General features: G+C 40.2%; 15 protein-coding genes, 1 long non-coding RNA gene and 1 pseudogene across 19 annotated transcripts; 8 read left to right on the plus strand and 9 right to left on the minus strand.

Annotated features, from left to right (window-relative positions):
* Positions 1–16,891: 16,891 nt before the first annotated feature.
* On the minus strand, positions 16,892–54,963 carry stxbp1b (syntaxin binding protein 1b). 3 transcript variants are annotated; one of them, XM_033620251.2, is made up of 20 exons: positions 54,884–54,963; positions 47,013–47,062; positions 46,798–46,879; positions 46,398–46,474; positions 45,969–46,047; positions 43,594–43,697; positions 41,269–41,417; positions 39,064–39,148; positions 35,679–35,809; positions 33,473–33,580; positions 33,211–33,271; positions 29,936–30,001; positions 29,470–29,550; positions 28,775–28,913; positions 28,400–28,509; positions 27,216–27,317; positions 25,636–25,721; positions 24,598–24,752; positions 23,688–23,820; positions 16,892–17,903 (listed from the first exon to the last, which is right to left on the minus strand). In XM_033620251.2, the coding sequence occupies exons 1-19, from the start codon at positions 54,918–54,920 to the stop codon at positions 23,711–23,713; spliced, it is 1,812 nt and encodes a 603-aa protein (XP_033476142.2). In that variant the 5' UTR covers positions 54,921–54,963; the 3' UTR covers positions 16,892–17,903; positions 23,688–23,710. The 3 variants fall into 3 exon arrangements, with proteins under 3 accessions (XP_033476142.2, XP_033476143.1, XP_078027082.1); XM_078170956.1 differs by having other exon boundaries at positions 17,817–17,903; positions 23,709–23,820; XM_033620252.2 differs by lacking the exon at positions 23,688–23,820.
* A 3,877-nt stretch (positions 54,964–58,840) lies between these two features.
* On the plus strand, positions 58,841–109,534 carry niban2b (niban apoptosis regulator 2b). The gene is made up of 14 exons (XM_033619673.2): positions 58,841–59,140; positions 81,694–81,824; positions 83,935–84,063; positions 84,163–84,268; positions 85,729–85,896; positions 92,361–92,476; positions 95,400–95,504; positions 96,110–96,272; positions 98,454–98,641; positions 98,922–99,077; positions 106,024–106,137; positions 106,564–106,671; positions 107,116–107,227; positions 107,682–109,534. The coding sequence occupies exons 1-14, from the start codon at positions 59,086–59,088 to the stop codon at positions 108,578–108,580; spliced, it is 2,550 nt and encodes an 849-aa protein (XP_033475564.2). The 5' UTR covers positions 58,841–59,085; the 3' UTR covers positions 108,581–109,534.
* Positions 109,535–113,614: 4,080 nt separating this feature from the next.
* On the plus strand, positions 113,615–156,826 carry npdc1b (neural proliferation, differentiation and control, 1b). The gene is made up of 9 exons (XM_033619129.2): positions 113,615–114,044; positions 133,953–134,111; positions 143,492–143,581; positions 143,663–143,872; positions 145,560–145,626; positions 147,317–147,398; positions 151,462–151,541; positions 151,709–151,808; positions 153,300–156,826. Exons 1-9 carry the CDS (start codon positions 113,975–113,977, stop codon positions 153,369–153,371), a joined length of 930 nt encoding a protein of 309 aa, XP_033475020.1. The 5' UTR covers positions 113,615–113,974; the 3' UTR covers positions 153,372–156,826.
* A 9,227-nt stretch (positions 156,827–166,053) lies between these two features.
* LOC117252346 (alpha-(1,3)-fucosyltransferase 7) lies at positions 166,054–169,359 on the minus strand. Its single transcript, XM_033619151.2, has 2 exons — positions 169,280–169,359; positions 166,054–167,904 (listed from the first exon to the last, which is right to left on the minus strand). Exons 1-2 carry the CDS (start codon positions 169,292–169,294, stop codon positions 166,819–166,821), a joined length of 1,101 nt encoding a protein of 366 aa, XP_033475042.1. The 5' UTR covers positions 169,295–169,359; the 3' UTR covers positions 166,054–166,818.
* Positions 169,360–176,716: 7,357 nt separating this feature from the next.
* LOC117252653 (uncharacterized) lies at positions 176,717–179,152 on the minus strand (annotated as a pseudogene).
* A 3,312-nt stretch (positions 179,153–182,464) lies between these two features.
* On the plus strand, positions 182,465–306,246 carry abca2 (ATP-binding cassette, sub-family A (ABC1), member 2). The gene is made up of 49 exons (XM_033619700.2): positions 182,465–182,845; positions 223,680–223,773; positions 236,177–236,288; positions 239,355–239,518; positions 242,670–242,791; positions 244,375–244,488; positions 247,015–247,191; positions 250,073–250,294; positions 251,401–251,777; positions 254,907–255,066; positions 255,755–255,883; positions 256,040–256,207; positions 258,028–258,124; positions 259,580–259,753; positions 261,355–261,457; positions 261,755–261,869; positions 264,621–264,811; positions 266,489–266,639; positions 266,806–267,010; positions 267,104–267,268; positions 267,672–267,852; positions 267,979–268,191; positions 272,282–272,478; positions 273,188–273,361; positions 273,784–273,980; positions 276,085–276,205; positions 276,417–276,707; positions 278,763–278,984; positions 281,028–281,130; positions 281,584–281,909; positions 282,363–282,576; positions 283,135–283,240; positions 283,327–283,438; positions 284,779–284,839; positions 285,134–285,308; positions 285,482–285,597; positions 288,261–288,408; positions 288,725–288,848; positions 290,503–290,635; positions 296,863–296,983; positions 297,108–297,286; positions 297,792–297,933; positions 298,019–298,153; positions 302,541–302,644; positions 302,758–302,850; positions 303,291–303,393; positions 304,292–304,429; positions 304,514–304,723; positions 306,079–306,246. Exons 1-49 carry the CDS (start codon positions 182,780–182,782, stop codon positions 306,112–306,114), a joined length of 7,581 nt encoding a protein of 2,526 aa, XP_033475591.1. The 5' UTR covers positions 182,465–182,779; the 3' UTR covers positions 306,115–306,246.
* Positions 306,247–310,618: 4,372 nt separating this feature from the next.
* On the minus strand, positions 310,619–316,699 carry paxx (PAXX non-homologous end joining factor). The gene is made up of 7 exons (XM_033618620.2): positions 316,506–316,699; positions 315,510–315,570; positions 315,375–315,424; positions 314,979–315,163; positions 314,732–314,782; positions 311,028–311,121; positions 310,619–310,935 (listed from the first exon to the last, which is right to left on the minus strand). The coding sequence occupies exons 1-7, from the start codon at positions 316,616–316,618 to the stop codon at positions 310,887–310,889; spliced, it is 603 nt and encodes a 200-aa protein (XP_033474511.1). The 5' UTR covers positions 316,619–316,699; the 3' UTR covers positions 310,619–310,886.
* A 4,500-nt stretch (positions 316,700–321,199) lies between these two features.
* Positions 321,200–331,332, minus strand: LOC117251998 (phosphatidylinositol 4-phosphate 5-kinase-like protein 1). Its single transcript, XM_033618619.2, has 10 exons — positions 331,206–331,332; positions 329,167–329,363; positions 329,021–329,071; positions 328,651–328,805; positions 326,336–326,460; positions 325,918–325,952; positions 325,773–325,828; positions 325,583–325,695; positions 325,260–325,422; positions 321,200–322,066 (listed from the first exon to the last, which is right to left on the minus strand). The coding sequence occupies exons 2-10, from the start codon at positions 329,353–329,355 to the stop codon at positions 321,622–321,624; spliced, it is 1,332 nt and encodes a 443-aa protein (XP_033474510.1). The 5' UTR covers positions 329,356–329,363; positions 331,206–331,332; the 3' UTR covers positions 321,200–321,621.
* A 2,346-nt stretch (positions 331,333–333,678) lies between these two features.
* LOC144464361 (uncharacterized) lies at positions 333,679–335,188 on the plus strand. The gene is made up of 4 exons (XM_078171098.1): positions 333,679–333,824; positions 334,491–334,617; positions 334,714–334,794; positions 334,915–335,188. Exons 1-4 carry the CDS (start codon positions 333,758–333,760, stop codon positions 335,012–335,014), a joined length of 375 nt encoding a protein of 124 aa, XP_078027224.1. The 5' UTR covers positions 333,679–333,757; the 3' UTR covers positions 335,015–335,188.
* A 966-nt stretch (positions 335,189–336,154) lies between these two features.
* LOC117252967 (uncharacterized) lies at positions 336,155–338,968 on the minus strand. Of its 2 annotated transcripts, none has more exons than XR_004501350.2 (3): positions 338,836–338,968; positions 337,502–337,568; positions 336,155–336,847 (listed from the first exon to the last, which is right to left on the minus strand). It is a non-coding gene; the product is annotated as an uncharacterized LOC117252967 (long non-coding RNA). The 2 variants fall into 2 exon arrangements; XR_004501351.2 differs by lacking the exon at positions 338,836–338,968 and adding an exon at positions 338,610–338,797.
* On the plus strand, positions 338,188–343,754 carry LOC144464362 (uncharacterized). The gene is made up of 4 exons (XM_078171099.1): positions 338,188–338,277; positions 342,994–343,117; positions 343,214–343,294; positions 343,415–343,754. Exons 1-4 carry the CDS (start codon positions 338,205–338,207, stop codon positions 343,512–343,514), a joined length of 378 nt encoding a protein of 125 aa, XP_078027225.1. The 5' UTR covers positions 338,188–338,204; the 3' UTR covers positions 343,515–343,754.
* A 4,280-nt stretch (positions 343,755–348,034) lies between these two features.
* Positions 348,035–349,156, plus strand: LOC144464298 (C-X-C motif chemokine 11-1-like). The gene is made up of 4 exons (XM_078170961.1): positions 348,035–348,192; positions 348,396–348,519; positions 348,616–348,696; positions 348,817–349,156. Exons 1-4 carry the CDS (start codon positions 348,138–348,140, stop codon positions 348,914–348,916), a joined length of 360 nt encoding a protein of 119 aa, XP_078027087.1. The 5' UTR covers positions 348,035–348,137; the 3' UTR covers positions 348,917–349,156.
* A 4,279-nt stretch (positions 349,157–353,435) lies between these two features.
* Positions 353,436–354,556, plus strand: LOC144464299 (uncharacterized). Its single transcript, XM_078170962.1, has 4 exons — positions 353,436–353,593; positions 353,797–353,920; positions 354,017–354,097; positions 354,217–354,556. The coding sequence occupies exons 1-4, from the start codon at positions 353,539–353,541 to the stop codon at positions 354,314–354,316; spliced, it is 360 nt and encodes a 119-aa protein (XP_078027088.1). The 5' UTR covers positions 353,436–353,538; the 3' UTR covers positions 354,317–354,556.
* Positions 354,557–358,378: 3,822 nt separating this feature from the next.
* ppm1f (protein phosphatase, Mg2+/Mn2+ dependent, 1F) lies at positions 358,379–379,306 on the minus strand. Its single transcript, XM_033620120.2, has 8 exons — positions 379,170–379,306; positions 375,830–376,067; positions 369,747–369,874; positions 366,662–366,864; positions 366,358–366,546; positions 364,408–364,551; positions 363,745–363,838; positions 358,379–360,829 (listed from the first exon to the last, which is right to left on the minus strand). Exons 2-8 carry the CDS (start codon positions 375,994–375,996, stop codon positions 360,438–360,440), a joined length of 1,317 nt encoding a protein of 438 aa, XP_033476011.2. The 5' UTR covers positions 375,997–376,067; positions 379,170–379,306; the 3' UTR covers positions 358,379–360,437.
* Positions 379,307–381,120: 1,814 nt separating this feature from the next.
* On the minus strand, positions 381,121–413,815 carry top3b (DNA topoisomerase III beta). Its single transcript, XM_033620049.2, has 18 exons — positions 413,607–413,815; positions 406,370–406,501; positions 405,872–405,978; positions 405,666–405,740; positions 404,665–404,861; positions 404,043–404,199; positions 403,839–403,952; positions 401,951–402,041; positions 401,031–401,185; positions 400,742–400,847; positions 398,227–398,373; positions 397,915–398,088; positions 395,739–395,867; positions 395,313–395,462; positions 393,154–393,254; positions 386,136–386,337; positions 384,514–384,701; positions 381,121–382,065 (listed from the first exon to the last, which is right to left on the minus strand). Exons 1-18 carry the CDS (start codon positions 413,674–413,676, stop codon positions 381,787–381,789), a joined length of 2,574 nt encoding a protein of 857 aa, XP_033475940.1. The 5' UTR covers positions 413,677–413,815; the 3' UTR covers positions 381,121–381,786.
* On the plus strand, positions 408,461–413,025 carry LOC144464300 (uncharacterized). The gene is made up of 3 exons (XM_078170963.1): positions 408,461–408,607; positions 411,845–412,020; positions 412,561–413,025. Exons 1-3 carry the CDS (start codon positions 408,593–408,595, stop codon positions 412,787–412,789), a joined length of 420 nt encoding a protein of 139 aa, XP_078027089.1. The 5' UTR covers positions 408,461–408,592; the 3' UTR covers positions 412,790–413,025.
* A 76,536-nt stretch (positions 413,816–490,351) lies between the features above and the next one.
* Positions 490,352–500,755, minus strand: sdf2l1 (stromal cell-derived factor 2-like 1). Its single transcript, XM_078170958.1, has 3 exons — positions 500,500–500,755; positions 491,234–491,430; positions 490,352–491,076 (listed from the first exon to the last, which is right to left on the minus strand). Exons 1-3 carry the CDS (start codon positions 500,675–500,677, stop codon positions 490,798–490,800), a joined length of 654 nt encoding a protein of 217 aa, XP_078027084.1. The 5' UTR covers positions 500,678–500,755; the 3' UTR covers positions 490,352–490,797.
* Positions 500,756–552,414: the final 51,659 nt, after the last annotated feature.

Raw genomic sequence — 552,414 nt, forward strand, 5'->3', positions numbered from 1 at the left:
ATTCTGAAGTGGTGGTGCACTGTTCTACTGTGCAGTAACACCTGCACAAATGTGACCTTCATGGAAGAATCATCAGAAGAAAACGTTTCCTGTGTCCTCACCACGACATTCAGCATCAGAAGTTTGCAAAGGAACATCTGAACAAGCCTGATGCTTTTTGGAAACAAGTCCTGTGGACTGATGAAGTTAAAATAGAACTGTTTCGATGCCAAGAGCAAAGGTGTGTTTGGAGAAAAGGAGTGCAGAATTTCATGAAAAGAATACCTGTCCAACAGTTAAACACTGGGGTAGATCGATCATGCTTTGGGCTTGTGTTGCAGCCAGTGGCACAGGGAACATTTCACAGGTAGAGGGAAGAATGGATTCAGTTAAATTCCTGCAAATTCTGGAAGCAAACATCACACCATCTGTAAAAAAGCTGAGGATGAAGAGAGGATGGCTTCTACAACAGGACAATTTATCATAAACACACCTCGAAATCCACAATGAACTGCCTCAAGAGGCGCAAGCTGAAGGTTTGCCATGGCCCTCACAGTCCCCTGACCTAAACATCATTAAAAATCTGTGGATAGACCTCAAAAGAGCAGTGCATGCAAGACGGTCAAAGAATCTCACAGAGCTAGAAGCCTTTGCAGGAAGAATGGGTGAAAATTACAAATTACAAAAAGTGTTCAAAAGCTGTGCTACTTGCCAAAGGGGGCATTACTAAGTACTGACCATGCAGGGTGCCAAAAATTTTGCCTCAGGCTCTTTTCCTTTTTTGTTATTTTAAAACTGTAAAAGATTGAATTAAAAAGTAATCTTGATTAAAATATTGAAGAAATGTGTGAAAATGTTGAAAAACATGTTTCATCTTTAATTTCATGCCTTTTGGAGATCAGTTCATCTTCTACTTACTCGCAGTAAACTAAATTTTGACCACGGGCACCCACAATTTTGCATGCCACTGTATTTCCTAATCATAACCAAGTAATCTTTGTGCCTAAACCTGTCCACACATTAACCACATTGCTACATAATGTGGTGCAAATGTGACATGGTTGGGTCTGCAGAATGCCAACATATTTTTTCAGACACTTGGTTTCCATGAGACATGGTGTGTTCAAATATTCTAACTACAGCTGTTGTTGGGCTGATGGGTTGATTATTTAACATCTAGCATTGAAAATAATTATATTTGACAACAAATCCTATGAGCAGACCCAACAACGAATGTATCCAACTAATAAGTGTGTGTATTCAAAGCCTGATAAATTCCTTTGTGCTGCTGAGCTCCACTGTTCTCCAGAAACTATTAAAAACACATCAGTGAGCCACACTGTTGCACTGGGTGACAAGTTGCTTCATTAACATGAACACACACACTGGGCTTTATTTTGATTCAATCACATATACATGGTCCTGCTGCCACAAATACTCACTAGAGCACCAAATGTGGATTGATTCACTGCTGAAAGTAGTTCTTACCAATATGCCTTTGTCCTGTTTGTAAATTTGGCTAAAAACTAAAATGAAACTATTTTGAGCTGTCTTTCATGGGATTCTGTTGACAATAAGAATTACACCTGCCTTCTCCTTTAACACAAGATTCTAGAAAAAATGTGCACGAAAAACTAATTAGCCAAATGATGCTATGTATGCAGTCTAGCATGGTTTGGTACAGGCGGTCATATTCAAGTTTGATGGAGATTCCTATCACTGTACAATTCCTATCACCACAGACAAATTCACTGAGCCAGGCTATAAAACATGAGACACAATCAGACCTCCATCATGTCCATCTTTTTCTGTTCACAGTAACCATAATGCAAATCACAGTTCAGAGAGGTATTCATATTTTAGAGTCAAAATAAAAAGCTGTGTGCAGTTTCACTACAGTGCAGTTTCTCGGTGAAGCTGTAAAGGGCAAGCAAATGCCTCTGAAAACCCTCCATCCTCCAGTTTTCCAAGAACAGAGGAGCCACACAAACCCCTGCTGATTTGCATCAGTCACAGCTCACAAACAGAAGCTGCAACACAGTGGAAAATATCCAATTAGTGTTGAATTGCAAAGCCCTTGGCTTTGCCATGACTGTAATTAATTGACACACGAAACAAAACACTGTCTTCTAGATCCCTCTGCCCGAGATATTAACAGGGCGCCAGTAGCTCTGTCTGTGGGGTCTTGGAAACCCGAGGGTCATAGTTCAAGTCCCCATATGTAGGATAAGTATGGAGTATGGACTGGCAGACCCCCAAACTGCTCCCACTATAGCAGAAGCCGTTGCTACCCTGCTCGTTTAATGCATGTGCATGTTGTGTGTAATAATGAGGAATGTGTATGGTGTGTGTAATAATGAGGGATGTGTATGGTGTGTGTAATAAAGAGATACACAAGGAGGTACATTTCAACTGATAACTGTCTGGAAAAATAAAGTGAATTAAATTAAAATTATTTGAATACCCATCTTAGGCCCTGTTTAGACGACAACGGTTTCTCTAAAAACGGAAATGTTTGACCTTTGCGTTTTAGAAAACCTCCGCGTTTATATGACAATGTTATTGAAACGATCTCCGTTCACACAGAGCCGCAAAATTGATTAAGGTAAAGCTGCAGTACCGGAGGCTGCAGTTTCAGGACCGCAGTTTTAGGACCGTTTAATTATCCAAGCGGAGGCTGCAACCTGAAGTTTATTTATATTTTTTTGCTATACCCAAATACTATTTCTTATTAAATAATTATAATCAGTGTCGGCCCGCCTGGCCTGACCTCTGCGGTCCTCTCCACTCCTTTCACCCACACTTGAGCATCCATCCAGGGAGGGCCGCAGAGGTCATGCCGGGCAGGCCGACACTGTGTATCCCAGAACGGGTGCTCAAGTGTGGGTGAGAAGAGCGGGGAGGACCGCGACGAGGTGGAGTTGCCACAGTAGATCTACACTTTGCTGGAGAAGCGTTGATAAAATCAACAGGGTGAGCAGCACAAACAGAGCTCGGCATTGATGTTGTGATGGTCAACTTTCTTGCGCATGCCTAATGACTGGAACCATAATGCGCATGTGCGAAAAGTCTCAGTTTTCAGAGGAACTGCATATTGCAAGTTTACATGACAACGGAGATGGTGCCGTTTCCAAAAATTGCACTCTGGAACCTGTTTTCAAAACGTTGCATTTTCAGGCACCCAAAACGCCGCTGTCGTGTAAACGATCAGCCAAAACGCAACTAAACTTTAACGTTTTCAGTTGAAATCGTCATAACGGGACCTTAGATCTCTACAACAGTTTAGAGAGATAATGCCAATCTGCATATTTATACAGCAAACAGTTCACAGAAAACTGATCAATTTTGGTGAGGTTTCTCCTGAGACATAGGTAAAAATTAGAACCAGGGACTCTCAGTATTTACTCCCACATTCATTTACTTTGCCTGATTTCCTTTCATGTTCAGTATATTTCTTGTTATTTCAGATACAGCCACTTCCTCCTGCCCTCAAGCTATCTGTTTCCTGACAGTTTCACCACCTGATCCACTGATTCAGTCACCCACTTCCCATTTCCTCTGATTACCACAGCAGTATACAGGCCCACTTCCACCTGCTCTTTGCCAAATTGTCTTTTGCATCAGCTAGGCCTTCCAGTGTTCTATTGCTGTTTTCCTGATCTTGCCCATCTGTAACCCAGCAACATATTTTGATACAATGGTTTGTATGATATCTAATAATTAGTGCCCCACAATTGACATTACGTACTTAATGTAAAGTCACATAGGTTAGGTTTAGGCAAATAAAATTATTTTGGTTAGGGTTAGGAAACAAAACATGGTGACAATGTACCTTTGAAATAACTCAAAGTTCACTTGTCTTCACACGATCCCAAACACTTTTCTCCTGGGGGAGAGTCCTTTGTTTGTTTGACCCATCCACCACCCCAACCTGCCTGCTTACACAGACTTTTGGTCTTTATAATACTTACTTATTTACTTCCATAAGCACATTTGTCACGTGAAAGCAGCCTTCCCGACTACGTTGGTTATACATGAATTACTGCCTCATGATTTTGTGGGTTATATCTGAATTGTGATGCATTACTTTTGGTAGGTATATGTATAGTGCATGAGAACAGCCTGAACCCAGCTGGTTTTCCCAAATTTAGGATTCATTGCCTACTCAGGCATTCGCCACCTTATTAACTTACACCTTAACCTTAAACAATAACGGTGGCCAGCCATGTATCATACCAAGGTGAGAGGACTGCTTTTTTTCGTCGGTGTCTGATGCTGGAAATCACTGACCAAGCATCGAAATTCGACAACTTCAGACAACGGTTTGGGCTTACAGAATTGTGAGGCAGGTAAAGGACAACACCAGGAAGTAAGTCCAAACAGGCAAACAAATTCAACAAGGGGCAGGCAGGCATGCAGGGGATAGCAGGTCAAAATAACTCCAATAAAGGTAATAGGAAAAAAATAGGAACATATCAGAAATAAAAGGCTGGAACTCAAAGGCTTGAAGAGCATAGCAACTTCAACCAAATGGCCGGGAGTGTGTGGAAAAGGGCCAACTAAAAACAGCAGGGCTGATGAGGAAAATTGCAGCAGGTGTGTGTGTAGGGGGTCAGGTAAGTTCATAAACAGCTGATTATTTTTTGGTCATGGGAAGAATTTGAACCTGCATTGTTAAGGTCCATGTTTCCTCTATAGTGGTCTTCTTACTCCTTGACTTTATTGGCACACTGATACCAGAAACAGCTGGCCACCATGACTGACCACTATTTGAATATGCCAATTATGACTTGGATTTCTGTAATGAAGGCCGTGTAAGACTTATTACTCCAATAAGTATCGACACAATTTCACTTGATTTAATGAAACCAGTTAATTTACCCAGTGACAGCCATGGGAAAAGAGTGATTAATAAGATAACACATTTGCATTTCTCTCTTCAGTAGTACAGAGCACCTTCTGCTCAATCACTGCTTTAAAATGCACCACATGTGCTGGACTACTGCTCTGTTTTAAAGCAGGAAGTCAGTCTCATTTGTATCGACCTGGTTTATATTCGTTTTTTCATTAGCAGCATGCTGACTTCATCAAATCCTGCAGTCTCTTCTTCTTTTTTATCCCTGTGCTGAAAATATGTTAGGAGATGAGGGATATACATTGCACTCCGACTTGCATATTACAAGGATTGAAAAACAAACGTGTGAAATTTGCAGTTTATAAGCAACTGACTATGGGCTCAACAAGATCTGGGGTTTGTGAAATAAAGTTCAGAAATTATTTCAATACCTGTGGTACAGTTTTTCACTTTGGGTGTCTTTTTCAAGTAGTACCACCCTGAGTGGTATTCATTTAGTAAACAAAGTAACACACCAAGTCACCACCTGCCAAGCCTGGCTAACCTCCACATCTGGGGCAAGAGTGAATCACCATCTTGTGGGCTGTGCTCAGGGAGAGGTTACCTTGAGCACATCTTAAGCAGCTGCCCAAAGGCCCTTGCAGAAGGCTGCTACCACTGATGGCACAATCAAGTGCTTAGAGCAGTAGCACAGACAGTGGCCTCAGTCATTACCACTGTTCAGCAAACACCATCGCCCAAAGACAACTATCACCTTTGTTAAGGCTGGAGAGAAAATATCATACAACCTAGATCAGTAACTGGACTCCTTGCCTCAGCAGCCGATTGGCAACTAAGAGTTGATCTTGGCAAGTAGCTGTGGTTTCCAGAACACATTGCTCCAAAAATGCTCCATCCAGACATGGTCATTTTCTCCAATTCCACCAAACAGGTGATCATGGTAGAATTCCCTGTGCCCTGGGAAGAACGCATGGATGAAGCCCAAGAGCGAAAACATGCCAAGTACCAGTAACTGATGGAGCAGTGCAAGAGGCAGGGTGGAATACCCGCTGTGAGCGTGTTGAGGTGGGGTGTCGGGACTTTGCAGGTAGGTCACTCTGCAGAGTCTTCACCAAGCTGGGGATCGTGGGGCTGAAAAAAGACCCGAAACACCTGATGACCCCAGGATACATCACTGACAATGCATCCCAGTGCATCCACAGGATGTATTCTAAAAGTGGAGTCATTGTGTTCCCATGGTTATGAGCTAATTGGTTCCTAACTGCCCTTGTTTTGTGAGGTCAGGTATGAATGAAACAAAATAGAGAATGAGTGCCTCGTGCTTAGCAGTGAAGAGAAGTTGCTGTACCCCCAAGTTGAAATGTATTAGTACTGTCTTGCCGTGTTGGTAAAAATTAAAAGAAGAGGAATGTTGTAGTCCGCTTATTACCCACAGCCCAGAAGAACTGGGGAACACCAACAAACAAGAAAAAAGGGTTACACTCTTATGTCTATTTTGCAAGTCTTAGTGATGCTTTTTGTGGTTGGCTTTGGACAGTGGTGGTGTGTGGCTGAGCGTCACTCATCAGGATCAGGAAATCAATTCACCAGTCTGCAAACTCTCCTTCTGCCGACCTCCAGCTAGCTGTTAGCCAGCCACGTCGAGGTTTTTGAATGTAAACATCACCATCTTGTTGGAGTCAGGATGTGTGGACAGTTCAATTATTCAATTATAAACAATTATAAAGCAGCAGCTAACAATGTAAGATGATGAAAAAAAGGATGAATTTACAGTGCATCAGAGGAGCTTATGGGATCTCATTTTACTGGGGTTGTACATTGACTGATTGATTGATTGATTGATTGATGATTTCTGATTATGTTTACTACAGCCATATTAGAAGTTGTGTGAAGTTGCTGCTCAAAAACTCAGCATTTTCTTATTTTGCTGCTTCACAATTAAAGTTTGTTATAACAAAACAACAGGGAACTTCTATTGTGAAAAATCTATAGGAAACTTTGTTAGTGGCTTTTCATCAATAAAGGCAAGTCTACTAATAAGGCAGGGAGGAAGAGTAAAATCAGAAACAGCCACAGTGAGATGTTGATGAAGAGCTGCAGACAACAGGCTCTTACTGCACCTCTGCAAACAACTCACCTTTAGCAGGTAAACTTCTTTTGCCTGCCCTGCTGTGGAAAAACACATGCAGCAAAAACTACAGGGGACTATAGCCATGGGTCAGCCCGCTGCTTTTAAACATCATAACCCAAGACATGCCATCATCAGTTAAAGACACACCTCCAAGTGGGTAGCCCTGTTGTAATGGAAATGCAAATCCCTGCTGGGCTGATGGCCCAAACCAAACCAAACCAAACCAAGCCAAGCCAGCTGGTGACTGTCAAAGAGGGGTATATGCGGTTCATGTTATGACCCCATAAGTAGTTTAAAGAGCAACAGAGCCCACATAGCAAGTGAGCTGTGGTGGATGGGTCACCAAACAACAGACTTTCGCCTTGGAGACAGCTGTTAATGTCCTGTGTGAAACAAAAGATCAACCTGGACTTGTTTAAACTTAACATACTCACATCCTTTTTGTAGTTCTGTCAAATTATGGGACATACTTACATCCTTTTATGATATATTTACTTCCCATATGTAACAAGCACAGTTATATTAACCAAAAACATGATCTTTTTCTAAACCTAACCAAATAGTTTGGGTGCCTAAACCCAACCATATCATTTCAACACAACATGTACCACTACATAATGTGGTGCTAAGAGGTCATGGTCTTTCATGTATTTCTGTGAGATCACGTGTTTTACTGGTAAGATATTTAGACTTTTTTCAGTCAAAGGCAAGTCCAGATTTTTATTGAACCTCATTTGAGCCAAATCACACCTACACTAGGTGACCTAATTTTGGTGTTAAAGATGATGTGCCTTATTTCAGATTGTACTGACACTTCTGGAGACGTAAAATGTAATAAATAAGACCAAAGAATTTGTTAGGAAGGACATTTTATGCCATGGCCTTGTGTGATAAATGCAAAGTCCAATGAGATATTAGTCTAGTACAACAGCAACTCTGCAGCAACCTCTGTTTCTTAACTGTACTCCCACTTACATAAAGCTCATTTGTTAAGGACATACAGTATACGGCAATACATTCGAGAAAACATCCCTCCGTGGTAGGCGGGGGCTGCATTTAGAGAAAAGCACTAAAACTCAAGCGTTGTGGAATTCCCTCTATACACACTTGACAAGATATTCTGGTTATATAAGCTTGTGTTGAATTCCACAATGTGCTACCTCAGCAGAGGTGGACATGTGTTCAGCTGTTCAGCTTTGTCTCTAGAAAATACTGGTTTCCATAGAGTTAAAATGACTCACAACATCTTATACTGCCTCTCTGCTTGTGGCCTTGAGCGGACTACAGCGTTGCATAAATGGAGCGTGTACCAGATAGATAGCACATCATTATTCCCACAAGATTTCTGAAAAGAAATGCAATGTCTCCCCTGTTGCTACATAATCCTCAGGCAGTACAGTGTTCACTAGGCAGGTAGAATACAGGTTGGTGAGGATTTCTGTTGTTGAGTACTGACTTCTCCCACTGCCCTAGTTCACAACTTAAACATCCAGACAGCTCGATGCTTTTTTTGTTCTCACTTTTTCGTTCACCAAAAAAAAAAAAAAAAATCATGTTGTTCAAAACATCAGTGCAGCTTGAGTGGGAAATGATTCTAAAAATGGCGTTTCCGTCACAGCTGAGTTCACACGCTTCAAAGCTTTCACAACTAAAAGAGCCTCATCTGTCCCACGCTTTTAACAGCTCTCATCAGTGTTTGGCAAAGGTTCCCTCCAGTGGCTTTATCAGGAATTACAGCTGTACATTTGACATTATTTTACCAGGTTATTCCCATTAAAACTCAAGGGAGGTCTGGCCATAATATATCATGGCAAATAAAATTAACAAAATCAAAACTGCTGAGGCAAAAGACTTTACCTTCATTTCCACTGTTGGAACAATAAATACCTAAATAGTGAATTGTGTTTGCCTGAACTAAAAAGTTCTGGAGAAACCAAGGTAAAATTCTACAACTTCACAGAAAGTTCTCTGGCTTTGTTTCATTGTGCCTGGCATGACTGTTTACCCATACAGAAGTTACAGTTACTGTCTTATTCATATTTTTTAAGTGGATAGTTTCATGATATGTCACTTGATTCTATCTAGATAATCATTATTATTACACAGTATATTGCTTGCCGTTATCAACAATAAAGTGATAGATCAACTGGACGTTAATGCCTTTTGCTTTGACATGACCCCATTTTATTTAGCAGACAATACAAAGTCGGGGTACCTTACTTCTGATGAGGGTCACAGGTCAAGTTTGAGCTTCATCATAAAAACATCATAAAAAAAGAAAAGAATTGTCTCATTTCCAATATTAGGCCCACAGTTCATTTAGCAAGATACAACCTTAGAGTCATTTTTCTCAGTTCTACACTGAGCTGAATTAAGGCCTTTTGCCTCTGTAGGGTTGAATATTCATGAGCAGATATATAATCAAATGAAGTTAAGCACAGTTTTAACGTATTAGTATTTCACTTGAACATTTCCATTTTAAACTACAGTACTTAATACTTGTACTTCACCAGAGCAATACTGTACTGCACTTAATGACAGCTGTACTGAATTGATTAATACCCAGCCTGCATGAACCCTGATGGCCTTAAGGGGGCTGGGGGCAAATGAAGAGGGGTATGAAACTAGATTTTCACACAGGCCTCCTCCACAAGACAGGGCTACAAGATATATACAGTACAGGCCAAAAGTTTGGACACACCTTCTCATTCAATGCGTTTTCTTTATTTTCATGACTATTTACATTGTAGATTCTCACTGAAGGCATCAAAACTATGAATGAACACATGTGGAGTTATGTACTTAACAAAAAAAGGTGAAATAACTGAAAACATGTTTTATATTCTAGTTTCTTCAAAATAGCCACCCTTTGCTCTGATTACTGCTTTGCACACTCTTGGCATTCTCTCCATGAGCTTCAAGAGGTAGTCACCTGAAATGGTTTCCACTTCACAGGTGTGCCTTATCAGGGTTAATTAGTGGAATTTCTTGCTTTATCAATGGGGTTGGGACCATCAGTTGTGTTGTGCAGAAGTCAGGTTAATACACAGCCGACAGCCCTATTGGACAACTGTTAAAATTCATATTATGGCAAGAACCAATCAGCTAACTAAAGAAAAACGAGTGGCCATCATTACTTTAAGAAATGAAGGTCAGTCAGTCCGGAAAATGGCAAAAACTTTAAATGTGTCCCCAAGTGGAGTCGCAAAAACCATCAAGCGCTACAACGAAACTGGCACACATGAGGACCGACCCAGGAAAGGACGACCAAGAGTCACCTCTGCTTCTGAGGATAAGTTCATCCGAGTCACCAGCCTCAGAAATGGCAAGTTAACAGCAGCTCAGATCAGAGACCAGATGAATGCCACACAGAGTTCTAGCAGCAGACCCATCTCTAGAACAACTGTTAAGAGGAGACTGCGCCAATCAGGCCTTCATGGTCAAATAGCTGCTAGGAAACCACTGCTAAGGAGAGGCAACAAGCAGAAGAGATTTGTTTGGGCCAAGAAACACAAGGAATGGACATTAGACCAGTGGAAATCTGTGCTTTGGTCTGATGAGTCCAAATTTGAGATCTTTGGTTCCAACCGCCATGTCTTTGTTAGACGCAGAAAAGGTGAACGGATGGATTCCACATGCCTGGTTCCCACTGTGAAGCATGGAGGAGGAGGTGTGATGGTGTGGGGGTGTTTTGCTGGTGACACTGTTGGGGATTTATTCAAAATTGAAGGCACACTGAACCAGCATGGCTACCACAGCATCCTGCAGCGACATGCCATCCCATCCGGTTTGCGTTTAGTTGGACCATCATTTATTTTTCAACAGGACAATGACCCCAAACACACCTCCAGGCTGTGTAAGGGCTATTTGACCAAGAAGGAGAGTGATGGAGTGCTGCGGCAGATGACCTGGCCTCCACAGTCACCGGACCTGAACCCAATCGAGATGGTTTGGGGTGAGCTGGACCGCAGAGTGAAGGCAAAGGGGCCAACAAGTGCTAAACACCTCTGGGAACTCCTTCAAGACTGTTGGAAAACCATTTCAGGTGACTACCTCTTGAAGCTCATGGAGAGAATGCCAAGAGTGTGCAAAGCAGTAATCAGAGCAAAGGGTGGCTATTTTGAAGAAACTAGAATATAAAACATGTTTTCAGTTATTTCACCTTTTTTTGTTAAGTACATAACTCCACATGTGTTCATTCATAGTTTTGATGCCTTCAGTGAGAATCTACAATGTAAATAGTCATGAAAATAAAGAAAACGCATTGAATGAGAAGGTGTGTCCAAACTTTTGGCCTGTACTGTATATATATATATATATTTTTTTTTTTTTTTTAAAAATCCAGAACCTAGTTAGTTTTTCCTTTGTATTAGTTCTAGTTGGACATCCATTTTGTTTTCCCCTTTTGTGTTAGATGGTTTGGCCAAACCACTATATGTCCCCTCATGGTTCATTTGGTTAGGTCAGTTTGTTCAGTTAAGCTACTATTATTTTGGATATAGTTCTGTTTGTTTGACCTTTTTTATAGGCCTAGTTACTAAGTTCTGGGTTCGTATTGTTTTTGGCAGTTTTTGGGTAAATATTTCCAACCAAATCCTGTTTTTCTCATTGCCTCACTGCTTGGTCCCTGACAAGACCCTTGGGGGTGACCCTCTTGTTGTTTCTCAACCACCAGCAGACACGTTACCTTCTGAAACTCTCTCCTCTTGAACTCTGAAACTCTGTCCTCTTGACAGTTGGAAAGACTTGGATATGACCTACTTGTGCTGGGTTCTTAGGGTTCTTCATTTCGGCAGTGTACAAGTCAGAAGGTGAAGCAACAGTGAGCTGGTAGGGTATGGTTTCTCTCAGAAAACATTCTATGTTTTTGCCATTGTCACATATGTCTTCACAAACTAGCATTAACAAACATTACAGGATGTATGGGACGAATGGGTCCAGTGATTACGCTGCCCTTATACCCTAACCCTTGCAGTCTAGGCCTGTGGATGAATGTCTGGCTGATTTTGCGTGATCCACAGTCCAGCCCTGCCTGGAATATGTAGGTGTACAGTAGGAAATCCCCTGGGAAACACACAAAAAAATCAGGGCATGAGGGTGGTATTGACATGGCTGAAAGACTGACTGCTCATAAAATTACATGTGATCATTTTTTTCACATCGTATGCCCTGGATGAGGAACTGGTGAAAAGAAAGGTTACCATGTTGGAAACAGTAGGAAAAAGCAGGCCAGAGTGTCTGTATAAAGCCAATAACACACCAAATGGATCTTTAGTCACAGATTTTTTTTTACATTTATTTTTTTTAATTTTTTTGTCTTGGTATTCAGTTAGTCAACAAAGAGACATAAAGTACCTGACACATAAAGTTTGGTTATGATTTGTATTCCAATCTTTTTCTGGAGGTTGAAGTTGCTCGAGTCAAATTGACCTCAAGGATAAACGATGTTAGTAAACTTGAGAGTAGCACAGGGATGAATCAAATTACTCCAAACTAATTGCTACACAGTGCATTCTGCCACTTGGATCTGTAATCTCATTCTTTGCACTGCCCAAAGTTTGTGACCATATGTGAGAGTTGGAACGTAGCTCAGCTCCCTCTTCCCCACAGCCGAGACATCTGGAAAGAGTCTGATGTAGAACTGCTGCCCATTTGCACTGAAATAAGCCATTGGAGATGGTCTGGGCATCTGATTAGGATTCCATCCTCTGGAGGCTACCCGTGCAAGTCCAACCACAGGGTAGTCCTAGAATACACTGGAGAGATTCCATTTTATGCGAATAAATGAACACCATAGCATAGCATTGCATGATAAGCTGGAGGATGTAGCCAATAAATGGGATGTCTGACCTTCATCACTTTGACTGTTCCACTGGGACTTGGACCTGGATAAGCAGCTGGAAATGGATGGATGGACAGATTATTGCTGTGCAGTGAAATCAGGGCCTCTGGGGCTCTGGCAGAATATACACACTGTGCCTGGTTGGTTATCCATGCTTGATTAGTATGCAGACAAACACATTGACCTGAATTCTGTATAATGAATAATTTTTCTTTTGGTATATTCTAAGTAGTTTTATTAAATTGATTGTATGGTCTAAGCACAGAGGGTGTCTTATTGTGATAGATTGTAAAGCCCGCTGTGGCAAATTTGTGATTTGACTGTATAGTAAAACTGACTATACTTTTATGAGTCGAAGAGATTAATATTTTTTTACACTACTAGAAGTAACCAACTGCAGTATGCTGTATACTCAAACCTTATATTAATTTTGACCTCACAGAAGAGAGCAGAGTTTAAAGGTACAGTGTGTAAGACCTAGAGGGAATTAGTGGCAGCTAGCAGTGAGGGTTGCAGATTGCAACCAGGCCAAACTTCTAGCAATTAGAATTCCTGCAGTGTTCATTGTTCAGGAGGTTTTTCCTCCTAAACAGTTATCTACAGAGGTCTCTTCATCTTCAAAACAAACAGGCAATTTAAATTGGTAAAAACGAATAGAGCCGGAACAAATGCACTTGAAGGTCCTTTGCACCCTGACAAAGACCCCAATGTCTGGTTCACACTACACGACATTTTTGTCCATTTTGACAGTCACTATGTCACATAAGATTGTGCCGTGACTTGGCTGACAGACATGACAGACAACACGATTGTCCACACCAATCATCCTATGTCGTCTTTCACGGCGTGTGTGATGTTGTTGGGTTATTCTTGTCCTATTTTCATCATTGTCACTATTGCTTCAGTCACTGTGTCTGTTCATGTGCCAGCCAAAATGTTATCATAGTAACGTAAAAAGCGCGACCAGATGGCAGGAGCTACATTTGAAGTGCAAACATAGCCTACAAGCCACTGAATCCTCCACAACAAGTTCCTGCAAATGTTTCACAATAAAAGCCTTTTTAGAAAATGAAGGGATTCTCTCAACCAAAGTTATAATGGGCTTTTAATTTGAAACAGATAGAGGAAGTGTTGAATTTGAAATGATGGTGCAATGCATTAACTTTATCAAGGCAAACGGGAGCAGATAAAAAGTAAAAATATGAAAATACAGAAGAAATAATAAATAACGGACCATCTATAATGTAGTCTGTTTCAAATGAAGCTGGTAGCCTCTGCAGTTGTGGTAAGTAAAAGCCCCGCCACTATTTTTTTTTTATTTTTTATTGCTTTATATCCTCCATTATGAAGAAGTAACATTCTTTGCTAGCTTGATGCTAATGGCAGTACTCACCGGGTTGAAAAAGTGCTTCTGCTGTTTCACACCATCATTTTCCCTTTTTACTCTGTGTGGTAACATCCCTAAAGGAAATATCATAAACCCTAGGGTGTTGTTGTCACACAGTTGTCTACGGCAGCAGATCGTTCTGAGTGTCTATTAGTCAAAGTGACGGCTGTGACAGGAGCAGTCGTGAATGACAAAAAAAAAAAAATCAAACATGCTATAGACTTTCTGTTGGAACGTTGTGAGGCATCCCTGACGTGGCGTCGGTTGTCGTCTGCTATGACAACGATGGATTATCGCATACAACACTTGCTGTCATTCACGATCAGAGCTGACACTGTATGGTGCTGTGTCAGGCTATAGGCTATATAATCAGGCTGATGTCATGTGGTGTGTACCTGGCATATGGTTTTCATCAGGGTACAAAGGATGGACAAGAGTCAAGTGGCTTACAGTGTCATGCAAATGTTTAGGCACCCCTGGTCAAAATTTGGTTTACTGTGAATAACTACGCAAGCAAACGATAACCTGATTTCCAAAAGGCATAAAGTTGAAGATGACACATTTCTTCAATATTTAAAGATTAAGATTACTTTTTAATTTCAATCTTTTACAGTTTCAAAATAACAAGCAACACTTTAGGCACCCTGCATGGTAAGTACTTGGCCAGTATCACAGCTTCTGAATGAATGAATAAATTAATTAATTTATTTCGAACCAAAAATAAATACAAAAAAAAAAAACATAATAAAAAACAAACAAGACAAAGGTAACAGTATCTGAAAAGGAGTAGGTAGGAGTAAAACTTAGATGTCCCTACCCTTTCTTACATTTCTTCTTTTAACTCATATATTATTTAAACAAATTTCCAAATGTATTTACAACTAATATACAACTAGCCCCAGTCTATTTACCACCCAATCAAATAAGTAATTAACCCAGTTTATTTACAGTCCAAGTACCAGTGTTACAAAATAAATATGCACTCCCCTAACACAACCTTTCCTTATCTATATATCTGCCAAAAATATCTTCCTGTATATTTTTTGAATTGATTTATATTTGAGCTTTGTTTCAGCAGCCCATTCCATAAGTCCATCCCACACACTGAAATACACAAACTCTTCTTAGTTGTACGAAAAAAAAATTTAATTCAATTCTCTTCTTAGATTATAACCCCCCTGCCTTTCACAAAACATGTTACCCGGAAGTAGATTATTTCTTGCTTTTAACATGATTATTGCAGCTTTAAATATGACCAGATCTAAAAACTTAAATGCGTGTGATTTTAAAAACAGTGTGTTCATGTGTTCCCTGTACCCCACATTGTGTACTGTACTGATTGCTCTCTTTTGAACGATGTGTAATGGTTGGAAGTTGCTTATGTAAGTGTTGCCCCAAACTTCTACACAGAAAGTCAAATATGGCAGTACAAGCAATAGGCTAAATGTGCAGTGATTTATGGTCCAGTATTTGTTTTGTTTTTTCTCCCAGAACTGCAATGCTCTTTGCCAGCTGTGTTCTCACATAATTGATTTGAGGTTTCCAGCAAATTTTGTCATCTAAAATCACACTCAGAAGTTTCATAGACTCTTTCGACATTAACATCATCAATCGTCATCTGTTCTTCTGTCTGTAACCAGCTAAGAGTCTTTCACTTCTTGTTTGTGGGATTTTCACCCATTCTTCCTGCAAAAAGCTTCTAGCTCTGTAAGATTCTTGGGCTGTTTTGCATGCACTGCTCTTTTGAGGTCTATCTAAAACACTTAACAATCTTCTTATAGCCTTCTTCTGCTTTGTGGGCATCAGTTATTCTAGTTTTCATAGTGCTCGTCAGCTGTTTAGAGGAGCCCATGGCTGCTGATTGTTGGGACAAGGTTTCAGGAGTCAGAATATTTATAAAGCTTGGAAATTTGCATCACCTGGCCTTTCCTAATGATAACTGTGAACAAGCCATAGCCCTAACAAGTTAATGATGGTCTGAGACCCTGGTAAAAGTTGTCTGAGAGCTCAAATGTCTTGGGGTGCCCAAACTTTTGCATGGTGCTTCTTTCCTTTTTTTTCCACTCTAAAATTGTACAAAACAAAATAATACACTAATCTTGCTTGAAATGTTGACAAGAATGTTTTATCTTTAACTTAGTCTTCCAGTCATTTAACTATTCACAGTAAAATACATTTTGGCCAGGGGTGGCCAGATTTTTGCATGCCACTGTAGTTTGACTGTTGTCCAATAAAGCAGTTTCACGTTACAAATATGTGTTTTTCTGATGCTGTTTGGCATGTCAGAGATGGGCAGCTAACCTTAAGCCTGCTAATCTGTGCTCATATTTTCTATCTAATAATTTAAGATCCAGCATTCAGGAGTTTTTCCCCAGAGCTAAATAATCTGCAGAGGTCTCCTCCTCTCCAAAACAAACATACGCAGTGATTTAAAACAGTAAAAACACCAAATAAGGCCATTACACATTTTTAAAAATGGTGTTTTTTGACACTCTCATCACAGAGGGGCTGCTAACTATGGGGACTAAAGCAAAAAATGCAAATAGCCGTATCTAAAGCCAGTGTTTGGTTGTCTGTTCTGGGCTACTGTAGAAAGATGGCAGTGCACCATGCAATCTCTCTCGATGAGGACCTGCTCCCTATATGTAGATGTAAACAGCTCATTCTAAGGTAACACAAACATGACGATTCTTAATCTGAATTTAATGGAAGCCACTTTATTAGCTTAACACACATCCTGCAGCAAGTGTCATTCATGGATGTGGACATACAAGCACATACTTGTCATAATACTGATATCTCTCTTTATACACAGTGGAGTAGTTACAGACAATCACTGCACAACAATAACCAATTACAACATTATGGTCAACCACAGGGAACCAAAAGGGAAGTCTCTACAGGAGAGAAAAACATTGCCATAAACACTGCTGTGTACTGAGACAATGCACAAGAGACAATTCAATTATGCTGTATATTTTACTTTTCAAATGCTTGATCTACAGCTAAATATGCCATCAGAGTGGCTTTACGTTGGCATTTCCAAGGCCAGACACATCACTGATGATTTGTACAGTATGGCATGGTTGCTACTGTTAGGAAAGCACTAATTAAAAACTGACCGAAAAATAAAAGAAAAAGAGGGTTATGTATTGGTAGGGATACAAAGCAGGAAGTATGTCTGTATGTATGTATTGACAGGATAAAAAAATGAGTACACCGATAGCCCACGGGTCTTCAATGAGAAGGACCATTTTGCTCTGTTGTAAGTGCAAATCAAGTGGAGTAGTTGTCCCAGTATACTCTCTATAACCAGTTTTCAATAATAGCCCATGATCCCTGAATTTCATCCAATCATCTAAACTAATTTACAAACATTACCTTTCCAAAGGAATAAATGGCCCACAGTATACAGTAAACATTCAACACAAATCCAATCTCGTCCAATAAACTTTGATCAACATCAATACACACACAAAAAAAAGTAAAACACAGTTTGGTTTATGAGTTAACAGCAACTGAGTCATACAACATCAAGCATATATTTGATGTTTCATGCCAGGGGGAGGAGAGGAGAAGTCAGAGTTTGTTGTTACTGCTGAGGGCTGAAGAGGGAGCACTCCAGGAACTTCTTAACTACGCTGATCTTCTTTCTCCAAGTCTTTGAGGGTTTTTAGAAGGCGAGAAGGAGTGAAGATTTCAGTTGATCCTGAAAGACACAAGTCGATGCATGATCACTTTTCAGTATAATGACATAAGGGAAGTACAATAAGTCTATGAAAATAACCTGTGATATTTAAACGTTTTACTGAAAGTGTTTAGTTGATCAGCTTAGATCAACTGAATAGCCACGATCTTGTGTTGTTTCTCCATTCTGAAAATTAAAAGGTAATTCCAATTTATTTCAGTTTGGGTCTGAATTTTTATGGGTTTGGTCATCATGCTGCAGGCTGTTCTCACAAACTGGTCTTTTGTTTTCCTAAGAAAAGTAATGCAACTAAATTTGTACATATCATATGTATTTTGACAGGCTGTGATCACGTGACCAACGCACTGACCGAGTTAACAAGAAACCAGTCCTGAGAAGTCTTGTAAAGAGGCAGGTAGGTGAGGTGTATGGGACTTTACCCTAGAGTCACATGTTCGAAACCATGTGAACTTTGGCTGAATTTAGAGTCATTTTAAGGCACGACCTCACCATGTTTCTTTTCCTAAACCTACCTACAGTTACTCGCCTAAACCTAACCTCAGTAACATTATATTAATTATGTAGTTGTACATTAAGGATGTAACGCTGTGGGGCGCCAGTTCATGGGATATACACGCACTGTTGTGCATGCATTTTTCATAGGATATCATACAAAGTGTTCTATGAGAATACAATGCAATCTGTCAGTAATAATAGATTGTAGCAACCAAGTTAATTGCTGAGAATAATTCTGGGAACTCTGAGTTATCGCAGAAGTCAGACTGGGAGAGACACATGAGCAGTCAGATGGTCAGACAGGTTTTAACCAGCCCAGTATCTCTAGGAATTACATCCATATTGGACAGTTCCATACCTCATGATTTAAATCCAGTGACAACGCCATTGCAGGAAGTTAGAGAGCCCTACTGTATGTAGCGAGAGTAAAATTAAGGGTGTGGAGGTGAGGGACTAGAGTTTGTGTCCAATCACAGACTTGAAATTCAATACCCAACACACCTAAAGTCCACTCCCTCAGGTGTTTTCATTTACGCTGCCTGATAAGACCTTTTCTTAGAACTGTGTGGACATGCACAAACTGGGCTCAATTGACATGTCCTTGACTTAGTTTTGTTGGACTCGTTAGGGTGGGACACTTTAACCAGTTGTCATTGTTACTGCTCCATAAATTTTGTGGCATCACATAACTAACGGCACGGTCACACATGAGCGAATGCTGGCAAGTGACCATCACCTGTCGAGGCAATATTTGTGCTGAATGTGGGCCGTGCAGTTGACATTAATAATGGTTGTAATTGTTACCTAGCATGTTATCTAGCTTGCTAACTAACATATGAATGTTAGCTAGCTTGCTAATCAATACCATGAAAAACATGATGGTACTGGTGCACTAGAACTTTAAAAACATTGGCAAAAAATGCTATGGGGTTTTTCGGAGGGGTGCAGTATCAAAGTTCTTGACATTATCCCAGATTAAATGGCAAAAGAATCCAAATGGTCAGTTTTAATCATCCATTTAATTGTACCATGGATGTTTTAAGAGAGCGAGATATCATATTGCAAAATGCCACCCCTTTCATTCTAATGAAAGATGCTCAACGGGCAAATAAACTGAAAAGCTTGTGAGCATTACATGTGTAGGGCGCCCATGTAGCATAAGCATGAAAGAATTGTTTCTGAGGGCTCGCAGTTTATAAATTGACTTCCTGCTTCAACTCTGACATTATGTTTACCATACTTGTGCACACAGATTTCCTGTGCAGTGAAGGATTATTGGTGACGTTTCAGGTGCACTCACTTTTAGTTGAATCATCGGGATGATCATCCGGATAAACAGTTGGCTTGTTAACAACCTGTTAAGTTTCTTGCTTAAATGGATTTTGCTGCATTGATATCACTGTATCCCTTGATCTCAGCAATTAATTTGGTGTGTACAATGTTATCACAACTAATAGGAATGATTATCAAACAATGAAATAGAACTGATAAACTGGAATGATCTTTTCAGTACAGCAGGTTGTTCGTCTAAAATGGTTCCAAACATAAATATGCTACTGAGGAAATGGCTCATCTTATATGTCAGTTTTGAAATTTAGAAATCTAAAGACCATATAAATTTTTTTCATTACAACTAATGAGCCTGAAACTACTTTAGCAGAGCAGCTACAGCAGATCCATTACTTGCAAAATTTAGCCTTTGGCTCTCAGAGTTCTTTTGTGTTGTTGTGGTGGTTCTTTTTTGGTCTTTGAAACTGATTGGAAGATAACTATACTATCACTCAGGACAGTGCAGTTTAAATGAAGGCTTGAGTAGCTGGTGGAGTCCACCGGTCACATTATTAGCTGTGCTCAGTTCAAAGCAAGCTGATGAAAGGTCTAACAACTGACTGCTTGCCACATATTTACTCTCACACTCAGGCTTTGCATCTGCACTTACAATCCAATCCCCACTACCTCTCCAGCCACCAACAGATTTATTACCTTCTATAAAAGTGGTTACTATTGATCTATGTAATTATTACCATGCCAAGGAGGTTATATGATCCACTTTCTTTGCCTGTTTATCAGATTTGACCAAATATATAAAACTAAGAAACAAAATTAAATGAATTTGGTGGAGGCCTTCGTGAAAGAAACAAATAGTTTTTGTTGCTACTTGATGGATATGTGCCATATTGAGTGTGTAATTCTTAAAATGGAAGGCGCAGAAGCAAAACTTTCTGGATTCCTTCAGTGTGGGATGAAAATGCGACAATCGCAGGTTTTACCTCTTTTATTGAGCAAAAGTGGAAGGGTCTTACGCATGTTCTCATCTAGTTTGACAATTTCTATGGTATTGCTCTGTGATGCTGACCAATAGAAACACAGAGTGCTCTTCAACTGTCAACATGGAGAGGAGAAAGAGCAACTATGTTTTATTTAATTTCAGTGAACCTGTAACCATTTCACACACACAAGATTTTCCTAAACTGGCACGGCATTCAGACACAAAGTTATAGTCACATTTCTTCCTATAAGGACATTGCTGTACAAAGAAGACAAACACTGGGTTGGAAATGTGAATTGCACTACTAGATATAAAACAAGAAGACAAAAAACAGTGGCAGTGCAGGGAAACAAATCACAATGATGGCCCCACAGGGAATTAAAAAGGGAGGTGAGGTACAAGACAACAGCACAGGATAGACAGAAAGATACATGAAGAGAAACGTAATTGGCTGTGTTTTATCTATTTGCAACATTTTTGTCTAAATGCTGTACATGTATTGTCAGCTTGGGTGAAGATATTTTCTTAATTTGCTTGTGTTTTGTTAATTAGTTTAACTTAATTTGCAACAAGTTGAGCTCTCTGGGCCAACACACATTTACCCTCAAGCATCTCATTCCATAACTGTTTTTGTGTTAAACTCTCTGATGCATTCAATTTACTTGTGAATGTTTAGAAATACCTATTGACGTGAAATTAATACTTAATGCAATTCAATTGTTAAGGTAGATACAGCAAAACTACTTTTTCTCGTTTTGCTATAAGACATTTCTGTTGCATATGGAACATTCTTCCCACTAATACCCACTGTACATTAATTAAGTACAGACAGAAAATATCTGCCACCACACTGATTACAAATGAGATGCAAATGTGTTTGAAGTATGAAATGTTTACTATGACTAAAAGTAATGGTGTTAGGTATTTAAAATACAAAATATGAATACCTGTATTGCATTACAGTTACAGTAAATTGATGGTATTCTGAATACAGTTACTGGGTCTCATTCATGAAATGGAGCAGAACAAATTTGTGTGTAAACTGTTCACAGAAGGAAATTTACGTGTATTTCGACATTCATCAATATGCTTTTGACTGCTTGTAGTGCTTGTGTAAATAAGGAATGCACATAAATATTGCTTTACATTATTAGATATTTCAATTTAAATCGTATTGTGCCCAGTGTGTCCACAACACACAGATGCCTTTGAAACACATAAGTTAAACATTACCAAAAAAAAGATATGTAACACATTTAGATGAATTAGTTGGCAATTAGCAGATTTTAGTTTCAGATTACGTTTCTTAAAAATGTCAATGGGTTATTTAAATCAACTTAATACATGTGTTTTCTACATTTCTGGCATCTCGTTCTCATTTGAATCAGGAGCGAGAACTCAAAACAAATTTATCTTCTGTTTGAGTGGCAAGACTGTGAGACCCAAGTTACTGACTTAACACTAAGCTATCAGTGATGGCTGTCAGAATGTATGGAGATTTTACACCTAATATAACACGTACATCATCGAACCCTCTGAGTTTACTGTTGACTGCTCCAGTGGAGGCATGTCGCTGTCTCCCCTGACAGAGAGGTCTCTCCGATGATGCAAGCAATGCGTTCACCTGCAGCTGTGACTGGGAAGAACCTCCTTTGGCTGTTTGTTTGTTTTTTGGGCATGTGCTTGTGCGTTTTTTATCAGTATTATATCTAACCATTTTCGTTTAACCTCTTGGATGGTTCTTTCAACAGAGGACACAGTGTTAACGGCATCTGACACCTCCTTCCAGGCCTTTGATTAACCTGTCCCTGTCACACCACTACTAACAGAAGAAAATAAAATGTTTTTCTCAACCCTACTTCATCTAAAATAACTTCAGTCTCAGCATCTGAGAAGCTTTTCCCGCTTTCACCTCATGTTTGCAGGTCGACAGGATGCACCTATCCATAATAATCATCGCCTCCTTATATGGTGGTCACTGGCTATTCATGGGCAGAGATGTATGCTACTTGCCAACTAATGGGAGCATGCCGTCAGTTTACAATTTACAATTGATTGGCATTTATGAATATACACACGCGTCTATGATCAAATTTGAGTTTTCCACAAAACTGCACTCTCTACTGACTCCGCTCTGTGCTGGAGGTCTCAGGTTTCTTTGCCAGTGTTGTGTGTCTTTTTCAGCCAATTGATGTCTAATATCCCATATTAAACGGCAATTTGTATTGGCAATGCACCTAATCTAGTTTGGCTGTACATTTGAAACTCAGATATCAGGGGAGTGCACAGACATTGCTCCCTTCAGAAGAGGAATGTGAAAACTCCTCTCTAGTATAGAGCGAATAACCATGACATTTCACTTACAACAACAATCACTTCCAGGTAGACAACTGGCAATTGATAACAGTGGTGAAGATATGTAAAACAGCCAAACATGTTTTTTACTGTTATCATTTTCAGCCACAACTGTAATGTTTAAAGATATATACTGTGGTCTGACATATCTGATGTTTGTGTATTTTATGTACTTTGTTGCTTTACTATTATCTTTGGTTAACCAATCTACTGGCATGGAAGATAAGCAATGCACTGCTGCGCACGGGACCACAGCAAATATATTTAGCCACCTAAAAAGTCAACATCAGTGTAAGTGTATACAATATTTTTCATATTTTTGCAGCTTTACCCATCACATTAACCAATCAAGGCAGCGCTAGACCAGCAACTCAGTGTTCTGCCAAGTGAAATTACTTTTTTTGTCAATGGAGTCTGATGGCTTTGAGATAGCGGCTTCACTTCCTCATCATAGCGTACACATAAACTGATACTGATGCTGACATTTTCCTTTATGATATAGATATGAAACACAAGGACCAAGACCAGTTACTTCACGAACAACAAGGCAGCATTTGAATGTCAGTGAAAGTCCTTCACAACACATGCTGCACACACACTGGGTGGGTAGACTGACATGGGGGAACACAGGGATTCACAAATCACATCATGACTTGTGTATTTACTTCAAAATCTGTGGAATGTACGTTCATTCTGCAGGCGTCTCCTCTGTGCCCTCTGGAGGGGCGTTGGGGTCCAGGAAGTCTGGGTGCTGTAGTTCCTTTAAGTACTTAGGGGGTGTGAGCAGGTGGGTGGAACCTACGAGGGACAAAAGCCTGAAATCTCAGCTAGGTACGAATCCCGAATCCTTGTTTATTATGTAAGATACACATTAGACTGGTCATGACACAAACAAAGAGAATTCAAAGAGGTCTTTAAAGTTCTAAGTTGCTAAATACTGCTACATAAGACTGTACTGAGGGCTCAATGTGACTAAAGGCCAAATGAAATCTGAACTGGTGATGATTTTGCAGATTCACATGTTCTTTCCTCTTTCCTGTACCTGACACTGCATCCATTCCCTGAGAGTCATTACAACATATCCGCTTTCACAGAGAATGTGACTAATGCCATTACACAGAAGTCAAGCTCTGCTGAATCAGCTACACAGGGAACACAAATATAAAATTTCAAAACAGGAACATCAGCAAGATCCAAAGACTCAGAGGGATTTATCCAGGAGGATTACCAAGTCAAGCCAATCAACCTACCATAAGAAGAATGTAATGAATTCTTCATAACAGAGAAATATTGATGTAAAAAAACAAAAAGGATTACCCTTTAAATAAAAACTAGATGTTGATACTTCACTAGCTGAAACCCTTCTTCAGGATTCATACTAATGATGCATTTGAAGTGTATTCCATCTAATTATGTAATGTCTGAATGTTAATATTAAGTTAAGACACCTCAAAGGGAATAACATTCTGGATCAAACACCATGTACTGTATGTGTTGTTTTACTGAACATGATGAAATATTAATTTAGTTCTGCTCTCCTGTAAAGCTGGGGGTCTTTGTGTCCAGTGAACTCACCAATCAGGGCCTCCCACTTGCCATTGGCCTGGGTGACTTCGTACACGCAGCGCATCTCGCTGTACGTCAACCCTCCAATTATAAAGACAATGATCCTGGGCCCCGTCTTCATCTCAGTTGGGCCCCTGTTCTTGTGCCAGTTACCATAGCGAGCACTGGGACAGGTGAAACAAGGACATAAATAAACATTTACTGCAAAACATTGAAAGGTCAACACATTTTTACTCTGACCTTGTCACATATTCACGTTTGGTCATGGACTTTCCATGTTTAGGTACAATGTGCAAGGTACCCTGGGTGCTTTGGCTGCTGATGTTCTGGGACGCGTTGTCAAGTTCTGCCTGTTACATGCATTGTCTTTTTTCAAAATACACTTACATTTTCACAGGAAATGTACAGTTTGCATACAATATATTTCAAAATAAACACACTATGCCAATACAACACCGCTGATTGACATTTTTTTTCCTTCAACAACAAACGCATATGGTTATGTTCTGCCCACACACGCACATTGTTGGGTTTAGGCAACAAAAAAACGTGGTTGTGTTTAGGAAAAAAGAACAGGGTTTGGCTTTACAATCGTACGGGAAGCAAACACCAGTCTCCCGGGTGAAAGTCAGTGGTTGTTGGACCCATCTACAACCCCTCCCGCTGGCCCTACTCTGACTTTCGCCACCGTAACGTTTGTTCTTGTCCTGCCACATTTCCCCCTGACACAGCTGGGTGCTGTTAATCTATTCCGGAAAACAGCCGCATATCAAGCTAACGTTAAAGGACTGCTTTCTTTGTCTGTGTCTGATGCAGGATTTCGATGACTTCAGAGTGAGATGGGTTGGAAAGGTCATTAATTTTTTCCAGAAGATTTTTTTTCTCCTCAATCAAAGTCAATGTTGCAAGACTCTTGTGTAAACAAAAAAAAAAAAAGATATTACAATTCAAAACAGTAACAATACTTACGGTAAATCTTAATGTAGTCATGTATTGGAGTGTGGTGTAACCTGACGTGTAGGCATAATGAATTAAAAGATAACACACCTCGACGGAGCGCTGGCTTTGGCAGATGCTTGCCTCTGGGAAATGTATGGGTACTGCTTAGGGTCAAGTTTGTCCTCAATGGCGTCCTGTGGAAACACATTTAAGTTACTACAGTTTGCACCAAAAACAGCCATGATCAAGTCAAGTTCTCACCCAAAATACTATCTAAAGCTTCTTCCAGATAGGATTAACATTACAGGGGGAGATGGGGAATAAAATATTCACTATACTCCTCAGTAATTCAACCATCAGAAAATTACAACACGTGGTCTGTATCAGACATTTCACAGGACCACCAGTAGCTGTAGCTGACATCAGAACAACCCATGAGTCCCTGCTCTCCCTATGACTTTCATTTTTTTTCACTGTTGTTTTTCCTAAGCGATCTGCTCTAAAATACAAGGATGTTGTCAATTTAAATTTCAAGAGGACCAGCAAGTTTGCCAAAAAACAGTAGGTAATAGCATCTATAATTACTATTGAGGTTGAGCTGGAAAATTTTCCACATACACACTATGGATGGGATTAACATCACTGACCAGCACAGGTAATTTTGAAAAAAAACAAAAAAACAACCCACCTCTCCTACGGACATAAATGCAGTCCAACTGGGGCAAGCCTCATGTTAGGGAAGTTTGTGAAGTCAAACTGCCACCAATATCCGACTTTTTTATTTTCATTTTATTACTTGGTTTGAAGGAAAAGTTCTGATCTTTTGAAGTGGGTTTGTATGAGGTACTTATCTACGTACAGTACACCACAGAAGCTCAGCAATGTACTGCTATGGATGCAGGTCAACAGCCAAAAGTATTTAAGCCACTTACAAAAAGAACCACCAAAAGAATTCTATATCAGTTTAAGCGTGTGCTATATTGACAGTATTTTCACCCCTCTACCTTTCTGACAGGCAGCAGATTCTGCCAGGGAAGCCATCAATGGCTGCAGTTCCCCATCTATGCTCTCATCAAGGCCGCCAGACTCCATTACCAAAACCAGTAATTTCAGCTTTCCAAACACAGGGAGCTGCTGGTCTACCGCTGCCTTGATCAGTTAGGTTGTGTTATTGTGTGACTGGTGAATCTGAACAAATCCTTTTAAAAATCAAAGTCACATAATAACACAAACAAACTAACTGATCGAGGCAGTGGTAGACCAGCAGTTCCCATGTCCAGCAATGTAATAGTACTGTTTTTCTCAGTGGAGTCTGGCTTTGAAGAGAGTGATTTAACAGCTTTCGGTTCCTGTCAGAAATAGCTGTCTGACAGCGAGGTAAAGCTGTGATAATATTTTCAATGTTGTGTAAACATAAACTGATATTATTTTTTCAGGCAGAACTTTTTTAGGTGGCTAAAATATGTTTTGCTGCTGCCCCCGTGCACAGCAGTACATTGCTTAGTTTCGGTGGTGATACTCCTGCCTGCCCCTCCAAATTGGGAGTGTACCAACTGATATCTACTGTATGTAATACACGGATCAATAAAGGATAAATAAAAAGAGAAAATGTCCAGTATCACTAATCCCAGATATAAGATGTATGCTCAAATTGCATAATGTATGTGTGGTAGTAACATGAGAAGTACCTCTATAAGATCCTTTATGAGCGGAGTCCACCTGGAGAGCTGGTAGGTCTGCTCACTGATTCTTTCCTTACGATCGGGCTTCTTGGTTTTCTTTGCAGTGCCCTGTGAAGACACAATGCTGATCACCCATGGGCTGTCACAATTCACCCATCAACAACTCGAGTCAATGAGACAGTTTAAGTGTCTTTCTCAAAACCAAGTGCCAAATGTCAGTCTTGAGTTATTTAGGCTCATATTCAAGATAAGGTTATCTTCTGCCTTCTGTTTAAAGGTGGTGAATTTAAACTTACAGCAACTTAATGCGATACAGTCTCTGGCTTTTGTTTGATATCAAGTGTAGGCAAAAAACATTGTTGCACATTTCAAATCTGCAGTTAGCGTAGTTAGCTCGGAGTGCTGACTTGTCTTGTTTACTATATTACATGTCACCCAGTTTGAACTTTCAAACTATATATGAAAAAAAGGAACAAATAGTCGCATAATCATACTGAACAGCCAAATCTGATTCCACTGACTTTGGTTACAGCCCTACACTGTTGCACTGGGTGACGGGTTTCTTATTGACATAAACACACATACTCTAGTTTATTTTGACTCAATTACACATACACCGTTCTGCTGCCCCAAATACTGTAATTTCTAGAGCATCAACTTTAGATTAATCTGCTACTGAAAATAGTCCCAAACAAATGCGTTATTTCCACCTGTTTGAGCAACATTTCCTTAAAAAGTACAGAATCCAGCTGTTTTAGGAAATTACTGTGGCCTTGTGAGCTGTTCTAAAAAGATTTATGTCTTCAGTAGAAACCAATGGGCTTGAGCCTGAATTGCGCAGAGTAGAGAAGTCAGAAAGTTTGAAGAGACGGATTAACACATTGTTGGTTTGGGGTTTTTTTCATGAGATTTTTTTGTCAGTGAGAAAAATACAGAATAACACCTTCGCTATTTTTTACAGTAAGGACAAATGATTCTGAAAATCTGCATCCTCTGTAATATAGAGATAATGAATTAACAGTAATTATCATGCTTGCATGTAGGGTCTCATATTGTTAGAGGTAACCCAAACCCTCACACAATACTGCGTGGCTACGTGTTACAGTCAGTGTTTCATAACACCTTCAGGTTCACCTTCAACCCTCATGATTCATGATAAGACACTGAGGTCCTGGGGCAGGACAGCTCACCTCTGAGACAATGGGGATGCCCATGTGGGCCATGTTGGAAATGATGTCACTGTCTTCTGGTGGGATGTTGGCATGCTGAAGGAGCTTACACAGGTTCTCCTCAGTCACACCTGACACACACATACAGACACATGCAGCATAGATTTTCAGTCCGTACACACATGCACATTTACAAACATGGTAAAATGCATGCAAACACAAGGAAAACTGAGAATGGATTAGCACCAAAGAAACAAAAGAACAAAATATGAATGCATGATTCCAACAAAAGGCTCTGGGTGTGCCTTTCTGCTTTAAACATCATCACACAGTCATTCCCCTCCTTCTAAATGAGTTGAAATGAAAACATCAGGAACAGGACAGTGGATATCTGACCGTTCTTCAGGAAGATGTAGAGCAGGATAATGCGGATCTTGTCGGACACACTGACGTTGGCATCCAGTAGAATGGGTACAATGAGCCTCATGGGATCCTTGATCTTCTCTCCCTCTGCATCTACACCCATCGCTAGATCCTGTAAAACAACAGAAGAGAGCAGAGTTTAACATGAGTTCCACATAAATTCCAATTTAACAGCACATGTGATCGAATGTTTCTGTGTAATCTAGCTCCGGTGTTCGAGGAGAGCCTGTAAGTGGCTGCACATGCATTTCCACTAAAACACTAAAATTTAAATCATATCAGTATAAACAGCCTATGCCTAGGCACACGCGTGCCTTTTATTTTTACTACAGTCATTAACATTTCTTTTATTATTATTATTCATAAAAATAATTGAATTTATTCATTCATTTGTTTTTACTTTATTGCATCTGCAGTGGATGGGGCTTGAGTGGGAGGCAACAGGGGGAAATACCAAAATATGGAGGAATAATCACTTCTATCTGCATTGTATTTGTGTGTTTCTCTATACCTAATGTTCACTCCAAAAGATAATAATGGAAGACAGCTAATAAGCACAATCAGTTGTACATAAATGTTGCTTTAAGTTGCTTATGTTTAATGTCACATTAAGTTAAGTTTCCCTCACTTTCCACATTTTTACACAGTCTAACAACAGAGTGATTTACCTGTTCTACACGACAGAGTTTGTCCACAGTGCCCTGGTAGCGGTTCATACAGTCTTCAGCCAGGTGGAGATGGGTTGAATACTGAATAAGTCAGAGATGCTGTTTGTGAGTGTGACACACAGAGTGCAATCTGCTGCAAACAATGCTAAAAGTTCTTCCAGGGTTCTTATAAAAGCAGGAAATCTGCTAAATAAAGTTAAGAGCCTTCAGGTCCTGTATATAAAAATGTTTATCTAAACCTCGGCTCAAATAATTATCATCTGCTAATCATCACTTAATAGACAGCATCATATTCTTTTGTTGCTCAGTGATCAGTTTTACAGGTACATTATCTAGGTGTCTCTATGTACACGAGTGCACAAATGTACCTATAGGAATGCTCACAGTGCTTTGGATTAAAAACACTCTACTACACACAGTAACAGGCTGTAACTGTATAGATGTAGAGTAACAGTTAAGCTCCTACCTTGCTGAGCTCCTTCTGATACTGAGGCATCTTCTTCAGCATCTGAGATAGTTCCTTCATGGTGGTCTGAAACACGCAGATGAGTGATGTACTTCAGTGGTGTTTTGAGTGATGAATCATACAGTTATTATGCCTCTTTACCTTAATATAATAAATTCAGTGGAGGTGGTGTACATAATGCATTTAGTCTTTAAATAATAAAATAAATAATTAATGAATTATAATATTTTACAATAAATGTTTTACTTTTTCTTGACTAGGTATCTGCACCCACAATTTTACTTGGTATTTTTCCAAACCTGATGCCATTTCCCCATTTTTTGTGTCTAAGTGACCACTGGTTACAACAGCTTTTGAGACTGGTCCAGTGTTGCAGCAGGAAGCAGTGGAACAGGCTGCAACAGCGCACCATCCATTTACAGTATGTCCATTAGATGTGCTTTGCCACTAACAAGCTCAGATAGTTATTTTAAGTGTCCGACAACATTACAAGAAGGATCCCTACAGAGACAGATGTATTTGTTGAAGAATAAGATGCATTCCCTGTAACCAAAAACAGCCAAAACTGCTATTGGCCCACCCACCAGAATCGATTTAAATAAACAGTAATTTAAGCGTGTATAGAGCCCGCATTTTTTCACATCTAACTGGGTGAATTAAAGGTTTATTTGAACCAAACCAGAGATGGTGATTGTTGGTATAGTGGAAAGACAAACTGAGACAGCTTTTGTGAGTTTTATTTTGTGTCCGTTGACAAGTGTGTTTTACCATGATAAAATTACAGTTTCTTTAAATGGCGTCTGGTGAGTTTAGTGATAGAAATTTCTCAGCTGTTTCTGGTTAAACAAAAAGGATCTTCCCTTCAACAAACAGGTCTGTCTTTATAGGGATCCTTTCTTTAATGTTTTCAGACACTTCCAAAAATAATCTGAGCCTGTCAGTGGCAAAACAAGTACTTTCAGTGGATGTAAATTGTCACAAATGCCTATAAATGTCAAATTGCAGGCTGTTTCACAGCTGCCGGCTGAAGCACTCTCAATATCAAACCAATTAAAAAATCCGTTGACTCTTGTTTCGCAGACCGGGCGAGGCGGGGGCACAGCGCACCTGCGCTTCGCCAACTGGGTGTGGCCAGGCGGATTTTGCAAGTTTGGCACACCGTGTGCCTGGCGCAGCTACTCCGCTTTCCCACCTCCGTCCCTCCTACCTGCGCAAGTCGGAAAGAGGGAGGACAGAAGGCGTGGAGTGGGTTTTACACACATCACACCAATCAAATGAGCCCCTCTCCTCACCCTTAAATGCACCGCGTGAAGGCGTAATGAGAGTTTACTCAATTCGCCATGGCAGAACAGAGCAGCAGCGTCAGACGGCCAAACTTCTCCCAGGAGGAAACTGATGTTTTGGTCCGGGAGGTCCAAGCTCGCAGTGTCTGAATATACGGAACTGTGAGCAGACCTCCACGGGCTGATGATGCAAAGGTAGCCTGGGAGGAGGTCACCACAATTGTAAATCAATGTTGCATTTCTCTCGTGCGCGCGCTCTCTCTTTCTCTCTCGCAGTCTCACTCTGTTTCTTTTCTTTTGACTTTTCTAAGATGACAGATGCTGAATATATACTCCCTATCTGATGCTGTGGCTGTTTGTGGTTGGCTGAGAGGGATGTGAACTCATTAGTTTGCAGCTGTGTTAATCAAATCAGGTTGGGTTTCCATTACGCGTGCCAAACGTGCCAAACGGTGCCAATCCCCTTTGATCTGACATCAGATGTGACGGGACAGTCGATATAGAGATACATTTATGTGCTGATTGCAGATAGTTGCATTGAATAGTGTTTTTTTGGGTATTTATTGCAAAGGCTGACCAAACGTCCTCTTTTGCCCGGACATGTCCACTTTTCACGTCCTGTCTGGGGCGTCCGGGGGTTTTTTATAAACTGATGATAATGTCCAGTTTTCCGTGTGTTTGTGTGTGTGTGTTAGAGTGCGGCACGGGCCGCATATTTGATATATTTTAATGACCAAAGCACTGAGTTTGTGTCACACAGCTGTTACGGTTACAGGCTATTTAACAGGCCGGGCGAGCTCAGCGGAGAGGGAGACCTCCATGTTTGAGATGGAAGCGGGAGGCGGGAGGTCCAACGCTTCCAGCGAGAGGAGAGGGAGAAATATAACAAAATAAGATAAAATAGGAAAAACCTGTCTCCCTCTTTTATTTTATTTTCAGCGTTTAATCAAGGCGGAGGCAGGCGGCTGGAGGTCCGAGACTTCCAGTGAGGGGAGAGGTAGAAACAAACATCCAATGTGTGTCTGTGTGTGTTATGTTCAGGTGTTGTCACGTAAATAACAGTGCCCAAGCAATAAACAGGACAGACAATAGGATTTTATGTATTTTTACACTACATTTTCACTGAAAGCTGGCTGAATCTGATCCGAGCCCGAATACAATTTATAGCAACATTTTTGACCAAACCTGGCCCGACCTGTCGGGTACCGTCGGGCTCGGATCGCCACACTCTAGTGTGTGAGTCCCTATTGGGGCCTATCTGAATTTCTGTCTTTGAGAGATATTATTTTGTTATATAACTGAATTTTCTATCCATACATATACATTTTAAATATATTAAAATGATAAGGCATCTTTGAGTAAGCTGCGAGTATCATTTAAGTTGGCTATGTCGTGGCCAGCCGAGTGTCCTCTTTTTTGTAAATCAAAATATGGTCACCCTATTATTGCATTTTTAATGTGCCTGATATTCTGGAAACCTGCCTGTGAGGTTTTGGTGACGTGTGCGCACTGTCTGCCGGTCAGCCAAACTTCGGCTTACACCGGCTGCGCTCCCCCTGCGCTGACAGTAGACCTGGTTTCAGCTGGAGCAGAGCTTTTAGCACACCTTCGACAAAGCCTTTTGGCACAAAACTGTCACTGCGCCAAGCTGGATCTGTTGACACCCCCCCCCTGCTGCGCCGCCACACCCATCTCAGCGCACCTCGGTCTGCCAAACTACCAAACTGAGCGCGCCTCGGGTTGCGCTGTTCGAAACTAGCTCTGCGCAGGGTTCGCCACCCTGCGCCACCCTGCGCTGCGCCGGGAAACTAGAGGCCTTAGACACAAGAACATGGTGAAATAGGGTGAAGGTTGAAGTCACCCTTTGAAATGCCAATAAAGTACTGCACCATGCTTTGGTACTTTTTCCACCTCTGTGTGAAGGACATTTAGGAGCAGGAACACAGTAAGAGATCCTGAAACAGGAGCAGAGTCATACAGTGTGTCCTCTACCTTCTCCCCAGTGTTCATCTTTTTGCTGGCAGAGAATTCTTTCAGAGAACGAGTCACAGCCCTGTGCAGAGAAATGAGGAAAAATGAACAGATGAATGAAAACTGAGAAGGTTCTCTGTGACTCTGCTGACTCCTGAGAGGAATAATGCTCTGAGACAGATTTGTGACAGAGCTGCAGGTTTGTGGTAGAGGTACATAAGTGTGGGTTTTTTCGTTCGTGCCGTGAATGTGTACATGTGGGTAGAAAGTCACAGCCACTCACGTTGACACTTCTGCAATGTGTTTGTGTCTCAGAGTCAGCCACAGGTCATCATCCTCATCCAGCAATACCTCCTTCATTCTCGTTTCTCCCATCCCACTGGTCTCAAAGCTGACAGAGAGGACGACAGAGGTTTACAGACTGTGGATGTGTATCTATTTGTTAGAATAAACACAAAAATATGCAGATCGACACTGAAGAATTTGATCATCTTTATGTCAGTGCAGTTATTCTCTTTTTTCTGTTTCTTCTTTGTACTAAGATAGGGCATTGTTTTACCATATTGACCTTTTTTTAGCAAACACTGGTTTGAATTATTATTGAAGCATTTTTCAGAATGAATGAAATGTTGCAGAGCGAAGCTGAGACATTTGGGTTGTTTTTAAGCCACAGGGCCATCCTGCCAAAACAGAAATATACAACCCAAACTAACTGACAGTAACAATAATCAGCAAAATAAAACACAGATATTGAAATGACCAACACAGTCTAACAGGAACATGTGAAATGGACACAACCTCTTAACAACCCATTATGTGGTGCTGGCACAAAATATGTTAAAGTGTCTGCTGGCAACACCAAATATATTACATTTCTGTCAATACATCCCCCTACACTGGACCTTAGGACTTCATGCCCATTTCATGTATTTCTACATTCCTCATACAACGCTTTGTATATTGTACTAATATGCACACACCACAGTTCATATAGTCTGATTGGGCAGAAGTTCGCTGCATAGATCAGCCTCTCATTGGGCAGAACGAGCCACCCGCTGAAGTCCCGCCCTACCACCTCTGGTTGCAGTTTTGAACACGTCCTTTACTAACTTTTGTGGTGGTTGATCTTGCAGGGATGTAGCCATTTTTCTGCCATGGTTCGCGTCCTGTAGGCGATATTTTTTGTGCGTGTTACACCAAAACCTGTTTCCCCCCAGCAATATTTTTGCAAGCGCACCGTTGCTGTGGCACCGCCCAGAACAATTGTGATTGGTTGAAAGAAATACAAACAGCCAGGGCGTTTTTTTTTCTCCAATCTTAAAGTGAGAGTCGGCCCAGCCAGACCTTTCTTTTCTTGAGAAAGGTCTGCTGAGCGAGACTACAGTTTATATGATATCTAATTATTAGTGGCCCACAAATGACATTAGCTGTGTCTCACTTCAGGAGCTGCAGCCTTCTAAGGATGCAGCCTTGGGGGTCTACATCCGCCACGTCCTTTGAAGACCATAATGGCCCAGTTGAGCCATCTCTGAAATGGGACGCTCTGGTCTATGGAGGATTTACTGATTGTATTATCAGTTGTTTCTGCCCCTATCCACTGATGCTCCTGTCACCTAGCAACCAGTGGTACTTAACAATGGAAGTTAGTAGACTACAAGTTTAGTTAAATAATGAAGCCAGAAATAAATGTATTTATTTTCAATACATAGTTGAGGAGATGCTTTACCACCAGTGACACCAGCATGTGATGTGTTATTATCATAATTATTATATTACTGAATTAAGATTGTTTAAGATGTGTATTTTTGGATGTTAGAAAAATGTTAGTGTGTTTAGGGAAGCCATATATTTTGCAATAACCAATCATCACTGGTGTGCAATGAATTTTGGGATAGAGTGGGCCATGAAGGAATCAGCCATATTATCCTCTAAGTTCAGGAAAAGAAGGCCTTATTTCTTGGCCGCATTTGAAGGAGCCTTCCAAATGGGCCAGCCTTTGTTGTGCCGTTGGAACACAGTCTTCAAATGAAGAAAGCTTTTGAAGGCTGCAGCCTCTGAATTTAGATATAACTATTATGCACGTAACCTAAACTTAATGTGGTTAGGTATAGCAAGTAAAGCTCACAGAATTCTGAACGCTGTTCTCCTCTGGGACAGTCCTGGCAGAAAGTCTTGTGTTTTATGACCCATCCACCACCCCTACCTGCTTCCTCACTCAGACTACTTCTGTCTTTACTCACATCAGTATACTGGTAATGTGATCCCACCCCTCACAAATGCATGTGTTATATGCAGAATACTGGCTCATGATTCTGCAGGTTATATACAATTTTTGGTGCATTACTAATTCTAATAATACTTAATAATTCATAGGCATACTTGTGAAGGATGCATAAAGACAGCATGTTCTGACTGGGCTGAAATGACAGGTGCACGCTGAGCTCAGTGATTCCCAGAAGCTGTCAAACCTCCCTTAGTAGAGTCTTTACCTGTAAACGTCGTTCTCGATGCCCAGCAGGTCATAAGCCATGGCCTGCAACGTCAGCTCATGCAGGATGGGTGACACGGGATCAAAGCCACGATCCAGAATGAGCAGCTGAGTGCGACTCTTGTCTGGACCCTGGAGGCATCAGAACAGAGACAAAATACTACATACATGGCAGAGGACTGACAGATGTGTCATACTCTTCACTTGCAGCTCATCATCCAATATTACATAATTATGCAGGATCCGCTCAACTCAAGCTCAAATTCCAAGTCTGATCATTTTGCTCACCATAGACTTTGGTATCCACTTTAAAAAATATAACATTAAAGCTGCTTAGTTAAAACATCTCTAAAATTTCAGTAATTATGAACAATGAAAATTGTCTTAGTTTTAACTTGATGACTATTGGTCCATTTAAGAGGGTCTCTAAACCAATAAAGGAGCATTAAAGCCTTCAGTTGAAGTCAAAACATAAAAATCCACATAATTGAGCTGTAGCATATGATTTATATTCTCCATCAGGACTGGATTAATGTAACCTTGTGGCTATGCCAGATTGTGTTGACAGATGATGTCTGTCATATGCGACATTATGAAGGCTGAAAAATGCACACATGGGGCTCTAGTTTCGCAGACCGGGTGCGGCGGAGGCGCAGCGCACCTGCGCTTCGCCAACTGGGTGTGGCCAGGCGGATTTTGTAAGTTTGGCGAGGAGGGTGTGTCTGCAGACTTGGAGACTGCAGATTCAGACCTGCAGATCTGGACCCGCAGTTCTGGACACCTTATATTTCGCGACAGCGCCCTCTATTTCATTGGAAGTCAACATACTATTACAACTATTGAATATGGCCGACGACGATCCGAATGTGAATCATATTATTTGTTTAAACTATTTTGTTGACTTGAATTAGAGAGCGAACTTCATGTTTTACAGTGATACGTTTAAAATGATATGACTGTCTTTACCACGATAGTCTGAAAGGCACGTCAAATATGGGTTAAAGTAGTAGGTTATAGTTTAGCTTGTTAGCAATGAACTGTTTGACCTGCACATTTTGTTTCATGAAACTGAAGCGCGATGATGAATAATTTTAGCATGTGCTTTAAATTAAACATGAATAAATGATTAAAGCAATGAAGTGGATGATATGAGAAAAATGTGTATAGGCTTACGTTTTCATACAAGCATGAAACTGTTTACATATTGGCAATTAGTGTACTTTATGCTAAAAGTTAATTTTGTATTCATGTATATCATGTAATACACCTTTATTTTTTTTATATATTTTTTCCTTTATTATTCATAATATTATATATCATGTGTGTTTATATCACTACATTGATATTACTCTATAGCATATATTTAGAGATTTTGTGGATAGAAATTAAGCTCATCCAGCGCAGATGATCAGAAATGTATTTTTGTCTATTATTAGGTTTTGGCCTTGTTTACGTGTGTAAAATGGTTGAAAAATTTTAACTTTGAATAATTAGGGACTCTCTTTTTAAGGTGCACATAACAATCCAGAAAGGGGAAACCACAGTGAAGTGGAGGAGTTTTGTGGAGGATCGAAAGGCAGATAACGAAGGAAGGGGCACTATTGTTAATATGTCGATATAATAATGTATTTGCTGTGCTCCAGAATCTTCAGTATTTCAGTGTAGACTGTGATAGGTATTTAATTTTTTTTAAGTGTTTCTGTTTTCAATTTTGTGATATGTTTGATTTCTTTTTTTTCTCTGCAGATCTCCCTGATGTGTGATGTAACCACTGCACACAATAAAACATTTCAAACCATTTCAGTATTTCACAGCCTTTGTTTCAAATTCCCACAACAAAAGTGAGGACTGGACACCCAAGACCAGACATTTCCTATTATATGTTGTAGCGGGTTTGATCAATGCAGTGCAAGTTTTTGGCATGCTAGTCAGAGCAGTCTGATGAATATTAAGAAATAAAGAACTAAAATAGTTGGATCAAACCATACAGAACAACCAGCAAACAATAATGATGCAGAACAGCACCCAGGCATAAATCAACAATTAAATCTTGGTATTTTTATTCGGGTGTAATAAAATTTTAAAATTGTAAATTGTAATAAAGCATTAAAAGTCCAACTTCTTTCAAACAGTGGTGTTTGGGTGAGATGCTGATTTAGTTGCAGTTATACAGCCGTCCAGTAGGGGACGAAAAACAAGGGGTCTAGAACTGCGGGTCCAGAATTGCGGGTCTGAATCTGCAGTCTCCGGGTCTGCAGAGACATACTATTGAGTTTGGCACACCGTGCGCCTGGCGCAGCTACTCTTCTTTCCCACCTCCGTTCCTCCTACCGGCGCAAGTCGGAAAGAGGGAGGAGAGAAGGCGTGGAGTGGGTTTTACACACATCACACCAATCAATGAGCCCCTCTCCTCGCCCTTAAATATGCCGCGTGAAGGCGTAATGAGAGTTTACTCAATTCACCATGGCAGAAGAGAGCAGCAGCGTCAGGCGGCCAAACTTCTCCCAGGAGGAAACTGATGTTTTGGTCCGGGAGGTCCAAGCTCGCAGTGCCTGAATATACGGAACTGTGAGCAGACCTCCATGGGCTGATGATGCAAAGGTAGCCTGGGAGGAGGTCACCACAATTGTAAATCAATGTTGCGTTTCCCTCGTGCGCGCGCGCTCTCTCTTTCTCTCTCGCAGTCTCACTCTGTTTCTTTTCTTTTGACTTTTCTAAGATGACAGATGCTGAATATATACTCCCTATCTGATGCTGTGGCTGTTTGTGGTTGGCTGAGAGGGATGTGAACTCATTAGTTTGCAGCTGTGTTAATCAAATCAGGTTGGGTTTCCATTACGCGTGCCAAACGTGCCAAACGGTGCCAATCCCCTTTGATCTGACATCAGATGTGACGGGACAGTCGATATAGAGATACATTTATGTGCTGATTGCAGATAGTTGCATTGAATAGTGTTTTTTTGGGGGGTATTTATTGCATCCTTAATGTGCCTGACATTCTGGAAACCTGCCTGTGAGGTTTTGGTGACGTGTGCACACTGTCCGCCAGTCAGACAAACTTCGGCTTACACCGGCTGCGCTCCGCCTGCGCTGACAGTAGACCTGGTTTCAGCTGGCGAGCTTTTAGCGCACCTTCGGTGAAGCCTTTTGGCACGAAACTGTCACTGTGCCAAGCTGGATCTGTCGACACCTCCCCCTGCTGCGCCGCCACACCCATCTCAGCGCACCTCGGTCTGCCAAACTACCAAACTGAGCACACCTCGGGTTGCGCTGCTCGAAACTAGCTCTGCGCGGGGTTCGCCACCCTGCGCCACCTGCGCTGCGCCGGGAAACTAGAGCCCATGGAGATGATTCTCCCCATTTGTCATTCAGCTTTACTTCCTTACCTCTCCCATGGTGGGGTCATCAGCCTTGTAACCGTCCAACTTCTCCTGAAGCATCTGGGCCAGAACTGCACAATCTTTGTACTCCCTGAGCCAACACACACACACACACACACACACACACACACACACACAGCATCAGACAAACACTCCTTTTAAACTTGAACATGCTGTTTGTGCTTCTCTAGATCATAACTTCTTCAATAACAGAAATACTGTTTTATTCAATAATTATTATATGTCGCTTTTTTTTTAAATTTATCTTGCTTTTAAGCTACTGTTAATAAAACACAGCACTTTCTGTAGGTGTTTCACATGAAGGGTCCATCAGAAAATTATATGGTTTATGACAGTGGTTTCACAGTGATCCAGAAAACAGCAATAAACAGCAATATAAAAATGACTGGAAATAGATAGTGAATAAAATATTATTTCTGTTAGAGAGAAGAAACTATATCGTGAGAATGGCATGACTGTGGATTTACTGTATACTAATGGAATTAGTGTTATGGAAATGAAAATTTATATTTTTCTTAAATTTATGATAAAAATGGGTAAGCATGGAGGACATGAGCTTACATTAACTGAGTAACAGGGTAAATTAGAAACTAAGAACAGTCTAAGGCCTGCTTCACTCTGCATTTGAAGTCCCCATGAAATGAAATATACATTTCCCCAGTTGTAATTCTGTTTCCCTGTTAATTAGCAATTGTTATATACCAAATATATATCTAAAAAATCAGTATCAGAGTATTTTTACATCAAAATCCCTGTATTTTCTCTTTCTGTTAAACCAAGTAAAACAGTTTCAAATGTGCGATGACTCATCCTGCACTCAGTGGCATTCACAAAAGTTTCATGCATTCACATGAAACTTTGGGCAACTACTAGCCAGACTGGTCATATGAAACCGAATTTCACTGCTTGTGGGTTGTAGTAGCTAAGAGAATAATATGGAGAGAGACAGGAAGATATGTGTGTTTGGATAACAGTGGGAAAAAAACCTTGTTTTCATTTCCAAAACAACGTGACTGAAATCTAATTCATTCATCTTTCCCTCATCCTCCTCAGGGGCGTAAACATAGACAGTGCAGGCAGTGTCTAACTTATCGTATGTCACTGATCTAATGGTGAAGGAGATGTGTGTGGAGCCAACAATCTGCTCTGCAGCAGACTTCACTTTATTTCTGTATTGCCCTCTGTACTTTTTAGCAGTCCAAAAATGCAAAGGATTTGATTTAAATCCCTCTTGTAACAGCACATGAGGCAAATATTCCATGTCACTGGGAAATACGTCACAGTACACAAGCTAAAGACACTTGTACTTCCATTTCATGGGGACTTTGAGGTTAATGAGACCATTCTTGAGAATGTATAGTACTATACTATGCATGTGAGCCACTAGCCTAGTCACCAGAGGAAAACATTGGCACTGTACATGTCTGTTATTATACGTGTGAAATGTTCACGTGTATTTGTGGTTTGCAATGTCTCTAAAGTGACGTAGTGTATATGCTGACTTTGTCATAGGGAGGTTAAGGGGATGGTGGATAGTTTAGACACATGCCTAACTGCAGACTACTATTTGAGACCAACAAACAACAAAACCAGCATTAATTTTGGAAGTCATCACTGTGCTTCTAGCGGCTTTTTAGGCACCAAACGTTGATGTTTTTTAGCCACCCATCTCTGTTTATCAAGCAGGTATAATGCCACGAAAAGGGGGTATTTTAAGCCAAAATGTGATCTTCTCCTTGCCATTAGTGGTTTTTGTGGCTAAACCAAAAAACACTTTGCTACAGCACCGTTGAAATGTAAAGTGCAAATGTAACATAGCCATGGTTTGCAGAAAGGTACAATGGCAACATTTTTTGACTGGGTTGGAGCTACTGTAAAAACAGCTGTAGTGTAAGCATCCTGTTAGATTTTTCCTTTTGGACAAAATCAGACAGAGAGAACAAAATGAAATAAATGTTGCCTGCTGTGTATGATGCAGCTACTGCAGCCAATCAAAATGTTCGCTTTGGAATTCACCATTGCAACAATGGGAGTGCAATATTCTCATGTCAATATGATTAGAGGTCTGGTCCTGTGAAACTTAGATGTGGCCTCTATCACTCATATGCTATATCAATGATATTAAAAATTTGCCACAAAAACCCAAAACAAAAACAGAATGTTGAAATGTGTTGTCCTTGCTGGTCTCACGCTCTGTATCGGACACCAGGATACTCTTTGAGTGTGGCACAGAGGGTGGCAATCTGCTCAGCACAGCGCTCCAACATGTTGTTCTTCACATCAGCCTTGAAGGGGCTGTAGAAGTCCTGAAAGGCATCCACTTTATCCAGGGAGAAGACCTGGACACAGAGGACATGACAGACAGACAACATGAGGTTGAATCTCAACTTAATTCTGGACCCCAACATTGAATATTGCTATACTGGTTGTCTGTGGGGACACCTTAACCTCAACTGATCTAAAGCAAGGATGGATTGTATTTGGCACAGGTATACATTAATATACTTTCTTATACTCAGCTCTGATGAAGAGTTTTAGTGATTGACGATTATTTCAATGGTGTTTTATTTTAATTATTGAGTAAATAGTAATAATTTGGGTTTGAAAATGTTTAAAGGCAAAATAATAAAGGTCAAAATATTTGCCACCTGAGGCTTCTCTCTATAAATGTTGGCACTGGCACCTGAACGCTGATACTAATTAAACCCTTTTCCACACACTCACTTAAAAACACATGTGTACATGCACCCATCTGTTACTGACTATCACATGATAACAATCCCTGTGCTTTCTCTTGTCACACATCTTATGTGTGCTCCCATTGGCTGCAGAGTATGAGCATTGGTCCTGTCAGCCAATCAGCTAAAGGGATGAGAGGAGGACAGGGGGGCAGGGCTGGTATGGTGTGTCCCTCCCACTCGGGATTAGAACTACAGGACAACAGCAGAGGATTGAGGGCTAAAGCTGATCCAGCACAAAACACTGTTGGTCTGATCCTCTTCAGCACTGTTCCTCCCTCTATTGATGAACAATATCATAGAGTGAAGGGCTTAATACAGGGTACAAGGCCTGTTGTTTCCCCATATTTATTTTAATTCAGCCTTTTCTTGCAAAGTTGTCCCCCCACTTGGCAAACAGATAATTAATTTGATGCAGCTCTGCAGAGGAATACTTTCAAGGATGCCGACCTGTTTAAAGTTAAAAGGATAGATGTTGCTCTCACACTATACACAAATAATAACAGTATGGTTAAGATAGCTAAAGTCTTTTTAAACCTGCTATAATCAATATATTGTGAAAGGTGTGGTAGCCTATGAAGTCCTGAACCTGCACAGAATAATACCCAACGCAGGTCTTGGGAGCTGACTGCTCTTGTTTCTTACCCTTTCTGTAATCTTTTTATAAATGTCACCACGTGTCTGTATTTTATCTTCTTTGTATCCAAACAGTTGTATGAACAATCCAACACAATTTTCTCCATATTTCCAGGATTAATTGTTTAACCAGTGGCTCTATGTTGGATTTTGAGATAAGGACCTGAATGTGGACTTTAAAGGTGAGTTTGCTCCAGGTTTTATCTTGAAATACACTGCACCTACACAATATCTATTTGCACAATGACTTTATCTGTTCTAAAAAGTAATGCCATTTTTGGCGAATATGAGGTTAGACCTGTCACAATAACTACTTGTGTTGGATAATATATCATTCCAAGATAAACTATATTATTGCCATTTTGAGATCATTTTATGACACTGATGTAATGATGATATGATAGCATAAAAATGAATTTTCAGTTCTTAAGAATTTTCAGACATTGAAACTTTAATATGAAAAAAGTACTCCTGCGCCCAAGTCTAATAACAGTCAGAAAAACCCTGGTGATATTTTTGATGTCATGTTGACTAAAACTTTGGTGACATTCTTATGTAAACAAATACGCATTTGAATACACTGGACAATATCAAAGTTGAATGAATATCGAATGATCAAGGTCGTGCCTGTAAATGGTGCAATAAGTCGATAAAGTAATTATTGTGACAGGCCCGTATGAGGTACTAGGTTTGCTATATGAATTGCAACAAAAATGATGATGAGTAGATATCCATTTTGTCAGATAATTTCTTAGTGTGCCAGCCAGGACTTTAATTCAAGGCCTCATGAAAGGACTACATATGCTGCAGACAGCCTTGATTGATTGACTGATTAAAAAAAAAAAACATAGACCATATCTATCCTCCTCCAAAATGCTTATAGTTACAAAGTGATGATGTATAGTGCAGACACACTGACAAACACACACACACACACACACACACACCGTTCAAATAATGCAATAAGAATACCCTACACTACATTTCACCATGAAAACAAATGCAATGCAAAGCAACAAGAGAGAGGCAGGTTTCTTTATACACTGTAGACTGAAGTACTTCCAAACCACAACTATCATATGAGAGTAAGACAATAATGAGCAGCTTCTGCGGTCTAATCCCAGTCTAGATGGTGTTTTACCTGAGATTCATAGGGCAGAAAGGCGATGTGGATCTCGGTCAAGGCCTTCATGGCTTTGGAGGCGCGGGATTTGGTCAACAGTCCAAACAGCAAGTCTGGGATCGCTGGCGAGAATCACAGAAAAATATGGTGACTTACTGAGATAGTTATTAGCTGGATAAAAGAATGCCAACGTCATGTTAATCTCAAATGTTCTAACTTTGTTAAATTGAAAAACATTAAATTGACCTAATTTAGGAAGAGAAAATAAGGTTCACACATAAAGGTCAGTTTGATGGTTACCAGCATTACACTACACCCACCTCATTGTTTTTAACAGGGACCTGACACAGGACCCCACAGTGTCGGGTTTAGGGGGTGTGTTGGTGGGGCCGTGTGGCTTAATTCAGGTGTCATGTTTGCTGAAACTGTCTCTGTATCCTGACAGTAGTACGTGAGACAGATAATCTGTGAAAAACTCAGGTTCCTCTGGCTCCTCCTAATGCTTCTAAAGACACCTTCAAGAATTCACAGTGCCTAAATAGAAACTACCAATCAGAGCCAGAAAGAGCCCTCATTCAGTCGAGATCAATATCTTCAATATCTAGCTTTGCAAATGCAATTGCTGAGAAACATCCACCAGCAATGGAAAAGAAATGATCACCCCTTTACCAACAACAGCAAAGAAAAGTTGACAGAAGAAGACTTACGGCAGCATTAGTTTTGAATCCTTTCAATCAAAATCCAAAATCAAAATCCTTTTTACCAAAGGCTCAGTTTAACTGTTTCTTTTAGGCATGCTTTTTGCTTTCAGCCTTCTGACTACTGTTAGCATTAAGTGACAGTTTCACCAAATATGCCAAATTTTTTTTTTTTCAAAGTTACCTACTGAACCTTTAAGGTCGTGGTGAGACATGAAATAAGATCCAGAAATCCTGTCTGACAGATTTGGGAATTTGAAGGTTTATCTGACATTAAAGTGCGTTGCAGTATTATGGGGAAGAATTTTAAAATGCTGCAGGGTTATAATGGCAATTTAATGCAGGAAATGCAAAGGCATAATGACAGAGAAAAAAGATGAGACAGTTGGGAGTATCAACATTTTCCTCTGACATATTATTCAATTATGAGGAAAGACTCCATACGACCATAAATACAATAAAATAGCATCCCACCCACCATCCATTCTCTCCGCCTTTTCTCAAAAACATAAGCAAACATGTCACAAATCCTGGGACCAGTTGCGCAAAACATCTTAAGTCCGAGTTGAGGTTATATGGACACACTTAATGATGAGCAATTGATTTTGCACTAAACATTTGACTGGAAGTCAATTTATGGTTGTGACTGTCAGGAGTTGGATCACTCAACTTTCCAAAGCTGCAATCTCTCAGCCCCTTTACAAATAATAATTGCTCTGCAGTTTTATCCAGCGGGATCTTCACAGTCAGTTATTGTTGAGGTATTTTATATAAGACGAAAGTGTCATACTTAACAAGCAAAGTTAAGGAGCTTTGTTCAACTGGCCCCTGAACTTGGAGATGAATTTCAACTTACAACGACTCTTATCATGAATATGGTAAACATGACGCCATCTGAAGGCAACAAACGACATCTACCAGGAATGTGCGCTTACTAGTATTAAAATGGCCAATGCAGCACCTTCCTGGATGATGTTGCATTGCATTGCCAAAAGTTGAGTCAGTTTCGGCCCTTTTTTCAGGAGACCCTGCATTGCACGCAGGTTTTTTTAGTTTTTATTTTTTTTTAATGGGAAATGAGGACATGACCCACTGGTGTCAGGACAACAACCTATTCCACGAATGTCAGCAAAACTACAGAGATGATAGTGGACTTTGAGAAGAAGCAGCCAAGGAACTACACTCTCCTGTATATCAACATGTCCTCAGTGGAGAGGGTGCATAGCTTCAAATACCTTGGTATCCACATCACTGAGGGCCTGACCTGGGTACTGCATACTGACTCAGTGGTGAGAAAGGCAAGGCAGGGATCGTTTTACCTCAGACACCTGAGCAAATTTCAGGTATTCCCTCAAATATTGAGGAATTTATTTTCCTGTACAATAAGGAAGCAGCACAGAACAAAGACCCCAAGAGCAAAGAGCACTTGTTAGGCTGAGTATACAATAGACACTACTCTACCACTACTACCCTGGCTCAAGGATGTTTACACCAGGCACTGCAAGGAATAAGGTTTTTGAAATAATTTTTTAGTAATTTAACTATTAAACATTTTGTGTAACTCGTACTTCCTAACATAAAACTGGATTTGTGTATTTCAAACAGCATTAAGTGTGCAAAGGGTCTAGATCAACTTCGAGTTCCCAGATATTCCATCTATCTACAGTATTGTTGGTGTAGAATGGATTTACTCACTGTCAGTGAAGAAGACGTGAGCTCCTCGGTACCTTGGATTCTGTGGGTCTCTGAAGTCATCAATCAGACCCTCAACAGACTAAGACAGCAGAGAACAATGTTTTGGCTTATGAACTAAAGTAAAAGGGAACAACAGTTTGGACAATTCTTCAATCTTTTACAAAGTTAGTCAAAATGAATATTTATTAAAAACCCAGCATGTTTCTTAATTTATCATGACATGACATTTAAAGGATCTTTATAAACCAAACTACCAATAAAACCCACAGGAACTGCATTTTAAAGTATTCAAATGACAAAAAGTCACATTCCTCATTTGCTGGGCAACATGGCAAAATACTGCAGGATGACGGAAGCCAGTGAGACTACAGTAAGAGATTATACTAAATAGTGCGCCATAGAAGTCATTATAGGAGCTGTATCATTTACCTCGTCTGAGGGTGTGATCAGGTAGATGGCCTCCATGCTGGGCAGAGGCTCACGCTTCTTGGTAATGTCTTCTACAACTGGAGAGCACAGGAAAACAAAAATCAATACTCATTCATCAGCTAGATTAGACTGCAACTAGGCTCACCAATTTATAATAACTTCTCTTTCCTTCAAAACCCAGCACAAAGAAATGGACCTGTCCTTGACTTAGAGCGAACAAATATAATTAATGGTTATCCATAAATGTTTCACTTGAACATTCTAGAAATTAATCATCAGCATGGCGGTGGGTGTTAATAGATCCTTCTAGCTGAACCCAATTAAATTTACCTGCACTAAAGTTTATTAAAGTGGTTTCAAAGCTGCAAAAGTGAACTGAGGTGACCTAGGTGGTACTTACTGGTGATTCCCTCTGACATGATGTCTGTCATCTTACAGCAGGAGGAAATCATCCTCATACTCAGCTTGTCCACCACCAGCACCTATAACAAAGTTACACACAGCGAGGGCTTCAAAGGGATTTTTTTGTTGATATCTCACATGGTTTTAGTCATATTCAGCGTCAAGGTCAATGAGGAATGATGCCAAACTTGATCAGAATAACAGGATTGTTACCTTCCATTTTCCTTTTTCTCTTGCTTTCTTGATGACATTGTTCATTATCTCTGTAAAGAAGGAAGACATCCACATAAAACCTGGATTTCACATAATAAAATCATTCACAACAGTTCAACTAGTGAGAGAAAGAAATAAAGAGCAGAGAAAACAACAGCATGATAATACATGCAAATTGCTGAGGCAAAAAGTATCCTCCGTGTTGTCAATAGATTATGTTTACAAGTGTTTCCATCTGGCTGAGGTGCTCATTCAGACCTCTCTAAATTCATTATCAGCTAAATACCTGTGGCTGCCAGCAGCAGGAATCCATAATTACGCATCTAGGGATAGCTGCAGTGTGACTATTCTCCCCTTCTATTAATCCCCTTGAGGAGAAAAAAAAAAAAGAGTATTTCCATAATATTATTATGTCACTGTGAAGCTGACCTTTGACCTTTTGGATATAAACTGTCATCATTTTATCGTATTAGATATTTCTGTGAATTTTGTTTTAATTAGTATATGAATTTTGAAGTTATGGCCAAAAACATACCAAAACCTCATCAGTTCATCTTTGTGTACGAGTGGACGTTTGTGCCAAATTTGAATAAATCCCCTTACAGTGTTTTTGAGATATTGCATTTACAAGAATGGGACAGAGAATGGGACAGAGGACATGATGTCTGTGGTGAGGGCTATCGGGGGAACAGAGGCATGAAAATGCCACATGCATGCAATCTCTTGACATCCTTTACCACAAGGGATAATGTACGCCCACACAGCTGCTGTGCAATTGGACAGCAGGGAAACAGAGGGACCAGAGAAATAACATGATCCCTCATGAGGAAACAGGATCATCCTCATCATAACAATAACATTATACCATATACTGCAATATAATCAATAATGGAGGGCTGAACCTATTAGAGATGGAATAGCACAGGGAGATGTGTCAGCTTTAAATGTCTGAATCAAACTAATGTAAGACAGGATCAAGCATTTCACAGCCTGTCACTTGTGTCAATGAGGAGCATATCCAAATTTTTCCCACTGGGGGTTTAAGCAACTGTCATATCTGTCAGACTGAACATGAAGGTACACAGCGCTGGGAGGGACGGGCCCACTGCAATCACTGTCTCTAATCTGCCAATCCTCCCAATCCTCTTACCCCGTCCACCACTCCCCACCGCTATTTCTGGGCCGTTTCTGTGTCAGCGGATGTGACATCACGGGGAAGTAGCATCACTGGCTCGCACACACACATGCAGATAAATACACAGATAAGCACTCATCATCCAAAATAAGTCAACATGTCCTGGTTCCACAGAGAGCCACAGTGACATTTCACTTGAGAGCTGTTCCTACGGTGTCATAAACACATTACCATGACTTTGGGACCACATGGCAATAGTACGCCAACTGTGTGGCTAATGATGATAATTGTGAATGACATAAGATGAAACTGGAAAAAAAATTTCTGTTTGTCACAGATTTAAGGACAAGCTTGTATGATTTATCATAAAACATTTCCACAAAGGTGGATCAGTCATCAGACCCTGCTTTCTGAGCAAAGCTGGCTGTGACAGTAAATGTGAATGGTCCTGTTTATCCAATTGGTCGACAGGATTAAGGAGAAGTGTTAGTGAGAGAATGGAACTCCACCTGACAAGCTTTCACAAGCTTTCACATGCTGGATAAACAACAACAGGCTGTTGTTACTGTGGCAGATAGATCTGTCTAATTCAGGTCTATAATGCTGTATTTTATCACACCAACTAGCTCTGACTAGGTAGAGGATCAGCTCTTCTTCTCTGGCAAACACAATGTCAACTCAGCGGCTTACTGTAGTAAAAGCAGACATGATAGTAAAGGAGATTGTTCTTTTCATTGAGACATTAGTTACAACACTGTCTGAGTAACTGTAACCTTTCCAACCCTGCCACAAGCACCACTGTGTTCATACTGTATGAACAAACAGTCCTTAAATTGCAACTCTGTCTCTTAGACATTACGTATCGACGTCAATAAACTGCTGTCCTAATTACATTGTTGCAGCAATGTAATCACTGCCTAGATTATGCTCAGAGCCAACTTTTCTATCAGGTAACTGAACATTACATTCATGTCCCACATGACCAGACTCCTGTCTTAGGTTGAGGCAACAAACACACTTTGGTTAAGGTTAGGGAAAGATCCTGATTTCAGTTAAATATTATAACAAAGCATATAGAGAGAGCGGGCCCTCCAACAATTTGTTGGTTGAGGAATGGGCCCTTATGAGCTATTGCTACCTTTAGAAATATTCCTGTTATCAAAGAAGAACTTGCATTAAATTAAAAACAGTGCAATTTGTTATATATGCACTTGAGAAAGTCAAACCCATCTCTGTCATGTTTATTTTTTTCTTTTTTTGTAAAACAGCCAATAGCATCTGCAACAAAATTCAATGCCTATTCTATATATATAAATCCACAATTAAAATTGTGAAATTAAATTAACAATTTCTTACATTTTCATATATTCTTTGGTATTTTTTTGTTATATAGAGATATGCAATCATGACTGAAGTCTCTGATCATGTGACAAGACAATATGTCTGTCTGGGGCCCATCATAACTATCTAAATAACTAAACTAAAAAATGCTGTTGTCACTACGATTTGATAATATATTGCAAGAAGGTAGAAAAACGCCTGCAATATGTTGTCAGTATTATTTTTTAAACTTAACAGTTGCATTTTTTTTGTTCTCAAAACATATTTGCTGTTTCAAATTAGTTCTATATAAACATAATTTCAAGGAGACGGGGCTGCAAATCTACATAACATTCTTTTCAAACAGGGAGATGTGTACAAACTGATACACATGGCATTTAGAATAGTTTTTTCTACAACATAGTATTTAAAAAAACCTGCAGTCACAAAATTGTGATACATAATCAGAATCAAAATAGTCAGGCTAAACCAAAATTCTGACTTGAGTTAGTATCTCATTATCTTGACTAAGCATATCAGAAACATCCCCAAGGTTTAAAATCCTGTTCAACCAGCTAACCAGAAGTGAAATAAGTTTGCAGCGGAATTTTGCACATATATTCAATAAAAATGTTATGTTAATGAAAACTGTAATGGAAAATGCTGCATTTATAAGCAATTATAATAATACTACTACTAATAATAATGGATTTTATATAGGCACCTTTCAGAGATCTCAAGGACACCATAAAAAACAAAAAACAAGCAGCCATGTAGCCATACATCATAAAAATCAGCAAAGCAGTTATAATAACTTAATAAGACAACTGTAAAAATCATCATTCTAAAAACTATCAGCGCTATCATCAGTGCAAATCTCGATGTGTGTGTCACTATTCGAGTCAAGATCAGACTATGCCAGCTTGAAAAGGTGGATTTTTCAGAGATGTGAAGGTGAAGCGAGAATCAGTGTTAAAAATGTCTTATTGAAGAGAGTTCCAGAGTCAGGGTTAAAAGGGCAAAAGGCTCTGGATCCCTTGGGAATCAAGTAGGCAGATGGTGATGTGAGTTGGATTGCTGAAGAGGATCTGAGAGTACAGGAAGGGTGTGCAAATATGAAGGAGTTCAGAAAGATACAGTGGGGCTAGGTTGTAAGGGGCATTAAAATGAGAAGCAAGATCTTAAAATAAACACAATATTTTACAGGGAAAGTGGAGGTAGGCTTGGTGGATAGATAGACCTGAGTGTCATCTGCATATCAGTGAAATTGAATGATGAATTTCCTAAAAATATGGCCAAGAGGTAGAGGGTAAATGATAAATGGAAAGTGACCCAAGACAGAACCCAGAGGAACACCGCCAGAAATTGGAAAAAGACTGTGTTCTGAAATCTTTAAGCTGAAGCAAGTCACTATACAAAGTGCTGGGCAACCAGCTCAAGCAATTTGGATTCAGTGTTTTGACTTGGGACGCTTTGACATGTGGACAAGAGAATTTGGAAAATACTTATATACAAGCATATTTTTTATGACACAGGTTGCATATTTGATAAGAGACTGACAATCAGACTACATAGCCATTTTGTTTCATTTCATCATAAGAAATACCATGGAGATTTAGAGGTCTAGAACAAGGCAAATGTTGTGTTGAGTCCCGGTATAAACGTTGTATACCAGGACACACCCAGCCCAGTTGCCAGAAGAAAATGTTGGTATTGTACGTTTCTGCAAAGTGCAAATAAATGTACATTTGTACATTTCATACGTATCACATCAGTGTATCTAAAGTGACATAGCATATGAGCTGACTTTGTCATCAAGAGATAGAGGGAATGGTGGATGACACGTCACCTGGGCAAGATGGCTGCCATGCTGCTGACCACTGTTCGAGACCAACAAACAACTAAACTGGTTATGATTTAGTGAGTCATTGCTGTGTTTTCAGCAGTTTTTTAGGCTCCAGATGTGGTGGTAGTGGCATAAAAAAACAATTGTTTTTTACCAAAACATTTCTGCATTTCCTGCCAAGATAGTGGCCCAAAAAGTGGTTGTTTTTTATAGGGACATTGCCGCATTTATGACTGGAGTTGTGCCACCAAAAGCGGGTAACTTAAGCCAAAACTTTATCTTTTCCTAACCAGAACCAAGTGTTGTTTGTACCTACACATTCAATACCCACAGCATTGTTAAAATGTAAAGAAACCTTAAGTTTCAACATATTTGCTATATAATAACATAGAAATGTAATGTACCTGTGGTTTGCAGAAACATACATTACCAACACTTTTATTTATTTATTCAGTTAACCCTTATTCAACCAGGAAGAAAAACTCCTGAGATTAAAAACCTCTTTTTCAAGAGTGTCCTGGCCAAGGCAGGCAGCAACATAAGTTACAGACAGACAAGATAGAACACAAATACAAAAAATGAAATAGAATAAAATAAAATTTAAAAATAAAAAACAGCTCTAAAACAAGCAATAATTAACACAAAATGACATTACTACAAACAATAAAAATGCAAAAAGGGCAACTACACATGAATACAAAGACCAGCTCAACCAGCTAACGTGTTTTCTGCTGACTGGGTTGACATGCCTGATGTAACAATATGGCTCTCAGACACAATCCCTGTTGGATTAAGTCTAGCTATGAGTTTTAATTTTAGTACTTCATCAGGTGTCAAGATATATCTAACACCTTTACAGAAATAAGGTACTAAAGGGTGTTTTTAATGTTCTTGGTATTTCAATAGGCTCCATGCAGGCAAACACTGCACACTACATGTAACAGGCGAACTTAAGGACTAACTGGTAAACATACTGGAGCATTTAGCAACTAAAGACACAAATATTTCTCTCAGGGGTGGGTGTAAACCAAACCATGGATAAGCTGAGTGAATATTACTCTTGCTTTCAGTGAAAACAGGTGCCTGTGGCTGTTTGAAACCAGGCTGATGAGAGCAGTGAGACTGAACTACAACAGTAACATTCATCTCCTTAAAACCAAAAAATGACCTGAAGGATGTTGAAAAGCTTCTCATAGCTGAGGAGAAGTGCAGAGCTGGTGATAAATCTCTGTGTCCACAGAGATTTTCAGGGTTTTCAAATTCCTTTCAAACTACACGTAGTTATTTTATCTATTGTAAATATAAAAAAAAAAACATTTATTACTGCAGCCTTCACCAGCCAACTGTCTCTGAGAAACATTATCTTACCTTAAGCTATCAAAACATACATATCAATTTTTCAGTGTAATATTCTTTGATAGTGACATGTGTCTTGAAAAAGCAAAGCATCTGCAAACAGAATAAGATTATCTCACTTCTTTTTATGCAAATCAATTCAATCTTTAAAACATTTTTGCGAAGCTGCACCGTTTGGAGCTTGGAGTTTGTTTAACTGACAGACACTTGGAACAAGACTGGATTAACAGAGTAAAGTGGGCACTCAGGGCCCTCAAGTCCCCATATTCCGCTAATTACAGCAATTTGATCGGTTGCAAATTTGTTTGGAAATTTACACCACTAATGAAATGAGAAGCCTTCAGCTGAGACCTGCATTATTACCTGCAGAGGGTCAAAGAGAGGGTCATCAAGTCATGATACAGTGTCATGAAGTCATTGCTGTACCTTAAATTCAGGTTAAATTTATACAAACCTGTACCTTAAAATGTCAGCACTTGTTTAGAGAAAAATAACTTGATGCCAGAAGACACGCCTTCTTATTCTTCTGCTTTAGTTTCTGGTTAATACAAGTTGGACTGTAGGACCAGAACACAATTGGCATGGAAATGTATATTATTACAGTGAACCTGCCTCAGTTTCATAACTGTAAAACTGATCAGATGAAACAGCTCTGCATCAGCCACAGTCAAGCAGACCTGCAACATCAACTTTCTTGATAATCAAATAATTCTTTTTGTCATTTTTCAGCACATATGTCAAATATTTGTTGTTTCAGGCCTCTTCAATTAGAGAATTTGTTACTTTTCTTTGTCATTTATCATGGTAACTGAAGAGTCTTTGGGTTCTGGAGTGCCTTTTGGATAAAACAAGCAAACTGAAGATGTTACTTTGGGTTAAGGGGAAATTGTGATGAGCATTTTTCACTTTTTTTGACATTTTGTAGACTTAGTTAATCAGTTAATCATGAAAATAATCAGCAGATTGATTGATGATGAAAATAATCTTTAGTTACAGCCAAAAGCCAAGTGAGTCCATGTTTCCTTAAAAGCATCTGTAGCAGGTTCTAGAAACAGACAGGCAAAACATTCTGTTTGTTGGGGATGTGCTGACTGCTACTGCCTGTTAACAAGTCATGGCAGATAAAAAATACTTTCACCCTAACATTTATTTACCTACATTAATAACGGCAGTATTACCAAATAGAAAAAATAAACATCAGCCAGTGGTGGAACACACAAGAAATGTCCTCTTGATACAGTCTTGTAACTTATCTAAAAAGGATTTTCTTGAAAAGTGAATAATTAACCAAAGCTATTAGTTATCATTTATTTATTAAAACACCTAAAAGAATCCTTAATTGGAAAGAGGCACAATTTAATCAAATGCTGAGACTAATATATAAAACTGTAGCATTAAATAATTCCCATTGTAAACGAGCTTTTTACTCTCGTGGAATGGTCCGTCTCATTTCAAGATTTTGTGATGCTACAAAGGAAGGCTTGCAGTTTGCGCATCTTTAGTCTCGTGAGGGCTTTGTGGTTTGCGTGAGACCAAACAGAGCTGACGCGTGTGTATGTCAAGATAGTAAATGGTTACATGATGTTTAGTAAAGGACTGGTGCGTATAGCCTACTGACGCTGACATAAGACTGACAGTGAAAACAAATATTTGTTGAGTTGTTATTGTGGCTGTTGGAGTCGGAGTCCTCTCCTCTTCCTCAGAATGATGTCAAAGCGCTTAATCCGCACAGACAAAGATTAGTGAGGCAGGATTTACACCAAACCAGGACTCCGTGCTCTAATGCGTCACACAAGCACCAATAATGGATCAATAAAGGGTAGAAACATCCATCAGAGTCTAACAGGACACCATCGAACACATGCATATTTGTATTCTTCATCTCACTGAGAGTAAAGTCTGGAGAAACAACCATCCAGCGGGACGCACCGCTCGGATAAGTCAGTGCGTCGTTTGCGCATCAAACTTCCTAAAGATAAAACCCAGTGTCACCAGGAGCTGCACTGTCCTATATAACCATTATTAAACACAAGCATTACATAATGCGGGATGCTTATATTTCACATTAAAGTTTGGTAATGGGAATAGCCCTTTATGCACTTCATACAATACTTTACACAGGTTTGTAATAACAATCATTAAATCAGATGTGTATCATATGCCAATATGTTTAAAGAGAGGACAAATATTCTAATAAAAAAAAAATCAACTTACTTTCTCCAACAATGGCTTTTAGTCCCAGTGGTGCCATGATGAGTCCTCTGCTGCGCGTCCACTTTTCCTCTGCAAACTGACCGGTGCTACAACTGACCTACTGTCAAGCTCAGGAGAATAAGCAACACACTTCCGTTCCATTTAATACAAAATAAAAGCCTTCAGTATGAAAAAATGTAATACAGTGCCAATGGTAAAATAAACATTATTAAATGAATGTAAAATAAATAGTAATAATAATAATAATAATTATTATTATTGTTGTTGTTGTTGTTGTTATTATTATTATTGTTATAATAAAATCATAGTTGCTGTGCCATTTTAACATTTAACATGTAGACTGGATAGGCATTGCAGATATCTGTAATGAAATTCGTCCTAATCAAAATGATCATTTTAGATATCCACAGTGACATTCCTCCTATCTACTGTCATGTCAGATAATCACAACGTCATTCTTCCTAGGGGAAATAGCATTTCTTTTGCCATTCATGTGTATTGGGATTTTAGATAGCAACAGCATTATTTTAGATCACCAGAATGAACATTCTGTACGTCTGTAGCTGAATTCTTCCTTGAAATAATTCCAATTTTAGATTTATACAATCCAATTGTAACTGGTCATTATTTCATTTTAAGTATCCAAAATGGTGAAAACATTCCAGCTATGTATAAGTTAATTTTTGAATGTACAAAAATAGCATGCTGGCTTACACACTGCAAAATATGACTGGATGTAGCAGAACATCCTGGTATTTTTGGCATACTGCATTTATTATATACTGGGACATACTCAATCTTTTTCTGGCATACTACATTGTATGGGAACTGGAGCACACCGTGGTTTCTTCCTCATATTGGAAGGGTATTGCAGAGCCTCATGGTCTGTGTCACCTGACTGTGTTTAGCTACTTTAGCAGAAGAGACGACAGGCATTTGTTCCAAAGCATTCTGGAGCACACAGACTTGAGGCAACAAGTGTTATTATAGAACAAATGTATTGTTTATACTGTTTAATTGAAACTTTTGGTGGGCTTTACATTTGGAATTCATAAATGTTTCTTTATAACATCATACAATGGGGCTGTCGTTCTGCTGCTGAGTGCAGTCCAAAAAGCATCCCTACAACGGGCTGTCACTAATAGGCTTTTATTTTGAAAACATGTCAAAATCGGAAATTAAATGACTGCTATTCAGTTCTGACTTGCTGTGACAGAAAGATGTCAGAAGCTATGAGGTTGAGATAAAAATTAAAAACCACAAAAAAAGTAAGTAAACAAATAAACATTTTTTTAAACTATTTACTTTAATATTTCATATTGTCATATTAAGGCTACATATAAGTTTAATATCCTATTTACAATCATTCCATGCAGTTGATGGAAAATTACCAAGAAATCTGCTGCATACGCAATGCATGATATAACGAATCAAAAACTCCCTGGTGTCCACAGAGATATGACAGTATCCTATAATGTATGAGTGACCTTTAGACAGTTCTATTAAATTACTGACTGTTTCCATGAGAGGGCAGCAGAGGAGAAGTAAAGGCATATCAGCCTCTCAAGTGGGAAAAGAGAAAAGCAAGGAGACCTCACTTTTCTGGAGAATAAACATCTGAGCAGTTTTGTGTCCACACTGTTTCATGGAGACAGAATCCATCTTTTCTCATATGTTTGAAATATGAAGGCTGATTTATTACTCGTGCAAGCTTATTGTTGACGGAAATTGCAGCATTTAAATTTGCAAAAAGGCCAGATTACTGGAAGCCATGCATTTAGGGGCAGGTTATGAGACATTGGGCCCTTGGGCACAGATGTGCAAAGAGCCCCACTACCTCAGGAGTAGGACACACAGACTTGTGGAGGTTTTGTGTCAGTCATTATGGTCATTATGGTCATTATGCATCCTTTGTGTCTCTATTTGGTCATTTTGTGCCTCCTTGTAGTTGTTTTGTGTCTCTTTGTAATCATTTGGGCTCTCCAGGGTAATTTGGTGTCTTATTGAAATACTTTTGTGTCTTTTTTTGTGGTTTTGCATTGCTTTGTACTCATGTCTCCCTGTTTGTGTTTTTGTAGTTGTTTTTGTCTCTGACATAATTTTGAGTCCTGTGTGTTATGTGCATTTGTGTTTCTGTGAGGTAATTTTGTGCCCATTTTTGATCAATTTGTCTCACTTTGTAGTTATTTTGTGTCTGTATTGACTCTCTTTGTGATTGTTTTTGCCTGTTTTGTAGTTATTTTGTGTCTCTTTACAGTTCCTTTGCATCTCTTTGTGGTCATTTTGAGTCTCTTCCTGGTGGAAGAGCCTCAAAAGTGAAGCAAGTAAAGGCCAAGGGCCCCCTGTGTCCAGTAGACCCTTTCAGTAATCCATCAAAAGGGTCCAGGGGGGTAAAAATGAGTTGACCCACAGTTAGTTTCTGTAACGTATCTCTTTCTTCTCTTGTCAGTTTCTTTTGCCACCTGACAGCTGCAAACAGAGCAAAATCCTTGTTTTATTGAAACAGCGACAGTTCACAGCGGTACACCAACCCCTGTGGTCAGCACCATGTTGACAGGCTTGTCCTGTTCGAAACTCATGGTGACTTGAGATGCGTTCAGGTCACCTCCAAAAAAAAAAAACATTTTATGATCAAAAAGATAAAAATGTCCTACTCCTGACTGTGGTGATTTTCTTGCTGGTGACATTAGAATCAGCCATACATTAGAGACACTGACTATCATTCCAAACTCCCCAAATTATATGTTAGGTTTATATTCAATTTTATGATTAGATTTGATCACCTTAGAGGTCCAATGTGTGGGATTTAATGTCATTTATTGGCAGAAATGGAATATCATTTTCACAACTATGTTTTCCTCAGTGAATAATCAACTGAAAATAAGAATCACTGTGTTTGCAGGATATCTTTATGGATGTATAAAGAGACCTGGATACAGTGTTGGAAGCAGGGCCCTGGTCATTCCCATGAAAGTTGTTCAGTAAGTCTATGGGAAAGTCTTTTTGGGCCCCATGGCATCAAGTGACGGACCCCGACATTGTAATTCCATGTTTGACCACTATGTAAAATTGGCTTCAAAACCTACCACACTTCCTGGGGGCCTGGTCCTCATTCACAGAGTCCACCATTTTGTTTCTACACTAGCTACGAAATGACACATAAAAAACTCGCTCTAGATAGTGTCAGTTGTGTTTTCACATCGGCTGCTGTAGTTAGCTTCGCACACAGGAGAAGTTTTAGTTCTGCAACCTTACTATACTTACCATGTATAGTGGAGTAACAAACTGCTGCTTGTTTCACTGTGAAACATGGAAGTTTAATGCCTCACCACGCTCACATGGTTTGATAAAAACTCAAACTTTTAATAACTTTTCATTTCAAAAGTCTGTAAATGATACAGACAAAATATGAAGTCAACTGGATAAAATGTTTAGGTGCGGGTTGTTAAAGTACTAATGGCCAGGAAAAATTGTACATGAAATTCAGAATGACTTCCTGTTGGGTTTAGAGTATGGCTCCTTTTGGTACATCTTATGATGATACATGTTACAAGTTTTGTACATCTAAGTTAAACATACCGCATGGGCCGCTTTGTAGAAAATTTGTTGCGGGGGCTACTGAGACATTTTTTTAAATCATAGCATGATATTAATAATATATTAATTTTTTCACCATTCTGATATGTGTGCAAAGTTTCATGAGTTTTTGAGCACCTAAGGACCCTCAAAAATACGATTCATAAACTAAAATAGTTCGCTTAAAAGAAAAACAATAATTCCTTCAATTTCAATAGGGCATTGGCGACTGCCTGTGGCTGGTGCTCATGCCCAAATTATTCAAACAATTTTGAGAGTTTATCTTTGTGTCGAGATTGTGGGAGTCTCATTTTCCCGACATGTCCTGAACGCACCGCCGCAGGAAGGTGGGAGTTTGCTCCTACTTTAAAGGAGGGTGTGTCTCTCCGAGAAAGAGCCGTCAGTTTGTCACTCGGAGAACTTTTTCTCCCCTTCCCTCTGCCTCCTTGTGTGAAGTGTTTGCCACCGCCTGTTTCCTCTCCAAACTTTAATCAGGCAGGTTATGCTGGAGAGGAGGTGAAAGGGCTCATAAAGGATTCTGCTTTACTCTGAACGGATTTTCCTGCGTTTGTTTTAAAAACTTACAGACCAGTTGAATCAAACCGGGACTTTGAGTTTCAGCCAGTATGGGGGACGTGATTTCCAGTCACCTGGATGAAGCCAAGCGGGAGATTATCACAGGTGAGCAGCGTTTTATGAGTGTTTGTTTAGCGCGTGCTGTTTTGGTGATTTGGCGCATGTGCGTTTTTGCTCAGAGGTCTCTGACTATGCAAATTAAAACCATTTTACCAAGATATCAATGTGACTCTGGTACTACTCACTGCTTTTACTGACTAAATGTGTTTTTTCTACTTTGTGGTATCAAAATTGATCCAGGGTTGCAGTAAACACGAGGCACTAAGGTAGTGTGGATTTAAGCAGGGCAATAGACAGCATTTTTAAAACACTGGGTCATCAACGCCCCCCAACCCCCCACACCCCACCCTTGCCTTGAAAACAGTCTGAAATTTTTTTTATTTAATTGGATATTTTCGGTGTTCATTTCTGTCATCTCTCCTTTGACAGTTTTTGTTAAGTTTGGTAGTCATTGTCAAACCTTTCTATTTCTTAGAGTTCATTCAGTATGGTTGGCTTTTTAGTTGGTCAGAAATACATTTTTTGTGAAAAAAATTGTTGTATTTCTTAATTTTTCTTGTCCTCATAAAATCTGTATCTGCCTTTACAAATTCCATAAAGTGTAGCTTTACAATATGAGCTGTTATAAGCTGTATAAGAAACTGTTGACGTAATGTGGCAGCTACAGTTCAGGTCATAGCTGTTTCTTTTGGTCTTCACTGTCACTTCAGTATCATTAAGTTACCAGTATAGATCTGTCACCTGTTTGTAAAGTCATCGTACAATTTCAGTTATTTCTCTAGGACTTGATCTTTGTTTGGGCTTTAGGGCTACAAGTCCTGATTATTTTCGTGATCAGTTAATTGGACAAGTAGTTTGCTGATAAATTGTTTGATCTGTAAAATGTCAGAATACACTGAAAAATGCCCATCCGAATACACTGGAAAGCAATCGGTGTGTTGGACATTCTTAAACCCAAAGTTAGTCAAATTTCGATATAAGTAATGAGAAGCAGCAGAGTTTCACATCTGAGAAGCTAGAATTGAAAAAAGTGACTAACTAATTATCAAGATTAGGGGTGCAGCTGTTCATTTTTAGTATCAGTCAATCTGCCTGTTATTTTCTGGATTAGTCCATCGATCATTTGGTAAATCACGGCGGTGGTATCTTAGTCCGTAGGCACTTGGTTTAGGAAGCAGCCACTCTCTGATTCAAGTCCAGCACAGATTATGTCATAGACTGTGGACTGACAGCTGGAGAGGTGCCTGTTCACTTCCAGGGTACTGCAAAGGTGCCCTTGAGCAAGGCACTCAACATCTAACTCACTGGCATCTCTCCACAACTAATGCATGTGCATGTATTTCCTGTGTGTGTATGTGATAAAATTATTATAAAATTATAAAATTAATTGTCCCAAGAGAGATTAGTAAGGTGCTTCTATCACAATTCCTCACAGTCACAATTTTCTACAGCCCAACATGACATCTGCAAATGTCTTGTTTGTCTGACCAACGTTTTAAAACCCAGAGATATTCTGTTTTTGTTGCATAAGTTGAAGCAAAGCAGAACAGTGAGAACCTGGATCTCCTGGGAAAAAATGCTTCAGAATTGTTGCATATTAATTTTCTGTCGAAAAATGAATGGATTCATCAAATTATTTTGGCTTATCAGGCTTCCATACTTCAAATTTAGCTTAAGATTTTTTGTGAATGGTTGTCACATAGCTTGATTTCTAGGGAACATGGGTGGAGCTGCATCCACCAGCCCCACCCTGTCTATTGACTGTATCAGATCTTATCTACCCAGGTTAGCCCCACTGTCATTGTCATTTGGACTTTGATTTCACCTTAAATCATAAGCATATATATGAATATTGCTGAGTGCTGATGATGTTTTTCTGTTGCCGATGTGGAAGTTAGCATGGTGCAGGTTCTCTCATCAAAATGCCTGTGGGTTTTTCCATTGGATGTTGGATTATAGCAGAAAAGAAACTCTGTGGCAGACAAACATTTATGATACTTACACGTTTTGCTCAGCAAGATAATCTTCACAAATGAACACATTTTCATGATTGTTGAGAAACTACACCACAGTCACATGACCTAATGCCACCACCATAGCAAAACTGAAAAACCATTTCCAGGTTGATGACATTCTGTAGTCTCATTGAGCCACTTGTCAGCAACCTCCTTTTTTAAGACATATAAAAGCTTCAAAATTCACCAGTGGGGTATTTATTTATTGACATATTTAATGTTGTAGAACAAAACATTAGAGTCTCTGAAGCTTGAATTAACCACAGACCTTATTCCAGGCATCTAACCAGAAACCCATTGACTTTGAGATAAGGGAACCTGGTGTGCAAAACTAATAACTCATATCCAGGTTGTAGGAGTCATTCTTGCACCACTCTATGCCCAACCCTCTGATCTTTTGTCTTGAGTTGTTAAACTGTGTCACTTTAGGCAAAGTGGGAAATTAATGTATTTGCTTAGCAGCCATGGTGACTGGCAATTTCTGGCCCTTTTCACTCTTTTGCTCATCAAAGGAACCCTGAAAACACAGAGGCTGCACCCTTATCGACTCCTATAAATGAGCATTTGGCCTTGTTATTTGGCCTGTTAGGACTTGTTGGTTTGTAAGTGAAGTCAGATCTTTAGCAGAGTTGACAGGAGTAGATAAGGTACAGTACAAAGTGTTCAGGACACAAAAAGCTAATCCTCACTGGGTCTCAACAGTGGTCCAGTCTTTGATATGTCAGAGCATGTGAACCCGTTTTGTAATTCTGACTCCACTGATGACTGTTGATCTAGTCAGTCCCTCCAGGATTTCGCAAGCTTTTTTTGTTATTGTTGCAGCCTGCAGTGCCTGGTTTCACAGTAGCTTTTCTAAAAAAAAAAAAAAAACAAAAAACATAGCAGTGCATGTTGCAATTTGTTTTGTGTATTGTCCACATGTTTCAGCCATTCTCTGGGTGTTTTTTTGGTAGGAAAGGGTTTGTCAGTTGATTACTTGTATTTGTTTTCCACCAAAATGTTGCACATGTTGCAGTTTATGCCCACTTTGGTGTAGAACATCAGGGAATTGCCCTGCATGGTGTTTAGCAGTTATTTTTGTTGGTTCATGTGAAACGTTTTTGTTGGTACCTGTCTGCATCTTCACAGCCGGAAGCAAGGAGATGACTTTGGTGACAGTGTGCGGGTGACTGCTGTTATTGCTGCAACTCGCAGGAAACTACAATCATTGGTTAACTTTGCGGAAAAGTTGCGGTATTTGGATTAAGTTGACAGGTCACCAAGAAATTCACTGGGATTGGTTGAATTTGTGTTAATTGTTAAGATTGTGATGTTGCATGTCCTGTATGAGCTGACTAGTAGGGTCTCAGATGAACCTTTAGGGCTGAGTGTTGTTGAATAGTTTCTGAATAGTTTTTGAATATAAGTGCTAATGCAGTACTAATGTGATATTTATAAGTCTAGACTGAAATATCTCAACAAGTACTGGATGGATTGCCATGGAATTTTGTACAGAAATTAGATGTTGAATCCCAATGACTTTGACAATCCCCTGATGTTTCAATAGCAAAGGTTTAGTGTAGCAGGCTAACAGTATAAACTAAGTTGGGGACCATGATAAATGTCAAACAGACTATAACAAATATGAACCTGTTAAGATTGTTCTCATGAACATGGGTGGATTATGAGACAGTGGGTTCTTGGGCACAGATGTGCAAAGGGCCCCACCATCTCTTTGAGGTTATTTTGTATCTTTTTTAGTCATTTTGTGTCTCTTTGAGGTTGCTTTGTAGTCACTTTGTGTCTCTGCAGTTCCTTTTTTATTTCTTTGTGGTCTTTTTGTGTTTCACTGTGATCATCTTGACTCTCTTCCTCCTTGCTACTAGGGATGGGGGAAAGTATCGATTCAGCATAGTATAGTGATGTTTTTGTGTGGCAGTATCATACCCTCACACAGTGCCAAGTATGGATTCTTTCATTATATAAACAATTAATATAACAAATACAAATTAAACTATAGGTAGCCTACTAGAATAATATAACCAATCATTTTTTCAGTCCACTAGATACATTTTGCTGCTGCAAAAAGATGGCTAAAGTGAGATGAACAGACTGAAAACTTTATCTTAATAGATTAAGTAGATGTTGACAAAGTTGTCCTTTGGGGACATAATTTACAGTTCAAAAACGGAAATAAATTGTAATATATTTTATCACAACATATTTAAAAACTGAATAATGTTGTATCCTGACTTAGGTATCGTGATCGTCATTTTGCAAGTGATGAGTGGGGAGGTGGGGGCTGATACTGAATAGGCCCCTGGACCTGTACCTGGTAGGCCTGTTCAGTAATCCATCCATGATTATGAGCATGTTGCTGTTAGCAGGTAGTTGCTAGCTTTGTTATAAACTTTTTTTGTTTTGTTTTGATCAATTAAAAAAAAAAAAAAAAATTGATCTTGTGAATGTTTTTTTTTTTTTTTTTAAATCTATTTTTATTTTTTTACTTTAACTCAAGCAGTCACACAAAAAGTTTGCCTAAATAGGATAATATTGGCAAATATATTTTAAAATCAGGAACTATGGGCCCGTTTCCACCGCAGGAACTTCGGGGTAAATTTACGGGGCCGGGGCCGTTGGTGCGTGTCTCCACCGCAGGAACCACCCCCGAAGGACAGAGTTCCGGAACTTTTACAGGGGCTAAACAAGTCCCTGCCTCGGAGTAGGTACTCAGAATGGCCCCGAAAAACTCCTGGCTGGGGCTTGGGGTTTACTTGGTGCTGATTGGATATACTCAAGGCGGAATGTGACGTCAACAGAAAGCAACAAAATAGCCGGCATTTTTAAAACTCAGCAGACGAGGGTTAGCTCGTTCATAGCTTCCACCACCATGTAAACAAACTCAATAACCGGTCCGTGAAAAACATATTTTTTTCCAGCGGATATCTTAGTTACAACATGATTGAGCTAGCAAAGCAGTTTTGTGTTGCTATGTGTGGTATTTATTCAGTTTTGGGAAATCACGATGTCTAGAAAGCATCAGGCTGCAGCTGACAGGGACAGCTAACAGCAGCAGCAAAGCTAACATCAGGATGTCATCTGTTAAAAGCCTCCTGTTGTCGGAAACGACATGAAACTACTCCAGTTAACTCAATCATGTTGTAACTAAGACATCCGCTGGAAAAAATATTTTTTTCACGGGCCACTTTGTGAGTTTAGTGAGTTATTACAGACACTGCTATCGACAAACAGCAAACTTACGCCACTACGTCGCCCCAGTCAAAATGGTCGTGCAACGAGTACATCACATCCAGAGCCCGTAACTTTACAGGAACCTTCCTCCTACTCCGCTCTCTCAGTGGAGACACGGCGGTTGAGAGGGCCAAGCGAGAGGACGTTTCTGTAGTAGTTCCTGCCCCCCAAATAGTACCAGGAACTTCTTAAGTAGGAACGGGCCTTATCTCATCAAAGAGTGCAAAAAGTGAATGGGAGGAACGGGGTGTCTTCAGGGGCCCAAAGCTCAATTTGGCCCTGGCACCTGGGGGTTTAATCCATCCCTGCCTAGGCCTTTGTACTTTCTGTTCAGTTCTACATTTCAACATTTTCAAAATCGTGAGGAAATAATGACTTTATGACACTTCAGCTGACGGCCCGTTGACCTTTTTTTGTGTTGCAGCAACTTTCCACCTTTGCTTTCTGCATGGAGTCTTAGAGCCCATGCAGCTGACAACCTCTCAGGAAGAAACCGAGAAAGAAAGCTATGTTACAGGCCAAGCTTAATCTTTTTATTAATGCCTTGAGTGGCCAGTTCAGAGCAAGGCACACACACACACACACACACACACATACACATGTATCAGATGTGGAATCTGAGGAATGCATGAAAAAGTGTGTGTGTCTGTGTGGCTGCATGGAAACCTCCTCCAGGCCTTGAGCTGCGCCACACAGTCTCTGCTGCCAAGACAAGCCCAGTGCCTGGCTGGCTTTAAGGGAAGTGCCTGGATTTATCATTAAAGCCCAACACACACACACACACACACACACACATTCACTTATTTTGTTAATTCCCGATGAATTTAGAAGGTGATAAACTAATGTGCAAATTATCAAATTGATAAAATACATGTTGTGAGAATGACTCCTTATCAGAGTTGAATAAATAATATTCAGTTAGCTTCATAAGTCAGTGCCATTGTATTCAGGTGATGATTTATGACCAGCTGATGAATGGGCCACACCTATCAGTTGTCCTCTCACTGTAAGAAAAGCCTTGCTTTGATTGCTGATAAGAATAACTGTGGGAGTCCCTGAGCAGAGTCATATGTAACCAGCTTGCAGTGTGTTCGACTTCCCTCATAACCTCAAGCATGAGGTCAGCTTTGCACGGCAATGTGGGGGTGTGTAGTGGCTGGAAATGACCCAGATCACATGGCTAACCTCTCATTTCCTCTTTGGAAACTGGCAAGAACACACGTGTGCTTTCTAGTCAGGCTTATGCATGTACATAAATATGGAGAAACTGTTTTGTTAATGCCTGAAACACTTTGTCCTTTTATTTACTTATATTTTTAAGAGAATGGAATGTCGTTTCCCTTCACATTTATTCAAATTTCATAGATTTACAGGTACCAATTCACATAACAAATGATCAAATACATAAGATAAGTAAGTAATTGAATATAATTCAAAGGAACTACTAATTACACACAACTCTAAAAGTGAAGAAAAGAACTTTTAATCATCTTGTCATCTGGAGATTTATTGTGTGACCCCTTGGAGGGTCCCGACCCATGGGTTGGGAACCACTGCTCTGAGTAAAGTGATAAAAATTTCTTTGTAAACTCTAACAGGGGTCCCCAGACTTCCTAAAATGCATAGAGCAGTGCTCACTCGGTCAGTGGGTGAGGGGCACAGGAAACAGGAAACACTAACATGGAGTGTTTTTCCCTGCCTCTGTTAAATCTTTAAGCTCTGGAGGAGGTGTTGGGTGGCCAACAGGTCGGCTCTCTGTGGCCAGGCGAGGTGTGGCATTTTCACCTTCAGTACACACCCTACTCAGCACAGAGAGGCTTGTTTTAAACAGGTTCAGATAGCGGAAATACCTGCTGCTGGGACCCCACACACACACACACACACACACACACACACACACACACACACACACACACACACACACACACACACACACACACACACACACTTCTGTTGGAGGCAGAGCAGGTCTGAAGGTAGAAGAGATCTCATATGGTAAACTTCTACAAACAGAGTGAATGTTTCTGGTGAGGTTACTTCACAAAGACCATGTTTACATGCACAAAGTTTTTCAGTTTTTGCCCTTATTCCAAAAAAGTCAGTATTCTTATTAAGCTGTTTCCATGGCTAATGAAAATTAATATTCATCTAATATAACATGCAACCGTGCATACTCCCGAGTAACGTGCCCAAACATGTCATTTATTACGTTAAAGTGGGATTTTTTTCACAGTTTTCCACTGTTTGTGGACTTGTTGGAGCATGTGAACACAGCCTCCCCCTTTTATTCGTTCAACCACCTTCTTGAAAAGATTTGAATATCTGCGCATGTCCAAAAATCTGTTGATATCCAAATATTTCCTAATATTTGAAAGTCATTTCTTTTCTTCTTCCAACCAGAAATGTGGGCTTTAGTTTTGGGTATGCATCACACAACCACAACCTTGCAAGCTGTTGGTGAGTTGGTTTGTGTACAATGTATCTATGAAGATGCACAGAGCCGACAAAAACGGCCAAGAGGCAGTGTGTCGCAAAATGCAAACTTTAAATGTGCTGTATACATGCCCAAATAATGCTATTAAAACCCGAATGATACCAACAAATCCCACATATGTTTTATTACAAAAATGCTAAATTCAGAAAAACTTACTTTGGAATATCCAAACATAAAATGCTGTTTACATGACCTCTGTCTATTTCAGGATATTGTCTTATTCGAAATAATGGTGAAATATCAGTGTGCATGTAAACATAGCAGTTGAAACCCAAAGAAAAAGCGTTATTAAATAACTCTTCAAGTTCCCATTAACTAAACCAGCCTACATTTATCAAGTTAACTTAGTCAGCCCTGACCTTCCATGATCATGAAACAAAAATGCCATTCATAATGTTTCCTGTATTGTAATGTGTTATCAGATTTCAATACTACTAGACAGTACAGTCAACCAAAAATGAATTGTACAGCACAGGAAATGTTGGAGCCCTGAGGCAAATTTCAGACTACTATTACAAGATGTGAATTTATAGACCATAAAAATCAGTTAACATTGAGTTTCGATAATGTTATTGTCTTTGAATGTTGATACTACTAAAGCCGACTGAATGGTGCAGGGTTTTTCCTGAATAGGGATTGTTGTGTTGAACACCGAAGGGCTGCCTGAACAAATCTGTCCTGCCTTAAAGCTGCATTAATTATTACTTGCCACAACAATGTCACAGATGCAGTCACGAAACGTGTCAGATGCGTAGTTGAGATCAAAATAAAGGCTGTGTTTGAAGATGGCTCTACTGGCAGTGGGAAAGGGGTCTATCACCCATATTTAGCTTTCCTGTGTTTAAAAAAAACCTGGAATGATCCATCACAAGATGGTCTCCAGTTTTTCTTTTTTTTGTTTTGTTTGTTGGCCATTTGGGAGACAAGTAACAAGACATAAACACAACATTGACATTTTATCACATTATAATGTTTATGAGTTGATAAGTCACTCATATACACATTTTTACACATCTGTCAGACACAAAGTAACATGAACGTGTCTGTCCACCTGATGTCCAGTATTTACTGCCCTTTTAGTTCTTTTTTTTTTTTTAAATTTACATCAACTCCTGAGAAGAAAATTTGGCTCTTGAAGTGCTATATACTCCACTGTGTTCACCAGCTAGTTGTTAACTGTGTCTATCTGCTGTTTGGTGCTGGGAAGGGAGTGTACAATGGGTTAATAAGGTTTTACTGTACACAACTGCTTTCTACTGCTGGAAACAAGGCTAATGAGAGTGCAGTTTGCGGGTAGGAAAACCACAATAATTGGCATTCTGTAAACTTTCTGTAGAGCTCATACTGGACTGGGATAATAATTCAGGCTGGGACTCTAACATCAGCCCATGTTGATATCCACACATTCACAACAGACCACATACTGTAACTGTTTTTTTGGAATATTTTTTTCTGTTTGCTGTTTATGCCTGTAACATACAGCTTTTTTTCATTATTACACACAAAAACTGCTTCAGAAAACATACAAAATAGTTTAAAACAGCAGAATAACCTCAGTCTCAACATCACTGTGGCTACAGAGATGCTTAGTCATATAGTCTAGATCATTTCTGTGAGCTTTTGGAGTGTTAGTTAGTTATACATCTGGCATTTCCTCAGAGCCCAGACTGGACTTCTTCCTGCAGGGCTTTTATCCTGACAGTGTGCCCTCTCTCAGCCCCACCTTTTCTCTCTTTCTTTCATGTGCTGCGTGTGACCAGTCACGTTTGAAGATAGACAGTGATCATACAGTCAAGTTAAAAACAGGAGGTAGTAGTGTGACTGTAGCTGCCCTGTGTTTTTTTTTAAGCTATTTCATCGTGCATTTTAAACCTTAGCATGACACTGAGAGAGTAGAGTCAGGTGATAATTATCTGTGGGTGTAACCCTATCACAGTATACAGTCACTACAACCATTGTTAATGTAAAAATATTTATTAGAGCAGCATGATGATCCCAACACCCTTGATAACATTTTGATGATCATCACCATCCTCAAATTTAATTTCTATGAGTTGTCAGTAGCCCCTTTTACACTGCCGCATCAAGGCAGGAATTTCATGCCGTTATTTCACCTTGCTGTGCTGTGTAAAAGTTACCGTTGCGTAATGGGGGGACAGAGTTGTCTCGCCTTCAAGCTGGCATCGGAGGTAGTAACAGCACTGTCTGTATCAACGGGGCAGCTGGTAGAACGGGTGTTACAATTTGACGACATGTTATGCATACATGCAAACCCCCGCCGGGAGATTTAAAAGGTTGAGCTAGCAACTGACTCAAAGAGGAACAACAGGGGCTGAAAATGTAAGCAAACTGAGGAAACAAGGAGGTTTGGGAGCTCCCTACCCTCCAAACAGAGGACAAGATCAGGTGCCTTATAACAAGAACAGTAAGTGATTGTTATTGCCATATTAATGTAATTGTTATTGTTTATAAAGCACTGCTGATGCGTGTGTTATGTCACACTGAGGCTGCTGCTATTGTGTTACATGTCAAGCCAGTCACGCCTCTTTTGCTTTCGTGATGCCAGCATGCTGTCTAAAATCACACATTGGAGTGGCATCGTGCAGTTGTTATTTGGTTCTGTGTAAAAATGCAAAGGAGGCATAAAGAAGGGACTTCGTAGTGGCCCCATAGTGCAATCTCTGTGTAAAAGGGGGGGAGATTGATATACGTTCCCTTTGATTTAGTAGAAAAAGCTTAACACCTGAGTACAGGCCTGAGCATGTATACTCTCATTGGCCACTTTATTAGGTACTGGGTTGGACCCCCTTTTGCCTTCAGAACTGCCTTAATTCTTTGTGGCATAGATTAAACAAGATGCTGTAAACATTACTCAGAGATTTTGGTCCATATTGACATGATATCATCACTCAGTTGCTGCAGATTTGTCGGCTGCACATCCATGATACGAATCTTCTGTTCCACCACATCCCGATGGTGCTCTGTTGGATTGAGATCTGGGGACTCTGGAGTAGGGTTGGGTACCGTTCATAATTGAACTGATACGGTACTGGTACCGGTATCTGGAATTCGGTACCGGTACCAAACGGTACCTTATTTCGGTCCTTTTTAACCCTATGGGCCCTAGGCCTTTTGGGGGTATTTGTACTGCCTTTACTTTTAAGCTCTTATCACAGTCATTATAAAGGCTACATACACATGCTATATCTTGGTTTGTTTGTTTTTTCAGGATAATCTGGGCTAACCAGATTTGCCATCATTCCATGTCCTTCAATGTGCCTGTATTTTATATTAATTTTTATATCAATGAAAAAAACAAATCCATGTTTCTAAATTCTTACATTTTTACATGTATCTCACCATAGCAAGTTGGAAGTTGACATATTCTGCCATATATGAAGAGGGAATCTGGCAATATAAGAACCATGATACTGGGACATTCTGTCACTTCACAGTTGTCCAAAACATGTGGTTTGTGCCAGGCGGACATGATTTCCAGTATTTTTTCTTTATTGCAAGAAATTCCATTGACTCATTCACAAGTCAAAAATGTGTTTTATCTGAAAGAAACATGCAATATTTACATCTAAGATAACATAAATATAGTCAACCAAATGCAGTGATGTCCTCCAAGATAATGTGTTTTTCAGTTTCAGTTATATATTGGGGGGACATTTTGGGCATTGGTGGGGGGCACGTGTCCCCCTCAATGTATATGGTGACTACGTCCCTGTCAGCATGCATAATTAGGCTGCAGTTGTCTGTGTGCGCAAAGGTGAAGTGCGCTTGTCTTGTCATACAAAGTTTGATGGAGTGTCAACTGGACAATATGGAGATATTTGCATCTTGAAAGCCGGACTACAAACGAATGTGGACACAGGCAAGCTTAAGACGTGGTAAAATACGATATTCCTCACTATATGAAGTGACTATTAACAAGAGCTGTATAATGGATTGAAGAAATTCGTCAAGTTTTTATTTTGTAGACAATTGATCTGGATTTATAGCGTGATGGGAAGCACAATGATGTGTGTGGTATCACTGGAAAGCTCTGCTCCTGTGCTTTCATGTGATGTGCGTGGCATTTCTGTGCGAGCCTGTGTTCACGAGTAATCCATCCAACAGTAATGTGTGTGCAAAGCTGTATGAAAGCTCTGTTATACATCATTTTATTGTAACTTTATCAATTTTCTTCACTGTGAAAACAAGTGCTTGGCCTTGTCGGAAAGCTACAGTTCTGCCGTTTCTCGTGATATGCGTGGCTTCTCGCTATCACGCACGGTTGCAGAGAAAATCCACAGAGAATAACAGGTGTGAATTTGGACGCACTATGCGTCGAAACTTCTCAGTTTCAACATTTTATTGAGAACATTTAGGAACAGTGCTCCACGTTAACTTTTGTCTGCACATTTTTTTGGTCGCCATTGTTGCTGAGTCTGAGGTGCAAGTCATGCGCTCTTGCTCCGCCTCCACCTCAGGTACCGAAATTTGGCACAGATTCATTTTAAGTGAATCGGTTCCTGTGTAGTACTGACGTGAATTGGTACCAAGTACAAAAAGTACCGAGTTTCGGTACCCAACCCTACTCTGGAGGCCATTGGAGTACAGTCAACTTATTGTCTTGTTCAAGAAACCAGTTTGAGATGATTTGAGCTTTGTGACATGGCATGTAATCCTGCTGGAAATAGCCATCAGAAGGTGGGTACAGTGGACGGACACTGTCAGCAACAATACTTAGGTAGGCTGTGGTGTTTAAACAATGCTCAGTTGGTACTAAGGGGCCCAAAGTGTGCCAAGAAAATATCCCCCACATCATTACACCACCACAACCAGCCTGAACTGTTGATACAAGGCAGGTTGGACTCTTGCTTTCACGTTGTTTACACCAAATTCTGACCCTACCATCTGAATGTTGCAGCAGAAATCTAACTTATCAGACCAGGCAATGTTTTTCCAATCTTCTATTGTCTAGTGTTGGGGAGCCTGTGTGAATTGTAGGCTCAGTTTCCTGTTCTTAGCTCACAGGAGTGGCACCTGGTGTGGTCTTCTGCTGCTGTAGTCCATCTGCTTCAAGGTTGGACGTGTTGTTGGTTCAGAGATGGTCTTCTGCATACCTTGGGTGTAAAGAGTGGTTATTTGAGTTACTGTTGCCTTTCTTTCATCTTGAACCAGTCTGGCCATTCTCCTCTGACCTCTGGCATCAACAAGGCATTTTCAACCAGAGTATCAACCAGTATTTTTTATTTTTCGGACCATTAACCCTAGAGGCCATTTATACGTTGCCGGTTATTTTCATAAACAGACATTTCACCGTCTCCGTTTCCAAAAAGATCTTCGTTTACACTTACCCGTGTATATATACACAAGAGCATGCCAAACCTGTAGGTGGCAGTGTAACGAGAAGCTCAAGCCTTCCATGTATCTATTGTCTCCATAGCAACATAGGTCGCACTTTTGACACAGGCGCAAGTTCCGGCGCATACTGTGACGGCGACTGCCTATAACTCCATTTATCTCCGTTTATCTCAGTTTACATGCAAACGCGCAACCGGAGTTTTCCAAAATCTCCACTCTGGCTGGAGTTTTTAGAAAGACTCGTTTTCAGAGGAGAAATCTCTGTTTGTGTGTAAACGAAGGGCACAAACGAAGGAAGATTTCTCCGTTTATCAAAATCACCGTGTATGTGTAAACGGCCTCCTAGAGATGGTTGTGCATGAAAATCCCATCAGATCAGCCCATATGACACCAACAACCATGTCTGCATGCCTAAATGCATGGAGTTGCTGCCATAGCTGATGAACAGGTGTACCTGTGAGTGTATGTCTCACCAGTCTGGCACCAACAACCACACCATGTTCAAAGGCACTTAAATCACCTTTCTTCCTCACTCTGATGCTCAGTTTGAACTTCAGCAGGTAGTCTTGACCATGTCTATATGCCTAAATGCATTGAGTTACTGCCACGCAATTGGCTGATAAGCGATTTGCATTAATGAGTAGTTGAACAGGTGTACCTAAAAAAAGTGGCTGCTGAGTGTATGTGGCAATATCCCCAAACAGGGGCAGAGGCATTTTTCCAACACCCACAGTCGCCATCTTTCTCAGCTCAGCTGCTTGTTACACCAGTAGAGACTGACAGCATTAGTTTAATAGAAAGAGGAGCATCTGTATTTTTCATGGTATTGAAAAGTCATAACTTCGGGATTTCAAAATTCAACACTGCAAGTCCTTAGATCCCCAGTAATTCATAGCCAAGTGTGAAGTAGATGGGATGAACAGTTCTATTCATAGGACACTCATGCAGACAGTAAGAGATTATTTGCTGCTTTATAGTTAGATGTTCATAAGAGCTCTTTTTAATTACTTTCAGCATTTACTTTGTGTCTCAGTTAGCATTACATACTGATCAGCGCTGGTGGTCCACCTCTCTGAGCCAGCAAAAAGCCTAGAGCAGAGCATTGAAATTTCCCTGTTGGCTAAAAAAAAACAGCTTGAGAGAAATGCTTGCTTACTGAAACCCCTGCCCTGCCTCTAATTACCTCAGTAAACATGTTCAAAACTAGCTACATTTGCATTCATTTGGAGCTCTGGATAACACAGACACAGCCACCACTCTTGCTTCAGCTCTGGTGGGAACACAGTCTAAATTTATGAGTCAGCCTATGGGTCTATCTCAGTGGAATGTTTTTGTTAAGGCACTGAGGAGAAAGCGGGAGGGGGCGGGGGGTTCTCTTGTGGGTCTATTAAATAGCAGTCTGGCCCCAGCTCAGATCTCTATGATCAAGACGCGCTGAAACTGTTGAACTGACGTCAGTGATAAGACAAGTTGCCATGTATGGCAGGATTGGTTAGATAAGATTACCACAGCGATGGAAGACAACACAGGAGTATCATTAGAGCTGATAGCTGGCCTCAGCACTGTAGAGGTCCCCTGGACAATTAGTCTGCTAGCTGGCTTCAGCACAACAAAGAGTCAGCTAAAGTCATAGCAGCAGTTCATGCTGCACCCTGATATGTTCCTCTTACCTCTGAATTTGACCTATGCTTATACCTATACTTATAGAAAAAATAAGGTAAAAAAAAAGATTTTCTTTGGCATGTGACCCCAGTGTATGGAGTTGTGAAATTGCTGAAGAAGTTGCTGACCCAGATACAATTTTTACCACTGTAAATTTCAGTTTTGAGTTTCTTTTAATGCCATCCTCAATGTTCCTAAACATGGAAACAATGGATCCTGGGTAATTTAACAACATAATAGGTTTATGTTACTGCCATCCGTTTCTAATTATTTCCACTTTGTTTCTGAGAAAGCATGATTTTTCCTGGAGTTTGGTATGGCTGTGGCTCTTAATATCACATTTTCCATGAGAAATGGTGAAAGAACATTTACCCCACAGTACTTAAATAAAAGTTATATATGCAGTTATATAATATATACTTTAATCTCCACTGTGTTTGTTTGACAGGTATACTTATTAGTTGCCTTACAGATTTTTTTTTTCTCAAAAACGTCCTCTTGGATTCAACGATGACCTCATTTAGATGTTAGTGGTCAAAGGTCACTGTCATGTTGCGTCCACCTCATTCTTAAGAACACAATACCTTAAGAACGCCTTGAAGGAATTTCTTCAAATTTGGCACAAACATTGACTTGGATGCAAGGATGAACTGATTAGAATTTGGTGGTTGAAGGTGAAGGTCACTATGAACTCACAAAACATAACCTTACCAAAATGTCATGACCACATTTCAAGAATTCCTACATTAATTATTACAAAATTTCACACAAATATTTAATAGAATAAAATGATTAAGTGATGACAGTTTATATTCTAAAGGTCAGCTTCACTGTTGCGTCGTAATGTTCTACAAAAACACTTTGCTGGCCATTACTTAACGTCATATTTTAAGAACAGAAGGGACAAAATTTGGTCAGATACTGAGTTGGTGACACAAATCCCAGGTGTCCATCTTGATACTGTGCTGATTGTATAGATCTTCTGTGCTGCCGGGTTAAAGATGTAAAGTAAATGTGTGTAAAGCATCCATGTTTAAGAATACGTGGCATCTCAACATTTGAAGCATTGTAAAGTGTCATGGTTGCAAATGACTCTGGACAGACATGAATGTAAACTGTAACTACAACTTGACTGGTTCGTCAAGGCATACAACTTCATGGTGGTAATTCTATTTATTAACTAAAACAGCCAAAAATCTTTGATCCATGTCATTCATAATTGGACTTTGGGCGATCTTAAGTTTGTCTGTAGGCTACAGCACAACAAAGTAGGAAATAACAACACAATGAAAACCAACCAAAAAAAAAAGAAACCATATAACAACATAGCTTACTTATGGGAGAAACACAATTAACAAGGAAAAATTTCCAAATCAACAAAATCTCTCTAACACACTGAAACGCTTGCAGTGTGGTATGATGCTGTGCAGCCGATGGAACAAAACAATGTCACAGCCACAGCAGCTGGAACAAAGTGCAGCTGAGCCAGATGGAATTGTTCCTCCCAGTTCCCCTACTGCTGGTGGCGAAGAAAACAGAAACGGTTGAATTATTCATCTTGTATCGTGTCTAACTTAACGGATCAAATTTATCTATTGATGTCAGTTTTGTCAGTCAGAATGTGGCCTGCAACAGACTAGGCTTGTTGGTTTTAGCTGAGCCGATTTCTGGAGAAGATGTGGGCTCAACAACTTGAGACAAATGCTGGTTTTATGCCAGGCCCAGTAAGCTGATATTCAAACAGTATGAGTTGCTTTGTATGTCTTAGTAGGAGATTGCAGGGAGTCTAATTTATTTTCTTTATTATTTACTCAAGGCAGTGAGTGATATTACTGTGAACATAACCATTGTCTTGTGGGTCGTAGGGAGGATAGGATGATAAAACTGGCTGTCTGTGATTTACAAACTAATGAAACATCCATCTTTAGGTCCACGACTCTCTCTTTCCTTGCTTTTTATTCCCATAGAAGGAGTTCTCAAAGTGTTGTTTGTGAATAGAGGTACTTAAATACATCAGCTTAGTCCCCATATGAATAGGGCTTAAGACAAGCATGGCAAAATCAATTCCTAGTCCTTGACTAATGGAAGATAAAGATACCCTCAAACTATGAAGAGAACTTCACATACAGGCATTCACACACTCATGTCCCAGGCTTACTGAATAGGCTCTATCACTGCCCGGTAAGAAATACCTCTAGTAATACCTCACACATCACATTGTTGTGAGCTGTCACTTTGTTGGAACTCTTCTCTTTTGGCAATGAAATCTGCACAATCAGGGTTGTTCTCAGTCAGGAAGTGGATGGTCAGTGGAAATATTGAAAAGTTTGCTGACATGTACTAGCGCAGCTAGGACAGTCAAAGAAGGGCAGCATTATCTGTGAGTGTATCTCCTGCTGTCTTTAATTGTTTGAAATGAATGAGGTCTTTGAATCCCCTCAGTTGTCTAATGCAATCTGGTTTTCATGTGACTGACTTTTCCAAAAGAAGCATCATGGTGTATTTCAAAGCAACTCCTTTTAAGCAGCTGCTGTCTGCCTTGCCAGATGGATGAAACTGAAGATCAGGTTCAGCGGAGGACTGATGAGTTTTTAAAGGCTGGTACTAGTCACAAATATTAGTACTGGGGTAAACGTATGTGGACTGAATCAGCTGATCTGGTCAGGAAACAGCCTGAAAGAGGTGACGTTAATACACCAATTCCTAAAGGATAACTTCGGAGATAACACTGGCGATCTGAAGCGGTCAGTGGCGAAAAAAGCACTTTTAATGCGCAAACTTATACGGGACGCATTTGCCCCCATTACCGTTTAAGCTCGTTTCGCGGCTCCCGGTTGCATCCGTCTCCCTCAATACTGAACCAGTTTTAGAACGAGTTGTACCTATGAATCATACACACACATACTCATGGGGAAATAGGGCCCAGGTTGATAAATACCGAAGTTCTCCTTTAAGGCAGGGTCAGGGAGGAGGGACTTTTGAGGTTTTGCACACTCTTACACAAACTTTTTTTGTGTAGTCATGATCACATGGAGCTTAGTGCTGTGACACTAAGGTGAGTGTCATACACACACAGATGCATTGCATTGTTACTGTCTGCTGTGGGGATTCAACAAGTCAGCCCTTACTGTTTTCCGGTCTTCCACTTAAGGCTCTGCAGGATGACTGCATCATAGCAGGAAGTTCATTGAATGTGCACTATTGTTTGAGAGGTACAGTGGCATGCGAAGGTCTGGGCACCCCTGGTCCAAATTTCTGTTTGCTGTGAATAATTAAGCAAGTAAAAGATGACCTGATTTCCCAAAGGCAAAAAGTTAGAGATGACACATTTCTTTTAATATTTTAAGGAATATTACTTTTTAATATCAATGTTTTACCCTTTTGCCCTTTTTATGGGCCTGAAGCAAACGTTTGGGCACCCTACATGGTCAGTAGTGCCCCCTTTGGCAGGTATCACAGCTTTTGTAACCAGTAAAGAGTCTTTCAGTTCTTGTTTGGGGGATTTTCCACCATTCTTCCTGCAAAAGGCTTCTAGCTCTGTGAGATTCTTGGGCTGTCTTGCATGTGCTGCTCTTTTGAGGTCTGTCTATATTCAATGATGTTTAGGTCTGGGGACTGTGAGGGCCATGGCAGGACCTTCAGCTTGCTCCTCTTGAGGTAGTCTGTTGTTGATTTTGAGGTGTGTTTAGGATCATTGTCCTGTTGTAGAAGCCATCCTCTCCATCTTTTTTTACAGATGGTGTGATGTTTGCTTCCAGAATTTGCTGGAACTGAACTGAATCCATTCTTCCCTCCACCTGTGAAATGTTCCCCTTGCCACTGGCTGCAACACGATCAATCCACCCCTGCATTTTACAGTTGGACATGAAATTCTGCACCCTTTTTTGTCCAAACATGATTTTGCTCATTGCATCCAAATAGTTCTGTGTTAACTTCATCAGTCCACAGGGCTTGTTTAGATGTTTCTTTTCAAACTTCTGACGCTGAATGTTATGTTGAAGACGCAGAAGTTGTTTTCCATGAAAGTCATTTTTGTTCAAGTGTCACTGTACACTAGAACAGTGTGCCACCACTCCAGAATCTGCTAAAACTTCCTGCAGGTCTTTTGCAGTCAACAGGTGTCTTTGATTTGCCTTTTTAACAATCCTACGAGCAGCTCTCTCAGACAGTTTTCTTGGTCTTCCAGATCTCAACTTGACCTCCACAGTTCCTATTAACTGCCATTTCTTAATTGCATTATGAACGAACTGATGAAACGGCTATCTGAAAACACTTTGCTATCTTCTCATAGCCTTCTCCTGCTTTGTCACTTTGCTATCTTCTTACAGCCTTCCCCTGCTTTGTGGGCAGGAGTAAGAATATTCATAAAGCTTTGAAATTTGCATCACCTGGTCTTTCCTAACTATGACTGTGAACAAGCCATAGCCCTAAATTGCTAATTTAGGTCTGAGGTAGAAGTTGTAAAAGTTGGAGATCTGCCTTTTGGAGTTCAGTTCAACTTCTACCTCATTAACTTCTCACATTAAACTAATTTTTGACCAGGGGGCCCCAAACTTTTGCATGTCACTGTACTTGTTATTATTCACCTGTTAACAAGTGATTATATTCTCTGGAGTAGGGCTTAGTACAGAACCTGAATACAGCTTTGGTACTGATTGAAATGTGTCTTTAGCAATATATGTTTAAGTGTTTCAAAATGTGTCAGTGTTTCATTTTGTGTACTTGGCGACACATACCAAAAGCTAGTATTAAGTACCTGCACAGATGTATAATTAGGTGTACTTACTTGTAAATCAGACAGTCCTGGAATGGATTTTATTGCGTCATATTTCCAATTTTAGACTGTGGTTTTAGACAAAGACATACCTGACATTAGGCTGTGAGAAAGAGGGAGAATTTCTGGGGTGTAAGCTACCCTCAATGCTCCCATACAACCCAACACCATAGATAAACAGAATAAAAACAAGGATGTAAAATTAAAATGTTTGAAAAGAAAGCTCACACAAAAATGAAAAGAAATTTAAAAAAGAAACCATACAAAATATACAAGAAAGTGATCACCAAAAGTCAACATATCAAAATTAAACTGCAAAAGGTCAAGTGCAAACATTGCAAGTGAGAAAGTAAGGGCATGAGGGAAGACAAATAATATTAATGTAAGGACTTATTCTTAGATCAGGTAAAATCAGTTCAGATCACCCACCTCAGCTAAAACATGCATCTTTCATCACTAACTATGGACAGAAAAAGGTTCAGCAGTGCCAGCCTTTCTTTCACACGTGAACTGAGTAAGAGGTTAGATATGTGAAGGTCACACAGAGCTCAAGCAAACAGCAATGATGTGGACTCACTGATAAAGCAGAAAAGAGCAGTGTGAAATGCCATTCTTTAGACTTGGTCAAGTTCATGTTTGACTTTCCCCTTAAAAATGTTCCACATGAATAACTCTTGGCTCTAAGTCACGGGACTTGAACTATCACAGAAGTACAAATATGCTAGTGATGACCTTGTGACCTGCCCCTCAGACTCATTAAAACCACAGACTGTTAAAAAAAAAAAAAAAAAAAGTTTTCCATTTTGCCTGTTGCCATTTTGAATGTTTGGAGCTAGAAATGAATGTAATTTGAAGAGAGGGTAGAGATAACCCTAACACTAGCTGCTAGCTTGGTTAACACTGCATTTACAGGCTATGATTAACTGTGATAATATTAATGATAATTTTAGCTTGTGAAAAACATGCTCAAAATCATTAAAAACAAGATGTTTTTAATGGGAAAACTGAAAATGACTCCTTAAATAGAGGGTCTTTTTAGTTCAACCAAACACCTAACAAGACTCCAGACAACCAAAACATTACTATTAACCTTCATAAACTGAAAACAGATTGAAATAGCAACAGTTACTTCTTCAGCTACACTCTGTGATCTAGGGCTATGCCATGGTTACATTACCTTACCAGTGGTCGAGACGGTACCACCCACCTCTCATGCAAAGCAGCCAAAACCTTAATTATGAACTATAAATAACTTTTTTTTTTTTTTTTTTTTTTTTTTTTTTTTTTTTTTTAAAGATTTTTTTTAGGTGTTTTTGCCTTTAATTGATAGGACAGATAAGTGTGAAGGGTGGGGGGGAGAGCGAGGGAATGACATGCCGCAAAGGGCCACAGGCTGGAGTCGAACCTGGGCCGCTGCGGCAACAGCCTTGTACATGAGGCGCCTGCTCTATCGACTAAACCACAGACGCCCCCGAATTATAAATAACTTTAAGCTTTATAACATTTAATCACATTTAACAGATGAGTTGTAGAAACATCCACCGCTCTGTACAGTTGTCATGAACAACGGAATTCTATAGAAACCAAAACCATTCTTTTGTATCAGGCCAGAAATGTTTTTTTTTTTTTTTCTGATATAGAAATGGGCATTTTTACAAAGGAGGATTATCACAACAAACTGAATGGCGTGTGAGTTAATCACTATTAGGAGCACAAATGAATACACCAGAGCTGGAAGACTCACCTGCTGGTTCACAGTGTGCCAGTCAGCTTCTGCAGCACAGGAAAGAGAGTGATACATAAGCACTGGAGTGTGTGCTGGTGTTGCTCTGCAGTTGTAGGGGTTAAGAATGGAAACACATTTAACATACTAGTGCACACACGATAGCTTCACCCAGGTCTGTTAATCACCAGCGCAAGGAAAAAACACACCAGAGGCCAGCTCCTTATCCCAGCTGCTTTCAGGCAGCCTTAAGATGCAAAGCAGAACGGGATACATTGTAGGTATATGAATGGAAACACACTGGACATGATCACGCGCAGTGCAGCATGACCCAGACCCTATTTGTAGCATATAATGAAATGACAACACACAACAGCTTTCAGGGGATATTTTTTCCGGTCGTGCACTGGCGAAAGTGGAGGGCTGTGGATCACTGTGGAATGGATGAATGAAAAATGAAAACAATAAACATTTCCCATGTGGTAACGCTTCACGTGACATTATCAATGTAATAATATCACCTAAAACCCTTTATTCTCAAAGATTTATTACTTAATTTAAAAAGACTTACGACTTTATTCTTGTAAAATTATGACTACATTCTCATAGATTTACGACTTTATTCTCGTAGATTTATAACTTAATTCTCATAATATTATGACTTTATACTCTTAGATTTATAACCTTCTTGTAGATTTACGACTTTATTCTCGTAGATTTTTGACTTCATTTTCATAATGTTATTACTTTATTCTCGTAGATTTACGACATTATTCCTGGAATCTACAATATTTTTTCTTTATTGTGGCCCTAACCTCCTTTGTACAATTTAACACAGGGTTCTCTGGGGATTGCCTTGCTTCTGCAGCCAGCCTAAAGTGGCCCCTGGAATAACTGTAATATTTAACACCTCAGTGTTGGCTTCATTTTTCAGTCCTAGAAATTGCAGCTTGATTTGACCTACAGTGCTGATTGAATTTTATTCTATATCAGGAAAATCATTATTAACTGAGATATCTTCATCTTTTTATAATGGAGAAGTGTGTGTGTGCGTGCATGCGTGATGTTTGAGTCACTGTATTTCTGATCTTTCATGAATAATACTGATAAAAATTTCTGATGAAAATGACTGTTGACTGTGTCGTCATGTTAGCAGTCCTGAAAATGTTATGCCCGTTGTGCTTATTGTTTGGAATTTAATGTGAAACAAATTGAGCATTACAATCATGCACACACGCCTTCACATTCATTGTGTAAATGTGAAAAAATGCCGAAGAGCCTAATTTAGAACATTTCTTGAACAGTGCCGCTACTGTCCTAACAGTTTGTGCGTGTGTGTTTCAGCTCGCACCAGGGAGGTGATGGGGGAGTTTGGGCGTCTGTACGAGCAGCAGTATGCAGTGGCTCTCTTTAACAAAGTTCGCTTTGACATAGAAGGAGGAGGTGGCCCACAACCCCAGCTACTACATCGCAAGGTAAAACATCCTCTTCCACGACTGCAAAACTGTGAGTGCAGATTGTATACACTGCAGCAGCTCAGGAGTAAAAATCTAAACAACCTGCCAAAATGTTTCCAAATTTTTTTTGAATACTCGACTGAACACAAAAGTATGGAAGCCCAGTTCTTCCAGGAAAAGAAGATCAAATGTAAAGAATGACACCAGTCAAATGAATCACATTAATGCAAACCTATGATACAAGTCCAAGGAGGTCATTGTCAATGTTATCCCAACATTATCAGCTACTCCATCTTGTTATCTTTCTGCTTCGATGATATCTGCCCCCTTCTGTCTGACTGGCCAGATCGAGGTGGCCACCGCCAGATGTTCAACATGGCAAACCCTTTGTGGAAGAGGAAACTGCAACTGTTTCAGACCCCTACCACTGTGTTTAGAACAGCTTCCTCCTGCTGCTTTTCCTGCATTGAAATGACTGGAAGTGGCAAGTTACCACGCAGCAGTGTGAAAGCAGCATTATGTTAATTTTAACCAGCCAGGTGCTATATAGAAAACAACAGCACAGAGAAACAGACGTGACATACTTATTGTTCCAGGTGAACTTGTGGAAGCCATTTCTGTATGTGTGTGGTTATGACAGAGGCTTCGGAGTGGACGTCAGCTCCAGAGGAGTGCTGCTCTCTAATTGATATGCACATTATATGTAAATCATGCTCTCTTTGCTTGAAACCCCTCCGCTCCACACCAAAATGGTGACACTGAGAAAAGAATGAGATGAAGAAAAAAATCCAGAGATGAGAATCAGAAACCATAAAGAAAACTGACATCAAATCAAATTTTAGGAATTTTCAGACCATTTTTAGGGTGCTTTCACACCTAACCTGTTTGGTTCGGTTAAAACCGATTCAGGTCAGTTTGCATGGTTAGCATGGTTCATTTGAGCTGGTGTGAAAGCTGTCAATTGAACCCTGGTCTGGACCAAACAACCAAACCGAGACTGCTCGAAAAGTTGGGTCTCAGTCCGCTTCCAAACTTTGTGAAACCATAGAACATAAATATAAACACTTTATGCTGCAGCACTTTTTTGCTTCTGTCAATCACCAGAATTTGATTTCCTCATGTGGGTCCTGATGATGCAGTCTGACAACATCAAAACAGTCCAATCAATGAGGTACCCGTCAGTCGGTAGAACTTCATGTTTACTCCTCTAGGTTCATTTGCAGAAAGTCAGTGTGAACAAGAACCCAACCAACTAAAATAAAACTAAAAATAAACTAAAATGCAACAATGGATAATTTTTTCCCTCTTGTGTGACCAAATAATCCCAACTTCAGGTGAAAAAGCACCCTCAGAAAATGTGCTTATATCGCTTTTAATGTTTTGGCATTTAAAGCTAGTTTTACTACCTTTTTTATGGGTTTTGTAGAAAAAAAAGCATGTTAATATTCCTCAAAGTAAGGTATCAGATATGCTATTGGTACTGGAATTTAAGTATTGTATGGGTATAGTATCCAAAAAATACAAGCCTTAATTCAGCGTCAGTACTGTGTCCTTTATGAGTCAGTGTGGCATAAGAACATTACATCAAATTTAGGTATTAAAATAAAATGCATGTGGCAAAAAAAAAAAAAATCCTGGGAAATACAGTAAATGGTTCATGGTGTCTAGTGCTATGGAGATGCAGGAGGACCGCCTCTGTTGAAAGCAGCCTTTTTCTTTTATCTTTTTCTCGGTGTTTCTCAGTGGTCAAACACATTTTCTTTTGCGCTTGCAGATAGCTTTGTCTGCTTTTCACTGTGTATTGACACACTAACGCAGACACTCACATACGGAAGTTGGGTCTGGAGTCTGATAATGAGCTGGTATATGAGTGTAGTAAGGAATGCAGTCGGCTCAGAAAAAACACTGTTGGTCGGGTGTCTGGGGATTTAGAAACAAACCTTAATGGATTCATTTGAGATGTGTATTTTTATAAAACACAACCACACTCTGGCTTTCCACTGATTCTCTAGCAATAAAAAAGCTCTTGATTCTTCCAACCTGCTTGTGCAGTGTACTGACTGAAAATGTGTCTCTTTGCCTTTGTGGTGTTAAATGTTTGAGTTGAAATGTGTCTTCTCTCTCGTAGATTCCTCTGGAGAACAAATCCATCTTCTCTGGCTCGCTCTTTCAGTATTTGGAGGAGAACAAGAAATGGAGGAACCGTTTCCTCTTTGTTCCAGACTCCTACAACATCAACTACTACGACAGCAAAGCGGTGAGAGGAGACAAACGCGCTCTGTACAGTCTGTTTTAGATTATGCTGGTTTGATTCACTGTCTAACATGTGAACTCTGCTCGCCTTCTTATCTACCAGTCCCATGATAGACGCCTCCATCCCAAAGGAACCATCAACTGTGCCGGCTACAAAGTGCTGACATCTATGGAGCAATACCTGGATCTGTTCAACAACAGCCTACCTGGTGAGGGGGAGGAGGAGGGGAGTGGATGTGGGAGGAGGGAAGCAGATACTAAAGCTGCAACACTTTAGTTGCAGCATCAATTTTATTCAGGTTTTATTTTTTATTTTTTTCACTTTCTTCATTGCCAGAGCATCTAAAAGCTGAAATGTTTTCATGCATTTTTGTTTATATTCATGTATTTATTTTATTATAAATATTTGTGTTCTTATCAGAGCAGAAAAGCTTCTAACAATTGTGGAATGTGACTAAGTACATTTACTCAGGTACTCTACTAAAGGTGAAGTGTGTAAGATTTAGTGGGCTTTGATGATGTTCAGTGGTGAATTACAGATTGCAACAAGCTAAAAACTTCTCCCAGTCAGAATTCCTTTAGTGTTCAGTGTTCAGGAGGTTTTTATTAGGAGCGGAATTCTTCACAGAGGTCACTTCCTCTCCAAAACAAATGGACCAGGCCATGAGACCTGCTAAAACCACTGAATAAAGCAGTGTCGTGTTACAAATCAGTGCATCTCTGATGCAGTTTGGCCCACAAAATGCTATTGTGTGCTTACCCCATTTTTCTCATAAGTTAATGTGAGCCTACCTTTTTCTGTTCCAGACGTTAAGGAGATTTTTACTGTGAGCTGAATTATCTGCAGAGGTCTGTTCCCTTTTCAAAAACAAATAGACATGGTGATTTAAACTGACAAAAACACAGAATAACACAGTTTCACGTTACAAATCCATGTATTTCCTACACAGTGTGGCTCGTCACTGCGGGTGGCTACACCAATACATGCTAAAGTGTGGTCACCTTTTTCTCCTCCAATAACATAAGATCCAGAAGTTCAGGAGGTTGGTTATCCACAGAGGTCTCCTCCTCTCCAAAACAAACAGACCAGGTGATTTAAAGCAGTAAAAACACTGGCTAAAGTAGAAATCATGTTACAAATCAGTGTCACTCCAGTGTTGCACATTGCAGTTGGGCTTCTCACTACGGTGGCCTACACGAAAATGCGAAAACGCAAATGGTCCTATTCGGAGCAAGTGTTTAGTTGGTCCGTTTTGGGTTACTGTAGAAACACGGTAATGCAACATAGTGCCATCTAGTTCTATTATACTGGAGAGAAGGCAGGCATCGCTATGGTCAATATCTCCAACTAGCTACAGTGTTTGAAGGGTAGATGAACCCACAGTGGGGCTACTGCTCACCTATTTGTCATGTTAAATCCTTTAAACATGAGAACAAACTGGTTGTGTTTGAACATGCCAGAGGCTGCTCATTGTCACTCGTCTCCTCCGTAAACCACCGAAAGTCTAACCCAAACAGCTGACCTGCAGCACGAAATCCAAACTATCCCTTTTAATATTTAAGTAATGCTGAGGCTGCTGAAGACTACATTAACTTCTTCATATGCACATCACATGTAGAAAGTTTGATCAGATTGCTCACTTTGTTTATGTTGTGCACATTTTCCCAGATATGAAAGCCAAGGTGGGGAGTTCACCCTTCCTTAAGTGTGCCACTCAGTTCCCGCTGATTCTCTGGCACCCTTTCGCCCGGCATTACTATTTCTGTGTGGTTGCGGAGAACGAGCAGCAGAAGTGGCATGCTGTCCTCCAGGACTGTGTCAGACACGCCAATGATGGTGAGTCCTGCTAACTAATGATCAACACAAATTTAGTGCATTTAAATCCACTGGTGAATGAAACATGACTAGAAACCATGATCTCAACAATTTATATGACTACTAGACTTTAGACTATGCTGTTTTCATTAATTATACTAATGCTCCAGATTAGTTGATGATTTACTGATGTACCATAGTGCCAAGACACATTAGAATGCAGGGTAATAAAGATTCCTTCCCGGATGCTTTGAGGCAGGTTTATGGGATCAATTAGGGTACCTGATATTGGATTTTATCCAGATATCCCCTAATTTTAGTGATCATCAAGTCTCCTCTGTAGTGGAAATAACATCATATTATGCATGCATACTCTTATCATGATGGCCCACCAGCAGATGGAGACATGAAATACAATGCTTTTCAATGTATGTAATATTCATTCATTGTTCTAAATAAGAAAAAGCATCTTGGCCAATTCCAGTATTTCATTTTAAATCCAATATCATCCGATATCGATGACATGCCGATATTATTGTGCATCCCTAGGATCAATGTGGACTTGAGTCCTTTGATTTAGTCTGTATCTGCCCAGGGCTACCAGCTGAAGGGGGCTCAGATCTTTCCCACAAGGACCCTCTGGAACAGTCTTTTAGACTGAACATATATATGGCTTAATCATAATGGGCAGTTTGCGCTCTGTTCACTTATTGCCACAAAGACATTTTGTGGAAAAAATGGAGAAGCAGTGAGAGCAAGAATGCTGTCATCCTGGATCAGTGCCCTCAGAGTTCTGTATTCAGCACAAAAAGAGTTCTTGTGATGGGATGGCACATGAGAATGAAAATGGTATCTGTCTAAACTTGTTGAGAAACCTTTATGTCAGTTCGTTAAATATTAAGTTTTCCATACTTGTGGGTTTGGTGTGTTTTTATCTGACCTTTGAGTTCTCAGCTCCATATGTAGCTGCCACAATCACAGGTGAGTGTGAAACTCTACAGAACTGAAAAGTGGAAATAAATACATCATTATGGCATATTTACCTAGTTGCCATGGTGCTTAGCTCAGATTAACATTGTGCAAGAGGTAGGACCCAGGAGAGACCTGTCACTTCTAACAGGAGCTTTGTTCTATCATCACCTCCCTCTGCTGTTTACTTTAGCAGAAGGTTCATTAAGTGACAGGTGCTACAGTTTATCCACCAGACCTGCACTTACATTCTCAGACACACACACACTGCATAGTTATTGAAGGGTGGAAATGGAAATAGATAAATAGTTGTTTGGGACTGCGTGTGGTGTGTGTTAATAAATTAGAATGTAAATAAGCAGGTGCAGCTTTGCAGCATTGCAAACAGTGTTTCTTTGTGAGGTATGTTCAGACAGAGCCAGTGGAACTGCATGAGTTGCATTCTGCTCTGTTTACCTAAAGTTCAGACTGTGAGTCAGGAAGTTTATACATTCAAGGTCCTTGTATACTTGCTAGGAAACTGGATCCTGGACTGTAAAAGTAATGGATGTAGCCATCATGACGTCACCCACTGGTTTGTGGAATCCTGTTATGAAGCCTTGAGTCTGGCATTTTTGCCGTCACCATCTTTGTTTTTTGGACCCAGAAGTGACCATATTTGGGTGAGAGGCTGGAGCTGTGGAGCAGCGAGAGGTGGATCTGACTCACAGACTGTGCTGACTCCTCACAGACAGCCTGTCACTTAAAGTGGCCACGCTCTTTATTGCGCATAACTTTAAGTCTTAATAAGATGTAAACGGGTGAATTGTATAAACTGTGTGCAGTTTACGTGAATGTTGAAATTACATTGCAAACATTTTTCAAGCTACTTGTAAAGGTTTGGTCATGGTCTCGGCTACACACTCTCCAAGACCTGGCTTGGTTTACCCTCACTGAAACTTGTGTATTAAATTTTAGTGCCATCACAATCAGTCTTTAAACCAGCTTAATGCTTTGGCCATTTGAAACAAGACTTTGAAACAACTTTGTCACTTTGATGTCATGAATCAGTGTGTAGTTTACACAAAATGTAATACAGCTATGGCAGTGAGTCAGAACCGCACTTCCTCTGATGTACCATGCAGTGTTATAAAGTGATTTGTATGACTTCCTTGGCAACTGAGAGATTTAGTTTGTAGTGCCAGAGGCAGTGAGAGGTTTTTACAATGTGGCTCAACAACAGCTCATTGTTTAGACTGCATTGTGTCAAAGTCTGCTCTCTATCAATGTTTCATTTCTTCAAATTCCCTGTCTGTCTAGCGCTGACTGTTTTGCTGAATATTCCAGTGTGTTTCTCTTCAGGTCTCTTAAACATCAACAAGTACTGTGATGACAAAAGCTTCAAACTCAGAGATAAAACTTAAGTATAAAAACCAGAAAAACATTCAAATTTGTGTAGTTGAGTAAAGCAAATTAAAACAAATGGATTTTCAGATTTTCTTTTCTCAGAGGCATATTTGTGTTTGCTGCTTGATGTCTTAGCAGTGCAGTGTGTTGATCAGAAACCTGTGTGAGTTGTTAGGGAAGGAGCTGTGAGGAGTCAGAAAGAGGAAACAACCAGTACATGAGTCGGATGCCTGAGCCTTAACACAGGCCAGATGCACAACATATGAACAGCTGAATGACTTCATGTGTTCTCTGCGCTACACAGCACAATGCACTGACTTCAAACAGCTACAGCTTTTAAACAGCCACAACAAGGTGTGGGTGCACCAGTCTCAACCCAGGTAAACAAGTCATTCTTCCTCTTAGAGAGGATTCTGTCATCGACAACTCATTCCCTTTGTCAGGCCACGAGAGAACCAATGGAAGCCAGCAGCAGGAAGCTAACATCTCTGCTTACTCCTGGAAAGAGAAATGCATGTTGACCTGGGCAAGCAGCTGGTTTTGAAATCACAAACTGATGTCATGATGTGGTCCACAGCTGCCAAGAAGGTCCTCATTTCTGAACTTATTATCCCGTGGGAGGAAGGGATACCGGCAGCACATTGAGAACTTTGAACTGTCAGCAGACTGTTAAACAGCACGCTGGACCGCAAGCATCCACCCAGCAGACGTTGGATACAGGGGCTTTGTGGGCAAATTAGCAATCTAACTTTTCCAAGTGGTTTGGAGGACTGAGGCGAGCCTATAGAGGGCTATGAAAGAAGTGGCAGAGGTGACCGAGAAGCTACAGGTTGTAGCTCTGGAGGAAGGACAGTCTTTATGGCTCAACACCATAGTCAGGGTAGCTGCAGGGGGTGTTGGGGACAGTTCCCCAACTGGCCACTGCCTACCCACTGGGAGATGTATGGGGTAGGAGTTGAAACCTCAATGAATGGTGGCCCCAGCTGATGACCCTGTAGCTGCATAATTGTGCACCAGTAAAGGTGCAGCAGGTGAAGACACCATGAGGAAAATTGGACTGTGGAACTAATCAGAATGTAAGATAGTCGACCAAAATGTTTTACATTCCAGAGATACTATCCAGTCTTTTGAAAACCTGATCGTTGATCTTTTAGGTAATTACTCAGGCCCAGTGAGCCCCCTCAAATTTCTCATTAAATAACAACCAATCTCTCAGAAATTCAGCTGATCCTTAAGTTAGCCAAGGGTGATCATTTCAAGGCAAAAATCTGTCTTAAGGTCCAGACACACCACAACGACATCAAAGAACTAGCAGCAATAAAAGTGTCGCCTCTCATCGCCTGTGTCATGGACAAAGAGTTGCCATGAACACACTGCAAAGATTACAGCCGACAGCCAACTAGCACATATGTTCCGTGCCTGTGTGAGAGGAAATAACTCTCCACACCAGCAGATGGTGGTAGTCATTAATCGTCATTCAAAAAGGAAAACCAAATGATTGTCGCTTGTTAGCCAGTTAGCACATTAACAACAAAATCCAATGTTGAAAGAACAAGGACTGTTTACTGTGCCCCAGTGAACAATAATACAAACTATCATGAAATAATTCTGCTAAAGAGCTCAGTGGCTAAAGAAAGATAATCCTACCTTATCTGTCAAGTTTGTATTTATCTCAGTCTCTCTTGACTTTAGTTGGTTGATTACTTTTTGCACTTCTGTTTCTCTTTTTGTGCACTGAGCTGAACTGCCAGTCAGAGTGATTTCATTCAGTGACTGGCTCCCACGACTCTGTCACTGATTCAACATGCTGAATCAGCTGACAAACGGCTGACAAGTTTTGACGAGGGCCAATGGTGCGGGACACACCGCAAAGACTAGGGCAACAGACACTGTCAGCTTGGTGTGTCAGGTCCTTCAATCTATTCAGCGTCAGCTCGGCTTTACTGCATGGAGAGAAGGTGTACAGTGTAATCTAGCAGTGACAGAGAGGGTGCTCACAGGGTTTGGTCTTGGACGACCATGGCTCAGGAGGTAGAGTGGGTCGTCCACGAATCGAAAGATTGATAGTTTGATCCCTGGTTCCTCCAGTGCCCACATTGAAGTGTCCTTGTCTGAGACACTTAAGTTGAACTCAGGCTTAGCTCTGTATCTTGACATGGCTTGTACTGTGGTCCAGAAGTTGGAGCAAAAACATACTCTTACATCACAAGGATCTAGTTAGGACCAGTCATTTGGTATGAGCTGCATTGAATAGTATTTTTACATAAGCTTGAGTCAGTCAGTTTTGTGGATTCTCAAGCTAGAAGAAGAGACTATCTCAAAATCCCAATTTTGGGTTTGTTTGAAATCCCCTCATACCATGCAAGGCTTAGTCAAAATTAATGCCTCCTTCTTAGAGAGGGTCTTGAGACTTCCTGTCTCTGCTACTACCAGGAGCTCTCTGTCACTGCCCTCCCCCAACACACACTTCCTGGCTTTGTCATAGTTGGGAGTTCTCACACACTCTCCAGTAAGGCTGAACAGTATTTCAGAGTTTTCTTTATCACAGCACTCAGTGTTAACATGCTTTTCTGGTTTTAGCAGATTTTCATTTTCTTTGGAAGCCAGACAACTTGAAGAATGTAATAAAGTTCAACTTTTTCTTTTTGAGTTTCTGTTTTCTCACGCACTACTTGACTCCAGTGTTGACTGCTGCCAGTAAAAACTAAATCAGCACATACACACATACACAAACTAGGTTGAGAAAGAAATCAATTTACCTAAATATCACAAATCCCTAATCACTTTTTGAATACCTAAATCGATATATAATTCAATTGCACAGGGGAAAAGAAGTTGTCACTTTTATTGACATAATCTGTGAGTAACATGACCATTCAAGAAAAACAACACTAAAGCAGGAAAGCAGAAAATGGTGGACAGTTCAAGGACACATACCTTCAGCTGCTTCAATAGCAACTTGGAATTCATCCAGCCCAGTGCAATCTCTGCAATATGTATTGAATCAGCATCCATGTGAAAGTATCAAATCAGGAGAAACAGCCCTAACACACACACACACACACACACACACACATACATAAACACACACTTTATTTAAGCTGTTCCTCAGTCTTCAACCTCTCAACCTGCTTCAGTGTCTTTATTTATATATATATATATATATATATATGTATGTATGTATGTATATATGTATATATATGTATATATATGTATATATGTATATATGTATGTATATATATGTATATATATATATATATATATATATATATGTATATGTATATGTATATATATGTATATGTGTATATATATATATATATATATATATATATATATATATGTGTGTGTTTTTTTTAATTTTTTTTTTTTTACACATATTTCTTAGGGACACGATAATATCGGCATTTCAGTGGTATTGGCTGATATGGGCTCCAGAGTCCAGAATCAGCCAACCTGCTTTTTCTTATTTTGCACAATAAATTAATGTTACATACATTGAAAAGTGCCACATTCATGTCTCCATCTGCTGGTGGGCCATCACAATAAGAGTGTGCATGCAAAATATGATGTTAATTCCACTACAGAAGAGATCACTTAAATTAGGTGGGGAAAAAAGTGGATATATCGATACCGGTCATCGGCCAGAATGAGTTGCTAATATCCATGTATCAGATATCGGCAAAAAATCCAATATTGTGCATCCCTATATTTCTCTCAACTTAAAAAAAGATACTTTCTGCCAAGGTCGACTGGGCCCAGGGCACACTTTAGCCTTTGCAGTATTCCATTTTTGCTGTTGTGGGTAAGGAAGTTTGCCTAGTTAACTATAGCTATAGTCATAAGGCACTAGGCAAGCTACTTCAGAAATTCAAAAGGCCTTTTCACAGCAGAAAGTTCAACATATTGTAGCAGGAAAAGGTGTTAATAATAACATTAATGATGGCTCAGTTTTTATTCGCAGTAAGACATGACAGAGTGAACACTACCAGGACCATGAAATTGTAGCAGCTAAATGGAATTCAGCCATCATTTAGTTACTTGTTTACACATGTGCTTTTTTTTTCTAAACTGCCATATGGATTGTGAGCCTAAATGCTAACAGCTAACAGCTATTATTTATCCCATCTTAGGTTTGTCAGAGGAGAATAAAGTCCAAACACCAGCCTTTACTGATGCAGTACGACTCTACCGTCAAGCTCAGGGGCACTACGGCACCTGGGAGATGATGTGTGGTGAACCATCACAGGTAAGCAGCATGGTAGTCGTAACATTTATCACCGTCATCTGTCTCCTGGCTTTCCTATTTTACATTGGAATGATGTCATACAATAAAATACTGATCAAACATACCAGGCTTGGTTTTGCTGTTGTAAAGCAGAGTTCTGACTTCCAGCATGCTTTATGGAAACATGGGTCTTACATTGTATCAGTGTATTTTCCCAGTAACCTGGTTTCGTGGGTGCATCTAAGAATGGTGAGACTGTTTAGACTACTGTATGCAAAGTGTTTCTGTTAAAGATGTATTCATGCTTTGTGTGCCTTAAGGGGTACTCTATGTGCAGGCGTGGTTTAGCCCTGGTTTCTATACCTCTGGCACTGAACAGGTTTTTCTGGAAGCTGCAAACCCACAAAGACATCGCGTTATAGACATGATTTATATTAATTAAAGACCTGAGAAGATTTCCAGCTCCCCAATGGCTGTTTTTTTACCAACAGGTTTTGTGTTTTACAAGCAAATATATATAAATGGTAGTAGGACGACATTAAAAACTGAAGTGGTAGTTGCTACTGGCTGATGTGAATTTCCCACCCTGAAATTAATCCTGCATGGTTAGCTAAGTGAAATGACTCTTAAACAGAACTTGTGCGCGCCAGTCATTCACTGTGGGACAATGGCTTCTTTTTCAGTGGGCTAACCTTGTTAGAGAGTCAGCCTGTAATGCAGGGAGTATTTTCCACTGTGAGGGCTGTGCTGTGATGTTTGGTCCTGCAGTTAATTGACAAAGTCTGAGGTGTTTTTTGTGATCATATCAACATTTCATTAGTCTGAAAGGTTGTATACATGCGGGTAATGTAGTCAGTATCTGAAATATATTTCATGTGCTTAAATTTAACTGGGCCTGTAAGGCTTTGTTACAGTGAAGTGGTTGGATAGGGTTGTTGCTTAATAAAATGATGTGAAACATTCTACTCATGTGGTCAACACATTCACATTACAAATTATTTAAGAGTTGTTTTCTAAACTTCCAGTAAGCCCTTATTATTACTATATATGTATTGGTATATCAAAGAATTTTTAATATACACCAGGCTGATTGTTGTCTGGTAATTCATGTAATTACAATGTATCACTATCATGATATAAAGTTACATTCTGTGTGTGTGTGCGTGTGTGTGTGTGTGGGCGCATGTTTGGGGTGAGAGGGTTGTCAGTGTCTCACATACTGTCTTCCTGTTGTGTGTTACACCAGGAAATTTGAGCAGACATTAGGACTAGGTGATATAATGACAATGTACCATATATTGATATACTTTCAAGCAAGATATAGATTTAGACATGACCATTTCTATAGATACAGAGTCAAGTTGTGTTACATAACGCGTACCAGTGTGCATCTCTCCTCTGTCACAGTCTCCACACAGCTCCGCTCCACTCACTCACTTAAAGTTTCTCCAGCAACACTCAGAGAGACACAGAGCTGCTGCTGCTGTTCAATCTCTGTTAATTAGTCTGCAGTGTGACATTGATCTACATGTTGCACGTTATGCTAAATCAGTCTGAGATGAATATAATGACCGCAGTAGCACATGTGCAGTACAGCGCTGCGCTGCATGTGTGGGAGACAGAGCTGCTTGATAGTGTCAGGTGAGCATTTGTTTGCTAGTTTGTGTGTGAGGTGGATCACCGTCCTTGTGTGACACTGAGGCAGCACCTGGATGCAGGAGACAGAAGGGTTTTAAAAAAGCACCAACAACACAGATATTTTATAAACAAGATGTATATAACGTTGACAAAGTGTCTCTCACTCCTTCCCTCCCTCAGTCTCTCTGTTGATGCTCTGTGCATAAATAAGATTAATAAATAAATCTATGAAAATATTTAATTTTCCAGCACTAGATTATTTTTAAAGGCCATGGAAAACAAGTTTTTAACTCCCCTCACAAAGATTTTTAATCGTGTCACACTTCAACGGATTTAGGCCTACTTGATACCTTTATACTCATGTTTTAGTTTTGTGTCCTGTGCTGTAAACCTTTAAACCTCTGTAGCTTCAATGTGATGTACAAAAAGTTAACACACAGCCCAGCTATTTATTTCATATAATGTACAAGTTGTGCAGCTGTACGTTTTCAAACGGGAAAAAAAAATCCCCATCTTTGCATTTTATTTTGATCACAGTCTTACATCTCAAATGTCTTTGACTTGTAACTGAACATGTAACCCACTTTGTAAAAAACACAGATATATATCTTGTATTGCCATTCAGCCTGAAAATACAGGGATGTGAATTTTTGTCTACCTCACCCAGCCCTAGCAGACATACAGCTGTAGCCATTAGACAGCACTTTTTACTTAAGGTAGTGATGACACTCTTTCCAAGATGTCTCTAAGGTATATGGAATATGAATACAACCCTTTATTACACTAATGTAATATTGATCCATATCATTAGTAGTGAAGTTGCATTTTAGCTATTGGTAGCACCAGGTTTGTCAAGGAATGGGAATGCATGGAATATAAAAATAATGTCTCTAGTTCTGCTGCATTGTTTAATTATTTTTGTTTCTTTTTTTATGTTTTATTGTCCACTGTGATTTTGTTAGTGTCATACGAGTACTCTTTTCTTGATAAATTAGTTAATGGGTTTTATTTTGATGATTAAAAATATGTCTATCACTCTGATAGATGTGCTCCAAAACACCACAGGGAACTCACTGTGGAGTTTCCATCCTGTAAGCAGAGCAAATCTCAAACTCAATGTGCAGTGCAAGGTTGCAATCCCAGACACAAGCCAGAGCTTCTACACCTCTATGAACCATAGCGCTCGAGTTACTGATTAGAAAAATAAAGTCTAATTCTACCACTTTACTGAGTGAAACATTTGTACATGTGATGAGTGAGATGATCTTAATTGTGTTCCCATGAGTTGTGTTTGCATGTCTACTAGATCCTGTCTAACCTGGTGATGGAGGGCCTCCTCCCTGAGCTGAGGGAGCTCATTGCCCCACGCCTGAAAGGCAAACTACACGAGAGGCAGAGGAACTGGATGCTGGTGAGAAACTACCCCACACACATTTAACTTTAAGTTAGGATATTTAATTTAACCCCTTAGCAACTGATGCTTTATGTCTTAAATATCTTACTAATGTTAATTCCAAAAAACATTATTAAGAACCCCCCCATTAAAGTCCCCATAGACTTCAGTCCTGACAGGCTGGGAAAGCGCAGGTATACAGCATGCAGGACACAGGGCAGTAAATAATACTGGTAATAATTAACACAAAAACATGGTCATGCGTACTTGTGTAAGTCTTATCAAAAGTTCAGCTTTATGTTTTTTTCACAGGAAACTTTTTTTTCAAGAATTGATTACTTTTTAATCAAATATAAACATCACTGATTGGCTATCTACTTTTGAATATTACCCACTAGTAATGGTACCAGCCACTGTTTATGTCAGTAATTTATTTTAAAAGAAAAATCCTTGCCTTTTTCACACTTTGCTGACTGCAGAGACAGCCAGGATGAGAGGCAAGTGTTTCCAACTCTTAATTAAAACACCAAGTGCTGCAGAGGTTTGAGTTTGGGTCGCTTCAGCTGAGCAACCGACAGGAACGGCAGGGTCTTCCCTCACATGTGTGTTTCCTGTGTGTGTAGATTAGTGATGCGGTGTATAGCCTGGTGCAGGGGCAGTGCCAGGCTCAGTATGAGGCAGTGCTGAAGAAGTGTGAGGCTTCCTGCTCCTCTCTGGAGGCCTCCATACGAACAGACATGGACCAGATCATCACATCCAAGGAGCATGTCACCAACAAGATCAGAGGTTAGTGGGGGAGTGGGCATTTTTGTATTTTTACAGGGGTGGGAGTCACAATACAATATTATTGCGATTTTAAAAACATGTTGCGATATTCAGAGTATTATTTATTACCTTACCTGCTAATTATTCCCCCAAAGGGAAAAGTATGTCAACATCTGTTTTATCTAATAGGATAAAGTTAAGTCTTTTCTTCTCACTTACAGCAAACTGTATCTACTGGACTGAAGAGGCTAGAGCTGGGTTAAAATAATCGATTCATCTGATTAAAATCGATCTTCCTTTGAATGACCCGATATCGATTCATAAAATCCAAGATCAGTCTTTTAATACACTTTTTTTCCACGAGGTGTGGGAAGCTTTAACCCCATTAATCTCGCCGGTAGCAAACAGGCCACTGCACTAAATTATTAACTACTGTAGTATTGAGAAGCTCTGATGTTACCAGCTCTTTAATCTGTAACTGTTCACTTACTTTTTATGTTTTGGTGTAATTTATTATCATGCTGCAGCAGCCTCTCCTCCTGCTGTCTGTGTGTCGGGCTGCTGTGCCACTTTTATTCACACACACAAACACAGAGTAGAGATGCTGTGATGAAGACAGAGATGTGAAGATAAATTGAGCTGAGGACAACTACACTTGTTACTGTGAGCCCAGTAAAACCTTCATTAAGGAAAAGGTCAATACTTTATCAATACAGCTGTTTAGCAACATGTAAACATGTAGAAAAGTGATATTTCAGTCTGCTCTGTTCACAGTCTCTCATCCACCGCTGATAACATCACGTTATAAACAAGCATAGAGTGCTGTCCAGTGTCTAGCAAATTGTTACTATCAAGCTGAAACAGCAGTAACTGTTAAACGGTTTCGCTCAGTTTGTCTTGTATCGTAAAATTTACAAGCCATAACTTAACCTGCAGGCAGTGACTCTCCTCAGCAGCAGAGAGGACAGGAAGATGGATGCTGACATGTCTGTGCTCTTCCTTCTTTATCAACTTCACTCAGTATTGTGATGGCAAGAATTTAATTTACTGACATTTTAGATGTGTTTCCAGTATATTGAGTTTATATTATTGTGACTTTGGTGTTTTTAATATTACTGTTGCTGCCCTAGAAACATTTATTTAAAAAATATTCAGTTTTAATCCTGTTCTGAATTTATTCTTCTTTTGAATAATTCCTTGTAAAATGTACAGTATTAGCTCTTTGAGAATCTCTTACACATTCTAGCAAAAATTGGTATTGTAAGTGAAATATCCCCAATTGAATCAATATCAAATTGGAATCGGATCGAAATGGAAATCAGATTGAATCCAGACCTTGTGAACAGAACTTGAATCAATTCAGGAAATTAGTGGTGATACTCAGCCTTAGGAAAAGCAATTAATTGTATTATTCTAGTAGACTACCAAAGGTTTAAGTTGTATTTGTAATATAAGTGATTTATATAATAAATAGATTGATACTTGGTGTCTTCACATCAATATGATATTGCCACACAAAAATATCGTGATACTATGATGTACAGATTTTTTTCCCCACCTCTAGTTTTTACCTAATGAAGTGATTTCCAGACCTTTTTTCTTTTATCCCTGTTTCTTGCCTTTTTTTAGCCTGTCTGTGATGGTTCGATTGTGTAAATTATTCTTTACAGTGAAAGTGCATCTATGAAGTCTGAAGTGTGTCACCAGAGTGATTACGATCTAATTCTAGGCTCTGATTGGTCTGCTGTTGCATGCTGGCAGAAGTTGCATGAGTGGTCAGAGTTCGACTGCTGGTCAGTCAGATCTCCTGTTGCTGCTCAGTATGAAGGGTTGCAGCAGTATACTGTGAAATGGGTGTACGAGGGATACTCAACATGCTTTGCCTTGGGGCCACTTTGCAAAATGGCAGGAGGCCAGGGTCCAGTTATTAAACAAAACATTAATATGTATTAAAAAAAATGGAAGTAACATAAAAGCCAGGGGAGGGATAAGCCACCAAATAAAACACTATCATATAAAGGTGGTGTTGTTTTTTTCAACTGTACATATTACACATGATTACAACTTATTATTTGTGAATTATTGTCTGCACTATTTCTTCTTTCAAAAGTGACATAGTCTTGCTTTAATTCTCTCTTTAGTTCTCTGACCCTACACATTGACCTCCATCTCCCCCCTCTTGTGTTCCTGGTTCCCCCACAGAGGTCGTTCTCCCCAAAGCTGAGAAGCTGTTGAAGGTGAGTATCGAGCCCTACATCAGCTCCATCCTGGACGCCCTGATGGAGCCGACCAGTCGAGGTTTCTCTGAGGTCCGTGATGTGTTCTTCAGGGAACTGGTGGACATGAGCAAGAACACCCTCAATGGTGGCACCAAGGAGACCGTGGCACAGGTAAGGAGGTTGAACTGAAGCTCCTAGTGTGGGATGACATTCTTTGCTGTGATGGCAACATGATTGGTATGTAGTAGATCAGGCTTCTCAAGAATTAGAATATTATGTGCATGAACTGGTATCAGCATTAACTGTCCAGTGATACAAAGTCGTTGCAACCTTGAAATAAAAACCATTCAATAGTCCAGTATGGTTTGTGACACAAAAGTACAGTTAAAATAAATAAAAATGTTCCTTGTACAAATGAGCTTCACCCCCATCCCTCCCATTTTCTACTCAGCACATGGAGAAGATCTCCATGCTGGCCTTCCACCCAGTGAAGATGCAAAGCTGCTATGAGAAGGTGGAGCCGCTGAGTCTGGAGGGTCTGCAGCAGAGGTTTGACGTTGCCAGCCCCTCAGTGTTTGTCCAGAGGGCCCAGATCCTCATGAGAGAGGTGATGCTCTAATGCTGCAATTACCTATATCCCTTTGCTTTTACAGATGGGTTCAGTCTTACTTAAAGTGTGAGGCTTAAATGTGGCACTTTGTTGGTCCACAGCTACATCTTACAGTATTATAGGATAAATCCTGTTTATTACAACTTGGGTCTCATTTTTGTAGGTTTGTCCATCATTTCTGTCAATTATGATACCATTGGAGGAGCAACAGCAACAATATTCACTACTCTGTACATGTAGCCAAGCTAGCAATATGAAGCAAAAAAACGCAGCCAAGCATTATAAAGCACAAAAGCACTTTAACCATTTTTGACACACGCAGAGCAGCAATAAGCAAGACCCATGCAAAACTGACTATCTGGCAAGGGCAAAGGACACTGGACAAGTTAGCAGCAGGTTAGCCAGTAGTAACAACAGTAATAATACAACTAGCAATGTATTTGTAGATAAAAAATGCTCATGTCCGACTTTACAAAAGCAGGGCCTTGAGACTTTGTGTGAAGCTATGGTTGATGGCACAAAGACTTTGGGATCAAAATGAGATGCAGAGTGCATCCTTGTAAAAATCAAATGGACAATGGAACAATCTTCTCAATATTAAGAAATATGTGTGAATCTTCAAGCTATTTAGTTACATTATCATTGTTGCAGTTAGTTTAAAAGTTGCTCTTTGGGTTTTGCATTGACATAAATAAGGGTATCATGTGCATACATCTGAACTTTACACCCTGTGCAGACCTGGGACTCACCCATGCCATTGCTCAGGTAGGGAAAGATAGTTCTTGGGCCCTGTTTAAAGTATGTATGGCGTATGGTCCAAAGTGCATGGTGCAAGTGCTTTGAGGGCGTGTCTGACTCCACTTTTGCTAGTTAAACGGTGCAAAGTAAGGTGCAACGGGCAAAGTGGTTGTATTTAATTAATTATAGGTGCTTTGGGAATAACATGAATTCAACCATTCAGTGTCTGTTACCATTGCACGGCTATTTTCATGGCGAATTCTGCAGATTGGATAAGGGAGCTGTTTTCTGCTGAGAGTAATGCAGTAAGAGCAGTACTGTCACGGCCACAAATATTGCGGGACATTTAAGCACCAGAACTAAAAACTGATGTTAAAGACTTGACAGAGGCACCAGAACTAAACTTTTAGCTTCTGAAATGATCAATGAAGTAATGCTGCTCCTCCTGTGTGACTGCGCACAGCGTCTGTCTTAATGGAGAGTCGGACAGCAGCTCTGCAGCTCTGCTCTGCTCTCTGCTAGGTTCACATTTTATAGAATGTCAGTAATATTATCCTCATTAATGATGTATTATTTCACCCACCTGCAACCCATTCACGTGTCCCTGTGTGTGAAACAAACACAGTGTGCACACCTTGTGACCCTACCTATGTAGGCGCATCTTACTATCTGGATAACTGTGACCTTTAAATACTTGCAGAATACTGTGCCAGTCTGACTTTAGAGGAGCTAGCTATTGGTCAATTGCACAATCTCTTTCTGTTGCCTCAAAATAGCAATACGCCAACAATGCGCCTGACTGCACCTCACTTTGAGACCTACACTCTAGGGCTGCCACAATTAGTCGACTAATCGATGACTAATCGACTATTAAAATAATCGGTGACTATTTTAGTAGTCGACTAATTGGTTTGAGTAATTTTTCATATAAAAGTACCCCAAAATACTCTTACTGCAGCTTCTTAAGTTCAAATATTGGCAGCTTTACACACTCTCCCGTGACGGTGAACTAAAACCCTTTGGCGTGAGTACGAAACAAGACATTAGATGACGTAATTTTGGGGTTAGGGCAAGACAGACCGACATTTTTCAACATTTTAACACATTTTTCGATTAAATGATTAGTCGACTAATCGAAGAAATAATCAGCAGATTAGTCGACAATGAAAATAATCATTAGTGGCAGCCCTACTACACTCTCATGGGCACACAGATGGGTGCAAGTACATTTGCACCTATTCACATTCTACTGAACACAATGTGGGTACTGGCTGTGAAAATGACATGTGCATTGGTTTGAAACTAGCAATAACATTTTAGGCAGGACCACTTTAGTTAAAAAAAAAACTTTATTTCTATTTGCAGTATTATATTTGGTGGTATGGCTCTTTTCTGGGGCCTCTCTGCTTTTCCTAGGCATACACTGAAAGCCTAAGGCAGAAAGAGCACACCCTCCACCCTTCCATGTGCCTACGTGGAAAACCTTAAGGCAGAGAGAGCAAACTTCTCTGCCTCTCCACATGCATACAAGGGAAGCCTTAGGTAGAGAGAGCAAACCTCAATGCCCATCCAAGTGCCTTCATAGAAAGCCTAGGGCAGGGTGAGCAGCAGCAAAGACCCCTTGTGAAAAGAACAGAGCAAGCATCAATGACATGAAAAGGAGGAGCTGGGGTGGAGACGGGTTGCAAAGGAGCTTGCAGAAACAGCAGGCAAGCCAAAGCTGTTAAAGTAGGGTCTCCTTAATGAGATTTGCCAATTGTTTGCATAGAAAGGAATCATGTGATCTATCAGCTGATAACCTTCCATCTATCAGCTGCTCCATCAGTTGATTGGGCTGCTTGAGATCAGCTGATGTAGCAGGGATTTAAGCTGAGCTTGACATTGTGTCCTGCCTGAACTAAGGTTATATTCAATTTGCACTGTGTTGCACCTTGGCCTGGTGTAAGATAGGGCCCCTTATCTGGCTGAAAGTGTAAACACTCACCTGTTTGTAGTACAGCCACAAACATCATTCACTGACGCACATGTCTATTCATAGAACCTTTCTTCTCTTATTTAGACAATGATGTTTTTTTGGTTTTTTTTTTACTCAATTTGGTGGAACTACTTTCCACCAAAGAGACACTGTTAACAAAATTCCCTTTACGTCCATTGTGGTTGGACCAATGCAGAAATCTCAGAGGCAGTTATCTAACAAACCTGGGCGATTACAACCAATACTATCTGCATGGACAGACAACATTTAAAACTAAAAAGTAAATTTTTTTTGTCATTTAGATGAACCAACCCTTTTAAAAACTGTCTCAGCCTGAGAACGTCCCAGCACGCTTTGCTTTTAGTGCATACATAAGTAAAATCAGGGTGTTGACACAGTGTAGAATTGGATCATAATATTAAGAAGATATGTCACTTGTTTCAGTTAAGAACATGACGGTTTCCACATTGGAATGAAGCTAAGTTGTCATCTGGCATATTTCTGCAAGATTTAGATACTAAAAATTGTAGCCTGTATGTGTATCCAAACACCACAACAGGAACTCTGTCTCAGGGAAGAGATCCAACAGGCTGCTACCACCCCACAGAGAAATCACTTAATCATGACTTCCTCAGTAGGGCCCGGGGCCAGTGGGAGGGGGGTCACCCAGAGTTCAAGTACTGTTTAGAAACTACAGATACTCAGGCTGTGAAGCCTTTTCTGAAGTCCTACACTGTAAAAACATTCAAGTCCTTAAAAATGAGGGGCATTTGAATGTTCACAATTCCCTGACAGTTGGGAAAACCTCAACACAGTAAGGTGGTAGACATGCTAATTTTTTCTTCTTTTCTCAGCATGATACAATGATGCACCACCATAAAGTACCAACAGATGTAAACAAGATGTAACCACCTTAACAGCAGCATTACTTGATGGCTGACAGGAAGAGACTTAAGACACTGGTAAAGAAGGCTAGGTGTGTCCTGGGATACTCCCCTGACCGAGTGGAGGTGATGGGAGAAAGGAGGATGATGGCTAAGCTATCGTCCCAGCTGGAGAACATGCAGGACACTCTGACAGCAGTGGGTGGCTCCTTCGCTGACAGGCTGTTCCAGACATGGTGTGTGACGGAGAGATACCACAAGTCTTTCCTTCCTGCTGCTGTCAGATGTTACAACCAACGCTGCTCCCAGTAGACCACACATACTAAAACTGACAATCATCACTCATGCAATATCAGTACATACTAAACTGTGCAATATCTATACTTCCTAAATACAATGAGTGAGTAAGTATAATGTGAATTTACCCTGTCTATTTATTACTGTATATTTTGATTTTTTTTCTACTGTAAATAATTATATTGCTTTGTGTTTTTATGCCTCCACGCCAGCAGTAGCAATGGATTTTGAGTAGTCTGTACGTATGTCCCATTCTTGTGAACGTGATATCTCAAGAATGCCTTTAGGGAATTTCTTTAGATTTGGCACAAATGTGCGCTTGGACTATGTGATGAATTGATTAGATTTTGGTGGTTGAAGGTGAAGGTCTCTGTGACCTCACAAAACATATTTTTGGCCATAACTCAAGAGTTCTTGTGTTAATTATGATCAAATTTTACACAAATGCCTCATAGGTTTAAATGCTGAAGTGATGACAATTTATATCCAAAAGGTCAAAGGTCAGCTGCACCGTGACATCAATATGTTCTGCAAGAACACTTTACTGACCATTATTCAACACCATAAGGGTGTCTACCTTGAAACTGTGCTTGATGTAAAGTTCTTCTGTGTTGTCTGGTTGAAGATGTGACTGAGGCATCCATTCTTTAGAACTTGTAGCTTCTTTGCAGTAACATTTGGGGTGCTTTTAACTGTCATGGCTATATATGACTCCTGACAGAAATGGATGGAAACCATAACTACAACTTGACTGGCTCATGGTGGCGTATCACAGCAAGGCGGTAACTCCAGTTTCCTTATGCGAATTGTTTTGCAGTATCCCCTGTGCTGCTCTAAAGATGCAAAATCCCCTCGCTGTGGGACTAACAAAGGATTATTTTATTTTATCTTATCTTTAAATACGACTTTCTCCTGTTGGCGCATCCATGTCATTAAACATGACACACCATTTTTTTTACTTTTAAAAAACCTGCATAAATCGATCATTTTAGTGAAAAATGGGCTAATAAAGGCAGCAGCAGGTGTCTGTGGATTAAACTGGATTAAAATCTGAAGAGATAATAAGGTCAGTTTTTGAGTAGCTTCAAAGAATCTTTTAGTAAATTGATTTATCAAACACTTGATAATCCAGCCAAAGCTTCGGGGAGCTATTTGAATTCATTTGTTTTTCCAGTCTGCTGTTCTGATGCTGTCATAGACATGCTCACTCACTGTGTGGTATAATGATGTTTAAACTTCTTTTAGGCAGTGTGTTCTTTGCAGTGTGTTTTGTGTGATTTTATAGTATTTAAGATGATGTATCTTAGAACAGAAGAAGAAATTCCAGTAGTATGATGTAATTCTATGTACTTCCAAGTCAGTTTACTTTATAGAAACACAGGACTGTGGCTTCTTTTTGCTTAGAGTCTGTGGAAGGGTTGGACAAGGTTCAGCTTGTGCTGACAGCTGCAGGTGAAGTAGAATTGTAGGAAGGTGAGCGCCCTCTAATGGTTTGTTGAGTAATTGAGGAAAACAGGAAAGAAAAAAATCCACAGGGGGATATTTGTGCACAGGCACATCATGGGACAAAGGCAGCAGGGCTGCAGGCTGTGCATTATTATACACTGCTCAGAAACATTTAGGGAACACTTAAGTCACACATCAGATCTTCATGAACAAATTTTTCAAGCTGAAAGTATTTACTGATGTAAATTATATAATTTGTCAAAATCATCAACCCACTGAGGGCTGGATTCAAAATCGCAGCAAATATCAAAATAAAGAATTGAAATCACAGGTTGATCCAACCTGCATGATTTTGTCACAGCAGCTCATAATGTGACTCAGTAGTATGTGTGGCCCCTGCATGCCTGTATGCACCCCCAACAATGTCTCGGCATGCTCCTGATGAGTCGGCAGTCGGTGTCCTGGGGGATCTCTCCCTACACACTCTGGCCACGAGGCTGGGCATTGTCCTGCTCCAGGAGGAACCCAGGGCCCACTGCACCAGCGTAAGTTCTGACAGTCACTCTGAGGATTCTATCCCAGTACCTAACAGCAGTCAGGGTACTGCTGGCTATGACATGGAGGTCTGTGTGACCCTCCAATGATATGACCATCACTGACCCACCATAAAATCGGTCATGCTGAATGATGTTACAGGCAGCATAATGTTCACCACGGTGTCTTCAGACTCTTTCACACGTGTCATGTGCTCAGTGTGAACCTGCTCTCATCTGTGAAGAGGACAGGGCGCCATTGGCAGAACTGCCAATTCTGGTGTTCTCTGGTGAGTCAAGCTGCACAGTGCTGGGCTGTGAGCACAGGTCCCACTAGAGGACATTGGACCCTCATGCCGCCCTCATGCCACCCTCATGAAGTCTGTTTAGGACAGTTTGGTCAGAAACATGCACACCAGTAGCCTGCTGGAGGTCAGTTTGTTGGGCTCTTGAGACACTGCAGGAAGACACAGCAAATCTTCTTGCGACCGCACGTATGCATGTGCCATCCTGGAGGAGCTGGACTACCTGTGCAACCTGATTGGACAGCAGTTACCGCCTCATGTTACCAGTATTGACAAGGACACAAGCAGAACACAAAATTAGAGAACAATCAGTCAGGAAGGATAAGGAAAGAGTAACTGTCTGTGGCCACCACATGTAAAACCATTCCCTTTTTGGGGGTTGTCTTGTTTTTGCCTCTCTATTGCACCTGTTGTCACTTTCATTTGCACCAAAGCAGGTGAAACTGATTCACAATCACTTGTGCTTACTGAATGGACAGATTGATATCCCTGACATTTAATTGGCTCGGTGTTATACTGTGACAATTAAGTGTTCCCTTAATTTGTTTGAGCAGTGTATTTAACCTTTGAATGCATGGACATTTCACCAGACATTTCTGCAGTCACAGTTAACAGGTACCAGTTAGTCACCAGTTACATATGTTACAACGTTTTCAGAATGAATTATTTACACCAAAAACATATCATTGCGCTTTTTTAAATTTTTTCCTACTACTCATCAATGCCAAATATGATAACACTTTTTATTTGTGTGTGTGTCCACAGCAAATGGATCATGCAGTGTATACATTTGAGCAGATCCTTCACCAGAGTCTGGAGTCTCAGGGTACAGAGGAGCTCTGCAAGACTATCCAGCGCTGCCAGGACAGAGTCATTAAGGTAAAACACACACACACACACACACAGAAGGCTGGTAGATCCATTTCTTCAGAAACGTTTTCACAAATCCCTGTGAAATGGTATATCATAGGCATGTGAATTTTTTTTGCACAAGTTGCTATTTCAAACCCCAAATTGATATGGATTGATTAAAAGTTGCTATGTTTATTATTTATTAGATAACTATTAATAGAACTATCTCAGGATTGAGCTTTGGATCATTTTTCATCACTAGAGGGTTGAAGATTTTCCTTCATCACCAGTACGGATATAGACACATTTTACTCAAATGATGCTTTTACTCATTAAAAAGTACATATTCTGTACCAGATATGTGTTTCATTCGAGCACTCCGCTGAAACTGTTGTAGTAATACTTATTCTCTGTGCTGTTTTTTTTTTTGTTTGTTTGTTTTCCCCCCATCAGAAATTTGACTATGACAGCAGCACAGTGAGGAAGCGTTTCTTCCGTGAGGCTCTCCTTCAGATCTTCATCCCCTACATGCTGAAGCAGCTCGGCCCCTCCTGTGCCTCGGTGAGTCTCATGGCATGGTGTCACCAAAATCCTGGGAAAAAAAAGGAAATATATTAATTCAGTCATGTGTTTCAATTCTTTGGATGTCAAGGGGAAAATATCCAAAATGTATTGGTAATGATGTTATACTCAGCATGTGTGTGTGTATTGTGTGTAGTTGTGCACTGTCAATGTACCATCTAGTTCTAGATGAAGACATGACATGTAGTAATACTGTGTGCCCAACAGATGGCAGGATGACCATCTGGATTCCACTATCTTGATCTGTATTAGATAACACTTGTGGTATAAAACCAATACTCAAAAAGATGACTGGCTCCCAGAGTAAGTCACATCCTGAAATTAGGTTACTTAGAGAGATTTCCAGGGGGAAAAAACAAAACAAAACAAAAAAAACACTGAATTGAGATGTCGATAGGTTTTGACTGTTGTTATGATCACCAGGAGCTGCCGCGCTTCCAGGAGCTGATCTTTGAAGACTTCTCCCGTTTCATTCTGGTGGAGAACATCTTTGAAGAAGTGGTGCTGCATTCGGTCATGAAAGACATCATGATGGGTCAGTCCCCTACAGTGTTACTCTACCTGTCTGTTTCTACATTCATTATACAGTGGATCATGGTGCTGCTTTACCGAGCTCTTTAGTTAACACTGGATGGAAAGTCTAACTTGAAGCCAATCTGAAAACAATCCTTTTTGTATGTTTAACTCTCAACTCTCATCTCAGACAGCAAAGATTAAAGAAAATACTTGAAGCAAACTCAATTTGCAGTTAAAAAAAAATAAGGTGAAATTGATCATTTCTCTGCTGTTCAAGGAACCAAAAGCATTTTTGTTTTGTCCACTTGATCTCCAGACCTAGTCAGTAGGTTTCCTAACAAATACAGTTACAAGTTCTTGTCTGGAACTTTCAGGACTCCTGAAGACAATATGATCACCCATCTAGATAAGGATCTGCCATTGCACTTACCATTTATCATATTTAAGCACATTTGAACCTCTTCTTTTTGTAGCTGTAAAGGAGGCAGCGGTCCAGAGGAGACACAACCTGTACAGGGACAGCATTGTCCTCAGCAACAGCGACCCCAGCCTGCACCTACTGGGAGAAAAACCCTCTATCGACTGGGCCGGGGAGTACGGAGGAGCCCAGGAGGAGGCGGACGGAGCAGGGGAGGACATTGAGGGCGACGGTGAGGGTGACGGTGGGGACTCCCAAAAGAGGAGAAGAATGAAGCAGGTGGTGTCCATGATCCAGGTTGAAGGCTCCCCAGTCCTGCCCAGCGAGTCATGCATGGAGGTGCCCGGCGTCAACGACATCCCAGAGGAGGAGGAGAAGGATGGAAATGAGGAGGAGAACTCTGATGGTAAAATTTCTGCTGACCAGATTGGATCTGAAAGTCCCAAAGCTTCAGAGAACCCTCCAGACTCGTCAGACAGTTCTGTCGTGAAGGAAGAGGAAGTCAAACCAGATGAACAGGAGAAAGAAGAAGTCCCATTGAAGGTTGAATCTGCCGCAGAAAGTGCTTCAGCTGTAGAGGAGAAGGGTCAGATAGGGGACAGCCAGCCTTTGGTGGAGGAAGAACCACCCTCCAACCAGGAGGAGTCAGAGCAGGCATTGCCACCACCACCACCTGAGGAAATTGCATCTGGAGCTACAGAAACGGCTCCAGAGAGCCTCCCAGAGTCGACACCTGACTTCCCTGCGCCTCCACATGATGACAGTGGCTTCCAGTCTCCCAGTAGTGAAGGGGCGGAGGCAGAGGACGAGGAGGAGGATGTGGCCCCTAGCACAGTGGCCCCACAGCCCTTGGAGGAGCCCTCAGAGGAGCACCTGGAGGTGACAGAGTCAAGTGTTGCTGCAGCGCCTGAAGCAGAGACCAAAACCAGTGACTCTGAGACCAAAGACCAGTGATGAAACAATTTTCATTTATTAGACCTGAATTGAATTCTGCCCTACTTTGTTTTTGTTTTGTTTATCTGACAAAGATTGAAAGACACTTCATTCTGTTTCTGTGACACCTGTTTCAGTTTCACAACAGTTTTCAGTTCCACACCAGTTTCAGGCACAGTCATCACTGTGCAACCGATTAGTTTTACTGAGCAGGGCTCAGGTGCTGTCACCATTTTGTTAAATATTGTTTTTCTGTGTCTGGCAGAAAATCCTCAGCAAACTCGGAGCTTTCAATCCTCATCAGTTCTACACTTTAGATTATTTTCACCTGGTATAAATGTGAGCACAGTGGATGACCTCGAGTCCGTAATGGTGTGTTGTAAACATGTAACAAGTTGCAAGAACACCCCAGTTGAGGTGTCTTTGGTGAAATACTTGTGAATTGATTTAGCTCTTAAGTGTATCTTGGTAAACTACTGTGATGCCTCCAATAACCTTCAACAATTAGATTGTGTTTTTTATAAAGTTTGTTGTAAATACAATTATTTGAAACTCACATATTGGTTAACAGAAAATACTTTACACAATGTGCAAAAGCCCTAGTTGGGTTTTTTTCCCCATCTCAAACATGCATTACAATTCATATATTGCTTTGATGAACACTCTGACATCTTAAGACTTGACAATTTCTTTTTTGTTGGTGGGAATAACACTATTTTATAAGTTTGTCCCGTAACAAAGTAAACTTGTGTATATTGTGTATAAATACTTCTATGGACGGGGGAACAACCAAACTGTCATTTTACAACATTTTATATCATTTCCTAAGTGCCTTAGCTGATCTCTCCACCCCCTATTTTATTTATTATTCTGCACCCTCTTCTCTTTCTTGTCCTATATACTTTTAGGTTTCTTTTACTCTTGTGTGATCCGAATGACTGTCATTGATAATAAATGATTATCAATTAAATATTATCAGGTTGTCGACATGGTCTTTGTTTTAACTTTTAGAGGGGTAGTAGGCGTTCTTTTCTGTTACAGTTCTTTGCTTTTACAAAGCCTATCCTGCCCACAATCACTCTCACATACACACCTATGGGCTGTAATCACCTAGTTAACTTTGAGGTGGTCAAATCACTTCCAGTAAGTGTCCCCTAATTGTGCTTCAAGAAGCTGGACCTGGCCTGGTGAAATACCAAGAATTTCTAGGAAGCATTTGGTCTGATAAAATTTATCTAGTTGTCCATTTAAATATTTTTTTCTTTCTAGCATGGCTGCCCTCCTGACAATAACCAGGAAGAAATGCCTTCATGGCTACAGATTGAACATCTTTCTTGCAAGCATTCCTGTCTCCCAGCGCTCCTTAACAGCCCAACAAAGGTTAAAAAAGACATGTACTCACAGGTACACCTGTTCAACTGCTTGTCAATTCAAATAGCTTATCAGCTGTAGCAGCAACTCTATGCATTAAGGCATGTAGACACGGTCAAGACAACCTGCTATAGTACAAACGAAGCACCAGAATGGGGAAGAAAGGTGATTTATGTGACTTTTAACATGGCATGGTTGTTGGTGCCAGATGGGCTGATCTGCTGTGTTTTTTTACGCATGACCATCTCTAGGGTTTACAGAGGCTGGTCCGAAAAAGAGACATACCCTGTGAGTGGCAGTTCTCTGGGCAAAAATTCCTTGTTGATGCCAGAGGTCAGAGGAGAATGGCCAGACTGGGTCAAGATGAAAGAAAGGCAAAAGTAACTCAAATAACCACTCGTTAACAGCCAAGGTATGCAGAAGACCATCTCTGAACCAACAACACATCAAACCTTGAAGGAGATGGCTACAGCAGCAGAAGACCACACCAGGTGCCACTCCTGTCAGCTAACAACTGGAAACAGAGGCTGCAATTTGCATGGGTTCACCAGAACTGGACAACAGAAGATTGGAAAAACATTGCCTGGTCTGATAAGTTAGATTTCTGCTGCGACATTCAGATGGTAGAGTCAGAATTTGGTGTAAACAACATGAAAGCATGGATCCATCCTGCCTTGTATCAATGGTTCAGGCTGCTGGTGGTGGTGGTGTAATGGTGTGGGGGATATTTTCTTGGCACACTTTGGGCCCCTTAGTACCAACTGAGTATCGTTTAACCACCACAGCCTATTGTTTTTATTGCCTGTGTTCATACCTTTATGACCACGCTGTACCCATCTTCTGATGGCTACTTCCAGCAGGATAACGCGCCATGTCACACAACTCAAATCATCTCAAACTGGTTTCTTGGAACATGACAATGAGTTCATTGTACTCCAGTGGCCTCCACAGTCATCAAAATCTCAATCTAATAGAGCACCATTGAGATGTGGTGGAATGGGACACTTGCATCATGGATGTGCAGCCGACAAATCTGCAGCAACTGCGCAATGCTGTCATGTCAATATGGACCAAAATCTCTGAGGAATGTTTCCAGCACCTTGTTTAATCTAACCACAAAGCATTAAGACAGGTCTGAAGACAAAAGGGTGCCCAACCCAGTACTGTATACCTAATAAAGTAGCCGGTGAGTATTAATGGAAACAACCCCATAATTCTACACTCCTTGAAAGCCTGGTCTCAAGTGTTAATGTTGAAGGCCCCTAAAACATACTTGGACACTTATGCTTCAATCATGCAAATAGACCAGGTTTAGAGGACCTATACCATCCACACTCAGGCGGATAAACGTGGGATTGTAAAGAATGTATCAAGAAACCGTGCCTGTTCTCTGTGTATTAGTTCTTAAGTACTCACATGATGCAGTCTAGTCATGTGCCACCAGAGGGCACCAAAACATTATCCATGAGAGGTTTTACCTTTACCCATTAAGATGGTGTGCTAAAGTATGGCCTACTTATACTATGAAAAAAACGAAGCAAAAAGCACTCATGAAGAAAGAAATTGCCCCTGAGGTCATTAGACTAATATAATACACTGCTCAAATAAATTTAGGGAACAAATAAATTTAGTGAACACTTTAATCACACATCAAATCTTGATGAGCAAATTATTCAAGTTGAAAATCTTTACTGATGTACACTGTGTAATTTGTTGAGAACAAAATGACGCAACAAAAGTCAGTGGAAACCAAAATCATTAATTCACTGAGGGCTGGATTCAAAATCACACCAAACATCAAAGTAAAAAACTGAAATCACGGGCTGATCCAACTTGCATGAATTTTATCAACTCATAATGTGACTCAGTAGCCTAGTGTGTATGGCCCCTGTGTCCCAGCAATGTCTGGGCATGCTCCTGATGAGTCGGCGGATGGTGTCCTGGGGGATCTCCTCCCAGACCTGGATCAGGGCATCAGTGAGCTCCTGGATGGTCTGTGGTGGTAGCCTACTTGGCGGCGTCGGATGCACCAATACATAACGTCCCATACATGCTTAATTGGATTTAGGTCAGGGTAATGAGCGGGCCAATCAATGGCATCAATGTCTTTGTCATCCAGGAACTGCCTACATACTCTGACCACATGAGGCCGGGCATTGTCCTGCACCAGGAGGAACCCAGGGCCCACTGCACCAGCATAAGGACTGACAGTCGCTCTGAGGATTTCATCCCAGTACCTAACAGCAGTCAGAGTATCGCTTGCTCTGACATGGAGGTCTGTGTGACCCTCCATGGATATGCCTCCCCAGACCATCACTGACCCACCGCCGAAGCGATCATGCTGGATGATGTTACAGGCAGTATAACATTTACCACGCTGTCTCCAGACCCTTTGATGCCTGTCACATGTGCCCAGAATGAATCTGCTCTTATCTGTGAAGAGAACAGGGTGCCAATGGCAGACCTGCTAAGCTGCACGGTGCTGGGCTGTGATCACAGGTCCCACTAGAGGACGCCAGGACCTCATGCCGCCCTCATTCAACATATGGCCCTAAAATAAAATCACAGTATTTCAGAGTATTCTTGACAATATGAAAAAGTAGTAAAAAATAATATTTTATTATCATAAGAACTATGATTATTTTTGTTATGAAAACATAGACTTGCAACAAGTGATATAGTTTTACAGTTTCACTTTAAATATTTAGTAACAACTACACAAACATGACAACAATAACTCACGGTCAGGATTCAGATTCTGTGAACAATATTAATAGTACAACAAAACCAAATCTACCACAAATTACACATTTAAACAGCTCCCACATTCAAAAAATGTACATTGGGATCTATATAAATCAACAAGTGATGTTCTTCTCTTTTAGCAAAAAATTAGTTGTTTATTTTCCCACCTGGAACTTTATGCTCTGCTATGCATTTCTCCTCTAATCATCACGCTGTAACCTGTGACAGGCTGTTACGATACAATAACTACTGCACATACACATATATGTAGTTTTTTGTCGACCACAAGCGTCACATAGGTTTACATTATCAAAGGTTTATGACAAAATCACTTGACGACACCGACTCCAGTGTGCCATGGCAAGAGAGGAGAGGGAGATATATTGTGCTGCTGCCAGAGAAGCTGCTGAATGAGTTCCCTTTGAGTGGTAGTCCCTAGGGGATTTGTGATGTCACAAGTATAATATGCAGATCGTTCAAAACAGTAATATTCTAAATGGGCCAGCTGACAGGAAGTAATTTCAGTGAAACCCCCTGTAAAGAGAAAATGGCTGTTTTAGACAGGGTGATACAGCTATATTCAGGCAGACAGTGTGAGAAATGTAATGTGTTTTTTTCTCAGCATTAAAGCATGTAGGCTACACATGTTGTAGTAGGAAACCAAAATACAAGTATGGACCTGATACATAATATGATACCTTTAAAATATAGCCTAGTGTGATTGTCAGTGCCCTGTGACTGGTGCATATTTCCTCTGAACTGAAACCCACTGCAAAACTACATTATACAATATGCTTTATGAAAGGAACATTTAGGGTCTGGTCTTTTGTGCCTAAGACGGAATTAGTCAGGTTACATTTTAATAGTTTAACTACGCAGTGGTGTCATCTTTAGCAGCAACTGAGGGCAGCACGGAGGGGGTGCAGCGTGCTGACGTCACACCTACGTGCCTCTTGCCACAGCTCAACAGAAGAAACCACAATCACTCGGCCAGTCAGCGGTGTGCATCCATGTTGGCAACCCGCGGTGGAGAGCAGACACCCTGCGGCAAACACACTTGATAGTCCGGGTGAACACGGCCACCTGCTTAGTGTCCTAAATTCTTTTGGTTTTTCTATGTTGTCGTCCTTTTTTTCGTTTTCCTGAGTCCTCTCCTCCCTCAGCACCAGGGAGTGATGGGGGAATGATCAACACCGACTCTCCTCCGCCGCCGCCGCCGCCGCCGCCTCCTCTTCCTCCTCCTGCTCCTCAGTCGGTAGGTCTCCGTGTCCCCTGTCAGCCGTCGGAGCTGTGCCCAGGATGCGGGTCCCGCTGCTCGGCCAGGCTGCGGTGTTTGCGGCCCTGTTGGCGCTGAGCACCTGCCTGACAGGTAAGGAGCTGCTGCTACCTGCTGTCAGCCATTCATTCATACATTCATACATTCATACACAGGCTGGTGTTGTGAAGCTGCGATGGGCCTGACGCACATCACCTTTTAACCCTTTCTTATATGCACGGTATCATGTGATGTTGCTGTCGGAACTTGGTGTTTACGTGGTCCTCCATTAACAGCTGATGGTGGCCTTAGGTAGGGGAGCTCATTCATGATCTGTGGTACAGACTGTATTTCTGTATTCACCAAGGAGCCTTCAGTGGCACTAATATAACCTATTGATATTTAGTGGTATTGATGATCTCCAGTGGTTATACAGTATATTTCAATGGGGTTAGTCTGTGTATGGTATGGTTATTTAATGATGACCTTATCATGGCTGATTAGCTTGCTTCATCAGTTGGTTAATCGGGCCACTCTCAGCCACAGTTTTTGCCTTAGGAATCTAAAAATGTTCATGGAGGTTGTAGCTCCTTTTTTAAGAGCTTTATGAATGTATAATATTTAGGCAGAAAGCAAAATATGTGCTATATTTGTAGCCTATAGGCCAAACAGTTAAGCAGTTTGATTTGATTTAACTGAGAAAAGACTCAGCAGGTTTATTGATTGTAAAATAATAATTAGTTGCAGCACTAACAGATTTATTTGATTTTTTTTAACAAAGGATGGAGGGTGTTAAACTTGTCGCATGTACATTTAGTGTAAATAACAGGGATGAATTGATGTTGAAAGTGAGTTTATTTTTGAGCTGTGTGAAGAGTGGTGTACGTCTGTTTTCATACACACTGAACTGGGCTGCTGTTCACTAATAGGAAGAGATGCCTTTTTGTATTTTTAACAGCTGCAACAATGTTGTGACGGCTGATATTGTTTTCATTTTGTGAGTCTGTCTGTGTGTCATCATGGCAAAATGTGGTCCTGGTGACAGCAGTCTTAGCAATGGATGGCGTTTTGAGTATTTTGGCAGGTGTTAAATACATCTGTGTCTCTGTCTGTCTGTCTGTGAACAGAGTTTGTCATTGTGATAGTGTCACAACTGTGCAAGATGCAGTCACGAAACTTCACAGCTGTAGTTGAGTCAAAATGAAGGCAGAGTTCGAAGATGGGTGTGGTCTGACCAAGGGGGCCGTAAATAGGGAAAGAGCCCTTGCCCCCCAGGTCCCTAGGCGATAGTCTCTCGTAGATTGCTGTACTGTGACTGGAGTTGGCCTAGGGCTGAGGATGTTATTGATGTAATTATATCCTGATATGAGAGTAAGTGTTGTTTCAGAATACACATTCCTGTAGCCCATGCCTTTAAGTTGCTTGTTCTGTTTTATAATGTTTTTACTTAATGACTAATCAATTAATTATTTCAGCTCTAGATGAATTTATATAAAAGTAATGATTAGTTTTGTAGCCAAGTATTCCTAATATTGAAGAGTACATTATAGGACATTATTTAAAGAAGATTAAGGTCTGACTGTGAGGATGAGTTGCATTATATTTCAATCCAGTCGCCAGCAAAAATGTTGGCACTCTATGCTGCTACAGACTTCGGTTATGTTATAGTTGTACATGTTTTGGATATTTGGAAACATTTCAACAACACTGGGGTCAATGTGTGGGTAGGTTTAGACACTAAAACCAGTTGGTTCTAGTGAGGAAAAGCTCATATACTACGTCACTTTAGAAATGTTGATATGATACATGTGACACATACAGTACAATGTTACATATTTGTGGTTTATAGAAACGTACTATGCCAACATTTTCTTCTGGCAACTGAGCTGTATATTTACATTCAGACCCACAGCAAACCTTTATTTACTGTCTTGAAACTTCTAGCAAATAGTGTTTACCTTGTTGAAAAGGGACTACAGTGATGCTGCAGTTATTGTGATCCCTTTTGTATATATTACAGCCAAAAACACCATGGAAACGTCCTTATAGAACATTTACTATGATGATAAAAGATAGATTAAAATACAGAATGTTAAAGTCTGTTGGTAGGACATACTTGAGTGTTTTATGATATAGATTTACCAGTAATTTTAAAAAATTAGTTTTAAATCGTATTTCAAAGTTGTAGTGCCTGTGTGTCAGTGCAGTCATGATTAATCATAGCTTGGTGCCACCCAGTGACGCGTGCTGTTGCATCGGGCTGGGAGATGCTACAGCAGAAATCACATTAGGCTGTGAGGTGGGAAATAGATGATTCATTTTCAGAGAAATGGATGGAACAAGATGTTTTCAGGGCGTATCAGTGGGTATGCTGTGGTGTGACAGCTTCAGTTATCATAGCAGAGGTGTTTGCTCTGGTCTGGTTGTCCTCAGAAACACATTCCTGCTGTCAGGGCTGAAAAGCTCTCTGTCACTGACCTGGCCGAACGTGTAATGTCATGGTTTATTCTGAGATTCACACAAACCTCTCTGTTATTTTATTCGGCATGAAAATGAGCAACGCTGTAACATCATCGCATCGTGATATGAGTCTTCATTGAAACAGGGATAATTGCATTCTTTAATGCATGGTGACACATCCTGATATTTAACTGACAGGCAAAGCTCTGAAATACAATGTCCCATCCCACATGAAATTAATACCACATATATAATTTGTATTGTATTGTAAAACCACCTTGAGGGAATTTGGCACAAATGTCCACTTGGACTCAACAATCAACTAATTCGTTTTTGGTTGTCAAGGGTCAAGGGCACTGTGACCATGTCTGTCTCATTTTTGTTAACACAATATCTCAAGAATACCTTCAGATAGTGAATTGGTGACACTAATCTTGGGTGTTCACCTTGAAACTGTGCTGATTGTATGGATTGTCTGTGCTGCTGGGAACAGCTGTGTGAAGCATCCACACTTTCACAGATGTTGATGTAAAATGTAAGTGCAAGCTCACTGGTTTGCAGAGGCATACAACCGCAAGGCGGTAATTGACCTTTCTCTAAGCCCCGCCCCTTTGTGATGGTCCATCAAGCTGTCGAAATAAGCATGAAGCCCACACTCAAACTAACTGCACTCCCTGAAGAAATATGATCATATTTTTGGAAACATTAAATAGTGATTTCAGAGAGAAGCAGACAGAGGGCTCTACAAAATGCACTTGAAGAATATATATCCAGGATTTCAAACTGACTCAGCTGCAAAAACAGGTTAAAAAGACAAAGATAGTTGGAAGCTAAAGCCGAACTATAGATAACAGATCACAGTGTAAAAGTGAACCACCACATCAATTGTGATCACGACAGAGGACAATGAATATAAAGGGAAACTTTGCTGATATTGAACCAGCTGTGTGGCATCACAGTGTGTGCAGATGAACAGTGTTTGGCTTTGCCGTCTGTGCCCCCGCCAGCACCCAGACCTGCGCCGCCAGACGGGCTGGGATCTCTGGGGGAAGTCAAACAAAGTTCATCTACGCACAATGCGATGACACACAGCTGGTTGAATATCAGCAGAGCTTCCCTGCTTCCCTTCATTGGTTCCTTTACAGCAGGGTCAGTCTTTTTTTCAGTGTAATCATTAAAAAGCAAAAGCAGCATGTGTATACATTCAGTTGTCAAACCCTGGTCTGAGATGGCCCAATACTACGTTATGATTGACCAGTCTACATACAGCGGCGGGACTTAGCAAAGTGTCAATTATAGTGATAAGCAAATGTACATGGTATGATAACCGTCAACTTTTATATCATAGTATATCTTGAAACTGGTATATTGCTGAACCCTACTTCAGAGACAGAAACATTTCGGGGATAATATGTGATATATTATAAAAGACCAGTCTGGTCAACACTCTGCTGGTGACTCATGCCTGGACTCTAAGATTGGAAACATGCATCTGTGAGTATGTGCTGGCCCCATGCTCTCTTTCCTGTCTTCTCGCTCAGTGCAGAGGTGCTCCTATTATGATGCTTCACACACACCTTGATGAATTCTCCTCATCTGCCTATCGGGCAAGATTTAGAATCCTTTGAATTTTGTCCTATAGGTTTGCTATTGACCTACTTTGCTGGGCTAATGTTGAAGTGGTTGTACTCAGGAATTCCAACAGTAGTCTAGCATTAGCTCTTACAGCTTTTATTGTGACGGTTTCCCACTTTGGGGTCGAGACCTCTTGGTTTTTGGAGGCTATCTGAGGATCATACTTAATCCATGTTCATATTAAACACTGCATACAGTACATTAGTGTTTCCCAGCCTTTTTGGCTTATGACTCCTTAAAGAATAAGGATGGTGTCACTGTATTTTTCAACAAATCCCATGAAAAGACCAAAACCAACATTGACACAATGGACATTGACATGTACACTAATATCCCACCATTATTCTGAATATGAGAATATTTTAAATATAATACGGATCACGAAAACAGCATATTCAGTTTGGATATTCCGTATTAGTTCCTCACTGGCCAATGGGAAAGTCTCGAACATGAGTCCTGAACATTGTTCAAAGGAACAAGCTTTTTTTCCCCCAAATTCATTTAATGCAGTTAGGGGTTTGAGAGTTGGAGGTTTGGGCCTCTGGATGTGCTGCGGTCACTGATGAGCTGAAACCAGGCTTCCACTCTGGCTATTAAACCTCACATAACCTGATTAGAACTTGTGTTGTGTGAAGGAGGCCACTGCTGCTGTAGAGTCAGTCTCCTGTATGCTTTGTACTGCTCCTCTGCATAGGTTCAACTAGATGAGGCTTTGCTTAACAAAGGGCCTTGTCGTTGATGGGGACGACCAATCGCTAAATTTAAATAAAATTCATTTATGACTTGTGGCTATGAAGAGATGCTCTGACAGTGTGCTCAACACCTTGGTTGTGTAAACTAGCTTGTCCGCAGAATCAGCTGATGTGTCAAAGTAGCAGTAAAGCTTTTAGAGTAATTCTGTGAGTGACATCTAGAAAAGGTCTGCTTTGCTTTTTAAGCCACACTAGCAGTGCAGCTCTTAGGATGGAAATGTCATTTTCTTCTGTCAGTTGACCGCTTTGGTCCAAACTGAAATATCTTAACAATTATTGAATTATTACCATGAAGTTGTGCCATTTATGGTCACAAGAGGATGCATCCTACTGATGTTGAAGAATCCCTGACATGAATAGGGTTAGATTTGTAGTTTTGAGTGAAATGTCTTGGCATGACAGGTACTCCTTAATATGTATGTTCGAATAAATTTCATTTTTAAATTAAAGATTGTCTGTTAATGTTTTTTCTGAGGTGAAACTCCTAAACACCTATCAAAACTTATGAAAGCCTCTCTGTGTCTTGGCTTTATGTTATGTGGTCAATTCTAAGTTTTTATTTAACCCTTTAAGCACCCAGACAATCAGCCCTGTTGCCTCCTAGGGATGTGTGTTCTCCCCATAGCTCTTCTCCCTCAACACAAAGACTGCACCTCAGGAGACCCGTCTGTTAATCTCCTGATGTTTGTAGGCAACACAACAGTCATCAGTCTTATTCAGGACGCCAACAAGACTAGTAGGCCTTTTCCACTGTAACTTTTGGCCGCGCTCTGCTCGAGATGGGGCTTCTCCAGAGTAGCTCCAATAGCTGGGCTCCCTGCCCTATACATATAGATTTTTCTTTTTTTTTTCTTCTTCTTCTTTTTTTTCAAAATACTTGTGTACATAATAGCCCTGTCTACTCGTTACCTTTATTTGTTCAGCTTTGTTATCTTTGTTGCCAGCTGTTATTTCTGTTTCCATGCAAGTACATTGAGAGCTATGAGAAAAAGTCCTTGTATGTGTACACATTCTTGGCCCTGCATGGAGGAGAATTGTAAATCCTTTCAAATGTGTCAGTTTGATAATTAGGCTCTTTGCTGACTATACATTTTAAACCAAAGTGCAGGGAAGGACAGATGTTTTATGTCTCTCACAGTCTGTATATTTCTGCTTTAGTTGCATTTGTTGTATTGGATCAGTAGAAGTCCTAGAACTTATTAAATACAATAATTCTACCTAAAGTACCCCTGCATCACTACTAATTTACTGATGTGAATAATAATCACTATTCAGTTCAGTCCTGCTTAGCATCAGCCTGTAATAAAACAATTTCAGAGACAATAGAATCAATTTATTACCCTATTTATGTTATCAAATTATGTATAGACCACTGTGTAGGAGTTATCAATTTATTTAAAAATGCTGTGTAAATATAAATATGCCTTATGCAGAGTAGGAGAACAGTTAAAGTAACTTTTTGGAAAATACTCTTATTTGCTTCCTGTTTGGAGGGTGAGACAAGAAGTTTGATATCAATCTCATGTCTGTGTTCAAAGTACAAAGCTGGAATCAGTACGTGGTTAGCCTTCAAAGTCTGACAGTGTTGGCCCCTAGAGGTGTAGCGGTACACAGAAGACATGATTTGGTTCATACCCAGGTTTGGGAGTCACAGTTCAGTGCGAATCTATTGTCTGTTGGCCTCCCATCAGACAAAGTCAAGATAGCTGCACCTGGGAAGTATAATGTTGCTGTGGCTACAGTGAGTTACGCTGTGGTTTACAACTTTTATGTATGTTTAAGTATTTTGAAGGAGCTATTATTAGTTCCTGTTTCTAATGTACCCATGGATGTACATATAATGTATAATATACATGTTGAGTCAACTGTCTTTAATCCTTGTTTCAAGGGCAAGGCCTACACTTCAGCTGAGACACTACAGAAAGCAAAAGAATGGCTGAAAAAAGAAGCTGCATGTTGAAGAAATTTCAGAGATGATGATTTGATAGCTGAAGAAGACCTCAGGAGATGTTGGTGGCTCACACACAGTATTTCATGAAGACTTGATTTAGGAGAAAATTACCCCTCAACATACAGAATGTAACACCATGTATGCTGTCCAGAGATTCTGAGGGTGTCCTTGTCTAGTCCTTGCATTTAACCCAAACAGCATTCCCTTGCGAGTTACTCCACATTCCCAAATAAGGTTATTCTGTCCTGATCCATGGCTCTGTGAAGTTTCTATAGGTTTAAAAAAGATACTCGTCTGTTGAGCCTGGAACATAAGGCAGTCTCCCTTTCCCTTAACCTTGGGAGCTATGGCAATGGAGCTGGCTAGGCACCCTTATCCAGGCAGCTTTGCTCCATCCGCAACAACTGGGAGAGGATAGATGGAGTGTGTTCATAACAAAATTCAAGTAGCCTGACCTCCAGGTCTCTTTTAGGCCTTCTGCTGACCAGACTTAAGCAAATCTATCATCCATTTCCTTTACTGACCAAGGCTAAAGGCTGTAACACAACAAAATGCCTTCACAAAGCACATGACATGGGAAATACACTGGAAGAGATGGATGAAGTTGAGGATCCAGGAAAAATACAGAGTCCAGACTGATCCCCCTCCAACTCTTGTGGACAGAAAACGTCTTGGAGCAGCTCACCACATAGTAAGGCCCAGTCCAGCTCTGAAACTGAGCTGGAGTGTACCTGAAAGAGACAGAGGTTGAGACAAGTACCTTGGAGAGGTGGATGAGAAATGAGGGGAGACTTGCTGAATTGGCCAGACAATATCTCTTTCCACCACCCTACAGCATCACCAAGTGAGCCAGTGTTCAACAAAGTCAGGAGAAGCCATCTCTCTGGAGAGAATTCAGACAAGCTCTGTTTATTCCATTATAATGTCCATCTAGCCAACATTTTTCATCCACTTATTCAAGGCTGGGTCGTGGGGGCACCAGGCTGAGCAAAATACTCCAGACATCCCTCTCCCCAGCTACGCTTTCCAGCTCCTCCAGGGGAGTCCCGAGGTGTTTCCAGGCCAGAAGAGATATAGAATCCCTCCAGTGTGTTCTGGGTCTGTCCCTGGGCCTCCTACACCAGACATACTCAGAAAACCTCTAACGTTAGGCACCCAGGAGGCATCCTGATCAGATGCCCGAACCAACTCAACTGGCCTCTTTCAACACAAAGGAGCGGCAGCTTTACTCCAAGGTCCCTCCAAATATCCAAGCTCCTCACTCTATCTTTAAGGTTGAGCCCAGCTACCCTCCAGAGGAAACTCATTTTGGCTGCTTGTATCCATGATCTCATTCTTTCATCCACTACCCAAAGCTCATGACCATAGGTGAGGGTTGGGAAGTACAACAACCATTAAATCTAGAGCTTTGTCTTCCAGCTTAGCTCTCTCTTCACCAGGACTATCCATCTCACGCTCCATTTTTCCCTCACTCGTGAACAAGACCCCTGGATACTAAACTCCTTTGGTTGGTTCTCAAATGGAACCACTGACTTTGAGGAAAAATAGTTTAAAAAATAAAAAACATTTCCACCTAGATTTTTTTCTGGTTATTTTGATGATTACTGGCAGATTTATATATTTATATAGGTATTCCCAAACTATTGTTATTTCATTGTTTTGTTTTGTTTTTTTAAACCCTTCATCCGTCTCTCTAGTTTTTTTATAGTAAATCGGGACTTCTAAAAAGCAGCTGTTCTTCATACCCAGTCCACTGTGCTCCTGGGAAGTGGAATAGCATTATTAGCACACCTCTACTGAGCAGTGTGACTCTCTATCTTTCTTTGCACATGTCCCACCTGTCCCAACAGTGATCCTCTCTCATCCCATGAGGTTAGCCATAAGCCTGTGACTGACACTAAGCCCCGTGCTACTTTGACAACATGGCTGCGAGTGTCAAGTTCTCCATCTGGCCATCGGTAAGTTCACCTGCCAGTGACAACACAGGACCATGCCCCTGACTGAGTTCCTCATTGAAGACTGCTGTTGCAGCATTAAATATCATGACGCTGTTGTTCAAGTCAAGCCAAGTCAATTTTATTTATGGTGGAAATTCACCACCTAAGTTAAATGCCAGCGAGGAAAAACTCCCCTTTAGAAGAGAAACCTTGTAGAAATCTTGAGCAGAACCAGGGTCTGGGTGGGCAACCATTTGCCTCAACTGGTTGGGTTGAAAGAGAGAGCAATGGAGAGAGAGACAGCAACAGTAATAACAGTAAGAATTATAATATAAATGTGATTAATAATAATACATAAATTACTGACTGTCTCAGTAGAAGTTGGGTTACAGCCGGTGTAAAAACTTTCAAACCAGTTTGACATTAGCCAAACACCAGACCGGTATTTCGAATTTAACCACTAGTTGTTGCGCTTGATTCAGCAGCTGCTTCTGAGTGAAACATAATGACGTGTCCCTGTGGCAAATGAGCATACAACTATTGTGTGGCATTACGTAATACAGGAGCTCTCTTTCCACACTGAATTGATTGAATATGTATTTCTTTTACATCATGGAAACAAACCATGCAAACATCAGCTGTGCACTGGAGATGAGGCTGGATTTGTAACCACTTATAAAACATGGGTGAGTAGCCTTCTTCTTATCTTCCTTAGTTTGTAACATTACTTTGTAAAAGAGAAAATATGTTTTATATCATAATATTTACTGGAAATGATATAAAATATACCCAACAGTGATGGTCTTTACCAGAAACGTTCAGCTTTCTTGCGATCTACCCCAACCAACTGCCACCTAAATAAAAAAAGAGCACCAAAGTTGCCAGTGGGCAAAATGCTGGTGGATAACAAAACATCTGTTTTGATAGTCTGGTCATTTGCTATCACTGCAAATGGACCAATGCAAGAAAGACACGACTGAGAACCCCTCCATTCTATGATACGCACAGCACTGAGTGTGCAGGAACTGTGACGACACAGCAGGTGATGAAATAGCATGAATGGAGATGCATATGTAACAAGAGAGTCAGTGCTAATGTTAGCAAGCTAATTCAGCTAGTGAGGAGAATCAACTTTAAATCCAGACATGAATTTAAAGCAGTATTAGTGATTATTTTTTTACACTCAGAAGTATTGAGAGAAGCTGGAAACACAGCATGCCTGTAGAGCTCTCACTTTGAGTGACAGCTTTAATATCATATTTGATTCAGAGCCTTTAAGGACACATCATCATTCAGAAAAGCCTTGATATGAAGTGAAAGAGAAAAGAGAGAGAGCAAACATTTTTTCCTTGTCTTTGGTCAACACAGGACAATATGTTGCTAGCAAACTGACTTCAGAAGAATATTCGACACTGTGGGACTGTCACTAGTGCTCACAGACTGAACATCAGTGCTGCTGACAGGAGTACAAGTAGTCTAATATAATACATGCTCTATGCACTTTACACTTTTCTCTGGTGGTACTGCTCCATTTCGTCCATATCCATAAGCTTCAAGAAAACATGCACAAATAAGGATGAAGTGAACACAGAGTATGGACAGAAGGCTCTATTCCTATCGGTATACATATCCAACATTGAGCAAAAATGAGCCCTTAGAAGTAGGTTCTGCCTGGGTCCTCTACCATGGAGCCCATTTTCATTTCAACAGCAATGGATGGTACGACTTAAAAACTATTGTACCTTGAACTTGAAGATCAGCTTGGAGCTGTTAACAAGTTTTCCTTGGTACTTTAGCAACCATTCAAGCAATCCCTCTGTTCAATTTTGGGCCAATTTTCCTCTTGCGATCACGTAAAGAGATGTTGACTACAGTCGTGTGAGCCTTAAACTTCTCAAAAATATTTGCAACAGGGGTCAGAGGAACAGCAAGCTCTGTTGAGATGGTCTTCTAACCTTTATGTTGACCATGCTGGGCTACTACCTTTTTTTATAATCTGTTCAGACCACTCTCTGCTTTTTCTTCTGTTTTCCCTGTTCGATGTGATGAACTGATACCCTTTTTCCACTGCTATGGGAACTGCTTCCGTTTCCACACCTGATTTCTTTCAGAACATTTAGACCAATGTAAAATAGTACAAAACTTGAAAAGTAGGTTCTCAGCTGGAACCACAAACAGCAGGCTTTTTTGTGCACTGTGACAACATTAGTGGGCGTGTCTTATTCTACAGGGGAATGGCAGGATTAAGAAGGCAATGATAAAGGATGTTAACTGAGAAATCATTGGAATAGAGAGCATTCAGTGGACTCATTGATAGTTGGTCCATACTTATATAATGACAGAGCAAAAGTTTGCAGGTGACCCATGTGGTGTAACATATTGCTGCTAGTGTTTTCTTCAGTTGTACATTGTCCATTGACCTTCATTGATGACATATCCTTGATTACAGTGATTCAGATAAGAGCTGGTCCACTAGATATCACCAAGGTTTCAGGAGTCTTGAACAAAACTAGATAAAGAACCAGGGCTAAATTAGTAGAAAAGGGGTAGCAGTGGTACAAAATAGTAGAATGATTAATGTTCTCCTTTTAAGTGGCAGCATGAGTGATTGAAAACACCTGTAAAACAATTTAAAACACACAGCAAACCAAATAACCCAGTCACCAAATAAATAAGTTGAAAAAATTGTATGTTTCTGCAAACCACATTTGCACATATTTTTATAGCAGAAATTTCACATTTCAAAAATGATGTGGTTTCCATGTGGTTAGATTTAGACACAAAAACCACCTGGTTACGGTTAGAAAAGGATCATGTATTGGGTTAAAATACCTGATGTAATTGGAAAAGCAGCAATGTCTTGCTAAAAAGTAACCACTTTTCGTAGCACTATCCCACCAGCAGGTCGCTACAAAACATCCACATCTGGAGCCCAAAAAGCTGATGGAAACACAGCAATGACTGGCTTAAACACAACTGGTTTTATTGTTTGTTGATTACAAGCAGTGGTCTGCAGCTTGGCAAATGGTCAATTCTACCAATATTTTTGGCCACTTCTGTAAATGTCCCAACTCTAATTTTGTCTTTGTATATAACTGAATGTAGCTCCTTCATTTGAGACTCACGGTTTCCCTGTGGTCTGCTGTGGCTGAGAGGAACAGGGCAGCATATTGTCCCAGTGCACTCTGCTCTCCATCATCCAGTTGTAAAACTTTGCATAGATTACCCACTGCTGTTGTAGTCTTCAAGGGCAGGTCATTGTGTGTATGAATGAGGTGTATAGGTTGATAGCTGCTTCAGTTGGCATTAATCATACTGCAGCAAGGGTCATTACATAAACACATGCACGCACATTACTGTTGCAAATTAGTAAGTAGTGAAAAGTACTAAATATTACAGTCATTTAATTGTGCAAAAATATGTGTTACTTTGAAAATATTTCAAATAAAAAAAACAACAACTGTAAATAGCTGTGAAAGCTGGAGAGCTTTGCATTCTGCAAATGAGAAATTGGTTTGGTATCAGTTTTTTAATTCATAATAGCTGTCCTTTACATTTTTGCTATCCATCTGTCCTTCCTGCCTTTTCCTATGTGACACACCATTCTGAAACAAACCTTCCATCCTTGACTTGTGCATCTGTGCAGTGACTCACCCCCCGATGATGTCACAACTCCTTCGTTACCATGGCAGTTGTCATAGCAACCATTGTCTAGGTTCCTGTGGCTGAGACGAGAGTGATTCTGACAAGGAAACTAAAGGGGTTAATATTGATAGCTGAGTGTCATTATTTTTCCCATCCACAGTGCAGCTTTTATTCTTCTCTGTACACTGGCATTGGGCTCAGATGTCTTGTGGTAACTAAGAAAAGACTGTGAGAAGTGAATGGATGCTCTGTCACACCAAAACAACAAGTGCAATAGATACTTCCTGTGGGAAAACAGATGCAGCAATGATTCTCAGTAAGAGTACTTTAGATGTATAATGGAGGAAAAACCCAAGTGACCACATTTCTTTCACCTTTAGAACTGACACTATTTTTTGTGCTTAAATTTATTGTACACATCAAAGTATTAAAGTGATGTAACAAGGATGGGAAGATTATGATCATAGCTGGTTGTTTGCTCTTGGTTGATTGCTGATTAAAGACAATTGTATATTACCAGTTTATGTAATGATACCATGAATATCTTTTGTATCAATATCTGAAATAGATGTTGGCTTTGTACGTTTCTACAAACCATGGCAATTTGTTAATTTCATATTTTAAATTTGTTGCTTTATATGTGGTGGTTATGTTGAAACTTAACACTTCTTAACGTTTTAGTTTTCAATTGTATGTTGTGACAATGCTGTGGTTAATGTGGTTAGGGTTAGGAAAAGTTTATATTTTTGCTTAAAATACCTGGTTTGCTCACCACAACCACAGCTGGAAATGTCCCAACACATCATTTAAAATACCTGATTTGGTCACCACAAACATGGATGGAAATGAGTTGTTAAAAAATACCTGGTTTTGCCACAACACAGATGTCTAGAAATGTCCCTTGGCAAAGTAAAAAAAAAAATCCAGTTTTGTCATGACAACCAAAGCTGAAAGTGTCCCTATGTATCATTAAAAAAAGTACCCAATTTTGTCATAACAATCACAGCTGGAAACCTTATGATGAGGAACTATCTGAACTAGGGCTGTAGTCAACCAAAGAAAATCTTGGTCGACTAGTCGTGCATAATCTTCAACTAATCGATTAGTCATGGGAAAAAAAAATCTGCATGTTATTTTTACTTCGGCGGTGGTGTGTCTGTGTCACTCTGCAGTTACACCTCCAAAACGCTAATCGGCGGTGGAGGACTGTGTTAAGTGCTGTAAAGTTTATTTCAAATCAAACTTTATTGATATAGTTGATTCAAAACACACATTAAATATGGCTTAATAGAGACAATTCCAAACACAAGTACGCAAATTGGCTTCACTATAACTCGCAGCTTTAACAAACACTTGTCTTTATCTGGACACATTTCCCCCAACAATACAACATGCTAATGTTATTAGCACAAGTCTATGGCATTTTACATTGTATAAATTAGCCTAGCAGCTAGTGATTTTTCCCTTGTCTCATATAAATCCAGGGACAACAGCAACATTTAACAAAGGTAAGGGCACTCAATTTGTCTCCATTACAACTCACAACATTCACTGACAAAACAATTGTCACACTAAACACGTTTTCCAAACAAATACAACATGCCAACATTGTTAGCGCCAGCCTATGGCATTTTACATTGTGTAAATTAGCCTAGCAGCAAGCGGAGATTTCCTCTGCTCATATGAAGCCAGGATAAATCCCAAAGTATAAATCCCTGAAGGATAAATCACACACGAGACTTACAATGCTGTTTTAGTGGAGGCTTTACTGTCTTCACAGTTTATTGTTTTTATATCTGATATACAAGTAAATACAAGCTTCGTTTCCACTGAGGGAAATGGTGTCAGTATACAGAAACAGACAGGAGGTCTGTGTCACCGCAACGCTGAGCATGAGGGTGGGCGAGTTCAACGTTGTGTAAACAAAGGGGGTGTTTTCAAAACCCCATTTTCACAGGTAACTTAGCATGTCCCTCCCACCGCAGGAAATAATGGATTAATCCTGGAAAGCTGTTGATGTAGCACGTTTCTCCTTATGAAAGTAACACGGCGATTATTCGACGAATGAGAATTTTGGTTGGACGAGAGCATATCGACCAAATAATCAACCAGGAGACTATAGCCCTAGTCTGAACTGTGTCATTTGTAGAAATATCGATATGACACATATCAAACATACGAGTGCAGTATACCTATGCATAGCATATCTATGGTTTGCAGAAAGGTACAATGCCAACATTTTATTCTGGCAATCTTGCTATTTGCTAAGCACCTGACATATTAATACATTTTAGGGATGTAACGATATGGAAAATTTGATATCTCGATTATAGTGACCAAATTATCATGGTAAACGATAATATCGCGATATTTTTTTAAGCGCTGTAAAATGTCCAAAAAATAGATATATTGAAATAACTTCACTAAGTCTTGTAACTTCCTTATCATACTAAAATGTTAACAGCCAAAATCTTATATTAAAATGAAACTTTCACATTAAAGGGGCAAGGGATTAGTACAGCATCAGAAAATTTTATTTTAAATGAACAAAATATGTAAACACATTACAGGAACAAAGCTTATTTGTCTGGTGCAGTCAGCAAAATATGTAAACAAATTATATATTATTTATTTATTAGCACGAGAGGAAAAATATATATAAAACAAAATAATGCAAGAGTAGAACAAAAAACATACAATATATAATAGAATAGAACAGAATAGAATAGAATAGCATAGAATAGAATAAATCTTTATTGTCCACCAGGGTGGAAAATTGTCTTCGGCTCACCAACATACAGGACATAGCATAACATAACACATAACAGAGCTAAAATATGAACAAAGCCAAAACACAAGATAAAAATTCATATAGATACATTTTTAAAAGATAAATAAATAAAATAAAATATAGTGCTATAAAAGTACGGTAGAGCAGTTCATGTCTTTATCTGTTGTTTAGTCACTTAGTGGAGTTAAGGATGCTAATAGCACTGGGGACAAAGGACTTTTTAAAAGCCCCTTTAGCCAGAGGAACTCTGTAGCGCCTCCCAGACTTCAAGAGCTCAAACTGGCTGAAGAGAGGATGGGAGCTATCTACCAGGATTCTCCTCACTTTCCTCCTTGTCCTCTCAGTGTAGAGATGGGTCAGAGGCTTTTGGGATTTTCCCACTATTTTGCTCGCTTGATTGGATTATATAGAATAAATATCACAAATGTGCAGGAGAAACCAAAAAAACCCTAAGGGAAATGGTCATCATTACACAGAATAATTCACACATTAGAAGTGTGCATGTGAGTGAGAGCCTGTATGAGAAAAGGAGTGCATGTTCTTGTGTGTGTGTGTGTTAGGTCAAGTGAATTTAATAAACCTTATAAAACTGAGAGCCCCCATTAAGGCTCTCGGTCAAAGGTTAACACGGCAGCGTTTTATGTTGTTTCCTTGAGCTTATGTCGAGAAAGCATAACTGGCCATCTATATTGATTCTAGCTCGCCATACAATAACCATAATCATAGTGATTCAGTCATAGTTGATCTCAATTAGCGTTACAGTACGTCGGTTTATATTCGGTCAGCTCCGCTCAGTGTTTTCAACTCCGTTTCATTTTGAAACACTTAGCAACATAGCTGCTAATACAGCTATTAGCTTCTCAGCTAGTATTAATGAAAACGGAAAACCTAGTCGTCGTTTAGAGGGACAGATACGGCTCAAATGTCCCGTATACGTCGAAAGTTACACATTATGACAATCTCAGTAAAACCGAAGTCCCTCACACAATAACTGACGTTTGCATAGCATAACTTGCATTGGCTGTAAAGCTGTGGATGATGGTCACGGAGATGAGCAGCAGATTTGTAGTGTTGCTACCCTTCGCAGCAACTTTCTTTCTGCATGTTCTGCACACAGGATAGTTGTCCTCCACCAGCTGTCCCTCGGCATTCTTCAGAAACCCAAAGTACGCCCAGACCTCAGACTTTGTGCGTTTAGTTGGGGGGAAAATGTCCTGAGTGCCGCTATCACCACCTTCCGCCATGTTTTCATTCTTTGTGTTTACGCATGCTACGCATTCACGCAACGCCTGCATCGCGAGACTTGAATGAGGCTGTTATTACATATCCTGATAATCCACCGCGATAATGCAATTAATTTAAACATAAACGGTAATTCTTACCTTGTAAAAATTAACCAAGATTTACCGTAATATCGGTAATCGTTACAGCCCTAATACATTTATATAAACGTGTGTGTGTGTGTGTGTGTGTGTGTGTGTGTGTGTATGTATGTAATTGGCTGTTCAAGACAAATATTCAACCATTCAATCCTATTTTCCTTATAGAGTTTTGGAGCTCACTGCACTAACAAGGGATCAGAAATGTGCAGCATTTTTTGCCGACACGAGATATCAAACAAAAGCCAGAGCGTGATCTGTATTGTTAGTTGTTGCGAGCTGTAATTTCACCACATTGAGACAGAAAACAGAAGATGACGTTGTTTCAGAGCCTTACATGTACACATATTGTACAGTTTAAATACTTGCAAATAGCACAGGAGCAACACTCAACCAAAGCGAAGGGTCACATGCAAAGTTAGCATCACCCATAATCAGACCTGACCTTGGTTGTAGCTTTCTTGTAAGTGTGGAGAAGGAGTCAGGATACTGTTAGCCTAGCTTAGCATAAAGTAGAACTAACGACACCCTGGCTCTAGCTGTGGTGAGGTTAGTCTAACTTAATATAAAGACTGGAAGAGGGGAAGAACGGCAATGTTCTGTCTAATGTTGAATAATATGCCCACCAATATGCCTGTCTCTAAATCTCAACAATTAACAGTTCAAAAAATGGAAATAGAAAATGGATATTTTGTAGTTTTAGAGGAGTGACAAGCTGGAACCACATGGTAGGTGTTTTTTTTTTTTTTTTAACTTTGGGCATGGCCAAGCCAGCTGTCTCCCCCTGGTTCCTGCCCTAATGCTAAGCTAGGCTAACCACCTCCTGACTCCATCACTGCACTTGACTCACAAGACATGAGACTGATAACAGTTTTCTGATCTCTCCTTGGGAAAGAACATAAATGGGTGCATTGCCCAAAATGTTGAACTATTCCTGTAAAGACAGAAGTTGCATGTTAGATGTTAGCAGGTCAATCCACAGTTTGGATCCACAATAGCAAAAGTTTGTCTCTCCGTACTTCTTTGTCTTTGTCTTGTCTGCTGTGGGTAGTATTAGTGCAGCAAAATAAAGGGGGCATTTACTAAACATGAAGGTGCTAAACTATGTACTGTCTTCATATACTGTTGGCCTTAAATCTTGAGTGTCCCTTTCTTCACTGGGCTTTCCCTGACCTGTTTATCCTGTAGCCTGTCTGACATTTGTCTTAGCTCTGCATTCACCTGCTAACCCATAAACCCTCTGGGAACATCCTTCCCTACCCATACACTGCCATATAGGCCTATCACAGCGGCAGTCTAGACGAGGTCAGGCTGCCCACTCTCATCTGTTCTCAAATTGCACTGACATTTTCAAAGCTGCCTTTTTCTTTGAGACGTCTGATAACAAAGCTTCACTATCATCTCTGACCTTTAAATACACAATTTTTACCCACTTTTGAAAAGACTGCTATGACTTTTGTGTCACTCAAGAATAAGTTTTCCTGCGTTGATTTTGCAGTGATATTTGTAGCAGTTTTCAGGATACGCATGGGCAGAAAACAGGTTTGTGTTTCTGATACTGGGAGAGATGCCCAAAAAGCTTTTAAAGACACCCATAGGTTGATTAATTACTTAGTTAGTAATGCTTCTGTGCTAATGTGTGTGGCCTGTGAAGCCATGTGTCTTACCTGCATCGGCATGACAGTAATAACATTAACCACTGAGTCCTTATCCATGTCAATCAGCATTTGGTACTGACAGCTAAAATTTAAAATTGGATGCTTAACAAATAAATCATGTAAAATGATGAACCCCTCTCATGTGACTTTGCTTTTTACAGCTTCCCAAGTGTATTGGGATGATGGATATCTGTCAGAGTTCTGAGCAGATTGTCTGTTTTAATACACAGGAAGATGTCAGAGTCTCTGTGCGTGGCTTTGAATTAATTGAACAGTGTTACTACTGCCTGTATATTGTTCCAATTTTAGTGGTAACGACAGACTTACAAAATCATGATGTTATCCTATATTTGTTTATTTGATCAGGCTGAGGTAATTAATACAATATATTGTTTTGGGTCTGGGGTTGCAGCAATATTCCGGTTGTAAGGTGTACCATGATGTAAAAGTTGACGGTTATAATACCATGTGTATTTACTTATCTACGATATTGATTTAAAAAAAAATGCAACTTGATGGAGAATCTTCCCTTAATTTTTAGTTATTTTCAAAGAGGAGACGTTTTACACATACTTCCGTTAAAAAATGATTTCAAGTTTCAATTACAGTAGTACAATGTTCAACCAACTATAACCCTTGTTTGTGTTCTTGTTGAATGTTACATATTAAGATTGATACCACTCCCATTTTTTATGTGAAGTATAAAGCTACAGCCTAAGTGCTAAAGTTTACATTTGCTTTGCTTTGCATAGCACAAAGACTGGAAAAAATAGAAACAGCTAGTCTGGCTCTGTCCAATTTTTGCTTAAAAAACAATGAAAATTCAAAAAAATCTCTCAGTATCACGTTTCACAAGTTTTTACACCTGGAGAATGTGGAAAAAGGTAAATGGGACTGGGAAAACAGATTAAACAAATAAAATATGACATACAGTCATGATGAACTGTTGTTTGCTGCATAGTTGTAATATTTGTTGTTCAAAACTGTATTTCCAGTGTTCAGTGTGCTCTCCTTTATTATACATAGTTTCCTTTGTTTGGGGTTGGACTGCTGCTCTTTAAATTATGTCATCTTGTTGCACCCTCTTCTTTTATATTAGAGACATCTCATTGGAGAATTAGCACTACCTACTGCTTACCTTGGCGAACCAACACCCAGCATTCACATGACAGTAGTAGATGGAAAAGCACATACATTTGCATTTTCTTTTGACAGTTTTTGAAAATTTGGTTGTGCTAAACTAAGCTAACTGGCTGCTTGCGGTAGCTTCATATTTAGGCTACTGTACAGACATGAGAGTGGTATCAGGTGATGAAAGGGAGTCAGCTGATAGATCACATGATTTCATTCCATGCAACCAATTGGCCAATCTCATCGTGAGGGCCCTATTTAAACTGCTTTGGCCTGCCTACTGTTGCTGCTTCTTCCAATCTGCCTCCATCCCAGCTCCTCCTTTTCATGTTGTGTCTGACTTATCAGTGTCATTTCTGTTTGTCACTGATGCTTGCTCTGTTCTGTTCCTGGGGGGTCTTTGCTGCTGCTCTTCCTGCCTTAGGCTTTCCATGTACACACATGGAAGGGCAGGGAGGATTGCTCTATCTGCCTCCTGCTTTCTGTGTAGGCCTAGGAAAGTGCCAAATATAAAAATGCAAATGGAAAAAAAGTTTTCTTTGGCTAAAGTGGTCCTGACTGAAATGTAATTTTTCTGTTTTAACATGTAAAATGAACATTTTTGGACTGTTGGATTAAAAATAGAAAATAGCATTTTTCAGTATGTTGTGAAAAGTAATTCGGGGTTGTGATTTTCTCCTCAGGATCACATCTGTGCCCTCGGAGTTTAGATTGTGCCCGTGCAGGGCGGGACTTCTGCCAGCCCGGCAGCTCACACTGCGGCCCCTGCCTGCGCCCTCTGGTGGAGGACTCCCATGGCCGCTGTGTGGTCAAGAGGAGGCATGCTCCTCACTCTATTAAAGGTAGGTAAATCCCTACATTGTTGATTGTAATCCACATTACTAAACATCATAAAGCATTCATATTTAATATCAGATGTAAATATTCCACTGAGAAATGTCAGGCCAATCTGCCAGTTAGATTTTTCATGACAGCCCCAATTCCAAAACAGTTGGGACGCTGTGTAAAATGTAAATAACAAACAGTATGCAATGATTTGTGAATATTGTTTTACATATATTCTATTGACTACAGTAGAAACACAAGATATGTGATGTTCAAACAGATGAACTTTATTGTTTTTTGTAAATATACTGTACACTCATTCTGAATTTGATGCCATTTGCTGTCCTCAGTTCCTAAACACTAAGTGAGTGCTGTTATAAGTTAAGGTGATGAAACACCTTGGTAAACATACTCTTGTCCAAAACTTTTTTGGAACCTGCAATCATCAGAATAAGTGTACATTTACAGAAAATAATGAAGTTTATCAATTTGAATATCAAATATCATGTATTTTACTGTATTGAAATGAATATTTTTTTTAATTTTTAATTTTTTTTTGTTTCACACAGTGTCCTAACTTCTTTGAAAATGTTGTATCATTGGACCCTCCCTGCCAGATAAATATGAATGTATTTCAAACATGCCCCCAAATTATAACACAGGCTTTCTATTAAACATCTAAGATGAGTGAATCAGGATTATATTATCAGAATTCTCAAACTGTTTTCACAGGATGAACAGTACTCCATGACTGTGTGTAAAATTTCAGAACCAGAATTAAATTTATTGGCCAAGTATTTTTACAGTTCAAGGAATTTGTCTTTAGGTTCTCGTGGCTCTCAGTGTGTGTAAGCTCAGTTATGGCTCCCTTACATGATGGCCAAATGCTCTTACAAGTGTGTGATTTTTAGCCACAGCACCATAGATGTGAGAGAATAAGTAACTGGGTGATTGAGTGTGATTGGGTGTTAAAGGTAGACTGTAATTGAGCAGTATTTCTGCCCCGCTGTGTGCGCTCCCTTAACACCTACTACAGATAAGTCAAGTATTTTACCAAAGCGTGTATTCAGAGAGTCCTAGTAGGTGTAACACCAGCTCCCAGCTTCCATTTATCTCAGTCAGCAGAGTGTGTCATAGTTAATGTCCAACACTAAAGATCCTTGTGAGTCTCTGCTTTTTGTGTCCTGCTCTGCTGTTGATAGTGAGAATGAGCCGGTGGATCTGCGACGAATCAGGAGGTGAAGCTGCCCTGTTCAAAATACAGGGAGAATTTAGCAACAAGAGTAAAATGTTGGAAGAAAATAATATTACTGTGATGAACTAAGATAAAGCTGTAAACATTACATCCTGGGTGGATTTAGTCAAAATATGAATTTTTAATGCCTTCAGGCAATAAGTGTATTTTCCATGAGATGAGTCCCCACAATATAAGTACGGCTGTTTTATATTATGGCATATATGTGTTAGGTTTGGAGTCAGCTTTATGTGTTGTGTTGTTCTGGTATCTACCTTACATTGCTTTAAATGTGATATACGTTTTTTGGCTTTAGGAGAAAAGGCAGTCTTTTCATTAGCTTTTAAGGGTTTTTATTGTGAAGACAATCCGTGGTGTTTTGTAAAGGCTCAGTGAGATAGCTTTAGCACCTTTCAGCCCCAATTCCCTCACCGCTCAGACAGAAAGGCTGGAGTCTCTGCCAAGCAGGACTTGCCTGTCAGTCTCACTGACCCTCTGACTCATGTCGTGACTGCCCTGCTGCCAGCTCAACAGCACACTGCAGTGAAGAAAGTCACAGTGATTATGTACTTTGACTCATTAGGCACTTCTTTGTTCCCCCTCCAATCTGCCATGTCTCTCTTGTGTGGGCTCAGGGCTGAAAGGTTTCTAAAGGAACAGAAACAGTCACAGGGTATTTTCCAAGTAAAAATTACTAGGCCTGTCACAATAACCACTTTTGCTGGACAATAAATTGTTTCCAGAAATAAGTGCAATATTATTGTCATTTTAAGACCATTTTATGGCACTACTGTAATGATATAATGATAATATAACAGCATAATAAAGTAAGTACATCCTTTCAAAGAGCAATGAACTTTAAAATGTTAAGACTTTTCAGACATGGGAATTAGAATATGAAAAACATATTCAACGTATTTTTAAAAAGTAAGTCACACCTGGTAATATAGGCCTACACAAGAGGGTATGTATAAAATTACAGTCCCTTTATAGAACAATTACTCTTTTTATTTATTTTTTTTGGCTTTTGCCTTTATTGGGCAGGACAGATGAAGTGTAAAGGGGGGAGAGTAAGGGGATGACATGCAGCAAAGGGCCGCAGGCTGGAATCAAACCTTCGGCAGCAAAGACATTTGGGACACCCACTGTACCCTGAGCTGCCAGGCACCCCGTGAATTGTCAGTATATGATGAAATACAAAATGCAAGTAAACAAAACCAAGCAGTGCGTCTTGCCAGTGCAGGACATAGCACATTAAGCACGTTCCAACGGTTAACATTAGCGTTTCTGTTGCTGCCTTCTTATGCTAATGTGTTAAGTTAATTTTCTCCTTATCTTTTCACTCTGAATACCCCATAATAACAAAGCAAAGACAGGATTTTATAAATGTTTGCAAATTTTTAAAAAGAATAAACTAAGATATATTGCCACAGGCATTCAGACCATTTGCTATGACACATGAAATTTGGCTCCAGTGCCTTTCAGTTTTTATGGTGTCTCTATACCTTGTTTGGAGTCCACTTGTGGTAAATTCAATTGATAGAATATGATTTACAAAGGCAAACACCTACATATGTCAGGGAAACTAAATTTGCTCTACCTAGGGGCCACTATTGCAGAATGACAGAGGCTGGGGGCCAGTTAATAAACAAGAATTCATATTTTTTATCAGATAAAATGATTAAATGAGGCAAATTCAGTCGCAGCAGCCACACACTGGTCATGTAATAGCAGGGGTGTTCCTAGAATTTGAGGGCATTTGGGGCTCAGCCCAGACCCTTGATCCTTCCCTGGTACCTCCTTTTAATAAACAAGCTCTATTTCTGAAGGGGTTTTAACGTACTCTGGTACCTTATTTATTTTCAAAGTACAAAAGAAAAATCCCCAGTGTGAATCTTTTTTTTTTTTCACTGAATTAGAAAAGGGTCAGCAGGCCACCCTACACCCTATCACCTACACCCTATCAGAGACCAGATTTGGCTTACAATCTGCAAGTTGAGTATCACTGATATAAGGTGAATATATAGGTGGTGTATATATCATGATATACACTAGGGCTGTCAAAAGCACCATGAAATTGAGTTAGAATGTTTTCGAATTAATCTGCTCTGCAGAGCAAAAAGCAGCCATGAGGTGGAGGAAACTGCCTGCAAAGTGCAGAAACAGGACTGTATGGAGGCACAGTTCTGGGGAGTGCCACTGGCTGAGATAGTTTTGGTTTTATTTGTCTAGTCCTCCACATAATGCACGTTTTATCTACTGAGTAAATACCAAATGTGTAACCCAGAGTAACAGGGAAGCTGTTTGTATTCTGTATTTTTTTTCTCACTGTCTTTCTCCTTGTTGCCACCCACCCACACTTTGAGCAGCCGGGCGTGACAGTAGAGCACCGAGTCATCGACCCGCACACACAGAGCTCACCACATCTATTCTCCCACTCGCACCAAATGACGTATAAAAAGCTGCGCAGCCCCATCCAGCCCTCTACTCACAAACACACACATTTATCTTTCAGGACTACATACTGTATGTGCCACGCACACACATTTCATAAATTGTATTTTAAATGTTTTTATGTTGTGCTTGATTTTAATTGCTATTGCTGCGTCAAGTTGTCATACATGACAGGTTATGTTGCCTTGTCATGTTGCTCTAGGAAAGACATGTCGAACAATGTCACATTTCTAATAAAAAATGTCATAATTGATTGAATGACAGCAGTCAAAAACACTCATAAAGACTCCTTCATGTTCATGATAGGTGTCATGTCATGCGTATGACTGTGTCATGACAGATTATAGACTCACTTACTAGTGTCAAGTCATCTTCAGTACAGCATGATGTTCATTTTGTAAAGTGTGGTCCTGGTCAGAGTTAATCAGATAGTAAAGCAGGGTATGCTTTAGGGCGTGGCTACCTTGTGATTGATGAGCCAGATCCACCCCTCGCTCCTCCACAGCTCCACCCTCTGCCAAACTCGTGCATTCAGATTTGTAGACCACAAACCTACTGGTAAAGTCACAGTGCCTGCATCCACTTATTTTACACAGTCTATGGCTCACACACACACACACACACACACACACACACACACACACACACACACACACACACGCGCCACTCAGCTCTCATGCCTGTGTGACTTCCTCCCACTCATCACTATAAAGCGGTAGGCAGTGTGACGATGCTCTGCAGTGGAGCAGAGGATCACAGGAGTTGGAGGGAACATTAACACTGGTTCACTCATTAAAACAATCAAGACTGCAGTTGTTTTCAGTGCCACACAGGGGTGGTGTTATCTTTTTCTTTTTTTTTTTTTAATTCACCGACTTGACCGTCCGCAGTATTCCCACATCGACAGGACAAATGACTCTAATTTCTAGCAGTCAGCAGCAGCAGCAGGGCCACAGAGCTGGTATCAGTCCATCAGTGTGACTCAGATGACTTTTGAAGCACAAGGAGCACTTTGAATGTTAATCTGACACATTTTAACCATTTAAAGATACTGTTTACAAGTTTGCCAGGGTTGGTCGCACAGCTGCCTGGACATGGAGACATGAGACTTGACTTAAACTACTGTGAGACTTGAGTATTTAAAGATTTTGCTGTCTAGTCTCAAGGTTTGACCTGATACAATGGCGCAATGGAAAGACTTTAGACAGCCTCAGGCAGGCCTCACATAGCTGCCCTGCTTGAATATTTAACTATTAGATTTATGAATGTAAAGGATTTGTTCTCAGTTATGTAAAAAACATTATTTACAGTTTTGACAGTAAAATGTTTAATATCTGTGCCCATTAAATGGTCTTCATTCAAAGACCTGAAAGTCCTGTATTCTGACTTGCAGTTACAAGTCAGCTGTGGCTGGCACATAGGTCAACTTTTCTGTAGGGTCATATTAATTATATTTGGTGGCTCTGGCGCTAACACATAAGCAGCTACTTGTCCAGAGCGTAGGTTGTGATGATTGCTGGTCTTTTGACTGTTATAACTTGTCCTTGATATTATCATACTGGTCTCTTGCTGATAAAGATGTTTAAAAAGTTAAATCATGCATCTGTTTGATCTAACATTAGCTGTGCTCTCTTGATGAGCTCATGATGATTGATTTTTATCTTGATGACTTTTTTATTAGGGCTGTCAAGTGATTTAAAAAAAAAATAAATCTAAGTAATCACATGCTCTTAATCACATACATCATTTTTTGCTGTGAAAGTATTTAAAAAATTTAAATTCAAATAAATGTTGGCAGATGTGTCGTAATAAAGCCACTGCATTTTGGACACAATTGTCCCCCTGTCCTCTACCACTGAAAGTGGTCTTCAGTCCATTGCAATCCATTTTGCAAGGGAGTAAGTTATTCTGTCACAGGCAGACTTACTCAGTTTGTGTTTCAACACCTGGTCCAGTGTGGCTTGATGAGGCTGGCTGCTAGCACTAGCATCAGAGTCTGTGTTAGCTTGGACCTCCGGATTCGTTGCTAAATGCTTTGCATTTAGGCGATATTTCAGGCATGGAGTTCTCCAATGGTGTGAAAATTCCTTACTGCAGAAATTACAGTTGGGCGATATGGCTTAAAAGTATATCACGATATAGCTGGTTCATATTGATCAATAATGATAATTATCGATCATTTTTTTATAACCTATTTAAAATAAGGACCAGGAGAAAATAAATGAATTTTAACACATTTTAGCTGTCTTCTGATTTCAATCACAGTCATCAGTCAAAGCAGACAGAGCAAAATGTAATGTCAATACAACCATTAGAAAATACTCAAATAAATGAACATACACACGATGGTATAAAAACTAAAATAAAAAATGAACAGTTTTCTCTTAACATCAAGTAAAGCTAGTAAATGCTTTCAGGCAAACATATCTGTAAAGATGAGCAGCTGAACAAAAGACTATGTACAGATGAATAAGTGATTCACATAGTGAGGAAAGTGCTATGTGGAAATTAGTGCAAACCTGAGGTAACTTGTAATGACACGTAACAGCTCTGGACATCCAGTAAAATGGTAAGATCAATTCAAACCAACATAAATTGGATTAATTTTAATTATAACGAGCCATTTTACTTTCACTGTAACAGTGCTGGTATGCTGAAGATCTGAATGATGAGTACATAGCCTATTTCACACAGAATCTGAATCTGCACACTGCCTTTGAATCGTCCCCCTCTTGAAGTAAAATCTTGTAATCATCTCTCTTTCCACAAATCTTTATTGTATTCTTTCCATATTTCGCCCACTTGTTAGCGAAATAGTTAAAGAACCTCCATTAATCGCGCAATTTAAATGTGAAGTCTCATTGACTGACCGTCACCTGTGTGTCTACGGAGGAGGAGAGGGGCGGAGGGAGCGGAGCTGTGAATCCTGCAGTCCGACATACTATCATGCGTTTAAATAACTTATTAGATAGAGAAAGGCGACGTTTAGAGAGCAAGCCCAAATAAGCAGCTCCACTTTAGAAACAAGCCCCAAAAACAACAACCCGCAACTACCAAAATTTTTAAGCCATCCATCCATCCATTTTCTAACTGCTTCATCCTCTTGAGGGTCGCGGGGGGGCTGGAGCCTATCCCAGCTGACATTGGGCGAGAGGTAGGGTACACCCTGGACAGGTCGCCAGACTATCACAGGGCTGACACATAGGGTAAGTAGCGCGGCTTTCTTCCATGTTTTTTTTCCCGACAGAATACATTATCGAACATTATATTGAACGTTTTTTCTATCGACGGCGCATAAGTGTTTATAGGGAGACGATATGTTACCGTTTTATCATCCACCACTAGCAGAAATAGAACGGTGCTCCTACCAACAGTTCCAAATTGGCGTTTGTTAAATGTAAAATTTCCATTCACAGGGCCAAGCAGCGTCTTCTGCCTCCATCATGTGTCAAAAAACTGTGGCCACGAAAGGCGATTAGTCAGTGTTCATTTTTTGTGTTGTTTTTCTCTGTGACTATTTCATCGGAATCAACTATTTTTTATATTTTTTTTGGCATTTCTGCTTTATTTTGTTTCCTTCTTTCTTTTCTTTTCTGGAACCCAGATTTCCCTTTCCCTTCATGACAGTGTACATTTGTGCTCCAGCAGCATGAGTCACTGACTCGGCTTTAGCTGCGTTTAGAGACAAATCTCTGTGGAGGCCTCAAAGCGCCCCCACTATTTTTCACTCTTCCAACTGATTTATTCGGCCAATATTAGTTTAACTATGGCACAAGGTACTTTCAAATAAAAAAAAATTACAAACAAAACTAAACTTTTCATTCCAGGCTTTTTGAGGGCCGCCCTCTCAATGGGGCCCCAGTCATCAGTCCCACTTCTCCCCCACAATGACTCCCCTGAGCAGGGGACAGACAGAGCATGGCATGCAGTAAAGGGCACAGGCCACTGTAGTAAGGACTTAGCCTTAGTAGTACACTCTCTACCTGGTGAGCTCAAACAAAAAAAAAGCTTTCAGTAAGGGGACGCTGATGCTCTGACCTTAAATACTAGGGGTGTAAATCACTGGTTTCATCATGACACAATATTATATCGATTCTTTGGACAACAACAACAGTATTTGCCAATATTACAAAGTCTGCCACAATACAATTTTGATACAGTGTGATTCAGGGGCCTGCCATCGATATGAGATGATATTATATGACCATTTAACACGATCGATTACAGAAGAAGCTGCCACCCCTTTCTTTTCTGCTTTTGGCTATAAAAGATAAAAACAACACATAATAAAAATAAGTGCTCTAAAGTTTACTCTATACTGACTCTACAAACACACATTACACAAGACATTAACCTCCAGGGCTTTCTGCCAGAAAGTCTTTTCTGGAAGAAATGTTTCCATTTTAACCCAAACCATCATCTTTTTCTTAAAACTTCAGGAATATCTGACTTAAAGCCCTGAAGGCAAACTTCTCCCAACAGTCATAAGATATGGGTTATTAACAAGGTCATTTAAGAAAGGTATAAAATTCAACTCAAAAATAAATGTCAAGGTTCATAAACATGCCAATTGTTTTTTTTTTTTTTGTTTTTTTTTTTGTTATTCAGGGTTAAGGTTAAAACATGGACATGAAAAGAATGAAAAGATGCTACTGAGTTGTGTTATGGGAAACTTTTTTGGATTTTTGGACCCATACCAAGAACTAGAAATCAGGATATCTCAGCCTTTACCTCTTCAATTTTGACGATCATGTTTTAAAATATGTCATTAAAAACTCCACCAACTTTGTGCAAGTGCATTGTTAAATCACTGGAGCACTTTTTTTTTTTTTACGTTATTTTACACCAAATGCTAGATTTGGCCCAGTATAGGTCTTTGAAGGCTGATATCAGTCGCAGTATTTTGTTGATTCATGTGTCTCTCAATAAGTCTCCTAACCCTGTGGAAGTGCTCTATTAAATCACCAGAGTAAACCTTTAAATACCACTTAGCCTGGTGTCACTCTCAGGACAAAATACGCTTCTTGGGCAATGTCCCGGTTGTCATATACCAACACTTTGTCACGTCCCTTGGCATCTCATAGCGACGCACAGGGCACACTTAAGCATGACACACAGCTTAAACACATTGTAGTATGTGGTCAATGTTGTGAAACAGTCCTGGTTAGGTTGAGGCAACAGAACAACTTGGTTATGTTCAGAGAATAGATCATGTTTTGGGTAAAATAAGTAACTTGGCGTAAATAGTCTGTGTGCAATGACGGTACAAAGTATGTAATGTTACGTTAAAACAGTGTGACATAGATACGTAAATTACATAACATTAAGTTAAAAAAACATTGACCTCTGGTTTTGTTTATTTGTTGTTCCATTAAAAAAAAAATTAAAAATTCAGTACTTGGCACTGTGTGACGATACAATATTGCCACACAAAAATATTGCAATACATTGGATTGCGATTACTGGTTGCAAGTGTACATAAGTATTGTATTAAAACAATGGGAAGTAAGTATGTAAGTTACATAACGTTAAGTTAATACAACATTGACTTATGGTTTTGTTTGTTGTTCTAGTTTATTCTTTTCTTTCCTGCTGCAGTTTCACCTCTTCTGAGGGTTGGAATAATGTCAGAGTGTTTGGTTTGACCCTTTTGTGTGAATCAGTGTTTTGTTAAAGGCAATAACGGATTCTGGTTTTGTGTCCCTCCAGGTAAGGTGAACACTTACCCTGAGCTGGATGAGGAGATCGACTTCCTCTCTGCCATCATCAGTGAACAGAGAACTGAGACCAGGCTGTCAGGTACTGCACAGAGCCATATTCATATTTACCACTACATCCCTGCTGACATAGTGACTCAAAACCTTGTGTCTCTTTTCTCAGCTCCACCCTCGCAAGATGCCTATAAACCCAAATCCAAGCAGCTGGGTGGACACGGCCCCGCCCACACAGCATCTACCACAGAGCAACCAAGGAGCCAGAGCGTCCCGATCACCAGCGTGGCACCACCCTCCACCTCCACAAACCATACTCCTGCTCTGCTCAGCGATCCCATCATCTTCCCCTACCCCTCTAATGACCGAGTTTTTATCAGTAAGTCTTCTCTGTCCTTTAGATATGACCTAATTTCTTGCTGGAGTTGTACTAGAGCTTAAAGAAGTCAGTGTAGTTCTGACCCAAGTGCTGTAGTGAGTGGGCATGAAGCAAAAGTTTGGGCACCCTGCATGGTCAGTACTTAGTAGCGCCCCCCTTGGCAAGTATCACAGTTTCTAAACACTTTTTGTACCCAGCTAAGTGTTTTTCAATACCTATTTCAGGGATTTTAGCCCATTCTTCCTGCAAAGGTTCTTAGTTGTGAGATTCATGGGCCGTCTTGCATGCACTGCTCTTTTGGGGTCTATCCACAGATTTTTAATGATGTTCAGATAAGATAAGATGAGATCAACTTTATTGGCCTAAACGGGAAATTTGTTTTGGGCAAATAGTGTGACATAGCTGCATAGCAGATACAACCATCATACACAAACAAGACACACAGTAGACAACCCTGTAGTACAGCAAGACACAGATTTGAATAACATAATTGTGCAATCAGGACTACTGGATGAAATAAATGCATCAACTTTATCATAACAGGTAGGGCTAAAGGAATAAAAGCTCTTTAAGGTTGCACCAGCCCAGGAGGTAAACATGAAAAGTGCAATAAAAACTGTAATATAAATAGTGCAAAAAAAACCAACAAAAAACAGTAGAGCAAATAAAACTGCTGCAAATAAAAAACTGAAGTGCGAGTAAGAACATATCAAAGTGTGCAACAGGACAATAGTCACAGTAGCAGCTCTGCTCTGCCAGGGAGACACCGCAGGGCCGGCAGACAGTGGCATAACCAAAAGAACATTACAGGGAAAAATTTTTTTATGATGTTTAGGTTGGGGGACAGTGAGGGCCTCGGCTAAACCTTCAGCTTGCTCCTCTTGAGGTAGTCCACTGTGGATTCTGAGGTGTGTTTAGGATCATTGTCCTGTTGTTGAAGCCATCCTCTCTTCATTTTCAGCTTTTTTACAGATGCTGTGATGTTTACTTCCAGAATTAGCTGGAATTTAACTGAATCCATTCTTCCCTCTACCTGTGAATCTGATACTTTTTAAATTAACATTTTTAAAGATAAATCTTACATACCCCATGTAGTACTCCAGAGTACCCCTTAAGGTATCTGTACCCCCATTTGAGAAACACTGTTTTAGTTTATCCTTTTACCATTTTTCAATTCAGCTGCACCACCTAACAATGGCATTTAAAGGTTGAACAAATATTTCCACTTGGGAGTTTCACCAAAAACTCTTGGGAAATACCAGGATGTTATTTCCCGGTAATCAACCGTGGCAGCAGCAGAATTCAATTTGAACAGCCCTTTTTTCTGCTTCAAAAACTTCAGATCAGTTGGGTAAAATAACATCTGTGTTATAAATGTTCATCAGCATTGCGTGCTCTGAAATCTCGGGACTGACCTCAGATTTACTATGGGGGTTGCATAGAACAGAGGTGGTATGTTACTGTCGGTTAGTTCTGCCTCACTCAATTACTGTTATCAATGCTATTTTCACTGTTGCTGCTGCAGGGCCAAAACTGACACAGTGACACTTTATTTTCAGCAGCTCTTCTTTGAGCTCAACACTGACACCGTTCCAGAGCTTTCAGTCAGGCATCATGTCTTCCTTTGATGCGCACAGATCTTCACAGCGTTCCCTCTTCCTCTCTGTCTGTATATTTTTCTTTACAGTCATGAGCAGCGTCTTCATTGCGGCAGGTTCGCTGGCTTTGATCGTAGCAGGGGCCTTTTGGGTCAGGTAAGATATTTCTGCCTCCTTTTCTACACTGCTGCATGAGACTCTAGCTCAAAATATCATGTCTGTCCCTTTTAGGATCTGACAATAAAGCCTGCAGAATTACCGTGTTTTCTATCAGTACTGAAGGGAAACTTTTCAACCTAAACCCCATTTTCAAGGGCATAGGTTAGAGCAGGGGTTTGGGGGTCCTACCCTTTATGCATCAGACACTTCATTTCCTGCATTCTGGTGGAGTTTTATGGACCAATTTATGGTGGAAATGTCTTTATTTATAGAATAGAATAGAATAGAATAGAAGCTTTATTGTCATTGTACACAGGATACAATGAAATTTCGTTTAGGCATCACACAGGTCAGATCAACAAAAAGTGGTAAAGTGTAAACAGTGCTGTAAAGTGCAGTGTACGAATAAATATTATGTATCGTTGTTATACATATAAATATGCATTTGGTTGTTAAAAACTACATAAGAATTAGTCAGGTCAAATAAGATTAAGATTTATGTGAAGAAAAACAAAAATTCAGGCGCCATGGTGACATTTGAAAATAAAAAAAAATGTATTATATAATTTGAAACATAATCCAGAAAAGGCAAAAACCAGCACTTTTAGTGAACACACATTGACAGTGCCGTATGCTCCGAGTGGTTACATTGCAGCCTGTTCCACGGCTGCGGCTGCAGTGCCCTCTGTCAGTACTGGACCAATTTCAAAAATTGTTGTTTTCATTCGTCACTTCAATACAAAAACATGTGAAAATAGGGTCCAGGTTGAAAAATACCAAAGTTTCCCTTTAAGACCTAAAACCTTAAGATTATAAAACACATGTTGAATATTTATTACTTCAGACAACTTTAATTTAGGTCTGCAACCACAATTTTTTTTTATACTGCTGAGTAAACTGCCAGTTACTTACTCAATTAAATCCGTTACTTGGTCTATAAAATGTTAGAAAAGTGCCTGTTTTAATTATTTCTGACCAGCAGTCTAAAACAAACATATTGTTTACTATCATAGGAGTCTAAGGAAACTAGTCAATATAATTATATTTAAGCAGCTGGAACCAAATAATTCTTGGCAATTTTGTTTAAAACAAACAATTTATCACTTGCTAAAATGAATATCCTGTCAGTCAAGTAATTAATTAGGCTTCCACCTGTTTCAGCTCTATTTCAATCAAGAAACTATTTTTATTGATATCAGCTATCAAAAACTTGTATTGGTGAGAATCTAGTCCGCTGGCATTAAGTGTTATTTAAGGGGGTGTTCCACTAATCTAGTGTTTCACTTTCATGATGTTGTGAGGCAAAGATATTCTCCATTTCCTAAAAATAACTTCTTAAAAATACCTAAAAAAAAATTTAAACATTCCAATGTGGATGTAAGTCAGGTTATCACTTGTATCAAAGGAAAGACAAGATTGTTGTAAATCACAAAAAGGAAGTTGAAAGCCATTTGTTTGTGCCATATTTTGGAAGAACTTCTTGACTTTGAATTTTAAGATTGATGCTGGGAGATTTTATTATACACAGTTCTAAAATGTCCAGCTTTTGCATCAGTCAGTGGAAATATCCCAGACACAGCAATGCCAATCAATTCCAAATGCTTTCTAAACTAGAAGAAATCAAGTATTTTATACCTCTTTATTCTGATCAACCGTCTACCAACCATTGTATTTTCTTTTTTTACAGATTGCAGAAAGGTGTGCGTCTGACAGAGAAGGTGGACTACCCTGCATATAGACTGATGAAAGCTCAAGCCTTTGACAATTTGGTAAGTAGAAAGTGTCTGTAGTGTTACAAGGAAAGAAACTTGGGGCCCAATCCCAGTTTTTATGTTTTCCCCTACCCTTCCTTTTCCAGTGCCCCTTTGCCCTTCGTAACAGACCCAGGCAACATTTATATGAAGACCCTATGTGGTTAGTTAGTTAGCTACTGAGACATCAGCATACTACTAGTGATATTTTTGTTATGATTGTTATATAGAAAATGACCATTAAACACTGAAACAATGTTAAACTAAGATAGTATAATGGTTACTGTCATTTTAAAATCTTTTTTGACAAAGAAAATACATTTGTGGGTTTCTTATGTTGTTTGATTTCTTATAACACTCAGTTTGAAGTGTTCTAAAAAACCTCCTATTGGAGGGCCATGTAGCCCTGACACTGCACCCTACCCCTCTATCCTAACAAGAATCAGGACACCATACCTTTAGAAGTGAACACACAAAATGGAGGGGAAAGGCTAAGTGTAGGGGCAAGGGGTGTGTTGGGACTGAGCCTTACGCAGAGGACGTGGACAGGTGGGGAAAAAACACAGTAAGGTGCCACGTCTTTTACTCCCTGGAAAATGCGAGGTCAGGCACTGGATGCTACTCTTGTGCCTTTTTTGTGCCAGCTTTCAAGAGTGCGGTGGTGTCTATCTACCATAGCCTGAGTGTCAGACTGAAGCTCCCAGAACCTTCAGTCTGACATGGCTTCCATTGAAGGCGATTTACAAGGGGGAGGGAATTTGATTTTTTCCCTAACCAATCAGTAGAGATCAACGACTCACCCAGAATCTGACGTCATTAGTATCCATGCCTCGGGGGTGCCGAAAACAAGCGAGCATTGCCCGTTTAAAATGTCTCCGTCGTCCTGCACGCCCAGCTGCATCGCCATTAAATCCAGTTTAGCAGCTTCCTTAATTTGGTCCTCCATTAACGCGAGTAGTGGCGAAATACCTCGATAGCATCGTTAATGTGGTCTGTAGGATCTGTAGCGGTCACCATTTGATCCTCACCAGTTACCCACTGGCGTACAGCTTGACATCAGCATGGCGCTGACTGGCTAATCGCTAGACCCCCGGCATTCATCGGTCCGTCCATCGTTTGGACGAGATAAATCGCAAATTCATTGCAGTATGCCAGACCAGTAATACAAGCCTACTCAGTTGAGTGGGCGGGGTCTATGGTCTGGAACCAGGCTATATCTACCACAGACTGATGTACGGAATGAGGCAAAGATACAGTACAGGCCAAAAGTTTGGACACACCTTCTCATTCAATGCGTTTTCTTTATTTTCATGAGTATTCACATTGTAGATTCTCACTGAAGGCATCAAAACTATGAATGAACACATGTGGAGTTATGTACTTAACAAAAAAAGGTGAAATAACTGAAAACATGTTTTATATTCTAGTTTCTTCAAAATAGCCACCCTTTGCTCTGATTACTGCTTTGCACACTCTTGGCATTCTCTCCATGAGCTTCAAGAGGTAGTCACCTGAAATGGTTTTCCAACAGTCTTGAAGGAGTTCCCAGAGGTGTTTAGCACTTGTTGGCCCCTTTGCCTTCACTCTGCGGTCCAGCTCACCCCAAACCATCTCGATTGGGTTCAGGTCCGGTGACTGTGGAGGCCAGGTCATCTGCCGCAGCACTCCATCACTCTCCTTCTTGGTCAAATAGCCCTTACACAGCCTGGAGGTGTGTTTGGGGTCATTGTCCTGTTGAAAAATAAATGATCGTCCAACTAAACGCAAACCGGATGGGATGGCATGTCGCTGCAGGATGCTGTGGTAGCCATGCTGGTTCAGTGTGCCTTCAATTTTGAATAAATCCCCAACAGTGTCACCAGCAAAACACCCCCACACCATCACACCTCCTCCTCCATGCTTCACAGTGGGAACCAGGCATGTGGAATCCATCCGTTCACCTTTTCTGCGTCTCACAAAGACACGGCGGTTGGAACCAAAGATCTCAAATTTGGACTCATCAGACCAAAGCACAGATTTCCACTGGTCTAATGTCCATTCCTTGTGTTTCTTGGCCCAAACAAATCTCTTCTGCTTGTTGCCTCTCCTTAGCAGTGGTTTCCTAGCAGCTATTTGACCATGAAGGCCTGATTGGCGCAGTCTCCTCTTAACAGTTGTTCTAGAGATGGGTCTGCTGCTAGAACTCTGTGTGGCATTCATCTGGTCTCTGATCTGAGCTGCTGTTAACTTGCCATTTCTGAGGCTGGTGACTCGGATGAACTTATCCTCAGAAGCAGAGGTGACTCTTGGTCTTCCTTTCCTGGGTCGGTCCTCATGTGTGCCAGTTTCGTTGTAGCGCTTGATGGTTTTTGCGACTCCACTTGGGGACACATTTAAAGTTTTTGCAATTTTCCGGACTGACTGACCTTCATTTCTTAAAGTAATGATGGCCACTGGTTTTTCTTTAGTTAGCTGATTGGTTCTTGCCATAATATGAATTTTAACAGTTGTCCAATAGGGCTGTCGGCTGTGTATTAACCTGACTTCTGCACAACACAACTGATGGTCCCAACCCCATTGATAAAGCAAGAAATTCCACTAATTAACCCTGATAAGGCACACCTGTGAAGTGGAAACCATTTCAGGTGACTACCTCTTGAAGCTCATGGAGAGAATGCCAAGAGTGTGCAAAGCAGTAATCAGAGCAAAGGGTGGCTATTTTGAAGAAACTAGAATATAAAACATGTTTTCAGTTATTTCACCTTTTTTTGTTAAGTACATAACTCCACATGTGTTCATTCATAGTTTTGATGCCTTCAGTGAGAATCTACAATGTAAATAGTCATGAAAATAAAGAAAACGCATTGAATGAGAAGGTGTGTCCAAACTTTTGGCCTGTACTGTACCTGGTGGCTGTGATTGATTGGTTCTCATCACATGACTTATGGTGTGCGCCAATGTGCTCCAACAGTCAGTTCATCTCAGGGCAACTGTTGCACCCTGAAAAATAGAGACTGGGAATGCATGCATGCCGTGACGACATCGCTCTGGCATTTCAGTGCACCTGCCGCACGTCTACATTAAAATCAAAAGACGTGGCATGTGTACGGCCCCTTAGGCACTTCTTTAGATTTCCGTTCAAAACATGTTACATTTAATTCAGTGTCAATGTAGTGTTTGTATTTGTTTTTGTTTACAGAAAACAACTTTCAACTGTCATTTAAATCAAGATCTTGAAATCTTAACAATGGATCAAATGTGTAGTGAGAGAGGGGTCAGCTGCAGTGATGAATCAGAGAGAATTATCACCCAAGTAAAGTTCTCATGTTGTGTTCACAGCTGGTTTCGCTGCCCCCAAGTGGCCAAAACAAATTAATTAATATATAATTTTATTTAAATATTATGTGGGCTGATTGTAATGCTAACCAAAAGTGTATATTTCTTATAAATTGTAATGTCTTTGATAGTAATAGCAGTAATTGTAGTAATCAATTATATCATATGCCATTAGTTTACATATATGTACATATTGATATTTCTCCATTAAGCAACTAATAGACTATTGACTTTTTTTTAGCCTAATCTAATTTAAATTCCCATTAGTGACACTGCTGTAATATTATTCAGTAATACATCACTACCCAAAGCATTGTGATGTTGAGTGAACCATGCTATGCTGTAACTATGCTGTGTAATGGCTTAAACAAACCTGGAAATACAGTGCCAAAATAGAAGTTACACTGTTGTCCATATAGCTGCTACAGAATTTGGACCTTAATCTATGTGATGTCACTTCAAAACTCTGCAGAGCTCTTGTAAGAGAACATCTTAATTAGTCCAGCATATCTTAACATCAAAATTGTATGCTTTTTTCAGGTTAGTGTTGGACACCTTGCTGTAGCACCAGCTTTTAATGGCAAGCTAATGTATGTGTCTAGAAGCCTAAAAGGACAAACACAGCCATTCTTTCAGCAGTATCAGGACCTGAACACGTGTAGAACAGACCCAAGCTATGAAGCTAATGTCAGTTTGACCGTGTGACTGGATGTGGACAAATACCACTGACTGTCTCATGTCCCCTCTGCCCCTCTGTGTGTTCCAGCCTGGGGACAAGAAGCTGGCCCACAGTGCCCAGATGTATCACTACCAGCACCAGAAGCAGCAGATGCTCTCCCTGGAGAAGTAAGTCGCCCTCCAAGCCCACACAGGCTCATTTCTCCTGGGCATGTGTAGCTGTCTCCTGCCTCGTGTCTCTTGTCCCCACTTGCCCTTTCTGCCTCGTCAAATCTGTGTTATCAGCTGAATATTTTATGACTGTGTGTGTGTGCGTTTGTGTGTGACCTCTGCAGACACAGAGATGAGCCAAAAGTTCCTGACTCAGGCGCATCAACAGATGAGGAGAATGAGGATGGAGATTTCACAGTGTATGAGTGTCCTGGATTGGCACCTGTGAGTAAACGCATACACATTATTAACTCAGCTTTTATTGGAAGTTATACCGGGTGTTTTATCAGATCAGCATAATCATCCATAGTGCTGAGTCAGTGTTGTCAGTAGGAAGCCCTTAACCAGAATTAAAATGATGGCAAATAACTAAATATCATTAATTTTAAGTCATAATATTCATTAAATTTGAAGCTGCATTATTAATAGTTCTTATTTTACTAGTGGCTCAAACAATCTTTTGTAATGTGAAAGGTGTCACTCATAGTGAAATACACACAAAAAAATGATCGCTTACTCTGCAGTCCACTTCAGGTCTACAGAGCACTACTACTACTGGGTGTCTTTTGAAAGGTTAAACTGTTACCACTGTAATGGTATCACCATTAATACCTTCATTTATCCTTATTCTGTAAGTGCTGTGATTTTGTTCCACTTAAAATGTGCCACGGATCCACAAAATCTAATTTCTTGTGTGCGAACACACCCTGATCATAATCATAACCATAGCTAGGGGTGTGTCATATCATCTGGTTCACTATAATACTGGTACAATTAAAAGTATGATATGAAAAATTCATATCGTGATAATCGCGATATTGCAACTTGTTGATATATTGACATCATACTGTTAGCCACAGCAACAGGAAGCATGGCTAAAAGCAAAATTATTACGGACTCTGCAGTGGTTTCAAAAAGAGGAGCAGCTTCAGTAGTGTGGAATAAACTGTGGTGCCCTGAATGTTTAATGAACAGCCCCGGACTTCTCAGAATCTTTTAGTGAGTCAACGCTCAGAGGGAACTCACTCAGCTGCTCCTCTGGCAGCAGCATAGCATCTCTCCCTCTTGATGTTGTCAAGTGATTATGTCATAAACCTTTGGTAATGTAAACCCATGTGACTTTTGCAGCTCGACAAAAAACTACACAAATGTGAATGTGTAATATTTTTGGTAGCATAACAGCCTGTCACAGGTTACAGCATGATGATTAGAGGAGAAATGATAGAGCATAAAGGTCCAAACAACTCGGTCATATACTGTAGGATTTTACTTAAAGAGAAGAAAATCGCCTGTTAATTTACATATATATATGTAGATCCCAGGGTACATTTTTTTGCATTTGGGAGCTGTTTAGATGTGTAATTTGTAGTAGATTTTATTTTGTTGTACTATTGATATTGTATACAGAATCTGAATCTCACTCTGAGTTACTGTTTACAAACTAAAGAAATGAGAGATCATTTTTCTTTATTTTTAACTGAATAGTTGAAGGCAAACTGTAAAACTATATCACATATTTTGTTGCAATTCTGTGTTCTTGAATTATTAGTAACATTTTTTTAATTTGTCATATCGTCAAGAATATCATCATATCATTATACCCTGAAATATTTGTTTATTATTATAGGGCCATGTCACCCAGACCCCTACCCTTAGCAGCAAAAACAATTCATTTCTGATAATGAGCTATATTCCTCTCTCTGTGTCCATCTTCAGACAGGGGAAATGGAGGTGAAGAACCCGCTGTTTGACGACTCCACCCTTTACCTTCAGAGGTTCCACAAGTGAGCCTGGACATTCACACTCTGAATACAGCATTTGTGTGTACAAATGGTTGAATTTACACACACTCCACATATGCTGCTGTAGTCCAGCCCTTTGAATGGACAGGATGGAGGGTGTAAGGTACATGGAGTTCATGGACATTTAAAGGACATCAGTGCTGGTTTCTTGTGTGAAGCAGGACTGCAACTGGGACCAATGCCTCCCATGCTACAGCCACATCCTTTCCTTTTTTTTATGTCATCATTCTTTTTTTCTGTTTTCATACACAAAAATACAATCAGCCAATATGGAAGAACTCAGAATTACTTCTGACAGGTAGCAGGCACGTACACCCAATATAATATCCTGTGGTAATAGAACAGAACACAGACAGTTGTCATTGAGCTATGACTAAGTATTTCTATCAGTTTGATAGATCTCCATTAATATCTATGATTACTAATCAGTAAATTATCCCTAATTCACAGAGTTCTCCCTGCAGGCTTTGGTTTTATTTCAGCATTTTTTTTAAAAATGTGATTTTAATAGTTCATGAGCACCCTGTGATCTTTCTCAGTGTGTTATGTAGCCATTGTGTTCTCAGTCTAGTTCTTCTATGCATGAATTGATGACGCTGTGTTATGAAACCTGAGAGTCAATATGCATTTACAGTTCTTACAAGTTTCTTGTGCAAACTTGCTGATACACAATGATTTCAAAGGAATTTGAAACTTCTTTACCTAGAACTCTGAAACAGAGCGAGCCCATCTTGTATATGTGTATATATATATATATATATATATATATATATATATATGTATATGTGTGTGTATATATATATATATATATATATATATATATATATATATATATATATATATATATATATATATATATGGTATCTCACTAACATGGCTTGTCCCCATGGTTTTGTGATCTGTAAATAGCTGCTAACGTGTACAGGGAAGAGATCTTACCTCTCAGTGTGTTAGTACACATGTTCCTTTAGATTGCTGAGTGCTGTGACAAATCTTAAACTGTTGTTTGTTTCCTTATTGTTGACTATATTTACAGGGTTCCTACACATGTGGAAAGGACAGGAAGTCTCAGAAAAGACGTGATGTCCAAGTTATGAACACATATTTGACCCATTATATCTGTTATTGTGCAGAACAGTTTTTAACTGAAATGTAATAGTTTTGTAGATTAAGGGGAAAGCAGAGAGTATCCATGCTCTTTAACACTACGACACCTCCCAAGTGTTAATTAGAAGTGAATAGGCAATGTTAAAGTCTTCACCCAGCAAACATGACAAAGGGGCCTCAAGGTCTCTGTAAGTATAAAGCTGATTACATCCAGCCCAGTCTCCAGAATACATGTTGGTATTGTATGTTTCTGCAAACCATGGATAAACTACATTTGCACAATATTATGTAGCGGATATGTTGAAACTTTACTTTTCAACAACGCTGTGGTTAACATGCTGTTATATTTAAGCCCATGGTTGTTTTGTTGAAAAACAACCGCTTTTCGTAGCACTGTCGCGCCAGGAAACTTTATGATGTCTCGAAAGAAAACAACAGATTTTTGTAGCACCATCCCTGCAAGAAACGCAGCATTGTCTTGGTTAAAAAAAACAGCTTATGGTGGCATTATCCTGACAAGAAATGAGCGATGTCTCCATAAAAAACAACTGATTTTCATGGAACTATCCTGTCAAGAAGTAAAAATTTTTGTCCCACTATCATGGCAAGAAACACAGCAGTGTCTTGTTAAAAAACAACCGCTTTTTGTGGCACTATCCTGGCAGAAAATGGATTAATGTTTTGTTAAAAAACAACCGCTTTTTGTGGCACTATCACCTTAGGAAACTCATTACTATTCTGGCAAGAAACGCAGCAGAGTTTCAGCTAAAAAAAAAAGCTGATTTTCTTGGCACTGTCCCGTTGGAAAATGCAGCATTGTCTCATTGAAAGACAACCGCGTTTTGTGGCACAATTCTGGCAGGAAACGTAGTAATGTCTCTGTAAAAAAACAACAGATATTTGTGGCAGTATCTTAGCAAGAAAAGCAGCAATGCCTCAGTAAATGTTTCATGGTTCTAGCCCCAGTGGAAACACAGCGATATCTTGTTAACAACTGGTTTTGCTGTTGAGAAACAGTGGTATGCAGCTTAGCAGACATCTTGCCTAGGTGTCAAGCCATCCCCTCCACCCTCCTAATGACAAAGTCAACTTAAATACTACACTTTAGACACTTTTATGTGATATGTATGAAACATACAAAATGTAACGTCTTTGTGATTTGCCGAAACGTACAGTGCTTACATTTTCCTCTGGCTGCTGGGCTGTTACATCATGCATACATCAAGTACAACCAAACAAGCAAAATAATTACAATTTTAGCTTATAATATGACAAGACACATTGTCATCAAACAGATCAGTGTAATAGAAATCACAAAAAGTGACACGTAGACGTTAAATGTTAGATGTTAAAATATATTTTAAACTATGTCAGAGAGGAGACACAGTGTAATATCAAAACATTGTCAAGATTAAATCAAAAATAATGGAAAAGGGAGGAAAATCTATTACCTTCAATAGGCAGGTGATTTGTTAAGCTTAGCATAGAGATTGGAAGCAGGGAGAAACAGCCTGGCCATGTCCAAATTTCAAAAATATCCCTGCTAACATGTATTGTGCAGAAATAGGGAAAATACTTTTCCGATACTAATTTGGTGGCCTGTCATGGCTGAATGAACATAACTAATAGCAGAAATGCCAATTTTTTTAGTACTGGATATCCTCTGCTTTTACCTTCACTGAAGCTGCTATCATCACCTAAATACTGTATAGCGGACCGGATGTGGACAACTGCCTCTCTGTATTTTGTTGATGGTCAACATCGTGGATTGCCCTACTGCAAATATCACTGATCGCATTCCACACCCAGAATGATTCTTCAGCTCCAGTGACAGATGTTTGGCAAGAAAACAGTGCAGGAACCCTGGATTTAACTGTGGCCTCTCTCGCTGTCGTCTCTCAGGAAAGCTGCTCTCTCTTCAGCCTGCTCCCACTCTCTCAGCCTCTCAGCTCTCCCACAGTGGAGGAGCATGTTAAACTCTGTTTGACCTGTACACACCTACAATATGTAAAAAAGAAATATATACAGCAGATACCAGGGAGTATTAACACCGGAAATCTTTAACTGTGTTGTAAAGACTGTTTTATTCAAACCTACTGAGCTTGTGGAACAAAACAAAGGACAGTTCATGGTTGGAGGTATGTGTGTCTCGTAAAGGAATTCTCGAACAAGTAACTACTTAGGCTAACTATCTTTGATACAGACTGTTTTCAGACTACATAGAATGAGTTCTACACACTTAAGGAGAACCTCTCTACCACCATGTTTAGCATGCATGTGGATATACCAGAGCTGAAATGAAAGAAATAAATATTTATATAATCTGAAGTGAAACATGGTGTGGTGTGAACTCTTTTTTCCCCAGAAAATAGTCACAAATCACATTTTTAAGGTCAAGGAAGCATTTGTCATATTTTAAAGGGTTCATTCACCTAAAATCTTGGATAAGCCGCAACAGATTGCCAACAGGGACTATTTATTTGGCAGAATGTAGTTCCATATAAAACACTGGACGGTATGTTTTATGGAGAAACCAGGACATTGCTTCTGGAAAGACACTGCTGTTGAAATGTTTTAAATTAATTTCTCAGCAAAGCAGGCAATCACAGTGGCATGCAAAAGTTTGGGCACCTGTGGTCAAAATTTTGTTAAGTGTGAATCGTTAAGTAAGTAAAAGATGCACTGATCTCTAAAAGGCATGATGTTAAAGATGAAACATGCTTTTTAACTTTTTAAGCAAGATGAGTGTATTATTTTAGTTTTGTACAATTTTAAGTTGAAAAGGTAAAGAGCAACATGCAAAAGTTTGGGTACTCCAAGGCATTTGAACTCTCAGACATCTTCTCAGAGCACAGTTAGCTTGTTAGGACTATGGATTGTTCACGGTCATTCTTAGGAAAGGCCAGGTGATGCAAATTCCAAAGCTTTATAAATACTCTGACTCCTGAAACCTTGTCCCAACAATCAGCAGCCATGGGCTCCTCTAAACAGCTGCCTAGCACTCTGAAAACTAAAATAACTGATGCCCACAAAGCAGGAGAAGGCTATAAGAAGATAGCAAAGCGTTTTCAGGTAGCTGTTTCCTCAGTTCATTATGTAATTAAGAAATGGCAGTTAACAGAAACTGTGAAGGTCAAGCGGAGGTCTGGAAGACAAGGAAAACTCCAGTTTGACTGCAAAAGACCTGCAGAAGATTTATCAGACTCTGGAGTGGTGATGCACTGTTCTACTGTGCGGTGACACCTGCACAAATATGACCTTCATGGAAGAATCATCAGAAGAAAACCTTTCCTGTGTCCTCACAGGAACAGCAAAACATTGCACTCAGGGCTTGTCTGATGGACTGAAAACAGTGGTAGAAAGGGGCATCTGCTGGGACATTGTGGTATTGCTGGCTAGAGTGTCCCTTTTATGAATGACCAAACATACTTTATGACTCTTGTCTGAAATGGATCATGTCAAAATTCCGTTCAATTAAATTTTATTTATAAAGCCCAATATCACAAATCACAATTTGCCTCAGAGGGCTTTACATCATATGACATCCCTCTGTCCTTGGACTCTCACTGCAGATAAGGGAAAAACCCACCAAAAAAAAAAAATTTAACAGTAAAAAAAAAGAGAGAAATCTCAGGAAGACTAACTGAGGACACGCAATTCTGAATTCTTAAATATTCGAACACAATAAGAAGCACTCAATTCCATGTTTTGTGTTCATAATTTGACTTAACTTAGAATGGCCCCTCCTAGTAATCAGTGGTAGAGGAAGTTAAGATCCTTTAAGTTGCAATTCCACAGTGAAAACACACTGTTATAGGTCAGTTTTGCTAAAGCAAAATATAGCAAAATGTACAAGAATTAAAAGTACATTTATCAAAGGGAATGGCCCTTTTCAGTGTTGTATATCATTATACATGGTATATAGGACACAAGCCGATGGGGACCATATGATCCTAAGCAAATCTTCCATGCCAAGTGAAAAGACAAGGTTGTCAGGAGAAAGCAGTCTATAGGACACATTCAGAGGAATTATACTGTATTATACGCTGTCAGTACTCACTGAAATGATCTCCAATAGTCTTATCTTTGTTTTAGAAGTAACTAAGAATTGACAACAGCTGTCTGATAAATGTGATGCAGTGAACAGTACCATATTTCCCTCTGAAATGTAGTGTAGTAGTATAAAATGCAAGACATGGAAATACTTAAGTAAAATACTGGAGTTATTTTACTATCTGATTGTTATTTCTGATTCATTAGCATGTAAATCATTCATTAAAATTTAAAATCATATGATAGCTGTCTAGTTGATATAGCTGAATGATTGTATGTTTTGTCAAATACCTGTAGAAACTACAGCTGTCACAGCCCAGCTCAAAAGCTATGACAAAGAGAAAAGAATAATGATTACTTATTTACAAAAACAGAAGTTAAATCAAACAATACAACGTCTATCATCAGAAATCAGTAACAAAGAGCACGTGTAGGGGTGTGTGTGTGTATGTGTGTGTGTGTGTGTGTGTGTGTGTGTGTGTGTGTGTGTGTGTGTGTGTGTGAATAACAAAGAAGAAGAACACAGGAAAACAATGTTTCTCAATGCAGTTGAGTAAAAAGTACATGCAATTCTGTCTGAAATGTAAAATATGTAGAAACATTAAGTGGAAGTGCTAATGTAAAGTACAAGTAATTTAGGATTGTACGGGTGCTTACACTACTTTAGATTTCTACTCTATTACATTTTAGAGGGAAAGCAAGGGTACTTATTTTTATTCCACTATTTTGAAAGATAGTATGCAGATATAAATTTTCGACCCAGAACACATGAGTAGTCCAAGAAAAAATGTCCCTGCCAAACTTCAAACCAGCATCCAGGGAAGAGTGCTGTCTTCTTGTCAGACTGTTGGAAAGAAAGGAACTAAGTGTGTTTCCCAAAATGTTGAACTACTCCTTAAATACACCAGTAATACCAATCCAGTTATTTGATGTAATATAATATATAAGTATACTATTCAAAAAAATTAAGAGAACACTTATTGGTCACACCAAGTCGGTTAAACTTCAGGGTTATCAATCTGTCCTTTTAGGAAGCACAAGTGATTGTGAGTCAGTTTCACCTGCTTTGGTGCAAATTAAAGTGACAACAGGTGCAATGGAGAGGCAAAAACAAGACAAAAAGGGAATAGTATGGTGGAGGTGGAATGACCTCCAGCAGGCTACCGATGTGTATATTTCTGACCAAACTGTCAGAAACAGACTCCATGAGGGTGGTATGAGGGCCTGATGTCCACTAGTGGGACCTGTGCTCACAGCCCAGCACTGTGACTGAGCATCTATGAGATGTTATGTATCGGTGCATCCGACGCCACCAAGTACCACCACAGACTGTCCAGGAGCTCACTGATGCCCTGATCCAGGTCTGGGAGGAGATCCCCCAGGACACAATCCACCGACTTATCAGGAGCATGATTTAAGTGTTCCCTTCATTTTTTTGAGATAACACATTGGGAAGCAAATCTGCATACAATGAATGAATGAATGCTTTTTCAAAATAATTATCATTGTGTCATGTACAGTTACCTGCATTGGCATACTAGACACCATAAAATCATAAAGAGGCAGGACCAGAGTCCAAAGTACATATTTTCAGACATTACAAAGAAAGAAAATAGAAAAGGGAGCAAATAATTAAAAGCATCCTATAACCAGATCATCACTGTCTAAGACTGAGTTCAAGAATCATTCATCAAGGCATTTGATATTTAATACATTTTGAGGATGATACTTCAATAATTTACTTTACTTTGATAATTTTGATTTACTTGTAACAAGGGTCAAAGCTAAAATAAAGGATCCTACAGTTAAAAAAGGTCCCGGGTTAAAAGAAAAAAAAAAAAAAAAAAAAGGTTTCAGCGATTCTCCCCCAAAATCATATTCATTGCAGTGTGGGAATATCTTGCAATCATGACAATCACGTAATTATGTAAAATCCCAGTAGTTACAACATTTTAGAGACCTGGTAGAGGTGGTGGGGGGTTTTGAGGAAACGCGAGTATTTTTACAAAGCACTGCTTCTGCTACAGACTGAAGGGATATTGACTCTTCAGGTTTTCCTCCATGAGTATGAAGTTATGGCTCCGTCTAAGTTAGCAGATGATTTGAAAACTACCAATATTGTTTTCAGTTTACATTAATTATATTCATTGTTCCGCAACATCTGCACAATTAGCCATTGAATGTAAATACCTTAGTGTCTGGCTGGACAACAATCTTAATTTTAAACACCATATTGAGATTCTGACTACCAAATTGAGGACAATATGTGTCTTTCTGTACAGAAATAAGAACTATTTTCCTTTTGTAGGCTACATATAAAAAGAATTGTAGAATCTGTATTGCTGTCTGTTTTGGATTATGGGGATGTTATGAAGCTGCTGTCTCTACACTGAGATCACTGGGCATTGTTTACCACTCAGCCCTAAGGTTCATAACAGGCGATTCTTACAGCACCCATCACTGCCACCTTTACCCAAAGGTCAGATGGCCACATGTGGCTGTGAGGCGGGAACAGCATTGGTATTTGTTCATTTATAAAGCTTTGGAACAGATCCTTCCACCCTATATCTCATCCCTTTAACTCTGACCTCACATAAACGTGGTACTCGCTCACAGAATAGCTTGTTGCTTCACTCTCTCTCTTCACTCCCATAATCAGAGCTGAACAAGGAAAAATGTCATTCTCTTACAGTGCTGCTTATACATGGAATAATCTGCAGAAGACCTCAACTTGGATGCTCAGCCACACTAATGGCTGTTTAAATGCCTTATTTATGATCTTGTGCTAATTGAGTGTAAATGCTTTTAACTATAGGCTACATCTAAAACAATAACATGTTTATTATCCTGTATTTGTACTTTTAGCGATCATATACTGCTATTGTTGTTTGTTGTTTTGTATGATTTCATTTCTGTTTTAACTGATATGCATGATGGTTCTTTGTTTGCTTATTGATTGTTTTTAATGTCTCTGTTCATGCTTGGCATCACTGAAAATGTGGGTCTCTCTCAGTTGACTTTTGGGGTTTAAAAATAAAGGTTTGAATGAATTTATATTGACATCTTTTCAGTCATAGTATACTACACTATTGTCAGTTGTCAGTACATGTCTGTCAGTGTGTTTGAGCACTGACATTGTGGACTTAACTCCATACTGATATGACATCATAATTCACACCTGCTTGATTTTTCAATACACCTACACACACAGGACATGCATTGTTAGCACTGACTGTTCTCTCCTTCACAGAGCTGATGGACCCAATGACAAGTCACAGCACAATAACACTGTGACTGGAAATGTTCCTCTCTGCTGCTTTTCTCACCACACCCCAGGGCGATGTCACCTCATGAAGGTGTTAACTGGGAGGAAATATGTGACCTTTAAGTTAGGTGACAGATTCTGCTGATTGAAATGGACCACTTTCTTAGCTTATGATAAATTGATATATTTTTGATTTTAGAATCTGTTGTAAAAATCACAGCTTTATATTTATAATAAAGAGTTACTTTTTGTTATATATAATAAAATATACAACAAAATAGTTTGAGACTCTGTAAGCAAAATGAAATAAACTCAACGAAAAAATTCTGACTGTTAAGAAAACCAACAAAGCCAGAACATATGGCATTTAATTTGACATTACAATGAGATTTTTTGTAAAGCTCATTGGTTTTTGTAAGACTTTATTTATATAACAGGCTTAAGATTATAACTTAAACGTTTCTTGCACATCTCTTGTTGATAACCTCACCAGTCATACTCCCAACATCACGTATGGTCTAACTGTACTCACTGGTAATGTCTAACTGAATTGAAAACAAAGAAGCCCTGTTCTTTAAATGTGATTTAACCAATTCCGGCTAACATGCTGTTATGAGGCTACAATATTCCTGTTTACTTTCATCCAGCTAATTTGGATCTTTGAAGCCAATACTCAGTGCCCAGTGAGTGACCCTGACCTGGGGAACCCACTGGTTGTTCTGGTTGTCACTGGTTGTGAACATTAAATTGTTGTTACTGTACTGACACACATTTTATAGTTCTGCATTGAATCGATGCGTAGGTTACGCCGTAGGCTCCACGTTGACGTAGAGTCTACGGCGTAACCTACACCGTAGCCTAACGTGCACCGCAGACCTCCAGTCTGTCGCTGTATACTGACACCATTTCCCTCAGTGGAAATGGAGCTTGTATTTAGTTTTAGTTCACAGATAAGAAACAATAAATTGTGAAGACAGTAAGGCCTCCACTAAAATAGCATTTAAAGTCAGTCGTGGCACTTTAGCCCATTCTTATTCTGAAACTATCAAATATAACAGCCTGGTGAGTGGCCCTTGGCTTCTGTTACTGATGCACAAGAGCGTCTGTATAAGATGCATTACACCCACAAAAGACTTTCACCCTGGGGACCGGTGTTTGTGTCCCAACTCGAGTTTTTTAACCATGTCACATAGTCACTGGTGTATGTTACATGACATGGTAGTCAGGTTTTTCCAAACCTAACCAATTCATTTTGTTATGTAAACCCAGGGTCCTTACCTGGGGGTTTGTGACCCTAGAGTCCTCAGAGTTACTGCAGGGGGGCTGCAAAAATATTTATTTGATAATTTAATTCAAGTTTTAATGGCTGTATTAGTGAAAGGACATTTTTGTGAGCCACAATGGATCATTTTGTAATATTTTGAAAGCACAGGCAAAAGTGCAGAGGGACTAATACACCTAGCATGCTACAGCTGCTGCTGACTGAGCAGTTACAGTCAAATGCAAACAAGAAAAGACCCCAAAATATTCAGAGAATAATCTTGGGTGCAACTCATATATACAATATATCTCTCTTTGAGCTAAGGGGTAAAGAAGGAAATAGCAGCAGAATTGCAGCGGTCAGGTGAGCAACCTAGCAGCTAGCAAACACACACACTGACACACTGCAGTATAGTGCCCCGAATGTTAAGTTATTTAATAATGTTACAGTCTATGTTGTGCTTCACAGTTGGAGGAGTAATAACCTGTGCAGCGTCCTTCAGGATCAGTAAGGGTACATCGTGGCCTGTGATTCAGTAGGTGCTGTCACTATACAGTCTGCATACATTAAACCTGATACCTGATACCTGACCATACCCAAGTTTATTAGATCCATGTCGCACAGTATAGCTTGCACTAAACTTATAATATTGCTAAAATTTTACAGTCTGTAGGAGGCTTTAGGGATTTCCAGGAATATCCACACTTTCAGCACTGTTAATTATTTTATATTCCATTTTTGCTCATATAATGGTTCCAGATATAAATGAAGCCAGCTTTAAAGAACCAAAAGATCCAAACTCATGACAAGCTGTCAACATTAAATCTGTATAACTCTCTTCTTAATGTATGAAGAAGGGGGTCATGGCCTTGAGGATTTGTTGCTGAGAGAAGAGTTTCAGGTTATTATTAATCCAGCTTCAAAGAACCAAAGTAATTCAGATTTATTTAAAATTGTTAACATGCTATTCAAATGTGACCGATTTATCCAGAATAGCGCCCATGCTTATCTGTGTAGTATTGATGTGATGAGTCACACACATTGAGACATTCATTCCTGATGTTGCTCTCAGTTGTTCAGAAGTAGTTGTGTGAAGAATGAAAAAAAAAGCTTGAGAGAGAAGTTCAAACCCAGTCTGATTTCACACCATCACACACCTGTTGCTTGAAGTGGTTGTTCTTGTCAGATAACAGGGTTCAAAGTCAAGAAAAATATCATATGGAGCAACCCTTATTCCAGTGTTGAACAAACTCTTTGTTTATTTCATGCTGAGGCCTTTAGAGAGGGGGGTGAGGTGTATAAAGTAACTGTCTTCACCACTAGAGATTTTGGTTGATTTTTACTTCTACTAAAAAAAGCAATTTATCATCTGCAATTAGTCCAAAATGCAGCTGCTCAGCTTCTAAGTGGCACTACAAGAGGAGAACATATTAACCCTATTTCAGCATCTCTTTGTTTCCATTGCTTCCAGAATGCAGTATGAAATACATTTAAAGGAATACTTAACCCCCTGCTGAATCAATTGTAAAGCCCTATAACAAATTTGTTATATTTAATTTTGGTTTTAACTTGTGTGATTCAGGCATCTTCCTGTGACCCCAAGCAAAAAGCACAACACACACTCACTCAGTAATCTGAGATATTGATTATTTATCTGCTTTAGAATCACAAAACACCACACATCTACAGACTCTTTTCCTCCAAAAACTGATAAAAGTGACAACAGCAGTGGACAAAACACAAGATGATCAGAGTAACTTTATCCCAAAGCTGACCTGTGTTTGGGGGCACTATGGAGCCCGCCAGTCCCAATCACTGCAGAACTTTGCAATTTTTACCAGTTCTAATCTGTATGCCAATTTTTGTTAGTTTTATGAGCGTTCTAAGCCCCTCTCTAATGCAGTTACATGGTAGAAAAGATAGTGATAATCTCTACAAAAGCAATAGGATCCAGGGCCTTTTAAGGCCAAGCTTGGGCCATAAAAATGTCTTGCAAAAAGGGCTCTTATCTCATTCATCCACTTGTATGCACAGTACTTCCCCAACAGATATATTTTCAAGATGGGGAGCCGAACTAAAAATGAAACTTATTTACACCAAGGATTCTCAACCTTTTGCATGTCAACGACTCCTAAATTGATACACATCAGGTCACTGACCCCCATTTAAGACCTCACTAAAAAGATTTTGGTTGTTAGATGGGATAGGGACCAGAATTCTATAGTTGTCAGCTACATTTGGGAAGGAAGTGAAACCTTGTTTTTACATTTATTTCCTTAAGTTGCTTAATATAAGCACGGGGTTGGTTTAGAAAAAAAAAAAACATCATGGCTCGGCTTAGAATTAATACAGCTGTTACTACCGTCATGTAATTACTGTAGCATGCTACACATACTAGCACACTACGTTGTTACTAACGTGCAGAGGGCGACCAGACGGTCAAAATATTCTCTCTTTTGACTCTTACTCACATTGGGCTCACTTCTGTAGTGAGTAAATAGTTAAAGATTAACTATTCCTCATGTTTCTGGGGACCAGCTTTAACTCCCTTAAGGACCCCCAGGGGTCCCTGGACCCCTGGTTGAGAACCACTGATCTATGCTCTCCTCTAAGCCAGACTCCATTGACAAAACCAGTAATTTTACAACACTGAACACCAGAGTTGCTAGTCTACCACTGCCATGATCAGTAGTTTGTTTGTGGTATTGTGTGATGTCACTTAAGCCTTCAACAAGTGGTAACTGTACATATCCTGTGGACATGGAAGTTTATTTTGAAAGGACATAATGCATGTAACAAATAGATATTGACACGCTGTCCTTGAGCATCCAAAAGAGATTCAAGAGAGGTACCTAAAACGTCATAGTTTGATGTGCAGGGCCACTGACCAAAAGTCAGTATTTGACGAGTTGGAAGTGACATTACGTTATAAAAAGTGTTACACTGTTCAACTCCAAGGCTAGCTATATTTCAAGTTTCAAGTTTCGATTTCAATTTTTTTTATTGATATAGCACTTTAAAAAACAAACACCAAAATGCTTCACAAAGACAGATGTATACATATACACATTAGAGACATAAAAGTGCATAAATGAATCTCTGATCTGCAGAGCCCATAAAAGGGCTCATGTTTGGTTTTACTTTTCACTGTATACTTTGATTACTGTCCCTCATATACATTGTTAAAGTATTTTATGAAAATGTTATTAAAAGTGCTTTATAAATAAGATTAATGATACTGTTATTATAAACTCTTTCAAACTAAACCAAGTAGTTTCACCAAACTCTAATGGTTTAACAAGTACTTAGTGTGAAGCACACCGGGGCCCTGAGCAGACAACCAACAATCAAATAAAGAAAACAGTCTCATTTTGCTTTCTGTTTTTTGAAGAGTACATATTTCAGGTGGGATAATGAGGAATAAAGAAACATTGTTTACAGTAAGCAGTAGGTTGTCATAAAGAGAAACTTGCCTCCGTGGTTTCAACAAATGGAAAATGCTTATTTATGGTTACACACAAGTTCCCACTTCCGCTTTCATACAGTGCACTGCCAACCTCTTAAGATTTGTTTCTGTGGTGTGCAGTTCCTCATTGTTTAACAACACTGCACGGCTGACTGAAACACGTGTGATCCTTCATCATTTGTTACTGCATGGTATTTGACATCAGCAATTGTAACATCAGCAGTCCCAAACAAAAAAAACAACAACACCTTAGCGGCCCAAAAGCATAAAAAGATTAAATCTTAGCTGTTGACCCAGCTCTCCAGGTCCTGATAAACTTTATTGGCTGGTAAAGTGGGGTAGCTGACACAGATTTGACACAGCCGTTCTCTCCAGTCAGTGTAGGTTTTTATTCTGTGACTGCGGTGCCACTGCAAGTACCCCTCATAGGCCTGTCTGTCTGCAGCCACATGCTTCAGATAGGCAGCCAGATCTGCTGCGCTCTTAAAATCAGCCACATGGATAAAGGAACCAGGAGGTGCCAGGGCTTCGTAGGTTGCCCTGCTGGGGCCGAGAACCACTGGTACGGCCCCCGCTTGGAAAGCGTTCCTCCAGAGCTTCTCACTGATGTAGTCCTTTGCTACAGAGTTCTCAAAAGACAGGTAAAATTTACACTTTGCAATTGTGGGTAACAGGCCCTTCTTCGACAGCGGTTTCTTGCTCCACCTACCATACACCACTATAGGGATATACTTCTTCAGACTTTGGTAAACAGCAGCCCGAACCTGGTGTAACCGGTATCTGCTGACTACCCAGCTGACAAGGCAGGAGCGATTTGGAGCAGCCTGGAATGGTAGTTCACTACTTCCCAGCATGGTCTTTCCATAAGGTACGGATATGTCTGCATCACGTCTGTAGCTCATCGTCCAGTTGAAGAGGCCGGTGAGCTGTGAGAGGTTTGCGTTGTTGACAGGAGGTTCCATGGACAACCACACCCAATGCTGGGAGGCTGGGCGATTCAGGTGCAGGGGCAGCGAAGACGGACCTCGGCTCAGCTCCTGGTGGTGGAAAACAACCACATCAGCAGTGGAGAAGGTGGAGGTGTTGTCAGTAAGGAAACAGCCACTAATGTTATACATCTCAAGACATTTATCTCCGTCAAGCTTGTAAGAGCGACCAAACGGCCAGTGCCACAGCAGGATGCTAATGTTTCTCTGAGGAACATCTGGAGGATATTTCTGCAAATAGAGCTGTAGGTCCAACAAACTGTAATAAAGCAGGGGCGAGATAGAGATGAGGACAATGAGGAGGAAGACTCGGGATCCAGATGTTGTCATTGCTGCGGGCGTATTCCAGGTCAAAAGGGCACAGATCACTGGTATGGAACTCTTAGAGAGGAAGGAAGGGTAGATCAGAGATGATATTCTGCTTTCATATTTCTCATCAATGCAAGAACTGCAGAGGGCAAGGTGTCAACAACAAAAACATCTCCTGATATGAAATACATTTAATTCTTTTTTAACTCCCCCAATTTTTTTCTTTTCAGTTATACAACCTTTTTCAGTTGGCTAGTTTTGTTACTAGTGAGTTTGCATCAGAGATGTAACAACACATAAATAAAATGCTTTAAGGAAAATGCAGTAATCATTAGGTATTTTTCTAATCTCTTTTTTTTTTGGTTTGTTTGTTTGTTTACAAAGGAGTAATAAAACTCTAGCAGAACATTTAATGAATTCTACACAGCTGTTTGTCAATTCAATATTTTTTGGCAAATCTGTGCTTTACTTAACTTTTTATATTTCTGTCAACTTCCACCTTTACTCCACTACATTTCCTAACTAAAGTGTACACTTCTACATCAATACATTCTCCCTAAGCATCTTAGTTGCGTACTACAAAATAAGGAAAGAAGGGCTGAAGGGATGGATGGATGGATAAATGAAGGACAATGGGTGAAGAAACAACTGGATTTCGTCCTTTAAATCCTTTATGTTCTGAAAAGAGTGTAATGTACACTCCATTTTTAGGGTGGTGTATGTTATGAAGAAATAAACCTCAAAATTCTCAACTCAAAATTCTAACTGCTGTTTTGTTTTTTAATAACAGCTTTGACTTTACTTTCAGCACTTAATTACATTGAATATCACAAAGTAATGTTTATACTTCAGTACAATAAATATCAGATACTTTAAGACTAAAATTCTAATAGGTGATTCTAACTTTTACCAAAGTCATTTTGTGGTGAGATAACTGTATTTTTAGTCAAGCGTGGCTTTCAGGTACTTCATCCACCGGTGTTTGAATGCTAAATTGAACCATTTCATCAAATAATTAATACAGGTGACTGATCAAAGTCATTTCTAAGTAAAGCAAAGCAAAATATTAATCTGTATGTTTTTATAACAGTAAGTCCTTTTTTGCGGAGCATATTTTAATAACTATCTTTGTGGGTTGATGATAAGGCATTTTGTAACATGTAAGTGGCAGCAAGACTTCTAAAGATGGCACACCCTGAAAGCCATGTACACCACAAACTCAGCCCTAATTTCACAACGGAATGTTCGAAGAGAGATAAGAAAAAAGAAAGAGAGAAAGAGAATTAAATTTCTAAACAAAATCCTGAGACCTCATTTTCACAGTTTCCATCCCTCTGAGACACATACAGTAACATTCTGTACACCATGAATTTGTAGTAGAATTTAGATATCAGCAGATGGATTTAGAGGAAATAAAAATGAGGCTGGCAGAAGTGTTGCCACTTACCGAGTGACATGGCATCAGGTTGTCTCCTTTGCGTAGAGCTTAGTCTTACTCAAGACATATCAAGGAAATCCTGCCCCCCCCCCCCCCCCCCCCCCAAAAGTTTTGACTCATCTCTTTCTTGACATTTCTCTCTCTCACACACACACACACACACACACACACACACATACACATACTCACGCAGTGGTCAGCAGAAAAAAGGAGCAGCAACAAAACCCAAAAACAGTCATTTATCCTGTAGTCATTTCAAAAGAATGTTTGTTTTTCATAGAAACTTAACTATGAATTAATAGTATACAGTAAGATCCACTCCAGCTTCTTGGTTGGTACACTGAGTTTGGGCGTGTCTCCTCTCATGTTTAACCGGGTATGGTTTAGAGATTGGTAAAGCCCTCGCCCATCACCACAGACAGCTGCCACCCTGTTTCACACGCCTCTATTTAGCTGTCAAACTGCTCATGCATCTGCTGTTTGCAGGATTGGCACAGCAAATGAGTGGCAGTCAAAAACGGTAACATTGCTGATTTTCGTTTTTTAAACCACAAGCTGGTCCTCCTCTTCCTGTTCTTGCAACTCTGCAGAGGAAAGGGGCACCGGGTTGCGCAGCTCCTGTAGGCACCAACCACAACTGTTTCAACAGTCTGTTTCGCCTTTGACCTCCTAGTTCACGTTTGAGCTTTACAGCAGAACCTAGCTGTGCCCTCTCTTTACTCCCACACCTTTCCGGTTGATTTACCTTCATGCAGTGCTGAAACTCAAAGTTTTAATTTAATTTGTTCTGTATGTTTTTGAACTAATGTCATGCAGACTTTGGTATGAGACCTTGTTGCTGTGACAACACTTACAGATGAATTTCAAGGAGCTTCAGTGAATGCCAATTATTAATTAAGTGACAGGCCGTCTGCTGAAAGTGTCCTCAGGCCGTCGGTGAGATCCACTAAAGAATGGGCCAAGCTATGGACTGACATTTATAGAGCCAGGCTGCTGTTAGTTGTAATTTGAAATTGATGATGCAGACACTTGCATGCAGGCATGGTTTACTCTGTGTGAACACAACACACAAAAATTTCAAACAGAGAGTTAAACCTCTCTAGGGGCTAACTGACAATTCACTGATGCAGTAGCAGTGCAATGAATTAATAACTTTACTATCTAGCATAACAAACATTTCTGTCTGTACTCTCAATATTTCCCTATTCATAACAATGTGTTGTGGTCATTTACGTAGTTTTTCACTAGTTTTCTATTTACTGGGTTTTAATCTGGTTGATTTGTAAGTAATATCAGTGTTTTTGTTTTTTCACAAAATTGGAACTTGTGGGAGTGCAGATAATGAGGAAGTAAAGGTAATGCCAGCCAAACACAATCACCTTAATGGCATAAATGCACTAGAGGGTGGCACAGGCTCTCATTCATAGTATTTTCTTCAATTTTCTCTATATTTTCATAGTAGGGCTTTTTTCTTCTAATGCAACCGCAACAACGAGAAAACATACTATCATCAACCATAACCTATTTATTTAATGTCCTGGCATGAAACACAGAACATACAGTACCAGTCAAAAGTTTGGACACACTTTTCCATTCAAGTAAATGGGAAAGTGTGTCCAAACTTTTGAGTGGTACTGTATATGTTGTAATCTTGGCCTATTTTGTCAAAAATTAGTGTCAACTTAAGGTGCTGTACCTCTGTTAGCTCTAACTTGCTGACAGGAAAAAAAGACATCTGCATATAGACAACGGCATATAGGACCTTTGTGTCTGTAAAAGGAGAAAGCTACTTCTTCTCAGTGGCTCTGGTGAAGCCATGTGAAGTCTGAGGAAATAACCCTGATGTCATCACAGTATTATCTCAGCTTGGGCTTGGAGACTGCATAATGTGCAACAGTGGAGTTGGACAGACAAGCAGGGAGGGCCTAACAAAAGATGCTATAAAGTTTTGTTATGGAAAATGTAGGATCCAGTGTTTTTGGAGCTTGACCCAAACCAGACTCTAAAGGTTAGGGGTATAGTTCTCAAACTTTTACACCATATACCACCTCAAAAAATACTAGGCTCACTTAGTCCCACCACTGTGACCGAAGTTATTATACAGTAGCATAGGCCTACCCTTTTTAGTGACGGACTGTTCACACAGGAGTTGGGTTTCTGGTCCACTTGTACCTGCTCCCATTGACCCATGCCCTATTGCCATCATACATAAACCATATGTAAGGTCCAGCTATTGTCAAGAGGTGGAGACCTGTCTGAGCAGGATTTTACAGTGCCACAAGGGGTACGCCTTCGCTAGTAGTACTATCTTCACCATGATGATGTAAATCCCATTGGCAAGGGTGGCCCCAGGACAACCAGTCCCCCATCTTGGCCTGTTAAGGCCAGCCACTTGTGCATGTCATTGCATTGCTTACCTGTCAGGGTGTGTTTCCTTAGCCTTTATCTCAACAGACTTTGAACATACCAGAGGGATTATTTGCCCACAGCTGTGACAGTGGTTAGGGGTCTGGGTGTGTCCACACAGGAGTGGGCTGCATGCTGTGTTTCTGGGGCCCATTGCTGCTCAAATATGATGTGTAGTTGAGTCTGGGAATGTGAGGTACCCAATTTCTGTGTGTGGCCAAGGGGAGGCACTGCAGGAGTCTTGTTAGCGGAGGGGCTCTGTACTGGCAGGAGGAGGCTTACACACTCGGCTCCTCTTTTTAGTCCATATTACAGAGCCTTGCCAGCTGCAGAAGCTGTAGCAGGTAGCACGCAGATAGCACAAGGCAGCATGTGGCATGTACCATCTACTAGCAATGGTACACTAAGACACTTCACACACACGTGATCAAGTGTAATGAAATGGGTATACACACACACACACACACACACACACACACACACACATATCAGCATGCTAACATGCTCACAATAACAATGCTAACAAGATAATGTTACACAGTTATAACATCTACCATGTTCACCATTTTAGTTTAGCTTCAGGTACACTACATGGTCAAAAGTATGTGGACACTGGAACATTCAACTCATATGTGTTTGCTGAATGTAATTTCAAAACCATGTTCTGCAATAAGAGCCTTCACTATTCTTGTTTCACACTTTCTATTTTCAATTAAGCTTAGTTTCAGTTGGTTTCCAGAGTGGGTTACTTGTTTCAGTTTAGTTTTTATTGTTTGAAGTGTTTTAGTTTAGTTTTCATTGGTTTCAACATTAGTTTTAGTTGTTGTTTTTTATTTTAATATGGGGGGTATTTGTCTTGGTTTGATTTCAAAATGAATTTTGAAAGATGTGGTCACTGAGTGCATTTTGTGTCAAAGCAACTTTAGACCACATTTACCTTTTAATTACAAGTATGGGGGATACTTGTCAGGGCCAAAATTTAAAGGTCCAGATTGTAAAATTTAGTGACATCTAGTGGTGAGGCTGTATATTGCAACCAACTGAAATTTCTTCCATGTCCCAAGCATGTAGGAGAACTAAGATGGTTAACACGATAACGTGAACGGCCCTATCAGGAACCAGTGTTTGGTTTGTCCATTCTGGGCTACTGTAGAAACATGGCAGTGCAACATGGCAGACTCCACAGAAGAGGACCCGCTCCCTGAGTAGATATAAACAGCTCATTCTAAGGTGACTAAAACACAACAGTCCAGGGGCCCTATTTAGATGGTCTAAAGTGGACGGCGGAAGGCTCATAATCCATGTCGCAAGTGTCATTGCTATTTAGATGCAGACGCAGTTGTCATTTTCACGCCCTGCGCCATCTTCGTCTAACTAGCAAATGAACTTGCGCTTCTCTGGGTGTGTTGGTCTAAAAATGAGGAGTGGTCAGGCGCAGTCATGCTAGTTAGATGACGTAAAAAGCAAATGCACCAGTGACCAACAAAAACCTGGTCTAAAGTCAACGGCGCAGTATTTCGCTGTTAAACAAGTTAGTAATATGCGTCTCTAGGCGGGTGCACAACGCGCGTGCACTCTGCTCAGACACACACGGAACAGCCACACATATGCAAAAGATAACAAATAAAAATATGATTACAATGTGAAAGGTTATTATTGTGCACATTAAAATATTTATCAGAAACACGTCTTAATGGTCAGTCATTAATCAGAATGATCTAATCGCAGTAATAATGATCATCATAATCCGGGAGGTCCAAGCTCGCAGTGTCCGGATATACGGAACTGCGAGCAGACCTCCACGGGCTGATGATGCATAGCCTGTAAAATGAACTTGTCTTTCCCCATTGAATTGTGATCATTTTGGCATGTAAATCACAAAATCAAAGATGTGAAAACGTTTGATAAACTTTATTTTGACATAAACACAACAATAACCAGCTTCTGTGAACTAAAAACGTAAACTTATAGCCCTACAAGTACAAATGTATATGTAAAAAAAAAAGCTTTTAGAACGTAAAACTGAAGATCATCTTGTCAGGAGGAGGAGGAGGAGGAGGAGGAGGAGGAGGAGGATGACCCCAGCTCCGCAGCCAGCGCGCAGCCAGACCAGATGGGCCCGGGTGCAGCCATGGGACCAGCCCTTCCTGCACCTTCAGGCGGGGGGTTCAGGATGCTGGAGCGGGAGCTGGGCTCTCTAACCTCCCGGGTTAAAATAAAAAAATTGAATAATTTACAATTTGTTGACAGCGTTTCTCTCGTGCGCACGCGCTCTCTCTTTCTCTCTCGCAGTCTCACGCTTTCTTTTCTTTTGACTTTTCCAAGATGACAGATGCTGAATATATACTCCCTATCTGATGCTGTGGCTGTTTGTGGTTGGCTGAGAGGGATGTGAACTCATTAGTGTGCAGCTGTGTTAATCAAATCAGGTTGGGTTTCCATTACGCGTGCCAAACGTGCCAAACAGTGCCAATCCCCTTTGATCTGACATCAGATGTGACGGGACAGTCGATATAGAGATACATTTATGTGCTGATTGCAGATAGTTGCGTTGAATAGTGTTTTTTGGGTATTTATTGCATTGTTAATGTGCCTGATATTCTGGAAACCTGCCTGTGAGGTTTTGGTGACGTGTGTGCACTGTCTGCCGGTCAGCCAAACTTCGGCTTACACCGGCTGCGCTCCCCCCCTGCGTTGACCTGGTTTCAGCTGGTGAGCTTTTAGTGCACCTTCAGTGAAGCCTTTTGGCACGAAACTGTCACTCTGTTGACACCTCCCCCTGCTGCGCCGCCACACCCATCTCAGCGCACCTCGGTCTGCCAAACTACCAAACTGAGCGCGCCTTGGGTTGCGCTGCTTGAAACTAGCTCTGCGCGGGGTTCGCCACCCTGCGCCACCCTGCACCGCGCCGGGAAACTAGAGCCCTTTGTCCTGTGAGCAGTCCAGTCTCAACAAACATATGCACCAAAAGCCTCCGCATACTTTTATAGACAGATTTTACCCAACTGACAAAGACTAAAACTAAAGATATTTACAGAATATTTTTATTATATTTCTGTAAATACACCATTTTGTTTTAAGTTCGTTTTTTCCCCCTTAAGTCTAGTTTTATTTTTATTTCAGTTAATTTTTTCCCCCACCTCGTTTAAGTTTTTAGTTTAGGTTTGTACAAAACTATTCTTGTTTACCAATTGCAAAAACTACAATAAAATACAAAAAATTCAATCAAAGAGACTTTTGGCGTCTGGACAAAATGTTCTGATGAACTAAATGGTGCATTTGGGGGACCTGGAATTGATATTCATTCATTCATTTATATGGCTGTATTTTGTATTCGTTTTACTACATATTTGAAAAAAAAAAAACAGAACAAACCATGCCTTCGAAACCCACAGCATGGTTTATTTTAAAATTACACCGCCAGAAACTGTAAAAGCAGAAATTATTGTTGGATTTTCAAAGTTTGGACGGTCCCCGGACACATCATGTGCAATAAACACTTCTGTCAGAAAAAAACAAAAAAACCCCAAAAAAACACATAACCAAATCTGAGCTTAAAAAAGTGCTATTTTATCAAAATCACTTTATTCTATGTCTCATTTAAAATTTGACCAAAAATAAACCATTTGCACTAATAAACCACCATGCACAAGAAGATTGAAAAAACGAGAGTTACAGCTGTAACTACGGCTCTATGAATTCTGGATGACCGCCAGATGGCGGTGCTTTAGCACTGGATATCTCCATCTCGCATATGTGCAGGTCGAGTCATTATACCAACAAAGTCACCTGTGACCATGCAATGACGTAGGGTGTTCACCCCGTATAAAACCCCACGTCATCACGCAATCTTTTCCCACTGAATCTTCTCGCCCAGATTCCGAGTGACAGACAGCTCTGGCGGTCATCCAGAATTCATAGAACCATAGTTACAGCTGTAACTCTCCTTCTATTTCATTCTTCCTGACTGCCAGATGGCGGTGCTTTAGCACTGGATGATTTATACCAGCAAGGTCACGAGGAATGCTTACCACGCTAAGGGGTGGAAGCTGTTGACAGGACAGCCACTGCCACAGCTATAGGGGCAGCCACATTGACACGGTAATAGCGAGCGAAGGTACATGAAGACCCCCAGGTCGCGGCAGTACAGATGTCTTGCAGAGAGACCCCTTTTAATGCTGCCCAGGATGTGGACACACTCCGAGTAGAGTGACACTTCACATTACTAGGGGCTGGCAGGCCTTGTGACCTGTAAGCGTGAAGAATCACATCCACAATCCAGTTAGAAAGTCTCTGTCTTGATAGGGGTGTACCTTTCTTACAACCCCCATAGCAGACAAAAAGTTGGTCAGTCTTACGTAAACTGGCAGTGGCCCCCACGTATGTCTTGAGTGCCCGAAGCGGGCACAGTAGCTCAGATGGCTCCTCTGCCCTCTGAGAAGAACCCGATGGATTAAATGCCACCAACTCGATGGCTTGATTTACATGTGAGGAAGGCACTCTTTTTGGCAGGAAGGATGGATTTGGCAGGAGAGTAACCCTTGAACCATCAGGATACCAGCGCATGCACATCTGGCTCACTGAAAGGGCATGGAGCTCCCCCACTCGCTTTGCTGACGTGATCGCAAGTAAAAACGCTGTCTTAGCAGATAACCACCTCAATTCAATCTGCCCCAGCGGCTCAAATGGGGGGGAGACACAAGGACCCCAATACCAACTTCAAGTCCCATGATGGCACTACAGTGACTCTCGATGGTCTTAGCCTCTGTGCACCCTTTAAGAACTGACTAACCAGATAGTGTGACCCCACTGTCTGATTGTCCACTCTCACATGTCCTGCTGAAATGGCAGCGGCATACACTTTCAACATTGATGCACATCTGCTGGCATCGAACAATGACTGCAGAAAACGCAGAATGATGACCACCGAGCAGGTCTCTGGATCCTCATCATGTGTTTTGCACCACTGGGAAAAAAGCTTCCACCGATTTGCATAGAGTGACCTAGTGGAGGGAGCCCTTGAACTTAACATGGTGTGGATCACCGACTGGTCACAGGACGCCAGGAGTGGATCCTGGCTTCCAATGGCCAGACACACAGCTGAAGGCGATCCGGATTCAGATGCCATATGCGTCTCCCCAGCTGAGACAGAAGGTCTGGTCTCCTTGGGAGGTGCCAGGGCTCCCCACTGAGTATTTTCAGAAGCACTGGAAACCATGGTCTCCCTGGCCAGTTGGGTGCCACCAGAATCAGTTTGTGGCCTCCATGTTGGACTCTGTCCAACGTTGCCCAAATTAGGGGGATCGGGGGAAAGGCATACAGGAGGCAGGTCGGCCAAGCGTGAGCTAAGGCATCCTGCCCCAATGGACTGGTAGTCTCCCTTAGGGAGTACCAGAGGGGACAATGTGTTGATGTTTCGGAGGCAAAAACATCCACTTCTGCTCTGCCATATCGGCTCCAAATCATTCCCACTACGTCTGGGTGAAGTCTCCAGTCTCCCTGATTCAGCCCTTGGCGTGACAGCACATCGGCTGCACTGTTCTGCATTCCTGGTATATGTACGGCCCTGAGGCTCAGGAAGTGGGGAAATGCCCATGTAAGGAGCTGCTGTGCCACTCGCAGACCTTGCCTGGACCGAGTGTCCCCCTGATGATTGACGTGATATACTGCTGAGGTGCTGTCTGTCTGGATGAGAACATGCTGGCCCCTTAGTATTGGAAGGAAATGTTGCAGTGCTAGATAAATTGCCCTGAGCTCGAGCACATTTATGTGTTCTAACCTCTGCCACACATTCCATCGGCCCCTGATGGTCCTGCGCTGCCAGACTGCACCCCCCCAATAGAGAGGCATCCGTCTCCACCACCTCTCGGCGGGAAGGAATTACCCCCAGAGGTACCCCCTTGGTCAGGTAACTCACTCTTCTCCAAGGCTTCAGAGCCTGGCAACATAAGCTGGACACCCTGACGTTCCTGCCCCTGTGCCCCTGTGCCCCTGTGTCCCCAGTGGCACAGGGGCAGGAACGTCAGGGACACCCTGACGTTCCTGCCCCTGTGCCACTGGGGATCCAAGCGGAGCCCATTGACCCAAATTTGAAGGGGGCGTAAGGACAGAAGACCAAGAGGAATCACCATGGATGCTGCTGTCAGCATGCCCAGCAGCCTGAGAAGGAGGCCGAACTTCATAAGCTTGCCCCTCTGGAAGCAACCTATAAGTTGCAGAATAGCCTCCACCCTCTTTTGGGAAAGAAAGGCTCTCATTAGCCGTGAGTCAAGTGTCATGCCCAGGTAATCCACCCTCTGACTGGGTGTAAGCTTGCTCTTGCTGAAGTTCACTGTAAGGCCCAGCTGGCTCACATGGCCAAGCAGCATGGCTGTGTCCCCGATTGCCTGCTCGGCTGTTGGGGAAATGATTAGCCAATCGTCTAGGTATGGTAAGACTGTCAACCCTCTGGCTTGTATGGGAGAAAGGGTGTCTGCCACGCACCTTGTGAATATGCGAGGGGCCAGTGAAAGACCAAATGGCAACACTTTGAGTTGGCAGGCCTGTCCCTGAAACACAAACCTCAGGAACTGCCTGTGGTGTGGTGCAATAGGCATGTGAAAATAGGCGTCCTTGAGATCCACTGACACAAACCAGGCCCCCTCTGTCACTGAATGCAGAACATCTGCCATCTGTAATATTCAAAATGTCAGAACCTTTAAAAATTGGTTTAAACCCCTCAGGTCCAGGATTGGACGGAACCCGCCATCCTTCTTCGGAATCAAAAAATACACTGAATAAAACCCACTGAGCTGTGTATGCCCTTCTACAGGCTCGATGGCTTCTTTTTCTAAGAGGGCTGCCAATTCCTGGCTGAGGGCCAGGGATTTTGCGGGGTCGTCGACCACAGTCATTCTGACCCCACCAAAAGCAGGTGGCTGGCGTTGGAACTGTAGTGTGTATCCCCTGGACAGTGTGAACACCACCCAAGGGTCTGTGGTCTCCCTCTCCCAGTAGCTGAGTTGCTGCTGGGAGAAGCATCCGACACCGGCTGCTCTGACTTCAGGTTCGACCCCCCCAGCTCCCAGAGCCTTTGGGGGGGCGACCACTGGGGGCTAGTCCTCTTGGCACCTGGCAGGTTGGCCGGGAAGAAGCACGCCGGCGCTGATCATAGTGCCCCGTATTGTGAGAGGTTCTAGGCTGTCCACCTGGGCGAGCAGGTGGATGGAAGTGGCTGTGTCCGGAAGGCAAGGGACCTCTACGTCCTGGAACAGGACCCAGGCCCCGCTGCAGACCAGCAAACCTCTGCCTCGCCTGATCTGCCTGTGCACTGCGATCCAGTGCTTGCTGAGCGGCGGGCCCAAAAAGCTGACCTGCAACCACTGGAAGGGTGCGGAGGGTGCGACGACATGCCTCCAACAGGGGGGACTGTGCCAGCCAGACCTGGCGGCGAGCCAGTGTCACTGTTGACATCAACCTTCCAAGCTCCCCAGACATGAAGGCAGAAGTCTGAAGGGATGCATCACTAAGGGTCTGGGCAGAAGAGTCCACACCAGACTCTTGCAGGGTCTGAGACGCCAAGACGCCCCATGTATGCTGCTATATGATAACTTTTAGTAAGGAGATCATCTGTCAGTCGACACTGAGGACGAGGACAGCGAGCATCAGGTCTAAGAGCCTCATCTGGGGAAACTATTAAAGAGGCAATGGTAGGCTCAAGTGGGTCCATACGGTCTAACCCATAGCTACCTGCCTCCTGCATAGCAGCTAAGTTCCTGCAATCACTGGTGTGATGCGAAAACCGTTTAGGGTCTGCCCAACACTTATGGAGCTCCTCAATATAAGGTTTAGAGGGAGGAACCGAGAAGGCAGAGGGCTGTGGTGTCTGCCTGAAAAAGGCACTTGAAGGAGCTGCTGCCACCGGAGCTTCATCCAGCCCCAGGCGTGCTAAAGCCATCCTAATAGCTGGCTTCATTGTGGCATGACCAACGTCAGATCCATGCAATGACCCAGCATCGGACCCTTGTGAAAAAGCCCCTGAGGTCATGGAGGCCGTGTCTCTGTTCACATCTTGAGCTTCCTCCTCTTGCTCTGTAAACAAACTGCAGGATGCTGCAGTAGATAGCACATCATCCTCTTGACAAGGCGAGCCTCTTGTGGTGGAGTCACCACTGGGAGCTGGCCCCCTATTATCAGGCTGAAGATTGAGGAGGAGCTCTTTAATCTGGGCAAATTCAGATGACAGAGAGCCAACCTGAAGAGCCAAAGTGTCCACTCTTCTCAGTTTTTTAGGAGGACCATGTGAGGGCGTGTTGCGTCTCTGATGCTGCCGGATTAGTCATACTAGCAGCCGGCAGGTCAGTATTATTTTCTATTTCTGCAAGCCTAGCCATCCGTATTGGCAGTGGCATAAACCTACAGTTCATACAGGGGTCGTCAGACACGCCTGCCCTAAGGTGTTCAATCCCCAGGCAGGCAGGACTTTGATCATGACCATCCTCCGTGTGGAGGGGAGCCATACATGAGTTACAGACATGCGAGCCCAACATGTCATTAAATAGTTCAAACAAATAAGGAAAAAAATACAATGGCGAATAGCCTTACACAAAATCAGCACACAGCTAATACTATGTTGTCAATAGACACACGTTGTCACTGATGGAAAAACGAATAAAACAACCAGACAACTGTCGTAGCATTATAAACAATACTAGACGGCCACCACGAAAACACCGTGCCGCTATCCAACAAACTTAACTTAGGCTGGGCCGCGTTGAAGCATGCCTCCTAACACAAAAGCTATCTTACAGTACTAGCGAACTCAAGCACTGATTAATTAACTGAACAAATAGCTAACGTTACCTATTAGCTTTCCACCCAACGGTGTATAAGTTACTTACAATACTCTGTCACTGTTGCGTCCCTCCGAGAGCAGAGAGCTAACAACGCAGCGGGTCATGCATGAATGAACCAGGCGAGCCCAGTGGGGCTGCCGGTAGACTTACCTGTGTTGCTGTAATTTAGTTCAGCACGAACCGTAAACGGCGAGATCACCGCTGTCTGTCCGTCTGTACTCCTTTCTTAAGAAAACAGCTTGTCGCAGCCTCTGGTGGACGAACAAAATCGAGGCACCAACCAGCTGGTTACGAGGCTACAAGCGACGAGCTAATTCACCTGCTATTAGCTTCTTCAATTGCGAGAAGATAGAAGGAACAGATTGCGTGATGACGTGGGGTTTTATACAGGGTGAACGCCCTACGTCATTGCATGGTCACAGATGACTTTGTTGGTATAATGACTCGACCTGCACATATGCGAGATGGAGATATCCAGTGCTAAAGCACCGCCATCTGGCAGTCAGGAAGAATGAAATAGAACAAGGCTTTTTTCAACTCCAGGATTTTGTCTTCAACTTTTAACTTTCAGACATCAAAGGATAAGTTTTAAAAATCTATTGAACAATGTATGGTGCAGGGAGGGTCATGCATTTTCCGCCAGTCACTCAGCAAAGTTCAAGTAAAAATATTTGTCATTTCAGGGAGCATGAAAAAAAAAGAAAAAAAAGTCACACCCCAGCTACTCCCCTCCTCTGATAATTAAAGAAAGTCCCTAAAAGACTCAAAATTCCCAGTGGGGTATTTACTGATGTATTTGATGTCGTAAATCAAAACTTGAAAGTCTGTCAAGCAGGTGTTAACCACAGACATTATTGGGGGCATCTAACCAAAAGCCCATTCAAAAACTTTTGACTTCAAGATGAGGGAACCAGGAGTACAAAAGGGCTAACTAATTTTTGAGTTTTGGGACTCATTCCTGCACCACTCCTCTCAGGGAGGTTTAAGTAAAAATATTTGTTGTTAAAACAAACAAACAAACAAACAAACAAAAAACCTTAAGGCCCCAGTAAACTAAAATATTTTTTCCACACGTTTTTTTTTCCTAAGTTTTTTTTTTCTTTTTTTAGTTTTAGGCTACCAATGCAACAAACAAACAAAAAAACAAACCTACAGTAAAGTATGGGAGAATACAAATAATATAGTAAGAACAAATTAGAGACTTTTGACTTTTGGTGTGTGGTCAAAATGTTCTGATGGGCTAAGGGTTACATTAGGGGAGCTTGGACTTTGTATGTTTTTTTTGTGATCAAATTTTAATTTAGTTTCTTGGCAAAGTACTAATAATTAATCATATATAGGCCTACATAGCCACATCTCATCCAGATGTGTCCATATGTTTTACAAATTGAAGGGAATTGACCCTGAAAAGAATTAAGATGCGAAAAAAACAACTAAAATTAAGTAATAGTAAAATAAATAAAAAAAAGAAAGGAAGAACCAAATACTATATATGTGTACACGCACCTAAACATATCCATATAAATCACAAACAGTTACATCAATAGCCTACATGTATGCACATATCACTCCTCCCCCACAACATTTAAAAGATAAAGTACACTCCCTTAGTTTGTCTTTTTTCCTCTTTTCTTTTTTGAAAGTCTATTTTTTTTTTTTATTTCAGTCAACTAAAATATTTTCTCACACCCTGTTTAGTTTTTAAGTTCAGTTTTTTCAGTTTTTAATAACCATGGTAAGGGTAGAGGGTAGACATTAGGGGGACTTTGTATCTCTCTGATCACTGCCACACCGGCTTCTTTTGTGGCAAATACAGTGTATAAAGTGCACCTGGGAAATTAGGAGGGCTTTTGTTTTTAAAGGCCAGGCCGGAAGTGTGTGTTTTCATTACTATGGTTAGCTTTCTTTGAAGCTGCCTCCACTGGTTTCCTGCTCCAACACAGACCATTGCACTACTACACCGAGAGGATTCCGCAGGGGAAACTAGCCGGTGCTCCACCGACACACAGAGGATGACAGACGGAACACAAACAGTCCCGACACGACTCTCACCGCCAGTCACCGGCAAATAAGCAACAAACTGAGCAGCTCCACATTATTCACTGTCAGCCAAGGCCGACACATTTCACCACCGTAACAGGCTCGGACGGGATGCCTGGGAACGGGATAGACATTCCCCGCTTATTTAAACCCAGTCATAGGCCACCGCCGGTAACGTTATGCTAATTTGGTAAATTTCTGACATAGTGAAGCAGAAGTGGGAGGCAAAATGGGATTCCTGCACCAGCTACATCTCCTGCTGTGGAAGAACATATCCCTGAAGAGGAGGGGACCGGTAAGAAATACATTTGTGACATGACAGTGTGTGAAATGATATAAAAATGGACAGTACAGACGTGTCTGGATGTTCGTGTCTTTGGAGAGCAGACGGGCGTCGATTCAGCTGCTGCTGCTCCATTTCCCGCAGCCGTTATTTGGGCTAAGTCTAACAGCACCTGTCTGTATCTGCAAATGTTCCCATCAGGCGTTAGAATAACACCGCAGTGAGCTTAATAAGGAGCATGATGATGAGGATGTCCACGCAGATTTACTGGCGGGGTGTTGTTGGGAAGCTGCTCTCTGTATGTGCTCATACTGTCAAACAGGTAGTTGTTTGTGGTAAACAACAGTTGTGTAATCCCATTTTATGTTTATTAGCCTAAATTTTGAAAAGGCCTATATGAGCTCAGGGTGGGTTTACATGAGGTCCTCAGTTATTTATTTATCACATCTATAAGATGTTAAAAATAAATGCCCTGACAGTTGTTATAATCACAGAATTACGGGATAAGATCACATGACATTATTCATGCTAACCTCAAAACATATATAACAAGCTGTCGCTGTCACTTTAAGAACCACCTGATGAAAAATATTCTGGTGTGAATATCCTGTAATATTTATGGGAATAGAAACATGGAACTTTTTGTTTTTACTACATTCCTTATGACAGCAGGATGTAGGTTATTATGAGATAGGATAATAACATATTGCTTTTGAAATGAATGATGGAAAGGCAGCATCTAAAACTGCTTATGGTGACTATTCTCTGATAAAGTCTTGCACTTCCATGAAATTAATGGACTTAATAAGACAAAGATATAACTAAATATGACAGAACTAATACAGTGGAGGGGCGGCACGGTGGTGTGGTGGTTAGCACTGTCGCGGCATGGTGGTGTGTCGCCTCACAGCAAGAGGGTTGCCGGTTCGATCCCGGGTGTGGGAGCCCCCTTGTGCGGAGCTTGCATGTTCTCCCCGTGTCAGCGTGGGTTCTCTCCAGGCACTCCGGCTTCCTCCCACAGTCCAAAGACATGCAGACTGGGGACTAGGTTAATTGATGACTCTAAATTATTGTTTTTCCATTAGACCATCCCTGTCTGATACAGTGGCATGCAAAAGTTTGGGCACCCCTGGTCAAAATTGTGTTCACTGTGAGTAGTTGAGTAAGTAGAAGATTAACTGATTTCTAGATGGCATAAAGTTAAAGATGAAACATTTCTCCAATATTTTAAGCAAGAGTACTTTTTAATTTCAATCTTTTCCAGTTTCAGAATAAAAAAGGAAAAGGGCCTGAAGCAAAAGTTTTGCACCCTGCATGGTTAGTGCTTAGTAGCGCCCCCTTTGGCAAGTATCACACCCTCCAAACGCTTTTTGTAACCAGCTTAGAGTCTTACAGTTCTTGTTTGGGGGATTTTCACCCATTCCTCGTGCAAAAGGCCTCTACCTTTCTGAGAGTCTTGCCTGCACTACTTTTTGAGGTCTATCTACAGATTTTTAATGACGTTAAGGTCGGGGAACTGTGAGGACCAATGCAAAACCTTCAGGTTGCTCCTCTCGAGGTAGTCCAATGTGGATTTCAAAGTGTGTTTAGAATCATTGTCCTGTTGTAGAAGCCATCCTCTCTTCATCTTAAGCTTTTTTACAGATGCTGTGATGTTTGCTTCCAGAATCCATTGTAACCTCTACCAGTGAAATGTTCTCTGTGTCACTGGCTGTAACACAAACATAAAGCATGATCAATCCACCGCCATGTTTAACAGTTGGTCAGGTGTTCTTTTCATGAAATTCTGCACCCTTTTTTCTCCAAACATACCTTTGCTCATTGTGTCTAAAAGGTTGTATTTTAACTTAACATCAGGCTTGTTCAGATGTTCCTTTGCAAACTTCTGATCCTGAATTTTGTGGTGAGGACCCAGGAAAGGTTTCCTTCTGATGACTCTTCCATGAAGGTCATATTTGTACAGGTGTCACTGCACAGTAGAACAGTGCACCACCACTCCAGAGTCTGATAAATCTTTCTGCAGGTCTTTTGCAGTCAAACAGGGGTTTTGATTAGACTTTCTAGCAATCCAATGAGCAGCTCTCTTGGAAAGTTTTCTTGGTCTTCCAGACCTCAACTTGACCTCCATAGTTCCTGTTAACTGCCATTTCTTAATTACGATCTGAGGAAACAGCTACCTGAAAACACTTTGCTATCTTCTTATAGCCTTCTCCTGCTTTGTGGGCATCAGTTATTTTAGTTTTCAGAGTGCTAGGCAGCTGTTTAGAGGAGCCCATGGCTGCTGATTGTTGGGACAAGGTTTCAGGAGTCAGAATATTTATAAAGATTTGAAATTTTCATCACCTGGCCTTTCCTAACGATGATTGTGAACAAGCCAGAGTCCTAACAAGTTAATGATGGTGTGAGACCCTGGTAAAAGTTGCCTGAGAGCTTAAATATCTTGGGGTGCCCAAACTTTTGCATGGTGCTTCTTTCCTTTTTTCACACTAAAATTGTACAAAAAAAACCAAAACACTAATCTTGCTTAAAATGTTGAAAAGCATGTTTCATCTTTAACTTCATGCCTTTTGGAGATCAGTTCGTCTTCTACTTAATTAACTACTCACACAGTAAACAAAATTTTGATCAGAGGTACTCAGACTTTTGCATGCCACTACACTGATAACTTTAAAACTCCACACGTTCAGTTTGACAAGAAAATCTTGACTCAAGGTCCACTTACTAGATTCACCTGATCCTTTCAATGGCTTCCAGAGCGATATGAAAGTTTACAACACATGAGAACAGGTGGTTAGTGGTGATGACTGCAAAATACAGTTGAAAGCTCCTGAAAATCTCTAATTTTGGACTTTGAGTAAGGCCAAGAATGAACTTTCAACCTCAAGCATGCTCGGATTTTGAATGCAGGCTTTCTGTTAAAAATTGCAGTCTCTCATGTTCTCTCATGCCTGAGCTAAGATGTGAAGTCACTTGAGTAATTTTCTCAGACTTGACTCATCTCCTCCAGATCAACAGGAGACCTTTGCTGTTCTCCATTTATGTCAGAGTTCAGAGCTTGGAAAGACCGCGTTCCAGTACAAGTTGGTAAACCAAGGTGTTGTTAACAATACCAGTCCTAGTTAGGTTAGCTGCTTCTAGCAATACCAGTTGATGACAACACATTACGCAGTATTTTGCGCATACAAACATCATAGCAACATGTCCACAGATAGAGGTTGGGCAGTACTATGTGTAAGACTTATTTAGTGAGACACAAATAAGACGGAAGGGCTAATGAACAATAAATGAGTATAGCTTTCACTGCTGTTGATGTGCATAGCAGCCAGGAGTGAGGTTCTCCCGACTTTCTCAGTCAGAAATCCAACTTCAGCAGGCATTCCAGTTGGAATTTCTGACTGTGAACTCGTAAATTCCAATTTCCCATTTTAAATGGAACATTGATCAGTAATTTACCTGTGACATGTCAGTTTGTGAGTTTCATGTTTAGAACCTGAATCAGAACTTATTGAGAACATTTAGTGGAAGACAGGACCCCTGAAGAAATTACCAGTGTGGTGATGAAGTTCAAAATATACTCATCACTATAAAAACCACATCTTTATCAAGGCTATTAGCAACCACGGACATACAGGAAATAATGTTCAACCACAGTCTGTGGTCAGTCCTTTTTAACAGTAAGGACCCTGTATTAAAACTAATTTGAGACATTTTCATCAGGAGAATGACAGCAGTGGTCCTTTGTTGAAATAGCCTACTTAAAAGTACCTTACCTCATCTCGTGGTCATGCAAATAATAATTAGCTATTATTAGATCTATTATTCAAAGACAGAAGCTGTTCCACAAACTCTCTAAGGAAATGAGGGTGGATGGTTTGGTGTACAAAATGTCTGATTGATTCATATTCTGTTTCCTACCATTTGTCAATGTTGGTTTCTTATAACCATGCCCAAAAGCTTAGCAAAGTTGTTTAAGTTGGCTAAACTAGGGCTGGGATAAAATCTTTAAAACATTTACACTAGAGACGCACAATATAAGATTTTTTTGCAGATATCCGATATGCCGATATATAACAACTTATTTGGCTGATAACCGATACCAATTTCGATATATCCACTTTTTTCCCACCTAATTTTAGTGATCATCAAGTCTAATCTATTGTGTAATTAACATCATGTTATACATGCATGCTCTTATCGTGATGGCTTTCCAGCAGATGGAGACATTAAATAGAATACTTTTCAATGTATGTAATATTCATTGTGCAAAATAAGAAAAAGCACGCTGGCCAATTCTGATAGTTCACTTTAAAGCTGATAATGGCTGATACCATGATGTACTGATATTCTCAGCATGTCGGCAGATTCTGATAGCTCATTTTAAAGCCAATGTTAGCCGATACTGATGACATGCCGATATTATCATGCATCCCTAGTTTACACCACAAGATTTTTGATAAATAATCATCAGTAACAAGGATATTATAACTAAGTGGGTAAAGGTCAATAATAGAACAACTAGAACAGTCTGGCAAGTTCAGAAAATTACTGTAATGCAGCTTTAAAGATATACTATGCAGGATTTTCCTAAAAAAACAAAAACAATGTATAGACACATACAAAAGTAATCCCTCTCAGTCATCACTGACTGAATGACCAACAAGAAGTGTGTGGAGGCGTAGTTATCTGCAGAGACCCTGCATTCTGCCCGTATTTTCTTCTTTTCTTCATATTTTGCTATATTTGGGATGCTCAGGTGCACAACACGCAGGTGAAGTTGGGATTCTATAAAAAGGTAGTGACCAGGTGCCAGGCCGTAGGCAGCACGCACTCAAGAGGAAGCTACGAAAGTCGTAGATACAGCAGCATTAAAACGCAAGTATAGCAAGCGAAGGTGCAACCGGGGTTGGCTTTTACTTTCACTTTAGCTTGCGTTATTGTTTACAAATAGTAACCAACAATTTTTTCTTTGTATACCTTGGAAACCGGGAAGAGAAAATGTTACGTTACATTTATGCATCTTGTGTATGAGAGAGGGAGAGAGAGAGAGAGAGAGAGAGAGATGAGAAAGTGTTTCCAGGTCTCACTGCATCACTGATTATTAAAACTCATTTGCTTTTGAAGCTTTATTTAATGACCATTGTGAGCTTGAGTAAGGCTTACTCCCACTTCTCACAGTGGATCCACTGATGCATTTTCATGCCAGTTTCATCATTTCATGTTATTATAGAGCAAGTTCTGCTGTAATATCCACTTTTTTAACCCCTTCTGCTCCGTCTGTCTGTCATGGGAAAAACATTTTGTAGCCTGCCCTGAAGATCAATCTCCTCAACAACGTGGAATTTGCTTTTTCAGTGTCTCAGTTTGTAAAACTGATTTTGTGCATAAGAGACAATGATTGAGATAATCCATTTATTACAGTCATTTTAGAACGTGGAACGAGATGCATTTTATAATCTCTGTGCATGTCTCTGCAGTCTTAAGGTTAATCTGAGACATTGTATTTAGATGTGAGCTGTGTTGAAAGGGATACTCAAATGTTTCAGTTCCGACCTAGTAAGACTGTCGTCGTGACTTCTATGTAAATGTAACTGGGGTGCTTATTCAGACATGAGAGCAACATGTTAAATTGCCTCCAGATTAACATCAATGAGTGCATGTCTGAAAGGGGCTTAAGAGTCTGGGTGTCAGAACACAATCACTTGCACTGGTGTGCCCAAATGATTTTTCACATTCACATACTCTTATTTTTACTTGTTTGTGCAGCAAAATGCTGCACTGAAGTGCTGGTGGTCAGCTTTGCAACACTAGCAGGCTGAGAAGGACAAAATACAGAGGCAAACAGTAAAGAAAGAATTTGCAATTGCAGATCCATCAAAATGAATCTGGATCAGCCCTGATACTGATTCAGGATCAGTATCTGTAACTGTAACAATTTACACATCCTGTAAATGGAATGAACTGCACAATTGTGCAGTAAGGTTGGAGTTTTGGCTAATTTTGCTTTTGCCCAACATCAGTAACTAATCAGTTAATTTGTGAGAAAAAAAAGCAAAATAACGTGAAAGTGGCTTCATTTTGAGTTGCAAAAGCCCTTTAGCACTGTAAACTATGTTAGCACCATTAGCCATTATAACACTGCTAACAGCACTAACAGAGTTAAGAGTAGTTAACAATGCTAAAGGGGATTTGTAGCTCAAAAATGGGCTGCTCACTCACCGGGGTGACCTAGGGGAGACTTTAGGGTGGGCACAATGTTTCTACAGCAACGTTGTTGGGTCAGGACGGTGTTACTAGCGGTAATTGCCGAATGAGTGGCATGACATCAGCTTTCTGTTCTCTCTCTCTGCACTACACCTTTTTGTGTAATTGATCTGGTGGAGAGTTTAAGTAGTTGACAGCTGTTTCACTGTGATTGTTAGCAGTCCTCATCCTAGCTACGAAGTTCCCTCTCTGTTAATGGAAAACAATAATAAATCCCATCCACATGATCTGTTTATATATTGTCTCATCAGTCTCATACAACATCTCCTTGAAATTTATTTTGTCTGGTGGCTATTCAGAAAACAACATCTCAAATATACTTAGATATGTTCAAATGGCATTCTCCAGATGTGTGGTATAATCTAACAAGATGACCTCCATAACCACACCATCTGAGTATGCATATTGTGATGCCTTTAATCCTTCCAGGGTCTATTATTAGCCATCAGAAATCCTAATGCCTGTCAGCTGGTTTATTTCAGTGATGCCTGTGCTGTTTTTAAAAGCTGAGGCTGGATCTGTCCTCAGACAGCCTGATTTTTATCATCGCCGGATGCCTTTGCTGGTGTCCTGATAGAGGGGTTGGTGTGGGTAGGGTTTGTGTGCAGGGTGGGGGTGCAGTGCAGCTATTTTTAGCCCCTTTACCTTCAGACATCAAACTCTGAGGAGGCAGGAGAGATGCATTGGGGAGCCTGTGTAATAATAATAGTAACAGCTGCGTCATTTCTGTCTATAGATTTATTATCACGCTGCCCTGGTTTGGCTTCACTAAAGCTGTCCATAGGATTGATGATTAGAGCAGAATGGTTGAGTCAGCACTTGGGTGAGACAGCAGCAATCCCATATGTTGGTCCCTACTGACAATGACAAGCTCATGCATAAATTAGAGGAGCATCGTGGCCCAGTTGCATTAAGTATATATGGATATGGAAATATCATATAGGATTTCTTTGAACAAACCATTTTAAATAATCTTGAGCTGAATGAGGCTCAGCAGTCAAGGTAACAGGGATTACAGTCAAAAAATGCAGAAAAGCTCACTGAAGTTAAAGGGATAGTGCACCCAAAAATGAAAATTCAGCCATTATCTACTCACCCATATGCCGACGGAGGCCCTGGTGAAGTTTTAGATTCCTCACATCCCTTGCGGAGCTCGGCAGGGGGAGCGGCTAGCACACCTAATGGCTGACGGCGCCCCTGACTAAGGTCCAAGAACACAAAATTGAAACCACAAAATATCTCCAACATGCTCATCTGTAGTGATCCAAGTGTGCTGAAGCCCCAACATAAAAAGTTGTTTCGAAAAACATCATATGAACTCTGTTTTTAGCCTAACTGCAGCCTGTAGCTCTGACTGCCTCTCTGTGCTCGCGCTCACATGTGCGCGCTTGCATGAGACCAGCGAAAGCATGAGCTTTGCTTACCCGTGTTTACATCACGTGACACGTTCACCGCAGGGGGAGACAGCACTAACCACAGTAGTAACCATTAGAGTGAGGACTCTAAAACTTCACCTGAGCCTCCGTCGGCATATGGGTGAGTAGATAATGGCTGAATTTTCATTTTTGGGTGCACTATCCCTTTAAGTGAAAACAGAAGTAACTGCTAGATGATCCACCATTAGCATTTTAGCTTGAACCCAGCACATACCTGATTGTCATGCAACAATTGAAGTGTGTTTAGTTTTGCTGCAATAAATCAGTTATTAATTAAAGTATAATAAATTACCTTGTTGTTTTTTTTTACTTATGCTGAGGTGTGGGCCTGTCATGATAACTCTTTTTGTTCAATATTTCTTCCCAAAAATAGTTGGGATAAAACAATATTATTGGTTATCTCATTTTGAGACCATTTTTTTAACCACTGATTTGATCATCATATAATAGCATAATAATGCAAGTACATCCTTTCAAAGATGAACTTTCAATTCTTAAGAATATTTAGATGTTGGTACTAGAATATGAAAAAATATTTAACATGTTTTTAATAAGTAATTAATAACTATTAATATATCCAAGAAAGTCGGCCCTATATATACAATTGTAGTACCCAATTATAGTACCCTATGGTACCTCAAAATTTGGTCAACAAAAACACAGACAAGTGATGCTTCTTACAACTTACAAGCGTAGTGAAGCTCCGGGAACAGTTCCTTCTATAATCTGGCTGCTGTGCTGCAGTCAGCACCTGGGTAAAGATGCATGGCCTGGGAGCTGGGTGGTTTGCTGGTGGATTTATGGAGTGGGGGATGAAGTTGTTGGAGGGTAAAACTACAAATGACAGACTTTTTGGTTTGCTGCCAGTGGTTGGCAAGCTAAAGACTGTCACGCCTGTGGCTCTCCAAAAGTGCAGATGCAGGCTACCAGTAAGCTAGGCTGTACCGTCTTGTGTTTTTTAATTCATCTTCAGAGTCGCGTAAGTAGAAAGAAATTTTGGATGCAGCAGTGTGCACTGCATGTCATGTGACAAGGACCAACCAATCACAGCCAAGAGATATCTTTCCCTTCATCCATAAATATCAGTCTGTGATAAATATGAAGAAGAAGTTGATCATTTTATTGCAGAGCTGCCAGAGCTTTACATCTGTCCCACGGACAATAGGCCTACACACAAACAGCGCCTTGAAGAAGATCAGCTTTGCACTCAGGATTTCAGGTTCATAGGCTATGATATGGTGCTCGTTGAGGTTGCTTAGCAGCTACCTGCAATTATTGAGAAATTAACCCATAATAACGGCATCATTTATTTTATTTTATTTTTTTGTACTGTTCACAAACGTCCAAGCCACTCATAGTTTACCTTTGTACATGCCTACCAGGTGGGAAAATGTCAGTACACTCACAGCTCACTCAAATGACGTATGTGTACCATTGATGGTCTGCAGCATTCTACACTCCTACAGTGCTTTGCTGTCAGCTCAGCCTTTACTTTGTTAATCAAATCATTGTGGTGTGACAGGAATATTTATTGGGGTTTCCTGGTGTTGTAGTTCTCACACTGTAACTTCCCCAATACTGGTTGTTTGCACAGCTGTTGAGCAGTGAATTTGTGTAACTGCATGTCTAAAGATAAGGAGGAGAGAATTTGGTTGCATAATAAAGCCCATTTCTGTGTCCTCATCAAACTTTGATAATTCTTGTCCATTTTGAATATCATAGCAATAAAACAAAAATTCATCAGGAATACAGCCTTTGGCTTATGACATTGAAAATATAGGATGAGGATAGTGTGAGGCAACTATAGGAAAATTACAGTTGTGGAGGACTAGCTCTTTGCACTAGAAAACCTGCACAAAACAAGCAACGTCTGTGGAAAAAGGGGAAGCTGGTAGAGAAGCAAATAAAGAGGAAGAGGTAGAAATTGATCCAAAGATAAGCAGGCATTTGATGTATGCATTAGCATTCATTTGGAGTGGTGTTTGTATCCACCTGATGAATGTAAGTTCACTACTCATCCCTTTTGTATTTTGTGTCCTGAATGTTTTCTGCCTTGCTAAAATTTGATTGTATTGTATGTTTGGTTTTCTTATACGGCACTGATTAGCAGAACCCCAGGGGCTTGGCCTATTCCAGGCTAGCCTGGTTCCAGACCATAGACCCCGCCCACTCAACTAAGTAGGCTTGCATCTCTGGTCTGGCATACTTAAATGAATTTGCAATTTATCTCGTCCAAATGCTGGACGGACCAATGAATGCCGGGGGTCTAGCGATTAGCCAGTCAACGCCACGCTGATGTCAAGCTTTACGCCGGTGGGTAACTGGTGAGGATAGCAACAATGGTGACCGCTACAGATCCTACAGACCACATTAACAATGCTATCGAGGTATTTCGCCACTACTCGTGTTAATGGAGGACCAAATTAAGGAAGCTGCTAAACTGGATTTAACGGCGATGCAGCTGGGCGTGCACGACGACGGAGGCATTTTAAACAGGCAATGCTCGCTTGTTTTCGGCACCCCCGAGGCATGGATACTAATGACGTCAGATTCTGGGTGAGTCGTTGATCTTTACTGATTGGTTAGGGAAAAAATTAAATTCCCTCCCCCTTGTAAATCGCCTTCAATGGATGCCATGTCAGACTGAAGGTTCTGGGAGCTTCAGTCTGACACTCAGGCTAATTCCAGGCGGCTGGAATGGACTGACCCAACTGGGCGAACAGATTTATTTATATAGTATACTATCTCATATTACGCACTTTAAATAGGCAACCATGCACTTCATAAACTGATACTGTAAATTGGCACTTTGCACTTCATAGACCCATTAGCTGCTATGTTTCAATGTGAAATCCCCTGTTTTTTATTGTTTTTTATTGTTGTTATTTCCTACTTAAATTGTGTATTTTTGTTACCTGCCAAGGGACTCCGAATGTGAATTAGCGCTGCGCTAACTTCGGCACATTTACACTGTTTTTACTGTTGTTCATTAATGTGCATTGCCCCTTTTAAATAAAATAAATAAATAAATAAATTCACTCTTCTTTTAGCTCTGATTGTTCTCCACCAACTCCTGAGTAAAATATCTGGCTAATTGTGGCGCTGTCGTGATAACCACAATATTGCAAAACCACGCTATTGATAAGCCAACCACAGGAGATGGCGGGCAACCGCTACAACTACTATGTTCACGTTGTTTCTTTTTTTCAAGTGGCTAGGCGAAGGGAATGTGTTGAGGTGCCAAGTGTCTATACTGCTCTGAGCGCTGCATGTTCTACATTTTTTCCTGGTCGCTGAGAGTTGAAAAATTTTCAACTTTGGCCAAAACACTGCAGCCGCTTGTTACTGTCACATTTTTTTTCCAGACGTCCAATCACAGCAGAAGACGGGCAGAACACATAGCCTACTACAAAGACCAACTATCGCGTCCTATGTATATAAGTGCTAAACTACAACAACACTGGAGGAGAAAAGTAACACTGAACCCACACAGAATGGGGGATTCTCCCTACCTACTTCAGCCTTCCCTTCATCCAGAGCAAGAGCCAGAGCAAGTAGTCTACTTTGCACTGACATTTTGTTTCCATGTATATTCAGTATCATGTGAACCAGATGCAACCACAGCATCTCAGCTGAAAAAAACTCTTTTTGTGCTTTATTCCCTATCTGTGTTCTGCATTTAGCCAATGATACACAAGTACTTCATTTGTTTTAAACGTCCAGTACGTAGGATTTAGGGGGATATAATGGTAGAAATAGAACTGCTGTGTTTTCGTTTCCTTAGCATGAATTGTTTATATCTACATAGGGAGTGGGTCCTCATCCATGGAAATCGCTATGTTGCACTGCCATGTTTTTACAGTAGCCTAGGACGGACAACTGAGCACTGGCTCTAGACAGAGCCAATTGAGTTTTCACGTTGGCCACTGTAGTTAGAAGCCTCTATGAGACCAGCGGCATTGGAAGAACACCAATTTTTTAATGCCAAACTGCTTTATTCAGTGTTTGTACTGGATGAAATCACAGGGTCCATTTGTTTTGGAGAGGAAGAGACTTCTGAGGATAATTCGGCTCCTGGTAAAAAACCTCCTGAATAATGAACACTGAAGGATTTCTAGTCTAGAGAAGTTTTAGCTGGTTGCAGTCCTCACCGCTAGACACTACTAAATCTCAATGAATCTTACACTCTATTCCTTTAAAACTTTGTCATTTAAAAAACAACAATATACCTAATTTAGCCTATAAATAAAGCGTCTTTATATACCGGTACATATCTATATAGCACTAAAATCAGGAAGAATTCGAGTGATTTGCAAAAACAAAACACTGTGCTAATACCACATATCACACTGTTGAGCCACCACTCATCCTTCACCATGACAGCTCCAAGCAGCCAAGCACTCTGGTACGAGTCCTACATATATTAGTAAACTATATATAAATATAACTATAAAGTGAAATTATGTTTTGCTGCCTCTTGCAGCAGCTGTTAACTAAAAAAAACCCAACTTAATTCACTGGGCCAACTGCCGGCAACTTTTAAGGTGGAATGTTTACTTGTAATGTTACTCAATGCATGAGTTGACGACCTGAATCCATCAACACACCTTTGACCATTCCATGAGTTTTTCTTTCTTGAATGACATACACTTTTAGTAATGAGTAGATCATATACACGAGTGGAACCCCATGAGTGGTTCCAAAGGTACCATACCCAAAGTGTTTGTTGGAAACGGGGGTTTATGTTCATCAGCAAATCTCTAAGACGGTCAGCTGTTTGGTTACTGACTTGGTATCATTGGTTCACTTGATACTCCACAAACTACAGGTGTGAAAGCTAGTTTACTTTGCAGAGATGAGTGAAAACTGCATCATTAGTGTTATGATAGTTCTCTGTGGATTTCTCACTACGAGTGATACCTTTCACATGACACATTTGATTCTTTGTTAATCTATAATATTTAGTAGTGCAGCTTTAAGAAAAAGTGTAAAGTATAAAGTATTTTATTGGAAAAGTAGTGAGCCAAGCACAGCTGCATGTATTAATATAGTAACACATTTCTGCTGAGTAGATGCAAAATACAAAAAAAGATTCAGAATGCGAAACAAATGTGGCATACAGTAGACAGTAACCAAACACTGCTCAGCTGCACAGAGCATATAGTCTCTGCTAGCAGCAGCTAGCCGTGTGTTTGGCCTAGATCTGGTCTGTCTTTGAATGATAGTCTTACAGTGGGCAGGGCAAAACCCACTGGCTGGGTATCTATGGAGACTGCAGAGAGCCGGGGTCTCAAAGACACAGATTAAAATAAAGAGAGAAAGAAAAGAGTAGAAACAACAGGAAAATGAGAAACCATTTGCAGAGACTAACAGAGAGGAGGGGAGGGGATAAAAAAAGAGAGAAAGCTTTTAGAGATGGAGAGGATGAGGGATGAAGCTGCTGACTGATAAGAGAGCGTGCAAATCTGTAGCAGAAGGTTAACTGACAGCTAAATGAATTATACATACTATCTGTAAAGTCTAATAGACTAGCAGCTGGTTCAGTGAGACCTGGCACTGGAGACGGCAGAGGTTATCTATAAATCCTGTGAGGTGACTGTGCTGCAGCTCTTCCTCTGGAGGGCCCTTAGATGCAGTGTTTAACCTTTTATTATTCATGGTTCCTGATGGTCTAGAATTTCTGCACCCTATGTGGAATGAGTGAATCTAGAAAGGTTGGTTTCCTTTACCAAAACAAGCCAACATGAGTTTTATTTTAACACTTAATTTATGGGATTCAGTTTACATTCCAAAACATAACCCTCCCTTTAATCCATTCCTAGACAGATTCTCAAGGCTAGTACCAAAAAAAAAAACATATACTGTTTATAATGTGTATCATACTCTATATGATAATAATGTAATGTACAAGATATAGCTGACTAATGAGAATATGCATTCATGCCTAAAAATACCTTGAATATAGGTGAAGATGCAAGTAAAAAAAGTAATGAACGCTGCAATATTTGATGTTTTGGCCACTTGGGTGCAGGGAAATATATGCAAACACAACTTTGACATATTTTCACCTTATGAAGATGATATGAAGACTTTAACTCCTCAAACATCAAGGTTAAGTGAAGATCTCATGTCCCATTCACTCAGAGACTGTATAAAGACATTGTGGTCTGGACTAAGAATGATGCACCTGTTGCTGAGCAAAGCACTAAACACCACGATAGCAGCAGCAGTAAATTAAGGCTGCAGTTATTTATTTTTAGTCTCTTTGGATTTGAGACAAGTAGAAAACTTACATAATGGCAAGCGTTTTTGCCATGGCTTTAAGTTTGCCGGCACTGTGCTGGTATTCCAGTATAGTACTGTTTAAAATTGAAAATAGATAGAGTTTCCGAAATTAACATTTTGACTCACCGGCCAAGGGGGCCAGTTGATGGAAATATTTGCTGGCCAAGCATATTTTTTATCAGCCATAATAATAAATTGCCTTTTTGTGTCATATATATACATTTGTTTCAGAACATTCCACTGAGATAATAAGGTATAATATTAAAGGTAAATAAAAGCAGACCATTACAATACGCTATTTAGTGACCAACCCAGAACCTAAGAAAGAGCACTGAACTATAACCGCCAATTGTTTCACTACGCAGAAGGAAGCGTGCATCTACTCAGTGCTGCTAGCTTAGTTGAACTAGCTATTGTTACAGCTCAGCTCAGGAGGACGCCATTAATGTTTACATCTCATGCTGTCTCAAGCTGGATTTTTTTGCCAATATCTGATATGCTGATATATAACAACCTATCTGACCGATAACTGATACCGATATCAATACATCCGCTTTTTCCCCACCTAATTTTAGTGATCATTAGGTCTTTCCTGTAGTGGAATTAACATCATATTATGCACGGATACTCTTATCGTGATGGTCCATCAGCAGATGGAGACATGAAATAGAATGCTTTTCAATGTATAATATTCATTCATTGTGTAAAAAAAAAAAAAAGCATGTTGGCTGATTCTGATAGTTCATTTTAAAGCTGATATTGCCCGATAACGATGATGCACTGATGTTATCAGCATGTTGGCTGATTCTGATATTTCATTTTAAAGCCAATATCACCATTATAGTGTAGGCTGGGTAAGTCAAGTACATTTTATTTATATAGTGCCAAATCATAAAACAGTAGTGCTTCATAGCAAAGCATGAGCCTGGAGATCTTTAAAGAAACGAGTTATTGGAATGTTCTAGTCTTTCTGTAATCTTTCCAATAAGTGAAGACCCCATTAATTAATTAATTAATCCTCAAGTTCACTCATGTGAATATGTTATACTACATGATGTGTTTTGTTTGACACATTCGTTGAATCTGGTCTGGCCTTTAGAAGAACACAGCAAGCAGGAATAATATTTTGAGGTTGTGTAAGTACTCTGACCTAGATAATGGCTGACTGCTGCCTTATATTTAAATTCAGGAGCTTCCCAGTGTAAACACACTGGTTTACTGTTGGCCACTCCCTATGTTGGCAGAAAAATGTCTTGCCAAAGGTTCTCTCACTAGCTTTCTTCTGCTTGAAGGAATTAAACACTGCATTTTTGTGTGAGAAATGCTGGTCCGAAGAAAATTTGCAAATCACTGATTTGACCATCCAGTTCCCCCTCCAAACTATGATTATATAAACTGCTTTTTGACATAAAAACACCACTTAGTAGTTCTGAATTCACTTTAAAGCAGAGCTGTTTTAAGCCTTTTGAACTAAGTCCACAACAAGTCTCAAGTCTTTGAGAGGACATTCAACAGCATCCTGCCCTTAATGAATCAAGGCATCTATGTTTCAAATGAGAACATCCAAAACAAAGGTGAACTGGGCAAAAATCCCCATGAGAAATTTCTGTCTGTTCACAACAGTAGTGTTTCTGTACATTAAAAACATACAAAAAAAGTCAAAAGAGACTCCCTCAGAACATCATAAAATCACAACTATCCGTCCTGAGTTGATTTTGAGTTTCATGAAAATAATAAATTGCATCAACACTAAATGAGTGGAGTCCAAATAAAAATAATAATAATAAAAAACCTGTCAGAACCCTCCTTCTGTTTAGTTAAATAACACAGCACAACATATTTTCATGAAAGTGTGTTCAGGAATTAGATTGGATTTAAAATAGCTGCTCCAGCTGGATTAGATGTGACTTTGATTTAATGCAGAGGGCTTTTTCTGTTATGAAGTGACCTGTTCAGATAAATTCCGCTCAAAATCACCAAGTAGGCTATCCACTTATCAAAAAGCACTATTGATTATAGCCCATTTTCATAAAGTACTGCTGGCACAAAGTCCTTCTGTACCCTTGGCTGCCAGTTTGTGCCAGTAGGTTTTAGCTCTGGCAGACAGGCAGCAGCAGCAGCAGCAGCAGTGGTTGGTGCTGGAAAAAGAGGCTCAGACAGCCTATGAATTATTGAGAGCTCCTTCTTCCTCTTGGGAAATGCACCAGAGACAGAATGAGAGAGTCATAGATTAAATCTACAGATGAGATAGAGAGAGAAAGAAACGAGGGATGAGTGGTAAAGGGGAGAGGGCTTCACACAGCAACAGCTTGTGTTGGGTTAAATAAATATGGCATTGGTTCACCTGCCAAACAGAAGAAAACAACACAGAGTAGGCTGCAGGAAAATGAAGAGGAAGTATGGATGTCTACTCCGAAATCAGGCATGCAGTGTAAAGGGAACTTAAAATACCTTGATCATAAAATTAATCTCAAATGGCAAGAGGAGACTAACCGATACATCTGTTACACATTTTAGTTTATCACACATATATTAATATAAGCAAACAAGAAATTGCAGTACAGACATGCCAATGATAAATTGGCCTTTCATCAGTCTTCTTGTCTGTCAAGCAATTACTATCTCAATTCATCAAATCTGCATTTACCCAGGAATGGCCTAAGTTCCAACCAACCCTACTGCCAATGAAGAACAGCAGTATTGGAAGATTCTACAAAACCGTTATGTTTCTAAAAAGTCTCACCTTCTGTAATATTATGGCAAGGTTCACAGTGCTATGGTTAAAGTTAAGGAAATATATTTGTAATGGTGCATAAACTGTGGTTAAGATATGGTTAATACCTGGAGCAATTCTAGGTCTCTGATGGCATGCAACCTCCAGTCTACTGTGCAAAAGTTTCCCATCCACCACCCCAACTTCCACACTCTTTCCACCTTGCAGCATTCAGTAAAGGGCATACATTCACAGGCATCAAACGCAGGTGTGGGATGTAAATGGTGATGTGTGGAATCATTCGGTGTGGATGCATTTGTGTGGGATACTGAACTGAATGCCTGAAAGGGTTCTTACTCTTTGACCTAGACATGAGAGACTGCTCCTCACTTCCTGTTCCATACAGACATTCAACGTTGATAACTTTTAATCATGTCATACTATAACTTTAACTGAATGGTTATTTGAATCCAAATCCTAATGTTCTCTAACCTGAACTAGTTGTTATTGTGCCTTCACCATAGTGGTGTTAGATGAGAAAACTGTAATATTGTATTATTTCCAACAATTATTTGCAACTGTTTTGGAAGCCACTTGCCAATGACGTAGTCCTGCTCGGATCAGAATGTGTCTGTCTGGCAAATTACAAACAATGTCTATTGTCATTTAGTTTGTAAATAGGACGAGACTCACACAAAAACCTAACCCAACAAATATAGAAAATACCACACCCTCAGTTAATCATATGCAGCATCACCAACCAATAAAGCCAAAAAATTCTTCAGACGTTTTGTTTTCCTACCCTTTAATATAACTCACAAGAACATTTCCTAAAATAGTGTCCCTACCGATGTCATACCTGAATGACAGAATAAGTCCTGTATGACCATTAACATTTGCTGTTTTAAACACGGTCAACATTGTGAAACGGTCACAGTTAAACCAAAATTACTTCATTAGGTTTAGGCAAAGAAACTCCTTGTTAGTTCAAGGAAAAATATGGTTTTGGGACAATTAAGTGTGTGTTGTTACTAACATAATGTAACATAATGTACATCACGCAACATAAGAGATATAAATCACGTGACACATCACAGACTACGTTACATAGTTAAAATAACTCAATGTTTACTTTGGTTTCACATAGGACATTAACAGCACTCTCTAGCGTGAAAGTCTTGTGTTTTTTGATGCATCCATCATGCTGAGGGTACAGCTATGAAACAATGCTTTTATGATTTTTTGTATTGTGCATGCACATAAGGACGCACATGTGAGTGCACAAGCATTTAATTGTCAGCCTGCCATTATTTTCACACTTCTCCGCTGATTAGGGGGATACAATTCAATTCAGTTCAATTCAATTCAGTTTTATTTGTAAAGCCCAATATCACAAATCACAATTTGCCTCTGAGGGCTTTACAGCATACAACATCCTCTGCCCTTTTACCCTCATGGCTGATAAGGAAAAACAGGAAAAAATGGTAGAAACCACAGGAAGAGCAACTACGGAGGGATCTCTCTTCCAGGATGGACAGACATGCAATAGATGTAATGTGTACAGAAAATATCAACATAATAAATTTACAATTATTCCCATGACAAAATGATACATAAAGAGAGGGAGAGACAGAGAGAGATGCGGGGCAGACACAAATGACAATAGCTACAATAACATTGATTTTAGTAATTAGTATATGACAGCATGTGACAATAATAATCATATGTGTACTAGGGATGTAACGATATGGAAAATTTGATATCTCGATTATAGTGATCAAATTATCACGGTAAACGATAATATCGCGATATTTTTTCAAGCACTGTAAATTGTCCAAAAAATAGATATATTGAAATAACTTCACTAAATCTTGTAACTTCCTTATCATACAAAATGTTAACAACCAAAATCTTATATTAAAATGAAACTTTCACATTAAAGGGGCAAGGGATTGGCACAGCAACAGAAAATTTTATTTTAAATGAACAAAATATGTAAACACATTACAGGAACAAAGCTTATTTGTCTGGTGCATTTTAACAGTCAGCAAAATATGTAAACAATTTATATAGCGAGGAAAAATATTATATAGTGAGAGGAAGAATATATATTAAACAAAACAATGCAAGAGTACAACAAAAAACATACAATATATAGAACAGATATCACAAATGCAGGAGAAACCAAAAAAACCCTAAGGGCAATGGTCATCATTACACAGAATAATTCACACATTAGAAGTGTGCATGTGAGTGAGAGGAGTCAGTGCCTGTATGAGAAAAGGAGTGCATGTTCTCCTGTGTGTGTGTGTGTTAGGTCAAGACTATGAGCAGTGAATTTAATTAACCTTATAAAACTGAGAGCCCCCATTAAGGCTCTCGGTCAAAGGTTAACACGGCAGCGTTTTATGTTGTTTCCTTGAGCTTATGTCGAGAAAGCATAACTGGCTGTCTATATTGATTCTAGCTCGCCATACAATAACCATAATCATAGTGATTCAGTCATAGTTGATCTCAATTAGCATTACGTTATGTCGGTTTATATTCTGTCGGCTCTGCTCAGTGTTTACAGCTCTGTTTCGTTTTGAAACACTTAGCAACATAGCTGCTAATACGGCTATTAGCTACTGAGCTAGTATTAGCTCCTAAGTGTCTTAAACGAAAACGGAAAACCTAGTCACTTTAGGAGGACAGATACGGCTCAAATGTCTCGTATACGTCGAAAGTTACACATTATGACAATCTCAGTAAAACCGAAGTTCCTCACACAATAACTGACGTTTGCATAGCATAACTTGCATTGGCTGTAAAGCTGTGGATGATGGTCACGGAGATGAGCAGCAGATTTGTAGTGTTGCTACCCTTCGCAGCAACTTTCTTTCTGCATGTTCTGCACACAGGATAGTTGTCCTCCACCAGCTGTCCCTCGGCATTCTTCAGAAACCCAAAGTACGCCCAGACCTCAGACTTTGTGCGTTTAGTTGGGGGGAAAATGTCCTGCGTGCCGCTATCACCACTTTCCGCCATGTTTTCATTCTTTGTGTTTACGCATGCTACGCATTCATGCAGCGCCTGCATCGCGAGACTTGAATGAGGCTGTTATTACATATCCTGATAATCCACCGCGATAATGCAATTAATTTAAACATAAACGGTAATTCTTACCGTGTAAAAATTAACCGAAATTTACCGTAATATTGGTAATCATTACATCCCTACTTCAGTGTATTGATGTAATGAGCGCAGATTGATAACTTACGCTAACTACTGTAGCAACTCAGCTCTGCCTGCCTCTGAGGAAAAGTGCACGCTCCCAGAAAAGTGGAGGACATCTCAGCCAATGAAAACGTAGTTTTTCATTCACGGGCGGGGCTTTGAGCTAAACTTGCTTGGATTGGATGGGGAATCCTGTCACAAGCATTTTAGAGGTATATGAGGCGTGACTAGTGGTTAACCGTTTGTGTACCAAATTATTGGTGGGGACATTTCAGCACTCGCTGGGTATTGGTATGGACACGACCCCACCGCCCCCACTAAAAATTATGCCAGTGGGTACATAGCCTGTTAATAAGGATATAATGACCATGTCTAACATAGAAGTGTTAACTAAAGGTAAAACTTTTTTAAGTAGCCTAGTTGGGATGGGATCTAAGAGACATGTTGATGATTTAAAAGAGAAAATCAGATTAGTTGTTGAAGGTTAAAGGGATAGTGCACCCAAAAATGAAAATTCAGCCATTATCTACTCACCCATATGCCGACGGAGGCTCAGGTGAAGTTTTAGAGTCCTCACATCCCTTGTGGAGATCGGTGGGGGGAGCGGCTAGCACACCTAATGGTTGACGGCGCCACAGACTAACGTCCAAGAACACAAAATTGAAACCACAAAATATCTCCAACATGCTTATCCGTAGTGATCATATGACCATACTATACTAACACTGCTTTAGATGACAGAGACAAGATATTTAACTCCTTTCCCATAATGACTACATATTACGCCCCCCTTAAATCCTTAATGACGAGTTTTGACGCCCCTGGCATATCCATAAAGACAACATTTGACTCCCATTTGAACAGGTTCCGTGTTTGGCTTTCAAATGGTGATGACTTACTGGTAAATGAATGAAAACACATCAAAATCCTCATTAATAGATAGTTTAGAGCCTCAGGTTTCTAAAGATATATGACATGTCTATGTTTCGCATAGGTTGGTGGAGTATAGCATTAATTTATAATCACATTTAATTTTTTTATTCAAAGAATTCCATGGGTAGCCTTAGAATGTTCTATAAGGGTGGTTCTATTAGGCGTTCTATGGGGTAAAGAGTTAAAAGTCTGCATTTAATTCTCCTTTTTTGTTGTTCTTTCACAGAAGAAGTTTTATTTTTATTAGGTTTTTGTGTACAACTCCTCTTTTTTAACTTAAGATTTAAACAATTTCTGTGGTTGGGAGACAAACACCATTTTAAAACATTATGGGTGGGTAACTGCACTGGAGGAAGCTTAGAGAAGCATTTAAGACTGCGACTCTATGTCCTGATCTCAATAAACTTGATTGAAACTCGATTGAATGATGACATTCAGCTAAGCATCTCATCAGTGGTCAGATTTGGGAGGGGTCCAGGGAAAACTATGGAGTCCAACATTGTTTTTGCACATTCACACACCGACTCCACATTAATCTTAGTGAGTTCTGATTGGCGTAACCGGGTGTCATTACCGCCGACGTGAATAACAGTCTTACCGAATCTACGCTTATCCTTAGCTGGCAGTTTTAAATTTGATCCAGTGTCGCCCGCTCTGGCCCCAGGGATGCATTTGATTATGGTCGCTGGTGTCTCTTTAATGCTAAACTTCACATTTCTCAAAATAGAACTGCCAATTCTGTAAATCCACAATTAAATTTGACTTTCAATTTTAAGGCCACAATTTGATTTAAAGATCTTTTTTTCCGGCACTGAAAAAACTATCGAGTCTTGATTGTAAAGACCAACAGGTCATTCGTTTTATAGTTTAGTGTCATTTCCATTTCCAAATGCATCTTTAAAAAGATAGGCTACATGGTATCGAGTGTGATATAACTAGTACTGTCAAGAGATTAAAAAAATGGAGAGATTAATTAATTATGATCTGTAATTGATTGATCTAATTAATCTCTTTTTTAATCTCATCTCAAAATTGCTGAGAAAAGCCCTCAACTTGAGGTATTTTCATTTAAATTCATTACATTATTGTGGCAGATGATCAAAAGATTGATATATATTACAAAAAGTGGTTTTATAAAGTCATATTTATTGTTTTCAACAATAACACACTTGAACACAGATGCAGTACACCTAGCCATTTTGAGATTAGTCCCAATAAAGAGTGCTGCAACCTTTAGTCTCGACCACCAGGGAGGTGCTTGACTGTCATGACATGTCAGCTTCATTAAAAGCATAGCTGCAGATTAATAGATGATGTAAATGTAAAAACACACAGAAACAATACATCTGTGATCAGTTCCCTAATTTTATTTTAACAATTTTCTAAATTATTTTCCTCTTTTCCAATTTCTTGTTTTATTTCATGGAAGTGATCAATGTAAGTGCACTTGTCCTTTAAACTTAATAAAAAATAAAAGCTAACAAAATAAAAGACACCTGGTACATTCGTTACAGCTGTATCAGTTTTGAACAGTTACAACAAGAGGCTGCACTGCAACGTGCAAATCACTCCTTCTCGTGGCTGCCTGCGTTTTCCCTGTCCTTGCGGCTGCAATTTGCACTGTCTTCTCTTCTTCAAACTACAACACCCATAATTCTTGTAGGAACTGCTGCAGCCAATGTGCAGCCGGTGGGAGCTGCATGACAACTCAACCACCATGATCAGTTTTTAATGTTTCATCGGGCAATAACTACTCCAGACTCTGCTCTAGTGTCATTTTCGGGACAATCAGGGCAGGATTCAGGATTCAGGACAACTGCTTGGATTTCGGGACTGTCCCGAATTTTTCGGCAAACAAGGCACGGAGGTCAGATACTTGCGTGCTAGGGCAGACAGCTTTTCATAGGCTCCTGAGTGAGCAGACCACTACTACAGGGGACAGTCATCAATGCTGATGCTGGGCTCTGCTCTGTAGCGCTGCAGCTCTCCCACAACTCAAGCACAAAGAAGCCCAATCGTACGCCTACAGACAGATTTTATAAAAGGCAACTCTGTGGCATACAGAAACAGTAAAGTTAGAGATTAAAAATGAGATTAACGCGATCAAAAAACATAGTGCGCTAAATATGGCTGTAATTAATTATTTGCAATTAACGCGATAATTTGACACCCCTAGATATAACTCCCTTTTTTTGGGAATCTACCACAACAAGGCCTTATGTCAAGTTTGAATCATTTATTTAAAATGTAATAACAAAAACAAATAGCAGAGCGACTACTCTTACCTGTCTTGCATTTCACACAGCAAATTTGAACATCAACAACTCCCGCCTCCCTCCAAAGTCCGATCCCCCTTCCTCCGGCAACTCCACCTCCTTCCAAAGGCCTACTCCCCCCTCCTCCATCATGTCCTCATTACGTCTATGATAGACGTAGGCGTTGGCAAGGTAATGTTAGATACACGGTAGAGGAGAGCGAGTGTAACATTACAACCAAGACAGTCAAACGCAACCCCGGAGTTTTACAGTTCACCCAGAGTCAGTGATGACTGATGAGTTTTAGAATAAGGTTACAGTGCTAATGTTAGATAGTAGCGTTAACGTTACTAGTAAGTGGAAACGCACAAGGCAGATAACATTAATGTTTCAGAGGCTATGCTACAGTAGGTTAGCCATTAGCAACTGGATGCTGTGTTGTCACATAACGTTATATGTTATATTAGAAGCAAACTAAACATAACGTTACCGTCCTGCACAGTCAAACACAACCCCGGAGTTTGGAAACTTATCCGGGGTCAGTGATGACTGATGAGTTTTATAATATAATGTAAACGCTAACGTTAGATAGTACTGGTGACTGGCAACAAACAAGGAAGATAATCCTGAGGCTCAGGCCAAAAACAGCGCACAGTAGGCAGTAGGCAGTAGGCTAACCGTTAGCAACCGGATGCTGTGTTGTGATATATAAAGTTATCGCCTATGTTACATTAGAGGCAAACTAAAAATACCTGTCCAGCAGAAACTCTGCAACCATCTCGTCCCTTTTTCCCATCAGTCTTCTCCATCGCTGGAAAGCAGAGCCATGGTTGACCTGAGTTCAGGATGTTACGCGAGCGGTTACGTCAGTCCACATGGGGAAGACAGACAGGACGCTCGGCCAATCATCGCATTCAGTCCGAATGCGTCAGAGTTTTCTTAGAACCATATGAGAATGGTATAATTATGAATTTTTATCCCTGGTGGAATTCACTTACATTTTAGTGTGCCATTAGCTTATTGATAGCATTTTCACCTAAACAAAGAAAAGAAAGGTAAATGTTGCTTTAAAGGATGGACAGGGCTGTGTCTTTCTTTTCAAAGGAGACATGTTTGTTTCTCTATGCTGCATGTGTTTGCTGAGGCTGAGTAGACGCTGTTTGCAAATGTAAATGTAACCCTGACAGAGAGAGCAGAAGGCTTGACTGAGAGAAAAATGGAAACAAACATTTCTCTTGAATCAGACACACAGAGGAGATGATCTGTAAACAACCAAACATGAACCAGTGGCTGATTCATATACTTTACACACTTATGCTGAAATATATCTGATTTTTTTTTTTTTTTTTCATATCAAGAACTTATTAAGCCAGCCATGTGGGATGATTGATCTTAACAGAAATTAAATATGTAGATTCACAATTGTCTGTCCTTAAACAATAGTTAGGTGTCCATATGAACATTGAAACATGAAGACAAGGAAAGATTACAGCAAGCTTTTTGATATTTTAATTTCCATATCAGCTGACTATTGTTTGCAGACAGACTTATGAAATCATGAACCCCTGCATGTATTTAACGTCTGTTAAATCAATCATCTTCCGCAGATTGGGCCCAGATTCCCAGCAACAGATCGGGCATAAAGCATCTAGGCGAGCACCATCCTTGAACAGGAACTGGACTCTGGAGAAAACCAGTAATCAAAACATTCAAGAAACAATTAAGAAATTTTTTTTTGAGAAAACTAGTATTACCGTCACGTGATTGTATGCCTCCAGACACCAGTTACTTTGCAATTACTGTTTACATCCATGTAAGTGAAAACATGAATGCTTCAAACATATCTCCCCCCTTTGGTAGCACAAATGATCTGTATAGTCAGCACAGTTTCAAGGTGGACACCAAAGTTTTGTGTCACTCATTCAGTATTGCACAAAATATCTCCCCTTCTTTTTCTAAAATGGGATGTTGAGTAATGGCCAGAAAAGTGTTTTTGCAGAACATTATGATGTCACAGTGATGTTGACCTTTGACCTTTTGGATATACAATGTCATCACTTCATCATTTTATCCTATTACACATTTAGGTAAAATTTTGTCATAATTAGCGTATGAGTTCTTGAGTTATGGCCAAAAACATGTTTGTGAGGTCACAGTGACCTTTGACCTTCAACCACCAAATTCTAAACAGTTTATTCTTCAGTCTAAGTGGATGTGTGTGCCAAATTTGTAGAAATTCCCTCAAGGTGTTTTGTGATATCACATTTATGAGAATGGGACAGACGGACAGCCAACCTGAAAACATAATGTCTCCACCCACAGCTATCACCAACGCACAGGCATAAAAACCCACTGTAAATAAGGCAAGTGTGTTAAATCAGATCCATACATACCATTACACAATAAAACACTCATGTCAAAGATTTAGGAGCCATCCAGAAGATGGCAACATGTGTGCTGTGTCAAATCATCTTTGGGCCCTTTCACACATACCTCATTTGGTCCAGACTTTTGGACTTTTCAGTTTGATCATAACTTAAATTACAGGTGTGAAACCATCCCTGGGCCATGGTCCTGACCAAACAGCTCAACGAAAAGAGGTGGTTTCTGTCTGAATTAAACTGAACCATGGTTCCGTTCTGGAGAAAAACAAGTTTTTGGATGGCTCGGACTTTCTGATCAATTACAGAAAGTTTGGGCAGGCTGTCATCATGTTATAAGACTTGTGTGGTTCCTCAGTGCATCATGTGTGTGTGTGTATGTATGTGTGTGGTTTAGTGACAGAGAGAATCACAGTGGCTGCACTCAGAGCAGACAGGTGTTGGAAATGCAGAGGAATTAGCAATAAAGTCGTCAAATGGTTGTAAATACAGTGTAGTTTGTCCATTAACAACACAACATAACAAAGTAAGCGACTTTATTACGACTCGGTTGGAAAGACTCATAAATTCTCCGCCGCTTAAAGCAACTCTTACCTTTCTTGCATTTCACACAGCACTTAGAAAAAATTTGAACATCCACAACTCCCACCTCCCTCCAAAGTCCCATCCCCCTCCTCCTGCAACTCCACCTCCTTCCAAAGGCCTACTCCCCCCTCCTCCATTACATTCTCATTACTTCCATGATAGACGTAGGTGTTGGCAAGGTAACGTTATTCGGAAGAGGAGAGCGAGTGTAACGTTACAACCAAGACAGTCAAACGCAACCTAGGAGTTTTAAAACTCAACCGCAGTCAGTGATGACTGATGAGTTTTAGAATAAGGTTACAGTGCTAACGTTAGATAGTAGCGTTAACGTTACTATTAGCCTAAGTGGAAACGAACAAGGAAGATAACGTTAATGTTTCAGAGGCTATGCTACAGTAGGCTGACGCTAGCCATTAGGTGTCATATAGTTGTCATATATAACGTTATGAACTAGTTGAAGATGAAAAGGGTCGACATTTCACAGTCAAAAACTCCACATCCTGAGAGCAGAACTGGGAGATTCTCTTCACATCACAGCACCATGAATTGTTTGTGTATATTGCCAGACCGCCCCCACGAAGCTCAGCAGACGATGCAGCCTCTCTGTCTGCTCTATGTAGTGTTAGCCCCATTAGCTCAACACCAGAGTCTGATATGTTACCATTCATCCATGTCTCAGTGAACACAAGGACGCAGCAGTCCCTCACTCCTTGGTGAGTGGATCTCCACAGTCGGATGTAATCCATTTCCGTGTCCAGCGAGCGGACGTTCGCTAGAAGGATGCTGGGAACAGGTGGCTTGATGGGGTAAGCTCTTAGCGCGGGGAAGAGCAGAGGGGTTTCCTCCGCATCCTGTCACAGCGCTGCCAGCGTTACACAAGCGGTTACGTCAGTCGGAGGCCTCCACGTGGGGAAGACAGACAGGACAGGAGAAAACTCCGACCAATCATTGCATTCGATCCATAAAGGTGCTAATAAATATTTGTTTTACAATGAAGCAAACCTTCCTTTGTGTGTGTGTGTGTTTTGCATGTCTATGTAGGCAGCGCAGGCAGAACTTATGAGTTCTTTTGTTTAACCTCAGCATTAGTTTGTAAAGTTTGAGTGGCAGGGTGGATAATTAATCAGTCAATTTGATCAGAGCTGATCAGGTCAGATCGATGGATGAGAGGAGCAGCTGCTGCAGAGGCAAGTGAAGACAAACTTTTAGACCCAGCACAATGATTAGTTGCGTTTCATGTTCCCTGCAATTGGCGCTCTGCTGCTCCATCTGTGAACAGAATATGGTCTGTGCTCCGAGGACCTGGTGCTCTCAATAACCGAACAGTATGTATTTATGTTTTTTAATTGTTTTTTGGTGCTTGTATTGGACCACAGTCCCCCTGGTGATATAATTATATAAATTTGCGTGTCGTCTGCATAAGTATAGTACCATATTTTTTTTTGTTTCCCATAATCTGAGCCAGTGGAAGCATGTAGATGTTAAACACAAGAGGCCCCAGAGTGGAGCCTTTGGGAACTACGCTTGTCATTTTTGTCCGCTCAAGTGTTATTATTAGGGGTAGGAGAAATAATCGATTCTTAGGTGCATCTCGATGCGTATGTGGATGATTTGGCATCCATTCACAAATGTCAATCAGTTATCTAAATGTCTATTAATAATGTGATGCTGATGTAACTAAAGAGGCGGAACTTAACCACGAGGGCAGTACAACATCCGGATAGTCTATAGCATGGACATGCTAGGGTTCACTTGTAACTCATCTTCAAAAAAGTTAGCAGCTGCAAGCTTGTTTTAATGTTTTAATCATTATATTTTTGAGCCAAATGTGGGGTATATAGTGAATACTTTTGACACTGTCACCTAGAGATGAACATTAGTAAACACAGCAATCAGCAGTCAATGTTAACAAACAAGACCAGCTGACCAACACACCCTGCAGCATTCAACCTAAACTTAAACTTCAACTTGTTAAAGTTAAAAGAATGCGGACCATTTATTAATCATAAATTCCATACTGTTTCTGGTGAAATATGATGCTGTACAAACACTGGACCTTACGCCACCACTATCAGCAGCTGCAGATGGATACAATCCGACTGGCTGCCACTGGTTCAAAAGCTAGGATATGGATGTAGGTTGAAGGGAAAAGGGACCTGGACGAGAGCCAGATTGTATGCAATTAAATTCATTTGTTTATTTAATTATGGATCACTACAAATACAGTTTGCTATGTTTTGTATCGAAATCAAAGTTTGTTGTAGCAAGATGAATTGTGATGCATCACCTATAGATACAAGGTAGTCCCTGTCCATTAAGTCGGATTCAAACCAGTGTAGTACTGTGCCGGAAAGCCCCAACCAGTTTTCTAGTCAGACTAGCAACATGTTATAGTTGACCGTGTTGAATGCAGCACTGAGATCCAGTAATACTAAGACTAAATTTTGTCACTGTCACTGTTTAAGTGGATATCACCGAAGCAGTCTCTGCGATGCAGTGTGCTCCAAAACCTGACCGGAAGACATCAGAACAGTTGTTTAGTGCCAAGTAGTGTCTATATTGTTCTTTTTTAAGAGTGGCTTGACATTTGCAGTTTTCAGGTACTCAGGGTAGACACCTCAGAGAAGAGATGTGTGTACAATGTGTAGGAGATCTAAGGCCAAGAAAGCATCATCTGTGTCCTGTTTCAGTGCTAGTAATAAGGACATGAGGACACCAGTTCCTGTACTGACACAGCAGCCAGTCTCCCTGTGGTCTGTACCTGTCTGCTGAGTGCTCAGTCTCTGGCATTGTGTGTGTGTGTGTGGTCATGTCACCCTGGGGAGATGACTTTGTCCTCACACAGCGGAAGTCTGTGACAGCGGAAGTGTGAGATAGTGTGGTTACACGGCGGGAATGCAGATTGTGCTGCTGAAGTACAAAAAACCCAACTCCATATCATCACTCTAATTTGTGTGTGTACACGAGGACTCACTGTCAACCTTTTAAACCTGTGTTTAATCACTGGAACCTGCCTTTAATGCCTCAGTACATTTTTATATGTGCGTGTTTCTGAATGATGGTGTTTTTGGCTCTGCGTTTATCTATAACACACTTGCACACATCCTCACACACAACTATGCAACAGACACCCTCTATATACATATACTGCAGAAAGGTTTAATCTGGGTGCGCAAGAGCTTGGTTACTTACTGAATCAGCAGCAGTTCTTTCTATATCTGCTTATAGCAGACATACAGTACAGAATTTTAAGTAGTGCTGAAATAATTAGAAAATTACAGTTGCGTATGAAGTGCTTTGGCTGTATTAATGAATTTTGGATGCAACATTAAAGGAATACTTCACCTGCAAAGTGACCATAATTGTGTATATCATTTATGCCTGGTTCACACTACACATAATTTCTGTCCATTCTGGCAGTCACTATGTCACATTACACGATTGTGGAGTCATGAAATCGTGCCGTGACTTGGCCGACAGACATGACAGACTACATGAAGGTCCACACCAATCATCCCATGTCGTCTTTCACGGCGTGTGTGATGTCATCAGGTTATTCTTGTCCTATTTTTTATTACTTTGTCTATCATTTCAGTCACTTTGTCTGTTAATGTGCCAGCTGAAATGTTGTTGTAGTACCGGAAAAAATGCTAGCAGATGGCAGGAGCTACATTTGAAGTACCGTACGCAAACATACAAGTCACTGAATCCTCCACAACAAGTTCCTGCAAATGTTTCACAATAAATGGCTATTTAGAAAATGAAGGGATTCTCTCAATCGAAGTTATAATGGGCTTTTAATTTGAAACAGATACAGGAAGTGCTGAGTTTGGAATGATGGCGCGATGCATTAACTTTATCAAGGCAAGAAGCGAATAAAAAATTAGAATAAAAACATACAGAGCGATTAATAAAAAATGGCTCATTTATAATGTAGTCTGTTTAAAATGAAGCTGGTAGCCTCTGTATTTTTAAATTTTCTTATTTATTCCATTCCATTATGAAGAAATAACATTGTTTGCTAGCTTGGTGCTAATGACAGTACTCAGCGGGTTGACAAAGTGCCTCTGCTGTTTCACACCATCATTTTTTCCCATTTAACTCTGTTGTTGTAAAATCCGTAGAGGAAATATCAAAAAGGCTGGGGTGTTGTCATACAGTTGTCTACGGCAGCAGATCGTTCTGTGTTCCTATTGGTCAAAGTGATGGCTGTGACGGGAGCAGTCGTGAGCAACAAAAAGGAAATCAAACATGCTAACTTTCTGTTGGAACGTTGTGAGGTGTCCCAGACGCTACATCGGTTGTCGACTACTATCACACACTACACGAGATGAAACGATGGATTATCGTGTACTCGACACCCTATTGCAATTTGATTATCACTGATTTATACTATGACTTTCCAAGACTTTTAGTTACATAAAAATTGTGCATGCCATTAGGATAATGCAAAGGTCTTTGTTTGCACTTTAAGGTCATCCATGAGTCTTGTGTGAGATATGGATCACTGTACAGTAGATATAGCCAAGAGTATCCAATAAAACATAAGTAAAAATTAGCCTCCAACAGGCTTTATGTACAGATCCTCCTTCTATAGACACACCTGCAGTCAAATAATCTGTTATTCATAATGTGGACTTAGTTTTGGCACTGGTCTATATTTGTCCCCCTTCAATGGTCTCTGAACCCCCAGCCTCATTCAGTTCTCTGCAGAGTCATGATCAGCCCTCTTACATTAATAATTGAACTACAAATGAGTGGTGAGCATCTGCTTAATAATACATTAGCAGCAGAGTTAGAGATCCTTTGTGTTACAGAGTTGGCTGAATGTGTGGGTGAATGGTTCACTAAAAGGGCTGGGGTGTGTACCTGCACAGTGTACATGTGCTTAATTATGTGGAGAGAGATGGAACCATGTCCTGCTGATATCAGCCCTAACCTGATGATGTCACTTAACCTGTGTCTGATATAAAACCAAAAAGATCAGGCCAAAGTTAACACTACCTCCATCACTGTATGGTACAGAGTTGTGTACATTGGGGCCACAGCCTGATAATCAGACTGAACTACCATTTACTTTTCACTTCATATTTGACATCTTGCTAATGTTAGAGGTTGGTATTTTGCCCTAACCAATTAATTGAAGTTTCAGATCTGTAATGTTAACATCATTTTATGTTGTCATTGAAGAGATATTTCTGTAGTCAACTTGTAAAAAGTATGTGTGTACCACTCATTCATGTTTGACTTTAGAATTTATCCATAATGATTATTCTGCTCACCACATCTGTCTGATGTGCACCATGGACAATTAACCAGCCCTTGCTTACATACATAGTCATTTTCCAAAAGCTTAGTTGTCTCCATCCACATGAAAATGCCTGGCGTTTTAAGATTTATCCACTCTGGAGACCATTTTCATGAAACTCAGTTTTTCCTTGTAGTTGTAAAGAAGAGGTTTCTTGCTTCGCTCAGACTTCTGAAAAGAGAGGTATCTATTTTTAAGATCGATATGCAAAGACATATTTGCAAAATCACATTTTCAAAAAGGGGGTCCTGATCAGGTGCACAAGAAAGACTTGGTGTATGGTGGTACGGTACCCCATAGGAGATTAAAACTAAACTTCAAATTGTTAAAAATACATCAGTCAGGGTGGTATTGAACCTCAGCTCTATGTCTCACGTGAGCCCAGTCACAAGAAGACAGTGTTGGCATTTTGCGCTTCTGTGAACCATGCATACATTATATTCGTATGTTCCATACATGTTACATCATTTTTTCTAAAAGTACATAATATATGAGCTATGGGATGGTGGCTGGCATGTCACCTTGTTGAGACACCTGCCAAGCTGCACACCACTGCAGACCACAATTTTGGGCCAACAAAAAAACAAAACCTGTTGTTTCCAGAAGCATTTTAGCAACTTAATGTGGGCGTTTTTTAACGACCCATCGCTGCGTTTCCTGACGGTATAGTGCCATGAAAAGCGGCATATAGCTGCGTTGGCAGCTAGGATTGTGCCACCAAACCCTGATGCAGACTGTCTAAAGTCAAAACACATTGGTCTATGAATAAAGGATTTTTAAATGTAATCAGAGTGCTTTGGATGCCTTTTTAGACTGACAGCCCACACCATGGACTTCTAGACTGAGTAAGCTGGGACAGTCACTGCTTTTATTCCTATGTATTTTAAGAATTATTTTATGCTAGTTCGGGACTCACATGGACATTCATGCGGATTCTATATACCTCTCTGCACATGGCAGCCGTAGAGTGGAATAGAATAGCAGTAGAGATAAAAACAGGACCGTCCTGTCATAGGGAAATGGTTACTTGACCAATATGAGAGAATAATTCAGAATAGTATGTGGATATATATATATATGTATAGCATAGTTGTTAGAGCACTTGTCTTCCATGCGGAAGATTTAGGCTTCAAATCCTGCCCGGGTCGACAGCAAAGGCATGCGGTCGCAAGAGGTTCCCACCGCCGAATCAAATGGGATCAGATTAATCTGAGTCAAGTCCTCAATGAGGGTGTGTCTCAAGGTTCCAGACGTAAATGCGGATTTATTCATGTGGGTGTAGATATGTATTTCAGTATGTGGGTATGCATAGTAAGCTTGTAGATATGCACGCTCAGAGGTCACCTTACTGGGGGCACCATAGGAAGTGGCCACACTGAAAGATGGGATAGACTGCTTTGTCGGGTGTGCAGGGCCCAGGGTCCCTAGTGAGGTGTGTGCAGGGTGTATAAATATATGTTTGAATATAGTAAGTGGAAGTGTGTAGGTACATATGTTAAGTAGCCTATGCATGCATGTACAGTAAGTGTGTTGATGTTTTATGTAGATTGAGAGATACATACTTTTTCTTTTACCCTGCTCTGTAGTTGTAAATATAAGGATATATTGTTTTTAATGTAATTCAATGTGATGGTGCAGGGTAAGTTAGCCACCAGTGACTTGTATTGCTGTCATTGTCTTTCTGCAAAGAGAACCACAGTGGATCTAAGTTAAAGCTTTATTGTGTTATCCTCAGCATTTTCAGTAAATAGGTATGTGTCACAGTGTCACACCTATTATGTTTATATAGGCCTATATATTTATTTTTGATATATAAAATAAATCAAATCAAATGGTAGAAAATATGAGAAAGCAGTTTGCAGTCGTTTGCAGTTAATTTGGGGCCACAGAAATGGTGAAAACATCATTTTACCCTCAGGGTCTTGTTAAGATTGACATTTTTCCGTATTTTCCTCTCCATTTTTCCGGTGAAAAGATCATGTGTTCAGCATTTTTCGATTCTCAAAAAGTAATCTATGAGAAAGTGCTGTGAAAGGCCACTTGTACAGTGGTCTGCAGGAGGTGAAGGTGGAGGTGGAAGGGGGGGAGGTACAGTCAACTCTCCACAATGTATTAATACATGACTGCAACTTCCTCTGAGTGGTTTTTGTGTAAAACAGTATCTACAAGTGGACCTTTTTTTTCTTTCTGTGCATGTGTGCTGTGCACCCTGCCACCCACTCTGTAAACTCTGTAGACTCTGTAAGTCTCAAACATTGGCCTCATTGTGAGACCAAATGTTTTGAATGGCGTCACTGGTGCGCAACACTGTTCACAGTCAGCAGAGGCTTTTGTGTGTGTGTGTGTGTGTGTGTGTGTGTGTGTGTGTGTGTGCGTGTGTGTGCCAGGAAGTGCCATGTTTGCACCTTAGTGCATACGTTGGTGTATGTGTGTGATTGGGTTTGTATATCAGTGAATGTGTTTTGTGATGAGTGGATGTGCGCAGTGTTAGTAGCACAGTTGTCCATCTGACTTGAAACTGGTCTGATATGTTTACATTCATCAGAAAATCTTATTCCGTTGTCTGTGCTGAGTTTACAGTCCCCCCCTTGCTGTAATTATGTCATTCTCTGTCATGAAATCAATGTTCATGGTATGATTAACGTCAAAAAGACACTAATTCTGCAATAAAACAGTTGTCTGGTCGACGTGCTCCCTGAAGTAAAAGATCCATCAGTTTGTAGCACCACTCTGACTGAGAGGGGACTATGTGTTTTTCTACTTAAAGAAGGCCAAAAGTGTGACTGATATTTGTAATGTCAGTTTCTGGAGAATCTCCCAGTTAAATTTATGCATCAACATCATCAAGATTTCAAGATGATCAGTTAAATACCTGTAAATCAGGGCTGTCAGTATTTGGAAGCAGCTGGTGAAAAATACTGGGGAAAGGCTACAGCTGTTATTTTTATAGTAATCAATTATATCATTTAGGCTAATGAACCATGTGAATCTGACCCGACTTTGGTAGAACTCAGCATCGCTGCATGTGTGTCTGAGACAGAGAGTGATTGAAAGAGGAAAGAGAAGGTGGAAGGTGGACTATTCAGCACAAGTTATTAATAACTCAAGTGAGTCAGACCTCATCAGTAGATGCATAGCAACCGCTTCACTGCAGTTACCAGCCGCAGGTAACCATTTGCAGATCGTCTCACCTGTTCCTTTTCCTTGTCAGACAGCCAGTGTACTTGCTTGACACTGGCCTTATCCCTGTCTGATACTTGCCAGCTCGTTTCAGTTTCCTCCACCAGTTTACTGGTGAGAAAACAAAAGAAAAAAACTGTAACATTCGAATACTGATTTGGACCTCAATTACTGTGGCAACAATCAAGGTTTTGAAGCTTTGAAGCGTTCGAGTAAGCTGTCGAGTAAAATATAACTAAACTGTTGACTCTAGAGTAGCGACAGGAATATTTAAATAACAGTCACTATATAAACTCAAAATCTCACTAGAAACAAATCCAAACTGTTAATAAAATGAGTCATATCCTTGACATCACATTACTGAGTGAAATAAGTAATAAAGAATAAAGAACACAGACATCAGTCAGTCCTTCATCCTGTCCTCTGTCCTTCCTCCTTTGCTGCCAATGTGATTTACTGCCTGCAGATACTGCTGGCAGAGGGAGCAGCCAGCAGCTAAAAGTTTACAAGAATTTGCCAAATTTTAGGATAAGTAGCAAACCAAGCTCAACAGTTAGAATACATACGGATGGCTCTTGGTTTTAGCTTGTTTGTAAAAGTTCGCTATTAGCCAAGGTAGCATGCTGTGCTTGTGTAAAACATAACAGCAATGGATGAGAGACTGTGGACAGACCAGAATTAAATATGGTTTTCTACATGTTTGTGCTTGTTGAACATGTACATTTTATTCACTTTTCACCAGATAAGGTGTTATTGCACTTACAGTAACAAGTGGGTTGTTGTGAACTTGAGTAATCTTCCAGTTATCTTTACTTTGTCCTCACTGTGACCTCTCTGCTCTGCTGTTCTCTGACTTCACTGATATACAAATGTGTGTATGCACATTTGTGTGTGTATGTGGAGCTCAGCCCCAACACACAGTGAGCAGGGGAGAGGCTGCAATTTAATAGAAAATTACACCAAAACTTCAAAAGTACCAATAAAAGAACTGATAATTTCAGAACTTATTAATATTATGGTCTTCAATAATTTAACCCCGGGGCCTGTTTATTACCAGGTTTGAGTACCCATCCCTAGCACATATTGAAATCTATCTTTGCAAATGTCTTTCTCTTTGCCACAGTGTTGTATTATACTGCTCTGATGACTCAAAGTGTGTGTAGGCACAGTGTAAAACATGCATGAGCAAATCTTTGTGGCATGTTCTCTTTTAGAAACACCAGTTTCTGTGTGGATGTATTATTTGTATGTTACAGAGACTGTTCGTCTCATAGAGACCATACTTATTATTAAAGGCGAAATCCAGTTTAAAACAATGTGGGTCTTATTTGTGTACCATAGTACTTTGTTTCAGTTATACTGGCAATTTAATCACCACAGTAATTTCTTAGATATGGAAATGGAGTGACATCACTACAAAGTCCAGTGGCTACAGAAACACAAGCAGTCAGATGATCTGACATCAACAACAACCAACAGTTTCCAAACCACTTAATATGGACATAAAGGTGAAAGTGTGCGTGCCCAAAATGTGGTGAATAATCCTCATTCTCAGGAAATCTGTGTGGCCTGTAAATAGGCTGCAGCACGTCAGAGTTGAAGCAGGAGGTTGGTCTGTAAACTGGGATGGATGTGTACAACAGATAACAATTTTATTGTTTACCATTTTCTCTTCCAAATGAGTTTGACTAACGTGTTGGTTTGTTTTCAGTCTGTCTAATTGTCTGGTTGCTTGTGTTCATGCGTCTTAAGCAGTATCCTCATTTAGGATCCTTGTGGCTTGAGGGTAGAAGAAGCTCTTCCTGAGCTCAATGTTGGCCTGGTATATCCGGTACCTTCTTCCTGACCACAACAGGGAGATAAGGCACTTATCTGGATGATTGGAATTCTTAATGATCATCTTGGCCTTATTCTTGCAGAGCGTGGTGTAAATATCATTTAGGCAGGGTGGAGCACTGCCTATTGTATGTTCACACTTTGCAGGGAGTTGAAAATGGCTACACAGTCGTGTGAATAGGGAGTAAAACAGGGGGCACAAAATACAGCCCTGGGGTGCTCTGGTGTTTAGGCCCAGACACACCAAACCAACTTCAGAGAACTGGCAGCGACGAAGGCCCCCAGCTGTACAAACTGTATAAAACTATATAAGCACAGTACTGTAGGTCAGAGTTGAAGGCGGAATTGTGTTTTTAAAATCTTTGATGAATGTTTACAACTGACAGTTATATAATTAATAATTTTAGTATTTGTCCTCATTTTCTCACCCAAATAAGTTTGAGGAAAATGAAGGTTTGTTTACATCCTGTCTGACTGCTCAGGTTTTTTCCCTCCCTTTCACTCCCTTTTAGAGTACGAGTAACATTTTATTATTACTATAATGATGGCTAGAACTACGAAAATATCACAAGATGTACTAAACCAAAAATTGTTCTTGAAAGTACTACTGGCCTACATCTCGAGTCATCTTTATGTTTTCGTGCTGGAGATAACAGTGGCCAGGAAGCATTACGTTTTTGGGTTGTCCGTCCATCTGTCCGTCGTTTGTTTGTCCGTTCATCCCATTCTCATGGACTTGATATCTCAAGAACACTTCCTCAGATTTGGCACAAACATCTGCTTGGACTCAGTGATGAACTGATTAGATTTTGGTGGTCAAATTTTAAGGTCAGTGTGACCTCACATCTGTCTCATGACATGATATTTGAGGAAGACCTTAAGGAAATTTCCTCAAATCTAGCACAAATGTCAACTTTGACACAAGGATAAACTGATTAGAATTTGGTGATCAAAGGTCAAGGTCACTGTGACCTCACAAAACATGTTTTTGGCCATAACTCAAGAATTCATATGTTAATTATGACAACGTTTTACACAAATATCTAATAGGACAAAAATGATGAAGTGATGACATTTTATATCCAAAAGGTCAAAGGTCAGCTTCATTGTGACATCATACTGTTCTGCAAGAACACTTTTCTGTCCATTATACAACATTATACCTTGGGAACAGAAGGGGAGACATTTGGTCAGATACAAAATTGGTGACTAATCTTTCCACCTTGAAACTGTGCTAAATATAAAGGTCTTCTGTGCTGTCAGTATGAAGATGTGTGTGAAGCATCTATGTTTTACAATACGGAACTTCTTTGCAGCAACATTTAAAGCGTTGTCAAGTTCTGACTATGGACAGCCAGGGATGTAAACTGTAACTGCAACTTGGTTGGCGTAGTTCACCTAATGAGGGTGTTGCGTCAGACTTTTTAGCAGTTATTTAATTACACATTCAGTTAACTGAGAGTAACATTAACATTGATTTGTAGTGGTGTATGTGTCCACCAGATGAATTTAGGTCCAATATACTCTGCTTATACTAATATACTTTGCTCTTTTTAATTGCAAACAGGTGCCTGCTGCTGAAAAAAAACACATATTTTGTATGGGTTCATCATTATGAGTAATCTGTTTCACATTACATGCAGTCATACGTTGTAGGATTCATTGTTGATGTAAGAATATTAAAAAAAGAACAAAGCTGAAGTGGCAGATGAGGTCCGGGGCAGCAGTGATTGTGAGGTGGTGCTGCAGGAAATTTGACCTCGAACATGTAAATTTGTGAGTGGAGGGAAACTGCAGGAAGAGGCACTCTCACAGAGCACTCTGCTGTTTTATTATTCAAATCAGACGTTTGCTTTTGTTCGTCCAAGACATGAAAATCAATACAATTTTAACAAGAGAAGGTCTTAGTAACTTTTTTCTGCTGAGCATGTGTTCAGTTGTGTGAGGCTTTAGAGTCTTCATTTACAGACATGTGTCTGTGTGTGTACATGTCTGCAACTTTTATTCCTGGAGGGCATATGTGTGTAGTCATGTGCAAGAGTCCTATCATTTGAGTGTATTTGATAATGTAAGATGGGAGTTTTTGTCTTGTGTGTGTGTGTGTGTGTGTGTGTGTGTGTGTGTCAGTGGTCTGTTGTCTCTGTCTAAAAGGCCTTTTTGTCTGTCATGACCTTCACAGACAAAAACACAGACAAGCTGTGTTTGAGTGTGTGTGGATGACCAAGACAAATACACAAAGACATCATGGTTCCCAGGCTCTGTATAGACAATGCAACAAGATACCACGATGCTGGCATATCCACACACACACACACACACACACACACACACACACACAGAAATATTTTCATAATGATTCCTGACAGAAGATTTAGTGCCATCATGTTCATATGGCCTCACCATCCCTCAGCATGTTGAATTCAGTGAATCCAAGCCACGTTTGTCGTTTTTCCTACCCGCTTTAAATAAAACCATGCCTACTTTCGCATGATGGCAGCGCCAGTGAAAGCACCCTGCTGTCCCTCCGCCTCACTCCCCACCACCCAGATACTACAAAGACAGGAAGTTTGCTAATCCTGCGGGGAGCTGTCCAGGATCAGACCCCCAGCCCTGGGTTTTGCTCTGGCTGAATTCAAGTTGCTACAACCACTGAAGGTCCATCTCTGCAGCTACGATAGCTTTGAAAATAACTATATGTGTACTTAAAGGTAAACATTGCCTGTTTTCAACCAGCATCTGTATTGTGTGCAGATGAACGGTGTTTGGCTTCCCTCCATGCTACCATTTGGCCAGTGATTGTTAGTAAAAACAGATAAACACAGGGAGACAAGTCACAAAGATACATGGAGGAGGTAGCGGGGGCATTGAAATAGAGGGATGAGAGGGGGTAGAGTACCTTGGTGTTTTTTTTAATGTAAGGATGATGTTCAAAGCCATTTATGAATTCAAACTGTGTGGTTTCAGTGTGCACCCAACTATAGACATCTCCTTGAGCCAGCACATGACTTGCGGGGGGTGGGTGTGATTTCATGAAACTCATGGTTAGATTTCCTTCAGTGTTCATTGTTCAGGAGATTTTTACTGTAAGCTGAATTTTTTCAGGGGTGTCCTCCTCTCCAAAACAAACCCTGTGATTTAAACCAGTACAAACACTTAACGAAGCACTTTGATGTTACAAATCAGAGTTTCTACTATGCTGTTTGGCATGTCAGAGACAACCACTAACATAGCACTGGCTATGCCCACCTTCTTTTTCTGATAAATCCAGACATTCTGATCCAGATGTTCTGCTCATACACAGTCAGACCCAGTGATTTAAACCAGTAAAAACACTGAATAAAGCAGTTTCACCTTTAAAGAATTGGGGTTTTTCCAACACTCTTGCCACAGAGGGGCTACTTACTTCAGCGGCTGATGCAAGAATGCGTATTGCCCTCTGTAGAGCCAGTGTATGGTTTGTCCGTTCTGGGCTCCTGTAGAAACATGGCGATGCAACATAGTGTTCTCCGTAAATGAGGACCCACTCTCTCTGTAAATGTGAACAGCCACAAAGAGACACAAAGAGTCTCTCAAACTCAGACCAAACTCAGACCAAACTCAGATCAAATGCTAAAACTATTCTGATTCTTATTGTAATGATGTGGGCAGCTAATGCTACATCAGACAGACTCATCACTCTGTTGGTGTCTTTTAACTGCAAAAGAGACTCAGTGCCTTTGCTATCTTTAAATATCTAAATAATCTCTCCTCTCCTCTCCTCCCCTCCCCTCTCCTCTCCTGCAGCCTAAATGTGATTTATGAATTGCCAGTCTTGGCAGTCTGCTGTGTGTCCAGTTGAGAGGCTAGCTAATTGAATTCTTAGCTACTGACAGTATTTTTCCTACATTGGGAATAACAAAAGACAGAAAGCAAGAAAAGGATTACAGGCTGACAGAGGAAGAACCCATTTATATGTTTGACTTCACTCGATACTGAGATATTGATCAGATATAAAATATAAGATGTTAGCTCATTTTTAGGTCCAGTAAGGAGGTCTGTATTATCTTGCTCAACTCATTGTTAGTTTGTGTGTCTTACAATGCTTTTTTATGCACACTAAAGAGGCAATGGCACACATTTGACAACATTTGCACATCCTGTTTCAAAATGGCACTATGGAAAGGTTTTGGCAGCCCTGAGCAGATGGGCTACTGCACGCTTAGCCGACTGAACATCCTTCACACTCCCTTCCTGATGTAATGAATCGATATGTGGCAGTAGGCAAACTCAATCTATTCCACAGTGTGATCCATGAACCGGGAGATGGGAACTGACAAGGAGAGTTTCATGGCAAAGAACCATGACTGATGCCAACCTTGCAGCAAGATCACTGCCCTGAAACTGGACTTGGCTTTGGCCAGGTTTAATCGGAAATGCAGCGCAAATAATATTGTCAATTTTCTCCTTTTCCTCTCTAGTGGGTGTTGGCCTTTGAGATCTTCATCCCGCTGGTCCTCTTCTTCATCCTCCTGGGACTGAGGCAGAAGAAGCCAGCGATTCCTGTCAAGGAAGGTAGGCAGACAAAGTAGGGAATTAAAAAGTTGTGGTGATGCAAAATATTGTGCCTCTGGTGGTAATTTGCAACAGGCATGGTAAATATACCTACAGAGTAGAGAAGTTGGACACAAGTGTGTTAGTTTCATGGGATTTGTTGGCATTAATAAGAATATAGAGTAAACATGTTTAATCTCGTTTGGATTTAATCACGTCTGTTAGGCCCATGGGATTTTGAAGGCAGTTGATTTCAATGATGGAAAATCTTGGAAAGTAAAGCACAGGTCAGTGATGGAATGTAACCAAGTACATTTACTCAAGTACTGTTCTTAAGTATTAATTTAAGGCACTTGATTATTTATATTTTTAATCCAGCTTTATACTTCCACTCCACTACTTCTCAGAGGCAATGATTGTATTTAAACACCACTACATTTGTCTGAAAGCGATGTCAGTGAAGGAGGTGAAAAGGCGATACAAGTACAGAGTAGAATCTGACTTCTAGCAGTCAGATGCCAGAGGCATATGGTAGGGACTAAGGAAAGTAAGGGACTACTTCGGTCAGTGCTGACTCCCTTCTGGCAGATGAACTTTACCACTTGTGCGCGCTCTGAAGTTAACAGCGCTAGTGCGATCACAGTCTAAAGCTTCCAGGAGGGTATACACCCAGAGGGCAGCAGGACCAGGATGCATTCTCAAGGCCTGCACTGACCAGTATCTAGTTATTTATGACCATCTTCAGTCTCTTACTGACCTGGCCTGTTATCCCCACATGCATCCAAGTAAGTCCCAAGTGCCCGTTTGCTCACCCAGCCTTGTCGGAATGACTACTGTCCAGTGGCGCCCACCTTAGTGGTCATGAAGGGTTTTGAGCTGCTGGTAAATGACCACATCTGCTCCTCATTACCCAGCAACCTAGAAACTTTGCCTATCGATCCAACCAATCAGCTGACGACTCCATAACCTACATCCCATGCATAACTTTTACCCAACTACGCAGAAGGAAGTGGAACTATGTGGGAATCTTGTATACGGATTACAGCTCAGCATTCAACACCATAGTCCGCACCAGGCTCATTACCAAGCTCATGCACCTCGTAGTTAACACCACTTTGTGCAAATGGGTCCTGGGCTGCCTTGCAGGCAGACAACAGGCAGTAAGGGTGGGCAGCTACACCTAAACCCTTAACCACCAATCATCCTTAACACAGAAGCATGGCAAGGCTGAGTCCTTAACCCCGTCTTCTACTCCCCATACACACATGACTGTGCGTTCACTTCTGACAAGACTATTATGAAGTTTGCTGACGACACACCTATGGTGGGCTCAACAGTCGGAATGAGAGGGCCTACTGGGAGGATGTGGAGAATCTGACACTTTGATGTCAGCACAAATGTTTCTCACTGAATATCAGCAAAGCCACTGAGTTGATTGTGGATTTGCACAAGCAGCAGGAGTGGAACTACACCCCCCTCAAGATTGACAGGACCACAATGTAGAGGATGAACCACTTCAACACCGAGGAACTGATGTGATCTGTCCACACAAACATCTTGGTCAAAAAGGCCAAGCAGCACCTTCATCTCCTCTGCCAGCAATGGAATGATGGTTGACTTTAAGTGATTAAAGATACTGTATTTGAGCCAGGGAAGCCAGACTGCTGAGGCGCACAGGGGGAGCATCATTTTTTCCCCCTTCCATTTAAACAAAAAAACAACTCGTGTTCAGTCGGCCTCGGACCCAGTGATGTACGTGATGATGTCGGGCCGGGCTGGTTTTGGGCTTCAGGTCCCTCGGGTCATTTCGGTTTCGGGTTGAATTTTTGGGCCCGTTGAGAACTCTATTCTAAGCATTATTCCATTATTGCAGTGCAATTTTTAAAGGTATTTTTATTTGCTCTGGTTAAAAAAGAAAATCTTAGTGGCAGCGGATTGATGTTGCTCTAGAAACAGACATCTTTCTGAGAAAAAACAAGTCATTGTGTCATGGCACTAGCAACAACAATCACTTGGCAATTGTTTTCAATTGTGGGGATATGTGAAATTGGCAAACTTGTTTATTTCTTTTGTAATTTTCAGCTGTGACCAAAAGTAACCCTTCAGACATGTTACCTAGACCCTAGGTCAATTTAATGTTTCCACTGCAAACAGTCCTCTTAAATGTGGGCGGGGCGTTGTTACTCATTGGTCCATCCAGCCCTCACTGTATTTCCTCATCATGGGTGACACAAATTGAAGTCTGCACCTTGTTTATTGTCCAGAGAACAAGCTTGCACACCGACATTTTTACAGCAAAGTAGAACAGGCTGGAGTGAGGGTCTCTCTCGATGGGATATGTAGAAAAATAGCGGATTTGCGCATTTGGTTCTTCTCACGTAGCCCACAAAAAATGACGCTCCGCAATGTTTTTTTGTTTGTTTTTTTCTGCAAGGGTTGGAATATACGCAGTTCATGTAATCCAGTCAAAATTCATTTTTAAATGCTTGAAGATCCACTCATTACTAAAAGTCTGTGTCATCAAATACAGACAATAAAAACTAAAGTAATGGTCAAAGTTATATTGAAATTTAAGGTGTGCTGATGGATTCAGATTCTCAACTCATGCATTGAATAACATTACAAGTAAACGTTCTACATTAAAAATTGCCAGCAGTCGGCCCAGTGAATTGAGTTTTTTCTCAGACTACAGCTGCTGCAAGAGGCAGGAAAACATCCTTTGATTTTATGGTTATAGTTTACTAATATATGTAAAACTTGCCACAGTATGAACAGTGGTTACATGAGCTTCAAAACCAGCCACAACTCAACCTTGAGACAAAGTGACTGTCTGACCAATCAACGGAGAGCAGTGTTCACAGTTCCACCTTTTAGTACCAGATCTGTATGCTACAGTAGGTACCCCAACAGAGAGGTGACCAAAAATGGGGACGGTAAAGAACGGTTCCATTGGTACCATCCACAACTTTTCACAGTGGAAATGGAAAAACCCAAACTGAACTGAACCATACCGTACTGCTTGGTTGAAAAGGGGTTAAAGTTAAACACTGTTGTCCCACCTATCTGACATTTCTGCTGTGCTTATGTTATGAAGTATGTTGCTTTGCTAGCGTCTTTGATAAACTGAATCCACCAGCATCGAAGCTATGTATTGCTGTGGAGCAACACAGTAACCAATGGAGGCGGCAGGAGGCCAGCAAAGTATAATGACTGTTTTTGTCGATGGAGTCGGGTGGATTTAAGCTAATAGCTTCCATTGGAAAGGGGTGTTCAATGGCAAGGAAAATTAGTGAAAATATTGTAAATATAGCGTACACTTAAAGCTATAGTTGGTAATGTTGAAGAGCTAGCAAGATTTGAAAGTGGCACCTCCTCTAAGCTCCACCACCCACCTCCCCCTCCCGTCAGTGCTCTGTCCAAAGCCACGCCCCCACAAACTTGAACGCGCATCCTGCAGTACACCGACAGAGACGCTAATGTTAGCATTGGGCTAATACGAGCTACAAAAGTAGCTAAGTTGGATAACGTTAAATATTCCATGAAAATAACAAATCCCCCCGAAGCAAAACAAATAATTACCTGTCTAACAGAAAGACAGCAACCTCTGCATCACTTTTCAGGCCCTTCAGCACCCTCAGTTGTCTCCACCGTTCAAAAGCTGCTGTTGACTCTGGTTTGTCCTGTCGCTTTATCCAAAGCCTTTTTCGTCGCAGCCTTTTCTGCCTCCGACTTTCTTTTCTTAGCCTGTTTAGCGGGGCGAGCTGTTACAAGTAATGCTGGAAGTGGTACTTTTGGCTGCATTTTCTCTGCCATTGTTCAGCAAACTTATTCTCTGGCTAACTCGGTATTTCTGCTGAGGAGTGTGCTGAATATTTCCGGCAACGGTGACACGTGATGAGTGCACGCAGGAAGGAGGGAGGGAGGGACGGAGGGGGCCGTGGGCAGGACCAGAGCGATATATAAGGACGAGACATGAAGGCATCTGATTAGTTATTTCCACTCACACCAAGAGGCAGGGACTGGTCAGAGTTTTTACAGGCCTGCAGCTGCCACAGAGGTGGGATTTTTTTCGTTCCTTTTTCTGAACACATTGGGTCTCATTCATGAAAAGTGAGTAAATCTGTGTGTAGATTTGCACATAAAAGCCTACGCTACTAAAAACCTACTCTGGATTCAGGAACGATGCGGGAAACTCAGATTTGATCGTAAACACGTGTGTATGATCATGAATGCCAATCCATCGTAAAGTGACAGCGCGCTCCAGGTAATCAGCAATTAGCATAAATCTAGGGATGCACCGAAATGAAAATTTGTGGCTGAAGCCGAAGCCGAATAATATTAAACGCTTGGCCGAATACCGAGTACCGAATACTGAATATTGTTGTTTAGTTTTTCATTAGTTTTTGCAGGTGAACCCCCTCCAGATTAGTGTTGTCACGGTACCAAAATTGGATCCCACTGTATGATACCAATGAAAATATCATGGTTCTGAGTAGTATCACGATACCACAGCGAAAATGAGGCGGATGTGCCTTTTGTCATTTATAAAAAGATAAATCACTTTTCTATTATAGGCTACATCAATGATATTTCAATGGAATAAATTACTTATTGACTTATTCATACTTCAAAAACAGCATCAATGAGTGATGAACATAGGGGGGATCAAAATAAAATAAATAAATAAAATAAGAATCAACCAGCCACCCTCCTCCCCTGACAAGTCCCTTCATAAGTAAAGAACAGTCCCTAAAGTGCGGTGAGGTTTGTGGGCCGTGAACGGCTCGTTTCTCCTCTGACACGTCACATACCTGTGTTCGGCTGGCTCGGCTGTTCAGGTACTTTTGGGCAGTCATGACGCCAAGAAGAGGATATTATTGGAGCCGACTTCTCCGTCACCGGTAAGCTGATGGCCACTGTATTTGACAGGAATACATTCCTGTCTGTGTCTGTGACCCCCGTTCAACCCACAATCGGTGGGATTCGCCTTTCGTTTCTGCTGCTGGTTGAAATCTGTAGGCTGCTCGCACAGCGTGCTGAATGATTTAAGCCTATTTTGCTTGCTCAAAACTATTTTTAGTCGCAAATGCGAGTGCCGTGACGGACGGATCGCCACACTGCCGACATTTTACTCCACCCGTCACGGCACACTGTTTGATTGCGTTATCAAAACACGCCGCTATTATTCGGCCTTGCTTTTAACTTATTCCACCGAATACCGAATGTGTGTTTTTTTGCAATATTCGGCCGAATATATTCGGTTACCGAATATTCGGTACATCCCTACATAAATCCCCGCCAATGAATAGCCAATGGCCACCATATAAGGAGGTGTAGGTGAATCCAGTCGACCTGTCAGTCATGGCACAAAGAAAGAAAGAGAGAGAAAGAAAAAAGAATTTTTCCGAAGCGGAGATCGAAAATAATTTTGGGTGAAGTGGACTTAAGAAAAAACATTTTATTTTCTTCAGTTAGTAGTGGTGTGACAGGGACAGGCAAAGCGAAGGCCTGGAGGGAGGTAACAGATGCTGTTAATGTTGTCTCCGTGGTACAAAGAACCATGTCAGAGGTGAAGCGTAAATGGTTTGATATGAAACTGGAGGCAAAGAAACGCATAAGCACACAAAAAAAAATACAGCGGTCACCAAACAAACAGAAGATTCATTTTTGTGGGGTTTTGAATGAAGTGGGAGCGGAAACCAGAGATGTTTTGTGCGTAATGGATAAACTCTAAATCAGTGATGGCTGTCGGAATGTAGAGCTATTTAACATTTATTTTAACAAATGATACGGATAACATATAGCCTACAGCAGTTTTGTATGCACCGTCTTCAAATTATTTGAATCTTAATAGCCTAAAGCTCTGTTTTATACAACGTAAATTAAATATTTTTCAAATCAGATTTATTCATTCAAATGATCAAAAAGCCACAAAAAAACTACAACAACAAAAAAACGTGTTGTCTCAAATAATTCTTTCAGCTGGTGCGTGCTCCTTCGTGGCTCCACCACCTGCTGCCCCTGCTGAACCCAGGCACCGAGGCCGAAGAGGCTGTGATCCGGCTGTCGTTACGGATATTGTTATTATCATCATTCAACATTTAGAAAGAACGTGTAATCTATTGAGTCAGTTTACATAGATAATTCACAATCATGAACCTAATCTGGATCTTAAACCTGCTAATTGCCAACTAATTTAACTAAATGTGTTATATTTTTAATATTTTGTCATGTTTAGATTACGTGTTTCAAAGGCATCTGTGTATTGTGTACATAACAGAGCGCAATACGAGTTAAAATTGTAATTTCCAATAGTGACAAGCAATATTTATGTGCTGTACTAAATTTACACAAGCACTACGAGTGATCAGGAGCAGGAGTAGATTTTGTTAGTAGCTACGAAAAGATCAGAGCTACTAAAATATTGATGAGTGCGGACATGCACGTAAATTTCCGTCTGTGAACAGTTTACACACAAATTCCCTCTGCTCACGTTTCATGAATGAGACCCATTATGTATTGACTACTCTCAGGATGGAAGGACCATTTCACCCAGTATAACAAAAAGTGTTTCTGAACAGGATTACCAACTATAGCTTTAAACTGATATTGATTTTTTTTAGGTGGGTCTTTTTGTAGATGGCTAAAAACTAACCAATTGAGGCAGTGTTTGCTCAGAGCCGTTTCATTTTATGTATGTGACGCAGGGTTTTTTTTACCTGAAAGTCATCGTAAACAAACACTGTGACTCAGTCTATTCTCAGCGCTGCCTTATTTGAACCAGCGTGTGTTCTGCCTTGGGTACCAAAATACCACATAGACAGGCAAAGAGAATTTCAAAGTCAGGAAAACATCAAACTGTCAAGAATCCTACTTGAGGTGGTGGTTGTACTGCCACAAAAATAGGGCCCTTGTTAAATTTGCTTTACAATTTACTAAGAAGATCAGTACCCATCTCCTCTTAATACCTCCGACAGATATGGCTACAAGAAAGTGATGAGGAAAAGAGTAAATGCTGCAGCTGTTTGAAATGCACCTTGTGAGTGGGGGAGTGTGGGAAGGGAGGGCTGATGGATGGATGGTGGACTGCATGGACATAATGGTGTTAGAATGAAATTTTCTGTCCTTCCCTCCACATTAACAACATGTTGTTTCAAGTGTAGGAAGTCAACAGTAATGCTGACTCAAGTTTACCAGATCTGCCTGCAGTCATAAAGATATTATGTAGTGCTGTGCAGTATGGTCATGCATTTTAAACAGGCAAATGCATATTTTTGCTGCTGTTACAAATATGTGATTTGCCTCTCACCATGTGCTGTAGCTTTTGTGTCCTTTGTTCACCTTTTCACATTGTGTTACACTGTCCTTAGTTGACTTTATTCACATTTTATTTTGTTCTCAGTGCACTTACTGTTGCCTGTAGCCATTGTAGCACCCAATTTATTTTGATGCTTTTTGTCTTTGTTGTTTTACTTCACCATTGTCTTGTTTCTGCTGTTCTTTCTTTGTTTCTCTCCGGCTGTGTTTCTTTTCTTTCCTGTGCGTGATGCATGTTCTCAACGTGTTGGATGCACCAGTGTGTAAGTTTATCATCACTTAATTCTATCCTCACATCTGATCCTGGCTGACATGATTCATTAATGGAGTCAATTTGATCTCTTGGTTAACTTAACCAGAATGTGATAATCCTGTTTTGTGGTTATGTGTTTCTCTGTGTGCATACACTACATGTTCACCTAACCCTGATCCATACTTTGTATTATGGAAGGCCATCTCCACAAATCTGCACGCTTCAGTCACTCAGCGGCTCATAGCTTAGTATTTTTTTTTTTTTTTTGAAGTATTTAAGGTGTCTTCCCTTAATAATAGAATTGACTTCCCCCCAAAAGACATGCTACAGTTGTGTCCAGATGCTGTCAAGACAGGTACGGGATGCTTTGTGGAGGGAGAGGTCAGGTGTTGGACCACCTAATCACATCTGCCGCAGTATGCCAGCAGTAAAGCATTGCCAATATAATCAACTGAAGGTGCTACACTGACCACGGAAGCCACGCTTGCCTGCACTGGCACTGCTCAGCTCAATGGTCTAGTTTTTGTCAGTTGGATGCTACAGACAAAAGTTACATTTCACATTAAAATAATTCAATCAAACCAATGTATCCTGTAGTTAGAACAATCTAGTTAATTAATTCAATAACCTACGCTTCCACACCCTGCATAACTAACTGAATTTTAGTCAGGACCACTTTGGCCAAAGAAAACTTTATTTCCATCTGCAGTATTACATTTGGCGGTATGGCTCTGTTCTGGGGCCTCTCTGCCCGACCTTTCCGGTCTTCTATGTAGAAAGCCTAAGGCGGAGAGAGCACATCTCTCCACCCTTCCACGTGCCTACATGGAAAAGCCTTAAGGCAGACATAGCATACCTCTCTGCCCTTCCATGCGCGAACGTGGAAAGCCTGATACAGGAAGAGCAATCCTCCCTGCCCCTATGTGCCTACATGGAAAGCCTAACATAGGGAAAACACCAGCAAAGACCCCCTGGGAACAGAACAGAGCAAGCATCAATGACAAACAGAAATGACACTGATAAGTCAGACACAACATGAAAAGGAGGAGCTGGGGTGGAGGCAGGTTACAAAGCAGCTTGCAAAGGAAGCAGCAACAGTAGGCAAGCCAGCGCAGTTTAAATAGTTAGAAATGGTTCGAAAGGAATCATGTGACCTGTCAGCTAACTCCCTTCCATCAGTCAGCTGCTCCATCAGTTAATTGGGCTGTTTGAGATAAGCTGATGTAGCTGGGATGTAAGCTGAGCTTGACATCGTATCCTGCTTGAACTAACACTATGCTCAGTTTTTACTGGCAAAACTCAGTATGAACACTGTGAAGCAGGTAGCAACCACACACTGCAGAGACAGAGTATATGTAAAAGATAAAAACCCCCTGCTCCATAGGGTTGGGAACTGTTCACATACTTGTACCTGTACCTAGAATTTGGTACTAGTACCCAGTGGTACCTTTTTCTGGTTCTTTACATACAAAAATGTAATGTTTGAACAGAGTAATGTATGTTTTTCTTTGTTTTTTTTGTTTGTTTACTTTCTACATGACTGTTCTTGTTTTTTTTTTCACATTTCCTTCCCCTAACATCTAGTTTTCAACATTCCTCAATTTTTATGAGCCACTGAATGACTGAATGGTTCGGATATCAGCTGTGAATATGTGTGAACATAGGTGAAGATGAATATGTATCTACCTCCCCGGTGTGTGTTCCTCTCAGCACTCACACATCCAGTCTTTAATTATTAATTTATTTAATGATTTCTTTACGCATTTAACTAAAGCTTCTAACAGGCCCTCACTCTTTCTGTTTCTCTGCAGTGTCCTAACTGTTGAATTATACAAGATGTGTGTGCTTGTTGTGACATAAAATGTGCAGTCAGTCCCTACCTGTGTGTCTTGGTGTGTGGTTTCTATGTGTTTGGATGATTTGCAGGCACAGAGTCAGTTGGGCACTTTGTGTATTTGACTGAGTCTGTGAAAACAACTGGCTTAATTTAATGACTTGCTGTTCATTCCATATAATTCTTGTTCCATACAGTGGCTTATGTACTTAACACTGTCTCTCTATAATTTATGTTTAACTCAATGATAGATTCTGGCTTGGTTTTGACACCCTGACTTGGTGACCTTTATTCACAGCTTGCTGGTCAGAGAGGACAAGATGTCAATGAACTGAATAAACTGACCTACTTCATGTCCAAATTTACCAGAATACACTTCCATCATTCAAATGCACAAGGAGGTTATATCATTAAATTATCGCTTAATAATTGATTACTAAAGCCTTTTATTGCTAATAAAACACCTCTGTATTACATTTCTGAAATCAAAGGTAGAAAGCCTAAACTCAGATAAAGCTAACTTAAGATGTTTGGGTCTCTAACTTTAACAGTCTCCTCCTGTGGTTTAACAGCAGGAGTGTAAGTGCAGCTTTATTTCTATTCTAGGATCAAACTCATGAGCCACTCTTTTACTTTGCTTAATTGCTGAACTTTAATAACTTAATATGTTGAAAAGGAGAAGTGATAAAGAGAGGATGTAATTAAGGGTTCAAAAATAGCTGCTGCACATTTTAACAAAATGTTAACAAAGGCTGTTATTAAGGCATAAACAAATATATTCTGCACATGATTACAGTCATGCCGAAGGAGGAGTTTAATTTCTCTTGAGAATTAATCAATCCCTCAAATTACACACTAGGTATATTTTCTCACCTGTGAGACCCCAGAAATGTGCCTACTGGCCATGTGTGAGTGTCTTTGTGTTGCTACTATCTATTTAATTGGCAAAAAGTTCAGCCCCTGAGCTGTGGTTGAACAGTGGATTGCTTCTCATTTTGGCATGGATGGTGCAACCTCATCTCAGAAAACACGAGCTCTTTTGCACCTCCTCATGAAAACTAACGATGCTGCTTTGCAGTACAAGTTTACTTTGTTTTCTGTGTTGTGATTTGAATGTGATAAAGAAAATCAACATCAATATCAACAATGAAAAACAATACATTTAATTATGAAAGGCGGAAAGCTAGGTTTCTCATTTTATTCTGAAGGTACAAATCATCAACAAGCAATCTCAAAGGAATACTTCATCCCTCAAATGACCATTTGTATATAAATTGCTCACCCTGTGCTACGTCAAATTCTTGAAGAAAACTTTGTTTTTCTTGCATGCCCCTGATGAACAAGAATCAAAAACCAGAGAATATTTTTGATGAGCTGAAGTAAAAGGGGTCTGTGTGTGACTACAGCAAAACAATATCAAAGAATCTGTGTACAAACTCTCACACAACTTGTGCAGCATAATCTAAGTCTCATTTATCCAGGTGTGTGCTCAGTACTTCTCAGACTGCCCTTTCTGAAAGTGAAAGTGAAACATATCTATGCTCTCTTCAAAGCCAGACTCCATGGAAAAAAACAGAACTTTTACCTTGCTGAACAGGGGAGCTACTGGTCTACAGTACCACTGCCTTGATCAGTTAGTTAGTTTGTGTTATTATGTGACTTTGGTGTTTTCAAATGGTTAGTCCAGGTTAGCCAAAGTCACACAAAAACACAAACAAGCTACCGATGCACGCGTTGGCAGACCAGCGGCTCCTGTGTGCAGTGTGGTAAAATTACTGTTTTTGTCTGTAAATGATAAATGAGACTTGTATTATACTGTACGAGTTGTGTGAGGGTTTGTAAACGGATGTTTCGATATAGTTTTGCTGCTGTTAAACATGGACCCCTATGACTTCATTTCATCAGCGCATTTTTGGATTCTTGGCTCATCATGGAGGCTTGCAATTAAAACGTTTTCTTTGCAAATTCGACATAACACTGGGTGAGTGACTGATATACAGTACAAATGGTCATTTTGGGGGTAAAGTCTTTCTTTAATATTTTTAATATATGTATTCAAAAAATAATATGTTTTGAATACATATATTAAAAGGCCTCCAGAGACTGGCGGTTAATTGTTGATCTCAGAAATATAGGATTTGTGACAAATCATTTTTAACTCAAGGATCACTTACTAAATTTCTGCAGGAGCTTTCAGCTTCACCTTGTGGTCTTGACAGCGGAAGGACTTTGCTCAGTTGTTATCAAGAGAGAGGAAGACGTAAATATTATTACTTCTTATTACCACACAGGCTATAGTAAATTAATAGAACCAATAGAGATAACAAACTTATTTTTCATATTCTGTATTTATATCAGACATTAAGAGATACTTAACTTTGTTACAACTTTGTTGTATGATACTGTTAATAAATAATTAGGTCTTTGCACACCTGTTACAGATGCCGATGTGTTTGTGCATCAGACATGATTGCTTTTCATTTATTCCATTTCTCAGAGAGGGGTAGGTGGACGAATATGTGAGAAAGAGAGAGAGAGAGAGAGAGAGAGAGAGAGAGAGAGAGTGTGTTTTTGTGGGCAAATGCACAGGGTCCACACTCAGACAAGCTTCAGAGGCAGTAACCATGGAAACATTGTGCTATAAGCAAGAGCTGAAGTTTCTCTTTTTCCCTGGTTGAGAGCTTGTCCAGTCAGCATTTATAGACAGATGAGGAAAAATATCATGAGCTGTTTTTGTGCAACAAAATGATAAAAGGCCTGTGTATTCAGCATTGACATGTGGGAGCCTCTCTGGCCATTAGCTGCTGTGCTGCCTTCAGGTGGCTCGCCTGACATCTTTCTTCCTTTCAAACTTTAACACTCTCTCCCTCTGCTTTCTCATCCTCGTTGTCTGTTTGGTCCTCATCCTCCTCTTTTTCTACATCCTTCTGCATACTTCTGCCACATCCTCTTCCTTTGTCTGTGGTTATGTCTTTTCTCTTTTTGTCCTTCCTGCCCCGTTATCCCTCCCTCATGTCCAGCCTTTTACAGCGCAGCCCCACTCACTTCAGCTGGCATCATTCCCATCATGCAGTCACTGTGCCCGGATGGACAAAGGGATGAATTTGGCTTCCTGCAGTACAAGAACTCAACGTAAGTAGATTTTGTCAGCAGTCACTCAGCCTCATAACTTGGAACAGTTTTTTTGTCTTGAGTGGTTTCTTTGTTTGTTCCAAAACCTTGTCTTGTTTGACAAAAATCTTGAAAACAGTAATGAAATCACATATCTGACCCAGAACACCCATTTAATCTCTATTGGTGTTGTGTGTTGCAGTTCACTTGAGTCTGCTGTTTCTCAGCAGTGACACTGGGCTATGAATGAGCAAATTATGTTCATTGACTGATGACTCAGTAGTAGCAAAATACAAGTTAATCGAGGTATATAATGTAACGTAATTGTAATAGCAATCTGAAATATATCTGTGGCATGTACATACTAGAGCCGGAGCTTGCATACCTATTAATAGTTCCAGGAAGGTAACAACTAGTGGGGAGGGAGTAGTTGGGGATTTACATGCTCAATACAAACATAACAAATAACAATGAATATATTACATGAATAAATAAATAAATAAATAAATGAGTACATTCTTGGTCTAATTTACCAGTGAGTGATACTGTTTACTCAGAGTGTCCCACACTTTGGTTTGGTATGATAATAAAGAGATAAAATAGTATCTAATAAACAGTCTGCGTAATAAGTAAGGGATAATGCCCAACAAGGTGTCCATTATCAGTTTTCATGGCCAATGTGCAGGCGTGAACCATCCGATGCACAGTGGTGGACAGTTCACACCTCCACTTTGCCTCTGCAAAGGCCATTAAAAACTGATTTTGTTGGACATCATCTCACTTATCCCACGGCCCCTTACCAAAGAAATAAAAAGTGAGAACATCATTTATATTCTTTTTGCAATCAAAATGTAAAGTTTTTTACAAGCCTTAACTCAGTTTCCCTGGTAACACCTTAGGGTTTTTTAAATACCTGGAACAATCATTACTGCCCAATAAGGTTCTTATGGAGTGGACATGTTATTCACTACTCCAGTAAATAGGATGAACCTTCAATACAACTTGGCAACTGGAGATATTTCTAGTGTGCTCAGCTCATAAAAACCTTTGGTTCAGCTATTAGCGAGAAAACTAATGTTATGCTAGCAAGATTCGAAGTCACATCCAAAGTATGTCTCATTCTTGTGAACACGATGGGCTCTAGTTTCCCGGCGCAGCGCAGGGTGGCGCAGGGTGGCGAACCCCGCACAGAGCTAGTTTCGAGCAGCGCAACCCGAGGTGCGCTCAGTTTGGCAGTTTGGCAGACCGAGGTGCGCTGAGATGGGTGTGGCGGCGCAGCAGGGGGAGGTGTCGACAGATCCAGCTTGGCACAGTGACAGTTTCGTGCCAAAAGGCTTCGCTGAAGGTGCGCTAAAAGCTCGCCAGCTGAAACCAGGTCTACTGTCAGCGCAGGCGGAGCGCAGCCGGTGTAAGCCGAAGTTTGGCTGACCAGCGGACAGTGCACACACGTCACCAAAACCTCACAGGCAGGTTTCCAGAATATCAGGCACATTAACGATGCAATAAATACCCAAAAAAACACTATTCAATGCAACTATCTGCAATCAGCACATAAATGTATCTTTATATCGACTGTCCCGTCACATCTGATGTCAGATCAAAGGGGATTGGCACCGTTTGGCACGTTTGGCACCATTTGGTACGCGTAATGGAAACCCAGCCTGATTTGATTAACACAGCTGCAAACTAATGAGTTCACATCCCTCTCAGCCAACCACAAACAGCCACAGCATCAGGTAGGGAGTATATATTCAGCAACTGTCATCTTAGAAAAGTCACAAGAAAAGAGAGACTACGAGAGAGAAAGAGAGAGCACACGCGCGCATGAGGGAAACGCAACATTGATTTACAATTGTGGTGACCTCCTCCCAGGCTACCTTTGCATCATCAGCCCATGGAGGTCTGCTCACAGTTCCGTATATTCAGACACTGCGAGCTTGGACCTCCCGGACCAAAACATCAGTTTCCTCCTGGGAGAAGTTTGACCATCTGACGCTGCTGCTCTCTTCTGCCATGGCGAGTTGAGTAAACTCTCATTTAAGGGCGAGGAGAGGGGCTCATTTGATTGGTGTGATGTGTGTAAAACCCACTCCACGCCTTCTCTCCTCCCTCTTTCCGACTTGAGCCAGTAGGAGGGACGGAGGTGGGAAAGAGGAGTAGCTGCGCCAGGCGCACGATGTGCCAAACTTACAAAATCCGCCTGGCCACACCCAGTTGGCGAAGCGCAGGTGCGCTGCGCCTCCGCCGCACCCGGTCTGCGAAACTAGAGCCCGATATCTCAAAAACGCCTTTAGGGAATTTCTTAAAATTTTGCACAAATGTCCACTTGGACTGAATGAAGTGATTAGATTTTGGTGATCAAAGATTAAGGTCACTGTAACCTCACAAAACATGTTTTTGGCCATAGGTCAAGAATTCATATTCTAATTTTGACAAAACTTCACACTTAAACGTCTGTTAGGATAAAATGATTAAGTTATTACATTTAGTATCTAAAAGGCCAAAGGACAACTTCACTGTCACATCATAATGTTCTACATAAAACACTTTTCTGGCCATTACCCCATGTCCTAACTCAGGAACAGAAGGGGAGATATTTGGTCAGATACTGAATTAGTGACACTAATCTTGAAACTTTGCTGATTGTATAGATCTTCTGTGCTTCTTCTGGGATAATGTGTGTGAAGCACTCACGTTTTCACAGACATGGATGTAAACTGTAAGAGAAACTTGACTGGTACGTGGAGACATACAGTGGCAGGGCAGTATTTCTAGTTAGTCCTAGATTAACTTTCAACGTGTTCCTAGGAAGAATTCTGAGATACTTGATGAATACACATCTGATTTCTTCTCCTGTTACACTATTTGCCCCACTCATTTTTCCCTTCCTCTTTCCCTTTTTGTGGCCCTATTCTCCTCTCCCTTACTTAATTTTCATCATAAGAACCTAAAATTACTCATGCACAATAATCAGCGCTTTCTTGATACATTGCTTTTTTATGCTGAGTTATTTGTAAATGTACTTTCTCTTGAAGAAAAGGACTAACAATGGGACCACGTTTCTTCCATTGTATTGCTCTCTGTTAGTGTAACCCAGCTGTTGGAGCGCATCAGTGAAGTGGTTGAACAGAACCGCCTCTTTACTTCTGACCGGCCTGGTTTGGGTCAAGAGCTTGAGACCCTGCAGCAACACCTGGAGACTCTCAGCTCAACCCCTTTACCCCCGGACTACAACTTCAACAACAGTCAAGGTCTGACATAAAGCCGTTCTTTAGTGAGTTGGCGTGATGACTAGCTCTTCTAGGTTCCTGTCACCTAATGATGTAGTCATGATCACTAAGGTGACATTACTTGCTAAAATGTTTAGTCAGCTACATTTTTGGCAGAAATAAAACAGAGACCTTAAGTCTTATCTGTATCAAAGATGATTACTGTAAATGAAAACTTTTTGGTCTGCTATCAAAAATACTCCAGAAAGTTGGAGGGCCCTATTTAAATGATCTACAGCACATGGCCTAAAGCAGTGGTTCCCAACTGGTCTAGCCACCTTGTCCAGATTTCTCCTTAGTCATTGGTTCAAGGTCCACACAGTATAATACATTCAGCGTCATGCTTGAGTTTGGCCATGTTGTCAAACTAGTTTGCTGTCTCTGTCAAGTAGTCATTCACTCTACAGCAGGAAACAGTACTTCAAAATAAAAGCTCTCTGCCAGAAATTCACTGCACAAACTTGACACATTTGCAAGTCACTCGTGGTCTATTTGGAATGGACCTGCTTCCCACTGTTGGACCATGACCCTCCAGTTGGGAACCACTGGCCTAGAGTGCATGGTGCAAGTGCATTTATGGTGTGTCCAAACACGTGCATAATCTGGTAAATAAGTAAGGCACAGGGGCAAAGGGATTATATTCAACCCCCTAATGAATCATATTTGTGTGTGAATTAATTCATAAATTCAACCTATCAGAGTATCATCTCCCATTCCCTTTAAAAGCCAGGTGTGTCTGCACCTGGCACACTGGTACTGTTTATACGGCGGATTCTGCATATCAGAGAAGTAAGCGGTTTGTTGCTGAGAGTAATGCAGTAAAAGCAGTAATGTCACTGCAGCAAATATCATGGGACATTTAAGCAGCAAAACTAGAAACTGTAATTATAAACTTAACAGAGAAAACAGAACTAAACTTTTTGCTTCTAACATCATCAACAAAGTAAAGTTGCTCCCCATGTGCACAGTGTTTTTCTTAATGGGGAGACGGACAGCAGCTCTGCTCTGTTCTCTGCTACGTTCTCATTTTAGAGAATGTCACTTATAGCTTCTATCTATACTTCATGTAAGGTTCCACTTTGTAGCTGTTTTTTTTATGAGACAGTAAATTTGTAGTTTTGATATAAACCATATGTCAACAGACTATTTTTCTCTAAACATGAGAAACATTTCACTCCTAGTCTCCTGGATATCACAGATTAACCTGTTATGGAAAATAAATGACAAGTTGTTCAAATACATTAATGATTATTATCATTAGCCCAGGGATGACAGTGGCAGATGTCCCATTTAAATATCTAATAAGATTCTATTCTGAGTAAAATTCTTTCAGTTTAATAGACTTGTGAAGATGTCCAATCAGAGATTCACTAAAAAAGTGAATCACTGATTGGACATCTTCACAAGTCTATTCCAAAACCGGAGCATTTGACATTTATGTCAAATGTTTGGAGGTTCCCATTCCATATCTCTGCTAATGGCCAAAACTGAAGTTAATTTATTGACACCCTGGAAAGATCGAATTGCTCTTTAATGAGCTGTGTGACAACTTGTATGTTCTCGGAAACCCCAAACATCAGAGGCATAGTCAGACTCAGGACACACACATGAGTTATAGATTTGTGTGTTTTAGAAACCTAAATTGCCACATTGTTTAACTTTGTTCAGTACAGATCCCAGTGCTCTACCCGCTAACTGAGCACCGAACACTGAACACTGACAGCTTCTTTAGATGACGTCCTTGTCCAGCGTCAGGCTAAGATATTTATACTGGTCAGTATATGACAGCACTAATGAACCAAAATTAAAAACAACTGAACTTCTCTCTATTTATTTTCTTCTAAAATTTACTATTTGCATTTTGTCTTGGACTAGTCTCCATTTCCAGCACCATCTTAACATGTACACCACCTTAAAAATGGAGCACACATTATACTTGATGAAAAGCAAGGTCTTCTTTACAATTTAAAGGATTTAGAGAAAACCTTTGAGCTCCAGGCCTGATACACTGCAGTAGAGTAGTCACCACGCATTTACCTTTCACTCATCTGTATCTCCTTGAGTCATTACTCTCCCTCTCTGCTGTTGGAAGCCATTTTCTGCTTCCATCATGAAGTTGGTCTCATCTTCAAGTGGAATGTAGTCACTAGCATGTAGCATTCATTCTAACATGCAGCCTGGGCTTGGTTGGAAATAGTAATGTAATGAAATAACGAAAATGTCAAGTACAGATATTCCCAAAATATACTTAAGTGTTGGAACAACCTATTATTACTTTATACATTATACCTCTGAGTATGTCACTCACCTGCAACACATCCAGGTGTCCCAGTGTGTGTAACAAGCAGAATGTACACATGTTTTGAACCACCATGGAACTGCACAATGGCATGCAACAGTCTGGGAACACCTGGTCAAAATTTTGTTTACTGAGAATAGTTAAGTAAGTAGAAGATCTCCTAAAAGGCATGAAGTTAAAGATGAAACATGCTTTTCAACATTTTAAGCAAGGTGGGTGCATTTTTTTTGTTTTGTACAATTTTAGAGTGAAAAAAGGAAAGGAGCAACATGCAAACGTTTGGGCACTCCAAGACATTTGAGCACTTTTACCAGGGTCTCAGATAAGCTTGTTAGGATATGGCTTGCTCACAATCACCATTAGGAAAGGCCAGGTAATGCAGCTACTCTGACTCCTGAAACCTTGTCCCAACAATCAGCAGCCATGGGCTCCTCTAAACAGCTGACTAGCACTCTGAAAACTGAAATAACTGATGCCGACAAAGCAGGAGAAGACTATAAAAAGATAGCTTAGATGCGAGCCAGCAGGTTTGCTTCACAGAGTAAGTTGCCATAGTAACTGACTCAGGGTTACACTGAACTGGCTTTTCACAAATCCTGCTTTCTGAAATAGGGCCCACTTCATCTTCTGCTTACCTAACTATTCATAGTAAACGAAATTTTGACCAGGGGTGCCCAGAGTTTTGCATGCCACTGTAAATCAGAGGATATTTTGATGTATGGAGCGACCACTGTTAGTGAAAGCTCTATCTTATGTTATATGTGAATAACATAAAGCTGACTTTTAAATCACAATGTGTTTGTTTTTGTGGTGTGTGTGTGTGTTTTGATACAGGCTTCACGTTGGCAAGTGTGTTGAAGAACCAATCGGTTTTCCAGCAGTTCCTAGTTAAGAATCTTTCCTTGTCCAACTCCACAACCAGCCTGCTGCTCAACACTCCTGTCAGCCTCAGAGAGGTGATTCACTTCACTAACACACTGTTGTAGGGTTTTGTTTTCAATTGTAATTATTACAAAGAAAAAGAACACTGAACCCACTTGAGTCCAACCCAAGATTTTATAGTAAAGGCTTGTAGGAGAACATTATGTAAAATAGAGCTGCATTTACTATTCTAAAGCACCCTGTTCACTTTTATAGGTTCTGTTAAAACCTTACCTTTTATTAATATAGCCATATTTTTAGGTTATCCCCCAGGTGACCAGATGCATCTTGGTTGTTTGTCTACTTATTCCCAATTTGTGAATCAGCTTTATGAGACACGTATGTGTACACATATGAGGAATCTGACTCTGGTTTTTCATTGCTGTCAATGTATACTTACACAGAAATAGACATACGGGTAAAAATAAACATCACTTATGTACATACAAATATATAACTAATACTCATTTTAGTTACAGTGTCACTAATGGCCTTTTTTTCTTGCAGGAACAATGTGACTGCAGTTCCAAAACATGTACTGTATGTTTTGGTTCTTCAGCCAATTTTCTCATAGTTTAGTTCAGAGACACATCTTTAAGACACATCAGCACATAACAATAAAGTTTTGATCCCTTTAGGCAAAAACTTTTCCTGTCACAATACTTTTTCCCTGTTTTTTCATATCGTATTATCCGTCCTGTTAGAATTTTATTTTTAGCTCATTTTCACATTGTCCATCAGTCCTATTTTTGTGAACGCGGTATCTCAAGAACGCCTTGAGGCAATGTCCTCAAATTTGGCACAAAGGTCTGCTTGGACTCATTGATGAACTGATGAGATTCTGGTGGTCTAAGGTCAAAGTTCAAGGTCACTGTGGCCCAGTCTGTGTTATTCTTATGAACCCGATATTTCAAGAAAACCTTGAAGGCATTTTTTCAAATTTGGCACAAATGTCCACTTGGACTCACCGATGCACTGATAAGAATTTGGTGGTCAAAAGTTAAGGTCACCATGACCTTGCGTCCATCTCATTCTCTTGAAATGTGATATCTCAAGAACGCCTAAAGGGAACTCCTCAAATTTGGCACAAACGTTCACTTGGACTCAAAATTGAACTCATTCGAATTTGATGATCAAAGGTTAAAAGTCAAGGTCACTTCACAAAACATGTGTTCGAAGCATCCATATTTTCATAAACAAGATGTAAACTGTGCAATTTGACTCCTTTGCAGAGGCATACAACTGCTAGGTGGTAATTCTAGTTACATTATTATTGAGCAAATTCTACTGCCTGTCATAATACGTGACATTCACATGCATTAAATGACAGTTCTCTTTGAAAATGTAGAGAGTGTGCAGATTTAAAATCACACAATACCTTTGTTGATTGTTTTCCTGTTTTCTGTTTCACTTTCACTTATTTTCTTAAACCAGCTGACATGTGATCACATGAAAATACAGTTTTATTGTGATGATGGTGTTCATGCCAGCGTGACAGAATGAAGGTGAATGAGTGATTCTTAGCAGCATCTGCCATCCACAAAAGCTAGTAATCTGGCCAGCTTTTTTTGTTGTTGTACTCATGTGCATATTGTATCTGTGTGTGTGTGTCTTGTAGGTGTACAGTCTTATCTTTGGTACATCTCTCAGGGGTGGAGGAGGGGCTCAAAGAAGGATTCGGGAGGCAAGAGACACCAGACCAAAACCTGGAGACAAAGTTCTTCATCTGAAAGTAGGTTCATACACACATCCATACACACACACATGCACACACACACAATGTCATATCAGAACACCAAGGTTCAGTTCAGTACAGTTGTTTACATCACAAACTGTGGATAGCTCAGCTCAGTGCTAATATGACATGCACTCATTGATCTGCAGTGTTTCCAAGGCACTACACATACATCTTTATATGAAGTTAATATTTTGTCTGTGGAATGTAAACGCCTCACCTCAGTTTTAAAGTTTAACTCATAACTTGAAGTTCTATGTACTCAAAATGTAGTCCTCAAAAGTATGTTGACCAGCAATAAAAAATATGATGGACCTGCTTACATTAACAAGCAAGTTGATGTATACAGCAAGTATGTGTATATATATATATATATATATATATATATATATATATATATATATATATATATATATATACAGTACAGGCCAAAAGTTTGGACACACCTTCTCATTCAATGCGTTTTCTTTATTTTCATGACTATTTACATTGTAGATTCTCACTGAAGGCATCAAAACTATGAATGAACACATGTGGAGTTATGTACTTAACAAAAAAAGGTGAAATAACTGAAAACATGTTTTATATTCTAGTTTCTTCAAAATAGCCACCCTTTGCTCTGATTACTGCTTTGCACACTCTTGGCATTCTCTCCATGAGCTTCAAGAGGTAGTCACCTGAAATGGTTTTCCAACAGTCTTGAAGGAGTTCCCAGAGGTGTTTAGCACTTGTTGGCCCCTTTGCCTTCACTCTGCGGTCCAGCTCACCCCAAACCATCTGGATTGGGTTCAGGTCCGGTGACTGTGGAGGCCAGGTCATCTGCCGCAGCACTCCATCACTCTCCTTCTTGGTCAAATAGCCCTTACACAGCCTGGAGGTGTGTTTGGGGTCATTGTCCTGTTGAAAAATAAATGATGGTCCAACTAAACGCAAACCGGATGGGATGGCATGTCGCTGCAGGATGCTGTGGTAGCCATGCTGGTTCAGTGTGCCTTCAATTTTGAATAAATCCCCAACAGTGTCACCAGCAAAACACCCCCACACCATCACACCTCCTCCTCCATGCTTCACAGTGGGAACCAGGCATGTGGAATCCATCCGTTCACCTTTTCTGCGTCTCACAAAGACACGGCGGTTGGAACCAAAGATCTCAAATTTGGACTCATCAGACCAAAGCACAGATTTCCACTGGTCTAATGTCCATTCCTTGTGTTTCTTGGCCCAAACAAATCTCTTCTGCTTGTTGCCTCTCCTTAGCAGTGGTTTCCTAGCAGCTATTTGACCATGAAGGCCTGATTGGCGCAGTCTCCTCTTAACAGTTGTTCTAGAGATGGGTCTGCTGCTAGAACTCTGTGTGGCATTCATCTGGTCTCTGATCTGAGCTGCTGTTAACTTGCCATTTCTGAGGCTGGTGACTCGGATGAACTTATCCTCAGAAGCAGAGGTGACTCTTGGTCTTCCTTTCCTTGGTCGGTCCTCATGTGTGCCAGTTTCGTTGTAGCGCTTGATGGTTTTTGCGACTCCACTTGGGGACACATTTAAAGTTTTTGCAATTTTCCGGACTGACTGACCTTCATTTCTTAAAGTAATGATGGCCACTGGTTTTTCTTTAGTTAGCTGATTGGTTCTTGCCATAATATGAATTTTAACAGTTGTCCAATAGGGCTGTCGGCTGTGTATTAACCTGACTTCTGCACAACACAACTGATGGTCCCAACCCCATTGATAAAGCAAGAAATTCCACTAATTAACCCTGATAAGTCACACCTGTGAAGTGGAAACCATTTCAGGTGACTACCTCTTGAAGCTCATGGAGAGAATGCCAAGAGTGTGCAAAGCAGTAATCAGAGCAAAGGGTGGCTATTTTGAAGAAACTAGAATATAAAACATGTTTTCAGTTATTTCACCTTTTTTTGTTAAGTACATAACTCCACATGTGTTCATTCATAGTTTTGATGCCTTCAGTGAGAATCTACAATGTAAATAGTCATGAAAATAAAGAAAACGCATTGAATGAGAAGGTGTGTCCAAACTTTTGGCCTGTACTGTATATATATATATTCATATATATGTATGTACGTATATGTATACATACATATATATATACACACACACACACACACACATATATATATATATATATATATATATATATACACACATATATGTATAATGATAAAAATTCTAAACCATTATCTGTGTCCCAAACTATAATGTGTTGGGTCCTTAAATTTGAAGGAACTGGGAAAGTCCTTGAATTCAGTGTTAAAAAGGTATGGGAACCCTGAGTCGAGGGACCTGTCTTGTTGCTCATTTCCTACACTGGTGATGATAAGATATTTGGACAAGACTTCATTTAATGCCTAAAGACATGCACACACACAGCTCAGTGACAGATGAAATCCTTTAACCATTATTACAGCTGTATTAATTGGTATGCACACTGATTAAGTGTGAATTTGATCCTAACAGTGATGTCTTTCTTGCCTCTCCTGCCTAACCACCCCCACCCCCCACCCCTAGGAGAAGCTGCTGGGAGATGTACACTATCTGGATGGGGGTCTGATAAACAAAGCCTTACGTGACCCCACAAAAGCAGCCCACAGGCAGGCTCTTCTCCAGCTGATGTCCCAGGCTTTAGGCCTCACCGAAGTCACAGGAAACCAGAGGAATGACCAACAGGGTCTGAAAGAAGTGGAGGTACACTGAGCCATGGCTTATTTACATTTGCATTATTACAGTAGATTTGAAACATAACTTGCAGTGTGCAACCTTACAAACAGCAGGACTGAGAGAGCAAGCCTTTGCTCCGTTAACAGCCCTGCATACCGACACACACGTTGTCAGCTCCTGATTACCCCTCTGCTCACCTCTGCTGTATTTGGGGACTGTATGAGATCATCAAGATCCATCTCCGAACAGTGACAAAATAACTAAGAGGAGAGTCTGGCAGCAAAAAAAACCTGATAACTGAATTGAGGAATAGTGATTAAAAGGCAGATATAGAGACTGTTTCAGTAAATGTTTGCAGTTTTAGCAGTGTATCAAATAGTCTCTTTGATGATTTTTAAGATGACAGGAAATAACATATAAAATATGTGTAATGTGTGACAGAAAAATAGCTAAATAGATTGACAAAAGTTTTAGTAAAATCCTATTTCTGTTTCATTGCGTAAGGATAAATTTAACGAAACTTAAAGTCCCATTTAGAAAAATAAATATGTGCGGTTATGATAATTGTTTTTTTACATGCAAGTACAAGTTTTTTTTAAACGTAATGAGGGTCATGTCTGAAAAGTCTAAGGAGAGGTAATAACCCTGAAGGTGTTTCCTTATGAGCACAAATTTAATCCTTCATTGTGCATTTACATCATATTTATCTTATTGCACATGTCTCCATACTGTTTATGGAAAAATATGTGAAGCACTTTAACATATAAAATTTAGGGATGCACTGATGTGGATTTTTTCAACCGATACTAATAACCAATAATTACCTGCTTCTCATGGCAAATAAACGATACGATAACCTATAATTTCACATTTTTGTATTTTGAAAAGAAGTGTATAACCTGTAGTTTATGTGCACCTGAGGGTAAGAAAGGCTAAAATGTTGTGAGAAAATATGGCTGATTTCATATTCTTTAGCCCTGACTGAGCCAAATCAAACTGACATCTCTACTGCTAACACAGCAAACACAAAAAGAACAGTTCTGACTCTTCCATACCTGCCAACATTAGGCTGTGAAAAACAGGGAGATTTTCTGGGGTATTTTCAAATGGCCTACACTCAATGCTCCTGTCCCTATATAACCCTAGACTATAGATGAACATAATAAATACAAGATTATGAAAGTAAAATGACTTTTAATCAGTATTAAATTTATAGTTACGGGTAAGCGAGAGGGAGATTATGAAGCCCAGTGTTACTGTGTAATTCTCTGGTGTACCAGTAAAGTTTATATACTACACTGCAGAGAGGAGTCTCTATTAACAAACAGTGACAGCTGACTCATATGAACGGGTTGCACGTACATTAGCAGGTCTGAGTTACCTCTGGTGTATGAAATGTTTACATCATCACGCTGCAGTTTTTTTATACACACCCTGGCACCATCTCACCATCCCACAATAGACTAGCTTACAACTACCAAGTAGAATAATGATGCACTGTTGATTCACTTCACACATTAACACTCAACTCAGACAAACTAGTGGCTGTGCCTAACACACACACACGCACAGCCAGAGAGAGAGAGAGACGTGCTCCAGACTGGGTTGCCAGGTAACAATACAAATAATCACTAACTGTAGCGTCACACGGCTAGCAGTTGTTAATAAGTTTAACAACAGAATCTTGCCTTTTTAAAGCTTGGTGTTGGATGTAAGCCGCTGCTGCTAATTAGCTCGTGCTAACACTCTGGAGACGGTCCTTCAGCGTTGTGACTAACCTGTTTAACAGCTGCAGGAAGTTTGTTGATCTGGTGAGGTGTCAGGCGGTTGGAGGTCAGACCCTCAATTAATCCTGCTGCAGTTGTTGTTGTTCTCCTTCTCTGTGTTTATTGGCCACTTGCAAACCAAGTTTAAAGGTGTATGTACCATCACCCACTGTGTCAGGTGTGTAGATGCTGCCCTTGACGAGTCAATGAAAGCAGTCTGGCTTTGTATTATTGGCCCTATTTATCGGCTATAATTGTAATTAGCAAAATATTACATAATAATAGAAATGTGTGGCCGATAGTTGATGCTGATACAATTTTCTATATTTTTTTCATTTTATAATCCGCCTCCTCCTCCAGATGCTATAATCAAAAGAAGAAAAAATCACTGGTACCCCATAGCCCACTTCTTAGTGAGATGAATGTGTTTTTTTTTTATTAGTACTTAACAGCTGCTCAATGAAAGCAAATTTGAAAACAGACCACATTTGTACATGGCACCCGTTGCCCTCATACCTCATGCCATACAAGTCAGGTCCAGCCAGTGGCTTCTTCTCAGAATCAGCAGCTGAGTATGCTAGCTACTGCTGCCCACATCTAACCGCAAATAATCAGCGCAACATTTAACCTGTGCAAAATTAATGTGACACAGCAAAAAAAAAATTGCCTCTGCCATCAGTAAATGTTATCTTATTATGGCCGAATATTGGCTGGTATGTTCGCCCAATAAATCGATGCATTCCAAATTTACTAGGAGCAACCATGAATTTAACTAACCAAGTCAGTCCGATGTGAAAATAGGACAAGCATTATGTAATATTTGTTGCTCAACAAAAAATCAAATGTTCATGACAAAGACAGCAACTCCAAAGAATGGACTTTAAGTGAAATGTCGATTATCGGTATGTAAAAGTCACCTTACTAACTGTAAACCTTTGTTAATGTCTTCTGTAGCTCTCCATGTCTGCATGAAAATCTTAAGTATCTAAGTTCTTATACTAACAAAAATATGAACTTAAGTGATCTCCAGGCTCAGATTACTTAAAGTGTTTAGTATTGCATGTTGACGGAACTAGGGACAATAACAATAAGCAGGCATTAAAGTGCCAGGACCTTTAGATGTCTGACTGTGTCTTCCACAGGGGGTCCTCCTGACTGGAGCCATGCTGGAGATCCTCACCTGTGGGGAGGGTGGGGCCAGTGAGCTCAGTAAGATCCTGCTGGTGCCTGAGAAGCAGCGACCACTACTGCAGGCCTATCGCAGCGCAGTGTGCAGTGGAGGGGAGGGTCAAAGGTCAGAGCGTTTCAGGCTGCTGAGCGTCGAGCTGAAAGAGCAGATCAACCCACAGAGTGTCACCGAGAAGGTACAGCAGATATACATCCACAGCTGTCATGGGCTATGTTTGTTTTCCTTTACATGACATGTCTTTGTGTATTGTGGAGCCCAAAAGTTCAGAAAGATGTATTTTTTTTCATCATGTGGGAGCAAGAAACAATTTTGTGAACATCTTGTGTGTAGTCAGGTGCACAAGTTTAAGACAGCTACCTCTCAATTCTAACACTCCTTTAAAGTAAAATAGCCCCCACTAACTGCTGGGCTGCTGCTGTCAATAGAGACTTCAGACATCAATCATCATCTTCACTCACAGGTGTAATTTTTACATCGATAAAATGTGACACATTGGGGGGATTGTTGGCAGGAAGTGGTATACATGCCATGGACTCTACTTTGTTTATTCCATTGTGGGAAATGTTGAGGGCAACATGTGGACAGTGTGTGAGTTAGACAGAGACACTCAAATAAAATGGTGGAGGGTAGAGATGCACCACAGATGGTAGTAAATAGGCAGTGATTTTGGACACAGCATGGAAAAGTGGTGGGGTGGGAGAAGGTCTGGAAAGTTCTATTAATAAGCAAGGATATGTGTGGAAGCATATAAGTGCAGTACTTGAAACAGCCATCATTGGGCGCGAAGCTCCTAGACCAACTGATGGTACTTCCCATAATCCACTGTCCTTTTTAGGGTCTTATGTACCCACACAGATCTCCATTTCCCTGTACCCAACAAACTATGTGATGACAGCCTCTCACCCAACCAGAGCTACAGCAAGTACCCTCTAACTGTCCATTTTAAGAACTAGCTACTAATTACTGTGAAATAAATAAAATAAAATAAAATGGTAAAAATGTGATCAGGACCTTAGAATTCCTTTAGTGTAATTGTTGAGGAGGTTTTATCTGCAGAGGTCCCTTTACCTCCTAATAAACAGACCAAGTGATTAAAACCTGAACACTAAATAAAGCAGAGTCTCCTCAAAAATCAGCGTTTCTTCACGCAGTTTGGCTTGTTGTGTAGGGGCTGCAGGTCCTGCTCCTGCTGGTGGTGCTCACCTGTGCTCAGTTTATGTTTGCTCACAAGCTCTTTTCCTCCACCCTTTCTTCCTCTCTCCCTCCACCCTCTCCAACCAGCTACACCTGGAACAGCCCCACTCTTTGGTTCCTCTCTCCCAGTCTGACCTTGGAGCCTTACTGAAGGACCTGGCTGATGTGGAGAGGCTTCTCAAGGATGTGGACCTGCTCTCTGGCCTCGCCCGCCTGCTGCCCAAAGGTGCCTGCACTGGTCGGACTCCAGCCTCCCCCACAAATGTGACATGGCCCCTTAACGCCACCACCTGGGGCCCCAACACGACCGACATCCCCGGAGAGGAGGGGGAGGACGGAGCAGAGGGAGGTGGAGGGGCAGGAGGAGGGAAAGGGAAGGAGGAAGCAGAGAACCCTCACTCTCAGTTTTCAGCATTTGTACAACTGTGGGCCGGACTGCAGCCAATTCTATGTGGGAACAACAGGTGGGTGAGACAAAAGAGGTGATGAAATCCAAAAATGACTAAATGGTAGCTAAGTCTGTGTGAAGAACATTATTCTCATGATGTTGTGAAGAGAATGAAACAAAGCACAGAGAAGAATTTTAAAAAATAATCCCTTTTTATTACAACTTTGGTTGAATTTTTATTGTGACCATCATTACTGTCCATAAGAATAAAACTGATCCCACAGTATTAACTGCTGAGACCTATGATAATAAGACATCCAAAGGGACAAAAATGACAGATTATCCAACAGCTGCATTAATCAATATATTTATATGTAAAATGGGTCAAAGTACAAAGTGCAATGTAAAAATGTTCACTTGTAGCAACACAGAGAACCCACAGAGAATTGTCAGACAATTGCACAGTTCCCCTTAACTATGTGGAGAATTTTAGCCTGTTGCTTTGCATCATGTGTTTCCAGCTGCAGGGAGAAGCTTTTTTCAGTGAAAAAGCTCAGTTTAACCAAACTGCAGACAGACACAGTAACTGACTAGCTGGTGAACATTTAGAGAGTTGTTGGAGACCAAACCAGAGCTAAACAGAGAGTGAATATACACTGCTCAAAAAAAAAAAAAAAAGGAACACTTAATCGTCACAGTATAACACCAAGCCAGTTAAACTTGGGGGATATCAATCTGTCCATTTACAGTAGAAAGCACAAGTGATTGTGAGTCAGTTTCACCTGCTTTAGTGCAAGTGAAAGTAACAACAGGCGCAATGGAGAGGCAAAAACAAGACAACCCCCAAAAATGAAATGAAATGGTTTTGCATGTGGTGTCCACAGACAGTTACTCTTTCCTTATCCTTCCTGACCGATTCTTCTCTAGTTTTGTGTTCTGCTTGTGTCCTTGTCAATACTGGTAGCATGAGGCGGTAACTGCTGTCCAATCAGGTTGCACAGGTAGTCCAGCTCCTCCAGGATGGCACATCCATATGTGTGGTCACAAGAAGGTTTGCTGTGTCTTCCTGCACACACTCAAGAGCATGGAGGAGATACCAGGAGACCAGCCGTTACAGGAGGGGAGCTGTACAGGGTCATAGAAGGGCATCAACCCAGCAGCAGAACCAGTATCTGCTCTTTTGTGTGAGGAGGAACAGGAGGAGCGCTGTCAGAGCCCTACAAAATGACCTCCAGCAGGCTACTGGAGTGCATGTTTCTGACCAAACTGTCAGAAACAAACTTAATGAGAGTGGCATTAGGGCCTAAAGTCTTCTGGTGGAACCTGTGCTCACAGCCCAGCACTGTGCAGCTCAATTGGCATTTGGTGTGTGTGTGTGCGCGTGTGTGTGTGTGTGTGTGTGTGTGCGTGTCTGCTACCTGCCACAAAGCACCTCCTCTAAACAGCATTTAAAGTTTGTATTTGGTTAAAAAAATATCTGCACTTTTGAAAAATGTCTGAACCTCATTTAAACATCACATTTTGCAGCCCTATCGCATCTCCATGTGCACTGCAATGCACATAAAGCTAGCACAGTGTCAGCTAACTAAGCTAAATAAAGGCAATGGCACATTTCATTACATGTCAACTCAAAGTGCTTTACATTCAAAGACAATAGATAAAAAAATATTAGAACATAAGAACCATAAACATAGACTCCAGCATTTGTCATCAATATCAACATAATAATATAGAAAACACAAATACATCGACATGATCAAGTGCAATGAAATGAGTACACACACACACACACACACACACACACACACACTAATTACAGTAACCATAAGCCTGGGAGAAGAAGAAAGTCTTAAGTTTGCCTTTAAATATGGTCACTGTTGTGCTGGACCTCAAATCAGCAGGCAGCTTGTTCCAGAGAGCAGGACCACAGTAACTGATGGCACTCTCACCAGAACTGGATCTAATTTTGGATACAGCTAGAAATCCTCTGCCTGATGACCTGAGAGGCCTGATCGTGTTACAATCAATGAACAAATCAGAAATGTACGGAGGCAAACCATTAAGTGCTTTATAGACTATTAGCAAGATATTGTATGTGATTCTGTATTGTGCTGGGAGCCAGTGAAGTGATTTCAGTACTGGAGAAGTATGTTTAAATTTTAGTGTATGTGTGTAAGGACTGCTGCTGGCTGCTGCATTTTGAATGAGTTGGAGCCGTCCGACCAATTGTTTGTATAATCCTGCAAAAAGAGAATTATAGTAGTATTACTTGCTTGAGATGTTGTTCTTGTGATATTAGTAATATGCTTTTCAAAATTGAGATCAGTACTCTGTTCTGTTCCCAGAGGGATCTTTGCTGCTTCTTTTCCCTGCCTAAGGCTCTCCATGTAGGCACATGGAAGGGCAGGGAGGTTTGCGCTCTCTTTGGTGCTCTCTGTGCGTTAGGCTTTCAACCTTGACGTGTGGAAGGGCTTAGGCTTTCTGCATAACCCAGAGGAAAGGGAGAGAGTCCCCAGAACAGAGCCATACTCCTATATATAATACTGCAAATGGAAATAAAGTTTTCTTTGACAAAAGTGGTCCTGACTGAAATTTGTTTTTTAGCTTGCCCCAACTGGCCAAAATGCATTATTAATGCAGCTTTAAACCAAACCAGCTCACTCACACTTATATAGAAGATAAAACAAAGACAAAGGGTTAGTTTGGGTCAGTAATCAAACCTTTGTAAATATACATTCTACAGACACTTCAGGTGTTTCTACTTTTAGTTTGACCTCCGGATAGATTTTTAGAATTTAAATAACTTGTCAGATTGTTCACAGCCTGTCTGACTGCTCGTGTTTATTGTCTGTCAAACTTGCTCCCACACTTTAGCAATTCCCTCTGTGTTTGTGGCTAATTGAAATGATTACTAAAAACTACAAAACTTAGAACCTAATTTATAATAAACTGGAGTTTTCCTCTAACTATACTGTGTGTATGCACTGCATTGCTGTGTCTTGTGAAGTGTAAAAACTGTATAATGGGAACAGTGAGACATGAGCCTAGTAAACTTGTAGCTTGATTTATGGGGAGAATTATTCTGTTTCATCTCTATTGATCTGAAAAACATGTGTGAGGTGTCATATAAACTGCAGATCAAATTCCCAAGTACTGTGACTCTGCAGTAAAGTTAATGGCCTTTGACCTGTGGCTCTTGTTGCAGGATCATTGAGCCGGAGGCTTTGAAGCAGGGGAATATGAGCTCTCTGGGATTCACCAGCAAAGAACAGAGGAATCTGGGCCTACTGGTTCACTTGATGACTACAAATCCCAAGATCCTCTACTCCCCCATTGGCTCCCAGGTGGATAAAGTGATTCAGAAGGCAAGTAGACAGCACTGTCTTTGGTGAAGGTGTATGAGCAGAGTTGTTCGCATTATTCTCACTAACAACCTGGAAAATATGCTTTAAATGTGGCACTGACATGTTATGTCTTGTTATTGTCATGTGAACATTGTCTATCCCTCCCCATGTCTCTCGACATTGCTCCTCATGAGCTCTTATCATATGAGTTACCTGTTGCATATCATATAATTCTGTTTTTTTTTATTATTTTTATTGCCTGATATTAATAGTTTACTCTTGATAACGCTGCATGTGTAATTTCACTGACAGATGTTGATTCCCAGCAGGATTTAGGATAGACTATGGAGCAAACTGTGTGAATGTTTTCATTGTTTATATTCATTAATCATGCACTGTTCAACATGCTGGATTCACCTGAAGCCACCTGATTAATATGGCTCTTTAGCATGTTGCTGCTGGTCTCTCTTAGCCTTAACATAAGCACAAATGTCCACTGATTATCTGTGGGTGAGCACAGACTGACTATTGGCAGATCTCTTATCTGAGCAAGTGGGCTGAAGATGGTGGAGATAGCAGTGAGTGTGGGAGGCCAAGAGCTTGAGAGAGGAGAGGGAGGAAGAAAAGACTGGAAACCATATGGACAAATGTTTGAATTCATACAAAATATAATGAAAAAGGAAAACATTTGTCAACTTTTTGCACTTAGGCAAATGAGACATTTGCATTTGTCGGTAACGTGACACACTACACCCGGGTGTGGCTCAACATCTCCGCCCAGCTCAGAATCTTCCTGGAGGAGGGCCGGCTGCACAACCACCTGTTGTGGCTACAGCAGGTAGACTCACACACAAGTCATCTTTTGTCATTATTAATTATACAGTCCAATCAGGATGTGAACAAAATTATCTGCACATTGATATTTTCCCATTAAGTTACATACAGAACAGAAAACATGTAACATGTAAACATCCTCTTTCTCCTCTACCTCCAGCTGTCTGCGGAGCTTCAGCAGCACCCTGAGTTGTTGAATGGTACAGACAGTGAGCTGGTGCAGGGTCTGATGGAGGGAAACTACAGCCTGCCTAACACCTCCACCCTGCTGGAGCAGCTGGACACCATTGACAATGCTGCCTGCGGCTGGACGCGCTTCATGTCTAAGGTTGGTATAGTGTGAAACAGTGGTTCCAAAAGGAACAGGCCAACTGCACAGGATGTGCCTGAGTCAGCTGGGTCAGCTGAACACCACCTGCTTGAGAGCAAGAGAGCAGAAAAATCAAAATCACTAAAAGTTATCTATCGATTGTTGAAACCCTGAGTTCTGACACTCCAGATGGAAGTGGTACAAATCTACAGTTGACCAAACCCACAAAAACAATAGTTCAAGCCTAAACATTGTTAATTCCTGGATCACTATTGTATGTTTGGCATTGGATAATTAGTGTATTCCCAGCCAGTTATATGTAACTAACAATGCTAGATACAGTCTAGTTTGGGGTGTACTTGGTAGGACAATATGGAACATCTGGTAGGACAATATGGACAAAACAGGACAGTGCTCCTAAATATACTTTGAAATCCACAATGGACTACCGCAAGAGCCACAAGCCTAAGAATTTCACACAGCTAGAAGCCTCTTGCAGTGAAGAATGGGTGAAAATCCCCCAAACAAGAATTGTTTTTGTTATTTTGAAACTACAAAAGATTGAAATTAAAAAGTAATCTTGCTTAAAATATTGAAGAAATACATTGTCTTTAATTTAATGCCTTTTAGAAATGATTTCATCTCCTTCTTGCTTAACTACTCACGGGAAACAAAATTTTGACCAGTGGTTCCAAAACTCTTTCATGCCACTCTAAAGGTATGCAAACTTTTGAATAGGGACCATCTCAGTATTTTCTGTATTGCTGTGTTTTGTTTAATGATTGTGACATTCTGTGATGTCTTATAGTTTAATTTGAATCCAACTAGATATAAAAGACTTGCTTTTTGCCTGATCGCAAGAGTGCATAATACAAATACTGCCAGGGTGTGTAAACTTGTGAGCAGAACTGCTTAAGGTCAGGAAATGCACTTCAGTCAAAAACACCTATGCCAAGGAATGTAACATTTATTGCAAGTGGTTATACAGTCAGATTTGGGTGGAAAAGACTATTTGAGGTAGTCCTCTGTGAATCTGAACAGCGACAAGGACTCTGCTGAGAGGGCGAATTCCCCAACAAACACATACATGAACAATAAATCTGAGTTTAATAAACAGTATGAAATACAACATAAAAGGAGGCTGGGGTGGTGCAGAGGGCATTGGCATGAGTGTTATCATCCCAGTAACACTGTAAAGTGTCAGGTCATAATGTCAGCAAACTATGCCTCATTTATTTGCTTATTTCCTTGAGAGTGTAATGTCCAAATGGATATCAATCTCATAACTGTGTGTAACTACAGAGGTGGAGTTAAAGGGTAACTTAAGTATCTTTCAACCTGGACTCTATGGCTCCATGTTTTTATGTCTAAGTGATCAGAACAACAATTGAAATTGGTCCATTGAGCCTGAGCGCTGCAGCCAGCTACAGGCATGTTCGTACTGTCAACTTACATCCACTGAAGTTGCTTGTTTTTGCCACTGACAGGCTCAACAACACACAAAGCCATATGTTGTGAACATTTACTACGAGAAGGCAGAGGCAGTTGTATGAATGAATGTTTGTGTTCACATTCTAATAAAAGTTTAATTTGTTAAGAATCAATACTGTTGGCCAAGATCATTACATCTCCTTAAATATCTCTTGACTTGCTCAGAGACCCAGTTTGAGGACAGAAAAGGTCAAAGGCACACTTTTCTATTGATCGTAGTGCAGAGGTGCAGATGCTGCAGTAATCCAGTATGATGGTTTCATCTTTGTGCTTACCTCCAACAATAGTTTCTGATGAATCCATTTCTGTTGTGGAACATTATTTATGTCGTTGCCATGTGCTTCCAGGTCAGTGTGGATGTCTTCAAGGGCTTTCCTGACGAGGACAGTATTGTTAACTACACCTTGAACCAGGCCTACCAGGACAACGTGTCTGTGTTTGCAAGTGAGTCATCCCTCTGTGTCAGGCTTTGATCAAGATACCTTAGTTGATACTAAAACAAATGCTTGTAGAAAGTGTTTATGCGCCAATGCAAGAAAATTTTTGGATACAATGTGATTTTTTTAGTTTATGCATGCATGCATTTCTAATTTCGCTAATAAAACCACAGCAATACACTTAGTGTAGATTAATTACACTTTTGTGCAAAATATTTTAATATTGCCATGTGCAAAATTGTAAATCACATCTTGACAGAATTACATGATGTCATGTCAGTGAAACATCATGACAGTATAAAAAAAGACAGTTAAGAAATGAAGGCACTTATGACAAAATCACTCTTTTATGCCTCTTTGCCAGCGATAGCAGTGGCCAGACCTCTCAAGAACGCCTTGAGAGAATTTCCTTAAATTTGGCACATAGGTTGACTTGGACTGGATGAAATTATCAGCTTTTGGTGGTCAAGGGTCAAAGGTCAAGGTTGCTGTGACCTTGCATCCATCTCATTCTTGTGAATGTGATATCTCCCCTTGAGGGAATTTCTTCAAATTTGGTACAAATGTTCACTTGAGCTGAAGAATAAATGGATTGGAAGTTTGTGGTCTCAGGTCAAAGTTCAACGTCAGTGTGACCTCACAAAATATGTTTTCTGCCATAACTCAGGAATTCGCATGCTTATTATGATAAAAGTGCACACAAATGTCAAACAGGATAAAACAATGAAGTGATGACATTTTAAATCCAAAACTTCACTGTGACATCATAATGTTCTGCATTCTCTGGCCATCATTGAGTGTCATTTATCAGAAACAGAAGGGGAAGTATTTGGTCAGATATTTAATTGGTGACACTAATCTTGGGTGTCCACCTTGAAACTGTGCCAGTTGTATAGATCTTCAGTGCTGTCAAGGGACAGTGGGTGTAAAGCGTCCATGTTTTCACAGACATGGATGTAAACTGTAAGAGAAACTTGACTTTTGCACGGAGACATACAACCACGCAGCAGTAATTCTAGTTTGTGCTAGTGATGGTTGAAAGCCACAGCTAAACTATAGTTTGGGCAGTTACTGCACTCTGGATGCCAAAACAACAATGTCAGCAAAACTACAAAGCAGTATATTTGACAAACACCTGAAGCAGAAGAACAAATTAAAATGAACAAAGCATGACAAAATGTGGCTACTGAAGAAACAGACTGCTTTAAAATGCAGTGGGCATCTAAACTTGTCCGAGCCACAATGGAGTTGTGACGTGCAACTCCAGTGCAAATAGAGTAAAAAAGTAAAAACAGAATTCACTGTCTATGATAGAGCCAGTGCTATAAAGAGAGATCAGGACAAACAGACCTGAATCAAAATCAATCAGGTTTTGCAACTGTCCTTCAACTTACAGTCTTATGTTGGTATGTTGGTTGAGCCATCAGTCCATTACTGATTTGATATGTTCTTTTTTTTCCAGGTGTGATTTTCCAGACCAACAAAGATGGCTCCCTGCCACCCCATGTTCTGTACAAGATTAGACAAAACTCCAGCTTTACAGAGAAGACCAATGAAATCAGACGGGCCTACTGGCGTCCTGGGCCAAACACCGGGGGGAAATTCTACTTCCTCTATGGTTTTGTTTGGATCCAAGGTAGGTGACTGAAATACAATGTTTCCAGAGGGCTAAATATATATTCATCATGACACAGGTTGGAATACATGGTTATATTTAATTTGCTGCACCCCTGCCATTGTTGGAATGTGAAAAAAGCTGACTTGCTGTTTTTAGTGCAGTCTGCACATGGCAACAGCTTGTGCTATAAGTCCTATATAAGACCTCGGCACGGGTCTGCAGGGGAGACAGACTGCGATGTCAAATGCATTGTTTAGTTTGTTTTACAGAGAAAACAATGTATTCTGGATAAGTGTTTACCACTGTGCTCTGTGAAGTAGGCACACCTGTGAAGATGCCAATGCAAGCTGCAGCAGAAGCACTTTCTCACTGCACGTCATCTTTTATTTTAGAAGCAGAGAGCAGAGAAGCTGCAGAACAGAAAGTGGAAACACAATGATGCATCCACACTGACGCTGCACAGTCGGATGTGTTGGCTCAGAGATGGCCAAAGCATTGTACACTTCATTGTTGACATGAGAGATTAACTGACTGAGTTGTATAACCCAAATTACAAAAAGGAAAGTTTTCTTGAGTGTTGTGTGCCCATGTTTTGATTTTATTTTTTCAGGCATTGACATTTCTGCCTCCACCCCAGTACAATAAAGGCAAATAGAATTTTGTGTCAAGGCACTGACTTAACACAGTAATCTCTTTTCAGAAACTGTCCCTGCTTAATACTGAGCAGTAATAACCACAGTATAATAGAGAGAAAACACTACACTCAGAGTTTGTGATGGGAATAATTTCTTTGTTAGTAAGTAGTTCACATAAAAAAAATGTTGTTTAATTTCATACAATCTACTTTTACCTTTGCCCAGCCCCAGGCTCCACCCTCATAGACTTAAAGTGGGATTTATACTTGTACGTTGAATCAATGCGTAGACGCTGTAGACTGACACACACCTCCCCTGAGATGTAACTACATGTCACAGCACCACAGCCCTTCTGTTTATTTTTGTAAACTGGAACCATTTCCCTCAGTGGAAACAACTCTTAAATTTAATATTATTGCACAGATAAGACAGTAAATAATGAGGACAGTAAATCCCCCACACAGTGGCATTTAAAGTCTTCTGTTTGATTCATCCCGAATTCATATGAGTAGAGGAAAAGTCTGCTAGCCACTAGGCTAATTTATGCAATGGGAAATGTCACAGGCTTATGCTAATAACATTAGCATGTTGTATATGTGGGAGAAACATGTCTTGCAAAAGATAATTGTTTCGTCTGCGAACCTTGTACTATAATGGAGCAGATTTTGTACTTCTGTTTAAAATTGTTGCTATTAAGCCAAGTTTTGCGTGGCTCAAAATGTCTGCGAGAGAGCCCTCAAGCACTTGACGGTTTGACAGTGGGACAGCCCAAAGCCCTCGCAGACTTTGCAGGAATGCTTCTTAAAGTTGGCAAGTGTGGACATTGGGATTGGACCATCATCATTTAATGCAGTGAAGCAAACTAAGGGTTAATATCCATTGCATTCCCTATTTTTCAGGAGTCTGTTTCAAAGCTATGGGAACATGTAATGTAAATGTAATGCATATTTAGCGCATTTAGTAACTCTCTCTGACTTTATTCAGATATGATAGAGAGAGCCATTATCAACACGTTTGTGGGTCATGACGTGGTGGAGCCTGGCAACTACGTTCAGATGTTCCCCTACCCATGTTACACCAGAGATGAGTAAGAAATGCACTCTGTCATATTCTCTTTTTGTGATTCTGTTCAGATCGTAATGTTGACAGTGACAAGTAATCAGGCAGAGATGTTTTGTCATACAAATATATATTCAGTATGAAACATTGTTTATTTCAAAATGTTTAAAAAAACCTGTGTTCTTCATATGTGATAATTATATTTTTTTATATTTTACAAATCTGTACACGTTAGAGATTCTGAAGGTCCAAAGTGGATATAAATGAGTCCAGAATTGTGTGTTTTTGGTCTTTACCTGACACCTTGTGTTGTTGTTTTTTTCAGTTTTCTGTTTGTGATTGAGCACATGATGCCCCTGTGTATGGTGATCTCCTGGGTTTACTCAGTAGCTATGATGATTCAGCACATTGTGGCTGAGAAGGAGCATCGCCTCAAAGAGGTTAGACTGTATGATGTATGTCTGTTGTCAGTCTGAGGGGTCAGACTTAAATTGATTGGTTAACTTGTCAGGCTGATATTAATATTTTGTATCACTGCTGCTTTCTCCCTGACCATTGCTAGTATGTTGTTGTTGTTTAATATTATAATTATCATTTTTTAAAAATAAGTCTGGCAATGTTTTACATTTTTCTCACCATACCCCTCTGCTTTCTTATTGTTAACATTACTGGTGTACATCTCTTTGACCCTTTCTTCCTGTCTGGGCTCTCTTTGTTGCTGCATGGCCATGATAACAGTGTGAAGACTCCAGCAGCTCCTCTTGTCATTTACAACCTGTCAGCACAGACATCTTAGTCACAGCCAGTTATAGCATGCAGCTCTGATATTTTAGATTTAAACCTGTCTAAGCACCAGCTCTTTTAAGATATTATAGTGCTAATGTGAGTACACGGACAGTGTACAGAGTACAAAAGTAAGCAGCGGAGATAACTACATCAGTGTTAACATTGATAATGGTGATGATGATAACCACCATGCTGACGGTGAAATTAATTGTGGTAATAACTATAGCTGTATATTTGGATGAAAGGGTGGAGGTGTTGAGGAGTGAGGGGCAGATCTGACTCATAGACTGTGATGGCACCTCGTAGACAGCCGATCACTTAAAGCATCCATCCTCAAGGAACTTCAGTTTTTGGCACTTGACATGCATTTGCTTCAGGTTTCAGCCCTGCAGGTTGCCACTTTATTGTTTTGAACTAATTTTGAGTGATCTGGTGAGCCTCTGCATGGACCCTGGTGGCAGTTGGTTTGTGGGTTTTGATGATGTGCATGGGCAGAAAGCCTTGGTCCACCCCCAGGGAGAAGCAAAAAAATCATCACTCTCGCTACCTATTCCACAGAGGACATGCTGAAGGGTTTGGGGATGCTGTAAGGTGGAAAAGAAGGGGTCAGTGTTGCCAACTTAGCGACTTTGTCGCTATATTTAGCAACTTTTCAGACCCCTCTAGCAACTCTTTTTCAAAAAAGCGACTAGCGACAAATCTAGCGACTTTTTCTGATGTTATTGAAGACTTCTGGAGACTCTGTTGTGAGAGCACGTATCATTCTTCTCAACGGGCAGCGGATGCTGCCGTGAGCTCCTCTCTCGCCCCAAAGCACTCACAGACAGCCCAGTCCTCCCTCCCAGCAGCAGTCAGAGCAGGAGACGTTAACCCCTCCACATCCAGACTGCAAGTGAATCGCACATGCGCGGAACCGCCGCTGGCTGATCTATCGCTCTGATCCCGACCTGGTTTACAGTCAGGGCGGGATGTAAATGTAAAATTTTCTTTGTCTAATATAAATCACTGAAAAAAGGTTCATTTGTAGTTCTAAACATATTCAGGGTGTTTTTTTACTCAGTTTTTGTCTCTCCCACGATGTTATTCCTCTCTTCTACAGCATCCATTACAATTACATGCATATGGACAATTATGCAAATTAGGCAATGACGTCATTTAGCGAGTTCTAGCAACTTTTAGGACAGCCAATAGCTACTTTTCTTACTGAGGAGTTGGCAACAGTGGAAGGGGTAGACGAGTAACAGGCCAGCTTCCCCCGATATGGGCAGGGCTGCAATCAAATTGGGGGTGGATTCTGCCAACCCCGCACTTGCCTCCCTGTCGGGCTGCCTCCCCTTCTGCTGATGGGCAGCTTGGAGGGATCCTTCAGTGCTTGCTGTCCTGGCAACTTAACGTAGCCTCACTTCTCATTCCTCCATGATGTTATTACCAAGCGACAACCTTCATGAACTGAAAAATGAAGCCAACATGGGAGTGCCAAAAACGGCATTTCCCCTAATGGCCACTTGAGGCTGACTCCAAAAGCGATTCAATCCCAATAAACCCCCATGTTAAGATACCCAACTTTACAGCAGAAATAAACATGTTTACAGCCTGATAAAAAAAAAACGGATTTGGTAATTGAGATTGTGGACGTTTTGAGTGACAGGCTGTCTGCTAGGCATCACCATAGTCTATGAGTCAGATCCACCACTCATTGTGCCACAGCTCCACCCTCTCATGTAAATATTGTCACCTCTGGCTCCAAAAATCGAAGAGTGCAATGGCCAAAATGTCTAACTCAAGGCTTCAGAATGGGAGTCCACAGACCAATGGGTGATGTCACGGTGGCTACATCCACTATGTTTATACAGTCTTTGCTAATTATCTGTAAGAGCAGTATATAATGTATGAAAGTTAGAATGATAATGATGATCATCACCATGTCACCATGCATTAAAAACAATAGCAGCAACATTAATAACAATAGTAACATTAAGAATTGATAAGATGTGTTGCTGACTGAAGCACAGAGTGTGAAAGACATTAGCATTTAGCAAGCTAGGAGGATCTAATCAAGAAACACTATCATTATCAAGTTGCATCATGGGAAGTGTAGGATCCAGTGTTTTTGGATCTTGAGAGATATTGGGGATTTAAAGCTTCTGCTGCACAGGTGTTTATCATTCTTGTCAACATTTTTCTTTAATAATTTTATGCAAGTGCAATACTAAATGGCTGCAGCCCCTCTTTAAGTTGCATAATTTTAGTTTATGTAGCAAAAGCTCAGATATAACACTGAAGAGTAAATATGTCCTTATCACCACTGAATGAACAAACCAACCCACAGTGGTCCAGTTTTAAATAGGGCTGTAGGAAAATGTAGTTACAAATTCTGACATACTACCATCCTGCCATTTTCTCAGGTGATGAAGATGATGGGTCTGAACAATGCTGTCCACTGGGTGGCCTGGTTCATTACTGGCTTTGTTCAGTTGTCCATTTCTGTTACCGCTCTGACAGCCATCTTGAAGTATGGCCGGGTGTTGCTCCACAGCGACCCCTTCATCATCTGGCTCTTCCTCACCATCTATGCCGTAGCGACAATCATGTTCTGGTGAGATCACTTAGTTCCACGAAAATCACTATGAAAAGCTCACTTCTCAAAAAACATCCATTTCCACAGCTCAGCAGTTGACACTTTTGCACTCTAAGAAAACACTCTCTCACCAAAGTCTTAATGGCCCAACACACACACATTCTTGTACTTTTATCTTTGTGAGGACCCCATTGACATAATGCATTCCCCAGCCCCTTACTCTAACCTTAACCATCACAACTAAATGCATAACCCCAACTCTTACCCTATCCCTAACCTAAACCTAATTCTAACCTGAACCCTAAAACCAAGTCTTAACCCTCAAACAGGCCTTTGAAAAATGTCCTCACTCTGTTTTTTGGTCCTCACTATGTAGCATGTACAGGTACTCACAAACAGGCCTTTGAAAAAGTGAGGACTGGCCAAAATGTCCTCACTCTGTTTTTTGGTCCTCACGATGTAGCATGTACAGGTACTCACAGACACACACACACAGGCTGACACGCTTGCAGTAAAGCAGCAGTAACTTCAGTCCTCCATCTGTGTCTACAAGGGATGCAGGACGGTATTGAGTGAACTGCATTTTGGCAGTGCTCAGAGCCCAACACACAATAGGTGTTGTGAAGGAAATACACTTAAAATCATAAAAATATGCTTGAACACAAATTGTTACACGGCCTGTGTAGACAGCTGGAGTGATTTAAGTAAAAGCGTATCTGCTCTATCAGAGGTACATGAAATGGGAATTCTTTTCTCACTACCAATACAACCACTGATAAGACGATAACCAGTTATATCATAGTCTGTTATTGCTAGGTTGATATGAATGTGTATTAATGCAGGAAATTGTATGAACATTGATTGTTTTGATTTTTTGTATGTGATTTTGTTTGAACAACCTTTGACTGATTGTGCCAAGCTTTTGAAAAGGAGTTATTATTTTGATTCCCTCCATAGACAATATGAGATTTCATGAACATAATAAATGATAAAGACACCTATATAACTTGGATGGGCAGTTTCCATATTTGAGTGCTATTTGAAATTCATTTATTGAATTCATTTATTGAGCATTCAATCAGCCTATTAAACCATAAATTCAAAGTTAACATAAGAAAAATCAGCACACTTTCTGTTGCTGCTGTTACGTAGTTAAGATGCAGTGCTGAAGGACTGGCTTTGGAGCCACCCTCCTCCTCATCATTTCAGTATCTGCCTGGTTAGCACAAGCTAACACATCAGCTAACATCCAACATCAAGCTGGATTACAGTCCCAACTAACTCACACTGACACAGAAACTGCTTGACTCTGTCGTTAAACCTGTTAATATTCATTAGGTAAAATTAGCCGTGTGATGCTAACAGTCAGCCCTGTCAGTGAGTGAGTTTGTGTGTGTGCAAGCAGATTCTCACCAACACAGTGCTCACACTTCCACAGTAACTGTCATAAAATAAATAGAGAGACTGCGGCAGTGGGACAAGGAGGCACTGAGCGAAGCAATGCGCTGCATGCAGCTCTACAAAGAAATAATACCCAGGATACCCATTTTTAATTGTAAAAAGAAAAAAACAAGAAAAGTCATCTTTACTGCAAGGTTGAGCAACAATTACTTTTTACTTTGAATGAATACTGACATCCAAATTGAGTAATCAAGTACTCATGCTTATCCCAAGTAACTTCCCTTTGTTTTGCAGTTTTTTGGTGTCAGTAATCTACTCTAAGGCCAAGCTGGCTTCAGCCTGTGGAGGAATCATCTACTTCCTCAGCTACGTGCCCTACATGTATGTGGCCATTAGAGAGGAGGTGGCCCATGATAAGATCACTGCCTTTGAGAAGTGCATTGCTGTAAGGCATTTTCTCTTTTTATCCTATCCTTTTAATTTTAATCTAACAACATTTGGGGTCTGATTGTAAAACTTGCTCCTTGCATGTCACTGTGAGGCTGTACAACTTAGATAATTCAGATGATACTGAGGTGAATACATTCTTGTTTCCTGTATTTCCTCTCCAGTCTCTGATGTCCACCACAGCCTTTGGCCTGGGCTCCAAGTATTTTGCCTTGTATGAGGTCGCAGGTGTTGGCATCCAGTGGCGGACCATCAGCCAGTCACCAGTAGAGGGCGATGACTTTAACCTGGGTCTGTCTATGATGATGCTCATCATCGATGCCGGTGTGTATGGTGTACTCACTTGGTACATAGAAGCTGTGCATCCAGGTATGAAATCACTGCCCTCTGAATGATCACAGGTCTGTTTTCAATCATATCTTTCCAGATAGATTAGATTAAATATGTTTCCCCTCTTCACAGGAATGTATGGGCTGCCCCGCCCATGGTACTTCCCCCTGCAGAGGTCCTATTGGTCAGGCAGTGGGCGTGTGGAGACCTGGGATTGGCCGTGGTGTGGAGGCGGGGCTGCCAGGCTCAGTGTGATGGAGGAGGATCAGGCTTGTGCTATGGACCAGCGGAGATCTGGTACAGACAAAAAAAATATTTGGGCCTGATGAAGACACAGCATTTGAATGAGATTCTCATATTCTATAGATCCACTTATCCAAGTCAAACCTAAACACAAGGCTATCTAAACATATTAAATGACATTCTTTGTCAGAACTGGGGGTTGGAAATATTTATTTGATGTATAGTTTAACTATGTTTTGGAGTTCTGTATGCTGAAAAACTCACTGTACACTGACCTGCTCTCTAAAAGTCACTTTTAAACTAAAAAGAGCAGTAAAAGCCAGCATGTATGTGACCACAAAAGGAACAGGTAAGTGAGAGTGCCAAAAAAGTAGAGTAAGATCACAGAAAATGGGTATTTTGATATTTAAGTAATATCTTTTGCTCGCTATTTCTCCCTTTGTCATTGTGACCCCAGAGGAGATGCGGGGCATAGAGGAGGAGCCAAGTCACCTGTCGTTGGTGGTGTGTATAGACAAACTGACCAAGGTGTACAAGACTGGCAGCAAACTGGCCCTCAACAAACTGAGCCTCAACCTCCATGAAAACCAGGTAGTCTCCTTCCTGGGACACAACGGCGCTGGCAAGACCACAACCATGTGAGGGAGACTAGTGTGTGTGTGTGTGTGTTTATGTCTACACTGAAGATCAGTGTTTAACTGAAATACTGGTATATGCTATACCAATGCAATACTCCACTGACTGTATACACACAATTGTCATAGGTCCATCCTGACAGGTTTGTTCCCGCCCACCTCTGGTTCTGCCACCATATATGGTCATGACATCCGCACGGAGATGGAGCGTATTCGGCAGAACCTGGGCATGTGTCCGCAGCATAATGTCCTGTTTGACAAGCTGAGTGTGGAGGAGCATCTGTGGTTCTACTCCAGGCTCAAAGGCATGGCTGAAGAAGATATACGCAAGGAGATGGACAAGTCAGTACATGTCTACTGCATTTAATTTAGTTTAGTTTACGGGAATTCATTTCTTGCGTGTGACGATCAGATAAATATGATGAAAAAATGAAAGCTGCAAGCAGCAGTTAACGGGCCTGTACCCTTTCCCGCATACCCAGTGGTCCTGGTGGGATGCCAGTCAGTGTGACAGCGCATTTCTCTAACTGTTGGACACTGCATGGATAAGTTAAATGTTATTTCCTGTGTTAAAGGTGTGACAGAAATGACTTATTGCAAATATTGTACTACTTCCTGTGTCCACTATGTGGCACTAGAGAGAGAGCACAAGACCCATATTACAAATCTATTTTCAAGACTTCTGACAAGTTTCATTAGTATTTGAGCATCACAAGCCCCTTAAAAATTAGCTTTAAGTACAAAAATAAAAATCAGAATAATCGTGCACTAATGACAAATAAAGACAGTCAACTCAAATAGCTAAGTATATAACAATAACACACTGCAACTTCACACAACCAGACAAAACCATAATATCACAATGATTTTTAAACCTACCAGCTATTTTAAAAGAGGTTTTGATACATTAATATTATGACTATCCGGGCATACATGAATACAAGGGACATATTTTTTAAAATATGCAGGTGGACTCCAGTACACAAAGAACACTTAACAAATAAGTCTGGAAGGAAACAAACTAACAAACAATAACATGTCACACATATGTCCTCATACATCACTCTACAGGGTCTCATTGTCACAGAGCAAGTTAATAATTATGTGGGCTAATATTCCGTTTTGATATGAGTCCATAACCGGTGATGATACTCCCTTCCCCTGATCGCCATTTATTCTACTGAACATACATTCATTAGATGCTATTTCCACCATTGCATTAACCCATTCTTTCAGTTCCGGGGCCTTTGTTGTCTTCCAGTATGACTCAACAGACAGTTATTAGAACCACAATAACAGAAAACGCACACTTGGATACGTTTGGTATTTGCGACCGATCCTCCAGTAAACACAACTTTGGACTTAAAGGGATTTCTGAACTAAACCAACAACTTATAATTTCTAATACTTTAATCCAGAGTGGTCTGACCAAACTGCATTCCCATGTATAGTGCAGGAATGTTCCTATTTCAATTTTACATTTCCAACAGCTGTTGTTATTTAACAACTTCATTCTGGGTTGTAACAGTGTATGGTAATATCTATGCAACACCTTATATTGTGTGAGCTTTCCCCTGGCACCTTTCACATATTTACCACATCCTGACACAATTTTAGACCATCTGTCACTGTCAGTTTCTTCTCAGAGGTCCCTTTGCCAAATCAGTTTCAAATTAAGAGACATATCACACAGGAGGGAGTTAGTTACTTTATAAAATTGTGAAGCCTTGTGGTTTTCTGGTGGTAATTTCAGATACTTTATAATGATGTTTTCAGCTACATTGTAGGACTCTGACATAATGCAACCTCTTATATGTAAGTACTTACAACAATGTCCTTTTCCCTACCAAATTAAATCACTCAACCAGATTTCTATATGAAAGAAATAAAAAGACAAAGAAAAGTCTGCACACTTCAGCTCCCTTTAGGTGCATTTATTCCACCAACCTGGAGTGATGTTTCGGGCCACAGGTGCCCTCGTCAGACCAGCCTGAAGAAGGGCACCTGTGACCTGTGGCCCCTTTTCTTTGTCTTTTCAGTTTTATTCATTTAGCCCAGCCCTTTTTCATTTTTTGGATGTGTGTGGCTGCTCTATTTGTATTATATGAAAGAAATAAGCCATCCTCAAATAAATCACAAATGGTGCATAAACCACGGGAATGTCACTGCTTCCAATACACAGTATTTCTTCCACTACAGATTGCAGGATTGTGCCACAGTGAGAAATATCTTTGTAACTTATGTGTTTCTTTTAACATTTTGTGGACTTTGATCCACACATCTCTTGAGTGGAGAAGGACTGGCTTTGTAATATTGCTTGTTGTTTGAGATAAAGCAGCAATAGGATTAAATGGTGAATACAGCTTGTATTCAGTGTCCATCCAGGCTGCTTTATCTTTTGCATCATCCCAATATTTTGCTATAGCCATTTCAAAAGATAAGTGGTACAGTGGTGGATCAGGAAGTCCCAATTCTCCTCTCTCCCTGTGGGCATATAACTTACTCAATTTGATCCTGGATCTTTTTCCACTCCACGGAAATTGTTTTATTTTGTCATCAGATTGTTTAAATATAATAGATGGTATTGTAATATAGTTAAACTGGGGAGCCACTGTCATTTTTATGATGCTTATTTTTCCCCATAATTTAAGTTCTATCTTATCCCATTTTTCTAAATTAAGTTTGATATTTTGTACCAATGAGTTAAAAATAAAGCATTGCCATTCCACCTACATCCTGGAAGAGTTTAATGCCAAGGTATTTCAGACCCTTGTGAACCCGCTTAAAGTTGAATTGTTCCACCATAAAAGGGAGACAAATTTTGGAAAAAGGCATTACTTCAGATTTATTCCAGTTTATAGTGTAACCTGATAGTTTTGAAAATGATTCAGTAGTGTCTATCAGATGTGGAAGGGACCCCAGAGGGTCAAGTATCACTGCTAATACATCGTCTGCATAAAGTAAAAGCTTATTTTCTTTATCCCCTTCCTTGATTCCTCTGATGCCAGGGTGTGCCCTAGTAGCAACTGCTAAGATTGCTAAAAAAAATTATAAATGATGGACTTCAGGAACACCCCTGACATGTCCCTCTAGAGAGTTTAAAAAAGGGTGACATTACTCCATTCATCATCACTGCCACCTTTGGTTCTTTATATAATGTTTTAACCCATGTAATGAAATTGGAATTAAAGCTGAAATTAGTTAAGGTGGAGAAAAATAAACACCACTCTACCTTATCCAAAGGCTTTCTATTTTTTCTCTATATCTATTTTTCATGAATCCCGCTTGGCTGGGGTGAAGGATACTTGGCAACACATTCTGTAAACGCTCAGCAAAGATTTTGGACAGAATTTTACTGTCAAGATTTAGCAGGCTAATGGGTCTGAAATTTGAGGGGTCAGCTGCATCTTGACCTGATTTAGGAATAAGTGAAATTAATTCTTTATTAAAAGTAGGGGCTAAACATCCCTTCTTAAACATCCCCTGATAAACAATATTGGGGCAAAGGATATCTAAAAATGCTTTGTAATACTCTACAGGGAGTTTTGATACATCACTAACAGTTACTTGGCCTTTTCTCACCAAATGGCACTTGTAGAACAGTGTTATACTACATTATTGCTGGCCTGCAGTCTTACTACACATATTTATGATCTTAATCACCTAGTTTTTTTTAAGTTACAGACAATAAAAAAATTAACCACAAAACAGGGGGCTAAAATTCTCTTTACAAATAACCAGTAGAGACAGTAGGAATCTCTGTGTTGAGGCTCACGTGAAAGTATAAAAGTTGTTGTCCTTTCCTCTAAATGACAACTGTGTTTGACAGTTTCACATCAAGTACTGCCTCTCCAACTCCAACTGCAGCGGCCTTTATTTCGAACAGGCCTCTTTTTTCTGTTCCCCAGCAACAACACTGGATAATAGTTAATAATTTCAACACTTCCTTGACAGGAAGTGATAAATAAACACAAATACTGTTTTTAATCATTAATTGTGTCTGGCTGCTTCCACTTGCCACTATTCAATTGTGGTTAAGCTAATGTAAATGAAGCACAACACTTCCTGAACAGATGTTTCTCACTCACAGTCTTCTAGCAACTCAGTGGGTATAATCCTTCCTTTTCCTGGTCAGCTCTTACTGTCAAATGTCTACAGCGTGTTTCACTGACCAGAACTAAACAGCAACTGAAAAAATCAGTAGATTAATCATTATTTAGATTCATTAGTAAATGATTTCTGTCAAACACAAAAAACTGGGGGCAGCACACTGGTGAGTATGAAATGGCTGATGTTGTACTAATGGGATTAGTGTCATGGAAATAGCCATACAGTAGATACTGTATAACTATAGTTATAGACACTAATAAAGATAGTTGAATCACCTCTTCCTCTTCAATGTGTGTGTGTGTGTGTGTGTGTGTGTGTCCAGGATGATTGTTGACCTAGAGTTATCCAACAAGCGTCACAGTTTGGTTCAGACTCTGTCTGGCGGAATGAAGAGGAAACTGTCTGTCGCCATTGCCTTCGTTGGCGGCTCCAGGGCTGTCATCCTGGATGAACCCACAGCGGGGGTGGACCCCTACGCTCGCAGGGCCATCTGGGACCTAATCCTCAAGTACAAACAGGGTGAGTGGAGACTCAGTACCAGGGGACATCCTTGCATTATGCTCCAGCAACTTTTTTCAAAAGGTTCTCATTGCAGTCCAGAGTAGTTTGGAAGAAAAGAAAGTCATGGCACTTGAATCTTAAATGTCTTTTCCTGTTACTGTGTGTGCCTCAACAAATCTGTTTTCTACGTAAGCCCTGAAAGGCAACGTGATTTTTTTTCCCCAGGCAATGTCGGCCAAAACCTAAGTTTATCTCCTACGTACAATATATTATCTCCTAAGAGACTGACTGCCCGAAAAAAGAAAAAAAAATCTCCTTTACTCTCAGGATTACTTCAGTTTTCACCTCAGGTAGCCACTTTATTAAAGCATATCCCTCAGTAAGACGGGCTCTTTTGCACATCAAAGAATCCCTTGGCCTACTTTGCTTCATTGCAGAGGATGTGGCTGCCTGAGGTCAGACTGCATACTCAACAAAAAACTGACAAACTATGTTTAAGATGGACGTGTTATGGATACAGTTTTAACTATAGTAACTGTAGTTCAAAGTCTGTTTTAAATTCATGATTAAAGAGAAAATAACCAAAATTCTGGAAAATACAATGATCTGCCTTTATATTAATTTTTCACGTTATTGTTGTGGATCCTGTCCTTTTTGATTTCTTATACTTGCAATGCAAACCAGCTGCTAGATGTGTGTTTAAGTGTGTGTTGTACCTTTTCCCCAGGCCGTACAATTCTGCTATCCACCCACCATATGGATGAAGCAGACCTTCTGGGAGACCGCATTGCCATCATCTCACATGGGAAACTCAAGTGCTGTGGCTCACCACTCTTCCTGAAGAGCACCTATGGAGACGGATACAAACTGACACTGGTCAAAAAGCAGAGTGAAGGCAGAGGTATGTGAGGTTTCTCTGTATGACTTCTAAATTGCTCTCCTTTTCAGTTCTCCCACCTGTTAGATGTCGCACTGGAAATCATCGACAGGTTTACGGTCAAATTGATAATAGAAAATATAAAGGACAGGATGCTTGAACCTTTCCTACCATAGGTGTTTTTTTTGACAGGTTTTACTCCTGTTATTTACAGGCTTTTGGCAGAGTCTCTACACATTTTCACTAGGAATGACAAGAGATTTGACAATGAGAAGACTGAGTGTGTATTTTGCATTGTAATTGTTTTTGAGGAAAAAAATGGCACATTAACATACCGCTAAAAAAGTATGAATAATTATCCTTATCTGCTTCCCTGTAACTATCCTGTCCTCCCCTGCTCCATTCTTCCATCCATCATGTTTTGTGCTTTCCCTTTCGTCCTTCAGGCCAGGGTAGCCAGCTGCAGCCTCCTTCGTCTCTGTCTCCATCCTCCTCTCTGTCACCTTGCTCAGAAGCTCGGGTCACCCAGTTTATTCGGCAGTTTGTGGCATCCTGCCTGCTGGTGTCCGACTCCAACACTGAGCTGTCCTACGTCCTACCCTCCGAGGCTGTCAAGAAGGGCTGCTTCGAGAGACTGTTCCAGGTACCAGACACTTGAAAACCTCCTTGAGGTGTACAGCTCTACCTCCCCAGCAATAGACACAAATGTTTATAAGCGCCGGCCCCACAAGACCCAGTCCCCTAAATGTGGTGGCCAGTACATTTTTGAGGGTCCAAATGTAAACTAATGTAAAAACAGTAGCCCACAGAAAAGGCAAGCTTCAATAAATGAAAAGACATTAACAGAATGACATTATCTTTGTATACATATGGTTTATTCTCTCTTAGTTCACAGTCTATTATTTATTTACTTTGTTATTATCATCTGCAGTTGGTAGTGGCATAATAAAATACCATTAAAATGTTGAGAAAATAAATTATTATATTTATTTTGCACTCCCTATACAAAAAAAAATTCATGAAAAGATACAGGTATGGTTTTGAAATACTAATAATAAAATCTGAGTTAACTGCAGTTTCTTATTGTACATATTGTGTTTAGTGCATTTAGCGTTACCTCCAAACTGTACTCAGCTGAAGTATTTTATTACATTTATTTACTGTAAATTTATTGTATTGTCACATTAAACTGCAGTTCACTGTCATACGCTTCATGATCCTCTGACCAGAAACTGTCTGTCCTGCTGTGTTTAGCTTGGTTAGCTGTTCGCTCAGTCAGCTGAACACATCATGGAACTCTGCTGCCCAGAGGCTGATAACAACTAACAGCTAATTCGCTCTCAGCGGTAACAACATGAAGATGGGTTCTGCTGTACTTGCTAGATTCAGTTTGTCATTTGCTAAGCAATATTGATACATACATACAAAAATCTCTTTTGTCCTGGAGGCATCCAGGAGAAGATTTCTGGGAGTCCCAAACACATTTTCTATTGCCACCAGGATGACAGGACACCATTGGTGTCTTGAGCCCTGGCTAACCAGCATAGAGTACCATCTGCTGTTTTTGTGGAATGTTGAAATAAAGGGTGTAAATAAATTGGGATGTTTGTGGAACTGCAGCATTGTGTTGGTGAAGCATGGCAGTATGGGGATATTTTAAGCCTCTGCGCTGACAATAGCTGTGGTCAAGAATGCCTAGAGGGAGTTTCTACAAATTGCCACAAAAGTCCACTTGGAGTTATCGATGAACTGATTACATTTTGGTGGTCATAGGTGAAATGTTAAGGTCACTGTGACCCTTTCTGTCTAATTTTTGTGAATGCGATATCTCAAGAACACCTTTAGGATATTTTTTTTTCCATATTTGGCACAAATGTCCACTTGAACTCAACAAAGAACTGACAAGATTTTAGTGGTGAAAGGTTTAAGGTCAAGGTCACCATGACCTTGCATCCATCCCATTCACATGAACAGGATATCTCAAGAACACTTTGAGGGAATTTTCTCAGATTCTCAGCACAAACGTTGACTTGGACTCAAGAATGAACTGATTAGAATGTGGTGGTCAAGATCGCCATGTCCTCAGAAAACATATTTTTGGCCAAACTCAGGAATTTTTACACTAATGTCACACAAATGTCTACTAAGATAAAATGATTAAGGGATGACACTTTGGATCCAAAAGGTCAAAGGTCAACTACAATATGACTTCATAATGTTCTGCAAAAACAATTTTCTGGCCATTACTCAATGTCATATCACAGGAAAAGAGGGGGAGACATGTGGTCAGATACTGAATTGGTGACACTAATCTTGAATCCATGCTGATTGTATAGACCCTCTGTGCTGCTGGGTGAAGGTGTGTGTGAAGCATCCATGTTTTCACGAATATGGATACAAACTGTAACTGCAGCTTGATGAGTTTGCAGAGGCATACAACCACAAGGCAGCAATTCTAGTTATTTATTTAACTTTTATTTAGACAGATAATCTCATCAAGACACACAATCTCAGGACTAAACAGAATAACTTTTTGTCGCTATGGTAAATGAACCCTGCCCACACTGAATTTATTATAAATTGTACAGTACAAAGAATTAATAAGAGGACCTTGTGCACAGGTAACATTTAATCATGATAGAAAGTACAGGCCATATAGCCGGGCCCTATAGTGTTAATGGAATCTTGGCATATTCTTTAACACAGTGTACAGTAATTTGACATTCTCTTGTTGTGTGTGTCTCCAGGCTTTAGAGCAGAGTTTGGACAGCCTGTCTCTGACCAGCTTCGGGGTGATGGACACCACCCTAGAGGAGGTTTTCCTCAAAGTGTCTGAGGAGGACCAGTCTCTGGAGAACAGTGATGCTGGTGAGACCATAGTCCCCGCCTGTATGTCCAAAAAGCTCAAAACCTCCATAAAGTTTTTAGCTTTTATAAATTAGCCATGACGTTCTTAACAAAATCCTGCAAAATGTGCACTGTCTGAATTAAAACTCTGACTTTGGATATTTTGAGTTCATTCTCTGGCTCCAGGCTGAGTTGATAATGTCTTTCTCTCTCTCTCTCCATCCCTCGGCAGACATGAAGGGTTCCCCGGGGGGCAGCTCAGTGGGGAAATCCTCAGTGGGTTCAGGAGGCCTGTGGGGGCCACAGGGTGAGACTGGACCTTCAGTGGAGAGTGAGAAGCCAGAGGTGGAGCTGAGTAATCTGGTGATGTGCTCCAGGCTGAGCCAGAGCCAGTCCTCCCTGAAATCCTCCTCATCCATCGGCTCAGTGAGGGGGGATGAAGGGGGACTCTATGCAGACTTCTATGGAGATTACTGTCCGCTCTTTGACAACGGCCAAGAGTCTGACTCCGCCAGCCTGCGGGGTAAGGCAACAAGATGGCAGATGTGCTGAGTCAGACACTGACTTTCCATCCTAATTACTGAGCTAACACCAGAGCAGCAATGAAGCTAGTAGCCAAGGGTGCCAGCGATCTAATCAATACAGTACAGTATAATACATACTTAGGAATATAATAGATATGTAGAAACTGGTTAGATAGACAGTTGTCCCACAAAATTCACACATGCAACGTGAGCTTGAACATAAGCAAAAAACTCAAATTAGATTCTTATACCAGAACAGAACTGTTTTTTGTTAAATAACACAAAAAGCATCAAATATATCAGTATATTTCCACTGTAAGTTCATGCTGCTGCCACTACCCTCCCACAGACCATTCTATTCATTTCTTAAGACAGTTCTATAAAAGTTAAATGAACAGATCAGTGATCATCACTCAAGACATGCAGTCTCATTCTCATTCTCAAGAGGTATTTAACATCCTTAGTCAAAGTGTAAAAAAAAACATACTTACAACAACAACATACTAACAAATTTATATGTAATTTCAGTTAGGGCCACTTTAGTCAAAGAAAAGTTTATTTTCATTTGCAGTATTATATTTGGCGGAATGGCTCTATTCTCGGGCCTACTCTACTTTCCCCAAGCCTACGCAGAAAGCCTAAACCAGATAGAGCACACCTCTCTGCCCTTCTATGTGCATACTGAGGTAGAGAGAGCAAACCTCCCTGCCGTTCCATGTGCCTACATGGAAAGCCTAAGGAAGGGTGGGCAGCAGCGAAGACCCCCACTGAACAGAAAAATGCAAGCATCAGTGACAAACAGAAATTACATTGATAAGTGAGACACAACATGAAGGAGGAGCTGGGGTGGAGACAGGTTGCAAAGCGGCTTGCAGAGGAAGCAGCAACATTAGGCTGGCCAAAGCAGTTTAAATAGGGCACCCTGGATGATATTTGCCAATCGGTTGCATGGAAAGGAATCATGTGATCTGTCAGCTGACTCCCTTTCATCAGTTGATTTGGCTGCTTGAGATCAGCTGATGTAGCTGGGATGTGAGCTGAGCTTGACATTGTGTCCTGTCTGAACATTTGCCGCAATTTCCTGCAAAAAAACACATAAAAATGCTGCAATGTTTTTGCGCAGTTTTTGACAAAATTGGCCGCAAATTCAAGGTTTTTTTTGCCGCGAGATCCTGGAGGGACTGAGTGGTGTTACTGCTATCTATTGAGCATCTGCACAGATCGATGAGATATAAATGACTGATCTGTGCAGCTGCAGTTAACGTTAAGCATTTTGAGTCATCCATTAGACGATTTAACGTTACAGGCAGAATGCCGACCAGACATAAAAGTGATGTTTGGAAGTATTTCGACAAAATTAACTATATGAATGCACAGTGTAAGCTTTGTAACGTTAAACTAAACTTACATCATAGCTAATGTCTACAGTCAGAAAAGGAAGGCCAACTCTAACCTCTACCTGCATTTTCACCTGGGCGTTAATTTCTAAGACTGTTTTTACTTCAGATTCTTTTCTTTTTGCAATTACTTGAGTACTCAATAATAATTATATAAAAGTACTCGAATATGGGAATTACTTAAAATGCCCAGCCTTACCCTGAACTGGGCGAAACTGGTTTACAATACCATGTACTTTACTACTAGAATGAACCTCAAAACAAACTGAAGATAAATTAAGTTGTATATCTGAGGAGCTTAAAAGTTGTCATTTGTAACTTTTGTGAATATTTTCATTAATGTGTCTGTGTGTATGATGACTGCTTTCCGTGACTGACTTGTCTTGTTATGATGTTGTATGTGTTATTTGTCCTCAGGTCACTGTTGTAGCAAAGATCATGTTCAGACTTTCTTAATAATTTTCTTAATTAAATAAAATAAATAACTCCAGTGATGAGCAAAATACAGTATGCAATGCACTGCAAAATGTGTTTTGTCAGGCCTGCAGAATTATCCAGACAGGCAGACATACAGTGCAACTGCAGTTCATTTCAACACATTTCAGTTTTCAGTTTTTCAATTTTGTGAAATTCATCAGCTGTCTCCTTCACCCCCAGGGGATGCAGAGAACCCCTCGTCCCCAGAGCCAGAGGTCCTAGAGGGGCAGGGCAGCTTTAAATTGGAGGGCTGGTGGTTAAAGCTCAGTCAATTTCATGGCCTCATCGTTAAGAGGTTTCACTGTGCCAAGAGGAACACCAAGGGCCTCTTCTCTCAGATCCTCCTGCCTGCATTCTTCGTCTGTGTGGCCATGACTGTGGCCTTATCTGTGCCTGAGATTGGTGAGATGTTATTTATATGGTGTATATTGTATAAATATCATTTGGGTTCTACAAATGTACTTTACAAAAAAAAAAAAAAAAAAAAATTGCAGTACGGGTATTTTTGGTTTTGATTTAAATCAACTTGTATATCCCTCTGAGACCCCACGTCTTCACATGAGGAGTAAGATCATTCTGCTTAATTGAGGTCTGTTATCCTTGTTCATGGACACTTTGTGCCATCTAGTGGCAGTAAGATCACAATACACTAATCCATGTAAAAACAAGATGGCAGCCATCTCTGCCAAGTCAGTCTGCAGCCAACCCTGACACAAAAGTGGCAAAGTTTCAATGGTTTAAACTTGTGTAGTTATGATTCATAATGTTTGTAGTTTGATATGCCATACAAACTTTACCAATTTTAGCAAGAGCAACAAGCTAAGACTGTTTAAGAACTAGTCTAGTGAACTCAAATGCAGACAGAGACACACTGGAGCAGGATCAAGGAGGTAATTTATTTATAGATAAATGAGCAGAGAAGTAATGGGTGGCTAAAGTCTGAGTCAGGGAAGGGGAGCAGGGGTTGGGCTGAGGGAGCTGGCAGAGGGGTTCTGGAGAGCAGAGGTGAATGGAGCAGATGTGATCCCAGGTGGTTTCCAAGTGAGCAGGGGGTCCAGTGCAGGGGAGAGCTGATGTGATTCTTGAGCAGAAGTGGAGCAGGAGGCAGAAGTCAAATCAGGAGAATGCTGACGGCACAGGGATACAGGTATTAGCAAGCATATTAACAGGCAAGAATTAACAAAGAGGCTTGACTGTGAAGCTGAGTCAACAACCTAGTGGCGTGCTGAAGATGGAGCCCAGTATTTGTAGCAGAGTAGATTGTAGATGGTTAGCAACTGCTGTCTGACTCCTGCACACCAGATTCCACTACTATAATCAGAGGTAAAGAGAGAGAGAGGGAAGGGGAAAGCTCCTGGTGAGGAGAGATAGGAGGCTGCAGCAGAGGCTGTGACAAAGACGCTGTTAATTATAAAGTAGCTGTTTGAAGACATTGGGACTTTATTATCATCTCGTTTAAGGACATTGGGACTTTATTGTCATGTCGTTTGAGGACAATGGGACTTTATTATTGTTGAGAGTGTTTCAGTTTTTTATATACATCAGGTCCTACTAATCCCAAATAGCTAGGAGAAATTAAAAAGGCATACCAAACAAAAGTTATGGTCTCAGGGGGTTAAAAAATAGTCCAGGGAGGAATGGCTGCAGCCTAAAACAAGAAATTATAAGACACTTTGCTACACTAGAATTGTGACAAACTAGATTTAGAACATGTTTCAACAAGTTAATTTGCTGTTGTCACTTTTTTTCAACAGCAGGATTTTAAGGACTCATTTAAGCACTAAAACTAGTCTGTAAGCTGATTTTGTGCATTGAATCATATTTTACAAACATAGAGGTAGAAAGTAGTAGAAAATGAAATACCTCAATATTGTTGTTATGTACAAAACAAAACTTGAGTAAATGTAAGCTAAGTAAAAATGTAAAAAAAAACAAAAAAAAAACCAACCTATTCTGCACAAGCCGAAGCAAATACAAAACAATTTTTGATAATGTTAACACTGAACCAAACATGTAAATTTGAATCCAAAACTGAGCTTAAAAACACTGAAACAATGCTAATGTTTGGTGGGTTTATAACTTCGAGTGCTGTCTTTCACATTACACATTCATTATATTTGATTCATTGTTAATATAAGTGAATTGATTAGTGCAGCTTTTATAAATAAAAGCATTTAAGAAATAATTGGGAACGTTTTAAAAAACATGAAAGCATTTCATAAAATGCAAACTGTTAAGCCTCTCTGATGCACAGGGCTTTTGCTTAATATTCACATAACTGTTTATTTCTCACAGTTCATGCTGTTAGCCATAAAGACATGTTAGGTGATTGCTAGTGTATGTCAGTGTCAATCTCAAATAAATGTTGATGCTTTGCGCTACTTTTGAAATAAGTTAAAGAGGCCCATACAGGTGGATGAACACTCTGCATGTCTTGTTTTACAGGAGATTTACCACCCCTGATATTATCTCCATCTCAGTATCATAACTATACCCAACCGAGAGGAAACTTCATCCCCTATGCCAACGAAGACAGACCCCAGTACAGGTAATATGGCATTTATTGTATTCATAGTGATCGTGCCATGTTTGAAGGACTCAAACAGTTGGTTGGAGTTATTGGAGAAAAGTCATTGCAACATGTCAACAAATGCTGCTTTAAGTACCTCCTAATTTAACAGCTTTTAAATTAAGGATGATAGAAGATATAGCTGTCAGCATGGTCAGCTAAATGATAACGTCAGCATGCTAACATACTCACACTGACAATAATAACAACCAGTATAACCTTTACCATCTTAGTTTAACATGTTATATATGAGTAATAATAGTGTCATTAACAATGTGTTCAAGCCCCGATGTGTCAAACCCATTATAAAAAAACAAACAAACGAAAAAACAAGGAGTTAAATAGACAAACTAAATTTTGGAATAGATCTCTTTGTGAATGTCGATAACCGGAGCAGAATATAATCATAGCATCTTTGGTCTCCCCTCTCAGGAGTAAGCTGTCACCAGACGCCAGCCCAAGGAAGATCATCGACACCCTTCGTCTACCCTCGGGCGTGGGTGCTACCTGCGTCCTTAAAACCCCCTTCAACAGCACCCTGGACCAACTAGCCCAGACCCTGAACCCCAGCGCCAACAACTCTAAGACCCTGGCTGCCCGCTACTTTGACTCTATGTGTCTGGACTCCTTCACCCAGGGGGTCCCACTCTCCAACTTTGTACCCCCACCTCCTTCACCGGCACCTTCAGATGACCCAGATCCTCGCTTTGAGGATGGACTGTGGAACTTCACAGTCGCTCCTCCGACTACAGTGCATGGTGAGTCCATGTCATAAGGCTGCTGATGACAGCCTTCATATGTGCAGCCCGCTTAATTAAGTGCAGCTTGTAATATTTCTTACACTGAAATATATCATCCTGACTAGTTCTGGAAATTGGTTAACGCATTTTATGGAATTGATAACAAACATACAAATAATAAACACAAGAAAAAACAATAATATGACACTAAGACCTTGACTTCCAACTCCACCACTCTGGACAACATGGTCACCAATAAGTAGTTACAAAATGACAAGAAAAAATATATATTTATTTTATTTTATTCTAATTTTCTTCATTTTTCAGACCCACAGATTGCCTCCTGACTGGGACACTTAATGAAACTGAGATGTCATTAATGTTATTAAATCTACAAGTGCTTTCATAATATGATAAGTTATGTGGAAAAAGTTCGGTAGGGTGAAAGACACCTCTTCTATGTTTGCTCAGAGCCCGTGACGTCTCCTCCCACCCTCCCTCTGTCCATCCATGAGCCAGTGCGTTGTACCTGCTCCATGCAGGGGACAGGCTTCTCCTGCCCCAGTGGGGTGGGAGGACGTCCCCCTCTCATGAAGGTAGTGACAGGTGACATCCTGGTGGACATCACAGGCCGGAACGTCTCTGAGTATCTGCTCTTCACGTCAGACAGACTGCGCCTGCACAGGTAGGACTGCTGTGGGAGCATTTCAGATTTTTTCAAATATCGGTGCAAAGACAGTAACTAAGCTTTGGAATCATTTTTCTGTACCAAAATGACACTTTGTCATCTCTCTACCTTGAAAAATACTGACATGTTTTTACAGTACTTTACAGTTGCTCTGGCTCAGTTTTCACAACAGATTTTCAGTGTACAAATCTAATAATTCAAAAAGTTTTTTTTTTCTCTCAATATCTTAAAAAGCACTGTTTCATTTTAAAAGTAAAGGTCATTGAAATAGAAATTCAAAAAACTCAACAGTATCTGCAGTGATCATTTCCTTAAGATTGTACAAGTAGCAAAGAGAAAAAAACATGCCACTTACAAGCATATTTTCCCCCAAAATGTTCCTATTCCTTTGACTCTTATTTGATCACTCTGCACTGTAACTTAATTTTGCCTTAATAACATAGTTACGTAGTTGATATGCAAAACTGTGTTACCTGAGCAAAACATTAAAATCTTTATCCTTGTGACTATTTAGTTTTGTTTTTTTATTTTGTATTCTGACTTCATTCTCAATAGATACGGTGGTTTAACGGTGGGAAACATCCAGAAATCAATCCCAGCATCCTTTGGGAGAAAGATACCTCCAATGGTTCGCAAGATAGCAGTTCGCAGATCAGCTCAGGTAAGAAGGGCACTGTGAACTAGACAAGAAGTTCACAAATATAAAGGGTATAAACAACCACTGATAGGGTGACTGCTTATGTCCAGGTTCTGTACAACAACAAAGGTTACCACAGCATGCCAACATATCTGAACGTCCTCAACAACGCCATCCTGCGTGCCAACCTGCCTGCATCCAAGGGCAACCCTGCTGCCTATGGTAATTACATAAGATTTGATTTTAATTTAAAGACATGAATGTGTCTCCCCAGTAAAATGCCAAATAATTGACAGTGTTGTTAAAGGGGACCTATTAAGCCTTTCCTCATTTTCTGTCATTTCAGTGTCAGTTGCTAACAATAAAAATTGCTTTAATTTCAAATAATGAGGTAAACATATGTAAAAGTAATGCCTGTGATTAAAAACATTGTTTCCAACATTTTTTTTCCTTTATTTATGAGACAAGATAATGTGAGATTGTTGTGGAATTCGGTCATCTGCCCCAGGAATGCTACTGCAAATGTTTACATTATGAAGCCTACACTGCTACATGTAGCTACATGCTAAAGTCTGGGGAAAGTAATTTGGTTGTTGATGTTGTTAATTTCTCCTCGATTTCAGATCATAAACCTGCTGGAGCATTTCTGGTTGTGAAGATTTTTGTTTAGCAGCTTTTATTGGTGTTTCTTTGTAGTTGAAAGTGCCACTATTCTCTGTTACAGTCACTTTCCAGCTGCAAGTACACTGCTACATATAGCTACATGCTAAAGTTCGGGAAATATTTAATCTTGGTTGCTGATGTTGTTAATTTCTTCCCGATTTTGGATACTGTTTTAGCTGGAACATGTCTAGTTGTGTTGTGTTGTGGCTTTAATGGTGATTTTTACAGTAGAAAGTGCCGCTATACACAGTCACCCTCCAGCTGCAAGTACACTGCTGCATGTAGATGCATGTTAATGTCAGGGAAGTGTAATCTATGTTGCCGATGTTGTTCATTTCTCCCTGATTTTGGGTCGTATTCTTGCTAGAACATTTCCGATTATGAAGATTTTTGTTAATCAGCTTTTATTGGTGATTTTTTTTAAGTTGAAAGTGCCACTATATTATGTTACAGTCATTTCCTGGCTGCAAGCACACGGCTACATGTAGCTACAAGCTAATGTCAGGGGAACATGTAATCTTGGTTGCCAATACAGTCATTCCCTAGCTGCAATGATGGCGCAGAGACACCGAGAGCACAGATATGGAAGACCCTGAAACACTGACCAATCAGAGCAGACTGGGCTTTTTCAGGAAGGGGGCTTAAAGAGGCACTAAACAGAGCATCTCAGACAGAGGGTAAATGCAGGTGACCTAGCAAAGACACTATGAGGAAAAAAAAGTGTCTTCTGACCATAAAAGCGTAAACATATTTAGAGACTTTAAATACAAATATGAATCTGAAAAGAGCATAATAGATCCCCTTTTAACAGAGTTGTGTAATTTCAGGACAGCTACTGGTTGTGATAATTATCATCTACATGAATTTGGTTGTTGTGTTTATGTGTATGTGTTTTGCAGGCTTCACACTGACAAATCACCCAATGAATCGAACCAGTGCCAGCCTCTCACTGGACTACTTGTAAGTTGCTCAGCAGCACTGATGCTTAGTGGGGCTTGCTGTGTAGTTTTGGTCATCATCATTATCAGTACAACTAGTAAATAGCTGAAATCTGGAAACACAGTGACACCACGAAGAGACTTATGAGTGTTTGTGGTGATTAGACCATTTCCATGGTTGTTTAATGATACAGATCATAAAGTAATTTTGGACAAATTCAGGAATTATCATGGACATTTATTATTGGACTGTTTACATGTCCTCTCCTCTCCTCTCCTCTCCTCTCCTCTCCTCTCCTCTCCTCTCCATCTCCAGGCTCCAGGGGACAGATGTGGTGATCGCCATCTTCATTATTGTAGCCATGTCCTTTGTGCCAGCCAGCTTTGTGGTTTTCCTGGTTGCAGAGAAATCCACAAAGGCCAAACACCTGCAGTTTGTCAGCGGATGTGACCCTGTCATCTACTGGCTGGCTAACTACATATGGGACATGGTGAGGAGAATACTGTGTGTGTGTGTGTGTGTGTGTGTGTGTGTGAGAGAGAGAGAGAGAGAGAGAGAGAGAAATGCTGTCAGTAGAGGGCTGTGGAAGTGTTGGTGAAATACCGCCGTGTTTGTCCAGGTCTGAACATGTTTTCTCCTTTCATCATCATCATCTCTCCTCAGCTGAACTACCTGGTACCCGCCACATGCTGTGTTATTATTCTGTTTGTGTTCGACCTGCCGGCCTACACTTCCCCAACTAACTTCCCAGCTGTCCTCTCCCTCTTTCTTCTCTACGGGTGAGACATCTGACTACACACACACACACACACACACACACACAATTTTACTTATCAGGCAATATATTGATACTGATGCTCTGATGCGGAACAGCCTGGTTGAATTGAATGTAATGTCATAGCCATTCTCTATGGGTTAAGGTCTGATCAGAGTGTGGTTTAGTACTCTCACAGCTTCTATTAAAGGGTCAGTTCACCAAAATTAATATAAGCTGAGTGGAATTAGTTTGTGGTGCTTAGCAGTAAAAAATGCCATAAAAATAACATAATAAATAAAATAACAGTTTGTTTCTCAGAAGAAAGTGTGGCTGTCACTCTCAATAATCAACAGAAGTCACTGTGAACAGCATCAACAAACTACTTTCTTTATATTTTTATCATTATTCATATGTTCATCATACAAAAGGGAACAAACAACAACATAAAGGTTTAGATAGTATATCTACCCTTGGATTCATCTGTAGTAACAGAGATGGTGTTTCTGTAAAGACTTAACTGCTATTGACTTTTCTTAAATGTCATTTTTCAAGGCTGTGAGCAGCACAAAACAAAGTTCTGTTCTGGGGTGTAGGCAGAAATATCTGAGACAGATCTCTCCAGACCTGGAAAAATTAAACCAAAACTGTCCGACTGGAGAGATACAGTGGCATGCAAAGGTTTGGGCACCCCTGGTCAAACTTTTGTTTAATGTGAGTAGTAAAGTAAGTAGGAGATGGACTGATTTCCCAAAGGCATGAAGTTAAAGATGAGACATTTCTTTAATATTTTAAGCAAGATTACTTTTTAATTTCAATCTTGTACAGTTTCAAAATAGTAGTAGTAGTGCTTCCTTTGGCAAGTAATCACAGCTTCTAAATGCTTTTTGTAACCAGCCAAGAGTCTTTCATTTCTGGTTTGGAGGATTTTCACCCATTTTTCCTGCAAAAGGCTTCTAGCTCTGTGAGATTCTTAGGCTGTCTTGCATGCATATCAACAGATTTTAAATGATGTTTAGGTTTCCTTCAGCTTGCGCCTCTTGAGGTAGTCCATTGTGGATTTCGAGGTGTGTTTAGGATCATTGTCCTGTTGTAGAAGCCATCCTCTCTTCATCTTCAGCTTTTTTTTTCTTTTTACAGATGGTGTGATGTTTGCTTCCAGAATTTGCTGGAATTTAATTGAATCCATTCTTCCCTCTACCTGTGAGGGAACAGTAGAACACCAGTCCAGAGTCTCCTAGATCTTCCTGCAGGTCTTTTGCAGTTAAACAGGGGTTTTGATTATTTGCCTTTCTTATCCTAAGAACAGCTTTCTCAGAAAGTTTTCTTGGTCTTCCAGACCTCACTTCCTTTTTTTCATTCCAAAATTGTACAAAACAAAAATAATACACTTGTCTTGCTTAAAATGTTGTAAAGCATGCTTCATGTTTAACTTCATGCCCTTTGGAGATCAGTTAATCTTCTACTTAAATAACTATTCACAGTAAAAGACATTTTGACCAGGGGTGCCCAAACTTTTGCATGCCACTGTGTGCAGTGCTAAATTTGCAAGAACAAAGAAAGGAAAATGAAAACAACAACAAAGACAAGTAATTGTAACTTTGTGCCCCCTAGTTCATCATGTGGTCATACATGGGAGGACTATAAGCGAAGCTGGACAGCCAGTACAACATAACCTAAGCTGTTACATGTCTGCATCCATTATCTGCACTTTCAGAAGGGAAACAGGTCATTTGCCTTGTTGTTACTGTGATACATGTAATGTAGACTGAATCTCCACTCTTAGTGTAGTTTTTAACACAGTGATGGATGATCGAAGGTCAGTAGCTAAGAGGGTCCATATATTGGAGGTAGGCAGAGACTTCTCACAGCTGAGCAGGAGATTGCCCCGTGAATAACAGGATGTCTTATAATAAACTGACACCACCTGCGGTGATATGTCTGTGGATTATATCCAGGGTTAGAAAAAGCACATAAAGGCATTTTTTCTATGCTGCCTGACCCAGACCTGAGACCAGTTGAAGAGAACACTGATGCTGAGTAATCTGTGGGCTACATTTGGTGCATTTGGAAATAAAGCCTCTTGAAATTGGGTATTTTGCTGTGCATGAATTCATACAGTAGTATGCAAGAGCTACATAGTATATTACAGTACTGTTTTAAATTTCTCTCACAGGGTTATCTGGTTAGTCAGTGTTGTGATTCCACCAACTTTCAAATTATTTCTCTGAAAACACATTCTAAACATTTCGGTCGCAGTGTTTTGAAATGATACCCTCAGTGTGTAACAAACAGTCATGTAATCTGTGTTTGTGATAGCTTGTGTGTGTTGTCTGAGGGCAAAGTTTGATTTGGACCCAGATATTAGATGTTTGTATTGCTGGGTGTGAGTTTTTAAAATTGTGTGTGAAGATTTGAGAAAATGGTGGATTGTCAAAATGTGTCTGAGCAATTGAGGAAAAATGTAATACAGTCCCTATTACCCATGTGAAATTCAAAATTACTTGTGTAGAATGCATTTTCACAGAACTCCAACTACTTAAATGTAAATTTAATATTCCGATTTCATGTTTTTGGTGTGACCTGAGAAACGTTAGCAAGTCCTCTCCAGTTTCTGTCTTTCTCTCATGTCCTGAAACTGTGGGCATCCTCAATGATTTTGCTCAGGATGAGTACTCTTTCTTCCAGGTGGTCCATCACTCCCATCATGTACCCAGCATCCTTCTGGTTCGAGGTGCCCAGTACAGCCTATGTTTTCCTCATAGTCATCAACCTCTTCATAGGCATCACTGCAACTGTTGCCACATTCCTACTGCAGCTCTTTGAACATGATAAGGTCAGTTTGACTCTTGTTATTGTAACCTCAGATACTGCAGCCTGCCAAACATACTGTGAGGATGTTACCCCTAATGTCAGATGTCAACAATTTATTCTCACACTACAGCTAGAACAAAGGTTAGATATTAAATGTTACAGTCAGACTCATCATCTCTGCCACATACTTAAAAAACAATATACATCTAAAAATAAATCATACTAAATGGGTATTGCGCTTTGTGAAATAAACCTGGTTGCTTTTGTGCGGAAGCAGTGTCAGATGTAGTCTTTGGATGTTTTTGTATTTGTTCCTTTTCTATTTTCATCTCCTCCAGGATCTGAAAAAAGTCAACAGTTACCTGAAGTCCTGTTTCCTCATCTTCCCCAACTACAACCTGGGCCATGGCCTTATGGAGATGGCCTACAATGAGTACATCAATGAATACTACGCTAAAATAGGTACACTTAGCACACAAAATGCATGAGGAGACAGTCCCACATGCAAAATAGAACAGAATGTTACAGCATCATTCCCAGTGATGTTGCTAGTCTCAATCTAATTTCTCAATTTCTGGAGTTTCTCCCACTACTCTCGATTGAGATAATTCTAAAATTAAAATATGTGCTTCTAAATAAGTGAAAAGAAAGAACTGAAGGTATACATGTCTGTGATACACAGTACATGAAAAGAAAACATTTCTGTGCTATTAACCTACTGGATGATTTTAGAATTTTGTCACTTTAAGACAAAACAAAAATGAGCTTGTGTGTTATTTTAATTTCATCTTTGTTTAAAGATTATGGATGTAAATATTAGGAGTGGGGGAAAAATCAATACAGCGTAGCATTGCAATATTTTTTGTGGCAACACCTTACACAGTGCCAAGAATCAATTTTTTTATCATATAAATTTAATACTATTAAAAAATACAAATTATACTTTAGGGAGCCTGCTAGAATAATATAATTAATTGCTTTTTCAGTCCAACAGATACATTTTGGTGCTACAAAAAATGGCTGAAGTGGAACAAATTAAAAACTTGATCTTATTAGATAAAACAGATATGGATGAAATTTTACTTCGAGGACAGAATTTACAAGTGAAAAAGATAATAAATTGCAATATATTTTATTGCAATACTCAGCATATTGCCACATATCTAAAATCGCAATATTATTGTGTTGTGACTTAAGTATGGTGATAGTATTGTATCGTGGATCCTCTAGTGATTTCCACCCCTAGTTAATATGGTATCACTCCCAACTCCACTTGTTCCTACTGAAGACTTAAATCTGTGTCAGATATCTGTTTATAGACATTAAACGAGCTCTTGTTTGGGACTATTTTCACTGGCAGAATAACCTAAATTTGACACTCAAGTTTGTATTTCCAGGGTTGTTGAACATCAGTGGAACTTTATGGCACAGAGGAATAAGATCATTTCAATCAGGAGAGACTCATTTTTTAGTGAAAAGAATATTTATTTCTTGTGCACCTAAGAATGAAAAATGTAAAAAGTCTTTGGTGATTAGACCACCCCCCCAGGGTCAACACACTGGTGGTGGTGAAGATGAGATGAGATGAAGATGTGGAGAAAATGGAGAAGTGCTGTTGATCTGGATGAGGAGAGGAGTGGGCTTTTGGTGAGCTCATCCTGGACCGTGGATGGCTGGAGGTGAACGGGATGGAGGAGGGTGTGACAATTCTGCCTAAAATGACAGCTGACAGCAGCAGAGGAGAGAGCAGATTTTAAAACATGTGGCAGTAGTATCCTGATTAGCCGATAGAGAGCGTGACAAAGTTTAATTGGATAACTAGAGGAGTCAACACCCATAGTCAGCTGATTGGAGGAAGCAGTGAGAGTGGGATGGAGACAGGATAAAGCACAAAGAAATGCTGAGCTTCATATCAAGCTTTGCAAAAACAAATCTGTTAGCTGGATATTTTTATTGTTGGTCTGGAACTTCTGGATTTGTTGACAGTACAAAAAGTCTGTCAGCCTTGTTCCTTAAAGTTGGCCTAAACAAAGCTGCCCTCTACTTATTTCACTTTGGACCTTTGAGAATAAAGTCGATAAAGACGATATAAGCTGTTGTGAATGTTTGCTTTCAGGCCAGTTTGACAAGATGAAGTCTCCATTTGAGTGGGACATTGTGACACGAGGACTCGTTGCCATGACAATCGAAGGCTTTGTTGGCTTCCTCATCACCATCCTCTGCCAGTACAACTTCCTCAGGAAACCCCCGTGAGTGATGTGTGTATGTGAGTGTGTACAAGGTACAGATACCAGCTGCTCCACCCACAACAGAAGGAAATTAATCATAATGCAATGCAACCGTAAGAAGGTTATGTTTACAGTTGGAGTAATGATTCACTGATGATTGACTGATGACTTACTTTCTCTTAACATTATTTTGTCTCTCCTAGCAATACAAACAAATATGAATACCTCATTCTGAAATAAACACACATTGCATTTGATAATGCAGTAATATTAGACTTGTTTTCCTTATCACCCAGCCGACACGATATACTGCAAATGTTAGTACTCTCTGCAGAACTCACTCTTCACAGAGGTATTAGGATCTTTGATTGAGGTCAAATTCAGATTCAGACTTTTTCTTCAGTATCAAAATAATCCAGCTGATTGTTTTCTGTGCAGTGTGAATAAAACATTTCTATTAGCCAAAGCAGCAGGACTTTTAATAATGCAGATGTGCCAAAAATGTGTACAAATATACTATAGGCTAAAAAAGATGTAAAAAAGTGTAGCTGAAGTGTAGTGTAGTTTAAGTGTGGTATCTAGACATTCAGTGAGGCCCATCCACTAAAACCAGTAAAAGTATCTTTATACTTGCCAGCTGTTTTTTACTTTATTGAAACCAGGTACCACGTATTCACTCCTAGCTTGTGTGGACCAGTTGTTGTTTGAAATTTGGCGTGTTAAACTTCCAGGTTTAATTCATTTGAACATTTGTGAAAACAGCAATTGCATTCAGATTTCAGAGCAAAACATGTCATCACCTACTCTTAGTTCAATTCAATTTGCTTTATAAAGCCCAATATCACAAATCACAATTTGCCTCAGGGGGCTTTACAACATACGACATCCCTCTGTCCTTGGACAGACAGATAATAGTAATAAGAAGAAGAAGAAGAAGAAGAAGAAGAATTAAAATAATAGTATTTTGGTAGTATATATGTTATATGTATGTATTGATATATGACAATGTATGTATGTGACAATAATATTCACATGTGTATAATAATAGTAAAAGTATGATGATAATAATAATAGCAGCAGTAGTCGGCATCAGGCAGGACCACAGCAGCAGTGCAACCATGACACATGAGCCAAGCATAGCTGCAATTCGAGGGAACCTGTGAGACAATGGAGCACATAGACTCCGGAGAAGAAGCCGAGTTAAAGATATGCAGTAATAGGACGTTAATTTTGGCAAATAGAGAAGAACCAACTATTGAGAATATAAGAGCAAAAGAGGGGGGAAGGAGACAAGAGGCTCAGTGTATTATAGGAGGTCCCCTGGCAGACTAAGCCTATGTCAGCCTAACTAGGGGCTGGTTCAAGGCAAGCCTGAGCCGGCCCTGACTATAAGCTTTATCAAAAAGGAAAGTCTGCCCTGTGGACCGAAACGGGAAGATGGTTCCACAGAAGAGGAGCCTGATAGCTGAAGGCTCTGGCTCCTGTTCTACTTTTGGAGACTTTAGTTTCTGAGGTGTTTGGGGCCAAGAACAATAACTTTAGTTTTGTCTGAATTTCACAGCAGTTGTAGTGAGAAGCCATGCTATTTTTCAAAGTGGCTAAAACTTCTCTTAATTCTAAACAAAATACTCATTTTACACCATAATTTTTATTTCGTTTGGATTTAGAAGGGCTACAGTGTTGTCCTGTTATGGTTCACATACCCGATAGCAAGCATTCCAGCCTTTTTTGAGACCAGGAAGTTAGACAGGAGTCCTTGTGATATTATCGCTAACTCATTCTATGCCTGATTAAATTATGTTTTTGTAGAAATCTAATGGAGTTGACAAAAATCTGTGACACCTTTAAAGGGCCAGAATTTTCATTAAAAAAAAATAAAATAAACAAAGATGATTATAGCAGTAATGTATGTATGTTTTCATTATTTGCTGTTTCAAAGGTTTACTCTTCCCAGATACTACTTTCTGCCAATTACTTACAGTTTAAAGACTTATTCCCACAAATACTACTTTGCCTTACAATTCAAATTGGTTGCTAAGACTTGTAATTTCTTTGATTAACAGAATTAGCACTGTATACTCAGGAAAAATGACACCAGTGTTATCTGTACATACTGTTAGTTTTAGATTTTGAAGGCTTTTAACACATTTTTAAATTGTTTGACGTTTTGAACTCTTGCCTGTGACAAGACTGTTTTCTGGAACAGGGCAAATTTAGAAGTTAAAAAAATGATAATCATATTTTATAAATCATATTTATTCCATCTATATAAATCCTCTAAAAATAATTGTTTACACCATAAATGGAATTAGTATGCTGATAAATCATAATTTTAAAGGCTTATTTGGTAGGACATGATTTGTCCCAATTCTCAAGAATGTGTGTTTAAAATTCTGTTTTATTTTTTTAAGGTAGGTTAAAAAACAGCTTATGCTTCAGTGGTTACAAATAATCAGTGTTCACGACACTTCCAGCTGTCAAGGGGGACCCGTCAGGGCTGCCCACTCAGCCCATTATTATTTGTGCTAGCCATTGAGCCCTTATCCATTACACTTAGATCGTTACCATCAATAAGCGGAATTAATAGAGGAGGAGTAGAGCACAGATTATCATTATATGCAGGTGATTTATTATTATATGTTTCAAACCCAGTTCTAAATACACCCCATATTGTCCATGCTCTGGAGAGATTCAGTACATTCTCGGGGTATAAACTGAACTTTGGTAAAAGCGAATGCTATCCTGTCAACGACTTGGCTCTCCAAATTGCAGATAATGTTTTACCATTTCAAATGTCTGGACATGGCTTTAAGTACTTAGGTATTAACATCACAAGAGATATGCAAAATCTCTATCAAGAAAATTTTCTCCCCTTAAAGGACAACTTCGGTATTTTTCAACCTGAACCAACCAGAAAGGCGGAAGTTGTCCCTGCTCGGTATTGTAAATGAGTATGTGTGTGTGAAGTGTGTGTTTTTTCGCCACTGACCGGTTCAGATCGCCAGTGCTATCTCTGTAAATAGCATGCTAACTTAGCCTTTCCCTTACCTCTGGGCTGTGTGATGTCACGAGCTCTGCTCCACTGTGTCTGTAGCTCTCTCTACTCGTGGGACAGCCATTTTCTTGAGGAAGAGGTGTTTTGGGATTGGATGTCTTCTCTTCTTCGGCTGGCAGTAGTCATCTTGGGAGAAGTGAGCACTGCAGACCCAATGGTCTGCAAGGCGCAGTGTCTGGACAGGAGTGTTAGCATCCATTTGTAGCACAACTAGCCACAATTTCAGCATCTCGCCGTCCGACAAAGGCAGCCTATGAAAGCTGTACGGGGTGTTGCGCGACATCCTGTTCTTGCGTTTGGGAAAAAGGCCCGTTTATTTGAGCACTCCAAAAACTCCGGTAACACTCCAGAGGGTAGCACGTAAAAGACTCCGTCCTCTGACTCTTCTAGCATAACACACACTTCACACACACATACTCATTTACATTACCAAGGGGGGACAACTTCCGCCTTTCTGCTCCAACACTGACTGACAGCTGACTCCACTCATTCACACTCACCACTGCCCCAGGGCCGCTACAATATGCTATTTACAGAGATAGCACTGGCGATCTGAACCGGTCAGTGGCGAAAAAAGCACTTTTATACTGGACACATTTGCCCCCATTACCGTTTTAGCTCGTTTCGCGGCTCAATACTGAACCAATTTTAGAACGAGTGGTACCCATGAATCATACGCACACATACACATGGGGAAATAGAGCCCAGGTTGAAAAATACCGAAGTTGTCCTTTAATTGAGAAAGTCAGACTAGATTTGGAAAAATGGAAATCACTTCACCTGTCCTTGGCAGGAAAGGTTAACTGTATTAAGATGAATGTACTCCTCAAATTCCTTTATTTGTTCCAATGTGTCCCTCTTTATCTTCCTAAATCTTTATTTAAATCCATAGACAAAGCTTTTATTTCATTCATATGGAACAATAAGACCCCTAGAATACATAAAGAAGTGCTACAGATTCCTAAATCACAGGGAGGCCTATCTCTTCCTAATCTTTGTCACTATTATTGGGCTGCAAATATTCAGAAAATTATGTATTGGCTTCATTCTCCATCTACAGATTGGTGTAACTTTAAATCTATATCATGTACCTCATCCTCTCTCACAGCCCTAGTCACCTCCAGTTCTCCACTTTCTATCAAACATTTCACTGTTAATCCAATCATCATCAATACCCTTAAGATATGGTTCCAATTCAGACGGAACTTTGGGTTTAAACACTGTCTTGGCTTGAGTCCTATATGCAATAACCACCTTTTTCCCCCGGCTAAATTAGATTCTGCATTTTCTCTTTGGCAAAGACACGGCATTTCTAAATTTAAGGATATGTACTGTACATAAATGGTACATTTGCAAGTTTTGAGGACCTATCACACAAATACGGTCTTCCTAGGTCCAGCCTATTCCGTTACTTTCAAGTCCGCCACTTCCTTCAGAGCCAGGACCCCACTTTTCCAAACTTGTTAGTATCAGGCTTAGATAACATGTTAGAGATTCCTTTTAGATCAAAAGGGCTAATTGCAAGGATACATGACTATATAGCTTCTCTTAAAAACACAGCCCTTGCCAAGATTAGGGCGAATTGGACAGCTGGGTCAGGAGAGGACATGGAGGAGGATGAATGGAACTGTGCTTTACAAAGAGTAAACAATAGTACTTCTTGTGCAAGACTAAGTATAATACAGTTCAAAGTTCTACATCGAGCTCACTTCTCCAAAGCAAGATTAGCTAAGTTGTACCCTGATTCAGATGCAAGTTGTGACAGGTGCCAGAACACTCCAGCCAACTTGACTCCTATGTTCTGGTCATGCCCTGCTCTGACAACTTACTGGTCTATGATTTTCACATTTCTGTCTGAAGCACTTAATACTGATTTCCAACCCAATGCAGCAGCAGCCATATTTGGAATCACAGTCGGCCAATACTCTGTATTTAGGAAAAGCCACAAAAATATTATTGCCTTCACAACGTTGCTCGCTCGCAGGAGAATTTCATTACACTGGAAATCAAAACACCCCCCTAAAGTGTCTTTGTGGTTAAGCGACTTGATGCTCTTCATACAGTTAGAGAAGATTAAATATTCACTTAGGGGATTTAGTGACAAATTCTTCTCCATCTGGAACCCAGTTTTGACACATTTAAGTAAACTCAAAACTTTGCCTAATGCCCTGTAATAAAATTTCCCAATTCAAGATGTTTAATCATATAGAGCACAGTAGGTCTATGCACAGTTTCACTAATAGAACTGGTAAAGTGTATTTATTTATTTATTTTCTTCTCCTTCCCATGTCCTCTGTTGTGATTTCTTTCTTACACCCCCCCTTTTTATTTTATTTATTTATTTTCCTTCTCCCTCCCCCTTCTATTGAAAGTCACTTTATATCTTTGCCAGGGCTCAAATGGTTTTGGTACTCTGTTAATCTTTGCCTTACATTCCAATTGTGTATAATGTCCCTAAGGAATAATAACTGTGTACAATATAGTGTACTTATATTACTCTTGCACTGGTGCAAGCTTGTATGACCGGACAGTAGTGAATAAGCATGAACATGGTGGCGGTGTGCGTGGCTAATCGTGGCCTCTCATGTATCTGTGTATGTTTATGTATGTGTATGTACTGTGTGTGTGCACATGTACTTATTTGCTTGTCTGTATACATATAGTCTCTTTTCTTGTGCTTCTGTAGTTGGGTGCTCTCCAGGTTAGGGTGGGTGGGTTGTTCGTTTGGAGTGGGAGAAAAGGAAAAATGGAAATATAATTCCAAGTACTTACTGTGTTAAGTATATACTTACTGTATTTTTGTACTTGTTTGGATTTCCAAATAAAAAATGTAAAACAAAAAAAAAAAAAAAAAAAAAAACAGCTTATGCTTTACATGTTTATTTTATTTTCATTTATTTTACTATCAATTTCGGCACAGATTATTTTGTATATTTTTTTAGCACCTAAAATAACACACACACGAGGAGTATAAAGTGGAATCAGTTAATAACAACTCAACACAGAGAGTGTGTGCAGACTAGATGATTTCTAATTTCCAACATAGACACGCCCACTTTAAATGTAAATACAACTATGACTGTAAAATATACAGATACATTAATGTAGGTTATCACTGTCAGAGGTGCAGTGGACATGCCTGTGGGTGAAAAGGAAAACCACAGACATAACTGAAAACGGCTTGTGTGTCCAGGAGGGTGCCAGTCAGCTGCCAGCCTATTGACGATGATGATGTAGATGTGGCCTGCGAGAGACGAAGAGTGTTGCGAGGAGATGCCGACAACGACATGCTGAAGATCGAGAACCTGACAAAGGTTGATCCAGTCAGCTCATCACCATTTACAAAATCCCTAGAAGCTGCAGTTTTTATTTTAGAAACAACTGCATGTTTAACTCAAACATCACTAACTTTTTTAATGTGTATCTATATTTGTTCAGGTGTATAAATCCAGGAAGATGGGTCGTATTCTCGCAGTGGACCGGCTGTGTCTGGGCGTCCGGCCTGGTGAGTGTTTTGGACTGCTGGGAGTGAACGGAGCCGGGAAGACCACCACTTTCAAGATGCTAACAGGAGACGAGTGTACTACTGGAGGAGAGGCCTTCATCAATGGAAACAGGTCAGTGGTCCACTCACACCATGAGTTTAAACCATGCCCGTGTGTATTACACACACACTATTTTCTGTCAAAAATTGGCTGCTATGAGCTCGACAGTGAAGTTTCCAAAGTACTTTCCAAAGTGAGCTGAGCGATTTAAGTGGAGTGGGGTGAAATGCTGACTGTGAGCCAGGTCTAATCAGCCAGCATCAGGGTTGGACCTCACTGATGCTCTTGGGGCTGAATGGGAGCAAATCCCTCCAGCCAGGTCTCAACATCTGATGGAAAAACTGAAACCAGCAGATCGTTTGGGTGTCCATGTATGTTTGGATAGTGCACTTAGCATGAATTTGGTGCTGCAGGACCACTGTTAGATTGACAGAAACAGATATTTAATTTTGCTGTGTCTCTGGACTGAAGTCTAGATGGTTTTAATGGTAAACAGTTCCTTAAAGATATAGAGACATTGAGAAATCCTTCCTTTGTGTGTGTGTGTGTGTATATATGTGTGTTTGTGTGTATGCAGTATCCTAAAGGATCTCTTACGCGTGCAGCAGAGTATCGGCTACTGTCCACAGTTTGATGCTCTGTTCGACGACCTGACAGCCAGGGAACATTTGGAGCTTTACACTCGCCTCCGTGGCATTCCTTGGAAAGACCAGGAGAGGGTGGGTCTCACACACTCATACATACACACTTGTTTGTAATTCCACATTTCTGAGGATCATCACAAACTCCCTTCCACCCCTCTAGGTAGTGCAGTGGGCATTAGAAAAGCTTGAGTTGACAAAGTATTCAGACAAGCCTGCTGGCACTTACAGCGGAGGAAACAAACGCAAGCTTTCCACTGCCATCGCTCTGATTGGATACCCCTCACTCATCTTTCTGGTAAGACGTTTGAATATGCTGCATGAGTACACTGTGAGTTAGCATTAGTACAAAAACTAAAAGAACGTTTAATATTTTAACGTTTAATTATTTATTTTTAGATAGGCTCACTCACTCACAACACGGTGCCTTTGGTGTTTTAATGGAGCTCATTGGTGCTGATTCTGACAGCATTCAGGTCATCAGAATGTTAATCAAAATGCCTGTATTAGTCTTGATCTCAAATGTGTGTGTCAGCTTTGAACATTGTTTTTTCATTCTAATTTCAGGCTGTAATAATTTATTGTTATAGGCTGTCTTTAGTTAACTACTACTACATGACAGGATTTGAGGACATGCCTGTGCATAGTGGCCTAACCATATCCTGGTTATGAGTCTGATCTTGTTACATTATATTATAATGTTTGCATGAAACATGAGTAACCTGCTACATGATTCTTCAACAGCAATGTGAGCAAATGAACCACAAGGTCACAAAATAACTGTCAGCCAGCCATCTCAGTTAATGATAGGACAGTGATCGTCAGCCCCCAACAATGTGTTCCTCTACATAGTTTGTCAGTCTTTAGTCTCCTGTCAGCAACAGGTGTTTAGCACACAGTGAGCAGGAGGGTTTTTAATAATGTAATATGGGCATTGGATGTCAGAGATGGTATTGAAAAGAAGAAGGGTGTCTGAAATTAATTAGGCCTACAAACAATATTAGATCCCTGCATCAAAGGAGGCTGCACTTTCAGGACTGCTGTTCTAGGACCCTAGTTTATCGCCACAGTGCCACCTATTGAATTGAATGACCGCAAAAGTGCAAACATGACAGTATTCCATTCAGATACTTTCTGTTACAGTTTTAAAGTTTTTTTCCACCGAAATACAATTTTCTTTTTCATTATTTGCTGTTTTTAAGGTTTATTCTACCCAAATACCACTTTCTGCCAATTACTATGATTTTAAAAACTGATTCCATCAAATTCTACTTTGCCTTGCAATTCAACTTGGTTGCTAAGACTTGCAGTTTGTTTATATAGCAGAATTAGCTAAGTATACTCAGGAAAAATAAAAACTGCATGTACAGTCTAGACCTCCATGTGAAAAGTGCCCTTAGAAACTAACAGAGACTTCTGTTATGATTTGGTGTGATATACAGTACAGGCCAAAAGTTTGGACACACCTTCTCATTCAATGCGTTTTCTTTATTTTCATGACTATTTACATTGTAGATTCTCACTGAAGGCATCAAAACTATGAATGAACACATGTGGAGTTATGTACTTAACAAAAAAAGGTGAAATAACTGAAAACATGTTTTATATTCTAGTTTCTTCAAAATAGCCACCCTTTGCTCTGATTACTGCTTTGCACACTCTTGGCATTCTCTCCATGAGCTTCAAGAGGTAGTCACCTGAAATGGTTTTCCAACAGTCTTGAAGGAGTTCCCAGAGGTGTTTAGCGCTTGTTGGCCCCTTTGCCTTCACTCTGCGGTCCAGCTCACCCCAAACCATCTGGATTGGGTTCAGGTCCGGTGACTGTGGAGGCCAGGTCATCTGCCGCAGCACTCCATCACTCTCCTTCTTGGTCAGATAGCCCTGCCATGCTGGTTCAGTGTGCCTTCAATTTTGAATAAATCCCCAACAGTGTCACCAGCAAAACACCCCCACACCATCACACCTCCTCCTCCATGCTTCACAGTGGGAACCAGGCATGTGGAATCCATCCGTTCACCTTTTCTGCGTCTCACAAAGACACGGCGGTTGGAACCAAAGATCTCAAATTTGGACTCATCAGACCAAAGCACAGATTTCCACTGGTCTAATGTCCATTCCTTGTGTTTCTTGGCCCAAACAAATCTCTTCTGCTTGTTGCCTCCCCTTAGCAGTGGTTTCCTAGCAGCTATTTGACCATGAAGGCCTGATTGGCGCAGTCTCCTCTTAACAGTTGTTCTAGAGATGGGTCTGCTGCTAGAACTCTGTGTGGCATTCATCTGGTCTCTGATCTGAGCTGCTGTTAACTTGCGATTTCTGAGGCTGGTGACTCAGATGAACTTATCCTCAGAAGCAGAGGTGACTCTTGGTCTTCCTTTCCTGGGTCGGTCCTCATGTGTGCCAGTTTCGTTGTAGCGCTTGATGATTTTTGCGACTCCACTTGGGGACACATTTAAAGTTTTTGCAATTTTCCGGACTGACTGACCTTCATTTCTTAAAGTAATGATGGCCACTCGTTTTTCTTTAGTTAGCTGATTGGTTCTTGCCATAATATGAATTTTAACAGTTGTCCAATAGGGCTGTCGGCTGTGTTTTAACCTGACTTCTGCACAACACAACTGATGGTCCCAACCCCATTGATAAAGCAAGAAATTCCACTAATTAACCCTGATAAGGCACACCTGTGAAGTGGAAACCATTTCAGGTGACTACCTCTTGAAGCTCATGGAGAGAATGCCAAGAGTGTGCAAAGCAGTAATCAGAGCAAAGGGTGGCTATTTTGAAGAAACTAGAATATAAAACATGTTTTCAGTTATTTCACCTTTTTTTGTTAAGTACATAACTCCACATGTGTTCATTCATAGTTTTGATGCCTTCAGTGAGAATCTACAATGTAAATAGTCATGAAAATAAAGAAAACGCATTGAATGAGAAGGTGTGTCCAAACTTTTGGCCTGTACTGTAGATAAAACTGACTCAACTAGATCTCAACCAGATATTGTTAAAGACTAGAAAGAGGTAAGACACAGGGATGACTCTGGGGGCTGATTCAAGATATATGTATTTTACACAGATACATACACACTTTATACAAAAAAACAATAAGCAACAATAAATGAATTTCCCTTTGGACATGAATAAAGTTCTATTCTATTCTATAATATCCAACCCCAACTACTCCTAAGAGAGAGAAAAAAAAACATAGACAATAGAACGACAACAGAATTTTTACTTTTCCTGACTCTTCGATATTCAGACCTCAAACAGTGCAGTAGTAGGTAACATCACTACTTACAGTACCAGTTGAATGGTCGTCAATTTCTTATCTATCCTTCTGCTAAACTCTTCCACTTCACTGAATTAGTAACACAGACAACATAGTCATTAGTATTGGGGTTTATTACAAGAGACCACAACCACCTGTGAACCCCACCTGTGTTGATAGTGAAATTAACACAGTAGGCCTACAGGTTAAATAAGGAGGTCTTGCCCTAAACGTCCATGTAGCATCTGTGTAGCTTAAAAAAACAAGCTAATGCAGTTGCAGCAAACTATCATAAGCTTATTATACATAGCTAATGTTAAGTAAACTTATTGCACACTTTGGCAAGCCGACGTTAACTTTCAAAATAAAACTGTATTCACCTTTAGTACTCACACTTGTTTGTTGCCTGTCGTGTGAAATCGAAATGTGGTCTTTGGTTACCCACTTTGGTAGGTGGTGCTGTGGCGAAAAACACTAGCTCCTGAAATTGCAGCCTCCTTTACTGTAGCTATACCCTACTCCCTACAAAAAATATTTTTGTTGTTCTTTGCTGCCCCTCCAGCTGAGGGTGCTCTAGGCAACCACCTAGCTTGCCTAAGCCTAAAACTGTCCTGGATAGACTCTAAACACAACATCGTGCTCAGCAACTTAAAGATCTAGGGAAAAAATGTAAGTCTGCCAGGACAAGGAACATGACGCAAAGAAATTATTCAGTGTATTTTGTCAGGTTTATGCATTTCAATTGAAATACACAGAATTTCTTAACAGTAATTACATAAACTATATCCAAAAAATTAGACACATTGTATGAGCTATAATTGCATGAATTCTAATAGTCTGTTCATCTCAGTTTTATTTAATTCATTTACATGAATAGCACTATTTTGGTTTATGTTAGAAGTACTTGACTCATTTGGATGGAAATGTTGTATGTATTTGAAATAGGTAGACCTGACAACAGACCAAATATTTTTTTTAATGGGAGACAATCAAACATGTTAGAAACACCTCCAGGACTAACCCCCGGGATAGTCAAACTTATTTGGAAAAGAAAAATGTGGCACACAGGAACATTGTCACCCAAACAAGCAGCAAACATCCATGGCAGTTTATAGATCAGTGGTTTCCTGTGCAATGAGGCATTATTGCCACTGTAAGCTCGACTTTCAAATTTGACTTGTTTTTAGTGATGTCAGCGTGCTCCCAGATCTCAGCTAGTACCTTTGTGAGGACGATGTTATCATAACTGATAGAAATGATGGACAAACAGGAATCATTCTTTCATGTGTATAATTTGGGGATTTGATCCTGGGAAACGTGTCAGTTTCATGTGTGCATGGTAGAAGGGCAACATACAATAAGTGTAAACTGTAAATACAGTATCATTGTTGTACCTTTTACTTTGTAAACTGGGGTTTTTCAGGATGAGCCCACCACCGGCATGGACCCAAAGGCCCGCAGATTCCTCTGGAATTTAATCCTGGACATTATCAAGACTGGACGCTCTGTAGTGCTGACGTCACACAGGTGAGACACCTCAGTCCCAACACTGAGTGGAATACTTTTCACTGTTGATGCTTACTTTCACATCTTCTTCATCATAGTGTACCTAATAGGTGATTTGATGCTGTCCTCTGCAGCATGGAGGAGTGTGAGGCTTTGTGCACCAGACTGGGCATCATGGTGAACGGCAGGTTTAAATGCCTGGGCAGTATCCAACACCTGAAGAACAGGTCAGGAGGATTACCATCCACCTTCCTTTGTGATTTATAGATGTGCTCGAATCTGCATTGTTTTAAAAAGGAGTTGATATCAAAAGCTGGCAGTCATTTTCTGGTAAAAAAGACTGCATTTATATAGCGCCTTTGTTGTTGTTGTTGTTGTTGTTGTTGTTGTTGTTGTTGTTGTTGTTGTTGTTGTTGTTGTTGTTGTTGTTGTTGTTGTTGTTGTTGCTGCTGTTGTTGTTGTTGTTGTTGTTGTTATACATGGCCTTTTTATTGTCATTTGCCTCTGTCAAACTGTCATTGCTCAGTGTCCCGCCTACAACACTATTTGATTGGTTCTACATCACAAGTGATAGCCTATCAATACTAAAGGCTGCTGTGCCACAGACAGGCAAAGACAAACAGAGACTGTAGCTTAAAACAATCACGTTCCTATGATCATGTTCCAGGTTTGGGGATGGCTACATGATCACAGTGAGGACCAAGAGCAGCTCTAATGTAAAGGAGGTGGTTCGATTCTTCAACAGAAACTTTCCTGAGGCCGTGCTGAAGGTAGAGTACTGCAGCTACCTCTGTCCTGTGTACTGAGCACTAAAGAAAAGTTGATGAATGTCTCCCATCAGGTCGGTCACTGCTGCCTGATATTCTTTCTTTTCTGATGACCACAGAGTCCAGAAAGTCTTATGGTCAGGTGCACTGGATCAAAAATGTAACTGTGACAAAACCATGAAATCCTGCACACTGCATATCACCTGCATTAACTTTATAAGTTAATTCATTCATTCATCCATTCATTCATTCACAGCCCCAAATTATTTAAACCCCCCTCCAAGGGTTAAAGCTGAAGTAGCCACTTATGTTTCCCTCATTGGGCAAAAATTCCATACTAAACATTGAGCATATCATAATTTAAGTAGTATAAATAAAGGTAGACTGCTGTACATCCTCTTGGCTCTGTTTTCAGGCTTCAGAAAATCTAGCCTGTGATGGACTTTTGCTTCCAGTCAGCGGATTCAGTAACTCGAACTCAGCCAGTGCTGGGGAACCAGACCACTCTCACTTCCCAATGCTGTTTCTGCCATTACACAGGTTAAACCAGCGCTGCTGCTGGCCACCAGCCCGCTGTGACTGCTGAATTTGAGTTGCTCCAACGGCCAACTTGAGGTCTGTGCCAGGAGCCCCTGTCCGCTGGGACCAAAAACTGCATACTGCAGCTTAAAATCCCATCCCCAAATGTTTAAACACCCCCTCCCTCTTTGTGTAAGCCTTGCCCCCAAACAATCGTGCTAAAGAAGATATTTGTTGGTTTGTGTCTTGTTTGATATTTCCATTTCATATTTCCTGGACAATATTTTTAACATTGCAGAGAGCAGACTGAAGTTTGATGAATTATTATCTCCATCTTTTGAGCCTTATTTAGACATTAAGTCACCTGTTGTCACATTTGCAGGAACGTCACCACACCAAGGTCCAGTACCAGTTAAAGTCTGAGCGGATCTCCCTGGCTCAGGTCTTCAGTAAGATGGAGCAGGTGGTGGAGGTGCTGGGCATCGAAGACTACTCCGTCAGTCAGACCACTCTGGACAACGTGGGTCAACATGCAACACTCTGCTTCAATTTTAATGCAGAACATTAACAAGGAAAAGGAAAAAAAAATGTTTTTTCTTTGCAGGTGTTTGTCAACTTTGCCAAAAAGCAGAGTGATAACCTGGAGCAGCAGGAGGTGTCGCCCCCGGGTGGTGGACAGTCCCCCCTGCAGCGCATCCTCAACCTGCTTAAGTCTCGACCGGCCAACACGGAGCTTAACGCTCTGATTAGCGAAGCGCCAGAGGAGCTGGAGAGCGATGATGATGAAGGACTCATCAGCTTTGAAGAGGAAAGGGTGAGTGGATCACACCTGTGTTTTTTATTTCTTTGATTACATTTTTTTAGTAAACATGAGTTATAGAAAAGCACACATGTACATACTAGCCATACCTGTTCGGGTTCTGTATGTGACATTCAGGGCATCTATATAGCAGCAAAGCACTATTTGCTATGTAAAGATACAGTAGAGTAATGGCCTCCCGAAAAGACATTGAAGTCAAACTCCCTCTGTATGTGTCCTAATCTGAGCTTCTCTGGTTTGTTGTGGTATGACTGTCGCACCACGTGTTAGTGCTGCACATGCATGTAAGTGCATCACTGCTCATCACTGCTGCTCCTAAATGAAGGATACCCCTGAAATCTGAACAGTGTCATCATGGAAGCACGATGCCTGCCTTGCACTTCCCCCCGGTTGACACTGTTAGCTCTGTCAGCACTGTTGCCGTTGTTTAGCGCTGTTTATAGAGTTAGCACCATTAGCTGCTAGCCACCAGCTCACCCCCCTCCATGTGAGAAACTTGTCTGGACAACTCATGTGCTCTGAATTCTTGGTAGCCAGCTATTTATCATCATACATTTTCTGGCCACTGTTGCTTTTTATGCATCTGCACAAGCAATAGCTGTGGCCTGTGTGTGGCCTATGTTTTCGGATTGTTCATCCGTCCAGCAAATGCAATATCTCAAGAATGCCTTGAGAGAATTTCTTCATATTTGGCACAAACGTCCACTTGGACTCAACAATGAACTGAACAAGGTCAACTTGTGACCTTACAAAACATGTTCATGGCCATAACCCAGGAATTCATATGCTAATTATGACAAAACTCTTCTTACCATTACCCAATGTCAAATCTCAGGAACAGAAGGGGAGATATTTGGTCAGATACTGAATTGATGTGTGGGAAACATTCATGTTTTCACAGACATGGATTAAATTTTTAAGTGCAACTTGACTGGTTCACAGAGGCATACAACTGTGATGTGGTAATTCTGGTTTTAAGATGCAGCTGAAACTGAAAAGTATCTGCTACGTCTTGCAGTAGCAGCAGAGGTTATTTTAACATGTCAAAAAGTCATCACCAAATTGTGATGAAGCCCATCTGACATCATCCCAACCTGCTGGAAGATAGTGAGGTGCTTTTACCCAACTGTGGAGATGGTCCATCTAGGGCATGACTGCACTTAATTGGCAATGGAAACGCAAATCAATGTGGCATGATTTGGCTCAACATAGCCAAAAATGCCAATGAAAAAACCCTATGAATCGCCTAGTCAGGTATGGAGCCCTGGCAGAATACACCCTTGGTTTGTCCATTCTTCTGAAAATACAAAATAACCTGTGTGTGTGTGTGTGTGTGTGTGTGTTGGCAGGTACAGCTCTCCTTTAACACAGACACTCTCTGTTGAAACGAGCCACTTTAAGAGCGGAGACAAGGAGAATGACAGAGGGGGGGAACCCTAACCCGTCTTTCTGAGCTCTGAGGCCTGGAGGGAGAACAGAGCTGCTGATTTAACCCTGAAGAGGACCAAAACTCTCTGCACCATGGAACATAGGACCAGTAGTTCAGTATTCCAGCCTCAAATTTTTAATCCCAGGAGGGACTGAGGTGGTTTCGGTCAGATCATCCAGACGGAGGAAATGACCTGCAGAGTCCAGCCTGTAGGTAGGGACACAGCAGCAGGAGTGCTTGCATTTGGATTGAAGACTTCGTCCCTTTGGAATGTCTCCTTTTTTTTTTTTTTTTTTTTTTTTTTTTTTTTTGAGAATGTATCTCACTAAATGGCCGATGAATATAGTAGGCTAGCTACTTTTGTTAGTGAATGAACATATCATTGGTGATATGTTAAAAACCAAGTGTTTGACAGCACAGGCTACTTTGAGCTGGTTGTATGCACTCCCTGACAAAGGGCCTCATGTAACCAGAGTGGGCCCTTGTTACTGTACCAAACTAGACCTGCCTTGAGAGCATGCTGTGATGAAGTTGATTCCCATTGGTAATGTAATACAGTCTATTTTTCTGTGGCAAGAAGAATGGTTTATTTTGGATATCGAAGCAGCTTTGGACTGAAGTGTGTGCTTTATTTTGCAATAACAGGATTTAGTGAAATGCACCTTGGGAAGTGCCAGGTGTGCAAGCTTTTGGCCTTTTCTTTGAACTTGATGTCAGAGACATGGACAGAATGTACATGGCATGGTTATTGTCCTGATGGTGCCTCCCTTCTATCAACTTGTTTTGACACTGTACATTTGGTCTCTTTCTACTGAATGCTCTCTTTTGTGCTTTTAACATATCATTATGTTGTGGACTCTGCCAAGAAGATCCTCTATAAACCGGACACAGTGTATTATAATAACAATAATAACTCCATCTCCAGTGAAGGTAATCAGCAATCTAACAGTCTGAAACTGCAGTGAACTCTGCTTATATTCCCTGACAATAACTGCACTACCATCACTGTGATACTAAAGGGAACTCTCAGATCAGAATAATCTATTGTTTTAACTTGGGTACAATACATGTTTTATGATTTGCAGATGTATTTGTAATTTTCTATGGAATTTGGAGAACTCAAAATGTGCAAAATATCCACATTTAAAAAAAGCCTGGATGTTTCTCTGACTGTATGTTGGCTTGTGGTTTTAACTGGTCTCTCTCATGAGTTTTGTGATAATTGAGTTGTAACCTGTCTTGTCAAAAATAATTACTGTTTCACTACTTCTTTCACAGCTAATTGCAGTCATATTTTTGGTGATTATTATGGCACTGGTGGGCTGTTTTCCTACTTGAAGGGGTTCTCATTAAACAAGGAAAACTGACTGTTGTGATTTCTTTTTTCAACTCAGAATGTAAATCTGGAGGGAAGATGGTTGCTGAACTATTTGAATTAGTTCTATTATTAAATACAGCCAAAACAAACAAAAGTATCAAACATATTTAAAGAGGATCTATTTTGCTCATTCTCTGGTTCATACTTGTACTTGAGGTTTCTGCTAAAACATGTTCACATGCTTTAACGGTCAGAAAACACTTTCTGTGCGTTCCAGTACCCATGCTACCATACTATTTAGTATGCCAGATTTAGTTTGTCCCAATACATAGTGTGCCAAATGTAGTATGCCAGAAATACCAGAATGTTCTCCTATATCTGGTCTGATTTTGCAGTGTGTGATACAGCATGATTTTCTGGCTATTCTGATCCACAATCCTCTGCACAGCGGACAATATGTCACATTGACTGAGCTGCAAATAGATAATTGCTGATTGACACTGACAGTGTTTGGCAGCAGACTGACAGCTGTCAGACGTCGTAATAATGGATGACAGCACATTCAAGTAATTGATGACCAGTTGAATAGTAATAACAGGAATAATAATTGTTTAAGTGAACAAACTAAGCATGAATATTACAAACAACAAAAAGACATAACTATGAAAATAACTCCCAAAAATGCCCAGTGTGCTTTGATTGGTCAGCCATTCCGGGTCTTCTACATATCTTGGCCAGGCCCCCAGGAAGTGTGTGAGGTCAAACAGTATAACCATCACGTGATGCTACTGGGCCCAAAAATACTTTTTTCCATAGACTTAAACTGGGAAAGGGATGTCTGTAAATCACTGGACAAATTTTCAAAATTAGTCACTATAAAGCTCAGACAGTATCCAATTTTTCATACCGTCATACCCTCCTGGAATTTCACCGGGTTATACGGTAAATGACAGTTTTAGTATATGGCACTGCTTTGGCTACTTTCCCCAAACTCTCTCAACTTTTACAATATAATAAATACACAAAAGAAACTCGCAAAAACAAAAACTCACAAAATGTCAAGAAAGGTATCTTTTTACACCTGTTTTCCTTACTAAACAGATTTAGAACCCTACACTTTTTGATTTCAGGTTTCTCCCTTTCACAGAATTACACCAGGCTTAATTGTCTTGTTAACTGACAATAGAACATTCTTCATTCAAACTCAACAGAAACAAAGTCACCCAAACCGCCTTAATCTTGTTAGTCCTTTACTTAGTTAGTCCACTGTTCAAACAATCACCAACTCTGATATGGTTGAAGTAAACCCTTAATTCACTGAGTTAGATGTAAAAATATGCTGTCATGACACAAGCCAACTGTTTACAGTCAGTTCCATTTCGTTTATCTCCACCACTTACTGTCAGCTCAGCTGCCTCTTGCACCACACTGACCTCTGGTGGTGTACGGTGTGTACTACATGCAAAACATCCCCTGTACAGCCTCTCCAGTATGAGGCTAATAGAAAAATGAGTCTGTATATTTAATAGTATTAAAAATCACACTGTCTGGATTTCTGAATACCCTGGTATACCCTAATACTGTATACCCAGACCTACTCACTATCAGGATTCAATTAATTTGGTCTGATAACATTTGGAAAGTCTAGAAGAGCTGCAAGATAAAATCATTTTATGCCTGAGATGCATGATAATATCAGCATGACATCGGTATCGGCTGATATTGGCTTAAGAATTAATCAACCAACATGCTTTTTCTTAATTAGCACAATGAATGAATATTACATACTCTGAAAAGTATTGTATTTCATGTCTCCATCTGACATCCTACAAGACTATGCATGCATAATATGATGTTAATTCAAGTACAGAAGAGACTTGATTATCACTAAAATTAGGTGGGAAAAAAAGTGAATATATCGGTTATCTGGTATCAGCAAAAAATCAAATATCATGCATCCCTATTTTATCCCTATTCAAGTTAACAGAGTGCTTAACCTGACACAATCGGTTCGGGCGGCTGAAGTCTCTAGTGCTATAGTGCTATATGGGCCCAATGCCTTGCTTTTCAGTTTTTCCCAGTGGCTGCTTGCGCTATTGCAGTGAAAAAAAAAAGTCCTGCGGGCAAAAAGGCATTTTCCCCATAGACCAGGGCTCGGCAACCTGTGGCTCTGGAGCAGCATGTGGCTCTTTAGCCCCTCTCCAGTGGCTCCCATGGCCTGTGCGAAGACGCAAATGACGCTATCTAAGGCTAGAGTTTGGTTTGTCCAATCTGGGCTACTGTAGAAACATGGCAGTGCAACATGGCTGTCTCCATGGATGAGGATCCGCTCCCTATGATTCTACACTAACAAATTATTATTTCTGCCAATATATCCCCCTAAATCCTGCACACTGAGCCTTTAAACATCAGTGGGATGACTTTTGAGTTTAAGTTGGATCTATTCAAATTCAATAAAGAATTGGGGGTAAGTCTTATGACAGAAACAAACATGTCATAAATCTATTATGGAGTCAAAGAATTAAGAGGTAACTTATGTCCCCAGTGACAACTTGATTTAGGTGCAATCATAGAAAAATAATTGCAAATACTTACTTTCATTAATTAATAACCTTCACTAACTGCTCTCTGTTTAATATGGGAGATGTGAAGCATCATCAGATTCTCATTTGGACAAAACAAACTCTTAACATTAGTGTTGTATGAAGCTCATGAATAATTAAACAGTTAAACAGTTTGTTTTTCTGAATTTTGCTTTTCACTGGATGGTTGTGCTCATGTTGCTATGTGAAAACCTTGCTGTTCCAAATGTATTTTGCTTTTAGCATGGGACTTCAGCAGTCTAAGAGAAACATGTGACAAATCAAGTGGGACATGCTTAAAGAAGACTCCACAGAATAAATTCATTCATGCAGGATGATTTCATTCCTGATGTAAAGTCATATAGAACAAAAACAGCCCCGTATCAAATGAGTTAAGAGCAAAAAAAGTGTCGACAGCATTTGGAGATGGACCCTGGATAACAAAGTATTTGGCCTTGCACATAATTTGTCTGCATGTTTCCTGAAAATGCAAAACCTTTATTTCAGGAATAATTTGTCCACTGGCACTTGTTTTATACACATTCAAAACTAATTTGTTGCAACTGATTCTTTATTTCATTTCCAAATGACATTAAATTCAACATAAATTCATAAAAGCTACAGACATTAAAATACCATTAAAAATCATTGTCCAGTTTTCGCTGATATTGTATGACATAAAAACAAATATTTACACATTCTGTGATTTTAAAAAGTATACATTAACTTCATAATGCTTGTTAGTAGATTAAAAGACCATTCATGTTTGGTTGTGCAGCAGCAACATGATAACATGGAGGAGAAAAAGTGTTGGTGTTGTCTGAAGGATCAGTCTTCATCTACTTCATCAAAGGCCACGCCGGTCGCCTGCCTCTTCCTGCAAAGAAAGGATCAACAGTCACTGATGTATATTTGCAGAGATCAGAATAACATGGCTACTGTGAGAAGTTTCTGAGAGAGGCATTGTACTTTTTAGTTCCTGGGTTGATGAGAGAGGCCCCTGGAAGTCGTTTCTTCGTCATCACTGATGAAGCACAATTCTGCTGCTGCTGAGGCTCAAACTCTGCAGAAAAAATATCTCTGTAAGCTGGGAAACCAAACTGCCAACACCATCAACAATTCACCAGCGTGTTCATTTATTCCTCAGGTGAACTGTTCCCTTATTTGAATTGATCTGATTTTATTTTTGATCGATGGTATTACAAGCTCAGAGTAATCCAGATGGTCACATTGTTTAATCAGTAGTGTAGAATGAACTTTGATCCTCAGATTTATATAATATTTACATTACACAACACTGTAAAATCTGATCTTAACGTTAAAAAAAAATCTATACTTAAAAAGTAAGCATAAAGTTTACTCATAAAGTAAACTTAATATGAATAGTTATTTTTACTTACTGTACCTTTCTCAAGGCTATCTGTTTCTTAGATTGTTTTTTTCAAGTAAGTTCAACTTAACAGGCTTCACAGTGTACATTTCTGTCTATCTATAAAATAACACATTAAGACCACTCCGATCCTCATGCACAAACCAAATAATTTAGAAATGCCAATGTCTACTTTTATTTAACTTTTAAAAGATTAACATCTGTTCAGTCCCACAAAATCATATTCTTCCAGTGTTCAGATGTTGGTTATGAATTGCTTTTCCGATTATCTTTAATCAAAGGAATTAGTGCCAAAAATAATACTGAAAACATAACCTTGGTGTTTTCAATGGTAGCTGCCGCCAGCCTGCATGTAGTGTAGCTTAAATCAGGTGCAAACAATGTCGACAGAGCACAACATACTGTACAGTAATAACTGATGGGGATGCACAACAATACAGGCACATCATCAGTATCAGCTGATATTGGCTTTGAAATGAAATATTGGAATCTGCCAAAATGCTGATGATATTGGTACATCATTGGTATCTGCCCATATTGGCTTCAAAATTAACTATTAGAATTGCCCAACATGGCTTTTTTTTTTACTTTTCACAATGAATGAATATTACATACACGGAGAAGCATTCTATTTCATGCCTCTATCTGCAGGTGGTTCATCACAATAAGAGTATAAATGCATGATATGAAATGAGGTGGGGGAAAAAGTGGATATATCGATACTTGTGTCTGTTAGCGGCAAAGTAAGTTGTAAGTAAATTGTTATATATTGGATATCTGAAAAATTCAAATATCCTGCATCCCTACTAACTGAGGTCAACCCAGATGACAATATAACAGTTTTTAACTCTTCTCCGGATTTTGACAGTTAAAGGACAGTATTTAGGGAGATTTAAGTGACTAAATAAATCAAACTGAAGCTGTAAAAATTGTGGGAGACAAAAAACAAACTTTGAAAGGTGGGGTGTTCCACTTCAGTAGGTGGCAGTAATGTGCCTGGAAGCTGATTTGCCAACCACCAATAAAACCCAAAGAGGAAGATAGGGTGTTACTTTATTGTGCCTCCTAGGTTTTCATTAGTATGCCAAAAATACCAGAATGGTCTACTACATCCCATCTGATTTTGCAGTAGCCAGCATTCTTTTTTGGCTATTCTGACCCACAATAGTCTGCACAGCAGACGATACGTCACATCGACTGAGACACAAACAGATGACAGCTGATTGATAGCTGTCAGGAGTCACAATGATGGATGATGGTGCATTTGACTAACTGATGACTAGTCAAATAGTAATAATAGAAATATTAATTAAATTAAAAATATTACAAACAACAAAACGACAACTATGAAAATAACAATGACAGAGAACTGCAGATGTTATTTCACTGTTGCAAATATGTTAGAATCTACAACCTGGCCATATATAACTTTAAACTACATACAGTCAGGTCCATAATTATTTGGACAATGATACAGTTGTCGTCATTTTGGCTCTGTACACCACCACAATGGGTTTTAAATGAAACAATGAATACCTGCTTAAAGTGCAGACTCTCAGCTTTCATTTAAGCCTTTTTTCAAAAATGTAGTATGAACCGTGTAGGAATGACAACCATTTCTTCACACAGTCCTCCGACTTTAAGGGCTCATAAGTATTTGGACAAACTAACATAATCATCAATTAAACAGTCAGTTTTAATACTTGGTTGCAAATCCTTTACAGTCAATGACTGCCTGAAGTGTTGGACACATAGGCATCATCAGATGCTGGGTTTCTTCCCTGGTGATGCTCTGCCAGCCCTTTACTGCAGCCGTCTGCACTTCCTGCTTGTGTTTTGGGTGTTTTGCCCTCAGTTTTGGCTTCAGCAAGAGAAACGCATGCTCAATTGGATTCAGATCAGATGATATGACTTGGCCATTGCAGAACATTCCTTTTCTTTGTCTTAAAAATGTCTTTGGTTGCTTTTGCAATATGCTTCAGGTCATTGTCCAACTGCACTGTGAAGCATCGTCCAATGAGTTTTGAAGCATTTAGTTGAATCTGAGCAGATAATGGTGCCCCAAACACTTCAGAATCTGATGATGCCTATGTGTCCAACACTTCAGGCAGTCATTGACTGTAAAGGATTTGCAACCAAGTATTAAAACTGACTGTTTAATTGATGATTATGTTAGTTTGTCCAAATACTTATGAGCCCTTAAAGTCGGGGGACTGTGTGAAGAAATGGTTGTCATTCCTACACGGTTCATACTACATTTTTGAAAAAAAGCCTTAAATGAAAGCTGAGAGTCTGCACTTTAAGCAGGTATTCATTGTTTCATTTAAAACCCATTGTGGTGGTGTACAGAGCCAAAATGACGACAACTGTATCATTGTCCAAATAATTATGGACCTGACTGTACATTGCAAAGTAACAACAGCCGACCTCTCTGGGTGGATCTTCATCTCTGAAGAACTCGGTAAATGGTGTTTGTTTTATCTCCAAGGTACCTGATATAAAAGCAATAGGGTCAAAGCTCAGGGCCTAATGTTATGAGACAGTAGGCTCATTCAAGATGAGCTGTGCCTTGCCTGGAAGGTGGATGAGAGTTTCCAGCAGGAAACACACACATCCATTTATGTTCATGGTTCAACCTCCATTTTACATGAATTCTCATGTAAATCAGCATCATATCAGTTTGCTGCTGGAGAGCAGACCTGTCACCTCAAGTACAGAGGCTAAATAAAATGTGTCTGACTGTAAGGTTAATGTTTTCAGAGGGGGAAAAAAATGTGAAAAATGAAAATAAGAAAATGAAAGTTTTAGAATGGCGAAGTCAGAGCCCAGACCAAAATCCATTTGAAAATCTGTGTGGTGACCTGAAAAAGGGTGTGCACAGGATATGCCTGTGATGCCAATCTGACCAAGTTGGAGCACTTTTGCCAGGAAGAGTGGGTAAAGATGTGGCATGCTCACAGACTCCTACCCCAAAAGACTGAAAGCTGTAATACAATCAAAATGTGCTTCAACCAAGTACTAGTTTAAAGGTGTGCACACTTATGCAAGCAGGTTATAATAACCTTTTAATTTTTTATATTTTTCACTCTAAAATATTTGTTTTTCGAATGTAGGTCAATAAAGTTTTTAAAATAATTTATCTTGGTCTCATTTTTGTACATGACAAAAACCTGGTATTTTAACAGGGCTGTGTCGACTTTTTATATTCACTGTAGATGCAGAAAAAAGACCTCTCATCCCCTGTGGAAATTACATCCATTGGTATACAGCCTTAAAAACATACCTGCAAGCCACCTTTGGTGATTTTTTACTGGACTGACAGAGGGGGATTCACCTGGAGGGGAGGGATGACAAGACACAGTCAGCACTGATTCCAGAGAGACTCTGCATACGCTCCTATAAAATGAAATTTATTTCCATCCAGGGAATGATAAGGTACTGTTATTATATCATTATTACTGTTATTATTAATATTGTTAGCTCAAATCTCACACTCTGTGAAACTGCAATGAGTCACAAGGACAAAGTACATTTTCTGTCGGGCTGAGTGAGGCTGTCAGCCATCCTAAACAGCAGCTCCTTCAGTTCCTGTGTGGCCTGTGGGCCCTCCAGCCTGGACAGGGTCACACTCAGGTCACCTGGACTGGAGCTCACACGGAGCTCTGCACTGGTGTCACACACCTCAACCGACACGTCCCCACTACCACAAGCCGACCTGAGGAAGACACAGGGGAATATTCAGCCTCAGTTTCCAAATAATTGTTTAATGATTGGTCTCACACATACACGCACACTCTAACATGTCAATACAGAGAATGTTCTGCTGCTGGCTGTGCAGTTTCAGTGGCACTGCTGAATCCTAGCATCTTGCTAGGAAGCAGTCATGTAACAGAGTGGTTTTAAAGGACGACAGATTGTAATCTCACCTGAGTTTCAGGATATAATCCTCCGTAGATTTCAAGGCAAACCTCTGTCTCTAAACAAACAGAGGGAGGGAACAAAGTCAGAACCTTTACTGATGCACTGAGTGAAAATCATGGCGGTCTGCAGCTGAAACTTACAAACTGGTTCAATGCGTCCTCGGTGTACTCTGTGATCCAAACATCTGCAGCATCTGTCAAACTCCATGAGATGAACAAAAACATTATAAGGAAAACAGTTAAATTACATCATACTTGATCTTATGGACACACTGACATAAAAACACAACATACTTCATTACATGGTCTCAAAAATAACGTTAAGAGTGAACAAACATCTTCATGACAAGGTCTACATGTAAAGATGGGCTTTTCGAGCAAGATAATCTTCTGGATATCAGACTGGATTCATTTTTGCTGTATTCACTGGCATGTTTTACTAACATCTGACTGGTGTCTGGGGCTAATTTCTAACCCTGCTGAGTACCCTACTATGTATTTTAAGGAACAGCAAAAACTGCATTTAAATATTCTGCAGTAAGCTCGCTGTATCACCCAGCCCTAGACTGTAGGCTATTGGTCTCAAGTTGTCCAATGAATGTTGAACCTGTTAACAAACATATCTAGTGTGGTTTATAATAATAATCTTAATATTATTAATAACAATAAACATTATTTCTACAGAACTTATCAAAACAAGCAATTACAGAGTGCTTTACAAAGCAGACATAACAAGAACAAAGGATAGCAGTGACAAAAACAGACACATTTCCACATATTTATGAGCAAATATGAATAAATCAAGAAATAAAAATGATGAGAAAACCTAGTTACAACTTGATGACGTTTGTCAGCCAGAGAAGTGGAATATGTTTAGTCCAAGAACTGCACACTAGCCTATAACCGACCCGACCTGCCAGTACTATGTGGAATTTCCACGCTGCTTGGTGGACTATAGGTAATATTTATGCCGTTGTAACAAGAGGCTACCAGTAATTCAGTTTAAGTCCTTTTATACTCTAACACAAAAGTAATTTTCCTAGTAAGCACCGGGGAAATAAACTGTCAGAGTTAAAGGGACATTGGTTTGGTGTACTCTCCGTTCAGTGGGAAACATTAACGCAACCTTCGACTTACCAAATATTGAATATCCCGTTTTTCCTGCGTGTATAGCAGAGGAATTTAGACTGCTTCTTTTTGTCTAACACAGTGCAGTATGCTGTTTGGGACACATCCATGTTTCCCTCCATAGTTTCGACCACTGCTGACAAAGACAGAAGAAACACAACAAACCCGCAGGAACAGCGCCGGTCGCTGAGGCTTAAAGCTTCCGGGTCTACCACGTGATGCCTTGGCAAAGAGCATGCTCTTTGGCCTTGGGACCCAGAAAGGCACGTAGTCAACGATACGTATGTACCATAGGTATGTACGTACGGGTTTGTTCTCAAATGAGGTTCAGTGATCGATGATTCAGTCACATGGTCACATCTAGTAGAGTCATAAGTGGATGTTACCTAGAATAAACGTTCAAATAAATACATAAGTAATCACATGCAAACTGTAACTCTGTCCCAAATATTTTTAGGCTCTGCTTTATGGTGAAATTAATTAGCAGAAAATGCAGGGGACAAATTCTGTCCTAATAATAAGGTTAAAGAGGTTTACTTATAAGTTTTGTATCATATATTCAGCAAAAAAGACATTATAGAGTTGTCTTGTACTTTCTGAACTTTGTGTGACTTAGAAAAATAAACAGTCTGCCACTTATTTTATTGCTATATGTAGGTGGATGCTCAACTTTATATGACAAGAAAAAACTGGGCAAACAATTCAATTGCAGGACAAAGACACTTTTATGTGTTTTGAAAGTAATGAAGCGGAGAAAGAATTTATTTATTTATTTATTGTTATTTTATTTATTCATTGACTTTTGTACAATGAATGGTTGTTGTTGCTGCTTTCGGCTTTGGGACTGTGACTAGGATTCTTTGGGGAAGAATTTAGTCTGCTGGAAGGATCATTGGCTTCCCCAGGCGAGCCTGGGTACTGACGGGGAGCGCAGCAAGAACGCTGATCCATTGCCCCCCATTAAATAAGTAATAAAAAATGTACAATGAACTTCATTATTGGGAAAACTCCAAATTCACACTAAATCTGGACTCCAAACCAGATTTTGAACTTTTCTACATATTATGTATAATATATATTTCGATCAACTACTATATATATGTATATATATATATATATATATATATATATATACAGTACAGGCCAAAAGTTTGGACACACCTTCTCATTCAATGCATTTTCTTTATTTTCATGACTATTTACATTGTAGATTCTCACTGAAGGCATCAAAACTATGAATGAACACATGTGGAGTTATGTACTTAACAAAAAAAGGTGAAATAACTGAAAACATGTTTTATATTCTAGTTTCTTCAAAATAGCCACCCTTTGCTCTGATTACTGCTTTGCACACTCTTGGCATTCTCTCCATGAGCTTCAAGAGGTAGTCACCTGAAATGGTTTCCACTTCACAGGTGTGCCTTATCAGGGTTAATTAGTGGAATTTCTTGCTTTATCAATGGGGTTGGGACCATCAGTTGTGTTGTGCAGAAGTCAGGTTAATACACAGCCGACAGCCCTATTGGACAACTGTTAAAATTCATATTATGGCAAGAACCAATCAGCTAACTAAAGAAAAACGAGTGGCCATCATTACTTTAAGAAATGAAGGTCAGTCAGTCCGGAAAATTGCAAAAACTTTAAATGTGTCCCCAAGTGGAGTCGCAAAAACCATCAAGCGCTACAACGAAACTGGCACACATGAGGACCGACCCAGGAAAGGAAGACCAAGAGTCACCTCTGCTTCTGAGGATAAGTTCATCCGAGTCACCAGCCTCAGAAATGGCAAGTTAACAGCAGCTCAGATCAGAGACCAGATGAACGCCACACAGAGTTCTAGCAGCAGACCCATCTCTAGAACAACTGTTAAGAGGAGACTGCGCGAATCAGGCCTTCATGGTCAAATAGCTGCTAGGAAACCACTGCTAAGGAGAGGCAACAAGCAGAAGAGATTTGTTTGGGCCAAGAAACACAAGGAATGGACATTAGACCAGTGAGACCACCTTTTCTGCGTCTCACAAAGACACGGCGGTTGGAACCAAAGATCTCAAATTTGGACTCATAAAAGGTGAACGGATGGATTCCACATGCCTGGTTCCCACTGTGAAGCATGGAGGAGGAGGTGTGATGGTGTGGGGGTGTTTTGCTGGTGACACTGTTGGGGATTTATTCAAAATTGAAGGCACACTGAACCAGCATGGCTACCACAGCATCCTGCAGCGACATGCCATCCCATCCGGTTTGCGTTTAGTTGGACGATCATTTATTTTTCAACAGGACAATGACCCCAAACACACCTCCAGGCTGTGTAAGGACTATTTGACCAAGAAGGAGAGTGATGGAGTGCTGCGGCAGATGACCTGGCCTCCACAGTCACCGGACCTGAACCCAATCGAGATGGTTTGGGGTGAGCTGGACCGCAGAGTGAAGGCAAAGGGGCCAACAAGTGCTAAACACCTCTGGGAACTCCTTCAAGACTGTTGGAAAACCATTTCAGGTGACTACCTCTTGAAGCTCATGGAGAGAATGCCAAGAGTGTGCAAAGCAGTAATCAGAGCAAAGGGTGGCTATTTTGAAGAAACTAGAATATAAAACATGTTTTTAGTTATTTCACCTTTTTTTGTTAAGTACATAACTCCACATGTGTTCATTCATAGTTTTGATGCCTTCAGTGAGAATCTACAATGTAAATAGTCATGAAAATAAAGAAAATGCATTGAATGAGAAGGTGTGTCCAAACCTTTGGCCTGTACTGTATGTATTTAAACCAAGAACTACCTTTCTGACAGAAAGCCCTTCAGAGAGAATTTTCCCAACAGCTCAAAAAAGACATCAAGTATTTATTTAGTTAGGTATAATAATGCACAATCAGCCATGCCACTTCAGTTTGCAAAAAAAGGAGGATGGGCAACATCAGCATACAATATACATAATAATGATAATTATAAGCACAAAAATAAAACAAGAATTATTAATAAATCACATACAGTGGTAGCCTAATTTAAGTGACAGACTTCATCAAGCAAACATCTCTCAATAAATATTAGTTGCTGTCATTGATTTCTTATTTGTTACAAATTTAAGAGACTCAAATAACATTCAATATCAGTTAAAAAATCTAAAAATTGATACGAAATCCCTAACAAGATTTAAAAAAAAGTAAACAAAATTACATAAATATTTTCTTCACATTCAACATAAGTGATAATATTTTTGCCTTCAGTAATAATGGCATGTGTGATTTTGCACAATACATTATTCTCAGTCTTTCTAAAACATAATACAATATGGTCAACCATAAAACAGATTAATTATACTTTGTTCAGTGTTGCAGAATAAGACTAACATTGAGCTACACATGCCCCATTGCATGTTACATGAGTATACTGTGTCTTGTTAATTTCAAACAGGAGTTATTGTCATTAGCAGCCTCAGCCTCATCATATAGCCTATAAAAAGGCAAACAAATATGGACAACTCACATCAACTGCGGTGCATCTTTCACTGTAATAGAGTGGTGCAGAAATGAAATGAGTCCTAAAATCCAGAAATGAGTTAACATTTTTACCCTTCCTGTTCTCTCGTCTCAGTCAATGGTTTTTTGAATGGGTTTTCGGTTAGGTGACTGAAATAAGGTCTGTGGTTAACACAAGGTTTCGAGACTTTTACATTTTGTTTTACAACATAAACTTCAACAGTCAAAACCCCGCTGTAAATTCTGACACATTTAGATGTGTTCAAAGATTTTTTTTAGGGCTTTCTGACTTTATTACAGGGCAGCTGGAGAGAGGATGGAGGAGACAATGGGGATGACGTGCAGCAAAGGGCTGCAGGTTTGAATCCAACGTGGGCCTGCCGCAAAGGACTCAGCCTATACGGGGTGTACACTTTACCTGTTGAGCTAGTGGTTGTCCTAAGCATTTAAATGTGTTAAATAAGGCAATTGCTAACAAGTTGCTAAATGAGACTACATGCAAAACGTCATCACGGCGAACACAGCTTTACAGCCTTGTCATGGTGGCAGCGTTAGCGGTGTAGTTAGCTTATAGTCTAACGTTAGCTTTTTTACTTCTGTCGATTGCATTTACACTTCAAAAATTGTGAAAGTGTTAATTTGTAAAGATTATCTGTCTGAACCAAACATGTACTGTAAATCCTTTGTTGTTTTAACATCTGGTAGTCGTGTTAATGTGCTAACTGGCTAACTAGCATCTTGATTCCATCCTGGCTGTTTCCCTTTTCTTAAAGACAATTACAGACTACCACTCCCTGCTGGTAAAGAGAGTTATGACCTATTACACACAGGTGCAAAATGTACGTACTGGTTGGTCATTGTCTGTAGTATTTGCAGTGTTTCCAAGTGCAACCTTTTGTATGGTGACGTGAGGCAACGCAACAGTCAGGTTTCATCACCGCTAGTTCTTTGGTGATGGTTTGGTAGGTCTGGGCCTTAAGAGGTTGTTGTCGTCCCGGCCATACCACTTTGCCAGATAAACCCTGTGGAATCAGACTGGAACCCAGCCGTTTCACTCCTTAGTCACGACATTAGACACCTGCTGCAAAGCTTCAAGCTCATACAAAACAAGGCCGTTGGTAAAGTGATAACTTGCCAACCAGTGGATATTTGTTTTGACAGACACAACTCTTGTATGATGATTGAAGGTATTTAACTGAATGAATATGACAGCTTTATACATTCAACAATCAGTTGAACAACAATTTATTTACATTTCATGTTGCACAACACACAGTTTTATATTAATGACAAAGAGGAAAACTCAACAGAAAGACCTGAAAGGGAGATCTGAGCAGGTGGAAAGCAAAGTGAACATATTGAATGGACAGTATGGGGAGTGCTTCTTCACAATCTGCATATATCACTGCAAGGTTTATGTATTTGTTTTGATTATATGTATTTATTAAATTAGCCCAGCCACCACAGTACACTTAATGACAGGTTACAGTTGTACCCCAGATTTCCACTAGATGGAGCTCGTCGTATTGTGATTGAGGCACTACATCACAACATCAGGACAGAGCCAGAATATGACAGCCCCATCCTGGGGACACTGGGGGTTAAACAGCAACATTCTGTATATGAGTGCTGAATGTTTTCTGCATTGTGTCACTGACAGTGGTCCTGCATCCACTGGCAGAATCTGCGTGAATATTTGGGGGGGCTGACTGTGGAAAAGGCCCTGCCTGGGTAGCGAAGGCTTTTCCACAGGTTCTCCAGTCTTTTCTTCCAGCCATAGACAGTAAAAATGTCTATGATGCCTACAAAGTAGCGCCAGTCTGGCCCATCTGCAACATGAACAGCATTTTTGCAGTTGGGCAGTAGCCTCCGATGATGCTCATAGAAGTCCTGCAGTTCTGAGTCAGTCCTGGTTTCTTTGGCAGGGCAGTTTATCTCCTGGAGGGGGATCCCTTCACCAGTGCCCTCAGCTTCTGCTTGTGGCTGGTCTGACCCACCGTCTGCAGCATCTGGTGCCACCTCACCCACAGCATCTTCCAGTAATGGAATGGTGGGGGGATCTGAAGATGTGGGACTCTCATCTAAGTCTAGAGATCTATGGGAAAGAAAAAGAATCCACAGAACACAGTCAGAGGGGTGTTCATAAAGGTTGCAAAGAAAAGCAGGGCTTAATGTGAAAAGCTTGTTTTAAGAAGTCGAACAAACAGTTAACTAAACAAACCCAGATCAATCTGTCATAAGGCCAACTTTGGGTTGAAGAGATCAGACTAATTGAAGTCTGGTTTAGGACCTGCTTCTTAATGATGTGAGAGGAGGCTGTTGGTGTCAGGAGGTGTCAGGAGATGAAGATAAGATGACCTTGGAGATGTTAACACTCCCATGTTAAGAACGGAAAAGAGATGGTCTTGACCGAGGGTTACACACACATGGCCTATCCCTGCATTATGGTGGGATTATATTAGAAACTAGGTGCTATATAAAGCTGAGTCAAATGTAAGGGGAGTTTCAGCTTTTGGTATGACACTCTGCACCAAGATGTTCTGTGATATCAGATTTGTGTTGAATGAACATTTAAATTCAGAAAGGTCAACTGACGCTCATGGAGCTTGTTCTTGTATTTATCAAAGTAAAGATTGACCAATCAAAAATCAATAAAGCCTAGTATCACTATATTTTGCCTGGCAGTATTTTAATGATATGTGGACTCCAAGTATCAATCTTTTATTATCTACATTATTAGTTTTTGCAAATATACATTTTAATACAACTTTTGGTACTAGAATAATAAAATCAATTGCTTTTTCAGTCCACTAGATGGTGCCAATGTTTTTTCCTGGTATTTAAATCAAACATCTGGACTTATTTTGGATTTTTTTAATGCAGAAGGAAAGGAGGACTTTGATATGACATATGCGATTTGCAGGCAGTGTCATATGAGAATAAAATACTCTGGGAATACTATGAACATGAAGATTCCCCTCACACTCACCATCCAGAGATAGCATTAGCCGCTGACAGCCAAGCTAATGTTAAACCCACTCCACCAATACTGAACACATTTAGCTTGACAAAACTACCATCAGACTCTGAGAGAGCTAGGAAAATAGTACAGTCCATTGTCTACTTAATGTGCAAAGATCTGCATCTGTACAGCATTGTTGAAAACAAAGGCTTTTGTTACATGCTAACCATGGAACCCAGGTATGTGACTCCACCCCGATGCTGTTTCACGGACACAGGCATACCCAAGCTCTTTGGAGAAGTGAAGCATAAAGTTGAAGAATCTATGAGTACAGCAGGAAGGATGGCATTAACTTGTGATGCCTGGACTTAGAGCTCAGTAGATTCCAACCCTTAGAAAGTAGGGTAGCCAGGTGCTAAATGCCACATGACGCTGGAGATCATCCAAGAGGCCAATTAAATGGACTGCAATTATGTAGCACTTTTCTAGGTTAAGCAAACACTGAAAGTGCTTTGCAACACCCATTCACACAGATAAAAATTCACACTCACACATCAGCAAATCTTGGTTCTTGGCCAAGGACACTTAAACATGTTGACTGCAGGGGCCAGGGATCAAACCACCAATTTTCTGATCTGAAGCTAATTTCTGATTTATTCTGAGGCTGTAACCTAGTCTCTCAAATGGCAATCGACACCCGAGATGGAAGATCACAGTCACAAGCAGCCAAAGAAAATCAAATACAATATGTCAGACATGCATGGACAATCTAAAACCTGCCACACTGAACACCCATGGTTGCGTGGACACTCACAACCTTCACGGATGTGTCAAGCATAAATCAATCGTTAGTTCGTTAGTATTTAAAACCAGTTGAGACACAACACTGGGTCCAGTGCAAATTATTCACATTGCTGTGCTCCATTTTCATCAATAAATAACCGAATAACATGAATGAGGCCCAATGAGTTTTTTCTCCTAAATAATAGCCTGTGATGATAATAATAATAATATTAGCCCTTGTCCACATAACAAAAACATATCCAAACAGAGAATGTCGAAGGGGCTAACATGAATGATATATAAACTAATGGCCCCCAAATTTGATGCCGATGCTAGCCCCTTTTCATGACCAACATATAAAATTAGTCACTGCATATCAGCTACATTGCCATCGTCTTTGTATCCCAGCCAATCTCAGGCCACATATTGTCCCTTATTTGGTTGTTGAGGTAGCAGCCATGGTGTTTTTTGTACAATATTGGGTGTTAAAAAACCCAACTGATAAGACATTCCCTTGTTTTGGCAGCAAGCTAGCTATGACCTGGAGGTGCGACATAAATTGGAACAAAGGATTTCAGCGGTCAAACATATTTTTTTTGCAGGTGGAAATCCACTGAAACCGAGGTCCACCTGAATATTTTTTCCACTGATGAATGTTTGCAGGACATTCATCAGTGGGAGAAATGATTATGTGCAAACCATAACCCACAAAATCAGTTCAGTCAGGACCACTCTGCCCTCTCTGCCCTTCCACGTGCATATGAGGAAAGCCTGAGGCAGAGAAAGCAAACCTCCCTGCCCCTCCATGCACCTACATGTAAAGCCTAAGGCAGCAGCAAAGACCCCCAGGAAAAGAACAGAGCAAGCATCATTGAATAACAGAAATTACACTGAAATGTCAGACACAACATGAAAAGGAGGAGCTGGGGTGGAGGCAGGTTGCTTGCAGAGGAAACAGTGACAGTAGGTGGGCCAAAGCAGTTTAAGTAGAGCACCCTGAATGAGATTTGCCAATTAGTTACATAGAGAGGAATCATGTGATCTATCAGCTGACTCCCTTCCATCAATTGGCTGCTCCATCAGTTGATTGGGCTGCTTGAGATTAGCTGATGTAGCTGGGATGTAAGCTGAGCTTGACATTGTGTCCTGCTTGAACTAACACTGCTCTTTTTTTCCACAAATTTTCGCACAAATTTTTCAGACAAAAATCCATGCTTGGTGTGAAACAGCTTCTAGTACACTATTTTTGAGGTTTGGAGAGTCAGGCTAGCTTTCTCACCAGCTTCCAGCCTTTATGCAAAGCTTTGCTCATCAACAACTAGCTCTAGCTCCAGAGTTAGCACATAGACATGGGAGCCGTATCAATCTTCTCATCTAACTCTCAGCAAGAAAGTGAATAGATGAATTTCCTTTAACAGTACATTCATTTCATGAAAGCTTTTTATGAGTAGGTGAACATACAAAAAGTAAAAAAAAACAATAAGAGAAACTGTAATTCACAGCAGTTTGTTTTGCACTTGCTCAAAGGTCATATGAAACCTACTTTGTGGCGCGAATCACAAGATTTGCCAGAGAGTGTTTCCCTTCCTGCTCATCTCGGTGCAGAGGTTGATGGGCCAGTAGGAGACTGTAATCCAGCACATTAAGCCCTTGAAGGAAGGCAGCATCCATTTTCAATTGTTGGAGAAACCAGGATTTCTCTTGACCTTCAGCAACCATACAAGAATTTCCATTTAATGTAGCATTCACAAACTAACTGTATTTGGGTCAATTTCATTCTGCTGCTGAACTTGATTGCTCAACAGTGTCATTTATATAACCACAGAAATAAGAAGAGTGAGTGTGTGTTGGAGAGCGGACACTTACCTAATGCAATGTACTGCCCTTCGAAGTTATTGTCCTTCAGTACTTTTATTATTTGTTTCCCCCCTGTGTCAGGGTTAGTCCATCTACCCACCTCACAGCCCTTAATGTCGTATCTATGCAACAAAAAGCATCACACCTATGACATATATCATAAATCCACACAATGAAACATGGGGGAAACATACTGTACCTAATATTGATCCTTTCATCAGGGTAAAACACACTCTGCATCACAATGAAGTACTTCTGGAAAGCAGACAGATGGCACTGCATTATAAGTACTGGTACTGTAAGATTGGATATAATGACCTACTGGTTGTTATGTAAATAAATACCTTTATTTCATTTGGAATAACAATCCTGTGGACACCTGGAAAACAGAAAGAATGATTCATATCATTATATATGTAATCATATTATAATATGATAATAACAACCATATGTAGATGTTCACAGCAAAGGATGTGCTTGTATGGGGGTATGTTGGGAGGGGTGGGGGGGTGCTTATAGATATTTTCACAAGTAGAATGGAGGCGTGACAGACAACGTTTGGAAAGCACAAAGTTAGGGTACATTAGGCAACTGTTCTTTTTGATTGGACAAGCACATTTTTTTTGACTCCTGAGGACCTCTAGTGGTCAACAGTGTGTCAGCTGTGGGGATGACAGCTCTTAAAGTTTGACTGAAAAAGTAAAAATAAAATTAAAAAAATAAAAAATCACCTACCACAGCATTAACCAAAGCTTCTCTTACCTAGAAACCTCACCATCAGTGAATGAGGGTATTTCTCCAAGTGGTCTACGTATGCCGGCAGATTGGACAGGAGAAACTGGATCTCGCGCCTGCTCTGGGTCTTTAGGAAGAATCTTTTGTCATTCCTAAAACCAAAAACAATCACATCACTAGACAAGAACACGAACACGAACCAGATGTCAACATTGAATAATTCTGCAAAACTCCAGACTGTGTCAATTGTTTTTCACACTCTCATACCCTCTTGATATTTCACCAGGGTATATGACAGTATCTGTCTAAAGAAGAGAGTATGTGTTGAATAAAATCATGTGACTAATAGACTTATTTTGTGGTTAGAATAAGTAATCTCAAGATAAACATATGTGTGGCAATACTTCCAAACAGGCGCAAAAGCATTTTTCTTTCATGTAAAGTTATCCCCACCACTCACAGTGATCATCTTTCTCAGCTCAGCTGGCTATCAGCCAGTAGAGACTGACCTCTGGTGGTACATGTTGTGCACTACATCACCTCAATACAGCATCTCTATCAGCTGAATAGAAAGAGAAGCGCCTGCATTTTTGATGGTATGGAAAAACCATACCTTTGGGAGTTCTAAATATTCTGGTATGCCGTAATACCTTGATACTGCCCAAGTCTGATGCAAACCTTTTTTTAAAAAAACAATTCTTTTAAATATCTGGCAACTGTAGTAAGGTTGAGGTTAGAGAAAGATCACGGTTAATAAAAAAATCTAACCTTAATTACTGGTCTGGGATGGGATGCAAAGTCCGGTCTGTGATGCCACAGCTGCAGGGCCTGGATATTGGCTAAATAATACATCTAAACTCCATGGTTCTGTAAAATATATGTATATGAGTCTATATGCAAAATACCAGTCCTTATTTCTCCAATGAAAAAACTTCTGAAATAGTCCTTAAATCTCAGAACAAACTAATTAGAAAATGGGATTTGGAGACTTGTTAATTAGCTGCTGTATTCCACACTTTGCTCAAGTATACACTTGGCATCTTTTGAACAGCTCTTACCAGCTCAGTTACCGGTAAAGGTCTAGTGTGTAGGATTTAGGGGGATATATTGGCAGAAATGGAATATGATATAATAAGTATGCTTTCTTTAGTATATGATCAGTTAGAATCGTACTGTTTTCATTAATTTAGAATGAGTCTAAGGAGCGGGTCCTTGTCGACAGAAGTTGCCATGTTGCACCTGCATGTTTCTACGGAGTAGCCCAGAACAGACAAACCAGACACTGCAACCAAAGTCGTTAAAATCCAGTGCTTGGTCAGTGACACAGATGAGAAACCATGGATACGTCGGTATGATACACAGCCAGTTGCTTTTGTTGTGAATCCATGTCCAGCGGTGTCAGGAGGAAACGCGGTAGGACAGTAACGAAAGTTATTAGGCAGAAGTCCGACTGGGGGGATCAGAAGGGGTGTGGATGGCTCCAACAAATGGTGAATGGTAAATGGACCTGCACTTGTATAACGCCTTTCTAGTCATCTGAAAGCACTTTATACACTATGAGCTACATTCACCCATTCACACACACACATTCATACACTGGTGAATGAGGCTACCATACAAAGTGTCATCTGCTACTCCGTTTTTAACACACTCTCACACTGGTGGAACAGCCATCAGGAACAATTTGGGGTTCAGTATCTTGCTCAAGGATACTTTGACATGCATACTGAAGGAGCTGGAGACTGAACAATCCAATCTGCCTCTGAGCCACCGACTTTCCCTCAGGATGATATAGCTCCCGGTAAAAACCTGCCTATAGCTTTTACCTGTACTGCCCAGCAGCCATCTTAGAGCTCGATCAGTTCTGGTGCTGAGCTTTGCGGATGCAGGGCAAGTGCTTGTTTGCAAAACTGAATAATTGCAGACAATGGATGTAATTGGAGATTAAAAAAACCCAAACCTGTCTCTTTAAACTTGTTGCAAAATGTTTTTAGCAAAATTTCTTGTTTGTTTTTTGCTGCATATATAATGAATATTGTTTGGTACTGATGAGTGGTCAGTGTAGGTCTATGCTGTTCTGGAGGACCAGATTGTCAGATGGAATTTTGTACACTTCACATGCTTATCTACCAATCCAACCTCAACACTCCTACCACCTTGCTACAGTACATAAAGGCCACACTACTTCCTAAATTAGCAGTGAATGTTGGAGTTGGACATGAATCGTGAGGTGCAGAATCATTCCTTGCAGGTGTAGTTCCTGGGCACACTGGGCTACAATTGCAACATAAATATGAGTACATTTTTGTGTGTATGTTAGAAGAACAGAACACTGTGCTCACGTGACAAAGAAATCTGCCCTGCTCTTGGAGTTACTGACAAACTGGAGGTAGTGGCCGGCTGAGCAGAGGGAGTTCTTATAATCCTCCTCTGTAATGTCCAGTGAATGCCTCAGTTTAGCAAACACTGATTCTGCAAATGTTTGCATCTCAAACCCCTGGAAGGCAAGAATCAAAAAGAAGCCTTGACAATGTTGTAGTGTTTGTTTCACTGTAAATAACTTGAAATGAATTCTTAGAACAACAAAAGTATAATGGGCAAGAACTTTTGACAATTTCATCATAACTAATAGCATTATCCAGATGAAAACAAGATTTTTAAAAATCGCTGGGTTATTGAAAAAATAGTTTTGAGCTGGGAATGACCACTTGCCTCGTGGGTTTGAGTTTCCACTGCCTTGAAATCTTCAGCTGTGAGTGTATCCTGTGTAAAAGGTGAAGTGTTTATGAGTGACTTTATGTCCACAGTATTTCATATTTATAATCAAACCAGTGGCTTTTAAATAGCAGATTCTTTACCTGGCCTGGGGTATCCATATTGGTCTGAATGGAAGCATGCATGCCTTCTTTTATCATGGATGTCAGATAGAAGAACTCATGTTCTTCGTTGATCTCAAACACCCCTATCATCCTCCATCGCTGTCTCAGATGCCACCAGCGTCTTCGCCTGGCAGCTCTGGAGGTGCCGGCACCTTTTCTATTTTCCATTTGTGACACTGGGCAGAAATCAGTTTAACCAGTTAAAGAATGACATTCAGCTAAAAAAAACATGTTTCAATTGTTAAAAGCTGTTTACAGCCTGGTTCAAAAAACAGTTGGTCTCTATAATGTAAGGGGGGTGAATTTTTATATAATTCACCAGTTTAAGCATTATTAAGGCTTTAATTTATACATAATTAAGGGCATGGCCATTTTGAGTGACAGTCGGTTGCCATCTGTTGACAGAGCGACAACGTTGTTTAACATAACTATGGTGTAACCCCAGATTCACTGAGTATAGGCGTAGCTGTAGCTGCTGCTGCTATTTCAGTTTGTTGTCAGTCCATGTATTGTAACGATTTGGTCGCCTAAAAAAGTCTTGCTCAGCATTTGGGTTGTACTAAAAGATCCTCCAAGGCAACTATACCCAACTTACAACCTATGGACCAAATCTGACCCACAAGAGGCAACCAGTCCAGATTGGGAATTATTTTTACACTAAATGTTAAAAAGGTCAAACAGTTCTTCATCACAATAGTTTGTTCATCAAAAAAAGTGCCAGGGGAGGATACCCCTGACCCCCCAGCAAAGGTCCAGGCTAATCCCCAAGTGTCCTCAAATCCTAGAAACACCGCTGCATATACCTGACCTGTGAGGGGCTACTGTGACTGGATTTGACTCTTGGCAGCAAATGTCACAAGGTTGAAAAAAAGGCAGTTCATTTAGTATATTATTCAGTAGTTCATTTATTCGTTTTCCGTATCCTCTTAGGGGTCGCAGGGGAGCTGGAGCTTATCCCAGCTGACACTGGGCAAGAGGGCTGACACATAGAGACAGACAACAATTTGCGCTCACATTCACACCTACGGCCAATTTAGTGTCACCAGTTAACCTAAGTTTTTGGACTGTGAGAGGAAGCCGGAGTACCCGATGAAAACCCACATTAACATTGTGGGGAGAACGTGCAAACTCCGCACAGAAGGGCTTCCCCACCCCAGGGTTCAACCCCACCCCTGTCATTTTACAAAACTGCCCTCACAGGTGAAGTAAGTTGACTATATGTGCTCTAAGGAGTCAGATATTCAGTTTTCCCAGTAAGAATATTTTGTTTAAATGGTTGTAAGCCTGTTTTTACTAGCGAAAAATAGCATTAGCATTAGTATTATCACAGTTAACCATAGCTGTAATTTACTGGGCTAATCAAGTTACCAGCTAGCGTTAGGCTTAGCTCCACCCTCTCCTCCAACTGTGGTCACTTATGGCTCCAAAAACCCAAGATGGCAACGGCCAAAATGCCAAACCCAAGGCTTCAAAATGGGAGTCCACAAACCAATGACGCTACATCTATTATCCAAGAAAACATGCACCGTGAACTCAGTTACACAAGAAGTAAATAAAGATGAACCACACCAACATCAATCTTGTTTTAAGGTGATTACACTGACTTTTTTTAACAGTTTCTGTTCATTTTCTTGTTTCCTTAATAATAATAATAATTAGACATTAATGTCTGATCAGTATTTATAATATGATTTTAGGAGACAATTATAATTTAGATGTAAAATAGCTGATTCACATATAACACTGTAGCATGTTGCTAAGCTAGAATTCCTTATGTGGTGATACAAGCAAACAGCATGAACCAAAGAGGATACTGTAGATTTTAAATCTTACTTAAAGTTGATAAAAACAACTACCCACTCACTTAGGGCATATTAAACAGCACCATTACAGATAACAGCTGTTACACCCAAGACATAAAAGAGCAGGCTCATAAAGCAAAAAGATATAATTAGTTTTGTGTCTACATGATGATAAAAGCTAGATCACACATAACTTTACAGTCAGGTAGCTCTTACCTGGGGTTCTTGCTTGGGCTATACCGTAAAACACAGCAAATTATTCATACAATTTGTCTTCTCATACAGTGTGTCTGCAATGAGCCTTGTCTATGTGTACATATGGTCCCTCCCATTCTAACTGATGCTGCATTCCAGGCAGGTTAGTCAGGCTTGGCAGGGTGTGTCACATGGAAAAAACAAGGACTGAGGCATTGTAGGCGTTTCTTCTTTTCACAACAAGGAAGAAACCCTGAGGAGAGAAGACACCAAAAGAAAAACACTGACAAATTCCCATTAGAAAAAAAACATTAAGATGACAGCACTTAGTTCCTGCCTGCACATTTGCCCTTTAGTCCTGGCCACTTTGCTTTGTCCTCTTCCCTTATTGCTGTCTGTATCTGTGTATGCATGCTTACATATAACTGTTACTATAACTCCTCTATAAGGATCACTGCCATCGCTACCTACCACTGAGGTTCCTGACATCTGGACCTCATTAAATTTTACTGTAAGCTACTCTTTGTTTAGTTGTCCTCATGTATCAAATTTTTACAGCCATGGCTGGAGGTACTTTGTTTTTGGGTTGTCCGTGCATCTGTCCATGCCATTCTTGTGAACATGATATCTCAAGAATGCCATATGTAAATATCTTCAAATTTGACAAAATGTTCTGTTGGTTTCAATGATGAACTGATGAGAATTTCATGGTCAAAGGTCAAGGTCACTGTGACCTTGCATCTGTCACATTCTTATGGACACAATATCTCAAGAAAGCCTTGAGGGATTCTCTCAAACCTCCACTTGGACTTAGGAAATAACTGATTAGAATTTAGTGGTTGAAGGTCAAAGGTCAAGGTCACTGTGAGCTGACAAAGCAAGTTTTTGGCCATAATTCAAGAATTTCTACACTAGAAGGGGAGACATTTGGTCAGCTACTGAAGTGATGTGTGTGAAGCATCCATGTTTTCACAGACAGGGATGTAAACTGTAAGTACAACCTGACTGGCTTGCAGAGGCACACAACCATGAGGCAGTAATTCTAGTAGTAGCCTGTTACACTATTGTAAGTCAAAAGTAAATTACTGTGGTAATTTTTGTGTTCCATATTGTCCTGTGGTATTACTGTAGCAACGTACCACAGGTTCTGTGGAAATGTATCAGGGGTTGTGGTACTGTACCACATGTTTTGTGGTATATTGGCAGTGGCGGAAGAAGCACTCAGATCTTTTACTTTAGTAAAAGAAATACTTTAGAAATACTCTGTTACAAATAAAAGTGCATTCCCATTTTTAGTAAAAGTGCAAAAGTATTAGTATTACAATGTACTTAAAGATGCAGTTTGTAATCCTTGAAAAAGACAGGTGATTGCACAGCTGCCCCCTAATAGTCAACCAATGGTTAGTTGACCAGAAAGGTCATTAGTCTGCAAGATTTCATTGGTTGCAAAAATACAAAACAAAAAAGAACAACAACATACAAATGTGAAAGAGCTGCGACTTGTCAAAATTAATCAAAACCTATATGACTGGTCTTCCTGGACACAGGAAATGGCCATGCTCAGCAGTCAGACAGGAGTCACGTTGAGGCTGGTACCTGCGGTTATTACACAGGTTATAAAATAACATGTTGTACAGGAAATCCAAAGTGTGGGATAAAGGACGAACCCAAGGTGATATGTAAACTCATTCTTCGACTACAAACATGATGTATTATCTGAAACATTTAAGTAGCTACATGCCCATTAATCACTTAGCACATCATCACCGCTTTGCTGTCACACACCCCAAGGCGGCTTACTCAGTGTGTCACGTGCATGTGTTGATAAAATATATGCTTATATTAAGAGTCATTGATATGGTTTTGTATCTCTCTGTAATGTAGCACAGTGTTAACAATGTAATTTATACTATTCTTTCTCAGACCTTGAACTCAAACCATTGGGTTGCCCTGCCCAAAATATCTCATTTAATAACTAAGTTAATATCGTAAACATGCGGGCGACTAGTTGACTAATGGCCCTAAATGATGACTACTGGTTGACAAGGACAATTCTTGGACAGGGGCAGCCCTAGTTGATTGTTGAGTCTCATGCCCAGGTTTGTGTTGATGGTTCGACTACCAAACCTAAGTCACGGTAAAGGAATGCACAAGACATTTATCTGTCAGATAGTATAGGGGGAAATTATGATACTTTGGGTTTTAAATTTCTCACTTAACTTATGCACTTGCAAAATGAATAAATAAATTTAACTTGTTGTTTAATTGTTGAAGCAAAAACTGCCTTTTTTTCTCTATGTATTCCCTCAAAGACCTCTCTTCTTGTAAATCACAAAGAGGTATTTCTGTTGACTAGTATGATTTCTGGGAAGCAGGCATGTTGGAGGAAAAGAGAAGGGATAGATGAAGTGAAAGTCAAACTGGAGAGTGAAACCATTGTGTCATGCTGCACAGCAGTTCTGTGGCTGTTGACCAGTGTATAAAAGAGAGTTCTCCTGTGAGCTGTACATCATCAGGAGTCCAGACTGAAGAAAGACACAGTGTGAGCCATAACCTGTCTACAGCCAACAACTATGAATTCGGCTGTCATCGCCTTTCTCGCCAGCCTGCTTGTCCTCTGTGCACAAGATACTGTCAACAGTTCAGTGTTCTGTGATTATCTTATACTTACTTTTAGTGCCATATTAATATGCTCAGCTTTCCTGTTACTGTATATTTAATATGGACAGCTTTACTCTAAGTGCTGTATCTTGCGTTCTGCACAAGTAGGATTGTCAAAAGAACCAACCCCGTGATGCCGTTTTATTTTGATTGACAAATATTATAGTCCCAACAACTCATCTTCTTTTCTCCAGCCACAGGCAACAATGCAGCTCAAAATGGCTAAATGTCAATGAAAGTCAGTAAAAGATGACACTTTGGTTTAAGTTTAGCAATGTGTTTCAGTTAAAATGCATAGAGATTAGAGTTTTAAAGCTGCACTAATCAATACTTTTAAGCCTGTCTCCCAATGTCAGCTGGGATGAGCTCCAGCACCCCTGCGACCCTAAATGGAAGAAGCAGTTCAGGATAATTACGTTGATTACATTAATAGTAGATCAAATGACTTTGCAAGGGGTCGCTGGTAGTGATGAACAAAACAATCAGTCAGTAAAATAGTAATACATGTTCGTTCCAGTCTGCTGATGGATTAAAAGGTCCATCTTGGTCCAAAATCATAAAAATGCGTTAAGATTGTGTTTGCTTTTGTTATCAGGGGTGTAAAATGATCAGCAGTTAATAGGGTTGTGTCTTTTCTTCCCACAGGACAACAGGACCCTTCCAGTAAGTGCAAGTGTTATAAAGAGTTTACTGGGAGGATCAGTTCGAAGCTCATCAAGGGAGAACCAGTCATACACAGCCCAAGTAACTTCTGTCCACATACAGAGATTATGTGAGTAAATGAGCTGAATTAAGCCACATTTACCAACATGTCATTCTTCTGCATTTCTTCAGCTTCTCTCTAACATGCCTCTCTCTTCTCTCCTAGTATTACAACAACAGCAGATATGAAAAAATGTGTTAATCCAAAGTCACCACTCAGACAGCTCATTCTGAAAAACAAAGAAAAGTAAGAACGGCTGGACTGCACTAACTTCAGACAACATAAAACAGTGTCCAATATAAAATACTGCTGTGAATGTGTCAGATCTCCATTGATTTTTACTAACAGTGTCATATGTTGTTTCAGGCAGGAGAAGAATGGAGCTGGGAGCATGACAAAGATGACAACGGCAACGGCTTCCAGTCAGACTCATACAACGAGACTCCATCAGACATCCAAGCTTTAAGACTCCACCACTGCACTGCAGATGATACACTGGAACTGAAACACTGCTGTTATAATAGAAGGAGCTGATCATGATCACTGCCTCTGACATGTAAATAAGTGAATATAAATGATCAAAATGTTCTCAATGGCCAGTCTTCTGTTCCTGTCCTCCTAACTTAAATAATCTCCATGTATATCATGTAAATAATCTGTATATATTTTTTAAATACTAAAAATAAATCACATCTGATTGGACTTTCTGTGCTCTGTGTTTTGATTTCATGTATGTTAACACAACACTAAGTGAACATGTGCTGACATTCACCAGTTAATATAATGTACTTACAATAACATTGCTGAGTTAACCCTATTACTATCAGCAATCAGTAAGTATTATCGTTACACATATAATGTAATTCTTCTGTTTTTATGCAGATGATGCAATTTTATATGCCTCAGGCTCAGACTCACCTTCATTCTACCTTTGATGCTTTCCAATCATCACTTTGTACAGTAATCATAGACGTCTTTTAAAGGCAAATAGAACCAAGTTCATGGTACTCTCCACTTTCATCAATGTCTTTGACTGTCCTGACATTAAAACTTTAAATTGTACCCATATCATGCTCACTGATTCGTACACACACTGGCTTGACAACAAACTGCTGCTCATGATACATTCAATGTTTAATTAAAAATAATAATAAAATCATAGATATCAAAGGCAGTCTGACTTTTGTAAAACTATTTTTTTATGTGTGCACTTGATTACAACAACATACAGAACAAATTTCTGTATGTTCTTTACTGTCACAATGCCCAATCATTACACACTAAAAACTGCTGGGTTAAAAATAACCCAACTTGGGTTATTTCAGTAACCCACTGCTGGGTCAAAAAGGGACCGACCCAGCCATGGGTTGTTTTAACCCAGCAGGGTTGGGTTATGGGTTTGACCCAGCATGTCGGGTTATGTTTTCTACTCAAAAAATGGGTTAAAATGACCAGGTTGTTGGGTTAAAGCTACCCAAAGGTGGGTTGAAAAATACTACCCAAAATCTGGGTTATCACTTATTTCATTTAAATCTACTTCTGCATTAAGAAATGAATTTATGAAATTAAATTATTAAATGATGAAGAAAGTACATCATGTCTCAGATTCTTTTATTGCAAGCAATAATGTATGAAAATACATGTAAAAAAAAAAAAAATCTGTAATATAAAAAATAAATATTATAAAATTAATTTCACATTCATGTTCAACATGAGCAACTTTTGTCAAACAATTTCATTTCTTTTTTTTCTTTTTTTTAAGTTTTTCTATGGACACAAAGATGTAATCATGTAGGGAGTAGCCAACTTTAAAATCTAGAAAACAACAGCTAACTGAGCTCTCATTAACTTTATGGCATTGTTTAAAATCTAGAAAACAACAGCTAACTGAGCTCTCATTAACTTTATGGCATTGTTTAAAATCTAGAAAACATACATACTTAAATCATGAACAATGTAACCAGGGAGTAGCCCACTTTAAAATCTGGCATGAATGTACTTAGATCACAGCTAACTGAGCTCTCATTAACTTTATGGCATTTGATTCATGTCCTGGGATGTTGAAGATGACTGTCTGTATGAACTTCCAAACCTGGGCACATGGTTTTGGGTAAGTGACATCAAACACAAAAAATGCCTTGAAACACCCATCAACTGCACCCAAAAGAGATGGGTGCTCCATGGCTGTCCCATTTATGATTACAAACGCTTGGGAACACTGATGCTCTTCCCCCAGCATGAGGACATATGGGTACTCTGTTGTTGCTCCGCTCAGGTAGCCCACCATGTTAGTTCCAATCTGAAAAAACAAAACAAAAACAAACAAAAAAGAAAAAGATTAACTTCATTAATCTGATACAGGACCTTGTTCTAACTGAACCTCAACACTGAGTTTTGCATACCAGTATACTACTTTTTTATTAATGTGCCTGCATGATCCAACAATTGCTTCAGTGTGTATGCCAGTGGTTCTTAAACTGTGGGAGCCACTGGTTAGAGCATAGAGCCACTGCAGGCTGAGCCAGATGACCAGTAAAAAATATGGAATGAAACTGAGTTGAATGAATATGATTTATGTTGGTAAGGTAAACAAATAAACAAAGTTTGCTGATGCCATCATGGTGACCTTTATTTCACTAAAATTTGATGATTTTTTTTTTAGTCGCTTTCCAAATTATTATTAATGATTGATAAAAAATGTGGGGTGTGGGACGTGAACTTTTTTTTGCTTCTGAAGGGGGGTATGCCAGAAAAAGTTTGAGAACCACTGGTATATACCAGACTGACCAAAACAGTGAATACTACTTTATATATAATTTATATATAAATTACCACCCCCTCCAATATAGCAAATTGTGACACAATAACAATATCAGTCACAATAATTGCAATTAATTTTTCTCCCAAGATTGTTCAGCCCTACTTTATATGTTTCTAATGTTAATTTACTTACCTTCAAAAGCAGGGAGCAATTCAGCCAGGTTCCATTCCAGAAGTTTTGCCTTCACGAACTCATCCATCTTTCAGAAATAAACAGAAATATTTTTAGAGATACAAATGATTGTGTACATATGGGCCAATAGTTCACTAGTAGGGGTGTAACGACACACAAACTTTACAGTCATGGGTTAGGATTCTGTATGTTTTCAGTAGAGCAGGGAAAACAAAAAAAATGTAGAAAGTAACTTTTGTCATGTAAAGATTAAACAGGAGGCCATGATTCTAACTGTAAAAGACAGGACTCCCAAATGCTGGCATACTGTCAATACTGTCAATCACCAGTTGATGATGCCCAAGCAACTGCAGATTGTGCTCGTTTATACAGAGCAGCACAACGGACTGACTGAAATGCACACGTTAAGGCACATTACAGCAGAACTCAAGCCCTTTGACCTGGTGATATGATTAAATGATTAATTATAACATTATATTGTTAATAACATGATTAAAGCATGTATTCTTGAAACGGAGTATGGTGGCATTGCTTGCTTTACAGTCTGGATCTGCACTGACTGTTTTATTCTTGTTCTATTAATAAGCACATCCGGGTCATATAGTCGTAAACATAAAGTTACCCCACTTTAGTTGAAACGTGTCTCTAAACCGTAATGCTCCCATAACTGGTCTGTTTGCCGCTCGGAGTGCAGCAACGTTACATGAGCTTGGCTCACCTGGCTAAGTCACCTAGCATGCTACAGCAACAACCGGTGCCCTGCCCAAACTTACCAGGTAAAAACTAGCACGGTCGATTTAAAGTTCCGCCCGTACCAGTAACTTGGTTCACAGGGCATAATGTTACCGAAGCAAACGGTACGGGATGAATACACATAACGTTACCTTCACACCCCTACTCAGTGGCCCCTTTTCACCGAAACAGTAGCAACACACAGCATTAACGCTATATTGCCTATTAAAAAGCTAGCGAGCTAGTTAGCTTGCAGTCCGCGGAGCAGTTGGCAAGCGAGCTAACAAGCAAACTTGACACAATTTCCACAAATAATGTTGGCACACTATCGATAGAAAGTTAACTTCACAGCAATTACCATAGCTGGCCAGCTTACCTATATATACACCATAATGTAGATGGCACCACACGAAATGTTCACAATAGCTCGCGCTAGCTCGCTGACGTCAACAGTTAACAAGCTAACGTTAGGTTACCTAATGATAGCTTCAGTTCATGTCTACAGTAAAAAAAAAAAAAGAATGATCTGGCCATGTTTAGGTAGCGTAACGTTGGGTATTATTGTACAGCGTCTAAGTCTTGGTTCAGTTTTGCCTTCTTACCGTTTCATTTCACATCCACAAAGAGGGTCGAGGGTCGAAGGTCAGGTCAAGTCGCCATCCTCATAAAAATGGCGGATGAAGAGCTTGTAATTTCGCGGGCATCTTCAACCCATTGCGTTGGGTCACTATTTTTAACCCAATGTTAGGTCAAATCTACCCAACCTATGACCCAACAGCCTGAACCCAGCAATTGGGTTATTAAAATAACCCAGCATTTTTAAGTGTGTACTTTAGTAGCTAAACCCTGTTCATCACAGTGCATTATGCTTTAACACTAATTACAAATTTCATCATTGCTCTTTGTATCACATGGTGGGATAGACTTTTTACTGACAAAAAGCAATAATCAATTCATAGTTTTTATCTATGAAGCTTTACAGTTGAAGCTTCCAAACTACATCATATCTCTTCTCTTATTTAAATCCTGTAGGCCTACTTTCCCCAAAATGGCCCATTCATGTCAGTGCTACATCGCTGTGCTGTCTGGGAAGGATTAACTGTGACTGGCTGCAAATCGATTGCCCTGAAAATCGTTTGCTGAACACACGGAGGTGTTAACATTTTGTTGACACACTCCATCCGTCATGTATTTCCAGTCATAAACATTCATGTAAAAGTAAAAAAATATAGGCCTATAAACAATGGAGTGCAAATTATTTACCTTGCAATTGTTATTTTTGGACTCATTTTCAAAACAGGAGTCCACAAAGCAATGGTGACTACATCCATCATTTTATGCAGTCTGTGGTTTTAACCCAGAACCTTCCTGCTGTTAGGCAGCGCTACCTGCTGTGCCACTGTGCTGCCCTGACTCATCTAACTATAATGTTGTTAATACTTTGTCAAATGTGGTTGTCTCACCTTATTTGTGTTTTTGCATTCTGATTGTGATCTTTTTTTTTTTTTTTTTTTCCTCCCGTTAAAGGGGTTTTTTTGGGGAGTCTTTCCTTCCGCTGTGAGATTGTGATTTGTGATATTGGGCTTTATAAATAAAATTAATTGATTGATTGAAGTCTTTCTTATAAAAGAGATCCCAATTTCAAGGAGACAACCTGATTAAATGAGGTTTAAGAATGGGGGGGGGGTGACACTTTGGGCCCCTGGGCCTGTGCTCAGTTGTAATACATTCCTGTCCAGTATTACATCCATGATAGACTGTTATGGCTTCAGCGCTGAGGATTCAGGGTAAACACTGGGACTGGGGCTTCCCCTCAGCCTGTTAGTTTCAATTTCACATCCCATTTCTTCAGAAGTCTTAAGGCGATGCTAAAATTATAGGAAAGGGAACACATGCTGACACTACATGAAACAACTTTTACTTATGTAAAATATACCTAATGATATAGTGCAATTTGCCAGAGAGGTATTTATGTAGAAACTACTGGTAATTACAATCATGCTGTGGAGGAAAGGCTGCTGACTCAAATAAAGTTATAAATTACTGTCTTTAAGGTCTTGTCTTGCCTAAAAATACTTTCTGGCAAACCAGACAACAAATAATCAGATGCACATTCCCTTGAAAAGGTTGGTGTTTCCTTATTTAGCATTTTGAAATGATAATAAAAAAGTAATCTTGCATGCTGTCCTGGAAAAATAAGGGAGTGAGATTAATTAACTTTTGAAGAAAAAGCAGTCTCTTTTTTTTTAATTATGTAAAGATGAATACATTGAAAAGCAATAAAATGCACCCTCGCTCAATTCAATAGACTCAGGCATTTAGCATCACATTACTGCATCAGGTTGCAGACTTGTGCTACTTTTAGAATACATTTTAGCATTGTCATTGAAAGTCTTGAGGCCACTGTGGCCACTACGTAGCAAAAGTTATATTGGCTTGCTTTCTTGTGTAAAACTGACCAGCTTCACTCCTCATGGCAATAGTAAACAGCAGAGATTCAGTCTGTTTTTTAACTGATAGTGGATGGACTTTGTACATGAAACCAAATGAAAAAACAGGAATAAAATAAACAAGAAGCTCACTCTCATTACTGTGTCACAGTGCAGGACATTCAACAAATACACAGAAGAAGAAGATATACTTTATCAATTCCAGAGAGGAAATTTATTTTTTTCCCCCTGTTGTCATATACACACAGGCCCTAAAGATACACCCATGCACAAACAGGACCTGTATGTGGAGAGATGTCAGAGCGAGGGGGCTGCCCATGGACAGCTGCCCTGAGCAGTTGGGGGTTTGATGCCTTGCTCAGGGACACCTTGGCAGTGTCCAGTGGATGAGCTGGCACCTCTCCAGCTACCAGTCCATGCTCCATATTAAGTCCAAACGGAGACTCAAGCCGGCGACCCTCGTGTTCCCAACCCAAGACCCTATGGACTGAGTTACTTTGGTTGGGCAATGTCACCATGGCGCAACCCCAGATTCACAGTCTAGGCATAACGTTTGCCCTAGCTGTTGCCATTTAAAGCCCAGTTCAGTTCTGTACTACTTTTATGATTTCCAGGTTTTCAGGTTTTTTTGTGGCTGAATATAATTTGTAGTTTCCTAAAATATGAACGAGGATAGTGACAGTGAGACACTGGCTACAGTTGCATTAGTAGCAGTGATGGAAAAACTGCACTTGTGTAAATAAGAGTGTGTGAAATAAACATTATTGATTCTGTTTAGTTCACATATAAATTTACAATCGTTTCTGATAGCTGTGTTATCTGATAGATTGTACGACACCTTTAACCTATCCAAATGTTTTCCAGCAGGTTGTGTTAACACCTCCACCATACTATAAATGATGATGTAAATGATTTATAAAATGATCACTGCAAAGTCGTGTGAACTAAAAGTGGGCTAAAAGTGTAACCATTCAGACACTTTCCCTCTGTGGTTTTCACCCTCACCTCAGGGAGAAGTTGCTGATATCCATAAATCTCTGTGGTGTTTGTTGGAATGGATATGTTCAAATTAAAGTCTGCTGTGTCCTCTGTTCATGCAGTATTTCCACGTGTGGAAATAACTATAATAAGACTATTCTACATGAAACTAGCTACTTCAGCAGTCACTATTAAAGCATTTACACATTAGCATCACCAAGAAAAGCACGTTTTCAAACTGCCAGAATGGAAACTGTTACAGACTGTGACGTCAGCAATTTTCCAGGTCTTATCTTGTGTTCATACTGGATGCAAATACAACAGTTTGCACAAGTGAGTTAAATGTAAAGTCAATGTAAAGATGCCATTAGATGCCATTTTTTATTTCCATCGGACGACGTGATTGATGCGACCAATACAGACAATGCAAAATATGTGAATTAAGCTGCACGAATGAAGCAAGTAATATGATTTTGTATCATACGTTTATTCGAGAGAGTAGAAAAATCTGTACTTTAGCAACTTATTTCTGTCACGATAGCCAATCAGCATTGAGATTCTCCAGGGACATATGATGCTGAGGACGTACCGACGGAAGTTCATTTATTAAATATCCATCCATCCATTTTCAACTGCTGATCTGAAGATGGATCGCGGGGGCAGTAGGCTGAGCAAAGTATTTCAGACATCCCTATCCCTAGCAATGCCTTCCAGCTACTCCTGGGGGACCCTGAGGCATTCCCAGGCCAGATGAGATATATGATCCCTCCAGCGTGTTCTGGGTCTACCCCGGGGCCTCCTACCAGTTGGACTTTCCCAAAACAACTCTAACGGGAGGCGCCCAAACATATTTTGGTCACTTGTACCTGCAACCTCAGTACTTTTGGCAGGGAAACAAAACTCGTGCAAGTAACGCAACATAAAAATTCCCATCATGTTTGGTGTGAACACAACATTAGACAGTCATTAATATTTTCATTTAACAAATTGTTGTATGCAAGAATTTGGACATTAAAGCTGAACTTAATTGAACTGATTCCCTGAGAGACCTCTCAATTGTATGGATACAATATTACAAGACAAAGCCATTATGTACACTTTAAAGTTTCAGTGTGTAGGATTTGATATGATGGGAGAAATGGAATGTTATAATAATATGTTATCTTTAGTGTATAATCACCTGAAAATATCTGCATCTTGGATGCAGCTGTTTTCAGCAGAAAAGCTGATATACTTAGTTTATTATTTATTTAAAAAAAAAATCCTGCACAGTTTAGGCTACCTTAAAGAGATGATCAGCAGCTAATAAGGTTGTGTCTTTTCTTCCCACAGGACAACGGGACCTTTCCAGTAAGTGCAAGTGTTACAGTTTTATTGGCAGGATCAGTCCGAAGCTCATCAAGGGAGAGCCAGTTATACACAGCCCAAGTAACTTCTGTCCACATACAGAGATTATGTGAGTAAATGAGCTGAATTAAGCCACATTTACCAACATGTCATTCTTCTGCATTTCTTCAGCTTCTCTCTAACATGCCTCTCTCTTCTCTCCTAGTATTACAACAACAGCAGATATGAAAAAATGTGTTAATCCAAAGTCACCATTCGGACAGCTCATTCTGAAAAACAAAGAAAAGTAAGAACGGCTGGACTGCACTAACTTCAGACAACATAACACAGTGTCCAATATAAAATACTGCTGTGAATGTGTCAGATCTCCATTAATTTTTACTAACAGTGTCATATGTTGTTTCAGGCAGGAGAAGAATGGAGCTGGGAGCATGACAAAGATGACAACGACAACGGCTTCCAGTCAGACTCATACAACGAGACTCCATCAGACATCCAAGCTTTAAGACTCCACCACTGCACTGCAGATGATACACTGGAACTGAAACACTGCTGTTATAATAGAAGGAGCTGATCATGATCACTGCCTCTGTCATGTAAATAAGTGTATATAAATGATCAAAATGTTCTCAATGGCCAGTCTTCTGTTCCTGCCCTACTAACTTAAATTGTCTTCACGTATGTATATCATGTAAATAATCTGTATATATTTTTTAAATATTTAAAATAAATCACATCTGATTGGACTTTCTGGGCTCTGTGTTTTGTTTTCATGTATGTTAACATAATGCAAAGTGATAATGTGCTGACATTCACCAGTTAATATAATGTGCTTACAATAACATTGCTGAGTTAACCCTATTACCATCAGCATGCAGTAAGTATTATCATTACATGTACAATGTAATTCTTCTGTTTTTTTGCAGATGATGCAATTTTATATGCCTCAGGCTCGGACTCACCTTAATTCTGCCTTTGATGCTTTCCAATCATCACTTTGTACAGTAATCATAGACGTCTTTTAAAGGCAGATACAACCAAGTTCATGGTACTCTCCACTTCCACCAATGTCTTTGACTGTCCTGACATTAAAACTTTAAATTGTACCCATATTGTGCTCGCTGATTCGTACACACACTCAGGAATCTGGCTTGACAGCAGACTGCTGTTCATGATACATTCAATGTTTAATTAAAAATAATAATAATAAAATCATAAAAAATCAAAGGCTGTCTGACTTTTGCTACACTATTTTTCAGTCATTTTTTTCTGTCTGCACTTGATTACAACAACATTTCTGTATGTTCTATACTGTTACAATTCAAGACCCTATGGACTGAGCTACTGCTGCCCAAGGTCAGTTTACTGTGTCACTTTCAAATGGCAAAAAAAACCTAAAATAAATAAATAAATAAAAACCACACCGACTTGCTAAAAACTGCAGTTCCATAAATGGCCATCTGAGGCTGGGTTAAAGAGCAAGTCAATCCCATAAAGTGCTGCACGGACAATGTTTTTTTCTTTTCTTTTGATTTTGTAGGCCAACCTTGAAGCTTGTCAAGTTCTCTTGTCAACAAGCCAACAGAATTGCTCCACTGGATTTTGGTTTCCAAAGCTTCCAAATTCACGGGTGGGGTATTTATTTATGTCATAGAACAAAACATTAAAGTCTTTTGAGCTTGTGTTAATCACAGTCCTTATTTCATGCATCTAACCAAAAACCCATCAAAAACCCCGTTGATTTTCAGATGAGGGACCCTGAAATGCAAAAATGCTAACTCATTTCCATGTCATAGGACTCATCCCTGCACCTTTCACTAGAAACCCATCTTAAAATGCTCAACTTTACAGCAGAAATAAACATGTGTACAGCCTGGTAGAAGCTAATTTCCACATTCATGACAACTGTATGGGGGTAAGTTTTTATATAAGTCACCCTCTTAATTCTTTTTAAGGCTTTAAGTTATGCATAATTGGGGGCGTGGTCACTTTGAGTGAGTGGTGGATGCCGTCCTTTGTCAAGTCGCTACAATGGCGACAACTTTGGTTGGGCAATGTCACCATGGCGTAACCCCAGATTGACAGTTTAGGCATAAATAAAATTGAATTCAATTGAACTGAATAACGTTTGCCCTAGCTGTCACCATTTAAAGCCCAGTTCAGACCAAAGACCCTTACAATGAGACGAGTTGAAACAGGCATCTACTTGCAATGTGCCGTTGTGCAACATTCTAAAACCCTGCCGGTTCACACCAGTGCAACTAGATGAGATGGTATATCATGTCTATGCAACAACTCTCTGTATGACTGTTCTGATTTCCAGGTTTTCAGGCTTTTTTGTGGTTGAATATAATTTGTAGTTTCCTAAAATATGAATGAGGATAGTGACAGTGAGACACTGGCTACAGTTGCATTAGTAGCAGTGGTGGAAAAACTGCACTTGTGTAAATAAGAGTGTGTGAAATAAAAGTTACTGATTCTGTTTAGTTCACATATAAATTTGATAGATTGTATGACACCTTTAACCTATCCAAATGTTTTCCAGCAGGTTGTGTTAACACCTCCATCATACTATAAATGATGATGTAAATGATTTATAAAATGATCACTGCAAAGTCGTGTGAACTAAAAGTGGGCTAAAAGTGTAACCATTCAGACACTTTCCCTCTGTGGTTTTCACCCTCACCTCAGGGAGAAGTTGCTGATATCCATAAATCTCTGTGGTGTTTGTTGGAATGGATATGATCAAATTAAACTCTGCTGTGTCCTCTGTTCATGCAGTATTTCCACATGTGTGGAAATAACGATAATAAGACTATTCCACATGAAACTAGCTACTTCAGCAGTCACTATTAAAGCATTTACACATTAGCATCACCAAGAAAAGCACGTTTTCAAACTGCCAGAATGGCAACAGTTACAGACTGTGACGTCAGCAATATCACCCAGTGCACTACATGGTCACCAGTGATCCAAACACATGTCCATATTTATCACATCCTGTTGAGCAAGTCATGTCTGATTCAGGGAATTCCCCTCAAACCACAGAAAAGAGGAAACAAAATGAAACTGAAACACTATCAATAATTCAGCCAGTCAGCAAAAACGGGATGTTTTTCCACTATTTTTTCAAGCAGAGCAAGAGTTTAGTGGGAATTCATTAGAATAGACCCTTGAGGTTAGAGGATTTTTTAAAATTTAATTTCAACTACCTCATTATCTGAAAGATGCCTTTTGGTATATGTATTAATGTAAATACATGATTTCCCACTCAGATACATAGAATAATACCTATCTTATGACGCAATCACCATCTTTGTGTGTTTCCAGGTCTTATCTTGTGTTCACTCCAGATGCAAATACAACAGTTTGCACAAGTGAGTTAAATGTAAAGTCAGTGTAAAGATGCCATGAGATGACATTTTTTATTCCCATGGGACGACGTGATTGATGCGACCAATGCAAACAATGCGAAATGTGTGAATTGAGCTGCACTAATGAGGCAAGTAGTACGATTTTGCATCATATGTTCATTCGAGAGAGAAAAAAACCCTGCACTTTAGCAACCTATTCTTGTCCTGATAGCCAATCAGCATCGAGATTCTCCAGGCACATATGATGCTGTGGACATACCGGTGGAAGTTCATTTATTGATTCAGCAATTTCATGTGCTTATGATGTGAGTTATTCGCGTATGAAGAAAATCAACACAAAATATCCATCCGTCCATTTTCAACTGTTTATCTGAAGCTGGATCGCGGGGGCAGTAGGCTGAGCAAAGTATTCCAGACGTCCATCTCCCTAGCAATGCCTTCCAGCTACTCCTGGGGGACCCCGAGGCATACCCAGGCCAGATGATATATATGATCCCTCCAGCGTGTTCTGAGTCTACCGCGGGGCCTCCTACCAGTTGGAGTTTCTCAGACCACCACCGGGAGGTGCCCAGGAGGCATCCTGATCAGATGCCCGAACCACCTCAACTGCGGCTTTCAACACAAAGGAGCAGCGGCTCAACTCCAAGCTCCCTCTGGATGTCCGAGCTCCTTACCCTATCTCTAAGGCTGAGCCCAGTCGCCCCGTGGAGGAAACATATTTCGGTCGCTTGTACCTGCAACCTCAGTCTTTCAGCAGGGAAACAAAATATTCTCGCATTCAAACTCATGCAAGTAACGCAACATAAACATTCCCATCATGTTTGGTGTGAACACAACATTAGACAGTCATTCATGTTTTCATTTAACAAATTGTTGTATGCAAGAATTTGGACATCAAAGCTGAAATTAATTGAACTGATTCCCTGAGAGACCTCTCAATTGTATGGATACAATATTACAAGACAAAGCCATTATATACACTTTAAAGTTTCAGTGTGTAGGATTTAGGAGGATATGATAGGAGAAATGGAATGTTATAATAATATTTAGTGTATAATCACCTGAAAATAGGAATTGTTGTGTTTTCATGACCTTAGAATGGACAGTTTATATTTACAAAGGGAACAAGTCCTTGTGTACAGAGACTGCCATGTTGCATTGCCATGTTTTACAGTAGCCCAGAATGGACAAACCAAACACTGGCATATTTTTGCGTCGGCCACCTTAGTTACAAGCCCCTTCACAGCGAGCAGTGTTGGAAAAACACAGATTTTCCAACGCGAACGTGCTTGATTCTGTGTTTTAACCAGTTTAAATCACAGAATCTGTTTGGTTTGGAGAGGAAGAGACCAATGTGGATAATCTGGCTCCCATTAAAAACCTTATGATCTATGAACACTGGAGGAAATCTTATCAGGAGAAGTTTCAGCTGGTTGAAATCTCCAAACCTCACTGCCAGATGCTACTAAATCTTTCTAAATCTTACACACTGCTCCTTTAATGTTTCTCTGAAACAAAGCCTCTGGAGGAGAAGTGTCTCTGATTCCTGAGAAGCAGGCATGTGAGAGGAAAAAGGAAGGGACAGAGAAAGTGAAAGTCAAACTGGAATGTGAAACCATTGCCTCATACTGCACAGCAGTTCTGTGGCTGTTGACCAGTGTATAAAAGACAGTTCTCCTGTGAGTTGTACATCATCAGGAGTCCAGACTGAAGAAAGACACAGTGTGAGCCATAACCTGTCTACAGCCAACAACTATGAATTCAGCTGTCATCGCCTTTCTCGCCAGCCTGCTTGTCCTCTGTGCACAAGGTACTGTCAACAGTTCAGTGTTCTGTGATTGTTTTGTACTTGTGATAGAGCTGACATCCCACTTTAGTACAACACTTGAACTATTTTCTACATGCTTTCTGTAACTGTATGATAATATGGAGTGTTTTGCTGTAATGCTGCATCTTGGATGCAGCTGAAGAGATGATCAGCAGCTAATAAGGTTGTGTCTTTTCTTCCCACAGGACAACAGGACCTTTCCAGTAAGTGCAAGTGTCACAGTTTTATTGGCAGGATCAGTTCGAAGCTCATCAAGGGAGAACCAGTCATACACAGCCCAAGTAACTTCTGTCCACATACAGAGATTATGTGAGTAAATGAGCTGAATTAAGCCACATTTACCAACATGTCATTCTTCTGCATTTCTTCAGCTTCTCTCTAACATGCCTCTCTCTTCTCTCCTAGTATTACAACAACAGCAGATATGAAAAAATGTGTTAATCCAAAGTCACCATTCGGACAGCTCATTCTGAAAAACAAAGAAAAGTAAGAACGGATGGACTGCACTAACTTCAGACAACATAACACAGTGTCCAATATAAAATACTGCTGTGAATGTGTCAGATCTCCATTAATTTTTACTAACAGTGTCATATGTTGTTTCAGGCAGGAGAAGAATGGAGCTGGGAGCATGACAAAGATGACAACGACAACGGCTTCCAGTCAGACTCATACAACGAGACTCCATCAGACATCCAAGCTTTAAGACTCCACCACTGCACTGCAGATGATACACTGGAACTGAAACACTGCTGTTATAATAGAAGGAGCTGATCATGATTACTGCCTCTGACATGTAAACAAGTGTATATAAATGATCAAAATGTTCTCAGTGGGCAGTCTTCTGTTCGTGCCCTACTAACTTAAATTGTCTTCACGTATGTATATCATGTAAATAATCTGTATATATTTTTTAAATATTTAAAATAAATCACATCTGATTGGACTTTCTGGGCTCTGTGTTTTGTTTTCATGTATGTTAACATAATGCAAAGTGATAATGTGCTGACATTCACCAGTTAATATAATGTACTTACAATAACATTGCTGAGTTAACCCTATTACCATCAGCATGCAGTAAGTATTATCATTACACATACAATGTAATTCTTCTGTTTTTTTGCAGATGATGCAATTTTATATGCCTCAGGCTCAGACTCACCTTAATTCTGCCTTTGATGCTTTCCAATCATCACTTTGTACAGTAATCATAGACGTCTTTTAAAGGCAGATACAACCAAGTTCATGGTACTCTCCACTTCCACCAATGTCTTTGACTGTCCTGACATTAAAACTTTAAATTGTACCCATATTGTGCTCGCTGATTCGTACACACACTCAGGAATCTGGCTTGACAGCAGACTGCTGTTCATGATACATTCAATGTTTAATTAAAAATAATAATAATAAAATCATAAAAAATCAAAGGCTGTCTGACTTTTGCTACACTATTTTTCAGTCATTTTTTTCTGTCTGTACTTGATTACAACAACATTTCTGTATGTTCTATACTGTTACAATTCAAGACCCTATGGACTGAGCTACTGCTGCCCAAGGTCAGTTTACTGTGTCACTTTCAAATGGCAAAAAAACCTAAAATAAATAAATAAATAAAAACCACACCGACGTGCTAAAAACTGCAGTTCCATAAATGGCCATCTGAGGCTGGGTTAAAGAGCAAGTCAATCCCATAAAGTGCTGCACGGACAATGTTTTTTTCTTTTCTTTTGATTTTGTAGGCCAACCTTGAAGCTTGTCAAGTTCTCTTGTCAACAAGCCAACAGAATTGCTCCACTGGATTTTGGTTTCCAAAGCTTCCAAATTCATGGGTGGGGTATGTATTTATGTCGTAGAACAAAACATTAAAGTCTTTTGAGCTTGTGTTAATCACAGTCCTTATTTCATGCATCTAACCAAAAACCCATCAAAAATTCCATTGATTTTCAGATGAGGGACCCTGAAATGCAAAAATGCTAACTCATTTCCATGTCATAGGACTCATCCCTGCACCTTTCACTAGAAACCCATCTTAAAATGCTCAACTTTACAGCAGAAATAAACATGTGTACAGCCTGGTAGAAGCTAATTTCCACATTCATGACAACTGTATGGGGGTAAGTTTTTATATAAGTCACCCTCTTAATTCTTTTTAAGGCTTTAAGTTATGCATAATTGGGGGCGTGGTCACTTTGAGTGAGTGGTGGATGCCGTCCTTTGTCAAGTCGCTACAATGGCGACAACTTTGGTTGGGCAATGTCACCATGGCGTAACCCCAGATTGACAGTTTAGGCATAAATAAAATTGAATTCAATTGAACTGAATAACGTTTGCCCTAGCTGTCACCATTTAAAGCCCAGTTCAGACCAAAGACCCTTACAATGAGACGAGTTGAAACAGGCATCTACTTGCAATGTGCCGTTGTGCAACATTCTAAAACCCTGCCGGTTCACACCAGTGCAACTAGATGAGATGGTATATCATGTCTATGCAACAACTCTCTGTATGACTGTTCTGATTTCCAGGTTTTCAGGCTTTTTTGTGGTTGAATATAATTTGTAGTTTCCTAAAATATGAATGAGGATAGTGACAGTGAGACACTGGCTACAGTTGCATTAGTAGCAGTGGTGGAAAAACTGCACTTGTGTAAATAAGAGTGTGTGAAATAAAAGTTACTGATTCTGTTTAGTTCACATATAAATTTGATAGATTGTATGACACCTTTAACCTATCCAAATGTTTTCCAGCAGATTGTGTTAACACCTCCATCATACTATAAATGATGATGTAAATGATTTATAAAATGATCACTGCAAAGTCGTGTGAACTAAAAGTGGGCTAAAAGTGTAACCATTCAGACACTTTCCCTCTGTGGTTTTCACCCTCACCTCAGGGAGAAGTTGCTGATATCCATAAATCTCTGTGGTGTTTGTTGGAATGGATATGATCAAATTAAACTCTGCTGTGTCCTCTGTTCATGCAGTATTTCCACATGTGTGGAAATAACGATAATAAGACTATTCCACATGAAACTAGCTACTTCAGCAGTCACTATTAAAGCATTTACACATTAGCATCACCAAGAAAAGCACGTTTTCAAACTGCCAGAATGGCAACAGTTACAGACTGTGACGTCAGCAATATCACCCAGTGCACTACATGGTCACCAGTGATCCAAACACATGTCCATATTTATCACATCCTGTTGAGCAAGTCATGTCTGATTCAGGGAATTCCCCTCAAACCACAGAAAAGAGGAAACAAAATGAAACTGAAACACTATCATTCATTCAGCCAGTCAGCAAAAATGGGATGTTTTTCCACTATTTTTTCAAGCAGAGCAAGAGTTTAGTGGGAATTCATTAGAATAGACCCTTGAGGTTAGAGGATTTTTTAAAATTTAATTTCAACTACCTCATTATCTGAAAGATGCCTTTTGGTATATGTATTAATGTAAATACATGATTTCCCACTCAGATACATAGAATAATACCTATCTTATGACGCAATCACCATCTTTGTGTGTTTCCAGGTCTTATCTTGTGTTCACACCAGATGCAAATACAACAGTTTGCACAAGTGAGTTAAATGTAAAGTCAGTGTAAAGATGCCATGAGATGCCATTTTTTATTCCCATGGGACGACGTGATTGATGCGACCAATGCAAACAATGCGAAATGTGTGAATTGAGCTGCACTAATGAGGCAAGTAGTACGATTTTGCATCATATGTTCATTCGAGAGAGAAAAAAACCCTGCACTTTAGCAACTTATTCTTGTCACGATAGCCAATCAGCATCGAGATTCTCCAGGCACATATGATGCTGTGGACATACCGGTGGAAGTTCATTTATTGATTCAGCAATTTCATGTGCTTATGAAGTGTGCTTTTCGCGTATGAAACAAATCAACACAAAATATCCATCCATCCATTTTCAACTGCTTATCTGAAGCTGGATCGCGGGGGCAGTAGGCTGAGCAAAGTATTCCAGACGTCCATCTCCCTAGCAATGCCTTCCAGCTACTCCTGGGGGACCCCGAGGCATACCCAGGCCAGATGATATATATGATCCCTCCAGCGTGTTTTGAGTCTACCGCGGGGCCTCCTACCAGTTGGAGTTTCCCAGACCACCACCGGGAGGTGCCCAGGAGGCATCCTGATCAGATACCAGAACCACCTCAACTGCGGCTTTCAACACGAAAGAGCAGCGGCTCAAATCCACGCTCCCTCTGGATGTCCGAGCTCCTTACCCTATCTCTAAGGCTGAGCCCAGTCACCCCGTGGAGGAAACATATTTCGGTCGCTTGTACCTGCAACCTCAGTCTTTCAGCAGGGAAACAAAATATTCTCGCATTCAAACTCATGCAAGTAACGCAACATAAACATTCCCATCATGTTTGGTGTGAACACAACATTAGACAGTCATTCATGTTTTCATTTAACAAATTGTTGTATGCAAGAATTTGGACATCAAAGCTGAAATTAATTGAACTGATTCCCTGAGAGACCTCTCAATTGTATGGATACAATATTACAAGACAAAGCCATTATATACACTTTAAAGTTTCAGTGTGTAGGATTTAGGAGGATATGATAGGAGAAATGGAATGTTATAATAATATTTAGTGTATAATCACCTGAAAATAGGAATTGTTGTGTTTTCATGACCTTAGAATGGACAGTTTATATTTACAAAGGGAACAAGTCCTTGTGTACAGAGACTGCCATGTTGCATTGCCATGTTTTACAGTAGCCCAGAATGGACAAACCAAACACTGGCATATTTTTGCGTCGGCCACCTTAGTTACAAGCCCCTTCACAGCGAGCAGTGTTGGAAAAACACAGATTTTCCAACGCGAACGTGCTTGATTCTGTGTTTTAACCAGTTTAAATCACAGAATCTGTTTGGTTTGGAGAGGAAGAGACCAATGTGGATAATCTGGCTCCCATTAAAAACCTTATGATCTATGAACACTGGAGGAAATCTTATCAGGAGAAGTTTCAGCTGGTTGAAATCTCCTAACCTCACTGCCAGATGCTACTAAATCTTTCTAAATCTTACACACTGCTCCTTTAATGTTTCTCTGAAACAAAGCCTCTGGAGGAGAAGTGTCTCTGATTCCTGAGAAGCAGGCATGTGAGAGGAAAAAGGAAGGGACAGAGAAAGTGAAAGTCAAACTGGAATGTGAAACCATTGCCTCATACTGCACAGCAGTTCTGTGGCTGTTGACCAGTGTATAAAAGACAGTTCTCCTGTGAGTTGTACATCATCAGGAGTCCAGACTGAAGAAAGACACAGTGTGAGCCATAACCTGTCTACAGCCAACAACTATGAATTCGGCTGTCATCGCTTTTCTCGCCAGCCTGCTTGTCCTCTGTGCACAAGGTACTGTCAACAGTTCAGTGTTCTGTGATTGTTTTGTACTTGTGATAGAGCTGACATCCCACTTTAGTACAACACTTGAACTATTTTCTACATGCTTTCTGTAACTGTATGATAATATGGAGTGTTTGGCTGTAATGCTGCATCTTGGATGCAGCTGAAGAGATGATCAGCAGCTAATAAGGTTGTGTCTTTTCTTCCCACAGGACAACGGGACCTTTCCAGTAAGTGCAAGTGTTACAGTTTTATTGGCAGGTTCAGTTCGAAGCTCATCAAGGGAGAACCAGTCATACACAGCCCAAGTAACTTCTGTCCACATACAGAGATTATGTGAGTAAATGAGCTGAATTAAGCCACATTTACCAACATGTCATTCTTCTGCATTTCTTCAGCTTCTCTCTAACATGCCTCTCTCTTCTCTCCTAGTATTACAACAACAGCAGATATGAAAAAATGTGTTAATCCAAAGTCACCACTCGGACAGCTCATTCTGAAAAACAAAGAAAAGTAAGAACGGTGGACTGCACTAACTTCAGACAACATAACACAGTGTCCAATATAAAATACTGCTGTGAATGTGTCAGATCTCCATTGATTTTTACTAACAGTGTCATATGTTGTTTCAGGCAGGAGAAGAATGGAGCTGGGAGCATGACAAAGATGACAACGGCAACGGCTTCCAGTCAGACTCATACAACGAGACTCCATCAGACATCCAAGCTTTAAGACTCCACCACTGCACTGCAGATGATACACTGGAGCTGAAACACTGCTGTTATAATAGAAGGAGCTGATCATGATCACTGCCTCTGACATGTAAATAAGTGTATATAAATGATCACAAAGTTCTCAGTTGCCAGTCTTCTGTTCCTGCCCTACTAACTTAAATTGTCTTCACGTATGTATATCATGTAAATAATCTGTATATATTTTTTAAATATTTAAAATAAATCACATCTGATTGGACCCTCTGGGCTCTGTGTTTTGTCTTTATGTTCTAAGGGAGTCGTTCCTGACCTTTTTTCCTGACCAACCCTTTTTCTATGATTGACTAAACTGACATCCTGTCTAAGTGATACATTTTCTGGATATTTTCAATTATATTAAATGCATAACTGTAACAGTACAGAACAACTGATAAACTGTACAATCAATCCAAATAGTGAGCCCAATAACTGCAGGAAGTTTGTGTATAATGAGTGATTTAGATGATTTTTTAGCAAATTATTTCCTATAAATATTGTTTATTGTTGAGTATTTCCTGATATTTTAGGAACTTTATTATATGGTTCTCTGTCTGTATTATGTATTTTCTGATTTTTAACCATCATGGATTTTTTTGGATATCAATTACACATCGTTATGTTAAATTCATGAAGAAAACATTGTTTTTCTTGCATGCCTCCACAATGAGCGGAGAATTAAAAATTAAAAAAATGTTCTTGATGAATCTAGGTAAAAGGGGACCACACTTCACAACAGAAAAACTACATCAAAATGTAAATTCTCAACCTTTCACACAACTTGTGTAGTATAATCAAAGTGTCGTTAATCCAGCCATATGCTCTGTACTTCTCAAACGCATGCATGTCTCTTGCTTGTCTCCAGAGTGAATGGAGAATCCAAAACAAACACACACACACAAAAAACATGTCACGTTTCAAACATTTCAGTACAGACAGTCTAGCGCCTGGCCACATGCATATGTTTTTTTTAAGATTTTTTTGGGCATTTTTTGCCTTTAATGGACAGGACAGTTAAGTGTGAAAGAGAGAGAGAGAGAGAGAGAGGGGGGGGGGATAACATGCAGCAAAGGGCCACAGGCTGGACTCGAACCCGGGCCGCTGTGGCAACGGCCTTGTACATGGGGCGCCTGCTCTACCACTAAGCCACCGATGCCCCTACATGCATATGTTTGAGCTCATACCCACACTCATCCTCAGACACACTCAGAAACACTTATAGGCAAAAATGCTTTATATTAACAGCAACTTTGTGAAAATGCATGTGTTTAGGAAGTACTGAGGCTACAGCTGGATATTTGGGAGTTGGATTATACTGCACAAGTTGAAATGGATGTTTTGATATGGTTTTGCTGTTGTTAAATGCTGTCCCTCTCACACAACTTTTGCAGTGTAATCGAAGTTTCATTTATCCAGTTGTATGATCAGTACTGGGTGGCACGGTGGTGTAGTGGTTAGCACTGTCTCCTCACAGCAAAAGGGTTTTTGGTTCGATCCTAGGAGGGAGCCCTTCTGTGTGGAGTTTGCATGTTCTCCCCGTGTCAGTGTGGGTTTTCTCCAAGTACTCCAGTTTCCTCCCACAGTCCAAAGACATGCAGGTTAATTGGTGACTCTAAATTGCCCGTAGGTGTGAATGGGTTTTAGCCCTGTAATAGTCTGGCGACCTGTCCAGGGTGTACCCTGCTTCTCGCCCAATGTCAGCTGGGATAGGATCCTGCCCCCCCGTGACCCTCAAGAGGATACAAGTACAGAAATGGATGGATGGATGATCAGTACTTCCCAAACACATGCATTTTCAATAAAATGTTACAAATAAAAAGACACATTCGTTCAAACAGCTTTACACACAGACAAGTAGCATGTCTGGGCACACACCTGCATTCAACCTCGACTCAAGTGGAGCTCATACACACGCAGCTGCTAAGGCACGCTCAGGGTGTGCTATTCATAGGCGGAAGTGTTTTATAGTGTAGCATTTTAGTGAAAATTGATGTGTTTGGGAAGCACTGAGTGTACAGCTGGATAAATGAGACTTCGATTATAGTGCACAAGTTGTGTGGGTGTTTGTAAACAGATGAACAGCCCTCTGAAACAGATTTTATGTAGTTTTGCTGTTGTTAAACATGGACCCCAATCACTTCAAATAATGAAGAATGTTTGCCTTTTTTGGATTCTCCATTCAACGTGGAGGCATGCAAGAAAAACAACGTAATATGCGGTGAGTGGTACACAAACAATCATTTTGTGGGTGAAGTATTTCTTTAAGTATCTATGATTGTTAAAAATCTGAAAAATACATAATACAGACAGAATTGTATCAAGAAAGCTTTGAAAAGTATCAAGAAAATTCATCTCTCAAAAATAATGAAAATGTTGGGGCATGCGGGAACAACAGTTTTCTTCACAAATTCAAGGTAACATACAGTGAGTAATTGATATATAAACAGTCATTTTGCAGTATGAAGTATTCTCTTAATAGTTTTATTTTTTACCCTGAATAATAATAGAGACTTTGAAAATGACATTTATAATGAGTTTTTTCACATGAATGAAATGCGAAGTTATATGCCTACTGTGATTTTTTAAAAAGTCTTCTCATTCCCCCCAAATTCCAAAAAGGCCTTGTGACCCCCCCAGTGAAGCTTTGGCGACCCCTAGTGGGGGTCAGGACCCCCAGGTTTGGAACCAGCATACTAGGGGCTTGACTGGAACTAATTGTAGAGCTGCCGAATAGATTACTTCTAGTTGTGCAAAGATGAAATATTAAAGCTGACTTTCTGTGTCATGTATACTGTATGGATGTGTAGACAGTTCAAGCAAAATGACAAAAAGCTATTCTTATGTAATTTACCAACTGTACCATTAACTACTACAACTACTCACTAACTTCATTCATTCACAGAACAGTATTAGCATTCTTCTAATTCATTTTTGTTTCATATATAATTAAATAAATATATATATAATTTCACTTATCATATATCATTTATCAAATACGTTTAATTAAATCTGCATCTTTCAATTTATGATATTACAAGATGCTATTTTGAGGGAAATATATAAGATCATACTCAACCTGACAACATTCGTCTAATCTTCATCTTCCCAAATACCTCACAAGCAGAGGTCACCTATCAATCTAATATAGTAATCCACATTGATGGAAATCTTTTTTTCCACTTAATCATAATCACATCCTCCTTAAAGTCCAAAGACATACTGACATACCAAACATAAGTAAGATTTTATAGTATTTTTGTTATGTGCACGTACTTAATATCTCAACCCATGCAAACACACATTTCTTTTACATCTATTCACACTGGCTTTAAATATTATCACACATATTCTTTTCCTTTTTAATTCTCATTGCTTTTATTCAGCTGCTGATATTAAATATTTTAGAAAACAGCACAACATCTTGTCAGTGATACAGAATATTACATCTCAAAGTCATTAACAGAGAAATATCCATATTAATGTTCTCAATAAGACATTATTAAGAACTGTTAATTAAAGGTATACTATGCAGGATCTCTTAAAAAAAAAAAAACTATGTGTAGTCATACCAAAGTGATCCCTCTCAATCATCACTTTCGACCCACTAGAAGTGTATTTATCTGCAGAGACTGCCTTCTGCCTGGATTTTCTTCCATTCGTGATGGTTGGCACAATTCTGGGCTGCAAGCTTTGGGCTTTGGGTGTGTAGCCCCCAGCCACTAACAGCACACAGGTGAGGTTGGGATGTTATCCAGGGTTCAGACAGCTCAAGGCAAGTAAGATTTAAGACTTTCAAAAACTTTTTAATGTCAGTTGAAATGACTTTAAGACCAATTTTACAATGACTGAAATATTAGAAAACATGAACAAACATCAATTAGGATTGCCTGAATCTTTGTCGTAACATAAAACATGACTTTTTGTCTTATGGCGGAGACTGAGGTAGGACAGAATTGAGAAATATCTGGTTTTCTTGGCATTTTTTTATGTCTCTCACTCAACATGTGGCATTCCACTTCAGTGATTTCCATCGTGCAGAGTTTGATTTTGTTTTTTTTTTTGCATTTTTAAAGACTTTTGAAAGACTGATTTAAGACATTTTAATACCAATCAAGGCCTTCATTTTAGATTACTGAATTCAATGACTTTTTAAGGATTCGTGGGAACGCTATTTTAAAAAGGCAGCCATTAGAATTATATGGGGTTGGCTTTCACATTCACTTACGCTGGCAAGCACTGACGGAGAGCCTGGGGAAGAAGAGCAGCATGGAGTTTGTCTGTCGTCTGTTGAACAGGTGCTGGTGCTCATCTTACATAGTTTGCTTAAGTATCAGCGTACAGAGGAGGGGCCAAGCTCTAATGTTGTCTTTACAAACGGTAACAGACAGACCCTGCATAGTTTATCTTTAAAGACATAAAACCAAAGCAAAACACAGCAGTCAGAAATACTATCGGTTTGTTGTCCAGTAAATCAAGCAACATGTTCCACATCAATACTCCCTTACGTCAGCATGCTAAGCTTATGCAGTTAGTTTTGTAACACCAGAGCTCCTTCAAAACAAAAGCACTAACTATTTCTCTCTGTGATCCCTTTGCCATCTGTTCTTCCAGGATGAAGCCCAGAAATAGCTGGTCCTGTACTTCAGAGATTCAAAACAAACTACATCAGTTTACTAATCCTCCAAAAATACAGCAAAACTTACTGATTCAAAGGAATAATTCAACAGAAAAATGGCCGTTTGTACGTCAGTTACTTACCCTGCGTTACCTTGATTTGTATGGAAAACTGTTTTTCTCGCATGGACTGAAGTCATTGGGGGCAGCATTTAAAACAGCAAAACCATATCACAACATCCATCCGTGCAATATAATCCAACTCCCATACTGTATATCCAGCTGTAAGCTCAGTGCTTCCCAAACACATGCATTTTTACTAAGCTGTTACAAAATATAACACTTTTGTCTACAAGCAGTGTGCCCTTAGTGTGCCTGAGCATAAGCATGGGTATGAGCTCTGCTAGAGCAGATTTCAAATGTATGCGTGTTGCCAGGCAAGCTACTCAGGCATGCACTAGACTGTGTGAACTGACATGATTCAAACGTGGCTTGTTTATTTTTGTTTCGGATTCTCCGTTCACTCTGGAGTCATGCAAGAGAAATGCATGTGTTTGGGAAGTACAGAGCATATGGCTGGATAAAGGACATTTTGATTATACTGACCAAGTTATCACTTAAATTCATGAAGGATGTTCATCTTTTTTGGATTCTCCGCTCACCATGGAGACATGCAATAAAATCAAAGTTTTCTTCATGAATTTAGAGAACACGCAATGAGTAATTGATATACAAATGGTCATTTTGTGGGTGACGCATTCCATTAATCCAAGTCATTCTATGCATGGTGCACAGTGCACAATACCTTTAACAGTCATACTGCTTGGCATTAGAGATCAACTGATAACAGTTGCTGAAGGCTGACAGGCAATGTATAGACTGAAGTTGACATTAGCTACTAAAAGGATTAAAGGATTAACTTCCCTCATGTCCATCCTGAAGGTATCTGCAGCACAGAACAGAATGAGGGGTTTCCGAGGCATTTCATAATCATGACTGGTAAAGGCACCGTTGAAATGACTTAGGAGAAATAGCTTTTATATACACGCAATTACATACACAAAAAGTTGATTTGATGCTCAAATGGTGCATATCCTTTTAAAATACTTTGATGTTTAATTAAGTAATTTTTAACTAAAAACAAGCCAATTGACACACAGCAGACCTGGGGCGGCGAGTATTCCAATGTAGGGATGCTGGTTGGTGTCTGGAATCAAGAAACATTTTTGGGTCCCACAGCTCATTGTTGCTTTGGGAACACAGATATCTGGCCCTGCATGTTCTTACAAACCTTTTCAAATCTTTTTGTTTAAATAGTTTAATTAACACTTTTCCTCCAAAGCAGTGACACGATGTGACTGCAGCCTGCTGTTAGCATCAAATGAGTGTTGTCAGTCTGTCTGACAGCTGCTGGAGACAATTATAGGCTGAGAAATGCTGAGTTGGGCAGTAGCTTGGCACAGGGGTGTCTGGGCTGCAGACCTCCTTCTTCACTGCTGTGGTGCATCTTGGGAGGTAGAGTCCTGAGTAGCTTTTGCAGGTACTGTGGTAGAGTTTTGAGCAAGCAGCTGCTGTGGTGGACGCAGGAACACCAGCATCACTGTGATGTTATCAGTAGAACCGGCTGCTTTAGCTTGACCTACCAACTGTTGAGCAACTCTCAGTCCAACAGTGTCCTCAGACTGTTCCAGCGGAGCATCTTCCCCACCCTCAGGGTCACCAGACCGCTGGAGTGCATCCAGGACCATGTGTGGGACCTCTGAAGGTTTTACGGCATCAAAGAAGCCGTCACATGCTAGCAGCACGTAGTCCTCGTCCCCGGACAGCTGGGTTGTTGAGCAGTCGGCATCTCCAGACACGTAGGGCTTCTGGTCAAAGTCACCTGGTGGAGGGATGTGGATGTATGGTTAGAAGGTTCAGCTGAACACAGCAGTACCTCTTCAGACTGAGTCAATCCAGGCCTGAAGGCTCTTTATTAAATCTACAGCTGAACTGTTTGGTTGGCATGAAGATCAATTGTCCTAACAGGATATCTCACTAATCTTACACAGAAGAGCCTGTTCAAGAGATGGATTGGGTTGACATTTTTGGCTGATTTTACAGTAGCTTTTGCAGATATAATATCAGGTTTACAACTATCACACAGTTTGTAGACAGGCACCAAGTAGAAACAACGCAGACAGAACTATTGTGTCTTTATAAACAGACAGCAAACAACCAAATTAATGGCTACCTCATAGCAGACATTTCCTGCTAGCTAGTAGACATGGTCATAGCAAAGAAGTATTTGGATGACAGCGAGAGCCGCCACTTTCAGAAGTAGTGAAAAGTTGAATACTTATTCACTGAAAGATGAACCAATTCTGTTTGTCTCATCTGTATGGGGTGTTTTTTAATAGTCCGTATAACATGAGCAGCAGCTGTTCCACAGTTATTTTCACATTATCTAATCTAGCCCCCGTTTCAAAAACGTTTGGACACCCCTAACCTTAAATGAAATGGTAGGACTATTTTGCAGTTCCCCTAAATGTCCACAAGAGGGAGCCACATGTCTGAAGATAAAGTCTGCAGTCACACGATGAAAAGGAAAAAATACAATGACAGTAAAGAGAACAGAGAAGAAAATGAGCAGAGCTCTGTGTGGACACAGGTAGGTTTCCACAGAGAAAAAAAACAATTGTATTTTAATTAAAGTTTGATTTCAAATTTAGAAAATAACACATAGAAATGGAAAATAGAAATGGTGTCATATTTCATTTAGTTTTATTACACTTATTTTCAGTTATATAGCACAGCTTGTTCAGCTTACATAGCCTACCTACATACAAGTGGGATGTTGAATGAATGCGTTTAAATTAATTTATTATTAATAATTTGTTTAAATTTACACTCATACATGATGACTGGTAATGTATTGAAGAGAAGTTTTGTGGGGTGGGCAGCACGAGTCATTGATCATGCACGTACAAGGGAGCATCAATAAAAATAAAATTTACGCCATATTTTGCAAAAAGTATTAAAGGTCAAAAGGTTTTCTATGTATCAACTTGAAGGAACCATTACTGTGAGAGAATCAGTCTGTCCATCACTATGATAATCTGCAAATAGTAAAATGTACATTAACTGTAGATAAATTGTTTGGTATGCAGATCGTGTTTTTAGTTTTTTTTATAGTCAAACTTTAAGAGACTGCAACCACAAATGGGATTTGGACGCTCCCAATTCTTCACTAAATTTCACAAAAGCTTTCTAAAGTATAAAGGAGCTGACCTGAATATACATCAGTACCTCCAGGATTTCGCAGGATGTTTTTGAAATTGCTGCAGCCTGAAATGTCTGATTTCATGTGGGCTTTTCTGAAAATTTGTGATGTATGATGCAATATTTTTATGTGTTTTATATCATTATAAGAAATAAATAATATAAAAAATATTATTTAAAAAAAAAAATACAATTAAATAGGATTCACTTTATGATATCATGCATTTTCAGCGTGAATACTGGCCTAAAATAAACCAAATATTAAAAAATCTTTGCTGGTCCAAAGTTTTCTTCGTTATTCATGTCAAAGCCAGTCAGGAAGATTTAGAAGGCAACTGTGAGGTCTACAATGACAAACAGTCTATGTTGTAAAGACAGTGACTGACAGGTGTGGTGTCTAAGGCAGACACCACCATAGTGTTGGTATCAGATGAAAGAGAGACACTGTGTGCCTCGCAGCTTCACCTTCAGGTGAGGGTGAGCCCGAGATCCAAACCCCCGACAGTTTTAGCGTCAGGTGAGAGAGAGAGACACCATGCAATCTGCAGCTTCACCGTCAGGTGAGGAGTAACATTAGTCATATGATGCTTACAGTTTTCCCTGTCATTATTTGTGTCACTGTGTTAGCCGCATGATAAACAGAGATAGAGAGAGAAAGACAAGCGGGCAAGGAGGAGCTGTGTGCATCACTGCAGTGCATACAGCTCGACTGAAATGAGATTTCACCCATTTTAAATAGTCAAATTTGCGGTAAAGTTGTGGTGACTGGACAAATTTCCAAGGGAGCGGCTGAATCTACGTTACTTGTTGCGATTGCACATCGCGAAGTCCTGGAGGGACTGATACATCATTGACTAAACACAACCCTGCTGACTTGACTAAACACAAGTAAATGATAGACTGTTATGCTATTTTTGGTTTGGTATTTAAATTTGACTCCCATATTTCTGAACACAGGGACAATTTCATTTAAGTTGTGTAAAGTTCTACTTTTTTTTTATGTCAAAGCAAATGTGAGGGACCGTACAATGCCACGTCTTTAACCGCCTGGAAAACGTGAGGTGAGATGGTGGGCACTACTCTGTGCCAGCTTTAACTTCTCCTCCATTTAACAGCAACTGATATTCACAGAAGAAGGGAAAGGTATCTGCCAGCTCTAATTTGTTGGTCCTCGACACATGACATGCAGTGCGCGCTGCTGTATTCCAAAAGTTGAACTCTGTTTATCTCAGAGCAAAGCCGCCGCGCCCTGCAAAATAGGTGCTCGGGATGCGTACCCCCCCTGACAGCGTCACTTTGGCGTTTGAGTGTACCTGCCACACGTCTACATTGAAAATAATTCATTTGAGGGTGCAAAAAAACAACAATATGTGTACAGCCCCTAAATGAAACTGTGTGGGGGGTTTTAGGTATATTCCTTAAAAATACACATACATAGCTGGTCTTTTTACTTATGACCCTCCTTATAGAACCTAGATAGGGGGGATTCCACACAAATCCTTTTTTCTCTGCTCCTGCTGGTTGCGATTGACTTACCTATAGCTCTGGATACAGCGTATGTGCCATTAACACGCCAGCAACCCATGAAAGTGATACAGCCACCAAGATCCTCAATTCTCTGTTTCTCATCCTGGATGGCAGAGGACAAAAGACACCAACTTTACCATCCAACCACCTTCCCACAGTTTAGTTTATCTACAGATGTGCAGTAATTTGTTGTAACTATTTTCACTGTTAGGTGAATCTAAACTCCACATGTGTCACGTGACTGTCATCAGTCAAGTCAGCACAGCCACATCTAGTGTTTTGGTGAAGAAGCAGCAGTAAAGGCGTTCAGTCAGTAACAACTAGACTGGACAAAAGTAAAATCTATAGGAGCAAGATTTTGATGACCTTTTACACAGTCTTTTGCATGGGCTGAAAAATCATTTTTCCCTAGCAAATGACATTATTACTTGCAAACAGACAAATGTTTGGAGGTACGGTAATTTTTACTTTTTTTTCTCAATTCATCTAATGCAGCAAAATGTTTACAGAACCATGGCAGGAGCTGCATTTCACCGTCTTTAAAAGTGCAGCCTGGGAGGAAAAATGTTTATTTTACCTTCATCTTTGGCTGCTATTGTGCTGAATCCACCTGATAGAATAACTGTGTCAACTAATTCTATATTCCTGTGTATTGACAGTGTGTATATTTACCTCTCTGTCTGGTTTATGGGGGTCCATGAGTGTAACAGCCTGTCCCTTTCTGACCAGTACTGCTTGAGAGTCTCCCAGCCAGGCCACAGTCAGCTCCTGTCCCTGGATTAGCACTGCCACGCCTGTAGTGCCACTCCGCAGACGCTGACGACAGCACACACACACACACACACACACACACACACACACACACACACACACACACACACACACACAGAAAACACTCAGATCCCAGAACCCATAATTACAATCTAGTGGTCAGAGCTCTGAATGCAACACATAGCAGCATCTAGCCAATTGGAGCTCCTGCTACAAATCTGTGGGTTGGATTTGATTCAATTTTGAGATGCCCACTGCTTAAATTTAAGGGAGCTGTGTTTAAACAAACCCAAACTCCAAATGAAAACTGCAAATGCCGAAAAAGTTAAATCTAAAAGCCTTTGCAAAATTAATCTTGTGATTTGATTTTAAAATTCTATTAATAATTCATGATTAAAAGACAAAAAGGGAATAGAATTATTATCTAGTAAAGTAAAAAAAAAAGATCTTTCAAATACTATATTGTTGTTGATATTATAATAACAGTGCATGTTTGTCAGCTGAAATGAGAAGCTCCTCACTGCAGTGTGCAATTTGGGGCCGCGGTCAACATGGGCGGAATCAAACGCTGAGTGCCACCCTGTGTTAGCAATTTTGTGTGCGTTTACTGCTAGTTAGTTAACTGCTACCCCGCAGTTCCTCTATGCCTCTCTCCCAGGCTATGAGACTACTTTTGCTGTGAGGAGAGCAGCCAGCACCTCTAAAGAGGCAGAGACAGACTTGCTGCGGCAACTCAAGTTTAGCCAAAGCTAACCTGCTAACCCAGCAATGGGGGTCACAGCGGGCTGGTCACCAGTGGCAGTGCTGGTTATAATCTGTGTAATGACAGCAACAGAAGCTTGCTGACCTGGTGGGGACTTGGGGTTTGCTTGGTTGAATGCTAGCTGCTACAGCCGCGATTGAAGGTCCGTCTCCCAAGCTGCTGTCTGCTCTCCTCCCAGCTAAGAAGTCTCATATACGGGAGTGAGGCTGAGGGACCACAGGGTGCAGTGCAGTCCTTCTCCGAGGAATATGATTACAGTGGCTTGGAAAATAGCAATATAGAGCACTGAATTTGATGAATGTACGCATTATTATGGATCCCACTACATTTCTCGCCAAGTCCCACCCTATGATATCTCAAAAAAAAAAAAAAAAAAAAAAAAACCTGACAAAAGTCCACAGCTCTACATCCAGGAGTGTGTGGACACTGGAGGAAAGCAAACAGAGACCCACCGCCCTCCAGTCTTCTCCCTGGTTCTCTGGTAGAGGAGCAAGGCACAGCAGTCAGTCAAAGGGGCTTTTTAAGATGAGAGGACAGCCAGGGCCAACAGAGCATGTTGGAGAAACAGAAGGAGTGCAGGAGTCCTCACATCCTTGGATGTGAAGCCTCCAACATGCTCTACAGGCGTTTGGTCTCCTCTCACCCACTATGACCGCCCCTCCAGCCCCGGTAAAACCTCCAGCATGCTTCACGGGCCCTGGTTTGAGCTGCTTGGCTCTATCTCACAGCCTACAAGCAGCCTCCAAGTGACCCATGCTGTGCTCCACTCTTCCATCAGAGGACCAAGAGGTCAATTTGCAATTGCATTGTAATTTATTTTAAACTAGGCAATGTTTATTACAGATCATGATAAAATTACAAGTATACTGGTGTAATATGTTTTCAAGGTTGCTGTGTTTATAATTAAGTACTTCATGCAGTACTGATGTCCTCTTTTTAGGTGGTGCCGCTGAGTGAGTCAAACGTGCTCAATGTGAGTTTAAAGGTTTGACTCTGCCCACATTGAGCGCCACCCTGAACTGCACATTGCAGTGAGGGGTACTTGGCTAGAACCTGTTCAGGATGTGGTAGTGGTGCTGCTTCAGTACCTCTCTCTTGGCTTTGCCTCTGAAAATGTCATCAGTGTATTTGAAGGCACTTTTAAGGGCTGTGGCTGCGTCTCTCTGCAGTGTCTCCTGTTTACTCAGAGCAACATGGAGGTGAGTGGCAGCGTAGATGGCAGCATCCACCCCTCCATGACCGTCAAACACAGCGTAGTAGGCACGCTCCACTCCGTCCTGGACCATGGTACAGACAGAGAGAAAGACATCAAATAGGTGTTTCATCTTAATAATCTGATGGTGTTACAAGAAAACCAGTGTGAAGCAGCATTGTTACTGTGAAAGTCTTCACCTGGATTCCAAAGAGCTGGTTGAACTCAGCCAGGGTGACATGTTTGTCCTCCATCTTTCTCCTGGTGTTCTTGATGGCATGGACGGAGCAGCGGAGGAACTGGGAGGGAGAAGGAGGGGGCTTAGGGAAGTTCTGATGCCATGTCAGCGCCACATCTATCAGCTTGTTGATGAAGAGACGTTGGACTGCCTCTGACTGAAGCACTAACAGAAAGATAAAATCATCAAGAAATCAGTGACAACCTTTTGGATCTTAATACTTTTTGCTACTAGTATATACAGTGCAATATTAAAGGAGACCTATTATTCTTCCACTTATTTTCTGTTATACATACAATACATGCATACAAAACATTGATAGATGTTAATATTGAACATTAAGTTTCAAATAGTAAGGTAAATGTATGTAAAAGTAATCTCTGTGAGCAAAAACCTCAGATTTCACACTGATCTAAATACTCTGTTTACAGCGTTTTCTTCTGCTTTTGCGACATCAGCTCATGATAGATTTCTTTATATGGTCATCTGCTCCAGGCACACTACTGCAAGTGTTTACATTACGTAGCCTTCACTGCTATATGCAGCTACATGCTAAAGTCAGGGAGACTTGTACTCTTAGTTGCTGATGTTGTAAATTTCTTCTCAGTTTTGGATCATTTTCCTACTGGAACATGCCCGGTTGTGTTTAGGTTATTGGTTATTTTTCACGTTAGAAAATCCTACTATTCTCTGTTAAAATCATTCCCCAATGATGATGCCGAGATGCCAAGATGTGTAAGAAATGGCAGTTATCAGGAACTGTGGAGGTCAAGTTGAGGTCTGGAAGACCAAGAAAACTTTCTGAGAGAGCTACTCGTAGGATTGATAGAAAGGCAAATCAAAACCCCCATCTGACTGCAAAACAACGGCAGGAAGATTTATCAGACTCTGGTGGTGGTCTCTGCAGTGACACCTGTACAAATATGACCTTCATGGAAGAGTCATCAGAAGAAAACCTTTCCTGTGTCCTGACCACAAAATTCAGCATCAGAAGTTTGCAAAGGAACATCTGAACAAGCCTGATACTTTTTGGAAACAAGTCCTGTGGACTGATGAAGTTAAAATAGAACTGTTTCGATGCAAAGAGCAAAGGTGTGTTTGGAGAAAAAAGGATGCAGAATAGGGGTGGGCAAAATGTCCCTAAAATAATATCACGATATTTCAGGCTATTTTTGCGATAACGTTATTCTTAATAATATGACAAATTAGAAAAAAATATATATATATTATCAATTTGAGAAAAAAGTGTGATATAGTTTTACATGTCAATCTAACAGTTTGCCTTCAGATATTCAGAAAAACCTAAACTAAATGATTCTGATTCTGTATACAATATTAATAGTTCAACAAAAAAATTTTCCCACAACATAAACATTTAAATAGCTCCCAAATACAAAAAAATGTACCCTGGGATCTATATATATAAATCAACAGGTGATTTCCTTCTCTTTTAGCAAAATCCTAAATGATTGAGTTGTTTTTTTTCCCACCTGGACCTTTATGCTCTCCCAGTTCTCCTCTCATCATCACGCTGTAACCAGTGACAGGCTGTTATGCTACAATAACTATTGCGCATTCACATATATGTAGTTTTTTTTCTCGCATAGGTTTACATTACCAAAGGTTTATGACAAAAGAACACCAACTCCTGTGTGCACACAGCAAAGAGGAGAGGAAGAGACACTCTGCTGTTGCCGGCGGAGTCGCTGAATAAGTTCCCTCTGCAGAGATGGTAACTCATGGTAACTTGCTAAAAGAGTCTGAGATGTCCGGGGCACTTCATGAAACATTCAGGACGCCTAGGCCTAACGACGCCACAGTTTATTTCACACTACTGAAGCTTCTCCTCTTTCTGGAACTACCAGGGAGTCGGCCATGCTTGTTGTTGGCTTGGGTATGAGTATGACATCAATATGTCAAGAAGCTGAAATATCGCAAGTATCACAATATGAATTTTTTCACATGATATTAAAAATTTTATTGGGATTATCACGAACAAGATGATATGGCACACCCCTAGTGCAGAATTTCATGAAAAGAACACCTGACCAACTGTTAAACATGGAGGTGGATCGATCATGCTTTGGGCTTGTGTTGCAGCCAGTGACACAGGGAACATTTCACACATAGAGGGAAGAATGGATTCAGTTAAATTCAGGCAAAATCTGGAAGTAAACATCACACCATCTGTAAAAAGAGATGAAGAGAGGATGGCTTCTACAACAGGACAAAGATCCTAGTAGTGTCCATGCAGGGTGCCCAAACTTTTGCTTCAGACCCTTTATCTTCTTTTTTTTTAAAGATTGAAATTAAAAAGTAAGTGCTTAAAATATTGAAGAAATGTCTCATCTTTAACTTTTTGGTTTTTGGGAATCAGATCATCTTTTACTTGCTTAGCTAGTCGCAGTAATGGCATTTTGACCAGGGGTGCCCAAACTTATGCACGTCACTGTAAAGTCCCTTGTAGTGTTTAACCCACAGAGAAACATGAACAACTCTGCAGCTCCTCTCAGCTCTACAGCACTTTTTAGCCTCTTCTAGCTCAGTACTTTGGTTTTATGTCACAGTTATTGTTTTCGTTCACCCTCACTATACTCAACTGTTAAGCAGCAAGCAGCAGACAGACACAGTTACAAACTAGCTTGTGCACATAGTTAAGCATTTAGTAGCTAATGAGCCAGGTCTATGCTTGTGGGAGCTGGTGGAAACCAAAAACCGAGCTAAAGGACGGTGATGACTGGACTTAGATTCATCAGGTGGACCTAAACAGGCATCCAAAAAAATAATAATGCCACTCTGTGTCAAATAATCTCTTACAGGTTTGTGATTAACTTTTTAAGGTGATAATATTTCAGCATTGTGTTCACAACTTGTTGCACTGCCTCCAAGTAGTTGTGGAAATTTACTGCTTACGTCCAGCAACAAAGCTCCCATTTTTATCATTAAGAGTTGACTTAAGATTTGAGACACCACTCAGTGAAACAAAATCTAATTTAACAGCACCACAAACTACAGCCTCCAAACTGAGCCTACAGTAAAACTCTTACAGACTACTTGCTGTTCTTCTTCCTGGCTGTCAGCTTCCTGGGAGCAGTGAAAAGGTGAGAGGTCGTTCTGCAGCAGTTGGGACAGCGCTGCCTGGCACAGCAGGGCACTGAGGCCTGCAGGAGCACCCCTGAACCAACAAAAACAAGCAGAAATACATGAACATGATTAATGTCTCTCACCAGACTTTGCAGCAAAGTAACACTGTACTCAATTGTACAGCCAGATGTGAGTGAATCACCTCAGTACAGAAATAAACAAGCAAATGCTAGCAAACACAAATGAGTAAAATATAACTGGAGCACAACATGTGCTTATTTAAATGAGTAACAGCTGCTAAATACACAACTAACTGTGAGATAAACTCTGTCATCTGTCAGTCCTTCTGCTTTACAGAATTACATTTCTGTTGTAGAAACAGACTGAACTAAGGAAACAGGAAGTGGGCAGAACAATGTGTTTGTACAGACAGGATATGAAGTCTTCCTGACAGGGCGTACTTCTGAAGTAAAATGTGAGCCCAAAAGAGAGCACAGCACACACAAGGCGATGATTCAGAGACCAAGACCTCACACATTTTTTAAATTAGACTTTTCCTCTACTAAGTTTGGCTGAGCTGGAGGGTTGCTCATAGCTGTTCTAATGCTCATTTTAAAGGGATATGACTAAGAAGGGAGGAGACTTCAGACAATTTGCACAGTGCAGTCCATAAGAGCCAAGAGGATGAGACATCTTTTCATGTCTTTCCAGCATGTATGTCTTACCAAACTACATGACTAAAACATATCCATCTTTACTGTTTTTAAATGGTTTCCACTGCATTTGGGGTGAGCCTCTTTCAAACATGCACCTTGTTACAAAAATCTGACTGCAACTATACATGCCACATATCTGGACTAGGAAGGTGCACTCAGAGGAGTGCAGATCTCCACCAGGTATAATGAACAAACCAACAGAAATAGGCAAGGCTACAAAATCAGGCAGGCAAAACTTCTGGAACGCCCTCGGTGTGCTATAATGTTCTAGAATGCAGCAGAAGGAACAAAACGCAGCTGCACCTGATGTAAATGTACCTCCTGGCTCCCTACCATTCATGATGGCAATGGAGATGACTAAAACAAGGTTCAAAATGAGACCAAACTTTTCTATGGGTGTCAGTTTTTTAACCACGACAAAGACCAAACTGCGTCCTGCTCCTGCAACAGAATAGGTAAGGCTTGTTTTTAGTAGAGCAGATTTTTGGAAAACTTCCCACCCCTACTGGTAGCTGGTAAAAAGGAGTCAGCAGTCAATGACGATGACGACTATAAAACAGCCAATAAAACAGGTTTTTCAACAATTGTGAATCACTGCAACCCTGAGATGTCCTTGTGTGCACACAAAATATGAGGCTGATGGGTCTAGTAGTTTGTGGGATCTACTGCGAACAAACAGATACACACACTCGCACGCAAGCACACACACGACCAAACACATGATCTCCAGGTTTATGCCCGGCAGAGAAAATGAGCTCCTAAGTAACTTTAATGTAAAAATTACAATAGCAACATTTCTGTAACACTTTCAACATGGCATTGTCTGTATTTAATGCTGTCAGATTATGTTAATTGTCCTGCAAGTTCATCAAAGTGATTAAATCATTGCTCACTTACAAAGAGAAGGGAAAAATAACTCTTGTATGACAATAACAATCAACTGGGCACTCCCTCCCTATGTTTTCAAGTTTCATTTCTGTAAACCGCAGGAATGATGTGCAACACCTCACATAGAGTGTGTGAGCAAACAGCAATAATTGAGACAGTCCTATCCCATCTGAATGAAGTCGTTAAGAATATTTTTGTACCTTTCAAATACTGTAAATGATTATCAAAGATTAGTTATAACAGTGGAGGAGGATAATGAGCGAAGAGTTCTGTTGTTATGTCCTCCACAGCTCGTTTGGAATTTTCTGGTTTTACTTTTTTACAGCGTGTCAGCAACTATTATTCAGTCTACCCCTGCAGTCTGAAGTCAAACAGCAAAGCCAACCATGCATACTGAATGAGCAGGGCAAGAGCAGAGCTGTCAGGAATCTGAGGAATGTAGCCACACATGCACAACATGGGCGGACACTGCAAACAGTACCAAGCAGGGGTGGCCCACGTACCGAATATATACGATATATTCTAATATTTTATATGTGACAAAGCAGATGACCATATTGACATATTGAGATTTTCCTTGTGCATTTTAGTAATTTATTTATGCATTAAAAGCAGGCCATGTTTATGTGCAGGGACTTGTTTTCACTCCCTCTTGTGCAGACATCCTAAGTTGATCAACCACGCTCACCGGTTTATCACTCATTGTCCTGCCATCTCATCAGTTCAAAATAGAGAAAGATCATGAAGCAGATCTACCATTTGGAGGTCGTTTGGTGTCAGGAGGGCAGATGTGAAACAGACTACTATCATTTGCAAAATATGCCACAAGACAATTGCTACAAAAGGAAGCGGTACCACAGATTCGTTCCATCACTTAAAACATAACCCAGTGCAGACTGAAGAAATGGATCAATTAACTAAACTTCAAAAATGCCTTAAAGACATAAAATACTGGATGAGCTCCAATTTCCTGATGTTAAATTCAGCGAAAATGAAGTTATTGTTCTCGAGCACCACACAACTCAGAAACTCTTTATCTGATGATATAGTTTCTCTGGATGGCATTGCTCTGGCCTCTAGCACTACCATAAGAAACCTCGGAGTAATATTTGATCAAAATTTGTCTTTTAACTTTTAATATTTAAAACAAACCTCACGGACTGCATTTTTTCATCTGCGTAACATTGCAAAAAATTTGGCCTATCCTGACCCGAAAAGATGCAGAAAAATTGGTCCACGCTTTTGTTACCTCTAGGCTGGATAACTGTAACTCTCTATTATCAGGCAGCTCTAATCATCTTTGAAAACTCTCCAGCTAATCTAGAATGCAGCCGCACGTGTGCTGACAGGAACTAAGAAACAAGATCACATTTCTCCTGTTTTAGCTTCTCTGCACTGGCTCCCTGTAAAATCCAGAATTGAATTTAAAATCTGTCTCCTACATTACAAAGCTGTAAATAGTCAGGCTCCGTCATATCTTAGAGAGCTCATAGTGCCATTTTATCCCACCACAACACTGCGCTCTGAGAATGCAGGGTTACTCGTGGTTCCTAAAGTCTCCAAAAGTAGATCAGGAGCCAGAGCCTTCAGCTATCAGGCTCCTCTCCTGTGGAATCATCTTCCTGTTTGGGTCCGGGAGGCAGACACCACCTCCACATTTAAGACTAGACTTAAGACCTTCCTTTTTGATAAAGCTTATAGTTAGGGCTGGCTCAGGCTTGCCCTGTACCAGCCCCTAGTTAGGCTGACTTAGGCCTAGTCTGCCGGAGGACCCCCTATAATACACCGGGCACCTTCTCTCCTTCTCTCTCTCTCCTTTGCTAACATTCATGTCCTGTTACTGCATGTCACTAACTCGGCTTCTTCTCCGGAGCCTTTGTGCTCCGCTGCCTGGCAGGTTAACTCATATCACAGCTATGCCTGGATCGTGTGACGTGGTTGCGCTGCTGCCGTGGTCCTGCCTGATGACACTGTTGGGATTCACAGGACCACAGATGATTTATCATTTGGTAAAATCATCATTGATTTAAAGGCTTTTTCCTCTGCATGCTCTTTGTCTTCAAACAAAGACAGCTAGGTGACACCCATCTCAACAGGAGGTCTCACCTCACGCCTCAGTGAGACACAAGTCTCACAACTTGATTGGACAGTACTTTTACAGTGACATGTGACTCTGTGATGTCACAGGCATCTGTACAAGGTCTGCTCCCTTCAGATTTTTTTTTTCTTGCTCTGGAGCTTCAACAGCTCACACCCCTCTCCGGCTGGGCCTGGAACAGCAGAGGCCCAGACCCTTGCTCCTTGCCCCAACCACTAAAGGGAGGGCAATTGATCACAGACTCTCTTGCAAACACAAGGTTTGCAACTAGCTTTCCAGCAACAAGGAACTAAGTGAGTTAGTACACAGCGTCTAACTCTTCTAAACCCTGAGCGACCAGCTTCCTCTGAGTTTCACCTTTGGAACAAAGGACCCAACAAAGACTGCACCTTCTCAGCCTTCTTCTGCCGGCTAACAAAGCAGTACACCACCAAGTGACTCTTTCTCCCATCCACTCAAGGATCAGTAATGTAACAACTGGGCATAGCTTATCGCAGCTTTACAGGCTAAGCAAGACTGTTTAACTTATTGTATGTGATTTAATGCTGTCATTGAGTTATTGTTGTGATAGTTTGCACTGAGGTCATTGATTAGTTGGCTTCGCCAAAGCTAAGTGTCTAGTTTGCTAATACTGTTCACAAACAGATTCTTGCACACAGCTAAACAATCTCTGCACTAATCCAGACCGTTTGCAACACAAATCACATTCACATAGACTCATTAACAAAAAGGCTTTCAACAGAGCTACACCCAAACAGGCATCTCAAAGTTCCCGCTTCTTTTCCTTTGTCTTTGTCCTGACCACACGGTCAGACAAACACCTTCCCCGGACCCGAAGCTAGCCTTGATTCAGCCATTTTGGTAGTTCTCTGTTGTCAGCCATTTTGTTTTGTTGGCTAAACGTGGCCACACCTGCCTTTGCCTTTCTCTTCTTTCTCTCTCTCTCACACACACACACATATACACACTAAGCTTGTATATAGTTAGTTAGAATTTGTGTGTTTTGGTTTGTTTTGCTAGTTTGTGAATAAATATAATTCTTTGGAATCATACCTGCTGTCTGTTTAATGTTGCACAAGAGTGAATGAATAGTCAACCTCTGCTGCGTCAAGAACTCCGAAATCCTTCAGGCGTTACTGTTAATTTTGGTTGTTGTCATTAATTTAATTATTTATCAAAACTCCAAATTAATAGTTTAGCCTATTTTATGAGACTGATATCTTTAACTGGCTGTCATTTTTCCCTTTTCGGGAATGGTGCTCCACGAGGTGATTTAATGTTAATTAAGTCACATTATTTAACATAATTATTAATTGATTTAATTGGCTATTTAATAGCCAATTAAATCCCAACATATTTGGTGCCGCCATGTGAAGCCCAAATTTATGTTCCCAACATTTTGGTGCCTCCGTGTGAAGCCTTATGTGTTGACCCCAACACCGCCTACTACTGCTGTTATCATTAGTCATACTTCTACTGTTATTATACACATATGATTATTGTCACATACATATACTATCTTATATTAATATATACTTACAACATATTGTACCACAATAGCCGTAATTATTATTATAGTATTATTAATTACATTAATGTTGTTGTAAGATACTGTCATTACCTCGCCAAGGAGGTTATGTTTTTGCTCACGTTGGTCTGTTTGTCTGCAAAATTACTCGAAAAGTTCTGAATGGATTTTGATGAAATTTTCAGAAAAGGTTGATAATGGGACAAGGAACAGATGTTAAAATTTTGGTGGTGAATGTCTCATTTTGTCATATGGAACTTTGTAAATTTATTATGTTGATCTGTTCTGTATGACATCTTTTGCATGTCTGTCGGTCCTGGAAGAGGGATCCCTCCTCAGTTGCTCTTCCTGAGATTTCTACAGTTTTTTCCCCATTAATGGGTTTTCCGCTGTGAGGGTCCAAAGGACGGAGGGACGTCGTATGCTGTAAAGCCCTCTGAGGCAAATTGTGATTTGCGATATTAGGCTTACAAATAAAATTGATTGACTGATTGATTGATTGATCGATCGTAGTCAAGCTGCAGCCTCCATTTCCATCAAGACTGTCAAACTAGCCCCCACATTACTTTGCAGTATGTGTATATACTGGGCATTACAGTCAGAGCATGTCAGAAGATTTAAACATAAAAGTGACCTTCTGGTGAAAGTTATAGGCAATTTCACAGTAATTCCATTTATTCACATAATACTGTTATTTGGTCCATAGACAGATAAATACATTTATAGCATGTGGGTTCTGTGGCTTTTGTGTATCCTTCAGGCCTACCAACCACATAAAAAGCATTCTGTGAACTGCTCCCTCCCAGTCAGTCATACCTGGCAGCCAGTAGCTTCAGGCCGAGCTCCAGGCTCTCTCCATGCAGCTCGTCCAGAGACACTTTTCGACTCAGAGGGCTGACAGGCAGTGGACTGCCTTCCTCCAGAGCAGCAGGGAACTCCTCCACAAACCTCCCCAGGAAGCACCTGGCCTCCTCCTCCTCCATCCCGCTGGCTCTGGCTGCAGTAAGCACTCCGGTGAACAGGGGGGTCAGCACTCACAGGTCAGGAGGATACACTTAAAGGGCAGAGAAAGCAGGCTTCAAATTTAACTCTAACTCTAACTTTGTGGTATAAACGTCACAGATGAAACTTTTAATTCCCAGCTGGTATCACCTTTGTGAGATACACCCACAACTCAATCAATACTATTACATTATTATTATTATTGTTAGCACTATCCTTATTATAAGTTATAATCATTATATCGTTTTAACCTGTCATAGAAGCACACTAGGAAATTTAACTTAAGTCTACACCTACTGATGTAACTACTTTGACTTAGGGACAGTACTTTATTTATCAGAGGATGGGAGTGACTGTGTGTAAGTTTGTTTGTGTTTTCTTTAATTTTATTTTTATCTTGATAATCTTGATAATAATTCATGATAATAATAATAATAATAATAATAATAACAATGATGATAACAATAATAATACTAATAATTAGTATTATTTTGAATAATCATGCCAAATGTAGGTACTATTGTAGCCAGTGCAATAAGCAAACAGTAGAGAGTTAACATGGAAACAAACAAAAAAAAAACAACAACCCAAAAAAACATTTCTTGAGAAAAATGCTACTCCTCCTTAGAAGTACGTTTTGAATGACAGTCAAAAAATTTAAAATTTGCTGGTAATTTCTGTTTTTATTTTCTGGCTGTGATAAAATGGTGTAATTTTGGCAAATTTTAAAGCAAACATGCCTTTCACACTCGCCAGCAGGATTTGGGGTAAGAGGGTATTCAAAATAAACAGAAAATACTAATGCTGCCCCCTAATAGTTGACCAAACATTAATCGACCAGAAAGGTAATTGATTGTCATGATTTTATTGGTCACTTAGCAGAAAAAAAACAAAAAAACAAAACAAAACAAAACAAAACAAAACATGAAACCATGTGGGAATTTAATTTGATAGGACAGACACAAGAAGTGGCCACACTCAGCAGTCAGACAGGAGTCACGTTTATTTACACTTCTGGTACCTGCGGTTATCATACAGGCTAGTTAATAACATGTCGGGCAGGAAATCCAAAGTGTGAGATTATTTTGAGAAGGTGAAGGACGAACCCCAGGTGATATGTAAACTCTACACACAAACATTACTACAAACATGACGTATCATCTGAAACATGTAAGTAGCTGCATGCCCATTAGCCACTTAGCACAATCATTACTGCTTTGCTGACAGGGTAATTAACGGGTGGCTCATTCAGTGTATGATGTACACTTCAAGATAAAATATAGCCCTATATTAATGATGGTTCATTAGTATGGTTTTGTATTTCTCTGTAATGTAGCACAGTGTTGACAATGTTACTGATACTATTCTTCCTCAGGCCTTGAACTCAAACCATTATGTTGCCCCGCCCAAATGACCCTAATGACGACTATTGCTCAAATAGGAAAATTCTTTGGCCCAATCCCAATACCCCCCCCCCTTGTCCACCACCCCTTAGCCCTTGGCCCTTGCCCACTACCCCTTGGCCCTCGAAATGAAGCAACGAGGGGTAGGGGTTGAAATCTTTCCCTAGGAATTGGGTCGGTTACGTTCACGCATATGTAACTATTTTAAACAGGAAGCCATGAGCCATCTACATTTCCAAATGGGCATCTACAATGTAACGGTAACGTTTGCTACTATTATGCTTGCTACTAACGTACCATTAGAGTAATAAGATATGTACGACAGGGGACTTCTGCTAGCTAGCTAGCTAACCAGCTAACATTACGAGGCAGCATTGTTATACTAACTGGCGTGTTATCGTAATGTGAAAAATACAACAATTTTGCAGAACAGGACAGATGACAGACGCCAGATAGTGCGAGCTAACAAGCAACCTGACGACGGTAACGTTACCTAGCTGGCTAGCTTTCTGTCAACTCCAATCTAGGCATCGTGAATAGCAATAAAAACTTTTTCCCCGTCTCTTGCTCGGTGGTAGCCATGGTGATATCTATTCCTCGCTGGCAAGTCAGCATCTGAAATCCCTCGCTCCAAAGGGCTAGTTTCATACACACTACCCCTCATTATGCCCCCTACCCCTACACGCAAAAAGGAATTGGGACACCACTACCCCTCGTGAGAATGAGCAACTCTAGGGGTAGGGCCAAGGGATGGTATTGGGACGGGCCCTTAGTCGGGGGCAGCCCTAGAAAATACAACCAATTAAAGTTGTTTGTCCCCCCTCTGAGCCAATGGTTCCCAACTGGAAAAAAATACATACAAATAAAAATAAATAAAAAATAAATAAAAGGGGTCCTTCAAGGAAAAGGTTGTGAACCACTGCTTTAAGCCAAAATAAAAAGTGCTTAAAATTTGACATAGCTCCTCCATTTTGCACCAACCCTTTCTCTCCCTTATAAATAACTTGAAGTTTCTGACTATCTTACATTTTTGACTTATGTAAAATGTTTGATATATTAGGTTAAACTTGTGGGTTTAGGTCTATATTTATGATGGTAAATTTATTATTAGTACTTTTTAAAAAAATTTTTTTACAATTTTGACCAATTAGCATTTAATTTTTTCCATTATGCCCATGTTCTCTTTTTCTTTTCTCGGCGGAAATGGGCTTCCATACCTTTAAATAACACTAGCCGGTGGGCAGCCATCATCTTTTAAACAAGAGGCGGTTAGGGTATCTTAAGGATAGCACTATGTCAGGTTGGCCGGCTAGTCCATGTGTAAAGAGTTAATACTGCGGAAATGACATTTCTTTAAGAGAAAAAAAAAAAAAGAAAGAAAGAACAGGAGAACGTATGAAGGCTCCTGCAAACTATGGTGCCACATTATTTCCACAGCAGAGGGAGAGGCATGTTACAAGGCTGTCGAGACTGTAGACATAACGTTACAACTAGCTACCAAATACTAATAGCTAGCAACGTAACTTAGTCAACTTAGTTTTGCGATATTTTTTATTTTCCCAAAAGCGTAGAAATCGCGTTAAATTGCGCGTTGAAAGTTAAGTTACTTTTTTCAGTGTTGGCAACGGCGTTCTCACGGTTGTACCATTAATGTTCACTGATATGCATGCAGTCAGCAACATACAATTGCGTAGAATTAGTGCACAAATTACAATGTTCCCGACGAGCAGAGTGCAGCTTCTTCGTCTTACCTGGAGCTAGCTCAACTGGAGCAATCCTGTGGTATAGTAGGCCTACAAACAGACCGACAGCCGAGGGAAACACGCCCTTTGACGAGACAAAGAGTCGAGATTCATTGACAAAGCACACACACACATGAACCTGCGCTGGTAGCCCTGATGGTTAAAAGACTGCTGGTCGGAAGACAGGCACAGTGAACACTATCAATAATGTTAAGAGATCTGCAGTATGCTCAACACGCCATTGGACATCACTGTCCTGTACGCTATCACATGTCCCTCCTTCCACTGTAGATTTAAAGGGACATACCAAGTGGAAATACGACACTAGACAACAAAAGTGAAAACACACTACTATACACACTATAACTTATTATAATTATTGATCAAAGCAGGAGCTGGTTACTTCAATAAAAAAAAAAAAAATCTAAAACGGGTAGCCCTCTTGTAGTGGAAATGCAAATCCCTGCTGTGCAAGGCTGATGGCCCAAACCAGGCCAGGCCAGCCCATACCTGGGGTATTTGTTATATTTACTGAAATTGTCACTATATCCACACAGTAGTACCTGAGACAGATTATCTGTGAAAAAACACCATGTGCCTCTGCTCCTTGTGGTGCCTTTAATGGCATTTTCTAAAATCCACTGCACTGACTGAAAACCAATCAGAGCCAAGGAGTCTTTGATGCAGCTGTCAATTTCGTTAATCACTGCTCCTTAACTAGTCAAACTGTCAAACTCACAGCACTCAACACATATTAATTAAGATTATGTTACTGCATTGCCTATTTCTCTCCTCAAATATTTTCAGAATCATATTTTAGTGTACTGTTTAGCTGTATAAGGAGAAGTTTGTGACCAGGACGCCATGTTAAAAATAGTTGAGCGAAAACCAAACACCGCCCACTGTCCAGACCACCTTTCTCATTTTACAGCTAAACAGTACATTAAAAACAGCTGAGGCAAGAAATGGGCGATTCAGTCACAGATTTTTCATTCATATCATCAGCTCTGCCTAATTTATCAGTTTGACTGCAGTTCAGGAGCAGTGATTGACAGCTGCATTAGAGACTCCTCAGCAATGACTGGCTGTCTACCTTCAGCCACCGTGGATTCTAGCAACTGCCATTAGAAGCACTATGAGGAGGATTTTTTTTTTCTCACTATCTGTCACATGTACTACTGTGTGGATATAGTCAACATTTCAGCAAAGATGAGTTATTTTCATAACTGATTACCAACTGTAATCTGCACATCCTTTTCTTGATTTCTCTGTGAAATATTAGAACATTTTGTGAAACTAAATATAATCAAGGTTATATATATGTATATATGTTATGTATATTCAAATTGCTTATTTTATTAGGCCATCAGTCCAAAACCCCAAAATACTCAGTTCAGAGAAAAGCGTCAAATCTTCGTGTCCTAGAACCTGGAATCAATTAAAGTTTGCCATTTCTGCATGAACAATAACTGAAAGGATTAATTAGTGTTTAAAATGTTGTCGGTTTTTTTGGTCGATCCACTGGTCCAGTAAGTGACGTATTGCTAAAACTCTACTGTTGACAACAAATGACAAATTATATAGAAAAATCAAAATACTCAGTTCAGAGAAAAGCGTCAAATCTTCGTGTCCTAGAACCTGGAATCAATTAAAGTTTGCCATTTCTGCATGAACAATAACTGAAAGGATTAATTAGTGTTTAAAATGTTGTTGGTTTTTTTGGTCGATCCACTGGTCCAGTAAGTGACGTATTGCTAAAACTCTACTGCTGACAACAAATGACAAATTATATAGAAAAATCAAAATTTGAAAATGAGTAAGGTAAAGTAAAAATGGAAAACCTGATATGAAGGAGCATGAGTGAAAACAATCAAAGCCACTGGCTTTCCAGCTTGTTTGTGGGTGCAGTTTATTGAATTCTGTCCATTTTTTATGAATTTGTATAATGACGTGTAGGATATTTCTTTTTTTTAGAGATATTTTATATATTGTATTTATTATATTGTATTTTTGTACAGAGATGATTTTTTTTATGTGGTATGCTATGGACCTCTCTCTGTGTCCTTAATAAAGTCATTATTATTATAATTAAATTAAAAGTTTAAATAGGAAAGCGTAAACTAAAAATTGTCCTGGAAGTGGAAAATAAAACTTAGAGCTGACATGTTAAAAGTCTAACATGCCAATTTCCTAAATTTTTGCCTGATCAATCGTTCATGTATCTTCATACAAATGAAACAACTGTGTCATGCCATAGCATGATACAAGTTAATGTTACCATACTCACTCACATGTGTATTGATATGTCAGCATGCCTGTCTGAATTTAAACTTAAACTGTCGACATTTCTAAAGTGTGGAATTACAAAAACTATTCAGTCATAGTTTTCTACTGTTTCCCTGAAAACAGTACATTACAGTTGACAATATACGCAGTATATTATATAGTGTTATATACATAGTGTATATAGTGTTTTAGATGGTGAACAAACACAACAAAACATTTTTAAATACATCTTTTACTTAGGTCTAATTAAGTACACATGTAAAAACCAAAGTCCATTTACTTACATATACACCTTCATGCTATGTATTAAGCAAATAACAGGACACACTACGTACAGACACTATACAAAGTAAGCTGCCAAGGCAGCCATTTTGTCTTTAGGTTTTTTAGGATTGCCACGGCGTCCCCTGCCCCGTCCCCGTCCCCGTCTCGCACCTCCACCCCGATGCATGGCATGTCTCATGGTGGCATGTTTGAGCTCCACCAGATCCTGAAAGACTGGATCACAGAAAACACAGCCAGTGTGTTGGGTCTCGCCGGCAGGAAGTGGAGTGCGAGTCTTGTTGAAGTCAACTGCGACCAGAGAGGCATCGCAGGCATCACAGCTCTCCTGAGCAACCTACATGAAGTGAGAAGGACCAGAGAAGCAGCATTTAGGATCAAGAGAAATCGGAAGACTTATAATAATGAAACATTCACGAAAAAACAAGACGTCATAAATACAAGGCTAAGGGACACATGAGCCGAGTTCAAATCAGTCAACAACTAACAGCCTACAGTGTGTAAGCTGGTATAAGGTGCTTCATCCTTAGTGCCATCAGTATTCTTCAATCAACAAAGTGTCTGATGAGTTTTAAGCTACAGGCACTGACATGAATTGTTTTCAATGTGTAATATGTGACCTTGATACATCATATATCTTCTATTCTATTTCTGTAATATCTATACAGATTTACAGTACCTATAGTAAGATGCAAAACTAGACAGATTGGCACCAAATTTTGTACAGATGTTTGTATTTCCAAGGGGATGCATAATAATGGCGTTGCTGATCCCTTGACGCTTCTTTCAGTGCAGCCAACAGGTTCACATTTTCAGTGAAATATACTGACAACTATTGGATGGACATTCGTGAAATTTGTTCCAAGCATTTCACCTAACCTTAACTCTCACACCATCATCAGGTCAAACCAACAATGATTTAACGCAACTAACAAGTATTGTGTGTGTACCCAAAGCCTAATTAAGTTTTATTTCTCTCTGCAGGGCCGATGTGGAGAAAATCAAATATCACAATATATTTGACCAGTTACCACCATATCAATATTGCCACAATATTGCACGTTAATTAGTGGTGCTTTCACAAAATATTTACACAATGAGATTTTTTAACATAATCATTGGTAATGTGGATATAATGACTAAGTGATGATCATGATATCTATATAGTATGGATATGCTGCCAAGCCCCACCTCTGTGCTATAGAGCTCCATTGCTAAATCTATTAAAGAGTGACTAAACCCCCAAACCACTTTTTTTCTAGGTGAAATCCAGTGTATATGGTTATTTAGGTGATGGATTCAGGTAGAAATCTTGACTTTTAAGTGCAAAATATTTGATATCTATATATTGTTTAAAACACAGGCATAGCACCTGCCCTCTAGTGGTTGAAATCTTGCTACTGCAATTAATTTTGCTACTTGCTGATCTGAGGCCTGTACTGTACTACGAAGCCAGTTCAACTTACTCAGGGTATCTTTTCTTCATCTGATTCGACTAACCCTAACACTGGCTGTCTGAATAACTGCTATTACGAAGCTGGTTATCAACTAGTTAGTCAACTCCGGGTTTTTCTATCCAGCCACGAGTGCATTCATGTGAAAGAGGCGAGGGGTGTTAATTACAAGCAACATCATCAGACCCATGAATGACTTCAGCTACTTCATATTATGAGATGTAATGGTACAGAAAGTGTCTGGGACTGCGAGACAGTAAAATGTACAGTAAAAAAAGGCTCTGTATTAAAACCAGTAGAAATAGAGCACAATGAGAGAGAACAATGGAATAATTCTACTGACCTATAGCAATATATAGGCTACTCTTTTTTTTTTTTTTTTTTTTTTTAACCTGAGACTCTGGACTTTTGTCCATGGATACTTTTTTTCTTACGTGATCTAACTGGTCAGAGGTCGGGGTGTGTACAGGTTGTGATCTAATACTCTAAACATAACCTGCTGCGGAGCAGGTTAGTTGTTCAGCATAAGTTACCACCGTGATTTATCCCAGTAAAAAGAGAACCAGCTTCATAGTACTGAAGAGTTCACCCTGAAGATACATCACCAACTCCAAATCCTGCTTCGTAGTACAGGCCTCTGGTGGCAGCTTTTGCCACCAATCAACCCCAAACTCAACCCCTGTAGCCCATCAACATCATCAACATCAACATCATCTCTGGCTGAAGGTGCATTGATCATGGAAATCAGCTGCTTGTGTTTGGTGCATGCAGATGTCTGGATATTTTGATCAGTTTGTGTGTTTGCTTATTCAAACATTGTATGTGATGTTGGTAAGCCTAACTACTTTTGTTGGACAATATATTGTCAGATATAATTTATGAATAAATATTATAATTGTCGTTTTTAGATCATTCTATGACACCAATATATTGATAATATAACAGCATGATAATGCATATACACCCTTTCAAAGAAGAATAAACTTTTAATTTTTGAGAATATTCAGACAATGAACAACAAAAGGGTAAAACTACAAACAACAGACTTTTGCCAGGGGTTGGCGAGAATTGTAGCACCCAAGTCTTGTAATGGTCAGGAAAACCGTGCTGTTTATTCTAGAACTGTGTTAGCTAAAATCCTGGTGACATTCTTAAATAAACAAATACACATGTAAACACACTGGCCAATATCAAGATCAACCAAATGATCGAGGTCATGTCCACATGTCGTATGACAAGTCAATAACATAATTATCATGATGGACCTAGACACTGGGCCATATAAATAAGATGATCTTGACAAAAGACAAGACATAGGATCATTTTCTTACCTGAACTCTGTGTGCATGTTCAAAGAAGTGCACCACCACGTTGCATTTATTACAGGCCATCCTCCATTTTGGTCCAGAAGTGGGATCCAGCACCAAAACCCCGCTATCGCACTCCACACACTGTCCAATGCCCAAGGAGTTGAGAGAGTGTTGACAGGATGGATGGGTGCATTCATTGCATCCCATACCTGGTAAAAGCAGTTATGAAAAAGGGGTCAGAATAATGACTAATAAAGGCTCCATCCTTGGACCTCTCTTGTTCTTGATTTATATCAATGATTTGCCAATGGTTTGCAATTTTTTTTTACCTCTTTTATTTGCTGATGACACGTCTGGTTGCATCACATAAAAATGTTGATACTCTGTTTCAGGAAGCTAATGAGGAATTATCATCTATTTCAAATTGGTTTTGTATGAACAAACTCTCTCTTAATATAAATAAAAATAATTATGTGCTCTTTTGCGCTAAAAACAAAAAATACTCAAAAAAAAATGCCAAAATTATCTTAGACAACAAGGAAATAACTCAAGTTCCTCATATTAAATTCCTAGGAGTCACTGTTGATGAGAAGTTAACATGGAAACTCCATATAGATCATGTATGCAAAAAGACTGAAATCAATGGGTGTCTTGGGCAGAGTTTGTTCACTGGCCAATCATTCTTGTCATTTAACCCTGTACTACAGTCTAATCTTTCCTTATATTATGTATTGTAATTCTGTTTGGGGCGCTACATGCTCTACCTATCTTAATAAGATTCTATTAGTCCAAAAAAGATTTCTGAGAATGATTGGTCTTGTTAATAGATGTTACCCTTCAGCTTCTTTATTCAGAAGATACAAACTTTTATCTATCTATGATGTAAACAAATACCAGATTTGTTTATTTGTGTATAAATTCATACATTTAACTCATGACTTGCCAAGTGTTTTTCAAATTTTTTTCATTTTTTCTTTTGATATTCACTCATACTCCACTAGACAGTCCAAAGACATTTTGTCGGACTTCCCTTGCTCAATTCTCACTGCGTTATAGAGGACCATCTCTCTGGAACAACCTATCACCATCTCTTAAAGCATCATCTTTACTGGCAATCTTTAAAATCAAATGAAAAAGTATTTAATTAATCAACTTTAATGTGGATTTTTTTTTTCCTTGTTTGAATTGTCCTTGTTTTTGGTCTGACTATTTCTTAGTTGTTCGTGCATTGTCAAACACGTAATCTTATTGATTTTGTTAATTTTATTTGCTCTTGTTTTGTCTTGATTTTTTTTCCTCATTCCTCCTCCTTCTTGTCCTTCTGCTTTCCTTCCCCCTTTTGTTTTTTTGTTGTTTTGTTTTGTCTATTTCTTATCCTTATTGTATGATTTAATTGAGGGGAGGTTCTTTGATAAGCCTTTAGTGGCTTCTAACCTCTCCTGCACATTTCCTTTTTAATCTTGTAAATTTTATACTGTCTGTTTTTAACATTATGTGCAAATAAAACTAAACTAAACTAGACTCAGTAGTGTTGGAGCTAGATTAACGTTTGCTGTCACAGCCCCAAAGTTCCAGCTTATCAGCTACTATCTAACAACCACAAGACTGACCAAGATTTTAATAGGCTAAGAGTTTTGTCTTACCTTTCTTCATGTCCCTGAAAGGTGGGTTGCTGAAGCAGTACGGACACAAGGGGTAACTTTTGCCCCGGGCCCCAGAGGTCCACAGCACAAGCTCAAAGTCATCCAGTGGACAGCGGAGCTCCTTGTACAGCTTGATGGCTCCATTCTGGGGAAGACTGTAGGTCTCGTCACAGTGGGAGCAGTGGAGCCTGCTAGGCTTGGCCTATAGATACACATTAGGATCAGATGTGTTGTGAGGATAATTCACTTTCAAGTGCATCCTACTTGATAGTTGAAACAGCAAGGTGCGAACATCACATTCTGACCTACCCAACTAAGAGACCTTGTACTGTGGCCACTTAGCAAAGGAAAAAGGAGGCTGTTATTATCATTAGTTTTAGAGTGTTTGTGGTTGGTCTTGTAGCTAGTTATTTGTAGTTTACTACAGCTTAGAACATGGCACTCTTAAATACTTGATTCTGATTGGTCAATCAACAAAATTCTGCTGTGTTTATTTCTTGAGATATCACCGCTGTCCTGCTGCTCCGTTGCTAGGGACGCCATAGCAACAGCCTTAGACTGAGGAGCATCAAAATCAGTTAATGTTAGTCCATACAGGCCAAATAGGATCGGAGTGGAAACGGAAACGTACCTACTGAATGTATACACATTAGAGGTGGGATACCCGACCGAAGCCCGACGGGTCCCATCGGGACCCGACAGATCGGGCCGGGTCCGGGTAGTATTCTAGAAGTGGCGGTCGGGCCGGGTCGGGTTCGGCGGCCTATTTTCTATATGTTTTTCCCCTCTATTTTCCATTCAGAGCTGGGATTTCTGTTTTTACGATTTGCTTGAGGGCACCTGTATGCACCACAGCCTTTTAGGAACCCTCTGCACCGAAATGGGCTGCTTTTGACTTTGAAGACTGGGAAAATCTACCCCTGGATAACAGTATTGATGAAGTGGAACTGTATGCAACACAGAATCACGTCATGACGAACGAGAGGGAAATTTTGGGCTGGTGGCGAGAACACCAAAACACCTACCCCAAGCTAAGTGTCCTGGCTCGTGGCATATTGGCTATCCCGGCTAGCAGCAGCGCAAGTGAGCGCAATTTCAATGCTGCTGGAAGAACCGTCGAACAGAAGAGGACATCCCTGGACCCATCCACAGTGGACGCTATCCTCTTCCTTCATAGCTCCAAGTAAACCATGATGGTTGGATGTAAATAGTTCAGTTAAACGGCTAAGTTACAGCTTCAAGTTCAAGACTGGGTTCGAGTTAACAGCGGTTGTCTTCAGGCTGGTTTCTTCAAAATGAGTTCAACAAGAGACAATGGACTTCAATCATTAATGGTAAGGCATATTTTTTTAATATTTATCACTTCTGAATGCTGATAATGTGTAATGTGTTAGGTGTAGGCTACACCCGCTGTGGTGTTATATAGCAAACACCTGCTGTTGTCCTGTTTTGTTTCACCTTCACCCGCCGTGGTGATTGTTTTAATTATTATGATGACGTGATTAGGCCTACGAACATTACAGTATGAACACCCACTGTGGTGATATTGGCTTAATATTTGGCATCTGCCGTGGTGCTTTGTACATTATTATCCCTGGCATTTACATTCTTTTTTTTTTTTTTTTTATAAAACCTTGTAAGAGCACCTGATTGGTGCCACGTATGTGTGAGGAATCATGTCATATTTTCATGTCCGAAATGACTCGTTTTTTGGCTTCATGGCAAGCATGGCAGTATTATTTTATTTTGCTGTATGTTGCGCATCTGCTTATATAAGTCGGGCTCGGTCGGGTAAGTAATAATTTTGGTAATGACTGTCGGTCATCGGGTCGGGTCGGTCAGTACCAAGTCGGGTTTGGTCGGGTAACGGTCTGAGAATCTCAGCCCGATCCCACCTCTAATACACATGCTGCTGCACCCAGACAGCTGCAAGTCTGGGTGCTGGGAGCGGCACAGGGGTGAAGCATCTGCACACACTGTGTTACCTTGATTTCGTTGCTGTGTCAGTCTGACATCCTGAATATATCCTTCAAATGCATATTGTAGAAATTTGAGAGTATTTCTCCAGGGAGTGCAGTTAGCGACAGTGGGAGCGTCATGCCAGTCTAGCTCCGAAACCTAAAGTTTGTTGGACTTAGCAATAGTAACTAAGGGGGGCGGGCCTTAGCGAAGGGTGAATTCAATATTAATTAATTTCTTTTTGCAAATTTTGAATCAATAAAATCTGCTTATTATTATTTTGTGTCACAACACTGAATGTTTTAGTAGTAAGCCATGTTCTAAGCGGGATAATGTATAGTGAGCCGGTGACAGTTGAAAAATATTTTCAACAGTTACCGGCTCACTATACATTATCCCTTACATGCATACTCATTTAGAACAGTAGTTATACTGATGACTAGCAACGGTACCTTGTATGCATGCAGGGCCTGTATCACTATGGAAACTTATTCTGAATCCTGGAGCCTTCCATAACCCTAACCTTGAGTACCTATATGGCTTTGGTTCCAGGTTCTGCCTTTAGTTTCTATTGTTTTACAAAGCCGGATGTACATCAATAAAAAGGCCACAACAGGACAAATATAGTAATTTCTATACACTCTTTGGTGGCCAAGTGCAGTGCAAACATGCACAAGATGACACTACTATTTATTTCCTTTTACATTTTACATGTAATGACTTTTAACATGATTAAAAACACTGGATGGGCCCCACGTGCAGCAGAGGGCATGGTGGCAGAAGGGCATTACCAGCAGTAATTGCCAAATGAGCGACAGTCAGCATGTGGTGCAGAGCCGCAGCAGCTAGCCAAACAGTGTAGCATGAATACCTTATTAGCTTTGTTCTTTATGTGATACTGCATAGTGCTATCATCCTGTTGTTGTAAGCTTCTGTCATTACCTGCATCTCTCTCTCTCTCTCTCTCTCTCTCTCTCTCTCTCTCTCTCTCTCTCTCTCTCTCTCTCTCTCTCTCTCTCTCTCTCTCTCTCTCTCTCTCTCTCTCTCTCTCTCTCTCTCTCTCTCTCTCTCTCTCTCTCTCTCTCTCTCTCTCTCTCTCTCTCTCTCTCTCATTGTGTCATGCGGATTACTGTTAATTTATTATGCTGATCTGTTCTGTACGACATCTATTGCACGTCTGTCCGTCCTGGAAGAGGGATCCCTCCTCAGTTGCTCTTCCTGAGGTTTCTACTGTTTTTTTTTCCCCTGTTAAAGGGGTTTTTTTGGGGAGTTTTTCCTTATCCGCTGTGAGGGTCCAAAGGACAGAGGGATGTCATATGCTGTAAAGCCCTGTGAGGCAAATTGTGATTTGTGATATTGGGCTTTATAAATAAAATTGATTGATTGATTGATTGATCCTGGAAGGAAGGAGAATTACCACCAATGCCATTCCTTCCCCTATGCCTGGACTCCCAAACACAACCCCTTTCGTGAGAGCAGGACAGCCCTCTGTGATACCATTTGCAAGAGTGGAAACAACACTCCTGGATACTGCCCAAGACTAGAAAATGCAGGTTGATCTGGACCCAGAAACTCATCTTTCCACCAGAGGATCGTTACAACTAATTTCTGGCCGGACCTGATCTTGTGGTCTACCTTGCAGAAGTCCTTGTACATCGCGGAGCAAACAGTACTATGGGAGGCTGTAGTCAGGAAGGCTTATAAACATAAAAGCTAGGGATGCACCAAAATGAAAATTTGTGGCCAAAGCCGAATAATATTAAACGCTTGGCCGAATACCGAGTACCGAATACCGAATATCGTTGTTTAGTTTTTCATTCGTTTTTGCAGATGAACCCCCTCCAGATTAGTGTTGTCACTGTACCAAAATTGGATCCCACTGTACGATACCAATGAAAATATCATGGTTCTGAGTAGTATCATGATACCACAGCGAAAATGAGGCAGATGTACCTTTTGTCATTTATAAAAAGATAAATCACTTTTCTATAATACATCAATGATTTTTCAATGGAATAAATTACTTATTGACTTATTCATACTTCAAAAACAGCATCAATGAGTGATGAACATAAGGGGGATCAAAATAAAATAAATAAATAAAATAAGAATCAACCAGCCACCCTCCTCCCCTTCATAAGTAAAGAACAGTCCCTAAAGTGCGGTGAGGGGTTTGTGGGCCGTGAACGGATCGTTTCTCCTCTGACACGTCACATACCTGTGTTCGGCTGGCTCGGCTGTTCAGGTACTTTTGGGCAGTCATGACACCAAAAAGAGGATATTATTGGAGCCGACTTCTCCATCGCCCGGTAAGCCAATGGCCGCCATATTTGACAGGAATACATTAACGTTACTGTCTGTGTCTGTGACCCCCGTTCAACCCACAATCAGTGGGATTCGCCTTTCGTTTCTGCTGGTGGTTGAAATCTGTAGGCTGCTCGCACAGCGTGCTGAATGATTTAAGCCTATTTTGCTTGCTCAAAACTATTTTTAGTCGCAGATGTGAGTGCTGGATGGACGGATTGCCACACTGCCGACATTTTACTCCGCCCGTCATGGCACGCTGTTTGATTGCGTTATCAAAACACGCCACTATTATTCGGCCTTGCTTTTAACTTATTCCACCGAATACCGAATGTGTGTTTTTTTGCAATATTCGGCCGAATATATTCGGTTACCGAATATTCGGTGCATCCCTAATAAAAGCCTGAAGTATACAGAGCAGCTGAGGCAGAACAACACGGCTGGCGTATCCAGGTGCACCCTGTAGAGATTGGGTGTAGAGGATTTGTAGCCACGTCAGTGTTATCCCTACCATTACATAAGGGGGGACGCCCTGCCGCCCCAACAGCAACCGCCGCCCCCTCTTTAAGGTCAAGTTAATTTTATTTTCTATATAGCCCCAGATCACAACAGAAGTCATTTAATGTTACCTTTCCTATAGAACAGGTCTATACTTTGTCCTTTTATGAAACAAACTAAATAGTTATCTATCTTATTCACACAACAGCATGTCATTTCTGTCTCTAAATGGTTGCACGTTTACAATTCTCCTCTGCTCTCTGTATCACGCATGGTGCATGGCACACACACACACACACACACACACACACACACACTCACACACACACATGGTGTGTGATGGTGTTCAGTTGTTATATTGACTGCTGTCATTAAAAGAAACACATGAACACCATGATTCCTTTGTGTTGTGTCCGTGTCCATTAAGGTTTACAAGTGATTAGTAAAATACTACATGAAAGTCAATAAAAGGAATAATTTGACTGCATGTAGAACTTAGTCAATGTTTGGTGTCTATTGCTGTAAAGAATAAAAAAGTAAAAGAATACAATAGGTGTGCTGTCCTGATAACCTTGTGGTCTTTGACACAAACCCTGTGACTGTAAGGTCACCAGTTTGAGTCCAGCTCGAGAGTCTTGCTGTGTGTATCCCCCTGTTTTTCTCCACTGTGTTGGGAAATCCATTCACACACACACTGTGTCTACTGTTCTTTCTAAGTTGCAAATGCATAGGCCTATATGTCAAACAATGTGCTTGGGGTTATTTTTAACTTGTTCCACACAAAAAAGACTGATATATGCATTTCACAAGAGCTCCAACAACTGATGCACCTGCTTCAAGCATTCCTCAGGGGAATTCTAATAACAGACAATTTTGATTGGATCACTGTATCAGAACAGAAAGAACATCATACAGTCCAGTGCACTTTGTCCTGTATCAAATAAATAAATAAATAAAATGTTCTTGTTGCTGCCTCTTCCCCTAAACCAGTGGTTCTCAACTGTTGAGTTGTGGTCCAAAAGTGGGTTGTGGGTCTATTCTGAATGGACCGCAAGTGACTTGAAAATATGTCAAGTTAGTAAAAAACACGCTTTACTTTAGAGCACAGTGAATTGGCACAGAGCTACTATTTCAAAGTGCCGTCATCTGCTGTAGAGTGAGTGACTACATACAGCTACACTACAGAGAGCCAAACTAGCTCAACCGCATAGCCAAACACAAGTATGACGCTGAATATATTAAACTGCGTGGACCTTGAACTAATGACTGGGGAGAAATCTGGACCCCATGGCTGGACCAGTTTGGAACCACTGCCCTAAACCACTGGATGCTATTTACCACAGTGCCATTCTGTTAATTACTTAAGACAGCAATCACACTCCAACTAAGAGTTATATGAAAAGCTCACAGGTCATCACTGACAAACTATGTAAGCTACATGTGCTGGATGATTCTTTGTACAAACTTTCATGAATGACACCAACAAAGTTCCTTGAAACTGTAATGAAGCAAAAGTAGGCAAATGTACTTTCTCAGTGCACGTAGAGCAATCTAACCACGTGAGATCCTTGTCTTACGTAGCTCCCAGAGGACGTCATACATGTTACCTTGTACACCACTTAACAGTCACACGCAACTCACTGCACATATATTCAGATACAATAACAATGACCAAAAGACGTGCTGCCTCATGATTCATTCATGACTTTTAAAGTGGTTCTGTTATCAGATTGAAATGGTAATGAAGGAAGCACGTCAGCATTTGCTTTTTTTTTTTTTTTTTTTTTTTTTAGCTGAACTTTGAAGGTCGGAGCTCAGCAATTACACATGTGCTCCAGAGAGGAACATCAATGGTGCCTTGATGAAGTTAAAACTCAAGTGTAAAAAAACAGTGCAACAAAACTTGTACAAAGCGTTTGAGGGTGGACTAAAGAAGCATGTGATTGTGAGACTGAGACTGCTGGATTCCAAATCTTAATTTTTAACATTTTGGAGCAGAGTGTCGACCAAATATACTATATATCCAGAGGCTTCAAGATACTGCTTATCTGCTATACTGTTGTAGTGCTTATCCTGTTTCCCCCACCTAATGACATTTTCAGGTGTTCAGTGGAGGAGAACGGTGCTACATTAGGAGATTTTATCAATACTATTTGTAGTTTCGATAAAATCTTAATGATACCCATCCCTACTCATGATCAAATCTGCAATCATGCATTCTTCAAATTATAACCATAGTTTTGACTGTTCTGCTGACCTGGATGTACTTCATGAAGCGGTGGCACTTGCCACAGCGGGACAGTGGCTTCCCAGTGGCAGCAATGGGGGAAAAGGAAACCTCCATCAACTCATCCATACCTGTTTAACACAACAGACAGATACTGTGTGTCAAAGCTGCCTAGGAAGGAAGCAAACTATAGCATATGTCTGTGCAAAATTTTCACTGGTTTATTCAGCACTACAACAGTGCTGTCAACTCCTTTAAAACTTTAACCATTTACTGTATCTCATCTTGCATTCACATCAACCTTTCAAACCATGCTTCTGAATTAGTACATATCCTTGTTATTGACATGTCACCACAAATATGCAGTTTTTGATCATTTTCACTTGCACAGCTTATTCAGAATGCAATTTGTCCTCTCTCAAAGTCCTTGCCAGGGTACAAAATTGATAAAGAGATGCTTAACTTTGTTCCAACTGAAAATTTTGTGACACATTCAGGTCTGTCTGTGTCTTTCCATTATCAGTCTTTTCAAGAGAAAGTCACAAAATGGTACAGAGTTATGTAAAACCTTTTTTTTTGGATGACTAAAATATAAATATGGTACACATGACTCAAGGAGGGTTAATGCAGGGATCTTACGTATAAGATATGTCTACTGTACAAAAATGGCCAAAACAAACAGTTTTCTAAGGTTTCTAAAACAAAAAGTATGATTTGGTTAGCTCAAATTTCTGGAAACATCTAGAGCAGGGGTCTTCAACGTTTTTCAGGGTAAGGACCCCTTGGTCCAAAGACAGACAGCAGGGACCCCTATTACATATATTTTCAACAAAAAAAAAAAAGAGTTGCACTTGAGATAGTTCTGAATATTTTTCGGGTCTTCTCATGTTTGCCTAGCTGCTAACTAAGCAGCAGTTGTAGCACTGCTAGGTGCGTTAGCCTCACCCTCTGCACTTTCAGTGGTGGTTTCTACGGTGGACGGTGTGTCAGAGTCTGTTAAAAAGTTATGAAACAATCCATTGTGGCACACAAGAATATCTGTACACTTGATATAGTAATACAGCTAACTGGCTAATATGCAAAAATAATTACAGGTGCTGCACAGTGATGTAGTGTTAGCTAGCTCACATGATCCTATAACGATTCCTGGGTTACAGTCAGCCTATCAAAAATGTTGTGTACTGTTAACCAACAGGTTTTATGAATAGGCTGATTTATCTTGGCTAATAATTTGTTAGATTTACGTTAATGTGGATTTTCAGAAACATTTTACTTACTAAAACTTACATTAATTAATTAGATTATTTAGAGGTTATTTGGTGGCCCCCCTATAGTAACTCTGAGGGTCACGGACCCCCTGTTGAAGACCCAGGATCTAGAGCTTAGCTACTTTTGGTCTCATTCATGAAATGTTGGTATATCTGTGAGTAGATCTGCACATAAAAAAACTTGGTATGAAAAACCTACACTGTATTCATGAATGCTGCGGAAAACTTGGATTTGATTGTAGACACATGTGCATGTCCGTGAATGCAAATCAATTTTATTATCATTTTATTATTAGTGGTGTGACAGGGACAGGTCAAAGGCCTGGAAGGAGGTTAGAGATGCCATTAACTCCATGTTCTCTCTTGTAAGAACCATCCAAGAAACTTGATGCAAACAAATTCGTTCTGCTCACGTTTCATTATGAGACCCAGTATCTTTTTAGAATTGAGGTGTGGCCCTAACCCAATCACGTAGAGTCCTTAATTAAGATTTCATTTCTATGTACGTTAGAAGTTATACTTGAGAACTGACAGATGCGTGTAGAATCACTTTGAAACAATGAAAATCAGTTACACCTTGGGCATTTGAGTAGGGCTACAACTAACTATTATTTACATGATTTATCATCAATTGTCTATAAAGCAGCAGAAAACACAGAAAATGCCTCTCACAGTTTTCTAAAGCTTAAGGGACATTATCAATTTTTTCTTGCTTTGTCCAAACAACAGTCCAAAACCCAAAGATACTCAACATCCTCATATAAGAATTTAATTTACCCATTTAAAAAGCTGAAACTGTCAAATGTATTTTTCTCAATGAATGTTTTAAAGGACCGTTATTAGGATTTACACAGTGCTGCACAACTTTTTGCAGACAATCTCTTGAAGGATTTTGTGCTCCTGTGGCTGCAGTCAACTTACTGGTAATGGAATCCACAAAGTAGTGAAACTTCCTCTTGAAGATATCCAGCGTGTGCTGCAGGACCTGCTGGTAGTTAGCCTTACCCAGAGCAATAAGGTTCAGCTGCTTCTCCACAGCGCTACGTATGGTGGGCAGCACTAGCTCTGCATCTGCAAAGCACACACACAGCCAATCATTAGGATTTTGATACTGTAGCATTCTACAAAACCCACTCACATATTTCTATTCTCACTCATAATGTAGCTCATGAATTTCAATGAAGTGGACCATTCTGTCTGGTCCCATGTCCCAAAAGATTTGATTATATGGGACTATCTGCATTAGTGGACACAATGTCCAAAGATGATTCAACAATGTTCTAGAAACCTGCGATCAGGAAACCCACATGCAAATCAGAGAACGTAGAATAATACAAGGCAAATGACCTGTCTTGTAGTAGCCATGTACCAGGACAATGCCCAAGTTGGTTGGCTTCAATTTGCGTCCATTCTCTACTGTCACATAGTTCCTCTGGCAGATGTTGTTGATGTGGACAGGGATGCTGGCATCAGTACCTGGAGGGTGGAGGACAGAGGACAACATCTGTTAAACTGTGTATTAATATTATCAATATCCCTCAGCAGATGAATACAGGTCCAGTTAAAATGTATTGCTTAATAAAGACCAGCATCAAGCAGTGAATACTGATTTACAGTAATCTGCATATACAAAGTCCATAAAAAATACCTTTGACTGAAATGTAGGTGACTAAGAAAGGGGTGCCTGAGTGATGGGCATCAATTCGTCACTATAGTTCTTTTGTGGTATTTTGCATGTTGAGTCCAAATTAGGGTTGGGCGATGTCTACCATAATGGCATATGACGATGTCCACAGCCTGGACATGTTGTGAATTTTGTTTGATACTCTAATAAAGCCTTTAAACCTTCTTCTATGTCACAGTTTCATTATTAACCCTATGGGTCCTAGGCCATTTTTGGGGTATTTTTACTGCCTTTACTTTTAAGCTCATATCACAGTCATTATAAAGGCTACATACACATGCTATATCTTGTTTTGTTTTTTTTCAGGACAATCTGGGCTATCCAGATTTGCCATCATTCCATGTCCTCCTATGTGCCTGTATTTTGTATTATTTTTTATATTGATGAATAAAAAAGAAAAAAAAATATCTGTGTTACTACATTCTTACATTTTTACATGTATCTAACCATAGCAAGTTGGAAGTAGACATATTCTGCCATATATGAAGAGGGGAGACTCTATAAGAACCATGATGGTGGGACATTCTGTCACTTCACAGTTGTCCAGAACATGTGGTTTGTGCCAGGCGGACATGATTGCCAGCATTTTTTCATTATTGCAAGAAATTCCATTGACTCATTCACAATTCAAAAATGTGTTTTATTTGAAAGAAACATGCAATATTTACATCTAAGATAATAGAAAAATAGTACTAATATTACTCCTCACTATATGAAGTGACTGATAACAAGATCTGTATAACTGATTGTAAAGAAATTCGTCAGGGTTTTATTTCGTAGACAAGTGATCTGTATTTACAGCGTGATGGGAAGCACAATGGTATGTTTGGTATCATCGGAAAGCTCTGGTCCTGCGCTTTCATGTGATATGTGTGGCATTTCGGTGCGACCCTGCATTTGCAAGTAATCCATCCAAAAGTAATGTGTGTGCAAAGCTGTATGAAAGCTTTGTTTTACATAATTTTAGTGTAAATTTTCATTTAGTTTTCCTTGTGAAAACATTGGACTACTGACAAGTGCTTGGTCTTGTTGGAAAGCTGCGGTTCTGCTGTTTCACGGGATATGAGTGGCTTATTACTATGACGAACGCTTGAGGAGAAAATCCATAGAGAAGAACAGGTGTGAATTTGGATGCACTTTGCGTCGTTCGGGCCCATAGGGTTAAGCTGACGTATAACTGCCAGATGAGATATATAATCCCTCCAACATGTTCTGGGTCTGCCCCGGAACGTCCTACCAGTTGGATGCACCCGTAACACGCTAACCTCGGAGGCATCCTGATCAGATGCCTGAACCACCTTAGCTGACCCCTTTCGACTCACATTTGGCTGCAAACTGCCCCAGTGCCTGCTTGAGGTTATGGTGTGATAATGCCAACAGAACCACATCATCTGCAAAAAGCAGAGACGCAATTCTGAGGTCTCCAAACCAGACTCCTTCCTCCCTCTACTGTGCCTTGAGATCCTGCCCATGAATATCACAAACAGAATCAGAGACTGTTTGTGGGGACAACCCTGGCAGAGGCCAGCACCCACTAGAAATGTGTTTGACTTTGTGCTATGTATGCTGACACAGCTCTTACTTTGGTTATTCAAGGACCAGGTGGCTTGTAGCAGCAATCCCAGTACCCCGTATTCCCGCAGTACCCCCCATAAGATTCCCTGCGGGATGCAGAGGCAAGCCCTCTCCAACTCCAAAACGCACATGTAGACTGAATGGGCAAACTCCCACAGCCCTCACAGTTTTTATTTTATTTACTTATTTTATGTTTCTTAAGTTCTACTCTGCAAGTAATTTAATATAAATAAATTATGTTCAACAGGCAGTGCTGAGTTTTACCGATGCCATGTTTCTCCATGAGGGTAATGAGCTCGGCCTCAGTCAAGTAGTCTGGGGGGCTGGTCTGCTTCTCCACCAGCTTGATCTCGTCGACTGTGAAAGTGTCTCCACGCTCACAAGCTGGCATGGCCTCTTCCAGAGGAATGCCCTGCCATGGCATCACTGTTGTGTAACCTGGGAACAGAAAGTAGATTTAAGATTTAATTACCTACTGCTGATTTTCTACTGCAGTTTGGAGGCAAAAATGTGTAAAGTGCCAGCTGCAGCTTGGTACTGAAGAGGCCAGCTCAGTGTGTGACCAGCTGGCTTTACCTGGCGAGATAAGGGTTTTGCCACTACACGAGAAGGCCTCTGTGCCAATGCTGAAGTCTATTGTGGTCTGTAGGTACTTGCAGTCCTGACTGAGAGTGGCAATGAAATGCCGTGTGATGTAGTCGTATAGCCGCCAGCCATCACTTCCTGTGGAACAGCAAAAGATGAAAAACTTGGGTTAGAAGCTGAACATGAAGGGGTGCCTGGTATAGTTTAAAAGCTCAGGGTGTGTCATTTTCCGAATGTTCCAAACCACCACTCTTGAACATGGAGTGAAAAGCCCAGAGAACAGCCAAAGACCAGCAGGGCCTTGAGGGCAGATGACCATTGAGTGAGTATTTTTGTATCTAATGCTATGTTTTGGCCAGCAAAGAAATAGCTATATAGGCTAGGATGGTGATACAAAGTGCCAGGAACTATACAATAAGGCATGCTCATTGTTGGTAACGCTTGTGCTGTTCAATGAATCATTTTGTCCGATGTTCTGGTTGAACAGTGAAGTAACTAATTTCAGACGTCTCTACTTTTTGTAAACATAGCCACCTTTGAAATGCCCACCTCCACTTTCTGGGTAGGTTTCGGAAGTGTTTGGGGGTTGAGCATCAGGAGCTTGAGCACAATGCATCCTGCTGCATGTGCAGTGGCATGCAAAAGTCTTGGCATTTCTTTTACTGTGCATAGTTAAGTAAGTATAATATGAATAGATTTCCAAAAGGCACAAAGTTAAAACTGACACATTTCTTCAATGTTTTGAACTAGATTACTTTTTTTTATTTCAATCTTTTACAGTTTAAAATTAACAAAAAAGGAAAGGGGCCTGAAGCAAAAGTTTGGGCACCCTGCATGGTCAGTACTCAGTAGTGCCTCCTTTGGCAAGTATCACAGTTTCTAAACCCTTCTGGTAACCAGCTTAGAGTCTCTCAGTTCTTGTTTGGGGGATTTTCACCCATTCGCCTCCTGCTGCTGCTGCCATCATTAGTCATTAGTCATACTTCTACTGTTATTATACACATATGACTATTGTCACACATGTATACTGCCAGATATTAATACATACTTTCAACATATTGTACCACAGTAGCCAGAACTATAACTATAATATTATTACTTTCAATAATGTTGTTGTAACCTACTGTCATTACCTGCATCTCTCTCTCTGTCTCTCTCTGTCTCATTGTGTCATGCGGATTACTGTTAATTTATTATGCTGATCTGTTCGGTACGACATCTATTGCACGTCTGTCCGTCCTGGAAGAGGGATCCCTCCTCAGTTGCTCTTCCTGAGGTTTCTACCGTTTTTTTTCCCCGTTAAAGGGTTTTTTTTGGGGGAGTTTTTCCTTATCCGCTGCGAGGGTCATAAGGACAGAGGGATGTTGTATGCTGTAAAGCCCTGTGAGGCAAATTGTGATTTGTGATATTGGGCTTTATAAATAAAATTGATTGATTGATTGATTGATTGATTCTTCCTGCAAAAGGCTTCTAGTTCTGTGAGATTCTTGGGCTGTCTTGCATGCACTGCTCTTTTTAGGTCTATCCCCTGATTTTCCATTGATGTTTAGGTCAGGGGACTGTGAGGGCCATAGCAAAACCTTCAGCTTGCGCCTCTTGAGGTAGTCCATTGGATTTCCAGATGTGTTTAGGACCATTGTCCTGTTGTAGCAGCCATCCTCTCCTCATCTTCAACTTTTTCACAGATGGTGTGATGTTTGCTTCCAGAATGTGCTGGAATATAACAGAATTTATTCTTCTCTCTACCTGTGAAATGTTCCTGTGCTACTGGCTGCAACACAAGCCCAAAGCATGGTTGAACCACTTCCGTGTTAAGCAGTTGGTCAGGTTTTCATTTTATGGAATTCTGCATCCTTTTTCCATCAAACATACCTTTGCTCATTACATCCAAAAAGTTCTATTTAATTTCATCAGTCCATAGGACTTGTTTCCAAAAGGCATCAGGCTTGTTTAGAATAAATTTCTGATGCTGAATTTTGTGGTGAGGACACAGGAAAGGCTTTCTCCTGAAAACTGAAGGTCATATTTGTACAGGTGTCACTGCACAGTAGAACAGTGCACCACCACTCCAGAGTCTGATAAATCTTCCTGCAGGTCTTTTGCAGTCAAACAGGGGTTTTGTTTTGCCTTTTTTTAGCAATCTTACGAGTAGCTCTCTAAGAAAGTTTTCTTGGTCTTCCAGACCTCAACTTGACCTCTACAGTTCCTGTTAACTGCCATTTTTTATGACATTACAAAGTGAGTAAACAGCTACCTGAAAACACTTTGCTATCTTTTTATAGCCTTCTCCTGCTTTGTGGGCATCAATTATTTCAGTTTTCGGAGGGCTAGGCAGCTATTTTCAAATTTCTGTAAACAATAAGTGTATACATTAAAAAACCACCAAACAGTTAAAACAATAAATCATATAAGTCTGTTCTAAGTAAATCATATACAAAAATGACTATTCTGACAGCCCTTACTTTATGCATTATCTTTTGTCCATTAACTGAGTTGCCTGACTCACCCAGTTCTCCTTCTGAGGCTGAACGCATGGGAGTGATAGGTGGATGGTCTCCAGCATCAGTTCCTTTCCTAGGTCGGTTTATTCCAGCTGAAAGCAGAGCCTTCACCTGATGGAGAGGTAAAACATTTTTTAGAAACACACATTTATGCGTATCCACGTTCAAGCATCGTATTCCAACAACCAGCCTATGAGCATAAACATGTCTGTTTGTGTATGCATACACTGTTGGCCTTGAATGTATCAGGGCATTAATCCCTTTATGCATCTTTGGCCCCATGGTGGTGCTCACCTCTTCTCCCCAGATGTGATTGTTGGTTTGCTGCTTCAGTGTTCCCTTCAGGTCAAAGTTCTCTGGGTAGTGGGTCGTCTCAGTACGTGGGTAGCTGATGTAGCCCTGTGTGTACAGGCGCTCTGCTATCTGCATGGTGTGCTGGGGACCCATGCCTGAGACATCAGAAAGAAACACTATTTTTTCCTTTCTTCCTACATTTCTTCTTGTCCTGTGTGAGGATAAAACTGGACCTATAGCTCTTATGGAGCTTACTGGATCTCAGTCTGAATTAGAGTGAAGGCTAGACTGTCATAATACTGGACTCCACATTAGTTTTAATCCCTTAGAGTTTTCAAAGATTTTAGACAGTCAAATTTATTTCGGGACAACTGTGTCCTGGACTAAAAGTTGGAAATATTATTTAAACATGCATTTTCCTTTAACCATAGTATGGATTCTAAAGGAGTTCTTTCTGTCCAATTTGTCCATTACGTTCTTGGTCAATATCTTCAAAATACAATGACAAATCAACTAGCTTTTGATAAATTTTGATGAGCTTGGTCCATTGATGATGCACAGAAAACTTTCCAAAGTTCTTGCAAGTAAATTAGGATGTGGGGCCGCCTGCACCGGATTGGCCCCTTCTCTGAAGATGTTGGTGTTCTTTGAGGTTGGACATTCGTAATTGTAGCGGCAACTCCAATCAGATGGGTACAGCAGTGACTCATGAATCTACATATGCCTGGCCAGCCTAATTGTTGCCTAATTGTTGCCATTGTTCATAGTGCCATCGCTCGTTTAAACTACTGTTAGGTGTTGAAATAGTCTTTTGTCAAAACTCATTCTGAGGCGCGAGCTGAGAGAGCAAAAGCCCCAAATGTGAATCAATCTGCCGCTTCACAGCTGATAAAATGCTGCTTGTGTCAATGTGAACATACCTAAAGCAGAGCTGGCCACTCTCAGCATCTCCACTGTGTTCAAGGCCTGGGGCCTCTGCTTAGCTTTCTCTTTCTTACTCACTGACTCCACCTGTAAAAAGAAAGGTATCAAATAACTTACCTCAGAGCTCAGCTAAGGTGAGCTCCAATTCAGGCTGACTATATCTTGGGTGAATACATCAAGTAGTTGAAAATGACTTCTGTAGCACTCCTACAAATTCTCTTAACAAGTTTAGCCTGTTCAAGGTTACATTCACACTAACGTTTGCATTTTCAAATAGCTGTGTATCTTGTGTATAACATTTTAGCACTGTTTCAGAATTAATATCTGTCCATATTAACATGCCTGAAAACATGTTATGTGACCATTCATGTACACTGGGCATGAGTGTGCCGATGTAAACAGGAAGGAGACTGTCTACTCTGTGGTTGGTTGCATGGTTATAGAAAATGCTACAAAGATGGTGAAAAGTAAGACCAGAGATTTCTTTGCTTGCACCGGAAATGAGGTGGAAATGTTACTGAAAGTAACACACGAGTATGAGGCGGTAAAGGTGGCAGAAAACAGATTGAGAGCTGTTGCAAAGCAAATACGCCAACATATCAGAGCTGTGCTTAGAGCATTATCCATCATCAGAGGAAGCCATAGCAATGGGAAAGGAGCACCCACACAAGAAGGATGAGATCAGAACAGGTATGTAGGCCTAGCTATAATGTTTTGACTTACGTCTCTGTTTCCATTATTGGGTTCATCCAGTCAAGAACCTGGTATCAAACTCTGTACTTTTAAGTGTACCAACCAAATTAGGTTGGTAATACTGAGTACCGATTTACTTAAAATCCATCAAGGTCAAATATTGGTACCTGAGAGCACATCTGGATGAGAATGCCTTGTTTAGACAAGAGGCGGAAGTGCCACAAAGTGTCCCAACGGCTGCAAGCTAGCCGCAGAGCTCCAGTGCTAGCCTTGGAGCCACCGTGTTCAATTTCAGACAGGAGAAAGAAGTGCCTTGAAGCCAGGAAGCCCGCCATAGACCTCAACAGCAACTATAACAACTATTGGTGCAGCACCAATCTGCCATGATAGTTATAATGTCTGATCTATTTCTTTTTCTGGGTTGGATACTGAATTCCACGTACCCAAACCAGTGCTGGTATCAGTTCAAATGTGAGCCGTACCTGGCCCTAGTCAAGAGAATAAAACACAGCTCAGAGTTTTCAAACTAAAACAAGACCTGCAGCATTTTCAAAGGACTCCGTTTTAGGGGTTCCAAAATGTCAATGAAGTGTGGACGCTAGGCATAAATGAACCAATAATTATGCATTTTAAAATCAAAACATATTAGTGTGGCTGTTACCTAAGCTTCCTTTCTTCCTTATATTTGGTGATTTGAAATACAGAAAACATGAATGGGGTACAAAAATCAGGCTCAAGCTGATTTAAATTCATTCAGACATTCTGGTCTTTACTATCAAAATTTCTTAACTTTCATCAGGATGATAGGCAGCCCAATACTGGATTTTTGAGGCCAGTAATGATACTGATACTTAACAAGAAGGTTTATCAACTAATATACGTATTTCTTAATTGTCACCATCATTTTTTATTTGGTTCCCTTGAATTTATTATCTAAACTGTAAAAACAAACTTGTCAGTGCTCTTTGGTGGGCAAATAATGTGATGGAGACACTATTTCTAAAAGACCTCAAACATATCTTTGATATCAATACTGCAATTTCTTACATAAGAGAAATATATCAGGCAGGCTGTTATACATTCCAGTGAATGCTTCCTGCACTCTGGTTACACTGTCTGCTGGCGGGCAAGGACTTGCTCTATTACTTTAAATGTGAAATGTAAATAAAATAATAATTAATTTACTCTTACCTTGGCCTCATAGGATGTCTTGGCCAGGTTGACAAACATCTGACCAACCTCCCTGTCGAAGACCCTCACCCTGTTCCAGTCCAGTGTCAGTGGGCTTTCCTTTCCTTTGAACACCTAACCAAAAGACAGCATGTCTGTCAAAATACAGACCAGAAGGAAGAGACTATTGACACTGTGTCAGGGGGAGTGAAACTGGGGATTTACCTTTGCCTGGAGGACCCAGTAAGTCTCTGGTTTAAAGGACTGGATCTTGTCGTGGCGTTCCACACAGAAGCCTAGTGTTGGGGTCTGGCATGGTCCAAAGGAGATCAAGGAGGAGTCTAGATTGCCATACTTACCCTGGAAATACTTGGTCTGGAACCTTAAAAATATTTGACCAACAACAGACTTAGATTACATTCACTGTTAATTTAAATCAGTTGTAATCCATCCTGCGAAGCAGAGACTCAAATCACGTGTCTGGATGCTCATCTCAATCAAACATACAGTTTATGGCTGTATGTTTGATTGAGATTTTTGATTAATTTTTATCTAGTAAATCTAAAAATGTAAAAAAAATAAAATAAAATAAAAAAAAAGTCCAAAAAAAAAAAAAAACGACGAAAAAAACCCAAAGGCCACAGATGTCCAATATTTAGCCAACACCCCACAGCTAGTGGGACTGTGCTGACACCATGATGGGATGGGAAAATGATATCAATTTGCTCTTATTTATCTTGTTATGAATAAGTACCATGCATCAATTTTTTTGGACGTTGCAACCAGACAGCTACAGGAAATCTAGTACGAGGTGGCGCTGTGAGGCAGAGCTGTGGAAGCAGCGTACCGGGTAAAGGCACAGCCAATGCGCAGATCTAGCTCCTGACGTGCGTCCACTGACAGCGCTTCGTTGCGGTTGGGCTCTCCTAGGCGGTTCATGGCATTCCAGATGTCAGTGTCAGTGATGGAGCTGAATTTGGCACGATAAACATTTCGCTCCCTGCCATTCCCTTTATTCATCACCGGCTGGATGGCATCCAGTACCTGGGAGGGAAGAGAGATAGTGACTGACTAAATAACTCTACTTTCATTCACAGTAACCACTTTTCCATATGATCTCAGACCTTAGTCAGCTTCCGAAAATCAAACTTCCCGTTAGATTCAGATCATCACTGGGTCATTTAAGGGCCGGTACAGAGACTTATTTCCTGTCACACAGGGGCAGACCGTATGTCCTAACTGGCCATTGGCTGTAGTCTTTGCGGTGTGTTCAAGTGTAACTTTTTGGCTGAGATACAGGCGATGTGAGGCAACCCAACAGTCAGCCTGATAGGAGATTTATGGTTGTGCGTATTATTATTATAATAACGATATTATTACTAAAATGTGTGTTATTTTAGCTATTGTCATTACTGTTTGCCCTGCATCTCTCTCTGTCTCTGTCTCTCTTAATGTATCATTTTTCCATATGGATCACTGTACATTTATTATGTTGATCTGTTCTGTACACAGGGCATCTGTTGCACGGGGGAGGGGGTTCCTTATCCGCTGTGAGGGTCCAAGGACAGAGGGATGTCGTATGCTGTAAAGCCCTCTGAGGCAAATTGTGATTTGTGATATTGGGCTTTATAAATAAAATTGAACTGAAATTGAATTATGGCTGTACCTCAGCAGGTATAAATCCAATCTGTGTACCATGACCACATTCTTAAGAAAATAAACCTCCAATGTGCATATGGAGATCCATATATCAGGTATAAAGACCCATGGATTGGATGTCATTATTCAAATAAAATATCCAGATACTGTTCACATGTTAATAGCAGGAGTAAATGGAGCCTTAATTACCTCAAAACAGATGTTTTCACCTTCTTTATCACAGTCCAACCACAAAACCACGTAGTCACAGCCTCTGGCTTCAACCTGACCAGACACAAGAAACTTGGGGTGAGCACAAAGCATAAGAGGCATGACATGCTGACATCCAGCTGATTTAAGAGACTGCAGTGAGCACCAGTGTCTTGTGAAAACCAATTACTGTCGACCTCACTTACCTGGAGGAACTTAACCATGTTGAGTTTGGGGTTGGCCTCTTTTTTTTCTGTGGGAGCTTTGCTGAATAGTTCTGCAGGGTCCACCTTGTCCCAGTTATTGTACTTCCCTGGAAAAAAATAAGACCAAGCTCTTAAACTGTTTTAGTACAAAATAACAAGAAATCCAAATTAAGCGTTTGGCTACTGAAGTGGTTGAAACCCAAATCAAGGTGTAAATGGTGCTTTATAATCATGCATACATTGTATTTCAATCTAATTCAAATGTTTTCTGAGAAACACAAACAGACTTTCTTCATTATATGTTAGATAGTTGTAATTTGAGGTGTTGTATTGAATTGCATGTTAAGCATGTTTCTGTTGTTTTTTCTTCCTCTATGAATATCAATGAGATAGTAAAGTGAGTAAATGAATGATTACATTTTAAGCACTGCAAGGAAATGTCATCAGTGAAAGTTTTGTGGGTTAGGGCAAGCACTACATAATATGAATGATACCCACCTATGAAATCCAGACTCATCACATGCCCACAGACAGAGGTCATCTTAAAGCGTACAGTTTGGCTCTGGAAGCTGCCGGGATATTCATGCACTGAGCATGCTCCATTGAGCCCCTTCCGACTTGTGCAATTTCCTTAAGGTTTAAGAGAACAGATGAGGGAGTAACCAATCATTCAAACTGTCATTTAAAGGTTAAGGATTTTACAGGCCTCTGGCCACATTCAAAACATTTCAATTCCCATGTTTGTACTATACCTTAAAGTACAAACACACTGAAAGGGACCCACAATATTGGATTTCTTGCCAATATCTGATATGCCAATATGTAACAAGTCATTTGACCAATAACTGATACCCATATCGATATATCTGTTTTTTTCCCTTACCTAATTTTAGTGATCATCAAGTCTCTTCTGTAGTGAAATTAACATCATGTTATGCATGCATACTTTTATCGTGATGGCCCACTAGCAGATGGAGACATGAAATACAACACTTTATGTATGTAATATTCATTCATTGTGCAAATTATGATAAAGCATGTTGGCCGATTCTGACTTCTGATCCTGATTCATTTAAAGCCAATATAAGCCGATACCAATGACGTGCCGATATTATCCTGCATACCTAAAAAATTAGCTTAATTTTGTTTGCAATTTTACTTTAAAACAACAACCAATACTTTGGTTTGCAAGATAAAAACACAAATTGATGCGAAGAGAGCAAGTTGGCTTACAAAACATTTAAGTTAGTCAGTAAGAGGCAGAACTGTAGCTCCTAAAATGGCCACTTGAGGCCGTCTCCAAAAGCGAGACAATCCCCATAGACCACCATGTTAAAACATCCAATTTTACAGCAGAAATATATCGTCTATAACCTGGTATAAAAAACGGTTTTGGTCTCTATAGCTAATTTCCCTGTTGATGACAACTGTATGGTGTGTGACTTTTTATATAACTCACCTGTTATTATATCTAATGTTATAAAGGCGTGGCCACTTTGAGTAATAGGTGGGTGCCAGCCATTGCAACAGCTGTAACATTGGTAAGGAAATGTTACCATGGTGTAAGCCCAGATTCACAGAGTATAGGCGTAGCTGTAGCTGTCACTATTTCAGTGTGTTTTCAGTTCATGAAAGTTAATTGTTACATTTTGGTCATCTAAAAGGCTTGTTCAGCATCTGGTTGTATTAAAAGAACCTTTAAGAAGTTTGGTGTTCAGTTTTCCCCATTTGTACATTTTGTTTTAATGGTTTTAAGCCTGTTTTTTGCTAGCAATAATTAGCATTATCACAGTTAACCACAGCTGTATCTTAACCGTCTTAACCAAGCTAGCGGCTTGTGTTAAGAGTTATCTCCACCCTTTCATCCAAATATGGTCACTTCCGGCTGAGTGACCATATTTGACGTCACCAATGAGTGACGTCAAAATGGCTACTTCCATTATTTTATAGAGTCTATAGGCTTGACTTGGAGCATTTTATTTTCTTTTTTCTGCTTTTAAGTCTGCAACTTGTTTGACATTTTGCTCATTAACATTTCCTATTTGAAAATATGAAGAAGTACATATTTTATAACTGACGTGTTCCATACAGATGTCGATATGTTTCTAATATGCTGGCCTTATCTTCTATAATAAGCAGATATCATGAAATATATAGGCTAGTGAATTTAAAGTTGATTCTCTTGAAGCTATTCAAGAGAATCAACTCTCCTCTCACTGATATGCAGTTTGCTTTAATGCAAACTTCTGATGTGAATTAAAATGTTTTGTCAAACTTTTGAAATAAACTCAAAAACATACCAATTGACTTCATGTTATCATTGTCTAAAACTAGAGCCATGAATCAGTCATGAAGTTTGAGGTCAGTGATGGTGAGACCTCTGAGCTGTGTCCCTTTTCCGGTAAGCACGCTGTTATCTTCTCTGAATAAAAATTATTCTCTCAAGGCTGAATGCTAATGACTGGAAATATTCAGAAGGACATACACTCCACCTGACCACCATACACACCCACAAACACATGTACAGAGGAAGGTAGCAATCCTAACAAGAACAGGACATATAAATAGAGGCATGTCCAGATTCAGGTTGCAGATCAACTTTAAGCCAAACGGACACACTGAAGACCAAAGAAAACAACAACAAACTCAAGCACCCATCAACGTCCCAACGACAAGAAACAGAAGCTCTATCACGCCAATCTGCCGTCATAAATTTCAGCAATGGAACAGCTCCAGGTAAGAAACCTGTCTTTATGCCGATGGCGTTTTTGACAGCTACCACTTGATTAATGTGCATACTGAAAATTTATATATATATATATATATATATATATATATATATATATATATATATATATATATATATATATATATATATATATATAAAAATAAAAAGCAGAATTTCTGTCTGTATTAAAGCGGCTTTCACACAGAGCGCGATTTTCGCCGCGCCAAGGCGCAGAGCAAGCAGCGAGCAAGGTGCACAAGCGCGCATCGCGCACATATTTGGCGCGAGTTGCTATGCGACCGAAAAATATTCCGGTTCCGATCTGGCGCCCTTTTCCGGTCTGACGCCCCGGATTTCATCATGTATCTGTCCCTGCTTCAACGAAAAGCCCTGGCTTTAGTTCTTCTGAGGAGGAGGAGGAGGCGAGCAGCAGCAGCAAGAAAGGTATGGGTCCATGAAATCCTCATGGCAAGACAGGAGTTGGGGGAGTACAGGCTCGTTCAGGAGCTACAGCTCCATGATGACCGCTTCCAGGTCTACTTCAGGCACAGAGGGACACAGCCATAATTATTTTCTCCTCCATCTTGCTGTTGATCTGAATTTTTCCGCCATTTTTTTTCCACACTCCACCACATTCTCTGCTATTGGACGCACTGAGGTGTCGTCACAGCGCGTGCGGTCAAATTAAAAAAACATTCAATTCGAGCACAGGCTGGTGACGCGCAGACGCGTGCCGCTCAGCTCTGCGGCAGAGCGGTGCGCTCTTGCGCCGCGGTAGCACATACACAATGAATGGGTTCGTTGGCGGAGGTCTGTGCTTTGCGCGCATGCATGCAACCTCATCCTATTAAAAAACTGGATTCTGCAGATCATGCTGCATTAAGTTTTATTACAAATGCAGTCTCATGCAACTCACCACTGCATTTTATACAAATCTTCAGTATGGTCCTCTCTGTATCAGAGGAGAAAAACGCATGTGGTGCTATTCATTGCCAAGACAGTGGCTACAGTTACGTGATAGCTTCTCATTCGGAATGAAATAAATCTGAATGAAATCATTCGGAATTAAAGTTTTTCCAGGTAGTTTACATGGGAAATATTCATTCTGAATGAGGGTTTACATGGGAGATCAGTTCAATCGCCTTTATTCAGGTCTGCGCAAGGTTTGGGGCAGGGAAGGTTTCTGATTGGATAGGGGGCGGGGCAGATGTTACGTGTTTACGTTTACCGGAAGACAACACTGTATAGTCCTCGCTCCGGATAACAAGATGCTTGACGACGCCGTTCTTAGTGCGTTTTTCGGGCTTGTTTTGCTTATATTCTTGAAGCAGCAGTACGACAACAACCTTGTTCTGCTAATGCTTCGTCTGTTGAGGAGGAGAAGGGAGGTAGAAGGTCGAAGAAGGGAGATAGAAGACCGTGCTTTGGCGAATGGAAACCGGTGAGTGCAACAAGTCCGACTGCTCTATCTCAGCCTGTTGCTATGCAGCCCGTTGCTATGCGCGCTATATACGTCATCGCGCCAGAAGGGCAAGGAAACGAGCATGCGCAGAAAGACCGGAATGAATTTAAAGAGGAATGAGTGTATACATGCACACAAAATTCTTTCATTCGGAATGACAAACGGAATAAACCACCCCCTTTAATCGGATTTAATTTTCAATCGGAATGACCGTTTACATGACCACTTTTAATCGGAATGGCCTTTCATTCCGATTAAAAGTGGAATTAAACTGTGCATGTAAACGTACTGAGTGTTAGGTAAACTACCTTCTTATATCTGCAGCCTTTTGTCCTTTCACACCAGCAACTATTGCACTCCTTCAAATTGTATTCTTTTAAATGTCCTCAGGTTGAGTTCAGTGCTTGGTAAAACTGCTTTCTCTTCTTCTGCACCCTGGGTATGGAATGAGCTCCAAAATGTTGCTACCTTAAGCACTCCCTTCCTTGAACACTTTTAAAGGTATTTTACAAACTGCCCTGAAGGAAACATGTTGCTGCTTTAGATAGTCCTCAACCTAGGTCAGGTGTCCTCTTGTGTTGTTTTATGTATTGTATGTATTTTGCTATGTAACATAGTTAAACAAAACTAATAATGCTGATTGTGCCACAACATTGAGCAGGACACTCTGGAAGAAAATATCTTGAATCTTAATGGGACCCTCCTGGCTAAATAAAGAATAAATAAATCAAACAAAAGTCAACAAGTGTTACTGGCAAAACAGCATAAACCAAACATGCAGTTCTTCAATGCCAGGGGGGTAATGTAATTAACTGTATAGGCTCTCATACCAAATATTCATGTACATACTTTATCGCCTTTATGAAATCCCAGTAAGGAAAGGAGTCAAATATTTGCAACCACAAATTATAATTATTATAATGAAACAAAATTTGAAAGGTTGAATATCCTTAAAAATTAGATTTAGTTCGCAAAATATTCACTCAAATGTACATTTTTTAGGGATTCTCCTCCTCCTGTTTTATAAGCATTTAAAAAACAAACTGGCTGTCTTTCTAAAAGAGAAAAATTTTTCACTTCTTACTTTTATCAGTAGAAGCCCAGTGTACAAAGCGGGCACCTAGTTACAAAAGTTCTGAGGTGCATGATCAAGTAATATGACAACTTGCGGAGCCCTTGCACTTTACGCAATACATAATGAGATCACATTTGGTTCGCACACCCTGGTCATCATCAACTCACTGCGTGCTCCAATAGCCATACTACCATACTATTTAGTATGCCAGAAAAAGATTTCATAAGTCCCAATACATAGTTTGTCAAATGCAGTATGCCAAAAATACCAGGATGTTCTACTACATCTGGTCCGATTTTGCAGTATGCAATACAGCATGCTCTTGTGGCTACTGTGACCCACAATCCTTTGCGCAGCAGACGATATGTCACGTTGACTGAGCTGCAAACAGATGACAGCTCGACAGCTCGTTGACAGGTGACTGACAGCTCTCAGAAGTGGCAATGACAGATGTCAGCGCATTAAAGTGACTGATGACCAGTCGAATAGTATTAATAGGAATATTAATTGACGAAAATTAACAAAATAATAATAAAGATTAACGACAACAAAAGGATATAACTATGAAAATAACAATGACAGAGAAATGCATATGTAATTTCACTGTCTTGAATATATTATGTTAGCATTTACAAAGTATACAGTAATAACTAAAACTAAAGACATAACAATGGCTGAGCTGTCTGGGTTATTATTTTCTGTGTCCAGCTGCTGCGTGTCTTTCTGCTGTGCCTGCTGGCCCTTAACCAGTGTCTGGCCCTGCCACTGGGCGGTCAGTGTGTGGATGAATCCTTCTGCACATACAGCCTGCAGGACTACTACAGCCAGCTGGTCAACCTGCCCAGCCGCATCAACGAGCGCAGCATCGCAACCTGGAGCTACGTGTGAGTATACATACCATGTATCACTTATTCCTAACCAGACACAAGTTCTGAAAGGGTTAGTCTATGAATAAATTAGTTGCTTAACAGAAATTTTAAAAAGATGTCAAACACTGACTGGTTTAAGCATCTCACATGTGTTGAAATACTACTTCTTTACTGTTTAGGCTATATCATTTTAAATGTAGGATTTTGGATTTCATACCAATGGTCAGACAAAACTAGAAATTTAAATGTGTCACATGGCATCACAATAATATTCACAGGCAGATGTGATGAAGGGTGAGATCTGATGTGATATCACACAGTTGACAGACTGTTGGCAGAATTTATCTGTTACACCTGATGACTCAATAAAACCTTTAGATGAAGAAATCCTATGAAAACCAGTTGACAAAGAATAAAGGATTATACATTTCTTTAACCAAGGACAATGCTACAGTTATACAGCAACTGCTTGCTTACCATATTGACCCACTAAATGAACAAATGACTGAATAAAATCCTGTTTCTGATCTCTCCCTGCTCTTCACCTTTCACCAGGGAGAACATTGACTTGAACCGAGTGCCTCAGGTCATCCACGAGGCCAGCTGCCACACCAGCCACTCCTGCAGGGGGCTCGACAATGCCTTTGGTCTGGAGACCATCCCCGTGTCCCTGAGGATGCCTGTCCTCAAGAAAAACCCCAACTGCTTCCCCACAACCAGCTACTCTCTGGAGTTTGAGCTCATCACTATAGCTTGTATATGTGCCATCTCCAGACACAGCTGAACAGGACTCACTGCTCTAATGTCAGTTTAGCTCAGTTGGTGCATGAGCTAAAGATGGTGGTGTCTGAGGAATGTCCTTATTTATTTATTCATTTATTCTCAGAGTTTACACACATTGATCAACATCAATGTGTAAATGTGTCAGTGTTAGCCAAAAGGCTCATTTTCAACTGTTGTCCCTCAGCCTGATGTGAAATTAGCCATTAAAACAACAAATAAAATACATAACATGGTTCATTTCACTCAGTTATTGTTTTCCAGTAGACAATAAATATGTCACCATTGAATATATGCATGTTAAAAGCATGTCTGCCACGTGCAAAACAGCACAGGAGAAACACTGATTTGTAAAGTTAAACAGCTTTATTCAGCGTTTCTACCGGTTTTAAACACCTCATCCGTTTGTTTCGGAGAGGAAGAGACCTCTGTTAAAAAACAAAGCCCTGAACAGTGAACACTAAAGAAATACCAACCGGGAGAAGTTTCAGACGCCGTTAAATCCCCAAATATCTTACATATTGCTCCCATAAAGTGTCCGAGTTCAGAGTTAAGCCTATGATCACATACAGGGAAGCAAGAAATGCGACAGGATTAATAAAATCAAATCATTATTATCTGACTCAAACTGTACTCCGCTCACAATTTCTCGGAATTCAAAGTTGTTTTAACAAGTTAACTACCGTCGTAATGAAGTCACTGTATTCAACAACAAAGCGAAATGATAACGTTGACGTCACTGTTGCTATAAGCCTGGTGTTATCCTGTCTTGGTAAAGTCTCACTTTGTGGCATATTAAATTGGAATAAATTATCACCCACCTTTAGAGAGGATTTTGGCAATCGACTGAGCCAAGGATGGTTTCTCTGCCACCATCAAAACAGTTCTCATTTTGAATGAAGGGCTAATAGCACCACTATCAAACTCCAGTCACTGCGCTCACAAGCAGTAAATGCGCTAAAAGCGTAACGTTACTGCTGTTGTCTCAATCCTGAGTAACAACCACTCCACGATAAAGAAAAATGTTAATTTAGCATAAATTTGCTTGCTAAAAGCATTGGCTAAAGGCTATGCTAACTACGACAGCAGCCATGACAGGTTACACATGATTCTCTTCCGGTGTCGTAAAGTGCAGCGTGTGACGTATTTACGGTGACCGCCAAGGTGCTCAAGTCAAAGTTGGATAGATAAAAATATTACCTTTGTTAATGATGTATTTTATTGTAGTGGCCATTTATTAAGCTAAGAAATCTTTTTTAGATACGACATAATTTCCTGTCACTTACAGAACATTTAGATCTGTTGTCAAAGCCATTCCCAAAGGTTTATGCCAATTAATAAAACACTCTTAAAACTGCACTAGAGTGTCCTTGTTGGATAGTAAGATGGCTTCAGTCTAAGCTGCCAGACTGATATGTAGATAAAAGGAAATAATAAACAATGTTCATGAAAAAAAATCTTTAAATAATTGTTTTACTTTTCAATATCGGTCGATACTTATTGTCCAACAATGAGGGTATACCAAAATGGTTTATCCATGCCACTCTTTGTATGGTGCTCAACATCAAAAAGGCCAGCTCTATATGGGAAAACAAAAATCACTATCTCAGTGGCACACTCACATGCCAACATTTCACAATAAACTCCTCCGTTTGGGTGGAAAACTGATTACTTTTCCTACATGGTCTAATGCCGTCAACTGCACTCTTACTCACGTTATGAATGATGGAGGCTTAAGATTTTTTAGGGATCTTAAAAGCACATATAATTTATTCAGATTATCTTTTTTTATTTTTATTTACAATTGAGATGTGCTTTTCGAACCTATGGAGTTCCATGCAATACTTCTCTTTCTGTAGAGCCGCTTCTTAAGCTTCGAGGTACTAAACCTAAATGTGGGGCTTTGATATCCAATTTCTATAAGAAATTACGGGAAGCTACAAGCCCTATAATGGGTGTGACCAATGTCTGGAATGTTGACCTAAAGGGCTGGGATTAAGTTATTATTTGGAACAGAGTATGAGGAAACATCAAAATCTCATCAAGAAATTTTAACCATCAAATGATTAATTACAATAGACTGTACTTTACTCCCAGGAACCGCTATCAACTTCAGCTCCACATCCATGCGCCCCTTATGCAATAACAGAGATACAGGAACCTATTTGCATACAATGTGGCAATGCCCAGAGATGGAGTTTCTCTGGTCTTAAGTGACTTCTCTGATTGGATGTATAATTGAAGTTCACATTCCCTGTACTCCTCGACTCTTGGAATTTTAAAAATGTGATTTTTGAAATTACAAACTTTCTTTTCAAGTTGTCAGAATTTATGACTGGAAGATGATATTTTCCCATAACTTTACCCTATGTGGCTCATCCTTGTGGAACAACAGAACAATTACAAACTTTATTCAAACCAAAAATAAAATACATTTTGTTGGTGAATAAACGTGGCTACTTCTACAATTTAATACATTTGATGAAAACTTTGATTTAGTACAGTGTTCTACAGGGAATTAAGTCAAATATGTGAAGAAATATAGAAATACCACTCTCCCTGGTGCACTTGATATATAACATGCTCTCTCACTTAAATGTACAGATAACCATTCCAGATTTATGAACTGGCTAAATGCTTATCAGTGATAGGAAGTGTAACAACAACTAGTGGGACATTTTTCAAATATAATTTTTTTTTCATGATTACATGAGACACAAATGTCAGAATCAGAAAAAAATTAAATGGCCAATTTCCTGAAAGGCCAAAGAATTACAGTCAATCCAGAACAACCGTCTTTCCTCCCTTCATCCTTTCATAACTGCCCTCAGTTCATCCTTGCTAATCCACCACACTTCCTGATTTACAATGTCCACGTTGTCAAACCTTCTCTCTCTCATATTATTAATTTATCAGCACCTCAAAGCACTCCTTTCATCCATCCCAACACACTTTCCTTGCTTGTGAGCACATGAAGAATCATCTCTACCCTAGATCACCCTAACCTGCTCCAAATCCCTCTGAGCTCTGTCTAGCCCAACAGTAAAACCCTTCTCCTTCATTAGTGTCCAGCCTCTCATAAAACTGACCATACCATTTTTGCTTAGCCTTCACCACCTTTCGCCTCTTCTTCAGTCAACTTTCTTCATCTCTTGAACGATCCTACGTCTTCTTTGCCAACCTCTTCCTTATACCTTCATTCCACCACTATTCTTCCTTTTCCTGTCAAATGACACACAACCTTCCTAGCTGTCTCCCTCACCACTTCTGCAGTTGTTGCCCAGCCATCCGCTTACTCTTCTCTACCATCCAGAACCTATATTAAGTCTTCCATGAACCCTGCACAGCAGTCTCTTAAACTTCCACCATTTGATCCTTGGGCCTACCTTCACTCTCTTCCTCTTAGTCTCCAAAGTCATCCTACAGATCACCAATCTGTTGCTGCGCAGCTAAGCACTCCCCTGCCACCACCTTGCAGTCTCCAGTCTCTTTCAGGTTAAACCTCCTGCACAAGACATAGTCCACCTGTGTTCACCTTCCTCCACTGTTTCACATCACCCTGTACTCTTCTCTCCTCTCTACTTGAAATATGTATTCACCACAGCCATTTCCGTCCTTTCTGCAAAATTCACCCCCAGCATCTGTCCTTTAAAACTCCTCTACTTGACACCATACCTCCTCATCACCTCTGTTCCCTTCACCAATATGCCTATTGAAGTCCACTCCAATCACCACTCTCCTCCTTGGGGACACTTTCTCCCACTTCATCCAACTCCAAATCCAGAATTCTTCTCTCTCTTCCATCTCACACCCAACTCTGGGCCCATATGTGCTGGCAACATTCATCATCACACCTTCAATGTCCAGCTTCATCCTCATCACTTTGTCTGACACTCCAACACACCCTTGAAATAGGCCTCCTCTTCTTTCAGGATAATCCCTACTCCATTTTTGATCTGAATTTGACAGTCAGGTTACAAAACCATGTCGTAATGCCATAATGAATAATCTGATTTATGGTGGTGGTATAGATGTCACAAACCAAAGACTGCCCACCACAGGACTTTCTGTCAGGTGGTCGGTGTATTAGAACCATGTGAAACCAAGTGATCTGTGAGTCACTTTAAGATATGTTGTCACCACATGTTTTTTTCCCCTAAACCTAAATAATTGTGTTTTGACTAAGAGAATGTTTTTGCTTTATAGGCCATTATTTATTCATTTAACTGGCTCTGCTGTGTGATTTGCTGATAGGATCTAAAAATATAAATGAAGTGTGAAACAATGGTACATTTGGCTGTAAACATGTTTGACTGCAGGAATGTGAGGATCCCTTGCCTTAAGTATATTTATTTTTATTACATTCTATTATTTTGTTGTTTTGTTTTTCTTTACTTATATGTCTATATATCTAATTTAATTTATTGTCAATATAGCCTTGCTATATTGAATCTTTTAATGTTGTTTTGAGTAATACTAACCAATATTCCTACTAGAAATTGTTAAAAAAGAAAAAAAGAAGCTGATTGAGGACTAACTGGAGGCCGATCCTAATTTTGGCCACAAGATGGCAATAGATGACATGGAATAATACAGTGACAGTTCATCCACCTCACAGCAGAGAACAAACGTTTTCAGGAGACCACAGGACTTGATTTTTAGCCTCTGCATTGCTGTCATTATTCACAAAGGTATTAATGGTGTATATAATCTTTGAACATGCAGGAGCTGGGCTCTGTTTGGCTGACAGTTAAAGAGATGAAAAATGACCAGAATGCTTGCCTGATCTTGAACAGTGATACTATGCTGTCACTTCTATGAGTCATCATTTACAGTCACAGAGGGTGAGAGCTGGAAAAGATGGACAAAGTTGTGTGTGAGACTGATGGGTGTGGGCAGGCTTGTCCTGCATTAGTCTAAACTCTGTTAGTATCAAGGACCATTTTCCACACAGTGGAAAAATACTACACATTGGACGTGTCAGTACTCCAGTACTGTATATACGTACAATTTTGAGGTACTTTAATTCAATGTTTCAATCTTCTGATACTTAATAAAAACTAATAATTTTCCAGATTAAAATTAATAAAACAAAGTATAATCAACAACATTTTATTACAGATTAAGATCAGATAAGACTTTATCATATTCCAAGATAAAACTCACAAGCTACCCAGCAGGATATGAAGTAACTTAAATTTACCCTAACATTACCAGCTGCAACTTTAAAGGGATGTAAACATGACTGCATCTTCTTCTTCTTCTTCTTTCAGCTGTTACCTTTAGGGGTTGCCACAGCGAATCATCTGCCTCCATCTAACCCTACCCTCTGCATCCTCTTCTCTCACTCCAACTGACTTTATGTTGTCTTTCACTTCATCCATAAATCTCCTCTTTGGTCTTCCTCTAGGCCTTGGCAGTTCCAAGCTCAGCATCCTTCTACAAATATATTCACTATCCCTCCTCTGAACATGTCCAAACCATCTCAGTCTGGCCTCTCTGACTTTATCTCCAAAACATCTAACATGAGCTGTCCCTCTGATGTACTCATTCCTGATCCTATCCATCCTTGTCACTCCCAAGGAGAACCTCAACATCTTCATCTCTGCTACCTCCAGCTCTGCCTCCTGTCTTTTCCTCAGAGCCACTGTCTCTAAACCAAACCACATCGCTGGTCTCTCTTCCGTCTTGGACACCTTTCCTTTTAATATTGCTGGTACTCTTCTATCACACATCACACATTACATTGCTCTGGACTGTTGAACCTAAGTACTTAAAATTCTCCACCTTCTTTATTTCTACTCCCTGTAACCTCACTATTCCACTTGGATCCTTCTCATTCACACACATATATTCTGTCTGCAGGCATGTCCAAAGTCTGGCCGAAGGGCCAATCGTGGCCCACAAACCGATTTTAAACAGTCTGTGGCTTGTTTATTAAAATATACTACATGTGGCCTGCCATTAACTGTTGGTTAATCAAGCAAGTTCACTTTTTTTGCATCTTTTTCTTTATATGAAAATGGCAGGACTATCATAGAGTTTGTAGACATGCCTCAAGTATGTTTCTATAAACAGACAGTAAACGAGCAAACTATTGGATCTAGCAGCAGACATTTTTGGGTAGCAGACATGGTCATAGCAAAGAAGCAGTTAGTCAAAAGTAAGTTCTGCCTTTCCACCGCTGCTTTCAGAAGCGGTGGAAAGGTGAAGACTTTTTCTTGAACAATGAAACAGTTGCGTTGGTCTCATTGTAAGGGATTTTTTAATAAGCCATATGATGCAAGAAACAGCAGGCCCCCAGGTATTTTCACATTATCTAAACTGGCCCCCATTCAAAAAAGTTTGGACACCCCCTGTTCTAACACTGGACATGCTAACATTTGCAGCTAACAATAATCCAAGAGCAAAGGTGTTCTTTACACCTTTGCTCCTGTGTTTTTGGTTTTAGGGACTGTTTTCAAAACCACCCATATAATGCATCTTTATTGTCAGCCATTTTATTTGAATGGCTGAAATTTCTGTCCTTTGTTTATGTAAATATATGCTTTATATAAAAATAAGTGTCCATGGCATGTACATTACCAGCTGCTAACAATACATTGCATTTTATACAGCTGTATATATATATGAGAGGTGGACCACACTCAATGACCCCATATATGGGCTTAATTCTGCTAGATATTACCCAAATGTCTGAGCATGCAGAGGAAACTCCTCCACATTTTGCAGAACTCAAGCTTTTAAATGGTGGAAACAGTCCGTGAGGGATGGAGGAGAGAAAAGGATAGGTAACAGGCTGGGGGTGAAGGGAGAAACAATGGCCAGGGACAGATTCAAATGAGGTGACATCACACTAAAGCCCTTTTTAAATAGGAATTGTGCAAATTTGCAGGAAAGCCCAATCAGTCTTCGTTCAGCATTGGCAGTATAAAAACAAAATCGGGGAGTGCAGCGAAATGCCGCCTACCTACTTGTTTATGCAGAATGCGGCTTTTTCGGGGCAATGGCTGGCGTGAGCAAGTAACAAAACGTGTGGCTCAGCGTGTGACTTAAACAGTTACGCAGCCTACTCTGAGGGAAGCCACGACTGGTCAGTCCTTCGGCGATTCTCTCATAAGTTGGCCCGTCCTTTACCGTTCCCGTCATTTGACGGTAAATGGCCTCTTCCTTTGCGAGGGCAAGGAGGGCGCGCAATTCCTTGTCTCCCCAGTTGCTCATCTTTACAGTGTCTGTCTGGTTTGCGTTTCCCTCTTGCTACTAGCTGCTCATTCCTGCTATCAGCTTTTTGCTGTTTATCCACCGCCAGTGGGTCGCACGTGTGGCGTCATCAACAGGCCCTCCCATGGTGGTAGGGCGCCTCGTTCTTTTTTAACCAAAAAGGTTCCGCCAATATGTCTATCCTACGAGACGGAAAATTCGGCACCTCGGATCAACTCACCAATCCAGCTCTGTGTGTCTAAACGCTCGCAGCTTGCGTGCAAAACGGCCCCGAAAATCTGGCAGTGTAAAAGGGGCTTAAGAGACATCCAATACTTCAAACTGCTATGTGTGTCCCATAGGATATTGCCTACAAAACCTTGAAAGAAGAGCTGGGTTCACCTGTGATTTGTCTAGATGCTGGTGTAATCAGTGTCAACAAGTGTTGTCCAAAAACTATTAAAAACTCATCAGTTGCACTGGCTGGCAGATTCCTTCATTACTATGGACACACACACACCACACACACACACACACACACACACACACACACACACACAAAACAAGCCAACAGAACTTGCTAGCTAATGTCTGTGGAGAAATGATTTGCTTCCAGCCAAGCACCACCCACCAAAAAATGTAATGCTGTTTACTAAGAGCAAAAGGGTCTACGTACAGTACAGGCCAAAAGTAATTAATTTTGGCTATAAGCTAATTGAACGGCCACGAAAGCCTACCAGCTTATACAGGCCTAACAACTGTCCCGAGTTCAGAGCCCACACTCTCACAAAAGCAGCTACAACATATACAGTACAGGCCAAAAGTTTGGACACACCTTCTCATTCAATGCGTTTTCTTTATTTTCATGACTATTTACATTGTAGATTCTCACTGAAGGCATCAAAACTATGAATGAACACATGTGGAGTTATGTACTTAACAAAAAAAGGTGAAATAACTGAAAACATGTTTTATATTCTAGTTTCTTCAAAATAGCCACCCTTTGCTCTGATTACTGCTTTGCACACTCTCTCGATGAGCTTCAAGAGGTAGTCACCTGAAATGGTTTCCACTTCACAGGTGTGCCTTATCAGGGTTAATTAGTGGAATTTCTTGCTTTATCAATGGGGTTGGGACCATCAGTTGTGTTGTGCAGAAGTCAGGTTAATACACAGCCGACAGCCCTATTGGACAACTGTTAAAATTCATATTATGGCAAGAACCAATCAGCTAACTAAAGAAAAACGAGTGGCCATCATTACTTTAAGAAATGAAGGTCAGTCAGTCTGGAAAATTGCAAAAACTTTAAATGTGTCCCCAAGTGGAGTCGCAAAAACCATCAAGCGCTACAACGAAACTGGCACACATGAGGACCGACCCAGGAAAGGAAGACCAAGAGTCACCTCTGCTTCTGAGGATAAGTTCATCCGAGTCACCAGCCTCAGAAATGGCAAGTTAACAGCAGCTCAGATCAGAGACCAGATGAATGCCACACAGAGTTCTAGCAGCAGACCCATCTCTAGAACAACTGTTAAGAGGAGACTGCACCAATCAGGCCTTCATGGTCAAATAGCTGCTAGGAAACCACTGCTAAGGAGAGGCAACAAGCAGAAGAGATTTATTTGGGCCAAGAAACACAAGGAATGGACATTAGACCAGTGGAAATCTGTGCTTTGGTCTGATGAGTCCAAATTTGAGATCTTTGGTTCCAACCGCCGTGTCTTTGTGAGACGCAGAAAAGGTGAACGGATGGATTCCACATGCCTGGTTCCCACTGTGAAGCATGGAGGAGGAGGTGTGATGGTGTGGGGGTGTTTTGCTGGTGACACTGTTGAGGATTTATTCAAAATTGAAGGCACACTGAACCAGCATGGCTACCACAGCATCCTGCAGCGACATGCCATCCCATCCGGTTTGCGTTTAGTTGGACGATCATTTATTTTTCAACAGGACAATGACCCCAAACACACCTCCAGGCTGTGTAAGGGCTATTTGACCAAGAAGGAGAGTGATGGAGTGCTGCGGCAGATGACCTGGCCTCCACAGTCACCGGACCTGAACCCAATCGAGATGGTTTGGGGTGAGCTGGACCGCAGAGTGAAGGCAAAGGGGCCAACAAGTGCTAAACACCTCTGGGAACTCCTTCAAGACTGTTGGAAAACCATTTCAGGTGACTACCTCTTGAAGCTCATGGAGAGAATGCCAAGAGTGTGCAAAGCAGTAATCAGAGCAAAGGGTGGCTATTATGAAGAAACTAGAATATAAAACATGTTTTCAGTTATTTCACCTTTTTTTGTTAAGTACATAACTCCACATGTGTTCATTCATAGTTTTGATGCCTTCAGTGAGAATCTACAATGTAAATAGTATGAAAATAAAGAAAACGCATTGAATGAGAAGGTGTGTCCAAACTTTTGGCCTGTACTGTATATGTTGTAGCTGCTTTTGTGAGAGTGTGGGCTCTGAACTCGGGACAGTTGTTAGGCCTTTATAAGCTGGTAGGCTTTCGTGGCCGTTCAATTAGCTTATAGCCAAAATTAATACTTTTGTACCCAGTACTTCAATCTTGTTGCGTATAATAGATCGATTATTGAACAATTCGAATGGGCACAGGCTCATTGGCCCAAAGCATCAGGGCCCCCCGCTAGCCCTCACCTGCAAAACGTCGCTCAAAATGCCCACAGACACAAAACTACCAAAGAAGACACAAAATGACTTTGAGGAGACACAAAATGACTTCAAAGACACATAAAACAACAAACACCATGGCCACCACAAAGTCAGTTTGTCTTGCTCCTTTTTAGGAGAGGTAAAGTGGCCTTTTCGAAGATTTGTCATTGTCTCATAATCCAGCCATGGTTGCGTCAGGTAAAAGAAAAGAAAGGTTCACTCCTTTTTGTTAGAATGTAGAGTTAAGGTAGGTTATGAATTCATGTGAATAAATGAAAAGAAACTTAAAGTGACTTCCAAGTTCACAGTCACCCCAATACAAGATTTTGAAATGTATGTTGACTGTAGTGAAACTCTTTTTTTTTCAAATTATAGTGAATTAAAATGTAATTTTGGCCTTAACCCTCAGTGAAACCCTGACTAAAACAAGAGCTAAAGCTTTACATTAACCTTGGATCTAATCTGCCTGTTTTAAGTTACTAGATTTGAAAGGGAAATTCATGTTTTTTGTAGGGTGTCTGCACAAAACAGTCTGTCAAATAAAAGTCTTAGAATTGGGGATCTCTGATAGGCAGATAGCTTCCCAACCACTGTATTCTGTTGTAGCAACAAGCTCACTCACCATCCACACACCAGTTCTGTTTCTCTGGCTGATCGATGAAATAACAGATTTTTACTCAGATTCAAACTGTAAACACATGATAAATGTCTGAGTGATGTAACCCAGGACATTTGTTACTATGTTCCAGTGGATTTCCTTTATGTCTCTAAAAATGTATAATAATCTTGAAAAGGCTTTAGATTATCTTTGACCTGTACAAATATTCAGTAGATTGCAAAAATAAGCAAAACATTTCTTTTTTCCTGCATGTGTTCCCATACCTACAGCTCAGAAACCTTAGCACATGGCCAAGCAGTCTTTGTCAGTCATTAGTATTGACAGTACAGTGTGCAGCTTGTATTGTTGGAACACGACAAACCTTAGTTATTGTGTCTCATTTCTGCACCCCCATGACCCTGTTTCTGATCAGCTTCTTACTGGATCTTTCATCACACTGAGGTTCACAAAAGCTGTTTCTTCACTGCTAACTGAAGGAGCTGCTTACAGCGAGTAAACCCTGCAGACTGAGTGTATATTAGGCTGCACCACTCCTCTCTCCCTATACCATGCAAACGGCGGTGGCAGGTGGTGTTGCTATGGCGACACGCTCCCATTTTCCTCCCCGATGCCGGATCCATCCGGAATGGTACTCAGATAACAAGCTCAGATCCGGAGCTGCAGGAGGAGTATTATGGTATGGATCCCATGCAGGCGGGGAGGGGGTGGGGTAGTTCAGTGACGATGCAGTGCAGACAGGCAAGCATCCATTTCTATGCAACATACGTATACACACAAGATCATACACACTAGACTCATTACAGCAGCATGCAGGGCAAAACGTGCCATAGAGCAATCAATCAGAAGCCATTAATGTGTGTGTAAGGCAGAGGTTTGAACTAAGGGGGAACTCATTGCCGTTTTCCACTATCTTTAATTTTTTTATATATTGGCCATAATTTCTTTCACAACAACATTGCTTACCTGGAAACATTAAAAAAATGACAGGTGCGTCAAGAAACCCAAGCAGTAAGATGATCAGACAATTTGGAAACAACTCCACGGGTAAGTTAAATTCATCTGGAAGTGAAACAACGGTGAATAGTGAAATTGCTACCCAGAAAGTGTTTTTTTTTTAATACAGACTTTCTCTTTCAAGTGCCATGCATGGCCTACATGCACACAACTTTTATGTGTGATGATGGATTAATATATTTCAGGTGTGCTCACTTTCATTTTGGTCAGGCGCTTATGTATAATTGTTAGAACCCGTGGACAGGAAATCATACTCTGGTTGACCATGTCAGGAGAATGGAAATGTCTTTAAATAGACATATTTAAAGCTGACAATGGATCAAAAAGCCTGGAATGAAAATTTTGGTTTTGTTTTCAACTTTTTTTATTTCTAAGTAATTTGTGTCATAACTAAATTAAAACTGGCTGAATTAATTGGTTGAAATACTTTTGTATAAAACACTGTGGAAGCCCTCTGCAGCCCATCTCACCCCTTGGAGGCACAAAATGGTTTAATCTGCCATTTAATTTAGGAGTCATCCCTGAAGACAGCCAGAGGGGTATAAGGGTTCCATAAAAGATGAGAAATAAAAAAGGAAAAGGAGAGAAAGCAAACTAACTAAAAAAAATCAAAGTGTGCATGAGACATGATCGAGAGTTGAACGGCAGGGGGGCCCACAGAGACTGCTTATACAAAGGTGATACTCTTCTGGAAAGGAGTCGATTGTCCCGATCAGTTCAGTTTTGGTTTTATGGCCCGAAGCTTTAATTATTGGTTCACACTCAGATTCATTAACCTCCTAGACTTCCATTCCTTGGGTGGCAATAAACACGACAAAGTGCTTTTTAAAATCGTTATATATACTGAGAAGGTACAAAACAGAAACATCATATATTATACCCCATTTTCATCCCCTCTGTGCCCCAATACACACACATACATGTATAGCGTTAATCTCTCCAAGCCTACCCTTTCAGTGACGGCTCATGCGCACCCCCACCCCTGATCTCCCAAATCAAATCTCATTTAAGTCTGTACCCTCTCTTTAAAGCTGCACCCATGCCTGCAGAGTCTTAAGACTGGCCCTGCGCATTTAGCCATGAACCATTCCATCAAGACAACTTTCAGAAGAGAGTTTGCCCACAGTTGCCAAATCAAGGAATATGGCAGTTGCCACCTCAAGGCCAACATTTTCTTGGCTGCAGTGAAACCAGCCCAGTGTGTCTCTTCTGTGGAGACAAATCTAAAGAGAAATCATCATTAAGTAGGAGAGAAGTCAGTAAAAGTGGGATCCTAACTTGATCCTAAGCAAATGTCTCTCACTTAAAGTGAGAGACATTTGCTTCCAGAATTTAACTGCATCGAGGCATTTACATTCATAAATGATCCCAGGGCACCAAGTGGTCATAGGTCACAACTGGGAGATGTAATAATCTTCATAGAATGACACCCCAAGGTACATCCTATAAGCAAATTTGTAATACATTATTTGATTATCTGAATTTTTAAATGTACCGCACAATTTTTTTATTACCTGACGAATCTCTTCATCATTTACAGCAGCCATGTCTTTGCATCATGTAGCTACTCTTGGTATGGTTTCACAGATTCAGAAATAAATTTAAGTTTAGAAAGTATTTCTTGTGTTGGTCCTACTGAGGCAAATATTTTATGAAGAGGGTGTGTAGGGAGCGCTGACATCGTATTCCCACATGGCTGATCTCACTGCAGAGTGAAGAAAAAGATTACAGAGGATCATATTCAGTGTGTAAATCATTAAAGGCTTGTAAGCCACTGTTACCATGCAGGTGAAAACATTAACTTCCCTATTCTTCCAGTGTGGGATTGAGAAAGATAAATTGCCAGTAAGAAGTAAAAAACTGTAAGCAAACCTGCACTGGTCAATACATTTAAATTTAAAACTCATAAACCATCTCTTACAGTCCACACACCAAGCACTGAGCTAACCAGCCAAGATACCTGAATGAGTGCAGGTCCTTTATAGTCTGAGGTGATCCACAAAATAATTCCCCCCTGGTTTAGTACTGAGTGTTGAAAAGTTGTCTTTATATTCAACCAGCTGTGTGTCATTGCAGTGTGCACAGATGAAGGTGTTTGGCTGGCCGCTGCCAGCACCCAGACCTCCACCGCCAGATGAGCAGGGATCTCAAACAATGTTCAGCTGCACACAATGTGATGACACACAGCTGGTTGAATATTCCCTGCTTCCCTTCACTGGTCCCTGTACAGCAGGGTCGGTCTTTTTTTCACTGTTATAATCATTAAAAAGCAAAAGCAGCATGTGTATACAGTCAGTGGGCTATATCTTCAGTAGCTAGCTAGCTATACCTACACTTCTCAGGGTTTGATTTTGGTTTTGGAAAAGGGAAGAAATGTAGGCCTATATCTTTTTCCAACCTGTATCATTAATACATGATGTGCCTCAGGCACAAGATTTAGCTTGAAATCCCCAAAGCAGCCTGAAAATGAAGGAAATCTGAAACAATTAGAGCCAATGGAGCACAGCTGTGTTGTTGTCAGACCCTGGTCTGATGCTACATCATGATTGGCCAGTCTGCATACAGGGTGGGACTTAGCAAAGGGTCAATTGCCTCTGGTGGCTGTTCCATTGGTGTGTGAGTGTGTGAAGGTTACTGAGTAGCAGGTGGCACCCCAATTTGTGACTGTGTGTGTGAATGGGTGAATATGATATTTTGTGTAAAAGCGCTTTGAGTTGTTTGAAGAATAGAAAAGCACTATACAAGTGCAGTCCATTTCAGTAGAAGCCAGTATTAAATCCACTGTGGAATGGCATCCAACAACAGGTAAAAAAGAGCATGCAATGTCTTTACTTTTTCAAAGACATGCATGTGCATGGTGTCTCTGCTTGACCTGTCCTCCACATCAGCCATTTTCTCCTCCAACTGGACCTGACATACAGCAAGCCTCTTCTGAGATGCAGAAAACTGGCTGTCCACCTCCAACAAATGATTCTCACTCTTCCTATAATCCATGCAACTTTAAAATACCAGCTTGTATGGCAACCATAGATAGTGTAAAAATAATGGACGTAGCCACTGTGATGTCACCCATTGTTTTGTGTATTCCTGTTTTGAAGCCTTGAGTTTGGTATCTTGGCTGTTGCATTCTTGGAGTTTTGGAGCCAGACCAAATGTGGACAACAGGGTTGAACTGTGGAGAAGCGAGGGGTTATTCTGACTCAAACACTGTGGTGACTTCTCGCAGACAACCTGTCACTTAAAGTGTCCCTGCCCTTAATTATGCATAACTTTAAGCCTTAATGAAATTTAAATGGGTACACTGAATAAAAACTTGTGCCTCGTACAGTTCTCATGAATGTTGAAACTACCTAGAAAATGCAAATTCTGAAGAAATTGCATTAAAATGTTAAACAATACCATTAGTGTGTGAATAATGAATAATGTGGATTATTTGAAGGTTTTTGAAAAGCTGACACTACACTGCAATGCTGGCTGAAATGTGTAAGAAGGGGCTGAAGAGTCCCCCACTTCCAGTAGTAACAGTAGTTATACAACAACAAGCAGGAACTTATGGAGGTCAAATCAGCTAATCACAATCACCCGTGTGTCTTTTTGAAAGTTGAGTCATGATTAGCCTTAACTGATAAACACGGAGATGTACTGCCTGAAAAAGGAGATTCATAGACATGCACACACCCATATGTCTGTGGGGGACACCTGGGGGAGCAGAGGGAGGAGGGGCAGACAGCAACTAAGTGCAGGAAGCTTTTTTAATGGAGATGAGACTTCTCAAACTCCTTCTTTTAATTCTGAAACTGTGAGCCTAATCGTCAAAATGATATCTTGACTAGAGAGATGAAATTCTCCCAAACACATAGATGTTTTTTCTGTATTTGTGGAGTCAAAAATGTGCTCATGGTCACAGGTTAGAAAACTGGCACCATAAGCTGTTAAGCCAGAAATTTCTCATCTCAGTTTGCATAGGAGTGAATGGGAAAAAATGGCTCTCCCTTCACTTGGAGGCTCAGTGAGCCAAATGTGTAAGTGTGTTTGATTCCATAGAAACATTTCTGCAACCAGCACAAAGTTTCCTACATTTTGACATATAAATTGTGTATGTAGAATGGAAATTGTGGGCATGACAGTGAGCTCCACACTCTAGCCGTGATCTCTAGCTCTGTCCCACAGTCACCCATTATAAAACCTGAGGAGAGCATTTTTACCATGTTTGTAACATGTTTAAATCTTTTAAAAAAAGTTTGAACAAGATTTGAATGATGAATCATACCCACGATATATGAAAGATGGGGAATACTTTAAAGTTAGAATAGAGTTTTCACGTGAATGTATGAATGAGAAGATAGTGAGTAAAAAATGCTTGAAAAACCTTGAATTTGTGTCAAATTTGAACATTCCCTCCATTCATTTGAATGGGAAAAACTTCTGAAAAAATGTTGAATATTTCAGAAAGTATGAAAGATATGAATGACAAAAGTCATAGCAACCATGTCCCAATAGAGCTGAGTATTTTGATAAGAATAAGAATAACTATTTTGGCATAGAAGAATGCACACCTAATCTGTGTGTAGAATATAAAGAATCCCAAAGCTGTATAGTAACAACAGGTGAATTCTGAAAGTATTCACAGCCTATGTTTATTTCTGCTATAAAGTTGGACATGGACATAACAGGGGGGTCTATGGGGATTGACTGGCTTCAGGAGCCAGCCTCAGGTGGTCATTCACATAACTGCAGTTTTTGGCACTTCTGTGTTGGCTTCATTTTCAGCCCTAGAGGGTACTGCTTAATGGCAACCATCTTCTCATTGAATACAGCAACTGAGCATCCACCAGAGCCTGCATCTTGCTTGTCAGCTGAACAACCACATCTTCCAAAAGTGCAGGAATAGCCTCCTTGATAGCATCTGCAACTGCTAGCTTAACAAGCTCAGCAAGCTCCTGTTTGTCAACTGAACAAGAAAAGTTACCAATGGTCTGCTAGCTGCCGCTCTTGAGCTTGCCACTATCTTTGTGTGCAAATTGCTTTTAGAAACCAAAAAAGTCAACCAAATTTACCAGTAGCATTAAGTATGAAAATAATATCACACTTTGAGGGGACTCTGCAGAGGGATGATCGAAACCTTCTACATCCTTTGTGACAGTCACGTGACCCACTCCAAATGAATACTTCTCTTGCTTTGTGTTTGCTGGATGTCTTAATATAGAACTGTTTGGCAACATTTGCCCCTAAATGTTTTTTTAGTGGGTCCATGCAGTGATCCAATATGTCATTGAGAATCACCATGTTAATGGGTTTGGCTCATCGCAAAGACTACATATACATATATATATATATATATATATATATATATATTTACACAAAATAACTAATTGAGTTGGAATCATTTGCTGACAGCTTGGTCCCCCCCAGTTCAAAAATCCCATCTGCGCCCCTGGATCTGTCAGCTACAAAAATGGCAGAGAAGACATGCAAGTTTACAAAACGTCTCGCACTGATGTGGTGCGTGATGACGAACAGTTGTGATTACGCGTAAACATTACGCGCAGCTGTGGCTATTAATAGTGCCTGTACCACTAATTCATGACATGTAGGCCTACCTGCAAACCATCATCAACAGATTATTGACAATTAATTTATAGCTCTCATATTAAAACAGACGTTACACAATTCAGGATAAAATCAAAAGATCAAGAGCATGGAAATAATAGCTCAAATGTAAGCTAATCTAAAAGAATAATATAAAAATTCATCACGCAAAGGCCAAATAATTAATTAGGCTAAGACTAATTCAGCTTATAAATGTGCCTACAAGTAATATTTTACACTGTGTAGACTGCAAAATAATAACATAATCACTAAAACTGGCAAACCTACAAACAATGCCTAACTCTAAATCTCACCTTATCCCATTATTCCCACTTCGTCCATTTGAATTATGTTGCATGGACACAGTTGTTCAAGGAGTTATCATGAACTACTGGTAGACTGTTTTGTTGTGCTTTCTTTTCTTTTTTTTAAGATATTTTTTGGGGCATTTTAGCCTTTAATTGATAGGACTGGGGAGGGGAGAGGGAGTGACATGCAGCAAAGGGCCAAAAGCTGGAGTTGATGGAGTTCTTGCAGTCAATGTAAAGTTAGTAGTAGTACATGTAAGTTAAATGGTGTTGCTGATGTAACCAGTTAGAAGTCTAAGTGGTGATGAGGTCTTAAACTGTAGGATATGAAAAGTTTCTTTAAAAAGTTCTTAAAAGGTTTGGCTTCAATACTCCTGCATAGAGCCTCCCTGTCTTGCTTCTTCCAGATTTGCCAAATAGTATATTTTAACAGACTTAACATTTTGCCCATGTCTATAATCTGATGTTTTCATCCTTAATATAACTGATGCAGCTGTTTACTTAAATTGACTATGTTTTCCCTTTACATTCATGTTAAGAGAAGTGAGGACTTTGAACTTGATAAATAAAAATAAAAAATAAAAATTGGTGCATAAAAATAGTGTCTGACACTTAAAATATCCTGGGGGAGGACCCGGAGACCCCCCTCTTGACTTCTTTCCCCTGGTCATGGGGCCACTACAAAGGTGTCCCTTACTTTTACACATTGAATGTTCAGCCCTAGTTGTAAGTTTACCTGTTGTGCTGCTTCTCCTCTCCTCTCCTCTCCTCTCCTGCAATGTGGGAGACAAAAAATTAATTTCAGTTTGAGTTTTGGTTTCAAAAGATGTGTGAAGTGGAAAAGCAATTTGGCCTCTGTCTGTTTGCTCTGGGCAGTTGGTGAAAATGAATCTGGCAGAGAGTTGGAGGGAGATTTACACAGGACTATCTTACTTGTTGTTAATGGTGGGTTATTGCCTAAATTAGACTGGCTGTATCGAGATGTTTAAATAGTGATTTAATTTCACAACAGTGACAAACAATGTCGAGGCTTGGGGCAAACACTATCGTCACCTGGCTGTCCATGACGGCAGATTAGGGAGACGTGATGCTGCTCTAAAGGGCGCTTGATTTGCAAGCGGCTGCCTCAAGGAAGTTTGAAGAGGAAGGGGCAGGGGCTTGACTCAAATGCAGTTGTCAGGCATACAGCACACTTTTAACTTAGAATTGATGCCATGGACCAAATTTAAAAACTGAAATAAAAAATTATTAAAAGAAATAGAAAAAACAAGTCCTGTTACGTAAAAGGGCATTTATTTAGACAAGCAAAAGGGCAGGTGCTTCAGCACCACTCGGGGTCTATGTGTGCACGTGCCTGATACCAGCGGATGGTGGTAGATCGTCTTGACACTAGTTAGCCAGTTAGCACGTTAACAACACAATCCAATGTTAAAAGAATAGAGCATATTTACTGGGCACCAGTGAGCAAAAGTGTCACTTTCCTCATTCAACATGCTGAATCTGCCGAAAAAAAAAAAAGCCGACAAGGGCCAACAGCGCAGGACACATTGGGGCGACCAGTGTGAGAGATGTTCACTGACAGCCTAACATTGACCAAGGCCAACCATCAGCTTAGTGAATCAGGGCCTTTACATTAGCACATAATAACTCTGAAAAGAGGCCATTGCAAAGAGTTTACCACAACCTGCTGATTAACAAACAGTTGTTGGCCTTTTAATGTGGGAGTGTACTTGTGCATGTTTTTACAATAGATGAATGATTTTTGCAATGATTAATTGTTGTGTTATTTATTTTACATGGTTTGGAATCATTTGGTTATCCATTTGGTGATGAGGTGGCTGATGTAATAAATTGATGATTTGCCCTCTTTTCCTCATCATCCTCAGACTGAAGTTGGAAGGAGAGGGCTAGCTGTCAGGCAACTCTCTCTGTGTGTATGGACAAGAGTGAGTGGGAGTGAGAGAGGTAACCAGAAGTTAACAGTGAGTTCAGCTTGTGCAGCAGCAGGATCATGACTATTTTTCAGGTCAAGAATATCAAGATTACCAAGTAGTTTGTTGCCTAAACCTAAACAGTGACCCCTTCTTTGTCACATGAGTTGACTCACAAGACCTACGACTCATCTCTTCTGCCTCAAGATGTGCCAACCCCTTCTGCGTCAAAATACAATGCAAATGGTGGCCCCTAGCATCATTGTAGTGATGCAGGGGGATTCTGCCAAAACTTCAATAATATAAAGAGTAGGGATGCGATCATGTTGCCACTTCCAATCCCACCTTTGGCTAGTAGGCAAACTGAAGAGGGTTCAGTGATTGTTTAACCAATGGTTGTAGGTGTAACAGGTCCAGCCTCTCTGGCGACTTCATGGGAAGTCAGCGCCACTGGTGTGTTGGTACTGGAGGTGCTCGAGTGAGCCTTCTCAATACAGGTATGGTGCTGTCGGTGAAGAGGATAGTAGAACAGGAGGGTTGAAGAGGAAAAGATGGTCAAAGGTGTGGGGGAAGGGTGAACAGACGCCTCCAAATCTGTTGAAGAACAGATTCAACATTCACACTACACAACACAATACACTAAATAACACATCATAATGCAAATCAGCAACATTTTGTCGTATATTATGATTTGGAAGTGAATTCCACTCTTGCATTGCTCAGTATATTACTGTATGTTGGACTGATGTGGTTTTGGGTTTTGGTAAAGTAAAACAACCTCCAACAGCATGCCTCGTTAAATAACTGTGTGTGTGTGTGTATATATATATGTATATATATATATATATATATATATATATATATATATATATATATATATATTTTTTTTTTTTTTTGTTACAGTGTATTGTAAATAAATAAATAAATTAAGTCTTTGTTGTTATGACTTTCCGAATGAAAACTATCAGTGAGTACAGCAATCTATTTTCCCTTCAAACCATTCAAACCAAGAGAGACATTGATGAACTTTAGTGGCATTTGTTCTTAACCAACATGACAGAGCTAGACGTGTCATTTTGTTCTGGACCAGTTGCAATTTCCTCATATTACCTGATGAGGTATTGGACCAAACTGCTGTACAGTAATCCAGGCGAGACCAAACCAAAGCTTGAATTACTTGTTTGATAGTTTGTTGTGTCAGATATTTTGCACATCTCTTAATTACAGATTATCTCCCATTGTAGTTACTGCACTCTGTATGTGTTTGTCCCATGATAGTATTTTCTCTATGATAACCAAAAGTTACCTGCTTTATGAACATGCTATTTACACTGAGCTCAAGCTTTGGTTTTGAATCTAGAGAACAGTTTGTTCCAATTACACTACTGGTTCTTTTAGACACATTCAAAATAAGTTTATTACTGTTGATCCAATCTACTTCTAACTTCAACTCTCAACCTAGAGTTGTATTTAAATCATTAATTGTTGTCTCTGCTAAATATATTGTAGAGTCATCTGCATACATTGAGATACGTGCATTCTTTAATACATTTCTACCCCTTAAATCTTCCACTTGCTATTGAGTGCCCTCATTTGCAAGATAACCCTTGATGAGGGAAGTGAGAAATATTAGGGTAGAGATCTTTCCTTAAGAAATGAGACACCATTTCATGCAAATCGGCGTGGCCGACATGCAGGCATAAATCATGCATAGTAGCGACGCAAGATACCGGTAGTCATTCAGGTTTGAAAATGCCAGCTCCAGCGCTTGTGTTGTGGCATGTGCTATATTTATTCTTCTCCATCTGATGAGTCAACGGAGAAGAAATGCTGAAAACAGGAGGCACTTACGACGTCTTCTAGTTCTGATCAATTTTGTTCAGGTAAGTCGATTTGTTTAAATATTTGGCTCTGTGTTCAACTGAGTTGCTGATGAGTTTACGCTAGTCCAACCAGCTGTTGTTTGTAAAGCCTACATTCCTATCATACAGTAACAAATTGTTTTCTAAAACTTGCCGACGTTGCTGACTCCGCAGAATATTCTGGGAAATTTCATCTTCCACTTCATTGAAAGTGTGGGTTGTGGCTCCCTTGGAATCTAGGGTGGGTTTTAAGTGTTGGAAATCACTTCCACTACCTCAATTCTGTTTTGGGACATCATTAGCCTAAATGTGAACGTGCACAATCAAGTGCAAGTGGGTATTTCTAGGGGAAGTGTGGGTATTGGGACAGGCGTACAGGAGCAGCCCAAGACAACTTCCTTGACGCACTCCATGTTTCACATTTTTAACATCTGAATAACTTCCATTAAAGTACACCATCTGCCTTTTATCACTCAAGTAACCATAACATGTGATTGTTTCAGTATTAAAGTGACTCCTTAATGTTGTTCAATAAGGAGAGGTCAATTGCAAGTGTATAACAATGCTTATTAAGGTTAACAACAGATTTTTTTAAGTTTTTTGTTTGTATGTTGTCATATGTCAGCCCTGAGGATTGTGGTGAAAATCAGACTTGTTATATTCTGTATATTCTGCCTTTTCATATACTTTTCAGTGATGGACTTTGTATACATAATTTTAGGCACTAAAATGACATCCACTGCATCTCAGAGGTAAATATTGCACCTTTTACTCCACATTTGTCTGACAGCTTTAGTTACTTATCAGATTACAGTTTTTCATCCCCTTTCTATCCAGTGAAAACCACAAATCTCCAAAAAGATTTTGAATATGAATGTCTGTGATAAACTGGAGGATGAAGTGTTCCTTTGTGTGTTGAGAAAATTCCCCTACTTCTTTAGCTAAAAAAACTCATTAAAACCCTCTTGGGTCATTGGGAAAACACATCGTCACAAAGCTGAAAACAATGTAAAGTTGACTTTTTAGAGATATGTGGTTCTCACAGTACAGCCACACTATAAACATATGATGACTGTATAGAATACAATGCATTTTTCTAAATTTAACTTCCCAACAATACATAAAGGAGTTAAAATGAGCACAAGCTTAAACATCTATAGCACTAGAATGTCACTTTAATGTAGCAGTAATATTAATCCAAAAACATCAGATAGAAAAGGAAAACACTGACAGGGAACATTTTATTTCAATTTCAGTACTTCAGGTACTGCATGAAGTACTGAAAGTGAAATAAAATGTTCCCTGTCAGTGTGCCGATAATACTGAAAAACTTTTACTTGAGTAAGGTTTTGAATGCAGGACATATACTTCATGTAGTGGAGTGCTTTTCTAGTGTGGTATTAGATTTTTTACTTGAGTACTTTTTCCACCACTGTTGATATTTATAAAACCATATTCACATTTGTGGGAAGAGAGAGAGCAGTTACATCACTTAAGTATTTGATGAAGCTTGGGATGGTGACAGCCCTCTCAGCCAAGCTCCCCTGCTGTGTTCCAGTTCCCCTCTCTTCCCCTGCATTCCTCCTCCTCCCAACCTGGAATTCCAGGGTTGTTTGAACAGTGCTCTTCCTCTATTGCGACAGATGACCTCCGACCTTTTGGTCCAGGGTGAGTGAGGTATGCAGGCATGATGGCTGAATACTCAAATTCTCTACAAGTCTGAGCTGTAAACTCTTCTCTGCTAAAGAACCAAGTGTTTCTTTAATCTAATGAAAAGACACAAAAACCAAGGACATGGACATTATTCATTTATTGAGATAATTATGGATTTGACTTTATTGTACCTGGACATAGTTTAACTGAATATAAGTAGGATTCCCCTCCACACTAGCAATGAGGTTAGATGTAGTAGTGGAACATAAAGTACATTTAAACAATTTATTAAATAAACAAATAAACTATTTCACTGATATTTCTATAGGTGACTGTACTTTTTACTCCACTACATTTATTTGGGAGATAGTTACTGATTAATATTAATATTTTACAAACAAAACATACAATCAATTCAGAAAGTATCTTCCATTGTCACCCAACAATACGTAAATGAGCTACACCTAACACGCTTAAAAATATAAGATGCTAACATGGAAATGTGTCAGTAATCATAATAACACATTATTAACACATAATTGGGAATTTAAGACTTCTAATGGAATATTTACAAACCTGAGGTACTGAGGTATTCCTACTTTTACTTAAGTAAAGGATCTCAGTATTTCTTCCACTTCTGGTTCTGATGCAGATGTTAATAGGATAGAGCAGGGGTCAGCAACCTTAACTATCATAAGAGCTAATTTTAACCAAAAATAATTCCTGCCTGGAGCAGCAAAACATATTTAAGCCTTATGATAACACTACGCATTAAGTCTAACAGCCTATCGACATTAAAAAAAGGTTTAAAAGAGCATTCAAAAATATGTTTTACCACAAGATGGCTCCGCTCCAGTGAGCTATTTATTATCATTTGGTACTTAAACTTTGCAAAGTTGGCGGTGAAAGCAAACAAATCTGTACACTCACTATTAAATTCTGTGTTTTCTTTTGAAACTTTTACTTTTATGGATTTGGAATCCATTGCTACTCTAGCAAGGGAGGCTTAACACTAGACTGAGGTTTGGCAAAATTTAGAGGAAAAGTTGCCAGGTCAGACTTATGATGCGCATTTTAGTTGATAAAATGTTAAAACTTTTTTTTTCAATACAATGCATAAGCTACACATTTTAACAATTGGAGAATGTAATTCCTTTCTTTGGGCCTGCAACAATGATAAATAATTAAAAAAAATGTTAAAAAAAAAAAAGAAAGAAAAAAGAGCTGCAGGTTGCCTACCCTTGGGCTTGATCAACATCAGAAGAACTCTCTGAAGGGGAATTTGTAACTTTTGATACTGGCTGCTAAGTACTGAATAAGATAAAACATACATTTAAGCTGCGTTTACTTCTGAATAGAGCAAAACTGACTAAAGGAACTACAACAAACTTTTCTTTTATGTAATCCTATAGGCCTATACACTATTATCTTGTTTTCCTGTCAGTGTTTGTCTAGGCTGATTTTATTATTATTTTTCCACCATTAAGAATTGTCACATAGATGATCTTTATTCTGGTTTGTGTATGATTTAACTGAAGTAATTGCTTTTATTGAAAGCATGAAAAGTGTGGATCAGATATCAGAATGATTCCTCTGATGAAATCTACTAAAACATAGTAACTGAGTTGATGCAAATCGTTAGTTTTGACAGCCTTAATTTGTAATGGCATGCAGAAGTTAGTTTTACATCTTCAAATAAGCGAATCTTCAGGGTACAGCTCCACATTTCCATCGCTGCTAAATAACTCACACAATTAGAGCAGTATAACGCCATCACAAAAATTCATTTCATGTTTCCTTCTCTTTCTCTCTCTTTTTTTGAGTATAAATTTAAGCATGTATGAAATTGTTGGTTACATTTGAGAATAATTTGCACTTTTTTATTCATTCCTTTGATACAGACTACATTGATTATGATGGGCCCACTGATCATTTTTCATAGGCTACATGTACTCATTTGTTAAAATATGAAAAATATAAGCAGCATTTCTGTCATCAGAGGGAAAAAAGACATAATTTGAATGCTTTTGACTCCTGGTAGGCCTTTAATAAATTGTGTCAGGCATACAGGCCTATAGAGAGGATTATTTGAACACAACAATTATTCCTTCACTTTCATTGAGCAAAAGACAACTAAAACATCTTTATTACACAGTGTTAACCATTTGAAATAAATCTGATAAAGGCATAAAAATTGTTGTAATTAAACAATCCAAAAAGTCTTACTGTATTTGATACATTACCCCACACAGGTTAAAAACAGTAGGCCTAATATTAGAAAATTATTTAGGCTAAATAGTTGTAACCAGGCTCTTGTCCTTTTGAAATTCGTTCAGAATAATTCATTGTGACATATTGACGTTAAAATCCCCCGCTGTGGAGGCTGTATAGGAATTATTTTTTGACCTTTTATTGTTTTATTCACTGCGTTAATCCTGTCAGCTCCATTAGTTTGGCCTGTCCCGGGCTAAACGGAGCTCTGGTTGATCTAAACTGGTTTGGTCAGTGCTCAGCTTCTTCCAACATGTGTGGTCCAGTCGCTTCTCGGTTTAACCCTTTCACTGGCGACTTGTGCCGCGGTCCCGAAAAGAAAGGCTGTTGTTTCATTGTCACTCACACGGAAACGGGCAAAAACTACCCCAACCAAACAGTTCAACGACATGATTACACATGTTGACTGTGCGGTTTACGTCAGGCAATGACACTGAGTACGCAGATCCAGTCCCGACGTTGCTTTAGTTTATCGCTCCGCTGAGAAATATAGTCCCTCGGCGGTGAACCGATAGGCCATTTTGGCGTGTTGCTATGGTTACGAGTCCCTATACGTCTATAATTGAGCCAGAATGTACAAAACACGGACTGGTGTGTTTTTAGACTTAGGTCTTCATAGGTTAATGTTGCATTCATGTCAAACGGAAACTTTGCGGTTGACGTCTGCAATTATGAAGAAACAGCACAGGAGACGTTTACTGTCACTTTAGTGAGCATTTTACACTTAGTTATAAAAACAACTTACAGATCAGTTTTAATGGCCAATGACCTCCAATAAACAAATAAATAAAGGCCTAATGATTGTAGGCCTATCCTATGTTCTTTGATCACAAAATGTTTTATTCTTTGTCATGAAGATTGTCCTTTATAGGCCTAATATTCTCTACTGAATAAAAGTAGCTATATTTCCAAATTACCAAATGAAGATGTTTTTATTTTTTATTTTTTGCAGTAGGCCTATTTTATTCTTGATTATTTATTCTTTTTTTGAGCCATTAATGCTGTGTTAAGAAACCTATTTGTCAAGAGCCTGCAGGCTGGAGATGGAAACTGATCTGAATAGTACTGTCTCCCGTGTCTTGGTTTACCTTCAGGGCTTTTCGTCAGAAAGAGATTTCTTCGTTAAAGTAAGCATAAAAATGTACTTCTGGTTAAAATGAATCAATTTAAAGGACCTTCTGGCAGACTTCTCCTATGTACCCTGGATTTCCTATCTATCCGATATCACATGAATGCAGCACGGGGCTCCAACATCAGGCCCCGCCCTCTGGAATGCCATAAGGCCGAGCCCCGCCCCTCTGCAGGACCACCATTCAAAAACCCATTCAAATCTGATGCAGGGACGGAGCAGGGGGAGGCGGGCATGAGTAGGGCCTACATGGACTGACACTGAGTCCAATAGTTAACATAAATTTACATATCTTAAACATATCTCTTACATATCTTAAACATATCTCTCATATCTCTCATACAAGAGATATGTTTAAGATATGTAAATTTATGTTAACTATTTGACACTGAGTCCAATAGTTAACATAAATTTACATATCTTAAACATATCTCTTGTATGACCCTGTCACAAATTGCTAGTACTATTTTATACACAGATTTAATGGTAGATAAAAGGTCAGTAATAAATTGTAATCTACAGCAAGTGGTCACTGATCCAAAAAACAATTAAAAAAAACCCCACAATGTTTTAAGAGATAAATAAATATTAATTAATGAAGTTGTGATGCACATACCAGTCAGTATTGCCTTGCCTTACAGATAGTATAAACTCATATAAACCAGATTCAGAAGTCCAAAAATAAAGATATTTGGGTAGATTTTCATGTCAAAGACAAAATTCACACATCACTGACAAAACATGCACTGGAGGAGAAATCACAGTGAATACTCATTAAATAGTCTATCAGGATTTTGAGACAAACTTTGAATACAATTTCTTAATATAACATTTGTATATACCCAGGTTTTGTAAATATTAGTTCTGTATAAACTATATCATGTAAAATGGACACAAATCATTACAATATGTATAAGAGAACAATAAACTAGACTCACTCTCCTTTTCTCCAGAATCCCACAGCTCATGTGTCTGTCTCTACCAGAGGAAGAACATTTGTTCTCAACTGCACAAAGATCTTTGAGAGTTAATCCATAGTCATTATGTATGCTTTGAATTAAGTGAGAATGAATTTCCCTGTAAGTCAGGTTTACTTCAATATATTGCATTGGTTGGGCAACTTTGCATCATATCCATTTATAATTGCTGAACTTGTTCCACTAGAAAATCATGCACGCTGCTACTCTGCACAGATTGACATACTTTTGCACAGTTATTTGAAACACTGGTTGGGATTAGAACAGAGACTAGAGACATTACTATGAAGCAGAATTAGTTTAAGGCATTTGTTTAAGTGTTTGTTACCTGTGTGTTAAAAAGTAAAATTTGAATTCGTCATCATTAACGAGAAAATCTCACTGCAATTGTAAAAGGGCATTATTAATTATAATCATGAATCCTAAACATTTATTTGAATTTATATTATCTCAAAAATACTAATAATAGGAACCTAAACTGCAAATCATAGAAGAGTCATTAACTATAGAGGGTTAACCCTCTGTTCAATCTTTCTGTGTAGTTGTATTGGTGCTTTTAGTTAAGTAAAAAGGATCTGAACACTTCTTTCACCACTGCTGATGGTTTCATTTATAACCACTGTTGTCATTTCTTGTGTTCCCTATTTACATGTGTGTCTTACTGCTAAGAATAGCCCAAATTCTCATAGTGTGGAAGTCAAAGATGTGCTCACACATTGACTTGAGGAGTCACAGAGGGTAAGTTTGACTCAGTCAGTTAGGGGTGGGGTGTGACAGGAAGTGATGGTTTTATTCTAGGAAGGCACAGGGATGGTTTAGAGTTAGGATGTTAGAGTGACACAGAGAAGCTGACGGCGCCAGTTAGTGCTGAAAAACCCAGGTGCCAGAAAATATATGTTGGTATTCTACATTTCTGCAAACCATGGATACAGTTGCATGTTATAATAATCTGATGTGTTGAAGCTTTATATTTCAACAACGCTGTGGTTAGGTTTAGGTAAAATACTACTTGGTTATGGTTAGCAAAGGATCATATTTTGGCTAAAAATTTCTGTTTTTTGTGGCACAATCCCTGCTGGTAAAACAGCAACAGGTCATTAAATCACAACTAGTTTTGTTGGTCTTGAACAGTGGTCTGCAGCTTGGCAGGCGTCTTACCTATGTGTGACACGCCATCAACCATCTCCTCCTCCTCCTCCTCCTCCTCCTCCTCCTCCAGATGACAAAGTCAGCTCATACACCACGTCACTTTAGAATTGTTGATATGAAAGGTATGAAACATGCAAATGTAACGTATTTGAGGTTTGTAGTAACATGCAATTTTCTGGCAAGCGGGCTGTCTTGAGTGCCTTAAGTGAAGACAGACAGTAAACTGCAAATATCCCGTATCTGTTTACCCAGTCAGCTTTATAGGGCGAGGCTTTATTTATGCAAATCACTGTGGCAGTTTATGGTGAAAAACCTGCTCCACTGTTTGTTCTCACCTTAAAGAGGCAGTTAGGAGGAAAACTCTTGAGGAGTAGAATGCACGACATATTACATTGGCCATTCCTGTGTAAAATATAATCAGATAATGTTTTTGTTTATTTTTTGTGCAAGTCATTTTTGACATATTGTAGTTTACCACATTTGAAATCATATCAGTTTTGCTGAAAACATCAAACATCAACAACTCGACAAGCAGCACCACTTACGGAGAACAGTCAGTCAGAAAAGATGAGTGCTGCAGAAAAATCCAGCTAAAAGCATTTGATCATGGTCAGTAGTGGTTGTCATCTGGTCAAGCTGGTTAAACTAGCAAAATTCATCACAACAGTGAAGACAAGTTAGAAACCACAGTGACCTTGGTTGCTAGTCGTCACAGGCTGTTCTCATGCACTGTTTATACCTATACCTACAAAAAATAATGCACCAGAATTCATATACCGATATAATAGTGAGCCCGTAATTTGTACCCACATAATCTTGAAGGCTACAATCATGTGACAAAGTCTTGAGAGTAAAGAAGGAGGTAGTATAGAGAGCTAAAGTCCATATAAGGTGGCAGGAGGTGGTGGATGGGTCAAACATAGGACTTTCCCTCAGGGGACTGGTGATCATGTCCTGTGTGAACCAGTGTTTCCAGATTCTTCAGGTTTGGTTATGGTGTTCATGGCTTAAGTATTAAAAAATAAATCCTTAAGCTTTTCAGGGAAAGATTATTGTCATGTTTAAAAAGGAACTAAAAGTTCATCCATGTTTCTTTTCATCTTTCCTTAACCCTTTTCTGGTAGACTTTAAAATCCTCTTACTTCCATGTAAAATAGACAAGATGGTTTCCCCTGTTCTGGGACCATAGGCCTAGATGTTGGGTACACCTCCTGCAGTGTGTTCACCATGTCCCTCTCTTTTGCTTCCTGCCTGACCCCCCCACCCCCCTCTCTAGGGCTGGCGCCATGCTGCCCAGAGTAACTTGAGTCGCCAAGTGCTCACTGCAGTCACCACTCCCTCATCCTGACATCTGGCTTCTCTATGGCTGCTAACCCCCAGAGGTCACAGGTCAGATGGAGTGGGAGGGGCAGGGGGGGTGGGGGTTGTGATAGCCAATAGTTTTACTTTCAGAGGCACTGAGAGGCTTCTTAAAGGGGAGAGAGGGGTACTAGAATGGGGAGAAGACTTTACATGAAGCTGATACAGATGCGAATATTCTTGGACAGAATGTAGTACTGTAATGATAAATACATTCATTCTGTATAAGGCTCTGTTTTTTTTTATTTTTCCTAACTATACCAGCTTTGGACACGTTTACAAAGCTGTACACATTTAATAAAAAGCTCCCAATCCAAACTACTATACATAAAAATGTACTGCCACCTCTGCTATCACTACTGCTACAACGGTTGCTGCTGCTACTGATAGGTACAACTGCTACTTCTAGTTGTATTGCTACTGTTAACACTACTGCCAATACAACCGTCTCTACTACTACTACTACTCGTACAACTGCTACATTTACTGCTACTTCTACAGCTCCTGTACAGCTAATGTTACTAGTACTTCTACTGTTACTACTACTGCTACTCCAACTGCCCCTACTACTGCTACTCCTTGTTCAACTGCTAAATTTACTGCTACTTCTACAGCCCCCGTACAACTACTACTACAGCTACTGCTACTACTAAAGAACAAATACTGTCCTATTGTTCTATTACTGTTTCTACTATATGTCACTGCTACTTGTGCTGCTATTGTTACTACTACTGTTTCTATTACAACATCAATCAATCAATCAATCAATTTTATTTATAAAGCCCAATATCACAAATCACAGTTTGCCTCACAGGGCTTTACAGCATACGACATCCCTCTGTCCTTTGGACCCTCACAGCAGATAAGGAAAAACTCCCCAGAAAAACCCCTTTAACAGGGAAAAAACGGTAGAAACCTCAGGAAGAGCAACTGAGGAGGGATCCCTCTTCCAGGATGGACAGACGTGCAATAGATGTCGTACAGAACAGATCAACATGATAAATTAACAGTAATCCGTATGACACAATGAGACAGAAAGAGAGAGACAGAGAGAGAGAGAGATGCAGGACAGACGGTAATGACAGTAGCTTACAACAGCATTAATGAAAGTAATAATATTATAGTTATTATAATTCTGGCTGTTGTGGTACAATATGTTGAAAGTATGTATTAATATCTGATAGTGTACATATGTGACAATAATCATATGTGTATAATAACAGTAGAAGTATGACTAATGACTAATGATAGCAGCAGCAGGAGGCATTTGGCAGGACCACAGCAGCAGCACAACCACACACGTCACACTATCCAGGCACCGCTGCGATATAAGTTAACCTGAGAGACAGTGGAGCACAAAGGCTCCGGAGAAGAAGCCGAGTTAGTGACATGAATATGTTACTAGGATACAACTGCTGCTGCTACTGTTACTGCTAATGCATTGGCAACTACTACTAAAACTACTGCTACCATTGGTACTATTACTGTTTCTACTGTGTAACTGCTGCTGCAACTTCTACTATTACTACTTGTGAATTGGTAACTAATACTGCTATTACTACTACTAGTACTAGTAGTACTACTACTGTCGCTGCTGCTGCTGCTGCTGTTGTTACTACTAATGCATTGGTAGCTACTACTACTGCTACTACTCCTGCCACTACTGGTACTATTACTGTTTCTGCTATGTCACTGCTACTGGTACCACTGGTAGTATTGTTTCTACTATGTTACTGCTACTGCAACTCCAACTGTTACTGGTAGTAACTGGGCAACTAATGCTGCTAATACTGCCTGCTATTACTACAACTGCTACTGTAGCTCCTTCTGTTACTTTAATTGCTACTGTTACTGCAACTCCTACTCACTGCAACTGCTGCTACAACTGTTACTACTAATACACTGGCAACTACAACTGCTTCTACTTTTACTACTGCTACTACTGCTGCTGTTACTACTGCTATTACTGGTACTATTCTACTATGTTACTGCCACTCGCATGACTACTGGTACTATTACTGCTACTGCTGGTAGGCCACTATTATTGTTTCTACTATGTTACTGCTGCTGCAACTCTGCTGTTACTGCTGGTGAATTGGCAACTAATACTGCTAATACTGCTGCTATTACTACAACTGCTACTGCAACTGCTAGGCTACTGTTACAAGTGCCACAGCAATTAGTATGCTACTGCTACTGCCACTGCTACCACCAGTGCTGCTGCAGCTACTACCATTGCCGCTACTATTACCATTACTACTAATACCACTACTACTAATGCTACTGCTACTGCTGCTACTGTTACTGCTATTGCTACTACTACTACTACTACTACTAGTTATACTGCAGCTACTACTGCTACAACCAGTGTTATTAGCCTACTGCTGATACTACAATTGGTCATATTCTACTGCATCTGCTACTTTCACTAGTACTACATACAATATGCTACAATTATACTCAATACTACAAATACATAAAATATAGAGAAACTGCTATCTTTTGCATGGAGAGGAAAAACAAGAGCATATTAGGGCCCCTGACACCAGAATTAACAATGAAATTACTAATATACACCCACATTAAAGCATCTATGCAAACTTAAGTTCACAAAAATAGCCACAAAACACTACTTAAATTACAATAATGTGCACTTGGTTCTGTTACTTGGACAACTGCAACAAAAACACAAACATGATACAATAAAACATTTTGTTACTCGTGATCTGTTATTTGTAGTTAATGATATATATATTGGTTGTTATACTGTAGCCACGTCAAACAACTTAAGTTAGTTTTAATAACAAGTCTGAAAGTGGAAACAGAGCTTTGATGATGATTCCTCAAATGTATTCTTTGAATATGTCCTCAGGTGTGGACCACCTGTTCTGGGTTCAAAATCACATGTTTACTTACATTGGAAATGTCCCAGACTATTTCTCAACACAGTAGGGAAGTGTTAACACAGTGCAGCAGATCATTTACCGTCCTCAGTGTGTTAAAGGCCCTACACCGCCATGAAACACCCTCAAAGGCGTTTTCACTTATGCTACATGATTAAACGTCTTCTCAGGATTACGGCCTCGTCCCCACCTATACAGGTATATTTTAAAATGTAGCTTTATCAATGTTTGGGCCTTTCATCCACATGCAAATTGTGTTTAGGTCACTGAAAACGAACCTTTTATTAAATTCCCACCAGGGTGAAGATTTTCAGCAACGCTGTTTACAGTGTTAAGGTGTAGACAAAGAAAAGTTTTTTACTTCTAACATCAGAGTTAGCTTCTTTGTGAGGTGTCACAAATCAGATGACTTTTTTTGCAATGGTAGACAGGACCAAAATAGTGCTGCTCTAATCTTGCTAAAAGGACATGTGTCCAGTTTACACATATATCTTTGGTAATTCTTCCTTTGTGTTAAGAAACAGAAACATCAGAATGCAGGTCAGGAGTCACTGCTGCAGGTAGCCTTCTGCTAATAACTTCTTTTCAGGCTTGTGATTGGCCATCTTCTTCTTTGCGTGCCATTAGGGTTAGGGTTATGTCGCTGCCTGTTGGTTTGGCATGGTCTTTCTCGACAGCACATCAGTTGTGCTTTGTGTTTTTATCTGGATAGAGATTTTTTTTAGTAAAGATACTTGTGTAGACGGGAATTTTTTGAGAGCCATTTGTGTCCATGTGGAACCAAATGGTTTATGCACCACTAGTTTGTTACAACAAACACATTTGAAAGACATGTAAAGCGAACTGATAAAATTTTTTTATCAACATGAGAGGACAACACATTCCCAATCCCACCATGTCACATATTGACATTTGGTCATGGACTTGTCATGTTGACAAATGATGTGCAAGATACCCTGGGTGTGTTGGTTGCTGACTTTCTGGGACACTGTGTCAACTTCAACCTGTTACATGCATCGTCAGTTTTCAAAATACACCCACAGGAACACTACATCAGTACAACACTGTGAATTGACATGTTTTCTTTCAACAACAAACGCACATGGTTACGTTTAGCCAACACACACACACGGTTGGGTTAAGAAAAAAAGAACAAAGTTTGGCTTAACAATCTTATGGGAAGCAAACCAGCATGAAAGTTGGTGGTCGTTGGACCAGTCCACCACCTCTGCCACCCACCCTACTTAAACTTTCATCCCCATAACTTCTGTAGTTGTCCCACTGCATTTCCCCCTGACACCGCTGTGTACCCTTACACAATAACGGTGACTGGCCGTGTATCCTGCAAACATGAAAGGACAGCTTTTTTTGTTGGTGTCTGACGCCGGAAGTCACTGCCTAAGTGCTGGAATCAGCGACTTCGGAGTGAGAATATGTTGGAGAGGAAATCTTTTTTAGGTGGCTATTGGATGTTTTCTGAAACTTTAAAAGCTTTGTACAGCACATCATATATTCCTATATAAACTGTAGATATGGAAGAGAAATGTAATTCCAAATCAGGTTCCTCTAAATCAGTCTTGCAATAAAATGTAAAAGAGACAAGTAAATGTGTAAACCATGCTCCCAGAAATAAATAAATATATACAGACTTTTAATTAAGAAAAGAAAAAGTAACGAGGTAAAGCATTACTGGTCCAACGGTAGATTTAGCATTGATACCTTGGCCTAAAAATGCTGAGATTACTGGTAATCTCGCTACTTATGTTAGCTTTAGCTGCAATTTTTAGCTTCTGTATGGTTTTCCCAGCTGACTAATTGTGCTTTACAGTATCACCTGCCCCAAGGACATGCAGACTTGGAAATACAGAAAGAAAATAAATAAACCTGAATGTACAGATTCAATAAATTTGTAGAAATTTAGGTATAAATTCAAGATATTTACAGATTTATTTTGTAGATGATTACCCACATTTATTTTTTGGGGGTAATGTATTATAGTAGACAAGACCACTGTCTTTTCTTGCTCTTCTGTTGCTTTAGCTTAACTACCTGTGGGAATTAGGCTGCAAACTCCAGTCCTCAGTATTAAAGTCCTGCACGACCTCCGTCACCTCTGACTTGAGGTATAAAAACACAGAACATAACGATGCCACTGAGTGTAATCTAAGCAGAAATCATGTTCCTTCAAAACGTATTTGGCAAAACAAAATGTCATTTCTAGGAGACAGTTACTGCACTTCAAGGCATCTGAACAATCTGACATTTGAATTCTCATTCCACCACTGCCTTTACTAGACCCACTGACCTCAGGCAATACTCTGCATAACTCCTAAGTTCTAAACCACACAGAGGACCATTAAGACAGAGAACGCCCATGTGATTGTCCAGGGCAATGGTTCTTAACCTTTTTTGTGTTGAAGGTCCCTAATTGATACACATTAGGTTACCGAGCCCCACTTGATAAAATTTCTCTTCAGAGATCTCTTTCTGAAAATATTTGGTTGTTAGATGTGATTAAGACCAGAATGCTAAAATTGTCAACTTCAAACACATTCTCACTCTGACCTCGTCACATATCGACGTCATGGACTTTCCATATCGAGACACGACGTGCAAAATACCCTGGGTGTGTTGGTCGTTGAAGTTCTGGGAAACTGTGTCAACTTCTGCCTGTTACATGCATTGTCTGTTTTCAAAATGCAATTTCGTTTTCACAGGAAATGTTTTGTTTACATACAGTCTCTTTCAAAATAAAGACACTACGTCGGTACAACACCACAAATTGACATTATTTTTTCCTTCAACAAGTGCATGTGGTTACGTTTTGCTAACACACACCTACTGCAGTTGGGTTTAGAAAAGAACAGAGTTTGGCTTTACAGTCACCTGGGAAGCGAACACCGGTTTCCGGGTGACTGTCCGTGGCTGTTGGACCCATCCACCACCCGTCCCATCTGCCCTAATCAGACTTTCACCGCCTGACTTTTGTTTTTGTCCCGCTGCATTTCCCTCTGATGCCGCCGGGTGCCATTAAACTATAACAGTGACAGTATCATGCTGATGTGAAATGACAGCTTTAATCGTCTGTGTCTGACAGCGTAAGTCACCGTCCAAGTGCCGGATTTCGACGACTTCGTAGTGAGACCTGGTTACAACTACATAGAGGAAGTGAAACCTATGATCAGCGTAGTCACTGTTATGACTCTTGCTCACATTGAGCTCACTTACATAGTGAATTAAAAAGTGAAAATTAAACTATTCCCTATTTTTCTGGAGACCCCCTGGAGATCCCTCAAGGATCCCTGGGTGTACAGACTCTAGTACAGACTCTACAAACGACTGACACACACTTATCATTAACACCAGTTCTTTGTATTCTTTGTCAGTTGTGTGGATGTAGTACATTTACTCAAGTACAATTTTGATGTACTGGTACTTTGTAATTCTAATTCCATTTCATGTTATTCCTCCTGTGAACGTAGGGAAAAAAGGTGTCTTCTAATTTATTTTTACTTGTGATTTCCTCCCTGTTTAGGATTAAAAAAATATCTTATAATTTTGCCATTAAAAAAACTCAAAACTCAATGCTTTGTCATTTTAGTTTGTAGCTGTCTTTGATTTGTGAATGCTGCCAAATATTCAAAGACTTTGCTGTCAATGTACTGAGAAAAGTAATGAATTGTTCTCCAGTTTGCACAGGTTGTAGGGTCATTTTAGCACACGGGGATCCAATATGTTGGAAAAAACACCAATAAATAAAAAGTAATAACAGCAATAATAATTCAGCTTCACACAAATTGAGCATAGTGTTAGTTCAGGTAGGACAGATGTCAAGTGCAGCTCACGTCCCAGCTAAATTAGCTGATCTGAAGCAGCCCAATCAACTGATGGATCACCTGATTGATGAAAGGGAGTCAGCTGATAGATCACATGATTCCCTTTGCAATTGTAGGCACATGGAAGAGCAGGGAGGTTTGCTCTCTCTGCCCCAGGTTTTCCTCATTTGCACGTGGAAGGGTGGAGAGGTGAACTCTCTTCACCCTAGGCTTTCTGCGTAGGCCTGAGGAAAGGCAGAGAGGCTTCAGAACAGAACCATACCGCCAAATATAATACTGCAAATGGAAATAAAGTTTTCTTTGACTAAAGTCATGTAATATCATATAGCACTTACAAGAGCCATTTTCTGTAAAACAATGAATACTTTATACTTATTTGTATTTATCCTTAGTAACAATTGGAATGCAGGACTTTTCATTGTGCAGAAAAGTATTTTTTTTAACATTTCCCCATAACATTTTTAGAGTAAAATGGAAAATAGTTTATGCAAAGAAAATGATGGCAAAAAAGTACAAGTTTGAATTATTTTATTGAATAAAAAAGGAAAACATATATTTCTTTGTAAAGTTAACATCTTTGCTCTTGTCAGAAACATAAATCCTTATGTGATTTACAATGCATTGTATATATTTATACAGACAAACGGAACTGAATCTTGTATTAATCAGTAGGAAACTACCTTTAACATAAAACTTACATTAATATTCACATCAGTATAATCAAGTTTAATACTGAAACTCTGCTAGTACATGTAGTGGAAGTACTGTAACTCATGAAATAATGATCCTCACCTGACTAGCAGTACTTGTCTTCTGACTTGTTCTCTCCTGTAAAATGAACTCTTCGTGTCAAAGGCGCTTCAGCAGCAGGGGGAGTGTTGTGTGGTTGATCCAGGCCATTCTGTCACACCCAGTGTCAGGTGTCATGCATTGCTGTGACATACTGAAACAAATGGAATCTGAATGAATGGGCTCATTCTGGTTGTCCTGCAACTGATCTTCATTTCAAGTGTCTGTACAACACCATCTTTGGCCATGTTATTGATGTAGAATAGAACATCCAGCTGCAGTAGACCCACTTTTCCGGCAGATGAAAGCAAACATGGCCGAGGTTGTTTTCCTGCGAGAGCCAGAGTCATGTGACCTGCACCGTGGCTAGGGGCAGGACACACACAAACTGTCAGGACCTGACAGTTAACATTGTTGAACTATTTTCTCTTCATTATCTAACACCCCAAAGCACTTTGATTCCTCAGCAGAAAAGTAGTTTTTTAATTAATTTAATTCTTATTAGTTATTTTGAATGAAGTCTAAGAAGACAAGGTTTTTTTTTTTAATATTTTGACACACATATTTCAGCGGTCGCCAGAAGAAAATGTAGGCATTGTACCTTTCTGCAAGGCAAGAATACGTTACATTTGTACGTTTCATTCATATCAATGTTTTTTAAGTGTTGTATGACACATAGGGGGATGAGGGGATGGTGGATGGAGGGTCGCATAGTTGAGATGCCTGCCAAGCTGCAGACCACTGTTTGAGACCAACAAACAACAAAGGCGTTGTTTATTAGTGAGTCATCACTGTGTTTCCAGGGGTTTTTTAGCCCCCACTCATGGGCACATTTTTAGTGGTCTGTTGCTATTTTTACACGGGGGGCACTGGCACGAAAAGTGATTATTTTTTGCTAAGACATTGCTGTGTTTCTTGCTGGGATAGTGCAATATAAAGCAATTGTGGTTTTTTTTGCAAAACATTGATTGCTTCGCCAGCCGTGATTGGGCCTAACAGAGCAACTGGGAGAATTTTGTGATTACAAGAAAAATTTAACAGGAAATTGATAAAATAATAATAAACCTATATAGCACCTTTCATACAAGAAATGCAGCACAAAGTGCTTTACAATAAGAGCATTATAAGCACTGAGTGCCTTACATGAAAATGGACATAATGAACATTAAACAGACATACAAGGCAATTCAATATAAGAAGACATTTAAAACAGTTTAAATCAAGGATTAACTGACTCAAAACCAAAAATCATAAAATCAAGTGAAATACAACATTTTTAAAGAACTGTATAAAGAAGGAGTTTGAGACCTGTGTTAGGAGAGTCAGAGCTAAAGTGAACAGATAACTTTTTAATTTTCTTTTAAAAATATTTAGTGAGCTGGCTTGCCTGACATCTATAGGTACTGTATTCCATAGCTTTGGGGCGTAACTGACAAAGGCTGCATCCCCAATCTTATTTTGGCTGTTGTTGGGAACCTCCAATAAACCAGCAGGTGATTGCAGTGTTCTTGGAGGCAAATAGTAACAAGGGAGTTAGCAATTCAGCTTGGTCCCAGCCCATGAAGGGCTTTGAATACAAGGAGGAGGACCTTAAAATCAATTCTAAATGTAACAGGAAGTCAGCGTAGAGCAGCTAAGACTGGCATGATGTGCTCTGTTGTCTTGGTTCTAATTAATAGCAGAGCTGCAGAGTTTTGAATGAGCTGAGGTCTCTCAGTGCTCTTTTTTGGGCAGTAAGAAGTGCATTACAGTAGTTGAGTCAGCTAAGGCATGAATCAGTTTCTTTGCATCTGTTCCATTTAGAAATGGTCATACCTTAGCTATTTGTCACCTTGTTAATGTGGAACTTGAAGCTCAGATATGAATCTATGATCACACCAAGACTTGTCACCTCAGATATAATCCAGGGAGTTAAATTCCCCAGATTATTAAGCAGCATTTCTCTTTTTGTTTTAGAGCTGACAAGCAGGATTTCAGTTTTGCATTCATTTAACTTTATGAGGAATACAAAATTAGCAGAATCATTAATAAATGTACAGTATATTTAACATGTTTCTACATCATTAACTGTTAATGTGTTTTTCCTCCACAGAAACATTTTTTTGTGGGGAACCACAACATGAGATATAGCACACTTTCCTTCTGCTTTGTTAGCTGAAGCGGGTGTGTTAGAAAAAAAAAAACAGTTGAAAGATTTTTGCACTTTATGGATCAGTGCTTGTGTGCTTGTTTGTCTAACTGTCCTTAGATGACAAATCAAAAATATCCTTGTGATGAGTGAATGATTTGTAAAATACTTGTGCTGATACAGATCATTTTGACACACATGCCTCCCTGAACATCAATGTGGTTATTTAAAGCATGTCATCCAGGAGCTGTAGAACCTTATCTCCACTGCTAGACCTGCAGAGGCCTGTCTGCTCATACGAACGGGTCAGTCTCCTGGAGGGTAAAGTAAAAACCTTTTGCCATGCTGTTCACAAATATTTCAACTATTCCTGATCACTGATCCTCTCACACAGCAAACTCCCACAAGTTTAAGTTACAGCTGTTTTCATTTTGAAGTGCAAAGTGATAAGGGTTTTTCTGAAAAAATGCATGTCTAAAAACCTAATGAATTCTGGCTGATGAACACAGAGCATGTTACATGTGTAAAAAAGAAAAAAATGAGCAGTTGCATTGCTGCTATGCATGTTGACTTCTCTTGTGTACAGTCTGTTGCACAATTTTCAGTAAAGATTAACCTACTGCCTGCACTGACAAACAAGTTTGGACCCTGGCCATGCATGACATGGCCTGCACTCACAGCAAAATGTAGAAGATCTTCACTAAGTTTACTTCAGTGTATCTTTCAATGCAAACACCCAGAATATGTTACTAAGCTTTGTGCAAAATCAGAAAAGCAGGAACATGTCTAAGAAATAGCTATTTAAGGGTAAATTTCAAACAAATATACAGAAATAAAGAGTTCAAATAATCCAACTGATTTCCAAAATATTAACTTTTCAGAGGACAAACAGCCTTGTTTTTCAACTGCATGAGTTCAGAATCAATCATTTATTTTGATTTATTTGTTTCATAAAGTCATACCAGGTACAACTCCTGTCAAATACGATCCGATCAGCTCCTACTTCATGCATTGCAAGTCCATTTTTTGGCTATTCTTACATTGTAGATTGCTGCTTTAAAATTTTCCATGAATGATCCATGAAATCCCTTGTTTTGCCATCCAGGATCAGATAATCCATCTTACTCCTGAGCCAGTTTATCAAAGTAACATTTGATTGGATCACCCTAATCCAGATACAAACTTCTTGAGATCACCAAAACTGGACAACCAGTACTTTGAATGGGAGCATGTAACAGCATGTAACAATGTAGCTATGTAAAGAACAGACAGAATAGCCACCATGAGGTCACTTTAAGTGTTTTTATTTGAAGAGACAGAAAACAGCATGGAAAATAGAATTGTTAAACTACTTTTTACTGTTTCATCATAATTAAAGTGAGCAATATAAAGTGATAAACAAAAGTTCAAATGAAGATTTTTTTTGTTTGATATTAACAGATATTTTGGGTATTATTTTATGGGGACAAAATCCTTTATTATATCTTATTTTTTACTTTACTGTACTGAAAAGGTTAATGGGGTAGACGAATGTCTACTTTATACTTTATCACTGAACAAATAAAGTGCAAAATATAAATGAATGTGTATATATATGTGACCAATTTAAAAGTTTTATTTCATGTTGTTTATGAAATCCACCCTGAATCCACTCTTCTTTGGATCAGGACAATCCAGATTTTTTTGGATCCCAATCCTTACTAAAAGTTTTGAACAACACATCTTTTTTTTTTCCTTTTGGACAACCCAGATTCAAGATTCTAGATTCAAGATAGGGGAACCTGATCAAATATTCTTTGAATGTGAGAATTATAAATTTCTTAACAAAAACTATAAACTGTTAATGGTGCACTGTTTCTCCAGAACACAAGAGCACAAGAAATGTTCTGTACTGCAATATCTTTTGCATTAATGGGCAATAATTTTCTGATGCACAAAAAGTAAGTGAATTCCACATAAGTCTTGCAAAATCCCTCTAAAGATGGATGAGTTCCTTTTTGTTTCCTGAGCTGTCGTTAAAGCCATCACACCACAATCCATGTAATTTTCACCTCGCTCACTGTGGATCAATTTTATTTATTGATAACACACAATAAGTAGTTTGTCAGCAAGCCACATTAGTTACTTTTCTCAACACAGTATATGACCTATTTTATTTACAGAGCCCAGTATCAGTATCAATAGGCCTTATTAATCTGTATAGCATACAACACCCTCTGTCCTTAAACTGTTGGTTTGGGTAAGGATCTAACTCCTCCTAGCTATGAAGGCCTGCAGGCTCTAAATCACTCTTAACTCTTTGTCTGCCTCCCTATGTGGCCACAGCTGCCTGACACATTTCCAGGTCTCTTAGATGAGGTTTCACCTTTTTTAACCTTAAGATTAATAAAACTTCCTTTACATGTACTTTTCCAACATTGTGTATGCATTTCACATACAGTACAGTGTATTCTGGATCTCCTGCCACTGCAGCAAATAGACAAAGTGACACATTAAGACATAAAGATACATGTCTTTAATGGTTTCACCACTCCATCAAATAGAAACATTATATTGATATTACTGTACATCAGTTCTCTAAAATTCAACCTGACATCTGTTATTTTTAGAAACTTTGGGATCTGTGTTAGGATCTTACATACAATTTTTAATGGGTGTAAACACTGCTTGGTCACATTATACATTCATAACACTCATTACACTTTTTGTATATTCCACTTCTTCTACATTTTGAGTACTTATGTCAATTCTGGTACACTGAGAGCAAGCGAGTCAAATTCCTTGTATGTACACACATACTTGGCGAATAAAGCTGATTCTGATTCAGTTAAGAGAGGTAATGAGGAATTTTACTGATTTTAAAATACAAGGCATTCAGTAGAAATGTATCCACTTAAAATGTAAAAAAGAATGATTATTTGACACCTTTAAAAAAATGACATTTTTCCACATAGGTTCCTGCCTGTGAAGCTGCCCAAATACATCTGTGGCCTAATGGGGTCTTCATAAAAAATGCTAACAGCAAAATGCAGCTTAGATTTGATAAACAAAGAAAATACATTATTTTAATGTTTCATACTGAGGCTTCACAGTCTGCTCCAGAGGAAAATACAGGACACAACTCCAGAAACATACCATCAGGAGTTGTGTGAACATGTTTTTCAGTGTGTAGAAACATACTGACAATGAGTTTCTGTACATTTTCAGAGGATATCAGCTTCGACAAACAGTTTGCTTTAGAAATCAACAATCCCGACGTGCAGAACTCAGACCTTTAGCGTGGATAGCATGTCAACCTGATCAGTCAGCCGTCACGGCTAAATATGGGCATAGTGCTTCCTGCGGCCCCACATACTTGGCACCGCTACTTTACGCACAAGTACGCGCGTGCGCGCAGCACTACAGGCATGAGCAGAGGCGAACGTGAACACGCATTCCTTACATAGCAACTAACGTACGTCATGGCAGACAGGTTTCTTCTCAAAACACGGGGGCAAAGTAAAGAAAGTAGGAGGACTGGCTGTAAGGACAGAGAGGGAGCTCACACTTCCTCACTTCAGACCCCCTAGTGTGTGTTCTCACCGCACTGAAGCCTAAATAATAAAGTCACCCAGATGTTCACGAGTCATCAATAATCAAAAGAGTTTCATTCTCCTTGCATGGTTCCTATAATATGTTTACAGTCTAGGGGAGTTAGGGTTAAGCTACTTGACAATAAAATGTAGGCCTGCTGCACTAGACTGAACTGGCGGAGGGGGTGGGGGTAGGGAGGAGGCCTTTCTCCCCTCTACTCAAATCCAACAGACTTTGTTGACATGAATAAGGGGGAAAAGCCAGTGTTTAATATGCACCTCAGTGGGCTGCACTGCAAATGAATTTGTCTAATAGGGGAATAGTATAAAAATATATAGCCGAAGCCACAGGTATTTGGCTTACAAGTGAGAATAAACTAAATCACCGCAACAAGGTAAAGACGGGGTTCATCTATCATGAGAAATCATCTTTGGACATTATTCTCTTTAACTGACACCAAGCGAGCAGCATCACACCCTCGGTCCCGTACCGGAGGGGAGAGGAAGAAAGGGGTGGCTGGTGTGGAAGCGGGTCTTTTCCGCCGGACAATGCAATTATTTCAGCTCCATTGGTCAGGAATGCCAGATTTCACAGGCCGCTGCCCTCCTCCAAGCGTCGACCGCTGCACCTCCACTGAGCCCCGTCGCCTTTAACCTTTTCCCACCCCGGCCGTCCTCTGCCCGCACTACACCACCCTGACAGTGCTACTGCGACCTATGGACCACCTTCTCCTTCAGTCAGACTGTCTCTGATGATACACCACACATCCTTATCAGGAGTGGGTTTTGAGTGGGCAGTGCACTAACACAAGACTGAAGGTTCTTCAAACAAAGTGAATTTTTACTGCATTTTGATTTTTTTGCCGGATAAGTTGGCTAACTGCATGTGTCAGATGCACACTTGCCTTACACAAAGCAGCAGTGGATTGTATCCACATGTGCTGTTTAAATTTAGGCTGGTCTTCAGTGTGGACAGGATAGGCTAGTCCATCACCAGTTGCCATTTTCTGATGAACTGAACGGACTCCTGCAGCTGATAAAGCTGCTAATTGTTGATTTTTTTTTCCCTTGAAGAAAAATAACACCATGTTGCACCTCAAGGCGGGTAATGAAAAATTTGTGAATGGAAGAGAAAATTTGTGTTCATTGTTAAAATTAAACCATACAATGACGTCCCCTTGGTATGTGACCAATCCCGGAGGTGATGAGATAAATTTTCCACCAATGAGGACAGAGACAAGCGCAGAAACGGACCAATGGCGGGCTGGCATGCAAATAAGGAATTTGTCTCGGCAAGAGCTGAATGTCAACTAGTCAAAGATGGAGTCCGGAGCTGGGAGGCCGTGAGGTTGCCAATGGACGAAATACCGTTTTATAACCGAGGAGCCGTTACGCCTCGGGAACCATTATTGCGCTGGAAACGGACATACGTGTGGGAGATAGACGGTAAAAGCCGGGACGTTTTTCCTCGCTAAAGTGGGCAACTGCCCCGTTGTGCTTCTTCTTCTGTGTGTTGAGCTGTACGGACCGGCCCTGCCTCCGCCAGGTACCGTTCACTAGAACCTCTGACTGCGCGGGGAGACCGCTGCTGCTGCGTGGCGGAGAAGGCTTGGAGCTCGCGGTCAGACGTGGATGCCGGTGGGTCTGATTGGCCGCGGAGAGGTTCCGCGAGCTCTCGTAGCTTAAACCAGTATTTGGAGCTATTGTGTGTGTGTGTGTGTGTGTGTGTGTGTGTGTGTGTGTGTGTGTGTGTAAAAGAGAGAGAGAGAGAAGTAGAGGCAGAACGAGTGCGCGTACACGCGAGGGCACGCGTGATAAAGGGGGTGATTGACAGGTGAGTGCCCATGCAAGTGATTGTTCCAGGCCGCAAACTAACATATCAAAACTAAGTAGGTTACTATCATATGCGCTAATCCACAGGCTTCAAAGTGGGGGTCCAGGGACACCCATGGGTCCACCAGGACTGCCAGTTTGCCCTGGCAAAACGACAAATGAGCCATTAATTACATTGTAATATAATAACCTATAACGTTAGCTGATAAGCCTTACGGCCAATGCTGAAGACCTGCACTCTTAGGTTTCTTTCCAATAGGCCACGGTCTGGGTACCCTTGATACAGAAAACAATTTTACAATCAACAATTACCTTAAATCTCTGTAAATGCATTTGTGGACTATTTGGCAGTGGTTTTATTTTGCATAAAAGCAGGCCTACTAAAGACACAACGTTAGAGTTGAACCACTGTGAGATAGTGACCATACATCAAACTGAGGGTCTGTTCGTTACTTATGAGGGGGGAGGGAGTGGTGCAGAAAGGGGTAGGCATGTCAAATAATCTTCTAAGCACTGGAGAGGGACTTATGTTTTTTTATTTTAGTTTAGGGGAGGAATATACAACTATAAATGGCTATATTTTGTATTTATTATAAATACCCACTGAACCCCAAAATCCACAGGCAGGTTAGGAAGCCATACTTTATCTAAAAACTGCCAAAAATACATAATTTATCAAAGAGAGAAACTGTAAAAACAGGAATTATCATTGTATTTTAAATTTCCAATGGTCCTTGAACACATACTTGTGTCAGAAAAAACATAACCAACACTAAGCATAAAATAGTTGTATTTCATCAGAACCACTTTATTCCATTTCTCATGTAAAATTTTGTCAAAAATAAACCGTTTGCACAAACTAAACAGCATGGCTTTTTTTCAACTCCAGGATTTCCTCAACTTTAAACTTTTAACTTTTAAACTATAAATATCAAAGGCTTTCTTTTTCAAAATCAGATTTAATTTAGGTTGGAGTAAGGGTCATGCATTTCCCCTGAGTCACTCTGGAAGGCTCAAGTAAAAATATTTCTAGCTTTGGGTAGGGTCAATAAGGAAACAAAAAACAAAAAAGTCACACCCCAGCCACCCCCTCCTCTGACAAGTAAAGAACAGTCCCTAAAGTAGTGTGTAAAATATATGCTTCTATTTGGAATGAGCCTTCTTTCAAATTTTACACAGCTTCACACAGAACAGGGCAGCTATGGCATTTTCTCCACAAACCCACATGTCCTGGTTTGTAAGAGCTGCGGTTGAAGCTGTTCTCCTTACCGTAGGAATGTGTGCTGCTGCTCGGTAAGCTATAGCTGCAGCGTTTTTCAAAACACCCCTATATTTCACACAGTGCTTCAAAAGGGACATATGGAGAAAACAGCCTTCTTTATTCAACGTTTCGACGTTGAAACAAATGTGTAGTCTCGTTATTCTTTTAGCGCATATTTCTCACTTGCTGACCTATTTATTCGGGGCTAATTAAGCTCGTTTTGAATTTAAAATAGCGAAGAAAAACGAAAGAAGTTGTGTTAGCTAGCTGGTGGTCTTGTGGCATTTGTTGGGTTTAAATGTGGTGGGGTTTGAGACGCCATGGCGGTTTGCTTTTTGATCCTCGTGCATGTGTGTTTTATCAGTTTTGGCAGGGAAAACGAGCACTTTGGCTGCTTCTAAACTTCTCTGAACACTGGAAATAACAAAGCCCCTCATAGGCCCCCACCCCTCGCTTTTCTAAAAGAGGAGGGTTTCAAATTGCCACTTTAGCTAAAGGGACAGGAATAGTAGGTATTAAATGAGGGTTTCTGGTATTGTATCGCGGAATGTGCTCTTTGCCCTATATATGTTTTCTCCACCCTCGTTTCCTCCAGGCGAAGTCCTGTTCACTGGCAGTTTTCAGCAGGCTGCAGCTCATACGAACAGCTTTGCTTTAGATTTTAGTAAATATGTTTCCCCCCACGGTCTTATATAGCCTTAATGCTGACCGGAACAAATTGCAGGAAAGGCGACAGACCCACAGAGGGGAGTCACATTACCACCATATGAAACCACTATCAACAAACATCATAGTTTTATTTTCATAAGTCAAGGCTTGCATATCTTTACAATTCCTTTCCAATTTGCATAGATTATATGCTTTTTTATTTATTCATTTTACGCCATATAGGCTACATTGTGTAGTAAACCTAATAAGCCTATTCGGTTGTTTCACGGCTGCTGGTTTGCATATGGCTTCCAACATGTTAATAGTTGTCTGGTGGTAGGCTCACATACATAGGCCCCATACTGTCTACATAGTTTTGTAACGTTGGAGCTGACGGCGTGCATGCTGGGTTTTCAATAGAAATTGAAAGGATTTGAAGAGCAGCCGTGTTGTCCAAAGCCCTTTTTCTGTTGTACTACTGTGAAATCAGATGAGCAGTGCAATATTAAAAGGGCATTGGCTGACATCCCCACCCCCATCTCCCCCTCCTCCCTACACCACGCCCCCCCCCCCCCCCCCCCCCCCCACTTCCTTTACTTACAAATCTTATTTAAACATGACAGGGAAATATGGAATTGGTGCTCTGATGGCCTTAAATTGACTGGACACCTAACTGGCTACAGTATGTAAAGCTATTTCAGTGTCATAGCTTTAATTTATTCCAATACGTCAGTTTGTCATTGTGGTGTGTCTCTAGCATGGCGTATGTGTGGTATGGCTGCAGCAAAAAAAAAAAAAAGAAAAAAACTGCTGTTCGCGTTCAGTGTGTGTGTGTGTGTGTGTGTGTGTCCCAGCTTGCAGAGGTCAGCTGCTTTGACGATGTTGCACTACTGTACCATCCGCTAAAGCAGTGCAATAGTATTGTCATAGCATTCGGCCTTCGCCCTACACTGCAGCAGCAGGAGCCTACAGCGTAAAAGGACGGATGCTGCTAGATGGAGAAAAATAGACGAGAAGATATAAACCATGGAGGAGCCTCTGTAGGTTCTTAAGTAGAAGGCTGCCTGCCCCCCCTTCCCCACACCCTCCTCCAGATTCACACACAGGCACACAGATTTCAGCACCAATCATATGACACAGGCCATAGGTTTAGTGAGCAGAGTGGAGCCATTTTTACCACAGCTAGTCTTCGCTGGCTAAGTGTTAGCTCATGGTAATACTTGGGAAAAATCCTTTAATCCAATTCCAATTGTCAGTGAACATCAAAGCCTGCATTATATATAGAGTGAATTTCTAGGGACAAGTGTAACTAGTAACTGCTGACATGAGAGATGTTATATGTTAATTAGTCTGTCTAATCAATAATGGTTACACTAGTAATTTTAGAGGGAGAATTGCTCAGCTGATTTTTGAAATCTGACTTCAAAATTTTAATTCCTTTAAAGTCTTTCTGAAATCGTGCTAAATTTGAATTGAGACATTGACACCCACTTGTGGCCCATATTGGGAGGCTGTTTTCATAAAATTAGTTCTTAAATCTATAATTTTAACGATCCACATAAACATATTTTAATGTGACTTTTATTTTGAAGACAATACAAAGGAAGCCCAATGTTTAGTTTTTTACATTTATATTAATAATCTATTAAGCAAACTGAAAACTCTAACAAAAAAAAAAAAAGATTTATATAAACAATTTTATTAAGTGAAAAAGTATCCTTTATTTTGGAAACTCCCTCAAGGACCGCTGGAGGTCCCCAGTCCTCAGTTTGGGAACCAGCGCCTAAGCCCAGAGATCCTTATGACAGGAAGAGTCTGCGGCTTTTCTCCTCAAACAAGCTGCATTATTAGGCTGTATTTTACCCAGGGAGATATAAGGCCTCCTGGACCACGCCTCCTACAAAAAAAGAACATTTTGTTCACAGAACTTCAGAGGCTGTCTTGATTTGCATTGCAGACCACGTGTCAGATTAAGTAACATGCTCTGAGGTCAACTTTCCCCAACGATTCACACATTTTGTTAGAAAGCGTAATGTGTCACTACAAGCTGGCCCATAGTGTGAAATCATTGAAGGTAAATGCTGGATCAAGTTTATCTTAAATTCTCCTGCTGGATAAGGCTTTTTAACTTATCTGATTTTAACATGATCCTGATTCAGTCATGGCAGTGATTGAATCAGGATCAGGGATTAAGTGGAACCACAATTGAACCTTAAATGTTTTATTTTTATATTACATTAGTTTTAATGACATGCTGTAAATTTATATGGTAAATCAGTGTGTGGATGCCAGTCAGACAGATTTTAATTACATGGAAATAGTTTGTATTTTAGAAGCAGGAAAGGGGTAAAGGGACTGTTTTGAAAAAAATAAATCATTTGTAATGTTGTGATTGTGAATTGTATGATTGAAATGATATGCAGCCATTTGTTAATGTACAGTTTTGGTACTGCTAATTACCTATCAGAACATATAAACCAGGCCCTTTAAATATAAATAAACCTTGGTTCAAATAAAATTTAAAAAAAAAACAAACCAAAAAAAAACAGTTTTACTGTGTAAAAAATAAAAAACAAAAACAACCATATATTAAAAATACCTACTTTGGAGTACAGTTTGGTTGCAACTGTGTAAAACCCTCTGCTTTATTACATATAAACATTTTATCTGTGAACATATGTTATTTTCCATGAGCCGTTGCTGTAAAGGAACGTGTGAGCCTATAGGTTAATGCTGCAGTCGTTTTGTTATGGCTGTGCAGTGTGTGTGTTTGGTGTGTGTGTGTGTGTGTGTGTGTGTGTGTGTGTTTGGAGCACAGGGCTCTTTTTTTCGCTCTTCCAGTCGGCTTTTGAAAGCATAATTTGAGTGTGCAGGCTTGAAGAAGTCACGGTGTGGGTGGGAAAAATTGGGTAAGTTTCCTATTTGGGGCAGGTCGTAGGGGGGATGGGGCTCCTTGTGAGGAATGTGGAGGGCAGGGCCGCTCTGGGGGTTACTGCCTTTGCTCTGTGTGTGTATGCACGCCTTGGAGCATTGGAGCCTGTAGCGTCATATTTAGCCACTGTTTTGCAAGCGACTGTGGAATTTGCTGTTTGTTGTGTGTCTTTAGGGTGAAAGTGTTGTAGTGAGGGGTGGAGTGGAGGGTAAAACCACCAGAAAGCAAGAGGACTGTGTTCTTTTTTGCTTCTACTGTGTTTAGGTACTGATTAAGGCTCATGTACATTTAATCACGTAAAATGATGATAGTGCTCTTTGTGGGAAAAAAGGAAAAAAAAAATAAAGCCTTCATTCAAAAGATTTTTTTTTTAATTTTTGAACTGGTTTGTTCAAAAATTTGAAGGATTAGATTCAACCCTCTTTCCCTCTTAAGGACATTTTTAATGATGAAAAATTAGCCATAGATTATAACAAACACTATTAAACTTCTACAGTACAATAGGAAATTTGAGTCCAAACAGTACATGAATTAATGCTTTTTTGAAGCTAGTATTTTTTTTAAATATAAAAGGTCATAGTTATTGCTTCTTTTGATTCAAGGCTTGCACTTGTAGTGCAGTCATATTGTGGGTTCCATGCTGAAATAGCAGGGCCTGTTATTTTACCCACTGCTCCACATGTAGACAATCAAAGCCTCCATCAGGTGACTGTGGGACTTTATCAAATGAAAATGGCTAAAAATGCTAAAAGTATGGAGGGGATGGGAGAGTTTGGAACGGCAGCATGTAGAAGCTTGTCTTTGTCATTGTGCTGGCAGGCAAATACCAGAGCAGACTGGGTCTATATGAAGTGTAGCCGATAGGGATGGTCTATGGAGGAGGGACTAATGCAGCAGTTACAGCTCCCATTAACATGTCTCCTGAGTGATCGGCTGTAGCAAGCCTATCATGCTCTGCAATATGTAGATCCAACTGTAAACCCACCTGATAGTGATCCTATTTCTTGAACTACCTCCAGAAGCTGTATGTGAGACACATCATGTTTAGAGGTCTGTCAAGTGCATCTGTGTATAACAGAAGGCTATGTCAATTCCATAGACCAGGTCACAGTTGCTGCTTTTGTGATGGCCACAAGCCATGCACAACGTCAACATTTCAATTTTTTGCTATCAATAGCCTAGTTCATGTTTTAGTATACGTGTCTTCCTCCAGCTTTTTATTAACTGCAATTATCACAAATAATAAGGCACTAACCATGATGAGCAAATGAAGCAGAAAGAATTTGATGAGGCCAGTTTGCATTTTCCCAGATAAAGAGACAATCTGGTCATATGTTATTGTTAAGGAATTGTAAATGTAAAACAATGTGACTAACACTGATCTGAATTAGAGCTTGAACAACTAAAGCTGAAGAGTACTCAATGCATAGCTGAAAAAGCAGATATATTAAAGAAATTTCCTGAAAAGTCTGAAAGCTCAAATGTGTAGTGTATGTAATATATTAAATATAGTATAGTGCAGTATGTATAGGTTAGTGTAGTATGTATAGTATGACATTTGTTTTCATTTACTTACATTGTAAATACTTGTTGAATAAAGCTTCATATCTTTAAAAATATAAAAGTTAAAAAAAAAAATCTGAATGATAGTACTGTTTTTCTTAAACAGCGGAATATTTTAATGTCATAATGATTTCTGTAGCTGGAGGTGTGCAGACTGAGCAAAGACAACAAGAATGTTGAATGCTGTTGTCACAGCATTCACATTAATTAGTAAATCACTTCATTGCCTGATTGACGGAAAAACGAAAGTATTTTGATAATCAATTAGTAATTTTTTAATTTTTTTTTTTACTCATTGTGGACTTAGAGTTTATTTATTTATTGCTATTTTCTGAGATTCTTTTGACCAAATGAGTAATCAAGAAACTAATTGGTGGATTAATCAATAAGGAAATCATGGTTAGTTGCAGTCATAATCTGTACACTGTCTGGATACAAGGAGCATAATACCAAATATAAACAGTGTAAAACCTTCTGTGCATTATCCTGAGGCTGCTGTAGACCTTACATGGGCTGAAAGCTGTAACATAGAACATTAGTCACACTTTTGGTACAGAATGTTAAGGTAGGTACACAATCTCAAAATGTTTATAATTGGGAGCATTGCAAATGCATGATTATTCCATATTAATAAATTACACTAAGTTGGAGTCAATCATGGTGAAGTAGAAAAAGAAAACAAAGCTTTCTCCACTATAGCGTGCTGTAGATCTGTCAGTGTGAAAGTTGAGAGGATACTGGTTTGATGACAGAGGTAGAGGTGGTATATGCGTTTATAAATGTGTGTTAGCTTTGTTGGTTTAAGTTGCCATACTTGGTGCACCAAAATGAAATTGTATGGTTTTCTACAGGAAGAAGTTGAAGTTGAATTTATTATTGAATGGGTGCATATGAAAAATTAGATTCCCCTTTCTAAAATTAGATTTTGTCATTTATTTGTGACTCTAACTTGCAGCGTAAGCCGTAAGAAGTAATTTTTCACCCCTAAAGTGAGCTGTTTGTGTGGTTACGCAGCAGATCAAAGACATGTGCTGAGGCCCCTTACCATTTCTACAAGAGCAAAAAAGAGGGTAAGGCAAAAAAAGAAGAGTGGAATTTATCACATCTGTTGTCTCCAAAGTCTTGGTTTTAATGAGGGTCAGAGTGCAACGTTTCTGCCACTGAAAATAATAGAGGCTCCTCAGAAGCTCTTTCTGTTTAATATGACCCAACTGTTTCCTCAGTCCTGATAAAGGAAACATGGTGAACGACAGAGACTTGACGATAATGTCCAACAAAACATACATAGACAGTTCAACAGAGCTGTGTCTTAATAAGTGGCACTAAATAAGAAAAAGAATATTCTCAGATAGAAATGGATATTTTACATTAATATGACATTTAAAGTATACACATGACATTTGCCCCCTAAAACTCACAAATGTAGTTTGTGCTTTAGGTATTGCAGGGTGTCCAAAAGGGGGCTGGGAAATTACTGAATGGCTAAACAGACCTTCTACAACTGTCAAAACTTTCAAACCTCCTCCAGTCTGATCTCACAGGAAATTGAAAACCTTTGTGCAGCCAGTGAAAAATACGAAATAGAGCTGACCATGTGGACTTAACCAAGACGTCTTTTTTTTAATAGTAAACAGGAACAAAACCAAAGTCTATGAAAATGAGTCACCCAAAATTCTCAACTAAAACTGAAAATTCTATGTGTGGCAGCATTTCTGATGATATTTAAGTATTAAGTCGCAGGAAAATACAGTAGAGCTGTCAATTTTTTCATGAAGTGGATGTCTGATAGATAATATTGTCCGCTGTGATCAGGGCCTGTATTTTTCAACCCTGTAAGAATCCCAGTTAAGAAAGCTCTATAGAGCTGACCTGGGAGTCAAATAGATTTTGCTGAAAGTGAAGGTATATTAATCAAGCTCCTTACTCCCACTCAGCTGATCACATGATTAATCACATGTACGCTCAGAGAAGAAACAGCCAATCAGAAACGAGGATTCGCCATATATTTGCCATGTTGATCTCTTTATGAAAGCCATACATTTTTCTCAGGGCTGTTATTCTGCAAAAATATGTGATTTTGAATCTTCATTGTATTTGTGTGAAATCTTTAATATCCCTAATTACAATCTTCATGTAAAATTAACAACTACTTTCATATTTCATATAGCCTATTTTTAATAAATATAAATAGGGATGAAATGGGAAACTGGAAAAGGAAGAGTATGGTATTCAAATAACATAACATTCATTATTGCTAATGATGCTTCATACAGTCCCTCTCAGATGATGCTCTCCTCTGTTTCTGTCCTGCAGCTATCACAGATGAATAGACTGACTCTTAAAATCTGAGAGCATTTTTAAGTGGTAAAAATTGTCAAAGATAAAGAGTGAGGGAATGTGACTTTCAATTTTCACTTCTGCCCTAAATTTAAAGTGAAAAGTAGGAGACCAAACTATCAGGTAGCCTACATTTAAGTCTTCAGCAAAATACAATACAACTTGTTTATCTATTTATACTGTTTTCTCTGAACAGAGAATACATTAGGTGAAGAGTAGGGCTGCAGCTAACAATTGTTTTTCCATCAGCTATTTGGTCTATAAAATGTCAGAAAATTGTGTTAATTATTGATCAGTGTTTCCCAAAGCCCAAGATGATGTCCTCAAACATATAGTTTCATCCACAACCCAAAGATATTCAGTTGTCTGTCCCTTAGAAGTAAAGAAACCAGAAAGTATTCACATGGAATTAGATAATTTCTGCTTTTTTAAAACAAATTAAGTGATCGATTATCAAATTAGTTGGTGATTAAATTAATAGTTAACAGCTATTCAATAACTTGCTGCAGCTCAAGTGAAGAGAAAGTTGTCTTCTGTTTGAGAGGGCTTCATTTAGCACTTTACAGTTTTAAATGTGGGTATGAGCTGCATGACATTTCTCACAATGTCAGTGTGAGAAGGACGATGACATTTACAGGTATGTATCACTTTTTTCAGTTGTCATTTTGAGTCTGTCCCCCTCATCAGTGGCATGCATTCCTGTTTTTTCTCTTTTTATTAACAGACAGTTAAAAAAACTATTAGAGGGAAGTTAAAATGACATATTTAACATTATGCCTAATTTCTAGCTGATACATTAAAGTAGAATAAGACATAAAGGGTTCCTAGTGATTTTTGAAAACTGATTCCGTTAATACTCTTAAAATTTGGCTACTTGGACTATTAAAATTAGGAAAAGTTTATGTTTCTGTGGTAGACTACAAAACAACATCAGCATTAGACTGATGCCTAAAGAAGCACAGTGCTGTAGTTTTAACAGTCTAGCAGTCAACTTTACTAAATTGGAGCCAAAAATCCAACTCCCTGTGTAAATAATTAAAGGCGCTCATGTCTTAGTCCTCTCCTGGTGGTTATGGGTTTGCAGTTGTTTATTTCCTCCCTCTCCTGTCTCCTCTGCTCACCTGTGGCCTCAGACTGACACTTCTCTGTGAGAAGGAGTCCGTCTCGTCTACGTCACCTTGCAGATGAGACCCTATCAATATTGCCTCTGCTTTCACGAGAGTTAACAGAGTAGTGCAATATTGCTTATAGGGTCTTGACTCTGAGGGATGATCTTCGTCCTCTGTTGTGTTTAATGCAGCTGATGTCACATAGGCATTATTCTGCCTAGCTGGTGCTCCTGCTCACTCCACTTCATTATGTTCAGGTTCATACTGTTGCTGGCTGCAGAGCTCACTGACATTAAATATACAGTGTGATGTGTTCAACATTGTGGCATTGTTTTGAGTGAAATGTTGAGTGTTGATGAAGCTGTTTGAACCCTCTCAGGTTAAAGAGCTGTTTGTCTGCTGTACAGTGAAATGTTTGACCTTTCATTCTCTTCTTCAGTAAATCCTCAGAAATGATTGTGTCAAAAGTTTGTTAATCCAACTGCACCTACAAAAATACAGTGTCACAGTAAGCCTGTCTGATTTTATATGAAATATAATTAAAGAAACATGTTTGATGGGTGTTGTATAATTGCATTTTCAGGAGGTTAATGGTATATTTATGACTGTTGATTCATTCATTTGCTTTCTAAAACAATTCCATGACTGCATGAAGACAATAGTGCAAATATACTTCAGTAATACTAGTGAAATCACATTTACATGTAAAAAAAACAGTTCTAGTGCTAGATTTTCCTCAATACAATAAAAAATAGAGCAACACTTTTTATGCTGTGGTATAAAAGTTGACGGTTATCATACTGTGTACATTTTCCTATCTATGATATTGAAAAAAAAATGCAACTGGATGCTGAATCTCCTCTTTATTGTAGTTATTTTCAAAGGGGATACTTTTTCCCCCCACATACTGCCATTAACAAAATAGTTCCAAGTTTTAATTCTAGTGATAAAATGTTTGTTTAACCAAAAATAAACCCTCTTCTCATTCCTTTGAGGCTGATTCTGACTGATAGTAATGTAAATTCTGTAATACCATGATAGTGTGAAACTGTGATATTTTCTGTGACGTTATTGTACCATGAAAATCTCACACCATTGCAACCCTCAAATGGTATCTGTTAATGTGTGAGGATGTCCATGGATCGATATTTTGAGGTATCTGTCCATCAGATTTCTGCTTTCACCCTTATAGACCAACTCTGATGCCTTGCTGTAGGCGGATTTTCAACCTGGAAGTTATTGTTAATAACCCTTGTGATTCGGCCTATACAAAGGAGCTGAATGGAATTAAGTGCTCACAGCATTACAAATAAAGACATTTAAACAGTTCAGCAGCAACACCTCTTTCCATAAGCAGCGTCATATAAATGGGTAATCTATGGAGCATGCTGGAGATTTTAAGTTTGTACTATTTCTTGAATAGAAAATAGTTCCAATGAGAAATGTAAACACTCATGACTCCTAGCATTGGTTTATCCCAATCCAGAGAAACAGGAACACTGTTTCTGAAAAGAGATTTGTTAAATGTCATTTTCAATACTTAGCACAACAAGTGTAATTACATTTACTACAGTTGTGTTTGTGTGGAGGCGAAATTCTCAGAGACCAAAATTTCAAATCCTGGACAAATTACAGCAAAGCTATCTGTCACCACAATAATCATTTGGGTGAACTGGCCCTTTAAATACTAGGACAATATATGATCCTAATCTTATCAATGAAATATTGAGCTGTAGGTTTTCCTTGATGTGATTTGAATTGCTTTAACTGTTGAAATTGACAACGCCATGCATTACATATAGCTGCTGTTGATGTAGGCATTTGTTCTCCTACACTGACATCACTAACACTGATATAGACAGGTTATAAAGGATGAAACTGCCTTTTCATAGTCATCACTTCCTCATTTTGGAAGCAGTAGTGTTCATCATTATACTCTTAATTTGACTGTTAATTACTTACACCACAATGAACCTTTTTGACCTTCACTGCCATCTAAAAGCTGCTCTCTCTTCTCATGCTTGTCAATTTATGTAATACAAACCAGCTCAGTCTGCTCCTACAGTGCACTCATTACTCAACAAAGTGCTGAAAAACTGAATGTTTGAATTTAACATTTGCATAACATGAAGTAGCCTAAAAGCAAAAGCACAACATCTTGTTAAGCTCTGTTCGCAGGTGCGCAGCAATAATTCTGGGAACTATGCTTAAGTGGCCCCCTTCTTCTTTTGATCCATGTCTCTCTCACATACCTTTGGAATTTTTTTTTTAATCCCTGATTCCCCTTTCTTGGAGTTTGACATGATAGTGTACATTGGTGTTCTAGCATCGTAAGCAGTCACTCACTCAGCTGTAGCTGTATTTAAAGATGAATCCTAGGGCTGGGTGGACTAAACCACTTTGCACCTTCAAGGGTTGAGAGGAGCCTTACAGAGCTTCCTTTTATATACAAAGTTCAGTCTCTCAGTTGGATTATTCATCCATTTTTAAAATTAGATATGACACTAATACTTGAAAATATAACATTGCAAAAAAAAAATGGCTGCAAAACAAAACCAAAATAAAACCCCAAACATCATTCCAGGCTTTTCGAGGCCCCCCCTCCCACTGGGGTCCTGGGTCAGCAGTCCTAACCCCCCCGTCCCCCCCCACCCCACCCCCCACCCCCCACCCCCCACTATAATGCCCGTCTGTTCATGTCACAGTTTTGTTAGTTTTTTTTCCATGCATCCTCAACCTCAAATGAGTCCAAATGTAAAACAGTGATTTGCAGTATTCTCAGATTCACCAAACACTGAATTGAGCAAAGTAGTGAAAAACACATAAAAAGGTGAATCCTGCACTTGAGGTTGTAGCCTGGGACAGCAGCTACAGGATGCTCTCTGCTTGACACTCTTTCCCTGTTGCACTACTGTGGGAGCTGCAGCAAGCAGTGCAATAATGAAAGGGCATCAGTCAGCTGGGCCAGTCCTCCTTCCTACCACCCTTTACCCTGCCTTACCCTGCCTCTGAGCAAGGCAGCACAACCCCTGTGGTGACTCACACTTTTCACTGCCTCTTACCCACCTCCACCTTTCTTCAGGATGATTACTTAAATAAAGACAACATTAAATGAATTATTGGTGTTTGTGTTTTATTTTGAGCTCTGCTGTGATAAAATGGGATGTCAGGGTGGTGACAGTAAGAATATGAAGCTTCCTATACTGAAGGTCAGATGCTGTAATCAAAGCCCCTGATGACGTAAAGTGAAATTATTTTGATACCTGCACAGAAAATCAGGTTACAGTGGTGAATAAAACGTGTGACAAAAGAAAGAGTCATGCAAAGGAGTTATATGCAAAGTGAGAATTCTAAAACATATGGATCAAACAAAAAGAACAAAATGTGAATGAAAACAAAGTACAGCTGCAGGACCAATTTAAGACAAGTCAAATCAGGTCAGGTTTATTCATAGAGCACATTTAAAAACAGTCAAAGCTGACCAAAATGCTTTACAATGAGATTAACTAAAGGCTGATCAAATAAAAACACAGTTAAGATCAAATAAAATAAGTGATAAAAAAAATAAGTGAATCAATAAAAGCATATATCTAGATACAATCTTAACATAAAAGCAGCACCACAATTTGTTTTTATAGTTAAATGAAATTTAAAAAAATGTTGTAAAATGTTTACTTAATGTTTTCATATTTATATGACACAGAATTAAATGCTTAAACAACAACAAAGAAAGTTAAGTTAAACTGTCATAAAATTCCTGTCAGACAAGGGTCATGTGACACATTCATTTTGTGTCTGGCGCACTCAAAACTTTTATGTTACTGTATTGTACTAAACTAAAGGTTTTTAGTACAGGCTGTTTCTAAAAAATAAGTTAAGTGAACTAATTGGGGTTTACAGCATAGTTTTTGTTTAGGACATCTGCATCTGAGATTTCTGTCTCCACCAAATTCAATGGAGGTGAATGGAATATGGTTTTAAAGATTTGTCTGCAACTTGTCCTTATAGGAACAGTGTTCCTATTATTATTGGGACTATTTTGAAGTAGTTCCAATGAAAACTGTTGATTAGGAAGAGGCAGAAATCTTAAAGACACAAACATTCACAGCTGGACAAATGAAATCAAAACTATCTTGAACTAAGTGATATTTTTCTTTAGATGACTAAACCTTTGAAACAAAAGAACGGGTGTGTAGAACACCTATGGTATAAAAATGTATTGAAAATTAGAGGTGTATCAGTTTTATTTTGAAAGAATGGGACAAAAATGTATGGCATGATGTATGAAATAGGATAAGAGCTGACATTAAGTGTAATATCCAAAGTATAAGCCATTAAGGAGCTGCAGAGCTGTCTTTTTTGTTGCATCAAACACATGTCAGATGCTACTTTAAACACCACTGACTTGCCTAGGTTTACCTATGAGCAAACTAAAATGCTTTAGGGGTTATATTAACAACAATGACAACAAAATTTAGATTGTGAGGCCATTAGTGGTGTGGTGCTACTATATAAAACACGTGGATAAAACATCTACAAATAAAATGTCAGTAAGACATTTTAAGACTGTGAACATCTTGATGGAAAATACTAGAGCCTCAATCCAAAGCAGGGCTGTGTGTGGAACCGCAAAAAATATGTCTGTGGCTTTAGAATGATAAACTGTCAATTTCTTGTTCTTTGATTAGAGTTTTAAACTTTTATAGAAAAAAAAATCTTTTACATTTCTCAAATTAAGAAAAGGTTGTAATTTTGATACTAGTACTGAAAACTGTAAAAACAAACAAACAAATAAAACATTAGCACAAGTAGCATCCAACCAATTTTGTTTACCTTCATGAAACTGTCAGTGAATACACAACACATTTTAATATCTGACTAACTTAATCATGATCTTAAATATGCAGAAAAAAAAACACGATTCATTTATAAATAATCATAGGTGTAGATTTTGGGGTCAGCGCGGGGGAAACTGCCCCCCTTAACAATTAGAACACGTACATTTGTTTCTCCCGCAATAAAAATACATATCAGAGGACTTGTATTATCATGAATTTAAAGAAATGTTCACCATAAATTGATGCAGTAGAGGCATAAATTGGTGCATTGGTGAATTTCACCAGAACGCAGGAAATTAAGTGTTTGATGCTCAAAATATCCCTGGGGAGAACCCCAAACCCCTGGTTTCATGTGTGTCCCAACAATGTCAAAATAAAATCCACATCCATATAAATACTACAGTGCAAATTCACCTTAAACTTAACTGAACACACTACATAAATACATCCTAAATTTTTAACCCGTAGAAATAAAAAAAAAAAGGGGAAAAAATTTGTTTCTGTATGTTATATAGTTCTCTATTTCATATGGCCTGTCATTCTTTTTTTATTTCTCACTCTCATATTCAGCCATTAAATAGCAACTAAAGACCAAATTAAACAGGCCCAGTGTGAGGCTGTGCAGGACTAGGAGCTTCAGTCAGTAACTTCGCTCAGTCATTTGGAGTTACTTTAAGTCTCCAGTCAAACTGTAAAACTGTGTAGAAATAGGAACATCAGAGACACAGGCAAACTAATAGACCCAACACAGCATTTCCTCCTCAGAGGTGGGTGGTCACATTTACATTTCCTCTGCTCTGCCTGCTGGGACTAAGCAGCCGCCCCCACCCCCACCCCTCTGGACTCCACCCCTACCCTCTACTACTAAAGCCCATTAAAGGTCAGCAGCAGTGCACCTTTCACCACAGCAAAAAGGAGGGAAAACTTCCTTCAGAGGGAGAAACAGCAGTTGTTCAGTTGTGTTCTCAAAGAATGTTTGTCCTATTCCTGAAAACAGCATAGTTAGTTTAATACTATTTTATGATGTCACCTACTTTATGAATTTGCTTGGAAGATTTACTGCAAATTTAAATGCCCATTAAATGGAATTATTTTAGATGTGTTTGTATGTGACTAACAGCCCTTAAAAGGTCTAAACATGCTTGATTTTTTTCCTCAATCTATACCAACATCTCTTGAGATAAACTAAAGTGCTGAAAATAATACCGTAGTTTTGTCTTAGCGAGCTCAGGGGACTGGCTTCTGAACATCTTTACCTTACTAGCTTTAATCATCCATTTCAAAGTAGACTGTAGTGCATCACCAACAGTTGGCCTAACAAGAATCAAAGCTCAGTTGTTTCAGACCTTAAAGTCCTACTTAGTGTTTGCACTGTCCACCTTGCATCAAATGATAAGTCTCTTGAATTTAGCTATGATTCAAGAGTTTAAATTTAATAATTAGAATTAAGGACAGTTATGCATCCTGATGATTAAATTGTACTAGCTTTCCACATGATAGAATACATGTCATGTTCTCCTCTGCTAAGGTAAAGGCTTTTGGATGAATATCATGATATATATGAATATATAAAGCAATAAAAAACAGGATGGAAGGTTAATCTGTTGGGTTTTTGTTTGGTGGGTTAGATATCATTTTGACATCAAATTAAATGAGAAAGATGAATCAAATATTGGCTATTTTACCGTTAAAATCAAAGTTCCCGATCCAAGAAAAACTAAATACTCAAAGTCCTTCACTTGTTTATGACGTCGCTATTAAACGGATAATACAGGTTTAAAGGGCAGGTGGCAGTTATTTGTCAACTTTCCTATCTGCTGTGATGCAGAATGAAACAGCAGCATGCAACCTGACATATTACACGATGGTATAAAACCATGATACGCATCCCTGCAGATCTCCTACCATCTCACAGCTCCTGTAATGTACAATTCAAATAGTGAACCGCAGTCTTCAGACCCTCACCATGACTCAGTGAAGCCGTTTCAGCTGTCTGTGCTTTAATATCCACTGAATTCAGACACGCACCTTGGAGCGGCAGCCAAAGGGGATGCAGGAGATGCAGTATGCTGATGAAAATAATGCTGCAGATGATAACGGAAATGATGCTGATGATAATGGTCACAAACGTCCTCACTGCGACGCGGTCTATGTTTTAAGTTCGATCTGTCGCCACCTGCTGAACGAAACAGTGAACAACAGGCAGCAGAGATTATTAATCACACATGAAAATTCATTTTGTGGTTCAATTCAGCTCAGTATTGTCTAAACTCACGGGCAAAGATAAAGATAGTTCTGATACAAGAGATCTGGATGTTGATCCCAGAGAGAATTTAATGGCAGAGTAAAGGGGTTGTGATCCAACTCCAGTAGGACACATGTTCAGGCTGATATTTGCACTGTATTAAACAGACACAATAAAAGCCAATTACTAGATTAAATAGATTTCAAAATTGATTTTAGACACGAGGTAAGGCATTTTTAAAGAACGGGGGCCAGTTGCACAAAGCCCCTACAGTTAAGATTTTCCTTTAAGTCTTCTCCTTAAGGTTTCCTTAAAATGTTTACTTGACAATTTAAGTTTTTCTTATTATCTTGGTCTTGTCTGGAATTGCTTGAAGTTTGTTAAATCATTGGACCTTAGTGACCAAAGTAAGGACAAAAAAACAAGGCTTCCCGAGAAGAGGTAGGAAGAAATTGCAACAAAAATAATTCAGTCAAATCTATAGTGTAAAATCAAGAGGATATCCATTGGGTTCTCCTGGTCACAGAACATTTTTCTCAGGGTGTGCTAATTTTTTTCATTTATCACCATCAACTCAGTCATGTTGCAGTTAAGATAAGAGTCAGAGGTACCTTAAGTTGTTGTTTTTTGTTTTTGTTTTTTTTTTTTTACCTTGCTTTGGTTGCTAAGATCTTTTGTGTAACAGTCAAGGGATTCCTTAAATATAAGACCAAGACAAACAGAAAACCAAACCATACCTAGAAGACTTACAGTAAAGGTGTTTTGTGCGACCGATTTCATTATGAGCCTCAGCTCAATTTCTAAGAAGTTAACTGCAAATTCCATTGGTATTATTCACTTGATTTTTATTCAATGACATTCATGCTGATTAAACCTACTACTTTGAAAAATGTAATGATACCAAAACTGGAATATTTCAAGGTTCTTGAAAAGCTGACACTACAGTGTATTACTGGCTTAAGAACAAGGCAATCACATTCATACTAACTAAGTCCTTTCTTAACTTCCCATCATTTTCTAATAATTCACCTTCTTCTTACACATTTAGGCCAGCATTGCAGTGTAGTATAAGCCTTTCAAAAACTTTCCTGCCATAAAAGGAAAGAAATTATTTTTTATTTTTATTTCATCATTGCTTCTCTACTGTAATTAAAATCCATTTGACCAAGAAGAAGAAGAAGAAGAAGAAGAAGAAGAAGAAGAAGAAGAAGAAGAAGCAGAAGATATACTTTATTGATCCCTGACAGGAAATTAACATTTTCCACTCTGCTGTCATATAAGCACAAACAGGACCTGCACATGCATGAAATGGAAAGATGACAGGATCCCCGAGCAGTTGGGGGTCCGGTACACTTTTTTATTTTTTATTTTTTGTTAAAGTTGCCTGCTGTAACTTTACAGGGGAACTCTACCAGTTTTATGCACCACAGACTGTTTCCAGGTGTTGAGAGTACACATCCAAGCAGGAACATATATATGCTGAAGGGTGCTGCTCAGTATAAATGTGAGCGGCATGATAATGCATGTGCATGTTCTTACAGTAGCATCAGGGAAAGTGCTAAAATGTCCTTACATTGGTGGTCCCATCAGCCGTTAGTCCTGAGAACGTAAGTGCCAAAATTTCTTATTTTTCATTTTGAATGGTGTCGGACATCCAGTTGTCTTTGTTGAAACCCACTCTTGTTTCCTGGCAGTGCCCAGGAGGCAACCTGGCAACTCTCCAGTTACCAGTCCCTATGGACTGAGCTACTACTACCCCCTGTCATTTTTAATTTTTTTTTATTAGTGCAGTGAATGTTGTCTTTAGGCCTGCAGCAGAGGGGTGACTAACCACAGTTAGCCATTAGTATTGATTGTTGCTATTTATTAACAAATGTTCAGAGAAGTTGTTGCATGCTGTTGTAGAAGTTACCTGGCTAACTGAGAAATCCTGCTCGGTACATTAACCCCACCAGGACTTTCTGAAGGCAAGTGCCTGACTGATGGACATCACAGACAAAACCAAAGCGGACATTTCTCACCCTCTCCCATCAACAGTGGCGTTTTTTTTTAAATTTTTTGTTTCTGTATGACCTGTGAACAAGTGGGAACTTTTTGCACTTAACTCAACTGGGTGGCCTTTTTTTTTTTGCTTGCATGTGACTTTTTTTTGTACCATATTTCATAGTACATGTACGTTGTCAATTTGATAAGTTTTTTTTACAATGTACTTTAAGTATATTGTAGCTTATTGCTAACTTTAGATAACCAAACTAGATTTCTCACCTGAGTATAGTTGAACTTGTTTCATACTTTAGTGGGAATTGGTAGCTCACAAAGCTATGCTTTCAAAGTAGCTTCCCCAACACTGCAACACATATATTAAAGATACTGTATATTTAATTCAGTATGACTCTTAGCTTAATAAAAATTCCAATAAGGCTTTCAGATCTGCATAGGTACATCAATTATGTCCACACGTATATATTCACGGATGGTCCAACGTATTATTGTACATCGTTTCACTAAAGTCTTATATTCAGAGTTCACAGAATTAAATTAGTATAGAACTACATTTCCACCACCATCTACATGTAGTTTACTGATATCTGTTGGTTAGTTTTCTTTATGTCATCAGAACTATCCCTTCAATCTGTAGGCTGCTGTTTTACAGTCAGTCCTGAGTACAATAAAATGAACAATCAGATAAATGTATGACCAGGGAGTTGTACTCCTTTGATAACACAACCAGGATTGTGCCAAATTTGTCTTTGTTTTTTGGTGATTTGTCGCCACCTGCTGGAAAAAAATTGTCTCATGCGTTCAGACTTAAAAGAAATGTTTTTAACTGATGCAAAATCATTCGGACTACAAACAGGGACTGGGTATTCTGGAAAATACATTAAAACCCTCAAAAAATATATAATAAAAATATATAGCTCATCTTAAAGGGATTGTCTGTTCAAACTTTAAGTAACACTGTCAAAGTGTCTACATGAGAAAATATGTTTTGAAAAAATATGGACATAGATGAAAAAGTACTAAGTACAATGCTATTTGCTGATATAATCAAAGGCTCTATACATTCTCTCACTCTTCTCATTGCAAAAAACCCCACTCTTATTCCACCTATACTAGATAAAACTGTCTGTACATAGAATGACTTAGGAAAGTGTCAAAGATCTATATGTAAAAGGTACATTTGCAACCTTTGCACAACTACAAAATAAATTCAATCTTTCAAACAGTTTTTTCAGGCACATAAAGATTATAGATTACATACATAAACATCTAATAGGATTTGAAATTGAGAGACAATCAACAATAGACAACTGTCTTAAACATCACCAAACCAAGATAACTTCATCTCCTACCTACACCCTGCTGTTATTAGTCTCTCCATCTTCTGAGAGTTACAAAGCCAGTTGAGAAAAAGAAATAGGTATTCAAATACCAGATGACATTTGGGAAGAAAGCCTCCAACACTTATGCAAATGCTCAAACAATGCCAGACACTGCCTTATACAATTTAAATCACTACACAGACTCCACTACTCCAAGGCAAAAATACACAACCTATATCCAAACATGTCACCAATTTTTGATAAATGTCATACCTCAGAAGCAACCCTTTCTTGTAGCTGTGTCTTGTGCCATAAGGTTGCATCGTTTTGGTCCGATGTCTTCAAAAGCATCTCAGGAATTATTCATATTTCACTAGAACCAGAACCTGTTACTCATTCTGGGTGTATCTGCATTAAGACAACACTCCAGTGCACAACAAAAAATCAACCTACTGTATCATTACAGCAAAAAAAGAAGATGCTATTATTAATGTCCTGAAATGGAACAGGCTACAATATGTGACTACGGGACCTAACCAGCATACTACATTTGGAAAGGCCAAGATATGTCCAAAAGAGTAGACTCCCACAATATATCTCACACTGGCAGCCTTAACCCATTCTTCTACAATATCCCATTTTGAGTATGAGTGAGATAAAGGTAATGGATAGGAAAATAGAAGGGGTTTAGATAGTCCTGTACCTAGACTTATTTCAGGGCTGTTCTGTTAGATTACAGGTGTTCATGCTACAATATATGGCCAAAGGTATGTGGATACATCTGGGTACCCTTTGAAAAATCCTCTTTTTTCCACACTGAAAAAAGCATGCAAATGACCTTTTATCATGATGAAGTCAGTAGGGTATATGTCACAGTAAAGCCAGTTCTATAAAATGAGGTCTGCACTTGACAACGTATATGTCGCAATTTGATATTTGTTGGTTAAATAGTTTACTTAGTTAGGAGGTTTAAGTCTGACTTTAACATGGTACACTTTCATTGGCTGAATCCAGTCAATATTTGATATCAAACTTAATGCTTTAGGGGTTAACAATATGAGTTATACTATTGCTTGTTTTTGAAAGACTTGAAAAGACTTATGTCTGCTGCACAGACCTAATTTACGGGGGAAACAGGGAACACGTCCCCTGCACTTTTTTCAGAAGGCAGTATTGGATGGATCCCTCCACTTTTTCACAGTCTGAAAACTAATATGTTTTTAAAAATGTATAGAGGTTGGAATGAAGTCTGTATCTCTTAAGTTGTGTCAAACTACATGGAGAATAAATGGAGAGAATGGAAATGAGAATAACTTACAAACTGAAAAGAACTGAACTGAAAAGAGTCTACAGAAAACCTTTAACGTGGCAACAGTATGTATTAGTGGATCCTGGACTATCTGGTTTAAACATAGGATGCATTTTGAAATCTTGACCTCCATAGGCTTTAATGGAGTTTTAAAAAAGTAAATTTTTGCATATTTTGTAACATATCAACATAAAAAAAACTCGGGATGCATGACATTGGATATTTTGCTGATATCCGATATGCTGATATATACCAACTAATTTGGCCGATAACCGATACTGATATTCAATTTCAATTTTATTTATAAAGCCCAATATCAGAAATCATAATTTGCCTCACAGGGCTTTACAGCATACGACATCCCTCTGTCCTTTGGACCCTCACAGCAGATGAGGAAAAACTCCCAAAAAAACCTTTAATGGGGAAAAAAATGGTAGAAACCTCAGGAAGAGCAACTGAGGAGGGATCCCTCTTCTAGGACAGGCAGACATGCAATAGATGTTGTGAGTACAGAACAGATCAGCATTATACATTTACAGTAGTCCATATGACAAAATGATACATAAAGACAGACAGAGACAGAGAGAGAGAAATTGAGACAGAGACACCGAGAGACACAGAGCCAGAGAGAGATGCAGGGCAGACAGTAATGATAACAGCTACAACAACATTAATTTTAGTAATAATAAAATAATGATAATAGCAGTAATTGTGGTAGCATATGTTGTAAGTATATATTAACATATGATAGTATATGTAACTGACAATAATGTGTATAATTACAGTAGAAGTATGACTAATAATAACAGCAGCAGTAGGAGGAATCAGGCAGGACCACGACAGCAGCAGAACCATGACACACGATCCAGGTGTGGTTGCGATACCAGTTAACCGTCGATACAGTGGAGCACAAAGGCCTCGGAGAAGTAAGTAGAGAGAGCGAAGGAGAGAAGGGGCTTGATGTATTATAGGGGGTCCCCTGGCAGACTAGGCCCATATCAATCAATCAACCAATTTTATTTATAAAGCCCAATATCACAAATCACAGCATACGACATTCCTCTGTCCTTAGGACCCTTGCAGCGGATAAGGAAAAACTTCCCAAAAAAACCTTTAATGGGGGAAAAAAATGGTAGAAACCTCAGGAAGAGCAACTGAGGAGGGATCCCTCTTCCAGGACGGACAGACGTGCAATAGATGTCGTACAGAACAGATCAACATAATGAATTAACGGTAATCTGTATGACACAATGAGGCAGAAAGAGAGAGAGAGAGAGAGAGAAAGAGATGCAGGACAGATGGTAATAACAGTAGCTTACAACAACATTAATGAAAGTAATAATATTATAATTATAATTACAGCTATTGTGGTACAATATGTTGAAAGTATATTAATATCTGATAGTGTACATATGTGACAATAATCATATGTGTATAATAACAGTAAGTTAGTATGACTAATAACTAACTAATAACAGCAGCAGCAGGAGGCATCAGGTAGGACCACGGCAGCAGCACAACCACACACGTCACACTATCCAGGCACTGCTGCGATATAAGTTAACCTGCGAGACAGTGGAGCACAAAGGCTCTGGAGAAGAAGCCGAGTTAGTGGCATGCAGTATGGCCGAGTTAGCAAAATGCAGTAACAGGACATGAGAGAGAGAGAGAGAGAGAGAGAGAGAGAGAGAGAGAGAGACAGAGAGACAGAGAGAGAGAGACAAAGAGAGAGACAGAGAGAGAGAGAGAGAAGGTGCCTGGTGTATTATAGGAGGTCCCCCTGCAGACTAGGCCTAAGTCAGCCTAACTAGGGGCTGGTACAGGGCAAGCCTGAGCCAGCCCTAACTATAAGCTTTATCAAAGAGGAAAGTCTTAAGTCTAGTCTTAAATGTGGAGACGGTGTCTGCCTCCCGGACTGTAACAGGAAGATGATTCCACAGGAGAGGAGCCTGATAGCTGAAGGCTCTGGCTCCTGATCTACTTTTGGAGACTTTAGGGACCACGAGTAACCCTGCATTCTCAGAGCGCAGAGTTCTGGTGGGATAATATGGCACTATGAGCTCTCTAAGATAGCAGCCTAACCAGGGGCTGGTCCAAAACAAGCCTGAACCAGCCCTAACTATAAGCTTTATCAAAAAGGAAAGTCTTAAGTTTAGTCTTAAATGTGGAGACGGTGTCTGCCTCCTGGACCAAAACAGGAAGCTGATTCCACAGAAGAGGAGCGTGATAGCAAAGGGCTATGGCTCCCATTCTACTTTTGGAGACTTTAGGAACCACGAGTAACCCTGCATTCTCAGAGTGCAGTGTTCTGGTGGGATAATAGGGTACTATGAGCAGATATGATGGAGTCTGACCATTAAGAGCTTTGTAAGATAGGAGAAGGATTTTAAATTCAATTCTTGATTTTACAGGGAGCAAGTGCTGGATCAGCTGGAGAGTTTTTACAGATTTATTAGAGCAACCTGATAATAAGATATTACAGTAATCCAGCCTAGAGGTAACAAATGCGTGGACCACTTTTTCTGCATCTTTCTGGGACAGTATAGGCTTAATATGAGCAATATTAAGCAGGTGAAAGAATACAGATCTTGAAGTTTGTTTCATATGGGAGTTAAAAGACAAATCTTGATCAAATATTACTCTGAGGTTTCTTACGGTAGTGCTAGAGGCCAGAGCAATGCCATCCAGAGAAACTATATCTTTGGATAGAGAGTTTCTGAGGTGTTTGGGGCCAAGAACAATAACTTCAGTTTTATCTGAATTTAACATAAGGAAATTGGAGCTCATCCCGGATTTTATGTCTTTCAGGCATGTTTGAAGTTTAGATAATTGATTGCTTTCTTCTGGCTTTATCAGTGGATATAACTGTGTATCATCTGCATAACAATGGAAATTTACAGAGTGATTTCTAATGATAAGTGAGCAGAACTCCCTCTGCACAGCCAGTCTCATGTATCAGGTGCTGGTCGGCCGCAGGAACATCTCAAATCATAACATAAATCACTGCACACTGAACTGAGTCGCTGTTGTTCGCTCTTAATAAAATCACAGTAACTTGTTCAGTGTGTGGTGATTTCTAATGATGTTACCTAAGGGAAACATATAAAGTGAATAGAATTGGTCCAAGCACAGAACCTTGTGGAACTCTGAAAGAAACTTTAGTATGTGATATCGATATATCCACTTTTTTCCGAACCTAATTTTAGTAATCCTCAAGTCTCTTTTGTAGTGGAATTAACATCATATTATGTATGCATGGTCTTATTGTGATGGCCCACCAGCAGATGGAGACATGAAACAGAATGCTTTTCAGTGCATGTAATATTCATTTATTGTGCAAATTGAGACAAAGCATGTTGGCCAATTCTGTCAGTTCATTTTAAAGCAGATATTGGCGGATACTCATGACATGCCAGTTTCAAGATACATTTCTAGGATGCACTGAGATGCATCATCAAGGATGTTCCTGGGGTCAATGGAGGTTTCAGGTCTTTCAACATCAGACCCCCTCACTCTGGTAACCCATCCGTTGTTGATCAAGTTCTGGATTGCATTCCAGCAGCAGCAATCCATGGGCTCGCCCTCTTTATCCAAAGCCACTGAGTGCCTTTCTCTGCGGCTTTAGTAATGGTTTGTATGGCCCTCCTCATTGCAACCTCAGCTATTCCTGGCCCTGCCACTGCTTTACAGATTGAGTGCCCAGCAAATCCTCTGCAGCCCACTTCAATTGGCTCACAGAGAGCCTGCCAGCCTAGGCTTCTGCACCGCTCCACCAGCTCTTGATATTTAACATGCTTCCTCTCATGAGCCCCCTCCGTGTGCTCCTCCCAGGGCACAGACAGCTCCCACATGATCACCTGCATGGTGGAATCTGAGGTGATGATCAAGTCTGGGTGGAGTCTCTTGTGCGCAATGTGATCAGGGAACTTGAGCTGAGATCCTTTCTCAGCTGCCAGTCTGGACAGTCGGTACTGTCTTGTCTGTGGTCGGGAATGGGGCCTCTCTCCAGCCTTGAGGAAAGAGATGGTTTTCTTCCTAGGGTGGTGTTTTTTTTGGACTTAATGGCTGTGGTGACTTAATCTGCAACTGCTTCGAGCACCTGGTTGTGGCCATCAGCCAAGGTTTTGGGGCAGCTGTTTAGGAGATGTTGGAGGGATCCTCTCCAAGCACACAGGGGGCAGGATGGTCTCTCAGCCTTGCTCCAAGTGTGAAGGTTTGCTGGACCTGGTAAGGTGCTACCGAGTCCCACCATCTTGCAGACTAATACCGCCTCCATGCCTGCACGCACTTCCTGGAGGAGATGTTGTCACTCCTTTCCTGTTGCTTTGTCGATCTGACAGCGTGGTAAGTAGCCTAGGCCCAACAAGGGCCTTCTGCCTTAGCCGTTCCTCTGCTACCTGTAACTCTGGCAGCTCTCCACTTTATGCCTGTGTGGACCTCAATGTCAGTTGCTGCCACCTTGGGGTCCCTGGAGCCTTTGTACTCCATGACCTCTCTTATCTGTGTCACTACGAACTCTTCTGAGAGGCTGCTAAAGGGGAGCTGAAGGGTGTTGGTGGACCCATACAGACCAGTGCTGCTCAGAAATGACAGTAGTGGGTTTTTCAAAAATATCCAAAAAGGGGCGCCACACTTTGTAGAAGTTAGTCATTTTCCCCCGGGTAGTAAAAGGGATTTTCTCTAGATTCAAATAAGACATGATGTCCCTAAGACAGTGTGAATGAACGGGGGGGCCTCGGCAACACCAAGTCTGAGCAATGCCAATAATGGCACTCAGAGATTGTTTGAAAGACTGAATCCCAAAATCTGACCAAAGAGCGGCATGCCCAATACATGTGAAGGAGTGTGGCGGGTGCACTTTCACATTTATCACATGAAGGGTCCACATCTGAGTATATTCATGCCAATTTGGCTTTAGATGTGTGTTTATAAGTTTAGTTTAAATTGCAAGAGTGCATGACGAGCGCACATCTAAGAGGAGTGTGTACGATTGAGGACTAAGTCCCATACATCATCAGTGAAAGTAGAGCCTAGGTCCTGTTCCCAAGCAGTGAAGACAGAGGGGACCATTTGGATAAAATTTGCTTTGTCTGGTTGAACAGACTAAGAAAATTAGATTTATACAGGTTTTTAAAACCCCCAGTAACACATATCCCAAGATAATTAAAGTGGTCTTTTACCACCTTCAGAGGAAAATTTGTATAATCTAGTGTAAGAACTTGCTTGTTAATTGGAAAAGTTCTTATTTAAGTTAAGTCTGTATGCCAAGAACTGACTGAAAACCTCCAATACAGTCAGTGCTTCTGGCAAGTAAGTGGCTGGTTTTGAAACAAATAGGAGAAGGTCATCTGCATACAGCACGACCTTATGCTTAACTCCTCCCCTTTGTATCTCCTGTATCTGCCTGGTGCTGTGAATGGCAATTGCGAGCGGCTCAACAGCAATAGCAAAGAGGAGCGGGCTCAAAGGACAGCCCTGCTGGGTCCCGCGGTGTAAGTCAAAATATTTAGAATAATGATTTTTAGTTAGTACAGAGGCAGAGGAACATTTATGCAACAGTTTAATTTATAGAAAATGGGGCTGTAATGAAGAGCCCTTCGTTACTAGTGACTGATGGCTTGTAAATGGCTGTAAATATTGCACAACTGAGTCTGTGTATTAATGTCACTTTTAAACAAACAACTTAATTAGGCACTTTAATAATGGCACATGGCACTTTCATGGTGATAGTTGCACTTTATTAGCAGGATTTGCACAGAGCAGTTTGCACATTGCATATTTGCACATGAGCTTTATTGAATATGTGATGCGGATGAACATTTCAAACCATGGTGAAATTGATGAGTAGTGATTGGTGACGGGTGTTGTCTTCTGCCAGGTGCGGTTGTGGATGATCTGCTTCACCTGAGGAGGGGAGGGAGTTAGATTAGACAATACTGTGTGCCCACCTACAAGGTTCATAATTGATAGACAACAGTTAAAATTAAGGGCTGTTGAGTTTTGTTTCATTAGACACAACATAAATGTGCTTTAATATTGCAATGTGAAAGTGTTTATTAGTGTGTTAAAGTTGCGGCCTGTGTTTGAGTTGTTTGTGTAGACTTACCTGTCCTTCCTGTGTCTCCTCCAGGGTGTTCAGCCAAAAGAATCCCCGGGGGTACGAACACCAACTTAAAGATTGTTTGGTTGGTGTATATATGTATATTTATTGTAGTGGGTTTGTGTTTATTCTGGGGGGGGGGGGGGGGGGGGGGGTAAATAGCCGTACAGCAGTAATAGTAAATAATATGTTAATTGTAGGCTGGTTATATTGTTGGTGGTGATTAGCCATGAGATAATATATTTTGTTAAAAAACCTGTTAATGGAAGCAGCCAATCAAGTAGACCAGTGATAGGGTATAAAAGGCGCCTTGGTGCTGGTCAGGTCTCCCATCTGTTAATGCTGCCATGCCTGTACCGCTTTATGTGGGTTTTTTTTCTGGTTTGGTGAATAAACACCCATGATTTGGTGCACTGTACCATCGCCTTTTGACTGCTCTTTTACTGCAATAGCCAGCCGCTATGGTCATTCTAACAGAGGCCAAAACCACATTTTCAAAGTGTCATAAAAAGATAAATCCATTCTACTCTGTTAAACACTTTTTCAGCATCCACAGAGATAAGGCATACTGACTCAGTATCTTTGGGGGAGTACAGGATGTTGAGCAACCGCCGAATATTATAAAATTAATGGCGTCCTTTTATAAATCTTGTTTGATCAGGGGATATAACAGAGGGGAGAACAAGTTCCAATCTTCGGGTCAGGACTTTGGCAAGGATCTTAACATCTGTATTTAGTAGTGATATTGGTCTGTAGGAAGCACAGTCTAATGGGTCCTTATCCTTTTTCAGTGGCAAGGAGATACAGGCTTGATTGAATGAAGGAGGGAGTCCACCAGAGTCAAAGGAGTCAGTGAACACTGAACATAAAAAGGGAGCCAGTTTGGCTGAGAATTTCTTAAAAAAAGAAACCTGACGGGAGCCCATCTGGGTCAGGTGATTTACCCAACTGCATAGATGATATTACTGTAATAATTTCCTCCTGGGTTATGGGAGCATCAAGCTTGTTTCTTGTCACCCTGATGAAGGCTGTGTGCCGCAACGCGTAGGTGCATTTTATCTTTTACAATGTATTAGCCACTTCAAATAAAGGCTTTTTAATCTCAAGAATGCCTTGGTCACCTCCTTTTTTTGCCTTGTTTCTCAGGTCTTGGGGAAGGGACGGTATGTCATGGTTGCTGAAGAAATTATCCATGACACTTACATCTGCTGTACAATCTGAAGTATATAAAGTTGAGTAAAAGGCTCTGAACTTCTCATTGATCATTTTCTGATCTGATACACCATATACCAGCAATAAGTTGCTTTGCTCTCAACCCATAAAGTTGATTGGCCAGGAGTTTGCCTGCCTTCTCACCATGCTCGCAGAACTCATTCCTACTCTGGAGTAGCTGACTTTCAACTTGGTGAGAGGAGAGAAGATTAAATTCTGACTGGAGTCTCAAACTTTCTTTATGTTGTTCAGAGGAGGGTGAATTTGCATATTGTCTATCTATGTCTAATATCTGATTGGCAATTTATCTTTGTCTCTCCTTAGAGCACACATTTTTGTATGCTGCAAATGATATAATTTTACCTCTTAAATATGCTTTCATGGCCTCCCAAATTGTTTTATCAGACACATCTGGTATTTTATTAGTGCTAAAAAGATATTTTAATGTGTGTTGAGATGTGTGTAAGAAAACTTTCATCTGTGAGCAGCAAAGGATAAAGTCTCCAATGTTTTCTTGCATATTCAGCCTCTGGAAAAGCCAATTGTAGAACTACGGGCGCGTGATCAGAAATAATATTTCTCTCATAACTACGGGATTTAAGATTTGGAATTAATGAATGATCTATAAAAAGATAATCTATTCAAGTACAGGTGTGGTGAATGTGAGAAAAAAAAATTCTCCACCTGTGGGGTATAAGAACTGCCATGGATCAGAGAGGCTAAAGTTGTCAAGAAATGATCCAGCGGATTTGCTAAGCATGCTAGGCTTGGGGGAGGAGTGGTCAAACACAGCATCTAAATAGCTATCAAAATCCCCTCCGAGAATAAGAGAATGAGAGTTGAGATTTGGGAGTTGGGAAAAATTGGCCAGTGTCACAGACTTATTGTAAAGTTTGCCTGAAATGATAATAAAGCGCCCATTTATATCTGATATAACATCAGAAGGCTCAAAAGTAATATTTCTATCGATAAGGATAGCTGTGCCCCTAGCATTCCCTTTAAAATTGGAAATGAAAAAATTGTCCAGCCCAGCATTTACCTAATCGCCATTGGTCAGAGTCATGTAGGCGAGTTTCTTGCAGGAAAACTACCCCAGGCTTGAGCTGCTTTAAGTGTGAGAAGACCTTGCTCCTTTCCACTTGATGATTTTGCCCCTTCACATTCCCACTAATAAAAATGATTTTCTCCTTCATGTTTGAACTATTTCAGAATTTGAGTGAGATGAGTTGCTCTGGTGGGTTGAAAAAACAAACAAACAAACAAACAAACAAACAAACAAACAAGAAAAAACTGACAAAAATAAAACAAAACACACACACACACTTTTGTCAGCTGTCCCCAAACCCAGAGTCCCCCTCTGATCTCTTAACCAACATAACTTCCTATCAACACTAACTCCAACTTAGGTTAACAGTTCACCCTATAAACGTAGGATGACATATTTAGAACTAAGTGCACCCAGTGAACAATCATGAGCAGTGTCAAAAAAAAAGGTTAACTTAAATTCTCCCCAACAATACTGCGCCTTTAACTTGTTTAATCTCAAGTCTGCTCACACAGAAAATAAGTATAAAATAAACAGAGAGTGAAACATTAAATAAGGCGAGTTTGCCAGCTGTACTATACTGTATACTTTGCAAATGAAAAATAATTAAAAAATGGGAGGAGAAGACACATCAGAAAGCACAGCCAGCTGAAGTGACAAAGGCATTAAAAAGGACAGGGGAAATTAACGGGGTATTTATCCATCGATATGGTACAAATATCGGAAGTACTTGATCGCCGAAAACATCAGCGAGTAGCTGAGAGAAGAAGGCAGTTGGTTGTGTGCTCTCAACTGACTCTGGTAAGTTTAGATTTCTTCTTTCTTTTTTTTTTTTAAGATATTTTTTTGGGCATTTTTAAGCATTTAATTGATAGGACAGACAAGTGTGAAAGGGGGGGAGAGAGAGGGAGTGACATGCAGCAAAGGGCCACAGGCTGGATTCAAGCCCGGGCCGCTGCGGCAACAGCCTTGTACATGGGGCACCTGCTCTACCACTAAGGCACCGACGTCCCTCTTTCTTCTTCTTTCTTCATGCTTGTTATGCACTTTGTCACCTATTGGGTAAGTCAATATATTAATCAGGTTCATTACTTTTACCTGTATTTCGCTGTATAAATTATTTTTGTTACCACCATCTATTTAACGAAGGGGACATCTCAAAGTACGAAAAACATGGTGGTGTTTTGTTTTAGGGGTATCTAAAAAACTAAGCCCTTTTTAAAATTTGTTTCTGAACTGTCCCATTTTTGGCTTTTGTCTGTGTGTACATTATTATGGATCCTATGCACTGTTTTATAGATGAGACCCCTGGGTACTAGGCTACTTAAAATTAAATATGGTTTAAATCTGGTTCACCATTTCAGTTTAAATACTTGTGATGCAGCTGTTGGCCAAATCAAATCTGTTCCTGTTGTCAGGTTTCTCTACACCCTAAGATATTTGACATTTTTGCTCAAAAAGTGGGTAAAATGATTACTCAGTCATGAAAATAGTTGCTGATAAATTTATCTTTCACCCAGTAAATTGAATATCTACCTTAGTGAACTGATTTAAAAAAAAAAAAAATCCTGTGTTTGCATGTTCAGCTGACATTTTGTGCTCTGACTAAAAGACTCTCTGGGCTTCTGCAGAAACATGGCAATGCAACATGGAGATCTCCATAGATGAGGACCTGCTCCCCACGTAGATATACACAGCTCATTCAAGGTAAGAAAAACACAGCAATTCTTATTTTCAGGTGATTATACACTAAAGAAAACATATTGATTATATTATATTCTGCAAATATATCCCCCTAAATCCTACAAACTGGACCTTTAAGAGAAAATTCAGAGCAGATTTAGAACTGGTTAGCCATTTTGTGTAGATGCCTTTAGTAAAGCTCCGGCCATCTTCACAGATGAAGACAGTCTGGTCACTGGAGGAAAATGTTGGCATTGTACGTTTCTGCAAACCACAAAGAAGGTATGTACTGTATGAGATGACTTCATCATCTGGGGTTCTAGAGGCTAGTATGACACCTAGAGTAGATGCCTGCCAAGCTGCTGACCACTGTTGAACACCAACAAACAATAAAACTGGTTGTGGCTTGGCCAGTCATCATCGTGTTTCCAGCAGCTTTTTAGGCACCAAATGTGGGTGTTTTGGAGCAACCGATCCCTGGTTTGTCAGCAATAATTGTACCCGCAAAACATGGTATTTTAAGTCAAAACCTGGTCATTTTCTAACCATAACCTTTTTGTGCCTGAACCTAACCATGTTAACCACAGCAGTGTAATGTGAAGTTTCAACGTACCTGCTATATAATAAAATACAAATGTAGTGTATCCGTGGTTTTGCAGAAATGTACAATGCCAACATTTATTCTGGTGACTGAGGAGGGGTTGAGTAGGAGGTACATTCTAAGTTGCTTTAAGTTCTGCTGTTGCCAGTGGTGGTAATAGGGCCAGGATCTGCGAGAGGGCCACTTAGTTCAACTTTGACTCATTAGCCTTTAGAATATGACAGTACATAGAGTTCAGATGACTTTCAGGGACATATAAAACGAACTGGGGGGGCTGGGGGAGGAGATCGTGCTGCCCTGTGCTGGATCTGGGAGTGATGTTACCATGGAGGGGGGTACCTGGTCTGTAATGGTGTTTGGGTGGGTGGTACGTGTCAAGTGGCATCCACAGGAATGCCAGGACCCAGGGTTTCCCAGCAGAACAGTGCATTGTAATGAGATGATCAATGTTATTTACTTCACCTGTCAGTGGTTTAATGTTGTGGCTGATCGGTGTATAATTATATATGTATGTTTGTACATACATATGTATGTGTGTCTGTGTGTGTGGTACATCACAAACAAAAACTTGAACTAAAACAAAGGTTTTATTTGACACAAGGCCCATCAACATTTCAACTGATATTGTTCTTTAGATGTGCATATTTACAAAATTATTCAGATTACAACAGTGAACATGTGTCTTTAAGGGCTTTTGTGGGCCCAGCGGTAGTTGCTTTGCCTAGTTGGTAACCTAGCCTTGGTTTTTACAAAAAATATTTCCTTCACTTCGAAATTCTCTAAGGAGGAAACTGGTCTATAGACCATATGCCTACACTACATACAGTATCATTGCTCTTATTCAAACTTTTAGGGAAAAATATTATCCTCCTTGTCTCAGACCACCCTGAGTGCTTCACATGTACTGAGATGAGTCATCAGTCAAGTATTCTTCATCCTTCACACATGACGTCATTTGGTCCAGGAGAGCTATGGAACCCTCAAATTGAATCCACATGTCTCCTAGTGATGATGTCAGAGCTCATCGTGGCGCAGCGGCATCTGGCTGGGCTGAAGGAACACGCCCTCCATGGAGCGCCACCAGTTGTGCTGGTTTGGAGTGCTCATGCCGTGCACCTCCCGCTGGCCGCGGATGGGATGGCCATACTGCTCGCCTGTCACGCTCAGGAAGACATCGGTGCCCACGTGTTTGAAGCGCACTGCCTCGTCGCGCTCCCAGTGAACACCGTCACACTGCACCGTCCAAACGTCCAGGTCGTCACCCTCGCCATTCTCTCCAAAGGCGCTAACCTCCTGCAGGCCAAAGATAACAAACCCACACCAACAATGAATATATCCTAACAAATACTGTGTGTATCTCTAAAGCCTGCATTATCTTCCCCTGTCCCATAGAGCCCACTGTTGTATCAAAAACATATCTTCAACATAAGTGTGAGTACTGCTGTCTGACCTGGTTATTAGACAGGGGTGAGCTGAAGTGGTGTGTGTGGAGGTTTCGACCGGTCTTCATGTGTGTGATGCGGATGGCCTGACCACACTTGATAGCTGCCCCGCGCTGACACGGACGGTTAGGCTTCCCACGAATCTGCCAATAACTGTTGGCATCATCTGCGTTCTCCACTCCAGTTACAGACTGCTGTCCACTGCCTACACACACACACACACACACACACACACACACAAGACATAAGTGACAAATCCCACTGGGCTCTATTTAAGATGTCAGAGAGAGAAACACCAACTTTAGTGGGTTTAGTTTCACTTGTTAAGTTATAAAAATATGGACAGTCTTCTTTGGTTAACCATTAGACCATTAGTACCAACAATAAGGCACAATGATATTGTGGGACTTTCGTGTTTTAAAGGGTTAGTTCAGATTCCCCAAAGTCACACAATAATTCAAACACATTACAGATTGAGCCAGTGGTAAACCAGCAGCTCCTGTGTTCAGCAAGCTAAAATTACTGTTTTTGTCAATGGAGTCTGGCTTTGAAGAGAGCATAGGAAAATTAAACTTTCAGGTCAGTTCCTCATGGAAAGGATTGTACTGAGCATACGACTGGATAAATATGACTTGGATTATCCTGCATGAGTTTTCTTAAACAGATGTTTTGATATAGTTTTACTATTGTTAAAAGTTTTCCGTAACAACTTGTATTCATCAAGAATTATCTTAACAAAAGTCAACAAAGCAGTCTCTGTTGATTGACAGTGCACTGGCAGTATCTTTCAAGTAAAAAGATAAATAAATCTGCAATTCAGGGGTATGTAATGTTTACTGATAGCAATGAAAGATACAAATGAAATTACTACACTGAAACAACAAGGATAACTTTTCTGCAGCAGAGAGGACTTGGCAGAGGTGTGTGATTCAGTATATCAACATTCTGTAACTTGTCTAACTTGATCAGAATGGAAACAAATAAAAGTATTTAAACAGCCACTGAATACTTGACATTGTAATTTAAAAGGAACACTGTGTAAGATTTAGGGGGATTTGGTTGGAATCCAGTAGGGTTGGGCGATATGGCTGAAAAGTAGGTACATCACGATATAGCTGGTTTATATTGATCGATAACAATAATTATCGATATTTTTTTTAATAACCTATTTAAAATAAGGACCAGGAGAAAATAAATAAATTTTAACACATTTATTTTAAACTCAATAGCTTTCTTCTGATTTCAATCACAGTCAGCAGTCAAGGCAGACGGAGGAAAATGTAATGTCAACACAACCATCAGAAAACACTCAAGATGGTATAAAAACTAAAATAAAAAATGAACAGTTTTCTCTTAACATCAAGTAAAGCTAGTAAATGCTTTCAGGCAAACATATCTGTAAAGATGAGCAGCTGAACAAAAGACTATGTACAAATGAATAAGCGATTCACATAGTGAGGAAAGTGCTATGTGGAAATTAGTGCAAACCTGAGGTAACTTGTAATGACACGTAACAGCTCTGGACATCCAGTATAAATTAAACTTTCAACAACAACCCCGACTACCAATATTTGTAAGCGACTTTCCAAAAAAACAAGCCCACACACAAGGATGGTGCAACCAAACCTGATGTTGTAAGCTGTTTGCATTATAGACATATGGTTTGCATGACACTGTTGCTAGGTTACCAGGGAGCAAGTGAGTGTGTTCATGCAACCAACCCTGCAAAGCCGGACTCTGAGGGTAACTTGCGCGGCCTTCCTCGTGTTTTTTCCCGACAGAATACAGTAACATTATCTAACGTTATATCGAACGTTTTTTCTATCGTTGGCACATAAGTGTTTATCGCAATACGATAGGTTATCGTTTTATCATCCAACACTAGAATCTAGTGGTGAGAACTGCAGATTGCAACCAACTAAAATTTCTCCCAGTTAGGATTCCTTCAGTGTTCCTTGATGTGATGGCCACAGCCACATGTTACTGTGGTTGTTTAGGGAGGTCCCTTGCTGGTGGAGCAAAAGGTGTGGCTGAGGGTCCAAACTTCATACTTTTTCTTTTTACTTTTAGTAGGTATTGCAGCTGCCCTTAAAAAGAATGTAGTGTTGCATGCAGTGTTTGTTGTTTGTAATATTTACGACTATTCTAGCCACTATATATGCTCCTTTGTGTGTCATTTTGACAGGTCAGTTTGTTCAGTGAACACTTTGTTTAGTTATTATATTGAGAACAGTTAAGTTCTTTTATAGGCCTATTTGTTTAGTTCTAATTTTACAGGCATTTTTTAGGCAAATAAAATCCCATGGTTTTGTCAACAACTCTTGCATCCTTGTTGCCTCATTGCATGGTCCTAACACTTGCTCAGGAGGTTTTAAACCGAGAGCCAAATTATCTGCAGAGGTCTCTTTGTCTTTTACAAAGCAGTGTTTTTTTTATGCTGCTTGCACATTGCAGACAGGGATCTAACCAAGCACCTGCTAATGCATGCTCACAATTTTTCTCTGATAACTTAATGTGTGCTCAATTTACTTCTGATCCAGAGGTTCAGAGTTTTTTTGGGTTTTTTTTTTTACCAGAAGCAGAGCCCTTGAATAGAGAGTCGCGTCTTCTCCGTTCACTCTAATGGGCCTTTTTTTCACAGCAATGGCGGATCGCGGAGCCTCTCAATAGTTCCCGAAGTAAGCGGCACATGCTAGCAGCGCAATGGAGTTACAGAAGAAAAGACCGGCTGTGATGTACTTTTAACGGGTAAGATGTCCAAAGACTCAAATTTTACATTATCAGCACAATTTATCTAAATTAGCATGTGTATTAAAGCTTGTTAGTGGATTAACTCCCATTAAATTAGTAGATTTATGTAATGTTAAAAGATAACAAATTAGGCAAGGACACTGTACATACTGTACACACCATACAGGTAATGCTAACCATGAACAGCCTGTTAGTTTTAAATTGTCTTCTCCTAAACTATTTTATCTAACATTGGGAAGTTAGAGTGCTTCCAGTCCTGATTTTTTGCGAGCTAGTCTGAGTTAGATATTAGCTCAGTTAAATATGACATTGCTGCGTGATTGTTGAGTGGAGGAGGTGAAATGAAACAAAAATGGAACTTATGGTCAGTTTTTTAGGCTTTGTGATTCTGTTGAGTATACCTGTCTATAATATGTTACAGCTCAGCTGATATTACATTGATAGCGAAGTGAGAGGGAAGTTTGAGGACCTGAATGAGATTTAAAACACAAGATAAGTAATTTTGATAAATGAAACATACCAGGCTAAATGGGGAATTATTCTAAATACCAAATGTATGTATAAATTACTGTGTTATACATATGATCATGCTAAACATATATTCTATCACAGTATTAGATATGTAATCTTGTATATTTGTAACCTGCTGTAGGAGCACTGGGTGGTGGCAGAGCAGTGATGCTGCAGGACCACTGTGTGAGAGAGGACGCTGCAGGTAAGTGCTGAGTTGATCTTGGTGAGACTTAAAACTTAACAAGGTGTGTTTCAAGTAGTTACAGAGATAAGGAATCATACTTAATATGTCTTATACTGCATTTTATATTAATTATATAAGTAATTATATTGAATATATATGATATACAGTGTTGGGCAAGTTACTTTGAAAATGTAATACATTGCATATTACCAGTTACCATCATTATAATATTATAATATTAATAGGCACTATAAAATAGAAGAGGGTCATGTTGTTTCATAGTGGCTAATTAAAGCACAGAGAGCTTTAATTGCAGTTCATTAACTTACAAATCCAGTAGTGGGCGATATTGCATAGTCTGATGAAGGCTCTCCTCTGGAGTGCAGATCTGACCGATTCATGCATTCACATACAGTGGTTACAACTTTGTATTAAAATCCCCTGCTTATATAAATAACAGTGTGATGATATTAAACAATTAAATAGCCTAGACCTTTTCAAATGAACAGATAACTATGGACACAGGGACGACCAGACACAGGATCAAAGTCTGATAACTTGATGAGATAGGGATGAATATTTGAGAGCCAGTCATATGAAACACAGTAGGCAAATGCTGAGGTTAGCACAACAAAAGCAAATTGGCTTGCCAGTCAGTCACTATGACAAGTGCAAATTAATACACCAGAGCTGGTAGACCCACCTGCTGGTTTCCAGTGTGCTGATCAGTTACAACAGCACCCAACACTGAAATATAAGTAAACATTTTAAGGAATTATACTGCAGTGATGCTGCCTGCCTCGTGTCAGGAGTGCTGCAGGATGAGGACCATTAATGTTACAGTTCAGGAGTGGCAATAACAATGATGTTACGGGTCCAGGGGTGCAACACTAATCCTCAAATATTAGCACATTTTACTTTAAAAAACAACATAAAGATGTAACTGTTTATGGCGTGCTACACATATATTATAAATCAATGTAGTTATTGACAGCTACTTACCAAAAATGGGAGTTCTGTCTCTCAGTATTATGTATTTAAATGGCCCGCCAGTAACTTCCGGGAACTATCCGAGGTCTACATGAGTCACGTGACGCACAAGCATTTTGTCGCGACTCTGTTATATTCTACGGCACTGACCAGAAACTGAATTTTCCACAAAGGTTACTTCCTCTCCAAAACAAACTGACTCAGTGATGTTCAAGAGGCAACAGATAGGATTCGTTTTTTTTTTTTTAGCTTGGCGCCACCTAGCATCAGTCGTGTTGCGTCGCACTGTCGCAACGACCAAATTGACCATGGGGATCAGAGATAATAAAAAAATGTAGGCTGCAAAGCCACCAGTATGCCTCTATGTATATGTAGAATCAGAAGGTGTGTGGACATTATACTAAATAAATGAGTAAAGAGACCGAGCAACGATTATCAGATTTATCTGAAGAAAAAACAAATAGTAATGCAAATAATTATACCAGAATGCACAGTACCAGTACAAACAACTCACAGTAAATTATACCAATATGTACAGTATCAGTACAAACAACAGTAGACACGTAAGGGATAATGTATAGTGAGCCGGTGACTGTTGAAAAGTAACTCCCGACAGGGGAATGGAACCCCGACACGCAGCGCAGTTATTTTTCAACAGTCACTGGCTCACTATACATTATCCCGCTTATTACATGGCTTACTACTAAAAGATTCAAATGTTATAACTGGCATCAATATTATTAAATTGCTGGCAGAGTGTATTGACAGAGAAGAGGCGTTCACCAGACAAACGGGAGCGGAGAAGAGGATTTTACTCCACTTCTCCCGGTCGGAGATGCTGGGTGCCCAGTAGCTGCGAAGGCTGCCCTCACATTTATGGCCAGTGACCGACATGATCTCCCCGCTCTCCAGGACAGCTTGGGAGAGCTGTGTGGACTAACATTAACTGATTTTGATGCTCCTCAGTCTGAGGCCGTTGCAGTGAAAAGTCCAGTATTCACAGCTGGGCGTAACTTAGCTGGGCGATGTCCGTCGATAGCTGCCTCCATGAGAAGAGAACAGAAGGAAGGGAAGGAGGGGCAGGGGGTATCACTGTCGGAGGGCTGCAGTAGAATGGCAACGAGAATGTCAGCCGACCAACACTCGCTACCCAGTCCCTGGTTGCGGTGATTTGCGATGCTGGCCAGCTAGGAATTAACTAGCAGCCAGTACAGTACAATCCTCTCTTGTCTAGCTAACATTTAGCCATGTTGCTTACTGATCCATTAAGGCCCGAACATACTCGGGCGGAACATACGCGGAACGGACTCCGCTGAGGTCTGCGCGGACTCAAAGCGGACGTCCGCAAGGCCTGTGCGCGCAAAGCTCAGATTTTACGACTGCGCGTTTCACGGACATTTTTACAGGAAACTACAGCGCGGAAGTGCGCTCGACTATGGAAGCCCGAATGACTGCGGATATTCCTCGCGGAGTCCGTTCCGCTTATAGTACGCCCGAGTATGTTCGGGCCTTTAGAAAGAAAGCTAGCTGGACATCGGTTTTGAAGCCTCTTTGGTCACGGAGCTCCCTCCATCTCTTGAATGCCTGACTGAGGTTTACTGTTGTTTTTCCTCTTCTTTTATCACTCTCCTTTTTGCTCTTCTTTGCCTCCTCAGACAGAGGAACTCATTTTCTTTTGCTAGGCCGTTTTTCACTTGTCTCCAAACTTTGTCCGTCTGCCATTGTGCTCCTGACTCAACTATCTCATGCCCAGCTCCTCATAAGGACCAGCTCCAGTCCCTGATTGGCTGACCGACCAGTTTCGCAATACATGACGTGTTTCCTGCCGTAAAGCAGATTTTTTTTCCACAAAATTTCGCCCTGATGGCAGAAGCTTATTGCAAAGATTGCAAAGCCACTAAGTAACCTATGTAAACGCTGATAGTCTGATTTTACTGTGGCCACAACCCTGTGCAACCCACATTATTTTCATAATGATATATTGAGGAAAAAATGCTGTCTGTTGCCTCTTTAACCAGTAAAAACATTGAATAAAGCAGTTTTTCCAACACTCCCATCACAGATGGGCTGCTAACTATGGTGGCTGACATGAAAACGTGTATGGCCCTGACTAGGGTCAAGCTTTGGTTTGTCCGTTCTGAGCTATTGTGGAAACATGGTGGTGCAACATAGCGGACTCCACGGACAAGGACCAGCTCCTTCTGTGGTTATAAACAGCACATTCTAAGGTAACAAAGAGAAAATTATTCATATCTTTAGGTGATACAAAGAAAATATTCTTATTATATTACATTTCTACCAATATATCCCTCTAAATCCTACACACTGAACCTTTGTATTCCACTGAATTCACAGCATTGAAATATTTACTTTGGAAAGCATGTAGCTATATGAATTTGTTCTGAAATCACCTATTTGAAGTTTAAATATGAAATTTCTTGATTTGCATTTTCACAAGCTGAATTTAAACACATTATTTCAATGGTGACAAATTCAGATAAAAGAAATTCAAGTTTTAGAATAAAGATAAAGATAAAGAGAATAGACTAAGGTTGCTTAAATTTGACTGGTCAAATTCACATAAAAATATCAAGCTGAAAATGTCAAATAAAACATCAGATACAGTAAAATCAGATTGTTGATAAACATCAAAAACTGGACAACTTACTGGAGCTGCATTGTTCTCCTTGGTAGTTGTCTTTGGGTTCAATTTTTGAGCCGCTTTCTTGGATCACGTGAATGATGGACCATGCTCTGATTGGTTGGATTTGACTGATGTTCTATTTGATTTTTTCAGCTTTGATTTGAACAACCCTTACCTTTTTTCTTTTTTTTTTTTTTTAAATCAGAACTTGTGAACATTGAAAAGAAAAATATTCAGATTTAGATTTTGAATTTGCTAATCAAGAAATTGTGTAAAATATTTCAATGATATGCATTCAGTTGTGTTTAATATTGTGCATTCAGGGGGCATTGGTGGCTTAGTGGTAGTGCAGGCGCCCCATGTACAATGCTGTTGCCACAGCGGCCCGGGTTCGACTCCAGCCTGTGGCCCTTTGCTGCATGTCACCCCCCCCCCCCCCCCCCACGCTTGTCTGTCCTATCGATTAAAGGCTTAAAAAAAAATCTTAAAAAAAAAAAAATATATATATTGTGTATTCAGTAGCTGTTCAAAGTAAGATATTTACATGTGTTATTTGCTTCCATAATCAGTATCTATAATTAATTTATTAATACATCTTCAAAAATGTAATGAGTTAATGTCAGTTTTTTTTTTAAATTGTGAGTTGCCTTTATGTGAATTTGTGTCATTTGCATTCAGACTGTTCCTGTTTCATGTTCCCGTTTCACTCTCAGGCTCTCTATTTAAATAAATGTGAACTTCTCTCATCACCATCTAGCCTAGCTGTTAGCAAACGTAGATTTGTGTGGGTGAATCTACTGTCTACAGCTTTGCTGGTTAAATAAATCAGCCTAAACCAATCAATCTAAATCACTGACAATAGCAGAGCTTCCAAAGTGCCAATTTAGCACAACCAGCCAGAGGTGATACAGGAAATCAGACTATTTTCCTTTCAAAATAATGGCCGTACCAAGTAGGAAACTTGTTGATTCTCGTGGGGAAATTAGGTAGTTGCAGCACATGGTGACAGAGGAAGATGGAGGATAAGTGGAGCAAATGGGGGTGGTATTAACACACAACTGACAGTAAATAAAATGGACTACAGAACAATCAAAGGAATGTAAAATAGCAGGATCAACAGAAAACAAAAAGAGAAATAAATAATTGTGTCATCATCATGGCAGAGGGAGCTGCAGGTGTAAAGAACATTTTTCTAAGAAGATGTATGGATGTATATGAAAATAGTAGATAACAGCAATATTTCAATTTATCATTTCTAAAATAGTCCTGACATTGTAATACGCTAAATACAGTTTATTGTGTCTTTATATACACCATAATTACCTGTTGACATCTGATAGATGGGAACTGTATTTCAATCTAATATTTCCAATTTAATGGATTGTTAACTTTATAATGGGCTTAACTCTGAAGATCGTGACCGGAAGCTCTGGTTTACATTTTGGTGGCATTATGTAAAAACATGAAAAATAAAAAACACAAAACATTCCACATTTATTTTTGCCCCAGCAGAAATTAAGGATAAAGTATTTCGTTAAAAATGCTGTAGGTCAGTTGACACATTTGATTCCCTGTACTCAAATATTAACGGATTGCTCAGGTGCCTTCCATATGCTGCCATCATGCGTGGGAAAACATAATGCCAAACTACATTGACAAAAATGACAATGTCATATTTTCCTGCTTAGTGGGCACAATCAACCCCCCAAGATATCACTTAAAACATTTCACAAATGAATAGCACCTCTTATTAATTTCGGCGTAGGACAAACGTGGGAAAGAATATTTGCTTCGAGTCCATTTCACGTTATATTATTTGTTCACCTGTTCACGTATCATTATTGATGACAGTGCTCCATAGACCGCGATGGGCGGCGGTCGTCGGTGGGTATCATATGTACCGGCTTCGTTTTACAGTAACAAAGAGCTGCTTGCTAAATCTTCTACATGCCGAATGTAGCATAAAGTCAGTAGCTAACAGACCTTGCGTGTGGTATCTACTGTGGGTTGTGAATGTTTGCAGAGAAGCAAGGTAAGTTAAAAATGTCGGATTATTGAATGAAATTTAGCATACCGTTCTTTTCCAAAAAGTAAGCTGCAACTGGAGAGACAAATACAACGCATTTTGTCCTGTATGTTACCGCGGGTTTAAAATGTTAAGGTATAGATACATAGACTAAGAGTGAAGTTACCTGAGCCGTATTTGACATCATGGGAATGCAGGCGGACATTGTGTCTGGTGTTGAGCAGTTTGACCAGTGAGCCGCAGGTAACGTGGTTGAGCTCCGACTCTCTTCCTTCACAGTTTGACCACAGCAGCAGAAACAGCAGTGATCTGACAAAAACGTGAAGAGCTTGAATTATCTCCATCTTTGTGTCCCTGTTGTCTGACACTGACAGGATGAGCAGCACATTCAGTCAATTCAAACGTTACTGCTGATGTCGACCAATCACAGCTTGACAAGTCCCAAAATAAGGAAGTAAATGTCGACATGTGATTGGTCAAAGTACGTCCACTGTGCGCCCATAGCTACGCACCGGCAAGCAAGGCTCAGTGCCGTATTCAAGGGCTCTGGCAAGGCTATTCAAGAGAAGGGGTGCGTCCCAAGTCTCTTATTTTTATAGTGCTACTGCTAGCTCCTCGCTCGAACCGGAAGTCGTTCGAGGTCCGCCATCTTCTAGGCCGTCCCAAGTCTCTTATTTGTGCAGCGAGGAGCTAGCGCTAGGAGCTAGCAGCAAGCTTTAAGCAGCTACGAGCTAGGATGGTCGAGAGGTTCCTAACAGGAAGTCTTTTTCAGCTTGAGGCCATGACATATAAATACCCGCCCCCTACACCTGGCTCATTTGAACGAGATGGCAGAGAAACAGCGCAAGTGTACCCGTTACATGCATTCTTTGCAATGAAACGCTGTAATTCACACGTGTACGTGACTACGAAGAGTAACGTTAATGATATTTCGTGCAAGACTGTCATGTTGTAATTAAGTGTATTTCATTCACAACCCGTTACGTTGTTCAGCGGATTGTCGGTGATGTGTGGCTGTTAAATGTGCAGCTGCTCATGTCCAGAACCACACGTGTTGATATAACACCACACACACACACACACACACACACACACACATTTGCCTATCATTAATTGTCCTGCATGTCATGTGAGTGGAATAATGTTTAATAGCTTGTAGGTGATATTAATTATTAATATTAATATTAATTAATATTATTACTTTCATGTTGTTGTAAGCTACTGCCGTCTGTCCTGCATCTCCCTCTGTCACTGTCTCTCTCTGTCTCTCTGTCTCTCTCTGTCTCATTGTGTCATACGGATTACTGTTAATTTATTATGCTGATCTGTTCTGTACGACATCTATTGCACGTCTGTCCATCCTGGAAGAGGGATCCCTCCTCAGTTGCTCTTCCTGAGGTTTCTACCGTTTTTTCCCCTGTTAAAGGGTTTTTTTTAGGGGAGTTTTTCCTGATCAGCTGTGAGGGTCCAAAGGACAGAGGGATGTCGTATGCTTTAAAGCCCTGTGAGGCAAATTGTGATTTGTGATATTGGGCTTTATAAATAAAATTGAATTGATTGAGGCAGACTGACAGGTCTGATATGTCTTATTCACTCAGCAGCTGACTTGTTGAATGATGGCGAGTGGATTTAATAATAGTGATAATAATGATGATAATAATAATGATAATGATGCTCATCACAGTGACATTGGCAGGGCTACAGACCGTTCTTTAATTGCCACAAACTTCGGCAAATGACTCAATAACAATGGTAATACATGCAAAAGTGTGTGACCAAAGTCATGACGACGTTACAGCTTTGATCAGCGAATATAATGTGACTTGGGATGTACGCCAGACGCTGGCTCCGTTATGCAGCAGATCCAGCTGTGCCGCCGTCATCAGGAATGGACGTCGCTTCACGTGACGCTACAGTGGAAAGGACGTCTCATGTCTCTTAAACCGACAATGCTCGCTCATCGCTCCTAGCGCTAGCTCCTCACATTTTTTCCTAGGTGGGAGGGGCTAAACAGCTAGCAAAGTCGGCTAGCAGTAGCACTAGCAGTAATTTAAGAGACTTGGGACGGACCCATGGCTGAGACACGGGGTCAAACATGGGGGGATTGCACCTGCGCAGTGTAACTTGAGCTGCGATGCTGGAGGGTGACAGCAGGGGCGCTAGATAAAAAGCGCAGGATCCGCTCAGGCGATCAAGGAGTGCGCTTGGTGCGGTCTGTTTGGGCTTTTGGACGGCGGCTGCCTGAAGTTGTCGGACTTGCATCTCTGTCATTCTCACCCACAACGCAGGCCACCAGTGACAGTCCAATAATAAGCTGTGAAAATGACATGCATGCACATATCCCAGAACCAACAAAATGGAGCCAGATCAAATAGGCCTACCTCTTGTTTTGCTGTGTGATGTTTCCAGCACAAAGCTCTTCCTCAGACTTTTAGTTCATTTGTTATTTGTGTGGTGACTGTGTGTGAAAACGCAAAATAAATCATTTTTGTCCTGCAATTGTTCCTGTGTTTTGTGGTGTGTGACATCAAGACAATAATGAAACTGAGAATATTTGAATACTGGAATATGTCAAAATGTGCCAATAAGCTCTTTTTTCAATATCATTTTAATTTGTTTTTCTTCCTTAATAAAGTAGCTAACCTAAACTAATGCTTCTGGCAAAGAACTAGGGCTCATTGGTTTTGATCCTGAGAATCATCCTTCAGTGTAACACTAGATATTATCACAATATATTTTGCTGTTAAGCCAGAGCACAGATGATCAGTTCTGCCATAATAGTTAAATTCTATTGCAAAAACAAACATTTTCAAATCATTCATAAATTCCCAAATGTAACCAAAAATACAAATTGACCATGAAACAAACACCCCCCTTATTCCGTGGTCTCAAGCCACCTGCTGAGCCTTTGAGGAAGTGCAGACCAGATTTTACTGTGCATGTGCAATCCCCCCATGTTTGACCCCATGTCTCAACCGTCTCTTGAATAGCCTTGCCGGCAAGCCAGAAATGGGGATCTTTCATAAGATATTTAGGCCTACTCATCTTTTATCTACTGTATACTGTATTAGTTTAGCAGGAGGCTGATTAAGTTGTCCAAAATCAATTTATGGACCAGCTACGTCACCACACCTATGTGAACTACTATCTTATATAGTGTATATTCTTTTAGACAGTTGGGCTATAGGTCTATTGTAGGCTAAATAGCCTAAGCCTACTTAAAATATATATATATATATATATTTTTGGTTCTTTGCTTTATTTATTTTTCTTGCCTATTCTTTCACACCAAAAGCAGATTAAAAAGAATGCTGGTAAGACTTTGAATGACTTGAAGACTGGAAGCACGGCTAAACTGTATGGCAATATCTATCAAACTAGAAAATAAAAAAACACCTTCCAACACCTCCAAAACAAACAAACTTTAATGAAATATATAATATAAAGTTCTTTTTCTAATGGCATGTTATCAGGCTTTGTTGCTAATCATTCTGACTTAACCAAGACAGTTGCATTAGAACCTGTGATAGCGTGGGACTAGGCAAGAAGCCACCACATATCTGTTACAGCTTGTGAAATGTATCACTTATCACTACATTGACAGTCAGTGTTTCATTGTATCACTTTGACTTGCAGGTTTGGACTATTCTGTAATGATGAAAACATTAGACAGCATATAAAAGCATCATCCTTTATCAGTGGTGTAAGGTAGTTACGACGGGCCCCAGTGCATGCTATTTGATGGACCACACTAGATGGGCCACACTATCATGCACATATCATCTCATGACATGATCAGAGACTTGACACTGGATAATATTAACATACATGTTACCTAGCAATCATCATTGTATATCTTTTTAAAAATATCAAAGAAAATGAGAAATTATTAAAAAAAAAAATTTAAAGATTTTTTTGGGGCTTTTTGCCTTTAATGGACAGGACAGATTGAAATGGGGTGAGAGAGGGAGAGAGTGGGTTGACATGCAGCAAGGGGTTGCAAGCCGGAGCCGAGCCTGTGACCGCTGCAGCGAGGCATTGCCTCTGTGCATGGGGCACCGGCACTATCCACTATGCTACTGACGCCCCGAAATTATTAATTTTATTGAACAATTTTAATAGTATTGTAAGTTATTTGGAATAAGTATATAAAACCATCCATCCATCCATCCATTTTTATCCACTTATCTGGGGCCGGGACGCAGGGGCAGCAGGCCAAGCAAAGCACCCCAGACATCCCTCTCCCCGGCAACACTTTCCAGCTCCTCCTGGGGGACCCCAAGGCGTTCCCAGGCCAGACGAGATATGTAATCCCTCCAGCGTGTTCTGGGTCTGCCCCGGGGCCTCCTACCAGTGGGACGTGCCCGGAACACCTCCAGCGGGAGGCGCCCAGGAGGCATCCTGATCAGATGCCCGGGCCACCTCAACTGACCCCTTTCAAGGATATAGCAAATGGCACTGTTTCTAATGCAATGAGAGTACTTCTTTAAAAAAGGCATATTTCCAAGGGGGCAATCACTTATGAGGGCCCATTCTCTACCCAGCACATTGCTGGAGGGCCCACTCTCTCTACTGACTGTTAATAATGTCTTTTCCACTTTATTTGTTTATGTCACTCTTTTTTAATCTTTGTTTTTTGTAGTATATTTTAAATTTTGCCTGACTCATTCTAATATGTAGGTTTTTTAATCTTGATTTCCCATGTAGAGCTCCTTGTACCTTTGCTTCTAAAGGTCCTTTTCTTCTTCTATTTAATGTCAAAATTATAAGGTAAGGTGTTTTTCTAATAAAAGTGGAAGTGAGTAACCTTTTTTAATCAGGCCTAAAATGTTGTGATGAAAAGAAATCAAAACTCCACTATTAAGAAACCCTGTGTAAAACTGTTGATTTTTCAAGCTCAATCTTCACTTTATTGGAGACAAAATCCTGGAGGTGGATTAAAACCTTTATTTAACTCAAACTGCAGTCAGGGTAGTATGATAATTTTCTGTCGTCTAAAGTAAAGATGAATTCACCAGGTTTAAATTTAATGAAGTTTAATTCCATGAGTTAGTGTTACATATTAGCTCATATTAGCTCTCCACAAAGACAAGGAAAAAAAACACCCAAAATCCTGAGGTCAAAAGGAGAATGGGAAGAAACCTTGGGAAAGGCCTCTTCGGACAGCTGGGGTTGTTACAGGAGCCACATAAAAAAAGTACAATATAATAAGATCAATAAGATCACCAATTAAGCAAGTCTAGCAGCATGGCCTTAAATCCTTCGTCCTGTAAAAGAGAGAGCAGCATTCATGTTTATAAAATATTTAGTGCAGGGGTGCAAACTCATCAGGATGGGAAAAAGGTGACAAGGATGACCCCTGGAACACATTTTTCAACGTACCAACTTCAAAATGAGAATTAAGTTGATTACACCATGAGGATATCAGGGAAAATCTCCTGAGCACTTCACACTGCAAACCACCCCAGTGCATGCTGCCTTGAGATCCTGTCTATCACAAACAGAATCTGTGACAAGGGACAACGCAATTTCATGATGAGATTTTAAATATGTATGTGTGTGTGTGTGGAGCGTAAGTTTAACTGAGCCACAGGCCAGGGCGACGCGCTGCTTTGGGTCTTCTGTCAAACATGTCCACAAGAAATCCTGGCAGTCTAAAGAGAAAGAAAATGAAAGGTGAAGGTGATCCATCAGAATGTAAACTAAAATGAACAGATGTGTGTCTGCTGGCGTGTGTGATTTTCCTACCTTCGGACAGCAGAGGATTGACATCTTACTCTAGAAGACGCGATAAAAGGACGTTTTCTTGACGATGCAGCTCAGCCCGAAGACAATGATGCGAATGCGTGGGACATCCGAGCCGATCAGGATATTTCCCACCTTGATGTCACAGTGAAAGATGTACATATCCTGGAGTTCAATTGCCGCATCAAGGAGCTGCTTTAGTATAATCTAAGAGACAAAAAGAGAGAGATGAGGGATCAGACAGGAGGTCTGACATATTTTCTGTGACTCTGGTTTAAAGCTTACTACAGCTGTAAGATACAACATTTCTAAACAGGGCTGGACTGGGACAAAAAATCGGCCCGGGCATTTTGAGCCTAGTCCGGCCCACCAGGTATTGATGGAAAGACAATGAAGCCTATGAATGAAAACAAACTTTCTTGTGACACTGCTTGTACACTGTCTTGTTGGTGTATACGTACTTGTCTAATAAATTTAAACCTACACCATCCTCCCAGTCACATTATTCTATACAGTACTTACTTAGAGGAACCCAAAAGGCTGCTTGGTCTAGTGAACCTCCTGAACAATAAACGTATGATGGGATCCTGAAAATTGGACAGTGAGGAACAGAGGTGAGACATGATCATTGATGAATATTAAAATGAATACATGACAGATTTAGTAATATTTTCATAGACTATGTACTCACCACATCAATAAACAGCACAGCAACACATAATACTTCCTCAAACATGGCAACCTTTAAAAAGTGAAGGGATATTTTAAATTGAATGGAAACATGCCCACAATAAAAACAAAATACAGGTAATTATTGTCCACAAGAGTTTGCTGTTACATGTCAGTAAAAAAACAATAAGATAAAAACACAACTTATCTAGAATAAAGAGGATATTTATGTATAAAAGACAAATACATTTAAGTAGTTACTTTTAACGCCACGCCACTTTTATGTTAATGAGCAGCATCACATCTCCTGGCAAATCCTAATTTGATTCAATCTACATTATATTTGCAAGTGGGTTTATGATGAATACCAGCCTAATCATTTGGTTTTACATGAACATTTTTGCTCTGTTGAGCTTTAGCTGTTTCAGAGTAAAGAATTACTGCATAGTACACTTATATCAATTAATAGACATTGAAATATTTTACTACCTAACTAATAAAGACTATACTTAACTAACTAAATGATTAAAATAAAGTTACTGAAGCACTAAGATCACCATCACTAGTATAACATCATAGAAACAGCCCAGCAGTAGAGAAACCCCATCATGCTGCTCAACTGCCAGCTAAATTGTTAAATGGCCTACTCATAACTATGCTGTGTTAAGAGTTAGCAAGCACAACGAAAATAAACTATCAACCAAACTTGATTCATATCTGACCCAGGTAGACTGCTGTTCATCACTTCTTACCTGAAGTTCAAATTCCCCTCCAGTCGCACCGACTGTGCCGTCGTCATATAATGCGGCACCCCCCAGCCCCCCACCCCACTCACCTCGTCTATGCAGCCGAGCACCGCAGCATCTCCACGGACTATTACATCCAGACGGTCCCGGTGTTTCCTCCGCAGGCTCCACTTCACTCAGCTGCCCGATATACCCGCTGCTTCTTCCCACATTAAAGGACAACTTCGGTATTTTTCAACCTGGGCCCTATTTCTCCATGTGTATGTGTGCTTATGATTCATGGGTACAGCTCGTTGTAAAATTGGTTCAGTATTGAGGGAGGCGGATGCAACCGGAGCCGCGAAACGAGCGTCTCCAAGATGCTGGAGATCAACACAGAGAGAGGTTGTGTGAGGTCATGCTATACTACAGATGAAATTACACCTCTAGTTCTTCACATAGCAATTTTTTAATTCCTTCAATCTAGAAATGATTAATTTCGCTTATTGCTCCTTTAAACATCAAAATATGATGCTCTGGGTATCCTCCTGCATCAAGTTTGGAAGGTCAGGGATGGCGTGACAATTTACGCTTGCTATGCAGTTTCTGCTTGTTAGTCTTTTTTCAAAATAAATTTACAATGTAACATCTCGTTTGGCAGTTGTTTTGCTAAATTTTAGGCAGTAGCCTACCTTGGCCTCCTCTTTCTCTAGGGAGCGACTGTTGACCTCAGTGTACTTGAGTAGGTACATGGAGGGAACTGGTCTCTCCAGCATCAGGATCAGCTCCTGGTCCAGATCATACCAGTCCAGTAGGGACATGGGTGCTGACGTTCCCACCGACCCATTTGTTGCTGCTGCCAGGTTTAACATAGCAACCTCTGTTACGTCCCCCAGCCGCCTGTGTATTCATTATGTGTATATGTGCATTATGATCTGTGTATTTATTATGTGGATGTGTACAGTACAGGCCAAAAGTTTGGACACACCTTCTCATTCAATGCGTTTTCTTTATTTTCATGACTATTTACATTGTAGATTCTCGATGAAGGCATCAAAACTATGAATGAACACATGTGGAGTTATGTACTTAACAAAAAAAGGTGAAATAACTGAAAACATGTTTTATATTCTAGTTTCTTCAAAATAGCCACCCTTTGCTCTGATTACTGCTTTGCACACTCTTGGCATTCTCTCCATGAGCTTCAAGAGGTAGTCACCTGAAATGGTTTTCCAACAGTCTTGAAGGAGTTCCCAGAGGTGTTTAGCACTTGTTGGCCCCTTTGCCTTCACTCTGCGGTCCAGCTCACCCCAAACCATCTGGATTGGGTTCAGGTCCGGTGACTGTGGAGGCCAGGTCTGCCTTACACAGCCTGGAGGTGTGTTTGGGGTCATTGTCCTGTTGAAAAATAAATGATCATCCAACTAAACGCAAACCGGATGGGATGGCATGTCGCTGCAGGATGCTGTGGTAGCCATGCTGGTTCAGTGTGCCTTCAATTTTGAATAAATCCCCAACAGTGTCACCAGCAAAACACCCCCACACCATCACACCTCCTCCTCCATGCTTCACAGTGGGAACCAGGCATGTGGAATCCATCCGTTCACCTTTTCTGCGTCTCACAAAGACACGGCGGTTGGAACCAAAGATCTCAAATTTGGACTCATCAGACCAAAGCACAGATTTCCACTGGTCTAATGTCCATTCCTTGTGTTTCTTGGCCCAAACAAATCTCTTCTGCTTGTTGCCTCTCCTTAGCAGTGGTTTCCTAGCAGCTATTTGACCATGAAGGCCTGATTCGCGCAGTCTCCTCTTAACAGTTGTTCTAGAGATGGGTCTGCTGCTAGAACTCTGTGTGGCATTCATCTGGTCTCTGATCTGAGCTGCTGTTAACTTGCCATTTCTGAGGCTGGTGACTCGGATGAACTTATCCTCAGAAGCAGAGGTGACTCTTGGTCTTCCTTTCCTGGGTCGGTCCTCATGTGTGCCAGTTTCGTTGTAGCGCTTGATGGTTTTTGCGACTCCACTTGGGGACACATTTAAAGTTTTTGCAATTTTCCGGACTGACTGACCTTCATTTCTTAAAGTAATGATGGCCACTCGTTTTTCTTTAGTTAGCTGATTGGTTCTTGCCATAATATGAATTTTAACAGTTGTCCAATAGGGCTGTCGGCTGTGTATTAACCTGACTTCTGCACAACACAACTGATGGTCCCAACCCCATTGATAAAGCAAGAAATTCCACTAATTAACCCTGATAAGGCACACCTGTGAAGTGGAAACCATTTCAGGTGACTACCTCTTGAAGCTCATGGAGAGAATGCCAAGAGTGTGCAAAGCAGTAATCAGAGCAAAGGGTGGCTATTTTGAAGAAACTAGAATATAAAACATGTTTTCAGTTATTTCACCTTTTTTTGTTAAGTACATAACTCCACATGTGTTCATTCATAGTTTTGATGCCTTCAGTGAGAATCTACAATGTAAATAGTCATGAAAATAAAGAAAACGCATTGAATGAGAAGGTGTGTCCAAACTTTTGGCCTGTACTGTATATTTCTATGTATATGCTTTTAACCTGTATGTTTAGTGGAGAGTCAGACCTGTCTTTCTGTCCGGAGATCGTTTGCTTGTTAACAGGTGTGCCAGTGATTCCGCTCATCGATCGTGACGTCGCTACGGCTGGATTGGCTGAGCAAGGAGCTCGGCCTTCAGTGTCAACAGCTACTGGATAACAAGCGTGACGTCACCGCTGCCGGATTGGTGGAGCAAGGGGCTTGGCCTTCATAATGCCGGCCACACGGAAGGCAAGAGACCACTCTCTGACATGGCAGCAGCGCATCGTTTCTCTGATCTTGTGTGATAAGTGATTTCTCGTGTGTGACCAAAGTGTGTATGTTCATATTTAGCTTGCCTTGCTAAATATTGTATCTTTTTGTTCAGACCAGCGCCTTAGGGCCAACTGAGTCGTTTGTGTATATATTGTAAATAGTCACTGTCACATATTATTGTTTGCACGGAGCGTAGGGGTGAGCTGCTATTTTTGTTATACCTGTTTTCTCATGTTTTTCATTAGCCTAGGGAGTTAGGCCTAGTACTGTATTTGTGTTTCTTTTGTTGTCGTTAGGACTTTATGTCCAACAATTGTACCCTATTATTCTATGAGTTCATCATTATAGAAGTATAACATTCTAGAATGCATAACACTTTAATATCTGTGAGAAGCTAGAAACATTAATTTCAGAGTTGATACCTAAAAATGACTTTGACTTGAGTTGGAGCTGCACCCAATGGTCCCCCATTCCAAGGATCAAAAGCAGGAACTTCTTGTACCTTCCTAGACTCTTAACTCTCAGTAATCCCTAACATCATGTTTATCATTTATGACCATTCTAGGACTACAACAGTTAAGAAACCCAACTTCTTAGGTGCATATCACTCTAAGACCCAGAACACTTGACAACCTGTGACATGGTAGGACCTGTAAAACATAAGGACTTTAAACTTGACATTCTAGAACCCTGCCATTCTAGAACTACTCAACATCAACACCAACACTTTATGTTCAACAATTATACCCTACTATTCTATGAGTTCATCATTCTAGAACCATAACATTCCAGAATGCATAACACTTTAGTATCTGTGAGAAGCTAGAAACATTCATTTCAGAGTTGATACCTAAAAATGACTTTGCCTTGAGTAGGAGCTGCACCCAATGGTCCCCCATTCCATTAAAGGATCAAAAGCAGGAACTTCTTGTAACTTCCTAGACTCTTAACTCTCAGCAACCCCTAACATCATGTTTATCATTTATGACCATTCTAGGACTACAACAGTTAAGAAACCCAACTTCTTAGGTGCATATCACTATAAGACCCACAACACTTGACAACCTGTGACATGCTAGGACCTGTAACACATAAGGACTTTAAACTTGACATTCTAGAACCCTGACATTCTAGAACTACTCAACATCAAGACTTTATGTTCAACAATTGTACCCTACTATTCTATGAGTTCATCATTCTAGAACCATAACATTCCAGAATGCATAACACTTTAGTATTTGTGAGAAGCTAGAAACATTCATTTCAGAGTTGATACCTAAAAATGACTTTGCCTTGAGTAGGAGCTGCACCCAATGGTCCCCCATTCCATTAAAGGATCAAAAGCAGGAACTTCATGTAACTTCCTAGACTCTTAACTCTCAGCAACCCCTAACATCATGTTTATCATTTATGACCATTCTAGGACTACAACAGTTAAGAAACCCAACTTCTTAGGTGCATATCCCTCTAAGACCCACAACACTTGACAACCTGTGACATGCTAGGATCTGTAACACATAAGGAATTTAAACTTGACATTCTAGAACCCTGCCATTCTAGAACTACTAAACATCAAGACTTTATGTTCAACAATTGTACCCTACTATTCTATGAGTTCATCATTCTGGAACCATGACATTCTAGAATGCATAATACTTTAGTATCTGTGAGGAGCTAGAAACATTCATTTCAGAGTTGATACCTAAAAATGACTTTGCCTTGAGTAGGAGCTGCAGCCAAGGGTCCCCCATTCCATTAAAGGATCAAAAGCAGGATCTTCTTGTAACTTCCTAGACTCTGAACTCCCAGCAACCCCTAAAATCATGTTTATCATTTATGACCATTCTAGGACTACAACAGTTAAGAAACCCAACTTCTTAGGTGCATATCACTCTAAGACCCACAACACTTGACAACTTGTGCCATGCTAGGATCTGTAACACATAAGGACTTTAAACTTGACATTCTAGAACCCTGCCATTCTAGAACTACTAAACATCAAGACTTTATGTTCAATAATTGTATCCTACTATTCTATGAGTTCATCATTCTAGAACCATAACATTCTAGAATGCATAACACGTTAGTATCTGTGAGAAGCTAGAAACATTCATTTCAGAGTTGATACCTAAAATGACTTTGCCTTGAGTAGGAGCTGCACCCAATGGTCCCCCATTCCATTAAAGGATCAAAAGCAGGATCTTCTTGTAACTTCCTAGACTCTTAACTCTCAGCAACCCCTAACATCATGTTTATTATTTATGACCATTCTAGGACTACAACAGCTAAGAAACCCAACTTCTTAGGTGCATATCACTCTAACACCCACAACACTTGACAACCTGTGACATGCTAGGATCTGTAACACATAAGGACTTTGAACTTGACATTCTAGAACCCTGCCATTCTAGAACTACTAGACATCAAAGCTTTATGTTCAACAATTGTACCCTACTATTCTATGAGTTCATCATTCTAGAACCATAACATTCTAGAATGCATAACACTTTAGTATCTGTGAGAAGCTAGAAAAATTAATTTCAGAGTCGATACCTAAAAATGACTTTGCCTTGAGTAGGAACTGCACCCAATGGTCCCCCATTCCATTAAAGGATCAAAAGCAGGATCTTCTTGTAACGTCCTAGACTCTTAACTCCCAGCAACCCCTAACATCATGTTTATCATTTATGTCCATTCTAGGACTACAACAGTTAAGAAGCCCAACTTCTTAGGTGCATATCACTATAAGACCCACAACACTTGAAATCCTGTGACATGCTAGGATCTGTAACACATAAGGACTTTAAACTTGACATTCTAGAACCCTGCCATTCTAGAACTACTCAACATCAACACTTTATGTTCAACAATTATACCCTACTATTCTATGAGTTCATCATTCTAGAACCATAACATTCCAGAATGCATAACACTTTAGTATCTGTGAGAAGCTAGAAACATTAATTTCAGAGTTGATAGCTAAAAATGACTTTGCCTTGAGTAGGAGCTGCACCCAATGGTCCCCCATTCCATTAAAGGATCAAAAGCAGGAACTTCTTGTAACTTCCTAGACTCTTAACTCTCAGCAAGCAACCCCTAACATCATGTTTATCATTTATGACCATTCTTGGACTACAACAGTTAAGAAGCCCAACTTCTTAGGTGCATATCACTATAAGACCCACAACACTTGAAATCCTGTGACATGCTAGGACCTGTAACACATAAGGACTTTAAACTTGACATTCTAGAACCCTGCCATTCTAGAACTACTCAACATCAAGACTTTATGTTCAACAATTATACCCTACTATTCTATGAGTTCATCATTCTAGAACCATAACATTCCAGAATGCATAACACTTTAGTATTTGTGAGAAGCTAGAAACATTCATTTCAGAGTTGATACCTAAAAATGACTTTGCCTTGAGTATGAGCTGCACCCAATGGCCCCCCATTCCATTAAAGGATCAAAAGCAGGAACTTCATGTAACTTCATAGACTCTTAACTCTCAGCAACCCCTAACATCATGTTTATCATTTATGACCATTCTGGGACTACAACAGTTAAGAAACCCAACTTCTTAGGTGCATATCACTCTAAGACCCACAACACTTGACAACTTGTGCCATGCTAGGATCTGTAACACATAAGGACTTTAAACTTGACATTCTAGAACCCTGCCATTCTAGAACTACTAGACATCAAGACTTTATGTTCAAATAATTGTACCCTACTATTCTATGAGTTCATCATTCTAGAACCATAACATTCTAGAATGCATAACACGTTAGTATCTGTGAGAAGCTAGAAACATTCATTTCAGAGTTGATACCTAAAATGACTTTGCCTTGAGTAGGAGCTGCACCCAATGGTCCCCCATTCCATTAAAGGATCAAAAGCAGGATCTTCTTGTAACTTCCTAGACTCTTAACTCTCAGCAACCCCTAACATCATGTTTATTATTTATGACCATTCTAGGACTACAACAGCTAAGAAACCCAACTTCTTAGGTGCATATCACTCTAACACCCACAACACTTGACAACCTGTGACATGCTAGGATCTGTAACACATAAGGACTTTGAACTTGACATTCTAGAACCCTGCCATTCTAGAACTACTAGACATCAAAGCTTTATGTTCAACAATTGTACCCTACTATTCTATGAGTTCATCATTCTAGAACTATAACATTCTAGAATGCATAACACTTTAGTATCTGTGAGAAGCTAGAAAAATTAATTTCAGAGTCGATACCTAAAAATGACTTTGCTTTGAGTAGGAGCTGCACCCAATGGTCCCCCATTCCATTAAAGGATCAAAAGCAGGAACTTCTTGTAACGTCCTAGACTCTTAACTCCCAGCAACCCCTAACATCATGTTTATCATTTATGTCCATTCTAGGACTACAACAGTTAAGAAGCCCAACTTCTTAGGTGCATATCACTATAAGACCCACAACACTTGAAATCCTGTGACATGCTAGGACCTGTAACACATAAGGACTTTAAACTTGACATTCTAGAACCCTGCCATTCTAGAACTACTCAACATCAAGACTTTATGTTCAACAATTATACCCTACTATTCTATGAGTTCATCATTCTAGAACCATAACATTCCAGAATGCATAACACTTTAGTATTTGTGAGAAGCTAGAAACATTCATTTCAGAGTTGATACCTAAAAATGACTTTGCCTTGAGTAGGAGCTGCACCCAATGGCCCCCCATTCCATTAAAGGATCAAAAGCAGGAACTTCATGTAACTTCCTAGACTCTTAACTCTCAGCAACCCCTAACATCATGTTTATCATTTATGACCATTCTGGGACTACAACAGTTAAGAAACCCAACTTCTTAGGTGCATATCACTCTAAGACCCACAACACTTGACAACTTGTGCCATGCTAGGATCTGTAACACATAAGGACTTTAAACTTGACATTCTAGAACCCTGCCATTCTAGAACTACTAGACATCAAGACTTTATGTTCAAATAATTGTACCCTACTATTCTATGAGTTCATCATTCTAGAACCATAACATTCTAGAATGCATAACACGTTAGTATCTGTGAGAAGCTAGAAACATTCATTTCAGAGTTGATACCTAAAATGACTTTGCCTTGAGTAGGAGCTGCACCCAATGGTCCCCCATTCCATTAAAGGATCAAAAGCAGGAACTTCTTGTAACTTCCTAGACTCTTAACTCTCAGCAACCCCTAACATCATGTTTATCATTTATGACCATTCTTGGACTACAACAGTTAAGAAACCCAACTTCTTAGGTGCATATCACTATAAGACCCACAACACTTGACAACCTGTGACATGCTAGGACCTGTAACACATAAGGACTTTAAACTTGACATTCTAGAACCCTGCCATTCTAGAACTACTCAACATCAAGACTTTATGTTCAACAATTATACCCTACTATTCTATGAGTTCATCATTCTAGAACCATAACATTCCAGAATGCATAACACTTTAGTATTTGTGAGAAGCTAGAAACATTCATTTCAGAGTTGATACCTAAAAATGACTTTGCCTTGAGTAGGAGCTGCACCCAATGGCCCCCCATTCCATTAAAGGATCAAAAGCAGGAACTTCATGTAACTTCCTAGACTCTTAACTCTCAGCAACCCCTAACATCATGTTTATCATTTATGACCATTCTAGGACTACAACAGTTAAGAAACCCAACTTCTTAGGTGCATATCACTCTAACAAACACAACATTTGACAACCTGTGACATGCTAGGATCTGTAACACATAAGGACTTTGAACTTGACATTCTAGAACCCTGCCATTCTAGAACTACTAGACATCAAGACTTTATGTTCAATAATTGTACCCTACTATTCTATGAGTTCATCATTCTAGAACCATAACATTCTAGAATGCATAACACGTTAGTATCTGTGAGAAGCTAGAAACATTCATTTCAGAGTTGATACCTAAAATGACTTTGCCTTGAGTAGGAGCTGCACCCAATGGTCCCCCATTCCATTAAAGGATCAAAAGCAGGATCTTCTTGTAACTTCCTAGACTCTTAACTCCCAGCAACCCCTAACATCATGTTTATCATTTATGTCCATTCTAGGACTACAACAGTTAAGAAGCCCAACTTCTTAGGTGCATATCACTATAAGACCCACAACACTTGAAATCCTGTGACATGCTAGGACCTGTAACACATAAGGACTTTAAACTTGACATTCTAGAACCCTGCCATTCTAGAACTACTCAACATCAAGACTTTATGTTCAACAATTATACCCTACTATTCTATGAGTTCATCATTCTAGAACCATAACATTCCAGAATGCATAACACTTTAGTATTTGTGAGAAGCTAGAAACATTCATTTCAGAGTTGATACCTAAAAATGACTTTGCCTTGAGTAGGAGCTGCACCCAATGGCCCCCCATTCCATTAAAGGATCAAAAGCAGGAACTTCATGTAACTTCCTAGACTCTTAACTCTCAGCAACCCCTAACATCATGTTTATCATTTATGACCATTCTGGGACTACAACAGTTAAGAAACCCAACTTCTTAGGTGCATATCACTCTAAGACCCACAACACTTGACAACTTGTGCCATGCTAGGATCTGTAACACATAAGGACTTTAAACTTGACATTCTAGAACCCTGCCATTCTAGAACTACTAGACATCAAGACTTTATGTTCAATAATTGTACCCTACTATTCTATGAGTTCATCATTCTAGAACCATAACATTCTAGAATGCATAACACGTTAGTATCTGTGAGAAGCTAGAAACATTCATTTCAGAGTTGATACCTAAAATGACTTTGCCTTGAGTAGGAGCTGCACCCAATGGTCCCCCATTCCATTAAAGGATCAAAAGCAGGATCTTCTTGTAACTTCCTAGACTCTTAACTCTCAGCAACCCCTAACATCATGTTTATTATTTATGACCATTCTAGGACTACAACAGCTAAGAAACCCAACTTCTTAGGTGCATATCACTCTAACACCCACAACACTTGACAACCTGTGACATGCTAGGATCTGTAACACATAAGGACTTTGAACTTGACATTCTAGAACCCTGCCATTCTAGAACTACTAGACATCAAAGCTTTATGTTCAACAATTGTACCCTACTATTCTATGAGTTCATCATTCTAGAACTATAACATTCTAGAATGCATAACACTTTAGTATCTGTGAGAAGCTAGAAAAATTAATTTCAGAGTCGATACCTAAAAATGACTTTGCTTTGAGTAGGAGCTGCACCCAATGGTCCCCCATTCCATTAAAGGATCAAAAGCAGGAACTTCTTGTAACGTCCTAGACTCTTAACTCCCAGCAACCCCTAACATCATGTTTATCATTTATGTCCATTCTAGGACTACAACAGTTAAGAAGCCCAACTTCTTAGGTGCATATCACTATAAGACCCACAACACTTGAAATCCTGTGACATGCTAGGACCTGTAACACATAAGGACTTTAAACTTAACATTCTAGAACCCTGCCATTCTAGAACTACTCAACATCAAGACTTTATGTTCAACAATTATACCCTACTATTCTATGAGTTCATCATTCTAGAACCATAACATTCCAGAATGCATAACACTTTAGTATCTGTGAGACGCTAGAAACATTCATTTCAGAGTTGATACCTAAAAATGACTTTGCCTTGAGTAGGAGCTGCACCCAATGGTCCCCCATTCCATTAAAGGATCAAAAGCAGGAACTTCTTGTAACTTCCTAGACTCTTAACTCTCAGCAACCCCTAACATCATGTTTATCATTTATGACCATTCTTGGACTACAACAGTTAAGAAACCCAACTTCTTAGGTGCATATCACTATAAGACCCACAACACTTGACAACCTGTGACATGCTAGGACCTGTAACACATAAGGACTTTAAACTTGACATTCTAGAACCCTGCCATTCTAGAACTACTCAACATCAAGACTTTATGTTCAACAATTATACCCTACTATTCTATGAGTTCATCATTCTAGAACCATAACATTCCAGAATGCATAACACTTTAGTATTTGTGAGAAGCTAGAAACATTCATTTCAGAGTTGATACCTAAAAATGACTTTGCCTTGAGTAGGAGCTGCACCCAATGGCCCCCCATTCCATTAAAGGATCAAAAGCAGGAACTTCATGTAACTTCCTAGACTCTTAACTCTCAGCAACCCCTAACATCATGTTTATCATTTATGACCATTCTAGGACTACAACAGTTAAGAAACCCAACTTCTTAGGTGCATATCACTCTAACAAACACAACATTTGACAACCTGTGACATGCTAGGATCTGTAACACATAAGGACTTTAAACTTGACATTCTAGAACCCTGACATTCTAGAACTACTGAACATTAAGACTTTATGTTCAACAATTGTACCCTACTATTCTATGAGTTCATCATTCTAGAACCATAACATTCTAGAATGCATAACACTTTAGTATCTGTAAGAAGCTAGAAACATTCATTTCAGAGTTGATACCTAAAAATGACTTTGCCTTGAGTAGGAGCTGCACCCAATGGTCCCCCATTCCATTAAAGGATCAAAAACAGGATCTTCTTGTAACTTCCTAGAATCTTAACTCTCAGCAAACCCTAACATCATGTTTATCATTTATGACCATTTAGGACTACAACAGTTAAGAAACCCAACTTCTTAGGTGCATATCACTCTAAGACCCACAACACTTGACAACCTGTGACATGCTAGGATCTGTAACACATAAGGACTTTAAACTTGACATTCTAGAACCCTGACATTCTAGAACTGCTGAACTTCAAGACTTTATGTTCAACAATTGTATGCTACTATTCTGAGTTCATCATTCTACAACTATAACATTCTAGAATGCATAACACTTAAGTATCTGTGAGAAGCTAGAAACATTAATTTCAGAGTTGATACCCAAAGGTCGCCCATTCCATTAAAGGATCAAAAGCAGGATCTTCTTCTAACTTTCTAGAATCCTAACTCTCAGCAACCCCTAACATCATGTTTATCATTTATGACCATTCTAGACTACAACAGTTAAGAAACCCAACTTCTTAGGTGCATATCACTCTAAGACCCACAACACTTGACAACCTGTGACATGCTAGGACCTGTAAAACATATTCAAATAAACACAAGAAGTTTGTGCTCTAATAAAAAAAAAAAAAAAAAAGGGATCAGCACTCAGTGAATAATCCTCCTAAGCCCTACGATAAGCTATTATGGCAAGGCTTAACTATACAGACCCGTGAGCAGTGATAACTAACATGTCTTTGGGGTCATCGGGTGGGAACCTCCTTTCACCGTTGTTTCGTCTAGTTAGTCCCACGACACCTCCAGGAGGCTAGACAGTGATCTCTGGCGTCCCAGAGACACTCCCCTAATGCCAGGTCTCACTGCTCCCCACACTAACCGAACAACCTCCTTTACCTTACCTATACTACCACAGAGGAGGTAGACCCAGGGAAGGAAGCCTTGTTAGGCTATCACACTCCCCCGCCGGGTTAGGCTGTACAGTCTACCTCCCCAGGACAAGCCCTCACAACAATGACACCTCCAGGAGGCTGGACAGTGATCTCAGCCCAAACAGCACTGCCAACTTTAACCAAGCCCAGGCTCCGTTTATGCGAGCTCCAGGCAGAAGCAATGCTGATACTACCTTTACTAGCACATTCACCATACTCTATTTCACACGCTACATAGCATAACTACAATGTAAGCTAAAGTTAAAGGAGATAAATGAACTCACAGGATCAGCAAACATACTCACTTTGCAGCATGGTCTCAAACAAAATGGATTCAAATAGGCCACTCCCACACTTAAATAACCTTCCTCTTCCTGGATTTCCTTCATACTTACACATGGCTTTCTCAGCCCAAACAGCACTGCCATCTTCAACCAAACCCAGGCTCCATACATGCGAGCTCCAGGCAGAAGCAATGCTGATACTAGCTTTCCTGTCACATTCACCATACTCTATTTCACACACTACATAGCAAAACTACAATATAAGCTAAAGTTAAAGGAGCTAACTGGACTTACAGGATCAGCAAGCACACTCACCTTGCCGCATGGCCTCAAACAAAATGGATTCCAATAGGCCACTCCCACACTTAAATACTTCCTCTTCCTGGATTTCTCCTGACAGGAAGTGGATCTCTCCACCTGATCTCAAGGAGTTATGTGCCCTGCTTAGTAGTTCCCCCTGCTGGCCCCCAGCTGACATTATTTCTTCTGTAATAGATAAACTGGCTGCATTTAATTGCTTCATCTGACATTTCCCTCACTGTCTTCCTCAAATTCTGTCCCCGCACTCCGAGTTCCCCCAGGAGTGAGACAGTTGATCTTGCTATGAATCCCCTACACCCCATTTCCACTGGACAAATCCTTGTCTTCCATCCTCGCTGCTCAGCTTCTGCTCCTAAGTCTGCATATCTAAGTTTTTTTCTTTCATAGGCTTCTTCCACTGAGTCTTCCCAAGGAACTGTCAGCTCAATGAAATAAAGTATCTGTTGACTCACTGACCACAACACTAAGTCAAGCCTCTGCCTGGTACAGACTATTTCCTGAGGAACAACAAGCTTTCCCCCTAAATCTACTTGCATTTCCCAATCACAAGCACCTTCTAGGCGGCCACACCCTTGCCTCCTCACTAACTTATCCCTTCTGTATTTCTCTCCCTCACGGACAAACTGAATTACTAAGCCCCTATCCTTAACACCTTCTGAATTCACCTGTCTTCGTTTCCCTTCGATGCCTGCAGCTAAACATTTCAACACCTGATTATGTCGCCATGTATATCAGCCTTGTGACAAGCTAACTTTACAGCCTGACAAAATATGCTTTAAAGTTGCGGTACGTGAACACAATGGGCATGATGGGTCCTCATTTACCCACAGTTTTAGGTTCTGGGGGGTTGGTAACACATCGTATGTAGCCCCTACCAGGAATCTAATACGATTCTCCTCCATACTCCACAGGTCCCTCCAACTAAGCTTCCTCTTCTCTACACTTTCCCAATTCAACCACTGTCCCTGTTTAGGCTGGGCCACTACCTTTGCACCCCTTACTATCTCTTCCTGTCTGCGTATCTGTTCTACAACCAGCTTTCTTTTATCTTTGAGGCCTGCTGTATTCCATACCGGTTTACCTGAGCCAAGCCCCAGGCCTCCCCGGCCAAACTGAACATTACCTACAATCTCTGCATGTCTAAGAGCTGCCTCTGCCTCCTGAACTGCCGATCTTGGGTTCCACTTCCTCCCCTTGGTTGGATTTGGAACCACACTCCTAACTACCACGTCCTTACTCCCAGATAACAAGAGCTCTGTCCTGACCTTGGTACATTTAAATTCCTCTGTTAAACTAGATACTGGCAGCTGAAGTATCCCTTTTCCATACAATGCAACACTACTTAGGCACCTAGGAGCGCCCAACCACTTCCTAATGTAGGAGCTAACCGACCTTTCCATTCTCTCCACAACAGATATTGGAATTTCATAAACTGACAATGGCCACATTAACCTAGGATATAGCCCAAATTGCAAACACCACAACTTCAACTTTCCTGGAAGTTCTGATTTATCTATTCTATCCAATCCTTCAGCCACATCTTTTCTAAATTTCACCACCTGTTCCTTATCATTCAACTCTACATTGTACCACCTACCTAAGCTCTTTACTGACTTTTCCCTAATTGTTGGGATGTCCTCATCATCTATGACAAACTTCCTATCACTTAACTTCCCTCTACATATCGAGATGCTTCTAGATTTACTAGGCTTGATTTTCATGCTGGCCCACTTGAGGTTCTTATTTACCTTCTCTAGTAGCCTCTTTGTACATGGCATTGTTGTGGTCACCAGTGTCATGTCATCCATGTAAGCCCTAACTGGTGGAAGATGCAACCCATTCTGCCGTCTCTCCCCACCTACCACCCACTTAGAAGCCCTGATGATTACTTCCATTGCCATAGTAAATGCTAATGGAGAAATTGTACACCCTGCCATGATGCCTATTTCTAGCCTCTGCCAACCTGTTGTGAAACCTGCTGTACTTAGACACAACCTAATATCCTGAAAATATGCTTTCACTAAGTTAACAACTACCTGTGGCACTCTGAAGTAGTCAAACGCACTCCAAATGAGGCTGTGCGGTACTGAACCAAACGCATTTGCAAGATCTAAAAATATTACATGTAGGTCCCTTTTGTTAATCTTCGCTGCCTGAATCTGGTGCCAGATCATGCTAGTATGCTCTAAACACCCTGAAAAACCTGGTATTCCTGCCTTCTGCACCATGGTATCTATTAAGCTATTCCTTTCTAAGTAGCCAGCTAGTCTCTGCGCTACTACACTAAAGAAAATCTTCCCCTCCACATTCAAGAGAGAAATCATCCGGAACTGGCTAAGGTCCACAGACTCCTTCTCCTTAGGAATGAGGACATTAAACTTAACATTTTAGAACCCCATCATTCTAGAACTACTAAACATCAAGACTTTATGTTCAACAATTGTACCCTACTATTCTATGAGTTCATCATTCTAGAACTATAACATTCTAGAATGCATAACACTTAAGTATCTGTGAGAAACTAGAAACATTCATTTCAGAGTAGATACCTAAAAATGACTTTGCCTTGAGTATGAGCTGCGCCCAATGGTCCCCCATTCCATTAAAGAATCAAAAGCAGGATCTTCTTGTAACTTCCTAGAATCCTAACTCTCAGCAACCCCTAACATCATATTTATCATTTATGACCATTCTAGACTACAACAGTTAAGAAACCCAACTTCTTAGGTGCATATCACTCTAAGACCCACAACACTTGACAACCTGTGACATGCGAGGATCTGTAACACATAAGGACTTTAAACTTGACATTCTAGAACCCTATCATTCTAGAACTACTGAACATCAAGACTTTATGTTCAACAATTGTACCCTACTATTCTATGAGTTCATCATTCTAGAATGCATAACACTTTAGTTTCTGTGAGGAGCTAGAAACATTCATTTCAGAGTTGATACCTAAAAATAACTTTGCCTTGAGTAGGAGCTGCACCCAATGGTCCCCCATTCCATTAAAGAATCAAAAGCAGGATCTTCATGTAACTTCCTAGACTCTTAACTCTCAGCAACCCCTAACATCATGTTTATTATTTATGACCATCCCAGACTACAATAGTTAAGAAACCCAACTTCTTAGGTGCATATCACTCTAAGACCCACAACACTTGACAACCTGTGACATGCTAGGATCTGTAACACATAAGGACTTTAAACTTGACATTCTAGAACCCTGCCATTCTAGAACTACTCAACATTAAGACTTTATGTTCAACAATTATACCCTACTATTCTATGAGTTCATCATTCTAGAACTATAACATTCTAGAATGCATAACACTTTAGTATCTGTGAGAAGCTAGAAACATTAATTTCAGAGTTGATACCTAAAATGACTTTGCCTTGAGTAGGAGCTGCACCCAGTGGTTCCCCATGCCATTAAAGGATCAAAAGCAGGAACTTCTTGTAACTTCCTAGACTCTTAACTCCCAGCAAACCCTAACATCATGTTTATCATTTATGACCATTCTAGACTACAACAGTTAAGAAACCCAACTTCTTAGGTGCATATCACTCTAAGACCCACAACACTTGACAACCTGTGACATGCTAGGACCTGTAACACATAAGGACTTTAAACTTGACATTCTAGAACCCTGACATTCCAGAACTGCTGAACATCAAGACTTTATGTTCAACAATTGTACGCTACTATTCTGAGTTCATCATTCTAGAACTATAACATTCTAGAATGCATAACACTTTAATATCTGTGAGAATCTAGAAACATTCATTTCAGAGTTGATACCTAAAAATGACTTTGCCTTGAGTAGGAGCTGCACCCAATGGTCCCCCATTCCATTAAAGGATCAAAAGCAGGATCTTCTTGTAACTTCCTAGAATCCCAACTCTCAGCAACCCCTAACATCATATTTATCATTTATGACTATTCTAGACTACAACAGTTAAAAAGCCCAACTTCTTAGGTGCATATCACTCTAACACCCACAACACTTGACAACCTGTGACATGCTAGGACCTGTAAAACATAAGGACTTTAAACTTGACATTCTAGAACCCTGCCATTCTAGAACTACTGAACATCAAGACTTTATGTTCAACAATTGTATCCTACTATTGTGAGTTCATCATTCTAGAACTATAACATTCTAGAATGCATAACACTTTAGTATCTGTGAGAAGCTAGAAACATTCATTTCAGAGTTGATACCTAAAAATGACTTTGTCTTGAGTAGGAGCTGCACCCAATGGTCCCCCATTCCGTTAAAGGATCAAAAGCAGGAACTTCTTGTAACTTCCTAGACTCTTAACTCTCAGCAACCCCTAACATCATGTTTATCATTTATGACCATTCTAGGACTACAACAGTTAAGAAACCCAGTTTCTTAGGTGCATATCACTCTAAGACCCACAACACTTGACAACCTGTGACATGCTAGGACCTGTAACACATAAGGACTTTAAACTTGACATTCTAGAACCCTGCCATTCAAGAACTGCTGAACATCAAGACTTTATGTTCAACAATTGTACCCTACTATTCTGAGTACATCAGTCTAGAACCATAACATTCTAGAATGCATAACACTTTAGTATCTGTAAGAAGCTAGAAACATTAATTTCAGAGTTGATACCTAAAAATGACTTTGCCTTGAGTATGAGCTGCACCCAATGGTCCCCCATTCCATTAAAGGATCAAAAACAGGATCTTCTTGTAACTTCCTAGAATTCTAACTCTCGGCAACCCCTAACATCATGTTTATCATTTATGACCATCCTAGAGTACAACAGTTAAGAAACCCAACTTCTTAGGTGCATATCACTCTAAGACCCACAACACTTGACAACCTGTGGCATGCTAGGATCTGTAACACATAAGGACTTTAAACTTAACATTCTAGAACCCTGCCATTCTAGAACTACTCAACATCAATACTTTATGTTCAACAGTTGTACCCTACTATTCTATGAGTTCATCATTCTAAAATGCTTAACACTTTAGTATCTGTGAGAAGCTAGAAACATTAATTTCAGAGTTGATACCTAAAAATGACTTTGCCTTGAGTATGAGCTGCACCCAATGGTCCCCCATTCCATTAAAGGATCAAAAGCAGGATCTTCTTGTAACTTCCTAGAATTCTAACTCTCGGCAACCCCTAACATCATGTTTATCATTCATGACCATTCTAGGACTACAACAGTTAAAAGACCCAACTTCTTAGGTGCATATCACTCTAAGACCCACAACACTTGACAACCTGTGACATGCTAGGACCTGTAACACATAAGGACTTTAAGCTTAACATTCTAAAACCCTGCCATTCTAGAACTACTGAACATTAAGACTTTATGTTCAACAATTGTACCCTACTATTCTATGAGTTCATCATTCTAGAACCACAACATTCTAGAATGCATAACACTTTAGTATCTGTGAGAAGCTAGAAACATTAATTTCAGAGTTGATAGCTAAAAATGACTTTGCCCTGAGTAGGAGCTGCACCCAATGGTCCCCCATTCCATTAAAGGATCAAAAGCAGGATCTTTTTGTAACTTCCTAGACTCTCAACTCCCAGCAACCCCTAACATCATGTTTATCATTTATGACCATTCTAGGACTACAACAGTTAAGAAACCCAACTTCTTAGGTGCATATCACTCTAAGACCCGCAACTCTTGACAACTTGTGACATGCTAGGACCTGTAACACATAAGAACTTTAAACTTGACATTCGAGAACCCTATCATTCTAGAACTACTGAACATCAAGACTTTATGTTCAACAATTGTACCCTACTATTCTATGAGTTCATCATTCTAGAACCATAACATTCTAGAATGCATAACACTTTAGTGTCTGTGAGAAGCTAGAAACATTCATTTCAGAGTTGATAGCTAAAAATGACTTTGCCTTGAGTAGGAGCTGCACCCAATGGTCCCCCATTCCATTAAAGGATCAAAAACAGGATCTTCTTGGAACTTTCTAGAATCCTAACTCTCTACAACTCCTATCTTTACCTTTATCATTTATGGTTATTCTAGGACTACAACGGTTAAAGAAACCAAATTAGAAGGTGCATTTCATTCTAAAACCCTCAACACTTGACAACCTGTGACATGCTAGGACCTGTAACACATAAGGACTTTGAACTTAACATTCTAGAACCCTGCCATTCCAGAACTACTGAACATCAAAGACTTTATGTTCAACAATTGTACCTCACTATTCTATGAGTTCATCATTCTAGAACCATAACATTCTAGAATGCATAACACTTTAGTATCCATGAGAAGCTAGAAACATTCATTTCAGAGTTGATACCCAAAAATGAGTTTGCCTTGAGTAGGAGCTGCACCCAATTGTCCCCCATTTCATTCAGGATCACAAACAGGATCTTCTTGGAACGTTCTAGAATCCTAACTTTCAACAACGCCTAACTTCATGTTCATTATTCATGGCCATTCTAGGACTACACCAATTAGGACAACCAACTTATTAGGTGCATATCACTCTAAGACCCACAACATTTCACAACCTGTGACATGTTAGGACCTGTAACACATAAGGACTTTAAACTTAACATTCTAGAACCCTATCATTCTAGAACTACTGAACATCAAAGACTTTATGTTCTTCAGTTGTACCTTGCTATGATATGACTTCATCATTCTAGAACCATAACATTTTAGAATGCATTACACTTTAGTATCCGTGAGAACCTATAATCATTCATTTTAGAGTTTATCATATGCAAGAGGGCTGGTCTCTTCGGACTTAAGCCTCGGATCTTTCATCAGAAGCCACTGATCTTTTTTAAGCCTTGTGTTTTCTTTTTGTCCTTTTTTTTTTAAAAAACAACATTACCCTCGCACAGATTAATGTTTCAGGAACATATAGCCTAACAATGACGCTACGAGGCATAATCTCGTTTGCTGGTTCTTTATTCCTTAACCTTACACAGGCTACTGTGGGCCGTAACCATCGAAAATAACAAACATGTCTGCTGATAACAGTGCCTTCCCTAATTAACAGCTAACTCACAACTCCTTCTCCCGGCTTACACACACACACACACACACACACACACACACACAAAACAGGCATAACAGCAATCCTCTTCTCAAACCTCTGCCAATCACAGGTTGGTATCTCACACAGGTCACTATCATAGGTGCCTGTATTGATTGACAGGCTTCACAGCCTCTAAAACACATAAGTCTGCTGGGTGTGAGACGTTCATTGACATTATGGAAAACTCAAAACTACCATAACAGACTTTTTGCTGTATCTGAAAACATTCTTAACAGTAACAGAGTCCATTCCCATAAAATCACATCACCCTGTCAGTTCCACTATCCATCAATCTGTGCATACCCCCTATCATAAAGGAAACCAGATCAATCAATGAAATCTGAGCAAAATCAAACTGTGAACAGGTAGCCAACACAATATAGCCTAGCAGGTGATGCCTAATGTCAGCCTGCTGTCATAAGTCAGTCACCCTCCAGTCCTTTTCATCTAGTGATTGCACACCAGGGACATCAAAAAGTTTTTCAAGAAAACACCATCTGTCTTGTTGTTAGCAGCTGATGCATCCAGTGATCTGCCGAACATTGATGATTGATTTAAAAGCTGACTTTTTTGGCCTGGCTTGCCCTGGCTAAACATGATGACTCAAAACCATTGCCATCGCAGATGCCAACAAAATGCAAACAAGCTCCCAACAAGGACAGAGGGATGTCGTATGTTGTAAAGCCCTGTGAGGCAAATTGTGATTTGTGATATTGGCCTTTATAAATAAATTGATTGATTGATTGAAGGCTATAGGCTAGCATAAGTTGTCATAAGAACTTATGAAATATATCTTGACGTGAAATTGAAACCTCATCTAGCAACATTAGATACTTATTTTACCAATCTTTGTTATAATGTCAGAGAAGTCACCATTATGATCCATTTTCTGGCATAGACATCTTTGTCTTACAGTACTGATGTTGCAAATAGTCTACAAAAGCATGACATTACCTGACGTTATGTCCACCAAAGATTTTAGAAATCCAAGAGTAACTTAAGAAAATATAATATCCTGGTTGACATGCTGTGTCAATTTTATTGAAGTAGAATAGAAAGGTTACATTTGCTACGTTCTTATTACAAGTTTGTCTGCTTCCATCCTCTACCGTCTGAAGGTTAGCGTTAGCGACGTAACAAGTAGCTTGTATAACGTTCTGTAAGCCCCTGTTCCACAGCTCATTGAACTTTGACCCCTTTCTTTCTGTCACTCAACCACATCCAACATAAAGATGCAAACAAAGTATTAATGATGCATTGGTTAGCAATATGTTTGCATTGTGTTGATTTAATAGGCTTCTTTCAACATTATTATATTATATTATATTATATTATATTATATTATATTATAGTAGGCTATATTATAAACAATGCACTGCATTTACTTTGACACACAGATGAGTCAGGGGAAGTCAGGGAAGAGGAAGAAGATGATTCACAGCAAGGGGCAGCAGGTGGAACAACAGATTCACAGCAAGGGACAGCAAGCAGAGAAATGGAAGAAGGGAGAGGGGGTGTAATGGCAGGTGATCTAGGGACTCCTGAAAGTGGCCCAAAGCAGGTGCTCCTCTCACAGTACCCTTTGAGCCAGTATGGGGCTCAGCCAAGGGCATTTAACAGGGGCTGGTTTGAACAGTTTAAATGGCTGAAGTACTCTGTAGCCAGAGACTCTACATTCTGCTTTTCCTGTCACCTCTTTGGGAAGCAGACCATACACACCAACAAGGATGCACTTTGTGGATCTGGGTTTTCAAACTGGAAACAGGCTTTAAATACCTTCAGAGACCATGAAAAGAGTGTCCTTCATGCATCCACCAAGCCAGAATCAAGGAAACTTCCTCAAATGTTTGAACCTCCTTAACGAATTTGACCCATTTTTGCAAAATTATACTCCCAAGTCAAATACCACCTACCTCTCTCATTCTTCCTAAAATGAAATGATAAGTAGTGATGAGTAGTGTCTCACAAGAAATCACAGGGCACAGGTGAAGGAACTGAAACAGGCAGGGGCGAAAATCCCATTTCATAGTTGGGGGGGACAATAAAGAGAATAATTCCAGGGGGGGACAAGGAAAAAAAGTTGTAGCCTGTCTTTTATACAGCATCTTTTACCGCAATTTGACGCTTTAATCTTTTCTCTATCTCTCCATCAGGCAGGCATAGGACCTTTCTTAGCACTGGCTGAGTCCACCTGCACATATCCAGATTTAAAACAAAATGATTGAAATCAAATTAACATGTACACGACAACAGTCAGGTGCGCCGTGCTGTCCAAGGTGCTGAGTGTGTCTGGAGCAGAGCAGGTCTGCAAAACAATAAGGCTTCATTCATCAATGACCGAAACTCGATCTCTCTCCTTCTCTCCCTCTTTTTCATCTGGCTCAGGTGTGTGGAATGGATCCTTCATCTCTGGCTGGCTGCAGGAGCAAATCGTTTTGTTTGTTTTTTCGTTTTTTAACCGGCAGTGAGATAAACATTTCCTGCAATTAAACTGGTGAACTGGTTTATAAACAGTGTGCTGTGAGATCTGCCACTGCGCACCTCAAAGCCGTGCGTAATAATCGCGCGTAATGGCCGCTTCTCATCAGTTAAACTGCACGTCTGTTATGTTTGTCTTACTGACAGGTGGAGAGCCTACAGATATTAACTACAAGCCGCTCCGCCACTGACTGCTCTTGTCCTGTCCTCTCCCTCTTCTTTCTCTCCTGTCCTCTCTGACTATCACTAAACTCTGGCTTTTGAACAATGGAGGAGAAATGTTGCAGACAGTTTATATTATCAGCCTGGGCCTGGGGCTTGTTGTAACAGTAAATGGGATGTGTTGTAATTGTCTAAGTTAAACTGTATCTGCGAGTGTACATCTTATCCCGCGTGATGTGGGCAGCCGGGTCCAGCCACACGCTGCAACTGCTGCCAAGTAACGGCTGCTAGCCCCGCCCATTGGAAAGAGTGTAGGATATACCACTACTAGGAATGGGAGGGGAGGGGGGGCCAAATCTTTTAAGATTTAAATAGCACATTATTGCGCTTTTATAATGAGCACCGCTTACATTGTTCTTTTAATAAATATTACTGCATTGTTCAAAAATTATTAATTGTGTCTCAAATTATTCTAGGGGGGTACAGCTTTATTGAAGGGGGAGTCATGTCCCCCCTGTCCCCCCCGGGATTTCCGCCCCTAGAAACAGGCCAAGATGTACTCAGTGATGGCAGATGAGGCCAGAGACAGATACACGGAACAGCTTGCCGTCTGTGTGCACTTTGTGACCCAGGAGGGAAGAGTGAAGGAAAGTTTTCTCGGGCTACAAAAGCTCCAGGAGCTCGGTGCAAAGTCCATAACAGATGCCATTGACGATGTGTTGCAGACAAACACGCTGGATGACCTGCTTTGTGTTGCCCAGGCCTATGATGGCGCGTCTGTCATGAGTGGAGCAGTGGGGGGGGGGTGCGGGCCCACTTCTGAGAGCGACACCCTGAAGCTGTGTATGTGCACTGCTATGCACCTGAGCACAACCTCGTCTTGTGCTACACATGCAAAGCAGTGCCAGCAGCCTCTAAGTTCTTCGAACTTTTGGAAAATATATACACCTGTTTCAGTAATTCAGTGGTGAAGCACACCAAGTTCATACAAGTGCAACAACAACTGGGAATAGAAATTTCCAAACTTGTGCAGCTGTCCCCAACCAGATGGGCATGCCAGCTGAGGTAGGTCAGGTCTGTGCTGAAAAATCTTCCCGCCATCCTGACATAACTCAGCACAATTAGTATGCCCATGGCTGGAGGGATTCAAGCCAGGCTTTGCATGCCGAAGACACTGTACATGCTGCTGATGTTTTCCCAACTGCTTGGAGTGACAGAGGGTATACACCACTATCTCCAAGGTGAGAGTGTGGACTTGTGCAAAGCAGCAGAATATAAGATGGCTCACCTTCAAAGTTTGAGGGAACTTTGCACCAATGCTGGTGCTGAAGACATCTTCAAAACAAAACTAGCCTTGTGTGAGGGCAATGATATTCAGCCACCAGTTGCACCCACGCAAAAGCAAAAACGCTTTAATGATTTTGTGGTGGAGTCAGCTTGCGGTCAGGAGAGTGACATGACCAGCCCAGATGACTTAAGACATCACATTTTTATCCGTGCCTTGACAGGATGGTTGAGGAGCTCTCCTGTCGCTTTTCCAGTGTGGGAGAGGAGATCATGTTGGGCATCCAAGCCTGCAACCCAACCTCTGACACCTTTCTCTCTGAAGAGTCCCTCAGAAGCATTGCCCACCATTACAAGCTTGCTGAAGCCAGAAGAAGTCCTGGTAGCTAAAAATTTCCTCAGGAGAAGGATGGAGGCCCAAGCCATCCCTGACAATGCCAGTGTCTATCAATTGCTCGATTCTGACATGTTTCCCACTCTGAGGGCCATATTTCAAGTTGCTCTGACTATTCCAGTTAGCAGCTGCAGTGTCAATGCCTTACGTTGCCTCCATACATGGCTAAGGAGCACTATGGAGCAAGACAGGCTAAATGATCTGGCAGTTATCATGATTGAAAAGCAAAATTTGGATGCCATTACCAGGTATGACGTCATAGACAGATTTGCCAGGCTAAAGCCAACCATTTAAATGGTTGTTTTTAAAAAAAAAATTCCCATGCCCCCGGACCCCCTACTTAGACTGGTGTCTGATGTGACATGTATATTTTTTGGGAAATAAGGTTTTGTGGGGGGAAAAAACCCTACACCTACAAACACACATCTACAAAATTATCAAACACAGTTTGCAAGGCTGTGGAGTAAAGGTGCATGCCCAAAAGAAAAGCCCACATTTCTGGTCAGAACTAGAAACATACCTACTTTTAAACATGAAAGACTTGGAGCTGGTTTTTGGATATGCGCAAATACCACAAAGTCAACCTTTTCAAGAACATGTTTGGAGGAATAAAAGAGGGAGGCGAAGTTTGTATTGTCCAAAAAATCTGCTACTGCCAGAAAACTTAAAATATCTACTTTGATTTGAAGAGAAAAGCAGCTTCAGCCTTTCTACTTTTCTATATTTCAACGTGATGAATGAAATGTTAGGGCATGGTAATTAGAGTTTACATGGCTGCATGTAAATGGAATTTCAAGGAAGGGATATTAATATTAATTAATATTAAGGAATATTACTAACATTAGTGATATAGCAAAAGTAGGTATGCTAGCTATGGCTGATCTCTGACAGCTAGAAACAAACATGGATGATCCATTGTCCATTTGATAATCTAAACAAGGAACACATTTTCTTGTGGTGTCCTTTTTTAAAATGATGAGTCATGAAAGTTACTATATTGTGTTATGATCAAGGTGTTACTAACCAGACAGCGTTAGGTAGGTATTTGAAAAAAGTTATCTAATATCATTTCCATATTAAATTATATGAGGACATCTCCACGAGAATAAACCAAGGACAATGAGCCAAATCCATGCCTCACAAATGTTAGTTTTTACAGTTCCTTATGATGATGAATTATTTTTCACCACGTCAGTAATTCCGTTCATGGAAGCCAAACACACACTCCTCTACTGAGTGTCCAGCAGCAATTATAGCCTGAATATTGAAATTAAAATTAACTGGAGACAAAACTTTATTTTCTACTACACGTAGATCATAATGTATGAATGTACATGGGGATGTTGATGGTCTTGCACTAACTAACCCTGAGCAATGCCAACATTACAGTGGCCAGACATCTTCACATACCTTGCAGAAAAACCCAGCGTCTATTGGAAAGAATAATTCAAGGCATACAAATCGCTTAATGCATACAGTTTTATTGCAGTGACCTCCAGGATGTAAATATTGAGATTTGTCAAATGATTTTTCACAAACAGACAGATGTGCTGCTGAGCCAGCAAAAATGACATAAAACAAAGCTATTTAAGACATAAATAAGTCAAACAACTATGATGATGGCAAACTGAACATTATGTTTCAGTTAGTATAAACTTCCTTTCATTGTTTATTGCATTTTAGAACAATGTAAATACTGCTGCCACTAAATGAATGTAAATATGGGCCTAAACATCATGTCATGCTGTAACTGTAGGGCTCTATGGATTGCATATGTGAATATTATGTAGACTTTTCGTTTACATCAAATTCTAGCAACCATTCCTGTTCGGATATCTAGTGATTAAAAGTACACTTTCATCTCTGTCAGAGCTGAGAAAACTCAGCTGAGTTCAAACTGTTTACTTAAAGCACAGCTACACTCACAGATAACTGAGCCTCCTGCACGCCTGTCAAGCAGCATAAACCTTCACGAGACAGTCCGGATTTGGGTGCAGTGTTGCGGGGATCAACGGCCAGTGGCTGCTTGCTCCGCTGTGGCTAACAAGCAGAGCTGCTAAAAGCCACTGCTGTAACATCACATGACATTAATTCATATAAGTATAACTAACATGAACTGGATATGGAGTAGGCAGGAGGAGGGAAGCTGGAAGCCAGGAGCAGATGGGCAGTGATTTGGCAACCACTGCTGGCCCACCAACTGGAGAGTATTGGTTAAGGGCCGAAATACTCATTGAAGGCTGGGTACCACCTGATGACATCTGCTCCAGACTGAAGGCTGCCAAGGTACCTTGTATGGTATCCAGAGATTGCACCTTACCAGGTGTATGTCACAAAAAAAGTATATTGATACTTATTTGCATGACTTCATTTATTGTCTGAAACAAGATCTTAATCATTTCATTTCCATTTGCCATTTCATTTAAGGAGCTGCCCAATTCTTATGCAGTGGGCATTTTTCAGTTAAGAGGATATAGAACCTTAAGATAGAGTACTATGTAGGACCTTAATGTTTTATACAGAACCCTTATGAACTTTTTTTCTAAGAGTGTACATTGTATGTATTTCCAAACAAGAGTTGATTTTCCAAAGCAACATTGATCTGAGGTTACCTGAGCCATGGGTGCTGTAATGGTGCTACAAGTCTGCACAGCGCCTGTTTAGGCTTCCAACCACTGCAAGCCTACTTTCAGCAGACCTTAAGCACAGCAACGCCACCAACTTCCAGTCTGTGCCTCTGCAGCTGGTGCCTTAACAGCTGGAGCCTCTGCAGCAGGAGCTAGAGTGTGGCTACCCGACCCGAGCCAGATAGGTCGGGCCGGGTTCGGTCAAAAATTTATAAATTGTATTCGGGCTCGGTTCGGATTTGGTCAGCTTTCAGTGAAAATGTAGTGTAAAAATAAATAAAATCCTATTGTCTGTCCTGTTTATTGCTTGGGCACTGTTATTTACGTGACAACAGATGAACATAACACACACACACATTGGCTGTTTGTTTCACCCTCTCTGGAAGCCTCGGACCTCCCGCCGCCCGCCTCAGCCTTGATTAAATGCTGAAAATAAAACAAAAGAGGGAGACAGGTTTTTCCTATTTTATCTTATTTTGTTATATTTCTCCCTCTCCCCTCGCCGAAAGCCTCAAACCTCCCACCGCCCGCTCCCGTCTCAAACACGGAGGTCTCCCTCTCCATAGAGCACCCACGGCGCACAGCCGGCCTGTTAAATAGCCTGTAACCATAACAACTGTGTGACACATACTCAGTGCTTTAGTAATTAAATAATGTCAGGCTCGGTTCGGTTTCGGACATAACAAAACAGAATGGCTGTCGGGTTCAGACTGGTTCGGGTACTTTTCTCTCGGGCTCGGTCGGGTTCGGACAGAAATATGCGGCCCGTGCCGCACTCTAGTAGGAGCCTGTAATCTCCAGCAGGCTCTATTTATTCTGTTCCTCACATGAGTCTGGTTGGTCCATATTTTCAGCCAAAATCCTACATTCCTCTCTTAAATTCTCTATGCCAGCTATTAGAGGCTGACATTTTTTCAGGGTCCCACGGGTCACATGATTCCCGTGGGATTCCCACGGAATCAGTTTCACTATTCTTCACGTGACTGGGACGGGATGGGAAAAAAAGTCAACGGGAGCGGGCGGGACTGGGAATCATAATTAGGCCTGTCGCGATACGAGAGTTGGTTAATTGCACGGTAAATTAAAAGGGATTAATTGCCATATTCATGCATGTTTGTTTTCCTCGTCTCTCTCCACCAAAGAGACTGGACGACAAGAGCATTCACTTCCGTGCATCATCTGGCAGCCAGGTGAGTTGGTTCATTAGCGTAATGAACAGAGGGAAAGCTCTTGTCATCGAGTGTCTTCGTCTCTGTGGGGGAGGCGGGGCTATGGGCTACACACACAGTGTGATCTTCATGAGGAGGAGATGAGGCGGAGAAGAAAACAGAGAGTTGAGCGTAAGAGAAAGACAGGGAACTTGTTCCTAAACCAAATGCCACGGCCCCTGTGGGGGAGTGTTTTGGATTTAAACCAAATGACAGAGGGCAGCCCAGCAATTTGGACGAGCCGGTGTGCCGGGTTTGTTCTGAAACCATCTCAACAAAAAGAGCGAATATGACCAACTTAACTGCACACCTGCTACAACAGTAACATGCTGCTCTAACACTGATGCTTCAGTATTAATAATCTAATGATGCTATATATAATAATATCAGTCAGAGGAACCAAACACTACTTCTACTGCAATACTTTAACTACATTTTTCTCTCTCAGAACAGGTTCTTATGACGTGTTGTCTGACCACATCAGAAATCAAATGTGTTTATCATTCTGAACAGCTTCAAGGTGGAGTGAATGTTAAAAGAATTAGGCAATAAACATCAAAACACAACATTAGATGTCATATTTGGGTTTATATTCAACTAATTTAGGTATTGTGTGATCCATGTAATTTTTTTTTTTTTTTTTTTTTTTACTGTAACTGAAACACAACACGGGAGCGGGATGGGACGGGAGTCATTCTTGTGGGACGGGATTTTTTTTTTCCTTTTTCATGGGATTGGGACAGGATGGGATTATTTTTGTGGGAGTGGGATGGGACGGGACTGAAAATCCACTCCTGTGTCACCCTCTACCAGCTGTATATCTTCCTCTTCCCCCACTTTAAGGAAAATCTCCTCTGTCTCTTTCTTCATGTAAGCAATTTCACTGGTTTGCATTGTTATGAGCTCATCCTTATTCCAGATAAGTCTCTCAGCCTCCACCATTTGGTACTGAAGATCTTGAACGGCTGTTTTCAGGTTTTTTATTCGACGTCGTCGTCGTCCTCTGCTTATCTGGGTCCGTGTCACGGGGGCAGCAGTCTCAGCAAAGAAGCCCAGACAGCCCTCTCCCCAGCCACTTCCATCAGCTCTTCCGAGGGAACCCTGAGGCGTTCCCAGGCCAGCCAGGCGATGTAATCCCTCCAGCGTGTCCTGGGGCGGCCCCGAGGTCTCCTCCCGGTTGGATATGCCCGAAACACCTCCCAAGGGAGGCGTCTGGAAGGCATCCTTACCAGATGCCCAAACCCCTCCAACTGGCTCATCTCGATGTGGAGGAGCAGCGGCTCTAATCCGACTCCCTCCCGAATGTCCGAGCTCCTCACCCGATCTCTAAGGCTGAGCCCAGCCACCCTGCGGAGGAAACTCATTTCGGCCACTTGTTTTCACAATCTCGTTCTTTCGGTCACTACCCAGAGCTCGTGACCATAGGTGAGGGTTGGAATGTAGATCGACCGGTAAATCGAGAGCTTCACTTTCTGGCTAAGCTCCGTTTTCACCACAACGGATCGTTTAAGCACCTGCATCACTGCTGACGCCGCCCCACTCTGCCTGTCAATGTCCCGCTCCATCCTACCCTCGCTCGTAAACAAGATCCCGAGATACTTAAACTTCTCCACCTGGGGCAGGACCTCCCCCCCGACCTAGAGTGGGCAATCCACCCTTTTCCAGCTGAGGACCACGGCCTCAGACTTGGAGGTGCTGATTCTCATCCCAGCCGCTTCACACTCGGCTGCGAACCGTCCCAGCAAGAGCTGGAGGTCATTGTTCGATGGGGCTAGGAGGACACGTCATCTGCAAAAAGCAGGGACGAGATCCTCCCGTCACCAAACCTGACACCCTCCACCACTCAGCGGCGCCTAGAAATTCTGTCCATGGAAGTTATGAACAGAACCGGTGACAAAGGGCAGCCCTGGTGGAGTCCAACCCTCACTGGGACCAGGTCCGACCTACTGCTGGCCACGCGAACCAGACTCGCGCTCCTTTGGTACAGGGACTGGATGGCCCTTAGCAAGGGGTCACCAACCCCATACTCCCGGAGCACCCCCCACAGGATGCCCCTGGGGACACGGTCGTAAGCCTTCTCCAAATCCACAAAACACATGTGGACTGGTTGGGCGAACTCCCATGCCCCCTCCAGCACCCTGGCGAGGGTAAAGAGCTGGTCCATGGTTCTGCGTGTGGGACGAAAACCACATTGCTCCTCCTCAATCTGAGGTTCAACTATCGACCGGACCCTCTTCTCCAGCACCCTAGAGTAGACATTACCGGGTAGGCTGAGGAGGGTGATCCCCCTGTAGTTGGAACACACCCTCTGGTCCCCTTTCTTGAAGATGGGGACCACCACCCGGTCTGCCACTCCAGAGGCACTGCCCCCGATGTCCACGCAATGTTGCAGACGCGTGTCAGCCAGGACAGCCCTACAACATCCAGAGCCTTGAGATATCCAGGGCGAATCTCATCCACCCCCGAAGCTCCGCCGCCACAGAGCTGCTTCACTACCTCGGCAACTTCTGCCCCAGAAAGTGGACGACCCACCCCCGAGACCCCCGGCTCTGTTTCCTCACTGGAATACGTGCTGGTGGGATTGAGGAGCTCCTCAAAGTATTCCTTCCACCGCCCGACAATGTCCCCAGTTGACGTCAGCAGCTCCCCGCCCCCACTGTAAACAGTGTGAGCAAGTTGCCACCTTCCCCCCCTGAGGCGCCGGACGGTTTGCCAGAACCTCTTTGGAGTCGATCGATAGTCTTTCTCCATGGCCTCACCGAACTCCTCCCACGCCCGTGTTTTTGCCTCCACAACTGCCGTTGCTGCACTCTGCTTGGCCCGCCAGTACCCATCAGCTGCTTCCGGAGACCCACAGACCAACTATGCCCTGTAGGCCTCCTTCTTCAGCCTGACGGCTCCCCTCACCTCTGGTGTCCACCAGCGGGTTCAGGGATTACTGCCGCCTCGTCAATGGCAGAGCAGAACAAGGCCCATTCGGACTCAATGTCCCCCTCTGTCCTCGGGACGCGGTCGAAGCTCTCCTGGAGGTGGGAGATGAAGATCATCTTGACAGGTTCTTCTGCCAGGCATTCCCAGCAGACCCTCACTGCTCGTTTGGGCCTGCCACATCCAAGGGTGTAGGTTTGATTTTCACATTGGTAGGGACATAAAAGTGCTCCATGGCGGCGACCTGTACATTGATGATTTTTTAATGCAATTTCATGTCATGTGAAACTGATCACTGCTCATTTAGATATCTATACTAAATACAAGAATGTCTTGGTTAATGTATTCTCTAATGTTATCAGTTACATGAATATACACTACAGTGTGTAGTTATGTATTTAACAGAAAGTAGTTATTGTTGCCATGGTATATCTCCAGTGGCTGCTGCTACTACCCAAACCCTGGCGCCATCAGGCCAGTAGTATTACCCCCAGTGAATCCTGTCAACCAATCACATGGCAGTATGGTACTGTCCACCAATCAAATAACAATATACTCCGAAGGGGCGTAACTTCAGTACCAGCCTGCGGTCTGCAGTTGGGTTGGTAATAGTGATCCGAATTTATATTGATATCGGGTAAGAACATATATTATGCATGAATCAATATTTTTACTTATCCCTAGTGACAATGCTGAATCTCACTATCAACATATATCCTTCACGATTCAATCTCACCTGTGAGGCTCCTGTCTCTCCTCTATCTCCTCATGTCTCTCTTCCATTTCCTTCTGTCTCTCTTCCTGCCTCTCCTCCTCCATCTCCTCCAGTCTCTCTACTACTTGTCATCTGACAAAAAATATATTGATGCAAGACATGTGAACAGTGGGACAATTTGAGATGCGACAGTCATAGATTTTGATTGTTGTAGCCTGAGGAAAACATACTGTATGTTTTACAATTGTGTAATTCATTAAACAATACTGAATGTATATAGGCTAAAGAACAGCCATAATGTCAACACAAGTTAGTCAGCTTTATCATGTTAGACATAAATAAAATAAATCAACAAAAATGTAAATGCTCCAAAATCATTATAATACAACTGTGTGCAAAATGTTGCACTTACACCCAATATCTATTACATGAATATGACTCAGTGTTCTTACTGGGTGTTTTTACTGGGAGCAGTGGATCTCTATTCTCCTAAGTCTCTCCTTCAAACACCATGGATGCTGAAGACTGTCACTGAAGGAGCTATTATGTATAGTGTTTACACTTTATTTATTCAGACTGTTTCTATCATGTCATCTTACTACAAACATTAATTTGAACTGTGTCATCACTACATGACATCTATGATTGCTGATGGAGCATGTGAAGTGGAATTTCATGTTCTCTGGCATATAATATTGATCTAAAACCAAACTAAGCTCAGCTAGTATTAGCTCGTTAGCATCTTATTATCTAGCAAAGAGTTGCCAAGGAACGCCATTCAGTTAGCCTAACATCAACAGGTGTTTTTTTTTTAGCTTATTTACTGAACCAACCGACTCACATCTGTTTTCTTCCTTTTCATCCAGTTCATCAACAACAGTTGTTGGTGCTGGGCCTGCTGGCATTTCATTTTTCAGCTGCGAAATCTGCACGTGTTTGTAGAATGCGAATTTGAAATGTACGCTGTGCGCGTGACGTGTCAGGGCCATAGACAGTCACAGATCACTGGGGCGCGTTCACACTCTGCACTCCGGTGTGGAGCACTAACGGTGACACGCATGTATGTGTCGTTCCCTCACGAACTGCTGTGAACTGTATGGTGACGCGCAACCACAAAGTCAGTGGAGAGAGCGGCGCTTGGCAGGACCAATCACACGTTACCAAAATAACGGTAGAGCCAATCGATGAGCAAGACGAGGTTAGAGGGGGGACGTATGGTAGACACCAACGATTGTTAACCCTTTGTGTACCATATTGAGCAGACACCGACAGCCAGTGTTTATGTTGGTAGGGACAATACAGAAGGGGCTGAATATTGGTAGGGACGTGTCCCTACCAAGGACCCAATCCTACGCCTATGGCCAGGTCTGCGCGGCGTCCTCCCCTGCCATCTGATCCAACTCACCACCAGGTGGTGATCAGTTGACAGCTGATGATACGACTACAAAGTCAATCATTGACCTGCAACCTAGGCGGTCCTCGTGCCACATGCACTGATGGACATCCTTATGTTCGAACATGGTGTTAGTTCTGGCCAAACTGCGACCCGCACAGAAGTCCAATAACTGAACACCACTCGAGTTCAGATCGGGCAGGCCGTTCCTCCCAATCACGCCCCTCCAGGTCCTGCTGTCATTGCCCACGTGAACGTTGAAGTCCCGCAGCAGAACAATGGAGTCCCCGGTCAGTGCACTGTCCAGCACCTGTCCCAGGGACTCCAAAAAAGGCAGGAACTCTGAACTGCTGTTTGGTGCATAAGCGCAGACAACAGTCAGGATCCGTTCCCCGACCCAAAGGCGCAGAGAAGCAACCCTTTCGTCTACTGGGTGAACCCCAACGTACAGGCAGAGAGTCTGGGGGCTATCAGAAAGCCCACCCCAGCCCTCCGCCTCTCACCTGGAGCAACTCCAGCAAAGGAGAGAGTACAACCCCTCTCAAGGACTTGGGTTCCAGAGCCGGAACTATGTGTTGAGGTGAGGCCAACTATATCTAGCCGGTAGTGCTCAACCTCTTCCACAAGCTCCGGCTCCTTTCCTGCCAGAGAGGTGACATTCCATGTCCCAAGAGCCAACTTCCGTAGCCGAGGATCGGACCACCAAGGCCCCCACCTTGGTCTGCTGCCTGATCCACAATGCACTGATCCTTTCTAGATCCCTCTGCGGGTGGTGGGCCTGCAGGGGGACGAGCCCATGTAACTGGTTCGGGCTGTGGCCCGGATTGGGCGAAGGCCCGGCCACCAGGCACTCGCCCAACCCCAGGCCTGGCTCCAGGGCGGGGCCCCAGTAACCCTCTGGGCCGGGTACACGTGATCTTGCTGTTGTCCATCATGAAGGGTCTCTTGAACCGTTCTTTGTCTGACCCTTCGCCCAGAACCAATCTGCCATGGGAAACCCTACCAGGGGCAAAATGCCCCCGACAGCATAGCTCCTTGGGTCATTAGGGCACTCAAACTCCTCCACTACGATAAGGTGACGGTTCTCGGAGGAGTTTTCAGGTTTTTATTTTCCCCATTTTGTTTCTCTGTCTGAGACTCTAGTCAAGCCACTTTGTCAACAAAGCTTTTATTCTGCTCATTCAGAAAGATTGAGCATTTGTACAGTAAGCCTCAAACTCTTTGATCATCTTTTGTTTCTTTACTCTCTGTCAGAGATTCAAAATGGGTCAGCTCCTGTATAACCATATTTTCATCCATGATGACTTCCCGAGCTTCTCCTATGTGATACTGAAGATCACACCTTTCTATCGACAGATGTTTGATCCCAATTTGTCTTTCTTCTCTCAGAGATTTAAGTTCAGCAATCAGGCTTTGCTTCTGCTCTGTCAGGATTTTATAATTTTCCTGTCGACAATGAACTTCTGCCCCCAGATCTTCTGTTTCCCAGTTTTGGTTTGTTGTGCTCTTATCCTTAATACTGATTTGAGAAAAAGTGTGTGTGTGTGTGTGTGTGTGTGTCTGTGTGTCTGTGTCTGTCTGTGTCTGTGTCTGTGTGTGTGGTATGGTATATTATGTTTGTTGAGTTTATCAAAGTATTTTATTCAACTGAAAACAGGTTAAGAGATAGCTGAAGTTATTAAAATTGATTCTAAGGGGGACGATAATGTCTGCTGATCAAAGTATTGAGTTTTCATTTTCTGGGAACCATAAATATCTGATTTTATGACATACAACCGTTTCAGTGTGTACCAGAGTGAAGGATCAACCATCAGACCATAAAATGGCCAAATGTAAGATTATTCTTTAAATTCATGCCATGAAAATTTTACTCGTTTCATCAGATATAATGTGTTTATTGTAATTGCTGACTGTGGTAGACTAAGGATGAAGCAGCACTACAAATGAAGCTACATGGAGTATTCTAATAGTTTTTATGTGAAATTAAAGCACATGTTTACAGAATGAGGTTTTGTATCTCAACACAAATATAAAAAAGACATGTTTGTGAATACTGAATTTTTTGTGGATTATTGTACACATTTGTAAATTGTCTTGAGTGGTTTACAAATAATAAAAATCCAATAAAACTTCTATACAAGGAAAAAAACACAGTTTGCAGGTCATTATGGGAACATCCTGCTAATGTTCTGCGAACTGTAATTCAAACCAAAAACGAACATACCCGGTACGTTAAGACAACTTTCTTTGATAACCACAGGGGAATGTTTGCTGTGAGGGACCAGCGAACGTCCCCCTACCCCCCAGGAAACGTTCACAGAATGTTACAGAACCAAAAATTGTTCAATGGGATGCCATGCTCCTTGCTAGTTTCTTTGGCTCTTTTTTGACCAAACTTCTCTGACATTTTTGTGATGTAAGTTCAAATTCATACCAGAAAATAATGACAAGCTTCTTCGATAATCGATAATCAACCAACTTAATGCTCTAATATACAGTCGATAAATGCTTCAAATAAAAGTTTGGTGCTAAGAGCTCCATGAAGTTACAACTTGTCACGTCGCCATCTTGGAAGCCCACTCTTTTAAAGTGTTTTATGTGGTATTCAGAGTAGTTTCAACTAAATAGAAAAACAATATTCACTCTATACTAATTTCACATGTAAAATACTGCATATATTTCAGCCTATGTCTCGGCCCATGTTTAATATCTGGTAATGATTTCCAGTGTTTTTGTTTGGGTTTTTTTGTCCTCTGGGTCAGTCTTTAAAATGAGTGCCATTTCCACTATGCAATTTTGAAAAATTTCATCAAGAGTAAACTTTTTTTTTTTTTTTTTGGAAAAACACATTAAACCTTGTTACGGCTGCTGGCCTGTGTGTTGTTTTTCTTTGTGTCCCCTTCCCTTTTTTTTTCTCCAGGTCCCGCCTCTCCCTCATTACTAGTGGATCAGCACACCTGAAGCCAGTTGTAATGGGGGAGCCATAAAAAAGCGGAAGGTTTGGCTGCGACCATTGTTCAGTGGAGCGTGGTAGCAGAGCTGTGTGTGGCGTGTGTTGTCAGGTAGCCTAGAAGCATTTGTGAGTACTCCCTTGGTGTGGAAGGGAGGGTGTTGTTTTGATGGCCCAAACTTACGTTTCTTTTGCCTGTGTTAGGTGGTCTGGCTACTCATTTGGAGCAGCTCGCTTTACGTTTGCATTATATTCTATTTTTGTAAATAAATCATTGTCCAGTTAATGTTCACCTGCTGTCCTCTCTCCTTCTAAAAACACCCGGTAAACATTTTATATGTTACTCCCCTCATCCCCTGGGGCCTGTATCACGAAGCGAGATCAACCTTTCCTGGGTTACCCAGACCTATCCTGGGTTGACTAACCCTAACAGTGGCAATCAGGATAAACGGTATCACGATGCTGGATATCAACTCGGTAACTTAACCCAGGGTTGCTTTATCAAGAGCCGTGAACGCGCACGCAGCAGACCAATCACAATCATGAGAGAAGCGCAGCGTCACTGCGCGTCACTGAGCGTCCTCACAGAGCGCCGTATGTGAGGAAAAAAAAGTATTTCTCTTGAGGATCAGAGATTAATTCTACTAAAATATGAGGAGGAGAAAAACAACATTACAGAAAAGGTCAACACCGTGGCAGCTGCAGGAGGAGGAAACATGCGTGGCAATGCATAACGGGATGAATAATGTTTAGTTTTAGTTTAGATTAGTTTATTTGCACATAATGTTAAAAACAGACAGTATAAAATTTACAAGATTAAAAAAAGAAAAGTGCCGGAGAGGTTAGAAGCCACTAAAAACTTATCAAAGAAATTCCCCTGTCAAAACATCAGTGAAATCACATAATAGAGAAGAAAAAAACGGGTGAGGAAAGAAGAAATAGAGGAGGAGAGAGGGAAAAATCAAGACAAAACAAGGTAGCAAATAAAATGATGTGTAGGTTAAATTACTCATCACTGGTTCAAGTAGCTACAGTACCTGTACCTGTACATCTGACACTGATCACACCCTTGAATCCCATGAAATCAATGCTGCGCAGATGAATTGCGTGTATTACAATTATCGTCTAACATCATTGCGTCTGATAAACTGGTCTTCTTTGTCATAACGTTATATATGCTACAATAAAGCTTAAAGCTGACGTCACAATTAAATCATATCAACGCCAAATTGATAGTCTGAATACAATCATCCTGATATTGAGCTGTGTTAGAAATTAACAGCTGTGCAAAAATATACCTAGTCTCCCTCTTTAAAAAACAAAAAGGAAAATCCCTCAAACACCATGAAGTGTAGACATGATAGGCTACTTTCCACATTTCCAGCAGCAAAGCTGTCAATTAGGCCCATTTTCTTTAACAGGGATCATTTCCTCCAACAAAACAAAATGTTGGCACTAATTAATGGTGCTATTAAGTGTCCGCAAGTGATCAGTTTCTTTCTTATGAAGGGGTGGGATGAAATTTCGACTTCTTTCCACTCCTTTTTGAACAATCTTTTCATTGTCTGTTGTTGTTGCTTTCTTTTCTTTAATGTTCAAAATAAACTTTCAAATCAAAATCAATCAAATGAATTAAACTTCCCGTCATGACTGGGCTGCATTTCTGTCAGCGGAGTCTTTTTTTTCCGAACAGCTGATTGGCCAGTGGGTGGTGCTTTTTATAGGATCAGATTCAACCCTGAACTTAACCTGCTCCGGAGCAGGATAGCCGTTCAGACTAAGTTACCATGGTGATCTACCCCGATAAGAACTGAACCGGCTTCGTGAGACCGAAAACCCAGGGTTAACCCTGAAATTACCTCGCTAAGACATTAATCCTGCTTCGTGATACAGGCCCCTGGGCTCAAACGGGGACGTAACAAACCTCCAGAAAAAACATATTTTCCCTCAGGCATAAAATTCCATTCCTGTACCACCCCGTCACATACAATATGATTCAAGATTCAATACTTTATTGCAATACAACTTGCACAAGTCATTAGGGATTTGCTGCAGTGCACTCTACATAGTAGGATAACCACAAGAAAACAGAAAACAAATAAAAACAGGAATAGCAGACATAGGACATTCTTCATGGCTTACACAGGGTCACATTTGTCATAAGAACAGGGGCCTGTATCATTAAGCGAGATCAACCTTTCCTGGGTTACCCAGACCTATCCTGGGTTGACTAACCCTAACGATGGCAATCAGGATAATCAGTATCACGACGCTGGATATCAACTCGGTAACTCAACCCAGGGTTGCTTTATCAAGAGCCGTGAACGCGCACGCAGCAGACCAATCACAATCATGAGAGAAGCGCAGCGTCACTGAGCCTCACTGAGCATCCTCACTGAGCATCCTCACAGAGCGCCGTATGTGAGGAAAAAAAAAGTATTTCTCTTGAGGATCAGAGATTAATTCTACTAAAATATGAGGAGGAGAAAAGCAACATTACAGAAATGGCCAACACCGTGGCAGCTGCAGGAGGAGGAAACATGCGTGGCAATGCATAACGGGATGAATAATGTTTAGTTTTAGTTTAGATTAGTTTATTTGCACATAATGTTAAAAACAGACAGTATAAAATTTACAAGATTAAAAAAAGAAAAGTGCCGGAGAGGTTAGAAGCCACTAAAAGCTTATCAAAGAAATTCCCCTGTCAAAACATCAATGAAATCACATAATAGAAAAGAAGAAAAAAAAACGGGTGAGGAAAGAAGAAGAAATAGAGGAGGAGAGAGGGAAAAATCAAGACAAAACAAGGTAGCAAATAAAATGATGTGTAGGTTAAATTACTCATCACTGGTTCAAGTAACTACAGTACCTGTACCTGTACATCTGACACTGATCACACCCTTGAATCCCATGAAATCAATGCTGCGCAGATGAATTGCGTGTGTTACAATTATCGTTTAACATCATTGCGTCTGATAAACTGGTCTTCTTTGTCATAACGTTATATATGCTACAATAAAGCTTAAAGCTGACGCCACAATTAAATCATATCAACACCAAATTGATAGTCTGAATAAAATCATCCTGATATTGAGCTGTGTTAGAAATTAACAGCTGCGCAAAAATATACCTAGTCTCCCTCTTTAAAAAACAAAAAGGAAAATCCCTCAAACACCATGAAGTGTAGACATGATAGGCTACTTTCCATATTTCCAGCAGCAAAGCTGTCAATTAGGCCCATTTTCTTTAACAGGGATCATTTCCTCCAACAAAACAAAATGTTGGCACTAATTAATGGTGCTATTAAGTGTCCGCAAATTATCAGTTTCTTTCTTATGACATTTCGTCTTCTTTCCACTCCTTTTTCAACAATCTTTTCATTGTCTGTTGTTGTTGCTTTCTTTTCTTTTTTAATGTTCAAAATAAACTTTCAAATCAAAATCAATCAAATTAATTAAACTTCCCGTCACGACTGGGCTGCATTTCTGTCAGCGGAGTCATTTTTTTCCGAACAGCTGATTGGCCAGTGGGTGGTGCTTTTTATAGGATCAGATTCAACCCTGAACTTAACCTGCTCTGGAGCAGAATAGCCGTTCAGAGTAAGTTACCATGGTGATCTACCCCGATAAGAACTGAACCGGCTTCGTGAGACCGAAAACCCCGAAGTTACCTCGCTAAGACATTAATCCTGCTTCGTGATACAGGCCCCAGGTTATACCTCATACGCCTTGACATGTTTTGAATCTGGATGTTAGTCCAGGAGGCTAAAGTCTAAAGTGACTAGTGCAGATTTTAAGTGCAAATTCATATAAGTGCAATATGTAGCAGGTTGACTCTGGTGTGCAATAGTATAAAAAGAATATAGCACTGCAGCATAATAAGAGCATAAATACCATATAAAAATACATTAATAAAAAATCAGAGAGCAGATTATTCAAGTCCTGTGGGGGAATTTCCTACTTCCATAAGGTATTGGTGCAGGGATGGAGAGCTGTTAAGGAATTTGATGACATTACTGTATGTACTATTCAGAAAGCAGGAGGTCTTAGTTTTGATAGCACTTAATCTTCTACCTGATTTGAGGACCTTTAGGAGGGGGTTGGCAGGATGGGTTTCATCCAATAGGATTCTCATGACCCTTATGATTTTCCCAGCGGTGTGGACTATTCTGTCTAACTGCAGCCTCTGCTGGATAGTAGAGTTGCCATACTAGACAGTTATAGAGAAGGTAAGAATACTCTCAATAGTGGCTCGATAGAACTGCATCATCCCCCTTACAGGCCACCCCAAATTTCCTCAACTGAGGAAAAAGAGCCTCTGGTGGGCTTTTTTTGGTGATACAGCTCAAGTTGTCTCCCCATTTCAGTGAGGATGAGATTGTGGTGCCTAAAAACTTAAAGCTGTCCACACATTCCACCTCCGCCCCTTTGATGGACAGGGGCTGGGACGCTCTCCCACTCCTGCGGAAGACCACTACCAACTCCTTAGTTTTAGAGACATTTAGCTCTAGGTTGTGGAGGGTCCACCATTCAATTAGTGTGAGGACCTCATTTCTATAAGCAGTGTCATCATCCCCAGAAATAAACTCCACCAGTGTTGTGTCATCCACAGATTTATACATTTTGACAGAGTCTGTGTGTGATACACAGTCATTTGTGTACAGTGAATATAACAGGGGTGATAAGACACACCCCTGGGGGGCGCCAGTGCTCATGTGTTTGACCCTAGAGGACTTATTAATGACTTTACCATTTGTTGTCTTTGCAGCAGGAAATTCAAGACGCAGTAACAAAGAGAGTCATGAACACCCAACTGTTGAAGTATGCACATCATGAGTAGTATTACATGAAAAAAAAATGTAATATTTTCCTACTGGTAAAATGTCCTTTTTCTGGATACTATCCATCGGAAATATATCATTTAATGTTGGGGGTTTTTTTTTTTCTTTCTTTCTTTTTTTTTTTTTAGATTATTAATTTTGAGATTTTGGCACATCAGTGGCCTACCTTTTAAAGCCAACAATACTAATTCACTCTCAATTGTTACATAAAAGTTACAATTATTTGATTAATCTATAAAACAGGAATATACTTCCACATTCATTTATGGAGCTTTTCACTCCCTTTCCACCATTTTCAAACAAAATAACACCATAATGATAATGATAACTGATGTAACAGGAGTGGGTGGCAGTGACTGTCTGTATGATTTGTTGGTTTTCTCATTCATTTAACATTCCTTTTTCGTGGATATAAATGTGGATATATGACTTAAGGATAGGAGATCCAAAATATATAGGCCTATCAAACTGGACTTTATCAATACAACTGCTTGAAAAAATGCAAATATGCTTGACCTAAACTACACAAATACTGACAATTCAAAATGTCATCGAAATATCAGCAATTAAAAAATGCTACACAATTTGATTAAAATGCCATTTCATTTTCATCAGAGAGCATCTCATTCTCATCTAGGTACTCTTAATGACCATTACATCATGAACACCAGTTCAATAGCTGCCAGGGTCCTCACCCGCACCAAGCCCTGGCAGCACATCACCCCCACCCTCACCCATCTCCACTGGCTCCCGATCAAGTCCCGCATAATCTACAAAATCCTCCTCCTCACCTACAAGTCCCTCCATGCCCTCACCCCACAGTACATAACGGAACTCCTCCACCCCTACACTCCATCCAGATCTCTGCGCTCTTCTGACTCCAGCCTACTCTTCATCCCTCACTCCCACCGTCGAACTTTTGGTGACCGGGCCTTCAGCGTCACTGCCCCCACCCTCTGGAACTCTCTCCCCCCTGTAACCCGCAGCGCCCCTTCACTGGACATTTTCAAATCCACCCTCAAAACTCATCTGTTCACCATGGCTTTTTAATTGGATAATCCATCTCATGCCCAGTGTACAATCACAGTTTCTCTGCTTTCTTCAGTTGTTTGTTATAGTTTTGTTGCTTTTCTGTACTGCTTGTGTTGTATTATACTGTTCTGTTGGTGTTATTGTTTCCTTACTATGTACTGTAAAGTGACCTTGGGGTTTTTGAAAGGCGCTATATAAATTAAAGTTATTATTATTATTATTACATATATATAAATATACATATGTATATATATATATATATACATACATACATACATACATACATACATATATATATATACACATATATATATGTGTGTGTATATATATATATATATATATATATATATATATATATATATACAGTACAGGCCAAAAGTTTGGACACACCTTCTCATTCAATGCGTTTTCTTTATTTTCATGACTATTTACATTGTAGATTCTCACTGAAGGCATCAAAACTATGAATGAACACATGTGGAGTTATGTACTTAACAAAAAAAGGTGAAATAACTGAAAACATGTTTTATATTCTAGTTTCTTCAAAATAGCCACCCTTTGCTCTGATTACTGCTTTGCACACTCTTGGCATTCTCTCCATGAGCTTCAAGAGGTAGTCACCTGAAATGGTTTTCCAACAATCTTGAAGGAGTTCCCAGAGGTGTTTAGCACTTGTTGGCCCCTTTGCCTTCACTCTGCGGTCCAGCTCACCCCAAACCATCTCGATTGGGTTCAGGTCCGGTGACTGTGGAGGCCAGGTCATCTGCTGCAGCACTCCATCACTCTCCTTCTTGGTCAAATAGCCCTTACACAGCCTGGAGGTGTGTTTGGGGTCATTGTCCTGTTGAAAAATAAATGATCGTCCAACTAAACGCAAACCGGATGGGATGGCATGTCGCTGCAGGGTGCTGTGGTAGCCATGCTGGTTCAGTGTGCCTTCAATTTTGAATAAATCCCCAACAGTGTCACCAGCAAAACACCCCCACACCATCACACCTCCTCCTCCATGCTTCACAGTGGGAACCAGGCATGTGGAATCCATCCGTTCACCTTTTCTGCGTCTCACAAAGACACGGCGGTTGGAACCAAAGATCTCAAATTTGGACTCATCAGACCAAAGCACAGATTTCCACTGGTCTAATGTCCATTCCTTGTGTTTCTTGGCCCAAACAAAACTCTTCTGCTTGTTGCCTCCCCTTAGCAGTGGTTTCCTAGCAGCTATTTGACCATGAAGGCCTGATTGGCGCAGTCTCCTCTTAACAGTTGTTCTAGAGATGGGTCTGCTGCTAGAACTCTGTGTGGCATTCATCTGGTCTCTGATCTGAGCTGCTGTTAACTTGCGATTTCTGAGGCTGGTGACTCGGATGAACTTATCCTCAGAAGCAGAGGTGACTCTTGGTCTTCCTTTCCTGGGTTGGTCCTCATGTGTGCCAGTTTCGTTGTAGCGCTTGATGGTTTTTGCAACTCCACTTGGGGACACATTTAAAGTTTTTGCAATTTTCCGGACTGACTGACCTTCATTTCTTAAAGTAATGATGGCCACTCGTTTTTCTTTAGTTAGCTGATTGGTTCTTGCCATAATATGAATTTTAACAGTTGTCCAATAGGGCTGTCGGCTGTGTATTAACCTGACTTCTGCACAACACAACTGATGGTCCCAACCCCATTGATAAAGCAAGAAATTCCACTAATTAACCCTGATAAGGCACACCTGTGAAGTGGAAACCATTTCAGGTGACTACCTCTTGAAGCTCATGGAGAGAATGCCAAGAGTGTGCAAAGCAGTAATCAGAGCAAAGGGTGGCTATTTTGAAGAAACTAGAATATAAAACATGTTTTCAGTTATTTCACCTTTTTTTGTTAAGTACATAACTCCACATGTGTTCATTCATAGTTTTGATGCCTTCAGTGAGAATCTACAATGTAAATAGTCATGAAAATAAAGAAAACGCATTGAATGAGAAGGTGTGTCCAAACTTTTGGCCTGTACTGTATGTATGTATGTATATATTATGTTAGAAGCTAATTCCATGTTGGCCAGTGTGGACAGGGCCAAATTGACCATGTACTAATTGAAAATGATTAAAAATGGTATGTTATACTGTAGGAATAACATTTTATCAGATATTATGTAATAGAGAGCACTTCAATCAATAGTCTTAACCTTGTAAATACACTTGGACACATGTTTTATGTCTTATGAATCCTTTCAGATGTTGCAGACTCAAACGGGCCAACACGCATTTCACAGAATGACTCTTCGGTTATAAAGTTTGAATTTTTAATACTGCCACACGGACGTTTTGCCCTATTCTGGTAATGTCACCGACAATGTACACAGGCGGGGTCATTACAGCTTAGACCTAACTAAAGACACCTGGGTGTATTAACAGGTAGGCTCAATATGTGGTGGAGGGTGGAGGCGGGTAACTTTCTTAATTAGCTCATCATTGATCTTTACATTTCATCAGCTTCACAACATAGGCCTACGCTAAATCTTTAAGTGAGGAAAGCTGTGTTCCTGTTTCGTAAAGGTAAAAAGTTTCCTGCAGACTCCTGTAAGAAACTCATTCCTGTGAAGAAGACGCCTCCCTTTTGCACAATCATTGTGGAGACGAAATTAGTCATGGCTTTAATAAGTCAGCAGGAGTCGCTATTTGTTTCAATAACTTTAGTGAAACAAGATTTAACTCTTAATGCGATTGTGATGGTCACAAATTTGTTGTTTGCTCTTAATGTGCAGTTGTAGTAGCCTACATCTGTACGAATTTTACCCTATTCACATGGATAGGCCTAAATGCACTATGTAGCTTTGTATTGAAGCGTCATGTAACGTAATGTAAACATCTCGTTTTACACAGTGGACATAGAGATGCTGGACGAGATAGGAAGCAGTGAAAACATCGTGCGGCTGG

This window comes from Epinephelus lanceolatus, chromosome 9, assembly GCF_041903045.1.
Source record: "Epinephelus lanceolatus isolate andai-2023 chromosome 9, ASM4190304v1, whole genome shotgun sequence".
Taxonomy (NCBI): domain Eukaryota; kingdom Metazoa; phylum Chordata; class Actinopteri; order Perciformes; family Serranidae; genus Epinephelus; species Epinephelus lanceolatus.

What these genes read in the sequence shown, in the direction of transcription:
- abca2 (XM_033619700.2), top strand. Translation starts at nt 182,780, where the DNA reads ATGGGATTCCTGCACCAGCTACATCTCCTGCTGTGGAAGAACATATCC. An exon ending in CATAGAAGCTGTGCATCCAG is followed by an intron (nt 267,011 to 267,103) that starts GTATGAAATCAC and finishes CCCTCTTCACAG; the next exon opens with GAATGTATGGGCTGCCCCGC. An exon ending in AGATCGAGAACCTGACAAAG is followed by an intron (nt 296,984 to 297,107) that starts GTTGATCCAGTC and finishes ATATTTGTTCAG; the next exon opens with GTGTATAAATCCAGGAAGAT.
- LOC117251998 (XM_033618619.2), bottom strand. Translation starts at nt 329,355, where the DNA reads ATGGAAAATAGAAAAGGTGCCGGCACCTCCAGAGCTGCCAGGCGAAGA. An exon ending in ATATGGATACCCCAGGCCAG is followed by an intron (nt 329,072 to 329,166) that starts GTAAAGAATCTG and finishes CCTTTTACACAG; the next exon opens with GATACACTCACAGCTGAAGA. An exon ending in TTATTCCAAATGAAATAAAG is followed by an intron (nt 325,829 to 325,917) that starts GTATTTATTTAC and finishes TCTGCTTTCCAG; the next exon opens with AAGTACTTCATTGTGATGCA.
- paxx (XM_033618620.2), bottom strand. Translation starts at nt 316,618, where the DNA reads ATGGAGGGAAACATGGATGTGTCCCAAACAGCATACTGCACTGTGTTA. An exon ending in CACTCAGCCCGACAGAAAAT is followed by an intron (nt 314,783 to 314,978) that starts GTACTTTGTCCT and finishes CCTCCCCTCCAG; the next exon opens with GTGAATCCCCCTCTGTCAGT. An exon ending in ATCAACCCAGGAACTAAAAA is followed by an intron (nt 310,936 to 311,027) that starts GTACAATGCCTC and finishes CTTTCTTTGCAG; the next exon opens with GAAGAGGCAGGCGACCGGCG.
- LOC144464361 (XM_078171098.1), top strand. Translation starts at nt 333,758, where the DNA reads ATGAATTCGGCTGTCATCGCCTTTCTCGCCAGCCTGCTTGTCCTCTGT. An exon ending in TGTCCACATACAGAGATTAT is followed by an intron (nt 334,618 to 334,713) that starts GTGAGTAAATGA and finishes CTTCTCTCCTAG; the next exon opens with TATTACAACAACAGCAGATA. An exon ending in ATTCTGAAAAACAAAGAAAA is followed by an intron (nt 334,795 to 334,914) that starts GTAAGAACGGCT and finishes ATGTTGTTTCAG; the next exon opens with GCAGGAGAAGAATGGAGCTG.
- LOC144464298 (XM_078170961.1), top strand. Translation starts at nt 348,138, where the DNA reads ATGAATTCAGCTGTCATCGCCTTTCTCGCCAGCCTGCTTGTCCTCTGT. An exon ending in TGTCCACATACAGAGATTAT is followed by an intron (nt 348,520 to 348,615) that starts GTGAGTAAATGA and finishes CTTCTCTCCTAG; the next exon opens with TATTACAACAACAGCAGATA. An exon ending in ATTCTGAAAAACAAAGAAAA is followed by an intron (nt 348,697 to 348,816) that starts GTAAGAACGGAT and finishes ATGTTGTTTCAG; the next exon opens with GCAGGAGAAGAATGGAGCTG.
- LOC144464299 (XM_078170962.1), top strand. Translation starts at nt 353,539, where the DNA reads ATGAATTCGGCTGTCATCGCTTTTCTCGCCAGCCTGCTTGTCCTCTGT. An exon ending in TGTCCACATACAGAGATTAT is followed by an intron (nt 353,921 to 354,016) that starts GTGAGTAAATGA and finishes CTTCTCTCCTAG; the next exon opens with TATTACAACAACAGCAGATA. An exon ending in ATTCTGAAAAACAAAGAAAA is followed by an intron (nt 354,098 to 354,216) that starts GTAAGAACGGTG and finishes ATGTTGTTTCAG; the next exon opens with GCAGGAGAAGAATGGAGCTG.
- ppm1f (XM_033620120.2), bottom strand. Translation starts at nt 375,996, where the DNA reads ATGGAGGAGGAGGAGGCCAGGTGCTTCCTGGGGAGGTTTGTGGAGGAG. An exon ending in ACCAGCTCTTTGGAATCCAG is followed by an intron (nt 366,547 to 366,661) that starts GTGAAGACTTTC and finishes ACCATGGTCCAG; the next exon opens with GACGGAGTGGAGCGTGCCTA. An exon ending in CCCATAAACCAGACAGAGAG is followed by an intron (nt 363,839 to 364,407) that starts GTAAATATACAC and finishes TCTGCCATCCAG; the next exon opens with GATGAGAAACAGAGAATTGA.
- niban2b (XM_033619673.2), top strand. Translation starts at nt 59,086, where the DNA reads ATGGGGGACGTGATTTCCAGTCACCTGGATGAAGCCAAGCGGGAGATT. An exon ending in TGTCAGACACGCCAATGATG is followed by an intron (nt 85,897 to 92,360) that starts GTGAGTCCTGCT and finishes ATCCCATCTTAG; the next exon opens with GTTTGTCAGAGGAGAATAAA. An exon ending in TGTGTGGTGAACCATCACAG is followed by an intron (nt 92,477 to 95,399) that starts GTAAGCAGCATG and finishes CATGTCTACTAG; the next exon opens with ATCCTGTCTAACCTGGTGAT.
- stxbp1b (XM_033620251.2), bottom strand. Translation starts at nt 54,920, where the DNA reads ATGGCACCACTGGGACTAAAAGCCATTGTTGGAGAAA. An exon ending in AAAGCCAGCGCTCCGTCGAG is followed by an intron (nt 24,753 to 25,635) that starts GTGTGTTATCTT and finishes CACCTGTCCCAG; the next exon opens with TGCTCGCTATGGTAACTGGC. An exon ending in CAAGTGGGAGGCCCTGATTG is followed by an intron (nt 23,821 to 24,597) that starts GTGAGTTCACTG and finishes TGTCCCTCGTAG; the next exon opens with GTTCCACCCACCTGCTCACA.
- LOC144464362 (XM_078171099.1), top strand. Translation starts at nt 338,205, where the DNA reads ATGAGCTTGGCTCACCTGGCTAAGTCACCTAGCATGCTACAGCAACAA. An exon ending in GCCCTGCCCAAACTTACCAG is followed by an intron (nt 338,278 to 342,993) that starts GTAAAAACTAGC and finishes TTCTTCCCACAG; the next exon opens with GACAACGGGACCTTTCCAGT. An exon ending in TGTCCACATACAGAGATTAT is followed by an intron (nt 343,118 to 343,213) that starts GTGAGTAAATGA and finishes CTTCTCTCCTAG; the next exon opens with TATTACAACAACAGCAGATA.
- npdc1b (XM_033619129.2), top strand. Translation starts at nt 113,975, where the DNA reads ATGCGGGTCCCGCTGCTCGGCCAGGCTGCGGTGTTTGCGGCCCTGTTG. An exon ending in GCTGAGCACCTGCCTGACAG is followed by an intron (nt 114,045 to 133,952) that starts GTAAGGAGCTGC and finishes TTTTCTCCTCAG; the next exon opens with GATCACATCTGTGCCCTCGG. An exon ending in GCAGGGGCCTTTTGGGTCAG is followed by an intron (nt 145,627 to 147,316) that starts GTAAGATATTTC and finishes CTTTTTTTACAG; the next exon opens with ATTGCAGAAAGGTGTGCGTC.
- top3b (XM_033620049.2), bottom strand. Translation starts at nt 413,676, where the DNA reads ATGAGAACTGTTTTGATGGTGGCAGAGAAACCATCCTTGGCTCAGTCG. An exon ending in AGCCTCAGAAGGAGAACTGG is followed by an intron (nt 398,374 to 400,741) that starts GTGAGTCAGGCA and finishes GCTGTTCCACAG; the next exon opens with GAAGTGATGGCTGGCGGCTA. An exon ending in AACATGCACACAGAGTTCAG is followed by an intron (nt 382,066 to 384,513) that starts GTAAGAAAATGA and finishes CACTTCATGTAG; the next exon opens with GTTGCTCAGGAGAGCTGTGA.
- LOC144464300 (XM_078170963.1), top strand. An exon ending in ATCGCAACCTGGAGCTACGT is followed by an intron (nt 412,021 to 412,560) that starts GTGAGTATACAT and finishes ACCTTTCACCAG; the next exon opens with GGAGAACATTGACTTGAACC.
- sdf2l1 (XM_078170958.1), bottom strand. Translation starts at nt 500,677, where the DNA reads ATGGAGATAATTCAAGCTCTTCACGTTTTTGTCAGATCACTGCTGTTT. An exon ending in TGATGTCAAATACGGCTCAG is followed by an intron (nt 491,431 to 500,499) that starts GTAACTTCACTC and finishes GTGTGTGTGTAG; the next exon opens with GCAGTGGACAGCAGTCTGTA. An exon ending in CACCCCTGTCTAATAACCAG is followed by an intron (nt 491,077 to 491,233) that starts GTCAGACAGCAG and finishes TTTGGCCTGCAG; the next exon opens with GAGGTTAGCGCCTTTGGAGA.